At 35.9% G+C, this 454,692-nt stretch overlaps 22 protein-coding genes and 3 long non-coding RNA genes across 72 annotated transcripts; 11 read left to right on the top strand and 14 right to left on the bottom strand.

Annotated features, from left to right (window-relative positions):
* Positions 1-9,658: 9,658 nt before the first annotated feature.
* On the bottom strand, positions 9,659-17,170 carry LOC124297643 (G patch domain-containing protein 1). Its single transcript, XM_046748881.1, has 4 exons — positions 16,962-17,170; positions 16,264-16,642; positions 13,970-14,203; positions 9,659-12,712 (listed from the first exon to the last, which is right to left on the bottom strand). The coding sequence occupies exons 1-4, from the start codon at positions 17,023-17,025 to the stop codon at positions 10,192-10,194; spliced, it is 3,198 nt and encodes a 1,065-aa protein (XP_046604837.1). The 5' UTR covers positions 17,026-17,170; the 3' UTR covers positions 9,659-10,191.
* Positions 17,171-18,684: 1,514 nt separating this feature from the next.
* Positions 18,685-28,281, top strand: LOC124296881 (suppressor of cytokine signaling 4-like). 3 transcript variants are annotated; one of them, XM_046747262.1, is made up of 4 exons: positions 18,685-18,845; positions 18,980-19,237; positions 19,318-19,778; positions 27,320-28,281. In XM_046747262.1, exons 1-4 carry the CDS (start codon positions 18,822-18,824, stop codon positions 27,681-27,683), a joined length of 1,107 nt encoding a protein of 368 aa, XP_046603218.1. In that variant the 5' UTR covers positions 18,685-18,821; the 3' UTR covers positions 27,684-28,281. The 3 variants fall into 3 exon arrangements, with proteins under 3 accessions (XP_046603218.1, XP_046603217.1, XP_046603219.1); XM_046747261.1 differs by having other exon boundaries at positions 18,713-19,237; XM_046747263.1 differs by lacking the exon at positions 27,320-28,281 and adding an exon at positions 23,097-24,038 and having other exon boundaries at positions 18,713-19,237.
* Positions 28,282-29,520: 1,239 nt separating this feature from the next.
* On the bottom strand, positions 29,521-30,630 carry LOC124296883 (uncharacterized). Its single transcript, XR_006906470.1, has 2 exons — positions 30,490-30,630; positions 29,521-30,458 (listed from the first exon to the last, which is right to left on the bottom strand). It is a non-coding gene; the product is annotated as an uncharacterized LOC124296883 (long non-coding RNA).
* A 5,880-nt stretch (positions 30,631-36,510) lies between these two features.
* Positions 36,511-52,080, bottom strand: LOC124296882 (ubiquinone biosynthesis protein COQ9, mitochondrial). Its single transcript, XM_046747264.1, has 5 exons — positions 51,788-52,080; positions 43,697-43,891; positions 40,262-40,605; positions 39,190-39,405; positions 36,511-37,648 (listed from the first exon to the last, which is right to left on the bottom strand). The coding sequence occupies exons 1-5, from the start codon at positions 51,846-51,848 to the stop codon at positions 37,613-37,615; spliced, it is 852 nt and encodes a 283-aa protein (XP_046603220.1). The 5' UTR covers positions 51,849-52,080; the 3' UTR covers positions 36,511-37,612.
* On the bottom strand, positions 48,663-51,781 carry LOC124296880 (glomulin). The gene has a single exon (XM_046747260.1). The coding sequence runs from the start codon at positions 51,394-51,396 to the stop codon at positions 49,570-49,572; it is 1,827 nt and encodes a 608-aa protein (XP_046603216.1). The 5' UTR covers positions 51,397-51,781; the 3' UTR covers positions 48,663-49,569.
* A 3,951-nt stretch (positions 52,081-56,031) lies between the features above and the next one.
* On the top strand, positions 56,032-139,056 carry LOC124297053 (F-actin-uncapping protein LRRC16A). 3 transcript variants are annotated; one of them, XM_046747643.1, is made up of 25 exons: positions 56,032-56,239; positions 56,881-56,978; positions 60,329-60,379; positions 68,013-68,206; positions 68,722-68,899; positions 79,294-79,532; positions 80,551-80,645; positions 81,043-81,084; positions 81,592-81,779; positions 87,187-87,264; positions 87,602-87,935; positions 93,337-93,605; positions 100,133-100,260; positions 100,413-100,731; positions 100,806-100,919; positions 103,463-103,668; positions 112,952-113,039; positions 114,376-114,579; positions 116,310-116,330; positions 117,923-118,064; positions 119,157-119,406; positions 121,961-122,850; positions 123,474-123,713; positions 131,666-131,730; positions 136,706-139,056. In XM_046747643.1, exons 1-25 carry the CDS (start codon positions 56,203-56,205, stop codon positions 136,817-136,819), a joined length of 4,584 nt encoding a protein of 1,527 aa, XP_046603599.1. In that variant the 5' UTR covers positions 56,032-56,202; the 3' UTR covers positions 136,820-139,056. The 3 variants fall into 3 exon arrangements, with proteins under 3 accessions (XP_046603599.1, XP_046603601.1, XP_046603600.1); XM_046747645.1 differs by lacking the exon at positions 131,666-131,730; XM_046747644.1 differs by lacking the exons at positions 131,666-131,730; positions 136,706-139,056 and adding an exon at positions 125,940-126,288.
* A 5,643-nt stretch (positions 139,057-144,699) lies between these two features.
* LOC124297054 (pancreatic lipase-related protein 2-like) lies at positions 144,700-159,869 on the bottom strand. 9 transcript variants are annotated; one of them, XR_006906513.1, is made up of 7 exons: positions 159,733-159,865; positions 149,110-149,255; positions 148,381-148,638; positions 148,058-148,288; positions 147,707-147,866; positions 145,470-145,733; positions 144,700-145,364 (listed from the first exon to the last, which is right to left on the bottom strand). XR_006906513.1 is itself a non-coding variant. In XM_046747649.1 (6 exons), exons 1-6 carry the CDS (start codon positions 159,737-159,739, stop codon positions 145,649-145,651), a joined length of 891 nt encoding a protein of 296 aa, XP_046603605.1. In that variant the 5' UTR covers positions 159,740-159,869; the 3' UTR covers positions 145,411-145,648. The 9 variants fall into 9 exon arrangements, 8 of the variants coding, with proteins under 8 accessions (XP_046603605.1, XP_046603602.1, XP_046603604.1 ...); XM_046747649.1 differs by lacking the exon at positions 144,700-145,364 and having other exon boundaries at positions 145,411-145,733; positions 159,729-159,869; XM_046747646.1 differs by lacking the exon at positions 144,700-145,364 and having other exon boundaries at positions 145,411-145,733.
* A 13,802-nt stretch (positions 159,870-173,671) lies between these two features.
* On the top strand, positions 173,672-176,595 carry LOC124297788 (uncharacterized). Its single transcript, XM_046749101.1, has 6 exons — positions 173,672-173,684; positions 173,776-173,916; positions 174,016-174,171; positions 174,313-174,384; positions 174,478-174,655; positions 174,770-176,595. The coding sequence occupies exons 1-5, from the start codon at positions 173,672-173,674 to the stop codon at positions 174,510-174,512; spliced, it is 417 nt and encodes a 138-aa protein (XP_046605057.1). The 3' UTR covers positions 174,513-174,655; positions 174,770-176,595.
* A 2,229-nt stretch (positions 176,596-178,824) lies between these two features.
* On the bottom strand, positions 178,825-209,749 carry LOC124297689 (juvenile hormone esterase-like). 2 transcript variants are annotated; one of them, XM_046748967.1, is made up of 7 exons: positions 209,411-209,749; positions 202,200-202,338; positions 196,962-197,307; positions 184,329-184,679; positions 181,478-181,641; positions 179,878-180,194; positions 178,825-179,188 (listed from the first exon to the last, which is right to left on the bottom strand). In XM_046748967.1, exons 1-7 carry the CDS (start codon positions 209,677-209,679, stop codon positions 179,026-179,028), a joined length of 1,749 nt encoding a protein of 582 aa, XP_046604923.1. In that variant the 5' UTR covers positions 209,680-209,749; the 3' UTR covers positions 178,825-179,025. The 2 variants fall into 2 exon arrangements, with proteins under 2 accessions (XP_046604923.1, XP_046604924.1); XM_046748968.1 differs by lacking the exon at positions 184,329-184,679.
* LOC124297691 (uncharacterized) lies at positions 182,757-203,925 on the top strand. Its single transcript, XR_006906656.1, has 4 exons — positions 182,757-183,157; positions 185,421-185,425; positions 194,110-194,113; positions 203,909-203,925. It is a non-coding gene; the product is annotated as an uncharacterized LOC124297691 (long non-coding RNA).
* A 4,039-nt stretch (positions 209,750-213,788) lies between the features above and the next one.
* LOC124297690 (esterase E4-like) lies at positions 213,789-246,677 on the bottom strand. The gene is made up of 7 exons (XM_046748969.1): positions 246,374-246,677; positions 236,454-236,592; positions 232,691-233,036; positions 220,934-221,284; positions 217,774-217,937; positions 214,837-215,153; positions 213,789-214,143 (listed from the first exon to the last, which is right to left on the bottom strand). Exons 1-7 carry the CDS (start codon positions 246,640-246,642, stop codon positions 213,981-213,983), a joined length of 1,749 nt encoding a protein of 582 aa, XP_046604925.1. The 5' UTR covers positions 246,643-246,677; the 3' UTR covers positions 213,789-213,980.
* A 16,572-nt stretch (positions 246,678-263,249) lies between these two features.
* Positions 263,250-280,103, top strand: LOC124296866 (peregrin). The gene is made up of 10 exons (XM_046747241.1): positions 263,250-263,269; positions 263,351-263,535; positions 263,776-264,058; positions 268,637-268,964; positions 271,317-271,832; positions 274,750-275,049; positions 275,169-275,343; positions 276,233-276,651; positions 278,207-278,614; positions 278,754-280,103. Exons 2-10 carry the CDS (start codon positions 263,416-263,418, stop codon positions 278,932-278,934), a joined length of 2,730 nt encoding a protein of 909 aa, XP_046603197.1. The 5' UTR covers positions 263,250-263,269; positions 263,351-263,415; the 3' UTR covers positions 278,935-280,103.
* LOC124296868 (beta-ureidopropionase) lies at positions 276,250-283,986 on the bottom strand. Of its 4 annotated transcripts, XR_006906469.1 has the most exons (6): positions 283,280-283,976; positions 282,481-282,728; positions 281,244-281,632; positions 280,146-280,463; positions 279,725-279,867; positions 276,250-278,611 (listed from the first exon to the last, which is right to left on the bottom strand). XR_006906469.1 is itself a non-coding variant. In XM_046747245.1 (5 exons), the coding sequence occupies exons 1-5, from the start codon at positions 283,432-283,434 to the stop codon at positions 279,864-279,866; spliced, it is 1,122 nt and encodes a 373-aa protein (XP_046603201.1). In that variant the 5' UTR covers positions 283,435-283,986; the 3' UTR covers positions 279,023-279,863. The 4 variants fall into 4 exon arrangements, 3 of the variants coding, with proteins under 3 accessions (XP_046603201.1, XP_046603202.1, XP_046603199.1); XM_046747245.1 differs by lacking the exon at positions 276,250-278,611 and having other exon boundaries at positions 279,023-279,867; positions 280,138-280,463; positions 283,280-283,986; XM_046747246.1 differs by lacking the exon at positions 276,250-278,611 and having other exon boundaries at positions 279,023-279,867; positions 281,244-281,642; positions 282,632-282,728; positions 283,280-283,979.
* Positions 283,987-285,128: 1,142 nt separating this feature from the next.
* On the bottom strand, positions 285,129-293,869 carry LOC124296867 (T-complex protein 1 subunit zeta). The gene is made up of 7 exons (XM_046747242.1): positions 293,629-293,869; positions 288,470-289,061; positions 287,772-288,107; positions 286,602-286,667; positions 286,262-286,484; positions 285,495-285,663; positions 285,129-285,389 (listed from the first exon to the last, which is right to left on the bottom strand). The coding sequence occupies exons 1-7, from the start codon at positions 293,763-293,765 to the stop codon at positions 285,317-285,319; spliced, it is 1,596 nt and encodes a 531-aa protein (XP_046603198.1). The 5' UTR covers positions 293,766-293,869; the 3' UTR covers positions 285,129-285,316.
* Positions 293,870-295,656: 1,787 nt separating this feature from the next.
* Positions 295,657-304,343, top strand: LOC124297281 (exosome complex component RRP4). 7 transcript variants are annotated; one of them, XM_046748148.1, is made up of 4 exons: positions 295,657-295,782; positions 295,897-296,035; positions 297,083-297,323; positions 298,696-304,343. In XM_046748148.1, the coding sequence occupies exons 2-4, from the start codon at positions 296,001-296,003 to the stop codon at positions 299,215-299,217; spliced, it is 798 nt and encodes a 265-aa protein (XP_046604104.1). In that variant the 5' UTR covers positions 295,657-295,782; positions 295,897-296,000; the 3' UTR covers positions 299,218-304,343. The 7 variants fall into 7 exon arrangements, with proteins under 7 accessions (XP_046604104.1, XP_046604101.1, XP_046604103.1 ...); XM_046748145.1 differs by having other exon boundaries at positions 295,897-296,061; XM_046748147.1 differs by having other exon boundaries at positions 295,698-295,782; positions 295,880-296,035.
* Positions 299,745-306,102, bottom strand: LOC124297282 (ras-related protein Rab-9A). Its single transcript, XM_046748150.1, has 3 exons — positions 304,853-306,102; positions 304,524-304,780; positions 299,745-301,653 (listed from the first exon to the last, which is right to left on the bottom strand). The coding sequence occupies exons 1-3, from the start codon at positions 305,330-305,332 to the stop codon at positions 301,635-301,637; spliced, it is 756 nt and encodes a 251-aa protein (XP_046604106.1). The 5' UTR covers positions 305,333-306,102; the 3' UTR covers positions 299,745-301,634.
* Positions 306,103-311,720: 5,618 nt separating this feature from the next.
* LOC124297590 (PDZ domain-containing protein 8) lies at positions 311,721-326,634 on the top strand. Of its 2 annotated transcripts, XM_046748780.1 has the most exons (9): positions 311,721-312,668; positions 316,197-316,389; positions 317,988-318,250; positions 318,586-319,690; positions 322,018-322,283; positions 322,361-322,564; positions 324,785-324,934; positions 325,442-325,624; positions 325,721-326,634. In XM_046748780.1, exons 1-9 carry the CDS (start codon positions 312,267-312,269, stop codon positions 325,922-325,924), a joined length of 2,970 nt encoding a protein of 989 aa, XP_046604736.1. In that variant the 5' UTR covers positions 311,721-312,266; the 3' UTR covers positions 325,925-326,634. The 2 variants fall into 2 exon arrangements, with proteins under 2 accessions (XP_046604736.1, XP_046604737.1); XM_046748781.1 differs by lacking the exon at positions 324,785-324,934 and having other exon boundaries at positions 311,722-312,668; positions 325,721-326,633.
* Positions 326,635-342,598: 15,964 nt separating this feature from the next.
* Positions 342,599-361,163, top strand: LOC124298016 (leucine-rich repeat-containing protein 20). 2 transcript variants are annotated; one of them, XM_046749552.1, is made up of 4 exons: positions 342,599-343,367; positions 354,950-355,093; positions 358,017-358,184; positions 359,316-361,163. In XM_046749552.1, exons 1-4 carry the CDS (start codon positions 343,211-343,213, stop codon positions 359,477-359,479), a joined length of 633 nt encoding a protein of 210 aa, XP_046605508.1. In that variant the 5' UTR covers positions 342,599-343,210; the 3' UTR covers positions 359,480-361,163. The 2 variants fall into 2 exon arrangements, with proteins under 2 accessions (XP_046605508.1, XP_046605509.1); XM_046749553.1 differs by lacking the exon at positions 342,599-343,367 and adding an exon at positions 350,502-350,588.
* Positions 360,795-404,797, bottom strand: LOC124298011 (formin-binding protein 1-like). Of its 7 annotated transcripts, none has more exons than XM_046749535.1 (11): positions 404,535-404,797; positions 383,080-383,195; positions 377,416-377,466; positions 376,540-376,846; positions 376,104-376,250; positions 374,074-374,430; positions 369,603-369,632; positions 368,476-368,783; positions 367,111-367,302; positions 364,843-364,979; positions 360,795-363,486 (listed from the first exon to the last, which is right to left on the bottom strand). In XM_046749535.1, the coding sequence occupies exons 1-11, from the start codon at positions 404,556-404,558 to the stop codon at positions 363,329-363,331; spliced, it is 1,827 nt and encodes a 608-aa protein (XP_046605491.1). In that variant the 5' UTR covers positions 404,559-404,797; the 3' UTR covers positions 360,795-363,328. The 7 variants fall into 7 exon arrangements, with proteins under 7 accessions (XP_046605491.1, XP_046605494.1, XP_046605492.1 ...); XM_046749538.1 differs by having other exon boundaries at positions 369,621-369,632; XM_046749536.1 differs by having other exon boundaries at positions 369,603-369,629.
* A 1,488-nt stretch (positions 404,798-406,285) lies between these two features.
* LOC124298014 (surfeit locus protein 4 homolog) lies at positions 406,286-411,433 on the bottom strand. Its single transcript, XM_046749551.1, has 3 exons — positions 411,278-411,433; positions 407,641-408,315; positions 406,286-407,508 (listed from the first exon to the last, which is right to left on the bottom strand). Exons 1-3 carry the CDS (start codon positions 411,326-411,328, stop codon positions 407,422-407,424), a joined length of 813 nt encoding a protein of 270 aa, XP_046605507.1. The 5' UTR covers positions 411,329-411,433; the 3' UTR covers positions 406,286-407,421.
* A 164-nt stretch (positions 411,434-411,597) lies between these two features.
* On the top strand, positions 411,598-413,778 carry LOC124298017 (ubiquitin-like protein 5). 4 transcript variants are annotated; one of them, XM_046749556.1, is made up of 4 exons: positions 411,598-411,615; positions 412,164-412,470; positions 413,088-413,291; positions 413,570-413,778. In XM_046749556.1, the coding sequence occupies exons 3-4, from the start codon at positions 413,114-413,116 to the stop codon at positions 413,611-413,613; spliced, it is 222 nt and encodes a 73-aa protein (XP_046605512.1). In that variant the 5' UTR covers positions 411,598-411,615; positions 412,164-412,470; positions 413,088-413,113; the 3' UTR covers positions 413,614-413,778. The 4 variants fall into 4 exon arrangements, with proteins under 4 accessions (XP_046605512.1, XP_046605513.1, XP_046605510.1 ...); XM_046749557.1 differs by lacking the exon at positions 411,598-411,615 and adding an exon at positions 411,866-412,020 and having other exon boundaries at positions 412,164-412,328; XM_046749554.1 differs by lacking the exon at positions 411,598-411,615 and adding an exon at positions 411,866-412,020.
* A 351-nt stretch (positions 413,779-414,129) lies between these two features.
* Positions 414,130-429,421, bottom strand: LOC124298013 (uridine-cytidine kinase). 5 transcript variants are annotated; one of them, XM_046749550.1, is made up of 6 exons: positions 425,218-425,307; positions 425,052-425,117; positions 423,675-423,931; positions 418,200-418,345; positions 417,906-418,052; positions 414,636-415,691 (listed from the first exon to the last, which is right to left on the bottom strand). In XM_046749550.1, exons 1-6 carry the CDS (start codon positions 425,290-425,292, stop codon positions 415,558-415,560), a joined length of 825 nt encoding a protein of 274 aa, XP_046605506.1. In that variant the 5' UTR covers positions 425,293-425,307; the 3' UTR covers positions 414,636-415,557. The 5 variants fall into 5 exon arrangements, with proteins under 5 accessions (XP_046605504.1, XP_046605506.1, XP_046605503.1 ...); XM_046749547.1 differs by lacking the exons at positions 425,052-425,117; positions 425,218-425,307 and adding exons at positions 425,697-425,987; positions 428,829-429,421 and having other exon boundaries at positions 414,637-415,691; XM_046749548.1 differs by lacking the exons at positions 414,636-415,691; positions 425,052-425,117; positions 425,218-425,307 and adding exons at positions 414,130-414,612; positions 425,697-425,993.
* On the top strand, positions 418,343-419,907 carry LOC124298018 (uncharacterized). Its single transcript, XR_006906702.1, has 2 exons — positions 418,343-419,215; positions 419,791-419,907. It is a non-coding gene; the product is annotated as an uncharacterized LOC124298018 (long non-coding RNA).
* On the top strand, positions 426,006-433,915 carry LOC124298012 (folylpolyglutamate synthase, mitochondrial-like). Of its 4 annotated transcripts, none has more exons than XM_046749543.1 (4): positions 426,006-426,140; positions 428,592-428,715; positions 429,842-429,957; positions 430,233-433,915. In XM_046749543.1, the coding sequence occupies exons 2-4, from the start codon at positions 428,641-428,643 to the stop codon at positions 431,710-431,712; spliced, it is 1,671 nt and encodes a 556-aa protein (XP_046605499.1). In that variant the 5' UTR covers positions 426,006-426,140; positions 428,592-428,640; the 3' UTR covers positions 431,713-433,915. The 4 variants fall into 4 exon arrangements, with proteins under 4 accessions (XP_046605499.1, XP_046605498.1, XP_046605501.1 ...); XM_046749542.1 differs by having other exon boundaries at positions 426,011-426,148; XM_046749545.1 differs by having other exon boundaries at positions 426,011-426,148; positions 428,592-428,762.
* On the bottom strand, positions 432,536-453,639 carry LOC124298009 (neuropathy target esterase sws). Of its 8 annotated transcripts, XM_046749529.1 has the most exons (16): positions 452,911-453,029; positions 451,110-451,511; positions 449,905-450,324; positions 447,975-448,300; positions 446,359-446,719; positions 445,973-446,266; positions 444,774-445,153; positions 443,700-443,871; positions 443,248-443,628; positions 441,360-441,635; positions 441,077-441,263; positions 438,216-438,332; positions 434,723-435,043; positions 434,037-434,344; positions 433,163-433,219; positions 432,536-432,881 (listed from the first exon to the last, which is right to left on the bottom strand). In XM_046749529.1, exons 1-15 carry the CDS (start codon positions 453,019-453,021, stop codon positions 433,172-433,174), a joined length of 4,104 nt encoding a protein of 1,367 aa, XP_046605485.1. In that variant the 5' UTR covers positions 453,022-453,029; the 3' UTR covers positions 432,536-432,881; positions 433,163-433,171. The 8 variants fall into 8 exon arrangements, with proteins under 8 accessions (XP_046605485.1, XP_046605486.1, XP_046605487.1 ...); XM_046749530.1 differs by lacking the exons at positions 433,163-433,219; positions 452,911-453,029 and adding an exon at positions 453,336-453,639; XM_046749531.1 differs by lacking the exons at positions 433,163-433,219; positions 452,911-453,029 and adding an exon at positions 453,354-453,639.
* Positions 453,640-454,692: the final 1,053 nt, after the last annotated feature.

Raw genomic sequence — 454,692 nt, 5'->3', positions numbered from 1 at the left:
TGACCTGCCACCAAAAACCTATAACTATAGCATATATACCGACCACATCGTTAGCGATATATACACCACCGTTAATCTTTTCGATTACGGGAATTATCCGAATAGCATAGTAATGATCAAAGACGTAGATGGCGATATATTTTCAATAGTTTTTGACGATCAAAATTACAAGGTCAAGCAACACTTTATGATCGACGATCCGGCAATCGAAATTCCTAACAACGGCGACGATGAATTAATAAACTAAAGCCATAACAAGACCCATTGTCGGGCACATTACTAACTAATTCCATTATCATAACTAATCATGCCGCGTATAGATACCTTTAGTTAAGTACATCGGATATATATAGCATACATCTAACAATAAGATAGGAATAAAGAAACACCCAACCCTTATGCGGAGTGACAGCTAATGTACGACGAGAATATACACCGAACAAATCCCTTAAAAGAAACGATGCCATACGAGAACGACGCTTTAACCTGTGTGCAAGGGAACTACCACAATGCGAAATGAACGACAATCGAACTGATGCGAAACTATGGTAATTGAAGTACATCATAGACCTTCAGTGATTCCACGGGGGAAATCATATCTTCATGATAAAGGAAATCGCAGTGATGAGTTGCTGCGAAAGCATACAATACTCCGACGAATACGGAACATGGAGCGACGTAATAGTCCAAGGATATGTAAAGATCAGTCTAGCCGAATATACTGCAAAAATAAACCTAAATTCAAATAAAATCATATTTCGATCCGGAACAACGTGTGACTTCAGCAACGGCAATTGCGTAGACAATGAAGGAGGAAACACGTTTTGGGAAACCTTGCCAAAGGATTCCTGTCAACTGGACCGATACGACGTCTTATACGACGGCAGAGCCACAAAAATCAAAAACAGCGATGAAACCTATGACGAAGTGTATACAGTTACCACCCAAGACATAACCTTCGCCTTTTCGAAAAAGGGACGTCAACAAGTATGCGGGTACGAATTGATTCGGACCGAACACCCAAAGCTACTCATCATCGAAGAACCAACTAAAAACGCGTTCACTCACAAAAAACCCATAGCAACCAGCAACTTGGACATTTTCACCTACGTAAATTCAAAATTCGTATACGTGGAAAGACATATGAGAATGCAGATGTCAGCATTATACCGAGACGTACTCTCGCAGAAATGCAAATTGGAACAACAAGTTTTACGGAACTTATTGACAACCGCAGCCGTAACGCCCGACGACTTCGCACATCAATTAATGAAAGGACCAGGCTACATGGCAACAATAGCAGGAGAAGTAATCCACATAATCAAATGCATACCAGTTGACGTAAAAATTAAAAAGACGAAGAACTGTTACCAAGAATTACCAGTATTCAGAGGAAACGCCAGCATGTTTGTATCACCGAAGAGCCGCATGTTGTTAAAAACCGGAGTACAGATAGAGTGTAACCCTTTCATCCCAGTAATGTTCAATCTCGATAAGAAATGGTATAAATTACTACCAGAATTGACCGAATCAGTAAAACCAGGCACAATAGAACCTTTAACCACACCAACATGGAAATACATTAACCCCAATAACCTAGCAACCAGTGGAATCTACTCCTCTGAAGATCTGGAACGACTGAGAGATCATATCATGTTCCCAGCAGAGAGATCTGGAATACTAAACGACATGGCAAGAGGAATGTCAGGACAAACCATAGCGAACCAACAATTATCTATCATGCAATTCCTAACCGAAGAAGCAATGCAAAAAATAGCCAAGAACACATGGACAAAGATGTGGGGTTGGTTCGTAAGCTTCGGCACTCTCACCGCAGGAGGAATCGGGATTTGGGTAACCATCCAAATAACCAAATTCATCCTCGACACAATAATCCACGGATATGCTCTGAGAAAAGCCTACGGGTGCAGCTTTCACATGTTCGGAGCCATATGGAATTCCTTGACCAACCTGCTCTTACATCTAGCCAGGCAAAAACAAGAGGATGATACGGAATCCAAAGGACCATCTAACAATCAAGCTAAACCGCCGCCTCAACCAAAACCTTTAGACATATCCTGGAACCAGGAACAACCAAAACCGAAACACTGCTCCGGAATCCCTGAAATACACATGGACATGTCAATCAAACACGAATACGCAATACCCGGTTCCTTCAAGCAAGAAGCACCAGCGCCAAAACCTACGGCCGGGCGATATTATGAATCAATGGGAAACAACGCGAGAAACGTTAACCAGACCGAACCCACAACAGAAGGAAACGGAGGATACAAAACACCCCAAAGAATGCCGATACCCGGATCCCTCAAGCAAGAAGTACCAACGCCGAAACCCACGGGCACACAATATTATGTATCAATGGGAAACAACACGAGAAACGTTAACCAGACCAAACCAACAACAGAAGAAGACGGAGAATACAAAGCACCCCAAGGAATGCCGATACCCATATACCCCAATTTAAACATGAAGCCAGCAACCCAATCACCAATTGCAAAAAACGTCTCAACATCGACCATGGACCCCAAGGACAACCAAAGTACCGTATGGATTGAAAAACCTACAGCACCCAACGACCGTCAGGAAGAATGATCGAGCAGAGGCTCGCCATTCTTGCATAAGGGGGGAGGTGTAACATCCGACCGGAACGTCCGTATGTTTTATCGACTATTATTACTGCATGTTACTTTTATCAACTAACCAAACTCGAAGTACGAGAATCTTGTAACCATAAGAAATTAAAACAACTGTCTAACTATTTGGAATATCCCTAGATGGAAATAACTATGAAATTCACTAGCCAAGGCTTAAAAACCATGTTACGAGATCTTCGTACTACAGAGAACTATAATACTATTATGCGTTATTATATATCATATTAACACTATAATTAACTAACACAATTATACCCAATTATTATATAGCACTCAACAATGCCATTTGTGCATTTGGAGCTGAGAGCTATACTATAAGCAATATACGCTTTACTATATAGCCTGGAGTATAGAAGACTGTAAAACCATAGATAAACGCATAACCAATATAATGTAAAGATAGCACTGCTGCAATAACCCACAAAACCAGAGACTGCAAAACCATCAAACCGTGAATGCTAATTACCCAGCATGAACTATACCTTATTCCGCAACGCCGTATTGTAGGCAACACGCGCTACGTTTTGAAGGCAATGCAGATCTCCAATGTGGAACCATACAGAGCCTTACCTAGAGAATACATTAGGAAACTTACCGACGAAACGAAAACGTTCTAGAAGCTTCCAAGCCGATTTATATCAATATAAGAATTAACAACCACAGAAGGGAATCATATACAAAAGCACACATGTAAACCTGCTCTAAAGCTATGAATCATCAAATTACTAAATACTCTAAATCTGTTAAGATAATTATAACACAAACAACTAAGGATATTCGCAGCAGCGCGATTCTAATAATGTTAAACAAATAACAAACTATGTTCATAAACAATTGCTATTGTACTCCAGGTTAACAACGACAGTAGTCGACTATAATACATATGTAATTCTATATAGATATAGCTATAAAACTAACAAACGACAGGTAACCAGAATGAAATATGGGCTTTGTAACGAACAAGATAGCAAAAACATTAAGAGGTAGGCAGGAGGAAGTTAAGTGGCTGAGGGGCGCCAGAAAGGGGGCTGGCGCCACAAAAGGGGCTGGCGCCACAAAGGGGGCTGGCGCCACAACGAAAAGCCCACGCAGTTCGGAGAACTACGGAACCAAGTCCACGCACCTACACCACCGCACCAAACAGCGATACACCATACGTAAAAACCTACGATATAGTAATAGCTAAAGAACTAAGATAACGGGCGTGTATGCGCGAGGATGTCGTGACCTAATTAGAAATTCCTAGAAAAAGAGGGGAGGTGCGCAAAGGTGACCAAAAAACTAGAGAGGGGGATCGTTCTGCGCAACGATCGACCCCTATAAAAAGGGCGACCGATCACTCGATCGCTCTCTTGTGTTTCTACCTCCAGATTCGTCATCTAGTTCCGGTACAGTCTCGCGGTAAAATCCTTTAGCCTTTTGCATTAAAACTTTCATACAACGTTACTCTGCCCAAAAGTTTAGCGAGCTTCAACTCCATTTTTTGTCATACTAAGTTTAAGATCTTACACTGTGTAACTCTGCGTTTGTGACTTTTAAATATCAAAACTTATAAAATAAACCAAACTTAGTCAAAATATCCAAAAATATTAAAGTCAGTTATTCCGCTAAAACCTCTCACCAATCTACAAGTCATCGCATCCAGAATATTCTCAAAAAGGTAAGCCAAATTAAATCTTTTTATCCAACAATTTCTCCCTCTTCGGTTCGTTCGACTAGAGCGACAGAATGCCCGTTGTCCGGTGTATTTCAATACTTAATCGGTAATTGGTGACCCAAACTACTGATGTGAGTCTGGCTGTAGCTGCGTGTGAATGTTTCCGGTGTCTAACATCTGGAGATTTCCACTAGGTACCGTTCCGACGTCACACCCTGGTGGAATATACCTATAGTGGGTAGCAGTTTATAGGTATATACAGGGTGTTTCATTTTAATCTCCCCAGGTCAATATTCTGGAAACTGAAACAGATACAAAAACAATCTCTGAACATCACTTATAGGATATTGAGGGGGAAAGAAGATAGTCAAAGCAGTTTTGTCCTAAGTGGCACGGCCGAGGTCAGCCGAAGATCAAGTCGTTTTTTTTTTTAATGGAATCATGTATTTTTCTTTACATAATCTTAAAGAACGTTGATTTCTACGTAAAAAAACACTAAGACCTAAGACTGTACGATCACGAGATACGAGGCGTTTTCGGCTACATCTCGAAGGTACCCCCGTTCGCAACGATTGAAAGTTGTCGTCTTTGCTGAAGCGCTTCTGTTGCTTTTCGAAGCACTTCAGAGGTGATGTTTCGACAAGCTTCGATTATTCTTTCCTTCAGAACCTCTTGTGTTGTTGGCTGTCGTTCATAGACCACGCCTTTAACGTAGCCCCATAAGAAAAAAAATCAGGGGACGTCAGATTCGGGGATCTCGTGGGCATAGTTTGCATTTAAGAAATTTGTAACTATTCGGGCAAAGTGTGGAGCTGCATCGTCCTGCTGTACGCACATTCAATTCACGATCTCTGGACGAACTCCGACTAACATTCGCGGTAATTGTACTTCCAGGAGGTGCCGATAATTTACACCTTTGACATTGGCATCAAAGAAATACGACCCTATAATTTGACCGTCAATGATTTCACACCACGCGATTACCTTCCAGCGATGGTGATTGTTAACGTGACAAACCCAATGGGAATTCACTTCCGAATAATAATGACAGTTGTGTGTATTTAATTCTTCCATATTTTCAAATGCCACGTCGTCAATAAACATCACTCAGTTAAAAAATTTTTGATCCTGGGCTATTTACGCTTGAGCCCACCTGCAAAAATCTACGAGCATCACCTTATCGGCATCAGATAGCGCTTGGTGCAATGATGTTCGGTACGGGTGATAACGAAATGCCTTCAAAATGCGGTACACTGTGGCTAGAAAAATATTCAATTCGCGACTTATTTGTCGCTGGCTGATGTGAGGATTCATTATCACCATCCCCAATACGGCTATGGTTAAGGGATCGTCTTCTCGAGATTTCATCGACCGTTTTCGCTTCAAATCGTCATTTCGAGCTCTTTCCACCAGGCGAATCTTGTTTTGTAATCAGGGTGTCGTCGATCTGGCCACCTTTCGCCATATTTGCGTGCTGCTGCTCTACTACTTCCTTCACAGGCGCCATAAATCATGATGATATCCACTATCTCACTTAATTGATAATCTGCCATTTTATTTAATTTTTTTCAATCGAATGAGTATGGAGACACTGCTACACTGGTTATGAATGACTGTTTCTGTGGAACACTCTTCTTCGAATAACTATCTGTGATAACAAATGGACTCTAATCCACGACTTCTGAAGTAGTGTTTGTTTACCTTTGATGTATTGTTTTCATTAGTTTCTTGACTAGCTAACTCGTGTTGTGATGATAACCATGATAACGTATGTGGTATAAAATTCGACGTAGGCAAGTAATGTAGACCGGAAAAAAATGTTGGCTAAGGTTGTATTGTTTGAAATGGTTTAATAGGGTGCGATTAGCAAGAATATAGGTTTTCACCATACCCCCGAGGCCCGCGCCAGTCTTTGTGAGGCTGCAAAGGTACAAATTTTTGGTTTTTCGGTAATATCTCGTATTCTCTTGGTCGTTGGGCCACAAGGGTCCTATATGAAATTAGAGGTGACAAAATTCTCTACAAAGTAGTTCCTCATCATTTTTTCATGAGACTTATAGTTTCGAAGCAGTAGCCGCGCGAATTTGTGCGATTTTTGACCAATATAGTAAATATCGATTCTTGCTTACCAAATTCCACTCTTCTCTCATTCTGGTGACTGTTAACAATTTGTTCTATTATTTTTTATGACCATAAGTTATTTTAATTCATTATTGATAATAAGTATGCCGACCTGAAGATAAAGACGACTTTGCTGTAATGAAGCATATTTTTTCGTATATTGAAGAACGTCGAGAAGAATGCTAGTTTTCGTTGAAAGAAATACTAGTATGCTATAAAGGTAACCTTCCGACGATTAAGACAATAATTAACAAACTTGCAACAAAATATTGTGATGATATGATCATCACAGCAAGACAAAGTAGTGAGCCCATCATTTCTTTTCGTGATACTGGACATAAAATTTTAAGAAAACATTGGTATGAAAATCAAGTGGAGAATGACATAAATGAGCGTTTAAGAATCATGAAGGCGGCTGCACAAATAATAACTGATAGACATCAGATCACGCGTATACCAAACAAAACAATATCCTGCATCGGAAACATTCTTAGCCAATGTCGAGAGTGATATTCCGGAAGCCCTGAAAGCTCTTCTTCATACCATAATCACAAAGAATAAATGCGGAGAGCAGGATAAATGGAATGCGAAGATAATAGTTATATAACAATAATAATAATAAATATCTTGTCGTCTCTTTAAATCGGCCTTGGAGCGTTCTTCAGTAGAAAATATGGATCCAAAGATATTTTGAAAGTATTGACGCTGCCCCGCAGAAGCTTCTCAGCACGATATCATGCAAGTGCAAGCAAGGGTGTCGAGTAGCTTGTAGCTGCAGGAAGACTGGGCTGCGTTGCTCGATAATTTTCGGAAGCTGCTGGGGCCAGTCCTGCACAAATATCGATATTGAAGAAAACAATTTCAACGTTGATGACGAGATCGAAGTGCAGTTCTAGTATTCAGCTGCACAAGAGATTTATATGACCGATTCTGTGAGCGAGACATCCTTAATCGTCAACGAGGGTAGGATTGAAGAAAGGGAAACCACTGCTGAACCATTGACTTCCGGTAAAATACCAACTCAGGACGAACCGTACACGAACCTTTCACCCGAGAATGTCGTACTATGTAAAAAAGAAGATGATTAAATTGATATCTCTGACCTGCGGCAGGAATATGTTCAATGAAAGCCACAATAAATAAAACTATTTATAATTTTAACCAAAATTCTACACCTTTTAATGAAAACTTCTGCAATATGTGCTTTTTCATATTGTCAAGTCACCTGAAAGAGAAAAGAGTGGAATTTGGTAGGCAAGAATCGATATTTACTGCATTTGTCAAAAATTGCATAACTTCGCACGGCTACTGCTTCGAAACTACAAGTCTCATAAAAAAATGATGAGGAACTATTTCGTAGAGAATTTTGTCACCGTTAATTTCATATAGGACCCTTGTGGCCCAACGACCAAGGGAAAACGAGATATTACCGAAAAACCAAGAATTTGTACCTTTGCATGGAGCCTCACAAAGACTGATTCTTGCTAATCGCACCCTAATGAACCATTTAAAATAATAAAACTTTTGCCAACATTTTTTTCCGATTTTGAATGATTTTATCGCCTTACCGCCTGGCCTAAGGGGGAAGGGACTCAAGATTAAAAATAAGAAACATCACTGCCGAAGTGCTTCGAAAAACAATAGAAGCGTTTCCGCGAAGACTACAACTTTGTATCGCTGCGAACGGGGGTACCTTCGAGATGTAGCCGAAAACGCCTCGTATCTCGTGATCGTACAGTCAAGCGTTAAGTGCCTTAGTGTTTTTTATGCGGAATTCAACGTTCTTTAAGATTATGTAAAAAAAAATACATGATTCCATTAAAAAAAAAACGAGTTGACCTTCGGCCGTCCTCGGCCGTGACACTTAGGACAAAACCGCTTTGACTATCTTCTTTCCCCCTCAATATCCTCAGAGATTGTTTTTGTATCTGTTTCCGTTTCCAGAATATTGACCTTGGGAGATTAAAATGAAACACCCTGTAGTCAAAGAGCTGGGCGTTGACTGAAGAATATAAGTAACCAAATGTTCGTAGAACTTTTGAGTTTTCCTCCACACATTGTGTTGGTAACACAATTTTATGGCAACGCACTCTCGAGATAAAAAAGCAAACAAACCAGAGAGAAACCTTTGTTTGTTATCATTATAATCAATGCTACCACTTTTACTCTAAGTCAACGCTCTTATTAGTCGCACTTTGGTAATCGAAACAATTGATTTCGAAACTAAGACCATTAATTTCAACGTTCCGTTTGAAAAGTTAAAGATATCATACTTTAGTTATCTCCTCAAAAAAATTCAGTTCATCTTAGAATTTCATCAGGCTCTCACATGTATAATGAACATATCGGATGGTCCTATGAAAACAGACGTATTCCGGCATAGATAGTCCGGGATACAACGGCCGTATTTCGCCGGACAATGTAGAACGGTAAAAGATTCTACAAGTTGTGTATAGAACTCTAAATTAGTCATATATTCTTATTGTAACATCTTTCGAATTATGTATGTTCTAGATTGCCCAGCGAATTAAGTTTTCTCCATCCGGCTCGCCGAAATACGTCTGCTTCCATAGGACTCGTCGATATAGTAAAGCCTGTCAGTTTTACGTTTTATTTAAGGGGTAATTTTAATTGAAACAACCAACTCTAGGGTTTGCCCGACAATCTCTAATACAATTTGGTAGTTCCAAAATTTGCAACTCAATTTCACAAGATATTTGTTTCATTATGTTTGAGTATACCCCTGATACCCAAAATTCAGGTAATGCAAAATTGAATAACACTATAAGTGGAAATTTTCGAGTTTTACATAATCGGAAAAAGAAACCCTCGTAAAACTTTTTCATTCTTACTTCACGAAAAAATGTTCTGAGTTGACAAGACTAAACAAAAAATATGAAAAATTCGAAAATGGTGTAGGAAATTTTCAGAAAAAAAAAAGTTTTTCGAAATACTTCAAAAACAATAAAGTACCTTATACGGATTACATATGAGTTTTAGGAAAAAATTCAAATTTCTTCATACTGCCGTAGCCGGTTTTACATTGACTTTTGGGTCGAATAGTTCAACTCGGGAAAATTCATTCAATATATAAATTACGAATTTTCAAAGTAAATCCGACAATTTCAAATAATTCTTTGAACACCCCATTTTACAGTTTTTATGCAAGTTTTTACGGAGTGTTACCTGGAATGTGAAAACGAAATTCTTTGACACAAATTTTTTTATTAACAAACTACAGATTAGGCTGCAGTAACAGTTTTGATCATTTTTGGTATTTTTTACGCGTTTTTCACAGAATAGAAAACTAGGGAATTTTTTTTCGGCTAATGCCAAATATTTTTAAAAAGTATACTTGAGGAAACAATTGCCAGATAAACTTTCAAAGTCAGCAAATTACAAGAAATTTCAACTTTCCGTTATACAAAAAATTCCCGAAAATTGTTGGGTTTCCTTGTCAAATATATTTAAAAAATTTACTTTTTTATGGTTTTCCATGAAACAAGAACTCGATTTTAGTGAAAAATTTGCTTTCCGTAAGATTATTGTTTCAAAAAAAATACGTCATCATCAACTGACAAAGAATAGATCATTTTCTGCATACATCCTTCTAGAACTTTTTGAGATATAATAGTATACTAGAGGACCTATAACACTCAACGTGCTCTAGGCCACAGTTTATTTAACAAAAATAAATATAACACATGAGTTTTGAATATCCACAAAGTTATTGATATATTACGATTTATTTTTTTTATGTTTATGCTTTTTGTGTTCTTTGTGCTTGTGTTTTTTTTTGTCTTTTTTGGATTTTTTACTTTTCTTCTTTTCAATCCATTCACCTTGTTCAACAATCGCAGGTTTTGTTACCGGAACTACAACACTTTTGAATATATGTTTTTGAATCAGCACTTGACTGTTTGTATCTGACTGGACATCATTCAAATTTTTTCGTGGCCTAGCCGGAAGAACTGGGCCATACATATCTGGGAGTATTTTAGAACTTAACTCTGCTGTCCCCTCAGCAGAAGTTTCGCAGTTCGTCATATTTTCTGTAGTCGTATTATCAGAGTTACTGCTGCTTTGATTAAGACACGAAGCTCCAGACATCTCACCTCTGCAAACGATAGTTGAACTTTTATGTTCAATGAAATTAACCTTCTTATTTTTCACGCCCACATCATTTAAGCTGTCTAAATCCAAATTAGCGAATATTCCTCTAGGAGGTGACGTATTTCTCTGCACATTCAACTCCCCAGGATTCTTGCCGATCAGAACTGACTTGAACTTCTCGTCATCCGGTTCTTCTTCTCTCTCGGAATCTGAATCCTCGCTGCTGCTTACAAAAATTGCCTTGAAAAGATCCTTCTTCTCCGTATCTTTATCTACGACATTAATAACCTGACCCATTCTTTCAGATGAACTAGATGATCCTGCAAAATTTCTGTCTTGGTCAAAATCTGAGTTTGATTCAACGCACGGCAAACATACCGCAGGTTGCTCAATACTCTGCACATTCAAAGAAAGATCGATGCTGTTATCTTGGCCAACTACTGCAGAACGATTTACATTTCTGCCAAAAATTCGCTCGTATTTAGCTTCGAAGTTGCGTTCCTTTGACGAAGTTTTATTCTTGTCCATATTATCACACACAACCATAGCGGAATTGTTCATAGATTTCACAGATTGATACGATTCTAGACAGCCTGTTCTAGAATCTTCTAAATTAGATCCGCTGCTGAGATTCTCTGATTTTATCTTACCAGCAACGTCACTTACGCTTTGAAATGTCGAACTATTGTGCAACGATTCTTCCAGATAGTCGAAAATGGAAAACGTGCTTTTTTTCTCCGTTTCCGGTTTGGCGCAACCAGTTGCAGGCTCAGCTATGTTGAACCTTTTGCAAAGAATGCTTGCAGGCCGCCACTCAGTTCTTTGCCTCGTCAATTTTCCAAACATCTTTTTTGCAGCCATCTCTCTGAGCTGAACGTCGGTATCTTTGCCTAAGTCCACCGCGACCAATGGATTTAAACCATCCTGATGCTTTCCGCTCACAAATCTATCGCTCATGCTTCCTGTCAATGGTTTATAAAGTCGCGCAGCTTGATCAAATTCCACTCTTTCATGGTCTCTCTCCCATTCGGTCATCGACAATGGTTGTATATCAGTCAGTCGGTTCTTTTCTCCCTCTTTCAAAAAATCTAAAAACTTTTCGTAACGCTTCTGCTTATCAAGATCTGCAGCAAATGGCTTGAAGACCGAGCTCTTAGAATCAGCTGATGTTTGTTTGTCCTCCGCTTCATTTCTGAGGTTCTTGAAGAGTTTTTCGACTTGAGCATCCTTGCCATATTTTATATTCGGTTCTTTAATTAGAGTCAAATTTTCAGTACCACCTTTGACAAAACTTTTGGCATTCAACATCTCCAGCCAAGAATTTTTCTTTGCTGTGGTTGAAACTGCATCGCCCAGTTTTGTATCTCTGTGATTAATTCCGACGTTGTTCGCAGGTCGTTCAAGATTTTGGGCCACTTGTTCCTTGCCATGCAGGTTCAACGTTTTTGTAATTATGTTTGAAATTACAGAGGGTTTTCTTGGCGATTGCTCTTGATTGGAACGTTTCTCATTCTGAGCGAACTCTGAAACAGGTTGAATTAGTTGCTTGTCAACTCCGCAAGAAAGCAAGGAACTGTTTGAAAGGTTTTTTTCGTTTGCGGACCCACTTTCGACTTTGCTGGATAAAACTAACGCGATGGGATTTGGGTCATTGATTATTCTCGCCCTATCCTCTGCCCTTAAATCGTGTCGACCAAGGCCTTTGCGCCTCGCATTTTCCAGGCTTGTTGATTGAATAGACGGTTCGAATCTGCTTTTCCTAATTATATGCACAGGTTTGAAGTCTTTTGGTGGCTCTGGTACCTTGAACGTTTTTCTAGCTTCAAAACGACTTTTTGCAGGTACAAATCCCTCAATACATTTAGTTTGAGACGTCGTAGGCTTTTCGTGCGTCCATCTCGATTTCTGCCGGTTCTTTGGCTCCAAGCTGAAATCGTACTGAGACATGTCTTCTTTAGAATAAATGTCCTCATCTTCTACTTCAAATGCACCAACTCCAAAAGCTTGACCACGTATAGACAATTTCTTATTTTTTTCTTGCAGTTGAAAGGAAGATGGTTCAAATAGACTGATATGCTGTGACAGTATCGATCGTTTCTCAAGTCCGGTGTAGCCAATACCAAAGAAATTGTCCTTCGGGTTACATCTGTTTAAAAAATTTTTTTGTTAAACACTTAGATAAGGTGATCACAGTCCTCAGAGCATTGAATTGGGCTGCTTTTTTTAATTTCCAGGATATTTGTAATGAAATTTTCGAATAGTTAGCATATATTTGGTGATCTGCATTCCATTATAATAATGATTAGAAGATGACAGGAAAGAAATAATTTTAAACTACCAAAGGGTGTCACCTGAACAAAAAAGCATTTGTTTCAAGTTTCTAAATTTGAAATAACTTCGCTCAATCAGATAAAATCCAGTTGGAAAATTGAGTTTTCACAAGCAATATGCAGTACAACTTTTGAAATCAACATCTCCGATTACAAAATGACAAACATCTGAACATAAAAACAAAATTAATCATAACAATAGAACTGTGTTTCAATTATTATGTAATTTTGGTTTAAGATTTTTTGAGCAAGTTTTAATTATTACTTCAAAAATTCCTCAAGTTTTCTATCATTTTTCAGAATTTCCCATGGCCAAAATTCAAAACAACAAAATAACTGCATAGAATCAGATAAAATTGGAATGCAAATCTAATATAAGATAGATACAAGATATAAAAGTTAAGTTTAAGACTCTTTGCAATCTACACAATTTCAGTGCAGGTATTTCAGTAACAAAATTACTAACGACATTATTGATCAGGGTTCGTACGCTTTTTGGAACCCGAAATTCCCTGACTTTTCCAGGGGTTCCGGCCTGAAAATAGGATTCTTTTTAGTAACCTTCCAAGAAATATGCCGCTGATTAATGATAATTTTTTTGCATATTAATACTAATACCTTCAATATTACCTAGTAATTAATTTACTGTCCGACTACTAATTTACAAACAACAGCCAGTGTTTTCAGTAAGAAAAAAACGAAACGAGGTTTGATATCAAGTAATGTACGTATAAGAACGAGTTTATTTCTTCAAGAAACTTAAAATTCCAGTCTTATTTTCGAAATTCCCTGAGTTTTCCCGGTTTTCCAGGTTTTCCCTGTGCGTACGAACCCTGTTGATCCAATTAAAATTATCAAATTCCATCAATATCTTAGCTTCCGATTGCTAGACCTTACCTTCAATTATGTTTGATGTCATATGTAATTCATTGTAATAAACCCAAGTTTATAAAATTATATTTAAATATAGTCATAAAAACCGATAACCTACTTGGTACAACAATACGACTCGAAAAAGTTCGAATTGTAACCCTGATCTTTATTTTTTATATTTTCTTAGTTTAATATTTTACCTGAATGGCTCATAGTCATCAGGGGCAAAAGTGATGTTACTATCTTCGTCATCCGACCCACCAGAATCAGTTTCCATCGCCTGTTCTTGTGTAGGAGGTAATGAGCACCCGTGTAGCCTAGTTTTGTCATTGCGCTGTTTGATCTTGGTTTTCTCTTTCTCTGACAAACGAGGACCAACACCCTGGCCGGGCTTCCAACCCATTTGCTTCAGCAATTTAACGCCAACTGTGTCTCTAAAAGTAGAAAGATACGCATTTTTTTATCACGTTTCTAAAACGAAGCGCGCATTGTATACTTCATTGTGAAAAATGTCACTTCAAAAACAATTCTCCTTGACTTGGAAACACGCTTTTTCACTCACACAACCGTTTTCCAACATTTTCCAACATGTATCATGTATTTGTGTGTGCGCTTGTGCGCATGTCCACTCAAATTATTGCGCACCGAATTCCAGGAATACGGCAGCATAAATTTGAATGAAAGTTGAATGAAAAATCAAGACAAGTATGTGATATCCCAAAATATGCCTACTCAATCAAAGCTCTATAAGTTGCCAATATAACTATAAAATACAATTAGATTCAACTAATAAAGAAATCTTCTTTGAGACTGTAGGTAGATCTACAATGTGAGATGAGCTAACGTCCAGAACTATGAAGGAAAATAAACTACTGCTATACGATATGTTCAAAATAATACATAACGATACACATACATGCATACATATCGTATACTATTTTTTTTCAATTAGTGTACCAAATTTGCTATCAACAGTGTACGAGGTAAATCATTTTGTACATTCAGTGCGTGAAGGAATTACTTCGCACCCTCGGTGCGGGAAAGAGTTATTTTGCACACGCAGTGAGCGAAATAAATTACTTCTTATACTGCACGTCCAATCCATGAATCGCTTTTCGCACACTAAGTTGAAAAAATATTTTCATGATCTGGATGTCCCAAAATATAGGCAATAACAGTCATCATATATCCAGAATTATCACCGATTGCAGAAAGTCAATAACATTTAAACTTAAAATGTCCATGTTAAATGTATAATGATCATTGTGCAAATTAGATTACAACGATCTTTTACATATGATTATCAAATGTCCTGTCTAATGAGAAAACCAAGAAACATAAGTTTGATTCTCATTGTTTCTTGGAGAACCCGGTAACTAGTTACTTAAGCAAGGCTATTTGACTGATTGTATGTATACTTGAACCCCAAAAGAAATTGTAATTAATGATACTGTAAGTCCTTTATATTATTCAATAGTAATAGATTAAATAAATACTTATTACCCTGAATTCCGAACAAACGACTGAATCTATTAAAATGAACTTTGGAAGTGAAATGAACTATTCGATGGAGATGAGACACAATTCTTTTATAATTACTTAAGTGCCAAGGCATCATAGTAGCGTCAAGCGCGCCCATGGCATAAGTGCCAACATTCGCGAAATGGCGTCATAAAGTAATTCAATGTTTTTTGTGTCTCAGGTGAATATGTAGTTTTGAAAGCGTGGGTTTCAAGTATTTTTGAGGTCAAGGAATACGATTATAACCACATAAAGTAATTTTTTCCGTGCATTCATACGATTTTCGGCCCTTGAAGTTGACGAAATTTTGATCATTTTCTCAAATGGTGTGATAAAATAAAGTATCATTTTGTTTTTTCAGGAAATGAAGCATTGATATCGAAAATGTTACCTACAATTTCAGTATTTTCTGATTTTGTTCTTCTCCAAATAAATCTTTGTTGCTCACGATAGTCATATTTTCATAAATACTTAATGAACGAATATTTCTTAAGTCACTTATTAATGATCGATTTTTGGCTAACCGACGTCCATCGTCACTTAAAATCATTGCCCATCAAATTACTTCTCGAGATTTTTTTATAGATATACTCCATCCAACGTGAGAATAGACTTAGGATCGCAAAAAAACTCGTCGGTTTCAGTTAGTTCTCCATCCAGGGAAGGCCATGCAGCCCCCTCCATGCCGGAATCGGTTCTGGCTAGCTCACCAGGAGCGTATACAATACTGGGCAGCACACTACGCACTACCCACTCTCTCTTCACTCTCTCCCCAACTCACTTGCTAATGCGCGCAACAAGTCTATTCTCTCGTTAAACAGAGTATAAAATGTAATACTGAGAAAGATTGACGAATAGCAATCTGGACTATCAGTAGTACTTCCAGAATCACGAACTGCAAAACTTGGTAAAGCAAATGAACATCCACAGATCATTACAATCCAAGATTTTTTGTGAACACTTCCATGCTTACTTAACAGGTTTCAGGATCTCCTGTAACACTGGAGTTCCAGGAATTGGTCCATCCCCAGAGAATTTAGTTCTTTCTCTTTTGGTTCCTTTATTCTCATGATCAGCGTAGTCGTCAGTTGTCCGGATAGCAGTTGGCGCAATTCCGAATTGCCCCATGTCTTCGTCATCCATAAAATCTTGGGGTCTTTGAGCTTTGCTCTCAGCTTTGCTGCTTCGAGATGATTTAAATTGTTGTGGTCTCCAGCCGTCACGTGTTCCCACGGTATTAAAATATCCAGCAGAGAATCCACCAGTAAATGCCCCATGAAACCTCCTTCTTCCTTGTTCATCGCATGCATATTGATCCTCTATTGTCATAGGTTTTTTTCTTGGGAAATTATCTGTGGAAAGAGATTTCATCATGTGAAAGTTCAACAGCTTTCACGAGTTTGTCTATATTTTAAACATTGAATGAAAACAACATTTGAATGATGATTTTAATAACTCAGTCTCTCTCTAAATGTGTGAATAAACAAAACAGGATTTTTTTATAATTTCATGTTCTAGAATAAGGTTAACGATAATTAATAAAAATACGAAACAATTGTTCGTTTACCGCAGTAGAAAAAATTATTGTTTGAAATTGCCGAGTGATCAATTCAATCAATAACAATGCCCCGCAACTCCTAACTAAAATATCGGAATAGAGTAGTAACGCACCTTCATCCAAAGGATCTAGAGGCGTTCCGAATATAACATAATTCTCATCATCTGAATCGAGCATTGCGCTGAATATTTGATGAACCAAAGCTAAGTTTAAGTTCGATAATACTACGTTTTATCAAGCACCATTACTATACTGCGTTTGCTGAATTGCAGGTTATATTATTCTTAAGCGAAGCAGTCAGGGAGAGAGACTAAAGGAGTGGACACAGCATAAGAGAATAAGTAGTAACGGCGTCCTCAAAAACCCGTCCTTCAATTAGTTCTCCGCTTTGCCACTAGCATCGCATGGGTCGAAGACATCGTAAATATAGTAATAAAATTAGTCCCACGATGAAAGTAACCGATCCGCGCTTGCGCAGTAGAATGAGAAGTGACGCACCTAAATGATAGTATATTGGAGGTTAAGGAGACTATTTCAAGAATCGTCAAAACTTTTTTTTCATAAAATGAGGGGACAAAATTGTCCTGAGCTTCTCTCGATTCATTACGCGAAAATGATAGCTTACAGATTCCTAATCTTTCAGCTTATTGTTTTTCAACGAAATTTGATACACCCATTTTAATAAACATAATAAATTAATTAACACTGCACATTAATAATAAAAAGTTTTACATATGTAAACATAAACACTGCACGACATTTGCCACATTGAGGTTAGGAAATAAGTAGTCACAATGTGCCTGATCTAAATATATATATATATGACTACGATCTATTTGATCGGCAGCGCCGCCGTTTTAGGCCGGGATTTCGTGTTCATTTCTGAAGCACGCTGCGTCCGCTCCTTTACTCTAGTCTCCCTGGAAGCAGTGACCAGAGCACCATAAAGTAATACTACGGTTAAGTCAGTGACTACGGTCTTATGGTACATCACGCCTGCATACACGATATCAGGGTATGGACACTTAGACCTCCCCTCCACTCCTTATTCAAGCGCAGTGGACCAGGGCCATACCACAACAATAAGATGTAAAATTCCCATGTATTAAGTTTAAGTGATATCACTGAAATATCGAGGCGTCCTCTGGAGATTTGATAATTGGCTTGTATGAAGTTAATGTTAATGATAAACTGTTTGAAGGACGTTTGATTATTGTTTGTAAGTATCAACAGAGGTCGTCGTAATCAACATGTACCAACTATTGTGGGAAAAAATATGAAATTCCTATAATTTTGTTAGTGAAAACTGTTATTATGTTGGCTATAGCCCAGTCCACACCGACGAATAATTTGCCTCAAAAACTGTTGAGTGTCCATACCCTGCACGATATGTAGAACTGTGGACCAGGGCTCATAGAGTCATAGAGATAGACTGCACAGCCAATGTTACCAGATAAATAGTACAGCAAGTTGGCAAAAGGATGCGCACAAGTAGCCAAATATAAACGGTACACGATTTACGTCCGAGTTTGCTGTATACACGATACGACTTCTGGTAACTTTTTCTCGGTCCGAGAAATCGGTCCGATTTCTAGCACCGTGTCAATACGTCTTAAGACCGTGCATGAGACAGCACCATTAGTGTACGTGGTGTACGTACGTTCCGATGGTTCCCATAATAGCTCGCAGTGCTGTCAACAATCTTTTACCTCTTATGTACTGTTGAGTTCGTGGACAGCTCTACCTCTGTCCTAGGGAGTTTGTAGCGATGCTAACTAATTTGGGAACGCATCTCCAAGTTTCCAATGTTTTTTTGTTTTCTACCGTGACCACGAGTAGTACGCTGAAACTTCCGAGTTGTTCAAAGGACAATCTGCGGCTCATCTGTTCTCACTTTTAACCCAAACAAAAATGAGAGTAGGTGTCGCAATGATGGTCAGAACGAAGAAATAGCATCAAACGATGCTCAGTCAATGACAAATGAAATAATTGCAATCGTGAGTAATCTCTAAGCTCGGATTAGCCGTTGGTTTAAGTTCCCACGATGGCTGCCAGCGGGAGCACTGTCTGTGATGAAAAAAAGAAAATACGAATGATGAGTTTGACTTACCTGAGGAATGCTTTTCAAAAGAAATCGGAGCACTCGGGCTGCGTTGAAATTGCGTCACTTGAGAATGAAAAGAACTTGGAACGGATTGAATGTCGCAACATTCCGAATGACGATTTACGTGCGGAAAGAGTAAAGTTCTCCGCTCACTCTAGGCCTATTCAATCTTATCAGGACATGGAGTACAAAGAAATTATTAACGACAACACGTCCGGACTGTTTAGAAGGTTAAAAAAACGGCTCCACATTAGAGATTTGACATTTTGTAAATCCAAGCAGAAGGTACGGAGTGATAATCAAACTTGTAGATTACACTGTGTTGTATTTACACCTTTGCTTACATTCACCTTTTCTCATCTCAGATCAAAGCTATCGAGCCATCCAGTCCATCCTATGGTTTGAACAGCACTTTAAATGTCACTCAAAGTCAGCTGCCAATTATATTCTTTAATGAAAAGAAGAACTCACTTTCAAATGTCGTGCACAATTTGACAAATGAAGCGAATGGTTACTTAAATGGTACGCCAAACCAGTCTCAGAGTGATTCGATTGATGGAGAAGACAGACTTCAAGAAGAACCCGAGTACATTTCTTCTGCAATCGGCAATACGGCGGAACCTCAAGCCAGCTGCTCTGCAAAATCTGGAGACGTGAGCTTAGACATCGAAGGCAAAAATGAGAAAAAGTTTAATTTGACCGAAGAGTTGCTAAGGCTCAGTAAGTATGGATGGTACTGGGGACCAATTTCAAGGGACGAAGCAGATTCCAAGCTGACCAATGAGCCAGATGGGGCATTTTTGGTTCGGGATTCATCTGCAGACAAGTAAGTGTAGGCAAAAAATTTTGACACATTGTATCGAGATTCAAGTACTTTGAGAATGAATTTGCCAGATCGTCTAAGTCAAAATTCAGCAAAGAGAAAAGATTATTTCAAAAATCTTCAGGGTATGTTATTTGTGCCAATACTGAAACATAAAGCAACATTCCTACTATGTACTAGAAATGATTCTGAGCTGATTAAATGATACAAGCTAATTTATCAGAAATTTCTCATACTTTCATCTATAAATTTTCAGAAGTTTACCACAGTCTGTGATTTAAGAGTCACTACGTTTGACATGTGTATTTGTCCATCATTATATTTGTCCATTTTATTTTATTTAAATTGATTTATTGGCACAATGAGTTTATAATTTTATTAAAAAAACAAAAATGTATATATCTGTCTAGTCTTATTTAAACATAATTTTGACTTGATGTTATGGACCAGAGGATTTTAACGACGATTTAACCTCAAAACTTGCCTGATGAAGTTGGAAAATAAATAAAACCAACGAAACGTTGCAAATTTTGATAAATTGAATCTGATCAATTCTGTCCAAGTTCCCGAGAAAATTTATTATTCGTTTACCATGTTTTTGGACAGTTTTGAGAAAAATTTAGTATTATTTCTGAAAAAGTATGGATTCTTATGAGAATACTGTCTGCGAGATTTCAAAAAATTCTAAAGAGCCTAGGCAAAAAACTTATATTCTTGTGGATCTGCTTTGCTGTTGAGTTGCGAATCTGAAAAAACTCCGAGTTTTTGAATTTTTAATATTTTTTGACTGAGTTGAGTTCGAAGTGAAAAACTGAATGAATTTCCGAAAACAACTCAAATTCTTTCCAAACTGCCTTTTTTTTACTGAATATCTAAAAAATGTTTTTGTCGTTCTGGCTATTTCTGACAAAAAATTGGTCCAATTTCCAAAAGAAACTCATAGTTCTTCAGTTAAATTCTTTCTACAGGGTATCTGTAAAGAAATGGTCGGATTTTTTGCATTTGATGGGAAATAAAATTCTGAGACAAAAAGTCCTCTGCCCTTCCGTCTTCTTACCGCTATAGCATGCATCTGATTGGCTACTTATTTTCATTAATAACTAATCATCTATGGGTCAGATGCAAAAATGGCAGAGGACTTTTCGTCTCAGAATTTTATTTACTATCAGATGCAAAAAATCCGACCATTTCCCTATAGACACCCTGTACATTAAAAAGCATGTAAATCTGTTGAAAGTTAGAAATGTTGAAGAAACCGTGAAAATTAATTATGACATGTATCCGAAAAAATCAGAATATATCTGTAAAAGATGTTTTCAATAAAACTACGAGTGGAAAAACTTTTCAGAAATTTTGAAGAAGTATGAAACTCCCCACAAAGCTACTGAAATTAATTTTCTTTACAGAAATTAAATGGTTTTGGAACGTTTCAAAAGCAATTTCTGCCACGATATTGGCGATTTGAGAAATTTGTTTCTTAGTCAATACGTTCAGAATGCTTGAATTCTGGTGTTTTTTTTATCTGATTGAGCTTTTTGCCTTGACCTCATTTGGCCACCATAGCTCCAGAGATTGCTTGGAAACATGTTTACAAAAAGTTATGTCCCAAATGTATAAAAATAAATTTGCGAACGTACGATGCAAAAAATTTTCATCAGTGACTTCTACATTATAACTACACAGAAATGTCAAATTTCTTGAATGTTTTTCAGAAGATTTGTAGGGCTGTTGTCAGCGAGCGAAATGGACTCAAAAACATCAGAGTTCAAGTTATAAACGTGGTCGAAATTATTGTACGTCAAAGCAATGAAACGTTGGGAAAAGATCATTGCTTTTCAATTTTAGAATAATTGGAAACAAGTTTTCCAAATATGAGACATAATATGAATTCAAAAAAAAATTTAATTATGCCAATTTTAAATATATTTTCTCAACGTTCTGACACTTTCAAGAATACTAACTTCAACTATGTTTAGTTACTAGACCTTAGATATTTTTGAGCTCATTTCGTTCAATGATAACATTCCCATAAATTGTTTGAAAAACGTTCAAGAAATTTTACATAACGATGTAATTATAGTGAGCATATCTAATCGCTGATAAACAATTTCTGTAGCGTACTTTCACAGATCTATTTCTAAGTGTGATTTGGTTAAATTTCGGACAATCTTAAAGTAGTGAAATAACGATTTTTCTTGAACTGGTCACAATAACATTACCAACTTTACCCTTATAAGTATAAAACGTTTATTCAGACATTTAATATCCAAGCTGATATTACAGTGAATCATTCCAATGGTGGGCCCTTTTGGAGATGCAAATATTGTTCGTTATTAATAAGTGTTTGTTAATCAAAGAAATACTCTGTTTTGTTACTCAAATGTATCGAGTTTTATATTTCATTAACTCATGCATACATACATACCTATATTCTAAATAAGTATTATTCCGCTAGAGTACTTAATACATTTGAAAAATGGCAGAACGTCATGTACGAGGTCATATACGAAGAATATATTTGATATGGCAAACTGACAACTCACATTTTTTTAATCATCTATTCTGAATCCATCTAAAACAAACTGAAAAACAAATTCATTTGATATTATATATATTATACACATCTCTGTTTGTTATATGTATCTATAACGACTTAAAAAAATCTATAATGTTTGCGCTGGTGTGACACTTGTTCAAACATTGAGATTTTGAAAATGTGTCCGCCATTGCTAGGTTTTTATTTTTTTTTTGAAAAAAACTTCCTCAGTAATATATGTCCGTTGTTAAGAAATATATTTTTCGTTCAAGCCCATATCATTTTGCTGGAGATTTTTAGACTGTGCATCATAAAAAAGTGTTCGTTAAGACAAGTTTCACTGTATTCGAATTTTCTTGAATTCATTTTTATTAGATACAGTAGCGCTCGAAAGTATTTTGATAATATGAAATTCATTATTATTTTGACCCGTGATTCTTCTTATTTTTCTTTATTTTAACATTATTTTCTAACGAAGGAGAGTTAAACTTGAACAATTATGTAGAACATCGAATTTCCTTCAATAAAAAATATCATTTATCTTTTATTTTATATTTGTATCTAAAAATCCAATTACTATCTTTGTCAAAATACTTCTGAGCGCTACTGTATATACGAGAGACGTTCTTTCATTAAAGTTGACTATTAATAGAACAACTAACACCGTTGAAGATTTTTCAAACAGTTTTTTCTCTTTGACTAATTTTTAATTTAAACATTCTGGCCAAGTCATCCCAAGTATTAGTCTTAATTTTTCACACAATTTTTGCCATTCTACTATAAAGCTGAATCTAGCAGCCAGAAGTAGCGACTGATATGCTAACATCAATTGAAAGCAAGCAGCGAACGCAGTAATCAAGATTGTATTAAATCCATGAAAAGCTCATAATATTTGAGAATTATGAGTGTGAAACTGTATTGCATTATCTTTATTACAAGAAATTTAGTTTGGCATTTAAGAAAAAATCAGCTGTTTGCTAAAATTACTTGTTTATGTTATTGTTACGAATTTCAAACTGATCGAAATCTAGTGCTTTATCTGTTATCTTATTTTGGCGTAAAGCTAGTCATAAAATTCAGGTATGAGCAACAAATTAGTAACTATTACTAATTAGCTACTAAATAGTACTATTTAGTAACAACCTACACTGCAAAATTAGACGTCATTATTTTTGTTTAATATTTTATCATTATGATTCAGAATTATAATAGTGATTAATTATGATCATTTGATATTGCTGCATGTGCTGGTGGAAACATCTCGTTTGAAATATGGCAACAGACAAATGATATCTTCAAATCAATGTATACAGTAGAACATAAATTATATAAATTGTCGATTATCTGAATGGTAATTTGATTTACCCAAATGTTGGGTTAATTTGAATGGATATGCGTTACGTACTTTGTTTCATGAAAAATGTCCAGATTTACATGGCCTACGAAATCACCTATATGTATGTGGGTACGTTCAATACTATTCGACCGCAGCCTGTGGGCTTGGGTCAGCGATTCGGCTGCTGATTTTTTTCAAGAAAGTAGGTTATAAAAAAAGACGATTCTCCAAATTTCAGCTTAATATAAGAAAATCTGGTGGCTATAGAAATGTTTGAAGTTTTTAATAATTCAATTTTTTAGTTATTTTCACGATTTTTTCATGGGAGCTCTACGGGACTTAAAGACTCGAATCAAACGGCATTCCCCTTCTCTGACCTTGTATTTTTAAGCAAAAAATAGTTTTTTACTCCGAAACAAAATCTAGTTTAATTAGGACCCTTTTCATGAACTACTATTTTAGCAAAATTTCGCATAACTTTGAAACGCTGCCAAGTCAAGAATTTTCCAAGTAGACGGCTCAAATTTTTCGTCTAGGTATACTTTATCACTACCTACACGAACTATTATTAATTACCACGTTCCTCTTTATATACGGCCTCGCAAAACCAACTGATTTCTGAAAAATCGCTGTTTTCAGATAGCTGTAACTTTTTTCTATCAACTCGAAATCGCTTCAAATTTTCAGGGAATATACTTCATTCTATCCCCAAACAACGCTGAAAATTTCCAGCTAGGAGTCGAAGTTGTTAACGAGCTGTGAATTTTCAAAATGTTCAAGTTTCCCACATAATATTTCGTATTTCATGGCATTATCAACGACTTCTTGAATTGCGCGTGGAAAACTTGTGGATTATTAACCTAAATAAAAAAAAAATTAATAGCTTGCAAAACTACATACTGAAGTAATGTTATAAAAATATGGCTTACATCCCTATAATTTGTATCGCCTTAAAAAAAAAAACTCATTGACTGCGAGAATAGGATATTTATAGTCGTATAAAATATTTTTATTTATCATTTGTATTGTAATTATTTATTTCAAATTGAATATTTGTTTCTTTGTGTCCCATGAAGTCATACTCAATACTTGTTATATAGTTGATAATGCCATGAAATACGAAATATTATGTGGGAAACTTGAACATTTTGAAAATTTCAAGCAATTTCGAGTTGATAGAAAAAAGTTACAGCTATCTGAAAACAGCGATTTTTCAGAAATCAGTTGGTTTTGCGAGGCCGTATATAAAAAGGAACGTGGTAATTAATAATAGTTCGTGTAGGTAGTGATAAAGTATGTGGTGAGTAAAAAAAATTTGAGCCGTCTACTTGGAAAATTCTTGACTTGGCAGTGTTTCAAAGTTATGCGAAATTTTGCTAAAATAGTAGTTCATGAAAAGGGTCCTAATTAAACTAGATTTTGCTTCGATCGAAAAGTATTGAACATACCCATATATATATGTATGTATATATATATAATGAATTTATATATATATATATCCGAGGGTTTAATCACTCCTGAAATCTGGTGTACACCTTTCCGAGCATCCTGTGAAGTCTCTTGAAATCTTTAAAATCCTATGAAATATTTTGTAGTCTTTGAAATCGTTAAAAATTTCTTGAAATCATTTACTGTCCTTTGAAATCCTTAGAACTCTTCTGGAGTCTCTTGAAATTTTATAAAATCCTTTGAAATTCTGGGCATTTTTTGTAATTATTGAAATCTTCTGAAATATCCTAAAATCATTAGAAATCTCTTGAAATCACTTGCAATCCTTTGAGACCCTTAGAAATCTCATGAAATCGTTTGTGATCTCTCTAAATCTTTCCAAGTCTTTGAAATCTGTCAAAATCTTTTGAAATCCACTGAAATCATTTGAAATTCTTTGAAATTCTTGAAATTTTGCGAGTATTTGAAATCGTCTGAAGTTTTTTTAATCTTTTAAAATCGTCTGAAATGTCTTGAAATTTTCTAGAATTTTTTGTTATCTTTCGAAATCCTTTGACACCTTTATGATCTTGAAATCAGATGTATATTTAATCTATGAATGATTAACCCCTCGTATATATCTTTCCGCTGGCAGTTTCACCTCATGAACAGAGCTGCGGAACAAAGTGCTATGGCGTTGAATCTTATATTTCATCCCTTAATTCATGTTTTTAATCAGCTCGATATCTTCTTTTAAATTCCAAGTGTAAACATCACGTTTTTACGTACTTTTTTCCCAGCAGATTCTTTACGTTTGGTTGTGAGAATTTGTCTATTATCTGACCAGAAATAGTATGCATTTGATCAAAATGTACTAGTAACTATGTATTAATTTGTATAACTTTGATACATTTCAATATATTTTTATGGAAATTACATTTAATCTCCTGTCTTGGAAAGAATTTTTTTGAGTTTCATCTTTCATTCGAGTGAGTTCTTTCAAAACAGAGAACAAAATTATTTGAGATTTGTCGAAAATTACAGTATTGGTATCATTCAAATTACTATAAGATTGGTTTCGAATACTTAAAGATTTAATTCAATCATTATTCGCATACCGCTCAGTTGCATTTTGTCACTTTTTTTCTCAAGAAAAATTTTCTTCGAGATTTTTGCAATATAATGCGCACCGGTACTTGGAAAATTATGTTGGTATGTTAGGTATCGATATACCTGAAATTTCCATTGATCCAGTTTGACTGAAATCTCCGATGATGAGGTCTTGACAAGTAAATGAATCTTAATCAAGAGTATGTATATCAAGCATCATTAGGGTGGTTCAAAAAAAGTTTTTTGTTTTTGCTCTTACGCTGCCAAATGTTAGTGTTTGATAGAAAAAAAATCTCCCCATAGATGAGTTGTCTAGCTTTTCTTTTTCGGTAAAACAAATCAGTAGCTTTCAGACATTTGTAATGTGTTTTCTATTAATGACAACTATAATTATAGTTTTGGAAACCTTGGAGAATCAGCTTTAAGGATCTATGCATGAATTTAGGAAATATTTAATAGCTTACACGTATTTTAACTTTTAATGAAAAATGAAAATTTCCATTTTAAATATACATGAAATAAAAATTGAAAAAGCGACCTGTTACACTTGAGCATTTTTTTTTTTTTCTATCAATCACTTACATTTGAGGGGGTAAGAACGAAAAAAAACCTTTTTTTAATCGCTCCAAGCTACATTGTCATCTTTTTTTTATAAGAATCAACTATTACGAAGAATTAACATCGATAATAATCTTACCATTTCGCTTGGCGACATGTTTTGCTGGATTGAAGTAAATTGTTTCAGCTGTTTTTGAAATATTATAGGCACAGCAAAACATGTCACCGAGTGAACTGTTGAGGTAATTGATAATATTAACGCTTTCTATTAATTGAATCTAACATAAAAAGAATATGTAAATGAAGCTTGATTTATAGACTTTTGAATAAAATAAACCCCAATCGAATCAAATAATTGATTGTTCAGATACGAACTGCCAAAATTCACCAATTTTTTCGCCATTTGCTTCTATATACCCCATTAAGTTTGATCGATCGAAACTTTATTTACGTATGTCAATACCATCTTTTTGAAACCACAAGCATAGAATGATTTTAATAGTGATTTTTTGTTTCATTTAATTTTCATGAAATAATACTGAAAGAGCACGACTAATATTTTCCTCATTTCTGTAGGTATTTACTGACACTCAGCTTCAAGTCATCTGGAAAACTGCTTCATACCCGAGTTGAACACAGTGGCGGCTTATTTTCGTTGTATTACCATCCAGAGTGCGAACGGTTCTCATCTGTAGTAGCTTTAATCAATCATTCGATGAGTTTTAGCCAGTCAGCTGTGTATTGTTACTCCCGTCCGAGGTATCCTGGTCATCCAGCTTTTCCAGTTAGATTAACTAAACCGGTTAGTCGATTTACACAAGTCAGAAGCTTGCAATACCTCTGCCGTTTTGTCATTAGGCAAAACACTAGGGTCGACAATATCGATAAGCTTCCGTTGCCTGAGACTATTAGAGGATATATCGAGGAGGCTCATTATTAAATTATAAATAATAATCGCCAAAAATGAGTCAAGAATCCATGTGAGGCATTTCATTTCTTCCCCTGGTTCTTGATGTTTTTTAAGATGTTTCTGTCTCAAGTCTCGGGTATAAGATGTGTGGAATAGTTTACTTACTTCCCAATTGTACAGTTGATACATCTGATTCGAGATTATGAAGTACATTTCTATTTATAATATTCTAAACTCTAAAACATAGTTGGGGCGTAGTTGAATTTCAGTCAACTTTTGCGTTGAGTTTGTTCGATTCGCATCTTACAAAAGTAAATTGTAATCACCAGAACTCGGTTTCTGTGTGATTGAATTAAACCTGGCAGGATTAAAATATATAACAATGACAAATTTTGTGTCTTCGTTTCAAACTAACGGAAATTGCAAGAGATGTTAACTAGTACGGTGTATTTCAGACACGCTTATACTCAAAAGCGTATCAAGTTTCATTCTAATCAGGTTCAAAGTGGCCTCCTTGTCGCCGTTTTTGTATGAAATGCTCCATATATTGTATACAGAATGAATCCAGACGTATGTTATACGTATTTTTGCACCTTCTTATTTTTGTAATAAACTTTTATGAACATCAGAATAGCATGAAATAATTTTGTATGAAGAATAGTACTGCAAAAAGCACTTGTTGAAATTTAATTTAATTATATTATACATATGTATATCAATAAGTATATGTACATATACATACATATATTCATATAAATTGGTATATTCACGGGGTAGATTTGGTTGAACAAGACACATTCAGTATCAATTACTGAATTAGTCAGAAAAGTGAATTGGCCTAACTATCGTAAGTCGTAAAACTAAACCAGAATTTCATGTTCTGATGTAGTGTGGTTCAGGATAGGTTTCCCTTGAAAAAAATGAAAATAATTATTTTTACCTGCTTGAAATCAGTCGTATATTTAAAACCATACCATTTCAGATTTGAAAAAATGCATGTTTTGAGGACGAAATTTTGAAATAATATCTATTTTTTTACACGTATCACCAATTTTTTTTCAAAATCATTCACGAAATATTAGTAGTGTTATAAAATGAATTTAAAAACAAACGTTATTTTTTCACATCGGTTGTATTGCGGATGATCAATTTTGTTTTCTCAACCAAAATATTGAAAAACATGTCAAGTTTTAGAAAGTGAAAAGCACTTGGCAGAGGATCAAACAAAGAAAAAGTAAATCGAAAAAGTCGTTGTTGAGAATAATTTTTTGCCAACCTTCTAGATCACATCTTAAAAGATCGCTTGTCTGTTTCCAAAACCTTTCGTAAGGATTTCTTCTTAAAAAATTGATATTATATTATCAATATTATGCTTATAACAGTCAGAAAATAATTTTTTATATGTTGTTAATCAAGTCTAATATCTTCAGGATCGCTTCACAGGGACACCTCATTATCAAAATAGTGAAAATCAGCTGCGAATATATTTAAAGCATTTTCATTATTCCGCCAAACTTTTTTAAAATGACACAAGAAACGCGATTATAAACTATATAATTTCCTAAATTTTGAAAATATTTCGGTGCGAACAATAACGAGAGCAAAAGCGGAAAATACGATCTACTGTATATATCGGTAAAACAGAAAAGTTCGATGCAATGAATTTAAAATATAAAAATCAACATGAGTCGGGTGGGGGCGAAGCTGTGTACGTCATACACAACGATGGTGGCGAAGTGATATCATTTTATACATACCGGGAAATTTCGTAAAACTGTCTGATGGGTAGTTTAACACAGGGAAAATCCACCTGCATTTACGTAATTTATGGTACATTTTACCGATCGACATTTTTTCTTTTTTACGATGGCCAAATTCCTCACTTTCTCTGATAATTCGATGTGAAACAAAAGTGTCGATCGGTAGAATGTGCTCTGAATTGCCTAAATGCAGACGGATCTGCTCTATTTTTAACTGCCCTTCAGACATTTTCATGTATTTTCCCGGTACGTGTGTTCTGTTGACATACGATTAGAAACAGCCCACATGTGCATAAAATGACGTCACATAACCGCCATCTTTGATCAATGTATGATGTATACGACTCCACCCCTATCACGAAATTTGTAACTCATGCTCTTTCCCGTACTTTTTATTCATTGGCTCGATAAGAGTTGTAGACGGGATCACATATTTTGAATTAATAGTTAGAGTTTACACATTATCAACGTAAAAATTCCATAGATAGCGTAATTCTACATTCAATTCCAAACAACTTTTTTGTTGCATGCGAGGATAACGATAAAAAAAAAAACACTATTGCTTCGTAAAACAAACAATTTTTTAGATACTTGTGTTCGGCATGTATAATTATTGGCCTAGCTGTAACTTTTTCTGTCAAAAATGCGTAAGCTCTGATAATAGCCAAAATAATAGGTGACGTTTTACGCAGTCGGTATAAATTGATTATAGCATAATTTTAATTCGACAACTCCTCATATAACACATAAATCATAATGCATAATTCATCCGTGAAAATTAAGTAATTAAAGTGATACCTAAAAGCAGGTTGACACGCTTGAACGGATAATATTGCAATTGTACATAGTGAACAAAGTGGTTAGGAAATCTTATCAAAGTTTTTATTTTGCATATTATTGGGTTGTTTACCCTGTAATCAAAGCAGGGATTTTAATGTTGATTAATTGTTTTGTTAAATACACATAATCTATAGATTTTTTCAAACTTCAGATGGGATTGCAAAAAAATGAAAGATAATTTATAAATAAGCACTGGATAAAATCCCTCAAAATGATAATGAATTATGGTTGATGACCGAATATATAATTTGAAAAATAACTGTTCAGTGGAAATGTTTCATAGTTTTCTTTCGGAATCTAAGACTGAAGTGTGAATAAATGTAACAATTAAATGATAAATTGAACCTTACTAGTCGTGATAGCATGTGTCGAAAATATTTTTCGTAAGCTGCTTAATGAATTAATAATAGTCCAATCGCTGTAATATATGCTTCTATGCCCAACGAGTTACTGAATATTCAAAAAAAAGTTTCCGTAATAGGTACGAGAATTCAAAAAATTCACAATCCTATTGCAAATTGATTTTTTACCTTAGATGATACCTACTAATAATAAGTACATATCTAACTTGTAGTTAGAATAGCCCAAATAATGAAGGTATGAATTTGGTGCTTCAGTTAGATGAATAGAAAAGAGAGTTTGCATATATTTTTACAAATTGATCGAAGTTATGTAAAGAAAATGATGTTTTACTGAGAATCTCAACATATTGAAAATTCGATAAACTCTGTGATGGTATTAATTAATTAACACTGATTAAAATCGGTGTTAAAGACTATCTTCCCTGTTATTTTTTTCATCCATCTCGTTAAGTTGTATCATGTACGGATAAAAGAACACGCTAGTTCTTGGAATAATATTGTCACTTCTCAAATAAAAATAGATAAGTAGTTTAAGGATTCACCAAGAATATTGTATTCTACAAAGCACAAGAGCAGTGTTAGAACTTTGACTATCAATAAAAACTTTATGTACAACATCCGCCACACGCAATGCAATTGCAATATCTATTGTACGGATATTTGGGGTTACGTTGAAGCATTGTATACGAATTAGGTCTATGCGATTAATTGATTATTCGGCCCGTTTAGTTAATCGTATTTTCCATTAATCAATCAGTTCGTTCATTTAATTAATTGCCGTTCTGGATTATTAAATTGTTTTCGTAATTCGATCTACTTTTCCGATTAATTAGTCCATACAATTAGATATTTTTTTCAATGGCTCAAGCATTGAGCCCTTCAATAAATGTCATTTCGATTAATCAATTAACCAAAGTTGAGGCTTAATCAAATAATCTTAACGCCATGGTATGGATATGAAATGTTTATGCAAAATTATGTTTATGGTGAATTTGAAGACCTGCATATTTTTCTTTACAACCACTGTATGCGTAATGCTTAATTTGATATAATTTATATTGAGTTGAATCTGATTGAAAATAGTAAATAGTACTTTTCATACCAAGTGCGTTAAGTTTCACAAAAGCGCGATTACCAAGCTGTGTATTATAAGATAGTAAAACCTATGAAAAATTAAAATACATAGGTGAAGGAGGGAGGCAGGGAGGGTTGGTAGAAGAGGGCATAGCGCTTCCAGGGGCGCAGGAGGCGAAGCCCACGCGAGAGGAGTTTAGGGTCAGCGAAGCCCTTTCTATTCAGTAAAAAACTTCTGATAAATAATATCAATTTATTCATGGTTGCGATTGACGGTGTATATTTGTAGGGATTCGTCGTTTACACACAGTTTTTCGAGCAGCGATCAGCGAACATTAGGAAGGTCAGATGTGCAGGAAGTTATATTAGGGAGAAGATGTATCTAATCTCCGCGTTAAAAAAGTGGACCACATTCTGGACAAAAGTTTGCAGTATCAATAGCGCTATTCACAGCGCTGGTATCGTTTGGTGCACTGCGCCTCATGGTTGGCAATGGTTGGCAACATTAATAAACCGTCAAACTTCTGCGCGCGCATATTCCCGACACGACAAACGAAACCAGCGCCGTGAGTGGCGCTATCGGCACTTCGACTTCGTATATGGGCTATTCCGCGTCAACCGGATCAGTCATCTCTCAGATATTTTTTTAATTTGGCATGTGGATTGTGTGTGAGGAGTTAGATTTTTGTGCCAAAGCGCGAATCTCATAATGCAAAATTCGATTTTTTATTAACAATAACAAATTAGACTCCCATTTTTTTCAAAAATTCATAACTTTGACAAAAAATTAGATACAATATATTTTTTTTTTTCAAATTACGCGGAAAGCTCCATAGAATTTAAAAAAAAATACTAAATGGTAAAAACAAGTTGTTATCAATTGTTTATTTAACATTTAATTTTTCAAATATTTTTAAAACAGTGACTGACACGATCAAAAAATTTTTTTAAAATTCTGACATGTTCCTTGAACTATACTACAATCTGTGAATTAATTCCAGAGGGGTGTTTTTCTTCGTTTTTGAGTAAAAAATCATTAAAGGTGTCGATGCGCATGAAATTGCAGCGCGCCGAGTCTCTACGTAATGGCGGGCGACCGGTTGCCGTCCACCGCTACCCCGCGGTGGCGTCGCAGCGTTATTTTAGAGTCATTTTCACGATGTAGGACATGATTGAAGAATCTGAAAAAAATACCGTACCTTCACAAGGCCTGCTCAAAGCGATAAGTGAAGTTTCAGGAATGTGTTTTTCACCGTTTTTTTATTACAGAGATTCAAAATAACGGTTACACACCATGAGAGTGCACATAAATCATAATAATTACATAACTTGCTACTTATTTTAAAATAAAAACACATTCTTGAAACTTCACTTATCGCTTTGAACAAGCCTTGTGAAGGTACAGTATTTTTTTCAGATTCTTTAATCATGTCCTACATCGTGAAAATGACTCTAAAATAACGCTGCGACGCCATCGCGGGGTAGCGGTGGACGGCAACCGGCCGCCCGCCATTACGTAGAGACTCGGCGCGCTGCAATTTCATGCGCATCGACACCTTTAATGATTTTTTACTCAAAAACGAAGAAAAACACCCCTCTGGAATTAATTCACAGATTGTAGTATAGTTCAAGGAACATGTCAGAATTTTAAAAAAATTTTTTGATCGTGTCAGTCACTGTTTTAAAAATCTTTGAAAAATTAATTGTCAAATAAACAATTGATAACAACTTTTTTTTACCATTTCATATTTTTTTTTAAATTCTATGAAGCTTTCCGCGTAATTTGAAAAAAAAAAATATATTGTATCTAATTTTTTGCCAAAGTTATGAATTTTTGAAAAAAATGGGAGTCTAATTTGTTATTGTTAATAAAAAATCGAATTTTGCATTATGAGATTCGCGCTTTGGCACAAAAATCTAACTCCCCCTACACAATCCACATGCCAAATTAAATAAATATCTGAGAGATGACTGATCCGGTTGACGCGGAATAGCCCATATACATGAATCTGTTACGGTTTTGCTATCCGACATAGTAGGGAGATATGTCTCCTCCTAATATTACTTTCTATACATGCGTCATTTTTTAAACACGAGAAGGCCTTTTGATCATTGTCGTCTCCTGTATGCGGGATTTTTGACGTAACACACAAAACAGTTTTCTGCCGATTCTTAACTTCACGCCTGCGAAATGTAAACCTCTGCGCGTGCTTTAAGCCAAGTTGATTTCATTACTAAAAATGGCTGAACTCACAAAATTTTTTCAGTAAACAATCACGCTAAATCGAAAATGGCAAACTTTCGTACCGTTTAAAAAATATATTCTTTGGAGCGAATCAAAAAACTCATCGTAATAATCTTAAACGTACCGCAAAGATCCGACGAGTGGTGGGGAGACTGGACCCAAAAATATTCCCTTTCAGGTGAGAGGCAATTTCATTTCGGTTACGATCGATGTTCACAGCCAATTCTTACCAACTTCACTTCGGAACTTTACGATGACAGCGGTGCTTTGGATAAAATCTAAAACTACCAAACGAAAAATTTTCGAGGACGATTTTTTCGTACGCTCCCCAATACAGATCGGACTCCTGTACTTCGAGTCTCCATGACAGTACAGGTCTGCTATGCTTCTTCTATCAGTTTTGAGGTTATGTATATTATAGTAATAGAACCACAACGACATCTAGGGGTCGATTCTGTAATTTCACTTTTCACGTTTCCCGCCATCCATACCTTCTGATTGATTTGCAAAGTGTAGTCAACAGATTAAAATGCTTGGATAGTGTCAAATGTGAAATGACAGAATCGATACTTTGGTGGCCCCGCTAGAACCGAAAGTAAAAACCTTGCCCCCCCCCCGCCCCCCGCAATCGTCAGAATTCCTCCTGCCAGCTCCTTTAGGAGTGGTGTGACTTTTAAATACCTTCACTTCAGTTATTGGACGAATTATTCATCAGTGAAGCCGATTACTGAGACCTTGTGAAGTTTAGTCAGTTTGTATTCCACGCTGGGACTGTGATTAACTGAACCTGTCTTTTCTTGAATGATTATGTAAATATCACGGTTGAAACGTATCAGTTGCGACTTTATAACCTACATGACATTTTCAGTGATGGTATTAACCGGTGTTACATTATAAGGATAAATAAACCTCACTGTCTAATTACAAATCAAAGATTAAGAAATTAAGAAAAGAGAAAGAATTAATGAAAAAATTTCCAGCGGTTTTATTTGTGCTAATGGTGGTGAACTAATAATAATTCGTGTACTGAGTAACATGGGCTTGTCTGGACTTGTCGACACATCAGTAATACAACTAGGTATGTGTGACCCCCCAACTCACTAGATGACGCTCACGGCGGCGGGTACGCGAACCTTCCACTCTACCTGATCCTCTTTGATCCAGGGATGAATACGAACAAATTTGAATAACGCGAAGTAAAATATCAGCAATTTTAAGAAAGATTTTATAATTTAAACGTTCAACTTTATTAAACTTTGGGGTTTTCCTTTCGATTCTAATGCTTTTAGGCTAATTTTTCTCACTGGACAAATCCCTTTATATTGCTTAAGAAACATTCAACAGATTCTATATTATAGTATAGTTAAAATGCGCGAATTCAATTTTCCACCAGAACTATTATATCATACTTAAACAAATCTATTTTAATCCACTCTGAATATGACTATCAATAAAAACTTCATCATTTGATTCCTGAAGATCTCAATGATGAATAAAATAATCACCAAAACAGTAGAATAGGATAAAAAATATCAGAGGTTAAGCATTTTGAAGTTCTAATTATGAAAACTTCGAAATTGTTTACATCTTAGCTTGTGTTATTCCAATTTGCTCAGAATCTTTTCTATTGCATAGTAGCGACGTTTTTTCAGTCATTTTCACCATGATTGGTGCAAATATTGCTACAGATGTTTTAACAGTTTTTACTTTCTTTTCCCAACGTATGATATAGACAGTGGAGGTTACTCATTCTTACAGAATATATGTTAAATCAATGTACTCTCATGCTATATTTATACATGTTACTGCCCTTCTGTGTTATCTAAATTTGTTTTCTGTTCAAGTTTCTTAGCTTTTATAATTTTCCTTTTGTGCTCTTTTTATATATGCACATATATCTTTGTACAATTTTTATCCATGTTTTCATCTTTGTTATATTTATCGCTTGTGTATGTTAAGTTACTGATAATTTATATCTTTACTATTGATTTAATCAATGCTACTAAACGAATAACGTATATTTTTACTGTTTCATTCCTTAAGGCATTTGACAATTTGAATTATGGCCCTGTGTTTTCATGTGTTTTCACAAAATCGTGATTGGAGGAATGCTCCTTAGTATCTGCTCGATTTACTTGAAAACTTCACTGAACACAATTCAAGCTGTAAAAAAAGTGTGGTATAATTTTCAGCCGGACGGTTTTTTTTGTTCGCAAGCAATAGTTTATTTTAAAAAAACTTTCAATTTTCAATAAAATTTTTCCAATTAATTGTCAGTCGACTAAAAAAAAGGCCAGTGGAAAATTATAGCACACTTTTTTTATAACTTGAACTATCACTCAAGTGAATCGAGTAGACCGTACGGAAAATTCGATAAATCGCTATTTACGGAGAAGTTAAGAATTATCTAGGTCCCAAAATTATGGAAGACTCTTCACAAGATAGTAACAAATGAGATGCTGACCGGACGTCAAATTCGCTGACCATCGGCCGAAATCTGTCCCATTTCGCGTAGAATACTTATAGGGTACTTATCTAGAGACTGATCAAACATGGCTAATTTTTTTCCTAAACAATCAACAATGCTTACAACAATACCCAAGGGTATTAAATATAGTATACCTAACCTGCTGATGAATTTGGAGCATAGTTCATTGTTTGGGGACAAAGTTATCATATTTCATGAGGAAAAGTCAATTGTTCCTGTATTAATCAAATGGAGGAAATATTAAAACAAAATGCAGCATCTCTTAATTCCTAATGTACAGATAATTTTTCGATATCACACAATAGTTTCTAGGGAGTTAGGATGCGAAATTTTTATTTTTTTTTATTTCAGTGGGTTTAATATATACGTAACAGATATTTAATATATTATTCTTTTAAATTTATTATTTGATGTTGAAATCTCAATGATATTTAAATTAGTGTTGAATTTATAGTTGAAACGAAAACGTGCAAAAATTGATATACAAATGATACCAGTTTTTCTCAAGTTGTAAAGATGTAAACATAGCTTATTAAGTTTTATTAGCTTATGTAAGCTAGTTTTGTCGAGGAAGAAATACAGCGGTGGCCATATTTCCAAAGCTATGATTATTAACTGCATCACTGCCTTTCTAATACCGAAATTAATTGTGTTAACTCATATGTTAGTGTTTCGGAAGAGTTTATGGTACGGAAATATTATACTTTGTAAATATATATTTGTTGTGTGTAAAATAAAGGTTATCTAAAAAGTTTATGCTCAAATTATTTATTGTGAATATTACAGACTTATTTTTCTGTAACAAGTTGGATTTTTCTTACTTCGTTTGGCATTGTTACATAATACTTTTACAAATCATGACTACTGAGTACTGGTGGTAAAATATCAAAGTGACATGTCCAATTACTCATCTCGTGATCGCAGATTTTCATTATGATTAACTTGACTCTATTGAGTTTTGAATAACTCGTATGAAGTATAATTTGTTACTGAGTATGCATTTAATATACCAAAATAAGGTCTCTGGAAGATAAATAATGAAATGATAATTCGGAATGACGAACATACACAAAATTTGCACCATCTTCACTAATTATTTATCAGAATTATTTTGATTGTTGTTGTTAATTAGCCAAGTATATATTACACGCTTCCTATTTGCTAAAACTTGCTAAACGTGCAAATAGGGCTTACCTGTTCCAATTCAGCCCCAGTATATTCCGTGCCTGAGGAATACAGAAAATGCTACCATTATGTAGATAATCACATTATTGCGCCATAAAAATGAGCGCTATATGAAATAAAGAAATAAAAACCTTGAGGTAAGTATTAATTGTTGAATTGTTGAAATGAGCGTCGAATAATTACATGCCTTAAAAATGTTCGAGTGACCATGGTTCAGAAATTCATATGAATCTGTGTATAATATAAATATTGCATATTTTTTTAGAAGGATTTTAGAAAAAATTTATACAAGATGTTTATGTAATTTTAAAAAAATATCTTCACTAAATATGGAACAAATCTTCGACAAATATCCTTTCTAATATTTTAAAATCGTTAGAAAGCTGACATAGATATATTTCAGAAGTATTTGCTGTGAACATAGAAGCAACATTCTCATTTAATGAACATAGATTTTTTCCACTCAGCTTACTAGTCATGATGTTTTGTAGCAGGCTTAATGTGTAGTTACAGTTAGTCTGATATTTTCATGAATTCAATCAAGATTTAGTGATAATACATTACAATAAAACCATGAGTAAATAAAAGCTGAATAAAAGCTGATCGTGAATGAAAGAAGGGTTAGTGAAGTTGACATTATGAAATAAAATCGTAATGCCTTGTGAAGCAACTCTATTAACGTTTGTTACAGGGTTTTTTCGATGAAAATAAATTTTCTGATCCGATAATAATATACTAATCACAACCAGTCCTTCCGTACTCTTTTTAATATGTCCGTATAAGTGGATAGCCAAGTGCGCGGAGTGGGCGGGGATGGGTTAGTAACGATAGGGTATTCGCACAGGGTTTAAGGAAAACTCCAAAAAACTTTGTTCAGGTCTAGTCAGAATAACAACGATAGGGTGGCCACTAGTCAAGGAATCCTGGAAAAACCTGGAAATTTCGGGGGTTTTTGCGGAAAGTCAGGGAATCGTTTACTATATTTTGTTTTTCATACAAGTACGTCCCACAATTTTTTAAAACGCTTAAATAAATTAGATCAAACACAAGTTTTTTTTTCGCCGGAAAGTTCTCCTCAAGCTTTGAATATTCATCGATTAATATCATGCATGCAAGATGCAAACGATTATGCGCATCGACTACATGGAACAGTGTGACCTAAGCGACAGTTTGTATTTTCATCGAAAAAAAAAAAATATATATGGACAATACGTATATTTTTATCAATTTGCTATAACCAATTTATTCAAATTGGTCAAGGAAACCTATAAAATTTTGGCCTGGAACACCTGGAAAAGTCAGAGTTTCGTGATGGAGATTTAGTGGCCACCCTGAATAAATACAAATCTCAGCTTGTCGATTTGGGCTTGAACAATGTGACCTATTTTACAATTTTGGCAGGCTGCCGCTCAGGTCCACCTCGACACGCTGAAGATTTGAACACAAGTCCTCCCATTCCGTAGTTTCTAACTAGCATGACACTACAACGGTCGATAACATGACGATTTTTTTCTTTTCCACCAATTTTCAGGTTTTTAACAATCCAAAAATCCTTGACACCAAGTTTCTGATGCTAGCTTACCGTAACGAATGCTGCACTAACAGCTTCTGCTGCTTGGTGCAAATCTGGCGGGCCAGGCGCTGCTGACAAAGCTCTGTGAAGTTGCGCTGCATCTTCGATTCGTCTTTCCAGGAACTTCCAAGTTTGATAGTGGTCAGTGCTGTTATCTTGGAGCATGTACAGTTCTGTGGCTTTGTAAATTCCAGCTACAACTATTCGTCGAGCATACCAATTAAACTGTAAACAAATTATCATTGATTTGGATTTAGTTATTTTATTAAGTACTAATTGAAACAGCATACAGCATACTGCTGTTAGTGAGTTGAAAATCAATACATTTTGTTCATTTGATTACTGTATTATCGCATATTCAGTATTTATTAAACTAATATATTCATGAGCTGCAGTGATGTTTCTAAGAGTGCAAAAAAAAAAGAAAGTACTAAAATTATGATTCAGAGCTTCAACATCTATATTTTACTTCAAATTGGATTAAAGTTGCTAAAAATCTAGTAGGTTCATTTGATTTCACCCCATGATGGCTTATTTTGTGAGCATACTATTTTTTACAAATTCATTGGACAAATTTCATTCTTTTAACAGTCAATTCAATGTCACTCTTAGTTAACCAACCAATGTCAGTGCAGTACGGAAGGTACTTTGCAGGGAAGATCTGGGAAATAATTTTATCATCTCGCAGGTTTGTGTGCCTCACACCGAATAAATCCACTATTAATTAAAAAGTTACACGTTTATTTTTACCATATGAAAGCACTGTAGAGAATTATTTCTATAAAGGATTATTTACGTAGCGACTGGAAATTGATCCAAGGTTTCACAGATACATGGTTTTCCTCCTAAATATTGATCGTCGTTGAGATACGAAAAAATTCTGCATGGTCAGTAAAACGGACGCGATGTTCAAAACCCCTTAAAGATCCTTTGCTAATTTCATTTTTCCCAAATACACCATAAATATAATTCTATTCTTAATTTCGAAGGTTCATAGTGTTATTAGATATACATGAATGAAAATAGAAACAGTAGAGCAGAGTCAGCCTATTGCCAACGAAATTTGACTTTGGATACTCACATCAACAGACCTGTCCCCAGCATAGTAGCAAATGTCGTCAACCAACGTCAGCAGATTTGCCAACGCTGTTGGAACATTGGGTGGAAGCGCCATTAGCCCCATAGCTTGAGGCCAAGTCTTTTTGTATGGAATCAGCATCCGGAGCCTTGTCTCTAGAGCGTCTTTGACATAGACTTCCGAGGGCTTTCGCATCTTTGAGGAATCATCTTTGATGGCTAATGCTTCGGACTTGAGATGGTGGGCCAGATCTTTGTTGCACTTTGAATAAAAATGCTGAACTAAATCTGCTCCGCCATTAGGAAACATGCCATGTATCACTCCAGGGTAACCAACCGATTCGGCACCTTTCAAAATGACAAGTAAACAACATTAGCTGGTCATCTTCTGACGAGCACTTTGAAGCTGCATACTTATGAAGTTAAATTTTGTAACGTTACTGTAGCATTGCATTTTTATAAAATTCCGGTATTTCGCAACTTTAGGATTGTCTGAAATTCAGTCAATTTTAGTACAACATTATCATATTCATATTCCGAAAATTCAACTGGATCAAAATTCTTCCGAAGCAGCAAAATAATAATTTTATTTCAATGTTTCGTTATCTTAACGTTACGAGATAAGTTTGTATGATACCGGGATTGAATAAAAATTTCACATTACAGGATTACAAAGATAAATTTCTTCAATGTTTGAACATTTCTAATTTCTTATTGTCACAATTTTAGAATTTAATTCATTGTCTTTATTTCAATAAGCCATAAGATTATATGTGACTCATAACAAGCATAAAGCTAGCTCGAGCTAGATTTTGAATATCGCAAAAAACAAAAATAAAAATATGATTTCACAAAATTATACAAGATTTTGAAAGATTTCATGGGGTTCCAGGAGTTTCATAAGATTCCACTGCAATTCAACAGATATCTTGAAATTTTTGGGTATTCCAGAGATTCCAAATTGTTTCATGAGATTTCATAAGTAATATTCACTACCCAAACAAGAAATTGAAACAGAATCGAACGTTTCAAATTCGATGAATTTCAATTTTCACATATGTACGCTTTTGACAAAGGAAGTTTTCACGTTGACCACCAGTCAATGCCACGTTCCACTAAAAAAGTTGCGGCCACTATGGTTGCCTCTTCGCGACAGAATTGGTATAAATATTTCAACAATCTGGACTTTTTTTTTACATATATTCGATATCACTGTAGAATATTTATACAGATTTAATTATATCATTTTAATTGCGATCCTATTTTCATCCGATTGAAAATTTCAGGATACACTTTAAAACGTCTACTTTTTGAAACAAAGAGATAAAAACAATTCATTTGTTGGGCTTTTGCATATGGGAAATTCCATGCAAATCCAACCAATATCTGAACCGCACCATTTCTAATTTTGTTTAAAAAAAATTCTGCAACTATCCCAACTCTGATATAGTACCCTGAATTTATTGAGATTTTTTTTCAATTACTTAATTATTTATAAATGTTTGAAGTGATTTTGAAAAGGGTCTTGTTTAAAATTCTTAAAAGTCTCGGAAGACTGTGCCCTATGATGGGCCGATTTTTTTCCATTATATGTCAGCAGTTTCAATTTTTTATAGGTCATTTAAAAACATTGTTAGAATGGTTTAAAAATTTCCGAAAAGTCATATAAACTTCTAGTTTTCACTTACAAGGTACCCTAGGTAGGTCAAACCCTCCGATTTTCATCTAGTTCATATATATTGTGCATCGAAAACTAAGAGACACGTATATTTTTTTTATCTGCTAATAAACGGTTTAGAATGCTGAAAACGACCTCCAAACATGGGCAACCAATTTCTCAGGTTTCTTAATTTTGAATAGAGGCGCTTGATGTGTTTCAATGAAACCAAGGCTGAAATATTTCATTCACCAATGGAAACAATACAGCGATTGGCTCTAAATCGTTCATAAAAGATAAAATAGTATCCGAGTCTCTTAGTTTTCGATGCACTACAACATATATGAACTAGATCAAAATCGGAGGAATCGACCTACATAGGGTTCCTTGTTAGAATATTTCTAGATCAATTCCATTGAGAAGTGATTTTCGTCTATTTTCTTAGCACATTCCACGTGTTTTATCAACTTCATAATGAAATTGGTCTAAAAATGGTCTAAGTGAAAAATAGAAGTTTTCAGAATTTTTTGGGAATTGTCAGATCGTTTAAACAATGATTTATTTGATCCAAAAAATTACAAATGCTAAAAAAAATTGTAGAAAAATTTGGCCCACCATGGGTCAGGTCTTGAGATGTTTGGAAAAGAAAATACCGTTTTTTAGAATTTCTAAAAAAGTCCTTTTCAAATCACTCTTAATATTTATAAAGAATTAATCTGCTGAATAAAAAATCTGACAGAATTCAGGGTACTGTTTGAGAGTTGGGACAATTGTGGAAAAAATGTTCAGCAAAATCAATAATGAAAATAATGGAATTCCCCATATACATAACTCAAAAAGTCAAAAAAGATAGTTTTGTGAGGATTTACCTGAAAATGGATTTCATATTTAGAAAGATCAGTCTTTCTTACGTAAAAGCAAATTGAGTTATATCTGAATTCTGACGGCAGGAACTGCTAAAAATTCGAAGACAAAGGTCCAATTCGAAAAAGTGATAAAACTCATTGACATGTTGTTCAGAAGTGGCAACGGTGGGAGTACTGAATATTGGAGGATTTTCATTACCCAATGTAGATTACAACATATCCAAATTTCAGTCAAATCTAAGATTTCACCGTGAAAAACTGGCCGAAAGTTCGTGGATCGGTCCATATATTCAATGAAATGATGTTTTAGGTGAGTAGCTGCCCGATTACTAGACAAAGCCGTATTGTATGAGAAAATTGTAAAATAAATTCTTTCAGTCCGTTTTAAATTCGTTTTCCATTACCGGGCAGATGTCGATCCGGGTGTACGCATTTAAAAAAACGTACCAAGAAAATATCACGAAAAATGACTGTCGCTATCATTCTATTACAGTGCAAGCGATTACAAGCAGACTGATTCTTTTATTGATCCAAGAAATCTTGTAAATCTTTATTTGTGTGACGCCAGTTGTGTGTACCTGAAGTTTTGATAGATGAAACGTGATCGAAAACTTTAATAATGTAATCTTGAAAAGTAAATGAAACTTGGTAAGAAATCCGTAAGTACGAAACAGGTAATTTAAGGTCAAGTACTTCACTAATTTTCATTCGTTTATCGTCAAAACTCGGAATGAGTGAAAACTTGGGTTTTCGATTAAATTAGATTGACAGAAACTTCAGATACATTGTTTTCTTGTTTATTGCGGCTGAATTTGAACGACAATTTCATTGTAACCACTCCTCGTGAGTAAAGTTAACCCACCCTGATAAAAAAGTTTCCTATAAAAAAAAAAAATACTAAATCATTTGAATTTACCAGCACTGATCGCCTGCTTGCTCCAACCAAGATCAGGTACAAAGTCAATCGCAGCATTCAGAATTTTTGATCTGATGCTGTTTTCATATTCTGCATCGCTTTCGTTGGAAGATGATTCGGATCGCGGTTCTTGCACAGCCAAGTTATGTTTTTGATCAGCTCGCGCTGCATATGAAGTCCAGATGCCCCTGAAACCTAATGCGATATAAGAATGAAAAATCTTAATTTTCAGTTTGAGAATTTCTATGGCCACAATTTTTAATAAGTCTTTCATGATCTAGATGTCTATATTGTTACAGAGTGTCTAAGGAGTTGAAAAAATTTGATGATCTGATTGATTTATTGTATCGATACAACGTACACAAACAGCAATCAAACCATCAACTTTTAATGTTTTGATTTTAAAGTTTTCTTGTACTTCTATGCATTGATACGTATATTTTTATGTACTACGCTTTTATTGAAGTAATATAAATAATCCGAATAATTACAGGTATATGTTTGTTTCTCTTATCATTTTGGAAGACGCATTTATTTACCCTCTTTTTCTATTTGATATATATGATAATTATCGTTCGTAAGGAGTAAACTACAGTCGTACGTCGGAGCTGACACACACACTTTTTTTCTATATTGTTCCTTAGATTTTCACTTTCTGAAACCCGGATAAATACTCAAAAAGTTTCATCACGTCAGGTTTTTACTTGAACTCTTGGTTGTAGTTTCAATTAGAGTGGAAATCCCGTTTATTTCGAAATCTGGTATCCTATTCTTGATTCTAAAAATCCTGTGCAAAAGTGATTTCTTACTCCCATTTAATATGTATCAGAATGAGACTCAAGAATAAATACAAGCAAGGAAACAGAAAATAGAAAGTAGAAGCGTGTTAGGTGTATCAAAGCGAAGAAGAAAAGGTTTCATAGACGCAAAAAATGAACGCGTCATATTAAATACATTTCCCAAAGAAATTGTTTGTTTAATTTTATAAGAAATATTGTTTAGTTCACTATAATAAAATGGTGGTTTTTTCACTATTGTTATGCTATTTTTATGCAAACACCTTGTATTTTGTAAGAATACTGTACATGATGGAGGGAAATGGAACTCATTTTTGGATTCAGCATACCCAAAACAGAATATTTACCAAAATCGCGCCATGCAGCTGAAACAAAAATATTTATTGCAGACCTGTGATATTGATACTCATTTACATTTTTTTCAATTTTGAATCTCTTGTATGGACAGATTGATTTAAAGAAAATGAAACTTTTTTTCTTTCTATGTGCGGAACATATCGTTATATTTATTGCGCGTATTGATAAGGTGATGTGCAAGTCACGTGACCGTTTTAGGAGAGTGAGAGAGATCCATTCAAATAAAGCTAAAAAAATGTATTGAAAAATTGTATTGCTTGTGACTATTTTATTTTATTTTTTTTAATTAAAAACCATTTTATACGTTTCTCGCTTCATCGTTGTAGTAGCAACATTTATGATGATGAATAAGCAAGAAAAAAGTCGAGATATTAATGTCAATTTACTTGCTTATACTTGTAAGTAATTGAATTATGACATTTAAAAATTTTGTAATGCAGTTGTGGATCGTCAAAAAAGTTATGAAAAAAAACCTTAGATGTCATGATTTCCTGGTCGGCGAAAGATGTATTACAGGCCTAACAGAATGGTCCCCATATTATTATCCTCTATATTGAGTTGAGGTCCCTTAACCCTTTTATGCATACATTTTTCCTCACATGCGATTCACTTGAAATTCTTTCATACATGTCATGCATGCTTTTGGGGTTGCTGATTACGAACCTGAACTCGAAATTAAAAAATTCAAGATGGCGGATCCAATATGGCAAACGTAAATTTGAAATTATTTTAATTTTGATAAACTTCATGTTACATGGTTTGTGGAGTCATTAATTACAAATCTGAACCCGGAATTATAAAATTCAAAATGGCAGATTTAACATGGCGGACAAACGAAAACAACAAGAAAAATTTTGATGATATTCTATAAAATTATTTGGTATGTATGGTTTGTTTAAAAATTGACATTCAGATTTTCATGGTACTAAACTCAGACTTAGCCTCGCTAACTTGCACTTACCCATCATTGTAAGGCGAGTGGAAGTCAGTGAGGCTAGTTGTAAGTCGGAGTTTGCATTTTTAACAATTTGAACAAGTCATGAATGTCATAGGGGGCCATTTATTAATTATGTAAAGACGATATTGGCAATTTTTGACCTCCCCTACCCCCATGTAAAGGCACATAAGATTTCTCGAACTCTCTCTCCCCGTCCTACGTAAGATTCTACCTAGTTTTTCTGGATAATTAAGTATTGTTAAAAAAGGATCAGTTACACGAAAACTCACAGTTTGACGTAAATCAAAGATTTTTCAACATTGAAAATGGATGAAAATGAACACATTTAAGAATTTAAAATCTTAATGAGTAATACAAATTTTTAAAATAACGTGTAAATCCATTAGTATATTATAAAATGAAAAAAGGCCATTCGGCATCGAAATGGAAGATTTCTAATGTTAAATTCCGACGTATAAAATATTACGTAAGAATAAGTTTTACCCCCCCCCCCCCAAGATAAGGGCATGTAGAGATTTTTTTAACCCCCCTCCCCCCTCGGGACCCTTACGTAATTAATGAATGGCCCCTAAATGTATTTACAAGAAACCACAGTTATATGTTTCGCACTTGTGCCTTTTTCGCACGCGTACGCTACGTATTCCGGTCTGTGATACCGATTTTCGAATAAATCGATTATTTTTTCCCCATTAATCGAGTATAATCGATTGTTTTTGAAACTCGATTAAACGACCGACTTGATTATTTCCGCTCACAAACGGTTTTTGTTTTTTACTCCCTAGTAGCGCTGTCTCTAGTTTCTAAAATTTGAGAAGACTCTATGGGAAATCTTTCTACAGAGTTAATACAGAATCTTACCTGACAGCGACTTTTTGCCATCTGACAACATACTTATGCAAGATGTTGAACAAAGCAGATTCTGATGTCAGACTCGCAGTCAAATGTGGAAATAGACACGTCGTGTTTGCAGTTGCAGCCTGTATTATAGGCAGACTTACCTCAGAAACGCTACTAGGGCTCCCATGAACGACGCAATACAATATCAATTCATGTGGTTAAAGTATCAATTATTATCATTGTTTTACTTACTAAGTACCTATTTGATATAATTAGTGACAGATAAATGAGTATTTTTACCCGAAATGGAAAAATATTTTTAATGAAACTATAAATTATCAAAACATTTTTCCGCCATTAAGACTGCGTACTGAAATTTACGACTTATGGTTTCAAATGCACCGTTTCAAAAGAATACGAAATATTCGATTATTCGATTAATTCTTACCGATTTAATGGAGTGAAGTTCGATTATTTTTCTGAACTCGATTCAACGTTGCATCGCTTATTTGTAGCTTAGTGACCATCGCTAATGCGTGGCCGAGGAGGTCTGTTGAGCATACATACCTATCTAAAACTGCAATATTTGGAACTATATGAAAATCTTAGTTTTGAATCCCAATTTTCTCAAAAATTCGACAGAAGTTCTCGGACTATTCCATGATTTTTTCAGGAAAAACAAATTTCTTCTATTATTTCAGCTTTTGTAAGTGGAGTGGCAACCCTGACAAGCTTCTGAATTTTATAGAAATCATTTGCCCGAAAATATTATTTTACACGGCGCATATCTTATCATGAGTGTTTTTTGCGAAGTTGTTTGGTAAGACCGTAGTTTTCAGCACACACAGGCCGTCGGTCAGAGGCGAGTCATGCCGAAAATACTTTTTATGCCTTTGGTGGAAAAAATCCATTTCGGCAGACGTACGGAGACATCAATATTTTTTAAAAATTTCTGAAAAGTTTTCATAATACTAGTTTCATAAAAAATATTCTTTTACAGACATGTCTAGATTTTCGCAGTCACATTTCCCAAAAGTTACAGTATCTTATTTTACGAATACATCTTTCACCAATTGATGGTTTAATTATATTATATATGGATCGAATTTTACACGACCGCAACTTTGACTTTCGCATATAAGATTTGCTTAGGTCCGATGTGACTCATGAGATTAAACTTGTAAGTGTAACTATGTCGGGTGAACTACTAATACAGTTATTTGTTTCTAATGTTAAAAACTCGCGAATTTCTATTCTAACCCTAGGACCCCCATTATCCATACGAAACAAATTACTTACAAAGGGGTTACGGGCACCCCAGCACTTCAAATCAACACTGCCAACGGACTGATTGTCCCAGAAAGTTTTTTTTTTTTTCCTTCGAACGCTGAAACACAGACGAATGGAATAGTATATGCGAGAAAAACCTAATATGAATTTCCCTCGTGAATAATTCGATTGAAAAAAGTAAAAAAAAATTATTTTAAACATTTCTCTTAAATTATCATAGGTTATGGGTACTCATGTGTACGGTCCTAGGGCTAATCTCATAAGTAAATTAAACTCTAATTCTATACCTGCAAGTGAAATCGTGAGCAATGGTATATAATAATAAATATATACGGAAGCTACGGTGGAAGGAAAACAACTTCTAAAACAAAATTTGAAAATAAACTTTCTAAAGAAACACGATGTCGTTGTCTAGATTATTCCGCGTAGTTGAATTTGTCTTTGATTTCATTAGCTGCTTCTACCAAAAATATATTTCCGATCTGAAATCGGTCGTTAATCGTGAAATTTCGTTAATCACACATGTGAACTACAAGACAACACGTACCAGTATTATTCATTCCCCTTAAAATCCTATTAGTTTCATACGAGTTTTTTTTTTTTAATTGCAATTTTTTCCCTTTTTGTCATATTTGCCTGGGTAAATTGAAACCGACCACCTTGTATAATTGCGCCTTGCTACCCCAGAAATTTCCGACACCAGGAAAGGAATACGAATATTCAAAAGTTTATGTAAAGCAATGGCTCAATTGTGATTTATTAACATCAAGTTTACATTACTTATCTTACATTTATACGAAATTAATAAATTGGTGGTACTTCATTAGTGATCCTGGATAGCTATCATTAAAAACAAAACAGTGATGCATACTGTCTCGTGTTATGAATGATAAGTTGGGGAATGAAAGAAAGAAATTTCTATTAATATCATTTACGATAAAAATGGTAAACATGTATGAAACACCGTCCCTAATATGCAATACAAAAGATTTCGAGTAGATCAACACAAACTAAGAATAGGACAATAACAGTTGAAGGTTTTAAATTATATCATTGAATGCCGTTCAAAATTAGTGTTTATTATCTGCTTCTAATATTTTTAGGCTTATTTTGTTGGCCACAAACATCTCTAGAGATTACCGGAATTTAAAAAAAAAATATTATCCCTAGAGTGAATAAAAATATATTTTCTCAAGTACTGCATGATAGATTTTTACCAACAATTATAATTTCCCGTTATGAGTATACTGTAATGTAAGATTTTTGAATTTTTTTCAGACCACTTTAGGGAACCTCGTCGGGTATCGAAATGAGCCCAAGAATATTACAATCCAAACCGATTTGAAAACACTTAAATTTAAATATTTCAAACAATTTAAAGAAAACCTTTTCTGTTGATACCTCAGCCGGTATTATTCGAAGTTACCTAAATTTATTTCTATTATACCATAAGGAAGTTGTTTCATGAGTGTCCACCATCATTGGCGCAAGTAACATTTCTGAAGATTTTCTAAAAGGTTTTTTCTGTTTTCTCTACTTTTGATTCAGATTGATCCATCCTTAGCAAAAAAAATGCAATAGATTAATGTGACGAACCTATAATTGAAAGATGAAAAAAAACTGTTTTTCTGTTTTTATTGTGATTCAATTTTTCGATTGTCAATGCATTCATTGACCCTTATCAAAATGCTTTCCACAACATCAAATGCATTTATTGCATGCAGACAAAATTGAATTTTCTCCTTTGAAGGTACAGTCGGCAAAGTTTCACCTCCTACTGTGACGTTAACTTCATCGTCTAATTTGCTGCCACAATTTTTCCCCTGTGATTTATCTAGCTTGCTCTGATCGGCAAGATCTTTAATTTTAAGTTCATAATGAGATCTCGTTATGTCCAACGCGCCTCGGAGGGGTTTGAGAAAATCAGTCTTCAGTTTTGCCGTGTAATCCCAAATACCAGTTACATTTGTCTTATCGCGGATAACCAGGAATCTGATTAAATTTAAACCAGCAATTATCTCATCTGAAATTTCGACCAAATCTACCGAAGTTGCGAACGGCATTTTACAGGCCTTCATCAAGAGAGCAAAAATCCGTTTACCCATAAAACTTGGATCAACTGGATCCGAATCCAGACATTTTACTACACAGTCTTTTACAACAGTCGTAAGATAGCTGAGCAACCCTGAATGACTAAACAAATCATACAAGTGTAATATCAACAAATACTTTGCCTCCATCGTAAATACATTTAGGTAAAGATTGAAGACCTTCAGAGCGCGCTCACGTTTTTCCCGTGCATCGCAGTAGATCATCACTTGGCTCAGATCTTGAACAAATGATTCGTAAATCTTCAATTCCAAGACGTCTTTATCTACGGTAAACTCCTCAACTTTAACGAGTGCTGCTTCGGCCAGCTGAAGCCCCTTCCAAATTAATACATACTCTGAATTTCTTAGCATACAGGAAGACAAGTACAAGGAATTATGAAGAACATATTGAGGATCGTAGACACAAGGCACCGATCCGAGTTCCAAATCGAGACCAATAATGAGATAATAGTAATTGGCATAAGCCAGATCAGAAATCATTTCTTCCGCAGCGAATAAATCTCTATCTTCATATAAGTAGTAGTTTTTTGATTCATCCAAGAGTGTTTCTGAGCTCTGAACTGGTCCTTTGAGCATTCTCTGCTCAATGTATTTGAAATAGTAAAACAAGTTGCCAGTCAAATCTGAGATTCTTTTGAGTATTTCTTTGGCGAGTGTTCTTCGCTTGCTTTTGTTGTCTTCAACCTCCAAATGGCTAAACGGCTTGCCAAGCAAGCTAATTAACAAGCTCAATAGTAGCTGCCTCTGATTTTCGTTTCGGTTTTCGCTTATCTTTAGAGATACCTCGGCGATGAATGGCGTGAGGAATGTTAAAATTTCTTGATAAACGTTGACAATTCTGAATACAGCTAGGTCTGTTTCAACAAGAATAACTTCATCTCCTTCAAAATTGTAATTTGTGGGAAGTGGCAGTTCGGAGATGTGCAATTTTATCATGTTGAGACACCATTTTAAAGATCTGTCTCTATATTCAGTCATCTTTTGTAATATTGTTCCCAGCGGTTTCAGAATGGCACAAAATTTAGTGTCATTTTCAGGACATTCGGCTTGTTCAATAAAGTCCAAAAGCGCATCCTCTGCCCTGTAATGTGTCGCTATTACGTTCAACAGCTTTTCGCAGCATTCAAATAACTGCGGCTTGTTTTTCAAATTGGTTTCAGTTAGATAGCCTGAAATGATTGGTATCAAATTCGACGAAACATCTTCCAAACACAAGAAAAATTCCTCGTCTTTGATCAAATTCAAGACGTCCTCTGTATTTTCATCACTCAACGACTTTGCGAAGTTGTCGATCAATCGATTACTTCGATCTCTGAGATTTTGTAGATTGGCTACCGTATCACTGGACATTTTTATAGGTTATGGCCTTTTCCGGCCCACTTCGGTCACTGTGACAGTTATTAATCGTTGAAAACCTTCGCAGTACGTCGATAACAATGTATAACTTGACGAAAAAATTAACCAACAATCGAATTATGCTCACCAAGTCCTACACTCGATCGTTAATGTCATTCAATGATATTTGCGAATATGATCACGTGTGTCGAATAAAAGATTGAAGCAAGTGCTGAATACAAAGTTCAAAAATCGATGTCGCGTTCTGATACTGTTAATCCGTGCGTTGACGTAATAATTTTGGCGAACTTGACGAGTGCCAGACGTCAAAACAAGGAAATATCAACGTTTTTCACAACAACGCTTCAATTTATGATAGATACTTAGAGTTTGCAATAAAGCTTACTTTGTACGCAAACAATCCTTCGGAGACCAGAGATATTGACTAACGAAGAATACGGTGCCATGTTTTCACCTCACTGCACACTCCAGATAGTCTCGTTTTGTAAAACTTGCTAATTTCGTGGCTCGTATTATGGTTTTAATCATATATTTCACGATTACGCAACCTACTGTAACATCCAACCGGAAAACTAGTATTTCTTATTGTTTACCATTATTCTATACCGCTTCTACCCTTGGAGATATAGGTATGGAGTACGTGAGACATAGGAACGCACGTAAGTGAAAACCAGCACGGGTTAGAAAGAGAGAGAGCAACTAGTGAGTCTGGTTGTCTTTGTCTAATCAGGCATGCGCTGGCGTGCCGAAGGTTGTTGATACAAACATAACCTGCTTCGTGTTGCCTTCCCCAAAAAATAGGACCATGGTCAAAAAGTGTATAAAGTTAAATATTGAATGTTTTTTTATATCTTCACCTTTAAATATCCTTGAAAAATTTGAGATTCATTAGTTTATTTAAATTATATTAATACTACTATTCATAGTCTTACTACTGATTACGTTATTTCTTGATACATATTTTCGTATCGAGTGCGGCCGAGACTCGCCTGCTGCGCATGCGTGATTAGACAAAGACAACCAGACTCACTAGTCGCCCTTTCTTTTTCTATTGCGTGCTGGTCTTATCGGCTGACTCATGGAGACCAGAGGTAAGGAGGCCGAACGCATATGGCGGAATCGTCGAAGCGTGGTTCGTGAAAGCGATGAAAGATCTTGTGGTTCGGGATGTATCCGCAAGCGATACCAGCGCCTGCTTACGAATAGGATATAGGTATACGTGAGGATCGACGATTCAAAATCACCGCGCTGACGGAGCCCGCAGTGGTAGCGCTACCAGGCGGTTACAATCCGCGGTTCGTTCATCACTTTCACCGACCATTTGGCTCGGCCTCCTTACCTCTAGTCTCCATGGGCTGACTCACGTACTTCTCTATGCTTCTGCCCCTCTGATTGTGATCCTTGGGGTGGGTTTACACAGGCGCTGAGTGGTCTCTACAACCAATTAAAATGTATAAAATATAGTGAATACTGTATTTTAGGCATTTTGATTATCGATCGCTCGAACGAGCTCCGTGCCACCGCGCCTATGTGAACCCGACTTTGTGGGTGTGACGTTGCAAGACTCCCCGATAATTCTATAAGTTGGATCCTAGATTTAATCGTTTAAGCATAGCTAGACGCACAGCCGGTAGTGTAAGCTCGTACATCCAATTGAACAGCTGAATTTCCACCATCTTGCGAGGAAAGTTGTCACAAGGCTTGCACCAGATTTGAATTGCCTAATGTAAGATATTTAGGTCCAACAACATCACACACAAAAACAAGTTTTCGACGTGTAAAATAATGTTTGATACGTTAAATGAATAACATATCATTTTTTCGAAAGTATATTATTATTTACAATTATATAATGTAAAAGGTCATTTACTAATATGACGAAAAACTTGCATTTAAGCGAGATTTTTTTTGATGTTCAAAAGAAGTCTTCAATTCTTAGAAGTTACCGTCCATCATCCTTTATAATCCTATGGTGGGCTGAGTTCCATACGGATTATTCAAAAATTTGTATAACGCTTATTCAACCGTTATGGAATCACCATCCATTGACTTTCAAAATGGAGCTTAAGATATGTAAAAAAACGTTTTGAATTAAATCATATCGAATCATAATTTAATCACTGAGTCAATAATACCTGAGTTCTCAATTTCAATTATAATAAGATCGGTTTATAATTCAAATATTGGGAATTTTGACTTACATGATTCGCACGCTACAATACTTGTTAAATATTATTAGTAAATAATTCGTATTCTGACATAACCTCTACAAGTTGTCATTTGCAGAACGCTTTAGCGTTGTATACTCAATTGTGAAATGATCATTCACAATCTTTTGTTTTTTTTTTTTGGATTGCAGAAAACGCATCTACCCGATGTTGTGTCAATAATTGTGACTGTAATTTTCCATCTTAACAACAATTGAAACTACTGCCAACTGTCCGCGCTCACGTCAACTTTGATTATACACATTGTGACGTGGATTTGTACTGTATCTCGGTCACTCCGAGAAATGACTGAGAACTTACCGCATACACAATAATTTGGCGGCCTGTGATGTAAGCTAATAAAAATTGGATCTTACAAAAGATATCGTAAGATTCTGTTGGGCGCCTGTCGTGATTAACATGGTTCGAAATCTTTCTCTTCGCTAACCCTCGGGCTAATGCTCGGTAGCTCAGTACCGCGGAGAGGGGAGGGGTAGTTCTGGAGAGAGAGAGAGAGAAAAACACTCGACAAAAACACGCTATTTGACGAAGAAAAAAAAAATATAAATGTATATATATATATATATATATATCAATTCCTACTTCATTTTCTTGCTATGATACATGTGTAATTTCTATATACTAAATTTAAAGAAACAAGACTCAAATGGGTCGCTTGTAGACCCGTGCATTTTGAGCAGGTTACCATTAGCGCTACGTAGGGCCGCGGGACGTTAAGACGGACTCGAAAAAACAGGGGTGTTAGGGGCTGGTAGAAACCAAGAGGACGATCCGATGCTCGATCGCCGTTTTCATTGTTCTCTGTTTAGTTTACTGTCAAACTACGGCGTACCTTCCCGCTTGCTTGGAGAATTAAATCTAGGGTACGATTTCCTCGGCACATGTTTACCCGCGATTTTTGCTCTGAGCTATTATAATATTGCGAACTTTTTATATTTTGTATAAAACCATGTTAAGCCGAGTTTCACAAATTTTTATTAAATCACGATTATTTAAACTCATGTTGAAGTTAAGAAGAGATTAAATTCAGCTGTGCGTTTCAAAGTACGGTTTTAATCGGTGTTTACGTGAGCCTATAACCGATTGCAGATAACTCTGCCTTCTGTAAGAACTTGCGCTAAGATTGGCGATTAGAGTCGCGCAACTTTTGTTTGCAGCGCCATTTTTGTCGCGCAAACGAATAAGCAGTATAAGTAAAGTTAGCTTGCGTTTAAGTAAACACGAAAAGTTTTCAGCATTAGGAAAGTGAAAACTCAGTTTCGGCAATGAATGTAAAGAAAAAAAGACTACGTAATCTTACTACGAATAAAAAATTGATTCTGGTAGCTAAATTACAGCTAAAAAAAAATTAAATCAGTATTGAAGACATGAAAACCAATGCTGGGACGTCAAGGCAGAAGGAGAAATGCTGGGAAAAAATTGTCCAATTGTGAATTCTTCTTCTGCTTCTTTTCCACATCATTATTTCCCGGCTTGTATATTTCAAAATTAATATATATTTCACGCGCCACTCGTCAAACAAGTTTGATACAACTTAGACGACAACGGTGTTTGCTCTTGCAGCGTTGTGGCGTAGCAGTATAAATACCTCGTTTAAGAACGTAACCCCCCAAAATCCAGCGTTTAAGTTTAGGCTGCCGTCCCATGGTCCGGAATTTGTTCCGTCTCAACGAACCCGGAATCCAGGGACTTTTCAAGCCCCAATCAGAGGCGTTCCGGCTCCACTGATTTACGGGATGCGTTTTTATTTTTATATGCATCTTCCGTAAATCAGTGGAGCCGGAACGCCTCTGATTGAGGCTTGAAAAGTTACTGGATTTCGGGTTCGTGGAGACGGAACAAATTCCGGACCATGGGACGGCAGCCTTAAACTCCTTTCAGTGAAGCTGAACTGGAGATTTTGGTATTGTGGAACGCAAAGTAACAGTTAGCTTTTGTTCAATAAAGTTTATGCGGTAAACTCGGTTCAATGTCAAGTTGTAGAACTGGGCCTTATTAGAGACGAAGGGCCCAGACCTATGTAGAAGACTGTGGACGAGAACTAGGAATTATAACCATTTTTTAAATAAAACATACTCTCACGATCAGCTGGGTGCATGGCCGAGCGTTCCTTGATTAATGTTCTGTTTATTAAATATAGGAAGAAAAAGGGTGAGTTTGCTCGGTCGGTAAGGATACGAGTACTACATGACGTTAATTTAAAGTCTAACTTCTGATTTGTCCGGAAGTGTCCGTTGGATATCCCAACTCTCTGAGGGTCACTAACACTGTAATCTGGGGCTAGTGCTTGCCGCGCTAGCTAGCGAAAAAAACACGCACTGTTTGATCGTTGCGGTTTTACAATGGTTTTACTGTCATCCACATGTCGGGTTTGTCCCCCTTCTCTCTGTACTCTATAAGGAAAACAGTAGACAGTCGGAGTACAACATGGCGGTAGTTGTGTGTCATGTTCTCGTGACGTCCCTCCTTCTTTCTCATACACTCACTTTTTTTTCGTCAATTTTAACCAATTCGTATTGTGGAAATAATGCTGTATTGTGCTGTGTAACGTGTAAGTGAAAATATTCTTAAAATGTCTACCCGTTCGCAGCTGACGAAGGATTTAAACGGTACGTTGTTTATAAGGTGTTTACCTTTTAAAATTTCCGCAAAGTGGTTGACAGTCGCATTTAAATTCCAGGAGAAAGGTGTGTCTTCTTTATGTTGTCATTCTTCAGGAATCACTTTGCACAGATAATTCGGGAATATCATCCTGTTGTTCTCATGTATTATTTCACTGTTAAAGAATTTTACTGACATCACGTCACCGCGTCAATATTTGCTAATACTTACCGAATTTTATACGGCAAGTGTTTCTTCGGTGCGGCAAAATTCAAACAAGAATAGTTTACAGTATCTGAGAAAATCTAACGGAATGCATCTTCAATTATTATTTATTTTGCTATTTTCAATATATATGTTTATCATTAACTTTCATTTATTATTGTCACGAGTGGCACAATGCTTTGTGAATTATTTAAACCATTTGCGTTAGTATGTTTCAATGCTTGAAACTTAGGAAACACTTTGCTGTTCAAGAATCCAATTAATACGAGTTCTTTATCAAGGATTTTCTTTTATCAGAAGATGATAACAATTGATTGAGAAAAATCTTTTACTCTCTTTGCGTGATTACTTCTCAGTTATTTTTCCTCAATTTTTATCCATAATTGTAGTTTAATGAATAGAACGATTTTTTTTCATTTTACAGAATCCGTCAAGTCCTTGTTGGGCAAACATGTTAAAATATTACTGAAGAATGTTGTGAGGTTAGAAACAAAACAGGATAAACAAGATAATCGTGTTCTGGTGAGTCTACATTATATTTTAGGATAATTTGTTGGGGAATGGTAATTTTTCTTGTTATAGTAAAAAATTGAAGTAACTTCTGAAATTGAATTATAAAATTCTCCCCGTATGATAACATAATGATATTCCTGTGATGAATCACACTGGTTTTGACTAAGATAAAAAACTATTATAAACCGTTTAATAATTTAACAACTGATGTCATACTTTATCACGTTAATTGGCCATAGATCTTTGAGTTTTGTTCATAATGCAAGATTTTTACACACTAATTGGAGCGAATGAGAAATTGTTTTCACACAGCGCAATATTACTTTAAACTTGAGTTTATAATTGTGAGAAATCTATGGACAAATAGTGAAGCTCTATTTCTTTATCTGTATAATTATTTACAATGTATTATAAGTTTAATTATACTATTGTCAAAATGATTATTTATCATAACTGAGCAGTGGATTTTACTCTGGATGGCTTTTCTGAATAAAATATACCCGCATCAGCTATGAGTCAAGGATAAAAAATACGTAAAGTGAACCCTGTTATCCATTCCTCAAAATAATCATCATTACCTATGTATATAACATTCAATATAATGGTATCAAAGCCTTATCAATTGTTGATTGGTAATCCCTGGAAAAGATCATATTATGATCGATATTAAGTTTTGTGATAAGAATTTTATACATTTTATACAGCAATTGGTTTTTTTCTGTTTTTGTGAGCTGCAATAATCAGTTTTTAAGATTTTGAACATCACATGATCAAAAAGTTTGATTTCACTATATATGGGTTAGCGTTATCCAAAATTTTCTTTTGCTTCAATCTTGGAATGTGATGGAACAATTTGAAACTTTCTTTTTAATCGATACGCCATACATAAAATAAAACGAATAATTAGGTAGAAAAGTTATCGACCAAAAGAAGAGCTAGAATGTTTCTGAAATCTGCAAAAATCCTTTTTTTTCTGCTAACTATGAGTTAACTGAAAAAAAATATGGGCGTTTTATCGCGTAGCAATGAAAGTGTCTTGATTAAAACTGTGAAAACAAATATGACATAATTCAAAGAGTATAATTTCAAAAAGTATAGTTATTTGATGAACTGGAGTTCGGTGATATTTGACTATCACCAAATGCATTATACATTCAAAAACTTTTGTTTTTTTCAAAAATATTGAAAGCAATCGTCTTTGGCATTGAATACATAAAATATTATAAGTGAATTTAATAATTATTCAATAAATTTGAAGTGATGGTTAGAAAATCACGTCTATAGAGAGCCCAAAATGAAAGAAATTAAAATGCTTCCGAGTGATAACCGAGTATAAAATTAGTAGATTTCTCGTAGAATGATGATGACATTAACTTATTTCACCTTATAGAAGTCAAACACATCATACATGCGTAAAGAATAAATGAACAAACTGTATTTACCAAATTTTACCTTTGCAGTACGACACCTTTTTGAACGATACAATCTATCTGGATTAGCATAACCTGTAGTTCAACTGGCCGGTATGCTTACTCGGCTGTTGCGTATACATTCAAGTAGCTGCGACAGGGCTTTATAGTAGGGGTACATAAGTGTTGGTACATCCCTTCCCCCATTAGATGTTCAAGGCTTAATGTGGTTTTTATTCATCAATTCCTTTGCATTTCACTTAATAACCGACTAATTTAATTTTTTATACGAACCAACCATCTCAGCATTATAGAACTCATAGTCTTTACTGAAGATTCCACCCATATAATTTTTAGCCTTCATTTAGGCTAGTCACTCATCTGGAAAACTGGGAAATGTTGCTGAATTGTAGCAAGTGCTTTTCTATTTCTATGAAATTTCTATCAATAGTTATTTACGTGGTGGATAAAAATAGATTTTAGTAAGTACGATACAATAGCGATTGTCAGGAGTTGCATTTACACCTTATAACTGTACACATGGCCACAGTGATTCGGAGATGGCTAATCTTGTAGAATAATCGGTTACGCTGATAATAGAGAATCAGAGAAAGAATTAGCCTGCAGCTTCACCGCCAGCCAGCCGTGAACCAGGCTTAATCTTTATAAATGTAACATGACCCAACGGTTGCATGTGATAATATCTCAAACCTTTTAACTCCACAGCAAAATATCTTGTCAAAATAACCCCTGCAATAATAACCCATAACAATAATATGAGACAAAACCACCTCACAACAAAACTTCATAAGACAAAATAATTGTAGACAAAAGCATCTCACGACAAAACGTCACGGGACGAAATGTCCCCATCTGCGTTGCATGCAGTTTGTTGATGCATGTGACATCAGTGGGGTGTTCTAACCTATCCTAACCCAAATGAATTATGTGTATTCAAAACTACTTTGTTCTGTTATGTTTTCAAATTGTACACACTAGTAACGTTCAAATAAATAGTATTCTTCTGAATTTTAATACTTGTTATTTTGTCGATGTTATAGGGTCCCTGTTTCTTTTGTTGCAGATTATTTTGTCGATGTTATTTGGTCACTGTTTATTTTGTATCGAGTTATTTTGACCTTCCATATTCTTGCGACTAGTTATTATGTCGTAGGTAGCTGAGGTCGGTTGTTTTGTCTCGTGGTACCAACCCAACAATACAAAATTCAAATGGCATTATTTAAACATAACCTAGTGCCAATGTAATCGACTTGTTCAAATTATTCACATCACAATGTGTGTGCACATGTGTACGTGTAGATAAAAAAAAAGCATCGCAATGCATTCTATTTTTTTTTTTGTAATTTTTGTTTAATCTAACAACAGGACTTACGTTTCATTAAATTCTCTTCATACAAGTACCTAGGTATATAAATCACAACAGTTATTAGTAATTGATTTTTATTAATTACTTACTACAAAAGTTAAAAGTCGTTGACTATGCAATTGAATAAAAAATGTAATTGAAAACTCACAACGGTAGTTTTCTGCCGATATTACATTATGTTTCTAATATCAATCACTGTTATCGTTCATCAACCAATATTGCAACCTCATTCCGAAGAAACAGGCAGTGAATTATTCACCATATTTTGTGTATTATGGAATTATTTCCAAAAAAAATCTTGCGCAGGAATTAACGGCCGAGAGGCGGGGGGGTATTGGAAAATAACTTTATGTCACGTATGGGCGACACCGAACAGTGTGATTTTAAAGATTAAATATCAAAGTAAAGGAAAAAGGAAAAATAGCTGTAGTTGAGGCTATCTGCACTCCGATTCTTCACATTATGTACCTCTTAGCAAGTCTTACAATTAAGATCTCATTTCAGCTATAGTAATGATAAATTCATATTTATTAATCATGGCCTTTCTCTGTTTTTTTTAACAGGTATTTTCACCATGCCGCCTATTTTTATTAACAGCCAAAGTGCCAACGCGGGTAAGTTGTTAGCAACTAATGATTTTTTACGTGAAAGCCTATAAGGTGTATTTATTTTATGTGTCATGATTTGTCAGTATTTTCTTTCACCAGAAATAACACTGCAGTCATTCATTATGATCGTCCAAATTGCCGATCCATTGATCGCTTGCATAGGTTTTCAGATATAATATCGGTAATCTCTCTACATATCATTTTTATCGATAACGATGCTTTAAAGAGGGCGGGCCATATAGATGATCGAAAATGAGGTTAAATTTGTATGATAATATCTAGGATACTTTATGGAACGTTTAAGATGTGGAAAAAATTTTGCTTACTTGAAAATATTTGTTTTCAAATATCCTGGAGAGAATTGTTGCTGCATGATTTTTTCCGGACATGAGGTACTGCGGTAGTTGTAGTCCTTAAATTCTTTGTCTGTTAGAAAATTGCGAGGAAAAATCGTATTTTATATGATATGACCCTGTCATTAAACTTCAAAAAAAAAATTGTTCTTTTTATTTTGTTACTGGAAATTTTGATTTATCGACGAGGGTTTGGAACTATGCATCTAAAAAACCTTGGTTGAAGTAAATCGGTTGTATAGTATTTTTTTTTATCGCTGCCGCAAAATCGAGAATATAGTTCTGAGAAAAACGAGTTGAGTTTCAAGTAAAGAAAAATTGAGAATATCTCTACAGGTGTCATGGCCACTTGAGCATAATCGATTAAAATCTTTATAGAGATTAGTGTTTTTTTTTTTGTTGCTAATTTATTGCTAAAATTCCTGTCATGCAATTGAAGCAACTATATAGCAACTAAACATACAAGTTTTATGTTATTTTTATTTTCTTTCTTTACTTGTTGCGATGCCAACTTTTTTTCAACCTAGCATTGGTATTGATTTCACCAAAATGGGTTGTGCTCAAGTGGCAATGACACCTTTAGAGTCATCAGAAGTTCTAGGTATTTTACTGCTGTGTTTGGCTATTCTACTATTTTAGAACCATAAAATAAATTATGTACACATATACAGTGACATATAAGTACTAGTGTAAGAGGAATTATCTGCTTGTTGTTACACAAATTAGGTTCGATAGGGACGAGCGGGGATCGATTCCCATAATTGGCGCCGTTGCATCTGATCTGTACGCGGAGTACTTAATGTCCACATGCCGCAGCTTCTACGAAATTCCGATTTTCACTTCAAAAGTTTCGGATGATATTCTTAGAATGTTGGGCTATCGATTTGAGAAAAAAAAATTGATTTTTTGAAAAATTTATAGAGCCCTCTCCCCTTAACCCTGTAATTCACGCTGGTACGCTGTGCCCAGCCTCCCAAATTTTATGTTTGCAGCTTTTTATCTATCAAATTACGTTTTTGGTAAGAACTGTCCAGTTTTTTGGTTCTACATGGCCCCTGAAATGTTTCTAAGTCTAAAAAAATATAAAATTTATTTATTTATTGCAAAAATAGCACATGTAAACACATGGTCAAAATTCGTACTTTTCCACGAAAAAAAGCATTTTCAGCTAATCTACTATGAAAATCCGAATGCTCATTTTGATAAAAATTTAATATACGCAAAATAACTACAGAACTTTTCCAAAATTTTGCTTGTTGTTTTTGTTTGTCCGCCATATTGGATCCGCCATTTTCAATTTTCGAATTTCTGGGCACCTTTCTTCTGAAGCCAGTATTTCGGAAACTACTGATTTTAGGGACTTTTGTCCATGAAAAGTTTTGACCGGGAGGATATATACTGTAACATACTGAAAGTCTTTTTTGTTATATTTGGACGGACCTTTTGTTCGACGACGATATTTGAAGTTAACTCCCAAGTGGTTACCCATTATATGCTTTCTTGAGAAATCTGACCTAACAGTTTTTTTCTGTTCTTTTTTTTTGTTGCTTTTTATCGGTTTTGCTCGTCGAGACGAACTCAATAATGTGTTTCACAATTGGCAATTTTGTTAAACCCTGACCTCCCGTTCTGTGACGTAGGCTACGACTAAACCAAATATTTGTTGTGTAAGGTGGTTGGGGGTAGGTACGTATTTCAAGTATAACTGAAAAACGTGTAAATTTTCAATCAATGTATGAATACTGTTCATCCAACTGATGTATGGTTACTTTAATCGAGAAATCGTTTTATTTAATCAAATGAAAGACACAAATATTATCTGTTTGGTTTGATAACATTTCTTTCTTAGTCTAAGTTCGAATTAATTTGAAAATAGTTTGTCCGTTGTTTTCAGTCTACAATATTTAATTCTGAAATTAAAAATTTGAAAACGAAATCAGTAATTCCAAAACCGAAGAATACGAATCGTGCAGTTAGGATCTGACCAGTTTCGAAAAAGCTATTCTTGTGAAATTGAAAATTTTATCTGCTATATCATAATCAGTAACGATGAGCATAAAGACTTGGCTAATCATATTCATGTAATTTAAAGCAATTTTTAAACAGTTTAACTACCGTTTTAGGTCCTCGACTCAAATTATTAAACTTTGACGTTCGATGGATTTATAATATAGCTAAGCGATCCGTTAAAGCTGGAGATATTCAGGTTCGATAGAAATGAGTTATCGCGAAAACTCAACTCAAAGTTAAACTACGGAGAAGTGTGCCGAAACTAGGTTTTGAACATCAAACGATGTCTTGGCTCCTGATTTCTGCAAAATAATGGTCTATGGCTAATGTAACAAGGAAAATCCAAGTTTGAAAATACTTCCCACAAATATTTTGGTTGATTGGATACGGTGATTTCATTGAATCTATTGAATATTCGGCTGCATAAAATTATCGCGAAACCAGACCAAAAGGTACAGTCAAGTGTATGTTGGTTAGTTTGGTCTTTCCCGGGCTTTTCCCCCGAAGGATTTTTTTTTCGTTTCCTTTGTACCCTATAATTGGAATATGTTTCTCGTCTCCTCCTTCTTTGTCCGCTTCTTTCTCTCCCAATTTCCTTTTCTCCTTTTCTATTCCTTCTCACTTTCCCCCTTCTCCCTTTCTCTTTCCTTCCCCTGTTTTGCATCCAAACTGGCCCTATAGTTTTAAGGGGCTCCCGAACCACCAGAGTTGCGGATGAGGTGCACAAGTATTTTTGCTTAGAAAAATTTTAGTGGTACCAGAAGCGGCTTGAACACTGGCTCCACCGCTTGGTAGGCTGGGCTTTTGCCCACGTGCCACCGCGACTCAGGTAGAACCAAATGATTCAGTCGAGTCGACCATTGGATTCCCCGTATTACCCAAATATTTAGGTCATTTGAAGCTAATATTTATTTCAGTCCAAACAAATTTCTCAAGCATACCTTTTCGTTAAGAATACTGATTGCTCTTCAGTGTGAGGAAGCCTCCTAGCCCAATATCGTATACCCTAAATGAGCCTAAAATTCTCACCCAATCACTTTTGAAATTCTTTTCTGTGATTTTTTTTCAGTGTGGTGGGGTTGACTTAACGCTAATCCAGTGCCGAGTTGCAATTTTCTCGAGAGCGTAAAATTCGCGACTGTGGTTTATAATCAGCCCTAAATGAGCCTGAAATTCTCACATAATCACGTTTTCGAAACTCTTCTTTTCCCCCTAGTTTTTGGTATAGTTATGATACTCAATATCAGCTGGCACAACGCCGGTATTAGTACCGTTTTTTCAAAAAGTATTTTCAAGCATGAAACTTCCTTACGGTAGCATTTCGCGAACCTTAAATGAGCCTGACATTCCTGCGTACTCATTTTCTAGGGATCGTTTCCTCTTTTCTAGTTTTAGGTGTGGTAGTACTAGGTTAACGTTACCCCAGTACTACCACAGATTATCTCGGTTTTTTCAAAAGCCACAAATTTGGGACTACTGTATATGTTGAGCCTAAAATGAGCCTGAAATTGTTGCGTGATTGCTTTTTCGAAATTTTTTCCCCTTCCTTAGTTTTCGGTGTGGTCATGGTGGCTTAACGGTACTGTAACATCTATACTATTTTCTTCGATATTTTCGAAAGCTTGAATTTCGAGACTAGTGCGTATGAAAAGCCTCAAATGAGCTTCAAATTCCTCTATCATCGTTTTTTCGAAATTGGTTCCCCTTCATTAGTTTTCGGTATGGTGGTGCTGGCTTAACGTTAACTTAGCACCACCACCGTTTTTTGCTATTTTTTGAAGAATATGAAATTCGGCATTGTGGCATTTAATTAGGCTAAATTGAGCCTAAAATTGTAGTATAGTTAGTTTTTCGATTTTCCATTGTGGCAGTGCCAGCTTAATGGAGGTCAGAGAGACTACGGCTCGCTGGCCAACAACGGGAATCTTGACCGCCTCGGTTTCCCTTGCGGAAGAGCTCTTCGTTGGCGGTCCATCCGTAGCCTCATGTAAGGCCTTCCACTCGCGGTGTAGCCTCTCTCTCGTCGTTCCTTCGTTGCAATTCTCCGCTACCGTTGTCACAAGACGCCGTCGAATTCGCCATAGATTCCATGCTTGGTGCCGCATGTACTTGAGAACAAACATATGCAAAAATCCTGACATACTCTATTTACTAGTTTGTAATGTGTCCCCTCTCAGAGTTTCGGATGCGTAACCTTTGTCCTGGCGCTTTTTTCGAAGTTATTGACGATTATTATCGCGAAATCCCTACTTTTGGGTTCCGCCTAGAGTTTAGGAAGTAGTTGGTAACGTGCATTAAATATGCCACGTTACAGTACATGAAAAGATACGCGTCAAACAGTTTTACCTTTTTTACAGTCCGCAAAGTTTTATGGAACGTTTTTTACGTTCTATTACTAAAAACTACGGTTTTTTTGTCTTCCGCGACGAAAAAAAAGTTATTAACAGGTTGTGCATCATGAAGGTAAAGTTTTTGTAGCCTTGGATATTTACTCATCCATGCGGTCGCTTACGACTCATATTCTAAACTTGGCGTCAAACGATCTACTTAGTAGCCTAGCCGTGGTGCATAATCTACTTTTTTAAAAATCAAATCACACCTGGAAATTCAAATCCGTAAGAGAAAGTTCAGTTTGATATACAATATTTCTCTTTTTCAATGCCGCAATCGTATAAGCGTTCGAAAAATGATACAATAATGTAATTGTTCTGAAAATATTGATAACTCATCGCTTTTTTGGTGAAATTCGTTGACTTTAACAGGTTTTTCTTACTCATAAGGCATTGTAATGTTTTGACTAAATTCAACTTGATTGACCCTATTGTTAGTCATACATCCTGATATATTTAGAAAAATTGTTGGAGGGAAATATTTAACGTAGAAATATCACGGAAAATTCATTTTTATTAGAAAGATGGTGGAGTAACAGGCAACAGGTATTTATAGCAATCTTCATCCGATGAATGAAAGCTTTCCGCATTCGTCACAAAAAGTCACACCCTGTTGATTGAATATTAGCACACATTGCAGGTTAGAATAGTTTTACGTGAATGATGTTGTGAATGTGAGATGGGAGATTAATTAATACATGTTTTTCTCAAGTTTGGAAATAAATTACATATATGTCCACGTGTGGATAACGATTTCTGACTCATGCAATTACATCACTCACGTTGGCTCATGCTACGTTCACACTACTAGTCGTGCGATTACAGAACTCGTATTTGTACCGAGCCACAGTAGGGAATTTTAACGAAAACGTGACCATAAATCGGAATATTCCTATAATTTTGCCAATTTTGGTATACCAACGTTTTTTGGGTCGCTGATTACGAATTTAATATCAAAAAATGGCGGCTCCGATATGGTACGTTAAAATAAGAACTTCGAAAGAACTTCGAGTGAAAATTTATTTTCTACACGTTATCGGAGTCGCTGATTACGAATCTGATATTAATATTTATATAAACAAAAGTTTGTTAAAACAGGACTCAAAATATCTAAAATAGGTTTAGAAATTTTGGGAAAAATTATTATAATCTCGTAATATGGTAAACAAAGTCTTTTTTGCTGCAAATTAAAAAAATTACGGCAATCTGAACCCAGTTGAATATTTGGCCTCTCTAATTGCTTCGTAACTTCAATGTAAGTGACAGTTATGATCCTTCATCGAATTTCATATAATATTCTACCGACGTTTGGTGAGTTTCGCTTCGATGTAACGGAAAGAGCTTCATGTCTTGATAGTGGAGTATGTTCTGTCTTTGATAATGTGGGTGCAGGTGCCGGTGTTATAACGTCTTTGATCATTTTCAACGAATCTGAGTCTCCGGAAGAGCGGAGATTCATTTGTGCTACGTAGTACAACTCATCTGCGGTATAACTTTCACGAAGTTCTTTCGTTTTTCGTCGTATCGGTCACTCACTTGATGCAGCAAAGTCCAGTGAGGGACGGTCACGTGTGCTGGCTTCTTTGGTTTTGAATCAGTAGGAAAAGCTACATCCATCTCTAGTCATTGCTGATCTTATCAAAAAAAATGTGTCATTTTCCTTCCTCACTCTTGCCATTTTGTGCGTATGGCGGAGAATAACATCGACAAATGTCGCTTGGTACCTTGATGAATTAGAATAGCACATTTACTTTTTCGGATAACTCGTGTTCCAAATGTTCTACCTGCTTCTGGAAATCCGTGGCCCAGCGCTTTTGCATTATTAAAATGATCTTCCTCCGTTTGAATGTGATAAGGGAAGTTCTAGAACCTAAAAAGAAAGAATAGAATTCAGCATCAATTATGAGTGGCACAGTGATCCGAATTAGGATTAGACATACGTGACCCCTTTGTGCATTTGGTTATAATTCAGTAGAATGTCGACTTGGCATGCAGCGAGTCAGCGCAGGGGCTTCTCGGAACACGCATACGCTTACAAAAAATGCTCTGGAACGTGCGTCGCACCTCTGCGCACTCTCTACGATACACCAATCAAAAGCTGACATTCTAAGCTACAATTTAAAAAAAGAACAACGGCCCGGTTTCGCCGCGCTCCGTATTAAAAGTCTACGCAAAGTCAATATTTATTTCCAAACGGAGGCACTATTTCGGATTATCGTTAGATTACGTAAACACAGACAACAAATATTATCTTTCAATTGTAAAATAGGCAAAATTTTCTACATACCTTGAGGAAGAGTATCCATTTTGTTAAAATTGATTATTACTTTACACTGTTGAGTTGTAAGTGTTCAAAGTTAGCTTCAATAAGAGAGCGACTTTGACGCACGCAACTGTAACCGACGACGGTCAACTTTGAACTGAAATATCTGAGGGACTGTGAGGAATAAAAGATCGGGACAGCCAGGACCTTGAGCAGAAACTTGTTCTCAACCGATCCCTTGGGCTAATATACTTGAATTTCAACCTTCGTTTTTCGATTTATGGCTACATTTTCGTGAAAATTTCCCACAGTGCGGGCCTAAACGTGGAAAAAAGCCACCTCGCCGCCTACAGATAGGCAACCAGGTGTTACAATTTCGTTTGTGATTTGGCACTCTGGAAAGCCGCGTAGCGCGGTAACCTCATCGAGGTTGGATCGTCTTGCCGCGCTACGTGGTTTTCCAAAGTGCCAACTCAGGGACGAAATTGTAATGCCCGGTTGCCATTGAGAAAATTCAAATTTATTAATTGCGTTCTATATGATTCGATTATGATTGATACTCAAGTTGAAACTGTGTCATTACTATGACCATATTCACTAACAGTACTATATTTTTTATACAGATCGACTGCCATTTTCACTATTTAGAGATCACGGCCGTGGAGTCCAAAAGAGGAAACCAGTTGAGTTTAACTGTGGGAGACAGAATTTACAGCTTCACAACTATGGGTGGCGGAATCGATACAGCAGAAGTAGACGCTATGATAGAAGCATTGCACACTGCAATCCGTAATATTTTTCCAACGGTACCTCTAAAGTAAGTCATGTTCATTTAATGATACTAACTCGTTTATTTCGATTTTTCCTCGAATCCATATCTATCTGTTTTTCAACTCCGCCTCCTCTGTTTTCAAAGGAAGAAAATAATAAGGGAGATATTATAATAACTCTGAAAATAAAAAATCGAGTTTTCACACTAGATTTTCAGATTTTGAGATCTAGAGAATCACTTCCGACCATTTTTAGATGAACGATCGGACGTGTGATCAATTTTTCGTCCAACGATATTCTGAGATCAAAATAATGGATTTTGAGAACTTTGATCTCAATTCACGCGGTCCTTTACCCAGAACTGATCAAGATAGATTATTAACTCAACCGGCTAGAGAGTTCGAGTTATTCGAATAACAAAATGGAATTAAAAAAGCCTAGATGTTACTGGTGATGATAGCCTAATGATCTGGTGTATTAATTAACATGTCACAGACATGAACATGAAGTATTTTTGTGCTGACGCCTGTAGAATAAATCGATGGGTTTGGAATTTTTCAGCTACATCATACGAAAAATAGATGTCATACCGACTAGCAGACTCCAAAGTATAAGAGGTAGCGAGTTAGCCAGAAGCACGGAAGCTACGAGGCATACAGGACCTTGTGGCGGATTTTCTACACAGTATGCCTGTATGTGCGATTTACATGGGGTTCCGTACAGAGACGAAGTGGCGTGGGTAAGGGAAATCTTGATATCCTTAATCGAATTATTTAAATTAAGACTATGTTAATTGCTAATCCATTCCCTTTGTTAATAATTTGATTCCGATATAGTCGCATATCGAGTATAATTCATCGAATTAATGGGGGATTCAGTGATTCGGTCATTTATTATAGTTGAGCAAAACCATCAGGTGCCGAAATTTTGATTTGGCTGATATTTGGATGATGTGTTATCTTGTGCACCAAAGTACGAAAATCTCTGAAAAGCTAAAACATCGTTTGAATGCGCACCCTTCTCGTAACGTCATGATTGTAATATATGTATACCATGAAATTTCGTGAATACGCAGAGTAACGACCCCTAACTATGGGCAATTCAGAGTACACATACTCTGAGCAGAGCGATGAGTTTCAGATTTTTGGATTGAAGCCGCTAGCGCGCGGCTGATGTCACCTTGGCGAAACTCGGAACTGCTCAGAGTGGAATCGTACCTCCAGTTGCCTATAATTAAGGATCCTTGTGGTACGCATTTACGTAATCTCACGGTATGACAAGCGTGTGAAGATTATACTATTACGAGTCCGTTATACAGGGCGTCAATAAAGTAACGGGACGGCTGAATATTTCCGCAGGTAAGATAATTTTCCAAAACGTTAGGGTCGTTCTTGAAGTGATTTTTTCTAAGGAATTCAATGGTGGCCTTCATTTTGACCTTGGCGATATCCTTCAAGGTTATTTCAAGGTCAACTTTTGTTTTTCAAACAGGAACCCCCTTTTTTGACATCGACAATCGATAGAGCGGGAAATTTTTCGTACAGATATGTACTTAAGTCACTGGTCCCCTTTGACCTTGAAGGTCACTGCAGGGTTCATTAAACTTAAACACAGTATGGATACCTCGGACAAGAATAGAAGCTTCTTCAATTCTATCGTTAAAACCAAAGTTGTCAATTTTAACAAGGTGTATCTAGTGGTGACCTCGATCATGACCTTCAAGGTGATTTCAAGGTCAACTTTAACCCCTTGACTGTGAGTGACACGCATAGGGGCGAAAAAAAGTTATGTCATTTTTGTGTCATGACACGTATAGGGGCATTTGAAAAACAACCTGTTTCTACTGCAATGGATGACTTTGGTTGTAATGAAATAATTTAAAAAGCTTCTATTCTCAGAGGTGTTCATACTGTGTTTAAGTTGAATTAACCCTACAGTGACCTTCCAGGTCAAATTCGACCGATGACTTGAGTCATATCCGTACGTCAAATTTTTCGTTCTATCGATTGCGGATGTCAAAAATGGAGTTTTTATAACAAAAAAAAAATTCGACCTTGAAATCACCTTGAAGATCATGATCGAGGTCATTACTAGACACGCCTTGTTAAAATTCATAACTTTGGTCTTAACGATAGAATTTAAGAAGCTTCTATTCTTGTCCGAGGTATCCATACTGTGTTTAACTTTAATGAACCCTGCAGTGACCTTCAAGGTCAAAGGGGACCAGTGACTTAAGTATATATCTGTACGTAAAATTTCCCGCTCTATCGATTGTCGATGTCAAAAAAGGGGGTTCCTGTTTGAAAAACAAAATTTGACCTTGAAATAACCTTGAAGGATATCGCCAAGGTCAAAATGAAGGCCACCATTGAATTCCTTGGAAAGAGTCACTTCAAGAACGACCTTAACATTTTGGGAAATTGTCTTACATGCGGAAATATTCAGCCGTCCCGTTACTTTATTGACACCATGTATAGTCGATAAATGGAGAAGGTGCCGATATTGAGTAACTATATCCAGGTGATGCAGACGTTTTTCGGTTGTGAATAGGGTTTGAGATTGAAAATAACTTATCATTTCATCTCACAGTCAGTAATTTATTCAAAATGAAAAGAAACTACAATCAGCGTGGCACATGATTATAACACGAGGTATTTATTTCAACTGCCTCTTGGTCACTACACATTTAGTCGGGCCACCGAGGATTTCCGAGCAAACTTCGGATCCGTTGCGCGCGCCGCTCCGGCGTCTGTTGCGACAGCTGTTAAAGTTAGATATGAAAAACAGTTTTCTACTTTATCTTAACATATTCTACCAAAGAGACCCAGCCCTGGGTCATTTTTCCGTTAGAAGTGGGATATGAAGTGGATACAGTGATAGTCGGCAGTATTAGCAATTAGAGAGTGTTTTATGGTGACATAATTGACGATGGCTTACCATTCAATTTTCCTGACACACCAACTTCCATTAGGTCGATTCTCTCTATTACAACATGGTTACACAATGTTTTCAGTATCCATCAAAAAACTGACAACCACAGTTCCAGTCTAAATAATATTAGTGTATACCAGGAATGCCGAAAACTGACTAATAATATAGGTAATTTATAAGAAGTAAATTCTGTGGCGATACAATAATCTGTATCGTTGAGTGACCCCTATGTCAAAAGACTCACAATCAGTCGAATTTCACGCCAAGTACATTGAAAGCAAATTTTAAGTTTCCGCGCGAGCCGACTCATTCTCCTCACCGCGAAGGCAAGTCTACGACCTGTACGCCGAGAATATTATCACATTTCTCCCCTTTCACAATTTACTGGTCACATTCGAGAATTTTATGCAGGATTTGGGTTTGAAGAGTTTTTATTTAAGCTCCATTTCAATGCAATCAGTGAATGGAGAGCCGAGATGTATAATTTATTTCACACCTAACCTCGTAAAATTGTTATTTATATTTAAACTTATAGTAGTACCTTCTAATGAATTTTTTTTTCAACACGTGCACGAAATAGGCCCTTTTTGTCGTATATAAAGTGGTACGTGTGGACATTCGTGACGTGAGAACATATATGAGTGAGGAATTCCGTTAGGGTTTTTCTCCTGTCAAAATTGACCTTCCCCGACGAATGCCTCACTTATATGTAAAGTGGGTGGGAAATTGTTCATTCCGAGCGTAGACTTGATTACCTGCTTAGACAGGAGGAGTCACCAAAACAGTATAACTGAATGATTTTGTTTATCAATCACTATTCTTATGATTAACCCTAGTCACTTACATGGGGTCCAGTTGACCGCACAACCTACTTTAAGGTGCAATTTTAAAGTCAGTGTGCTTGAATCAGGATTGTTTATGTAAGTAAAATGAAGAATGATTGAAAAACTTCGGGGTCTCAGAGACCCCATGTAAGTAATGTGGAAGTTTCCATAGGTTTAAGTGACTACAGTTAATTTATATAAGTGAAATCAAATACGAAACGTAATTATTTTATTTTGTCCTATGCGTACGAAAAAGGGCCTGTACATGCATTGGTTGCAAAAAGCACGGTGTGTAACAGGGGGGGTAAGGCAATCACTGCCTTGAGTATGATGATTCTGTACTAGGCTTTATCTCAGGTGCCGAAGGTCGAAATTGTGCACAATCATTTGACCCTCGGTAGAAATAACCCATTTACCTCCTTGTTGCACAATGTACTATTAGGCTCTGGTTAAACAACCATTTCAAAATTATTCGACTTGTTTGTTTTAATTGATTAAATACTATAATTTTCGTCCTTATTTATAGTTACGCTCATTGGCGTTAAATTATATTGATCACCGAAATTTTGATTGATTGCAGGAATACGGTTATTCGATAATACGTCTAATGATCGTATAGAATCAACCAATGTCAAACAGGCTTTTTTATCACTCGGTGCAATTTTTGCGCCGTAATATTCATGCATTGTATATGAAAATTGATGTCAGTGATGTTTAACAATGTATCATCATTTCTTACATTTAAAAACCTTTCAAAACTCGCTGTGATTTTCTTTCCATCCGTTCATTCGCGTCATATGTGACGAAGTTGACGGATTGTTTATGAAATTGAATTGTGTTCCGCACTACCACCTTATCGATCAAATATAGCGTGATCGACACGCACTCTCGTTTCTGTCTCTGTAAACTTTTCAGATCGGTGTAACCAAAGAGGATATGATAGAGACAAAGTGGAAGCTGCCATAAGGCGCCAATGTATGTCGCTTGTGGCTTGCTCTTTAGCGCCCCAAGTGAGTCGGAGGGTATATTAGTTCCCCATACCACCCAACGTACCGATCAATTTGAATTGAAGTTTGTAGTAAAGAAAAAAATGCTGGCATGGATATGATAGACATGATATGACTGACAACCGGCGTTAAAAATTAAGTTTGACGTTTATTTGTATGGAAATCATATCACTAAACTTGATAATGTAGCAATTGAATGGTTAGGAAAATACACAAAAATCATAAAAGTATGATACAAATATCAACTGTATTCACATTACTATCATATTCCTAGCGTTTACATGATTTTTACTTTTCACAGTGTCTACAGGGTTCACAATTTATGAAATATTTTAGCCTACAAAATATACAATATTTACGGTATCTACACTTCAATAATCTATATTTGTGGCTGTTTATTAATCCACATTAATATGTAGACTTGGGGACAATGAATCTGAGATGGCTAATTTTTTACACTAGACAGTTATGTTGGCAACACAGAGAAACATACAGCGCCGTATTCGGCCGAGCGCGAAACTAATTTAATCTCAATAAACATAACCCATGAACGTCGAATCTAACCTTAGAATACGTGCCAATCTAACAAGTCACCATCCCTAGTATTTTATTATTTTTATTTTACCCACCATCCAGTGAGTAGTAACTATTTTGAAGTATATCACGATGATCTAGTTTTTTTTGTTTGTTTTATTGAATAATTCAAGTAGTAAACTATTTGTCACCATCGACGAAGAAGAGTATATTTAAGATTCATCAGTTGCTTGGAAAAGCCTGGAACGGAAAATTAATTCCTAATACTCTAATCCGTATAAATGCTTTCTCAGTGGTTTAAAAAACGGCTCTTTTTATTTAGAGTACAAAAAATATCACATTGAACTAACCAGATCTTATGTCCGGCGTACCACCGGTCTCTTTGGAGACGTGGGTTCGAATCCCACCGCTGCCACCAATATCGCGTTCGTGAATGGGATTTACTCCCGAGCGGTAGGAATAAACTGGTTTGGCTTCACTTTTACGTGCTAGGACAACCGGAAATTAGGTAGAGGGTTGAATGACGTTGGGTTTGTTTGAGATACCAATTATATTTATTTATTGAGAGGAAGTTGAGATAGGGGTAAGACCGAAGTGTGTTCTACGAAGCTATATAAGAAGTCTAGATCTGACGTTGTTGAGAGTTAGAATACGAGTATCTCCAGAGACGAAACGTATGGATGTAGAAAAGGTGCGAAGATGCTGAAGGAAGGGAATGGAATAGATGAGTAAGGGCGATAGTGAGTAGCGTAAGGCTAGGTAGAGTTAAGAGGACAGGACAGAGATCATGATATTAACATAAGAACTGTGGGAGAGTTAGCGAGCAGGAAAAATAGAGAGAGGTGGTGGTTCGCCGGACGTAACACCGACATTAATAAAAAATAGAACAGATTACAGAAAAAATTTAAAAGATAAATATAACAACTCTACCTATGACGGTTCGAAGCCTGGCTGTGAAAATAGGAAGATTTTATTTCTAAGCACTATATCTTTGCGTTTTTCGATAGGTTTTTCAAGAATACACGACGAACAAGAATAACATGAATATCTGTTCCTTTCAGAATATTCCAATTTGATTGTCCACTCTAGTGGACAGGCACTCATTGTCAGTATAATTGGTGTGAACCATGTACTCCGAAATTAGATCTGTAAATTGTCCAAACCACGTCACTTTTTAATCACTTTTTTGTCACTAAATAGTCACCTTTCGAATATTTGTAGTTATTTTTGTCACTTTTTCTAACGAAGCAGACCTCTTATGAGCCCTGCTGTTCTCACTTTCTTATTTTTTTTTTTTTTTAACGAAATGCACCTTTAAGGACGTTGCCTACCGAGCCTGCGCGGGAACTTTGGCTTCCCGTGCGACTCAAGCCAGGCGGCCAAGGGGAAGAGTGGGTGGGACTTAAGTCTATGTCCCTCGCGTGCTATGGCCCCCCACTCTGCACTCCGTTGGGACCAGGCCGCTTGCACTTGAACGTTCTGAAGTTCTGACGTTCGAGGAATATAACTGGAAGCCCGTATGAGTTTCGCGTGGTTGATGAATAATAATAAGTTAAAGAAATCATTGAATAATCTTCGAGTTTTCAAGAGATCTATTGCATAACTCGTTGCAGTAAAGTGAAAAATATTACAAGAGAAATTACCCGAAACAGCAGTTAGCTAATTCATGACTAAATACTAGGGATGGGCGATATCAAGCAAACGAACGATTCTCAGAATCGATTCGAATTGATTTTGGAAAAATCGATTCGTCCAAAAAATCGGATACAAAAGATTGATCTTCAGAAGATTGATCGTTATTTTTACTTTTTAGTTTAACTGAAAACCTGTAGCTATATTGGAGATTAAAAATCGTGTCACACAAATGCAGTACTTATTCAACAGTTTTGATATTTAACAATAGTTTGCTTTGGGTCATATTTGTTTATCACAGCAATAGTTTTCATATACATATTACACAAATCCAGCTGACTAAGTGGGAAGCTTTCTTTATTAGTTGTGATATTAGATTTATTCAGCGCTAGAAATTGGTCGATTCTTTTGTATTCTCAAACCTATATTATCCATAAAATACAGAATGCCAAAATAGACTTTCAAAACTTTTTTTAATTGAAGATTTAAGAACCTAATCCGATCCTTGCAGACTTGGAATCGATTCTAGAAAAAATCGATTTGTAAAGTATCAATACGAAAGATCTATTTTCTCGATCCAAAAGTTCGATTCTTGAGTGGATCGATCTAGAATCGCGCATCCCTAATAAATACATTGCCATCAATGACCCAGGTCTCACCACGTGGAGGTCGCTGCGATGAAGAGACCCACCCTATCCCGTCCCAATCCCAACTTCCCAACCATGCTAGGAAAAATTAAAAGTGTTACATACATCGATAGATATTCAAACGAAAGCGTTGAGTTTTTCATCAACCTACCGGCTTCGAAAGAACCTCACATCTTACAATATAGTGTGAACCATGAATTTCTAACCAAGGTTCTGATGACTAGGCAGATTGAAGTAAATAATTCGCTATCCGAAAATCACCGATGGACCTCCATCGTTCAGGTAGTTTGGCAGATACAGCTCCGACGGACACACGTTTTAAGAAAAAACACATGAATGCATATTGTGTGAACCATGGCCTTCTAATCAAGGTTTTGACTGACTAGGCAGGTTGAAGTAAGCCACTGGCTAAAACCAATATCCGAATTCCGAGTTTTCAAGATGCCGAAAAATTCTGCATAGTGCTAAACGTGGTTTTAGATTTTCATAAAATATGGGACACATAAACTGTAATCAAGTTGTTATTGGGTATATCGGCTGCTCCGAGTCCTGCTTAGCGACCTGTCGCGCTGGGTGATAATTCTGGAATGAACACTCGCGCTGAGCGCTCCGATTTTTAGTTTGATCGCTTCGATTGCCGGTGGCGTTCTCTGCGCGCGGGATGTATTTGTCGCGCGCTTACCACATTTCAATACTGTACGTACATGTAGTTTTATTCTTCGGACACATCCATCGAGACAACCCCGAACTTTGAATGCGAGTATTTGAGTGACACGGGCATCTTTGCGTTCTGTCTTTCAGAACAGCCCGTTGCACATTACGGTCACTCCTTGTACCGTGCCTTGGGGTTCAGTCATCCTTCAGGGCATTACCTCCGCCGTCTAAGGGATACATGCTTTTCATTTTCCGAGTTGCCTCAATTCATAATTGACTCGTAGATATAATAGTTACGTCCCACGGCCCGGGTCACGATACAGTCGACAACACAAGTTTTATTCCTGAGAAGTAATATGCCAAATATGATACACTTTACACATATTTTACTGTTTGCAATAAACAAGTGCTAAGTTGTACGCAAGTTGTGTCGATTTTACGAATGTAAATGCTGTAATGGAACATACACACTACTCACTGCTTGTGAGATTCCCCTGGTTAATAATCAGTTAAGGCCACTTACAAGTAGGTTATTGTTTTGGGTAGATGTATTATTGAAGTATACCGCGATTTTATCAAGTATATGTACATTACGTGTCGTGACTCCTGAACGTTTTTTGCACTCAGCTATCTGTCTGTCATGAGATGATGACCAAAATTCAATCAGTATCCGATATTTTTAGTGCGTTGAGTGTGCCTGGTTGTTATGGTCGTTCAGATATGCAGCATTCCGAGTACCTCTCTCGCAACGTTATTTTTTGGATTTCTCCGGAAACTTCACCTGAGAACCGCAGCTACTTGTATGGCCAAGCATAGGTTGCTTTCCCATCTACTCTTCTTACATCTGCGTGTTGATATGGTTGCGGACTTCCCTCTTGGCGCCGTAGAAACTTCAAAAATAAAAAAAAATAAAAACTCCAAACCATAACTCATTTGCATGCCTCCACAGTGTTCGTTCTTAGAGTTTCGGTTGCGTGACACTGATCCTGGAGCTCTAAGTTCAATTACAAGTAGGCTGAATACATTTCAAATCATGCAGGCCAGTGAAGGTAATTTTTTTCCGCTGACTCCACTGGTCTGCATGATTTAAAATGGATTCAGCCAGTAATATTGTGGATGGCTTATTTTCTAGTTCTCTCTAGGGCTTGGAGAGCTGTTTGAAATGGGCACCGCAAAATGCCACGTTACAACTAATGCTCATACACGACTGTATCCATCCGTATACACTATAGGTTACTCAGAACTATCGCCTCACAGGCTATGTATATACGTCACACCCGTAAAGTTAGCCTCTCCTATTTGGTCTTAAAAATTTGTAAAAATTTTGGAAACCTATTAATTAAAAACCTAATTTTGAGCTCTACCACCTTTTCTGTGTGTATGTGTGTAGCGTTACAAAGTTCATCCTCATTCCAAAAACCAAGAAAAGGTGGTTCCGTTTTTACCTCAGACTGTCGTGTTGGACAACTTCAAAGCTCTAGCTCCCTAAAACTTTGTCTCAAATTCCTGAAATCTTAACCCTTTGCGGCACAGTGTCTCATATTACATGAGACACCATTTTTGAATCGGTTATTCAAGAATATTTTTGAGACATCACTGTTTTTTTTGTATGATTTTACTTCTAACAAAGGCATTGTGAGATGCCAATATAATTGGGTGAAAGTTGCGGGGACTAGAATAGTGGAACTCGGTAATCGTGAATTTTCGGGGTCGCTCAAAACGAATCCGACGTCAAACTGTCAAAATTTGAAATAGTGGATCCAATATGGCAGTCGGAAAATATAAAAATTGATCACATTGGTTTGAAATTGGTTGCTCCGGGGGTTTTCGGGGTTGCCGAAAACGAATTCGACGTCAGAATGGCAAAATTCAAGATGGCGAATCCGATATGATGGACTGAAAATATGAAAACAGATCTGATTTGCTTGAAATTTGTCACAATGGAGTTGCCGGGGTCGCTGACAACGAATCCCACGTCAGAATTGTCACATTCAGAATAGGGAATCCAAAATAGCGTATTGAAACCATGAAAACTAATCTAATTTTCTTAAAATTTGTCACTCAGTGATTTTCGAGGTCGATGAAAACGGATCCAATGTCAAAATTACAAAATTCAATATGTGAAATTCATTTTGTGGATTTTCCAATTAAATTTTGTCATTTTCCAAAATTCACAAAATGCTTGGATGAATCTCGCATGGTGAAGGATGCATTGGGATAAAGGAAGTTGCCATTACGATCTTATATTCATTACCAATAACCTCAAAAACCCTTAAGTAGCAAATTTCTAGAAAGGCCGGTCAATTTTTCTATTCTTTAACCACCAAAATGAATCCGCTATATCGGGTTTTGTCATTCTGAATTCAGATTCGTTATCAGTGTTCCCAAAATCCCTGCGGAACAAGTTTCAAGCAAATCAGATAAATTTTCATATTCTCTGTCCGCCATGTTGGATTTATTATCTTTGATGCCATGGTTCTGATAACGGATAATCGTATTTGGTGAACTAAAAAATCCCTAAGTTCTTCGAGCCATTCCGATCACTTTTACATTTTCAATCCGCCATATTCGATCGGTGATTTTAAATTTTGAAAATTTCTCAGATCTGACCCCATTTTTGAAATCAGTGACCTTGAGAACCCATGTATGCCTTAATGGGTTACCTTACGTATTGAAATCTGCTCAGCATCAGTTCTATTACATAGTTGGATTGTTGTTTTTTATCTGTATTCACCATTGTTGATGCAAATAACGTGGGTGGATATTTTTTGAACAGTTTTATCCCCGTTTTTCACATTTGTTTGAGACGTACGACCAATTCATGTTTGAGAGTTTTCCTTGCTAAGATTAAATGTATTGGATGTATTGGAGTTTGTTGTTCTAAATGTAATGATATTCTTGCAGGACGTTGATACGATATATTTATCCCACGACACACGAGAGCTCAATCTGAGGGACTTCGATCACCTGGAGCAAAAAGATTTGGTGCCAATTATTTCAGCATTAGAATACAATACGTGGTTCACTAAGCTAAGAGCCTCCCATATAAAACTAAGTCATGAACACTTGGAAAGACTATTGCATGTCATGCGAAGATCTCTGTCGATTCAAGAAATTTATTTAGACAATCTAGGATTCAAGTGGTAGGTATAATAATAAAAGATCATCATAAAATATATCTCACAGCAAACATTAACAGATAACATTTCTATAACTGCTAAGATTCGATCAAAATTTGGAAAAACTTACCTGCTCTATCGGCATGATAGTGAAAAAGGAAATTTTTACCGAGTCTAATCCATATACGTGACATTCCATACCAACTCAACTAGGGTCTCAATTTGTAATTCAGTTGAAGGTTTTCTAGGTGAGGGTAGCGCATCTAACCCCTCTAACACGAAGGGGCTCAGACATTCGTCTCGCCGATTTGACTGAAACTCACGGTAGATAATGTTCATGCCAAGGATGATAATAGGTCAGTGCAATAAAGCGCGCTATTCAGTCGTTTCAGAGTTACTCAGTTTGGAAAAAGTGACCGCTGTTGTATCCGTGAAACGATTTCGAGGCAACAAAACAAAGTCGTACAACGAAAGATGATCAATCAGTATTTTATAATTATGTTACACTAAAAACATCAATTTTTTGTATTTGCAATATTTCACGTTTTTAATCCGTACTTCACTTTATCATTGGATATCTTGAAAACTATTTACATACAGAATAAATCCGTGAAAATTGAAAATTGACCATTTTTTTAACGGAAAAGGTAAATTTTTATGCGCGACATAAAATAAAAAAATGTTACAGTTTTACGCATGTAGCCGCTAGCACTTTTTCCAAACCGAGTAACTCTAAAACGACTGAAAAGCGCATCTTTTTGTGCTGGCCTATTATCGCCCTTGGGATGAACATTATGTACCGTGAGATTGAATCAAATAGGTGAGACGAACCTCTGAACCTCCCTTGTCAGTTTTATCACGCGGTTGAAGATCAATCCGACGACCTGCCGTCACTATGATTTGTTTTACGTAATAATCCCATCAACACAACTCGCTAGTGATGAAATGTTTGCTGGTTCTGTTAGTAAAAATTTATCGATTTGCTTGAAATAGGAAATGCTAATATTTTGGATTCATCTTAAGATCCGTTTAATATTTTCAGGGACTTTGCTCACAAATTATCAATAGCGTTGATATCCAACACCAATACTATGTTACATACAATTGACTTGTCAAATAATATGATAGAAGATAAAGGTGAGTCTAAGCTTTGAATATTGAATAAAAACATGTCGCTATCACATATGTCTTATATATTTTTCGTTATTTACGCATTTTTTCACGCTAAGCTATTCAAACATTCATTGCTTTGCAAATAATTATTTACTTTTTGTTCTCACAGTTTTTTTATATTTGTCGCGTGCAATCATAATTCATCAAACAATTGATACAAATCCAGTCGTTTAATTTCTACTGTAGGCTTATTTGCATTAATATTATATGGCGTGAATATTGCATACGTTGAGTAAAAATTCCATACTTGAAATGTAACATGGAATTTGTTATAATATACATATATTTTTTTTATGGAATATTATAGACTTTATTAAATTATAGACCGCTTTTTATAAATGGTGTGTTCATACTTTTATAGGAGCCTCTAGTTTGTGTGGGATAATTGCCAAATTGATGCAAGGTGTGCACAAAACTTAACGTAACTAATTATTATTTATATCACAGTAGTTTTCCGAAGTTTTTTTACCCTCTTCTTACTCTTTAATCTATTATTTTTAGCTAAGACATTTTTTTTTCACGCATGTAACAAGAGTAATTTTCTCAGAGACGATTATTGTACCTTGGTGTAAATTTTTTATTTAAATTCTGTAATTCGTTTGGAACTGTCCGGTTCACGGACCGTTACAGAATTCTTCTGAGAATTCTAGTTTCTCAGAAAATGTCGGAAAAAATTTTAGAAAAAAATTTCCACCAAGGTCGGACCGAGAGAATGCTTGCAGCGAAAATAAACTAATTTACATTGCCAGAAGCTGTGTTCCCTCTTATTTTAACAATTTTATGCTTTTCTTCAAAACGTGCCATTCTATATTGACTGTTGAATTATTTGTAAGTCTAATTACGCATCTTGATAAAGTTGATAATATTTGCTTTTATCTGAACCCGTCTTTTTGAATATAACTTTTTCAAGGTGCTACACACTTAAGTGGTCTCATGGGCAAATTGCCTAAAGGATTACAGAAGTTGAATCTTGCTCACTGCGGTTTGACGGGCAAAGGCATCAATCAAATTGCACATGCCTTGAGTCTGAACAGAAGCATGCCGAGCAGTCTTCAATACTTGAATCTTTCTGGAAACAGTTTGAAAGATGATGTCAATGTAAGTACGACATTTCCCATATTATATAATTTTACCAACTTTTTCCCAACGAATCAGCTGTACATCTGTTGTAAATTAACTTTGAATGAAATGTACCGTTTGGATTCAAAGTTGAAAATGGAGCAAAAACTGATGAGAAAGTTTTTAGCTGTATTGATTGCACCGATGATGCCAAACTCGAACGAAACAATGTTCCTATTAAGAACTAGAAATGAATCTGAGCAAATTGGAATCACACAAACTAACAAGGAGACGATTAAGGCTAATAATCACCGATTTCGGTGGGTCTTATCCATATTGTATAGTGATCTCCTCTGTGTACGTCGGTGCCAGTTTTTACGACTAAAACCTCTTGGTTTTGGAAAATATTACCATTAAAGTTTAACGCACAGCTTGTTCTTGAACAGTCCCTGAACCTCAAAGTAGAAACACTAATTAATGCACGTGAAATAAAAAATATGCATGGTCTATAAAAGTGATTCATCTCAATTAATTTTACTCCGTCATTAAATTTAACTACGTGTCGAAGAATCGGGGCATAGTAAATCCGAATTCCATATTCTGATTCACTTTTTACAATCCGTGATGTTTATATTCTGTGAGATTAGAAAATACCATAAAAACTGATCATCGGGGTTCGAACGAGAAAGTACGAGTAGGAATATAAAATTGATATATGAAAGTGGCGACGTGTTGGAGAAATTCGTTAGGGAGAATGCCTGGTTAATTATTCGCGCAAGCGCATTAAGGGCATGTAGTACTCCTATCTTTACCATCAGAGCAAACTCACTCTTATTTTTTATGTATTCAATCAACAATCAACAAATGAACGGACCGGAAACGGCTCAAATTTCGAAGGTGTATCGTTCTTTCGTCGCGGGATTTAGGAAAGTTACTAATATCTCGACAATCATCAAAAAATGTGTGGTTTTTTGAGATGTTTTACGATTTTCACAGTTTCTGCATTTCTAGGGCGATAAAGTGCATGGAGAAGATACTTTCTGACACTCTGGAAAGAATGCGGGGTAAAATGAGCTATCGTAAGACTATTTTCTTGCAATATTAAGGTCAGCGAACGAGAACTACTAATTATAATAATTTTGTTCCTCTTCTCCGCCCGTCGTCCTAACTTGAATTTACATTCAGGGGTCACCCCTGAACATGTTCCAACAAGAAAATCAATTCTGTAGAAGATTGCATTATGAACCTACTTCTTCTGCACTGCTTTTTGGACGAAATCTGCACGGTTTACCGCTAGATAAGTTGGACACATTTTCGCGTGTCTATTGCCCTCATTTTCCAGCAACCAAATAGTCTGCTATTTTTACTACACGACTCAGAATATCATTCCCTGCTGGAACACCAAAAAATAGCCTTTATGAAATGACGTTCTTCAATTGATTTTTTTGAACCCTTTGCACTCGTCATGCTGCGCTCTCCAGCGGTGGACGCTAAACAGACTTCCGAATGAATTAGCAGCGATGTTAAGAGAGTACGATAAAATGGAAAATTTTGTTCATAAAGTGACGTAAGTCAAAGTGCCTCCAGCTCTCCGCCTACAGGTTTCTTGATTGAAGAAACGATTAGCTGAGTGTCTTTTATTCACGAAATTATTATAAGGCGTATTTATCATCTGCTGATCTTAATATGGCATGAATATAGTCTCACGAAGGCTCATTTTACTCCTCATTCTTTCCAAAATAACAGAAAGTATCTCAACTGCGTGCTTTATGGACCCATAAATGTGGAAGACGCGAAAATAATAATACGTGTCAACCAATCACGTATTTTTTGGATGATTTTTGGGATATTGGTAACTTTTCTGAATTTCCCTACAAAAGAAGGATGTGCCTTCAAATTTGAACCATTTCCATCAATTTTTTAATTTAATGTATAACAAATAAGGGTGAGCTTACGTGATCGATAAATTTACGAGTACTACATATTCTTAAGATTGTTGAAAAATTATGCACATGAAAATCTGATACTCTTACATAAAATCCGCAGTGATGAATGATACTGCGTTCTTCTATTTAAAATAAGCTTGGAGCGTTTGACTGCTCGTTGTAATTTTTAGCTTCAGCTTTATTATGACAAGCAGTCAACTCGTTATTCGAACCTCAATAAAGTCATTCAGGCAAATTTAACTAAGTACGAGCCGGTATTTCTGGTCAGATAGACACAAGCCAAAAGAGTGATCTGTGCACGCGCGAACAGTTACTCAGGCTTTCTATCTGGCAGACCTTTCAACTTGTCACTACTTGCAGTTTCCACTTTTGCTTGATTTTTCGTCAGCTAGTTTGATCTCCTTACTCTTTATTCCATGGTTCGAAATCTGACCAGTAGCATAAGAGACGGTGACCCTAGAGTCCCTACGAAACAGAGTCCGGTCAATCGCTTTTACCTTGGCAGCCATTTCTTGCTAATCGAAATTATGTGAAGTTTTGAAAATGTACAAGTAGGTAGAAATCTTGTTGCTAACTAATGAACGTATTCGAACGAACCTAACATTGTAATGTGTTTTTCATATAACCTATCTACTTATACGTGTTGCAAACCTCCCACAATTTCAGTTCGCAAGAAAATGGCGGTCAAAGTAAAAGCAATTGACCGCACCATGGAGACTAGAGTACGAGAGTCCGATCTTCGTACATTTGTTCCGGCATCAAAAATCCGTACAATATGGCTTGCGCTGGCTGACGCTGAACAGCGCTGATATCGCAAAGATCCGACGAGTGGTGGGGAATCGAGACCGAGACGAGTAAAAACACACACGAGAGCAAGAATGAGACACTTTTAGTTTCTAAGTGATCTTTCTCCTAACAACTCTATTCAATGAAAAAATTAATATTGAGGCTGTCATGTTCTTTCATGAAGCCGTCTTCGCTAAAAATTTATAATAAGTTTGTGAGGTTATGTTGATCCTCAACCTCTACTTATTTTTTTAATAAAGATACTCAATTAAAAAGCATTGTATTTTTGCTATCTTTTCTAAGTGATACGCGATCAATTTAATTTACTACTTCAATATAATGACTATAATTAACACTTTTTCCACAATAATTAACACGGGCACGCGTGCTTGACGATATTCCCTTTCAGGTGAGGGGCAATTCGATTTCGGTCATGATCGATGTTTATATACATATATATAGTCAATTCTTACTAAGTTCACTTCGGAACTTTACGATGACAACGCTGCTTTCGATGAAATCTAAAACTACTAAACGATAAATTTTCGAGGACGATTTTTTCATATGCTCCTCAACAGAGATCGGACTCCTGTACTCTAGTCTCCATGGACCGCGCTCTGTTTTGTAGACATCACGGTTTTCTACACAAGTCTAGGCACTTCGTCTCTAAAAGCGTAATGGAAGTGAAACCGACGTTGTGAACTTTTGCCGCTAGCGCTAGTGAGGGGGAGGCCAATGCATCTGTAGTGGTAGGGGCACTTATTAGGGATGCATTTGTAGTAATCGGCTTCCGAGATTGCAGCGCTCCGATCTTTGGTGCACAAATTAAGAAAGATAGGCTTCAAAATGGTTACGCGACGTTCAATGGTAACGAGATTGGAGTGTCCAGATCTGTCTAGAAGACCGTGTTAGAGATTGTAGGCAAGGTCCCTAGATTAGACAAGTCAAGACACGCGTGGGCAAAAAAATTAGTGAGAATGCGCCAAAAATTTCGTATGACAATGGATGCTTTCCATTTAGAGCACAATATGACACGGTGTAAACATTTCTGGTCTATTCCTTTGCCCGGATTGGCGACTTACAATAGAAATTTGAACACTGTGTCACGCTGTGCTCTAAATGGAAAGCACCCGGTGTGGTTCTGATTCCTGACCTGTCACAATGATTAACCTCAAAATATATACGTGCTTCTATTTATTTCGTGAACGTCAGGACACTAAGGGCGCAACTGGTTAATGCTTAACCTCAAAAAATTGAGGAAGATTGGTCAAAACTGGTTAATGCGGTAATGCGAGTTTCATATTTTTTGGGCGAACGTGCATAGAACATTTTTGCCCACGTTATAGTAAGAAAAACTGGAACACGCGTGTCTTGTGACCTGTCTAATCTAGGGACCTTGATTGTAGGTGACCCCAACCGCAGCGCCGCACTCACTCACGCGAACTACTAGTAGTGTCTCGTGCAGCCCCCTGACACAAGCTGCTAAAAGTGGTTCGCATAATGTCCCTCGATTCTGCCGCCAATCTCCATCACTAGTGGCGCTAGTAGTTGTCTGACGAGCTTGCGCGCGTCAGCGAGGGCAGCGAGCACGGTCTAACATACAGGTCTGGAAACTCTGGTGGTGGGGGGCGACTCACTTCTTGAGTCCGCTTTCAATAATTCTTAGATTGGCCGCAAGGGTCGCTGTAACCTTGTAGGGTCACCCCCACCCATGTCACCTGTGAGCGACAGAGATAGAAAAAATTTCTCTCAGTTGGCGCAAGCGCGCTACAGCCTAACCGGCCCTACTAGATAGTAGCGACGCAGTGCCAAATTGATTCAATATGTGAGTCACTCCTAGCCACGGTCTTACATACGGAGTTTTCAGACCTGTATGCAAGGCCGTGGGAGCGAGCGTGTCAGAAGTCTACTACCGCCACGTAGAGAAACTAAAAAACGGGGACAAAACGCGTACAATTTTTTAGTATACGAGCAGTGGTAAGTGTCAGGGGGCTGGTCTCGTGTATACATGTATAAACAACGCCTCAAACTTCAATGGCTCCGGTCGGTAAAAATTCCATTGCTGACTTACGCAGAGCAGATCACTAAAAAATACAGATAATCCGTTACTGTCATACAAGATGGGCTCCTTGTAAGATGTCATGCATTTGGGATTAGGTTTTAGAATTACACCTTTAAAAATCCTAGAAATATGGAATTTTTAACCCGATTCTATTGTCTTTGGGCAAAAATCTTAAAATCGGGGGAGCAAAAAGTAATAGAGTTAGACAATTAGGTCACGTTCTAATCATAAAATATTTCCTCAAACTGCGTATTTGTTATTGTTACCTGGTATTATTCTAATCTACTCAGAATCATTTCTATTAAACCATTGAGAGGCTATTTTTGTTGTTTACTTATCATTGACCCGAACGACATTGCTGAAGATTTTGTAAAAATGATTTTTTTCTCTTTTTCTGACTTCCGATACAAATGTAATAGATTGGTTCGATTTCATTCCAACCTGGTTAAGATTGTTCAAGAAATTATCTCGTAAAAGAATTAGTAGAAATTATCTAGACCCGAGCAACTAATCTCCTTGAATTGCACGTCGCCGTAAACTCGTATGCTTTGAAAATTCTCGACCTGGCTTCAATTGTCAGAGGTGACTATGTATGCACAATTCTATGTAACCACATTTTCACAGTAAGTAATAGTAAGAATTTCTTTTACAGAATTTGTGCAACTTCTTGGCACAACCAAATAGCTTAACCCATTTAGACCTCAGCGGCACGGATACTACGTTAGAATGTGTAAGTTGCAATCACACACAACAGACTCTTTGTATCTTTATACTAAGGCATATTTATTATTTAAGGTAGAGCTTCTACAAGAATTGTAACGTTAGACACATTTATATGGTTTCACTATATTTAGACACGTTTCTAATTTACTCGTACACGAAATTGCAATAATTTAACAGCCGTGTGTCATTCCTAAATAATTTTATATGGTAAGAAATTTGAAGATTCATCGTATTTGTTGCTAGAATTTTTTTGATGAACACACTCTTTTTTGTTTTTTGTACACGTCTTTGTATGTTAAAAAGTGTTTTGTGTGTAAAAATTGAATTTGTTTATCAATTTTCAGTTATTCGGCGCATTGTTGCGAGGTTGCGCAACAAATCTCGTGCATTTAAATGTAGCACGAAATTCGTTTTCGAGCAAAAAGACTAAGGAAATACCGCCAAGCTTTAAGCAGTTTTTCACGGCAACGTTATCATTAAAATACATGAATATTTCATTTTGTAAACTACCTTTAGAAGGATTGAAGAATTTATTGCTTGGCTTGGCTTGCAATGAAAGCACAGTCGAATTGGAGCTGGATATGAGTGGAAATAATTTAGGTTCGATGGGTGCCCATGTTCTCGAATCGTGTATTCATGGTGTGCGATGTATATCGTCATTGGATATCTCGGACAGCAGTAAGTGTCTGCCTAAAAGCCATTTCAATATCTATTACAAAGTTTATATTGCTTCGTGCACAGCGCTCGATGATCCGTTGCCTTAACCCTTTGCGGCACAGCGTCTCATATACATATTTTGAATCGGTTATTCAAGATGTACATTCAATTTTTCGCGGATCCAATATAGTGGACTTGAAATATAAAAATTCATCCATTTTCCTTAAAATACTTGGGGGTTTTCGGGGTCGTTTAAAACGAATCCAACGTCAGAATTGTGAAACTTAAAAAAAAAATTTTCCCATGTTATTTAAATGGGAAATAGAAAATTGAGAATCGCCACCTCTAAATATCAATATTAAGAGCTCATATTTTACCGAGGTCATTTTTGAGGGACACTCGGAAGATTTTTCAATGTTCTTCGAAAAAAAAAGAATTGTCGGTTTTTTTGAAACACTCTAGTGCCCATATCTATAATAGTTTTCTCCACTAATTCTTTATAACTTTACACATCACATTTCATCTTATATGTCTGAAAAAATCCGAGTTCTGGTGTTTGTGCCTAATTTCTGACGGGACCGCGTTATGAAAAATTGGAATGGATGTCCGACAGAATTAAAAGATTTTGAAGAAAAATTTTAAATACATTGTTTGGAATGCAGCTTTGACAAAACCTAGACATACCTGTGAAGTAGTATATTACGTTACAAGTGCGGAAAGCGAGTGATTTTCCATGGATGTGAAGTTTACGACGTAAAAAGCAACAGGTGTTGAAGAATAATATTTTCAGTGAAACTAGAACGTTTTATAAATTCCTAAGAATTATCAATGTTTTCTGTTAATCTGTCGAAATAATTTTTCTGCATAGAAATTAAAATATTTTTACAAAATTTCCGAAAGACATTAGTATTTGTAAGAAAACATTCAGAAAAACTTGACCTGCTTGATAGTTTTCCACCCAAAGTTTATTTTAGAAAGTGTTCCTTTGCCTAAAAACGCATGCTTTTGCAAACTTTTATACTATGTAGTATAATTATATTACGTCGCCTCGTCCTCTAGGTCAAAAGGTAATAACGTTAGCTATTCGGTTTAATCCACAGTATTCAAAGCCTGCGGTACTAATATTTCCCGCTTGGAGGCGCTGCGCGCGCATCCGGAATTTCATAAAATTTTTCTGTGCGGTCCAGATCACACGTCCCCCACAACGCGAAACAAAACTGAAATTTGAGTAATAAATGGGGTCAGATTCGGATAAATCTGAATATTGAAGCAGAAACTAGTCGCCGAGGGACCTAGAAGAAGCATGTGCGAAGCTGTGTCGAGCAGTAAAGGCTCTGAAGAGAAAAATGAAACGGCCTCATTCATCGAGCCTACGCCATGCTTCCCCTCAGGATCGCCGCCTTAAGAAGAGAAAACACAATAAAAGGCATGATTCAGAATCTCCTGACAGAGACGATGTTAAGCAACACTCACGAGGCTCATCACATCCTAGTCGAAGGTGAAACTCCACCGAGCGATGGCCAAATATATTGAAACAAGGCCCATCGAAGAAAATAAATCAGGACATTTAAAAAAAAAAATACTCGATAACCCAAAACTGTCAGCTGCTGAGGGCCCCACAAGTTAATCCAAAGATCAAATCAGCAGTGAATGGTATCTTGTTGAGAGAAGACAACTACCGAACGTTAGCGCCAAATAGGAACTCTCGCATTCCAAAGGAACCTAAGTTGTCTAAGCTGGATTTAAAAAATTATTGAATAGCAATGAAAAAATTATAAGATAAAGGAGCTGTCTCAAAATGTAAATCTACAAAAGTCCAATACATTTCACCCTACTTTTTAGTTGATAAACCAAACGGTGAAAAAAGATTTATACCTAATTTGAAAACATTCAATGAGCATGTAATCCCTTCTCATTTCAAAATGGAGGATCGGAGAACGGCTACAAGTCTCATACTTGAAGATTGTTTCACGGCTTGCTTGGACTAAAAGGACGCGTAATTTTTAGTTCCTGTAGACAAACTCATAGAAAATACCTGAGATTCTACTTCAACGATGTTTTGTACGAATTTACGTGTCTTCCATCCGCACGCTGCACCGCTCCATTCGTCTTCACGAAACTAAAGAAATCAGTCGTGCATAAATTAAGATCGAAGAATGTTGTATCGGTGATATACCTAGAAAATCTCGTATTAATTGGTAGATCAGAAAAAGAATGCCTAATTAACTTTCAAGAGACTAGATCTCTATTAGAATCACTAGGATTCGTATTGTACCTTAAAAAATGTCAATTAAAGCCGTCAACTACTTTAAATTTCTTTGAGTCATATGAAACTCGCCAGAAATGAAAGCTGAACTAACGGACAAGCAGAGACAAAGTATCTCAAGTTTATCGCAAAAAATTAGATACAAGGAAAATTGTAAAATTAGGGAACTAGCTCAATTCTTCGGAATTTTAGTAGCAGCTTGCCCAGCCGTAAACTACCGACCCTTCTACACTAAGGGACTAAAGACGCAAAAGTACATTGGCCGCTAGATATGTGGCCCTACCGCGGCGCTCGAGGAGAGGAAAATTCTCCGAAATGGCTAGTTGTTAATCGCTCCCACTGCTGGTACGTCGAAAGCTAGAACCGTGCGCGGTAGGGGGTGACAGTGCAGCACAGTTGGAAATGGACGCGCTGAGGTGGGGAATCCCGCATTTGCGTCTGAGACCTTGCGTGTGGAGGAGCATTCGCTCGCATGACATTGTACTGAATGGCCATTTATCTAGCGACTACTGTATTTGGCATTACAAAGCTCAAACGAGGACTTTGGTCAAATAATGAAACTACCAGCAAGTTCCTGTTATGCCAAACCTCGTTAAGAAAAGTAACTTTAAAATTGAAATTTTCTTTGACGCTTCAATGACAGGTTGGGGTATTTTTTGTGAAAAAGACGAGCACATTAACTTTATGGAACTGAAAGCTGCTTTTTATAGTCTAAAATGCTTTGCTGAAAAACTAATGTCATGTAAAATATTACTACATATCGACAACGCAACAGCAATATCATATATCAATAGAATGGGCATAACCCGATGAACCTTATCCTGGTTGTGGGGCGATTATCGGGAAGTCATTCGCACTAAGAGAAGTTTCAGATAGAGTAACACCGATGATACTGGCTTCTGTATTGTCGGTTGGTTTTCTCCAAGACAAGAGAGATGTGCCCATTCGGGGCCTCTGTAACCAGTGTTATCGAATTTGTTGCAAACGAATTTGAACATATTAAATCCTATAGTACTCTAAATAGTTATAGGTCCACATTATCACTTATAGTTATAAAAGCGATAGGTAGCGACGCTCAAGTTACAAGACTTTTTAAAGGAGTCGCAGCTCTTAAGCCTCAAAAACCCAAGTATGATTACATATGAGAGCCGACACCAATTCTGAAATTATAACCTCTCTCTGGCCTTATGAAATAAATTGATCTCAAAGACTTAACAAGAATACTAGTTACCTTGCTATCCCTGATGACTGGTGAACAGGTCCAGACGGTACGCAAGATCAGCCTCAATAATATTGAAGAATCAGAAAATATAATTTACATCATGATCATGGAGAGAATAAAAACTTCTGGAGTAAACCGTTGGCAACCACTGCTTAAAGTACCTTACTTCAGGAACAAACCAGATCTCTGTACTGTGACAACTCTAAAATAATACTTGACGCTAACGAGATGCATCCGTCCTAAAGATGAAAAAAAATTATTTCTTACTATTAAAAGACGTCACCGTGCAGCAAAAATTGCAACCATCAGTCGATGGATCAAAGACACACCAAAGTAGGGCGGGATAGACACGAGCTTATTTACAGCTCATAGTACAAGGCACGCATCAACGTTAACTGCATGCAGCAAAGGAGTCAATATCGAACCGATTAGGAAAACAGCGGGTTGGAGTAAAGAGTCGGAAGTTTTTGTTAATAGAAACAGCAAATTTTACAAATTCCATAATTGACCCCATCGCGGAGCTTTAAAGTTATTCCAATATATATAAATATTAGACTGGGCCAAAAAAAACGAAGAATTTTTTTTTTAACGGTACTGTAAAAACATTGTTCATGACGACAAATAAAAATTATCCTGAAAGTTTGAGCCCTTAATATTAATATTAAGGGGTGTACCGTTACAGCTATTGATTTTTTAACAGTTACCGCATTTTTTTACTCAAAATCCGTCAATTATCAATCTGAAAAATTTTATCAATCCATATTTTTGAAGGAAATTAAATTTTCTACAAAAAGCTCTGTTACTAAATTGACGTAGATCGAGCCGTTTCCTTGTAATCGTGCCTTAAACATTGATTTGTTTTTTCAAATTTATGTTTGAACTTTTGATTTTTGTAATTACCAGAAAAATCAATATTTTCATAGATCAAACCATTATTTTTGTGGGAAATTTGATGCTCTACAAAAAAAGGTCTCTCAACATTTTTCATGAAATTCACTCCTTTAAAAGTTATTCGACATTGAAATTGTATTCAAAAGTAATTTACCGTTGATTTTGCGTTTGACATAATTCTTTTCATTTGTTTGACAAATTTAAGACTTAAATATTAAAAATAGTTTTTTTTTTCGTCAGATGGCTAAATTTTTTTCATAAAATCGATATTTATTACGATATTATCCAGCTAAAACCTTTCTTTATCTACATATTTTTGTTTTTACTGTATTTTACTAACTTAAATAGTAAAAAAAAAATCGGTTTCTCAAGTTATTTTTTTGTGTAGTTAGTGTAATTTTGTTTAGTGTAGTTATTAACTACAAAAAAATTAAAAAAAAAAATATTAGCTAATAAATATATAAAGTTGTATATGTATATTATTTTATATATAAAAAACTGAATCTAATAGATCAGCGTTTGTAACAAATATACGTCATTTCATAAACGTACATACCTGTCATCAAAGTTTCTAATAAAATACACAATCTCATAAACATACGCACTCGTTCTCATAAAAATATGTTCCTGAAATAAATATACATAGATACTCGCAACAATTACACCTCTGCACAGCTACCTTTTGACCTAGAGGATGAGGCGACGGAATATAATTGAACAATCAAATGAATTTACTATTAAGTAAGTTCGTTTGATTGTTCAATTATAAAGATATTGCATATTCATATTGCGGTGCTCTCTTTATTACGTTGAAACAAATCTTATAAATAGAACAACGAAGAAAAACAGGATTTAAAATACATTACGTATTTATTTCATTACGTTGTATATATAGTTCGATAATAAAGACTGGTGTGGTCATGCTATTTGAGGATCGATGTGCCATGAACTAATCCATTCGAAAAACTAAAATCAATTCATTTACCGCAGATGATCATGCAAATAAAAATTTTTCAGCTTCATTTGCAATCAATGTGTTTCAGACATGGATGTCGATTTAGCACAAGTGATAACGGCAGTGAGCAAAAATAAATCCATCAAGCAGCTATACATGGGTCGAAATCTAGCTGGCATGAAAACTAAACATATTGCTGTTGTGATGGAAGCACTGGTAACCATGATTCAGGAAGACGATTGCGTATTGCAGGCGTTGCATTTACCGGATTCTAGATTAAAAAGTGATTTATTCAACTTGATTAACGCCTTGGGGAGTAACACATGCCTACACACGCTGGATATCAGTGGTAATCAGGTATGTACGAAGTATGAAACTTTTCAATGGGTCTGTTTTTGCCTTTTTTTCATTGCGAATTTTGGAAAATCGTATCCGAGTTTATCTGTAAACTGTTCTTCTATTTGGAGGATTTTGAAAATTACGAGAGTTATTTCCATTTTCAGATTAGCGACAAAATAATAACTTCACAATACCGAATATTAATGTATCAATGAAACAAAAAGGCCTGTAACTTTTCAATTATAGTGGTTGATGGAAAGACAAAAAAAACTCATGATAGTTTCATATTATCTATCAATTTCAATGATAAAGTAGACAAAGAAAATTTTGCTGACGACGCCAGTGTTAGCTTTACGCTTGCTGCTTAAGGATGAATCAACAGTTTGAAAAAAAAAACCATTTAACAGGTCTCCAGTAGTACTAATCTCCACCAGAGATAAATCATCTACAATACTTTTAAGTTTATCTTATTCGCTATAGAAATCTCCAGAAGAAGTATAAATTTACAGACAAGAATGTATTTTTTTAAATACGGTACCACAAATGGTTGTCAACAATTGTGTTTGTGCGTGACAACTCTATTATAATGTAAGATTTTTCTAGGGTTTTTCAAACAATTTGTGGATATATTGTCAGCGAGTAGAACGAGTACAAACACATCAAAATATTATCAAAAACACTAGAGTTTAGCAATTTGAATATTCTATTTATAAAAACGTTCTCAATTTTTTTTTATATCGGGTGGGGGTGACAGTGCAGCGCAGTGTATGATGGGCGTGCTGGGTGCGAGATGCCGCATTTGTGTGTGTGACCGTGCATGTGGGGGGACGCTCGCTCGCATGGCTTTATACTGAATGGTCATTTATTTAACGCCCACAGTAACACTGCTGGAGATTTTTTAAATAGATTTTTTTCTCTTTTCTCAAATTGTGATTTTGATGATTCGGCCTATTCATACTTAATATCATTTGTTGCTACATCGTTTAACTGCTAATGATGATTTTTATGTATATGAGAGATTCCCAGGTATCTCGACCTAACTTAGCCATGACCCTCACCATTTTTAAATTTATTCCTTTATTAGATACCAAAATAATTATTTATGTAAAACGCTTCGGTCGGAGCATGGCCGGCCACCCTCAGTTCTGTAACAATATTCCTTATGAAAGTACTAATACTTCAAACTTTATAAGGACTTGAGCATTTATAACAATGACCAAATGCAAAAAGTTTCTAAGTAAACTCCCATTGTCAGAGAATATGGTTAGATGTATGTTAGGAAACTCTACTATTTTCTATGGAAAACTAGAGCCAAACGTAAAGTGGGGTTTCCTAACATGCATTTAACCATACGCTCCAAAAACGGGACCTTATCCAGAAACTTGTCTCATTTTGTTTATTATCATGCCTAAATCGTTATTAAGTTTGGGGCACACGTACTGTCATAAGGCATATTGTTACAACACTGCGGATGGCCAGCCATGTCTCAACCAAAACATCTGAGATAAATCATTATTTTGATGAAACTAGCCGTCACACCCAAGATTACCCTTATCCTTACTCATTATTTAACAATGGCCAAGGAAATCTCACCAGTAACCTTATCGTCAGCACCGGCGGAAGGCAGTAAGCAAGATAAGCATCGTATGGGGGCGCAATTCGATGAGGAGCGCCGTAAATATTTGAATGAGAAAAAAAATCAAATGTGTGACAGAAATTTGAGGGCTTACCAAATAACGTATTGTTTTTTCGGATTGAGGAAATTTGAGAAATCCCCCCCCCCCAATTTTGACCGTACGCTTAAGGCACTTAGGAGCAAAAAAAGAAAATACTCCCTCGCTTTCGTTGCAATTCATCTTTGACAAAGTACGTAATAATGATGAATGTACACTCCTGGAAAAAAATAACGGGTCCTCCCGTTTCTTGCCGAACAAGGTTCAAGTTTGAAACGCTCTAAATGCATGAATTTCAAGTGAAAAATTCAATTAAAAACGATGTTGGAAGTTGAAAATCTTGGTTTCAAGTCTCGTTTTTGAGATTTAGTCTATACTTATTTTTTCTCGGTTAAATTATCTTCAAGTCACTCGTGTCAAATTTGTAAAGTAAACCTTCGACTTGACGTAGTCGTACATGATGAACCGAATGTGTTTTTAAATTTCACAAGATGGCCATTTTGTATCTTGGAGTTTTTCAAATTATCCGGTATATTGCATATATATTCAAAACGAAAACACCTGCACAAGAGAGTGATGGTGAAGTGCCAAAGGGGGATTGAATGGCAATATGTATAAGAGCGGAGTTCTTAGTAGCCGAATAAATAAACTTCTTAACGACTTTACAGCCATAAAACTTTCTTTATAATGCTTGTAAGCCTGTCAAGTTGTTAGACAATTTTCGGATTGAAAACGATAAACCTTAGACCATATACTCCTGGATCGCGCATTGTCGTCCCACTTGTGATACTAGTTTCGAGACAAAGAAAGCATTTCAAGGATAAAGAAACCGTAGGCCATGTTATGTTCATGTAAACTTCATAGAATCCTTTACTAGAGTTGTCTTTTGCTACTTTCAACGCAGCTTTTTAGAGTTCACGCAGCCGTTGCCACTTCTGTCCAGAAACTAATAATATTGTTACAAAGGGTGAAATCACTATAGTCCTTTTATATGTCACAAAATGAATGAGGTTGCTGCGTCAACCAGTATTATTGTAAAAACAGTCTTGTTTAGAACTTTAAACTGATGACACGCATTTTCCAATAAAAGCATTTTTACCATCTTTTAATTTCGTTGCCTGTTAATTCGCTTCATAAGCTCACTAACCTGTTTCATTTATTCTGTAACTTGTAGAACGTTACAATATTACAAATATTTTTCACAAAAAGTATTGCATTATTTAAGCAAATTTAATATTAATCGTTTATTGTTCTCGTATTCTAAGCTCGTAATTGCTTTTCAACGCGATGGGACAGGAAATTTATTTGGCACAGATTATAGCTCGATTATAGCGATAGATCGGACACATCAGAAGTAGATATGACAACGTTATTTCCCTTACGCCTTCGACCTCTCGGTCCCATTAGTGATATTTCGCTCATTGTTTTTGACTCGTAACTCGTCACAATTACTCCAATGTTGAATCATAGACGATGCACTGTCCAGGGGTATATGGTCGAAGCGATGAATATACGCAAAAAAGTAGCCCCTCCGCATTGTACTAAATAAGGCGTGCCAGACCCGAAACGGTTAAAAAAATCTGTTGAGAACTCGGTCGGCTTGTTTAAAATGCTGACTGCAATCTGACAGCACTGCGAAGGGGCAACAAATTCCGATGTACTTTTTGTATCGGGGCGTTTGCTCCTTACGATTAGTATAGGTAGTGCAGAATTTAGTTGGCCAACATAATGCGGCCAATCCCGGTTATGACAGAGAAATACCTACTTTGAGAGATCTTCTTAACACGTATAAATGTATTTCTGTAAAAGGCAGTCTATTCTACTTCTATCTGATTTTGGAATTTTTTGTGTAATAGTACTTTCAACACGATGGAAACACTCCTGAATTTATCGGCATTTTTTCATTACTCTTACAGAGATCGTTTTTGTTCTTTGAACTATTTTTGTGAAAAATGTGCTTTTGGGTGCTTCATTTAAAAGCAACATTTTTTTCGGTCCTATTTGAAAAAGTTGTACACTCAGGAGCAGTGATTCTGAAACGGTTAATTTTTTGGACAAGTCGGTGATGTCGGTAATGCAGAGTCAGCCTGCAGTGCCACTGTCGGCCAGCTGCTACGGGTCGAATCTGCATTCCCAACGCGACCGATTTGTTATAGTATATTACGTGGCAAGCGCCGAAAAGAGGTCGTCGCAGGGCATGCGATTTTACCGGGCGAGCCGAAGGCGAGCCCGGTAAAACGCAAGTCCTGCTCGACCTCTTTACGGCACGAGCCGCGTATTCTATTTTTCGTTCCATTTGCCCGCAAATTCGGCATTACGCATCTGTTTTCAGACCGGATAAGGTTTCTGAGCTGGCACTTAAAAACAAACCTTATCCGGTCTGAAAACAGACGCGTAATGCCGAATTTGCGGGCAAATGGAACGAAAAAAAATTGGCTGTTCCAGAATCACTACCCCTGTGTGTACAGTAATATTCATGAACGCCTTAACCCTGCGGCTTTCTTGTTTTCAGTTCGAAACAAAATGCGAGTTTGATTTTATATACGAATTGTATGAAAATGATTCTTATTTTATTAAAGATAACCCTGCAAAAATGGTTGGGTTTGATGTTCGGGTATGTGGTTGAAAAGACCAGATTCGTGGTTTGAAACTTTTTCTAAAACCCTTCAGTAACGGTCTGTCTATCTGTGACATTTAATCAAAGGTTTTGCAACACTTTTTCGGTTAATCGTCAGTAACTCAAAAAAAAAAAAAAATAATAAAATCGTATAGGAAAAGATATAGCTGAGTAAGCATGCCAAAAGTACCCTTTCTCGAAACGGATTCTGCGGGTGACTAACAGTTTTCTGTTGGTAAATGACTGACCTATACCTAATTTTAGTTTTTTAACTCCATTTTGCTCGAAGTTATCGCAAAAAACGGGACTTCAATTTTTTTGCCATAACTCCGCTATTGCTACTCAGAAAATTTGGTAAAAAATCAGAGATTCAGCAGACGTAAGTGTACATATCGAGGATTTTTTCAGATTTTTCGATAACACCCTTAACCTTATAAAAATTTTTGAACACTTCGATCACTGGTTTCCGGTGGATTTTTAAAAGTGACCATCTTCTTTTTTTACAGTATGAACATCTGCTTTCAGGTGATTTTTCGTAATTCTTCCATACTTTTACAAACGGTGCATCATTCTCAAAAGAAATCAAAAACGCACATTTTTCATCATTCACGAGCACGACCTCAAGATAAGGGCATAGCTGGATAGGTCAGTCAAAAGTGCCCTTTCACCAAATGATTCACAGACTATATTTCGTTCCGAAGCAAGTGAAACACATACCTTCGCATGTATTTTGATCACCTGCTTCTTTGATAATTGTTTAGAGGCCACAGCTCAATCGTTAATGTGGGAAAAATGTGACAAACTTTTTTCTTTCGTCGATTTTTCAATTTATTTTATTTGGATTATCATTTATTTTAGCACAAATCACAATAGAAATATAACATATTACTTACTTACTTTAAACAATCAATCCGCAGAAAGTGCCAACTTATACTTTTTAATCTTCATCGCTACATTCATTTATACTAACTACTACATTGTCGCTGATGAACATTTTCGATAGAATTTCTGCTGGCCTTATTACTTTTGTCAACGGAAGAAAAATGTTTCATATATTTTTCGCATATTAACGATTGAGATATGGGTTCATAAGAATTCTCAAAGAAGTAGGTGATCAAAATACATGCGGAAATATGTGTTTCACTTGCTTCGGAACGAAATGTAGTCTGCAAGTGGTTTGGTGTGAGGGCACTTTAGACTGGCATATCCGGTATGTCCTTATATTGAAGTCCCCATAAAATAGTGAAAAATGTCAGTTTTTGAGTTTTTGGAGAATGACGCACCATTTGTAAAAATCTGGAAAAATTACGAAAAATCACCTGAAAGCAGATGTTCATACTGTAGAAAAAAGAAGGTGGTCACTTTTTAAAACCCACCGGAAACCAGTGATCCAAATGTTCAAAAACTTGTTTAAGGTCAAGATTGCTACCGAAAAATCTTTAAAAAATCCTTGATATGGCCATATACGTTTGCCAAATCTGTGATATTTTGCAGAATTTTCTGAGTACAAATAGCGGAGTTATATAGGAAAACTGAAAATCACGTTTTTTGCGATAGCTTGGAGCAAAATGGAGTTAGAAGGCTAAAATTTGGTAAAGGTCAGTCATTTACCAACAGAAAACTGATGTTCACCCGCAGAATCTGTTTCGAGAAAGGGCACTTTTGGCATGCTCACTCGGCTATTCTCTGTGAAATTTTTTTTAAAAAGTACACTTTCCATTCCAAAACGGTTATATCAGAGATCGATAAAAAAAATGGCTTCATGCAGCACTTAAACTCTACATTCATTTTGCAAATTTCAGAAATGTCGATTCGAAGTGGCATAATTTAAAAAAAAAAACTAATCAACACCAAATTTGAAAAAACATGTTGATGCTGATGCTTCAAGTTTCAAAATGCCTTACAGTTTTGATGCAGGAATTTTTTGCAAAGTTGTGCCACGATTATTTGTAGGTTTTTCGACGGAAAATTAAGTGGTCCGTTAATTTCTATGGCCAGTGTATTTTAAGTCGTTTGCTGTAAGGTTCTAATTTAAATGGTTTCTTTAAGAGCAGCTGGGATCAAAATATTCTCAATCATCTATAGAAATTTCGAAACATTGCTCTGACAATGAGTGCGGCGTAATTTAATTTAAAAGTATTCGATCCCTCGCATGATACCGACATAACAAAAATCAAGAATAAAACAGAAGACTAGCATGGACTGCCACAGACAAATTTGCTGTTCTTCAATCAACGATTATTTGGTATTTTTAGATTGGTGATGCCGGTGCTCGTCTTTTAGCAAAAGCATTGCAAATAAACAATCATTTGAAGAATATCATTTATGATAGGAACAACATAACGATTCAAGGATACAGTGATATTGCATATGCATTAGAAAAGTAAGTTGAATGTTCTAATATGTTTTTATTCGAGGCACGACGACTCTTTACTTTCGTTCCATGATGAAACATTCCCTTTACTGTTTCTTACCGTTAAATTATTCTCAGAATTTGTTGACAAAACTAAAATCAACCAAATCTTCGTCCAATAGCAACTACAGCGTCAGGCATATGCCGTTTCCAATCTTTGACGCGCAACCTTGCATGAAAATGTCGGCGGAAAAAACTGAACTGCTTATGAAAAAAATCCAAGACTTGTTGCAAAGAAATGTATCGCCGAACAAATACAGTCATGGACAAGCGTTCCGACTTCAACAGGGATTCTTATTGAGTTCTACGCAACAAATGGTAGATAGACTCGTCGTGCAAACGCAAGATACGATAAAAACTTTGGCCGCTGAGAGCTGTGATGCTAATAACGATATAAATTACGCCACTGGCTTGATACAGGATGCTGATAATTCTAAACAGGTACGCTAAAACTTTTCCTCTGTCCGTATCAAAATCGTGATCGTCGCTAACTATAAATTTCATACTCATTTCAGCTTTTGCCGAGGTTACACGAGGTTGTTACAAGGAGAGACGATAGTAGTCCGATTGAAATCAAATTGAAAGAAACAGCAGACGAGATCCACAGAGTTGTCACTGGATATCTACAGGTATGGAATTTCGAGCTTGGGTGATTCTTTGACACCATAAATAACCTCTTCTTGTGATGTTTAGAGTCGAAATGCATTATTATTTTTCTGCGATTGTATTAAAGAAAAATGGGCTATATATAGTTCAATAGGAATCAGAAGTAAGGACAATATGGAAAATCGTTTGACCAACCTCCAGCACTGTCGTTTGTGTCTCTGATATTGAACACGAATTAAAATTATCCCTGCCATGTAGGTAACAGAAATGCTTCAGAGCTAATTCGAATAAAACAGGGTAAGATGTTAACAATTTGAGCAAAAGTTTTGTAATTAAAACGTTCGTAATGAATGAATTCTTGAGTTTTTGCTGCGATTCTGACGTTTTTTTGGGCTTCTTTTGTTCATCACAGAGATGTCTAGAGATCGCCATGAAACATATTTAATTTGGCCAAATAATTATTTCTAGGATGGATAAAAATATTTTCTCCACACCTCCTTGAAACGTTCGATTTTCGAAGCCTGTGGAGCGTGTGTCAAGCGCTACATTTCCGAGCAACGCGGTAAAACAATTTTGGGCAATGCGCACTTTCAAATAATTCAATTTTACGCATTGTGTCATTGAGTGTAAGTTGGCTAATCCCGATTTTAAGCGCCGTCAGCGGCACTTTCGTTGCTTCTCAAATCAAACTTTCCTTCAAACGTGTTGGAAAAAATTGTGTGTGTCACACGTGCGGATGGGCAATATCTAATTTTCTGATGGCAGCGCTCGCCTTGGATCATACTGCTTTCGCATTAGCACTCATGCGATTGGAGCTCACGCTCCAAACTTTACACTCATCGGAAATTACCCATTTCCCATGCTTGTAACAGAATATACGATTATATTGAATATATTTGTATCGAGTATATTAATCAAACAGCTGCAATCAGGGATGGTTCGCATGTATGGCTCATGAATTGAAATTAAGCGTATTTGATGGTCTATTTTTATCGACTGAATCAGCAGATTCTTATTTTTCGTCATTACTAATAAATTAATGAATGGGATGTGTTCGAATTTTGGCAGGACATTGCTATTCCCGAATTTTCAGAGTAATAAGGTCCGTCACCGGAAGACTTTCCACCATTCTTTAAATAATGAGGAGTGAAATAGTCGACGCAAAGCTTTTTTCATACAATATTCAGTCCAAGAAAAGAAAATTACGATTCAAAATAATATTGGGTATAAACGGTGATCAGTCGAGCGTCTGTTACGTAGGTTGCTTAGCATGCCTAGTAATGCCCACGATTTTGTAACACTAATCGCTGTATTAACTGGATGCTGCGTGCCGTGTTATTTTCTTGTGATTAATTGAAGCCATCAGGCAGCCATGTTGCTTATAGTCAATTTGTCAAATCTCGCGGGAAATTCAAATACTCGTCAAAAAAGTTTCATAAAAACGGTGGAAATTGCTTTATAATCAGAATAAATAAATAAATTTATAAAATTGTACCTCATTTTCTTTAAATTTATCTACTGTACGAATACTTTTGTGCCTCACTGTACATACTTGCTTCAGTGATTCAGTGGTATGTACGTAATTCGAACACAAATCTACGAAAGTTACACTTTTTTGCGGGGTACTATTGAGAGAGTCGAGAATTAATTTTTGAGAACGAGCTATTGTAGTCAGAGTAGAGGAGCTGAGATTCTGAGAAACATATTTCTTTTACAGTCCGTGAGTGGCGCTATCGATACGTTACACTCTAGGCATAAAATGTCCCAACTGCAAGTGCCATTTCGTGTTGTGGCGGCCACGCAAAGTAACAATGAGAAAACTTCCAGCCGAGTGTTCATTATTTGCAAAACCATTATAAATCCTATTTTCCTTTCACTAGCCTAAATCTTTCATTGAAACGATGGAAGGTCTCTAGGTCACCCACTTTATTGAACCAAAATCTGGGTATCGCGAAAATGATAACATATGGTGAAAATTTAAAAAAAATTCTGAAAGCTGCTGGATATCAATGAGATTTCCGAATTCTACAATGAAAGAGCAATGCTCTACCTAAGTTTACCGTGACTTTTATAACTTATAGGTATAACTTCCTCTAGCTGTTTATATACGGAAAAACTTGCGAAAAAATGTATCGTGGGTACGATTCAGTTTCATAAAACTTTATCGCGATGCATCACTGTTTTGAATTCGTTATTCTCACCAGAATGATATTTAGACTTTATAACTGTATTATGATGTGAGATTTCTGATGTGTCTTTCAGACAATTTGTGGGGGGTCTGATCAGCGAGTAAAATGGAACCAACGATATTAGTTCAGTATAAAAAGACCAGAGCTTAATAATCTTGGAAAGTTCCAATTCTAAAATCATTCCTCAAATTGTCGATATTCTAGCTTGTGTTATTTAAATTTGCTTAGAATAATTTTTCTTACATAGCAAGGATGCTATTTTATTCGTGTTCATAATCATTAGCTCAAATCAAACTGCTGGAGATGTATTAACCATTGTTTTTCTCTTTTCTGTTCTTTGTGTAATTCAATATTTCAGTACTCAATGTATTTTACAGGATTCCTTGGATAGTATGCTGAAATGTGCCATCGAACAGTGTCCAACGGTTTTAAACCAGACAGTCATCAGAGGCGATGAAAGTGAACCAATTTCTGTTGAATATGATCTGAGAAGCAGCTGCAGAGAGAAAAATCAAATTAGCACTGATTTCATTTACACTTCTATATTGGAACAAGCTGGGACTGACATCATTAATAAAGTCAAGTAAGTTCACAGTTCATTTTCTCATTCAAACTAAATTTAGATGCTCTTCCAATATTTAGTTAATGCTGTGCTATTTTTTGTTACCACGGAAAAACTGATTACATTTCGTAGCTCAAGTTTACCCTCCTTCACCTATTTTACGTGACAATATATTTTGAGGGCTACTTTGTTACGATAAAGTTACACCACCTTAATACTCCAACATTTTAGTTTAAAATAGACATCAAATTTCCCGAAAATATTTTAAGATTACTCTTCATTGTCCCAATAATATGCATTTGTAGGGAAATGGAGCTTCGAAGTTTGTTTATGTTTTTTTTTTTTTGCGTTATTCGGGTTCTGCCTTCCAAGCCGAACTCAATGCTGCCCTCGAAATCTGCCAATTTTGTTATACCCTGTGTAATTAATTCAGTATTGCTATTTGTTGAATAAAATGAGTTATTGAAAAGTGAAATTCAATTCCTGACAAAATTTGTTCCAATTTCAACGCAAATTAGATCGCAAATCAAGGTCTAAACTCTTAACAGTGACTTGGAAATTTTTTCCCCTGTATTTTTGGGAAAGTCGTGATAGGTTGCAAACATAATAATAAATAGAATAATTTGATGAGTACTCAATGTTGGCCAATCTTGTACTAAAATTAATGAAATTCGTGTGAAAAAAACTTGTCGGTGATACGTCTGCCGAGAGAATATTATGTTCATCGGAATAGCAGCTTGTCCAAACGTTGACTTTGTCGAGATTAGATTAATTGTTTTCTTTGCTTATCACATCAGAATTCTACCTAACAAAGCTGCGGTCTGTGTCAATTATTTTTTCAGATATGAAATCGATAACCATTATCAGAAGCTACTTCTTTACTGTCTGATTTGTACATTGCTGTCGACAATATCAGTTGTATATTTACACAATATTTCCTATTCACTTTATAAAAGTGTTCTACACTGACATTCAAACCATTCCTAGAATTTTGGTGATTATAAAAGGATTTTGCACACAGTTTTATACAACGGTCGGTGAGATTGTGTACAAAATTTTTCAATACCTGCTGGAATATGCACACATATTATAGGTAATTCATAATCGATCGTTTATGGAATCTCATCTAACCATAAAACACTCGGCGTTTTACACGTCAAATACTACGAGGAGTGGACAATTGTTAAATTATCCAACTCTTCATACGTGGGATCGTGTGGACTTCAAAAAAAAAATTTTTAATTCGGTACGAATCAAATTGTTTCTTTCAGTCCTCTTCAATTCAATTAAATAACTTTATATGCTACAATATTGTCTTGGTTATTTAATTGCAGTTAAGGATTATCGTGTAAACTCAAAATCGTTCGACTATAATTTATGTTTGCTTTACTTCGGGAGAATATTACTGTTTGATTTTTGATTCAAAACAAAATTGTATCTTTGATAACCTTATATTTGAGAAATGTGGTCAATATAATCAGGATTAAACTGTTTAGGACGAATGAGCCGTACCGTCTGAATAAAAAGTTTGAGAAAGTGAAAAAACCTTCCAAAAATCTTCAGCAATGCTATTCGAGCCAATGATGGTAGGCACGAATGGAACAACATTCCCACAACGTGATAGAAATGAATATTAGCAAATTTGAATAATACAAGCTGAGATATCAACAATTTCAAAAAATGTTCTATAATTAGAACATTCAAGACAGTCAAACTCTGGTCTATTTTTATCCCATTTCCAAGTTTTTAAGCTTCTTTTGCTCACCAACCAGATCACCTCGAGTTATCCAGAGAAAACATCTGAATTGTAGTTATAACGTGCAAATGTAAAAATTATTGATCAACATTTATCTTGCCGCACCTACACATATCTATGTTTTTGCAACACCTGTTTGGAAAATTCTATTATCAAAGTTTGTGGAGCGTACGTGAACTGCAACATTTCAAAATACTCGATTTTCCACACTACAGTTTTCTTTGGGACATACGCATAACTCAATTTTACAAACTGTGTCAGTCAGCGTAAATTACCTTCCCCCGATTTTACGCATTGTCAGTGACACATTCGGTGCTTCTCAAATGTAACTTTCCTTCATCGGTGTTGCAAAAAATACCACGTGTCACACACATGCGGATGGGCGATATCTAACTGGTATGATTACACTGATCGCTCTTGCTTTCATGCTGTGTTCACACGGGTATCTGCTTATGCCGCCAACTTCACACTTGTATTTCTGTGAACGCAGCAATTGCGTTTGACTCACGTTGCAAACTTCACTCTCGTCGGAAATCGCTCACCTTCCGCACTTCTAATGAGATCCATTTGTAAAATCTCGTCTAAACGTTCTCTGGAAATCTCAATAATAAATAAGCTTAAATAAATTTGAACCGTATGAAAAACATCTCAGTTTAATTTAAACATTTTCAACTTTATAATTACAAAACCTCACCTTAAATTGTTGATATTGTAGCTTGTGTTATTAGAACTTGTACAGATTCATTACCACTGTATGTTACAGATGTTTTTTCATTCGTGTTTGCAGTCATTAGTGCAAACAGAGTGAAGCCTGAAAAAGCCCACGCTCGCGTTTTACGTATCCCCGAATTCGTAGCGCCTTCTGACATGAAATATGTTTTTGTACCGATTTCAAAAGGAGGAGTTTATCCATTCGTGGCGTATGTTTTTATTTTATGACTGTTCGCGCACAACTCCTTAACGAATGCACTGATTTAGATCAATCATTTTTTTTTTTTTTATCTGAAAGCAATATTTCGTACCCCTTTAGTGGTCCCATCAAATTTTCGAAAAGATACTGGTTCATTAATAGCCAGTTACGAAAAATCGAAATTTTCATCCTATCATAGACGGGTAGAAAAAAAAAAGTTCCAGCAGGCCCGTTAAAATTTTTGGGTAGATTAAACCATTTTTTAACGGATCACTAGCAATAAATGAAAAAATGTACAAAGTGCAAATTAAATGTTGGTATAACAATTTAAGTGTTAAAATTACAATAATTCGTGCCATATTTACTAACAGAAATGTAACAAATAACGCAAATATAAAGTGGATCTGATGGAACGTTATATTTAGTTGAATTTTCTAACAGTGTATCTTGTCGCTTTTTATCGCTGTTTCCGATGATCTATCGATTTGCATGATTTGTACTAACAGGTAATCATCAATGATGCCACCATCCATTGTAGAGAAGTAAAAAACAAAGTAAAGAAAAACAGAGAAAATAAAACGGCAAAAAATCAAGTATTGTTAAATAAAAGAAAATCGAGAAAGATATGAGCTGCTTCAAAAAAATGATTCAATATACCTTTGCTCTAAGATGAACGAAACCATTTTTTCCTCATGATTTGATAAATCAAATTCAACTTTTTAGAGTTGGCGACAAATTTCAATTATAATAAATAATTCTAATTGTAATCCGATCTTAAGAGCTATGACCAATCGAAGTCGAAATCACGAAATCTCGAAACATTGTTGATGTTTTATTAGCGCGCTGATTGAACGGGCGGGTGGATTGCTATTTTGTTCTGGAATTGACTGTCAATGTGTGAAAGTTTGTACAAGTGAACGAAGAAATTAATATCATTGACGATTTATGTACAAGGAAACTAAGAAATTAATATCGATCATCAAGGCGTTGAGCGCTGCGCGCTCCGAGGGCAACCTCAACAGGTAGACGATAGTCAATGTTACGAAATCTTAGAAGATTACTGCTCAGGATGTCTCGTGTTAGAGAAGTGCGAAAAAATTTACGTTACAAAAAAGTAATTCGTGCATTCGTTTTGACACAAGATTTTCACAACTTATTAGTAGAGGAAAGCAATGCACGGCTAATGAGGAATCAAAAAATTATTTATTTACGAATGATAAAGATTTTCTTTTAGTAGCTAAACATATGAAAAAAGAACCCCGGTTACGACCGCTATGGCGCGCGATGATGTAACACTAGTTGTACTAAATAATTATAATTGTTGAAAACCCCTATGATTTATAAATAAACTCCAGGCAATCTAATGTACAGGATAATGACTTTACAATAATGTCTTATAAACCCCTGTTCCGCAAATTGGAAGATTTCATGCAAAAGACTTGTGCAGCTTAAAAAGTTTACCACTCATGTTTATACGTTAGACGTTGCAATTTTAATCGTGAGAGCGCTGTCTCCTATTGGAAAATGTCTTCATCACGTCGGAACCTTTTTGTCGGCGCGATTTTATCACCATGTAAACTAAGTTTTTAATTCGAATAGAGTCAAATCATAATTCTTAGGGTTTCAAATTACTTATGTTACATAAATTAATTAAACATAATATACCTTTTTTGCTACCGAAACACGAAAAACTACGGTCAATGATCAGCTGTCAGCCTAGTTGCATTAGTTTGATTATTTTCCACCAGATGATGCGTTGAAAAGTGATAATCCCAATACTCCTAACACGTACCTGCAAGATGTTCGCCTATTATCGGACATTAGCGCAATTGAACAAATCCGCATCCATTTATCCCGAATCACAGATATGCCTTGGCACCGAATCCAAAAAGTTGAATTGATTCATCAAATTTTAAGGAAAATATTACATTACGTACCGAGGGAATAATCGACTTTTATTCCCAAGTCTTTGTAGAATTTTATTTCCGACTGAACTCTGGTGACATTATTGACTTGAAAAGTGGGACTCGATATTTTTGGCAATATTTCGTACAGAATTCAGAACAGAGATTAGCAATGATAAAATAAATTGTGAGAAATGCAAACGGATAACAGCATTTGTTGTATACGAAATCATCAGAATTATTTCTTTTATGTATGAACGTCATAATTTTATCAGTCTAAAACTATAATATTATGGAAAGTGTATAACAATACAGAAAGGAATACTTTAAAATTGAAAAAGAAAAAACAAACCCAGAAACATGCAGATAATAATTTATGGGAAAAAAATATTAGATGGAATCATATGCTATTTTGGTTCTGTTTTTCCAGTTAAAAAGGTGAACATTTCGGTTGAGTCAGAAATAAAAAAATTGTTTGATTATGTTTAGTGCAAAGATATACCTCCTATATTGAATCATTTTTTTAAAGTCGATCATATTTTTTTTTTATTTCTTGAAACTAATTTTAACATCAGGAAAGCAGCGAGTGATACGAAACACTTACGGAGATCAGTAATCGAAGCTGAATGAATTACAAACATCCACTGCCTCCGTGATACTAAATACGCCAGAGTTTGATCGGTTACCGGCATGCGTTTATCCACCGTGCACCACGAAAATTAGTTCCAAAAACCTATTTCGTGTCCAAAAGCGCTAAAAAAAAATAGGGAACACGAGAAACGCAAGCGTGGGCTGTGTCAGGCTTTTCTCTGGAGTTTGGTGCAAATAACAGTGCTGGAAATTTTTTGAGTTGTTTTTTCTCTTGATGTAACTCTTATGTAACTCCTGATTTAAATGATGTTTCAAAGACGATCAGTCTTTTATTCTTCTTCTTCCTTCGTGGCTAGAGCAAGCGCTGATACAGTCTCGATTTTTAATGTGTGATAACAGCTGAAATCAGTAAAATCTTAGATACGACAACAACAGTTCGTATACATGAATATTTAGTAACCAAGTGACAAGCATTGGTTCGAATAATGAAAATATTTCAGATATTTTGGAAAAAATTGTGATTAATAAAAAAAAGTTCATATTTTCACGAAATTTTCGCGCATGCAACGCCAATAGCTGAACACGTTCCACACAATTTGTATTAAATCTCAAAACTGGTCCAATCGAGTAAAACTGATCAGAATCAACGCAGATCTAATGAGAAATAATCAGAGGCACTAAACTTTTTTAGAGTTTTCGAATAAGTTCGAATTTTATAGCGTTGGATAGAAAATTGTCCAACATTGATGGAGAAAAATAAAGAATAACTTGGTACAGTTCAAAGAAGCGCAAATACAAAATAATTCCACCACAGATTTTTCCTCACATATAATCATTAACCGAAGATTGTTAAAGACAGCAAGTATTTTTTTGAAGCAAGCGAAAGGGTGCGGCGGTAACAATAGTGCCTTACATTGTGTGATTCGCTTATGGGACTTCAATGTTAATTGGGTATTGATGGCAGAAAGAAATTTCCGTACCAAAGTTGCCCACCTTGTGCCTTTCCTTGCTGCAAAAAGCCCCATTTAGCTGACTGTCTTTAGCAAGCTTTGCTCAATGATCCATGTCTTCACCCTTTCAGTTACAGAAGCAACTATAGTGTCACCCTTTTTTTTTCCTTTTTTTTTAAATATTTTTTTTTTTTTCAAAAAATACTTAAACTTTGGAATGATAAAGATTTTTTGTGAATTCATTCGGTTTTCAAAATTCCATGCTTAGCGCATATAGATAGTTGCATATTGGGAGTTGTACCTATTCTCGGCCTAAAATCTTACTATCTCAAAATAAACGAATACATTACATCTTTCTTTGAATCACCCGTATATATCAAATGTCTTTTTATGAAGCACGAAAATTAGAAATGCACAACCAGTCTTCTTATATCTCAGTGTTTACACTGAATATGAAAATACCCAGTGTGACAGGTTCATAGTTTAGATTCTTTTTTTTTGTAGTGATATCCCGATTGGGTAATATAAAATACATGAAACTCATAAAAATATGTTACAAATGTCAACTTGATTTACATTCAGTATCATGTTCACAGCGTTAACATTATTTGCAGTTTCAACAGCATTTTGACAGTGTTCACAATTTTTACAATACTTATAGTTTTAAAAGTATACAACATTTACAATATCTACACTTCAATAATCAATTTCTGTGGCTGAGACTCTTTTTATCATTCTACGTTAATATGTACTGCACTGAGAAAAAAAAGTTGTTGGTTTTAATAATAATTGATCCAAATAATCCGGGCGTTTGCATAGTCCTGAGAGCTCATTTATTCAAAACGACAATTGATGTAGTTTTCAATTATAAAAATCTGTATTTAGGACCAATAAAAAATAATTTAAATGAATTTACTAGAGATTGAGTGGCATAACTCATTGCGTTGCTCTTCTGGTATGATAGTTTCATCCAAACGCTGCATGCTTCATGTCAAACGAATTGTCCCTTCACTCAAATAATGTTTACAAGGACCAATGGAATAATTCTTCGGATCAAAGAAGATATGGCATTGTGCAGAGAAAACTGAAATCACAACGACTAAACCCCGTATTTGAATAAAAAATGTATTTAAATAATTCAATGATTCTTTAGTATCTGAGTATTATACCAGTTCTGCGAACATGTAACGTACTGCTCAAGAATATACAAATGTAGTTTAAATATCGCTGGGTTACATATTTTTTTTTGTTTTTTTGAATTTTTTGCCATACAATATGCTATCATAATTGACTGTCACCAAACAAGTGTAGTAGCTTCAATTCAAATTATGCACACAAAAAAAAAAAAGTTGCTTGTACATTTGACCGGACCCACCTACGGACATGTAATTCGACCCCTTTTTTTTTGCGCACGATCGTGTAATTTTAATTTTTGTCCGCCATATTGAATCTGCCATTTTGTATTTTTTTCAAAACTGACCTCAGATTCGTAATCAGCGACCACGAAAACCCTAGGAACAAAGTTTTTGCGTCAAATAACGTTTTTTCAATCATTTCATCCGCCATCTTGAATCCGCCATTTTTAATTTTCCATAATTTTCGAAATTCAAACACTGAATCAAGGTTATATCCAAAGTTGAACCCAAGATATAACAATTAGCTCGAGAAATCAAGCAAGAAACCATTATTTGATTTTTACGTAAAATTTCACGCTTTTCGAGTCGCTATGTTGCAGACAATTGATAAAAAAAAAAAAATTCTTAACCAATAGGTTTTTAAAGTACAGATAAAAATTCCACGATTTTTGCAGAAAAGAGTCTGATTTGAGTATTATAAAGGTTCTATACATATAAATAGTTTTTCAAAATAACTACACCGAAATTTCGCTGTTTTTATTTTTTTAATTGTAAATTTTCCATAGAAAATCTAATTTTCATGGCTTCTAACCTCGATATTCTGAAAGGGCACCCTTGAAAATAGTCGGATACCAATTTTTATTAAAATCCCATTGTCCTAGCGTTGTTGGCAATCGGTCAAACATGACTATATGAAAAGTGTCATTTCGGGCGTTAATGGGTTAAAATTCGCATTCAGCGGGTCGAAATACATGCCAGTAGGTAGGTGGCATCCGATGTACAAATAACTTTCTTTTTTTTTTTGTGTGCTGATGTTATGTCGGACAAACATCACATTGAGCCAAATATACTATCTGGCAATAACGTTAATATTTCAGCAAGCGTCGGATTATTATTTCCAATATCTCGGTGCTTTCGAACCGATGTGTTCAGCGATTAAAGTACTATTCTTTCGCGAATTAAATGAGGTTTGTTGATTCAAATGAAGTTTTTGCTACGAAATTTCCATTTTAATCCTACGAAACAAATATGTACTTGTTTGAAACATATGAAACTCATAAGCATATAGCATTCAAATCAATGCATCGATACTTTTCTTTCGACTAAAAAGTGGTTTTTCTGAGTGAGAAATTGTTCGAACCAAAGAAACTGGAAGTCAAAAAAATTAGTTGTTTGGTTTAATAACTTTTTTTTCTCAGTGTACTTACAAACGATTTCTTATCGATTACACGTCTTACTTATTGAAAAAAGCATTAGAAATAATTTTGTCGCCTAACTACATGCTGTTTTTTATTTCACTAGTATTCACCACCACTTATTGCAGGAATAAGTTTCTTGGTATCATTTTTGTATGGAGCAAAGAAGTTTTTATATAGTTTAGTCCAGCATTGCGTGTGAAATTACGCTGGCTGTATTGCGTAGTCTTTAATAAAAGTCAAAGTAAGCAAGTTTTGCAATAGAAATGATAATCTTCTAATTGATTATACCGAAATGAATTTATTGAGAAATTATTTTTGAACAAAGTCAAAGTAACATCGCTGAAATTTAAGTGATGCTTGAGCATGGAAATCGCAATGTTCGATAGCGTTTTTACTGTTCTCGGAATAGATTTATACTTTCTTTTTTCCTAGTTGAATAGCTGTTGTGTCATATACATCGAAACCTATTGTTGTGAATTAGTTTTTGCAATTATTTAGCTGAGTAAAATTTCTGACTATTGTTGAAATTGGTAATCTTGCCAAGATTGAAACACTTTGTATAAAATGCAGGGCAGTTCGATATAATAAAATTATATTAAAACTTACAAAAATCTTATAATAAAATTTTTATTGTAACAGTGAACTAAACTTGGCTGTGGCAGCTCACGTATCAGACAGAATCACCGATGAAGTGATTGAATCATTGTCTCGAAGTTACAAGACACTGGTAAGTAAATTGAATCTAAATAACAGTTTATAAGTTATTGTCAAGTGATCTATCAGTGTATCAAAAATTTATGTAGATGTTAATACATGACGCGAATTTCACAGCAAAAATGAAAGGCCTAATGGGTACAATTACAGATTTCCACAATCACTATCAAGCATAATTCAACTTGTAGAAATTTAAATATTCCATCAACAAGTATCGATAAAAATTAAATAGACAAAAGCTGCCACTTATTATGGCATATCTGAGCAAGACTTTAAATTGGTTTTTCTTCATCAATTGAGTACGATATCCGTTTAAGCATCTGGTGTAGAATGATTGATTTTCCGTAACTGATTTTTTTTTGTTATTCAAATAAATCCAAAACTAGTGTACCTATCCAGTCCAAAATCAAATCAACCTTAAGTTAAGACGAATTGATTGAGACCAAAGTCATCAAAATCTGTTGATTCGTTCACGAGAGATTAACTTTGAAAAAGATTTATTTTGTTATTTGAACAACTCAAATTTCATTCGAAATTTAATCCGTTCTGAAATAATTTCAAGATCATAAAGTTTCGTTCATTCATTATCGAGATATTATAAAACAAAAACATTAATCACATACGCACATTTCTCAAAATCGTCAAAGTTCAAAATCATAAAATTCCGTTCATTCATTATCGAGATATCGTGAAACAAATAAATTAATCACATACACACCCATCTGAAAATCGACAAAGATCATTGTACAGACTTTAAATCGTGGAGATTACTTAAACTCCACTTTTTATTTTCGGTGTCATTGCAATAACTTCCCATCTCTTATGATTTTCTGAAAGCAGAGAAGTGGAAAATTAAAAAGTTTTATTGAAATAGTATGATTCTTTAATGAAATATGCTTACGTTCATCACCCCAGTTCGCAGGAAAATATTATAGACTTCCCAATTTGTAATGTAATCAGAGTGCTCGTCCATAAAATACATAGACTATCTTCATCCTCATACAACCTGATTCGAATCTGAATCCAGACCAATGAAGTCTTTCCAATACTCTGTAACTCTTTAGTCAGGTTCCTAAATGATCCTGTAATATCGAATTTTAGAAGAAAAACTTCCAATCTTTTTTCAACGAAGTTATATTCAATTTTTCATAACGAATTAATAGTTTACTTAATTATATTAAATATAACATCTCTGATCAATTATAAAACTACCTGAAGTTGTGTATAGATAGATCTCCTAAATTGTAATACATTCTGAACAATCATCAAAAATTTATTCGAATTTCTATTTTCAATCATTTTATTGCATATGATGCTAGTTTAATTCGATACGAATTTTTGTCTTATAGATTGGCGATGCCGGCTGCCGAACCAGAAGCAGCACACCAGATGTGCTAAGATCAAGCGGATCCGTAAGCACTGGAGTCAGTAGCATGGGAGGAGTTTTGATAAAACCTGCTGGTAGAACTAGCTTAGACTCTGAAGAAGACGGTGCTGCTAGTCTCTCGTTCACCGATACCATTAGTCAACAGTCGAGTGACCAATCGCCAATGGTATGATATTTTAGAATGGCAAGAAATTGGAATATGAATAACGAATGCAGTGTAGACGAAAATAATATGCTTTTGATAAAAAATTTGATTTATCAATGTTTAAAATGTTTAGAAATGAGTTTCGGAAACTCTAAGGCAATTCCACAAATTTACTTGAAACGTGAATTTTTGACATTTTTTCTGAAAAATCTATGTCAAATGTTTATGATTTCTAGGAATTTTGTAGAAACATCTTAAGCGGGTTTCTAAAGTAAGAGTAATAGAAAATGATCATTTTATTGTTTCATCGTGACTATACTAATGGACAGAATAGAACGAAACAAAATGCATTCGAAAGCTACGAATTTACACTTTGAAAACAAATAAAAAAAAAAAAAATTTCGATTGACGAAAACAGTACTCACGCGTGTAAACAAACGAAATACCCAAAATACAAATACCAAGACATTTTAGAATCGTTTGTATATGAGCCGGATTTTTGATTTGACCTTTTGTTGTTGAGAAATTTATAAAAACAATTCCGAAAATCTAAAAAAAAAAAAAAAACACAAAATCTGATGAAAAAAACGCAGCTAAACCAAATTTCCACAGGTGTTTAGAGGATATGCTGAATATTCTAAAAACTCTTGGTTTTTGCAATTCGGATATTTGGTTGGTCTATAAACGCGGATACCGTTTTTCCAACTGTTTTCTGCAGAGTTAGACTTGTTAGACGGAACATTAATTTGTTTTTTGTTTTTGAAGCGAAAAGTTATAGCTCTCGAATGCATTTTGTTTTATTCTGTTTCGTCCATTAGTCTGGCCACAATGAAACAATAAAATGATTATTTTCTACTGCTCTTCCCTTATAAATCCTCTTAATTTCTGTGCAGGAAACACTTTCGACAGACTTACAGAAAAACCTTGATATTTCTTGAGAATATTTGAAAAATTTTCATATTTATGATTTTATTAACATATTCTTATACAAATATTTCGATATTTTTTCGGTTGTATTCCAGTAAAATTTATTCCAACCGTTTCCTAAAAATCTTCTAATTTCACTCAGAAATCAATCCTAGTTTTCATAACACAGTTCTGTCAGAAAATACACAGAAACGTCAGACCTCACATCTTTTCAAATTGATAATACAAAATGAAGTTTTGAACAAAAATATGATTCTCCTCGAGAAATTTGTTCAATTTTCACCTGAACTCGACTCTGTCACTAACAGTCTAAAAGACGATAATTCGAAGTTTTCCAGTAGAATACAAGTTTGGAACGAATTTGAGCTGTTCCCAGCAATTCATTACACTTTCACCTCGGACTCTACTTACGATTAGTTAGATATATTTAAAAACTTAAACTCTCGAAGTTTTTTTAGATTTTCAATCGAAAATGAAGTTCCGAAAAAATTGACTTTTTTCTAGAAATTCTCAAGAATTTTTTTATATATCTGCGACATTGTCAGTATAATTAAAACTTTTCCAAATGAATAATGCAAAGGTTTCCTCTAAACTGTGCGAAAATATGGAATATTTCTGAGGAAATAAAAATATATATACATATATGAAAAATTTTGGAGAATTTTCTTCACCAAGTAGCGAATAAAAACAATCAATTGATTTCGACTGAATATCTATCAATGATACATTGTTTCTGAGAAAAAAATAGTCTACTTTATTATTTGAACATTTCTTCATGTATTCATAATAATATATTGAACGTTTGCTTTTCTATCACTTGCCAGAAGTTGGAATACCTGAATCTGGTAAGTATATAGCATGTAGATGTTTTATTTTGAAAAACAAAGCTGAATCAATTTCAAAAGCAAAATCTATTAAAAGAAAATTTGACAATCGGAATTCCATGTCACGTTCGTGTGCTTAGAAACGAAATTATGCGAAGTATTGAAAAAATACCTTAGAAGTTATGTCTATGTATATGTATATCCGATACGTCTGATAAGGAACACCAGTTTGGTGTCCCCTTACAAGTTCGTTGCAACTCATGTACGTCATATAACATTGAAAAATAAAAGGCAGGTTTTTTTTTATTGGTGAAAAAACGGTAAAAAGGGTCAAATCGACCCCCAAAAATGAGGACCCAACGGGTTGGTTTCTTGATGCGCTTGATGTATTTGAATGAAACCAATCACATAAAGCGCTTCTATCCGAAACTGAGAATCCATCCCATTGGGTGCTCATATTTGGGAGTCGTTTTCGCCTCTTTAAACCTTTTTTCCTAACTGGACATCAAACTAATGTTCCTTGTGAGTTCAGAATGCGTTTCTGTAATCTACTAATACAGAGAACTTCTCAACGCTTGGCCTTATTTCATCCGGTTTGGTTATATGCCACTTAATGAAACACTCGTTTAACAATATGTTAGCTGCTAAACGGGACTTGCAGCTGGCCAATTCAGCTAGAGATATCGGAGAGGGGGGGGGGGGGGGGGGGCTGCGTATAAATCTAAGATGCCATTTCAAAAAAATATACTCACGATATAACTACCGTGGTAGCAAATTATTTTACCACTTCCATTTAAGGGATTACGTGGGTTTCGAAGGTTAAAAAACCATATTTTCTCCAATTATTTTTCAATATAATAGAAGAATTATTTTATGCAAACTTTAAGCATATGAAGAAACAGTATGTTAATGATATTTCATCAAATTGTCATCCTAAAATTTTGAAAATTCAGCCGTTGAGAACTGGTTTTTGGAGATCCAGTATCCTCGCGGTGGACCCGATCTCTCAGAAACTGTTGCACCAATCTTATTGAAAATTCGCACACTTCTTCTAGATAGGATTGAATAGTGATTGAAAGAAGGATTTTGAAAAAATTTAGATTTTTGAAGTTTTGGCAGAGTTGTATGCAAAAAAGCACAGTTTTCAGTACAATCTACATCATGCATTGCCTTGGAAAATAAGTTTTGATCGAAGGACAAAAAATCCTTTGTTCGATCACTAGTCAATCCTACCTAAAAGAAGTATGCCAAATTTCAATAAGCTGCATTAGTTTCTGAAAAACCGTGTTCGCGAGGATATCGAGTCTCCAAAAACCAGTTCTCAATGAATTTTCAAAACTCTAGGATGATAATTCATTGAAATATCGTTCAAATACTATTCGTTCATATTCTTAAAGTTTGAATAAAATAATTCTTTTGATGTATTAAAAAAAGATTAGAGATAATATGCTTTTTTCAAACCTTTGAAACCCAAGTAACTCGAACCTGCGCAAAACTGCGTCGTTCCCTCGGTGTACGAGGTCTATAATTATTATGTTTTTGTAGTAGTAGTTGCAACATGGATTGCAAATATGTAATAACAGCATTTTGACGTGTACTGTCTTCTCCCATAGGCAACTCCACACTTATCCAATAAACGAAAAAGCTTGCACGGGCGCAAACTCAGGCCAAAGTCGGTCGTGGATTCTATAGAAGGCTTGTCGGCTGACGATATACCAGATTTGTTACCATCACTGCCAAAAAGTCAGGCTGAAGGTAAGTCAATTATTTAAAAATGCACAAGCCTGCATAGTAATAACTTACCACAAAAACATTATCACACAAAGATAATTATGATATTGGTCCACGGATTTTTTTATCCATAATAAAACAGTTCAAAGTTGTTCTCCTCAATGTTGCCACCAAATTTTCAACTTACCGCTAACATCCAGAGCAAATTGAAAGACATCGTATTTTCAATTTAACAAATCACAATTTCCTTTTAGTTGAAGACTGCTTTCCCAACTAATTATTTATGAAGATACGCGATCGTTAAAAAAAAGGTGAAAGCTAAATACAAACCGGCCATCAGAAATACATGACACAAAATGACAGATCCTATATGGTGAACTAAAATGCAATATATTCTTCAAGCTTCAATAAGTTCTGCAAAAAAATTTGGACCGAGTTTTTAGTCTGAAAAAAAAACTGGAATAAGAGAAAAATAAACCCTTTAAAAAGTCTCCAGCAGCGGTATTTGTTTCAATGATTGTAAACACGAGTGAAACAATATTTGTGTTACACAATAAAAATGATTCTGAACAAATCCGAATAAGACACGCTGAAAATTATGTACAATAATAATAATAATATTAATCGTCACCAACATCCGTTACACTATCGAGGGTTTGCCCCTATGAGTCGTTGGGGTTGTGCGTTGTCAAGGGAGGGAATGGATTAGTAACCATTATTATGCATCTGCAGTCGTCTTAAGATGATTAGGTATCAAGAATTTGAGAAAAGGTTTTATAATTAGAACTTGTTAAAACAGTCAGCCATAATGCTGCTCACTATTGCCCTTAGAGAAATGTATTTGCGTCTGTTTAAAAGCATTGATCAAGTTAATTTGTTCATTTTTAGGTCGCCTCTCGAATAACAGAGCAGTGCTGTTGTATACTCAGCGTATACAATTCAGTTGTTCCAATAAATTATTTCTTCAAATTTGAACAAAAGTGACAAGAGTTGAAATATTATTAATCGCTCAAGTGCAGAGCGTTATTAATTCTGGAATCTTACCTTGAATCAGTAAACTAATGTCATAATGAAACCTCAATAATCGAAAAGCATTAACCTTCGCATTTATTTTAGCGATATCGGAAAACGAACACTCTTTAACAGAGTCATTGGACTCCGTTTCTGAGCTACCAAATACAGTGGGACAACAGTTGCAACATTTAGTCAAGTCCAGACCCAGAAGGACTAAAACTAGGGCTCCGACAAGACCAATGTTACGGCCTGATCAACTCGCTGACGGCTTGGCTATTGGCGAAGGGCTCGATACATTCTTCAGGCCAACAACACCCACAACACCTCTAGTATCTCCAACAAGTGATGACAGGTAAACAGAAGTATGCCTGCAATGAAGTTAGAGAATATACCGTATTAGTCTAAACATCAATTGACCTCCAATTCTATTACTTTATTTTAGTGATTTCTTTAATCAACCGAATATTCACCAAATTTTATACAAAAAATTAGCTATTATGACAAGGTGTATTCATTTGTTACCAAGCATATTTATTATTCATTTGAGCGTATTTATATATAATATTGAACTTTTGAACAATTTATTTATAATTCAGACTGAAAGCAGTCTAAAAATTAAAGTTCGAGATTTCAAGCTTTGCGGTTTTGTTGGTCAAAATTTATAACAGCTGGTTGATAACCAAGTTTTTTAGTCGCTAAAGCAAATATCTTAAAAAATTTTGAATCGGCTTTACAAATAAGTCTGCGACCTTCGGATTTCTTCAAATTTCGAGTGCCAGGAAATTGTTGTTAATTGCTTCCCAACTTTTATTATTTACTCTCACACGGTTTCAAAAAAATCGGAACAAAAATTAAAATATATTTCCGGGAGCTGCTAGGTCTTTTGTGGATTTTGCAAAATTGCAGAATTTCTCAAAAATTCATGCACTAAATAATTTCTCCTTAATTAACTCTAATTGCTTTATAAATTTTGTTAATTTCTTCCGCACCGTTTTCAAGTAAATCTAAAAAAACGTGTGAGGCACTGGATCCCCAGTAAAATGGCGCCAAATTCAAACAAGATTTCGGAACGAACTGACGGTTATTCTAACATATTCTAAAAAATAATATTTGCTTTTAATTGCTTTTGAATTGCTCACAATTAATCTCTCATAAACCGTGCGGGAGGACTTAGCAAAACTTACAGAATTATTAGGAGCAATTACTTTGTACGCAAATTCTTTGGAAATTCTGCGGTTTAGCAAAATCTACGGAACGCCTAGCAGCTTCCGAAAATGCATTTTTCTTTTGTCCGATTTTCTCAAAAACAGTGAGAGCCAATAATCAAAATTGGGGAGTAATCAAGAGCAATTATTTGGTGCAAGAATTTCCAAAGAATTCTAAGGTTGCAGGCTAACTTCACTTGAGTGTCTAGTACGGATTTTGAGAGTGGAATCAGTTACCTAAAACCTCGACTGATATTCAGACCAATACGGTAAGTGGGTGATGTACCTACGCATGTGTTAGTTTTATTTATCAGAGGTCAAGAAATTTGATATGAAGTTTGTGTAAATTTATTAATGTATCTATCCACGACAGCAGTCTTTGATCCAATGTTAACAAAAATTCCGACGTGCCAGACAAACTGTCGGTCAAACTCTTTTTTTAGCATATTTAACATGATTCCTATATAATATAGAACGATAATATATAGGTAGAAGTACCAGGTACTTGCTGAGAAAAGTACCTAGGTACAAGTATGGGTACTAAACAATGTACCTAGGTACTTTACAACACTGGGCATTTCCGGGTCAAAGATGAACGGGCTCTACCGGCTAGATGAAAAGTTTGCAAAACTTAAAAAATAAGTAATGATGCTGAGAAAATTCAAATAACACAAGCTGGTATATACAAAATTTGAGGACAGGGTTTACAATCAGAATGTTCACAATAATTAAATTCTGTTGTTATCTATCCGATATTGGTGGTTGATATTAAGGCTGTACAATTCAACCGGTTTTATTGATTAGGATGATTAACCTGGTTAAATAGACCCTAGCTGGTTAGCTAGTCAGGACGGGTCCCTGGTGGAAATGGTCCCACCGTGTTATTAGAGTGTTTTTTTTTTTTTTAGTGGATTCTGAACTCAGTGATATTAGAGTGATATTCCAGTAAATCACTTAAATTCCACTGAATTATTTGGTGTAGTTGTAAAATTTTTCCACTGCAGTTTTATATAAATTACAGTCGGAAAACCCAGTCTGGTATCACTAAAATATCACTGATTTTATCCACTGGCTATCTCCAAATTATAGGTCCCATACTTACGAAAGTGACTAAAAAGGCGGTTTGGCAGTCTGAGGTATATTGAAGGGGGACTTTTCCGAGTACTAGGCTAACGGTATTTTGTTCAAAAGGCCTTAGCTCTAGAAAACATTTTCGGGAGATTCCCTTTTGCACTACATATACCTTTGACATTCATGATCTAGCGAGCAAGCAAGCGTGGTGTAGTGGGTAAGGTCGGTGACTATCACGCTGGTGGCCCGAGTTCAAGACTCACCATTTTTATTTTATTTTATTATAAGTGTAATTGAAGTGAAATCTCAATGTAACATCAATACAATTTCAGTGGGACGGAATCCGCCAGAGGTTGACCGTCCACAATGATTAAAAGTTAATCGGTTAACTTGTGTTCGAATTTGCTCAGAATCATTTTCGGTACACAATAGGGATGTTTGGCTCGTGTCCACCATCTCTGGTGTAAAAAACAGGTAGATATGTTTCAGACGGTGGAGTCCGGTCATCCTTAACTATCCTGAAGGTCAGCGACTTTCTTCATGTGTGGTTCATCACATTCCAGAACTGACATTTTCTGTCTGAAACATGATGAATTAGGCTAATAATGTATAACTTTATGCTGATTCCAGTTCGTTACACACATTTCCAACCGATGGAAGTCCCAACCTTTCTTTAACAAGCCACAAAGGCGTAGCATCTGATATCAAAGTTGATGGTGATAAGAAGCAAGGCCGGAGTTCTCCAATGCTCAAGACTTTGCTTGAACCAACGCCAAGATCAAGATCTACCGACAATTTGGAGAAATTTTCTCCACTGATTGGTCGGAGATCTCAAGGGGATTCGCCGCTGACTTCGTCTCCTCTTGCTCGGCGAAACACAACAGAGAGTGCACAAAGTCACGAAACAGATGGGATAAAAAAAGATATTAGTAGCGAGAGCATCAAAGACGGCTTGGTCGACATTTCAAAAAGGAGTACTTTGCCAATAGCCAATTCGGGCTGTACAAAAGATGAAACGAACAGCATAATACACTCGGGAACAACTGGTAGCTTTAAAGAAGGATTTATCGACAATGTTAAAAGAAGCATCAACAATGTTCTGCATGTTTCAAAAGATCCCATGTCTGAAAATGGGAAACGAAATTTACCTTTGAGTAACGTTGGCACATCAGCCCAAAAAGATGCAATAAAGAATGTTACAACTTCGAACGTTATCGAAGTCGACGGAAAGAAAAATATCAACAAGCGAATAACAGTTGATGTTAAACCAGTCAGTCCGTGTATATCTTCGGTAAAGTTGCGTTCAACTGGGTTTGACTTGCGGAGTCCGACAAACGGCAGTGGGCCAAAAAGTTTAGATGCTGAAATATCAAAGTCTCCTATTCTCAGGCCAATTAATAGAGGTGAAGGTTCATCTACTGGCGATCTCGCAAAATGTGGATATCAGATCAAAATGAAACCAGCTCCACCGACAGCCCCAAAACCGAGACCATGGAGCATGGCAACTGACAGAAAATCAGGTAAAACATGGTTTTACATAGGATATGTCGCAGCTATCAAGTAAAAAATCGTTAATTAATTGATTTGTCTCATAAATTTCACGCTTGTAACGATGGTATATTGTGAAATCAAGTTCCTCATAATTTGTTTACGTACTTCTGATATTCTGATGCATTTCAATTAAACTAATGTTCCATTTCGTTACTGCCATGTTGCTGTTGCTTATCGTTATTTACTAGTACTATATTACTGTCAATTAACGTTTACTTATGCTGCTAGTCAATTCGCTTTTGGAAAGATTTCATTATTATACTTTACTCGTACTCGATTTTTTTTCATATTTCCTCTGTTATCAGAGAAACAAGAGAAGATGGGAAGGGAATTGTACGTATTTTCTTGCTTCGAGTACATTTTTTCTTTTCTTTTCTATCTTAATTTCAAAATTCATCGTAGTCATAAAGATCTGGGTAAATCTCGACATTGCTGATCCATGATCTCATCGATTAATAGAGTTGAATTATTTTGCACATGTGCAGTTGGTCACTTACCTTGCTAAATTTCACCGTTTCCTGTTGGTATACTACAAATGAAGCATGTTACATAAATGTTGCATGATGTAACATATCTTGAAACTATGTTTCAGGGGAATTCAACTTACTAAGCGACGGATCTAGTCCTAATACGTCAGCTGGAAACACACCGGATTCGGGAGATGCATTAGATGAATCAATTGACAGCAGTCTCAGTGGGCCAGCATCTCTTCCACCAACTCTGTCTGGTAGCAGCACAGCTAGTTCGTTGAGCAACACGAGTACAGAAAAAAGATCTGTAAGAGAGCTTGCGGCTAGTCTGAATAAAGTACAGACAGACAAAAAAGAAGAAGGTAAGTACATGATAATTATGCCAGTTGTATGAATTAATACTATGCATCACATTCACTGAAATTTTATAGTGAAATCGAATCACTGCTAGTCAAGCTCTTACTTTCAGAAAATTGTTGTATGAGTGATTCTCACTAAAACTGAATAGATTCCATATTTTAGACCTCTGAAATTCACTTGACTATTATTTCCAAATTATTATAGTAAAGAGTCGGTTTTTAAAAATTAATTATAAATAACGTGTGTAAATAACGTGTGTAAACAACGTGTAACAAAAGTACTAAAACTAAAATCACACAGTACGTTTGTAATTGGTGGTTGAGTCAAAAAGAGTTAATTAATAATTACTTTTATAATTCACATATGTATATAAAAAAAACACCCACCTTTGAATCACCAGGCTGATGTTCCAGAGACAAGGCAAGATACAACTAAAACGTTAAAGACCAAATCTTTAGGGTCAAAAAAGAAAAAGAATTTGGTCATGTCACTTTTGTTGCAAGTGAAGGTGTTAACAGCTGAGTGTTGACTTGGTTTTCTTTAGACGGAATGATATATTTTTTCTCCTAGAATCCGAAAGTGTATCAAATTGTGCTTCAATAAGTACTGGTATGCATATGACATAAACTCGATAGGCTGAGATGATATGAGCCGAACAAAGTGGTGTGAATAGGGTTCCTCACAAAGTAAGAGTAACTCATCGGTATGATAGAAAAACTCGAGTACCCTTGGATTCAAGTACTGAAAAGAATCAGATTATTTTATATAAGATCGCAATGATCAGATAAAGGGTAAATAGAATTTTCTTTATTTTATTTCCTATTTATTGAAACATCGTAACCGTTTTTTTCTGGAATTCACTATAACACACCAAGTATAGGCCATACATACACCGATACTTTTTGATGCACTTTCAGATTCAGTGAAAAAAATATACCATTCTATTTTACAAAAACTAAGTTGCCTTTTATGTGTAGTTGACGGCACTACTTGCAACAAACTTAATACGGCCAAATTCTTTACCCCCTTGAATCCCAAAGACTTTGTATATGTATGGGAGGTGATTTCATTGATTTCGACGTTGACGTGATATATCCAAATATGTAAGTTCACGTATCGCACTACTTAAAAAAGGGCTTAACAGCGCGATTTTGTATTCAATTCTCAACAAAAACACTCCAATTCCATTTGACGCAGAAACAAAGAAATTGCATTCTTTTTGCAAACTTACTATTGCCATTTCGTAGAAAGCATGCCTTTAATTTTTCTTCGTTTCTCAACCTGTTCCTTGATATTGATTTAGGGCGATTGAAAGATTACTCTGTGTACCGAGAGGAAATAGTGACAGTTAGCAAGTTGATCTATTGGCTACGCATGTGCGACCTTTGACGCCTTCTTCTGCAGGCTGGCCACCCCAAGCTTCAGCCGTCAAACGCGGCATGTTGAGGTTATGTAGAGAATGCAACTTTTCTTAGGTCCAGAAAATCACATATAATTTACAAGTAATTGTAATGATTTGACATGGTTTAGTAAACTTCTTTTCTTAACTGAGTGACGACTCAGTGACCATCTAGTGATTACTACACATCATCACAACAACATAACCTCAATTCGCCGCTGACGCGGAAGCAGCTCCCTGTTACCAGCTTTGCCAACCTATCAGACGAATATTTCTTTGAATAGCGCCAAAACAATTCTTCAAATTCCTTATTTAGACAGCTCCATAATAATTCTTCGTATTTCTCATATTCAAGAGTGATGTTTGACGGTATTGAAACTCAATCAGTACAGGAATAGATAATACATTTAATTTTTTCGTTTCATAACATGGACAATTTTCCCAGAAACATATAATGATAATTACCGAACGAGATAAGACGGACAGATTTATATCATACAAACTGAATTATAAGTATAAAGATATTAGGAACTTTTACTTACATAATATGTTTTTATATATAACATTTAAGACCAATAACTTGTCGAATAAGTGCGTTTGAAAATTGCAGACGTTTTCTAATTCGTACATATTTTCTCAAGAACCTCACAATTGGTTGATTTTTAGTCTATTGTTTCGATTTCACAGACCATTTTTAAAGATTTCGCCATCAGTCTTGTGATTTCGTCAAAGGTTTTTAAATTTTCTTCAGATTCCGACTTAAACAATAATATTTCTTAATAAGAGATCAACTTTTCTTTTCTCTTTGAACGGACTCTAATATTTTTAGATCAAAAGAATTTCCTTCAGGGTTGGCAATCTACATGTTACCGCCTATTCAGTCCATACGATAAAAGTGTCTGGAAAGATGACGGTAGTCACCAGACAGCGCCAGCTACGCAGTGGGGCCTGAAATCTTTGAAATGCATGGTTAAAATATGGTATAAATGCTAATTTTTTTCTTCATGACAAAAATAATCTTGCACATCTGCTTATACAATAGAAACTTAAGATTTTTGGTATTGTTGAATGCAATAAGTACTGGTGAAAATGGCGAAATGGTACTGTTTTGAGATATATGTTTAAATACATTCTCAGAAACCTTAAATTATAATTATTCAAGTGATATGAGACAGAAGTACCCCAATAATGCTGGAAATACCAATTAATGGAATTTCGTAAATAATATAAAAATTATAATATTCGTTTGCACTAAATTTCACCACATTGCTCTGTATAAAATCGTTAAATATTGAATAAATAAAAGTACTAAAATTGTGTGAGCTATAAATTCTTGAATGTTGATTGAATATTGATATTAAATATTAATTGTTGTATTTTAAAAATGTGCGTTTTAAAACCGGGACAGGTAAAATTGATAAAATAATCCAAAAGTTGTGCAGTAACGTTTCGGGTATAGAAAGCATAGATATTCGAAAGTATTGAAATTTTTAACTGTAATATACGTATATATTTCATAAATTTTTTGTTCACATGCAAATGAATTATTAAAGTCCTCTCTTTTCACACAAACATGAAATATTATTACCACATAAATAGATAAATAAATATTTCTCAATTGACAAATTTCCAAGTTTTTACTAGATTCGCAGCTTCCTTCTCTTTTAAACTTTCTTTCTACTGCTCAGTGTTAGTCATAATTATTTTTGCAAACCGACGCATTTGACTTTGCAAATATTTTTATTAAACTGTTAAAAAGAAATGGCGAGATGATTGTTTAATCACTAACATTAATGAATATTCCCGTTTTTGCCATATGCCTTTGAACAATGCCGGTCCACTGCATAGCTGGCACCGTTTGGTGGCCGCCGTCAATATCTGGTACAATTTCAACTCAGAGTAACAGGGGGCTGGCGCAGTAGAGTTTGGCAGCTCATGCCCTGTTTTGATTATATTGGCTTCTCTGCCTTGCAAACGCAAATATTCCCGCAACATATTCTCGACGACCGACAGACTTGAACTATCATATAATATGCATGCGCAGTTAGTCTGGTCAGTCTGGTAACTTTTACTATTTCTCTTGGTATAAATCACGAAAGTGATGAGAAATAACATTTTTTTTTAATTACTCATTTCAAAAGCAATATGTAGTTAAGTTTTAGAAATGAAATTTATAATGTTTGAATCAAACATATATTTGAAAACTGCAAATGTTTGACCAGAAACCATTTTTTTTTCTTCGCTGTAGTCACTGATTTTTAAAAAATTTCAAACAATCATTTCACGCGTCTCGAAGCTTTTTTCTGACGAACAGCTTGCTTTACGAAAAAATCGCCAAAACGTGAAATGTTTGACTTCACATCAAGTTTTTGGTAGCAAATATTTCGAACATACACCATTAACGCAAAATTCGAGGTTCCCATAATATTCCATCTTCGATTTTGAAAACTTTTCACGTTTTCATAGATTAGATGAAAATTTGAAACCCTGATCCACAATGAAACGAAATTTTTTCGACTTATTATCAATTTCTTATTCAAGACCTTCTGAATTAGAATTGATTATGACTTACCGAATTTCCACGTATTTTCCAGTTATTTTTTTTATAATGGGTATAATTGTAATCGGTGGCACTAAATTTGAAGAACATTGAAAAGTAACAAAATTATTCCAAAGTTATGTTAATTAAATTTATTCATTTGTTATTTTTTTTACCCAATGCAACGCCATGAATGAAAGTGATAGTCAAAACCGACGAAAATCAAAATAACCGACACATTTAGAAATTCGGTATGCATTAGTCTCTGTAATTTCAGAAGGTCCGCATTAAAAAAATTTTAAACACATCAAGAACAATTTATCTCACCCTAGACTGGGGCTCTCTCTGAAATGCTCTGAAATGTTTGAAATTATCTTGGAAAAAATTGACCTCAAAATCATCTTTGAGTGACGTCTGAAGTTCGAAATTTTGTACCCTTTTGACTTGATCGAGAATTACACGTATAGAGTTTTACTCGTCAAAGTATGCATGTAGTTTTTTGCTTATTTTACCTCATTATTTTTTTTTTCAAGCTTTACCTGTGTTGTTTCCAACACTTACTGTATAACTCCGTTTATTCATCTTTACTGATTAATTTCGCAATTAATAGATGTAACGTATGGTGAAAGAGAAATTTCTCATTTTTTTTTTGCTGCCGACGATGTTACTTTTTGATCTAACGCTTTTTGGCACTTACAAGGACACCGTGCGAAGTGTCCTCCGATTTTGATTAAATATTTCAGAGTTCTGAAGTAGTTCAAAACATTCCACATATGTTTTTTTTTTACGCGGAAATTGATTTGTATGGGGTGAAATTTATTGAAAAATTTGTTTCTTTTGATTTTTCAGTTATAGTTCATGAACGGTACACGTTAGACAAAAGGGTTTAGTATGCAGGAAAATCATTAAATTGTTCGCGTACTATACTTATATATCGTTCTATATTATACATATAAAGATATCGCCGCCTCCGCCGCCGCTGCCGTGTCAAGAATCTCAAACTTAGTCGAAGTTACCCGAACTTGCCCGAATCTATCCGGAAATACCCGAACCTAACCTACACACTACACATACCGAACTTAACCAAACCTATTCCGAACTGACCCGAACTTGCCCGAACCGCTATGGTGGTTGGTCCGCGAAGCGCGGAGAGGGACGAAGCCCCCCTAGTATGTTTATATATAGAAGTAAATATTTTTCTTGCAAGTCTAGATTTTTCGTAAGAGATTTTCTTTATTTTGCCGATAAAAAAAAAATTGCAAGGGGTAAAATTGTTCCGAAAAATCTGAAAAAATTTTCATAAATTCCGGGTGACATATAAAATTGTTTCAGCAGCCATCCATAGTAAAATACCTTTCGCTTCCAATTTTTTTAACGTTTTTTTCGAAAAAAGCTTGAAAACAATAAGAAGAATAAGTCGGCCCACTCCGGCTCCTAGCTTAAAAATTTTGATTTTTGATGCAGAATTTTTCAGAACAAAAAATTTTTAATTCTGGTCGATCTGTTACGTCCTCCAGACCTTAGATTCTTTTCCCACATTTCTACTGCTACCTTATACCCCGTATCCTCTTCTTATTACTTCGTTGTCTCTGTTCCCATAACGCGTCTGTAGAATGCTCCCCCTCCCCCTGCCCCTGCACTGCAGCTAGCGAGTACTTCACACTCCTTCTCCCCATAGACTCGCTCTCAAGTCCTCATTCATTTTGACAACACCAAAAAGAACTCTCTCCCTTATTCCTCCCTTACGTTTCGTTGCACTCCCCATGTCTTTAAGAATAAGTCAATGGTCCACACAAACATTCATCTCCTCAACGTAACTTCCTCCCATTTCCTCTGATTCTTCGTACGTGCGTGTAGTCGACGGGTTACGAACCTGAAATAGGCCGTAATAACATCACGGCTGGGTGTGGATGCGGTCATCGATAGCCGCTCATCGTGACCACCCTCAACCACTCCGTAACAGATCTATAAAATCGTTTCTAAAAATTGTAGAAAATTCAAATTGAGTCGAAAAGAAAACAAAAGCAGAGTACTTTTCAAAGTGAGAACAATCATAGAAAAAATCGCACGTCAAATCTGAGAGGTCAAGGGTAAAACCCAGGTCGAATTGGCGTGGAATGCCCCACATATATTTTGTAAATAAATAAATAATTATTTTTCTTGAAAATAGAAACAAAAGAAAAAAAATACGTTGAATCTCAAAACTCTTTCATTTCACAAAACCATAACTTTTACAGTTCCATTGAGTGTCGTTATCTACGGAATACGTGCGCTCATTCCACATTATTCTGTTCCTACATTTAGTTGGAAATACAAACATTGTTCTCAAGTATCAAATTGATTTTTGCAATTCATATTAATTTATAGAAAAGAAATAATTGAAAAACTTCGAAAATTTTAATGTATTTTACATTCAAAATTTCAATCGCCTCCTGGCACGTATTAGTATTAACCGAAAAATTTTATGATCGCAGGAGATTAATTTTCTGTAATATAAACATATTTTTTGGATGCAATCGAAAAAATTCCAAAACAATTAAAATAACGGAGGCCTAGTATGTATTTAATTTTGCTCTATTTGGTTAGTACTATAAAAAAATATCGGCACCCTGATACCCCCCTATGTTGACCAAGGTTACCACAACATTATCGAAAACTTTTGTCATTATTCAGAGTTTACATTTTTTGACTAACAGAAGTTTTTATCGATCCGAAACATTGGTAGATATGCATTTTAAAATTTACTTTTGAAGGACATATGTAACGTTTAAATTACTGTATGTTTTCAAGTTTCTTCATCGCAAATATATAATACATATACGCGAAAAAACAAATAATTTTGCAGTCAACACTTCATTTTCATCCCACCCTCTCCAAAAATTATGCTCAAACAATAAAATACTTGTCCTTTTTGAAAGAGCTCTTTCCCATCTTAGGATTTTTATTTACAAATATTCAACTGGAATGCGATTCTCCATAGGGATATGAAATATCTAGGTAAATATCATAAAATGCATTACACATTTATGCAGCAACCCTAGCTAAAAACTTGATCGTAGCTTCCAGCCCTGAATTGTCACATACCGGTAAAACCGAAAACTACAACATGGCAGCTTCTCCATACTCTAGATACCTACAAAGTCAACACTCGAAACAAATGAAAACACGCCCAGATATGTTTTAAAATACTAATTTTTTGAATAAATAATCAGCAATTTTTTAAAATATGCATAGTTCTCATATTAGAAGTAAAGTACGCAAAATGTGCAATGATTTTGCCATAGAAACTTCTTACCTTGCACCATTTATGAGCTATAATCGAAAAACCAAATTACTGCATCTTTTTGAAACTGAATTTTACCCCTGAGAAATGGGACCAGCAAAAAAAAAAAAAGAAAAGTAAACCTACATGCGTTGTGTGTCTAATATTTTAATCCACGGATCCTGCAAAGTTTTATTAAAATGCGAAGGGGACACCTCGCGTGATTTCCGTGTAAGTCTACAATTGTATTCACATCATAACTCACAATTGTAATAACTCATACATTGAAACATCCGAAATATTCTAAAAATTTACCAAGAATATGCAAAAAGTCAATGGTTGGGTCAACCCATGTACCTCAAAATTATTATTCAATTACGCATAATGTTTATTTTCTTTATATTCCTCACTGATATGCAACACAGTAGATTCTTCCAACATACCTACTATAGATTGAAAAATCGTTCAAGATTTTAAACGCTTGCACGCATCTTGCTAATACATTGAAATGACTAGCATTTCAGTTTGTAAAATGATAAGAAAAATTTCTTTTTAATTACGCAATTGATAGTAAAATCTGGTTATTACAATTGATTTTTTAAACGTGAATATGAATATATGTATAGTTCGTTTTACTCTAATATTACAAATTGAATACATCCATATTTTTTGTAATTTTTATGATATAATTTCGCATATTTGCATGATAAACTTCGCATATTCATTAGTTTTTTTTTTGTAAATATGCTTTTAGAACATTTAGTGCCTGCTGCATGGCGATCAGTGCTTCGACGTTCAGTTGACCAACAAGATGTTCAGGTATTTTTCGTTTCAGTTTATTTATATTAACATTAATTTTCATGTATATTACACAGCTGAATGTTTGCTGAAACTAATTTAGTGTACACATGGAGATAATAATTCTGAAACACCTAATTTGGACAAGTTGGTTACGTTGGCCGATCAGTCGCTACGGGCTGAACACTGACCTCTATACTAATTGGTTGACTGACTAGCGTCCTTGACCTGAATCGATTAGAAGCACATGAAATCGACACCAGCGCTTCAATAGCCTCAATGAAACTAATGAATCACGTGGTTCACTGTGTATGTCATTGGTTAAAGTGACAGAACCATGTGATTAAATCAGTTTCTGATAGGCTATCACTCACATAACAAGTATTGCAGCGCTTGTGTCGATTTTCGGGACTTCTAATCAGCACAAGCCGAATAATCAGTGGGGCCGAATCTGCATTGCCAATGTAACCGACTTGTCTAAAAAATTAACCGTTTCAGAATCACTATCCCACGTGTACAGTTTACGTTTTAACATGTCTAAATTTTCAACCTGTTCGTATAATCGCTATGAGTATCGGGGTCATGTATTGCTGCTATTTCTGATAACTTTTTTTTTCGAAAATTCTCAAGAATTACGTTTTTAGACTGTTCTGAAAAGATTAAAAGAATGATGTATTATTTCGAGAAAACTGCGAATTATTGTAATAACAGTAACAATAATCACCAACACCCACCATGCCCGATAGTGCAGTTATGTCTCTGTGAGCCGTTAGGATTGTGCGGGGCAAGGAAGGGGATGGATTAATAATTTCTATTATGTGGTTGCTCACAAGAGACACAGAAATCTATAAAAAAAACCTTGTGCAGGTCAAGAAGACTAAAGACCAGGAGACTGAATTCGGGTGGTGGGGGTAGGCGTGTGTATGGCACGGTCTTACATACAGGTCTTGCACGAACTGAAATTTGAGTGGTGGGGGTAGCCGCGTTATTGTCCAAATTTTTTTTTGCCACTATTGGCCACTACGTAGCGCTGTCAGTTATTCATAGACAAATGAGTGACATTGCACGTAAGGTTATCTGTGTATGAGTATCAAAAAGTTTGGTTAGGGTTCCGCCAAATAATAATAGTAAGCTTATGAAATAACTCGTAGCGCCGCTCTTGTGGCCATAAGTTGTACTTTTCTTTCGGACGTGAACTGACCACCCCCCACCACGTTCGCTGCAAGACCTGTATGTAAGACCGTGGTGTATGGCATCCGCGTGGCAGCGCTGCTAACAGTAGAATACTCACGGACATATAGTATGGTCTATGCAATCCCAACCTGAAGGCCTTCGAAAAGTGTCTGCTAGATTTAGACAGAGGGAACGAGGTGTAGGTCAATTGCTTTCTCTCTCTATCATATGGCTACGCTTCTGAATAGAAAGAGACGGAAATTGACTGCCACCAGTGGCTATTTCTTTCTACCAGCTGGCAGTATTCTATTGGCCTAAGCGTAGTCCATACTATATGTTGATGAGAATACTGGCACAATGTAATACTGCGCAATCAAATCAAAATAATTCGATTCTCTCTCCCTACCTTAAAACAGATGAATGTAGAGATGCGCACTATCGGATTGCGCAAGTATTCTACGCTTAGCAGCGCCGCCAAGCGGCTGCCATATATTAGCCTACCTCAAACTACGGGCTTGGATAGGAGTTTGGTCTCCTGATCTGTAGCCTTCTTAGCACAGGTGTAGCCAATCCAAGTTCCAACCTCAGCTTGTCGATTTGGCGCCTGAACGATGTGACTCATCTTTCAGTTCTTGCGAGCTGGAGCTCAGATCCTCATCTGCACACTGGGGATTTTAACTCGAGTCCTCCCGATCCACAGTCGCGGACGCTACGTGATACGCTACTACGGTCGATCAGATAACGTCTGTGGAAGTAGAAAATTTCTATAGAACTTCTGGAGCGAACTCATATTCTTCCGAAACTTCGTTCTCGATTGAAAATTAGTCCAGGAGTTAGTGGCACCGAGTCGCAAAACAATTGATTGAATCTGAAAACATGCACGCAGCTTAACCCATTAACGCCCGAAATGACACTTTTCATATAGTCATGTTTGACCGATTGCCAACAACGTTAGGGCAATGGGATTTTAATAAAAATTGGTACCCGACTATTTTCAAGGGTGCCCTTTCAGAATATCGAGGTTAGCAGCCATGAAAATTAGATTTTCCATGGAAAATTTACAATAAAAAAAAAAAAACAGCGATATTTCGGTGTAGTTATTTTGAAAAACTATTTATATCGAACCTTCATAATACTCAAATCAGACTCTTTTCTGCAAAAATCGTGGAATTTTTATCTGTACTTTAAAAACCTATTGGTTAAGAATTTTTTTTTTTTTATCAATTGTTTTCAAAATAGCGGCTCGAAAAGGGTGAAATTTTACGTAAAAATCAAATAATGTTTTCTTGCTTGATTTCTCGAGCTAATTGTTATATCTTGGGTTCAACTTTGGATATAACCTTGATTCAGTGTTTGAATCTCGAAAATTCTGGAAATTTTGAAAATTAAAAATGGCGGATTCAAGACGGCGGATGAAATCATTTAAAAAACGTTATTTGGCGCAAAAACTATGATCCCAGAGTTTTTGCGGTCGCTGATTACGAATCTGAGGTCAGTTTTGAAAAACTACAAAATGGCGGATTCAATATGGCGGACAAAAAATCAAAATTACACGATCCTGCGCAAAAAATCGCTCTCAGGAGTTTCTGGGGTTCCCTGATTATGAATCTCAGGTCAGTTTTCACAAAATACACAATGGCGGATCCAATATGGCGACCAAAAAATCAAAATTACATGATTCTGCCCACAAATTTTATCTCAGGGGTTTTAGGGGTCTCTAATTACAAATATGAGTTCAGGTATAGGAAACTCATAAGAATTGATCAAATATGGCGGACAAAAATAGACATTATATAATTCTGCACAAAAACTTGCTCCTTAGGGTTTGGGGATCTCTGATTCTAATTACGAATATGAAGTCAATTTTCAGAAATTTTAAATTGTGGATACATTATTATTGTTATTGACATATATATGGATGTGAATTTTTTTTTCACTTATTTGCACTTTACATAATATATTCGGTAGATAATCACATATTTTTGTCACATATTTTTGGGCAGAATCATGTAATTTTGATTTTTGTCCGCCATATTGAATCCGCCATTTTGTAGTTTTTCAAAACTGACGTCAGATTCGTAATCAGCGACCCCGAAAACCCTAGGATCAAAGTTTTTGCGCCAAATAACCTTTTTTCAATGATTTCGTCCGCCGTCTTGAATCCGCCATTTTTAATTTTCAAAATTTTCATAATTTTCGAAATTCAAACACTGAATCAAGGTTATATTCAAAGTTGAAGCCAAGATATAACGATTAGCTCGAGAAATCAAGCAAGGAACCACTATTTGATTTTTACGTAAAATTTCACCCTTTTCGAGCCGCTATTTTGCAAACAATTGATAAAAAAAAAATTCTTAACCAATAGGTTTTTAAAGTACACGCGAATGGAATTAGCTGAGTAAGGCCGATAATGAGTGGCGTGAGGCTGGATACAAACAATAACATTACCGTAAGAAATGCGAGAGAGTTAGCAAGTAGGCACAATAGATAGGGAAGACGTGTGGCGGTACGCGGCACGTAACATAGATATTTCTAAAAACTTTCTAGAACTTACTGAACATTGTTAGAACTTTTTTTCGCCAAATTGAGAAACTGACGGAAATCCACCTTCTGAGTAAATCGTAGAAACTTCGCTATCATTACTCGCACTAGTAACAAAAATATAATTTCTTTCGAGTTTTAACTATCCACATATTTTACATTTCAATAACGAATTCAAACGATGAATTTTTGAATTACATAAGACAGAAATCGTTAAAATTTGCTACAAATTGATGAACGAAAGATTACAAGTCACGCAAAAAAGTGTGTTGTCGCCGGACAAGTTTTTTTTTTTTTCCCCCTAAACCCCCATATACTGTGAGTTTCTCCGTATGTGGAACGATGCGTGCACCTTATTCAAGCAATTGGGGCTGATGTTCGGGGGGGCGGGGGGGGGGGGGACATGTTATTTCAGTTTCCACACTTCCCACCTTTCAAGTATTCTAATTGATTTGCAAAGTTTAGTCAACCAATCAGAATGCTGGATTGGTAGGAAATGTGAAAGGTAAAATTACATAATCGACTCTCAGGTTGAGTATCGTAGCTGGTCTGTGGTCTTACATACAGGAACTCGGCTATATTTTTAAGTGGTGGGGATTGTCATAATTAATGCGACCCGAACTATCAGTTCTCCGTTTGGCTACTAGTTTAGTTTGCAGATAACCTTCAAAGCGAGCTCTTCCCATTCTAACTTAATTGGCTTACCTCAAGGTTGCACTGCTCTTAGACTCTTACATTAGTGGCGGGAATGAGCACTACGCTTTGTCACCGGTGGTCACACTATTTGTATCACTCCCCACCCTACGAGTTTCCAGACCTCTATGTAAAACCGTGATCCCGCCAAGTCCACCACAGCTATCCCAAACGTTGTCAAAACAAATGATATTCGACGTCGTCAAGGTAAATAAAATTTGACCTTTGACATCGCTTTGAGATAATTGTACCAGGATACGTTGTTCCATGTTTAGAGAAATTCACAATATAACCCATGATCTGGGGGTGATGGGGCAATTTTTACACTGGATTCAACATGTAGGTATGGTTGGCTGGTCCCTCGGACAACAGACTTTCTTTTGTATGCGTGTATTATTAGTCACAAATGTATTTCGACGGATTAATTGAGAAAAATTCTGATTTGTTATTCCGATTTACTCTCACTGATTTTTTATGAACCAGTTTCAATTGTATTTACTCAACCGAGATGATAACTAAAGGGAAAGATTTCTCAATTCACTATGCGAGTCAAAAACAATAACGTTAAATTTAATTATTCTGATCACAGGACGGGGAAGTGAGGAAAATGGTTGAAGAGAACAGCACCGCCGTCAAGCAGCGTCGGATTTCGCTATTACGTGACTCGGATTTCAACTATGACAACGACATCGTTGACGTTTAGCAACAACTATAGTTTAAGTTAATATAATTAATGAACGAAAATCGAATAGTGGTATTATTTAGATAATGTAGCACACGCGAACATAATTAGTAATTTATTATCTATCTTGATACTAAATAGGATATTGAGAAAATTGCTGAATACAAAATCTAGTAATTATTTCATAGAGTTCTTCTATGCATGACAATTACTGCTCATGTGCCGATTTCGCACATATTTGCTCACATGCAATACCGACCCCAAAATGATATTAATACTAGCTTGAGTTGAAAAAGAAAGAAAAATACTTCAAGGTGGTTGGTTGCCGGAAAATCGATTAAAAAAAAATATCTATTTTATTACAAGACGGTCGTAAATTAAGTATTTATCAAAATATTATATTGTGAGCTACAAATATCTCTTGAAAAATACAAAAATCAAAACTGCTTCACCGTAAATCACCTTAAAATCATTGAAATCCTAGTAGATTCTTTCAATTTCACTCTACGATGGTTCATTTTATGCAGAAGACTATTTTCTATAAAATCATTGAAACAGTTTGTTTTAATCATGTTGGCATCATTAAATAATCAATTTTATTATATATTGCATCGGTATTGATTATGATCAATGTTAAGATATTCCATTCCCAGTACATGATTGCTGTTCATGCGCAACATACCTTTGTAGCACACAAGCTGCCGATGTATACACAAAGTCGCTCTGAGCGCACAACTTAACAAATGACAATATTGAATCGACTATTGGAAAAAAAGAAAATTTCTTCTGTAGAAAATGGTCTTCTGAATAAAACGAGCCATTGTAGAGTAAAATTGAACGAAGCTACTAGATTTTGAACCATTTGGAAGCTATTCGAAATGACGCATACATATCTAAGATTTTTTTAATAATTCCAGTACTTCCTATTTTTTAGTTTTTTACTTAGATGTTCGTGGTTTGCAAATATAATAATTTGGTCGATACTTAATCTACGACCATCTCGTAATAACATTAGTGAATAGTAAAGATTTTTGGCCAATCAACCTTCTTGAAGAAAAATAATTTGTTTCGCATTCATGTCCACTTATCTCGGCAGTATTGATCGTTGTTGGTAGTTGAGAACCATTTGTTTGACAAATTTAATACCATAATAGTTCATGAAATTTGCTGAAACGTAACGTCGTTAACTCTATACAAATACACTTTTTCGAATCGTATTCAGCATTATCTTTATAAACTATTAAACGATTTCACCGATTAAATAGTATTGTATAATATAATACGAAAATCGAATTTACCTATAATTCTTGACTATTATTTTAGTTTCAAGTCGTAATACAGATATTTGTAAATATGTAAATTTTTTTTCAATCCTTTTAATGAACATGGAAATTTACAGATTGAGCAAAGAAAAAAAAAATCAATCCGAAATACAATATATCTGGATGTTTATTATTTATATTGAATTATCTCTAAGTCCATTCCATTTTTAAATTTATTGTGCCATATAGTATATATATACATATAGAAATCGATTATAAACAGACACATTTTTAAATGAACTTTTTTGTTAAACTTTTGGTTTTAAGTAAGACTTTACGATTGGGGGTTTTATGTAATCAAATATGTATATTATACCTACATGTGATTAATGATTATTTAACAAACATCTTGTAAACTGATTTTGTGATTATATTTATTCAAATTTATCTTCCAGCAATACAACTATTAAAAAATCACTCCAGTTAAATCAGCAGACAGAAGGGATAAATTCGACAATAGTTTGAAAACTGATGTTTTTTTTTCATCCTTATATTGTTTTAATGTGAAACATTATGTGTATATAATTTTTAATTTGATTCTACTTTTTTATGATGTGCCAAGTATGCTTTTCGAAAGTAAAGTGTCGTTCCGTCATTATGCTTGAATATTTAGTTTCTTCAACTTCTTATATTTTATCGTTTCCTACGCAAATATCAAAGCTGTTATAAAGATCGTTTTTCCTAGATTCACATGACATTGAAACTGTATTTTTATATTGATTTTGAGAGGGTACACTTAGCAAACGGCGCATCAACCCGCATGAACTTTAGCTCGTGGCATTTTCACACACCATTCGTTTGTGCACGACTGCGACACACGTGAACACACGACGCATTTGTACACCGAAATTTCGATGTTACGACACTTGTGCATATGGCACCATTGCATATGATACTTTTGCACACAACACTTCTATCCATGGTGAAGCGGGAAAATTTTGGAGGTGAAAAATATGAGGAAGATCCTGTATGAAAAAATATATCTAACCCTATCATAGTCACCTGTGTTACTTTTTTTATAAGTGGTTTGGCTGTCAAATATATCTTTCAATCGCAGTGCACGAAAGCCTAACTCTTTTTAACCATGTCACAGTCACCTTTTGCAATTTACTATAAGGGGTACGGAGATTGAATGTTTCGTAGCTACAGTAGATAGTGTATCTATGTATGGAAGTGTGGAAGCCTAACTCTTTTGAACCCTGTCACAGTCACCTTCTCAAATTTTTTGTAGGAGTTATGGGAGTTGGCTGATAGCTACAGCACACCGGACATCAAAACTGGTGTACAGAAATATTGCGTGCAATAGTGCCATCTTTTAAAATTTTTGTGTGCAACGGGGTCATGTGCTAACAGGGTAACAGGCCGTGCACAAACAAATGGCACGTAAAAGTGCCGTCGGTTTAAGTTGCTGTGGGCTAATGTACTGTGTGCAAATAGGCCATTACCTCGATTTCAGTGGGTTTCTATTCAACCAGTTTGCCAGTAAGTTCAAGATTTCGTTCAAAGTTCGTACTACGAAATCTATATTATCACTTTACACATAACCATTTCGTCGTCTGCGAAGAGTTCGAACTTACATTTCTTACCTATATAAACTCACCTTACATCGTAACTCTCTGAAGGTGTACAGAAAGCTTAGAAGAAATTCGTGAAGAAGACGCGACGACAAGACTACGAAGTTAGCTTTTTAAATTCCTTTTCTTTATATTACTCATATGTTTTCATGATAAATTTATACGTCGATTTGAGAAAAATTTTTATTCAGAGTGATTAAAATTAGTGAAATGGAACAACGGAAAAAAAAAGAAAAAGAAAAAAAAGAAGGTAAAAGTAAAAGTTGTAGGAAATTTGTGGATCTAAAAGTTAGATTATTAGCATTTCGTTGTTTAAACAATTATTCGGGGAGATATTGATCAAAAAGTCAATAAATGAATTTTGGCAGTCGTATAAGTTGTTAATAGTTAGTGATACAAAAAAAATTATTCAACAAAAAAGATAGAAAATATCATTATCTACAATAAAGGTCATTATCATTTTGGGCCTAGAGTGCGCGGTTATGGAGATATAGGCCGAAACGGTTTTTCGCAAAATGGCAGCATTTCCGCCCTTAAAATTTGTAAGTATTTTGTGAATTTACATTCAGTACGTCATACTGAACCTATTTATGAAAAAAAATAACTCCTGTAATTCAGCGCAGGAAAAAATTCCCTATTGCCTGTACTACACAGCATTCTAACATATCACGCTTGACAATTTACGGTATAAAAATACGAAGCGGCGGAGCACTTTAGTATTTTTAACGATAGCAAGTATGTATAGATTTTCAAACGCAAACGAAATTCTCCGTGAATTAGTAAGTATATCTCAATCGCGTCGAGTCACGACATGGATGATTTGTTTCTCTTTATTGTTTAGTATCTACATCTACTGTGTAACCCCTTACTTTTCAGGACAGTACATGTACACGTATACGCGGTGTGCAATTTTTATTATCGACGATGAGTGACCGGAAAAAAAACTCAGTGGCGCCGAGTACAAAAAACGTGCCAAGAAAAAATTAGAAAAAGAAGAGGAAGTTGTTAAGAAAAGCCGAAAATTGGACACTTTTTTTTCTAAACCTGAAAAAAGTGCAAATGATTCGGATATTCAAGCTGTCCATCCTTCAACAATCAACGCCTGTGCATCTTCTTCTTCCGATGCAGGTAATGGTAATGTGCCAGAATTGATGGAATTTTCTCTTATTCCGATTCAGCAGCAACAAAAAATGATTGTGGGTCGAGATCCAGCTGAATGGATAATAAATGATTTTACCAGAGACGAAATAGCGGCGAACGGCGTGAAACAAAATTTAGATTCAGATTTTTCGTCCAGCAAGCGCGTATACGGCGACCAGACACGTTATTTATCACAATCTTTGTTCGAACGGCGTTTTGTTAATGGAGAGAAAAGTCTCCGTAATTGGCTTATCTATTCAGAGAGCACCGGTAGAGTCTACTGTGGACCATGCCTTGCCTTCGACGGCGGGACACATTTTGGCAGCAAAGAAGGCCTTAGCGATTGGAAAATGCCTCTATACGGGTAGCCGATCACGAAAACTCATCGACGCATAAACTGTCTTTATTGAATATGAAAAGAAGGGGGACGTTTCTCGGCCGCGTTGACCTAAGGCTAACGCAACAGCTCGATGCAACAATTGTATATTGGAGGAATATATTAAAACGAGTTGTGGCAACGATAAAGGCTCTTGTCTCGCGTGGTCTACCGTTCAGAGGATATAATGAAAAGTTTGGTTCACCACACAACGGGAATTATTTAATGTCCTTAGAACTCATCGCAGAGTTCGATTCATTTTTAGCAGATCATATTTCGCGGTACGGTAACTTAGGCAGTGGTCACACAAGTTATCTCTCTTCTTCGATTTGCAAAGAATTTATAGGGCTCATGGCAGAAAAAGTTATGAATACGATTGTAACGGGGATAAAATTGGCAAAATACTTTTCTATCATTGTAGATTCTACACCTGATATCTCTCATATTGATCAGTTTACTTTTGTCGTCCGATATGTACAGGCCAACGGTACACCCATTGAGCGCTTCCTCAAATTTATTCCGAACACAGGCCATAAAGCTCTGGACATGACAAAAGCCATTACTGCTACGTTGGACGAATTTGCAATCGATATTGATAACTGCCGAGGCCAATCTTACGATAATGTCGCCAATATGTCGGGTGCTTATAACTGATTACAGGCAAAAATAAAAAAACTTTCACCTCACGCGGAATATATTCCCTGTGCAGCTTACTCTCTCAATTTGATTGGAGAGTCTGCGGCAGAAGAGTGCGAAGAGGCTTGTTGGTTTTTCGCACTTTTGCAAGAGATCTACAGTTTCTTTACCGCATCAACCCAACGCTGGGAAACTCTTCAGCAGCAGCGAACCTCGAAGCAAAACTCAGAGGTAGAATTAGTAACAAATGTTACGCTGAAATTCTGTCAACAACTCGATGCTCGGGCCGTTGCGTGCAAAAATTTATACGACTCCTGGGATGACATTGTGGGAGCATTGGACTGCATCGAAGACGATAAAGATCAGAAACCGAGTGTCAGATGCGAAGCCATGTAAACGTATTCGATTGAAGTTAGAGCGTTTGGAAACTGCTTTTATGGTTTGTTTTTGGGGTTTCTTGCTCGGCAGATTCAATCTCACCAATAAGAAACTGCAAGCAGTTGACATCGACATATTTACGATTGTCCATCTTTACGATTCACTAATTACTCTCGTTTCTAAGGCTGGCGAAAATTTTGAAGATTTCGAAGCAAAAGCGAAGAAATTTTCGGAGGTACAGGAGTACGAAAAGGACACAAAGCGAAAGAGAAAGCGCCGGCTTCGTCCGGGCGAGTCTGCGAGTGAGGAAGTGGAAATGACCGGTCGAGACCATCTGAGAGTCGCGACATTTACAGTCATTACCGATAATATTCTTTGTGAGCTCCGAAAGCGACGTAAAGCATATGCGCGATATCACGATAAGTTTTCTTTTCTAACCGACTTAGCAGCGATTAGCTCGGTAGAAATAGAGGAAAAAGCAGAGAGCTTGCGGAAGGTCTACGCTTCAGATCTCGAGAAAAGTTTTTTTGATGAATGTCTTCATTTTCGTGCACACTGTTTGTCAAGTGGAGAAAATTGGAATACGGCTTTAAAGTTGTTGAAATGGATTCGGGATAGTGATATGCAAAGTGTGTATCCCAATATCGATATTGCTCTTCGCATGTGTGTTTGTACACCTGTTACAAACTGTTCTGGGGAGCGGAGCTTTTCTTGGTTGCGCCGAGTGAAGAATTATCGACGATCAAAACTGAAGGAAGATAGGCTCAACGCTCTGGCTATACCCGGCATTGAGTCAGATTTACTATCGTCCTTGAAATATGACGATTTGATCGATAGTTTTGCAACTCAAAAATCAAGGCGCGCAATACTATAAACTGTGAGCTATAATAATTAATAACTCTACGAACTACGAAGTAGCTGATAAGATGACGAAAATATGATAGGTAACAAACCAATAGTCATTCAATCACTACCAGTCATGATTTAATTTTTAATACTTAAATAACGGGGTTCTAATATTATTATCGTCATCACAATAGTTTCTTGTCCGAGTACGTTCAGGTGACATTAAAATAAAACAAAAAAAGTTCTCTGTATAATATCGCACAATATGTACCAAAATCAAGTTATTTTTACATCCCTAGACATGAATGGTATCAATATAAAATAAAAAAAATAGGCACACCGTACACGAAAAGGGCGAAAATCTTCCTCAAACCTAGGGCGGCCAGATTATTGAATGCGCCCCTGGAACCCCACCAGGTTGTTTATCATTTGGAAGACTCTAAAATGCTAGGGCACTTTGACTTTTCAACTCTAGTAGACGCCATGTTCCCGCAGCCGAAGAAATTACTTCCAGGTGTTGAAACGAAGCCCAATGTCAACAGCCCCGATCCGTTCCGATCGTTCTGCGATGACTTGTTTTCATTTTTACAGTTACGGAATTCCTCGGCCTACCAGGAATAACGAAGTTCAGAAGATATTTATGCAATTTTAAATTGTCACCCACTAAATTGCATACAAGATTTCTTACTTCAATCGTCTTTCAGAGCTCCGAGCATCCCAAATCTTTGGGATAGTTTATGCAAAACAGTGCAAATGAAGTAGAGTTTTCACTTCCGAACATACTTCTTGAAGATCGTTGTACGTCCAACATGGATCGCGTTATAGTGATTCGTATCACGCAATGCCAACATATATGTCCGTTTCTTTTGCTGTTGAGAGTGCTTCATCTGTATATTTTTAATTATCATTGTTTACTAACGAATAAATAAATATGCATGCAAAATTGTGAAACTTATTTGAACCTCAGGTTTGCAACGTATATGTATAATATATCCATTTAACAATTATCCCACTTTTATAACAATTTTAAAACAAATGTTTCACAAATCAATAATACAAAGTAATCTTGTAGTTCCAACAAATATTCATACGGGGAAACGGTAAAAAAAGTGATTCACGATTATATAATTTGAGTTGATATTTACATAATCTATACCGGGACAATCTCTTGAAAGTATACATACAATGCGCATGCGCGAGTTTTATCGGCTGCACGGGCAGGCTGGCCACTCCGAGTTTCAGCTGTCAAACCCTGTTTCTGGCGTCGATGTAGTTTATACGAATTTTTAAGGTTAGAATCTCAAACAGTCGAGATAGTGACTCGGAAAGTTGATGCTAATGCTCTTTGAAAATTGGCTTTATTCGAAAACATCGCCGTGAGGTGATTTCACTGACCAATGAGATTGAATTATTTGGCGCATGCGCATTGTATGTATAGTTTCAAGAGATTGTCCCGGTATACAGGTCTGGAAACTCTGGGAGCCACGATTATTCGCGTCGCTTAGCGACTGCAAATTTCGATTCTAGCGGCACCACCAGTTGTCGCTGCGGTCTAGTTACCAGGATAACAATAACCTTAATAAATACGATGAGTGAGCGTGAGTGAGCGAAGACCCATATACATATATGCGAATACCACGGTCTTGTCTGGACCCCACTCGGCCCCGCCACCGCTGTTGATAAGATCGCAACGAACCTAGTGGCGACTAGTGAACACAAAAATTGCTTCAATAAGCGACATACCCCCTCCAATGGAGTTTCCGGACCTGTATATAAGACCGTGCCCAAAAGATTCCGTGTGTGGCGCGATTCCCGTGCCATCTGTAGCAGACGGCTGAAACTTTGTCGAACTGTCCCCTTGCCTATCACAGTTGTTTCAGCTACCAAACTGTCAGCATTGCGTACAAAAACTATGAACTATTCGGCGAAATTGGAAATTGACGGCTGGCAGATTGGATGATTGCGCGATGAAGTAGCGTGAGGGGGTACGGGGAAGGCATTTTTCAAAGTCATCTTACCGTAAAAATTTTCACTCCACTAAGCTTAGCTGACCAAAGTCGCGCTTTGCATCTTGGGTAACTGAGGCACTATTCCATACCTTCCTGAATATTGTCTTAGTTCTAAGTACTGTTCGTGATTCTCTCACATCAGCTGCATCCTCAGTACTGATCTAAACGCGGAATAAAGCGAATCATTAAAATGAATCTCACTCTTTATTTCGATCTGCATGTGTTCTCAAACCCTTCGCCTTCAGCCAACCTTGTAGGATTAAAATTACCGAACTTCCTCTATCTCTAAACAGGTATGTCGGAGGTAAAACAGAAAATGCACGATTAGGAATAATTGTACACGATTCAGTAATGATATATTTTCAATAAGTATGGGGTAAATATGCTTACACGAGTTTTGTAATCCAATCAGGATCAACTTATCTTATTCAGTTCTTGCAAGTGTATTTGGTTTTTATAAGGTAGTTTGACCGTCTCTATCTTCGTTTCTCTTCGGCTTACGTATGCTATTCAAGGTTTCAATCATACTTTCTGCTTAATTCTCTTTCCCACGTTACGATGAACTAAAATTAAGAGCTGTTGGGGTACGTGCCCTTTTCACCCCTGCCATAGACAGGCCCTCCGTTTGTCTCATAGTAATACGTTCCAGAGCACCTGGCGAGAATAATGATTATTTCAGAATGCTTCATTCAGTCCATTTCCAAACAACCATAGTATAATAAATTTTCACGCAGTAAAATATAGTTTTGCAACCCAAGTAACACACGGTCGACATATATTTGACTTACAAGGAAGGTATCTCAGGTCAATCTCTCCGATTTGTTTTTTTTTTTGTATCGTGTTATAGTAGACTAACAACTAAGCGACACTTATTTTTTTTTATCTACCATTAAACAATTTAAGGGGGTGAATCCACTTTCCAAGGTAAGATATGTCTGGGGGCAATTTGGCAGTTTCTTTTTTAAATTGAGGTTTCGGCAAAGTAGCGAACTCGACAGTTCGAATCAAAGTATTCTATCGCGCGCATTATTGTTTCATTTCACTCGCTGTTTAAAATCATCCTCACACATGTACTCACACTCGCGTACAATGCTTACCTATTTCTCTACCTCAAATCTAGCCGCTTGGCCGTGTCACGCCTCGAAACTAATCAGCCGCAAAATCATATCTGCGTATCATCTGTGTATTCTCTCGCCTTTGTAAACCTCGGTTGTCGTTCTGTTCTCTTGCGATGCAGATAGTATCGCCTTGTATCTTTCTCAACTAACAATAAAATATCCTTTATTGTTATTTAATCATCATCTATTTCAGTCATCATCCCGCTTTCTCATTATTGCCATTTCTCACTAATTCGTGGATCCCATATCAATAATCCAAATCTAGCGCTATCCCTCAAAACAATTGAGAAAATTTTCATTTTTTATTTCTCGTTATGAGAAAACTTTTCCAGTTGAATTGGTACAAAAATATAAAGTTCTTATGGGTGAAACTGTCAAATCGCCCCTTGACATGTCTTAATTTGGAGGGTGATTTCACCCCCTCAAACTGTTGAGTGGCAAATGGAAAAAAAAATAAAAAAATTGGTGTCGCTTAGTTTTTAGTCTACTATAAAATATTACAAAAAAAATCAAATCGGAGAAATCAACCTAGGATAACTCCCTTTTTAGTGTCGGCGGAAAATGGTGTCAACTAAGCGGAGACTGATGAAAAGAGCGATTGGAAGTCAATAATTGATTACATGTCAACCATACGTTCACAAATGTCCGCTCGGCTGTCAATTTACATTCAATGGTGTACAAGTCAACTATTAATTGATTCATCATTAAAAAATAGTCAAACAAAACTGTAAAAATTTCGATATCACCAGATCTTTTTCATGTCATTACATTCGGCATGGCGAGTTCTGTACGATGTCTAATTTTTGTTTAATCGCTATCTTGATCTTGACCTTTTTAAAGATATTCGTTGACATATGGTCGCCACACTGCACAACTTCAGCTTTTGGCTTACAACCTGCGATCATTACCACATCGTTCAAGTAAATTGTCACCGTTTTACCAACTTTCTAAACACTCTCAGTCAAATTTTCTATCTGTCGATATTATGACAGTTTTAATAATCTTAAAGGAAGTGTTCATTCGCTACTAGATTCTTAAGTTACGCGTCTAAGATGGCGAATCCATATCGATCGAATGTTGAATCCGGCTTCACTCGATATGCCCAGTTGTAACTGGGATTTTGTTTGTAGGATACATGCAAGCAATTGCTCCATAATGATAATAAAGGTTAGCCTAAGGCAACAAATAAATAAAATGTTAGTCGTCATTTTCAAAAGTGTGCTACTCGGGAATATATTTCAACTTACGTAAAGTTACGTTCCCGGAACATTTCAAACCTTGTGACATTACGTTGCTACAACGTTCTTAAATTATTCTGAAGCTTGCAAAGTTAGGTCGCTGCAATATATCTAAAATATCACAAATCTCACAATCTTTACGTTGCTGCAATGTTTTTGAAATAATACGTACTGTAGGGGTGAAAAATATATGATATGTGGTTCCATTTCCACGTCTTTCGCTATTTTCAATGAAATCTTTTTCCCATAAAAATATTTAGCAATGACTTACGATTTAAAGTGGAGGTAAAAGCCCAGCGCGACTATCAAATTCCCACTACAAGAATTGTTGTAAAAATCTTCAGCATTGTCGCACTGTACCGCTAAATGTGAGCTCTTGTTTCTTATCGCCTCTCCCATATACATCCAAGATCTGTCATGGCTACATCGATCTGGAAACGTTTACTACATCTATGAGTAATCGAATCTCGTAATATGTTAATGTTATAAAAAGTGATGTGTTTGATAACTACAATTATGGCAATTTTACATTTAAATATTTTTCCAAGCCGCTATTATCAGGATATTGGTATACAAAAATGTATTTCCTTAAAATCTAGATTTATTTAACCATCGTACTCACATGTTGGGAGTATTTCATTGATATTAAATGTGTTTGGTAACCAGGGACACTTTTTTTGGTAACGAACTCCCGAATTGGGGAAGAAATCACAGGTTCCAATTGGATCAGGAACGCCATAAACTCCGCCATCCGTATGCACGACGTCGACCAAATTAGACTGGGAAGAATTCAAACGGCAGGAGTTATGGACGTTGAATGGCGGATAGAAGAGTGGAAGAGCCGGATCCAGGCCTATAAATAGGAGATTTCATCACATGGCTGACGTTACAATTAAGCTGCAGACTTTTGTATCCGCTGGAGTAATTCAACAACTTTGCGGCTACCAGTAATTCGTGTGGGTCGTGAATGATTTGTTTGAATTAGATGTTGCCCCGCACATCCAGCGACATGTGCTCCCATTGAGAAGCCGATAAACCAACGCTGGTCTATCGCAAAACCCATATCCGAAATGCTTGCCATATCTCTGCCCAAGGTGTTTCCAACTTCCGGCACTTTGACCGCAGCTGACACGTAATCCAGCTTAGAAATTGCGCTCCAGTCAAAGCAGCAGATATGTCCACCAGTATCGAGTGATAGTAGAGCTGTGGAAACACGGAGATAACACCGGTCAACGAAATTTCATTTTTTGTGTGTAACATGAAAACTTTTAACCGATTATGTTAGGGACAAGGTGAAGTATAATAAAATTGATATTAGAATGTCTTAGGTACGAATAGTTGTATTGTATAATGATTTTTTTAGTTCTTCTAAATATACAGTTTTTACGAACAAAAATGAGGTTACATACAATAAACGCTCATCTATAATCATTTTGTTCATTTACTAAATAGCAAAACACCCTAAATCAACAAAGGTAAGTCAAAACGATAAACATTCAATTTTACAGGCAGTAGCTGTAACACAAAAACTAGACCTGATCGAATCAAAATAAATATGGTTTTATAATGAGAGTAGATAGCTATTTAAAAATTAGTAAGCACCTTTCTTGTTACAAAATTTTGTTAACCAGTGTAATTATATTGCAAATGTTGTAGCGGATTTTGGTGAAATACCTGACATGATCGTCAATGAGCTCTTGTTGCGACAATCCTCCTGCCAACCGGGAACGTAAAACGTTAAGGAGAGTGACGCGTTGTTGAATAGATTTATCAGGTTCGTCGCATTCCCTGATTCTATGTCACTGTACTCGTCAGTTGTTCTGAAAAGTAAATGTTTAATCATTATGTCACAAAATGTCATTCATAATTCATTCATAAATATTATTGAAAATAGCCAAAAATTCATGAAAGATGGAACGCGGTGCACATACGCCCTATTCTCAAGACGTCTTTGTGATATCAATTTTGATTAACAAAATTAATTCGTCAAATGAGCAAACAAATGGTTAGATTTAAATGTTTAATATTTGATAAAGTCAATACCAATGAAAATTATATAAGTGCTTGAATTGCATTGTAAATGTATACGATAACAAAAGAAAAATACAAATGATTTAAATATAAAGTAAACTGATAATTAAATTTATACCGTAATTCTTAGGTTGCTGTTCCTAATCGATTCAAGTGAAATTGTGAAAAATTATAAGTTGTAAATAGCTGAATATTTCTAATTGTAGGCTATTTAAATTTTACTTTCTGGATCACTCTGACAAGGAGAGGGCGCGAACATTGGATCACCGATTCCAAAGCCGTTTTAATATCATAAAGTACTTCTCAATAGTAGTCTAATTGTAACGTGTGCTGCAGAGAACGTCATTCGTAGCCATTTCTGAGAAAAAAAACTATTGAAAATTATCGCTGAACTCATATACCACTAATATTGTAACAACTGATGTCGAAGTACTCCACTACACCACGCTACCGACCCGGGTCCAATCACGGGGTCGGTACTTTTTTTTTTTACAATGCATGTTACTCATTTAAAGGAAAGGTGCTACGGAACAAGTTACAAGGCTATCGCTTTCCGTTACAGATGTTAAGAAAAAATTGCGCATGCATTGCATGAGCGTTGCTTTTATATTATGCGCCTGGTGCGAAAAAAATTTGTCCTTCACCTGTTTTTAAGATAAATATCATTCGCACAAATGCACCAGCTGCGCCGAAAATGCGAGCGATAGCGATGACTAATTGACAGCCTTACACTTACGTTACCTTTCGAAAAATAAATTATGTTGTATAATGAATTATAGCCTTGTATTATATTTATTCCGTAGCACCTTCCCTTTAAATTAGTAACTTGCATTGTGAAAAAAAGAGTACCGACACCGAGATCGAACCCGAGCCAGCAGCGTGGTAGCCGAGCGCTTCGACGTCACTTAATACAACTGTAATTTTCAATTTATTTTTTCTCGGAAACGTCTACGAATGGCGTTGTCTGCAGCACACCTCAGACTACTATTGTGAAGTACTTTATGATATCGAAAGGGCTCTGGAATACCTGTGTGAAGTTGGCCCCCCAAGTTTCACAAAAATTTTTTTTCAAATATTTCGGATTTTGTACTTGTGCGAACGAAAATTTTGGCCGTGCTAACGATATACAAACCATTGCAGAAAAAAAAAAGAAAATTCAGGGACCAGAGTATAGGTGTCGCTATTAACAGCGTAGAACCGCTCACTTCCAATTGACCATAGTCATTGGACATACATACCTATCTCGACATTCGGGGCAACATAACCGCACTATAGAAGATTGCATTGTAGTTGGGTCATGTCATATGAAGTATTGATAAATAACACTTTTTGTCAATAAAATACACAATGGGTAAAACGTCCGTAATTTCTCAATGTTATTTTAATGCTATTCATAGCAAAAAAAAAAAAAAAAGAAAAAGCTTGACTGCTACGAAAGCAGTCATAGACTCACCTAGCGCATAAATATAAACTAAAGCATATTGCACACTTCAATAACGTATACTTTTTTCACAAGTATATCTAATAAAAGAATATTTTCATTTATCGATACTGAATTAAATTGATTTCTTTAATCAATACAAATTTATTTTCGTTGGCTGTTTTGAGCTACAGCCCACTGAAAATCACCAAAAAAAGTAGATCCACAGTACAGCTAACTCCTAATTTACGTTGGCACCGGTTGTATGTTACACAAATTATAATAAATTGTACGATACTCATGCATAAAGTTGCGTATTTCGTAGTAACAAACTTTTTTTTACAATCACTGGTAAAGTAAGTGAAAGAGAAGTCGCTATATTTGTTAAATTATAAGATTATTCGTAATACAGTTCCATACTGAAAATATTCATGTGTCTAATCTTATAATGTTGTGAAAGAATTCGACGTGTAATTTATTACATGATTCATTTCGTAAATTCGATAAAACATACATATAAGAAATCACATAATAAATTACGAAAGCACGAACCATCGGGTATACTAGATTAAAAATCATATAATCAACTATATCGTGAACTATATGAATTTCGATCTAGTATATTTGATGATTCGGGCTTTCGTAATTTATTATGTGATTTCTTATGTATTGCATCGAATTTACAAGATAAATCACGTAATAAATTACACGCTGAATTTTTTCAAACCATTTCATGATTTGACACATGATGAACATTTTCAGTGAGGTTGCGTATTATATACCAGTTGCGTTCTATACTACCTTCTTCCATTAATTTTATTGGTTTTGTATTGCAAATTAAATGCATTCGAATGTTCCCGCTAGTCGGAAAATAGCAGTTCCACGCTGTTAACAGCACCACCTTTTTTCCCAAAAAATGGGATCGCTTTCTTACGGAGAAATACGGAAGAGATTTGTCTCCTTGTATTCTATGCTCTGAGCTTAAGTCCATCGTTGTGTCTGCATTCATTGCCTTTGCCTGTCCGTGTATTTGCTGACGGGTTGCCCGTTCCGCGGGTCAGCTTGGCGGCCAAAGACGTTACAATACGTCATATACTTCATTCAGTTATGCTACCCTGCGTCTTGTTCAACGAACGGAATATTAGTAGGTGCCGCAGATCGTTTCGTGCAGGTCACCACCTCCTATTTCAAAATTAAATGCAAATCTCTACCTGAGAACAAGACGGAAGTGATCGCCAACGATCCTAAATTCCCTTCTAATGCCAACAATACAGTCTTTTCCGTAACAGCTGTAAAATAATTTTTTTACCAACGACTTTTGTATCTCATCACATTTTATGTATTCAGTTTGCTGTAGGAATATTTCTAACGAAACAGTCAGATTTGATAGTTCTCGTATTATTTTCAAATTGACAGGTAGACAAAAAAGAAAATTCGTACTATTGTCTGCAAATAAGAATGACGATGATGGTACTGGTGAAACTTCATTTAAATTAGCGACTTATAAATTTTCTACACCTGTTCAAGACACGTTCTATCAAAACTTCAAGAATTCAAGAGTCAACTTAACTCTGAAATAGAAAAGTCTGATGCAGGTTTTGGAGACGAGAAAAATCGTTGAATTATGAAAAGGCTAAGACTGAATCTTTTTATGGAAAAATCAAAGTTGAAGACTTTACAAAAACAAATTTTAAAAATTAGAGACAACCAGAGCGTCCTAGAGTAGAGGTTGATCAGCTTAAACTAAAAAGAATTGTATCTAATGGAGATTCTACAGATATTCGAGATCTTTCCGAGATAATTAGAGCTTGTAAAACTCTTAATCAATTGTGAGACCAGAGTTTTGAAACTGAATATAATTTGTCGTGAACTGCCACTCATCTTCATCTACTGTCACGAAATTATCATTCTTTAGAGGGAAAATGACACGTAGAAACTCTACCTGTCAAGTTTGCATGACCTTACACTGTTTTACATAAAAGTCATGTTGTTCAAACTTTTTATTTGCTGTGATCAGAAATTTAGAATGTGTGACTTCAATCCTTGAACCCAATCAGGTAGCGCTCACCTCCAAAGATGATAAAGCGCGGGTACCAATATGTATGGGAGAAAACGTGACACCGAGTAAGTGGAAGTGTCAACACCGATCTTTAATCCTTCTCCGTCGCTTCCTCTCCCTGCTCTCTTCTTGTTTTGTGGCAAAGAGTATATAAAAATAGTTACAATTGAACTCTAGTCCTGTCTCTACAGATATAAGCTCTCGGGCCTTCTACCGTCTAAACCGTCTCCCATTAATTTTGAAATTATTCTTATCAATCGAATTAAGTTATCGCAAAGTTGCGCATGTGATATTGTACAGTAAATCAGCTAAAGCGTGAGTAACTGCGAGAGTACGTAGATCGAAAGTTAATTAATCAAAACGTTAAATCATAAATAACGAAAGAATTATGTGGACTTAGATCCGGCTTGGTGTGAACTTTGAAATGTCCTGCCTATTCCTACGCACTGGTACTGACCTTTCGGCAGCGAACCTCATCTCTTTACATCCGGAACACGATAAAAAAAAACAGCAGCAACAGAGAGTATCGAGTGAGTCTTCCAGACCATGATCGGGTTATTGATTGGATCTAGTACAATGCAGGGTCTACGGACAGGCAGGAGCGGCGGACTTACATTTCCGAGGTGTGGAACCGAGGTTATTCTTGACTAGTATAAAATAACACGGTTAAACTTTTCAATCTTTCCTATGTAAACTACACTCTGATTTCACTTCGATGTACTTAAAGTTACTATTCTGCAGTTGATAAGGTTGATGAATTCGTTTATCCGAAGTTCGAGATCTCATTGTTCAACTATATCTTGGTGAATGTGTATTATAGCTGCATCGTCCACATGATCTTGCAGCATCGTTGATTTTCAAGTAATATTAAACAAAATTTACAAAGTTCAGCGAAGATTAGGGTTTTGGTAAGGTCGATTATACGTGAACTGTCGAAATACGTTTTCTTCAGTGCCATTTTCAATCTGGTACCATTACATAATAATTCACAGAGAGAAGATAAAAAGCAGATTTTACTCAAAACTGCAGGAAAAGAGGGACACATCACGGTTTTTGGTAAAAAGAGCACCCTTGTCAACTACATTTTTTACTATAAATTTAGTACATTTTCCTTTGCACACAGTAGTATTCATTGCTTCTAGAGCAAATTTTGCATTTACGAAGTGTATTTTATCAAAAAACCTAATGAGTCCACTTCGGTAGTTTCAAGTAAAATCTGCACTTTTATTCTCCCCATGTTTTTATAAATTCGGATTACGCAAAATAATAACTAGAACTTCCTACTTTGAACGTTTATTTATTCAATGGATGTCCGCTTGGCGTCAATGAATTCATAAAAGTGGTGACACACCAGGGAACCCAGGAAAATCGGTAATAGTCTAGAAATCTTATAAATTGAGAATAGTAAGGGAATTATGTTGCCTTGCGAGGTGAAATATATATTAGGGTGATTTTTATTTGGGGGTCGAAAAAATTTTCATTGTGACGCCCCCCAGACCTGTTCCAAATTAAAAAAAAAATCTGTGTCACGTTTCAAGTCCCTACAGCGTTATGGACCACAACCAGTGAATGCAAAGAATAAGCACATTTTTTTTGTCAAATTCGAATCGTTCATGTACAAATATATACAATTCAGACCTTTAATTTTTTGTCATCACAGTTCTTAATCGATTTTTGCCAAATAATAAGAGGCTGAACAGATAAAAACCGCTTGGCTGCAAATATTCATATTTTTAAGCAATATATTATTTAGGAAAAATCGATCAAGAATCGTAATGAAAAAACAACTGAAGATTTAAATTGTTCATACTTTTACACAAACAATTCGAATTTGACAAAAGAAATACTTATATTCATCAGAATTCATTGCATTTATGCGTTGAAGCCCGTGACCATTGATATAGCCACCTTGAAAATTTACACATTTTTTTCTCACGATTTGGAACAGGTCTGGGCGGCGTCACAATGAAAATTTTTCAGATCCCCAAATAAAGACTATCTTTATATATATCACACTAGTGCGACCGTTATTGCTCTATGCATGCACTATCTGGTCTCCTTATTATGACTCTCATTTAATTTCACTTGAAAGGGTTCAGCATAAGTTCTTCAAAGAGATGGCATTTATATTGGGTAGACCTCCGACTTTGAAGAACCACGACTATGCCGGTATTGTGAGAACTCTAAATATCTGTTCCCTTGGTTCGTACAGAAGTTACGTTGATGCCATTATCTTATTTAAGGTTTTTAACAATTTGACGGATTACCCCAAGATGGTGGGCATTTTTGAATTGCATGTTCCGGGAGAATGCTTAGGGATAATTACTAACAATTTCTTATTTTAATTCCCCCTGGAGAGATGCGCTATAGATCGGTCTACAGCCATTTATTTAAGTGAGTTGGCCTAGTGCCATATGCGATGGTTGGACTTATTTAGCTATACCATCGTTGGGTTCAAGGTATTATGTAAAACCAATCTATTTTGTTTTGAGCAGCGCGTCAGATATTTGTCAATATTATCTTCTACAAAGATATTGTAACGGTTACTGCTTTTGATGTGTTGAATGCACTTCAAATCCAGTACCGGTGAAGTGTCTTTGTCCAGTAGATTATTAATTAAAGGTGATTTTGAAATATTTGGAGCTCCGGATGAATAAGGAAAGGAAGTAATTACTCCCTAATTTTGTCGTCCTTGATTGGCAGACACGGATAACGCTACCGTTACTCCAATTTGCAGACGCGGGGCTGCATAGCCGTTTCTACCCATCTAGTACCTGCCACAGACGCGGTTTTGCTACCTTTGCTACATTTTACAGAGGGTAAGCTATCACAACCCTATTTAGACCTGCTTCCTATAAGTTAGGCTTTTCATTCGACTCAAAAAGTCACAACAATGTGACCTCAGGCCGTAATGCATTCAATGAGCAAAGTTGAAATTAAATTCAGGATACAGAATTCTAATTTTGAAAACACAAATGAATTGTCGCAACTTACTGGCTACGCTCCGGTGAGTAAATTGACCGCCAGCCATGCGTTTTGCAGATGCAATTGCTTTGACCAAAAAGTAAATTTGCAACCTAATCAGGCGCTCAACCGCGGGTTTGCTGGAAAAGTGAGATTTTGCTGCCGTCTTAAATGGTCCACGCGCTACCGTAGAGGTGAGCATTGGTGGTAATGCCCTGCTACCTGTTAGTGCCATCACGTTACTACGGTTGGCCCCAGTGGACCGGCATTACTGCGGTCGTTCGTCAATAACTCGTGATGTACCGGCATCGTGTGATCACTCGTCGGTAAGTCGGCGTAGCTGTATTCGTTCGTGATGTAACGGGATCACCACGGTCTTACGTACAGGTCTGGAAACTCGCTTAAAATTTCAGTGGTGGGGGTGTCCTCTTATTGAAGCACCGGCCGTTTCGCCTAGTGACCACGAGTGTCGCTGCTATCGAGAGGTCCAGGCAAAGTCCCTAGATTATACTGGTCAAGACACGCGTGGGCAAAAAAATGAGTGAGAATGCGCCAAAAGTTTCGTGTGACAATGGATGCTTTCCATTTAGAGCACAATATGACACGGTGTAAACATTTCTGGTCTGTTCCTTTGCCCGGATTGACCGCTTACAATAGAAATTTGTACACTGTGTCACACTGTACTCTCAATGGAAAGCACTCGGTGTGGTTCTGATTCCTGACTTGTCACAATGATTAACCTCAAAATATATACGTGCTTCTATTTATTTCGTGAACGTCAGGACACTAAGGGCGCAACTCGTTGATGCTTAACCTCAAAAAATTGAGCAAGATTGGTCGAAACTGGTCGGTGCGGTAATGTAAGTTTGATATTTTTTGGGCGAACGCGCATAGAAATTTTTACCACGTCATAGTGGGAAAAACTGGAACACGCGGGTCTTGACCTGTGTAATCTAGGGACCTTGGATCCAGGCTGTGTGCGAGAGACGGAAGCAGATTTCAAAACCACGGACGGTCAACAACCTGTTTCCATCTCTCTCGCACAGTCTGAATCCCTCTACCGCAGCTCAGAATACCTCTATCAGGCTGCTGCTTTCCTATATTTGTTTATTTGTCCTCAGTCTTGCCCTTGTTTTCTTAACGTCGATTAGATCAGTGTCCTACGCTCTTGCATTCGATCATTACCCATCAGCTTTAACCTTCAAGTGGAGCACCGTGTGTGGAATACCCAGGGATGAATTATTATGTGTTTGTTCCTTATAAATGGTAATGTTGAGGAAATTAATGTCGCGTAGGAGAAAAAAGTCTACAATCTCAACTACAGACACTCCACCAGAATCATCATGAGATGTTAAAACTAGCTGAATTAGAGCCTAGTGTAGTCAGTCTATGGGTAGACGCTACCCCGTGCTCTTGTAACGTCATTATGTTGACAGTTTAATTAAAGAAATGATTTGTGCGAAGCAAGTGTTTTAGTGTATTTTTTAAGTGTTTATGTTATCAGAACGCTGGAATAACTCTTGGATATTCAGCATCGTAATTCCATTTTATGTGCAAGGAACATGCTGCTAAAATTTGTCTGGAATGTACCATCCAATTATCCTCTTAATATTTTACAATATTTATACTTTTAAGGGGGGAGCCTGCTTTAGAGGCTTCAAAAAATCCATTTTTTTTTTTTGCATTAATGTCTTCCCAAACTATCCAAGAATGTGTTCCTAAAATTTCAGACGCAAATTCGAAATATTTTCGGAGTTACAGAAGAAATAGTGAGCAAGCGTCGAGCAGGTATACGAGCGGTTTTTTGAAGTTTTCAACCAGTTTTTTGAAGAGTCTGAACCAGTTTTTTCAAGTTTTGAACCAGTTTTTTGAAGAGTGTGAAGGGCAACTTTATGGACCAGGAATCGCTGATTAGCATGTTAATGCGGTAAGTTCAAGAAAATTACGATTTTTTATGTACGAAAACTTTGACGCACGATTTCTCCATTTTTCAATTTTACGCTTTTTCCTAATTGGCGGGAAAGATAGGGAAAAAACTAAACGTCCTATCGAAACGAGCCAAATTGCATTGTACTCGGGATGAAATTCTCTTCTAGTTGAACCTAAAAAACCTTAAGAAAGTTAAGATTAACCCACGTTTTAAACAATCTAAAGTGAATTGTTTTCCCAAGAAAAAAGAATTTTTTTTTTAATTTGCGAAAAATTGTTGAATTTTTCACTTTTTATGGAATTTTCTTGGTTTAACTAAAAGCTATACTATTGAGAAGTAAAAATTTTTTTGGTTTCTTTATTTCAGATGGAAATTGCGACCTGCACCTTTCCCGCCGCACGACAAATGCATACTCGAGACGCCTCGGTGAAATGCTTGTACCAGGCATAATATGACATGTATCCTAATGAAAAAATTCGAGAAGACTGTTGAAATACATAACAATAAGCCCTGAATGTTTCGTTTTAATCGGATATTTCTTTCCTTCCCAAAAAAATCCTCGAAAAAACCAATTTTTTGAAGCCTCTAAAGCAGGCCCCCCCTTAAGAGTATTTTTATTACCGAAAAATAAATGACTTCTTATGCTTGACCAAGAATTATTAGTTCAAAATCTCTTAACTTTACCTTGCTAAATAAATGTATCTTTTTAATCGAAGAACATTTTTTGATTCAATAATTTCGCAATGTTGGAATGGCAAACATTGTCATTTTAAATTTAAGCACATTGGCGCCAACGGGAAGTATAACACTATATTGTACCATCGGTTCATTATGTTTTCTTTGCCGCTGTATCCGTTCTGTTCTCTGTACGCGCCAAAAATGAACGGCATTGTGTCAAACATTAATCCACTCATTTTACCTTGTTCATAACCGATCCACCCAAAACTAACACGCAAAAATGTGATGTTTTTAAGAAAATCATCACATTTTGACAATTGTTAATGAATTTTTTATAATCATACCGCAAACACCTTTTTCCCTTTTCCTACACCGTCTGAACTATCGATTCAAAAAAAAATGTTTAAATCGAATCATTTGATTGCAAGATATAAATCACTAAAGACACACGGGTATGACATACACATATGCTCCTGAATCGGGAAGCCGCGACAGTTCGTCTCTTGAGGGTTGATTTTGTATTCATCCTTGAATATACCGAGACGTATACGTGACGCATAAATATGCAGGTGATACATTTCAATTTAGTTCATTCAGTTAAAGTTGAATTTGTGCTACATTTATTATTTTCAAGTAGACAATATTTGTAGAGATAATTAAAATTGATTATTTGACCACTATCTCGATAAGCACTCATTTTGGAATCGGCAATATTTGATAATTCTTCCTGCATGATTTAAATTTCTATTCATTCGGTATTTCTTACTAAGAATCAAATCTTTTCGAATAAGATTTTTTTTACAAAGAATTATAGATTGATTCATATCTCTGATCCGATGCTAAGAAGTTGTACAAATATAGAGATAAATATCCAATAGCAAGCCCGATGAATGTGTTACCCGTGAAAAGTAAGGTCTAGAGATCTAGAATTCTATGGCTTTTACAATATGATAATAAATGAAAATGGCAACTCATTCAAAATATCAGCACCTAATTCTTTACCTATAGTTGGCGGAATTGCTGGCGTTCTTTTGATTGTTCATATATTGAGTGTAATCGTTTAAGGTTATAAAAAATAACTTGCACGGTGAACCCCGTAATTGAAGTGGCAATTTCTGAATGGCGTGTTCCCTCAATCGTTTGCAGGACACGTGGGTCATTCGTAGTTTGACTTTGACTTATTATATTATAAATAAACTTACCCTGTATACTCACTTTTCATAGCACCGGTAGAACAAGACACTGGTGCCCAAAACAGTTGAACAACCAAACAGTAAACACAATAAATCACCAAGCATAATTTACTGCTCAGAGAAAATTAGGAGCGCGAATTACCTGTTAAAACAACCGCGCATTGACTGTCTCTGCATTCGACCGGTTTCCCATATTTATCAACGAACGTTTTTAAATACAGATTTGCAATGTTAAACTTATCGTCCAAACACAAATACAATAATGCTGTTTGTGTCTGGCCTTGGGTAGATATCGTTAATGTCAGCGTTGCGCACGTTCTCGAATGCATACACGTGCAGCGTGACTTGAATTGGAGGCCCGTAACTTCGTTGCAATAAATCGGTTAATCATCGACATAATACATTTGGGTCACAAATTAGGAATAATTACAATTGCGTCAGAACGTTCGGTTACAAGCCAATAATGCTCTTGATGTATTAGTAGTGGCTCCTATTCTGATTACATACCGCATAATTAACCACCACATTTAGAAAAGTGACCTCGGCACCGGTTGCTGCATGGTTTCTCAATATTAGGTCAAGGAAAGATCTAGTAAGCGTAGACTGAACTGAAGCAGCATTTTCTTTCAAAAAATTCAGTAGTAATAGGTTGAACATTCTAAAATTATTGGCGTGGTGTAGTGAAGATGACAATTACTTTCGAATTCGTTCTGCTGCCGCAGACTCCGACTTGATACCGTCACGACGGTCTGCTTGACCGCTTAACAAGAATTCCAACCTTGCATCTCATTGCAAAACGAGCCGTTAAAAAATTGCCGCAAAATATACATTGCATATCACAGTCAATCCATTTTTAATAAGTTCACTGAAAATAATTATAACTTCCGAGCTGATCTTGATAAAAATCAAAGTCTTAATCGAACCACTACAACAAGTACATCACAACGCACAAGCGTGCGTGATTATAATGTCAAGTTTTGAGTTTTTCCATTTACAGTGTCAGCGCATTCCAGTCAGAAACTCCAACAAGTGATAAGTTGAGCAATTGGTCTATAGTCCGGTCAATTTAGTCATAAAAATAGTGATCAAATTACAAAAATTCCGACAGAGCTGAATTTTGGTAGAGACCTTGGGTTTACCATTATAAAGAAAAAGAAAAAAGTTCCCATCGATCCCATGTGTGCTAAAAAAGTTATTCAAGGTCAAAGGTCAAAAATCTTCAGTTTTTTCGATTTTTCTCGTTAACGGTTAATTTTATCAAAAAAGTAGTTCAGACCAAAATTGTAGATCATAAAATTATCCACAAAAATTATCTGTATACTTTTTTTCCTAAAAATTATCATTTCTGAGATATCGCGATTCTTAAAGTTGAACGAGTTACATTTTGTATATAATATAATTAATATGCACGCATATGTCACGGATATACATAGTATATATAGTATATATACCGATATACATAGTATATATGGGTCATTCCATGTCAATTCAACAACGTTGTGACGGAGATTGAATCCTCTTAGATTGTTATGATTCTTTAATATGTTTTTATACATATAGAAAGAAGTCCTCAGCTAAATTTTTAGCTCTTTATCTCTTCCCATTCCGGAGTTGTCGATTTTTGAAGAAATTAACGAAAAAAACTCATGTTTCTAACAATAATTGTAATAAACTAATTAAATACTAAAATTTTCAAGTATTTTTTGATGCTCTTTCTGAAAAAAAATACGAAAATTGAAAAAAAAAAATTTCTTGATGCTTTTTTGGCTATTTTTGGCTATTTTTAATCGAAAAATTGGATTTTCGTTCAATGGGACACTTTTGATTTTATCCAAAAAAATTTACCAAATTCTACGTTAAAAAACAAAATTTTTGAGCCATAATAGAAGATGGGATTTCAATAACTTCTAGTGAAAATAATTAGAAAACAATTTTTTTTTCAGTAATTTTGATTTATTTTCCGAAAAAAATTAGTTTTTAAATTATTTTCACTTTTCACAAATTTTTGTATTCAATTAGGTTAACCAAATTTTTTTTCGGAAAATAAATCAAAATTACCGAAATAAAATTTGTTTTTAAATTATTTTCACTAGAAGTTATTGAAAGCCCATCTTCTGTTATGGCTCAAAAATTTTGTTTTTTAACGTAGAATGTGGTAAATTTTTTTGCACAAAATCAAAAATGTCCCATTGAACGAAAATCCAATTTTTCGATTAAAAATGGCCAAAAATGGTCAAAAAAGCATCAGGAAATTTTTTTTTCAATTTTTGTATTTTTTTCAGAAAGAGCATCAAAAAATGCTTGAAAATTTTTGTATTTAATTAGTTTATTACAATTGTTGTTAGAAACATGAGTTTTTTTCGTTAATTTCTTCAAAAATCGACAACTCCGGAATGGGAAGAGATAAAGAGCTAAAAATTTAGCTGAGGACTTCTTTCTATATGTATAAAAATATATTAAAAAGTCATAAAAATCTAAGAGGGTCACCGTCGCAACGTCGTTGAATTGACATGGAATGATCCATATACGGATATACATAGTATATATATAGTATATATGTAAGTTTGTGGCCTGTTTACCCAAACTTATCCATGAAAAACAATAAACACGCTGAACGGGTTACGGAAAGGATAACTAAGAGTGAACACCGCGAAGCCATCGCCTCGGGAGAGAGGGGAGTGATTGACAGGCGCTCGAGGCATCCACTAGCGTCATAGTGAATGCTCCGCAAAACATATTGTTTATTATAAATTATTCTTTGTCATTACTATTAACTAAGCCTGCATTCCCGATCGTCAAAACCGACATTGTTGTTGATTTAGGTGACTATAAGTGTTATAATTATTATTTTTGTTATTATTTATGTAATTATTTGTGATCGGTGTTAATATAGTGTTTTAGTATCGTTTCTACATCAACCCAAGTCGTTGAGACTCAGGAATTATTATTTCCGCAACCCTTTTAAGTTATAAGAGTCACGCTTATAACTTAAATATATGTATATAGTATATATATGCCGATATACGTAGGATATATATAGACGGACATTTGATATAAGTAAAAATGCTTATTTGTGCCTCTTAGGGCCGGTTTTTCCAACTCTGGGTAAAATTTACCTAACCGTTAACCATTGTAATTTGATAAGGTTACCCGTCAGATAAATTTTACTCAGAGGTGGAAAAACCGGCCTTTATATTAACTACCTCACAGGTGGTGTGGAAATGTGTGCATATTATATAGAATATAACTCGTTCGACTTTTAAAATCGCGATATCTCAGAAATGATAATTCTTAGGAAAAAAAGTATGTAGAACATTTTTGTAGATAATCTTATGATCTATAATTTTGGTCTGAGCTATTTTTCGATAAGGTTAACCGTTAACGAGAAAAATCAAAAAAACCGAAAATTTTGACCTTTAACCTTGAATAACTTTTTTAGCACAAATGGGATCGATGGGGACTTTTTTCTTTTTCTTTGTAATGGTAAACCCAAGGTCGCTTCCAAAATTCAGCTCTATCGAAATTTTTGTAATTTCAAATCTCTAAATTGACCGGACTACTACCTAAATTGATGACCTTAACGCTTTGTGCTACAACGTCTCGTATATGATACACCTTTTTTGAATCGGTTATTCAAGATTTATATCCGAGTTTTGAGATATAATTTTTTTTTTTTGTTGCATGATTGAACTTATAAGTTATCACAATCAATGTTGATGTTTCAGAGGAATTACGACGATGCCGCCCATATAGTCGAGGCTAAAAATAAACAAATTGTTGAAAATTCATGTTGTTACAGAATAAATGTAATTGTGGAAAGATTATGAGGACTCAAAAAGTGTGTCTCGGGTATCTTATATTTTAGAGGTCGATAAAAACGAGTCCGACGGCCAAATTTCAAAATTCGAAATAGCCGTGCCAATATGGCGGAAAATATAAAAGTTGATCTGATGCGCTTGAAATTCGTAACTTGGAGATTTACAGGGTCGCTGAAAACGAATCTAACGTCAAAATTTCAAAATTTATGATGGCGGATCCAATATGGTGGCGTGAAACAATAAAAATTGATCATATTCGTTCATATTAGATATACCATTTTGAATATTGAAAATTTTTCAGACCTGACACCATTTTTGAAATCAGCGACCTCGAGAACCTCTCTATACCCAGATTGAAGGGATTTGACTGCAAGGAAAAATGTATGCTTCAAAGGGTTAAAGGGAAGTAGGTTGAACTGTTGACGAAGTGAGCAAGTCATATTTCACGATTCTCTTCTTTCTAACATTTTTAAACTTTGAAAATGATAGTATTTGCAGTCGTGCTTGTGTGTCGGCTCGAAAAAGTTCATCAATTGATGTCAAAACGCGGAAAACATGAGATTTGGGTGTCAGTATAGCGTACTGTTCATATCATTAAATTAAGCGACCCTTGTTCGAAGTATGTTCAGAATTTTCATAAATTTTTCGAATGTTTTTTGGTAAACACCATATTATTTACCAACGTTGGAAACGATTTCGTTACTCTGAGAGCAGACAATGTGAAGTACGTTTCCACCACTTCGTTGGTACTTTAGCTCCGTTTGCTAGAGAGTTTATTTCAAGTCAAATCATTTGTTATTCGAACCTGATTATGTTGTGAAGGTACACATTGGTTAGTTATATTTGTCCTCAACAGGATGTTATAGTTCAATCTTCATCAACCGATATTGTTATTTTGCAACATTTTACCAATTTCCCCGAAGTAGCAGTATAAAATGAATTAATCCCATTATTAGTTAAAAATATATTCTAACAAGCATCTAAAACTCACTGACGTTGGTAAAAATTGGTTAATTTGACGTAGTGAAATATAGGCGTGTCACTTTTCTGAGAAAAGATGGAGAAGGAAGCAACATAGTTCAATGGATGCAAAATGATTAATTTAAATAAAGAACGAACTGAAAAATTTATTGTTATACAAAAAGTGACGTACTAATAATTTTACGTCGCAGGTCTCATCAATTTCGATTATCTAAACGGACTCCAACCAGTTTGCGACGATAATACGTAATTTTATAAGTCCGCGTTAAACTTGATCCATAATGACAGCTGCTGTTGACTATAATAGTTGCGTAACACAGCCACCTTGATTCAGATGTCAAGCGGAAGGAAAGGCCGAGAAGACGAACAGTACGGGAAGACACCTTGCCGACTGATCTTTAATTCCCCATAGCAGTCACATAATCATTGTTAATACCATTTCATCGAATTTAACACATCGTCATCACCATTTAAACTCCTCAGTGAATATGAACGTGTCGTTAAATAGTAAAAAACGAAGTCACACAGTCGACTCAATCGTGAGATTTGAAACTTGTCGCATCGCTGAGTCAACACATTCACGACATGGAAAAACGTGGTTGAAGCTAAATATGAAACAAAGGGCTAAGTGATTTCTAATTTATTTCTAAGTTTTAAACTATTCTCGTTATTATAAAAGACAATTCTATAGTCTGACCCGTGTTAAGGGACTATACTATTGTGACACTTTCAAAAAATCGATTTTTTTTGCCTTTTCGACTGTCTGTACTTTCAAGAATATCCTATAAAAATTTCAAGGCCTTGTCAGTAATACTTCCCTAATGGCAGCCGTAGGTATAAAATGACCCCATCTGCCTTGACGTGTTGTTACCTGAATCTTTCGGCATCGTAAACGGTACATAATGAAGCGGAAGAGGAGGGTCCATTGTATGGGCCAGGTATAGTTGATTAGCAGTTTTTGTGGTAAATATCATTTTATATTGCAAAAATCGATAGTTAAATCTTTAAATGCGTTTTTCTCGTAATGAGATTTTTCAAATTTGCTGACATTGTAACTCAAAGAGAAATTAAACGATTGACTTGAAATTTGAACTGAGTACTTTTCAATATATTTACTCTTCAATGACCGAATATATTTTTCATTGGATGAAAATTGATGATTTGGCATTGAAAAACACGACCATTTTATAGGCAAGAAAACAGGCTTATTTCATAATTACGCCATTTTGTTAGGTTTTGATACTTTTAGAACATCTTAGGTCATTGTACAGAAAATACCTTCCAGTTTAACGACATTTTTTTCTTTTTCGGTTCCAGCTATTCAATCGGCCGGAATCATATCAGCAGTGGAGGAACTTTTTTTTTTTGGCGCCTTTGAAGGCAGCGCATAAGTCGCTTGGATCTCAATATTTTTCTATAAAAACCTGATGTAACACAGGTCAAATATAGCGAAATATATTCTTAATTTTTCGAAACATTTGATTGTGTACTTTTCTTTAAAAAAATTCCCGAAAATCACCCAAATTTTCAGCGTTCACACTGGTATAGCCCCTTAATTTCCTTAATTTACCAAATTTGAATTATGATTATGTGATATTTGATCAACTGTAACAGTATTCCACGGCGTATTTTATCTTGTAGGATTAGAATTCTTGACTTCGTTAATAATGAAGTGGTGAATATTGGTGAGCGGTCAGTAAGTGCGTTACGTAAATTTTCGTTAACGTTTCGGCCCGCGTAGAGGCCCTCCTCAAAATGATCAATTATTTATTTAACTGTCAAGAACATAGAATTCATCAGTAAGAAGATGTGATCAATGGATATCATAATATTTAGAATTATTATCTATTGTACATTGGAGAGTAACATTCCAATTATCTATTACAACTAACAATGTATATAAACCATTAAGGGAAAGTTTACCTTGTATAAGAAGATCATTGAATAAACACTAGTCAGGTATCATAAAATTCAAACAGGAGAGAGATGGTTCTTCAGATTAGGTGACCGAAGACCATTGACAGCTTCTCCAGTCGATAAACAGTGTAGATACATAAAATTATTGACACTTATTAAATAAATTAACGGTGAGATATTCCGTGAAGCACAAGGAAGGATTCCTATGGGTAAACGATCTAATGTGATTTATAAAATATCTTGCAAAGACTGCAATCAATTTTTTTTTTTTTGAGAGAAATACATTTTTCATTTCTCTTCATGAGACAACTTTTCCAATTGGATTGGTTAAATAATATTATGTTCTTGTGGGTGAAACTGCCAAATCGCCCCTTGACATGCCTCACTTTGAAGGGTGATTTCACCCCCTTAAACTGTTTCATGGCCAATAAGAAAAATACATGTCGCTTAGAGTAGTATAGGGGCACTTTGGGGCGTCAAACCCCCCCCCCCCCCCCCCCGCACCCCACTCTGGCGCCAGCCCCTTGCCTAGGAGTGACTTTGGCGCGCCTTCCCCTTCCCCCGCCGCCCCTCGCCTAGGACACCCTTACTAGCTAGGGAGCTGGGTGCCAAAATTTCCATACGATTTTTTCGTCTGGCAGACATTATTATTATCAAATTTTGTACCATAAGAAACATTAAGGACCGCGTCTGCCACCATGACAGGCCTGCGTTGTCAATTGACAGCGCTTAAAAAATCCAAAAAAAAGGGTATGCTAAATCATTTGTTCGTGTCTGCCTCTTGGACTGATGGTCAGAATCATCCTGAAAACGAGCAAAATCCAGAGGCAGACTTTTGTAATAGTACATTTTTTAAGTTTTTTTTATGATTTAAAAACGAGTATATGAAATGTTCGCTCGGCAGACCTGAATTGTTCGATTAAAAACAATGTGAAGGGCCACAGAAAAATGGTCTGCCACCATGATAGCGCTGAGTGGTCAATTGACAGCTCTTCAAAAATGTAAAAAAAAAAAAGTGCTAAATCATTTGTTCGTGTCTGCCTCTTGGACTGATGGTCAGAATCGTCCTTAAAACGTTGAAAATCCAGAGGTAGACATCCAGACCCCTGATTTTCCAAAGGCAGACCATATGAATATAAATTTTTTTTTTAACTCTATGCTTGTGCCAAGCCACAAGTAAAAAATTCTGCGCCTACAAAATGTTAATGAAAATAATTAATGTTACATACAAGCAATCGATAGGAACAATTTTAAAAACATATTTCAAATATTCGGGTTCTAAATCTGTTACCTGCCGTCCCGCAGGTATAAAATGAACTGTATAGTTTGTCTTTCTTTCTTAGAGAGAAGAAAGTGAGAACCTTATAACTCCGTAGAGAGTTGGGGCATACCTATACATAGATATATGTGTAGGTATATACCTATGCATATATAATAAATTGTTAAATAATTATTTGTTTAAACAATTTGGTTAATAACTTTTGGGTAATATTATTATTGATGATTGTTGTTTATAGCATGCCGAATGCTGTTGAATTTGTTCAGATTTTTATTAAGTAACAAAGTACGAAAAGTCTGATCGTATACAATTTTTGGCTAGGACGATCCATGACATACACCCTCAAATTTATTTGCGTCTTTTGACGTTGTAATGAACTTTTTGTTTTCTTTTTTTATTGGGTCCAATAAAAAACACTCAACAATATAATAATACTAAAACTGTTAATACCAACAATAAATAGCCGTACTACCCACCTTCCCTTGATTCTGCGTGAACTTAAAAAAATGGTACACCTCGAAATCAGTGACCAAAATGTCTGCCAACTTTTTTTTGTATTCGGGTAGTCCTATTGAATCGAATGGACGCAACTAAAACGACGAACAAATGATTTAGTAGAGCTTTTTTTTACATTTTTACAACCACGTCCCGTGATAATGCAGGGCCCTGCATGTCTTGGTCTGGATTTTCAACGTTTTGAGGACGATTCTGACCATCAGTCCAAGAGGCAGACACGAACACATGATTTAGTACCCTTTTTTTAAACATTTTTGAAGCGCTGTAACTCAAAAACGCAGGGATGTAAGACCTCAATTAACTGGACCAAATCGATTTGTATTGATCTGAACTTTCATCCCTATCGATATGAAAGACGAACAAATCATTTACCAAAATGGCAGCCAGCTCCCCAACTATACGGTATTTTGAATGTTATGTCTCAGTGATCGACGAGGGACTATAAAGGAGGCATCACCGGGTGTATCATTGTGATTTTGCAAGATGAGTCTACAATCTCCGTAGGTCTGCATTAGATTAATATTTCGTTTCCGTTTCTGAGGGTGGTGCAAACAGTTGCAGTCTATCGAGGTATGTATACGTAGTCATTGCAAGAGAGGAAAGATGATGAGAAGAAATGCGGGGTGTATACAGCATGGGCCGTGTTATACTCGTAAAGTTTGGGCCTTGCGTCGGACAGTAGGCTGGTCCCCGCTTTTCCGACGTACACCCTTACGGTATGTTTATTGTTATGCCACAGTGGACGAAGGAATACAAAAGGGGATCTCATCGGGCATCTCATTTCGATGTCGTAAGATGAGTCTACTATCTCCGTAGGTCTGCATTAGATTAATATTTCGTTTCCGTTTCTGAGGGTGGTGCAAACAGTCGCAGCTTATCGATGGCAGTATACATAGACATCTCATGAGAAGAATATTAAAAATATTCTCAAGTACACTTGTTTCTAACCGTCACCAACCGCTGAATCAGCTCCACGATTTGAGGTAAGAATTGCGAGTGAATCCAACGGAACGTTTTCTATTTTATCTCTAAATTTCATTAGTCTTGTCGAATTCCGTTCGCCCGATAATCAAAGTAGGCTTTACGGCACGCAAGTTTTTCAACAGGATAAATGACGTCAGCCGTACAACTTTGTTTAATTATGAGAAAACCATGATTTTCGCTGTTAATACATCTGTTCTGTCAGACGTAGCAAACAGCCTCCACGTTGGGTCAGGGTAGCTTTGGTTTATCTTTCAGCCCGACTACGGGTGTCTCACTGTTTACCACCGCGGAATGTTTACGCTAGCGGGCCATAGTAAAATTTCGTACACTTAGCTCAAGAAGCGGCGGGGTAACGTATTGTAATAGCATGTGGCCTAAACAAAACACGACCTGCTAAACTTATAAATAGTTGTGGGCCCGGAGATCTTCTCAGTTAGAAAATCGCAGTGTCGCTGAAAACAACGATTCCCGCTAGTGCAGTTATTACGATATTTTCAAAAATAATGCAATCGATTAACAATCTCCGTTACGCTGCCGCGCTGTGGTGAAGGCAGCTAGCCAGGCTAGGAGGGTCAACGCGACTCTTGTGCGTGTGTCCCCTGTTTTCCGTCGGGAGCTGTTGTTCTGCATAAGACATTCGGAATTGCTTCGGCAATTGCGGCAGCTTCTGGCGGTCTGCGGAGCACAGGCCCTGGCGCACCTCCACAGCACCGGTGCATTGCGGGGTTACGTGTGGCTTAGTGTAGCCGCGAGTGTGATTCGCCAGCGGGGTGCCACTCGCTTCGTCGTTGTTCGGGCGCTGATGGCTGAGTAGGTACAACGAGCGAACCGGTAAGTTTTTATTTGTTTTGTGCGCAGTGTAAGTTTTAATCAATGTGGAGTTTGAATTACCGGATCTTCAGAGTAAGGTGAAAAGATAAAAGAAAAAATGCAATATGGAAAAAGGGTCTAGCCGCACAAAAATGTCAAAAATGATTCGTCATCCAAAGGAACACGTTTCGACCGAAATTGAACCCTCTCATCTTCCTATTTATTGCGGACTGTCAAATATTGGGTTTTGGCGTTTTTCCTTTTTTTCTTCGACCTCATTGAAGCTATCGTACTAAAAAAAATCAAAAACGCGAAACTGGTCAGAATACGTGAAAAAACGTATTTTTTAACCCATCTTGGCGTCAATTTCGAGAAGAAAAAAAATGAAGAAGTTTTCTTTTCCTGTTTTCGCTATGATAAAAAAGACTTGCATCCATCATTATTTTTTAAAAAGAGTATGTGCTCAAAGTGCAAAACTTTTAATTGTTTCAGATTTTTCGCATTGGTGCGCCATTATCAAAAAAAAATAAAGACCGCTTTTTTAAATATTTTTCCGGGATTTTTCAGTATCTAGGTATTCGATGCTCGATTTATTTCACTTCCGAGCACGCTTCTACAAATACACGTACAGACACATAGTTCCAAAACGAAACTCGAGATTTCACCCTGAAGTAGCTAGCTAGCTAGCCTTCAATGTGACCCAATATCAAATCAGCAGGAACGGTAAATGATTTTTTTTTAGTATTCATATTTATGTATCACATTTACACTGGAGGTCACTCAAATTCACGTTCTAGTATTAATGTTACGTGGTAGTTTGGAAATAAATAGTCCTATATGTATTTGAAAATTTCATTTATTTATAAAATGCGTACCAAATAGTTTCAATCTTCGTCACTGTCATCGTTAATTACTGGATTAACTTTTTCGATATTAAAAAGACGCAATAAAATTTCTGCGGGTCTTATAATTTTCGAAAGATACCTAGCGTGGGAGAGATAATATATGATGGCCGCCACGTGTGAGCAGCATCCAACAGTGCGTAATCCATTGGCGCATTCGCATGATTACAAAGGATGATGACAGAATTGAGATTCTAAATTTACATCGGGAATATCCATGAGTAGTATCGGCCAATCGATACATTTTTGGAACAATTCTTTTTTTTGGTCTGTTGTGTATTTGTAGGAGCGCGCCTGGAAGTGAAATAAATCAACCATAGAATACCCAGACACTGAACAATTCCGGAAAACTAGTAAAAAATGCGGTTTTTATTTTTTTTGATAATGGCGCACCAATGCGAATAATCTGAAAAATTAGAGGTTTTGTACTTTGAGCACATACTCTTTCTAAAAAATAATGATAGGTGCAAGTTTATTTTATCATAGTGAAAACAGGAATATAAAACTTCTTCATTTTTTTCTACACAGAATTAACGCGAAGATGTATTAAAAAATACTTTGTTTACGTATTCTGACCAGTTCATTCAAATTTTTTATTGTTAAATGGCAGACATTTTACCCACGCAATTATTATCTCTGTTCTTACCGACAGTTGGTGTTACTGGGTGTTGCCACAGGTTGGTCGCATTATCGATCAATCGATATTCCATCGATCAATTCTGCATAATGTTTGCAATGCTCGCCGCAAGATGCTAACTTTTTTATTTGTTATGTGGTTGTGTAAACGTTTCAAAAAAAAAAACGGTTGGATGCTTTGAATAGATATTTTTTATTTATCAGTAATTACATTCTATTTTCGGCTTATACATAATAATGGAAATAGATCATCTTATTTTAAGTTGAACAAATAACCTTACACATTTTTCTTTATTCACACAATAATAATAATAATTAAACATCTTACCCCTAAATTGACTTATACTAATTGCTTAACCGTGCCACTAATCGGACTGTACTCGACAATACGATCGTGCAAGATCATGCAATAGGCTGCAGTGTTTGCGGGAAATTTCACGCTCCCTTCAAATTCCAATCGAATATCCACCGGTCCTCTTTCCAAACCGTCCATATTTTTCCAATACGAGTCAAAAATGCCATGAAATACGAAATATTATGTGGGAAACTTGAACATTTTGAAAATTCACAGCTCGTTGACAACTTCGACTCCTAGCTGGAAATTTTCAGCGTTGTTTGGGGATAGAACGAAGTATATTCCCTGAAATCTTCAAGCGATTTCGAGTTGATAGAAAAAAGTTACAGCTATCTGAAAACAGCGATTTTTCAGAAATCAGTTGGGTTTGCGAGGCCGTATATAAAAAGGAACGTGGTAATTAATAATAGTTCGTGTAGGTAGTGATAAAGTATACCTAGACGAAAAATTTGAGCCGTCTACTTGGAAAATTCTTGACTTGGCATCGTTTCAAAGTTATGCGAAATGTTGCTAAAATAGTAGTTCACGAAAAGGGTCCTAAGTAAACTGAGTTTTGCTTTGGAGTAAAAAACTATTTTTTCCCTCAAAATGCAAGGTCAGAGAAGGAGAATGCCGTTTGATTCGAGTCTTTAAGTCTCATAGAGCTGCCATAAAAAAATCGTGAAAATAAGTAAAAAATTGAATTACTAAACACTTCAAAAATTTCTATAGCCATCGGATTTTCTTATATTAAGCTCAAATTTGGAGAATCGTCTTTTTTTATAACCTAATTTCTTGAAAAAAAACAGCAGCCGAATCGCTGACTAAAGCCCGCAGGCTGCGGTCGAAAAGTATCGGACGTACCCATATATATATATAGTGCTAAACCGATCCTCTTACGCTACTATGAATGCTAATTTAAATCAGCGATGATTATCATATTTGATTAGTATGCTAACAAAGTTTTCCGATTTGTTCTAACTTTTCTGCATTCCCCATCACCATATTGATAAAAACTCTGGGAAAATTTTTGACTCGTAGTGGAAAACTATGAACGGTTCGAAAAGAGGACCGGTGGATATTCGATTGGAATTTGAAGCAAGCGTGAAATTTCCCGCAAACACTGCAGCCTATTGTATGATCTTGCACGATCGTATTGTCGAGTACAGTCAGATTAGTGGCACGGTTAAGTAATTAGTATAAGTCAATTTTGGGGTAAGATGTTTAATTATTATTATTATTGTTTGAATGAAGAAAAATGTGTAAGGTTATTTGTTCAACTTAAAATAAGATGATCTATTTTCAGTATTATGCATAAGCCGAAAACAGAATGTAACTGATAAATAAAAAACATCTATTCGAAGCATCCAACCGTTATTTTTTGAAACGTTTACCCAACTACATGATGAAAAAAAAAGTTGCCATCTTGCGGCGAGCATTGGAAACATCACGCAGAGTCGATCGGTGGAATATCGATTGATCGATAATGTGGTGGGGCGCCACATACGACAAACCTGCAGCAACACCCAGTAACACCAACTGTCGGTAAGATCAGAGATAATAATTTCGTGGGTAAAATGTCTGCCATCTAACAATAACAAATTTGAAATGTCTGCTCATCTGACGGTGAAAAAATCAAAATGGCTGCTCATCCGACTAAGCCAAAAATTTTATTGTCAAATTGTCTGTCGGTAAAATAGGGCAAAAATACTGATGGCGCCATCTATGTTAACGTTTTAGCCGGTAACATTATTGGGGGTAATGTTTGCCATCGCGGTGGTAACATGCCGACTGTCGGTAAGGTAGGAATCGGGGCTACTCTGCCGGTCCGCCGCTATTGTATGTCCCAGAACTTTTGTATCTCTACTACTAGTTTTCCAACTGTTAGAATTCCGCGCGATGCTGAAGGACTCCGCGGAGAATGAGGCGGCTCTTTACGAAGTCGTCGACGTTACCGATGAGGTGATTGGGTCGCAAAGAGTAGCACTAGGGAGGCCCGCCGAGGATCCGATTTATGCGGCACGTGACGGTAAGTCCAGATGATTGCCTGTTCGTTATGTCGTAGCAGGGAGTTGCCGTGTATAAATACGTTGTGCGCGAGTGGTATATAAAAATTTCCTTTCGTTAGAATTCATGATGGACGACACCAGGGAGAACGTGGCAGCTCTTCCCGAGGGCTGTGCTGCTTGTGAGGAGTTGGCGCTTGCGGAACATACAGGGGAGGATGAGGCGATGGTGGACAATGGGACCGCCGAGGAGCCAATTTCTGTCGGAGGTCGTGACGGTAAGTCCAGATGATTTGGCTTTTCGATATGCCGTATACCATGAAGTACCCGTGCGTGAATACGTTATGCCTGAGCGGTCTTCCAAGAGTTTTATAAATCTTCTTTCACGCGTGTACTGAAGGTTATTGTGTCCGTTGCAGAAATCGATTCATCACAGGCGTCGACCTTAGTGTTGTCACGTCCAAGTCCGTCAGGAGTGTTGGAAATTCAAGGTATATAGGAAAAGTTTGAAAATAAAACTGCAGATCAGGTATTCTGATATGAACTCACGGGCAATTTCTTCTTGGGTGGGGGTGGGTAATTAGATCCGATCGTTGCTCATGTGCCAGTGGTAGACTGAAGAAGAAGACGATTATTCGATATCGCCGATGGATGAGGCGGTAATATTCTCGTGGCAGCAGACGCCCAAGAGTGGGATATTCACACAAATGAGTTATACACCGCCAGCAATGGACGAGTATATTTTTTAGGGGAACTGATCACGTGGGTACTCTAGGGTGTGCGTTTCTAGTGAAAACGTGAAATTCGACTATACTTACGGATTGTCGTCGCTTTACCATGGGATTTAGTCTTATTTTTGTTTTATATGTACAACAGGGGACCTTATGCAAACTGCTGGTCCGTTTCGCGTAAACGAGGGCGCCAGTACCTCGGGCGTACAGATCGGCAGGGGTAGGGTCTGGAGGGCTCCGACTTATGATTCCGATTTGGCATTCGAGTCCGACGATGACAATGACGATGCCGATGACGATGACGAGACACAGACAGCTTCCGACGTGACATTTGAATTCGACGACGACGCTGACGATGGCGAGACAGAGGGTGCTGACTCTAGAAACGCGGGCAGAGAATCGGAGCGGGAGAGTGAAGCTGCGAGCGAGACGGAGTCAAGTCAGGCATCTGAGGACGGGGCTGCGTCACTGGGTAACCGTTTCACGGTTATCGGTGAATCAGCGAGATTTATTCGTAAATTCGCGGTGACAGAGCGTGAGTTGCGAACGAAAATCGCGGCCCCTGAATCGGGTGTTAATCCAGTGGAGTGGCTAGAGAACGTGTTCAGAGACCCGCATGCGTATGCTGTAGCAACGTGCCGGAGTAGCGATTACATAGGCTTCACGTTTAGCGCGGAGAGTTTTAATCATGGTCCTGCGTGGTTATCGTTCCGGCCGGTGGGGGACTCGCGGCACAGTGACCTCTGGAAGTTAGTTTTCAGCGTAGCCTAGGGCGTATCAGAGTATTACGTTGACAGCGTCTTCACGGTACACAGTGTTGGAGTACTGGAGGGTCGCGGAAAGCCGAAGCCGATTACGCACGCGAGGGTACTTGAAAAATCCGTCGTGCAGATTGTCAACAGTGACGGGCTGTGTTTACCTCGCGCCCTCCTTGTAGCCAAGGTTCACGCCGAGAGAGTCCTGAACCGCAGTGGCGCTATGCACGACCATTCCGAGATGGTGAGATTCGCTAGATCTAGTTGATGAATGGAAGGTTCCCGGTTGGCCACCCGACGGTCTACATTGGAGAGGAGTGTAAGCTCTAGTCAGGGTCGAGCGGTTGCGACATCACGCGAGTTGAGGGGCTCATCAAGTGCAGAGTTTTACCGCCTCGCAATCTTTATCACCCTGTTTTGCCGGTGCGCATGCATGACGAATTCATGTTTGCCTTGTGCCACTCATGTTGTCAGAGTTTGAATCAGGACGATTGTAGACATGATGACGAGGCTGCGCGAGAATGAGGGCACGTGGGTGTCGTTCGAATTGAAAAAAGCCGTGGAAATGGGATACAAGATCAAGAGCATACGCGAAATCTGGTCTTGTCGTATACGGTGACATCGTTTGACCGGACTACTCGTCAAGGTGGGCATTTCGCCGGCTACATCGACACCTTCCTCAAGATTAAGCAAGAGGCAAGCAGCTGGCCTGCTGAATGCGAGGACAAGCCGGCTCAAATACGCTACCTTGATGAGTACGAGCGGGTCGAGGGTATACGGCTAGATCGCGACCGTATTGCCAAGAATCCCGGCATGCGATCAGTTTCTAAATGATGTCTAAACTCGTTTTGGGGCAAGTTCGAGCAAAGCGAGAATCTGGTGAAAACAGAGGTTATAAAGACGCGTCAGCAGCTGCTCGCGCGGACTTTACGAAGAAATTACAGACGATGCGACTGGAACGACAGACTGCTTCAAAGCCTCAATTCTGATGTATGTGGACAATTTTGTATTATGTTTATGCACTTTATGGCTGCTGGTTTTTCTCTGCGGGAGTTTCTCAGTATATTTACTCCGGACCTCAACAGAAACGATCGTATTGCAGAATTATTCAACCACCGAATAGTCCATGTCGCAAAACGCAAAAATAACACCACCAATTTGAATCACATTTATCCTATAAGTTGTCTTCAATGTTGTACCTCTAAGAATTGTAATGTCGCTGATTATAAGACTGATAAGTAAAAAAGAAAACTTTGCTAACATATCTTATGTAGTAATAAGAACATTGTAATTATCATTTATTCGTTATAAGTATGTAATAACCATGTATGTATTTGCACCTGCGTTGACTGAACAAACTTGTAAGGATGACATTTAATTTTTGTACGCAATCCGCCATTGGGTTCTGTTTCCTCACCCATCCGCCCGCATTCTCGTACATCTAAGTATGCCTATAGTGTTACATTAAAAAAGAGAGAGAGAGAGAGTGAGCAGATTTATATTTTTCAAGCGCACGTAAACCTTAGGATAAACACTGACGGCTGGGTAAGATCAGTGACACGAGCAGCCGACGCAAAGAGAAGGGATGAAGAAAGAACGAGAGCCGGGGTGGAGGAGTGTGTAACCCCAAACGTCCAAGTCACAGAGTTCGCTTCGCGAACGGGGTAGCGGGGCAGAGGGGTAGGTGGCCCCAGAGTCTGCCTCACGGCCAGGGGCACCAGGGTAAGGGGAAGGAGATCGGCTCATGGTCAGGGTACACAGGCCCAAAGGCCATCCCGTAGATCCGGAATCTGCTTCGCGGCCAACGGTACCCGGGGTAAGCTTGCTAAAGATAGACACTAGGGTGGTCCTTATCAAGGTGGAATGAATTTTTCCGAACCGCCTGCCAAGTCAACTTGAAATAATTCAAAAATAATTCCCAATTTTTTTCAAATTATTATCTCAACTCTAACCCGTGCCTGTAAGAGGGAGCAATTTCTCATTTAAAATACACGTATTTTGGACACATTCTCAGTACATATATCTTACTGCAAGAGTAAGAACATACAAAAAAATCTATAATTGCGAGGTTTTAGTGGGCATTAGTGCTACTATCTGAGAAAAAATTCACACCATCATACCAGGTAATCGAGACAAATTGCACTTCCTGTAAATGGAAAAAAGTCGAATTTTGAGGGTGTGCAACTTGTCGAGATTGTATGGTATGATAATATGAATTTTTTCTCGCATAATAGCACTAATGCCCAATGAAACTTCGCAGTTACAGATTTTTTTGAATATTATCACTCTTACTATAAAATATATACTAAGAACGTGTCCGAAACACTCATATTTAAAATGGGGAAATCCAACCTCTTACAGGCACGGGTTGAGATGAAAAACTGAAAAAATTAGGGAATTGTTTTTAAAGTATTTGAAGTTGATTTGGAGGGCGACCCGGAAAAAAATCGTCAACCCCCTCAATAAGGACTACCCTAATAGACTCCCATGTGTACTCTTTTCGAGCCAGTGAAAGGGCGTCGAAAGCTTGGAGGCAATGGCAGTGGCCTACATTTACTGACTCGGTAATGTCGATTACGATATTAATTGAGCCGGTAACAGCAGAAAATTTTTGTGCTGAAGCTCCCCGCAGCGTCCCCGGCCAACTGGCGCCAAGCTTCAAAATGCCCCATTTAACTAGCTATCTGCGTTGCTATCTGCAGCAATTTTGAATCAACGCGTATGGTTTATTAAGGATATGTAGTATTTCCACCCTAACCGACCGGGAAAACTCACCCTTTTTCTTCCTGTATTAAATATACAAACCAATGGAAAGGGTTCAAATTTCGACGATTCATTGATCTTTTCTATAGCGAAATTCAGGAAAGTTACTGATATCCCGAAAATCGTCAAAATAATATGTGGTTTTTTCATACTTGTTACTATTTCCATATTTCCCGTATGTCAGGGGCCAAAAAGTGCATAGCTGAGATACTTTGCGCAATTTTGGAACGAATGAAGAGTAAAATAAGCCATCGTGAGACTGTTTTCATACAATATTGAGGTTGATAGACGAGAACTAGAAATTACGATAATTTTATAAATGAAATTCACAATCAGCTGGGTGCACGACCAACCCTTTCCGTTCATTTGTTTATTTATTACAGGAAAAAAAAGGGTGGGTTTACTCGGTTGAGGAAGGTTGGAGTACTACATGACCTTGACCTGGAAATTGGCACATTACTGATGGAGATGAATTATGTGAACTAGCTCTGAATCTTACCAACTATCATAACATGCCCGAGAAATTAACAGTATGTTAAATCAACGGATACGATGGAACTCTGTATATCCGAGTGTAAGGTATCACACAACATACTAACATTGCATTGTTAATGTTACGAATCATTCAACAGAAGTTTGTAAATATTGTTTAGTCGGGCTAATCAATGTTCGATTATTCGATAACTAGTATATTTATTGAATAACAGACCTTATGTGATACAATACAATGCTTGCTTATTACTATACTTGTTCGACGAAAAAAAAAGGTAAGTAGTAGGGTTGGGTGGCGGCAGAGGCGCCAACCTACTTATATCTAACTTTTCTTTTCGCGGTATTATTCGTATTTACTTCTATTGAATATATTCAACAGTAAGAAAATCAATTATGTGGTGGCAGAGAGCTTTTTCCAAAACTTCATTCGCTCCACGTGAAAACCACTTTTCACTTCAATACTAGCATCAGGTCCATTCCCAATCTGAAGGTAATTATCTTCGGACGGTGAGTATGGCTTCCAAATTGTGTTGCCCGTATTCAGTTCTGGAACTCTGGAAGCATGTCATATCATTGAATATCGTTTAAAATAAATTGGGTGCACCATTTGAAGCCACTTTTATAAGGTTCTGTATTTATTAATATGACTTTTGATCTATTCAATTACACAATTCATTATTGAAATCCGACGTTGAGAAAATTTTTGACAGAAATATCTAATTTTTAAGGTACTTTATGAATCAAAAATCAGTGTTCGCATCAGTCGAAGCATCTTTGTACCATTTGTGGCCAGAACCTTCAATAATACGTAACTACGATAACGACAATTGAATCTAAAAATAAGCAAAACTAGTATATCTAGTCTGCCTTATTATACATATGATCTATAATTGTAGATTTTTATATGATTAACACGCCATGGAATATTGTAAAAATATAGCAGCAGGGTAACATTGCAACAAATCAATTTATCAAGGTTTGAAATGATTTTTAAAACTTCACAGTGACGTAAGTTTGCAAGATTTCATACATTTAGTTTCATTCAGACAACATTATGCAATGTTGCATAGAACTCAACAGCTATATTTTTATCGAAAGTACAAGAACATACCTTTGCAATATTCCTGAAAACTGTCTTTAACATTTCCACTGTCAGCAGAAAGTTAAAATATTGCTAAAATATTTCTTTGACGTTACATATAAATTTGTTTCTGCAATACTGGACACCATGTGGAAACCTTACCCTTTGGTCGCGAAAGATGTCCATAATTGCACCATCGTGTCTACCATGTGCCAATCAGTATCGCTGAATTCGTAACCTGGTGGTCCAAACATTTCCGGCTGTCCAGGAAGGAGATATAGAAGCTCATCAGCATGTGCCACGCCCCAATCATCTTCGTTACCGCCGCTGAACATGTAGCTGTAGCTGACGGTGCCCCGGTAGTCAAAAGAGCAGAAATATAGGGGATTTTTTGCGTGGATCACATGTTGCTGTACCGAGGCCCAAGCAGGGTAGGTAAACATGGCGTCGCCTATAAGTTGTGTCCAGTTACCCAAGAGCTAAAAGAGGGGTATGGGGACAATAAGTGTAATGGTCACACCATAGAAGCGTTACAATCACTGATCTCTATACTAACTGAATGATCGACTCCTATGCTACCAGCACACGGCAGCTTGTGCCGATTACAAGCTCCAAAAATCGAAACTAGCGCTGCAATATCCAAAATTATACTAAAAGGTCACGCGGATGATAGCCTATCAGAAGTAGACTCATTCGCGATCCAACCGTAATGTTAACTTTTTGACGTGACATGCGGATGAATCTAGCATAATATTCCCTTTTAACGGCGAGGATGTGAAAATTCGAGAAGATGGCAAAAATAGACATATGTATTATTATGAACTTTCAATAGTATTCTAGCATTCAAACTGATGCAATGATCACATTCACGCATAAATAGAAGAATTATTATGATTTTTAATCCAAAATTTTAGAAGTAGGTACTCAACAAATTCGTTACATTTCAATAAATAAAGTTGAAATTGATTATATTCCTTGAAATTCGATGACACAAGGGTTTTTCTATGAGAATAGATTTTAATATTTCATGGTTATGCAATATTCAATGGCACATCCACTCTATTTAGTAATATATCAGATATATATTTTTTTTCCTACGTGAGGGTAACTCTGCTCCCCCCAAGCCTTTCTGTGGGGATTCGCCCCCTACACTCTCATCATGGCCTGTAGATCTGTACCCGCTCCCTCATCCTAGCTCCCGCCGACCCACAACCATATACTGATTATATATATTTTTCAGACAAAATTTTTACATTATTAATCTACGTTCTCAATTGTACACTCAATATTGCAGAAAATATATCGAGTCTCTCTTTTCAAGTCAATAATGTGTCCGTAGTTAAGTCGGAAATCAAGTGCTATATGTAGCACAGGAATAAAATTCGACTTCATCCCCTTGTTACTATATGTACTATTAGTCACGTGGTTCTATCACTTTAACCAATGACATACACAGTGAATCACGTGATTTTTTAGCGCCAGTGAGGCTATTGATGCGCTAGTGTCGATTCCGGCCCTATTCCCAGGTCTGTGGATTCGTGTAATTACAGCGCTTGCCTTGGATCGTGCCCATTTACACTAAACTTATGCATTTGTAATACATCGTCTTCGGCCCGTACTGCCAACTTCATACTCGTAGTCGTGTAATGCGTTTAGTGTTGCGTACACTCGGATTCGGCTCATGCTTTACATTTCAGACCCGTTGGAAACGATCTATCCGATCCACTCAATGTACTGTTATGAGTTTAAGAAACACACTTACCAATCGTATATCAGCATTCGGATCGTTGAGATAGTATGACTTCAACGCTTTGGTACGTGCAGTTATGTTGATTTGCGGTAAATGCTCGTAACGCAAAAGCAATGGTAAATGAAAATCAATATCATCCAGAAATTTCCGGAATCCATTTAGGTCGTTGAAAAACTCTGAAAAAAATAATTTGGGATTACAAAAAATACAATTTCAAGATAGTTGTTATATTGATGTTACGGGGTAGTGCGATATGGTGGGGACTGTTGCTTAAATCGAAGGACGTCAGTTTCAAGTTTTCATATAAATGGAAAATTTTGTCATCTCTTACGGTTACAACTCAATGTACACGAGTTCGAATTTCTACCGTATTTCAGAAAATTATTTCTAAGAATTAAAATGCAAGAAGAAAATAGTAATACACGAAAAATGAGTTTTTTCATTTGATGATCAAGAAATCTGCAGTCCTCGGAGAAGTCGCAAATATTGTTGGCATTTCTTTTCGTCATATACTTCTGATATAACTCACATTCAACAAAAATGATTCTTTGCATACAATCTAAAATACTTTTCAAAATAAAAGAATAGCTGAATTTGTAAGATATTACGGAATTATCGTGATTGCTTTCATAACTTCACTAACAAACGATGAAACGAGTCGAAAACATAATTGAACTGAAACAACAAAAACACTCATTTTCCTATATTTAGTGTACAGAAGGTAGGCTAAAGAAATTCACAACACTGAAAATCGCGGTTTCTTCGGAATGTGAAATTTCTGTATCGATTCGACCCGGATTTAACCCTGGACCTCTCAGATTTGGTTTACACGTGGCGATCATTTATATGTCGTTATTATTATCTGAACTCTCGAAGACACTCAGTTTTTTTCGCGCTTTTCAAATCGAATGGAAGTATCCACAAATGTGTTTCAGAATGCACAAATTAATCGCCACAATTAAAAATCTGAAAATATAATTCTGCGAAATCTTATATCGGATATCAAAATTTTTAGGCTTTGAGCTGATGTGGGATGGCGTTTTCTTATTTTTTTAATTATTTTCAGAAAGATCACTCAACAAAATTAGAAACGCGAAGAGTCAATTCATTATGAGTGGTCATCTGAACATTTTTTATATGTATATTACGGGCAGGTATGTAATACCAGATTTTTAAGCATTTTCCAGATTATTTCCCAAGAGATTTTTTTTTTCAAGATAAAAAAATTGCCCCAAATGACATAGTTCTGAAAAATTTAACAAATTCTCCAAATCCGGTGTTACATATGTAAAGAAAATCACGACACGCGTGTACTTCTGCCGTGCTTCTCTCAAGTTTTGAATCTGCCGCGTTACCGACGAAGGCCACCGACCGATGGCGCGGTAGAGCACGGGCTTGGGGAGACGACCAGTAAATTTTGAGAGAAAAAAATTCAAAAAGAAAATATTCAACAAGGTTGAACGAAGGAGATAGCAGTTATCACGAGACCTTTATATAGAATTAAAATATAGGAATTAGAAGCTTTAAATGTTGTTTCTCTTACTTTTACAGGTAAGAACTAAGATTATTAGTGAGTTTTGTACATAGTGTAAATACATAGTGTAAATAAATCTCTTACTTTTACAGAAACGCAATTGAGTTTTTGATTCTAACGTAAACTGGACGCGGAAAGACTTATTACACATATAAAAAGTTTTGAGCAACCATCCATGTTGGACTGTTCCTTCCAATTTTTTTAGAATGTTTCTTCCTGAAAATAGTCGAAAAACTTTAGGGGTTGCCCCACTGCGGCGAGCGTTGAAACAGGCTGATTTACAGAAAGTAATTTGGGATGAACTAATTCAATATCAATAATTTTTTGATATCAATTCATGTACACGTTGAGGAGTGTATTTAAAAGAAATATAATGGAAAAAAATCTGATAACGTTAGGTCTCTTTGCGCCTTTCGATTGTTTTCGTGGCCGGTTGATTCGTGTGCATAACATTGCAAGAATCAGTGGTCTAGAACAAAAAAAAAAAAAAACACTCATCAACCACATGGTATGAATTTTCGGCAAATAGTGCTTTGTTCTCCTATTTGGTGACGAAAAAAAATTCTTGAATTTTCTCGGAATTTTTAGCTCAAACGACGTTTTATTTTTTTTAACAGTTAATGAATAAAAAAATCAAAACGAGATCGTCAGTCGGCCGAAAAGTACTCTTCCTTCAATCTCTTAACACCAATTCTGACATTGAACGAGATCTATAAGGACTGACGATTCAAACTTAAAGGGATTAACATTTATTTTTAACACATGATGCTTCAAACAAGATGAGAGTTACATTCAGTTATTGTTAATTCAACTTCCCGTCAATATTTCAAACAAAATTTAATCTGTACAACTATTCATAATATTTACACCATTATTACTCATTTTACAGAACCTGATCTAATTATATAACGTTCATTGCAATTTTATTACCATCATATTCCTGGCAAACAACTGCTTTAGAAATAAATTGACCGTTCCCCTAACAGTATGGCGTCATGTAGCTGAGATGTTGGGTGTACCCTCTCGTCGAAAACTTGGATGTCTGATACAGTATTTTTCAGAATTACTGCAGATTGTTAAACTGTGTCGACCAATATGTTGATTTTGGAAAATTGTTCAGAATTCAAATAGAACCAAAACAATCCGAAAAAACTGAATGCCTTCAAGAGTCAAGACAATCATACAAAAATCGCGAGCCCAATCCAAGAGGTCAAGGATTAGTCCCAGCTCAAATTGGTATAGAATACCTCATATATATAAGCTTTGTTCATTACATTGTAGTTTCAAAATACCGGCAGCCTTTTTACGATTATTTGTTTCTATACTTACTTGCGCTTTGAACGAGTCCTTCGTCCCGGCAAACGCTGACCAAATAGGGAAGATCGCGAATTTTCCCTGCGGCAACGAGATTCGTCGCAGTGTCGGTGAACATTGCGCCTGGGAGATCTGGTTCAGCGATTGGGATCCAAGTGTATCCACCTCTGAAGGAAACTGAGTCTGCGACAGTGAGATACGTTGCCTCAAATTTTCTAAGACAGTCGACAATGGCTGTTGACGTCTTTGTCGGGCAACCAAGAATTTCGCCAAGATGAATGGCTCTTTCAGCGGTTAATGAACGGTCCTGGAGGACGATAGGCTGGAGTACTGACCCACTCTGAGTTATGTATCTGTGAAATAGTCCTGAAATAAGATTGTTCTACACAGGATCTCGATTCAACGGTCAGTGAGGGGGGGTCTACGTGGTATTTTATTAAATGCAGGTTGCGTATGTGCCGCTGATCTTATTTCTGCGCGCCGGCTAACATTTGCTTATACATATGTATATGTATAAGTATTCCATGCTACGAGCCTGAAAAGAGACTTGAATTTATGTCACGTCATGGGTTAGGTCACTCAGAGATCATCCATTAATTCGGTCACACGCAAAGGGGAAGGGAGGGAGTCCATAAAGTTGGACAAGACACGAGAGGGGGAAGGGGGGGGGGAGCTCATAAGCTTCTTGACGTCACATATAATCTAAAATATTAATACGACTGTAGAATATGGCCAGGAGCGAAATGATCGTGATATAAGTATGGCATTTTTGAAGATTGAAACTATTTATATCAAGTATTGTTTGGCGCGCGTGGCTTTATTCAAAACATTCGCGCACTGACTCGTCGATCGCCTTTAAGGTGACGTAGTGCTCCTATCCTTACTGAGCGAGCAAACTCACCTTTTTTCTTCTTTTATTAAATAAACAAAATAACACAAGGTCGGCAAACGATGATTGAAATTAGAACCCTTTCCGTACGTTTCTTTATTTAATATGGAAAGAAACAGAGTGAGTCTGCTCTGTCAGTGAAGGTAGGGGAAAATATGACCTTGAGAGGGTGCCCTAGTCGATTTCGACGTTGTCGTATATATCTCCAAGTATCGAAGTTCACGTATCTCAAATACAAAAAGGGCCTCACAGCCCCATTCTATACACAATTCTAAATAAAATTACCACAATACATTTTTATTTCTGCGTCAAATGAAAATTACATATCCAAGGCCTGGAAGGCAAACTCGTCCCACGCTCGCCTACGAGCCATAATTTATGGGAAGCAGCCTGACTTGGGACCTTTCCTGGAAAGCCTACGTTACCTTCTTGCATGCACTTTATTTTCTAAATTCATGAAATATTTTTGAAGTGAAACTTCTCACGGCAGACTATACAAAAACAATAACACTGACAGCGAAACAGCAGGTGTAACGTCATCACATTCCAATCTACTAACACAAATGTGAAACCCTTAGCTGTTTTTCTCTTTCATACGCCTTTTCTTGTGTCGCGCGATTCTCGTGCTATCTGTATTGTTCGCGCCACTTTATTATTATTATATTAGTTTTGTAAATTTATCATAGCAATACTTTAGTTTCGTTATATTTGTATGTTGCACCTATTTACCACGTATAAGGTGACTAAAGAGTCGCATACAGTAGATTTACTTTCTTATTCACATGACGAGTAGTTCAACGTTATAGTAATTCAAATTACGTACTTATTGCCCACGTCAGAAATTCGTGAGCCGATACTCGAATCGGCAGTTACGTACGTTCGCTTGGTCGGTGAGGGCGCAGCGCAAGTTAGTTAGTCTCGAGCGCTCGAATAGGTAGGACGCGTTAGGTTCTCCTTAGACACGCGCGTCGATTACTTTGTCTCGCGTAGTTTTAAGATTTATCCGTTTAACACGGTCGGAGGAGACGCGGCACACCCTCTAGTAGGGCCGGAGGTGCCCGTCTCCCGGATGAGGGGGAGACGCGGCACACCCTCTAGTAGGGCCGGAGGTGCCCGTCTCCCGGGCGAGCGTCATTGCTTCAGCGTTGGTTCCCGAGACGTCGGGACCGCTGTTCGCACGGCATTGGGCCACCTTGACGCTCCCCACTCCCGGCTTCCACGAGTGCGTGGAAGTTGCGGAGCACGGTTTCTCATGGAGACTTAGATAAGTTGGCTTAAGATCATTGAATGATCATTCAATCTGGTTGACAAGGAACGCACCAGCGGCTGTATTATCCTGTTTTATGATGATCTGATTGGCAGTTAATAAACACTGGTCTTGCTTCGGCTTTTCCCTCTGCACCGTGAGGGTTTTTATGCCGAAGCAAGCGTCTTGTCTTTCCCGCGAAATTGTGTTATTTATTTATTTACCCTCTCACTCACTCATCCCATTCCGATTGAAGTTAGAGAAGAACTCTGATCAAACGACCAAAACATGGTGCCCCGGGTGAGGAGTGAGTGATTGGGTTTTTCTTGTTAGTCAAGTTCGTGTTAACTTGTCACCTGGTACTGGCTGGTGCGTCTTGTGTATGTCCTGTACGTGTGTAAGCCGAGACGAGGCTTAGGGATTAGGATTAGCGTGGCACTAGGCCTTCGCGCGACACTAACTAACAGGCGAGGTATTGTAATACGTGGTCGTATTGTCATCGTGTATGCCTATTACCTTTGCCTTCCTCGCTCAGTTGCGTTTGGTTCTTCGACTGTGATACACGTTCGTTTGGACCCCTCGAGTTATAACAGTTTTCAATCAAACTTCATCGCGACATGGCTCCAGTAGCCTTACAGAAGCTTACTGCATTGCAGCGGGCTCGTGAAGGCGAAATAGAAGGCTTGCGGCAGAGGTTAACAAGCAAACCGCGAGATACGCTTACGAAACGAGTCGTTAAATCGCGACTTGACGCTCTAAATGAAATTTGGACAGAGGTTCGTAAGGCTCACGCTGAGATCATCGTTCGAGAAAACGCGGATGCCGACCCGTACGTCACCGATGATTGGTTCGGGCGAATTCAGGGTGTATTCAGGGTTCAGGGCGAATTCAGGAGTCGCGAAGGTTGTGGGAAGCGGAGCTGAGCCAGGGTGACCTCTCGGAGGGTACCAGCTCTCTTCGTTCACTCCCGAAATTCACGGACTTGATAAAGTTTTTGGAACGGAGAACTCAGGCCTTGACTATGATCGCGCTCGAGTGTCGAACGGAGAAGAGGTCGGCTTCAACACCTTCTGCGGGACCCCAACCCCGTAAGGTTTTCCACCACACTTGTGCTGCGGTCCTGCGGCAATCCTAAATTCGAATTCGAAACAGACGCGCTCGTCCTCCCAAAACTCACCTCGCGTCTCCCATCGGATAGATTTGGCGATCTAGATTTGGGACAATTTGAGGTCTTGCGCTGGTGGATCCGGACTTTTCGGTTTCCCAAGATGTAGACGTGATTTTGGGCGCTGATGTTTATGGCCAGTTGCTCCGTCCCGGCTTGAAACGGTTCCCTACCTCACAACTTGTCGCTCAAAGTATGGCTTTTGGTTGGGTGATTTCCGGTACGGTGCGGTCCGACAAACGGCGGGCGGACAGGGCTCACTCTTCCTTGCCAACACGGGCACTTCATTGCTTGGGTGAGCCGGATTTGGAGCGGGCCCTGCGGCGCCTTTGGTCTCTCGAGGAGATTGCTCCGAATTCGGGTGGATTGACGCCCGAGGACGAGATGGCTGAGCATTTGTTCGGGGAGGCTCACAGTCGCGACTCGCGAGGTCGGTGCGGGGTCCGGCTTCCTGTGGGACCGGAGCATCCTAGGGTGGCTAACGAGACTGGATCAATGGCGCTTAAATCTCTCTCTGGTATGCAACGTCGACTGTCGCGAGACGCTAGATTGGCTGAGGCATACGGTAGCTTCATGAGGGACTACGAACGCCTGGGACATATGACTCGAGTCCCGGCCTTAGAAATACGGTGCGAGGACGCGTGGTACCTTCCACATCACGCAGTGATTCAGGCTTCAGGTGACAAATGGAAACTTCGCGTTGTGTTTGATGCCTCTCGGACAACTCGCGAAGGGCACTGCCTGAATAACTTTTGTGGTCAGGACCCCCCCTCCAGAGCGATCTGTCATTGATCCTCTCAAATTGGCGAAAATACCGTTTTGCGTTTATCGTGGACATGGTGAGGGTGTTCCGGCGGGCTCTGGTCGTGCGCGAGGACCGGGATCTGCAGAGGGGTGTGTGGGCGACGATCGCTGACGCCGGTCCTGTTGATTACCGTTTGAATGCTGTCGCGTGCGGGACGACTTGTGCCCCATATCTGGCCATCCGCACGCTTTCGCAGTTGGTTATTGATGAGGGGGTTGACTTTCCTCTCGGAGCGATGGCGTAAATATTGGCTTCTGGGCAGTTACGGCGTAAGGGGGGAAATCCGTCGATTTGGAGTTGGACGCGAGTGGTCCTGGGTGCACATGGGGCGGCGTCTGGTTCCCTTCGGCGTGGACACTGGGTGTCCGTGAGTCCGAGCCGGGATTCCGGCGTCTGATTTGATTGGATTACATGGATCGGATTGATTATCACTTCGGGTTATCGGAATCTCAGAAAGAAATAACAGACAGTTTCAGTGGCTTGGAATCGAGTATTTTGAGGCATTGCGATCTAGTAGAACGACTGAATTCGACACGTGTGTTTTGTGAATTTTATTTTGCAGCACGTTGCTTACACGTCATCCGGAAGTACTCGACTAAACTCGGCTCCCGCCGCGGTGACTCTCACGCCCTCTCAGTCTCCACACAATCTGTCAAACATGGCGTACACTCCCAGAGACCTGCGCACGCAGGCGCGGGCGATTCGAGTACGAGAATACTCACTCAACAGTGTGTGCGCCAGATTGTAAAGCGTCATGAATCAGAGAATAAATAAAAGTGTATTTGAACGAGACAAGAAGTAGCCTCTAGGAAGAATAATCAAACTCCACCCGGGTACGGATGGCCTTGTAAAGGTGGTCACGATTGAAACCGCAACTACCACTCTACGGCGGCCCATCTTTCGTCTATGCCGGCTGCACCTCGAAGATGGCGGCAAAGGGCGTAGGGCAATGTCGGAGGCCTGAGGATTCGTCTGTTGGACGAAGGCGGGCGGGATGTTCGCGCCACTTTATTATTATTATATTAGTTTTGTAAATTTATCATAGCAATACTTTAGTTTCGTTATATTTGTATGTTGCACCTATTTACCACGTATAAGGTGACTAAAGAGTCGCATACAGTAGATTTACTTTCTTATTCACATGACGAGTAGTTCAACGTTATAGTAATTCAAATTACGTACTTATTGCCCACGTCAGAAATTCGTGAGCCGATACTCGAATCGGCAGTTACGTACGTTCGCTTGGTCGGTGAGGGCGCAGCGCAAGTTAGTTAGTCTCGAGCGCTCGAATAGGTAGGACGCGTTAGGTTCTCCTTAGACACGCGCGTCGATTACTTTGTCTCGCGTAGTTTTAAGATTTATCCGTTTAACACGGTCGGAGGAGACGCGGCACACCCTCTAGTAGGGCCGGAGGTGCCCGTCTCCCGGATGAGGGGGAGACGCGGCACACCCTCTAGTAGGGCCGGAGGTGCCCGTCTCCCGGGCGAGCGTCATTGCTTCAGCGTTGGTTCCCGAGACGTCGGGACCGCTGTTTGCACGGCATTGGGCCACCTTGACGCTCCCCACTCCCGGCTTCCACGAGTGCGTGGAAGTTGCGGAGCACGGTTTCTCATGGAGACTTAGATAAGTTGGCTTAAGATCATTGAATGATCATTCAATCTGGTTGACAAGGAACGCACCAGCGGCTGTATTATCCTGTTTTATGATGATCTGATTGGCAGTTAATAAACACTGGTCTTGCTTCGGCTTTTCCCTCTGCACCGTGAGGGTTTTTATGCCGAAGCAAGCGTCTTGTCTTTCCCGCGAAATTGTGTTATTTATTTATTTACCCTCTCACTCACTCATCCCATTCCGATTGAAGTTAGAGAAGAACTCTGATCAAACGACCAAAACATGTATAGAGGACTGCTGAAACTCTGTCGAACCGTCCCCTCGCCGCTCACCGTTGTATCAGCCGACAAACTGTCAGATCTGACTTTTTACGTGTGAAAAATAGTATCGTACATACATATGTGCCCTGCACCATAAAGTCTACGCTGTGTGAAAGGACTAATAGGTGAAATAATATGAACATTGCCGTCTTATTATATCTCGAATAAATTTATTCTACTTCCTCGTGCATATTTTCTGACATCGGATGTATTAATCAAACAGAATAACAAAATGACAAATTAAATTTCAAACGTCCGAACTTCCACGCAACTTTTTTATTTTCATTAAACAATCACTTTCTGTTTAAAATTTTCTGTAATAGTAAAAGAGCATAAAAAATTTATTGGAGAGAGTGTTTCAGCAAATCGACCAGCCTTCATCATTCAAACGTATTTAATTTGTATCGAGTAGCGCAATTGCTACGCCAAGGCGTTACACGAAAATATTTCCCTCTCTATTGCCAGTGTTTCATCAACCGTTGTGCTGATCGGTTTTCGAGTATCGGGGTCTTCGGACTTATCCAAAATAATAATTCTACCAAGCAAAATCGCTTAAATCAAATCAAAGCACTATTATTGACAAAATTAACTATTGTGACCGAGTTTTAAAGTTTATTTTCCAACCACCTTCCGGATTCTCTTATCACCGGGGATCTTGGAGCATATCTAGGGTTTCTATCGAACAGAGAGACAGAGAAATTGTTTATTATAAGTGATTTAAAATTGTACAGTTTTAACGAATTTATTTTCGGGAAAAAAATTAAGTTTCACTTTTGTCCTGTATCCCTCGACAGAGTAATTTTTTTTTTTTTTTTAATTACCTGAAATTTTTTAAATTTCCAGCCTCATATAATTGAACTAGTGGCAAAAAATTGACAATGTGTAAGAATAGTTTAGTGAATAAATAAAACTCATGGAAGGTTTTTAAGTACACGTTACTAAGGTTTATTCCATTAAAATACCGACATCGTACAACTGCGTTTTCACCCTGGCGCGAACCAGCGAGTACTGAGCGGCACTAAGCCCCCTCCCCTTGGGCCTCTGACTTAGGTGCGTAGATGACGTCACTGTCATACTTGCTGGTGACGCTGCTTCAACGAAATATCGCGAAAACAATCAAGCACCTGATTAACTGTTTTTTCAACCGTTTCCCTAAATCTCTGAGTCAGTATTTGTGACATATTTTGTTTTCACTAATCTCCATTTCCAATATAAAACAATCTAATTTTGCGTTTAAAATCCAAATTTCCATATCGAATTACATTCGAAGAAAAAGCGTAAGGAACTTCGTTCCTGACGGGGGTCCTCGGACCGTACACGTTTTTTTCTAATAAATGGTCAAATTCTGTAATACTCTGACCTCACCCTTCATTGCATATACATTCTCTGTTGCCCACTTATTGAATGCATTTACAATTTCGTAGTTAATTGATATTTTCATATGATCAGACGAGCTAGTTGTTACAAAGCATACAAAGAAAACAGACTTACAATTTTATGTAAATCTATACCGAAACACGGCAATGACCCTACAAAGGCCTAGCGGATTTCAACAAAGAAAAATTAAGAAAGCAAAACACCTTGAGACCAAAGCAATATCTGGATCCATCTTTAAATACATGACATCTTCAACATTGAGTTCTACAGACGAAAATGCTGAACAAATCTTGCTTGCCAAATCAGAAGATTTTGATAAAAACAAGGAAGGAACGGTAGACAAAACTCAGATAGGAGATATTGACGAAGAAGAATAAAAAAGGCGAATTGAAGAAATACAGTTTGTTGAAAAAGAGGAAAGAAAGACTGATAAGGTCGAGGGAGGGCGAGGTAGAGATCAACAGGAAGAAGAGCTTGACGACGATCAGACGAATATTTTTGCGATTTATTCTGATATTGCCTCCTGGTCAATCCCAGTGCCTGCTGATTTGCGAGTTGTTCTTATGAAGAAGGGCAGTGAATAGTTTCAAAATGAAAATGGTGTCGTAATAATGAGTTTAAGCACCACTTGGGTAATTTATTTAAGAGATATTTATCAATATCAGATTTATGCCGTACAGTAACAGTGCTTGTTTACAAAGGTTGCCGGAAGTGGTGAGCGAGAAAAATCGTTTAGTGGTTACAAAGGGTGCCAGCAGAGGCGCAAACCTTCTTATGTCAGTTTCTTTTAAACATGATTTTATTGAATATCTTCAACAGATGGCCCTTTCAATGTGGCTGTAGTTAAAAGGCCAGGGGATAAAACAAAAGGAAAGACACAAAATCTGACCACATCATGGTTCTGTAAAGCACTGCCAAATGGTCAAAAAGTTTTGAGAAAGTGGATGGTTTATTCTCAGTCAAAAAGTAGTTTGTTTTGTTTTTGTTGCTAACTTTTTGCCGATGCCAAAATAGAAATTCAATCTTTTGTCACGGGATTCAATGCATGGTGGAAGCTGAACCCAAAAGTATTTGAACATTAGGCTTCTGAGCACCACCTGTCATGATTAGAAAAAGGAAAACCTCGGGAGTGCGATTGAAACTACAAAAAACGTTTGATTGTAGCCACCAAGTAGCAATCGACAAAGAGAAACAGAAATGGAGAGATATTTTACATCGTCTCTTGGATATGACTCTGTTTTTAGCTCACCAAAATCTTCCTTTTCGAGGTCACAGAGAGAACTTTTCGTCCGAGAATAGAAGTAACTTTCTCGAATTGGTGAAACTGCTGTCAAAATATGATGCCGTTTTAAAAGAACATGTGCTAAGGTAGAGCATGCTGTCGGCAATACCCAGAGAGTAGGATCTTATTTGTCTAAGGGCATTCAGAATGAGTTCATCAGCATTGTGGGCAATCAAATAAAGCAGCAAATTTTGGATGCTTTAGCAAAAGCAAAGTACTTTGGAATCATTTTTGGTAGTACTTCAGATGAGGCTCACATTGATCAGATGAGTGAAGTGATCAGATACGTTTGCATTAACGGTGACAAAATTGAAATAAAGGAATCATTCTTTGGGTTCTTTCCACTATCCGGAAAGACCACCACTGAACTCACGAAAGATATATTGAAGCAACTGGAGGAAGGTAAACTCAACATCAACTTGTGTCAGGCTCAAGGATATGATGATGCAGCAACCATGGCTGGAGTTCATGATGGAGTTCAGAAAAAAATCGAAGAAATGAATTTCAAAGCTTTGTTTATGCCTTGTACAAATCATTAGTTAAATCTTTGTGTGGTCCTCTCTTTCGGAATAATACCTTCAAGTGTAACTTTTTTTGGAACCTTGGAGAGGGTCTATATATTCTTCACAGCATCAACACATCGATGGGAAATACTGATCAAGAATGTAGGTGTATCTGTCAAAAGACTTGCAGAGACGAGATGGAGTGCTCATTACGATGCTGTGCCACCGATGAAACAAAATTCTGAATAACTGGTTTCCGCGCTTGAGCTCTTGCGTGATCCCAGTAAAGAAAATGTAGATACGAGGGGAACAGCGTCTACACTCATACCTGCGCTATGTGACTTTACATGTTTGTGCTATCTCGTATTGTCGTGTGACGTCTTAGAAGAAGTGAATCTTACTCAGAAGCATTTGCAGACTTTGCGATTGACGCTGGATAATAGTTTGGCCAAATGCAACGCACTGTAAATATTTCTTCTGAATGAACGGAATCAAATAGTAGAGAGAGTTATTCGTTTTGCAACCGAAAAGTGTGAATTCAGGGAAATTTCGATTAAAAAAAGGGGTAGAAGAAGAATGCGAAAAATGATGCCAGGAGAACAGTGTACAAATGCTGGTCTAACATTGCCAGAAGAAATGCAGAGGGCTATGTTGGAATATATCGACCGATTCTATGAGGAGCTCGAGCATCGATCCAAGACAATGCGTGCAATTGTTTCGATATTTGCAGTTGTTCTACCGAAACTCTTTTGTACGCAGCAGAAGAAGAACTTCTTGCGCTTGCTCTAAATTTGACCAAAACTTACGATGAATTTTCAGATGAAAATATCGTTCTAGAAATTCTAGGATCAAGAGGTCACTTGGAGGCTGCGAGCATCACTTTCGCAGAGGCTGCGAATTGGACAACAGTAGAATTGCTGAGGTTCATTGTATAGTGAGATTACTCTGAGTCATTGCCAAACTTGTTTTTGTTCACGAGATTTTACTTAAAACTGTGTATGTAACAGTCGCAGCTTGCGAAAGAAGTTTCTCAAAGCTCAAGTTAATAAAGAACTATTTAAAGTCAACGATGAGCCAAAGTAGACTGCCCAATCTCGCCATCCTTTCAATAGAAAGCCAACACACGAAGAATATAGATTTCAATGGCATGATTGAAAATTTTAGTGCAATAAAAGCATGCAAGTACGTGTAACTGAAATACGCCAGACTTTGATTTTCCTTTTTCCTACAATTGTCCTAAAATAAAAATTGGGGGCGGGGGGGGGGGGGGGGGGGGGGTTTACATCGTTTGACCCGAGTGCCAATCCTTCTTAGTTCGCCACTGCTACGGGGCAAGGGCTGTCCCCGTTGTGGCGAAGTAGAAGTCCTGTAACGAGCTGGGCTTTTGCCATCAGGAAATTCTTCTTTGTCTGACGACCTGACTCAGCAGAGAGGGCGATCCCGGCATGACAGAACACATCGTTCATTGTGACAATATTGCGCAGGTTGTACCCCGCAATAGCTAAGAGAGCTCCCTTATTTGATTTAGTCAAGCGCATGATCATAAACAGTGTTGGGTTTTTTTAATTAATTATATTCTAATTACAAATTACAAATGCAAATGTAATTTGTAATCGAAAGAATGAAGCTACTAATTACAATTTCAATTTTTTTCACGAGAAAAAAACACTAATTACAACTATGATTCGTAATTGGAAACGTTTTAATCACAAGTTAAGAATATAATGAGTATCGATTTTTCGTCTCATTACAAATGGCGAATGTAAATAGTATCTCTTATTTTTCTACACTGAAACTTCTCTTAACGGTCACCTCCCAACAACGGATTCCTCTGTACAACGAGCAGTCTAAAAATTTCCAGAAGCACAATTTACACGTTAATATAATTCTGCATAGCGAATACTTCTCAATAACGGACAATATTTGTAATCCCGAAGATGTCGCCTATCGGCAAGTTTCACTGTAATTACAAATTTTCTAATGTAATTCGGATCGACTTTTCTTCTGATTACTAATTACGAATGCAATTAATATTGATTTGTTTTCTTGTAACAAATTGCAAATATAATTAGTATCGATCTTTCTGCTAATTACAAATCTCAATTGTAATTAAAATAGTCTTGGTTCCTAATTACAAATGACAAATGTTATTAGTATCGGTTTTTCTCTTAATTACAAATTTTATTTGAATAATTTTTTTTCTATTTATGAACTACAAATTCAATTGGAATCGGTTCATTTAACCTGCTGGCGGCCGGGATTTTTTTCGTTGATACATGCCTACTTTGGTGGGATACTTCCATAAAATCATCCCCCAATGTTCCCCGGATATGTTCGAATCATGGCAACACCACTATAGTGGTGTTGCCGGCCGTCTAGAGGTTAATATTATTTTTCGAGCTGATTAAAATCATACCTCAGGCATTTATGGGTCATTCCAAGGATATTCGAGCACCCTACAGGATGTACGGGCCATTCCTTGAAAATATCAATGATTTAAAGTACGTATGGGTCATTCCACGGAAATATGACTGACTTGGAGTATAAGTGGATTCCATGGAAAGAGATTCATGGAAAGGAAATTCACAGAATTTTGAGCTTTTCAAAAAATCTGTGTTGCGTAATTCAAGATGTCAGTCTTCAATTTTCTGCGCATTACAACAAGGGATGATTGGCATTGTGAAATTTTGTGAGAAATAACAAAGAGTTCACGTGGAAATAAGTGCAAGCCTAAGACAAACTGCAGGTTGAAACTTTCAAATTAAAAAAAAAAAAAGTTAATTCTAAAAGCATTGGCTTCTATATGGACATCGGCTAAATGACCAAGGAAGAAAGTTGCCAATAACAACACGCAACTTCATAGTATTTAGCACAAAATATTCGATTGTTTTTCCTCTAGCATAGAACTAGCTATACGACAAAGCAAAAATCGAAATTTCAGAAAATGCACTAGAAATCAATAGTAGAGTAGGTATGGGATTTCTGGACCACCTAGCGATAGTGCGTGTACGTGTGAGCTATGCAAGTATTGGTGAACCCGAAAAAGTGGTGGGTGTAAATTTTTTTGGCAGGGCTGTATATCTAGCGTCGACTATAGATGGTGTAACCTTTCTCAAACTCAACCACTATGAAATTGGTGTGACGAAATTTAAAGATGACCCCTCAGAGTTTAATTAAACTGCAGTGGTTTCAATTCATGAATTTGTTTTAATTTTTGAATTTCTGAAATAACCTCGATCCAAAAAAGCCGACTTCAATGAATGAACATCATACGTCTAATTGACATCGAAAAACATAAAATAGCATATAGCGCAACATCCATACAAAAAATAATCTGTTCAAAAACTCTACATTTGCAGTTGCTGATGCTAAAAGATGGAACTTCACAAATGATTACATACTATATTATTCTAGAATGATTCCTTCACAAAATCGTTAATCAGATCTCACCTTGCGTCAAGGGCGATAACGTCAAATAATGGATGGTGACAGCGCCTGAACTTCCCCCAAATATAGTGACTTGCTTAGGATCACCACCGAAGTATTGAATATTCTTTTGGATCCATTGCAAGGCCAGGACTATGTCCTTTAGGCAATAGTTTCCGGGTGAAGCTTCATCCGTGGTGCTAAAGAATCCCAGTACTCCAAGACGGTAACTAGGAACTAGCAACACCACATCTTTGTCAAGAAGAAACTGTGGACCCCATCGCTCAGGGTGATTAATTCCTACTTTGTATCGTCCACCAAAGATGTACACCATTACTGGCAGTAACGTAGCGTTTTCGTATTTCGGAAGCTGTGAAAAAATGCAGGTCAAGTAATTTATTTAACACAATTGAACATGTGATATTTCAGATACAAAACATCTTATTCATAATGTGAAATTAACCTTAAACAGACACACTAAGAGCAATAGTAATACAAGGGAGGTTTTGGAGACTACTACTAGCGACACTTACCGATATCTTACCCAGACTCGAACCCTTCTATGCGATGACGTCGTAACGTTCTACCCAAAAATCAAAATCGTACTACGTTACCACAATTTCATCAACCGATCAACAAAATCACGGTACTTCACCAACAATGCGCTTACTTTTTATCGCTCAAAGGTCAAAATGACGCTGCATTACCAAAAATCTCACTGTCACTCCCCTACAGATGGTCGAGGTTTAGTGGAGACGCAAACCCTCCTCTCTAGAATGTTTCCCGTGCGATCAACCTCCTGATCTCTGGTCACTGCTGGGTAAAATGATTCAATAGATCCATTTAAAATAAAAAATGGAAAATGCTTTCGAATAAATAATTTAAATGGGTAAATGTAAATGGTTACTTTGGGAATATTCAAAATATTGAATGCAAAATGCCTCTTGCATTTTGCATGCTTATTTTAAATAAAATCATTTCAAATATTACCTAGCACTGGTACTGGTTAACATTAGGCGGCTTCTCGTGTGATATCAACCACCTTACATTTTTTTTTCACCAAGTTACGAGAATTGTTCTTAACCTGCATGTCGGCGTGATATCAACTACTGTACATTCTTTTCCCACCATTATGATATCAACCATGTGACATTCAACAGATTAACTGCAGTCACAGCAGTTTCTTTGAAACATTCTGACAGTACCCCTTAGGTTTCTTAAAATCAAGCAATTGCTTCAAAATTTGTCTTCTCTTAACAGTGAAGGTGAAGACGTGAAATCAATTTGTGAATATTCCTGAAAAAAGCCTGTTTAAAAAAAAATATTACGTCATAGGTGAAATGTAAATACTTTATAACGTTCAGGAATACGGGATTGTTCTTTAAGATGCTTCTACACAATAACATAAATCACTTGCGTCGCCATCCGTACAGCATTATGTTTCAATAACCAATTTCGAAGTTACATGACGTTTCGAGCTGCACAGTTTGCGTTGGGTATTGTATGCTCATCATGTCGTAAACTAACTCAATGATCGTATTTCATGATGTAGCATGCGAGAAGTAGGGCAATATTAGAGCCTACTTCTGCATTAGCAGGCATCACACCGTGATTGTGTCCATCTCTGTCAGACGTACGTACGTATTCCCAAACACCTCATACATGACAACGTAAACTTACTCGACTTATTCTAACAAGACGACATGAACATTTATGTCTATTTAGGTTTAAAAATGTGTGCTCTGCATATTGAAATGGCTATAAGTATGGGTTTCTTGTGATCGACAAAGTCAACAAGCTCAACCAAGGACGATACAGGAAAGGATTCGATTCTTTCTTCAGCCTGGAAAAGTAATAACATCTTGCGTTTCCAAGAGAGAAACGCAGTAGGGTCGCAAACTCAATTGCGTCAGCATACAGAGCTCCAAAATTCCTAAGCCAAAAGAAATCCTACATCAGATCACGCAAGCAAGTGCCACGCTCCACCGAAAGCACAGATTGTTCAAGTCAAGTAAGGAAACTATGGCTCAGAAATTTCAAACCAGTGGTCACTCCGTTGCAAGAACTTGTACTTAGGCAGGTCAAAATTTTGGCGAGAATAAGAGTGAGACAAAGACGGAGTCTCCATGCGTTCAGCTGAAGTGACGTCAGCACGTCGGTGATCAGTATAACACAACTCTTCGTCGCTGCTTCCTTCTAGCATGGAATACAACTGTCTTTGATAAAGGATGGAATAGAACTCTATTCATTGAACATTGGAGTAGAAGTTGCTGATGGATGGAATAGAAATTGATTAGACGAATGTTGGAATACTAATGGGCCTGAGGCTAAGAGTAGGAGTGGACAAAAGATGTTGGAATCCAGAATAGCGGGGAATAGAATTAGCGGAGTAAGGGCGATAGCGAGTGGCGTGAGGCTGGATGGAAATAGGAGGCTAGAATGAAGACTACGGTTTTAGCATGAGGAATGTGGGAGACTTAGCGAAAAGATAGGTAATCATGTGGCGGTACGCGGGAAGTACCATACCGCTGACCAAATTTTGAAAATTTCTTCAATGTTCTTTTTCGAAAAGCTGAGAAACTTTTACTTAATACACGTAAATTTCAAGATGAGAATCTCGATAAACACACGATAAGTGAATTGATGGAAAAAATTGAAGAAAATTTTCTAAAGCATTATGTGGTGCCACCTCGTCATAACGCGGTCTTCGGGGCTGTAGAAGAGATGTACCGTAATATGAATATGTTAAGAATATGGTACAAAGTTGTAGCGTGTACACACTATAACTGCCGAATTCTGGTATACTCAGTTTTGATGTAGTCCGAGCACTGCGTGCTCACTGGCGAGTCACTCTGGTCAGTTCTTACCTATAAGCCGGCGAATATAGACGTGCTTGAATCGTTTCACTTTGTATAACACACTTGATATAATATACTTGAATATACGTTAACTAATTCTGATCCCTAAATTCTTCAAAATAGTTCCCTCACTTTGCGCTGCAATGACGCTATAAGCCTGCCCACTACTCACTCACGCATAGTCGCGCAGTGTGTGTGGGGCCATACAGTAGTTAAAAGTGAATGGGATAGCTGAAGGGGGCCGTCGAGTTTTGTTATTTGAAAAAATTGATTTTCGTTTTACTTTTCGTAATGTTATAGCTACATTTTTGAGAATGTTGGCCCAGAGCTGATGCGAAATTTCCAAAAATTGGTGAAGCTTTAAGCACTTGAGAAGAACAATGCACAATGTGCACCTCAATCGAGCCGAGTTCAATGCTAGAAAGATCAGCCTATGAGGAAGCTGCAAATGTGGCAGTAAGCCTCATGTATGCCCCAAGAATCGCCGATTAAGGGTAAGAAAAATTCCCATGTCATTTGATACAAAAATTAACGTCAAAACCGAAGTCAAAATTTCAAACATGCTAACTTTGAAATGCGTTTTTCTCGAAACAGCATTTTTCAAAGTATTGGCACGATATCTCAAAAAGCACTAGAACGATCCTACTGAATTTTTCATATGATCTTTATTATCCTGATACCTATCGCGTGAACTGGGATAATCATGATTGCTTTGGTAGTTTTTGTTTTTCGAGCTAAACAAATGAAAAAAACGCAAATTTCAATACATTTTTTTTAAACTATGTAAAAGATTTAAACTAAAAGGTTTTGCGTTTATTTTGATTCATGCCATATCCACAAGCCTAAAGATAAAATGCCGATTGTATTTTTGATTTCTGATGAAAACAGCTGGACTCACGCTCAAGCACATTTTTTTTACATACGTTCCTATCGGGCAGTATACATCAGGTTATATTCTACACTTTGTTTCCAAAAAATGTGTGAAGTTTTTTTAAATGTCAATAAATCTAGTGTGAAACTTATGAGAATTATTATTTCAATGATTTATCGTTAAAAAAAACAACCGAAACAACTTTAAAAATAGTCTCTATACTAGACAACCCCCTTAATGCTCATGAGTGGCTGGTGGGAATGAGAATTCCGAGGAGAAATTTAAAAACCGCGATATACCAAGGCACAATATAACGAAGTGGCATTGTATTCTATACAAGTCGATACAAGTGTATTTCACTACTATAGTGAATTCGTTACGTGTGTCTGGACAACTAGCGTTCGTGTAACCAAAATGATTTGAACAGTTTGATCGTTGTGATAATTCTTGTTTTTTCTCCAACCGTTGACGCCTTTCGAAAAATTTTGTTCGGCAGCTGAGTGTTTTGAGTTCCACATTTAATCTATTTTTGAGTTACTTCTTACATTCGCTTGTGTGTGTGTGTGTGTTTCGACCTTGCATCATGACCTTGATCAAGCTATACTCCAACATAATTAAATCATGTTTTGCATTCCAGAACGATAGTAACCCAACTCTTCAAGTCCGAGGCTTTGACTGTACAGTACCGCAGCTGTCAGTCAACCTTGCACTCTGTACTCGACTTATGAGTCCGCTCTAGCCTCATTGAATAGTTTACATTACAGTTATAAGTTTCAAACGGAGCTCACCAACCTTCATATTTTCTACTTGGTATTCAGAATAGCATTCTTATCAATATTTTCTTAGATTTAAAAATCAATTTAGAGTTGAATAGATGTTTCATTGACAAAATAGCTCTCGGAACTATAAATCATGGGACAAATGATGTCACGTGGTTGATATAGCGATCATGGGATAAGAATGTGGGGTGGTTGATATAACATCAGTAGCCGCGTAAAGTTAACGAGAACATTTCTGAGGTTGACAGGTTGATCACACGGGGAACGCTCTAGAGAGAAGGGTTTACGTCTTCGCTATACTTCTACCATCGGTAGAGCAGTGAGATTCATGGTAAAGCAGCGTAATTTTGGGCTTTGATCAATAAAAAATTTCAGTAAATTGTTGGTAAATCAGCGTGATTTTGACTTTCGAAAGATAAATTTGTTGGTGATGCAGCGCAATTGTGACTTCCGGGTCGGTACAGAAGGGGTCGATAACGGTGACGTCATCGTCTGGGTTAGATGTCCGTAGTAGGAATCCGAAGCCAGAACCGGCCTTGTTTTACTACTAAGACCATTTTCATCGAAGGGTATTTTTCGTTTACTGTGATGTATACACGTTGACTGTGAATAAATTTTAAATCGTAAATTGAAATCTCAATTATATAAGTGTAGAATCAGATTTTCGTTTTGACCTTGCAACGAGGAAAATAAACTGCCTAAAACGAAATCACCCCATTGTGTCTGTAAAGGATAACCCTGATTTGGATACAACCTGTGGCGTATAAATGTTGAGATACAGACAGTCTTCTCCTCCAACTATCCTTCCGTTGACCAGCTGTGTACATGGAGTAGGATTACTGCCAGCGTCCAAAGTCCCATTCCAAGATCTTGCTGGTAAAGGTGATCTGAACCTGATTGGTGGAAAGTATTCATTCGTTTAATGGTTCTAATTATTGTCCGTCGTTCAAAGTTAAGCTAGAAACTGTACTTATAACATTAATGTCAGAAAGACGTAAGTAGTACTTTAAATACATCACGCGGTAAATTCAGAAATTTCGGCGACTGAAAAATTAACAGCGGTACCGGGAATTAACCCCAGCATCTATACTAGAAATGCTTACAGCCGAAGACTTGAACCATTAGACCACCTAGCTACCCTATGCATCATGCCATTGAATTTCTCTAATCACGTCAACTTTTGAACTTGATTGGCATGCTGCGTATCGGCTATTTATTTAGTTATTTATTCACCACTGTTACAAGTGCAGGACTATACATAATCTGTCTTCGACAATTTTTGTTCATGAACATTGAAAAATATAATTTTCCAGCTGTTTTTAAGGCCTTAAAATTGTTAACATGAACGATAAGTTCACCTGAATGGGCTTGAGACTTGATCATACAGACTGCGTGATCACGTATCCTACGATTTTCGCCGACAGAATGCGCATCGCATCTCTTCTTATTCCAATAGCTGCCTGTGCTCTAGTAAAAATAAAATTACGTATAACCAAATATTAATAATCTGATTACAATTTATAAAATGCCATATTTGCATGTACTTCGTTATTTTTTTTTTTTTTTTCTTTTTCCTCATCCGCTATTTTATTTTTTAGACTACAGCTTTGTTCTTGTAGTCAAGTTGTTTTAGTACCGTAGGTAGCTCATTGAATAGTGTTATTGATTTCCATGGCTACTTTTATTATGATATACATTTTTGTTATTTTTAGGAAGAGCGATTCACTTATTTCTCGTTTGATTGCTATTACATCTTCGTGCCATTAGAATAGTCCAGGAGAATAAAATTAAGTTCTATTGTGGAATAACGTAGGTTAGCCGATTGTTTTTTAGGTTCATTAGAGACGGACAAACATATTTTCACTCACCCCCCAAAAAGTTAGGTCCGGGTTTGTCCGTAACGATTGTTTAATCTTTTGAGACCCCACATTTTGTTAGATAACGTCTTTGTTATGGGTCATACACGAAAACTGTTCAAACAAAAGTTGTTCGTCTCATCATTCTCGATAAGACAAGCTATCGTGAGATCAATTTCCTCTATTTGTTTAGTTGCAAAATGCAAAATGCCATTGAAAAAAAAAATTTACATTTCTTGTTATAAATTGATGAATAAACAACGTGTGGTTTTGAAATTCATGGCACAGGTAATATGAAGTGTCTTCAAAATTATCGTACAAGGCTTTTTTGGCTGTGTTATACAGTTGACAACAATCCGCGACAAGCTAAAATCCGTATATCGTCTGCCCTTTCTTATGTGATTGGCCCACGGGTTGCCGAAAAATCGTGGAGTCAGTTCGTCACTAGTACTTTCCATAAATGAAATAAAAAAAATTTTTATACTCGAAAATCACAATTTTTGGGCGACTTGAAATTTTTTGCTTTTAAACAAATAGAGATGTCTCCGAGAATATTCATATTATCGTAAATATTATGATGGATTGCACTTGCCCTTCGTTTTACGAGTAATTTAAAAAAAAAACATGAATATCTTGATTAGAACCGGAGATAATGGTGTTTAAGTGTTATTTTATTTATTGTTGTTGTAATTAATATTGAGGGAGAAAAAAAAATATCAGCTATCTCTCAACACCCCAAGGCAACACCGTGATTTTTTTCAGATCTCTAGGTGCGTTGTATCTAGTGAAAAAAAAATTGCTCAACGTTCGTCGAGCGGCGTTAGTCGGAGGAATAAAGCCGGGCGACGTGGTGGGGAGCTCGAGGCATCGCGCGCCCGGCTAATTGTATCTTTTCTAGCTTATTTATACTTTCTTTACGGAGGCGGGAGTAAACAAAATTACCATATTCAACTATATGTAGAGCGACGTAGCTTTTGTACACAATGTTGTGAGTGTTTGAGGATCAGATCCCCACCACGTTCCTCGTCGAAATTTTATGATGTTCAGAGCCAAATTACATTTTGTTATTACTTTGTTGATGTGGTGATTAAAGGTTAGTTTGTAGTGAATTGGAGAGTAAGATTAGATACATTTACAAATATCGTTCTTATTTTTTTCGCAACGTCCCAAACAATTCAAATATAACCTCTTGCTCAACATAATATGTAATTAGGTCTTCAATATTTCTTGAATACTCCCGCTTTTTAAAAGCTGCACGCTTAAGTCTTCTAATTTTATTGCATTCTTGATCCCACGTGGGGACAGGATTCGGATTTGTATATGATGATTGACAGTTTATTGTGGAGTAGCATGCTGAGCAGCTTCACGGATAACATTCATAAGAGTCATATTTCTCAAATAAGGACAGTGTATTTTGAAGTAAGGAAGTCTTCATATTTTTCATCTGTATATTTTGCAAATTTTGCTGATTTTGAATCTTTTCTTGATGTAAGTGTGTTTGTTGACATGGATCGAGCATAATATGGGGAAGAAGTGATCAAAGCCGTATGTTTCGTCCCTTACTTGTACGTCAATGCTATCGGCTATTGCTATAGCAGAAACGACTATATGTATATTGGACATTGTACCGCTGCGAATACCTATGTTTGTGTTTGAATTTGTATTGTGCAAGAACAGATTTTTGAGATCAATACTACACTCTGGTCTTTCTCCGGTTGTATGAGTGTTTATGCAATTACATTTTTTGTTACGTGTGCTGAAGTCTACTGGCAGTATTGAATTTTGATTATGACCAATAGAGTCAGCTATTTTGTTCCATTGGCATGTGTAAGAGTTACTTGTAGGGCTCTGTAGCAAGTAATAATATCTATTAAAGGTGAGTGTAGAGCATATGCCGAATAAATTAATATCTTTTGTTTGCGATGATACTTGTTTCAAGTCGCTCAAATTTGGAATTTTTCGAACTATGTATAAAATACCTTTACCGCGAGCGTATAGTCTATCTTTGCGCAATGTGTCAAAACCAGGTATGTTATAAGTCCTTTAGCATTATGACTAGAGGGACCATTTTGTTTGTGTACTTTTGAACTATTTTTAACATGTTATATTCACCGTATGAATGTTAGCGATAAATTCTTCTAGTTTAGCAAGACTTATAAGATAAACAATGTTAGAAGGAGTTTATAATGTTCACTGCTGGTTGTGTTTTCTGTCAAATTTATTTTAAAGTAGGATTGGTATGGACTTGAATTTTCTTTCTTGAGTTGCAAGTTACTTCTTCAAAGCCTTCTCTGTGAATCAAAACAAAAAAGCGAGGATCTTTTTTGTTTGAGGCAGAGGAGCCACTGCTTGATAGCACTCGTTTTTGTTGAGTAGTTTGAGGTAAGGCAGGAAAGTCGTTATTTACTGTTTGTTCTTGACTTTTCGTTGTTTTTTCATTATTTTTGTTTATGTTCTGATTGTTTGTATTAACGCTTTCATTGATTAATGTTTGGTCTGTATTAATGACTTGATTGGCTTCTGCATTTTTGCAGTATTTCGCTAGGTGACCTTCTTCTTTGCATAAAAAACAAGTAAGTTTTTCAGCGGAGAAATATGCGCAATATTTGGTGTTGTCATGCGGAAATTCCAGGTTGTTTGAAATTTTTTTTACGTCCGTAGGTTACACATACATTTATCGTCTAAAGCTTACAATATGTGTGTATCCTGGTATATTCATTCCTGCTCTGATAGAGTTCATTTGTGGTACAGGAGCGATATTGAGTTTTTCAACTTCTGTTTCTATTATAGCGTGGGGTATTACAGGACACACGTGTGATGTAATGATTTTTTTAGCTTTGGATACAAGTGGACGTAATATTGATGTAACTTCACCAACTTTAGCTTGTGTATTTTCGTCAGTGTGTTTGTCAGCGAGCGCTTTACTCACAAACATTTAGTTTCGATGATGTCAAGATTATCGATGAAGACGACAATTGGCAAAATGTCTTATTAAAGTAATCATACGCATTTCTAAGAACGATACAATTAACGAACGCACCGACATTCAACACATAAGCCACTTATATCCTAGCATCATTTAACTAATCGTAAGTCACCTTTTCAAAATAATATTGTTAAATTTTCGTGCCTTTGAAACTCTAATAAAAACTGGATCTATGATTAATTCAGACAACTTAAGTCATCGATATACGGTAAGAAAAGCATTTTGACTTCTTAACAAGCGATCACTTCCTCCTCTTATACCATGAAACCGACACCGAAGCGCTAAGGATAGTAAAATATTGCAAATCTTGTTCCTCATTCTGATTGTATTTTACAACTCATCATATATATTTCTGTCTCGAACTGAAATTAATCTCTCTTTCTCACGAAATTGTAATTTGTGCATAAATTTAATTAACGTAACAGTGGTACACACGTGTTTAACCTACAAAAATGGTTAGTGCACTTAGCACTTGGCACTATCAAATTAAGTAGCTGCCTTATTGTTATATTTAAATAAATTGTTGCTTGAAGATGGTTGTACTGGGCCAACCCAAAACGTTGATCGCTATCAATCTAACAACATGTCATTCAATGACCTTCCCCGACGAAACTCTTCTAATTAAGGAATGCATCATAGTAACTTGTAATATAATTGATATGTCAGCAGAATTGAAAAAATATGATGGTTTATTTTACAAAAATGTGTCACGCATTTTTTCAAACATTCTTGGAACTCCTAATTTACCATCAAAAAAATCGTTAAAGGTTGTTAGTCAGTAAATAATACAAATTTGCAACCTTTCATGAAGATGTAAAATTTTTTTAAGACGGTTACGTCCGGCGTACCACCTCTTTCTATTTTCCTGTTCGCTAACTCTCCCACAGTTTTCATATTATAATCATGATCTCTGTCCTGTTCTCTTATCTCTATCTAGCCTCACGCTACTCACTATTGCCCTTACTCACCTAATTCTATTCCCATCCTTCAGCATCCTCACACCTTTTCTGCACCCGTACGTTTCCTCTCTGGAGACACTCCTATTCTAACTCTCAACAACGTCACATCTAGACCTCTTATATATCTTTCGCATAGCACACCTAATTCCTATGGCTATCTGAACTTCTACGCAATAAACACATAATCGATATATCAATCACACCCAAGTTTATTCAACACTCATCCCAACTTCCGGTTGTCCTAGTACGTAAAAGCGAAGCCGAACCTGTTTATTCCTACCGCTCAGGAATAAACCTCCTTCACGGACGTAACAAGTCCAAAAACTATATACAAACCTTCTCCTTTTATTTGTGCATAACCCTGTTCCGCTGTTATCAACGATTTTGATGCAAACGCGATTAGGCGTTGTTCCCCGTTTGGCACAATATGTGAAATTACAGCTCCTACTCCATATCACCGAGCAGGGCAATTTCACAAGGAATGCGACAGGAATAAAATTTTGAACGAAATTTTTGTTGGATTCACTAATAAGAATATGGTAGTTCTCGCTATTATTTCAGTCTATTCAAACTATCAGATTTCGCTGATGCATCAGCCACAAATTTTATTACTTGTATTTCGATTGCTTGAAAAACCTTTTACTAGATGTATGAAAGATGAAAACTCTGGTCTCGACTGAAAAATCAGCTGCGATTCACGTTCAGGTCTGGGGTAAGATGACGTGTTTCAGGTGAAAATAAAGCAACACTTTATGGGCACCAATGAGTGACGTATAGGTGTGAAAAACGTTCAAGCGAGTAAGATACAGATGAAACTGTTTGATATAGTCTACGAGCAGATACTGCCGATACCATCGGAATTTATCGTACAAACGAAAAAAACGTATAAGTGAGATACGCATTTGATCAAGGTTTTACCAGAATCGTGTAAATCCATTTCTCAAACTTCCAAAACTTCTCATTTCAATTTATTTGCCTCTATTTACTGCTCACACTGCATGCTCTGTATTACAAAAATATTAGCACAATATTTGTTCTCTACAAACGCAGCTGCAACACTGTAAAAATATATTATTGCTAGAATATTTCCCATTATTCTAATGGCCAAAATATTATAAAGTCGCATCATATTTCTAGTTTCAAAAGTCGAAAATTCGATGTTTTAGAAATGTTTAATTAAATCATTGCAGAAATATCATAAGAATACGTAAACAAACGGAGACACAAATCTTGCCGCAGGGTAATTACTATGGGATATTTTATTCGTTCCTGGTGGTGTTGGAACGGACACGAGGATAATGACAACTCAGGACTAACATGTGATAAAGAAAAAGGAAAAACAGAATGACTTTATTACACTGAATAATCAAAGAAACAAATCGTGACACGCCTTGAGCCATTCGTACACTCGACTGATCGCTTTTGCCATTTCTCGAACACACGCTCGTTACCGAAAAAACGGGCGATGCTGGACACTCTCGCGCGCCCTCTCGCGGAGACTCTCTCACACACGCAAAACCGTCACTCGGCCGGTATTTCAGATTCCTACATTACTACCTTGAATAAACATTGCGCATTATGGTACGAAGCATTTCAAACATTGCAAAGTTAAGTTTCCTCATTATTGCGCAATATGTCTATAAGATTTCGAGTTTCGCAAAGACACATTGCTATGAGTCTTCTGCAATATTAGAACTAAATTATACGCGATTTGTGTTCATGAAGTACTTAAATTGGTATTCACTTGGTCTGTTACATGATTGCATCTTGGGAATAACTGATTAATATAATTCGTGATATTATCAGCAGAATCAACAAACTTTGTTATCTACCTCAAATACTGTGGCACAAATTGATATGTGTTAAGATAAGTGTGCCAATTATTGATACGTTTAGACCCAATTATTGAACCTTTTATTTTTCAAAATTTTTAATCAACATTGCAAATTGTGAATTTCTTGATGACTAGAACCAATTACCAGAGGGTTAGGCACTATAAATTTGTTTTTTTTTTTTGTTAAGTTTAAAACTAAGGTTCAAACAGACACAACCAAGAAAGGTCAATAATTGGGACAAGATCAATTACTGGGACACTCACCTCAAACTGATGGGCGAGAATTACCGTTAAATCACTAATCTGAAATCCTAAACCTGATTCACAAACCTGAGATCTCCAACGGGGGGCTGAGCAAATGGAATTCCTTTGAAGCCAAAAAAACTTCTCCCGCGGCGTGTGACCATATTTATACCTCGGAGTGTTCCTTGAGGAATCGTCGTTTCTGGACGCGGCAGATCTTCCTGACTAATAATCGGCACATTTCCCGGCTGAGGTACATTACAATTGGTAAGACAAATGCTCAATAAAAGCACCTCCAACAAATAGTTCGTTGCGTTATATTGGCACGTGAACGCTGCGGCAATTTCTGCAGACATGACTGACTACGGCTTTCCAGCAAAAGTGATACTTCACGGAGGTTTACCAAATTGTTAAATGGCGACGTGCTATCTAATATTTACATTATATAGATAAACACTCATTGGGTAACGAGAAGTGATAAGCAAACAATAAATTGAATCTATATTTGAAATTATTTGCGAGAGGCACATTTAAGACTTGTGTGTGTGACTTGTTGACATGTGCACACATGAGACATCTATATATGGCTATTCATGTGATTTACATTATTTTAGCCATTTAGAACGGCCCAGCCGTTCATTTCATATGATATGAAAGAATCATATCCATATTTAAACGAGAAAAATTTGCTAGAAAGAGTACAATTTCTAAAATTTTCAGGTGAGTTGAAAAATTAACGACGCAGCCAGCAATCGAACCTGGTATCTAGAGATGCTCTACCGGAGACTTACTCCACTACATATATAGATTTCTCATGTGTGCGCATGTCAACAAGTCACGCACACAAGTCTTAAATGTGCCTCTCGCGATGAATTTCAAATATATATATATATATATATATTCAAAGGCACACGAAACAAAATCATCTCGAATACAGGTGATGAGAGAAATTAATGACAATGTAGTCAGGGCGGCTAGGTAATCTAGTGGAGTAAGTCTCCGGTAAAGCATCTCTAGATACCAGGTTCGATTCCTGGCTCCGTCGTTAATTTTTCAACTCACCTGAAAATTTTCGAAATTGTATTCTTTCTGATAAATTGAATCGCCTGTGACGTAATAAAAATCATAGTAAAACACATGGACTGGTACAAACAACGCTAAGCGTCCGTTTAACATACTTTGGTCCACTGTTTAGTTCCATTTACTCAATTTTCGTATTCCGTCTTTACCCTCCGTTGTTCTTGGTTTTTTTTTACCTACCTTCTCTTCTTATCTAATTTTCTTAACATTATATACTTTGTTACACTCTCGTCTAAAGTCAGTCCAGGCGGTATGAATTTAATCATTATTTCGTTTTCGTATGTTGTCCCTTCTTCAAATTCTATGTACAGATTAGCTCCCTGCGACCTGTTCTTCGCACTTCGTCATTCAATAATAGATGGAATAGTAGTAGTGTAGTGACATTAGCAGTAGCAGTAAAAGTAATAATAATATTTTTAGTTACAAAAACGATAACAACAACAACAACAACAACATCAATGATAATAATAATAATAAATAAGATTACGTATACCACTTTGAAAAAATTATTATATTCTATACACAATTATTATTATTATTACAGCACGCGAATGAAGAATACCAATTATTCAAAGCGATGGAAAATTCGAACGAAAACATATACATGGTGATTGGTCATTTTGAAACTTGATAAATCACTCAAAAATAATGTCTCACTCTCTCGTTCTCTTGATAACAAATGAAAAAGAAATAAGTTTGGAACGTTGCAAATGATTGTAGAAGAAACAAAAAAAGATAGGTGAAATTTATTTTCAGGTTAAATAGGAATATAATTATGAAGATAGTAAGAGATTGAAAACCAAAAGAAAATATCAATAAAAACTTTAATTTAAACAGATTCGTCGATTGTTAAATTTTTCCCTTAATCCGTTTATTTTCTCTTTCTTTCTTTCTTTCTTTCTCTGCTGAGCGCAGCACGACACTGAGAGTAAAGCGCGGAGAGTTAATTCTTCGTCCTCTGTACGTCATGTACACTGGTTTTCCTTTACTATTCCTTATCCTTCTTGTTATTCAATCTCTTTAATTCGCTTTAGTGGACCGGCACTAATCGCGGCACGTCGAATGACAGATAAAACCGTTATAGTCGACGAGCTGCTTTTAGTTTTAATATTATAGTTATAACACCGAGTTAAAGTAAAATACCCTGGCTAAAAAGCTTGACTTAAATAGTCTTATGATAAATTTCACTCCGTCTTTGTCAAATTGCAATTTAAAAAATGAAAGAACAAAGTTATCTATAAGTGCTTATTCTCCAATAGGTGAAACTAAATTTTAAATGTATTGACCCTCCTGAAGCGATCTAATTTCGATTCAACATCGCCAATTTTAACTTACACGAAAATATTTTTTATAACACATTAACAGAAATATAACTCGAAGTAATATATTGCGTACCAAGGGCGTAAGGCGGGCTTTTTTAAACCGAGTGTGAAGATTGCAGTACGAGTCGAAGGCAAGTTAGCACGAGGCAACCACACAAGGTTACCAACTAGCAATAAGTCCGCTTAGCGCTTGGTGCCCAATATACTATTTTGTAACGCATGTACCTATGGATTATTTTCACAATTTAAAACACGTTATAAGTAAATGAACATATTTTATCTCCATTATTGATAATTTTTTTTTTAATTTTGAAAAATTTTTTTGCTGGCGTTTTCTTTGTTTTAGTTTTGTTTTTTTTTTCTGCCCGCCACCTTGAAGACTGTCACTGTAGGCCTTCTTAATGGGTTAAAAAACGCGGAAATCATGCACGCGCTACGGAAAAATCTTATTTGAGCATTCAACAAAGAAAAGAAATAGCCTTATCTACATGGGGAGATCATCAGAACTCGACAACATTCAACCCTTACCCCCTTGGATTCTCTGCCACCTTTTTCTTACATTTCTTGAGACGCAGCAGATAATAAGTATTTTTAGATTTCAACTCATACAGGTTTGTAGTTATAAAATTTCTTACATTTAAAATTGTCGCTATGAAGAACATTTTCAATTGACTATAACTACTGAACGCTAAATTTTCAAAATCGAATACTTTTTACCTAGAAAATTGAGGGAGATAAATATTTAAAAAATATATAGTGTCTACTTCGTTATAAGAAATGTAATGAACCAACAGTTTAAGAATCCTAACGGTGCGAAGGTCGGCCGTTTGTTGACTTGACATGGAAAGCCCGACGTGTAATATTCATTTCCCGCTAACAATCATCGCTATCTGTGCTTCGACAATAACAGAGTAAGCTGAAGGCAAACACAGAGCTAAATTAGAGGTACAGCTACGTGTTAACGAAAATTATGATTTGAAAGAATATTTAATGAACATGAATGCTAATTATGCTCACAAAAAGCGTTCGCTTAAAATATTATGCTGCATTTGCGGATAGAATTTGCGAAGAATATGGCGGTACATCTTGTATTTCTTTTAAAAACAACTGAGTCTACCCTACATCTACTACACATTGCTATGCAACCGTTGTCGGTTCCCTGTGTTGAATGAATTCCATCGATTGAAGGCGCATTAATGAAAAAAGCGATAAAAGACTTTGATGTGAGCATAACCTGCCACGTTGATAACATCGTTTTAAAACTTCATACTGGCTGTGAAGATGAAATATCTAACTGTATGATCTAAAAAAGAATAAAACAACATAATATTTATCTTTCATTTTAATGATTCTTAAGAGCGATCTTACACGCCTACATAATGATGTAATTGATAATAATTGATATTAAGTGTAAAATCTGTTATGATTCATGAAGCAAAACATGAAAACTTACATCTTGCCCTTAACCTGCGGGAAAAATGGAAAGCTTATACGGGCAACATGGAATGTACAGGATAACCCTACATTTAACGATTAGTCCGTACGAGACAACCATCTTCTATATCAGTACACAGCTCACCTGCCCAACCATAATACAATGAACACTGTACCCAGTCTGTAAGTGGTTCCAAATATTGTTCGCCATAAAATAGATGAAACACATCATCCAGTGAGAGCTGGATAGGAATCTGATAACAGATAGGAATCTGATCCGTCACTGCAAAATGTATCTGCCATGCGCTGGATGCAACAAATAAGAACATAAATGATACATAACGGACTTGCAAGGATATGAATCTCATCCATATCTGTGATATCATTGATACGTATCACTGTTCTGTGCCTGTTATATAGCTGCCACGATGTTTTGTCGCAGACATGATAGAGTAAATGTACGGTACATGTAGAGCACATATGATGTAGCTGTAATTTCGGAAGGAACAAGATTCAAGTATTTGTTACGTTACTGGAATGTGAATGTGCTGCCTGGGGAACCATTCGACATAAGTTTGTAAGTATTGTTTATTCGGGCTAATCAATGCTCGATTGTTTGATTACTTGGATATTTATTGAATAACAGAACTTATGTGATACAATATAATACTTGCTTATTACTATACTTGTTCGACTAGAAAAAAGGTAAGTAGTAGGGTTGAGTGCCGACAGAGGCGCCAACCTACTTATGTCTAACTTTTTTTTTCGCGGTATTATTCGTATTTACTTTTATTGAATATATTCAACAGTAAAAAAGTCAATTATGTGGTGGCATAGAGCTTATTCCAAAACTGCATTCGCTCCACGTGAAAACCAGTTTTCATTTCAATACTAGCATCAGGTCCATTCCCTATCTGAAGATAATTATCTTCGGACGGTGAGTATGGCTTCCAAATTGTGTTGCCTGTATTCAGTTCTGGAACTCTGGAAGCATGTCGTGACATGTCGTTGAATATCGTTTAAAATAAATTAGGTGCACCAATTGGGGCCACTTTTATAAGGTTCTTTATTTATTAATATGACTTTTGATCTATTCAATTACACAATTCATTACTAAAATACGACGTTAAGATCATTTCTGACAAAAACATCTAATTTTAAGGTACTTTATGGATCAAAAATCAGTGTTCGCATTAGTCGGAGCATCTTTGTACCATTTGTGGCCATAACCTTCAATAATACGTAACTACGATAGCCACAATTAAAACTAAAAATAAGCAAAACTAGTATATCTAGTCTGCCTTATTATAAATATGACCTGTAATTGTAGATTTTTATATGATTAACACGGCATGGAATATTGTAGAAATATTGCAGCAAGGTAACATTGCAACAACTCAATTTTTCAAGGTATGAATTAATTTATAAAATTTCACAGTGACGTAACTTTGCAAGATTTCATACATTTAGGTTCATTCAGACCACATTATGCAATGTTGTATAAAACCCTGCAGCTATATTTTTGTCGAAAGTACAAGAATATACCTTTGCAATATTCCTGCAAACTGTCTTTAACATTTCCACTGCCAGCAGAAAGTTAAAATATTGCTAAAATATTTCTTTGACGTTACATATAAATTTGTTTCTGCAATACTGGACATCATGTAGAAACCTTACCCCTTAGTCGCAAAAGATGTCCATAATTGCACCATCGTGTCTACCATGTGCCAATCAGTATCGCTGAATTCGTAACCTGGTGGTCCAAACATTTCCGGCCGTCCAGGAAGGAGATATAGAAACTCATCAGCATGTGCCACGCCCCAATCATCTTCGTTACCGCCGCTGAACATGTAGCTGTAGCTTACAGTGCCCCGGTAGTCAAAAGAGCAGAAATACAGGGGATTTTTCGCGTGGATCACATGTTGCTGTACCGAGGCCCAAGCAGGGTAAATAAACGTGGCGTCGCCCATGAGTTGTGTGAAGTTACCCAACAGCTAAAAGAGTGGTATGGGGTCAAAAAGTATAATGGCCAAACCACAGAAAGGTTACAATCACTGATCTCTGTACTAACTGGATGGCTGACTCAGATGCTACCAGCACACGGCAGCTTGTGCCAATTACAAGCTCCAAAAACCGAAACTAACGCTGCAATATCCGAAGTTATACTAAAAGGTTGACGTGACATGCGGGACGAAATTAGCATAATATTCTCTCTTAACGTCGGGAGTGTGAAAATTCGAAAAGATGGCAAAAATAGACATATGTATTATTATGAACTTTCAAACTAATACAATGATCACATTTACGCTTAAATAAAAGAATTATTATGCTTTTTAATCCACAATTTTAGAAGTATGTACTCAACATACTCGTTACATTTCGATAAATAAAGTTGAAATTTATTACATTCCTTGAAATTCGATTACACAAGGATTTTTCGATGAGAATAGATTTTAATAATACATGGTTGTGCAATATTCAATGGAACATCCACTCTGTTCAATAATATATCAGATATATACTTTTTTTCCTACGTGAGGGAAACTCTGCTCCCCCCAAGCCTTTCGGTGGGGGTTTCGCCCTCTACACTCTCGCCGTGGCCTGCAGCTCCCGCTCCCTCGCCCTAGCTCCCGCCGACCCACACCTATATACTAAATATGTATATTTTTGAGAAAGAATTTTTTCAATATTAATCTACGTTCTCAATTGTACACTCGATATTGCAGAAAATATATCGAGTCTCTCTTTTCAAGTCAATAATGTGTCCGTAGTTAAGTTGGAAATAAAGTGCTATATGTAACACAGGAATAAAATTCGACTTTATCCCCTTGTTATATAATGTACTATTAGTCACGTGGTTCTGTCACTTTAACCAATGACATACACAGTGAATCACGTAATTCTTCAGCACCGTTGAGGCTATTGAAGCGCTGGTGTCGATTCCGGCCGCTTCTAATAGCCTCAGGCCGAAGACGCTGGTCAGTCATTCAGTTAGCATAGAAATCAGTGGTCCCAATCGAGATTTGAACAGCTTGAAAATTTGGTTCATGAAATTTTTAATGTACAAAGTCGGAGTATAGAACAGTGAAAACGTAAAAATTTACAAACGCAACAAGTCATAATGGAGAATTGTTAGAATAAAGGTAAAAATATGAAAATAGCATATGGTGTTACTGATGCGAAAAGTAAGTAATTGGCGGAAGGCGGATTGATTGCAAAAACGACAACTGCAGCAATCGGACGAATACTAGTATGAACACAGCATCAGCTAAGGCGAGCATTGCAATCACACGAATTAAATATCTACATATTTAAAATTCGTTGCGAATCAGATATCGTATATCCGCATGTGTGACACACGCTATTTTTTGCGACATCTGTGAAGAAAAGTGTGATTTTAAACGCGCTGGTGGTGCCACTGAGACTATTTAAAAGTAAAGTCAGGTAACTTACGCTTAATAACACGGTAAGTGTAACTGAGTTATTCGAAAATGCGTATGCGTCAAAGAAGGCACTATACGGTGTAAAATTTTAGTTGCGGGCATGCAACAACATGATTTTTTACAACACCTGCTCTGGAAGTTGACTTTTCGAGCACTGTATGTCATCTCCGACATACACAATAATCGCATACTTGACTATATGTGTTTCATAAGCGCACATGTTCGGTTAAATATCAGATAACTGCACAGATTCCACCTAAACTATACTACTATAGAAATATAACCACACGGGTACAGTCTGTATTAAACTCACTCTATCTTTTTCACTTTACTAGAAACTACTCAAACGCCATCTGATGCCGCTATAGTAATTTAAAATCATTATATTCCTCTCAAATTCGACTTCCAGATCAGTTTTGTAAAAAATATTGTATTCTACGTGTGGGATAAGTAGCAAATATGACATTCGTGATTACGACATTCGCTGTAAGGGTTATGAGACATTCGTATGAAGACGAGTGTGGTAGATGTCGCTACGAGCCGTCAGGCGAGTTGCGACAACCACACGAGTAATCATGACTGTCCGATTATTTGCTACTTATCCCACACGTAGCATAAATAACTATTACTACACAGTTCCGAAATGGGGTACTTGACGCACGTTCCACAAGCTTGAAAAATCCAGGTTTCCAAGCAGATGTTGCAAAAATTTGATTTTCAGAGCCTTTGGATCATGCGTATAATGCCTCACTTCGGAAGAGTGCTAAAACGAATTCAGGAAGATAAATTTCCGCACTAAGCCTTTTTTCAGGTAGCTTTCTACATTGCCAGTGGCGTCACTGAGCGTGATTCAATCTTCCACTTGTCTTAAACTAAGGACTTATGGGTGGATCGTATACTAGGCTTATGGACAAGGAGTATGAATCTTGGAAGTACAAGAGGAAGCAGGTTACTGTACTGTACTGACAGTCACTATCGTGAGTCCGTGCCCTATTCCTAGGTCTGTGAATTCGTTTAATTACAGCGCTTGCCTTAGATCGTGTTTATTTACACTAACACTTATGGATTTGTAATACATCGTCTTCGGCTCGTACTGCCAACTTCATACTCGTAGTCGTGAAAACGATCGGATAATTCAATATACTGTTATAAGTTCAAGAAATATACTTACCAATCGTATATCAGCATTCAGATCGTTGAGATAGTACGACTTCAATGCTTTGGTGCGTGCAATTACGTTGATTTGCGGTAAATGCTCATAATGCAAAAGTAATGGTAAATGAAAATCAATAACATCCAGAAATTTCCGGAATCCATCTAGGTCGTTGAAAAAATCTGAAAAAAAATGATTTTGGATTAAAAAAAAAAATTTCAAATTTTGATAAATATTTTGAGATAGTTGTTATATTGATGTTACGGGGTAGATCATATAGACTTCGATGAGCGGCTACCGAAATCCACTCTACGCCCAGCCAAAGTGATATTTGGTTATTTATAGGGTTCGTATACGTCGATTATGCACTTATGTGCCACTACTCCCAATGCAGGAAATGATAAAAGAAAGAAGGGTTCGGTTTTAAAGAGGTAGACAATTTAAATGGCACAGTTGGTTTATTATTAATGATCAAGTGATTGAATTATGACAGTGGTCCATATAAAAAAGTCGGCTTGGGGAAAGGCCTTGAATTAACATGGAGAGATATAATTATAAGTGATTCGCGGGAAAGCTACGATGAAAGTGACGAGCTTAGAGAATGTAGAAGACTCGTTAGTTTATTTAGAAATGTTTCGGCTAAGTAGCGATGTAACAATTCAAATGAAAGTATTATCCCGCGGTCATTACGGCCTCATTTCACTCGTTATTTAAAATTGTCCTCACATATGTACTCACACTGGCGTGCAATGTTTACCTGTCCATCACTACCTGAAATCTTGCCGCTTGCCTGTGTCGCGTCTTGAAACCGAACTGTTGTACACTTCATGTATTTTCTGCTATCGCAAAATCATGTTTGTGTATTATCTACGTGTATTCTTTCGATCTTCAAACCTGACAATGAGTTGTATCACCGTGCGATACGGTTCGTATCGTACATCTTTTGAATAAAGTATATCATTTATTGCTAATGAACATCATCTGTCGCAAATCATTATCACGCTTCTCTCACTTCTATCTGTCATCACTAATTCGCGAATCGCACGTCAATGATCCAGTATTTATCCCTACCCCTCTGAACAGGAAATGAACCTGCTGACTCTGTGTGGGAACCGAGGCAGCTGGGTGAACATAGGGAGTAGTTACAGGGTGTAAAGTGACTCTATAACTGTGGGAAAGGAAAATGAGATCTGGCGGACGTAACATTGGTAAGTTTATTGAACCCTGAAAGTTAATAAAAAAAAAACATCAAAATTATTGATAAAATTGTCAACTGGTTGAATAATTATTGAAAATGACTGTATTGCCTGCCCACTTTGATCTTGGTTGGGATATTTTTGGTTTTAATTGCAGAAATTATGTAATTTTTTTAATGATTTTCAAAAATGTCGCAATCACTGTCATAATATCATAATTTGGAGAGCTCTGGGGGCGCCAGGAAGGTTGGAAAAATCTGAAATACTTTTTAGAATTGGAACAACAATACAAAAAATCGCAGACCAAATCTAAGAGGGCTAGGATTAGACCCTAGTCGAATTGACGTAGAATGCCCCATATACATATATAATCCACGCTACGAGTCTGATAAAAAGCGTCCTCCACTGTCTCCCACAATGCGGCAAATCGATCGATAAATGCGACATGGTGGGGACTGTCGCTTAAATCGAAGGCCGTCAGTTTCAATTTTTCAAATAAATCGAAAATTTTGTCATCTCTTACGATTACAACTCAATGTACACAAGTTGGAATTTCTAAGGCATTTTAGAAAATTATTTCTACAGATTACAATGCAAGAAGGAAATAGTAATGCACGAAAAATGAGTTTTTTCATTTGTCGATCAAGAATTCTGCAGTCCTCAAAGAAGTCGCAAATCTTGTTGACTCTTCTTTGCATCACATACATCTGATATAACTCACATTTAACAAAAATGATTCTTTGCATACAATCCGAAATACTTTTCAAAATAAAAGAATAGCTGAATTTGTAGGATATTACGGAATTATCGTGATTGCTTTGAAAACTTCGCTAACAAACGATGAAAAGAATCGAAAACATAATTGAATCGAAACAACAAAAACACTCATTTTCCTATATTTAGTGTACAGAAGGTAGGCTAAAGAAATTCACAACACTGAAAACCGCGATTTCTTCAGAATGTGAAATTTCTGTATCGATTCGACCCGGATTTAACCCTGGGCCTCTTAGATTTGGCTTACGCGTGGCGATCATTTATATGTCATTATTATTATCTTAACTCTCGAAGGCACTCAGCTTTTTTCCCGCTTTTCAAATAGATTTGAAGAATCCACAAATGTGTTTCAGAATGCGCAAATTGATCGCCACAATTGAAAATCTGAAAATATGATTCTGCGAAATCTTACATCAGATATCAAAATTTTTAAGCTTTGAGCTGATGTGGGATGGCGTTTTCTTATTTTTTCAATTATTTTCAGAAAGAACATTCAACAAAATTAGGAATGCGAAGAGTCAATTCACTATGAGTGGTCACTTGAACATTTTTGAAGTTATACTTCTTTAGGCGCGTTGAGAGTGAAATTTTAAGATTCGCGCGCATCACTGTAACGCAAAAGTGTAACACAAAAGTAACAGGTTGAAGCTGCCCGCTAAACCGCTCATAGCTACCAACAAAATAGAAATAGAACCTCTATTAGTCGCGCATGTTGGCACACTCGACGCCTTGATCACTGTTTTCATATTTATAATATTTATCCACATGTTTCTAGTTTCTACATTCACAACACGTGTTTTAGTTTCATACAAGTGCGATTTATACAGGGTGGTCCATTTAACTCTGTCTTCCAGAAAAGTTGTTGCATTTGAAGGGGGAAAATGAGTTTTGGAAGTGAAGGTCATATCTAATGAGATTTCGGTGTTTACGATGGTTTTTTAAATAGGACTACCTATTTTTTTGCTCACTACAAGGAAGCTGACATCAAAACGCGTCCAACCATGTGTAACAACATGACCTTCGGATAACTTTCGGCTCCAAAATTCATGATTAAGTAATGGAGGTGGAAATTCAAGGAGAATCCTAACACCAAGAATTAGTCCCAGGTCAAATTGGTATAGAATACCTCATATATATAAACTTTGTTCATTACGTTATAGTTTCAAAATACCGGCAGCCACTTTAAGATTATTTGTTTCGTTACTTACTTGCAGTTTGAACAATTCCCTCGTCCCGCGAAACGCTGACCAAATAGGGAAGATCGCGAATTTTCCCTGCGGCGATGAGATTCGTCGCAGTGTCGGTGAACATCGCGCCTGGGACATCTGGTTCAGCAATTGGGATCCAAGTATCTCTACCTCTGAAGAAAACTACGTCTGCGACAGTGAGATACGTTGCCTCAAATTTTCTAAGACAGTCGACAATGGCTGTTGACGTCTTTGTCGGGCAACCAAGAATTTCGCCAAGCTGAATGGCCTTTTCAGCGGCTAACGAACGGTCTTTGAGGACGACAGGCTGGAGTACTGACCCACTCTGAGTTATGTATCTGTGAAACAGTCCTGAAATAAGATTGTTCTACACAGGATCTCGATTTAACGGTCAGTGAGGAGGGGGGGGGGGGGGGTCTACGTGGTATTTTATTAAATGCAGGTTGCGTATGTGCCGCTGATCTTATTTCTGCGCGCCGGCTGACATTTGCTTATACATATATGTATAAGTATTTCGTGCTACGAGCCTGAAAAGATACTTGAATTCATCATGTCACGTCATGGGTTAGATCACTCAGGGATCATCCATTAATTAGGTCACACGCAAAGGGGAAGAGATGGAGTCCATAAAGTTTGACAAGCATGAAAGGGGGGGTCATAAGTACGTCATTTTTCAAGTTTGAAACTATTTATGTTAACTATTGTTCGGCGCGCGTGGCTGTATTCAAAACATTCGCGCACTGACTCGTCGATCGCCTTTAAGGTCATGTAATACTCCTATCCTTACTGACCGAACACACTCACCTTTTTTCTTCCTGTATTGAGTAAAAAAAAGAGCACAAGGTCGGCAAACGATAATTGAAATTTGAACCCTTTCCGTACGTTTGTTTATTTAATATAGAAAGAAACAGAGTGAGTCTGCTCCGTCGATAAAGGTAAGAGAACTATATAACCTTGAGAGGATGCCCTAGTCGATTGCGACATTGTCGTATATATCTCCAAATATCGATATCCACGTATCACAAATACAAAAAGGGCCTCGCAGCTCCATTCTATACACAATTCTAAATAAAAAAAACTACAATACATTTTCATTTCTGCGCTAGATGAAAATTCCACAACCAAAGCCTGAAGGGCAAACTCGCCCCGCGCTCGCCTACGAGCCATAATTTATGGGAAGCAGCCTGAGTTGGGCCCTTTCGGGAAAAGCCTACGTTACTTCCTTGCATACACTCAAGAAGACATGTAATTATCCACTGCACTCGGTGCGGGGATGGTAGTGAGCGGCACTAAGCCCCCTCACCTTGCGCCTCTGACTTAGGTGCGTAGATGGCGTCACTGTTTGCAGTCAAAGTATGATGTCGTTTTAAAAGAACATGTGCTAAGGTACAGCATGCTGTCGGCAATAACAAGAGAGTAGGATCTTATTTGTCTAAGGGTATTCACAATGAGTTCATCAGCGTTCTGGGGAATCAAGTGAAGCAGAAAATTTTGGATGATTTAGCAAAAGCAAAGACTTTGGAATCCTTTTTGATAGTATTCTAGACGAAGCTCACATTAATTAGATGAGTGAAGTGATCAGATACGTTCACATTGAAGGTGACAAACTTGAAGTAGAGGAATAATTCCTTGGGTTCTTTCCACTATCCGGAAAGATCGCCGCTGAACTCACGAAAGATATATTGAAGCAACTGGAAGAAGATAAACTAGATATCAACCTTTGTCGAGCTCAAGGATATGATAATGCAGCAACTATGGCTGGAGTTCATGGAGGAGTTCAGAAAAAAATCAAAGAAATTAATTCCAAAGCTTTGGCTATGCCTTGTGCAAACCATTCGTTAAATCTTTGTGGAGTCCACTCTTTCGGAATAATTCCTTCAAGTGTAACTTTTTTTGGAACCTTGGAGAGGGTCTATACATTCTTTTCAGCATCAACACATTCATAGGAAATACTGCTCAAGAATGTAGGTGAATCTGTCAAAAGACTCGCAGAGACGAGATGGAGTGGTCATTACGATGCTGTGGCACCGATGAAACAAAATTTTGAATAACTGGTTTCCACTTTCGCAGAGGCTGAGAATTGGACAACATTAGAACTGCTGATGTTCATTGTAAAATGGGACTACTCCGAATCATTACACAACTTGTTTTTGTGCACGAGATTTTACTTAACTGTGTGTGTATCAGTCGCAGTTTGCTAAAGAAGTTTCTCAAAGCTGAAGTTAATAAAGAACTGTTTAAGGTCAACGATGAGCCAAAGTAGACTGATCAACTCGCCAGACTTTCAATAGAAAGCCGACACACGAAGAATATAGATTTCAATGATGTAATTGAAAATTTTAATGCAATAAAAGCATGCAAGTACGCGTAACTGAAATACGCCAGACTTTGATTTTCCTTTTTTCTACAATTGTCCTAAAATAAAAATTGGGGGGGGAGGGGGGGGGGGGGGGTTTACACCGTTTGCCCCGAGTGCCAATCCTTCTTAGTTCGCCACTGCTACGGGGCAAGGGCTGTTCCCGTTGTGGCGAAGTAGTCCTGTAACGAGCTGGGTTTTTGCCATCTGGAAATCCTTCTTTGTCTGGCAACCTGACCCAGCAGAGAGGGCGATACCGGCATAACATAGCACACCGTCCATTGCGACAATATTGAGCAGGTTGTACCCCCCAATGGCTAAGAAAGCGCTCTTATTTGATTTAGTCAAGCGCATGATCATAAGCAGTCTTGGGTTTCTTTTAATTAATTATATTCTAATTACAAATTACAAATGTACATGTAATCTGTAATCGAAAGAATTCAGTTACTAATTACAACTATGATTTGTAATTAGAAAAATTTTAATTACAAGTTAAGAATATAATGAGTATCAACTTTTCGTCTCATTACAAATGGCAAATGTAAAAAGTATCGCTTATTTTTCTGCACTGAAACTTCTCTCAACGGTCACCTCCCAACAACGGATTCATCTGTACAACGGGCAGTGTAAATATCGCCAGAAGCACAATTTACAGCTTAATATTGTTCTTAATAGCGAATACTTCTCAATAACAGACAATATTTTTAGTCGCGAAGATGGCGGCTATTGGGAAGTTTCACTGTAATTATAAATTTCTAATGTAATTAGGATCGACTTTACTTCTGATTACTAATTACGAATGCAGTTAGTATCGATTTGTTTTCTAGTGACAAATGGCAAATATAATTAGTATCGATTTTTCTGATAATACCAAATCTCAATTCTAATTAAAATAGTCTTGTTTCCTAATTACAAATGACAAATGTTATTAGTATCGGTTTTTCTCCTAATTACAAATTTTATGTGAATCGTTTTTTTCCATTTACGAACTACAAATTTAATTGAAATCGGTTCATTTAATATCATTTTTCGAGCTGATTAAAATCATACTTCAGGCATTTATGGGTCATTCCAAGGATATTCGAGCATCCTACAGAATGTACGGGTCATTCCTTGAAAATATCAATGATTTAAAATACGTATGGGTAATTGCACGGAAATATGACTGACTTGGAGTATAAGTGGATTCTATGAAAACAGATTCAAGGACTAGAAATTTACAAAATTTTGAGGATTCCAAAAAATCTGTGAGGCGTAATTTAAGATGTCAGTCTTCAATTTTCTGCGAATTACAATAAGGGATGATTGACATTGTGAAATTTTGAGAGAAATAACAAAGAGTTCACGTGGAAGTAAGTGCAAGCCTGGGACAAACTGCAGGTTGAAACTTTCAAATTGCTTCCGCTAAAAAAAAGTCAATTCTGAAAGCATTGACTTCTACATGGACATCGGCTAAATGACCAAGGAAGAAAGTTGCCAATAACAACACGCAACTTTATAGTATTTTAGCACAAAATACTCAATTGTTTTTCCTCTAGCATAGAACTTGTTGTACGACAAATCGGAAATCAAAATTTCGGAAAATGCTCTAGAAATCAATAGTAGAGTAGGTATGGGGTTTCTGGACCACCTAGCGACAGTGCGTGCACGTGTGAGCTGTGCAAACATTGGTGAATCCGAAAAAGTGATGGGGGTCAATTTTTTTGTGTTAGTGCGTGTACGGCTAAATTATGCTATTGCATGTACATACCATCCTGGCATGACAAGTGGTGGGCTATGACGTCAGTAAGTAGATATATCGATTCGAGGCAAGTAAATTGCTCATATTGATTATTTATCACGCCAATGTTGCGTAATGGATGACGCCACCAGCACCGCCATTTTCACGCATTCAATTTTTTCTCTCACGTTAGCAATTTTACGCACATACGAATATCAAGTAATGCAGTGCTATATTTTTTCAATACATTCCGTTGTAGTATTATTTCCTTTTGTACACATGTGGTATCGAATTCGATCATCCTCACACCCAAAGCACATTGTATACATACCCAAAGTAAATTGCAACAGTATCGTTAATTTGCATCTGGAATAGGTATTTAACCGGTTATACATCTCCTGTATAACAGGGTCTCATTACTACCGCAGTACTACTTCCAAATTTATTTCAATACCGGTTAATAACACCGGCACACAAAAATAAAAACGTGGTCTGTACATTTGATCAGATCCATCCAGGGTTAAGTATTTCGATGCGCTGAATCTAATTGTGAGGTCCGTTTGGCCCGTACACCCTCAAAATTTTGAGGAAATTGCAAAAAAACGCTGAAAATCGTTAAAAATAGTAAAAAATTGCAGTTATGTCAATGGAAAAAATTTTGTTTAACCAGATCAAGTATGTTTCTTATGTATTTTGATGCGCTGAATCCGAATCGAAAGTTTGTTGGATATAAGCGAAGAAGAGTGTAAAATCAATGAAGGTCGTTTTTTTTCCTTAATTTTAATTACAATCTACGAATGTCATAGTTTATTTTGGATGTAATTGTTACGCCCCGACGTACCGCCTTGGCGTACCTTCTTCTAAATTCCATTTCATTTCATTACTTTAATTTCTTCAATGCACAGATATCATTTCATCAAAATCTCATATTCTAATAACGGCGAGTTCCACCCCTCCTGGCAAAAGTCACGTAGAGACCAACGATGATCCCTAGTATAAGGTTCAACTTTATTCTATTTATCTGGTACCAAGAACTGAGATGAGAGACTGCTGAGCTAGTATCAGTAGCGCTCAGCCTGGAAATATCCCTCTTTTTAAATTAAAATTATAATCAATAACTAGGATAAACCACTACCTTCAGAACCATCAAATTAAAATAGATTACTCATTGGAATGTATGAATGAATGTGTGAACATTGCATGCGAATATCTTTTGTTCATATTTTTAATGTGTCACCGACGAGATTGAGAATCGTCGGAACACCGTTGGACAGCGTGAAGTGACGCTGACCATGTGGATTTGGGCACCAGGAGGTCGCCCTCGCACCTCATTGGCTAATTACCGTTGTAACTAATTACAACTGCAGCTCCTTGGACCCTCGGGCCCAAGAAGCCGCGTCTTTCGTCTGTCAAGTCGCGAAGTGCGTGGACGTAAACCCGGATTAGCCCTCTCGAGCAAGAGTAGCGTTTGGAAAATCTTAATTGTGACCGGCCTAAAGTCTCGCGCTAATTCGTTAAATTCGAGCTTCAGTTATCCTGTTAGCTGCAAAAGACTCACTATCTTCTACATTTCCATCTTTGCTGTTCTTTACTAAATCTCGTTATTTCGCGAATAGACATTTTTATGCAGTTCCATTTTCCTCAATTAAACCAAGTTCGGCCCTGATTCAAACCGAATCAGGTAATCTTAAGTAATAATAATAATAATTACACTTTCATTTTCAATAAATTAATCGTTTCAATTAATTGATCATACGTTAAAATCAGAAAAACGGACACTTTCGATTATAACTCTCGGTAACAAAATATCAATCTAAATTCACAAAGACTAAGTGACCAACGTGCAACATCATTCGATTCATCAACTATTCCAAATTTGAGGTGAGGCCCCTGGTCCAACATTCTACTGACGCAGACCGACACGATCCGACGGCTCTCAATCTCGCCGACCGATTCACCCAAAAGCTAAGTCAATCCGAGTGTAAATCTTCTAAATTAGACGAATTCTTGTTCACCTTGATAATCAAAATTTCTTCAGTAAATTCACAAAAACCAAGCATAGAATTGGTGGCTAGCTTCACTACCCCCAATTAAATTCCATTTATTGTTTCCAAGAATTTACAAATAAGACTAAATGATTAAATATATATATTAAATATATATATATATAATATTAAACGATTTAAGATAATCTAAAAAGAGAGATACAATACAATACAATATTCACGACCAGCTAGTTATAACCATCGTTCAGAATAGATGTTCCTGGTACCAAATAATAATATCCATTAGAATCAAACAACACACGATTTGTATAAACTTGAATATTTCATAAATTGTTATTTTTGGCTCATATATATTTTTATCACCATCGATTGTTACCAGATATTTCGATAACTAAATTGAACCAGAATATACTACATCTTTTACCAGTTAAATCTTTTTAAACATTTATTTTGAGCGACCTTCTTCCCATTTTCTTTATTATAAAATAGCCTCAACTATTTAAACAAACCTCACAGACCTGTACAGGTCTATAGCAACACGATCCTACAAATTACCGGCGTACCGAAAGGTAGGTCTTTCTCTTAGTTTTAATTATTATTCATTGTCGTTGCGTGGGAGCTAGATTATTGATTTAATCATCAACTACCACCGCTCAGTACACCCTCACCCCCACGTAACATAATCATGTTTAGTTTATTGCTGTAGGTGAGAACAATATTAGTTTTTGATATTTTCTGCTATTTCATGCCTATTTTTTACGATTTTTTGCTATTTTTTCGAAATTCACTCAAATATAGAAGGTGTACGGATCCAATGAACTTTAGATTTGGATCCAACGCATCATAATACATAAGAAACATACTTGACCTGGTTAAAAAAAAATGTTCCATTTTCATATCTGCAATTGTTTACGATTCTTAACGATTTTCAGCGCTTTTTTGCAATTTACTCGAAATTTGGAGGGTTTACGAGCTAAACCAACGTCAGATTTGTATTCAGTGAATCGAAATATATAAGAAAAGTACTTGATTTATTTCAAGTAATTTTTTTTGTTTGCACAACTGCAATTTGTCATGCCTTTTAGCCATTTTTAGCAGGTTTTAGCAATTTACTCAAAATTTTGGGGGTGTACGGGCCAACAGACCTCAGATTTGGATTCAGCGCATCGAAATACATAATTCCAGATGGGTCTGGTCAAATGTACAGATCAATTTTTTTTTTGTGCGCCAGTGTAATGAGTAGTATTTTCAAAACGTTTTTATATCATCCTCTACTTAAGTTTTTGAACTCAAACTGCATTACCACTGACTCAGTTAACCGCTTTCATACTCATTCGTTATAAAAATGCATTCGCACTGCGGTCGCACGGCACAAAGATTACTCGTGCCAATACATTTTCGATCGCAATCGGTAAGCGTCCGCTGTGTGATTCATAGATTATCAACAAACATAGTTGAACCACATTTGACCTCCATAAATGCATCGCCTTTGTCGCAGGCATCCTTCCAACTATAATAAAGCCCATGAATATCAAAACCATTTATAATTTGCTGCCGAAAAAATTACTAAGAAGTACAAGATTTAAATACACCCCCACCACTCCAACATACCTGGCATGTTTGAACATATAAATACATGTATAAGCGTCATCGCCGAAACTAACTGATATTCAAAAAATCAGGTCGAATGTATTGCTACAAGTTAAACTTCTATCAGTTTTACAGTTATGATCTACTTCGGGGTGATTGTAGATTTTGTCACACGTCACTGTTTCCAAATATTTGCCGCGCTTACTATAAGGTAATAATTTGCAACAACACGATTAGACCACGATCCAGAGGATACTCACATTTCCGATCAACGGGCAGCAGCATAACAGGGTTTTCTCAGTATTGTCAAAAGTGTTACGATTCACTACTTACAAGAGCTGACGGGTTGCTAGATTGCCTAGCTTGTACAGTGGAAGTTAGATAAATGGCCTTTTAGTATCGAGACCGAACGCTAGTATCAGTGGCGCCACGAGTGGCCTAATTTGTCCCTATTGGCAGGACTTGCACTAACGTTGACGAGTGCTCTGGTGGTCATTTGTCATCATTTTTCCGAAAAAAACAAATATTCGTACCCAGAAAATGCCTCCTTCCAGTGAAAGAAAAGGCAAAGCTAATTTTTGCACTATTAGTTGTTGTAACAGCTGGAGAAATATCCAGTAAACCGTTATTTACTGTCTCTAGCGACAGGGTCATTCAAACCGATTGGTTAATTTCGTGCTATGGCGTAGCCATGGCGTAGCCCATCATACTTGCGCTCGGTCTCTGTAAGGCCATCCGAGCGAATGCCCCTCACCCGCACGATGACCTACGCCAATGCGGCATCCCCCACCTAAGCGCGCCCATCGCACACTGAGCTGCGCTGTCACCCCCCACCGCGGACGATACTCGCTTTCGACGCCGGCAGTGGGAGCGATTAGTAATTAGAGATTTCGGAGAATTTGCCTCTCCTCAGGCCCTACGGCAGGGCCGTATATCTAGCGTCGACTATAGATGATGTTAACCTTTCTCAAACTCAACCTCTATGAAATTGGTGTGACGTAATTTAAAGATGACCCCCAGGGTTAATAAAATCCGTTGTATCCAATTTAAATTTCTCTAATTCACGAGCTTAATTGGACTCACTTTTGGTACCTTAAACTAATTTGAAGTCATTTTAATCCAATTATTGAGTTTAGAGTTCATGGAGTTATTTGGAGTTGTTCGACGTCATTTCAACTCAATTGCCATCTCTTATATTCTGTAACGTGGCATTTCGGTTAGGCATGCCCGTTACAAGGTACTCTCTGAATCTTGGGCGGAGTCCAGGGATAAGGGTTTCGGAGATCGGGTCGCGAAATAGTAATACAGAGCGCCAGAACTGGAGTCACGCATCCAAGCTTCGACAGGGACGAAATAGCGAATTATGACTAAGATATTGCAGGCTTTTGTTTTTATTTATTTTTTTTTTTTGAGTACACCGGCCACAAGCCAGCGACCAACTCCGACGCCGAAGATATTTCGAGGCGAGGCAAAACCGCGGAGATCTTGCGTGAAGGATGCCGAGGCTGCGGAGGGGAACGCAACGCAGATCCCTGCAGCGCGGGAATCGAAGACGGATGCGATTCCCCCGCTGGCGGCCGGCGCGCCGCGGCTTCCCCGCTCACCCCGCCTACACCTGACCAAGGCAACCGCGAGAGACCAGCTAGCGACGAGGGAGCACCACCCCGCCCAACCCCAGGACACCGTAGAGCTGCGCGGAAGACGACATCGCGATCTAGCATTAAGTTCTGCGCCGCGTAGCGACGACAGGTGCGCGTCAAGTTGCGCAATCTCCGAAATCGATGACAGATGGATTGTTGCGCATTCTTATGGTGATGACGTCACGAAGGATTAGCGTGACGAGATCGGCGTTGCGGCCGATCGGCCATCTGAGATCACTCGAGTTCTGGCGACTAACTAAGACGGTAGTCACGTGTCGAAGTTGCGTTAGGTTAGGTTATTGGGTTTTCTTTGTTGTTCAGAAGTAGTGATCGCGAGGGACGATAACCGGCCACAATCACGAGGGAGTAGGACCGTTTGTACACTGGATATCGAGCGGTAAGTGTTGCTGATATTCTTGCGATCGGATTTCGAGGGGGATTGAGCGAGGGCTTGTCCGAAAAAGGATAGCCATTTGTAATTTGCGTGTCGGAAAATCCTCGAAATTCGTTTGCCGATTCTCTCGTTTGGTGACCGTAGCCTGAGTTGCGCGGAATAACGTAGAGCCAATTTTAAGAGACCGACCTGGTCGACTAGCGTCACAGGTTTGAGTCGCAGCAAGACAACTGCAATTTGAGAGTAACCAAATTCCGTTACCCTGGATCACGTCGAATCAAGTACGATAAAGTGTAACTTCGCGTGTAGGTCGCGAGTCGTCAAAGTGGGAGCGTTCGCACTCGCGAACTGCGCTAAGATGTCGCGAAGAAAGTCGAGTTCGGATGCGTTTAGATAACAGCCCGGCGATCCCAGTTGTGACCGGCGCCATTAAAAATAACGGCTGGAGATGCGAATAGCGCGTCGAGTCACATTCTCTTTTGTTTAAGTATTGAATTATTGTTTATTAGTAAAGTGGCGATTAGCGCCCGTAGGCTTAACGAATTTTCTAGATTTAGTAACAATCGCGGTTAGCGCGTCGATTACGATTTCAGTTTAGTTTGACCTAGTGGTTTGTTGTTAAGTCGGCGATTAGCGCTGTAGTTAGTAGAGGACGGACGCAGTTAGCGCGTCGAGTAAAATTCTGTTTTTTTTTGTTTTGGAGATAGTGTTTATTATTAAGGCAGCGATTAGCGCCAGTAAGACTAAGAGGTCGTCCAGATTTATTCATTTAATTTTCTTTCTCCTTTTCTGTTATATTATTCTTATTTTCTTTTTTTTATTAACTCTAAGTAGTTGACTATGAATCTCGAATAGCGAATTACGAATCAGCATTTCTATTGTTTAGCCTTTCGGATCGCGAAGAGCTACCGTGGCATTATTATTTCTCGTTTGTATTTGGAGTCGCCACAAGCGACATTTAAAGAATTATATTTTTTTTTTGATTTTGTATAAATTTTTTTTTTTTTTGTTAGTACTATCATTGGGAGAAAATATGTTGGTTGATTTTATCATTACTTCATAAAATAACGTGTTACATACCGCGCGGACGCCGATTCAGTGTGCACGCGGTAAGTTCTCGGTCATTTGCTCCGAGTGACCGAGGTGCAGGAAAAATCCACGTCATAATTCGTAAAGTCACTTGAATTAGATCTTTACTGTTGAAGAAGAAAAAATTTCGATGTGTGTAACAGAGGAACACAAAATAATTAGGTCGTATGTTTTTTTTTTTTATTAAAATGTGTAACTGTAGGTATTATAAGATATTGAAATTCATTAATTTCATAATATGTAGATTTACTTTAACATAGGTATTCTCATATTGTTGTAGTTTGATACGTGCTGTATTTTTATCAAACTTTGTTTAATGGAAAGAAGAGAAAAATATGACCTAAAGATTTTTCGTTGCTCCGTTTAATACGCATATAAAATTCTTTCATGCAAAGCCCCAATTCATTACAAAACTGCAGTTGAATTCATGTAAAGTAACTGGGAGTTAATTAAAGTCATTTGAATTCCGTAGCAATTTTTTGAATTCATGGAGGAACTCAAAGTTATCGAAAATCATGTGAATTCATTTGAAGCCGTTGGTTTCATGGAATGACTTAAAGTTGCATGAAGTCATATACAATTGACTGAACTTACTTGGAATATGGTTCATTCACATGAAGTAACTTACATTCGATATTGATTTTTTTATTCATAAGTAACTTGAAGTTATTCAAAGTCATTTAAATTAAACTGCAGTCGTTTCAATTCACGAATTCGTTTTAATTTTTGAATTTCTGAAATAACCTCGATCCAAAAAGGCCGACTCCAATGAATGAACATCATACGTCTAATTGACATCGAAAAACATAAAAGAGCATATAGCGCAACATGCATAGAAAAAATAATCTGTTCAAAAACTCTACAATTGCAGTTGTTGATGCTAGTAGACAGAACGTCGTGAATGATTACATACTATATCATTCTAGAATGATTCCTTTACAAAATTGTCAATCAAATCTCACCTTGCGTCAAGGGCGATAACGTCAAATAATGGATGGTAACAGCGCCTGAACTTCCCCCAAATATAGTGACTTGCTTAGGATCACCACCGAAGTATTGAATATTCTTTTGGATCCATTCCAAGGCCAGAACTATGTCCTTTAGGCAATAATTTCCGGGTGAAGCTTCATCCGTGGTGCTAAAGAATCCCAGTATTCCAAGACGGTAACTAGGAACTAGGAACACCACATCTTTGTCAAGAAGAAACTGTGGACCCCATCGCTCAGGGTGATTAATTCCTGCTCTGTATTGTCCACCATAGATGTACACCATTACAGGCAGTAATGTAGCGTTTTCGTATTTCGGAAGCTATGAAAAAATGCAGGTCATGTAATTGATTTAACAGAATTGAAGATGTGATATTTCAGATACAGCACATCTTATTCATAATGCTGAATTAACCCTAAACAGACACACATAGAGCAATAGTAATACAAGGAGGGTTTTGGAGACAGATGCCTACTAGCAATTCTTACTGATATCTTACCCAGACTCAAACCCTCTATGCGATGACGTCGTAACGACTAACCCAAAGATCAACATCGTACTACTTTACCCCAATTTTATCAACCGAACATCAAAATCACGCTACTTCACCAGCAATGCGCTAAATTTTTATCGCTCCAAGGTCAAAATGACGCTACTTTACCAAAAATCTCACTGTCATTCCCTTACCGATGGTCGAGGTTTAGGGGAGACGCAAACCCTCCTCTCTAGAACGTTTCCCGTGGGATCAACCTGGTGATCTCTGGTCACTGCTAGGTAAAATGATTCAATAGATACATTTAACCAGCATTTCACCAGCAATGCGCTAAATTTTTATCGCTCCAAGGTCAAAATGACGCTACATTACCAAAAATCTCACTGTCATTCCCTTACCGATGGTCAAGGTTTAGCGGGGACGCAAACCCTCCTCTCTAGAACGTTTCCCGTGGGATCAACCTGGTGATCTCTGGTCACTGCTAGGTAAAATGATTCAATAGATACATTTAAAATGAAAAATGGAAAGAGCTTTCAAAAAAGTATTTAAAATAGGTAACATTCCAACAGTACCCCTTAGGTTTTTTAAAATCAAGCAATTGCTTCAAAATTCCACTCTTAACAGTGAAGGTGAAGGTGTGAAATTAATTTATGAATATTCCTGACAAAAGCTTCATTGAAAAAAATATTACCTCACAGGTGAAATGTAAATACTTTATAACGTTACTAGAAAATTTGTTTTATTCAGCAGTATCATAACCATGATATTTCAACCAGAAATACGGGATTGTTGTTTCAGATGCTTCTACACAACAACATAAATCACTAGGCGTCGCCATCCACACAGCATAATGTTTCAATAACCAATTTCGAAGTTACATGACGTTTCGAGCTGCACAGTATGCGTTGGGTAATGTATGTTCATCATGTCGCAACCTAACTCAATGATCGTATTTGTCGATGTAGTATGCGAGAAGTAGGGCAATATTAGAGCCTACTTCTGCATTAGCAGGAATTGCACCGTGATTGTGTCCATCTCTGTCAGACGTACGTACGTATTCCCAAACACCTCATACACGACAACGGAAACTTACTGGTCTTATTCAAACAAGACGCCATGAACATTTATACATCAAGCATCTGAACACCGATATGTCTATTTAAGTTTAAAAATGTGTGCTCGGCATACTGAAATGGCTATAAATATGGGTTTCTTGTGATCGACAAAGTCAACAAGCTCAACCAAGAACGATACAGGAAAGGATTCGATACTTTCATCAGCCTGGAAAAGTTATAACGTCTTGCGTTTCCAAGGGAGAAACGCAGTAGGGTCGCAGACTCAATTGCGTCAACATGCAGAGCTCCAAAATTCCTAAGCAAAAAGAAATCCTACATCAGATCGCGCAAGCAAGTGCCACGCTCCGCCAAAAGCACAGATTGGTTAAGTCAGGTGAGAAAACTATGGCTCAGAAATTTCAAACCAGTAGTGACTCCGTTGCAAGAACTTGTAAATGTTACAAACGATACAAAACCTGACAAACAAGAAGTGAAAGGTATTGAAGAAGAAATAAAGCAGATGAAAAATAAACAACGAAACAATCTCGGAGCTGGATGATTCCTTTATTTGGCCGGAGATAAAAAATTATAGAAACACCTGTTGACAAAACCGAGGATACGTATTTTGAAATTATGACAGATGAGAAGCGGAAAAGCAAATTAAACAACATGTACGGTGTACACCACCTCTCAAACAATAGACTCATGATTGGTAATTCTTTGATAAGTTTTGATACTGACAGCATCTTCAGTATTGTGAAATGTGATTGTGATTGTAAATTTGTCCTTGATTCAGCAGGTACTATGTAAGAACGACTATCCACCTCGCCTGCTCAACAAACATATAAAGTTTAAATATGATTCCATCTTGTCATCTACCAGCCCTAACAACAATTTCGATACAACTACTACACGAACCATTCAAAAAAGCTATATTTCCATCCCATATGTTGCGGGTTTGTTTGAGTCACTCAACAGAACATTCTCCAAGTACAAAATTCAATTTGTGGGCAAATGTGCACATGATATATCCTCGATGTTTGATTCGGGTAAAGACCCCTTACCCCTGGGCAATCGCTCGGGTGTAGTTTACAAAATACCTTGCAATCATTGCAACAAGGCTTACATAGGCCAAACTAGTAGACAACTACACACCAGGATAACCGAACATAAACGCAATATCCATGAACACGAGGATAATTATACTGCATTGACGAGACATGCCATCGATTTCGACCACTCTTTTAATTATTCTCAAGCTAGCATTATTGACGTTGAACCTTTGTATTATAATAGGCTATTGTTAGAAATGTGCAATATTGTTGCACATCCTAATTCTGTCAACCGTAAACAAGACATAGAACATCTAAGTAATATTTACACCTCTGTGATACGACCATTGTAATTTGTCCATTACCGACTGAGCTTGCTCTCGATTTTACCTCCTTAACAAAAAAATTTTGTTTTCCGTTTAACCCGTTGACTCTGCGTTGCTCTGATAACTATCGAGATCGACCTCCTCCCACTACACACTAGACGTTCCACTTGTGCTTATGTGCTCTGACTCAACCATAACGGCTGTGTATTTTATTTCATTTTAACAAACCAACAATAATTATGAATTCGTGGGAGTTACGTGTCGCGAACGCAGTGTGTTTCGGTTTTTGTCTTTATTGCCTTTTTTGTTCTATTTATTCATCAATTACCAACACGCATTTATGTAATTGGAAGTGTCATCTCATATGAGGTAATTCCTCTTTTATACTTGCTTCAACACCTTTGCATATTATTTACACCAATATGTCTTATTTGGTCAAAACCTATTTGTACATTATTTTATTTTATTTTGTTCGTGACAGATATTTAAATAAAATTGTTCTGAGGAGGGCCCCCACCAGGGCCGAAACGTTAACACGATAAAAAGTGTTTTGAGTTGTGACCTTCATATCCAAGAATAACTTTAATCAACAAATATCCCCAAGGTCAAGATAAATCATCTTCAAGGGTATTTTTCGTTTACTGTGATGTATGCACGTTGACTGTGAATAAATTTTAAATCGTAAATTGAAATCTCAATTATATAAGTGTAGAATTAGATTTTCGTTTTGACCTTGCAACGAGGAAAATAAACTGCCTAAAACGAAATCACCCCATTGTGTCTGTAAAGGATAACCCTGATTTGGATACAACCTGTGGCGTATAAATGTTGAGATACAGACAGTCTTCTCCTCCAACTATCCTTCCGTTGACCAGCTGTGTACATGGAGTAGGATTACTGCCAGCGTCCAAAGTCCCATTCCAAGATCTTGCTGGTAAAGGTGATTTGAACCTGATTGGTGGAAAGTATTTATTCGTTTAATGGTTCAAATTATTGTCCGTAGTTCAAAGTTAAGCTAGAAACTGTACTTATAACATTGATGTCAGAAAGACGTAAGTAATACCTTAGATATATCACGCGGTAAATTCAGAAATTTCGGTGACTGAGACATTGACGGCGGTACCGGGAATTGACCCCAACATCTATACTACGAATGCTTACAGCCGAAGACTTGAACCATTAGACCACCTAGCTACCCTATGCATCATGCCATTTAATTGCTCCACTCACGTCAACTTTTGAACTTGATTCGCATGCTACATATCGTCTATTCATTTAGTTATTCATTCACCACCGTTACAAGTGCTTATCAACATTAACACACTTGTACCCACAGAAAATACCGCAGCACTTGTTCGTGGGCATTGATGAACGAAAAAGTATGAACGTCTACAGCAATTAAAAACTTCAAATCAGAACTAATAACATAATTACACCTATGTTAGGTAAAAAATATAAAATCAGATATCTGAAGTACATAACAAATACAAAAAAAGTTGTATCTTTTTTCTTATAGTACGTTTAAAGTACATGCATTAGCAGAAATATTCGTTAGTTTTACGGGCAGTTTATTAGGAAATGTAATCGCATAAGAGTTAAAATTCTTTTTCACAATTCTTAAACGGTTAAACGATAGGATTAGATTAACATTTCTAGTTCTGCTACGCTGTTGTTAAACAAACTTATCATATCATCTTCATATACATTGTGACGTGGAATTTTAATGCTCGTTACGAACAGGTCTTCGATCCCTAGGCGGAACCCAAAATAAGGGAAATGGCCATAGGAATTGCAATTAAATCAGACAAAGAGCGCCAGGACAAGCTAGCGAATAAGCCATGTTTCAGAGTTTTTACTTATTTTCACTTTTCAATTTTGCATTTTGCGGCACCAAGTGGAGTCACGTGTTGATAACTTAGTGACGATTTTAAACGTGAAGGAACACCCAGCGCGAAATATGGAGCACTGGCCAATCCATCAGCCAACTATTAAAGAATTTTGTAATCCGGGAGCCAAAAAGAACCGGGCAATCGCACGAATGTGCGATGAATTTTAGCTCCGCCCAACTCCTGCGAGCTAATATAATATGTATATTATCCCTAATTAATGCATTTTACGGATGTTATACGTATTTTATACGTGTTGGTGACCTCCGACTCCCCTTACCCCGTAAAATATTTAACGGCAGCGAAAGGCAGTTCACGCACAATAAGGTCAATCTCATCACATTCCCTTTTCTTTGTCATATGCCCTTCCTCATCCACCTTCTCACAAGAGATCAGCCTGAGGATGGGACCAGAGAGGGAGTATTTTTGTGTATTTTACAATTGATATAATTACATAGTAGATCTTAGAATCAATATTCAATATTTCATTATTAAGTTCCCTTTTTCAGATTTTACATAACAATTCCTTAGTTTTGCTTAAATTGATCATCGCACTTGGAAACCATTTACTTCTCGAAGTCGGCCTATTTCTTTTATTTTTCTCTTTAGTAGCACCAACAGTTACTTCTTTTACTTTATTTATGAAAATATCCATGGCTCTTTCAGGATCTGTTTCATGCAGTATTTCAGAACAATTTGTATTATTAACATCATTAACAAGTGTACAATAATCAATATTAGTATTTTCATTTAGTTATGTTTTAGTATTTATTGACGAGTTTATAGACAGAAAAAGCAGATAATAGTCTGGTCTACATTCATATATTTCAAAGACCGTACATCTTGTGCGTCAGATTTTAAATAAAAGTTATCTATACAACTTCCAGTATTAGGATTTTGTTCAGATGGTCTAACGATTTTGTCAAAAAATTGATGTAGCCAGCAGAAAGTGCGAAGGCAACTTAATACTTTTTCTAACAAAATTATAAACTTACTGCGTAACCAATATTTGTTAGATTAACATAACGATTATGCTTTTCAGCTGTAGCTGTAATAAAGAGCAAATGTCGGTCAAAAATCAATGTTGAGCAAGAAATGACAGTAGCAGTATCAAGTCTTATCCCGCGATTTGAAAAAATATGTGGAGATCAGCAAGCTCACGTTACGCATTGACTAATTTGTCATTGAAAGATTTCATCTTTTGTACTTTCATATTTTTCTATCAATTACATTATTCTTTTGAAAGAGTTGTTTTAATTTTTTATGCCTTACTAGTGTCATTTCACACATATTTTGATAAGGCAGAGTGATAAAATTCGATACTTGTAAGTGCATTGTGAACTGAAAGAGTTTAGACTTAGGCATAACCCATACATAATCTAATTAAACTAAGTTATTGTAAAAGAGGACCCTTGTCACATTTGTTTCACTAGTGTTAATAACATTGTTCGAAATAGAAATGTAGTATTATCTTAGTATCTAATCACTACGTTTGAATACACGCGTCACCCCCTTAACTGTGACGAGTGACACCTAAACATTGAAACTATATCTATGTTACCGCTCCCCTTTCCTCCTCTTTTCGTTTTTGATGTCAGTAAACGTGAGTAGACTTATTCGCCAAGTAATAAAATCCTTTATTTTCGTTGCAATCACGAGTTCTTGTGCCAAATATAACCTAATACCTCGAACAAATATACTACTATGTCGATATTTTTAAACACGTCTATTTTTACAGATCTTTATATAACGTGATTATAACCGGCGCTATCTATTGTAACGTGTGCGAGTCTTTCTAAGCCAACAGACTTGTGAAAACCTCACGTTATTGTCTTTGCCTTGAGATTAATAAAGACTAAAATAGATGAATTTAAAGGACTTCTTTTAAATGGTAGAAAAGAAGGATCGGATTCGTCGAACCAAAAACATCCTAAATAATTACATTGGTTGTCTGAGGCTCGGGTGTTAGTCAGAGCCGCCTTTCTTCTCAAAACAGGGTTCAGAAATCATGTCTGAAGTGCCTAGCTCGTTTTATTACGATTTTTCTATAACCTCAGACCAGAGGGTGATCCGTGGCTGTCTGTCTGGTTCAAGATCCCCAGATATCGTTGTCGGACAGAGAATTATTAGTGCCGTGAAACTCCACAAGGTTTACTGTCACCATCTGCTTAACCTGATCGAAATTGAGCATTGAAATGACTCTACCGAACAAGGAAACAGATTGGCTTTATCACAAGTTCCAATAATAAAGAAAAATCGTAATTCGTATAGAAACAAAATGTAAAATAAATGAAATACGAAAAAGAATATAATATGAAAGAAGCGTAGAATAAGGCTTTATAGAATCTGTCAATTATGCTCCTGGCGTATTTCAAATTGCGCTTTGCAATTCTAAAAGTAAGTTTTCAAATATTATAAGTATTAAGTGCTGTACTCAAATAATCTAAGTTCTTTTTGCTGACAGAACTATTCTGAGTTATTTAAGAGTATTCTAAATTTTCAATGAGTAATAGATAGTTCAAATGTGCCTCTTGGCAACGAAATCTGCAAGTTCTACAAATACACGGCACACGACCAAAAAAAATTCGAATACTGGTGATGAAAGAAATTAATGACATTGTAGTCAGAACGGCTAGGCGGTCTAGTGGAGTAAGTCTCCGGCAAAACATCTCTGGATACCAGGTTCGATTTCTGGCTCCGTCGTTAATTTTTCAATTCGCCTGAAATTTCCGGATTTGCACTCTCGATGATAAGTTCTACAAACAGATTTTTGGATCAATACTACACTCTGGTCTTTCTCCGTTTGTATCAGTGTTTATGCAAATACATTTTTTGTTATGTGTGCTGAAGTCTCCTAGCAGTATTGAGTTTTGATTATGACCGATAGAGTCAGCTATTTTGTTCCACACGTTTTGTGTAAGAGTTACTCCTAAGGCTCTGTAGCAAGTAATAATATCGATTGAACGTGTGTGTAATGCGTATGCCGAATAGTTTAATATTTTCTGTTTGATACTTGATACTTTTGATGATGATACTTGTTTCAAGTCGCTAAAATTTAGATTTTTTCGAATTATGTATAAAATACCTTCACCGCGAGCATATGTAGTCTATCTTTGCGCAATGTGTCAAAACCAGGTATGTTAAATTTATCTTCAGTTTTTAGCTAAGATTCTACACACACGAATAAATCAATATTTTCTAGTACAGAGCTCAGTTCACTTTTTTGTTGATTAATACTGCGCGTGTTTCAGTACATAATTCTAAGTGAGTTAGCGTTCGTAGTTATTTTCTTGTTAAAGTAGATGCTGTTTTTATTGGGTTTGCATTGTATCATCTATCGAGCTGTTGCTGAAATCTGTATATTGTCGTTTGGATTCAAGAGTTTCCATATACGCATGATTCTCCTTTTCCGGTTACGGTCAGTAATATTGTAATGTAAGTGGTTTACCATTATGTCTAGAGGGACCATTTTGTTTGTGTACTTTTGAGCTATTTTTAACATGTTATTTTCACCGTATGCATGTTAGCGATAAATTCTTCTAGTTTAGCAAGACTTACAAGATAAACAATATTAGAAGGAATTTATAATGTTCACAGCGAGGAGCTTTTTTGTTTGAGGCAGAGGAGCAACTGCTTGATAGCACTCGTTTTTGTTGAGTAGTTTGAGGTAAGGCAGGAAAGTCGTTATTTACTGTTTGTTCTTGACTTTTCATTGTTTTTTCATCATTTTCGTTTATGTTCTGATTGTTTGTATTAGCGCTTTCATTGATTAATGTTTGGTCTGTATTAATGACTTGATTGGCTTCTGCATTTTTGCAGTATTTCGCTAAGTGACCTTCTTCTTTGCATAAAAAACAAGTAAGTTTTTCAGCGGAGAAATATGCGCAATATTTGGTGTTGTCATGCAGAAATTTCAGGTTGTTTCAAATTTTTTTTACGTCCGTAGGTTACACATACATTTATCGTCTAAAGCTTACAATATGTGTGTATCCTGGTATATTCATTCCTGCTCTGATAGAGTTCATTTGTGGTACAGGAGCGATAATGAGTTGTTCGACTTCTGTTTCTATTATAGCGTGGGGTATTACAGGACACACGTGTGATGTAATGATTTTTTTAGCTTTGGATACAAGTGGACGTAATATTGATGCAACTTCACCAACTTTAACCTGTGTATTTTCGTCAGTGTGGTTATCAGCGAGCGCTTTACTCACAAACATTTAGTTTCGATGATGTCAAGATTATCGATGAAGACGACAATTGGCAAAATGTCTTATTAAAGTAATCATACACATTTCTAAGAACGATACAATTAACGAACGCACCGACATTCAACACATAAGCCACTTATATCCTAGCATCATTTAACTAATTGTAAGTCACCTTTTCAAAATAATATTGTTAAATTTTCGTGCCTTTGAAACTCTAATAAAAACTGGATCTATGATTAATTCAGACAACTTAAGTCATCGATATACGGTAAGACAAGCATTTTGATTTCTTAACAAGCGATCACTTCCTCCTCTTATACCGTGAAACCGACACCCAAGCGCTAAGGATAGTAAAATATTGCAAATCTTGTTCCTCATTCAAATTGTATTTTACAACTCATCATATATATTTCTCTCTCGAACTGAAATTAACCTCTCTTTCTCACAAAATTGTAATTTGTGCATAAATTTAATTAACGTAACAGTAGTACACACGTGTTTAACCTACAAAAATGGTTAGTGCACTTAGCACTTGGCACTATCAAATTAAGTAGCTGCCTTATTGTTATACTTAAATAAATTGTTGCTTGAAGATGGTTGTACTGGGTCAACCCAAAACGTTGATCGCTATCAATCTAACAACATGTCATTCAATGACTTTCCCCGACGAAACTCTTCTAATTAAGGAATGCATCATAGTAACTTGTAATATAATTGATGTGTCAGCAGAATTGAAAAAATATGATAGTTTATTTTACAAAAATGTGTCGCGCATTTTTTTTCAGAATTTACTTGCCTACACTTACTGGTGATACAATGCTTTTCGATTACGTCAGCCGTCATTGAATCTTGGAACTTGCTGCTCTCGTTGCGTACATTGCTATTCCACATTAAAACACAGTCATGTTTTGACTCAAGTATATTTATTATTAGTAAATAGAAATTTACAGTCAAGTACCAGAATAGCGTGCAAACCTAGCTAGCCATGTCAAACGATCTGGGCGCGGGAAAGACGGGAAGAGGCTTGACTTGTGATCGACGCGACATAGACCATAACAAAAGATTGAACCCCACCTCGTTCGCGTTCTAAGCACAATACATATACCACATTCCTGCACACCTAATGAAGCTGCCATTCCGTCATAAGTAACGCTTTGAAAGTTTAACCTGTTTACAGGTTTCGCTTTTCTCTACGACTTTCGTACTGGCGTTAAATTCGGTTTATTTTCAAGTTCGAAAATAGTTGTCATTGAAGAATATTGTATATTAGTATCGCTGGTCTTTTGAAATCAGATAAACTATTTGCTTTGATCGCCTTACTTAGGGTTTCGTTTGATATATTAGATTCAATTGTTTCAGGATCCCAGTGAGATTCGTTAGTCCCTCTTTGATTCATCTCCTCCGCTATTGTTAATTTAACATCAACTCTCAACTCAACATCTGAATCAGAGGACTCGACTCTATTTTTCAAAAGATCCGCATGGCAAAAGTGCGATTTTTCATAAATGCGACAGGAGATGTCGATTACTGGCCTTACCGTCAGGTAACCGTTCTGCCTAAGAACATTTGTGCCGCGTCCAATTAGTATTGTAACATCGATTATTAAGATTATATAACGAAGAATGTTGAAAGAGTCGATCCCCGAGAAGCCCGGACTGGGAATAAAAGTACGAGAAACGTGCAAGTATAACGAAACTGTAAAAATTATTTGATCCTATCTATTGAGTTTTCCTCCTTCATTCTCTCTCTACACTGGGTCTTCCAACTCACTCTCACTCCCTGAGATTCAATTGGTCGTTGTTGTTTATCGTTAAAACAACTGGCGCCCAAACATTCCAACGATTGTTATAATTAATGAAATTTATTGTTGAATAGATTCTTGAGGCCCGGCAGCTCTGACCCAAGTCGCGCCGGGTGAAAGGCTTTCAAGAGAGTAAAATTAGCTAAAGAAAGGTATATATGTGTCGTTAAAAAAAAGCCTGTCTCATAAACTAAAACCGTACAAGTCACTGGACTAATTATTTTACTTGCACACCCCGAGCTTCAATTCACCTTTCCTCCTCTGACCGATTTCACGAAAACTTCAAACTTTTTAACGAGATTGTCAAACGATCTTCAATCTTAGGCCATCAACGAAAACTACGTTCTATTTAACATTTTTGTTTCCACAACACCAGAACGACCTTCGTGTAACAAAGCAAGAACCTTCTTTTTTAGTAAACAGGGAATAACCACTCTATGATACGAAATTATACAATTCTGTTTACCAAACAACTCATCTTTACGCGAGAAAAATGATGTGAAATTGTGAGATCGACAAAATGTCGGCTCGCCAATGTAACAATTATCTTTCCAGACAATGGACAATCTTGAATTGTGGAAATATTATAACTTTCCCCGCTTCAATGAATTCACTTTTCAAAAGTAATCGACTCGGTCCATCTGAATTTCCCATATCTTCTCCCCGTTTATACTTCATCTCTTATTGATACGATGATAAAATTACCGCCCAACATTTTAAAATCGAGCTACAGCCATTCTTGGAACTCCTGATTTAGAATCTAAAAATTTGTCAAAGGTTGTTAGTCAGTAAATAATACAAATTTGCAACCTTCCAAGAAGATGTAAAATTTTTTTAAGACTGTTACGTCCAGCGTACCATCTCTCTCTATTTTTCCTGCTCGCTAACTCTCCCACAGTTTTTATATTCTTATCATGATCTCTGTCCTGTTCTCTTATCTCTATCTAGCCTCACGCTACTCACTATCGCCCTTACTCATCTAATTCCATTCCAATCCTTCAGCATTGTCACACCTTTTCTGCACCCGTACGTTTCCTCTCTGGAGACACTCCTATTCTAATTCTCAACAACGTCACATCTAGACCTCTTATATGTCTTTCGTACAGCACACCTCATTCCTATGGCTATCTCAACTTTTATGCAATAAACACATAATCGATATATCAATCACACCTAAATTTATTCAACACTCATCCCAACTTCCGGTTGTCCTAGTACGTAAAAGCGAAGCCGAATCTGGTTTATCCTATAACCGCTCGAGAGTAAACCTCCTTCACGGACGTAACAAGACCAAAAACTATAGCTGAACCTTCTATTTTTATTTGTGCATAACCCTGTTCCGCTATTATCAATGATTTTCATGCAAACGCGATTAGACGTTCTTCCCCGTTTGGCATAATATGTGAAATTACAGCTCCAACTCCATATCGCGGAGCAGGGCGTTTTCACAAGGAATGCGACATAAATAAAATTTTGAAAGAAATTTTTGTTGGATTCACTAATAAGAATATGGTAGTTCTCGCTATTATTTTAGTCTGTTCTCAAACTATCAGATTTCGATAATGCATCTGCCACAAATTTTATTACTTGTATTTCGATTGTTTGAAAAACCTTTTACTAGATGTATGAAAGATGGAAACTCTGGTCACGACTGAAAAATCAGCTGCGATTCACGTTCAGGTCTGGGGTAAGATGAACGTGTTTCAGGTGAAAATAAAGTAGCACTTTATGGGCACCAATAAGTGACGTATAGGTGTGAAAAACGTTCAAGCGAGTAAGGTACAGATGAAACTGTTTGATGTAGTCTACGAGCAGATACTGCCGAGACCATCGGAATTTATCGTACGAACGGAAAAAACGTAAAAGTAAAAAACGCATTTGATCAAGATTTTACGAAAATCGTGTGAATCCACTTCTTAAACATCCAAAACTACTCATTTCAATTTATTTTCCTCCATTTACTGTTCACACCGCATGCTCTGTATTACAAAAATATTAGCACAATATTTGTTCTCTACAAAGGCAGCTGCAGCGTTGTAAAAATATATTATTGCTAGAACATTTGCTTCTATTCTAATGGTCAAAATATTACGAAGTTGCATCATATTTGTAGTTTAAAAAGTCAGAAATACGGTATTTTAGAAATGTTTCGTTAAATCATTGCAGAAATATTGTAAGTACACGTAAAAAAACAGAGACACAAACATTGCCGCGGGGTGATTACCACCTTGAATATACATTGCGCATTATGGTATGAAACATCTCAAAAATTCCAAAGTTAAGTTTCCTCAATACTGCGCAATATGTTTGCAAGATTTCGAGTTTCGCAAAAACACATTGCTATGAGTCTTCTGCAATATTAGAACTGAATTATACGCGATTACTGTTCATGAATTATTTAAATTGGGATTCACTTAGTCTGTTACATGATTGCATCTTGGGAATAACTGATTAGTAGAATTCATGATATTATCAGCAAAATCAACGAACTTTGTTATCCACCTCAAATACTGTGGCACAAATTGATATATATTAAGGTAAGTGTGCCAGTTATTGATACGTTTAGACCGAATTATTGAACCTTTTATTTAGCAAAATTTTTAATTGTCATTACAAATTGTGAATTTCTTGATGACTAGAACCAATTACCAGAGGGTTAGAGACTATAAATTTTTTATTTTTTTTTGTCAAGTTTAAAACTAAGGTTCAAACAGACACAACCAAGAAAGGTCAATAATTGGGACAAGATCAATTACTGGGACACTCACCTCAAACTGATGGGCGAGAATTATCGTTAAATCACTAATCTGAAATCCTAAACCTGATTCACAAACCTGAGATCTTCAACGGGGGGCTGAGCAAATGGAATTCCTTTGAAGCCAAAAAAACTTCTCCCGCGGCGTGTGACCATATTTACACCTCGGAGTGTTCCTTGAGGAATCGTCGTTTCTGGACGCGGCAGATCTTCCTGACTAATAATCGGCACATTTCCCGGCTGAGGTGCGTTACAATTGGTAAAACAAATGCTCAATAAAAGCACCTCCAACAAATAGTTCGTTGCGTTATATTGGCACGTGAACGCTGCGGCAATTTCTGCAGACATGACTGACTATGGCTTGCAGCACAAGTGATACTTCACGGAGGTTTATAAAATTGCTAAATGGTGATATGCTATCCGTTATTTATATTATATAGGTAGACTCATTGCGTCACGAGAGGTGTACGAGTTACTGTTCATAAAAAGTTAAAAAATTTCGCTCCATCTAGTAGCGAACGATAAATTGAATCGCCTGTGACGTAATAAAAATCGTAGTGAAACACACGGACTGGTACAAACAACGTTAAGCGTCCGTTAAACATACTTTGATCCACTGTTTAGTTCCATTTATTCAATTTTCGTACTCCGTCTTTCCCCTCTGTTGTTCGTAGTTCTTTCTCTTACCTTCCTTCTTTCCTTATCTAATTTTATTAATATTATATACTCTGTTCACTCTTGTCTAACGTCAGTCCGAGGGGTATGAATTTATTCATTATTTCGTTTTCGTATGTTGTCCCTTCGTCAAATTCTATGTATAGATTAGCTCCCTGCAAGCTGTTCTTCTCACCTCGTCAATCGATAATAGATGTAATAGTAGTTGGTGGTAGTTGTAGTAGTTTGTAATAGTAGTAGTGTAGTGATATTAGCAATAGCAGTAAAAGTAATAATAATATTTTTAATGACAAAAACGATAACAACAACAACAACATCAGTGATACTAATAATGATAATAATAATAATAATAAATCAGATTAGGGGGCGTCGTTAATTACGTGAGGTGTTCAGGGGGGGAGGGGATCGAACCGAATCTTACTACATCTCACTTGGGGGAGAGGGGGGGTCTTGGGAAATATCACGAAATTTTTTCTAGCAGAAAACGGTGTGAAACTGCGTTATAATTAAGTTAAACTAAAGCTAGATGAAAGTAAACAACGTGTCTTGAATAAAATATGGCAAAACCTGACACAATTCAGCCGACGTTTTTATTAATTTAAAATGAGTTTTCAAGATTATTATAATGCTCACGTCAAAAGACACGTCTTGAAGACGAAAAAGCGCTGTCAGGAACAGCAGGTAAAGTTAGGTTAGGTTAGGTTAAGTTAGGTAAAGTTATGGAACACAGCAAAACATAATTTTCCGAAGAAAGAAGATTTGGTTCAGCACGTTCAACATGAGATCAACGAGCTTCTGAGAGAAGCGGCGGAGAGAAAGGCTCGAAATACTTTAGCGTTCCTTTATAAGGTAGGTTGAATCCTTTTTTTCTTTCTTTCATTTCTGTTTCGCAATAGTTCAGTATCTTAAAATTTTCTGTTATTTTAAAAATCGTACACTAACTTAATCTAAATTATAAATACATTTAAATGAGCTTCTGTGTGCAAGCGACAACGGCTTAGAGTGGCTAAATCAGAGCGAAGTTGAAGGAGCAGATGATTTCATTGAAAATCACTTTGATATGTTGGTTCCAATAGTCACTCTTGAGACCGTGCACGAATCTCCTTGGACTGAAGTAGAATAAATATTTTATTAATTTTCGTTTAATTATTTATTATCTAATTTTATCACTGTGATTTAAGATTACTGCAATATTCTCATAAAATACTAGTCTTAAATAAAAATAATTAAGCAAGCTGTGTTTTTTTTTTTTTAATAAATCCAACGCTTTTATACCCGAAATAGAAATTTTGGAAAATCTCACGTGAGATTGGGGCAGGGGGGAGGGGGTCGAGAAAAATCTTACAATATCTCACCAAGGGGGGAGGGGGGGTTAAAAAATTCTCAAAACTACCTCACGTAATTAATGGACGCCCCTTTACGTATACCACTTTGAAGGAATTATTATATTCTATACACAATTATTATTATTATTACAGCATGCGAATGAAGAATACCAATTATTCAAAGCGATGGAAAATTCGAATGAAAACGTATACATGGAGATTGGTCATTTTGAAACTTGATAAATCACTCAAAAATAATATCTCACTCTCTCGTTCTCTTGATAACAAATGAAAAAGAAATAAGTTTGGAACGTTGCAAATGATCATAGAAGAAACAAAAAAAGATATATGAAACTTATTTTCAGGTTAAACAAGAAAATAATTACGAAGATAGTACTGAAAACCAAAAGAAAATATCAATACAAAGTATAATTCAAATAAGTTCATCAATTTTTAAATTTTTCCCTTAATCCGTTTATTTTCTCTTTCTTTCTTTCTTTCTTGCTCTTCTGGGCGCAGCACGACACCGAGAGGAAAGCGCGGAGCGTTAATTCTTCGTCCTCTGTACGTCATGTACACTGGCTATCCTTTACTATTCCTTATCCTTCTTGTTCTTCAATCTCTTTAATTCGCTTTAGTGGACCGGCACTAATCGCGGCACGTCGAATGACAGATAAAACCGTTATAGTCGACGAGCTGCGTTTAGTTTTAATATTATAGTTATAACAACGAGTTGCAGTAAAATACCGCGGCTAAAAAGCTTAACTTAAATAGTCTTATGATAAGTTTCACTCCGTCTTTGTCAAATTACAAATTAACAAATGAAAGAACAAAGTTATCTATAAGTGTTCATTCTCAAATACGTAAAACTAAATGTTAAATGTATTGACCCTTTTGAAGTGATCTAAATTCATTATATGATTTTACAAAAGTTTCGGTAAAACGTAAACATTAACTTTCGGTGAAAACTTTATTGGGCCGAAGAATATTATTCAATCACTGCATTTATCGCAGATTTTATTTGAACATCGCCAATTTTAACTGACACGAAAATATTTTTTGTAACACATCAACGTAAATATAACTCGAAGTAATATATTGCGTGTCAAGGGCGTAAGGCAAGCTTTTTGAACCGAGTGTGAAGATTGCAGTACCAGTCGAAGGCAAGCTAGCACGAAGCAACCACACGAGGTTACCAACTAAATCCGCTTGGCCCTTGGTGCCCAATATACTATTTTGTAACGCATGTACCTATGGATTATTTTCACAATTTAAAACACGTTATAAGTAAATAAACATATTTTATCTCAATTATTGATAATTTTTTTTTAAATATTGAAAAATATTTTTGCTGGCGTTTTCTATTTTTTTTTTTTTTCTGCCCGCCGGCTTGAAGACTCTAGTCCCTCTTAATGGGTCAAAGAAAAAAGCGAAAATCATGCATGCGCTACAGAAAAATCTTATTTGAGCATTCAACCAAAAAAAAACAACAGCCTTATCTATATGGGAAGATCATCCGAACTCGACAACGTACAATCCTTACCTTCTTGGCTTCTTTGCCAACTTTTTGTTACATTTCTTGAGACCAAGTAGATAATAAGTATTTTTAGATTTTATCTCATACAAATTTGTAGTTATCAAATGTCTCATATTTAAAATTATCTCTATGAAGAATATTTTCAATGGACTATAACTACTGAACGCTAAATTTTCAAAATTGAATACTTTTTACGTAGAAAATTGAGTGAGATAAATATCTAAAAAATATATAGTGTCTACTTCGTTCTAAGGAATGTAATAAACCAACAGTTTAAGAATCCTAACGGTGCGAAGGTCGGCCGTTTGTTGACTTGACATGGAAAGCCCGACGTGAAATATTCATTTCCCGCTAACAATTATCGCTATCTGTGCTTCGAAAATAACAGAGTAAGCTGAAGGCAAACACAGAGCTGAATTAGAGGTACAGCTACATGATAACGAAAATTATGATTTGAAAGAATGTTTAATGAACAAGAATGGTAATTATGCTCACAAAAAGTGTTCACTTAAAATATTACGCTGCATTTGCGGATAGAATTTGTGAAGAATATGGCCTTACATCTTGTATTTCTTTTAAAAACAACTGAGTCTACCCTACATCTACTACACATTGCTATGCAACCTTTGTCGGTTCCCTGTGTTGAATGAATTCCATCGATTGAAGGCGCATTAATGAAAAAAGCGATAAAAGACTTTGATGTGAGCATAACCTGCCACGTTGATAACATCGTTTTAAAACTTTATACTGGCTGTGAAGATGGAATATCTAACTGTATGACCTAAAAAAGAATAAAACAACATAATATTTATCTTTCATTTTAATGATTCTTAAGAGCGATCTTACACGCCTACATAATGATGTAATTGATAATAATTGATATTAAGTGTAAAATCTGTTATGACTCATGAAGCGAAACATGAAAAATTACATCTTGGCCTTAACCTGCGAGAAAAATGGAAAGCTTATACGGGCAACATGGAATGTATAGGATAACCCTACATTTTACGATTAGTACGTACGAGACAACCATCTTCTATATCAGTACACAGCTCATGTGCCCAACCACAACACAATGAACACTGTACCCAGTCTGTAAGTGGTTCCACATATTGTTCGCCATAAAATAGATGAAACACATCATCTAGTGAGAGCTGCTCCGAATGTTGCAACATTTGATCATCTTATTCCATCTTATCCATCGCCTTCTGCATCATTTCTTCATTTCAAGATCGACTATTACTATTCCATCTTGCCCTGAAATGCAATTTTCCCTCTTGTCCATTGCCAATAATAATATGTTTGTAAGTTATTCGTGACCAGGTAGTTGTGTAGAATAACAAATTTGTCGAATGAAGGTCAAACAATTTAATCTTTATGACATGTAAAATCGACGTTTCGGCCGGACCCCGCCGACCATCTTCAGGCTAGAAAGATACAGGAATGTTTTGCTAAACATTCGTTTCTTTATCTGTAGATAGTGTATTGATTATTAACAAAATTGTTTAGTAAATTCTAAATATAAGTACATTTGTCATTACGAAGGATTTACTGTCAATTTATTGAGGACAGCATGTTCTTGAAGGTGAGGGTGCATAAAACTATGATAGTTTACGTTGAAGAAAAGAGGCAATACGGATTACTTTATTACCCAGAGGTAATATAGAACACGGTCGATAATATCGATAGAAGCACGGACGAGAAAAATCTAGAGTAGAATCGGAAAGAAAGGCGGTACAAAAACGTGCTAGAACACAGAGAAAGTATGTATATAAGAGAGCAGGGGAATAGTCTTTTCACTTCTCTTAAAACCAAAACACCTGTTCGAGATCAAATTAACACTGTTCATGAAATCAATTGTTTAGAATGTAATAAAACCTACATTGGGCAATCATCACAACATTTAAGAAACGAATTTCCAAACATAAATCGAATATTGAATGCCATGACCGTAACACTATGCTTTAGCAGCTCATTCTTAACAATAAGGACATTATTTTGATTTGGACAATGCGAAGGTTATAAGATTTGAACCAAATTGGTATAAACGCAATATCAAAGAGATGATATGTATTAGGAAAAATACTGTTAATAGACGTACAGATATACAAAATCTAAGTCATCCATATTTCGATGTACTGTAGTTTACAAAAAAATAAAATTTTCACGTCTAATGACATCGGTTGGTCTATTGTATTGACTATCGTATTGAATTATCGATATTGGTAATAAATTGCCATCAATCTCTTGTTACTTCCTTTCATCATGGCGTCTAATTAACATCTAAGCAGAAAAGGTTGTCACTTATTTGTAAGTAATCTTGTAACATAGCTCTCCTATAACTTAAATTCCATTTCTAAACCCTTTATTTGCCTTTCGACATGTCTGTATATATTATTTGATAATATTCATCAAAGTCATAAACTATTAGTTTTATGCAACCTAACCTTCAAGAACATGCTGTCCTCAATAAATTGACAATATATCGTTCGTAGTAACATATGTACTTATATTTAGAATTTACTAAATAACTTTGGTAATAATCAATACACTGTCTAAAGATAAAGAAACGAATGTTTATCAAAACATTCCTGTATCCTTCTATCCTGAAGATGGTTGGCGGGGCCCGGCCGAAACGTCGATTTTACATGTTGTAAAAATTAAATTGTCTGATCTTCATTCGACAAATTATTTATTCTTCAATAATAATATGAACCCTTCAAAAATAATTTCAACTTGTTTATTTCAATATCAATTCATACAATATATCTGTAGGGGGTACTTGCTGTAAATAAATAATAACATTACTTACCTTGTAAACGTCGGTACCGTACAACGCAATGTGGGTGGGGGACAGTAAGGGAGGTGTGGGGAAAACGCGTTTTATCTGACAAGGGTGGGGATAAATTTCATGGGTTTGCGTCTAGTTGTGCTTTTGCCGGTAAGGTAGGGATCTGTATTCTGAAATCTCCATGCTATACTACTGCTAACAATCCTGATCAAGCACAAAATTTCATGAGTTTATTATCAAGAACCTCTGTAAAGTTTTCAAAATTAAGCAATTACGAAAGACAGCTTACTGACTACAATCAGACGGCTCACTCAAACGGAGCCACGTGGTACTCATCGAACATATAAAACATTACACAGACTTAGACAAAAATTGGCATGAATTCACCTAATTTGCAATTTTTTGCTACAACACGGCAAAACATGAAGACTCAGACTTCACAACACACCAACTAGTATTCGGCATGAAGGCTATACTCCCTACAGACGTTTCACCAAGTTCTACCTACATTCGCACTTACAATTCCCTTGTACTTGATTTAATCAATAACTTCTCAGCAATCCGCAAACAACCTGCAATCAAACTTACAGCAGCAGAACATAAAATCTAAGACGTGCTATGACAAGAATTCCCGCCCTCGCGTATTCGTCCCCGGTCAATAAGTTTACCTACTCAGTGAGACCAAAACGGAATTCGGAGACAATCACAAAGGGCCGTACGAGATAAAACTTATCATGAACGATATCAATACCGAAATATATCTTTCGAATAACAAGATAAAAGTAGTCCACGTAAATAAACTTAAGGCAGCACACTGAAGTTAGTATATATAAAGGCCGACTCTCGTTTTCTGAAAATCCCCCCCCGCACATCCTACATCCAAAATATTATGTCATGTAAACAGACTTTATCTTCATAACATACTCTTATAGGTCCTTCATAATTGTTCACGGCACTGATAACTCAGTACTATATTCCATGAAGCGAATCGAGCTTAATTCGGGTATCTACTTCGAACAACTAAGTAACCTTCGGACATTTAACGAGCAATGGAAAATGATCAACTTTATCGACCTTGGTAACATGTTCTAGAAACCCAAACGCATCTCCGAATATTTAGACATAATTCGTAATAAACGTACTAAAGCACAGAATCATTATAATACAGGCGACCGTATACACATGTTGACCAAGAGATTAAATTTGTCCAGGAAATATTAGACTTAGGAAATGAATTGATGGGCCACCGCATCAGCAGTTAATCTCATGCGAAATTTGTTAAACTCGTAACGCATCACAACAAACCCGGTGCCGTAAACTTCATAGGTCCGATCGCAAAATCACTTTTCGGGACGCTAGACGCAAACGTCGGACAATACCTAAACGATCTAATTGAGAACTTGTGTAATGACACAAAACACTTAGCGACAATACTTAACGAACAAACACACGTTGTACAGTCAACTCTCGGAATCTATCAAAATAAACTCGATGACATTATACAGCATGGTCGTGACCAAGACGACGTGCTCATGAGATTTAGGAACCAGGCAATTATATCTAAAGCCCATATATCAAATAACATATTCTTGTTCGCACAAAATGGTATGGTTCACCCGAAGGTCCTGTCCCCAGCACAGATCATATCCAGTCTGCAACACATTCGAAATTTGAAACCGCAACACGAATTTCCGATATCGATGAACTGATTAGAATATCGACCGTGGACATTACTTATATCAAACCACGACTGACTTACGTCATAACTATATCGTTATTAAATAACGACGCTTTTAACCTTTACCACCTACTTCCAATACCTGCAAAACTGAAATACGACTCAACAAATAACAAATTCGTATTCATGCAGCCCGCAAGTGACTATTTAGCGATAGCCCTAAACCGCACACCGTACTTCGAATTATCGTAACTTATTTTCTCAAAGTGCACCCTAACTCAAAACATCCACATACGCAGACTAAACAAACCGCTGTTCCATATTGGAATCCATAAACTTTGCGAAGTAAACCTATTCTTGAATCCTTAGCAATTATAAGCAACCACAAACTGCGACATGAGACTGACATCCTTCACTGGCACGTACTGGACTGCATTGACTAACTTGGATTCATAGATTTATTCAGCTTCCAAAACAGAAACGCTACATATCCTACGTCCCAACGACTTCACATACTGCGTCTCGATTTCAGGCGCCGGCAGACAATTTACAAAAATCTCAACTCAAACTCTTCGACCAATCTATCAATGGTATCTATTTCTCCATTAAGGAAGCCCTCGTTCGTTAACGCCCATGAATTAGCCGCCACTGGTATAGCTTTACGCGAGCAGGGGCGGTTTACGAAAATTGGCGCCCTAGGCCTGATGAAATTAGCGCCCCCCCCCCCCCCCCCTCCCCCCATGAAATAGTCAAAAAATCATATGACAAAATTTATAATTATTATACTTCAAAAATAATGTAACAAAAATATATACTATAATGTCAAACATGTATGTAGGAGAGATGCATATATATCTTAATCTTAATATATATAAATCTCGTGTCACGATGTTTGTCCTCAATGGACTCCTAAACCACTTAACCGATTATAATAAAATACGCACACCATGTGCAGTTCGATCCAACTTGAGAGATAGGATAGTTTAAATCTCAAATTATAGTCGCAATTATAATATATTGCTAATTATTTGTCTGTTATTATTTGACAGTCACAATTATCTGTTAACTCCGAATGATTCTAACAGATGTCGATACCTTTCGACTGGGTTGAGTAAGTAATCAATAGATGGCGCTGCTATGGTAAATCTACGAACGTGTCATATAAGCTACACTAGCAACCCATCCCGGCTTCGCACGGGCATATAATAATATAATAAAAGAAAATACACAATGTTTACAGTGAGTTTCTAGAAAAATAACATTTATATTATTACTTAATATTATTATATGCCCGTGCGAAGCCGGGATGGGCTGCTAGTATATATATATATATTAGAGTGTCCCAAAAAACCGACTATTTTTTTTTTTCAAAGAACATTGAAAAATCGTCAGAGTATCTCTAGAAAATGACCCTGTGAAAATATAAGCTCTTAATATTAATATTTAGAGGTGGCGATTTGTAATTTTCTATTTCCCATTTAAATAACATGGGAAAATTTTTTTTTGAACTTTGGAATTTTGTGATGGGATAACGAGCTACTTCATAAGTATGACAAAATCAGGTCTTATAGGAAATTTGATGCTCTACAAAAAAGGTCTGATTGATATTTTGCGTAAATCCAGCCGTTTCAAAAATATCGAGCCTCAAACTTCGGACTGTTTAAAATTATGCTTTTTTTTCGTAAATACAACAAAAATTAATTTATATGTATTATATGTAATTAATATTTTTATATATATATATATATATATTGTAACGGTTACGTTTTATCTTGGGGCCGGAGCCTATGAGATAAGCCTGTTATTGTGTGTTCTTTATCAAATTCTGATGAAACAATAGTTTTATAAGGAACCCCCTCTGATGGCTAAAAGCTGAATCAGATTATCAGACCCAAAAACCCTGGTTAGTCGAACTGTATGGACTTAGGTATCACCAAAGCCGCTTGGATGTGTGAACAGGCACCTCCGCCCGTTGCTCCCTTCAGTAAGAGAAGGGCTTGCGAGTCGTTGCTTCACAGCTGGAGACAAGTGAGAGAGGCGTATGTCACCTAGTCGGAGATACGGGTTTCCCAGTACTTCCTTCTAATCGCGAACTCGGAATAAACAGAGTCGCCTTCCTATATTTTGTTATGAGTTATTGACCCAAAACACCGCCAACCTTCCAGACCAGGGATTACCTTGGCTGGCTGTTCGTTTATTCCCCTCCCCTTTTCAAGGTAAAGTTATATGCTCGGAAATATGTTGACTACGAGACAGACGAGTGTATGTTTATATAGAATACATGTTTTAATAGCGATAAATTCAAGTACAATGGTCTTTGTCAGTTATGATATGATATGGTTTTACAAAATTTAACCGTAGACAAACAAAGAATAAAAACAAAATGAAAGAAATAATAAAACTATCAGAATTCGTCGGTTCAGCTCCTAAATTTCCCTACAGCTCAAACGTGAAATACGCGGCTCTATTCAATATTTCCTCTAGAGATCCTGGGCTATCGTGGACTCTAATTTCTGTACTTTTTTCAAATTTCAGACTAAGCTCTTTGCTTGAATTTCCTCTCCAAATGTCGTGAAGCTAATTTCGATAAGGCTCTCTAGACGAGAAACGCTTCGTACGATAATGACGCAGCTCGGCGCTTTGCCGGACAACTGGTAACCGCTCTTCGTGGTCCTCCAGTTTTATACTCTCCCAGAGCTGTTGTTGGATTATCCTGTCGACGTCATTTCCTTGTGCATCTATTTAGATAGCATTATTTTTGTCGATCCGATGGAGTTAAATTGACGTTGCTGAATTTGGCCAAAATGAATTTGCGTAATTGAAAAGTGTACGGCGTCCACTCAGAGTTATATGAAAATTTTAGTCTGCTCCGGTTCCTCGTTCCATAGGCATAACAATATTCAACTCTGTAATATCTGAGAACACGCGGTGAGCGATAGTAAGTAACATCGTTCTTGTCGCCTCTACGTACCGACCGCTTACCGAATTGAGTTACGCGTACAAGGGAGGACGCAGAGGGCGCCGCTTGACCAAACATTTATCCCGTCCATTTTCGATTACGAAAAGTCCCATACGGCTATCAGTCTTTATTTATCTTCAGTCAACGGCTTTGGGGAGCTACTTGAATAAATCGCCGCGACTGCGCAAAACGGTAAAAAACACCTATTCTGCATATATATTATCGTTTTCAATCTCTCTTTCTTGGCGCCGCTCCCACTTATTGAGCAGATGCTGAACTAGCAATATAAGAATATTACATACCGGAACAATCTCTAGAAACTTGATAATTAACTGAGCATTCGCGAGTTTTATCGGCTGTTCGTGCAGGCTGGCCATCCCGAGTTTCAGCTGTCAAACTGTTTCTGGCAGCGCTGTAATTGATACGAATTTTCCAGGTTAGATTCCCAAATAATTGAGGTAGTGACTCGAAAACACGGTCTTACATACAGGTCTTGAAACTCATCGAAATTTGCGAGGTGGGGGAAATACACTTACGCTGCATTTTTTTGTTTTTCGACACTGCCGCTAGTTCGCACTGTCATAAGGTAATGTTCGCAAACACAACCTCTAAATTCTATCAAATATGCTTTAACCACGGTCTTACATACAGGCATGGAGACTAGAGTAAAGGAGTGGACACAGCGTGCGTTGAATGAAGACTATATAGTCTCCATGCATACAGAGGCCGGATTCTGAACATCAAGTAAGTTTGAGTTAGTGAGTACTACGGTTTTCCGCTCTCCATACTATTAATATAGTCGATGGTTAATGAACATCACGGTCGGTACAGAGCTTATCGATGTTAAATATTATTACAAAGTGGCACATGCTGTTGATAGAGGCCGATAGCTAAGAAAGGAGAGAAAAATAGATGTTAGTTCTGACGTTTGTTGGTATTAACCATATATAACCTCTTATTCCTTTTCAAAAGGTTGGGTGTTGAGTATACTGTATACTTCTTATTTTAGAGTTACTTTTCGAATAAGTAGTCTGTTATATATTGTGTGCTCAACGCGAGGTTACATCAGAAACCGGCACCACAGGCAAAAAAATAATAGAAAAAACACGGGGTGCTAGTGGGTGGGCAATTGGGTATTTGCATGATTTTTATATTTCTTAACTTTTGATGTTTTTCGATTCTATAAATTTTTTTAGAATTTTTGAAAAAAAAATATTTTGTTTTTGTTTATAAGTATTTAAATAATTTAATAAATAAAAAAAGGCAATATTTAAATGAATAAGTAGCTCCATCTCGCGAATGTGACGTCACAATGCTGAATTTTTTTGAAATTTTTAGCGCCAAGTTCTCCTGTAAGCACGCCGTACGTGTAATCAGCTGTTGCTCTGTGTTGTGATTGATGAAAAGAACGTCTGATAGTGCTGTTTATTATAAACTAAAGTTATTAAATTATTTAATATGTCATTAAAAAACGATTTTTGTTGGTGTATAGTACCAACTTGTAAAAATACTCAAACTAATGCTTGCTTAACATTCTTAGTATAATAACATTGACGTGATCATAACCTCCACACAATCATCCGTGTTAGTTAAAAAAAAAAACACCACACAAAAATTGATTTCTATTTTAATTATTTTCACCGAAGTCTGACATTAATTATACAATGTATCAAACTTAAAGTTTAAAAAACTTGCTTAAAATTTTTTTAGCGCTAGAAAATATTGTACATTACTCTTTGTGGATTCAAATAAACGCGCCAGTAGCAGCACAATGACGTCAAACCAATCACATTCCGTTTTATGTCACGTGACTTTTATGTGATTTAGGACCACTTTTATTTATTAAATTATTTAAATATTTATAAACAAAAACAAAATATTTTTTTTTCAAAAATTCTAAAAAAATTTATAGAATCGAAAAACATCAAAAGTTAAGAAATATAAAAATCATGCAAATACCCAATTACCACGAGCAGATAGAGAACGATTTATTAGCCGCTAGATGGCACAGACCGCAAGTTTCTGAACCATCCACTATTCAGGAAAGAAAAGATTGACATCACACTCCAAATTTCCGTTTCCACAAAGACGAACGCGAACTCACTTGATGCTCAGAATCCGGCCCCAGGTCTGGAAACTCCCGTCGTGTGGGTAGTTCGCTTATGAATGCCAGACATGTAGTTCATGTATTGTCCACTGTGATCGCTGCCATCTAAACTCCGGCGCGATGACGATGGGTGGGGGAAGGGAGACAGAGGCAGCGTTAGCTTTTCAATCTCTGTCACCTATATGTATATTTCTCGTTCTTGATATTATTGTAGACTATTATAACACGCAGTAAAACGCAAATGCTTATTTTACGAAACCTCTGACCGTTCCAACTTTATGACACCTGGAATTGCGTGTTCCCATTTCTCGCGCAAAACATTGTCATTAGGCACCCGGAAGAACGACACCTTTGCATTATCGGATTTGCAGCCGGTATTGCAATCAGCAACCGCATACCGTCTTGGCATTTTTGCCAATTTTTCAAAAATTTATTCTTTCTTTTTTTTTTAATTATATTTTTAAGCACAACCAAAGCAAGATACAACGTATGAGAGCACAACAGAGCACAATATACGACACGGGGATTTTGAGGTTAGCTTTGAGAATACGCAGTAGGCAGATAGATCGCAGAGACGAGTAGTGACGGGATTACAAACTACTCCAGTGCTTCCATAAGTGTCCTACCCCCACCACTTGATTATGTGACGAGTGTCCAGACCTGTATGTAAGACCGTGGCTTTAACCTTCTGGGTTGTTTCATCAAAATCTTATTCAGACTCATTTGAGCCGATAATATGGTTAAACAGAGATGATAGCCCTGTTTCTACCTCTTTCCCAAACAACCTTACTCTACCGCCCTGCCTCTACAGCCCCAACGGGAATTAAATGCTATTTATTTAGCGTTCAGCCCCCACTACTAGAGTTTCCAGACTTGTATGTAAGACCGTGCTCGGAAAGGTTTGGGAAGCATCTGTTCATGGAGCCTAGATTCTTATTCTCTTTGAAAATTCAAACGTACACATTTTGTGTACGTTGCCCCCCCCCCCCCCCCCCCCCCAACGCAGACAAAAATATTGCTGCGGGAAGATTTCGCCGACCAATGAGATTGAATTATTTTCCGCATCGGCAGTTGATTTTCAAGTTTCAAGAGATTGTCCCGATATATGCGTATTACGACGTCCCTATCTATCACTGTGTAACATCCGACCGGAACGTCCGTATGTTTTATCGACTATTATTACTGCATGTTACTTTTATCAACTAACCAAACTCGATGTACGAGAATCTTGTAACCATAAGGAATTAAAACAACTAACTATTTGGAATATCCCTAGACGGAAATAAATATGACATTCACTAACCAAAGCTTAAAAACCATGTTACGAAATCTTCGCACTACAAAGAGCTATAATATTATTATACGTTATTATATATCACTATCATATTAACACCATAATTAACTAACACGATTATATCCAATTATTATACAGCACTCGACAATGCCATTTGTGCATTCGGAGCTGAGAGCTATACTATAAGCAGCTTACGCTTTACCATATAGCCTGGAGTATAGAAGACTGTAAAACCATAGATAAACGTATAACCAATATAATGTAAAGATATCACTGCTACAATAACCCATAAAACCAGAGACTGCAAAACCTTCAAAACCGTGAATACTAATTATCCAGCATGAACTATACCTTCCTCCGTAACGCCGTATTATAGGCAACACGCGCAACGTTTTGAAGGCAATGCAGATCTCCAATGTGGAGCCATACAGAACTTCATCTAGAGAACACATTAGGAAACTTATCGACGAAACGATTGAAGGTAAATCAACTCGCAATAAACTCAAACATGCATACGTGGCAACGCCCAATGACAGGTAACCAATAAACATAAAGAAAACGTTCTAGAAGCTTCCAATACGTATTTGTAAAACGAACAGCGCCATCGACGTCACGTCCGCTAAAACGAACGCGCAATTGTTATATTGGGAAATCATCCACTCAGATACGCTACCTGACGGATCAAATATAAACTACTCTATGCAGGTCAAGCTTAAACTGCTGATACCAAATATAATATGTGAGAAATGTAGTTTAAAAGTGTTGAACTTTTTTTTAAATATTAAGTAATCAATTATTATCTATAAGCTTAGTTATTACTTAAAAACATCTTAAATTTCAATATTTGATCAAAAAATTTAATCATGGAGTTTCCACCACGAGAAAATAAAAATAAAACTTTCTGCTGCGTGTATGGGTGTAATAGCAAGTCTAGTAAGAACAATACAGTTCGATTTTCCACTTTTCCTTCGGCAAATTCTAGTTTTGTAGTAATTAAAAATAAATTTGGTGAAGATGAAGTAATTGATCGTCGATTAGCCTGGATAAAAGCATTGAAAATTGGGAATGAGGTTACACAGTCAAAAAAAGTGTTCATTACATTTCACCAAAAATGACTTCATACCAACATGTAAGTAATTACCTATAGAATTTCATTTCATAACTATTTGTTTATCATCAATATGAAATGAAATTTTTTGTAGTGTAATATTTGTCAGAAAAAATAAAAAACAATAAACATTAAATTTTATTTTTCATTGCAGCCAGTGTTGCGATATTGCACCCACAATTTCATGCGGTGGATCTTTTAAACGAGAAGTTTGGAGACAGAATGCAATTATTTTATACTCATTATCACAACTAGTATAATATCTGATTGCTGTAGGCCACATTTCATTAGATGTCCCGCATCAAGTATATCTTCACCACCAATAAAATTTTTATGACTAGGCTGAGTATTTGCAAACTCACAAATTTCTTGTATTGAAATTTTCATATTTTATTGAATTTTTTTTGAAAATTCAAGTCTAATAACTGTAAATAAATACACGCTTTCACATAAGAACACGAAAGCTGATTTAAAAATGCGTTTTAGAATAGTTACTGCTTCTGCCGCAAGGAGAAGCCACGCCCCCGGCAGATTTCCCAATATCAGTGGCAATTGTACACTCCCCACGAAAGTGTAGAAGGTGTAGCTAGCACGAACAAACCTACGGTTTTGATGGTTTTGCAGTCTCTAGTTTTATGGATTATTGCAGCAGTGCATTTATCTTTACATTATGGGTATGTTCCGATATACACCGCGAGCACTGTTCAGTGCTCTTACTGGGGAGAAATTCGTTCCGTTATAGACTGACAGTATAGTCGCAGTATCCTAGGGAAATATATGACGTCATAAATTGTCGCCATTTTTCTGCTGTGAACACTGGTGTTTTCGAGGTAAGGTGCTCTCAGTGCTTTGATCACGTTATCAACAGCGTTCAGAAATTTAATAGCTTCCACTATTGATAATTATTATTATTGAATATTGTCATTTAAAAATACCGGCCGTTAAAAACAAAAATAGAAAATTTGAAGAAATTTTATCTATTGCAGTGAGAGACAAATATTATGTATAAAATGAAAGTAACGCCAAAAAATGTCGATCACAGTATACTGTATTGCTTTCCGTTTTAAGCAGTAACCAGTATAGCTAACTATAAAGGAACGGCTTCGCAGTATACTAAATTGACGACACACCTTACTGCACCTTACAGTGCTCGCAGTGTATATCGGAACATACCCATTGTCGAATGTTATATAATAATTGGATATAACGGTGTTAGTTAATTATGGTGTTAATATGATGATGGATATAATAACGTATAATAATATTATAGCTCTTTGTAGTGCGAAGATCTCGTAACACGGTTTTTACGATTTGGTTAGTGAATGTCATAGTTATTTCCATCTAGGGATATTCCAAATAGTTAGACAGTTGTTTTATTACCTTATGGTTACAAGATTCTCGTACTTCGAGTTTGGTTAGTTGATAAAAGTGATGTGCAGTAATAATAGTCGATAAAACATATGGACGTTCCGGTTAGATGTTACAGTATGCTGCTCTATTAGTAATTAGTACTTTGTGGTTATGAACGCGATTGTATGGTGCATTAACCCTAAAAACAACTCTTGCCTTTTTTGTATTCTAGAATAAACAAATGTTTGATACATTCCCATGTCGGTTCTGTCACGAATTATATCCCCATAATCAAGCATGAATACTCCTCAAAGCAGTAAAAAGAAGGGAAGAAACAGAATTGGGGCTCCAGGCGATGCTGTCACAACAAGTGATTCCGAATTGTTAAGTCCCCAAGAGGCCGCGCGTTTTGTTTTGGTACGTTTATCCAGAATTTCTTAATTATTGCTCACCTACTTATTAAAGAGCTTATGCAAGCATTTATTCGTAATCTTATCGGCTTTTATTTTGCCAATTACACGTTGCATCAAGATTATCGTTCGTTCACTCTATATTTGACAATATTCAAAATTGGATGCCTAAGTATAAATCGATAAGAGACTCTCAAACAGCACATTAAGTATTAGTTAATTCAATTTGAGATTTATTTTTTAACAGATTCATAGCATCGGAGAAGAAGGAAGTAAATCAAATCGTCTGGGTATAACAGAGGCTATTCCCATCATTTCATCCGAGGAATACGAAGCGGATAACAAAAATTCCGACCACAGGAAAAGTACATCGGTTACTGACAAGGATAAAGATGACAAAACTACATTAAATTCGCTGCCAGTCGCCATGGTCAAAGCTTTAGATGGTTATGAAAGTCAAATCGGGGAAGCTGAACCCCTCCCGAATTCGTATGTTCGATTTATGGAGCGCAGCGGGGAAGAACTTGACGGTAATAAACATTCATCACTCTGATCAATGTGTTTTTTAAAACTAGGTTGAAGTTCGTTACATTCACATAGTAAAAATTGAAAATTAAACACTAGTTCGTAATTTTTTAATTAGTTCTTCGATTTGGTTTTCTGAAAATCAATATATTTTTATTAATCCTATTGAGAAGTATTCAGACATTAACTATTTGTCAAATTGTTATATTTGAAGATCTCTTTACAAGCACAAAAATTAAAAATACTGGCATCACGAACTACAGCTTCAATATCGATGCTTCTTTTGAGATTGCTTCCAGATCGTTAAAAACTTACTATTTCTCATTTTATTCAATAGATTATTTTTTACAAAGTCAATGAACAATATTTTTTCTTATGGTACTTAAATCAGTACTGCCGTTTGTTGATCACCATTATTGTCAGTGCAATATCGTAAGATTGAATTTTGAACTATGCCACTATGATGAAAAACAATATTTCAGTGAGTTTGTGGAAAATAGAATTCTCAGTAAAAGAAGTTATGAGTGAAATCAATAGATGCTATTTTTTTTTTTTTTTTTAACATTTTAAAATGATTTGAAATGATGCATCGATAGCTAAGCTTTTGTTCTCAATTCCAGTATTTTCTTTTGCATATTTATAAAGAGATCACGAATATAGTAATTTGATAAATGATTGAGGTAGGACTATTTTGTAATGAAATCACTGTATATATTATTTTTGGTCATCAAACCTCCTTAAACGTTGTGGTTGCCGAATGTAATAAGTTTTACTTTGTCAAAGCCTTTATTTGTAATTTGAAAGTTGCAGAATAACGATGAAAAAAAATCGTTTGGTTAACCTGAGACTATGGAGTTGAATTTCATGTTCTAAACGAACCATTCATCAACCACTCGTAATATTAATGCAATGATGCATTTTTAGGAAAATCATTTCGCAACTTTAGGATTGTTTGAAATGCAATAAAACATACACAAAACATGCTCATATTTTGCTAACTGCACTCCGACTACCTTTTTTTTTTGTTACTTCTGTCACTTAACTACAATACAGAATTTGTTGATAATTTTCAAAGTGGTGAAACACGTTAGAAAAAAAATTAATGAAAACTAGATCGAATACTTATTTACTGTCTCTTTATATTGTCAAATAGTTTTCAAATTTTCAATAATTTTACAATGAATCGAACATTTACAACAAACAATCTAACGATAGAATGAAATCTAACTGACAAGAATTACCACTTTTTTTTTCTGGGTCCATCACTTCGAAAATTCTTAATAAATAATTTATTGTAGTGTAGTGATGAGAAAAGCTAGACAAAAAATGGTGTTCTCCTGAGAAAGCAAAATAAACATTGGAAAAACAATTACCGTAGAAAAATAAATAAATTTTATTCCATAATTATACTACTTATACTACTTGGTAGTGTACAACCTCAATTTCGGTGGACAAAATTGGTCGAATAGTATTTGAGAAACAACGATGATTAACATTTTTGTTTTTTGACGATATCTCTTGAATGAATTAATATTTTTACCTAAAAATTGACTGAGAGCTTATTGACATTTGAATACACAGTATACTAGAATGAGGATAACATCAGAACAGGGACAATTTCGATATGGTTCTTCGGCTGGCTATGCTTTTTGTGCAATTTTAGAAAAACACTACTAGATATCCTAGGAATCTTGGATATATCTAGAACTTATATTCCTAACAAAAGTCATGAAAATATCCTGAAATTTTATTTGGGTCTGGAAAATTTTGAAGCTACAATTACAATCTTTCTCAACCCTTTAATTCACACCTTTTTTATGCAGCTTTTTATTAATTAAAAGACTTCTTTGGTTCCACGTGGTCCCTGAAATCTTTCTAAGTCTAAAAAAATATACGAACAAAAAAACCATTTTCTGCCAATCTACCATGAAATCCCAATTGCCAATTTTTACAAAATCTTAACATATGCCAACAAAATTTTTATCTTATTTTTGTTTGTCCACAATATTGGAACAGCCATTTTAAATATTCGAATTTCGAGTTCAGATTCGTAATCAGTGACCCCCATGAGCCCATGTTTACCAAATTTCAAGTGAATCGCATGTAAGGACAACTGTCTGCGTGAAAAAGTTAATCATTTTTATCTTTAATATTCATTTTCATACATGCAAAGAAATTACGTTATCTCTGACAAGTTTAGCTCAAGCTAGGTTTATAGAGATTTAGGCTCCAAATTTCTATAACATGTCACATAAATGCGACTTTCTTTAAAATTTAAATGATATAACAAAACACAGATAAGATCGATTTCAAGAAAATATCACGAACAAAGTAAAACCGACTCTCCCGAAATCAAAACTCCAAATCCAGACACCTGCACTTAGTTCAAACCCTCGATTAAATGTGTGTTATATTATCGTATACTTGGCAAATTTGTTACTGGAAATTTTTTTTTACCTTATTTCAAAAACGTCTTCTAGAGGAATCAGTTCCTAGATGTGAAAAAGTCTTGGAATATCATAAAATGATGTTATTGAGCATAGTATTTCAGAAGCGACAATCTAGTGATGTAAACACAGGGTTCCACATATTTCTTTGCATGGAATAAAATTATTTACAACATAGTTACTCCAAGAATTTTGATACTTGCAGCTGGTGATAACACTAAATTGTACATTCAGTGCTATACTAGATAATAAGTATTATCGTGTTGGTCTGATATAAATCAACAACCAATTTTACCACTATATATCTAGAGACTTTTATTTATAAACAGAATGTAAGTCTAATTTTATGAGGAAATGATCTAGTATCAGAGACATGTTTGTTGATCACCCACATTGTTGTTGTTTTTTCTCGCACTACGTAACTAAAACTTCAGTGTATTGTGTAAATATCTCACTTTTAATTTTTTCATACCTTAAAGTAATGCTATTCAAAGAAATTGGAATTTGACTCTTCAACATCCGTGATTTTATTGGTACAATTTTACGACAGTTGATCGATAACAAAGTTTTTTCACTTGATAAAGCAAATTTCCAAAAAATTCCGATTATAAGTCACTCTTGTGCATAAGTCAAATACGAATATTGAAGGGGAAATCGGCCAACAAAAAGCTTGACTTATATTCACACCAATACAGTACTATCTAAACAAAGATAATATCATTCACATAAAAATTCATCCAGATAAGATGAAATATAGTTTGTCGAGCACGTATCTTTGTGAAAGATAATCAGAAAGATAAAGATAAATACACTGAGAAAAAAGAATTGTTGGTTCAACAAAATTTTTCTGTCTGGGTAGTGAGAAAAATTTATCGCTAGAAATCATTCGGTTGGTTCAACCAGACAGTGTAGGTTCTTTAACCCTTTGAAGCATATATTTTCCATGCAGTCAAATTCCTTGAAACTGGATATGTAAGGGTTCCCGAGGTCCCTGATGTCAAAAATATGTTCAGATCTGAGAAGTTTTCAAAATTCAAAATGTCAAATGTAATATGTGTGAATAGGATTAATTTATGTATTCTCAGTCCACCATATTAGATCCGCCATCTAGAATTTCAAAATTCTGACATCGGATTCGTTTTCAGCATCCCCGAAAACCCCTGAGTAACAAACTTGAAATTTTGACTTCGGATTCGTTTTTAGTGATCCCAAAAACCCAAGATTAAAGAGTCCATTTTTCTAGTCCCCATAACCTTTCGATAATTACATTTATTCTATAAAAATAGGCACTTTCATCACTTGGTTTATCTATAGTGCTTACTATATTCACGGAATCATCATAATCCCTCATAAACATCAACATTGACATCTTAGAAGTCCAATTATGCACAAAAAAATTACGATATCTCAAAAATATAATATAAATATTAAGTAAGCCTAGCCAAGCACCAAATTACACAAGTGAGATATGGATCATCCATATGTGTGACAGACGCTATTTTTATTTCAACACCTCTGAAGGAAAGTTTGATTGAAAAATCAACAAAGTTGTCACTGAACGTAAAAAAGCAAGTGGCCGAGCATCTAAGGTCAAGTAATTTATGCTCAATCACGCAACGCCTAAAATTGAGTTATTTGAAAGTGTGCATGTCCCAAAGAATGCCGATGTATATAAAAGAGAGTAATTATATATTGCGCATGCGCTAATATTATTTTACCATACTGTTCGGAGAGGAAGCATTTTATACACGCTCCACAGGATTCGTAAATTAAACTTTCCACACAAGTGTTGGTAAAAATCATTATATTACGACCTGCAAAAAACTAATTTTGATTGGCTCCAATCATTCTTTATTCCAGTTTAATATATTGCGAAAAAATTCTTTCAGAAAGTTACTGAATTATTTATGATCGCAAAATTACATAAGAGTCTTGATTTTTAATGGTGTTGCTTACGTTTCTGTACACAGTTGATCTTATCATTATACTGTGTCAACAAAAGATGAAGATTATAGATTAATTGAAATCACATTATCTCGATAAAATAAGAGATGAGATAAATTTATCTTAGACGATTATCTTAGGTAAAATTAAATAGATCGTGTACAACATTAACTTGTAATCTTCTAATCTCAGGTGAAGTCGAGTACGACCTTGATGAAGAGGATTCAGCGTGGCTGGCAATCGTAAACGAGCGTAGAGCAGCTGCAGGCCTTCAACCGCCATTGGCGGCTGATATATTTGAGCTACTCATGGATCGATTAGAGAAGGAGTCATATTTCCAGCAGCAAACAAACGGAGGTGGAGGGGTAGCAGCGGATGAAGATGCGGTCTGTTGCATCTGCATGGATGGCGAATGTCAGAATAGCAATGCGATCCTCTTTTGCGACATGTGCAATTTAGCCGTACACCAGGATTGTTACGGAGTGCCTTATATTCCCGAGGGACAATGGCTGTGCAGAAGGTGTGTAATAGATTTTACTAATTTTGGTTGCGACTCTGGCAGTAATTTAATTTCTTATTGCTTATACGTAACTATAGCGGGATGAACAAAAAGAGGTTCAAAGGTATTATTCAAATGAAATTATCATTATTATCACTACTTGCTAGCTGTAAACTCAACACTTATATGGCTCGTATGGCCTCCACTTTACTGTATCAACTCGTGGTAGTGAAAGACGAGGTGATTTTCAACCCTTCGACAATGAGTCATAGTCATAAGTATTCTTACCACCTATTTTATATCTGTTTTTTGTATATTTGGAGAACTTTTAATATTTTTTTGCTATTTCTGATCGTATACTAATAGGTTTTCAATTCTCGAAAATAATTATTGCCGTATCGTATAAATTATTATTGTTAGAATAATTTATTTCCGAGAAAGTTACTCCTCTCCGCATATACATTTTGTACATAAATTATAAGTTTTCGGGGTCACTGATTACAAATCTGAAATCAGATTTTGAAAATTCAGTATGGCGAATCCAATCAGCGACTCCAAAATTCCTTACATGGAGATTTTTGACCATATTCCATCAAATTTGAAATTTTCGCCCACCATATTGGATCCACCATCTTCAATTTCCAAAATCCGATTTTAGATTTGTAATCAGCAAGCCTGAAAACCCCTGCATAGAGTTTTTTGACCAAATTAGATCTCATTTGAAATTTTCGTCTGCTATATTGGATCCGTAATCTTGGATTTTTGAAATTTGATTTTAGACTTTTAATCAACGACACCGAAAACCACTGCATAGAGTATTTTTGACTTGATCTGATTAAATTTGAAATTTTCGTCCGGCATATTGGATCCGCCATCTCGAAATTTGTAAATCTTGATTTCAGATTCTTAATTAGCGAGTCCAAAAACCATAGAATACTATCTTGTTATAAATGTTGACTCACACAATAATGTGTGACTCAAAAAGTTGAACTCATCTACAAATTCTGCCTCTACTACTGATCCCAGCAATGCATTCCTCACCTCCACCACTGAATTAGCCAGATGGTGTGTTCAGGGAACTTTTCTGAAGGGTCTGTGCTCCAGTTTCACAGGGCGTGTCCTTTAAGCTGTACGGCCCTCGGCAGATGGAAAAGAGTCCACCCATTTACCGCGTAATACCCCTTCAGGAGTTTCAAGATTATTTAAGGCTTAAAATAATGCACAAACATTCAAGAAACTAAAGCAAATCATTGGATTCATTTTTTTTCTGCAAGATACAGGGTGTTTCATTTTGATCGCCTTGGCCGATTACTCCAAAACCAAGCAACATACGAAAAAACGTTTCCTACAAAATATTTAGAGTTCAATGAGGAAAAAAAGATGAGAGTGAAAAAAGATTTTTTGTAAGTGGAGCCACTAAGATCAGGTAAAGGTCAATTTTTCTTTTTTTTTAATAGAACAGTGTATTTTTTCCATCGACACTGAAAAAGCATAAAATTCTGCATCAAATATTAATTACATACTTACCACCTAAACTCGTCTAACGAGTTATCGGTACCTTTCTCTGTAGCAACTTGACCCGCTCGTATCTCATCACTGGTCAAGTTTACGTGTTAAGTAAGCAATTTTTGTTGCAGAATTTAATACCGTTCCAGATACCGATGAAAAAAAATACACTGTTCCATTTAAAAAAACCAAGTTGACTTGTACCTGACCTTAGCGACTTCATTTACAAAAAAACATGTATGTGGCCATCGTGCGTGATAGAAGTGAAACTTCTGAAATTTATATAAGTGATTTACCATTACTCTCTGACTTTAATTATTCGAAGAATGGCTTTTTGAATGGCTTATATTCAAACAATGAAGTTGAGAGACTGAATCTGAAAGAGAGGGAGAGAGTCAATCTTCGATTTTTATTTAAAATATTAAATAAGTTTTTGTGTTCAGGCACAGTTTAGTGGGGGCATGAAAATCCGCACAATGGAAAGACCACTGATAGGAGTCATTTGGGGATTTCATAACATCACGATTCACAACACAGCGTTTTAAAACATTGTGTTTCACAAAATTCTGTAGTTACCCCCGTTTAAAAAATTTCACTTCAAGATGCTGACAGTCTCATCTTCTTTTCCCCTTTGAACCCCAAATATTTTGTAGGAAACTTTTTTCATATCTTACTTTGTTTTGGAGTAATCGGCGTAGGGCGATTAAAATTAAACACTCTGTATATTGAAGAATGCTATCTCTAAGTTCGACCTAATTGCCATTTTTTTTTTCTTGTCTTTTTTATTCAGCCAACAGATTGCAACGAAACATATTCCAATGGTAGTTTCAAATTCATGAAGATAACCAAATTTTTTGCTCGTTTTAGGTGTTTGCAGAGTCCCTCCAGAGCTGTCGACTGCGTTCTCTGTCCAAACAGAGGCGGAGCTTTCAAGCAGACAGATCGCCCTGCGACTTGGGCGCATGTAGTTTGCGCGCTTTGGATACCAGAGGTGCGATTTGCAAATACGGTATTTCTGGAGCCTATAGACAGCATAGAGAGTATTCCTTCGGCTCGCTGGAAACTTACTTGCTGTGTATGCAAGAGGAGAGGCGCTGGCGCCTGCATACAATGTCACAAGAGCAGCTGCTATGCCGCGTTCCACGTCACCTGCGCCCAACAAGCTGGACTTTGCATGCGAATGCGGACTGTTCAGCCAGCTAACGGTGAACCGATGCTCGTTCAGAAAACTGCTTATTGCGAGGGACATGCTCCTCCGGATTACCAACCCTCCAACAACCCTGCTGATGCCAGGCGTAGGGCTATTGCCAACAAAAAAAGCTCATCCGCACCAGTTATTTCAATACCAACTATTCCTCCCGAACGGATACGAGAAATTGCCAGGTAAATTTTGGAAGATTTTAACGAAGTTTTTGCTTAGTTTTGAAATCTTCTGAAACCACTCAAAATTTCATAAATCTTCTGGAATCCTATGAAACCATCTTGATACTATAAAATATTTTGAAATCCTTTGAAATCTTGAAATATATTGTACTTATATAAAAATTGGTTAATTCGTTGCTTATTACACTTCAGTGTTAATTGAAACAAGAAATCTACAAATTAAGATATTTTCAGCTTTATGAACGATATATTACATGATAATGTAAATTCAAGAGCATCCAAATTAAGTTTAACATAAACATCTATAATATATACAGGGTGTCCCAATTTAAAGTACGCATTACGCTTTCAGCCGAACTAACGTTTCAATTGGAAAATGTGTCCTACAAAAGTTGTTCGGTTCAAAGGGGGACACATGAAGATTTTTTTTTTTTTGGTCCAGCATCATAATTGGTGATGCTGTGGAGGATGCACCAGTTTTTTTAAATGGAATCATGCATTTTTCTTTCAACTTAAATATTCTTCATTCAAAAATTTACAATTTTCTCAGAACATGTTTTTTTTCTAAATAAATAGTTCGTGAGATAGAACAAAAAAACAAATATTTTATTACTCCAAACTTTCTCTGTGATATGTGTGATATGTCGGAGCATCAGTGGGGTGACTACAGATGTTCAAAAATACCACCATCAAGAGCAATACATGCTCTCACTCGCTTTTCGAAGCTCCGCACCGTTTTCAAAAGGATTGCCCTTGGAATGGCTCTGCACGCTTTAGTAATTCTATTTATCATGTCAACCCTAGTCGTTGGAGGCTCTTGGTAAACAACATCTCTAAGGAATCTCCACAAAAAAAAATCAGGCAATGTTAGATCCGGCGATCTTGGTGGCCACTCAACTGGACGTTCTCGACCGATCCAATTACCACCGTAGGTAGCCTGCAGATAATTCCCACAATTCGGTTTTAATGAGGAGGTGCTTCATCTTGTTGGAACCACATTCGTGCTCGTGTATCCAAGTCAACTTCTTCCAAAAGCTCTGGACAGATTGATCACCAACATCGGTGGAAATTAAATGTTTGGTGTGGGATCGTCAACGGATATCTTGTAGGGCCATATTACTTCGAGGGACCGGTGACCGAGCAAAGATATCTCGACTCTGCAGAACACATTACCAGAGCTTTTGGAAGAAGTTGACTTGGATACAAGAGCACGAATGTGGTTCCAATAAGATGGAGCACCTCCTCATTATCTCCGAATTGTGAGGAATTATCTGCAGGCTACCTACAGTGGTAATTGGATCGGTCGAGAACGTCCAGTTGAGTGGCCACCAAGATCGCCGGATCTAACATCGCCTGATTTTTTCTAGTGGGGATTCCTTAGAGATGTTGTTTACCAAGAGCCTCCAACGACTAGGGTTGACATGATAAATAGAATTACTAAAGCGTGCAGAGCCATTCCAAGGGCAATCCTTTTGAAAACGGTGCAGAGCTTCGAAAAGCGAGTGAGAGCATGTATTGCTCTTGATGGTGGTATTTTTGAACATCTGTAGTCACCCCACTGATGCTCCGACATATCACACATATCACAGAGAAAGTTTGGAGTAATAAAATATTTGTTTTTTTGTTCTATCTCACGAACTATACATTTAGAAAAAATACATGTTCTGAGGAAATTGTAAATTTTTGAATGAAGAATATTTAAGTTGAAAGAAAAATGCATGATTCCATTTAAAAAGACTGGTGCATCCTCCACAGCATCACCAATTATGATGCTGGACCAAAAAAAAAAATCTTCATGTGTCTCCCTCTGAACCGAACAACTTCTGTGGGACACATTTTCTAATTGAAACATTAGTTCGGCTGAAAACGTACTGCATACTTTAAATCGGGACACCCTGTATACACAAGTGCACTTACGTACTGGAAACACTTGCAAAATCTGGAATTTTTTTTTTTTTGTAACCCTTGGAACAACCAGTTCTATATTATAGAATCAAAATTATTCTTCCTGAAGTTTTTTCATTTGTCGTACATGAACCATATAACTTAGATTCATAAATAACTTCTAATATTTAACAGTAGTTTCAGATATTTGTCATGTTTGTGTTTGTATCGTGGCACATTGGAAAAATTCTTCATTTCAATCATTGCACATAATAATTTTCTGCAGCTTGATTGATAGCAAACAAAAAAGGATGTGAAAACACTGCACAATTTCTTTGATCTACAAGTAAACAACTATTTCCGTGACGCACGTGCAAAAATATATCTTGGAGAACGTGAACACCAGGAAAAAACATACAAATATACATCTTCTTGAAATTTTTGCTTGTAAGAAATTAGCTTTCTTAGGATCTGATTTTTAAGAAACTCATCTTTTTGAGTATTAAACTGATTTCTGTAAAAAAATAACTGTTATGCACGTTGTGTTTCCTATTGGTGAATTCAAATAACGAGACTAACAAGAGCGGCCAGCCGATTTTGTTACACTCGAAAGCAGTGAAACTAGATCAAATTCCACTACGCACGATTTTTATTTTTTTTTCCCCTTCTTATCTGCCTGTAGCTACTAGTTTTTGAGTAATCAGGAGCTGAAATTTCCGACTGTCAAGTCCGTATGGTGAGGGGCTCTGCTAGCCAGCATTCATCTGGCGGCCTACAGCCAGAGCTGCTTAGTCTAATAGAATTTGACCTAGTTTCACTGGTTTGAACTTGAACTCAATCAGCCATCTCGGATCCATGACCTCCCCATGTAGGATAAATCTGCACCAGGGTGGTCCTTAAATAAGTTATTTTTGAATTTCGACTAATTAAAATTCTAAATCTAAAATTGAACATTTTTGATAGTAAAAATATAATTATACCAGTGAAAAAGTTTTTTTTTTTTTAGTAATCATTAAATTTCTTAACTATCCAGCTTGGCTGAAGGCTTGCCTAAGAAAAGTCAGTTGATACAAAGATTGATAGCTTATTGGACTTTAAAACGCCAATTTCGAAATGGTGTACCGCTTCTGAGAAGGCTTCAAAGTTCCCATCCACATTCTCGTCCTCCGACGTTAGGAGGTCACATATCACCAGCTGTGGACGGTGAACTTAGAGGAGAACTTTACCGTCAACTAAAGTATTGGCAATGTTTACGTCAGGATTTAGAACGGGCAAGACTCCTCTGCGAGTTGGTTCGAAAACGTGAAAAGCTGAAGAAGGAGTTCTTCAAAGTGTAAGTAAGCTCCAATCTGATACATTCAATGTCCTTGCATAAGTATACTGTAGTACTGGGATTTAGATGAGTTTTTACTTCACTTAAGCTACAGCTAACTCCCAATATTATATTCGTAGGAAAGAGAAGTGCTTGTGGTATGAACTTCGACCGCTTGAAAGTATACTTAGATCACTCTTAGAAGGAATTAAAGCAAGAGATACCAACGACGTGTTTGGGCAGCCAGTTGATACTGATCAAGTCACAGACTATCTTGAAATAGTATCGCATCCTATGGACCTGTCAACGATGCAGGTATGAAACAGTTATATCGAAGAAAAAAAAAATTACCTTGACGAGCCAATCTATAAACTTTTCCTTGGAAACGTTTCGAAATTAGTAAAAATTTACTTTCTTAAGTAACTTGAAAATCTAACCAGTTCCAAGTCGAGAAGAGCCCCATCGATTCAAACCAAAATCATCAAAATTCGTTTACCCATTCTTGAAATATTATCAAAAGAATTTTTGTCATAGTATTTGAATAATCCTAAAACCACTAGAGTGATCAGGTCCTAAATCTAATCAGTTTTGAATTAAGAAGACCCACATCGTTTCCAACAAAAATCATCGAAACCCCTGTTTTTGATGTATCATTGATTGAATATATATATTTTTTTTCTTTTGTTATTTGAATAACTTTAAAACTGCTTAACCAATCAGAACCGACATTTCATCAGTACTGAGTTCAAAAGTGCCGCGTAGATTGGGACTAAAATCATTATAATTTTTTTTTTATTTACAAATTCTGTTATCCAGATAACTCAAAAACTACCGGACCATTCAGATCTAAAATCTAATCGATTGTAAGTTGATAAAATCCGCGTCGATTGAGGACCAAATCATTTGAATCCATTCATTTATTCTTGAGATATCATCTGGCAAAAAAATCGATAACACACACGCTCGGTGTCAGAAAATGGCCAGTTATTCTTTAGTCCTTAAAACCTGGAGATCTGGTAAGAACCCAATTTTTCAATTTTGGGGTGATTATAATAACTTCCTTTTTCAGTAGAGCGGGAAATTACTTATGCCTACAGATGTGAAACACGGTATATACGCATTCCGATAAGCTTTATTCCAAACAAATGTATTTACAGGAAATGCAAATTAAAAAAACCAATTCAAATTAATATCTTAATTACAGGCTAAACTGGAAAAACAAGAGTACGATTCCATCGGCGCATTTGAAGCTGACTTCAACCTCATGGTGAGCAATTGTCTCGCTTACAATCGGAAGGATACAATGTTTTATCGAGCCGGAGTTAGAATGCGCGAGCAAGGCGGAGCGCTTATTGAGCAAGCTCGTAAAGACCATCCTGAATTCAATCCTGTCATCGAAGAGGAATCAACTGTCGCCAAACCGCGAAAACGAGAAAGAACTGGTCGCAATAGAGGGGAATCAGAGTCACAAACAAACGAAAAAGAAACAGGGGGGGGTGGGGTTAATCGACGAACTGCGGTGTTGTTCACACGCAAGGCCAAAGCTCGTGCAAGTAGAAGTGGCGTGCCTCCCGTTCCAGAAGGAGATCAAAAAAAACAAGGAGATAGTTTCAGAGTGTACAGGTATGAGAGGCTGAAATCTACGTACTTCAGGAATAATGTCCTGAAATTCATAGATTTTTTGTATTTGCATATTCTATTTTAAAATTATCCTATAATTTCGTAAACATAGCAGCAATTCTAAGACGCAAATAAATTCACTATACCATCAAACGTAACTGAAAATACAGTTTTACAATGAGAAACTAGATATAAATGGGTTTGAATCATTTGGAATAAGGGTGAATTGACATTTAAAATGTCCTCACTGTTATTTGTGCCGATGGTAGTGAGCTCGAATAAAGACGACATCCCTGCTATATAACAGAAATAATGCTGAGTAAATTCGAATAACTTAAGCTATAATATGAACAATTTGCAAAAAGGTTTTAAGTTGGAATTGTCGAATGGATTAAACAGAGTAGAGTTTAATCAGTTTCTTTCATATTTTTAATCCGATTTTAATGGTTTGAAACTTATTTTATTCACTATAGATTTTTAAAGATGACCCGAAAAACATTTCACAAATACTAAGTGGAAGATTTCCGTAATTAAGGAAGGATATATGCTAATCAACAATGACATTTATACTTTATAACTATACTACAATGTAAGATTTATTAAATGTTTTCAGACCATTTATCTGACAGGAGATCTGGTTAGCGAAAAAAATGTACCTAAAACTATCAGGTCCAATTAAAAACACCAAAGTTCAACCATTTTAAACGTTTTCTCAAACCATCCACATCTCACAATCAGCTTGTGCTATTCGGATTTGCTCAGAATCAATGCTATTTGTTTCATTCGTGTTCATCAGCATTAACAAAAATAACGTTGCTGGAGATTCTTTATACGGTTTTTCCTCGTTTTCTAATTTTTAGTTCCAACAATATAGCTGATTTATCATTAGATTAATGAAGTCATGATTGAATTTGTAACTAAAACACTTGCACTAGGAAATCGAATAAATTGAGTTCTGACAGTATGGCCGGTTTATCCTTAGATTAATGAAGTCATTATTAGATTTCTAACGGAAACGCTTGCACTAAAAAATCGAATAAATTGTTAAGTGTCTCAGGAACATGGAATTAGACTATGCAATCGAGAAATTTTGTGTCACATATTTATCTCATACTTGATTTTTTCTTGCAAATTCATCTATTCCTCGAGTTTTGGCTATGGAAGATGATGTAAAACTTGAAAAACCTACAAACCAGTAACGATCGCAATTTTTATACTACAATTACATGAAAGTGGAAAGACAGTCATACAGCGATGATCGATATTTCTTTCTTCCAAGTTGAATTCTGACCATTTTGTAACTAAAGATAGTGTAACATTTCAAAAATCTTAACGGCTGCTAGAGCTGATGCAAACTGTCCTAAACATGTTTCATAATTTCATTACACATATGCTGATACTTAAAAAAGGGAAGTCCAATTTGCTGTTCTGAGGCCTGTACCAATTTAGTAAAAATATTTTAATTAATAGATAGTACTTTGTAACGATGGATTCTATTAGGAAAGAAATGTTTTTAACTCAATGACGAGTCTCAAATCTAGTCACACACACATTCCAGGAGCGGAGTAACTGAAAGCGATGGAGGAGAAGGCGAAAGTCAATCTTCAAGCTGTAGCAGTTGTTCGACAAGTCGTACGACAAGCCCAGAGGTGGAAAAAAAGGATGCAGATATGGATACCGAAAAAGAATCCGAGGTAGAGAAGGAGAAAAGTACCGAAGAAGAAGGGGAAGAGGATGCCGACGGGGAAGGGGAAGACGAAGATCGTTTGGAGGCGCTGCAACTTGTGTGGGCAAAGTGCCGAGGATATCCTTGGTATCCCGCACTGATTATCGATCCCGGAACACCCAGAGGAACCGTGCATAAAGGAGTTCCGATTCCAGCACCGCCTGACGACGTTCTCGCTCTCGCTACCAATTACAAGGATCCTGTTTTTCTTGTTTTGTTCTTCGACACAAAACGTACCTGGTAAGTTTGACAATTCAGAAATTGCGATCTAAGTTTCTCTTGCCTTTCGAAAAGCTTGTTATATTATGCTGTACATGCGTATTAGACGACGAATGATATTTCGATAGTTCGACATGTCATCACATTTTTCAATTTCTAGGCAATGGCTGCCTGGTGAGAAGTTGGAAAAATTGGGAGTGTCAAAAGAGTTGGACGAAGGGAAACTAATCGAATCTCGGAAACCTGCGGATCGAAAAGCAGTCAAAAAAGCCTATCAAGAGGCACTGCATTATCGCAAGCAAACACACAACTCTGCGCTTGCCACAGCCTCACCTGTATAACTTATAGTGAATACCCAGTTGTTTGAAATACGGTTATATTTTTGTTTCTTCACGTTTATTTTACTACCCAAGCGCAAATCACGTACAGTTGTCAATATTCTCTAAATGTGACTTTCGCTTGGATTAAATTATTAAGGACATTGGTGGGTCGTAGATCTTTCTTTTTTTTTTTTTTTTCATTACGAGCTAAGAGCACATTGGCTATTTATCGGATTAATGTATTCGTAAGCAGCAATGATGTTAGCAAGTATGCAAGAGACAGAAACGAAATGATCAAAGTTGATAGAAACAGCTTAGATATCGATTTTTCAATTCAAATCACTTTTAAGGGGTGAAATATTTAGTATTTTTATTCGATATCACTCTGTAAAGACGGAATTTATTCAGAAAACTATTCTCTACAGCACTGGTGACACACTTTTTTTTTCTGACATTGGTATAGTTAAATATTCGTTTTCTGAGAAAATTTTACTGGTGTCGAGGTTGATCAAAGAATAGCGGCAATAAATTTACTAGCGGCAAACGAATGTTTCAGAAAATTTTTTAAAAATAGTTCTAACAACATAATAAGTAATGGTGGAGTAAAATAGAATGAATCTACTGGATTTTATACTATTTTAAAGCAATTTTCTACAATAAATCGACATCTAAGCTTTTGTTTGTGATTTTGCTATTTCTTAATCGCGCATTTCTAGAAAATCATCGTAAATTACGAATATATTAGTTGAGTAAATACTCGATGTGCGACTGTCTTAATCAAATGAGCAAAACGCGTTGATTTTCAACTCACCAAATTCCTAAACGACGAAGACGTGGAGAGCTTCAAAGAAATTGAAAAAGCGAAAGGCCTTATTCCCGAATTACTTGTGGCTTGTAGTCAGGCTTAACTGCCTCTGCAAGTTCTCGAGCATAGATGTCCAGTCTCTGTGTCATCTAGAATTATAAATTATATTTTACAAATACAAATGCAAAAATGAATTTTACACAATACAATTTCACACTCATTTTTCTACAGTGCTACAAAAAAAAAATTCGTTTCCAGTTAATTGGAACCATTTTTAACAAAATCAACAGATAATATCTGTGTAGACCATGTAAACTGTACTCTAAGCTGTCTTTAGACATTAGAGATACACAGAATAGAATTTACATCGTTGTTTGATACAAATTTTTAACTGAATTTTTTTCCTTGGTAATTTCTACCTCCTCACCCTGAATCCCCAAGCGTCTCTTGTCTGGCGGCAGAGATTAAGATCCAATTCGGCAACTAAAAGACCGTCACGATGACGACTAAGACCGGGAGTTCTGGTTCCATCTGGTGCAGCCACATAACTCGATCCATAAAAGTGGCCAAAGTTTTTATGAGCAGCAGCGCCATCCCCAGAGGTAAAAGCATTGGGAAATATTTCATTACCAACTCTATTTATCGCACAGGTATAGTAACTGTTTGCGATAGCTGCATTACGAGCCTCGATCGGCCACAAAGGCTCAGACAGTAAGCCGACTGTTGCTGAAGGATTAAACACCACCTGTGAAGAGTGAAAAATTGAAGTTCAAATATTCACTTCTCTACGTTTCCAACGGGTGACCACAGAATTTGATTTTCGAAATTTCCTGGCCGAAATTACGCTTTTCCCTGACTTTTGTCTTTGATACATCACTTTTTGTAACACTTACTGTGATTTTAGAAACGTTGAAATGGAATAGTTTATTAAGGAGCTTCCACATCTTCAGTGAAGATAATGTAAAAATTCTCAAGAAAACACTTATTGATTAATTTTTGTAAAAACAAACTTATGTTAAAGTTTCATGAATTTTAGGGAGTTCGTTTGCTAGTATATCTAGTTCAAAACTCATTGTGCCGCAGTGATAGAATCTCCTCCCAAAGGGTTCAACTTGCGACGGTGCATCGCTCTTTTGTAGCGGAATTCGTGAAAGTTACTCATATAACAAAAATTGACAAAAAAATTCCAACCACCGAAATTTGAACCTTTTGCTTTCGTTTGTTTATTTAATATAGGACGAAAAAGGGTAAGTTCGCTCTGTCGGTAAGGGTAGGAGTACTAGACCTTAAACCCACAAAATTTCTGAAATAAGTGTAGCATGCGTGTTAGATTAACAGTTAGTTTAAATCATCAGGAATAGTTTACAAACTGAAAGATCGTATCGAAGACCATACGTCATAGGATTTCCAAGAAAAACTAGAAGTATTTGCTGAAATTCCCTGACTGATACAAAATCTCCTGACATTTGTCGAGTTTCCAGATTTCCCAAACAAGTGGTTACCCTATTCCAACAGTAATTTTTACCTCTGCGCCATTTACTCCAAACATCATCCAGTTCTGCGGATGATGTCGGCCGTAACAAATGTTGACGGCGATACGACCGAACCGAGTCTCAAAAACAGGATGCCCTGTATTGCCCTCCATGTAATAAGTTGATTCGTTAAAATCCCCAACTCGTGGAATGTGATTTTTCCTGTGCTTTCCAATGATATTTCCATCTGTACCGATCACCACACATGTATTCCATATGGTGTCACCTTTGTTACTGTCCCGTTCCAGAATTGGTGATATAATGACCATGTTGTACTGCTGCGCAAGCTTGCGAAGAACCATCACACTTGGACCGTCCGATACATCTTCTGCAAATTCGCACCATGGCTGTTTTTCCCTCGTGCAAAAGGCGAAAGGCATTGCTGTGAATTCCTACTCATTTACTATTATAATATCGGCTAATAAATGACTGTAATACATTTATATATGGGACAATCCATGATATCTCAAACATGATTGGTTGATTAAAATAAATTTGAAAGCATCGAAGTTTGAACAAATGCAAGATACCGAATTTAATAGAATAACAAAATATTTCGAAATGATCGTTTCATAACAGCCGCAATTATATGTAAAAAATAATGAAAATATAACAATTCATTATTGGAATGCATTTTTCGTGTGAAAATGATTGAAACAATTTTTTGTAAATGGATGAAAAATGTATCTTTGAAAAATTACACAGTAACGAATATATTTAAAAAAACGTTATTAACTAACTCCAATATTGATGACACGTTTGTCGATATTTTATGATTATAAATTCTGTAATACTGTAATATTTTTTTTTCTCAACATATTTTATCAGGAACTCTTTTTCGTTTATTTTCACATTAAAAGTGCGCTCCAATAATTATATTTTGATTTTTATTATTTTTTGCAATCAACATTTGGTGTTATGAAATTATTCCGATCTTCTGACAGTGTTCAAAAATTTTATTGTACTTTAGTGACTTTTTTGAATATTTTCTGTTTTTAGAAAATGAGTGTTTTGAAAACAACACATTTAATAACATTTGAAAAGCACACAGTCACAAAAAATCTAAGCAACAAAATTACAGCTTTTTTTCTCTTTCGTACAAGGGAACATCTTGGAACTTTTATTATATGATTTGGCCATAGAACATCCTGTTAAAACCTCAGTTCAATTGATTTGGTCAAAAGAAACTTGCTGCCCACTAAGTTAACGACTCAATTTAAAGAAACGTACACCAAGCTTCCTGAAGACAAAGTAAATTGACTCCACACTCAGCGGCTTGTTCCACATATGCTGTAATTTTTTTGAATATAGCATCTCTTTGGTGATTTATAGGACTTGTTGTTGGTAGTACGATCGAATGCTGTATTAATCCAACTCTAACCATTCGGGGTTGACGAAGCTGCTCGGGTGAAGCTCTAAATTTCCATCCCTTTATTTCGACATCATCGGTGCCTTTGAATCTTGGTAAGTTTAAATTCCTGTTGGCACCATTTTTTACGTATCATTATCATTATTACCGATGCATTTATATCATATGCATTATGCATTGAGATGTAACATGAAAACTGAAAACCCAGAGAAGTTATAGAATGATAACGTTTTAGTTCCAGATTTTAATACTACAGCCAGCTCAACAAACACTTACTGACATTTTGCGTATAAGGCATTCTATGCCAATTCGATCCGGTTTTGACCTTATCGTATTTAATTTATACAAAACATTTTAGATGATAGTAGCGTTTCTAAAAAATAAAATTTTACCATTTTTTTGGCGCAACCGTTTAATATTTAAACATTAGGAAGAATAATAAGAGAATCCACCCAAAAATTATCGGACTAAACTATGACATCATCGAAAATTTTTGGAGAATTCTAAATACGATGGATCTGTAGAAAAATTTGATTAACTCAAAAACAGCTGCATGAAAAAATCCAAAATACAAAAATGTGCGGCCAATTCATGTTCGAATTGGCACGGAATGTCCTATATGTTGAGTTGTAAAATGAGGCACATCTGCTCATAACTTACTCCAATTCTCCTCCATATAAAATTCTCTTCACTTCTCGTAACTCATTTATCGGCAAATGTTTATTTAAAATATCCTCCAATGTATAAGATTCCATTTTACACGAGAATGAAAGTGGAACAAATTCACGCCCCGATGATCGTGCAGCGACTGGCATCAGAGTAGAATGTGTCTCTTTTTATTTCAATGTTCACGGACCAATCGGCGGTTGATTCTCGGATCACCGGCAAATACGACATAATCATGTCGTCTGTCAAGTCATAAATTAATATGAGCTTCATTTACACACAATTACAGTACGCGATAAGAAACTCGCGCACGTATAAATGCGCGTTTAACTCATTTCAAGCTGCGGGCGGTGCTCAAGTGTAGTCTATTATTAGTTGTGTTTTATAAGTTAAAATTCAATTGTACGTGTGGACAAACGAATATAGGTATTAAGACTATTTCAGTTGAGGGAATTTTTTGTCCATTTCTCTGAAATCAGATCTTAATGACCGTTTTTACCTACTGCAAAATCATCCCGGAATATTAGTCGGCTTTTTGGGCCGCGCTTAAGTTTGCAAAATGAGTCGTAGGTGAGCCGAAGACAAATATTGCAAATACGCGTGGCGAAAAGACCGTTGCCTCCTTGTTCCACACGATTCTTTACGTAACAAGAGTATGTTACGCGTTTTTTCACGTCGCGCGACATTGAGATTAGGGTTCTGTAATGTCTGATTTATTTGTGACAGCGCATGCGCATAGTACAGAAATGGCCACTTCTAAGTCCTAGGATTAAAAAGTGGTCTCTTTTGTACTCCGCGCATGCGCATTCGCAGACTCACTCGACCGTCGTAGAAACAGGTACTTTGTGTACAGAAAAGACGCATGACATCCTTGCGTTATATAAAAATATTTACTTATCCATTTTCCAAAAAGTTCGTCTAGTACAATCTGATAGATTAGCTTCATCTTAGCGATAAAAAGAATTCAAATAACACAATCAAAGATACCAACGATTTGGGAAAACGTTTTATAACGACAATGTATAAAATTTTCGATCATTGGTGTTTCTTGTCCTATTCTAATATTCTGGGGATTATTTTTTCACCATAAAAAACTCTGGAGAAAGCTAGAAAGTGACTTTACAAATAGTTATCACCAAAAGTGACTATTATAATATATGAATATTACACTTAAAAATTATAACTATGTTCTAATTTAAGTGTTTCAGGATATATTTCAGACCATTTGTCGCAGTCTGGTCAGCGAGCAGAGTCACTCTAAAACACTAATAAGAATCAAATAAAAAAACACCATGTAACTATTTTAGACGTTCTAATTACAAAACTTTTCTCAAATTATTGATATTTCAGGACGTGTTATTCGATTTTAGTCAGATTCATTTCTATAGCAGATTAAGGATGTTGCTACATTTATCTTCACCATCATTGGTCAAAACAATATTGCTGGACATTTTTTTATCGGGTTTTTCTTTTTTCTTGAGTTTAGATTCAGTTGGTCGACCGATACGTCCTCAATGCAAATAATAACATATCTGTTTTTCTGTTTTCGTTTCGATCAGAAGGTATAAAAAGTAGTATTTTTGCTAATAACTTTTTGAACTGCGGGCACGAAAAAAAGTGTAAGAATGAATTTAATACAGAATTTAATCATCCTGTATAGGAAATATAATAATCCTGATGATCACAACCTTTTTGTTATGTATGTAAGAACAACCAGAACCAAAATATCTATTGACAAAAATATCACTTTTTGTAACAATACACGAAATGCAGTTAGTTTGAATCGCAAAGAGTTGAGTGAAAATCGCAAATTAGGGGGAAAAAAAATAAAAATTCCTGATGATTGTAAGAAATGTTAGTTCATTATTTGCAAGCGTAATAAGTAACAAATTTTCGTAGTATGCTTAAATTCGATACATGGAAACGCGTGAGGAAATAAAAGTTATGTGTAAAGTCAATGACAAGTAATTAACTTTTAAGCTAATGCATTTGCAGGGATAAATTATATTTTTTGAAGGAGTTTTGCAGAGTTTATCCTTTCAATGAAGACATTCCCGCTCTCATTATCTCGTCGACAAGCAGAAGGTTGCTAGCGATAACAGTGCTGCAACAAAAAAAAAAAAATAGTAAAGTAATAAACAAGACGGAAACATGTGTATATTTATAATAAATTCAAAGAACCTTACAAGAGGTTAGAGGAAGGACTTACCAAGAATTGATAATTTGTTTTTTGACGACATAATTATCGTAAATTCCGGCATCCGCAGGTTTGAGAGCTTCACCAGTTGTCACATCCAGTCCGACTGCTTCACCAAGTGCAGTAGATTCTTCCAACAGCTTTACAATGCTGTCTTGGGAGTCGAACCCGCTGTTCACAGCTAAGACACAAAGTAATACAAGACCGTTAGTACACCATAATGTAACTACTGATTAGTCATAGAAACGAATCAAAATTCACATGAATCTGACAACATAGTAACTAGAAGATTTGCCAGATGTGTGTAACCTATTACGAGAAATAAGATGTTGATTTGGTTGACTTGGATAGACCAGCCCACGAATTTCCTATTCGGAGACATTTCGAGCTCACTAAACATTAAATGAAACATTCTTATCTTAATTTTTGGTATTAAATACCTCAAAAAGTACTGGATCATTCAGATCCAAAATGTAATCAGTTCTAAATTAGGAAGTCACGTTGATTCGGACGAAAATCATAAAAACCCGTTCAGTCATTCTTGAGATATCCTCAGCAGAAAATTAATCTCTCTCTTTCTAACACACACACACACACACACACACACGCGCGCGCAAACTAGTCAAAGGCGATCCTCTAGATCTTAAAATGTCGCAATCTAGTGAAAACTCAATTTCTTAATTTCTGAATGATCATTTATACAATTGTTATTACAATAACTTACATTGTTCGCTTTTTACTCTGAAAAGAGAGGAACGGGAAAGTAATAAATCGCTCACCTAGTGTTTTCGGAATGACAAGTAAAGCTTCGGCGTAGGCTTGAACACCAAGTCGCTGCTTGCCCTTCACTTGCTCTTTGTAGGCATGAAGTGCCCGACTGGCAGCTAGCTCAACAGCACCGGCACCAGGAACAACAGCACGATCGTTGATCGCATTGTTAATTGCCCTCAGACCATCCCGAACGGCGTCTTTCAGTTGGGTAATAGTGTACTTATTGGGACCCTAAATATTAACAGAAATAAATTATCATTCTAGCCATTTACTACAGAATTGTCGTGATTAAATACCTTTCTTTGCTTTCATTATTTCTAAATTTGTAAACCTTACTGAATAACTTACTTTCAAAAGAATTGTTACAGACGTTGGCTTCTTACAATCTTCTACAAAGGTGTACTTTGTTTCACCCTGAAAAATGTAGAAAGTTTATTACGTAATGAATGAAACTAGTCATCCAGACAATTGCTACAGTCTTCTCAATAGTTGTCCAGGGTGTCTACTCAAACATGAAACCAAAACTCCTAAAAAAAATCAACACTTTTTCAAGTGTAACGTAAACATAATGTCTCATTTACATTTCACAATCCGGTTACATAGTTTTAATCCTTAGAGATATATATACATTAGATCTGTCCTTAAGAAGGGCAAAATCGAATTTTAATGGTCTTACCCCCCAAATTGGTTCGAAATAATTCAAAAAAAACGTCCAAATTTTTAAAAAATTTTCACTCCATATTTACCCGTACCTAGGAAGCCTTACTTTTTCCCATAAGAAAAGCATTGGTTTTTCGGAATTTTTAATCGTTTTTTTACCGCTGCCGTAATTATCAGTTAAAAAATCGCTAATTCTCAGAAAATGTTGACAGTTGTGTTACCTTTTTGTCCAATTTTTTGGACTTCGATACAAGCATTTTTGGGCTAGATCAATCACATCTTTATTCCCTGTATATTACGAAAAACGCGGAAAAAAGTGAATCGATCTAGCCCAAAAATGCTTGTATCGAATTCCAAAAAATTGGACAAAAAGGTAACACAACTGTCAATGCTTTTCTTATGGGAAAAAGTAAGGCTTCCTAGGCACGGGTAAATATGGAGTGAAAAATTTTTAAAAATTCGGACGTTTTTTTTGAATTATTTCGAACCAATTTAGGGGGTAAGACCATTAAAATTCGATTTTGCCCTTCTTAAGGACACGTCTAATATACATATTTTTACCATTATCTACGTTATAGAGAATTGTTCATGGAAATATTGAAAAAAAAACAACAAATATTTCTGAAGTTCTAGGATTCAAGTAAGAATGGAAATGGAAAAAAATACTAATTGTTAGCGAGTATTAAATAATATCTAAGCATCAGAAAAATTAAAATCTTTCTCTTTTTCCAATCTCAAATTGGTTATTTCAAGGTATTGAATTAAAAAGAAAAATACATGTATTGAGAATTTATATTTTTTAAAGTTTTTCCAGTGAGTAGATGCCCTGTTTTTAATATCACCTTGACGACAACTAACCAAGACATGTTCGTATACAAGCCCTGCCCAACCCAGATTCTCTTCAACTAAATCGTCGACGGAATTCATGGCAGAACCACCACAGGCAAGCCCCAAGCGTTCCATGTTTCTGCGTTTAGCACGACGTAATGCAACGATATTTTCTTTGGCAAGCATGTCCAAAGACGGGGGATCAATTCCTTTCTGGTTGATTATGACGAACGACTTGTCTGTTCCGTCACAAAGTTTTTTCTTCAGAGCAATTATCTTTTTCACACGGTTCTCAATGAATTCACGCTCTGCAGCCAAGAGTTTCTCGCGTTCCTCGGCTGTTTTGTAAAAGAAGCCGCTGTTTACCTAAAGAAATTAGCACATGAGTTGGAAAATCAGGCAATAATTATAGGAAACTTATGCATTCATTCAGAAAATGGTGTAAGGTAATGCAATATTGTTACAGATATGTTACTCCAAGAGGTGAACCTCATCAATTTGTGTATACTCCAAATTTCAAAATTGCACCATTTCAAGAAATTTACAGAAATTCTAAGGATATCAGGCGTTTTGTATGATTTCAAAGATTTTAGAGATTTTATATGATTTTACAGGTTTTCAACAGGTTCAATAGACTTGAGGGGATTTTAAATGAATTTTAAAGATTATAAGAGTGATGTACACCAGTATACAAGGGTAAACATTTCATGTTTCTCTCAACAAAATACCTCGCTTTTTTCGTATTCCAAACTGACATTGCAGGTCAAAATATAAGCATTCTCGACTCGCTTTGGCATATCGGGATGCCTAGAGCCATGATCCATAACAATTCCTCTAACTAAGGTAGTATCGGCTGCAGTTCTGTGTTGCATTTCCATTATCTCGACCATGTGTAAATCGGCAGGTTGTTCATCCTGTCTAATGGCCAAGACTGCGTCAACGCAAACTTCAGTAAGCTTGTCCGCTAGGCTAGGATGAATTTTGGTCCTCAGCGATGTCTTGGCTACATCCATAAGCCCTTCTCTGGTGGGCTCGATGGGAATTTTCAGAGAATCCAAAACCTCAATTGTCTTAGCTCTGGCCAATTCAAAACCCTCCGTAAGCATTCTGGGATGAAGTCCTTCGGAGATGTAAAGATCAGCTTGTTTCATAAGCTCTCCAATTACCAGAACGGTACTTGTCGTTCCATCGCCGGTCATATCATCTTGTGCTGTGGATGCACGGGCAATCAGAGATGCTGTTGGATGCTGGATTTGCATTTCGTGCAAGAGGACATTCCCATCTTTCGTGATTTTAATGTCTCCTGCTCCAGACACCAACCTATCAATCATTATTCACAGGTTTAAACATTCGTATGATCTTCACGAATCATTACAAGAGATTTAAAAAACCAAATTAACGTCTGGATAATTATATATTGTAATGTGGCATTTCTAGAACTAGTCAGGTAGCGGTCCGGGATAGTGTTTTGGTAACGGCCCGAGTAGCTTAATGCTCATAGCAGTCGCCCAGGTTCGAATCCCGGTCCAGTCCAAGCCGCTAAACAGTTTTTGCAGACCCGCCGGAAATGTAAGTTACAATATATAATCGCAATATTGAATTTATAGCGACACACCATGAGTGTACTGATGTGCCCACTTTGAATAAATTATACATTGATACCACATATTTTACCCAGGGTTCGTACGCTTTTTGGAGTCTAAGATTTCCTAATTATTCCAGGTATTCCATCCTTGAAACAGGATTTTTGCAGTAACCTTTCAAGAAATATAGCGTTGGTTAATTACAATTTTTTTTATACATTAATACTAATACCTTCAAATTGACCTAGTAAATATCTTACTGTCCGACTATCAATTTACAAACAACAGCCTGCGACATCTCGTAAGAAATAAATGAAAGAATGTCTAATATAATATACATAGAATGTATGAGGTGGTGTGAAGAAACAAAATTTGAAGTGCCATTTTTAGTTTTCTTACAGTATTCGTACGTTTTTTGGAATTTGAAATTCCAAAACACTACATGAAATATGCCACAGATTAATGACAACTCTTTTATACATTAGTACTAATGCCTTCAATATTACTTAGTAATTAACTCACTGTCTGACAATCAATTTGCAAACAACAACCTATGATAATCCTAAGAAAGAAACGAAAGAAGGTTTGGTATTAAGTAACATACATAGAATGTATGAACGGTTGCAACGAAACAAAATTTGAAGTGGAATTTTTTTCTCTCTCAAGAGTGGCAGTACTTTGGGGCCGTCCATTAATCACGTGAGGCCTGAAAGGGGGGAGGGGGGGGATGCCAAAAATCACGAGATGTCACAAGGGGGGGGGGGGGGGGGTGTAATAAGATATCACGTGTATTTATTTTTTCATTATTAACCTTTCTATCTAGACATTTTTATCATGGTCCTTAATATCAGAATAAGATAAGATTATATTTTATATCTGTACTTAGGATAATATTCTAAGATATTCTGAAAAGTTTTAGATTTTTTTTAGATACTAAAAATACATGTGATGTTAGGTGGGGGGTGGGGGGGTAGCCTTAAACCTCACCCCGTATCACCAAGGGGGAGGGGGGTTTGAAAAATGCTTAAAAAAAGATCACGTGATTAATGGACAGCCCCTTTGTATGAGAACGAGTTTATTTCTTCGACAGACTAAAAATTCCAATTTTATTTTCGAAATTCCCTGATTTTTCCCTGGTGTAATTTCCTGAGTTTTCCCAGTTTTCCTTGTGCGAACGAACCCTGTTCATGCATATCAATATGAGGAGTTTTAACCCCAACATCAAACTATTAGAAGATTTTTTATCCACTTGTAAAAACAAATCTGTTTTGATAGTATGTATGGAAACTTGAAACATAACTAGACCGCGGATATTACAAATTAGAGGATATCAAATCCTTTACAACGAAAGTAAGGTTAATATAGAAAATGGTGGCTGTATGTCATTAAAAGAACCTTTTCTGACACTGACTTGGACCTATGTGAACCTAGCACCCGACTTGACAAAACCTAACTATTTTTTGTTGATTCTTGTAGGTTTTTGTAGATAGTTATTTGTAGTAACAATGATTTCGTTTGTAGTAGTGCCAAAAAAAAATATGAGGGGTTGAAAAAATGTCAGCACCCCATTTTGAAAAAAATCGAATTTATCGGTAGATTTCCGTACAGAATCGTTTGTAGTTGATTGGAGTGAAGATATTTTCGTTTGTAGTAAAAAGGAAAGAAAGATAAATGTTTTGTTTTGTTTTTTTTATTTTAGCTAGAATTTCTGTAGCTCTGCTGTCAACTAATGTTTTGGAATCTTTTATAGTTGTTTGTAGTACAATTTATTTCGTTTAAAATTCCTCCAAAATTTACTACAAACGTCCTACTCGCTTCGAAAACGTTTGAAGTTGTTTGTACTACCATTTTTTTTCATTTTTAGTTTCTGCAAAATGTACTACAAACGTCCTATTCGCTTCAGAATCGTTTGTAGTTGTTTGTAGAACCATTTTTTTCGTTTGTAATTCCTGCAAAATTTACTACAAACGTCCTACTCGCTTCAGTATCGTTTGTAGTTGTTTGTAGTACCATTTTTTTCGATACTACAAACAACTACCTACAAAAACCTATAAGAATCAACAAAAAACAGTTAGGTTTTTTCAAGTCAGGTGCTAGGTTCACATAGGTCTGACTTCGTAACTATTAACTCACTAAAGATAATGTCTGTTACTTTTCAGATTACGTCAACTAAAATTAAGATATCGAGTTTATATAGGTGCCATAACGTTGTTAAAAATGATATCATAAAAAGTCTTGGAGGGTACCTAATAGATAATCAAAAAGTTAAGAATTACATATTAGTTGGAGATTTCAACATAAATATATTAGAAGTTGATGTATATAGTGAAGACCTTCTTAATAAACTTTTGTAAAAAGGTTTCGTGCCCCTTGTCCAGATTATAACTAGACCTTCGGATAACAGAGGCTCATGTACATGAGTTTTCCCGATATTGATTGACTTTTTGGATTTTGTTCCACCGTATTGGATCCACTATTTCAAATTTAAAAATTTTAAGTTCACATTAGTAATCAGTGACCCAAGAAACCCCCCTATACCAAGTTTTATCGAAATCAGTTCAGTGGATTTAATGTGCCCCTGAAAAGGTTAAATGGGAAAACACACTCTCTTGTAGGCACGGGTTAGAGTTGAGATAAAAATTTGAAAAAATTAGGGAATTATTTTTTAATTATTTGGAGTCAATTTGTGGAATGAGACTGTCTCATTTAGAAATGACCTTTTTAAGGACCACCCAAGTATGTATGTGCATATATACAGTTGTATCATTTTTACTTCACCCACGTACAGATGATATTCCATCTTTGCAGTATTCAGTGTTTACATTGTATCACTAAGAACTGTGGTGAATAAATTGAAATTGCAATAATTGTTTGGTTTCTTATGCTTTATGTAACAAAAGTATGATTTCCAATTTTTTTGAAAATTTTCAACATTTTAATTACGTAACCTTTATTTAGATGGTTGATATAACTCAACTTGTATCATTCAAATTTCCTCAGAAAACCTTTAACTATATGTTAGAAATATTGTTTCATTCATGTTTACAATATTTGTTCTAAATAACACTGTGGGAGATTTTTTAACAGCTTTCTACTCTTTTACCAACTTTTGAATAAAATAGAGATTACCTATTCTGCTGCCGCAATAGTGGTTTGGGATTTCGATGTTACATTATACTAACGCTTGTAAATTTCAATATTGCTTTCTTAATAACATGTAAAATTATATAAATCAGGTTTAAGCAAATGAAAATGATCACACTTATGAAACTAGATTTCTACTGCTTAGTCAGAAGTATACAAGACAATAAAATTTAAGTTTGATTGCATTATTTCTAAAACAAAACAATGTAGAATTGTGAAAATTGAAATTTTATTGAAGAATGAAAACTCAATCATTATCATCTCCAAAATACTTGAAAAATAAAATCATAACAAGCCTCAGAATATCATTATGACTAAATAATGATTTCTTACAAATTTTAACACTAGATGTAGGATGACAATTCACGAATGAGAAAGATGATGCTTGAAATAATGATTAGCATGTATAGCGCGGATTTGATTCTAATTTACTTTGTGCCATTTAAACAGAAATTGTCTAGCTAAGGGGATGTCAGACGTCCATCAAATATGATAAATCGTGTCTTACAATTCTTTCTGATCTTACATAAAAAAGTTTATTTAAATTTCAGGTAGTGATAGGGCTTATAATAGATCTTGTGAATTGACTAAGAAAAGTTCGGAAAATTAATGGAAACACTAAAATATTTGCAGCTAGTCTACATTTGATTTCAGGTTATTGAATTTAAAGTGCACGCTGCTGCAGCTGAATCAGATATTTTTTTCATTTTATCATAGATTTTCTGAACTTTTCTCACTCGACCCACAAGTCTATTTCTATTATCATACGTTTGAAGACATATCAGCACTCGGATAAAGTAATAATTATAAAATACAATTTGCCGCATGTCACAGAATTCCGGCAGCTCTTTACAACTACTCAATAACAGGTCTGAACAACATTTATCACTATTTTCGGCGTTTAAAACCAAAATCAGTATAAGGCCTCTATGGGTGTACGTGTATAAGTGGATGTAATCATTGTGGATGACCTTATATGGATACAAATTTTGGTACGTTAATTGGCTACAATACATGAGCTTGGATTTTATGATTGAGAACGGAATGAAGGCTCATGGTAACAGATAGAGTAAATTATTATTTTGGCGATTGAGACAGCGCCGACGAATTGACATAGGTTGGTGATTTGTGTGATCACATGTGCGGCGAAATCGACTTACATCTTCATAGTCCCTTTCGGTCCCAGGTTTGTTCTCATCACATCTTGGATGCCTTTTGCTGCCGATATATTAACAGCCAGAGCTTGAGCCGCTCGTGCAAACTCAGCTTTCGGGTTTAGGAGACTAATCGCTGCCATTTCTTTATTATTCTTATAATAAATAACGTAAGATAATCGTAACGCCGCGAATACACCCGCTTCGAGAAACAACTGCAGTGCCTTCTAGATCAGAAAACTTTCAATTAATGAATGTGAGTAATCCACGGTATAAGAATAAGAGGTGGTCCGACTGCCTTATACTCCCTGTGTTGAGCTCTGTGATTATTATGTCTTAGTACGACGGAAATCCGCCAGGGACCTCATGCGTCGGTAGGGATGAGCAAGGTCCCTAGATTAGGAAGGTCAAGGGTATGTTCCGATATACACTGCGAGCACTGTTCAGTGCTCTTAACTGGGGAGAAATTCGTTCCGTACAGTATACAGTCGCAGTATCCTAGGGAAATATATGACGTCATAAATCGTCGCCATTTTTCTACTGTGAACACTGGTGCTTTCGAGGTAAGGTACTCTCAGTGCTTTGATCACGTGATCAACAACGTTCAGAAATTTAACAGCTTCCACTATTGATAATTATTATTATTGAATATTGTCATTTAAAAATACCGGCCGTTAAAAACAAAAATGGAAAATTTGAATAAATTGTGTTTATTGCAATGTGAAACAAATATTATGTATGAAATGAAAGTAACGCCAAAAAATGTCGATCACAGTATACTGTACTGCGTTCCGTTTTGAGCAGTAACCAGTATAGCTAACTATAAAGGAACGGTTTCGCAGTATACTAAATTGACGTCACACCTTACAGTGCTCGCAGTGTATATCGGAACATACCCCAAGACACGCGTGTTCCAGTTTTTCTCACTATAACGTGGGCAAAAATGTTCTATGCACGTTCGCCCAAAAAACATCAAACTTACATTACCGCATTAGCCAGTTTTGACCAATCTTGCTCAATGTTTTGAGGTTAAGCATTAACGAGTTGCGCCCCTAGTGTCCTGACGTTCACGAAATAAATAGAAGCACGTATATATTTTGAGGTTAATCATTGTGACAGGTCAGAAATCAGTGACCACACCAAGTGCTTTCAATTTAGAGCACAGTGTGACACAGCGTACAAATTTCTATTGTAAGCGGCCAATCCGGGCAAAGGAATAGACCAGAAATGTTTACACCGTGTCATATTGTGCTCTAAATGGAAGCATCCATTGTCGTATGAAACTTTTGGCGCATTCTCACTAATTTTTTTTTGCCCACGCTTGTCTTGACCTGTCTAATCTAGGGACCTTGGCAACACCATAGACTTATAAAAATGGACTGAGCGCTCCTATAAAAGGCACTGACAATTACATATAACGGACAAAGATATACCAGGAGTACTGCTCTCTCTTTTTAATCGGCCTCATGGTGGGTGACAACGGAGCAGTGGAACAGCTTCAGATATAGGCGCATAATTTCGCCTCATTCTCCTCTATCGCCTCGATTCCCGCCACAAATATCGTCAGAGAGAGAAAGGAGTACTCCCGGCATATTTCTGTCCTTTAAATGTTTGATTCAAGTGGCTCACAAGAGCGCTCGGTCTATCTTTATAAGTCTATGGGCAACACAGAGAAACTTACAGCGCCACAGTCGGTCGAATGCGAAAGTGTACCTACCTTTGAATATAATGGGTGCTTTCCATTTACTGACTCAAATCGACTCGTGTCGCTATTTCTGGTGTAACCGGCCAATCTGGGCAAAGGAATACACCAGAAATAGCGACACAAGTCGACTTGAGTTAGTAAATGGAAAGCACCCAATGGATCCAGCTCCCATTTTAAAATGTACTTTTGTAGAGTTAGGCCCGGTCCACAACCTCCACACCTTGACATTAAAACCGAGTTTACCGCTTAAACCTGGTTGAAACAAAGGTTATAAACCAACAACCTATCGCAGCGCTGGCATTGCTTGTTACGCTGCGCCTGATGGCTGGCAACATAAAGAAGCATATATACGTGTTATATACCTCTATGAATTTGGCAACAACAGCTTATTTTGTTTTGTAATTCAGCGCGTATCTCCAGCCTATCCTGCAGTACCAATAGTGAGCTAGTACAAAGTATGAAAATATTACAATCAGTTGTTTTAATTTTAACTTGTCCATACGATTTGAAAAACTTTATTAACCGTCATAAGAATCCGCAATAATTAAACAGTGTGTTTCTTCTACAAGAATACTTGAGGATACAGTACATAACCTGAAAATGAATGATGAAGACATGATCCGCGTGCGACTGGCAGTTCATCGCACAAATACGAATTTATCTAACGGTGACCATGGGATGCCCAGATATTATACACCCGGTGAAGAGGTGTGTAGTCAGCCTGACTTCATGAGGTACATCATAATCCATCTTATCCAATGAGCTCTTCTATCTCCCTAGTGGCTATTACCTATTGAGGAATGTGCTAAATCCGCTTATACCTATTTTCCCGCTTTTTCCAATAATACTCCTTACACAGTCCAACCAGATCCCGTGTGACGCATCACCCAATAAACGAGTGAAGATTAAATCCATTTTAATTGATCAATAGAAAATCCAAAAAATGAAATTGCAATTGTTATAAAAGCTTGGATTACTAGTTGAATCCATTCCAATCGTAGTTTCTGTACCAATAAAGGCTGGTTATCAGGTATCAGGTATCATTACAGTTATAGTCATTGGAACCTATTAAATACAAGTAGAGTGTAGGTCAAAATATATGAGCAATTATATTTCAGAATTCGGAATCTTGTCATAGATTGAATTGGAGTTATAGCAATTTGAATTTCCACAATAAAGATCGATTCGAAAACTATCAACGCACTAATGCTATTCACTGATTAACATGGATTTAACCTGTTGCAGTAATTAAACAGAAATAAATGGATTGAACTTGATTTGATAATGACGTATCAAACTGCATTTCAAGTGAATTTAAAAGTGTACAAAACAATCAAATGAAAATGGATAGAGATGTGATTATACAGTATAAATTGAATTGAGTCTTAATGATATTATGATCGTAATAAAAAAGAAGTGAAATCAAAACCGTAGGCAATTATTCAAAACTATAAAATGATTGATTTAGTTTAACCTTTGTATCATGCCATCAGTTTTCTTCTGAAAATCGGGGTTTACAGCCATCAAACAAATCTGTTTCAAAACGGTCTAATATACCTTTTATTTTTTTTTATTTTCTGGGTAAAGCAAAATCACTGAGCTTGATTGGATGAATGAATGTCTGCAGAGTGTTATGCATGAAAGTTCTTAATCCTATTTAAATTCAAGCTATATCACCAATTATGTACAAAGAGGACTCATGATTTGAAATTCATTAACTTTGAATTCAATTCTGTGTATTGTAATGTTATAAAGAGGTCATGGGACATACATGGATGACAATGACACGCTGCGCGCATCCGTCGCTGGTGTGCTAGAAAAAGTGAATAAACTGATATCTGTGAAACCTTTGAAGGCACGATACCAAGGTGAAATTGGAGATGTAATTGTCGGCCGAATTACAGAGCTTCAGCAAAAACGCTGGAAGGTTGATACTAACTCAAAATTGGATTCGGCCCTACTTTTATCCAGTGTCAATCTTCCTGGTGGAGAATTGGTAGGTTTGATTACCCCATCAATTTTCTCTACAATCTTCATGCAAAACAAGATTAGTGTTTTTTTTACAACGAAGTTCAATTTAGTAACAATGTTATTACAATACTGAAAAGTAATCACTGTTGTGCAGCACTAGGTTGCCTTACTGCCTTATTAAAATTTTTTGATTTCCGAACAATCCTAATTTTGTGAAATAACGTGATTTCTCAGACATATGTTGTTACATCAACGTTACAAACCATATTTCGAATATTACTCTGAACTTGAGATGTTTCTAAGAACGAGTGTTTACCTATATGTGATTTACTGCACTTAAGGTCATGTAGTACTTCTATCTTTACTGACCGAGCAAACTCACCCTTTTTATCCGTATATTAAATACACAGACGAACGGAAAGGGTTTAAATTTTGACGGTGCATCTTTTCTTATGTATATCCCGAAAATCATGAAAAAAAAGTATGGTTTCTTGACATGTGTAACTATTGACATTGACGATTTTCGCGATATGAGTAATTTTCCTGAATGCCGCTACAAAAGAGCGATACATCATCGAAATTTGAACCCTTTCCGTTTTTTTGTTTTTTTAATATAGAAAAAAAAGGGGTGAATTTGTTCCGTCGGTAAAGGTAGTATTACAAGACCTTAAGGTTAAATGGGCCTTACTGTCTGAATGATAATTGGAAAAGCGAAAATTCCGTTCGAAAAATCACCTACTATGTTATATGCACCAATGATGGTGAACACGGATGAAGCAACATCCTAACTGAGTAATAGTAATAAGGATGAAGTTGGTAAAGTTATTGCAACGATGCGTGGTCGGGAAATATCGTTACTTCGCATCTTCAGGATTATTTAAAATTTAGTAAACCATAATAAACAAAACCTATTCATATGTTGAAAAGCCAACTCGTTGAAAATCATTCTTAAATTGAACAATATAATTATTTTTTCCCTGCTTTTTGATTACGGTAACGTTACTAACTTCAGCTTCGTTAATAGTAATAGTTGGAAGTAAATTTGATTAACACAAGCTGAAATATCAATAATATGAGAAAAAGTTTAATATTTAAAACATTCAGAATGATTGAACTCTGGTGCTTGGTGATTCTAATTTAATGTTCTGACCTTATTTTGTTGATTTTGAAGATTTCTGGAATGTTTACCAGACAATTTGCAAGGGTGGTCTAGTCAGTGAACAAAATGAATCCAAAATCTTTAGATTCGGACATTTGTGTTCACTATCATTGACGCAAACAACACTGCTGGAAATTTTTTTAACGGTTCTTTTCTCTATTTCCAACTTCTCACTTAAGGAGTACGGCACATTCATTCCTATGTAGAATGTCTGTCATTATTCAAAAATACCTTTCAGAGGCGGAGATCAGCAGAGGATGAACAAACGATGCGACGTTACTTGCAGGAGGGTGATTTGATATGTGCAGAGGTGCAAAATGTCTTCGCTGATGGTTCGCTGTCATTGCACACAAGGGTTTTGAAGTATGGAAAACTTTCGCAGGGGATTTTGTTGAAAGTGCCACCTTCGCTGATTAAACGAAAGAAGGTTCATTTCCACAATTTGTTAATTGGCGCCAATTTGATACTGGGGAATAATGGTTATGTGTGGATAGGTGCTAGCATTCACAACACCGATCGGACAGAAGGTGGATTTGCTCAAGATTTGTCCCGTATACCGCAGCAGGATCGAGAAATGTGCGCGCGATTGCGAAATTGCATTTTGGCTTTGGCTCGATCCAACATTTTACTCACTGATACATCAGTAATTTACGCTTATGATGAATCTACCAAATACTCTGCGAATGAGTTGCTACAACCTGAAGCTGCACTCGACGTCGCACTTCTCACACAGCAGAGGCTTGGTGAGAGAATTGATTGAGACGAAGTTAGCAACACAGAATCACCAAGCTATGTACTCGTTTAAAATACATGCGAGTTTACAAAACATTGCAGTATGACAGTCGTGAAAAATGTACGTTTTTAATATTTGTGAAACTGTGAAGTTGAGGATAACATTTTGCTTGACCCAAGCAGCAAAATAAGCTAACATAATGTCAAAATTTTCGAACATATTAATACGTATTTTAATTTTTTACTTTGATAAATTCAGACAAACTGCTTGTTAATTATAGCCATAAGTAAAATAAAAAGAATTTGAATTTCAATACAATTTTTTCATATTATAAACACGAAAGTATATTTTGAATCAAGTAAAAAATCGCCATCATTGATCACGAACGTTGACAAACCTTAGGACTTTCATCACTGAACAAAGTTAGAATAATAAAGGTATGGATGAGAAGTTATAGATCAATTTTGATTCTGAAAATGTTAAAAACTTTAAAGTTGTATGTTGAAGAATTGAGGGTTTAATATATCTACTGTAACAAATAAACTTATCATATGTTATTTCAAATTTGATAAAAGTTTTATTGATGGACAATTGAAAAATGTATAGGAAATAAAAATAAGAGTGGACGAGAATAACACAAGAGTGTATTACGTTAGACCTTTGGTTTGCGCTCAAAAATACAATGCTCTAAATTAGAAAGCAATTACACATTTGAAACTGCGCTGTAAAAATAAACATATTATGATACGGTTGTATACATATATATAAGAGCAGTATTGAGCTTTTACGTTGTTTTCTTTCTTCCTTTGCTTTGATATGATTAGATTTAGATGCTTATTATATTATTATCATTATATTATTATTATATTAATATAGTTATTCATTATAGTAAATTTGTTTCCGACATACAGCTATACAAAAGCACCGCATACACATCTGACACAAAAATCAGCATGAATTAGTTCTGTGAGGTCGAGTCAATAACTGATAACCGAATATTCTCATTTCATTTTTCTCTCTTTCGAATTATTAAATATTGACTTCAGCACTAATCATTGAAATGTTCGAACATGACATGAAATTTCAACGGTCAGTCGAATACAGTTGGTTTGATAAATAGCATATTGTATGACAAGGAACCAAACTCGGTCTTTTCGGCCCGAGTGTAAATTCGCAATATGAGTCGTAGGTGAGCCGAAGAGGAATATTGCAAATACGCGAGGTTAAAAGACCGTTGCCTTCTTGTTGCACACGATTCTTTATATGACAAAAATATGTTGTGCCTTTTTCACGACGCACGAAATTGAGGTTAGGGTTGCGTCAGGTCAGATTCGTTCGCGACAGCGCATGCGCGCAGTACAGAAAAGATCACTTTCAACTGCTAGGACTAAAGTGGTCTTTTCAGTATCCCGTGCATGCGCATTCGCACTCACTCAACCGTCATAGAAACGGGTACTTTGTGTACGGAAAACACGCAAAACATGCTCGTTATATAAAAGCATACTCATTCGAATTATACTTTAATTCTGAAATTGTACAAAAGCTATTAAATTCAAGGCAATGTACAGGCTGAGGATAATGGGGTTTGCGCATGGGACTTGTAGAGTTCAAGTTTAAAAATAATAAATAAAAGATTCTAAATCTAACAGTCTTGAAAAGTGAAGAGAAAACTAGGATTGCGATGAGTGAGAAAATTCGGGAATTAATAACCATTCAAATAATTATTGTCAAATGTTGAAAATATTTCAGCATGATTATCATTTTATTTTTACGAGGCATGTCTAATAAAATAAATATCACCGGTACTAAATCTGAACTGAGTCTTTGATCTGTGTTTTTCTAATTTGAGAATGTTACAAATATACATTTTTTTAATAATAAAATTTTTAGACAAATAATGCTCATAAAGTAGCCGTGTATCACAAGGTGTAGTAATCTCAACCTATCTAAGAGTTTGTGTTAGTACATGATAACCGCGGCCCCATTTCATTCCTCAGGTACGATTATTTATTACATTGCGATAATAAGGCAAAAATGTGCTTCAAAGCTATTGGTATATTCTACAATTCATAACTAAGTCTTATTTTACGTATTTATGATTATTGTTAAATATCATCACAAGCCGGTGGGATATTTAGGTAAAAGACTTGAAATACTGCGCAGTGTCATGAGCTGCTTCTAATCACAATCGCGTAGCAAGGGTATAATCATCTTCATTTAATATGATTGCACTATATCTTAAGTAAACATAAATAGAGTAAAAATAAAAAACAGTGTCGTTTTTTTAATTTTCTACAAACTGAAAAATTAGTACTACTTTTGGCTCTGTGTGTGTTTAGCTAAATACAGCGTTAATATTTGATGTATTTATTTCTCTTTAAAGGTGTGATACATACAGTGTTGTACGTAGCAAAAATTTTCCACGAACGTGTTACGTTTTCTCTTCAAATTACTTTGTTAGACCTATAAGAAACAAAGCATGCCTAGTGAAGTCTTGCGAACATGATTTATTTTACTTTATCTTTTTGTATTTTTTTATGAAGAAGCATGCATTCTTCATGATTTTAGATCAAAATTTGGATGGGTTATCCTATTATTCGGTTTTTAAACCAACTTCCAATTAATCAATCATTGGTGCTACTGTATAGTTAAGTATATTTATGGGAAAAGGTGCGAACAGGCAACTGATTCTTTTTATTGGTTAGTTGTAAAACTTTAAATTGTGTTGAAAATCAATGGGCTAGACTGTCTGAATGAAAAGTTAGGAAAGGAGGAAACTTGTTCCAAATATTACCAAAAATGTTGGTATAAAGTTGGGTGGTCCTTAAAAAGGTAATTTTTTAATGTCCACTATTTCACCCTCCAAATTGGCGCCAAATAATTCCCTAATTTTTTCAGATCTTTATCTCGACTGTAACCCGTGCCGCCAGAGGGTTGATTTCCCCATTTAACCCTATTCAAGGAAATAGCAAATCTACCAAATGGATGTCGTATAAATATGTTAGAGGAGTTCCTTGGATCGCTGATTATGAATCCAGACTCAAAATTTTGAAGTTCAACATAGTGGATCCAATATGGCAATACCAAGTGACTTTTGGGATATTTGTCTACCATATTGGATCCACCATTTTGAATTTCGTAATTTTGAGTCCAGATTTGTAATCAACCATCCAAGGAACTCTCCGATGTCCAATTTCATCAATATGAGTTTGCTAGCTTTACTGTTCCATTGAAAAGGGTTGAATGGGAAAATCAACCCGCTGGCGGCAAGGATTAGAGTTGCAATAAAAATGTGAAAAATTAGAGAATTATTGTTGAATTATTTAGAGCTGATTTCGGGGGGTGAGGTAGTCGAAATTCGAAAATGATTCTTTTAAGGACCACCCTAATGTACAGCAGAGTCTCTAACTCCAGACGTCACAATTGCACGTTGCCTCCAATCATAAATGTCAACACTGCTCGTTATCCAGACCTACAAATGTCACAACTCGTTCTTTTCCTAAGCAAAGCAATCGCGAACGAGCCTACTTTAGTTACAATAAAGTATGATAGATTAGCTCACTAGCTCACCAGCTATTCGCTGCAATGTAATTGATTGCCGCTATTAGGATATTATTAACATGAGTGTATTGCAACAAAAAAATGTTACATGCTGTTTGTAATATTTGACAAATCTCTGCTAGCTCATGTATCAATACTTGTTGAAGGTGCGCCAACTGTACTTACAGCGTAGGTCCATTGCTCGTTGATTACACGATGATTGTAATAAATGTGCACCATTGCGTCCAGGATGGAATACAAATTTTACCTAATACTGATTCGAGACTATAGAGAAAAAGTGCTAATCAGTAAGCATAAATCTTTTAATATTTTAAAGGAGGGTGATTGATGCAGAAGCGCTTTATGTGAATGTTCTTCATTTCCATTCAGAATCTTAGAAAATTAGATTTGATTATTAATTTTGAAAATTGCTGTAAGGTGTGTTGGCAATTTAGCACGATGTTAAGACTTGTTGCAGCGAATCGCCGGTAACCACCTTTAGATAGGCAAGCTGACCTACTTTACTTTATTGTAACCATAAGAGACTCCCTCGCGTTTGTTTTGCTTCATAAAATACAAGTTAGGGACGACATGTGGTCGATACGACCCATTTTTGGAACACTAAGGTTTGGCAATTTGGCAGTTTTGGAGGTCGAGACTTTGATATGCACACAGGAATGTTATTTGCGACAATGATTGTAAAGACAATTAATACAATATCCCTCCTATCTAACAGAATTGAATCTCATCAAATTCAAATAAAAACTTGAGAAATCAGCAATTTGAGAAAAAGCTGTGCGATTCGAATGTTCAAACGATTAAACTCCAGTATTCATGATCTGATTTTAATGTTTTGGGCTCATTTTATTTGTTTAGTTTTTGTTAGTTTAAATTTTAGTTGTATTTCATCTCTGCAGAATATGATATTTTTGTGCCACATTTTGTTACTAACGTAACTGGGTTTTTCAGAGATGAAAAAAAAAAAAAAAAAACTTATTCCAACAAGATCCCCATAAATTGTGAGAAAAATATACAAGAAATTTTACGTTATAATCAAAATGTGCAAATTTTATTCTGCACTCAACATCTGTCCTATCGTACTTACAAAAATTAACTTTTATCCACTCTGGTAATAATTATTAGTAGAATCTTTTTCAAGTGATCTCTCAAAAACTGTGGTGAATAAAATAAGCCCGAAAATATTAAAATAAAATGAAATAAAACAACGTTTAATCATTTTTACCATGTGAATTAGAATTACCTTCTGTCAAATTGTTAATATCAGCTTGCGTTATTCAAATCAGCTTAGACGCATTTTTATTCCATAATAGGGATCTTGTTTTACTCGTGCTTTCTAATATTAGTGCAAATTGACATTGCTAAAGATTTTTTGAATGGTTTGACTTTCTAAAATTTGATAGAGATAATTCAGACGATTCATTCTTAATGTTAGTTTCACAAAAGTATCAGTCAAATTCGTGAATAATCTATTCGCAATCTATTAGAAGGTCCAATATCAGTTAAGAGTGTGATGTGTCTTGTTTAAACAGCTGGCCCATTTGGACAGTTGCGTTCAACATCGAAAACAGTGAATAAAAACTACACAAGCGTCATTTGACTTTGTGTTATAGTTTTGGTTAAAATGATCGTTCAAACAAAAAGAACCCAACTGAATATACGCTGTAATAATCAACCGATGCATCGAATATAACACAACAATTCAAGGTGTGGAAGTAACAGGATATACGCGTCCATTTTTTAATCACATTTTAAACTCGTTATTGATGACCTACTCTGCTGTTGAGGCTGGCATACAGCAGCTGGTGCGATGCGGAGATTGCTGTTTGGACAGATCGACCGTATCTTCGACGATCGGACGCTCTAGCCTCGCCTCCAGTCTAGCCCAGGCAGCAACCGCAGCACCAAAGGCGGCTTCGACGTTCGTCGCGTCCTTGGCCGATGTTTCGACAAGTGGAGAATTCCCGTTCTCAAGACACCAGGCTTTTGCCTCCTCCGTAGAAATCTGTTTCTCCGACTCAGGAACGTCGACCTGCAAAAAAATGGCCGATCGAGTCGTAGCCTGAGCTTTGGTCTATAAAGCTGGCTATTGAAGCGGACGAACCTTGTTTCCAATCACGATGAAGGGGAACGTCGATCCTTCTTGAACATCCGCATAGTAAAGGAACTCTGTTCGCCAGAGGGCCAAGTTCTGGAAGCTGGTTCTGTCGTCGACAGCGTAGGTTAGCAGGCAGATGTCAGAGCCTCGGTAGAACGGCGTTCTGAGTGTTTTGAACCGCTCTTGACCCGCAGTGTCCCAAATCTGGAGCGTGTACGCCTCACCGTTGATTTCAATGTCTTTGTTTAGGAATTCAACACCGATCGTGTGAAAGCTGTGCTCGTCAAAGTGATTTGAAACGAACCTATTCATCAGACACGACTTCCCGACACCCCCGTCACCCAAAATAACTACTTTCAACAACGTCGACCTCTGGGAATTGCGATTTGGAAAGTTCGACACACGTGGCGCCCCACCAGCTACATTATTACTTGCAGACATCTTAAATGCCTTTTGTCTATCGTATTTATTCTTTCCTTTACGCATTCGCTTATCAAGCTAGTTATAGTATTAATAACGGTTTTGGCAGAATTATAACGCAATTCTCGTTACGGTTACCCAAAAAGAAAGGCTACTTCAATCCATAATCACTGTTCATGTATAATCTCGAATTGCATGTCACCGCAGAAGCGATTCGTCAGAGCTCAGATTGTTTCTTCTACTCGATACAGTTCTTCACTCGATCGAAACATTCGCTTAGTTCAAAAGTTAGCTTATCTTATGTTAAAATTTAATCCCGTATTCGTTGTTTGAGTATTAAAGAACCCCGGTCATGGATACGTAACCTTTGTATAATTCGACTGATATATATTTATTCTCCGAGTATAAACAATTTCCGAGGAATATTACATTGAGGTTCATGAACTTAAGTTTTACACACGGTTGAGTTGTAAACGATATAACTTTGATTTCTACTTCTTGCTAATTACGTTTCAAATAGATCACTCCCATTGTCCGGGGTGTGACTTGATCACACTGTCAAATGACTCACTGTCGCGACGACTACAAGAATTTTATTTACTTATTGGCATTAATTCCAATCTAGATCATCGTTAGTCATTCACTCTAAATTACATCAATATCGCACTTATTGTCATTCAGTGATCACTTCGCATCGTACGTAATTTTCATACGTCACAATCGAACCGCCCGAATCAATCGATGACAGCCGATTTTTGACATGTCGCGAAGGACAAAAACCCGCTGATACATTGCAGACGACAGATCATGGTGGCCATATTTAGCCTAGTATCGTAAGCCAAAGCATGGAGCATGGGCATGGAGATTACACAAGAAGTATGAACTCAAATAGGTAAATTGACAAAACTTGTCACGTTCACGTTAGGTTTATCTTTTGTACCACTAGTGTCGCTAGTGTTCCTTTTGTACCAGAGTGTCATTGGCACTGGTCATTGGCTGCAAGCACGGAATCGTTGACTGAAGAATATAAAGACAGTTGCCCTAATGGGCTTTGGTGTGACAACCGAAAAACGTCGCGCGCTTGCGCTCCCTGAGATGTTCCAACGGTAGAGTTGAGAACTTATGGCAGAACATCAGAGAGTTACCAATTTCGACATGATGCTGGCTGCATTCACCTTTCGAGTAACACAGTCTTCGCAATGGTAAGCCCAAGTCATTACTTAGCCTGTGTGTACTTACCGACTTGTCGGCCATACAAGAAATTAATAATGACAATAAATTTCTTCCAAAATTCTTAGCAAAACAGTGAATGAATTGAAGTATAGGTACCCGAGAGAAGAATGTATACATGTTTAGATCAGATGTAATAATGATGGAGAAACCAAAAAGTATATATACATATATATATATATATATAGGGTCCATGTACAATATTAATATATGTGATCTATTTACAATTAATACGTGATGCATACTATAAATTTTATAATTTGCCAGGAGACAAACTAGATTATCTACGATAATCAGCTATAATATGAAAATACAAGAATTATTCATTTCGAAATGGAATTCTATTCGACACGCGCTCGATGTATTCCATAACACTAATATTCATAATTATTCCTACAACTTTTCATTTGCTCTCTCGATCTTGAATTTTCGTAGGCACAGAAGCGAAACGCTGTTTTAGCTAGTCGCATGTGAAGTATCTACGTTGGGTAGAAAAGCGGAATTGTTTTTCGAAAAGTGTTGTCATGGAAAAAATTCAGAGTAACTGTAATACATCACGAATGCGTTAATTTTGATCAAGATGAAATGGATGCTCCGTATATGAGACAGTATTTAACGCAGTGTCCTGATTTAAAGACCTAAAAAGGTGACTGTCGGCGATTTTTTTTTTTGATAGGGAGGGATAGAACGAAGCTTCTTAAAACTTCGAATGTATTTTAACACATATTCGAAAGGTACGAGCAAGAATTTTTATTATCCAACTGTCGCAGTACGACAGCGTTATTCACTGACCTGTTAACTGAAGAATATATCTTTACATACCACTGGCATGTTTTCCTCGCTTTTAGATGCCTCCGAACAGGGAGTGAAGTAGTACTTTTAAGTCCTAGGAAGTAAAAACGACTATTACTCTCTCCTCGGATTCTCAGGGCTTAAAAGTGGAAGTTGCTTTTTTTTTGGTCCTTCGGACGCGTGGTTGGGTTCAGTTTGGGTTGAATGGTATACGACGGTAGAAGCTCGGAAAACATGGCAGAGGGTATATAAAGTATCGTGTGCACCTCGGGAGTAAGTCATTTTACTCCCTTGGTGCACAATCTACTGTTAGTCAACGGCTGACCGTCGAAGGGCCTAGCCGCTTTAGACTGGAATTGGCAGGAAAGAGAAGGTTCGTATTTCTTGTCTGAAATGTACAAACTAAAATCGTTATACATTGTATCATATCATCATACATCATACATCATACATAATACATAATACATAATATTAAAGTTCAAAACCAAAGTTTAGATGTTCGGATCTTCGGATGTTCAGAAAGTGACGTCACCCAAAATTTTTTTTCTCCTGACGACATCGATCAATATAGACGAAAATCAGCTAGCCGAATTCCTCAGTCTGGAAACAACCGCGCAGTAGAGCGGACGTGTGAGAATCGCGCTCTCCAGATTTCGAATACCGGGTTCTCTACCTCCGTAGTTCCTGCACTCCGGGTCGCTACCTGGTGAAACTCGATTTTCGGGACGAGCGCTCGTGTTCGCGCGCGCAATTGTTCTCCTCGTCTTCCTCGTCATCCTCCTCGTTCACCTCGATCACCCGCAACCACCCCTAACCACCGCCAACCACCTCCAACGACCACTGCTTACCACCTCGACCACTAATAAATATTTTCAGTAATAGAACACATCAAGGATATTTTCTACGAATAAATATAATTTTTTATTGACACATTTCACTAAGAATATTATGAGAAAATTTTCAAAAATATAGAAACTTTATTAGCGCATTGATAGCTACTGAATTTGGGCTGGCGCGAAAAATGAATTGAAATAATTTATTGTAAACATGACAAGTGTAATAAATTTTGGATAAAATATAATTACAATTGCCATTTAATATTATAAAAATGTTATAATCACTGAAGTTGCAGATTTCGTTGCAAGAAGCACAATTTGAAACATATGTATGTGGCTTGTTTACGAGTGGATCTCAGTACACTATTATATCAAGCTATTTAGAACGGACCCAGCCGTCTATAAGACGATATGAAAGAATCAAGATGTTATACTCACCGTGCACAAATAGTAACATAGCTTTTTGTTATTGGTTTACATGAAAATGGTTGGTTATAATGATTTATTTTGTACTATTATCGCATAGAAATGGTTGAAAACTGAAAGCAATCAATAATTATATAGCTAAATATTTGAGTAAACCTGAAAAAAGGTATTTGCTTCGCAGTATACAGAGTGAACACTGTCTTTGTGCATGTGACGCAAACCGAATCTGCCTGTAAGATTCTTTCTATATGATACTACAAATCACGTTTACACATGCATGTAAGTATAATTTTTTGACAATAAATTTCGTCAAAAAATACCACACAACAATCAATTAAGTGCTAACAGATTTGAAACACGAAACACAGCAGTCTTAGCTGTAATTGAACAACGTTATTGTCATGTATTCCTATGTATACTATGCCAACCACTCACCAATTGCAATTTGTTGATCCTGGTCGTTCGGTTTTTTTTCCGATTCCAAATTTTATATATAGCATGCATATTGTTTTGATAGTACAAAACATGACGTTTTCAATAATCAAACTTGTAAGCTTGAAAATTAGTCCGGAAAGTCAAAAGTCATCAGGTCAAGGACCTGAACAGCCAGAACTATGGAGCGCTTGTTTTGGCAGTTGAGTTTCTCTAGGTAGCGGACCTGAAGCGCAGAAACTACGGAGCGCTTGTCCCGGACGTCGAGTTTCACTAGGTAGCGGACCTGGAGCACAGAAACTACGGAGCGCTTGTCCCGGAAGTCGAGTTTCACCAGGTAGCGGACTTGGAGCGCAGAAACTACGAAGCGCTTGTCCCAGACGGCGAGTTTCGCCAGGTAGTGGACCTGGAGCGCAGAAACTACGGAGCACTTGTCCCGGAAGTCAAGTTTCACCAGGTAGCGGACCTGAAGCGCAGAAACTACGGAGCGCTTGTCCCGGAAGTCGAGTTTCACCAGGTAGCGGACCTGGAGCGCAGAAACTACGGAGCGCTTGTCCCGGAAGTCGAGTTTCACCAGGTAGCGGACCCGGAGTGCAGAAACTACGGAGGTAGAGAACCGGGTACTCTAAATCTACGGAGCGTAATTCTCACACGTCCGCTCTACTGCGCAATTGTTTCCAGACTGAGGAATTCGGCTAGTGGATTTTCGTCTATATAGATCGATGACGTCGGAAGAAAAAAATTTTGGGTGACGTCACTTTCTGAACATCCGAAGATCCGAACATCCAAACTTTGGTGGCGAGCTTTAATATTATGTATCATGTATGATGTATAATGATTTTAGTTTGTACATTTCAGACAAGAAATACGTACCTTATCTTTCCTGCCGATTCCAGACTCATAAACGGCTAGGCCCTCCGATGGTCAGTCGTTGACTAGAGATATATTGTTCAGTTAACGGGTCAGTGAATAACGCTGCCGTACTGCGACAGTTGGATAATAAAAATTCTTGCTCGTACCTTTCGAATATGTGTTAAAATACATTCGAAGTTTTAAGAAGCTTCGTTCTATCCCTCCCTATCAAAAAAAAAAAAATCGCCGACAGTCACCTTTTTAGGTCTTTAAATCAGGACACTGCGTTAAATACTGTCTCATATACGAAGCATCCATTTCATCTTGATCAAAATTAACGCATTCGTGATGTATTACAGTTACTCTGAATTTTTTCCATGACAACACTTTTCGAAAAACAATTCCGCTTTTCTACCCAACGTAGATACTTCACATGCGACTAGCTAAAACAGCGTTTCGCTTCTGTGCCTACGAAAATTCAAGATCGAGAGAGCAAATGAAAAGTTGTAGGAATAATTATGAATATTAATGTTATAGAATACATAGAGGAGCAGGGGTACGAAGAGGACGAAGGTGGTCGGAGGTGGTCGGAGGTGGTTGGAGGTGTTCGGAAATGGTAGAAGGTGGTAGGCGCTGGTAGGAGGTAGTAGGGGGTGGTAGAAGGTGGTCGGAGATGGTAGGAGGTGGTTGACAGTGGTTGGGGGTGCTCGGAGGTTGATACGGTGGTTGGCTGTGGACGCGGTTAGGCGTCTTCTCACGGGGATGATCGAGCTGATCGACATTTTTAAGTCGCAGTCGAAAAGTAGTCTTACGTACTCACTTTGTACCGACTCAATCTCAAGCTTCTATACCGACACTGTTTTGGCTGCTACAAATGTCGGTGGGAACCCGTTAGATAGAGTTGATAGACCAGAACCCTCCTAGGCTCCCAGGCCCACCTGGGCCCACTTGCCTGACGAAAATTGGTCACAAAAATTTACCCAGGGCTATCCGTGTTTATACATATTCTTCAGTCAACGACGGAATAGTAGGACTACTATTCCGTGCCATGGTTGCAAGGATACTCAAGATCGACTAATCGATGATCTTACAATGTGATTCATAGAAAGTATTCTCTACTGCCTTATACTCCCTGTACTGTCTTCGGTGCATACGGATCACCAGTATCATCTTATTTCAGGCAGCTTCTTGTTTACATGGACTTCGTGCTCCTTGTGTAGTCTCCATGAGCTAAAGTTGTATGGTCATACGACACAATTGTGCATGACACAACTCATTCCTCTGTTTAATTTCTCCGTCATCTTCTTTTTTACCATTTTAACAACCATTATTAGACAACAAATACTCATTGTTTATAAATAAGAGTTATCTGTTATCTATTGCAATTTTTCTTCGCACTGTTCTTCCATACCGGCCGAGTAATTTTTTTATCGTAATTTGGGCATTGATATCCATAGCTCCGGGACTTTTTCAGGATTCTTGAAAGTGATAAGGAGTAAAATGATATTTTTCAACACGATTATCGGTAGGCACCAAAAATACAAATGATCATGCAACATGTGCGCCATAAAAATAAACTATGCATTGACAATGATTTTATTAGCAAATCGTAGTTTTCTGTCCCCTGTCCTCGAGCATGTAGGTATGTATACACCGAGTCGAATACACAATGCTTCAAGACCCTGTCGTAATAATTGCATAAAAATAGGGCAGCAATGTATCATGTTATGCAATTGAACGAACGAGTGAAAACGTGACCGTGAAAATTGTATATCAACCATCAAAATTATCAATCCTATTGCAAGAATCAGTTAAAATTGCATTAATAAGTGGCTCGGCCGGTAAGGGTAGAAACGTTGCATGTCGCGTAGTGTCTAGCCCCCCGCCCCTTCGTTGTGTAGTACGATTCCATAAAGGCTTCGTTCAGCTGTCACGCGTCAGCTGAGAGAGAAGTGTCAATGTGGAGGAAGCCGCTGGAATCGATACAGAAATGTCAAAATTTAATTCTCACATAAAACGGCATGTGGCGACTGTTTTTTGTCACTTGATAAAACTAATTGTTCCACATAAAAAATGTTCACACCATTGAACCTAGTAGACAATTACATGTAGTTAAATTAGAAATGCGTGATTCAGAGTGAAAGTCTGACACTATTTATTAGCTTTACACCACCACATACTAGTTGTTGAAGTAATGAAATATGAATTATGAATCAGGTTGGGGTAAATCAATTCTTAAGTTTGTTCCAACACCTCCTACCAACCAAATGAAATAATGTTCATTAATTGAAGGTGAAAATACACCAAAGTATGATCGCATCACTATAAATATTGCGTACCTATGCATCTCCGCTTAGAAAAAGAAGAAATTACTTTTCTCTCTACATCGATTATGTTTGATAAATTAAATTCAATCAATTCATTATAAAACCATGGACTTCTGGAGCATTGTAACACTCTTAATATTGTCATTTATATGCGGCGTAATATCGACGTTGGCTCTACAATGGTACATATTCATAAAATACTTGGAAGCGGCGCCGCTTGCCGATCCTCCCGAAAAACCGGCGCCTCATGGACGTGCAGTTTTGCCTGACGAACTTCTGAACGAGGTTGAAAACGAGAAATCAAACTTTCACAACAGCAGCTTTACTCCTAGGCAAAGTGTCTCCCAGGGCAACGAGAACTTGGCTATCAATTTGACGCTGCAATTCCTGTTCAACGAGCTCAGAAGCGCCGAACGGGTTCGTTCTTGGCTCTACAGGAAGCTTAACAACGAGTTCAAAGTACTGCTTACCAGGTCGACTACTGGCAAACTGTTCGACAGCGTTCAAGTGAGTCATATAATTAACTGGAACATGATGCTCGCTTTGATCTTCAATTGTTTTCATTCAACAACTTTGGCTATTGAGGGCAAGTAGCGCAATAGAAGGAGTTGACTTCAACACATATTTTTCACACTTTTCTATGTCAGAAAAAAGAGACTTGTATTTCGTCATCACACTGCATGAGAGTTTACTGTTGAGAAAAGAAATATTGGAAACTAGTTTTTAATTATTTTTGTAAAGCTGTCTGTATTTGGAGAATTTTCTCAGAAGATACTGGTCATTTCACTCAATTAGGGTATAGAAATTGAGACACTTCGTACAATTTTCTACGAAACATTGTTTTCATAAAAAATTGTAAATATGCCTAGTTTCTTATTAAAACTTGTATATTTTCGTGAAAATTAGCATTTTTTCAGTGAGAAATCTTCAAGCCACTACAGTTTTCAAAAAAATTAACCATTCTTGATAAAAAACTCTGTATATGGAGCATTCCATGATACCTCGATTAAGATTCTACGTCGATGTCTCAGTTTGGCTTTATAATTTTTTCTATGAAAGTTCATGACAAAAATCGCAATCGCAATTTTTTTCAGAATTTTTCGACTCAGTGTATCTGAAGTATGATTTAAACACTTTAAAAAAAACCCACTTTCTAAAACCTGAAAAAATTCAGAATAATCTTATAATATGTCACAAAAATTTTGACACCTACCAGAAGATGGCCATTTCATAACTTTGAAAGATAAATAAGAAAAATGAAAAAATAAAATAAAATTATTATTATTGGATTGCATATTTTACATAAGAATGAACATAAAAGCTCATTATAGTATGGTGGGCTAAAAAACATGTATTCAGAGAGGTATTATAATGAACTTTTGTGTTCATTCTTACAGCAAAAATGCAATCCAGTAATAATAATTTTTCTTTCATTTCTCTTATTTATCTTTTGAAGTTATGAAATCTCCATCTTCTACTAGGTGTCAAAAATTTTGTTATATCGTATAAAATTTTTCTAAATTTTTGAACACTTCAGAAAGTGGGGGCTTATTCAATTTTTAAATCATACTTTAGATACGCTGGGTCAAAAAATTCTAAAAAAAATTGCGAGTGCGTTTTTTGTCATGAACTTTCAGAGAAAAAATTATAAAGCCAATCTGAGACGTCGATGTAAAATCTTGATCAAGATGTCATGTCAATGCCCCATATTTATTATTTTGTATGAAATAATACAGTTTAATATAGCCCAATTTCTGTAAATATTCGTAGTAGTAAAAATTTACACCAGGGAAACGATTCAATTGTTCCTGCTACTAGAAATCTATTCAGTTATTGATTCAATTACAAGAATATCCTCTGCAGTAAATATTAGCGCAGCTTTTGAATATTCAATTGTTTAAGAATCAAATTTCACAATGCTCAAAGCCGACCAAACACTTTTGTGCCATTTATGGCTAGGTATTTATTTTACACCGAATGGTTATGGTCAGAAATTTATTTATTTATCTATTAGAGATTAACTATGTAAAAGGGTATATCCCACTCTTGTACATAGAAAAAGATATAATACAGTGTTGTAGTGTAATTTAGAAAAGAGTTATTCATACTTAAATAAAGATCTAGAGAGGTTTCTTATAGTATAAAAACTAGTGTTGTACGGATCAAATCAATTTTCATTCTCGTTACATAATCATGATAGACGGTCAATTACAGAGTATGATTTGATGTTCAAATTTATGTAGAAATAGTCATTGTTGTGTCGTAAAGTTCTGCTTGGAGTGAAAAAAAGAAACCTAGATAGCAACTCGGGTGGTCAATCACATTATTAAGAATTCAATAAGCAAAAATTAGATCAATTCTGTACATTTCTGAACAAACTGACGGTATTAGAAGAATTGAAGAAATATTTCAGTAATCTTAATCACTAAAATGCATTGGATTGCCGGACTTAAAAGCTACAAAACGCAAAAATAAGTAATATAATTTTTCAAGTTTGTAAATGTTTGGATACATATAGTATGAGGTGTCCAAATAATCGAACAGTACGTTAAAATTGGATACAGAAATGATGAATAATAAAGTGTTCTGAAAGTTTTTACATCATCAGAAACTTTAGAAAAACGTTGAATAAAGCTAATTTCTTTTGTAGCTCTCAAAACATAATCATCATCTTTGTTAAAATTTAAATTGCAGTCAAAATAGAAACCATGATCTTTTGCTTTAGAAACTTATTCAACCCTTTAATTCACGCTAGGATGATCAGAGTCCTAGCTTTTTTTTCAGCTTTGTATTTAGTCAACTATTTTTTTGGTAATGACTACCGAGTTCTTTGATTCCACACGGTTCTTGAAATATTTCTAAGTCTGAAAAAAATTAGAAATTTATTTATTGCAAAAATAGCACATGTAAACAAATGGTCCAAGATTGTACTTTTCCATAAAACAAAGCATTTTTTGCCAATCTACCATGAAAATCCGAATGCCAATTTGCATTCTGACTTAATACACTAAAAAATTAACAAAATTTTTTGAAAATCTTTCTTGTTTTTTTATTTGTCCGCCATATTGGATTCGCCATTTTGAATTTTCGAATTTCAAATTCAGATTCGTAATCAACGACTTCAAAAGCACATATATACAAAATTTCAAGTGAACTGCATGGAAGGAAAACAATGTGCGCATGAAAGGGTTATGGAAAGAATTACCCAATTTTTATGCACTAAACTCATATTGTAGAACGCGACTACCACAACTACTGAACGTAACATAAAAAAATTTGTTGCGATATACCAACTACAAATAGCACCTAAATCTTTTTGAAATAATACTTTATCGTCAACATTCAATATTTCCTTAAACGTTTTAGTATCGTCAGCAGAAAATAAGAATCGAACAAATTTAATTACTAAATGAATGATATTAATAACAGTAGCAAAAAATGGTGGACCAAATTGAGCACCAACGCTAGATGTAACGTGAATAGGATTCGATATGTATTGCTTGATTTTAACAGATTGAATGAACAAATGGTACGATTGATGGGCACATATGATATTAAGGTGGCCAAAAATAGTACATCTATCCTACCACATATTTTTCGAATTTTTTATACTCAACGTAACCGATATACTCAATGAACTATGCACAAGTTCTAACACTTGAACCCTATAAGTTGAGAAATTTTTGATCCCATAGCAACGTTGCTCTGCCCTACATCGATTTTGGCAGGCTTTTCAGGATAAAAACATGAGGCAGAAGTTAGTAATGTTAGCTTAACGAAACTTTGGAGAAAAAAATTACTATTCTGAAATGTTTTAGTGACTTTAAAGTAGTTGAATGTTGAAAATATGAATGACTTTTACCTTATTATAAGAATTAGAATAACGTTACTAACTTCAGCCTCATGAAAAATAGTAATTTATGGACATCCATCGTTATTATTTCCGAGTCATAAAAGTACAAACAATAACAAATATTTACTTAGAAATTTAAAAATGCTGCATATGCATATTAATTATTTTTGTTGAATTTTTAGTTGCGAGATCTTCACCTCGGCAATCAATTCCCAACAATAAAAGGGTTGGAGGTGGCAGACGCAAAAATTGACGCAGATACAGGATTATTAGAGACCTTAGACTTGGCTTTGGACCTTCATTATTGTGGGAATTTTCAATTGTCGATTGATGCTAAAATGGTGCTGGGAAAGACAGCTTATTTGTCTGTGCAAGGTGTGAATATAGAAATTATACAATCATGGGGTATTACACGTGTAATCAACCTGACCAAAACCCTGACCTACGTAAAACCAGTTCAACCTTTGTGAAATATATTAGTTAGTTGGTAAGAGTATGTATGATTCTTCGTAGATTTTTGTTTAAAAACGTTTAGATGTTAGCAGCCGACAAAATATATACAGAAATCAACAACGGCAGAGTGCTGAATGTAATAACTTTAAAACTATACTTGATACAAAAAAAAAAAAAAATTAAGCACTATACAGTAGGGTGGTTCTTAAAAAGGTTTTTAAAGAATTCAAAAATAATTCCCTAATTTTTTCAGATGTTTGTCTCGCCTCTAACTCGTGCACACAAGAGGGTGAACTTCCCCATTTAACTCTTTCAGGGGCACATTGAATCCACCGACCAGATTTTCTACCATTGAAATTTGGTACAGGGTGGTTTCTTGAATCGCTGATTATAAACCTGTACTCAAAGATTTGACAATTTATAACGGCGGATCTAATATGGCGTGGCAAAATCCTAAAATTAATTACACTTCGCTAAAACTTCGGTACCCTGGGGTTTCTTGGGCTGCTGATTACGAATCTGGACTCGAAATTTTGAAGTCTAAAATAGCAGATCCAATATGGTGGACAAACATCCCAAAACTTACTTGATGTTGTCATATTGGGTCAACCATTTTAAATTTTTTAATGTCGAGTTCAGATTTGTAATCAGCTACCTTGAAAACCCCCGAATACCAAGATTTATCGAAATTGGATTATTTTTTGGATTTTGGTCCGCCGTGTTGGATTCGCCATTTTGAATTATCGAATTTCGAGTTCAGATTCGTAATCATTGCAGCGACCCAAGAAACGCCCTTTGGCCAAATTTTATCGAAATACCTTCGGTAGATTGAATGTGCCTATGAAAAGGTTAAATGGGAAAATTCAACCTCTTGCAGGCATGGATTAAAGTTGAGATAAAAAAACTGAAAAAATGAGGGAATTATATTTCAATTGTTTGGAACCGGTCGAAATTATAAAATGACCTTTTTAAGGACCACCTTATTACACAGTTACAGTATTAGCTGAGTATCAAAGATACAAAAGAAAATATGGTTGCTCCCGAAAGTTGAAAAAAATCATAGGGCCTCCGTTTTTTAGATTTCTCGCAAACCGTCTTTAATTCACCAAAAGTCTCAGAGAATACTCCTGTGCTATAAAGATATATGTGTAAGTTTCATTATGGTACGGGAGTTGGTTTTAATCTGTTTTTTATTCGCTTTCATTCATTTTCATTTGCTTAAAAATAACCTGTTTTGTATCTAACTTTTTGTTTGTATGTATACTATGTTAGAACTGGTGCATTATCCGATGCTCATGTCTAAACGTATGCAAATAAAAATCGGTAAAAAGTCAAACATGCTCTTGGCAGCTAACAAAAATGTTTCATAAAGTTTGAATCGGTTTTGAAATGGTGAGAATTTGGGTCAGGTGTTTACAGCTGGAATGTCTCTGCCATGAAATATCCATTTTTCATTAGAATTGTGTATTCCTTACAATTTTTATTTCATTCAAAAAATATGGAATGTCCTACAATTTCAGTGAAACGAGTAACAGGGAGAGCTCGACTGCAGTTTACGCGTGTCCCTTACACTCATTGGTCTCTCAGCTTCTACTCTGAACCAATTCTGGAATTTCACGTACAGTCGCACTTTCAGGGACGTCAGTTACAACCACAAATTATATCGCTGATCACCGGCCAGATACGGAGAGCAATTCGTAAGAAACACACCCTTCCCAGATACAAGATGCGGTATAAGCCTTTTTTTCGTAGGCTCAATGACGAGGATGTTGATTTGATTGAGGTAAGTATCCCATATTTTAAACCTTTTCTATTGCAAACAGCTATTTTTCTTAAAAAAAGAAATTATGCGTGAATGGGCTGCACCATCCAAGTAAAAAATTAGGAAAAGGAAAGAAAACTTAGTGTGTCTGTAAGAAAGGGCTCAAAAATGGACGTATTTATCCTTTTTCATTCACACTTCAATTGTTAATTCGTTGTTAATAACAGCAGTTGATATTACCGTTAACAAGTAACGCTGTTGAAAGTTTTTTAAAAGGTTTTTATTTCTCTCTGACTTTTGATTAAGGCAGTATGGTTTGGTCATCCTTAATACGACTTGCACCATTCTTTCCCCAGGATTCCAACCGAAAGTCGAGTCCAGGAAACCTGGAAGTCACTCTACTGGAAGTGAGTCGATTAAACATGAATCCCAATTCATTTAACACCGATGAAATTGATCGAATTGAAATTTACTGCACAATGAGTGTTGACGTGATGCCCTGGGTTTGCTTGACACAGTACAGCGGAGTAGCATACATGATCTTAGATTTGATAATCAGTAAAACTCCACAGCAGCAACTCGGCGTTGTATTCAGGCAGGATATCATACCCGAAATTGGAATCAACTGCGTTATAGTAGAAACTATCGTCTCGGGCAGTCCAGCAGCAATTGGTGAAATGCGGCGAGGCGACATATTGATCGCTGTGGATGGTAAAAAGGTCTTGAACATGAATCAGGTTGCGAAACTCGTCAAAGGTGCTGCGCAACGAAGGTTCATTATTAGAGTAGAGAGAAAATATGCTAAATCAGAGATGGAAAGGCAAGGTTCCGTGAAATCAGAACTTGAGAAAACTGTGTTGGATAAGATTGGTGTTGAGAAGAAGGTTGCCAAGAATGAGGTTTCGAAAAGCGAATTAATAGCTAGCGAGAAAAGCACCTCAGATATGAAAACCACGAAATTTGATACCCCGATCAAGTTTTCTGAATTAAAAGAAACTGACTTTGAGGTGCTGGACTTTGGGGAAGCTAGTAAACTGTCTAAAAGGAAAGAAAGTGCGACACAAAGCTGCGAGGATATACCACAGACCCCCTCATGTCCCGAATCACCATCTCGCAGAATTTCTACAATTTCCACCATTTCCAATCAATCTTTGATCACAAATATCAGCCAAATTTACTCGACTGACGATGGCAGTGTCCAAAGCATGACTGATTTGTATTACACGACAAAGGAGAAAAGCGTTGCGTCGCTAATATCATTTGAGGAAACGCATAACTTTCAAATTGATTCTGACCTTCAGTATTTGAACCTGGGAGTTTGGGCTAGAGTAAAAGGCGGAGATAATCCTCCACTTCTCTTGGGGTACATCAATGCTCCCATTAAATTGATACTGGCACAGTGCTCCATGTCTACGATTGGTCACTATCTCAAGTGTTACGCTCTACTTCCACCGGATACTGGTTTGTCATACAGCATTTTAATACTAGAATTGAATGATCGTATATACTAGTCTTTCATAATTCATGTGTTTGGCAGACAATGCTCGAGAAATGATTTCTTACAGCAACTGGCGTATCTTGACAGAACATTTTTTCAACTCACTAGATTAGCTTTTCACCAGAACTTGACTGGTCTTGATGTTTTGAAATCGAAAGAATCGACTCCAACCATTTTCATACAAACACTGGCTGTGTGTCTATGGTTAAGTTGTCAATATGGTCTGAATTGACGCGGCTTTTTTCATCTCAAAACTGATTAGATGTCAGATTCATTCGGACCAAAAATTTTAAATCCTGATATCTCGAGAATTGACCCATGGATTTTTATGATTATCGCCTCAATCGACACGACTCTGCTCAACTTGGAACTGATTAGATTTTGGAATCAGTCTAGTAGTTCTCGAGTTATTCACATAATAAATTACAATAAAATATTTGATTTACTAACCTTATCAGAAAGAAGTAGAAACGGTTTTGTAGGCCTGATACAACATTGTTCAGCATAACTTTTTTAAATTTATCATACACTTTCTATAGTAATGTAATTTTGAGGAAATCCAATTATATTCTGAAGTATGATCTGTTCTAAATATGTTTCTGCATGGATAAAATATTCTTTCTTCTCAAAATCATGCAAATTTTGCTGACACAAGAACGGTATGAGTATCTGGAAATCCAATATTTCAAACATCATTATTTTGTGCCAAAATGGGCTAATGATTCAACATTAGCAGCAAATTGGGACAAATTTTAATGTCATCTTTATCGTACGCTAATCACTATCGTTTCTACTGGCTATAACTAAAGTCAATGATGTCGCAATAATTTTGAAACTTTGCTTAATGTGACTTCAGAATACCAGTTTTCTACTGTAAGAAATTAGGATAATGAAATCTTCCATTGCGTAACACCAAGCCTTTAGAAACAAGTGGCTTTAAATTGGCCACGAACCAGCCCTCTAACTTTCCGTTCTCATACTGCCGGTTCCAAGTTCATAGAGGTACAAAAGGAATAATATCCAATTTCAATTTAGCGGATACCATATTACATGAAATTGATGATTTTTTTTATTTTGAATCACCATAATGAACCTACCATTACAAATTTGGGGAGTCTGAGCTTGGATTCGTTATCGGTGACCAAAAAAACCTCCGCGTATGAATTTCTACCAAAATCGGAATATTTGTAGATCTTTTTTCATCATATTGGATCGACATTTTGGATTTCCCAATCCGACTTGAGATTCGTGATCAGCCACCTTTTTTTCAGTTTATCGAATACGACAAATTTAAATCTTGCAAATTTGACCTTAGATACGTGAGTAGCGACCCAAAAAACCTCGCAGTACCAATTTTCATTCAAATCCATCCAGCCATCCTCAAAGATATCATCATTTCCATTTGATCTTTTGGAATCTTGTTACTTAAATAGCTGAAAAGTATTGAACTGATCAAAGCCAAAATCTAATCAGTTCTCAAGTTGAGAAATGCCACATTGATTGATACCAAAATCATTGAAATTTAGTAATCCGCTTTCGAAATATTGTCAGACAAAAAGCTTGATCACATACATACATTCAGACGTCCAGGCGAAAATGGTCGGAGACAATTCTCTAGATCTTAAAACGTCGAGATCTAGTAGAAACTCCACTTTTCATTTTCGGTGTGATTACGCTAACTTTCTTTTTTCTTTTGAAAACAGTGATGCGAGATGTTAAAAATTTTTTTATACCATTTCAAATGTTCTCAATTCTCTTGTGTTTTAATTCCACGAGAATTTTCACTGTTCTTCTATCACTTTGAGCATTACATCAACCTGTTTGTATATACTTCAAAAGATAAGTAAGCAGTTTCAAGAATACATGCACACACGTTCTATGATTATTATACTCTTTACATCTTTTGAGGTGTACTTCTTACCTCTTGAACTGCATGTTACTTGGTGGTATTCTCATGAACATACATCTTGAGGTAGAAGGTAGCTACGGAGATGCATGTACTTCCTAACAAAAATTACATACCGAAAGAGAGTTAGCAATTTACGCTTACAACCAAATTGTTGGCCAATATGAACATCCCATGCACAAGATTGCAAACATCGCACGCTACAATTTACTCACCTAGCTTAACATGATCGACGAGTATTACTAACACACAAAAAAGCATTATAAGAATCGTAGTATATATTCTACCGCACAGATATTTGATAATACCGAACGAGCTCATCTGCGATTTATTTCATACAATTAGATTTTGAGTTACTAATTGAAATTAACACTTTACAAACAGGTTCTACGATGACATCAAACCTGAAATTGCAAGGTTATTCTGGATTTGATCCGACACTCTGCTATGGTGACGTCTTACTGTCTTTCACATGGAATATCAGCCAAGTTCAGAATCAACTGAACGCCGGCGAGACAGGCAGAAAGGAAAATCCTGAGATTGCTAGAACGCCGCAAATGATACACGTCGAAAGTGGGGACAAAAAATTACACGATTTCATAAGAACACATTTCCACAGAGCGACACACTGCGACTTTTGCTCTAAAAAGGTAGCAGTTCTGTTCATAGACTTATTTTCTGCAGGGAAAATAGTCTGAAAATCATATTTTCCGGAATTTTTTTTCAGATCTGGCTTAAAGACGCTGTTCAGTGTCGGGATTGTGGATTAGTTTGCCACAAAAAATGTGAAACAAGGTGCCAGACTTCTGGAGGATGTGGAGCTGATAGTCTTACAACTTTGGCTTTCGAAGCGGATGAAAACGAGTCTAATATTGTTGTGGGAGATGGCGGACCTGAAATATCATTCACTGTGTGTGAGGACCAAGTTCAGGTATTAGATATGTAACAAAAATCTATTCTTACATGATTTTTATACTTATAATTGTAGTAAAAATGCGACTGAATCAATAATTATCTAGTCATTTTCCAATAATCGAATATTAAATTTTATTTATCAAGCTATTAATTTATTCGATGTTATACTGATATTGATATAACATCTAAAATTCAAGTTTAATGATTCTGAACGGTAAAATTTTTTGTGGGTTTTAATATTATTTTATAATCAATAAAAATAATAATAATAATTGTCTGTATTCACTGAAGGTGAAGGTTTATTGTAGGCTCACACCTTGCCCCTGCAACTAATTTCTTCAGAGTTCGTAACAAAGTTTTTCGCTTTAAACAATAGATTAAAAAATATCCAGAGAATATCGATTATTTAAAGCCAACTCCAATATCCATCACAATAATCATTCGTAACTTGACAAAGTATAATGTATATTTAGTTTCTAATCGCAAAACAATGTTGGCTCCTTGTAGTACATAATTTTATCTTTCTCTTTTTTGCTTATGATTTTGGAACAACGCACCATTTACTTTCGTTGAGCCACTTTCAAAGTCCTGTAATAATTATGTACTCGCGTTTAGCATAGGATTTCAATAATAGAACAGCAAGTCAATGTTAAATGGTATAATATATCTCCAAAACGATAAGGAAAATTGATATAATTAAAAAATACGAGCTGTGATTCTATGCAACAGTATTTAAAGGTGCCATATTTGCATTGTGATTGGTAATGAAGTTTGTGTTATTTATGTACTTAGGGGCATACTGTTTAGAAGCATCATCCTATTCTTCACTTCCACCTGAAAAACTTGTGAGCAGTAAAAAAAAAGAATTCACGTAGAAGAATATCTCTTAATCCAAGTTTTGAAAGGTTGCTCTGTTTTTTCATCTTATAATACAGGGAAGGCGTCATTTTAAAACAAGATTTTTACCATTCAGTTGCACTTTATGATACGTAGGTGATCCTGAATGCATTTCCTACAAATTCAATTTTTCGCAATTGTCCGTAAAGCGAAAACTTATAAGCTTTGAAAGTTTAATTTGTGAACAAATTCATGTATAAATGTCTTTAGTGGCTAAACTTTTGACTTAAAACAAAAATTACGATTTTTTAAAGAATTTAATCATTGAATTAGCTGAGTGGTAACGATTAAAAAAAAATTACATTTTGGCCATGTTATTTAAATAAGCAAACTTTAAATTCTAGGAGCAACCCTTTAAAATTTGATTTAGAAGATATACTTGAGCAAGAATTTTTTTTTCTAGTTATGTACAAGTTTTTGAGGCGGAAGTGATAAAGAAATTTAGCTTCCAAAGAAAACATCCTAAGTTGTATATATGCACTGATTAACTCAATTAACATTTAACAATTCACATCCAAAGATGCTGTGTACTAGAATGGTCCTTAAAATTATCATTTTTGAATTTCGACTGTCTCACCTCCCAAATCGGCTCCAAATAATTAAAAAATAATTCCCTGATTTTTTCAGATTTTTATCTCAACTCTAACCGGTGCCGCCAGAAGGTTGATTTCCCCATTTAACCTTTTCAAGGGAACGGTAAATTTACCTAACGGGTTGTGATAAAATTTGATATAGAGGGGTTTCTTGGATCGCTGATTACGAATCTGGATTCGAATTTCGAAATAAAAATGGCTGATCCAATATGGCGGACCAAAATCCAAAAAGTCATTCGATTTCGATAAAATTCGGTGCTCTGGGGTTTTCGAGGTCACTGATTACGAATCTGAACTTGACGTTACAAAGTTCTGAAGTCACTTGGCATCGCCATATTGGACCGCTATTTTGAATTAGAAAATTTTGAATCCAGATTCGTAATCAGCGAATGAAGAAACCGCCTGCATCAAATTTCGTCTAAATCCGTTTGGTAGATTAACTATTCCCTTGAAAAGGGTTAAATGGGGACAGAAACCCTCTGGGGATACGTTTTAGAGTTGAAATAAAAAATTTTAAAAATGAGGGAATTATTTTTTAATTATTTGAAGCTAATTTGAGGGCTGAACGAATCGAAATTCCAAAATTACCTTCTTAAGAACCACCCTACTGTGTACGTACAGATAAATACCGATATACATCTTGTAAAGTGCTAAAATTCAATTTTATGAGTTATACCTGGTAGCAGCTAGCATGTAGAACCGTTAAAATACAGTTGAAAAGTTGAATGCGGTAATAAAAAAATCAGGGCGCGGGGATGTTGGCCGTGAAGGCCAGTATAGCGAATACGCTCTTCGGTCTTAAGAGAGCTGGAAGTGCGACTTGCCTGGCACCACCAAGTTCTGGCAGCGGACTTGCCTCCAGAAGCCTTCCACCCAGCCCATGTTCTTCTCGCAAGGTAGATCGGAACTTAGGTTTCTCCTTAAGGCCAGAACCACTTATCAACTCAGTTAAACTTGTCATTCAAAACAATAATGAATGAAATTTAGTTTTTAAACGTTCTTCAGAAACTTTTGAGAATCTTCTTATAATAATGTTATTATTATACCCTGTGATGTGTTGCAAGTAATTATTATATTATGTAAAATAAGCAAACTTTTACTCACACCATAGAACCTTAATACTTCACCTCAATCTGCTTTGCTTTTAGAAAATTAATCTAATAAAATGTTTTAAGTCATCTTGGAAGTGAACTTGAAACTGTTCTGTGCATATTACTGTTGTTGATTTGTCTCCTTGTTCAGTGAACATTTATGGCAAAAATTCACAGAACTAATGGTGGTAGTAATAAATCTTGTAGTAATATATTTTCTTTACTGTTGCTTGACGATTATCAATTAATCATCACCCACTACTCCAGCTTATATCATTTCTGTAACTTGACCTAATTCACACAAATATGCAGAGTTCTATTGTTGGTGGACTGGGTATAAGCACCAATTTATTGGAAGGAGCGGACCCATCGATAGTAGGGCCACTTTTGAGTGGAGACTTGGATGACGGCTTGATGTCGCGAGCGAAAGACACAGGGAAATGTCTGTATGCATATCTGGAGCCTGAAGAACGAGTTGAGAAAATCAATTCCATGGTAGTTGTTTATGATACATATGTGCACAAGCTGTTCATGATGATTAACTACTTTTACAGTTCATAAGTCATTGTTCTTGGTCTTTATATCACACAGATGGGCAAGTTGAAGACAGCGCTCGACATTGAGACTACCTCTAGGCTGAAATTATCTCATAGCGGAGAAGCGGACAGTGCAAAATTGATTGCCCAAAGCGATTCGAGAGTCCAAGCGCTAAGTGTTTTGCTCCTACATTATTGCGCAGGTCTGCAACATGCTCAGGAAGCTATGGATCGACGAGAAGTTGAGAAGGATCTATAGTTGAATCGATCCTCCGTTTAACCCAATTATATATTTATTTATAGATAAGAGAGTAATAATAATGTAAAACGCGAAGTCAATATAGAGCAATTGCGAATCAATTGTCTTTGTCTAAAAATATTCAAGGTGTTATTGATCAGAATTTCAAAGCGGTACTGAAACTTTGTACGTAAATATTTAAAAATTTCGTTGGCGATAGTCAGTGGAATCCTTTATTTCATTTGACGTTTCAGCCAGATATACCCATCCATCTTCAGTCTACAGAAAATATTATGAAATAAATATAATTTTTAAACAATATTTACGGTTTGCAAGGCATGGGACAATTTTTAGGTCACATCCACTCTTGCACGTTTTATAAATAATTCTTTTAAAGTTCTACATATCATCAATATAATGTAACATATCCTTTCTTCTCAAAATCATGCAAAATTAGATTTTGTTCGATATTAAGATATCTAAAACATTGAAAGTTTTGTTTGTAAATCTTATAAAAGGTAGTCTAACGTAAAAATTGTCCCACGTGCTGCACATGCACACTACGATTATTGTATAGAAATTGTATTCAAATGAGATAAAGGAGTCCACTGCCCATCACCGACGAAATTTTTCACTAATTAGTTCACGGTCACTAACTAAAAATTCATTTGTCTGTAAAGATGAAAAATTATCATGCGTCTATTTCATGAATATTTATATACTATATTATTCTAAGATGATTTGAAGAAATAATTTGTTTCATTATTGATTAATTTAAAAAACAATTATTGAGGCATTTTGCATCACCTGCATGTTGTTGTTGTTGTTGTTATTATTATTATTATTTTTATTATACAGTGCAATCTGCAGAATTGTAATTTGTAATATGATCTATGAAGTTTATAATATTTTCATGTCAAGTTTATTAAGTAAGATGGTTGAATAAGTTTTTACATTTTTCGTAGATAAATTTTTCAAATACCAGTCAGCTCAAATATAACGGGAAGGCTAAATACTCATGTCTATTATCAGTATATTATAGTAAATTATTTACCAGAAAACACCAAAGGCCAAGACTTGAATTACATAATGATAAATGAATATAGAAAGTAGTGTTGATTAGATATTTATCTATAAGACAAATTTTACACTTAATTCTCGCATTTCCATTATTATTGCTAGATATGAATTCCATTGTACGTTGTATGACAAAAGAAGTGTTTCACTATTGTCACGAATGTGTGACTGAGAACGTTTTTCATTACTCTCTCTGCGTTGCACACTTCAATTGCTACACTTCGTTTAGAAACATGCGTATACAGCTACATACAGCAACGAAAAATAATGTCCAATATTGACATTATCCATAATTGTATGCATATTTATCAATTATTAATCAATTATAGTAAGATTATTATAGCAGGAATGAAATACTTCGTATGAGCAAAATGCCTACTATTTCATTCTCAGCTAAGAGGGAATATGTAGGAATATAATATAAATACTGATAATGCATCAATCCATATGTATCAATATGCGAATCAACGAATCTACAAACAACTTTTTTTTACATACAATCATAGCGACTAACTTACACAAATGTAAAGTATATTTCTACACAACAAATGTATCTAGAATATGATACACAGTTGTTGTGTAAATTTCATTTCACTTATTGTTTATCAATTTGATGCTCCTATTACACTTGGATATGTGCTAGAGATAAATGAGTTTATCCTTTACATCTTGAAGTAATGACAAAAACGATGTTGTTACAAGATAAGGAGCTTATGTCTATTATCTAGATAAGGGGGTAGATGAAAGGTGAGGTGAATATATCCAAGATTATTATTTACATGAGATTGTGACGATAACATACAACACGCCAAATGAATATGTAATATCAATTGTTGAACATTTTCCCATTTTCAGAGTTTTTACTTATTTCAACAACTAAAAACAGAAATATATTGAATAAAACAAGGTGCAGAAATGATTTTATTTCCCTGTTACCTTTCATATTATATTATAATAATATTCGTAGCAAATTAGGATCAACCATTGAGAAGATATGTCAATATTTCTTGGTTTATTGACTGTATTTTTTGAGCTATCTATCAGATCAACTTGAGACCATTTGCAATTTTTTTCTCTCGCTAAATTACATCGCTGTAGCGTACCAAAAGATTGATTTGAGCATTTTTCGAAAGCGGTCAAAATTTTTGAAAAACCAAAAGGGTAAACTTAGTATTACTGTAATTTGCACTGCCCAAACCCGTCGTTTCAAAAACGATTCATAGGAGCTTTTCCTTACTAATTGGATCTCTAGGAACCTTAAAAACCCAACCAGAACATTATACGATGATAAGCTGCAGATATGTAATAAGACTTACTTAGTTTTTGGGTTGTAATCCTGTAACTTTTAACAAGTAATATCTTGGTTTCATGCACAATTGAAAACTGTTGCAATGTTATGATAAAAGATGCGTTCGGAGTATGCATTCCAATCACTACGAGCGCTCAAATCCAGTTAAAAACGCTCAATTCTAGTTATAAATAACAGATTTGTACTAGATCTGAGTGCTCTGAGCGATTTGAGTGCATACTAGAAACACAACTTAAGTAAGGTTTGAGTTCGTTTTCGTCATCTTCTTTCGTATGGCTATACCCCTTAAGAGGCTAAGTCAAAGTACTCTTAAATCTGGTGTAACCTGGGTCAGTTCCGAGTTACTGGATATTGGAGAAGTGTGATCCTCCAGCGATTGATCTTTGTAGAGTGTGAAAGTTACAGGGAGATTTCCTATATTTTGTTTTAGGTTTTCGAGATGGCGTAGGTTGGGAATATAAGAATGTGACGGCACGGACAGCAACAAATTAAACAAAAAACACTGAAACAGACATGCCAAAATTTGTTAATTGGTTAGAGATACCAGTGATTACAGGTTGAGGTTATTTTTGATGATAAATTCAGCCAAAACTAGGAAGATGCACGATGGACTTTTTAAAAACAATTTCTGAAGATCTGTGCCTGGGGTGATCTTGTGTTTATTGAAGAAATGACGTGAAGACACTCAAGTAGTCTGACAAAATTAACGCCTTCACAAAGCCCTTGTTTTTGGCTAAGACTTATAAGGCTTTGGAGATTCCAAGAGCCTCAGTGGAGAAGATAGAAGAATTTTCATTGGGCCTAAAGACAGTCGGTTGACCATCATTAGGTGGTATGGCGGCTGCAGATAGCCTTAGGAGGGAGCAAGCTTTAGATCTGTCAGAATAGATGTGGGTGAAGTTGAGGAATTCTGATTCACAATGGATCTTAAATGTTGTCGGAGGAGAAGGGTCGTCTTTAGCTATTTGACCGATAGACGCGTTGACATTGGACTTAGCGAAGATCGCCAGATATTCTAAATTAAAACAGGGAGTTACCTTCGATGATAAAATCAAAGATGCTCAGTTGGGATTGAGGACCATACCCTAAAAATACAAGACAACTGAAATTGCTTACTCTCCTATCAACTAGGATTTCCATAAGCTGGAGATTTGGAATGATCATATTTTCTTGGTGAGAGATAGTCCTCAGTATGAAGTTTTTCATAAGCTCTAGCCTTCTGACGTAGAGTTGGGCGATCCCTCCAAGATGAATGACTATGTTATTAGGGGTGATTTTGAGGCAACCTAAGCTGACTTTTATTGACAAAGCTTGAACAGATTCAATTAGTCTTGAGAGGTGAGACCTGGCAGCGACTCCGAAAAACTACTTGCCCCAGTCTAATATGGCTCGGACATAGCCTTTGTATACCAAGATCATAGTGGAAGGGTGGCCTGCCCATGTAAGACTGGAGATAACTTTGAGAACCGAAACAGCCTAGATGGCCTTTGATCTGTTAAACTCAATGTGGGACTTCCAAAGGAGTTTCCTATCTAAATAGAGACCTAGGAATCTGACCGAGCGTGAGTTGGGAATCCAGGAGCCATTCAGATGGGTGTGTATTGGGTTGTCTCCCAGGGGTCTCCTGGAAAAGATGCAGGGTTGAGTTTTTTTGGAGCTTACCACTAGCCCGCTGTGAACGAGCCAGGTGTTAATGAATTCTAATGAGGATGATGCTTCATTGAGTGCCACTTGTAAGTCCTAGTGCAAGAATCAAATCACCACATCGTCAACGTAGGTGAGGCTTCTTGTGTTATGGCCAGTGTTCCTGAGGATGGAGTTTGAGTATAAGTTGAGAAGAAGAGGACATAGGGCTGAACTCTGGCGCAGACCAAGGCTCGTTATCCTTATGCCAAGGTCAGCCCCCTGGGCCCTGCCATGGACCACCCTTTACCAAATGACATGCTTTATAAAAATTACAATCGGGTCTGGAATGCCAAGTTCAGTTAATTCTGGAATGAAAATTTTCGAAATGACATTGTCAAATGCCCCCTCGATATCCAAAAATAGACCACCGAGATACTCATTCTTGAGAAAGCTTAATCTGATGTCCGTTGTCGACATTATTGCTAACAGATATTCCTTTCCTGAAACTGTAAAAACATTTCAGCAGAATTTGCCGATTTCAACCCACCAAAGTAGCCTAAAATTTATTATCCATTCTAGTGTTTTGAGGATTGCTGAGGAAAGTTAGATGGGCCTAAATCCGTTAGAACCCGACTTGGGTGCAAAAACTACTGAGTAGAGTGATCAAGCGGTCGGCAAATCGTGTGCCCTAAGGATTTTGTTAACGAAGGATAAAAGTAAATCTTGGCCCTAGGAAGGGAAGCGTTTAAGCACTTCGTTAGTTATGAAGTCTATTCCAGAAGAGGAGCTACATTTGGAAGTGTGGATGGACCATTTCAGTTCCTTTAAAGTTAGGTCGCTATCTAGTAACAGGCCAAAATGATCCGTATCAGAAAATGAATATTCCTTCACCGCATAGAGGATGGAAATTTTGTTGAAGGCTGAGACTATGGCGAGTCCCTCACATTGAGGAAAATGGCCACCTTTTTAGGAAGGGCCATGCGCCGAAAGAAGATCTTAATCCAAGATGAATTTTTCCTGCCAAAGCTACCGTCAGGAGCTCGGAAGACTCAAGGAATCCTTTCGCGGTCTAAGGCTGTAAAGTTTTCTAAAAATTTCTTCCTCCAAAAGCAAGGGCTCGACACCCTTAACTAAAGTGATTTTATAAATAGAGCCATCGGACACATATGCCCCTAAGGCCGGATTACACATATGAATGCCCTGGTCCACAAATAAATTCACATCCTCAAAATTATTAAAGATGTTATGCCGATTGATACCAGAGGCTTTAATGTTAGCGACATCTTTGAGTAGGCCATTACCCTTGTGAGTTTTCGTTGCCAGCGTTGCCCCCGTGTTTATCATACACCGGAACAAGATATGGAGTATGGTCACCCTGCCTGTATCTATTATCACGGACCCTGAAAGACGGCATCCAGGGAGTTTCATGTCAGTTTCTCTTTTATTATAAGGTGAATTCGAATCTCCAGGGTCCTCATCGGAGGTGTCCCTGGCTTGCTTTGACTCTGCGGTTAGTTGAAGATTAGATATTGTAGTAATGCAAAGAGAACAACAAATAACAAAAAATCGAAATACCCTTACCGAGACCCAAAGAAAGAGAGGGGGAGGAATAGCCAATAGATTCGCTCTCGACTCTTTCTATCTCTGAGACCCCAGTTTTTGTTGAAGCTAGAAATCTTGTGAATGAATGTTCATCCGAGCCCAAAGAGCGAGGAGGTAGAGGGTGGTTCTGAGCCGTTGACAATGACTACGTAAGCTGGCAGCGTTCAGTATAGTATTTTGGCTGATTGCGATAGTCGATGAAGTAGCCAGTGAGTTATTATTTTCTGAGTTCCCGTCCGTTGCACTAACTACGGGGGGACTGCAAATTTTTATAATATAACACCAGGAATGTGAATCGGTGAATTCTTAGAACTAGGATTTTGAATGCATCCTCATCAATTTGGCCGTCTTGAAGCACGCCAGGGTTTGAGTTAATTGAGATTAAGGTTTTTTCGAAAAACCACAAAATCGAGTGAAAACATCCTTTCCTAGCAACTCTTACAGCCAAAATCTTATCATATCTGGTTCGATTTGTAGGGGCCTTCTCCTACCAATTCGGCCTTAAGACATTTAAATAAGATAACCAGAAGGGTGTCGGATCAACAACTGAGATAACATGACAAGACTTTTTGTTTGCTGACTGTATTATATCGAACACTAAAGAGATCAATGATTTCGAATCATGTATGGGAGTGACGTGAACGCAGGGCATTCCTTCTTCCTGGCAAGATTAAGAAATAGTCGTACAGTTTGTCTTTTTATGCTTTGTTGTTGGTGGGGTGCCTTCAATTAGGCGTCTTAGAAATTTGAAGGTTTTGTTATGTAAGTCGGTTATGTAAATCCGGCATTGAAAAAAGGCTAATCCTGCATTTTGGGTAGGCAACAATTGTATTTTTTTCTATCTTGTCGAAGGTTTGATCTTATTGTAAGCCTAACTTTGAGTTTTTGGAGTGAGGGGCACCACCATTCAATCGACATTTTGAAAATAAGGGCATGATTAGTTTTTTGTATCATTACTTGTTTTTATCTTGAAAACTATAGGTCCCACAATAATTTTGAGCAGTGCTGTTTTGTAAATACTATTATATCTACAACTCTTGCATTGAACTGTCTGTTACAAAAATAATTCCAAAATTAACTGATGAACGTTTTTGAAGCCTAATAATTTTTTTATATTTGTGTTACGGAAAATCAACATTAGAACTTTTTTATAGAACTGATGTTCATAAATAATTCGAATTGTTAATGTTTATAATATTCTTAATTTTCTGAGACGTTTCAGCACCATAAAGTGAAGCGACTAAGGGATCGATGAGATACGTCGGTGTATAAAAATTTGATTTAAAGTTATTTTACATATCCTTTTGTATTATGTTATTTTATGTTTTTTTATATTTCTGTTAGGTGTGTATAGGGAATGACTTGGATAAGGAAATATTAATTATAGGGAGAAATATTCCTTTCCACTCAGGAGTGGGTAGAAGGAACGAGTTATGTATTCATGATAACAATACATTAACAATACGACGATAAATTAGAGACGCAGAATTAATAAATCAGGTAATTCAACATGTTCTTCTCGTTCTCTTACTTCTATAGTTCGACTCACACACATAGCTCTCTTCCCTACTCTCTCCTTATTCTCTTCCGCCTCTCATCTTACTACCTTTACCATCAACTCTTTACTACTCTCTTGCTCTATCGCTGTACACTCCGCCTGCCTTTCACTCGTACTCCTATTACCTTCTCTCTACATTTAGCTGCCATTGGTCTCTCATCATATCTAACATTTTAGGTAATTATTCATTCATGTATTTAATTATAAATTATTGCGATTTCTAATAATTTATATTATTTAATGCGATCTGAAATTCTTTGAAGTGGTACATAGGTTCATCTGTTTGGGAACCAGATACTTATATAAATAGGGAAAGAAAAAGAAGAATAATTGCTTGCAACAAAAAGTTGTAACAAAAAGTGAATCAGGGTTAATCTCCCCAATCCCATACGCAGCCAAATTTTCCTGCAAGTATTATTTATTGTCAGCCTTTTTATGAAAATAAGCATCCCTGTCAGCAGCAACGCCTTCTAGATGGGACAAGAAAATTTGTGTTAATTTGGGTGGCAGTTATTAAATATCCAAATAGGTATGTGGAGTTTGAAAACTGAAATCGGTTGTTGAGCTAGTTTCAAAACAGGGTTGTGCGATTAATCTACTGTGCTTTGCAATACTCAAGATTATGACTATAATCTACCAACAAAAAATCATTACAAACTGCCGATTATTCAGTTAATCACGTAGCCCCGTATAGTTTGAAAATGAACCCTCGATAACGAATGAAAATTACAAAAATCCCAATCGTTCAAAGTAATTTTTATAAAATCATTGTAATAAAGGCTCTTTAGAAAATCTAGAAATTGATTCTGCGAAAGCCAATTCTATTCCCTCGCCAATTACAATGATAATGAATTGCAATTGGAGAATTTCAGCCCGTAGCGCGCCGCCCGAGCGGAAAACTGTTTCAAAATCAATTTCGGTATGTGCGCGTCACGATATCTTGCACAAGCAAAACTTTGTAGTCACTTAATAATAAGTAGGTAGAAAACTTGTTACTTTAATGCAATGAAGATTCGGCAGCTTTTTTATCGACCGAGATTGCAATGAGCCTTGCAGATGGCTGTTTACATTCTCACGGAGCGATGTGCACTAAGCTAAAAATAATCGATGCATCGATTAATCGAGCACAAAAAAATAATCGAACATGACTCGATTTAATCGGTACAAATTAATCAATTATTTCGTATTTTTTGAAACGGTGCATTTCAAACCAAAATTTCGTGAATTTCAGTGAAACTTTACAGTTTCATTTAAAATATTTCTTAATTTCAGGTAAAAATGATCATTCATTTTTCACTAATTATATCAAATAGGTACTTAGTATAAGTAAGACAATGATAATAACTGATAGTTGAATCACATAAATTGATATTTTATTGCGTCGTTCATGGGAGTAAAAAACGAAAAACGATTGTGAGGAAAAATAATCGGGTCGGTCGATTAATCGAATTTGAAAAATAATCCATTATACTCGATTAAATGAGAAAAAATAATCGATATTCGATTAAATCGATTATTTTTGGTCATTCTTATCACGGATCTTTATTGTGGAATACTCTACCATGTGTTTCAGTTTCGCAAATCAAGTACATCAGAAAAAATCATCAGTACAAGGCTGCAGGTCTGTTTTTTGGCGAAGATATCGCGAGGTTATTATACAGTGCTTTCACCAAAAACTGCCTACAATAAGGCGTTATTATAGTTAAATTGCGTTGAATTATTAATAATGCCTTATTACAGTGAATCATATTTTTGATCTGCATTATTTTAAACATTGACTGTATAGTAATTAACGGTAAAAAAAATGTATTATCTATTGATTAATTGGCTTATTTATATTCACTTGTATTTGTATATTTGTTTACTTTTTTCGTGGCCCAAGCAATATTGAATTTTATCCACGTGCGTCAGAGCAGTAAGTACAAAAATACTTGCTTACAATATTCGTAGCTAATACAAACGACGCGAGCCGAAGACACAAAGATTCAAGCGCTGGCCAAGGTTTCCTGGTTCCAATGAGCTCTGTCTTTGAGCTATACCTAAAGACGTAGGAGATTATTGCCCAGTGCTATAAAGTCAAGCGAAGAAGTCATGGGGGATTTTGGCCCACGTTCTATTTTTGTCGGAAGACATGCACGCGCAGTATTTTCTGGCTTCCGGCCAAGCACACCGTCGTGTATAAACATTTTGCCTCTCTTCGGTACTTTCGTACGAGGCCAGTGAATGAGAAAAATAAACTAAGACATAGGCGGCATGATTTTCCTCCCAAAGCTGCAGATACGTTCAGTATATTGAGAATTAAATTCGCCTTTTAATTGGTCGCAATTTCATTTGTATCATTTTGCGGAAACAGTTTGGTATTTAACAAAAATTGAATGCAAGTTTAACCGTAGGTCAGTTCTTAATAAACCAACACGAATTGAGCATGTCAAAAACGGAATAAACACAAATCAAATGAAATTTAAAAGAATTGGCACACAGGTCTGTTGATTCTATTCAATTTGTTTTAATTCGTGGCAATTTCCTTTTTGACTGACATAATTCATTTCAATTCGTTTTGGTTTACTGGGTTACACGCTTCTGATTGAAGCCGTAAAAACATATTTTTTCAAAAAATTTCGTACTGTGTAGATGTATTCTGTTCTGGAAAATCGACATTACGGCCATCGTTGACACCACTCTTGCAATACAATTTCAGATATTCGCTAACTCTTTTTAAGTACACTGCTGCAGCTGTATCGAACTCTATTTCACACTTGATGAAGCGCTGCTAGAAATAACCTTTTAGCTACGAATTAGGTAAAGGGCGTTTCGATTGATCGCAGTTTTAAATTATACACTAATAAATAGTTGATTTTTTCACCACTTTTAGGATTCCTCTAAAGTAATTCTAAACTAGTATTAAAATTAGAATGTTTAATTTTTTTTGCCAAAAGCTTTGATTCATATTCATCGGGATTTTGCAGTGTTCTCGAATTTTCTGTATTACAAGAAACAAAAGAAAATTTTCGTCTTGACTGGTAGAAAGAAAGGAAAGAAAATTTCACGATACTCCGTATTGAAAAAGCTTCAAAAAATTACGCTATTCTTTGTAAAAAGTAACTCAAGTAATATGTAAAATATAATAAAATAAAAAGCCCGACACAAATTAGATTAATACGGATTTGGAATTTCGTCAGAAAATTATGCTTTATCATCATCGGCAAGCACAAATTAGGTCAGTTTGAATCAAAATCGAATGATCTCCAAAAATACAGAGCTCTGTTTTATTCCCATTTTTTTCAGATCAATTGATTTATGATTAATATTCATATGAAAATAGTTATTTCCGTTTATAAATGGAATTTTTTTTACCTTAATGAGCAATTCCTGAGGCATATATGTCTTCTACCGCAATCGTAACTTCCTCATAGGCTGATCTTTCTAGCCTCGGCTCTATTAATTAAGGCGCACGCCTTGCATTGTTTCACTCAAGTGCTCATAACTTTCTCAATTGTTGGAAATTCGGTGTCAACTTTGCAATAAAATATTTTTGAAAGATGTAGCTATAATAATATACAAAACCAAAAATAATTTTTTCACATTTCTAGACTATTGTATACTCCCTTGAGTAAACGATAAAAACAGAATTCTGTAAGAAATAAAAGAACCGACTGATAGACCTCAAACTTCATGTAAATGCATTTATCTTACGAAACGAATTATAATGTGTAGAAAAAATATCAACGATATTTAAATACTGAATTTGTTCTTCTGCCAAAGCGTAATTCATAGATATTTACGGTTGTATGAAAAAAAAACAGTGATGCGATGTCTATGCATATGTAATAACAATATCATTATTAACCCTGTAATTTACGCTGGGACGCCCACCTTTTTTTTTGGAGTTTTTTATTTATTAAACTATTTTTTTGGTAACAACTGCTGTATTTTTCAGTTCCACATGGTTTCTGAAATATATCTAAGTAGAAAAAATATTAAATTTATTTATTTGTTCATTGCCAAAACAGCACGTGTAAACAAATAGTCGAAATTCGTACTTTTCAACAAAAAAAAAGGATTTTCTGCTAATCTACCATGAAATTCCGAATGCCAATTTTAACACAAACTTAATACACACCAAAAAATGTTTCTTCTTGTTTTTGTCTCTCCACCATATTGGTTCCATCATTTTGCATTTTCAAATTTCGAGTCCAAATTTGTAATCAGTGACCCCAAAAACCATTTAACATAAAGCTTTATCATGATTAAATAAATTTTCGAAATGACGTCCACCATATTGGATCCGCCATTTTGAATTTTCAAATTTCGATTTCAGATTCGTAATCAGCGACCCCAAAAGCCATGTTTTGTTTGCAAAATTTCAATCGAATCGCATATAAAAAAAATATATGTATGAAAGCGTTAATCATATTTTCACAACTTAGCATTTGCGGTGAGTATTTGCTCGCAACTAAAAAGTGCGCCGTTGGAGTAAATGTGGGAAATAATTCCATTCGTAGATTGGAGTAAAGCCAAGGTTTGCCAGAAAGGCGCAGACGTTGCATCCGGTGATGGCAAAAGTATAGCTGTATACAGTGTGAAAATTAGGGAAAAACCTGAGTTTTACATATATCTAAGTTAGTATATATTTTTGAATTGGAACAGAGACAAATGAACTCAGCGGTTATACGTTCTTAGAAAATAATGATATATACCGGCGAAGAATAAGCGAAACACGTGCCCATCGGTTCAAAATAATATTACAAATTTTCCGGTCTAAGTAAAATAGGGAGAGAAGAATAAACACAACATGGAATTGGGTTGGAAAATAAGCAAACAAACAAATAAACAAAAGAAATATCGTGCTAGTTAGATAAAAAAAACTGCACACGTGTGTTGATGAAAGGAAAATAACAAGCTACAGCTGCCAAAGTATCAGAGGATATCTTATCGAACAATAGCCCACGTATCGAAAATGATTATACTCGGAGTACAATAAGATCTACGCTGCAAGTTAGGATCGTTTGATCTTGACCTCATTTTTATAGACATTGTAAGATAGAGTTAGACAAAAATAAAACAAGTTTACACTGCCGCCATTTTAAAAATAACATAACTCCTCTAATAAACAATTTTTGTAATAATAACAACTTGTAGCTTGAGTGCGGATATATTCAAGCGTCCAAATCAGATGGTTAGGCGGGAATTTGAAATTTGAAACATCAAGGCGACAAAAGTAGAAGTACTAAAGTTATAAACATGAGATGAGGCATAGATTTTCTGATATAAATTGGTAAAGAAATCTATTAGAATAAAATGTGCAATCCCAGAGTGAAACAAACCAATAAACTATTTACAGAAGTGGATGTTGAAGCGCTCATTTATAATTAACTCGGTTCTTTTTTTTTTAAATTAATTTGTCAAATACTCGAAGAGCGATTTCATCAGCGAACAAATAAAACGGATAGATTTTCAACTCACCAATCTCTTGAAGTATACTTATTTCGGATCTAAGTCTCAGAGATAAACTAAGCACCTCATACATCTCTGCGTACAATTATAATTCAAGAAACTCGAAACAAACGACTTGTGATGTCGAAAATTTTCCACTGGGTCAGTGAACTGTATGAGTGAGTCTGCACGAAAGGATTTTTCTTTTAAAAATACCCCAGACATATGCTTTTCTCTTATGACCTTAGTCGACACCGACATTGCTTTGTTTGAAGTAAAAAAGCACATATGCAGCGTGCACACACATTGCAACTCACTGCCAATTTTGCAAAATCCTTCAAATATTTTCTCGGTATAACGCGTTATACGCTAACCGTTTCAATCTACGCAGTAACCGTTGAGTTTCAGCATAGAAACAGCATAGATTATTTTTATTATCTAAATACGTTATATACCAAGTTAATACAGACGCCAGCGGGCCGTCGACTGAATGTGCCGTTTTCCAGAAAAAAGTATTACTGTAATCCGTAAATTATAGTTGAAATGTGAAAAACAGTTCTCTATTTCATTTCAGTAGAACGCAATTTGAAGCAGTGCATTTTCTCTAACTCTCTCTCTCTTTTCCTCTTTCCCCATTACACTCTTCAAAATCATTAAATATCAATTAATAATGAAGCGAATTCTCGTTTGAGACGCGAATCTTGATCCCGTTATGTTTTGAATTATAATTTTACTTGTGCGAAATGGGAACAACGATCGGTATAATCAACACGTGCAATGTGCGCGGTATTTTCGTTCCAATGGTTTTCTTTCAAATCTAAACGTTTTTCTATTTCGACCATTTGATGGTTGGTGGCGCTACTAGCGTTAAAAAATAAAAGAAATCGTTCGCCAGAGACGTTTATAAGCTGCGCCACATAACGCGCAATTCACGCATTAATGGGTCACCAACATTTATTGTTAGACATCACTTATATTCTAGCCTCAAACGAAATTCCCAATCGTTAAAATAAGCCGAGTCATGCATAGTTGCGAATGCAGCCAAATCCGAGAGGCTTGACGAATCACAGCAATTCAATTTTGGTCACAAGAGCACAAATAATAGATTCGTAATCACATACTTTCGAACTTTATCGTTATTAAGGTGTTTCGTTTGAACGGAACATTTTTTTCCTTCCGCTTGAAAAACTTGTTGCACATAGCCGTAAAAAGGCTTCTCTGGGAAAGAAATCTCTCAAATACGAGTCCAAAAGGTGGTGCTTGTAATTCGAAGTTTCCCCCATCCAATTAACAATGGAACAAGATGTCAGTCAAAAGAATTATTATGACTGAACCGCATAATTTATAGATATAGACTTGATTCTAGAAGCATTTTGTACAGAATTAAATTCCACCTAAAATTGTCTTTTGATATTTCGTTGCGAAGTCAAGAGTTTGACCAGTGAAGATATCGAGGGGTACCTTTTCATCTGATATCGATTCCCTGCAAAAAAATTCCGGATAAATAAATGTGGAATTGGGATTGTTACTTCGTATTGCGTCATCTAGTGGAAAAAAATGAACCAGGCTGACAGCTGACCGTTGACCGTCCTTTTTGGCGTGTGCATGGTACAATAAATTTACCGTTTCGTTACTTTATGTGGCACGAGTAATTTTAAAGCCCAAGAATTAAAATTTGACTTCATTAAAATTAATAATCACTTAGGTGATGTGATGATAAAATGGTGCCGATAACCAGGCTCTAACGTCACGAGGACATTTTCCAATACAAATTACAAAAACCGTAATGCATGCTTTACAGAATATTGGAAATAAAAATACTTACGTGCAATCACGTCTACTGGGACGTCGTAATGAAAGAATGTCGAGTCAAATAACATATATATAGAATACGTCCGTGTCGAATAATACCTTTGCGCAATAAGTCCGTGTCGAATAAGATCGTGTGCAATGTGGTCTGAGGCGAATCGGCTTCTCTGAAGTGGTTTAACGATGAATTTTTGTACAAAATCGACTTTCAATTCATATAATTTGCGAACCGTTGAAAGTACAGAGTTTGGTTGCCTATTGGTGAAATACATAAATGTTTACGCGCACATTAACTATCGTACAATATATGTTGTAAAATTATCACGCAATGAGATCTTCGAATTTCGTACAAGCTTTCTGGGATGGTTGTTGAATAATTGCATAATTACAGAACCTCTGCTATATTACTTCATGTAGTGATTAGAATGAACTTGCGTAAGGTGATCTGAAAAGCGGGCGAACAGAGCAGCGATTTTTGAGTGTATTATAATGACACATTACGCATTTCCTGTATCTTAATAATTATCAGTCAAACTTTCGAGAGTACCGTACATCGAAATTATCGTAATAATCTGAAATTGTCATGCCTGATACGTAACGTATGAAGCACGATGCACACCGATAGTGAGTCGGATAGGGAGAAAACTGGAGCCACAGCTGGCTGTCTTTTATAGGTTCGAAGCGTTAGAAAGCCACGGATTTTTATTATAGGTATACGTTGCAAAGAACCTGCAACGATAGGCTTGAAATTCACCGTCAAAATGATCCACTAGGTGCAAATTTTAGATATCTAGAATAAAAAATATTTTAAGTTGTTGAAAATAATCACAGTATAGTTAGAAATTGGTTAAAAAGTTATAACTAAAGCTCTAAATAAAAACTGTTACAATTACATATATTTCAATTTAATTGTTCATATCTTTTCCTTGTGGCATATCGTCTCAACTCCTTTACAAATATTTGTCACCGTACTCTACTCAAATTATGTTTGAAAAATTGATATCACAAGAACTGAATGAGATAAAGAGCCGCCAAAATTACCTGATATTCACGGTCTTCTATGTAATGCAGTTAAGGGGGTATTCTAGTGTAGAAATTTGAAAAAATCGATTTTTTTTTTTTTATATTTTCAAAGCTTAACCTTTTAAGAATGTGTCCTTGAAAGGACAAGTCAAAATTTCAATTATTTTCAGAGATATAGCTATTTTAGTGACACGTCTTCAATACTGGCTCGGCTGGAACGAATACTTTAAACGCGTTTTTCTCAAAACTACATTTTTCAAAACGGTTGACATGATTTCTCAAGTTCTATTGAACCGATTTACTTGAAATTTGGTGAGAATCTTCTCAATACATGTCTCTATCGCACGAACCATTATTATAACGAAATAATAATTTTTACTATTTTTAAAAAATTCAGAAACGTCCAAAAAAGTCAAAAAAAACGTATTATTTTTTTCGGACAGCCGTAATTTGGCAAAAAAAAATTTTTTTTCGACTTTTTTTTGGTTAGTACGATAGCTGCATTTATGTAGATTAATAATCTTATTTTTTTTTTTTTTTCTGATGACCACAAGGGTAGAAATCGTGGCGACGAGGATACTGCCTTTTGTTTTCCCCTTCCACTTCAAGGACGCATAATTCCATGAAAATTAATTTTTTTGTTTTTAAATTCATTTTGTGTGCTCTTAATATATAAATAAATAAATGATAAAAAAATGGATGGTAAAAATATCAATAGCTTTTATTTTATTCACCGTCAAAAAATGCTCGAAATTCGGGCCTCTAGACTAGAATACCCCCTTAAGAATTGGCATAGAAATTAGAACGGTTTAAGGTTGAACACAGATAGAATTGGTATGGAATATCCCATACATATGATGAAGGATATCAGAGCAGATAACGCGGCTAACCTTATTGAAACCGGAAAGATTTAAATTACAAAATTACGCAAGAGGTGCGATGAATTAGCACTGGAAACCGGAAGTGACTGAAAATTATTACGTACTTTAAAATTGAGAAGCGCGTTTTTTTGTTCGGTTTACGATAATGCGTAGTATCCGGAGCGTGTCGAGTGTTGAACTATTTTGTGTGAATTGATCGCGAGGATGAATATATCACGAGATCGCGTTAGAGATATTGAGAATAAAAGACGCGTAAATGCGGAATGGATTTGGAAAATTTTGACAGCGCGTTGCCCCGCGAGTTTATATTCACGTGGCTCCGTTCCACGGAATCGGTGCGTGTAGTTGTTTTCAAACAAAGAGCGAGACCGGACAAAGTCAGCTGATCGGAGATGCATCTCTGGTGGGAGAGAGAGGAAGGCTTAAATAGCACCGCTCGCCGCTCAAACGCACCAGTACTAACTTCAATTTCCAACAAAACGACACTCGACTTATTTCTGATCAACCTTCGGTCTGGCTAGCTGAAAGGAAAACACAATTTCCGTTCAGGAGCCCAGAAGTTGATTAGCAAATTCAGATCGTAAAAGAAGTGGCGGTAAAACTGTCCGGTCAGTATTCAAAAAAATAATAAAAAAAGAAGAACGTTTTCAAACGCGGCGCGGGAAACTCGTTCAACCTAAATTATACAATCGATCGGTAATTCCGTTGGAAAATCCGTCAGAGATATTCTGCAATTCGTCTATGCAAGAGATTACGTAAAGCGTAGTTCGTACGTGATAAGTGCGTCGAGTGTGTTCGTCGAATACAACGCACATCTGTGCAGATACTTACACACATACAGATATACGTATATATATTGTATACATTTTTTCTGTATTGTTTTGAGCGTCAACTTTTTCGGACAAAGAGTTTGAGCCGCGAGTGTGTTCGATAGAATTGGAAAATTTTCCGCTAATTGACGAAACAAAGAACAAATAAGAAAAACGAAGATGAAGCCCCCGTCGTATAACACCGAGGAAGTACAGCGGATCTCCCAGGAACAAGGAGAACGCAATGTGGCGATGGCTGTTTGCGTACAACTAGCTGGAAGAGCGATCATCAGGGTTGTGTCGAGATGCGAAGCCGCTCAAGACAATTGCAATTTGGGTGAGTACCTTGCGCGTAACAATGATCTCCGATATTTTACAACAAAAAAACAAACAGACTTTCAAATTTCGCGCGTAACGGTTCGCGCGCATTTCGCGAATCCGATGAATGTTCACGGATTTACACAATAGTTTCCATGAATTTTATGTAACAATGTTTGCTGTTGGAAGAGTGAAGATGAAATAAAATAGCGTTGGAAAATTTCAATCCGATATTGTTAGGATTGTGCATTCGAACGCAAGTTTTAGGTTAGCTAGCAGACGATCGTCCAAAGAATGTACTTGATAGAAATTCTGCCCCAACGCTCTGAAGCTGACTGCAATTCAGTCAGTTTCAAACGCTGTAATCGAAATTCGAACGTTTAATTCTTCGGTGAACTGCCATATCGTTATTGCGTAGCTTTACCTGAAATCGAAACAAGCGATAATTCTAGCTGTCGCGCAATTTGAACAGACGTCAGTAATTTTGCAATATTACGGAACTGTGCTTCTGGACTGAAAAGCAAATTTTGCAATTTTATCGACGCGAACGATTCGCAGAAAAATATTCCGTAGTAAATTGTTATGTTTATGTGGTGTACTACTTTTATCTAAAATTTCATCGTGATAAATTTTTACGTCGCTTATGCGTTATCGGATTCCTGATTATAGAGATAAGGCACCGTCAAAACACAACCGGCCTGAACTCTTTCTTTGTTTGTTGTTGACAGGACGACAAAGCCTGTATGTAGACAATACCACTTCAAGTGTGTAATCGCAAACGTATACAACACACTTAGCCGACTACCTTCACCTTGCTATAATTAGTCATCCTTCCTTGGGTCATAAGAACGCAATTTATCCAGTCGATTCGTTTCCGGCAGAAACACACACATTATACATACCTATATTATATACACCTAAAATATGTGTCACAATTCCACAGACAAGCTCTTGAAGCTATATCTCGAATTTTTAAAACCCTACAGGGCAAGAAAATTTATTTTACCGTTAGCATCAGGTCGGTAGAGACAAGCATGATAATTTCCTGCTTATAAACGACGATCACGCGGATACATAATGTGTACCCACATCTATGGCTACAGTAAATTGCGTTTTCTTTCTGATGGTAACTACTATATATACATGTCTATAAGAGATCCTATGTTATGTTATCTATTTGCTTTTCGACTGAAATACCAAACGGAATAGAATGATCGTAACATATTACATGGATTATAGCATAAACTTTTTAATGTGTATACATACATGTGTATAGATATATTAGCTGTATAATATATGGGTACAGAGTAAATTACTATATACTCAATGTCCTGAATTCATAATTAAACATAATATAAGCACGTGGGATTGGAACGTTGAATACATCGAAGTAGTGATATGCGATTGTAATATAAATTTCTGATACATGGTTTCTACTGGTAATTTTAAGAACTGCGTACATACATAAATACGGTGTTCCATTTGGAGGTAACATTTTTTATCGTCACACCTGAAAAACTTATACTCAGAAAAAAAAAGACCTGGCACAAGGATATCTTCTAAATCCAATTCTGAGAAGGTTGCTCTCAGATTTTAAAGTTTTCTCATTTAAATAACATAGGAAAACTGTCATTCATTTCATTTGTAGAAAACTTGATTCTCTGCTAAAATGTAATTTAAGTCTGTTTCAAGGTCAATATCACGGACACGAAAAATGTTTAAATATGAATCCTATGCATGAAAGTGATTTCAGAGATTTATGATTTTTGAATCGTTCGAGATACGAATTTTGCTCAAAGGATACTTTTGCAAAGAACTAAATTTCTTACGAAATGCTTCTAGGACAAGTCGGTATCATGAAATGTGGCCAAGTGGTAGTAAACGATTTGTAAATTCCTGATGTTGTTAAATGGGAAAACGGTTTGCTAAGTAAAACAGGTTTATATAACGCGAGCATGTTTTGCGCATTTTTCCATGCGTGTTTTCCGTACACAAAGTACCCGTTTCTATAACACTTGCGTGAATCTGCGAATGCGCATGCGCAGAGTACCGAAAAGATCGCTTTAAGTCCTAGGAGTTGAAAGGGGTCTTTTCTGTACTGCGCGCATGCGCTGTCGCGAACAAATCTCACATTACGCGTCGCTATCCTCAATTTCGTGTAAAAACGCTTAACATACTCTTGTCATATAAAAAAATCGCGGTCAACAAGGAGGCAACGGTCTTTTCGCCTCGCGTATTTGCAATATTCGTCTACGACTGATGTTGAAAACTTATCCTCGGCCCAAAAACACTGACAATAAGTATGCCTCCTTGTTACACAATATATTATTTTCAGGTAGGGTGAGAAAACGATCACTTCCAAAGGAAAGAACCCTGATATATAATCATATATAATCCTGTGACGAGAGTAGGTGCATAAACGCTATTGTACTCATTATACATAGCCCATAGGTATATGGAGAGCAACGCCACGCGGTATAGGCAGTGCCAGCTGGATCAGCAACACTTTGTACTTCCTGGATTGAACAAGGCCCGGGCCTTGCCTTAACCATACTTGGAAAGATTTGAGACCTTGTGCACAGCCTTTTCTACCATTTTTAATTAGCCTTATTGCTCATGGTGACTCACATAATGTGTCTCTTCAGATAATACAAGACGATCCAGCGGGTATTTAACTATACGTCCATATATTCAATTACATGCATATACGTATATTTATATGTATATTTAGTTATATACTTAATCTTTGCGTATATATGTGTACGCTTGCGAATGCGATGGTAAATTCGACGCAAAAACAACGTAGAAATGCAACAACGATCCTCCTATGTTACATATTAGAAATGAAAACGGGATTTCTAATCGTCTGCTACAGTAGCGGCGAAAGTGAGCCGGAGGAAACGAGTTCCTGGATTTTTATAACTATAGTATACATATGGGGCATTCAGTGCCAATTTCACCGACTTTTAATCTCGTGATTTTTTATTTGGGGAAAACTTGCAGGCGCCACTCCAATTTGAAAAAAAAAACGTTTCTTTCTTTTTGGGCAATTGTTTTATCGTCGTGAGTATTCGAACTCTTTATCACAGTTACACCTTTGTTCAAGTTTTCAAATAGACTTGTTATTTATTATGAGTATTTTGAGATTAATTTCGTGGCGGAATCATTCTGCTTCTTAAATTTTCTTTCCAGCCTTTTGTGCATTTCTAATATACAAAAATCGTTGTTTCACTATTTTTCAAATGTTGAAAAAATTTGAGAATTTTTGTATTAGTTATCCTAAATTTCATTCGAAAATGTTGATAAAATCTGAAGTTTTTTTAAACCTAACAAACATGTTGCAATCATAGGGAAGAAATGAACCAATTTTTTGATACTTTCATCGTATTTTGATGAAAATGTATATTTTTTATTGAATCGAAGATATTTGAAATTCGCCCAAAATTTTCGTAAAAATATTAAAACACTGTTTTGTGCGCATCGAAAATTATTAAAATACTGCGAAAAAAAAATCTGTAGAACGAAAGAAGTTCATCACGGAATCAATGTTAGATATAATGATCGGAGTAAAACCGGACGATTTTTTTTTCACCAGAATTTAAAAGAATGTAGTGGAACTATGATAAATTTTTACAAATATTAGTAATTTTAAAACAATTACATAAAAAATGTTTATTAGCTGGTTTTAGAAGTGATACTATAACCTGAAAAAGATTCGATTAATTTAAAAATCTGGATTTCGAAACCTCTTCATCTTTCGTATTACATGTATACCTGTACGCTTCTTTCGTTGGTTGTATAGTTGCGCGTTTGATACGTAAATACTTGAATTCAGTTCTTTGTTTGCAGAATATCCCGCGAAGAGTCTCGCTACGCGTTCAAAAGCCTACGACGCGAATTAGCAGCGGACCGGCTGCTCGCGCCCACGTTGAAAATCGTATCAGCTTGTACGCAATACTTTCCACGTATTTATCCAGTTATACGTGTTCGCTATAGTCATTTATAAACGAGTGTTCACGTTCCATTTATGTTTGTAATCATTAATTGTTCTTACTATTATCATGAATTATTTTTCGAAATTCTGTCGAGTAACATGTCATACTTTTGGTGTGAAAATCGAACCACTCTATGGATGCGTTCCGATATTAGCTCCCAATGCTGTCCACAATCTTTTATCTCTATTGTGCTGCCGAGTTCATGAGTAGGAATGCCTCTATCCTAGGGAGTTTTTAGCACTGCCAGCTAATTTCAGAACGCACCTCAAGTGAAGAGTGAGATTTTACTCACAAAAATTTATAAAGCTATCTAATTTTCTAAATAGTTTTCATGAATTTTCCGTATTAAAATTTCATTTCTATGTAACGGAGTGGCTCGGTTTTCACTCCGCAAAATTTAGAGAGATTAATCTATGTATAAAGATCATTTCTTACAATTAGAGATGCACGTTACCTGTTGACAGAACGATGTTTTGTCTTTGCAAGTACATCACTCAGCTAATAAGATACGAAATTTCCGATCGCATTTCTGATAGAAACAACGCTCCGAACAATTGTGACATCTTATTTATCATTTTCGTTCTATTTCGTGGAATAATCAGTGAGAAATTTCTGAACATCACTGAGAATTCGTTATTCCTCTAAAATAATTATGGGGTTCGTAAAACATTCTCATTGATCTCTGAAACCAGTCAAATATTTTTCTTTTATAGGTAAATCTTCCGAACGTCCGAGTTCTTTGTGTTCGTAATTCGACACAAAGAAATACAGACGAGTAGCGAGTATCAAACGTTTCGCAATCTCAGCTTGTCTTTGTTTACAATCTCTTTACGCTTTACATGCTTAATATTATCCGAAGAAATTACTATGTGTTAAATTTGCACGTTTTTCGAATTTGTTCAAGTTATATGCATCAAATTCTCTTGATCTGTGTATATTACTTCGTGGATTTTCATATTCAATGTACACAGAATAAAATCGATATAATAAATAATTATGCAATGTGAGTTGAAGACGTTCAAGTCAGCTACATAAGCTTAAAATTTAGCGAGTGAAAGACCGGCCTCAATACATATAAGCAAAATACCTTCGGCCTTTCGGAGTGACTTATTCAAACACACACACACGCACCTCGCACGCATCAATATAGTGCTAGTAAAGATCAACAATCCAAAAATAGAGAACAGGCCTTGGCACTGCATTGAGAATATATACCATGCATTCCGTTTAAAAAACATTATCCTTTCAATTGTTCATTCAATGTTTTTATTTAATTAGGTTAGATTAGGCATAGGTTCAATTTGTCGTCACGTAACTACGTAAGAAAAAATAACAAAAAACACGTATATGAGGGTTTTTTACTAAAGGGTTTTCCGTACATTCGGTTTTCGCTATTTTACACCAGCGGCTACTGAACACAAGTCTGTGTACGCGTGTTTGCATGCATTATAGTCACCGCAGATGTGAGCTACGGGTAATGCAGGGCGTTGCCGTAAAAGGAAGGATACCCTTAAATGGTAGCTTGTTTTGAGGCCCTAAGGCCAGCTACGCACGCACGAACGCGGAAAAAGAATGTACATCTTGGTAAAAACCAATGTGCAGGCTCCCAGGTTTCAGTTCGCCTTTGCAGACTTATAAACTACTCGCTAACAGCGTTCCAAGTCGTTTTACAAAACTCCCCGATTAGGTATTGTAAAAAAAACATTGTCCTGGAACTAATATGCGTGTATTGAATTTCAGAAATTTTAGATCAGCTGTGTAATTTACAAGCCTGCAATTTAATATCGGCTTTAATATGATTATAATGATTGTAAAATGATGTAAAGGCTGTAAGAAAAGTTTAGTTGTTTAAACCCAATTTCGATAGAAGTCAAAAATCTGTAAGTTCAGTTTGAATAATTAACCTAAAAATTTATTTTAGCACGAGGGAAGAATTAAAAATGCCACCAGGTGGCAGTAAACACATTTGCAATACTAGCTATTTCGCATTTGAAAGTAAAAGTGTTTTTTCATCGCATGTTTTACTCTCTGACGACTTAATGCCACAAAATAAAAGGCTAACAGCTCGCACGATGGTTTCTGTGCCACAATATTTTATTATATTTACCTGAAACGGGTAGTTGATAGTCGACTTTGACGCCACATTGCTTTAAACTTATCCTTTTTTTTTAGATGAAATCAAAAAAAGGGTAGATTGCGATGTTTTTATCAACGCCTATTAGTCTTTCTGACTCGTAGTTGTTATACATATTCATGCAGTATTACCATCTTCTGAGGAAAAACGGGCACGAAACGGCGTTGCCAATTGAAATCCAAAAATATATTTTGAACTAAGGATCAACGAACTTCGACATGTTTAAATCCCTCGTTCCTATCTCATCACAGGATCACTGTAAAATGATGTATTACATAAACGTATTACATACATGTATCGCGCTTCTGCGGTTTGGTAATTAATTCGAACCGTACGTTGGCCTTGTTGCAAAACTATTTATACATGCGAACGCGTGTTTATAATACACGCGCTATGTACTTATGTACATGTGCGTGTACACACTTTCACGCCGATCAACTTCCGCGTTTCAATTGCCGAATATTATCTACCAATATTCTAACAACAATTAGAATCACATGTCGTGGAAAATAAAGGTGTCATTTAATATTGAAATTCACGTAAAAGTAAATAAATTAGTAAGCACCCTGGCTTTAAAATTTTCGAGAAAAATTAGAAGAATTTTAGGAAACAGCTAATTGAAAATAATTTTTCGAGAATGCAGTTGCAAAATCTGGTCATATTTTTAAAAGAATACTTTTCATGAAAGTCGATTTATACAAATATTCCCAAAATTTTCATAAAAATATTAAGGTTTCTGTGTAAATCTGCCGAAATGAATTTCATTTTATTTTTTTGCACAGAAATTGATGTATTTCTAAAAATAAAGTCCTAGACATAATTCGAATCCGGCAATTGAGATTTTTGATTAAAAAACTGACCAACTGTCTGAAATTCATATTCTGAGTAAATTTATTTAGTGATTTCTGAAACTTTCTAAAAATATTTTTCGCCAGGTACGTAATGCGAATTCCTGGCGCCGCCTAGAGTTAGCCTACTGGCAACACGGTACTGTATTTCAATCTCGTTCCACTCGCTAGATAACAGAGGCAGAGTATAGTAGTCAAGATGGCGCACGCGGTAACACGAGTAGTGCTACGCTGTGAGAGAGCACAAGAAGACGAGGATTTAGGTAAAAGATACATGCATTTGGAAAAATGTACCGCTCCTTACACGACGCGTTGTGTGCCTAAGTGTGATTAATTATTGGTCTAAATGCTTTTCTCATTTCGGTTACAGTTATTCAAACCAAATTAGGTGGGGCTCAATCTGAAATACACCGTATGAATTTAAATTTCTGTGCAATAATTATATAAATATACAAACGAAATAGAACGCGACAACCAACAATCCGTAATAATATTCATAATGCATGAACGATAAACTGTTAAACCGGAAGTTTTAGTCACGTGCTGTAGCTTCGACTTTTCGCTCTATGCAGGATTCGTAGGCCTAGCATAATAAACAATTGCATGTGTTTGAATCTATTGATAATGTAACCTATATTATAGAGTGTAATAATTTCGTAGACCTATATCCGATTCCAATGTGTGTCAAGTATCACCGCTGCCTCTGCCGTGTGGCAACAGTGGGTGAGGAACGTACGCTCAAAATACATCCTCAAATGAAAAAGCGCGGGAAACATACATTTGATTTTTCAAATTTTCAAATTTTCGCTGTTGATTAACGGTTTTATTGTTACTTCCTTTGCTATTTTTTAGTATTTCTTTTGCTTCTGCGTACGCGACGAATCTACTGACCTATAATCGAGGTGCAGCCCATCTGTGTATACCGGTTAGATGCAGGCGGTAGTTATCGAGTGACCTAGTTTGACTCGTCTATACAGAACGCCGAACACAACAAAGTGGGACAACGTGAATATATATATATATATATATATATATATATATATATATATATATATATATATATATATATATATAATGAATATATGATATATATAATATAACTCCAGATGAATCTCGAGTTGGAATTCCGTATTAGCATCCGTACGACTTCCTGATTTATGACTACAGAAATTTATACTAATAGAATAGTTACTTGAATAAAAGAAATTTCATTTTATGAAAAAAATTGTTATCACAAAACAATTTGGGTTATTGGGTGAAACCATATTTATTTCTCCATATTTGGTAAAGTCGATAATTTTTTCGAATCTAGGCACTTTGCTTTCGATCAGGAAATATTCGTACGTGTGAATGCGAAATTGAAAAAAAACAAAATTAAAACGGAGCAGGAAAAATAACTGGATTGAATTTTTGAATCCTAGAACTTCCCGTTATTTAGCTTAACGACCTTTGTGACCGAAATTGTCATTCTGTCAAAAAAGTCAGAAATTGTTCGACTGCTTTTACTCGAAATTAAATCAGTTTCAAGCTACCTAGATGAAGTTGAATCGATTTCGCAAGACTCGAAATGTGAAGCTGCTGAGTCAATTCGATTGTTTTCGGGGTTAATGGAGTAACTTTTTTTTTTCTTCAAAAGAAAATATGATTCTTTCGTATGAATCTTGAAGAACTGCTATTAGAATTGATTGTAGCCGATTGGATATAATTGTTAAATTAGTGACAAAATACACATGAGCTTATCTTTACGGTTAATTTGATATTGGTTTTTATTTTGTGCTTGACAATTCTTTTAAATGTGATAATGATCAGTCAATGTTACAGTAACAAATCACTCGTTGTGACGAGAGTAAAGTTGAAGTTATAGTGGAACTTCTATGAAGGGGATCCCCAACCTTCATTTCTATTATAGCTATATGAAGCAACGATGTCCCAGAGCTGAAACTTTTTCAATATGGGCTAATTTTTACATAGAATCCAATTATAAAAGAATAAAAATGAAAAAATTGTAGTAAGATCAATTTTTTTAGTAAACAATGCGTCAGTAATGCAAAAATTAATTTAAAAATCGGAGAAAATTTTTATGTGCTACAAATTTGATTTCGAAAAACTGATCGTATGGATTTTGCGATATCCCATTTTTTTCGATGAAAAATAAATTAAACAGACCGTACCACAATTGTTTCATTTTTTATTTTTTGATATTCGAATTCTACGTAAAAAATAGCCCTAATTAAAAAAGTTTCAGCTTTGGGAGATCTATAGCTAGAGATGAAGGTCGGGTATCCCCTTAACCAGGGAGGACGGAACGGGGAATTACCCGGTTAAATCAAATCCACGCATAATCCGAACAAGACATATTATATCATTGATGAATGTGAAGAACAGTTGTCAACGACTCTACAAGTATCTACAACAGTTCATATGAATGAAAAAATATTGTTTATAACCATTGTATCGTCATTATAAAAACTAAGAAAAAAAACAATTTTTTATTTTTTCACCGACTTGATTAAATCTTAATATTCGGTTAGAATCCACTGCCTTACACGTACGACAGACGCTTTGAGCATGCATGTAGTCAATCTTTTAAAGTTCAAATATATTTCCAGAGATAAAAAAGAAAAACAATTAAATATTTCGCAGCAAGCCCGGTGATTTGAGATTATACTGTATTTCTATTTCACATCACAGATCAAGAATCAAAATAAATGCATTCTCTGGAGAACCAATTGCAAGATACTCAAAAAATATTAAAATTCACGTATTCCTTTTGCAAAATTGACGTTGAGTATAAAAAGAGCGTGATTTTTTGTTACACTTGATACATCATTATTCAAACCGCTATGCATAGTTATGAAGTAACGCTTTTCAATGAATTATACGTATAATAAGGCCAGTAATTAGGCATGTGATCAAATGTATATCACTTCTTTTTTACTGTTGGACAACAGTGTGGAAATTTTCTTAATTATTATACAGGAGAATATTTTGTAATTGTTATATAACCATAATGCGAAGGTTTTTTTGATTGTATGTGAGGTACGTGTAATTTCTCCTACAGTTTAATCTAGTCTTATAAAATTTTTGGTCGAATCTGGAAAAAATTAAATCACAACTTCGAGCCCGTATAACGCGGATGAGCTGGGCTTGTTAATTGACTGGTAACCATTTCAGCTTTATATAAACAAAGTTTCTCAGGCGGAAATCGTACAGGAGAAAGCGTGAAATGCCTGCAGTGTGTTTGCAAACACGATATTCACTTTCAAAGAGATTCTTTCGCGCATGCAGGTGAACACTGAACATATTCCCAAAGATATAATCGATTCATTCTAATACTCCGACAATTGTTCGTAATGAATTACACAACAATATACAGTGCAATAAGACGAAAAAAGTTACGCCATAAAAAAACTTTCATTAAAAATTGTACACCTTCTTGTTTCCAAACACCACGATAGTGTTATTGAAAAATTTATAAATTCCGTTACAATTACGTAGTTCGCCGACGGTTTGAAATTCCCGCCAGTTCGCACGATTTTAATTTAATTTCTGACGCGAATGTACCAGCTGTATCGATTTGAAATAGGAATAATAATTATTATTTATAATTGAGTTATTTATAAGTCAAACAGAATGTAAAATGTTTACGAAAAAATGACAAGCAATAATACAAATACATATTATTAAATGGCGATATGAGTTTAAGTTAAAAAAAACGAATTTATGCAATGTGAGCAAATGTACGAAAAACGATTCTGCCTTAGTGTAAAAATAATTCCATATTTGACGGATATTCTCAGGATGACCGCTCGGCTAATTTGAAAAAAATTGCTATGTATTCGTGTTAAATTCCGGTGTCGGAGACTGCATGGTCGGCTTTACTGAAAACTGCTACGACAGCACATAAGCATCGCAATTCACGTGACGTATGTATAATGTAAATATACGTTATTAGCCAATCTCCTTTAATATGAACGTAATTTCCAGTATAAGGAGAGTCAAAATTATTTTAATATAGGTATAATAATTGCATGTGATTCGTAGGTATATACATGGATATGTAAAATGTATCACCACCGCCCAAATCATTATGTTTATATCAGTTAGGGTGATCCTTAAAAAGGTCATTTCTGCATTTCGATTGTCTCACCCCCCCGACTTGGCTCCAAATAATTAAAAAATAATTCTCCAATTTTGTCAGATTTTTTTTATTTCATCTCTAACCCTTGTCACCAGAGGGTTGATTTCCCCATTCAATCTTGTTCAATGGAACAGTAAATCTACCAAACGGTTTTCGATGAAATTTGATATAGGGGAGTTTCTTGGGTCGCTGAGTACGAACCTGGATTCGAAATTTCGAAATTCAAAATGGCGGATCCAATATGGCAATACTAAGTGACTTTTGAGATTTTTATCCGCCACAGATTCGTAATCAGCGACCTAAGGAACTCCGTTATATAAAATTTCGTCCAAATCCGTTTGGCAGATTTAATATAGCCAATTTCGGGGGTGATATAGTCAAAATTCAAAAATGACTTTCATAACATTTAAAATAGTATTGCAGTAATAATTCTTGCACCTATGCAGTATTTTAAAAATTCCGTATTCCATATACTTGTTGCAGATTTGTCCGAATGTCAACTGATGCAGGTGCCAGACGCGGTGTACCACCTTATGCGACATACAGAACTAAAAAGATGCAACCTTTCCGGCAATGTGATTACAAAAATCCCGCCAAAGTTTGCCGTCAAATTTTCGCTGATCAACGGTAAGCCAATACAAATCGGTTATAAGTACTAACGGTAAAAAGAAGTAACAAGACTGTACATTTTCTGCATAAGCTTTGTGTACAATCCAGTCAAAAAATATGTCTAGAACAAAAGTACTACCAAATAAATTTACTGATAACAAATGCTTAGCTCAACACCGAAGGGTGACAAAAAAATCACTTAAAATTATATCATTTCGTACGTACGCCAGATTTCAAGATTGCATGATTTCAAACAATTTCCCAAGATTTCATAAGACTCCACAAAATTTAGACGGATTTCACAGGATTTCAAAAGATTTTATAGGTTTTCATACGATTTCAAATATTTCACACGGTTTCCGAAGATTTCACGAGGTTTCGGATATTCCAAATGATTTCATAAGATCTCAGTATTGGTGGTGTAAAGCATAAGCACAAAGTAAGCTTTGCACGTATAAATCTGCAGTTATCGACAGCTATTTAGGCCCAATACTATTCTGCCTTTGTTGATGAGTCGTAGCTCATTTTGATAAGAATTGAATTAACCACAAATTGCTTGAATTAAAAATTATTATTTAGGTCTTCGATAGACCGAAAAACAATTGATGTAAAATCGGCTTACAAGATGCATATAACAGACTAGAGTGTTAATTCAAGATATATTCATCGATTAATAATAATGATGAGCTATCTTTAAATGAAATTTCACAAAGTTAATAAACTTGGCGTTAACAAAAGGTGCTAGATTGGATAATGTGCCCATTTCATATTACTAATCACTGGACCATTTCAATCGAAATATCTTTTCATGGTTTTTCATTCAAAACTTCCCGCTCTTTCTTTTTTGAAGAACAAGTGGCTGATTTTGTGATCAAACTCGACATAAAAACTTTACCTCAGGTAGCACACTCAGCCAGAGGCTGACTATCATTCGACTACAAAAATTCGACATTTTGTCCAATTATAAAAATATCGACGCATTGCTTGCAAAAAATAAACAAAAGGTCGGCTATTTTTGATTGGCTATAGATCGTCAAAAAACTGGACTTGAAGTTGACATGCAGTATACTTCATGATTACGAATGTCCTCTGAAATGCCAAGCATAAGGCAATTTGACTAGACAACCCGTTGTCACCCTATTCTAGTTACCACTGGAAAGTCAGGTGAAGAGTTTTTCATATTTTTCAGATAAATAATTGTTTATGCGAGCGCATGCATGTGCCGAATGAACGTCAACGTCTGGTGGCAGTTAGGCTGACTAATCGCTATCTCGTACTTGACACCAACTGACTATTAGTACACGTAATTAGTCCATTTGCAAATTTCTGCCTTTTTGTCTTGACTGCTCACGGTCAATTGAAAACCTAATAATAGTTGATGTCGAGTGTTGCCCCCAACGTGATATTTCATATGGCATTCGAGCACTCTTTCGTTAGTCAGTGTACAGTCAATGATAGGATCATAATATGCTTATTCCCTGTTGACTTGAAACAGTTGACTGAGAATTTCTGTCGATATTAAGTCAACTATTAAGCCAACGGTTTGCTACTTGGGTACACTATTGCTAATTTGAAACCTCTGTTCATCAATTATTCCAATTTGATCGACGTTTTTTTGACGGGACTGTACACTCGATGCATTGATATGTACTTCAAAAATGTTATTTCGCATGTATTTTACTCACAAATTTCCAAATAATTTTCAACCATTTCTAAATAGTTTCCAAACACGCTAATAAATTTCTCTTCCAACGAATTACAAAGCTGTTTGCTAAACGCGTATTACAGTATATATTATCTATTCGAGATTTAAACTATTCCGGAATGATGCAATAGATTATGCAATATCATACGATACATATGCAAAATCACTAGATTTGCTCTGAAATTATCAAGAAAGAAATAAAGTGATAATAAGTGAATTACGGGATTTTTAGTATAGTAACTCTTAATGACTTATAGTATTGCGGCATCTTATGACGGAAATTCGAAACATACAACGTGATATTTTCGTATACGACTTTTCTCGAATTATTATAGCCTTAAATTAAAATTGTCTGATTTTCCCTATAAATTCAGATCACGGCCGATTGCAGCTTAGATTGCAGTCGCTGAATAATTTATGCAGAACGATTTCACCAGCGGCGAAAGTAAAATTTTTAATTGAATTAAATGTAACAAAAATCATCCTCAAAAAAAAAAAATTGGAATTAATCTGGAATGAGAATTTACGAAAAAAATAGTCTCGCCATTAACTGCAACTTTAAATCTGACGTCGACGCGAGACGCTTGACGATCACCATCTGAATTCAATATTAAAGGTGCGATATGATGAAACAACTTTTTTTTTTTTTAACGCAACGACCAATTTTTGTCCACCGTCAAATCAAATTAATAAAATTGAACAGACTTCTAGAAAGCAGATTTCAAATATGCTAGAAACGTTACGAATTTACCGAATATGCAATTTTTTTACCGTCTAAAAAACTTTGATAAAAAACGGTCCGAGTCATATTATTATTGTTATTGTTGTTATTATTTCTCAAAATTTTTTCAAACGTTCCTATTCTTTAATTGGACAAAATTAATAAGTCAAATATAATAGAGAAGAATAAAAATAGTACATTTCGTAACGAGTATGGATGAGGCTTTTTGACGAGACGTGAAACCCGAGTCAAACTTTATCCATACGAGTTTCGATATGTATTTTTTATCACGAGAGCCAAGAAATCACGACAAAGTCGCGATTTTGAGAATAGAGTGCTGAAAAAACAATTTTTTGATATCGAATTCGGTGATCTAATATCGCAAACTATTGAACGAACATTCGTGTCAAATATATGTCTCAATCAGATTAATTTTAAGTAATACGTCAAAGATCGGTTAATTGTTGCAGACAAATCATGAGTTATGAATTATGTTTTATTTTCTTCGATTCAAGAATTGAACCTGAGCCACAACCAAATGAGTAAACTACCCGAGGAGCTTTCGGAATTGCAAGCCTTGAAAAGGCTTGATATTTCCCATAATACCTTCATTGCGTTACCACCCGTCACTTGCAGAATACCTCAACTGGAACAACTTCTTGCCAACAATAATTCAATCATAGGTTAGTATCAAAATTTGGTTCAACTCTGTTCATCAAAATAATACTATTTTTTACTGTTTTTGTGGTATGTTTCGGTTATGTTTTTTCTAGGGCTGTACGATTAACCGGTTAATCGAAAAATAGAAAAAAAAACGAATAATCGAAAGGTTTGATTAATCAATGACCGAAAAAAAGATCAATCGATTAATTGCACAGTCTTAGTTTGTTCGCAAACTTTATCATTTTACTTCTGTACATTTACGTATATTTCTTTTATTCCGCAACGAACAATAAAACCGTGATATTACACTTCGGTTACAAAATTAAAATTGCAACGGTTAAATTGGTATAACCGATCTCGTTTCAATTACAAATTAGTACAGCAATTTTTAACAACACTGATTTGTCATTTCAATTAGAAAAAATATATATACCTATTAGTAAGACAATGATAATAATTGATACTTGAATCACATAAATTGATATTGCGTTGCGTCGTTCATGGGAGTAAAAAACCAAAACCGATTGTGAGGAAAAATAGTCGAGTCAGAAAAAATAATCGATTATTTTTGGTTATTCTTAGAAGAAACGGTTAATTGAAGTCTACGATTAATCGATTAATCGCACAGCCCTAATTCTTTTGTACTTCAACAGGGTGTATTATACTGATCCTGGAAAACCGAGAAGTCGGACAATTTCAGAATTGTGGTCATGAAACCGGGAATATTGCTGAACTTTTTTTCTTTTTTTTTAACACCTTTGCATGTGCTTGCGGTTTTTGTATATTAGTACGTAATGTGAATTGTACTCTTTCAGTAGCTTCTTCACGTCGTATTATTTATTCTGGGATATTATAAAAATATAATTTTCAACTTTTCGAAAGACCAAATTCAAGGATTCAGAGTTGTAATTATCATATTAATAATAATAATTTACACACACACACATATTGATTCATTTTTACCGATTAATCGATTAATTGGAAAAACAATTGCTCGATTAATCACAAAGCCCTGAAAAAAATGCTATTTTCCGGAGAACGAATGATTTTCAAGCGTTTTTCATTGTGCGATTGAAAAGGCGTGATAAGTAATGTATTCCAATTAGTTTTCAGGTATTATTATTTTTTTTAAATTAATGTTTTTTGTGCAGATGTTGATGTGGAAAGATTGAGGCATGCACCAGCCCTGGAATTTATTGATTTACAAAACAACCCGTTGACGTCACGAGTTCACGACCTACTCCAAACTTTGATAGAAGTTAAAATCGAGCTGACACCACGAGAGCGGGAAGACTGGGAAGATCTGACAGTCTGAAAATGAAACTGGAGTGTGGCGCGTTTACCTGATAAGAGAAGAAATTTTTTGTCTGTTTTTTTACGTAGAAGTGGGAAAATAGAGTAAAAAGATGTTAATCCCGTTGCACTTATATGTTAATTCGACCGATTAAACGTGTCGATTTGAGTATTAGCTATTCGGGACAACGTGCGATTTATCAGAATATATATAGCCAAGTATAATTGTGTTTTATATGTGTGGTGCAGAGAAGAGACTGACAGAACAATAATATTTACCGGTGCGGGATACGTACGCCAAAGTGATTTAATTTCTTCGTCTTATAAACACTAATTAAATATAATATAATATATAACACTTGTAACTCATCCTAGAAACACCCTTGCAGAACAGTTGCGATATAATTTTCAAATATTATTCCGTATTACGCGAGTAAATATGTACAAATACGTACATAGCATGATGTAATTGAAAGTTTTTCTCAAAAACACACGTTTATGATTACCGTTCATAAAATTAATTGATATCAAAACAACTACTGTGATTATATATAAGTATATCCTTTATCGTATTATATATAAGAGATTGTAAACATATTTTGTGGAAAATTGTTACCTTTCGTCTTTTTTTTTTAAACGTTCAATTTATAGTCTCACGAAATTATTAAAGACAATTATGCTGCAATAACTATGCAAAAGCAGAGCGAAAGAAAAAACGAGAGAAACCACAAGACTTAAGGGCTCATTTTAAGGCAACAGTTACGAACAAGACTAGAATATTTGAACATAATGTCATTATTGCTCACAGTAGGTATGTGTATATACGTATGTATATATACATATTGTAATATACATGTATATATATACACATATAATATTTTTTTTATATTCATATACACATATAAAGATATATTGATTGATTTACAAACTATTTCGACTTCTGCCAAATATAAAAAAATAGGAAGATTGATTGAAGACAAATAATTATCTATATCATTTTTATGTACCATGCAAGCAAGCTTGAAATTTTCAACGATTTATTTGATAACACACGATGTGTTCTTACAAGGGTGTGATGTATTATACATATTATGTATGCAGTATAAATATATATGTATAATGTACATACATGTATATATATATTTATATATATATATATATATATATATATATATATAAATGATGTATTAGAACCCTAACGTTATCTCTTGCTAACCCCAGTTTTAACTTATTTAACACGTATACATGATAATGTGTTATTTTTTTTTTATGATAAAAACAATTCAATTTTGTGTTGTATATTGATCCGTCTGACTGCCAATTTTTCAATAAATAAATTAGGTGGTGGTTTGCCGTGTATGAGCGGCTACTAGATCAATTACTTAAAACGTTTCAGGGTGGGTGATATACGTACCTACGTCAACAACATCGCTCAAAGTTAGGGTAAAAACAATGTTCTCGCCTTAATCTAAAGAGCCGCCCCAACTGCGCATGTTATGAAAAGCATTTTTGTGATTTAGACAGATTATCTACAGCCTCTTGTGCCGAAATACCGAAGCACATTACTATTTGTATTTAATTTTAAAACGTCTGTCCTTTGTAAAGATTGTATCCTATGTTTGAAAAAAAGAATTACCTTGTATTACTCTGTATTTCGATCTAGTCAATTGTCCAATCGGACGTTGCAATACATTTTATGAAACTAACTGATTTCTTTTTTCCTTTCTCTGTTTGCTGCGTTGGCGCGCGCGCGCGAGTGTTCGTCTTTCTTCATCATTCCGTGAAAATCCTTTAGTTGAATTCAGCCTTCATTTTGAGGAATTTGGATCGTGAGTGGAATGCGAATTAAAAAACGTTTCTTTTTTTTTTTTTTTTTGTTAATAAAAGTTTACATTATTTTAATCATGACTTGTTGCATTCGGCTCTGGCAATTACCCAGAATATTTGCATGTATAATAATATAATTGTATTTTATATGTAGATATATCGCTGAATGATCCATATTCAATTATTCGCCAATAACGCGAGTCGCGTGGTTACTAGTTAACGCGACAAATAACTATATATGTATTTATAATTAGTAAAAAAAAAAAACTCATCAGAATGAAAACCGACGTCTCGTTACATCAATATGACCGTATTTTGTGACCTCTAATTTATTCGTGTAAAAACTACCTAGTCATTGATAATATTTTATTATTTATATACACAGAGAGTGCGAGAAGAGGAATATAAATATTCGGTTGCAAAAAAAAAAAAAAAAAAAAAAAAACTCACTGTTAGAACGAATTATGTGGGCTGCTACTGTAAAAACGAGTTAAACGTTTTTTTTAGTATGTCCTTTAATTTAATTATTATTATTATTATTATTATTATTGTTATTATCATCATCATCATTACTATTACTATTACTATTAAACAAGAGTATAATTGAATTGCAGAGTTGATTATCTACAATACATGTCAATAGATATAAAATCACAAAATATACATACAATGGACACGTATATTAGATTAAACATTAGATAGATACCCTACACGTATATTAATCTTGAATAATACAGCTAGCGGATTTCATTTTTAACGAAAGTAGCTTCTTTCTTGTTTTTTATTCTGCTATAAATCGATAGAAACTTTGATATTTCAATTGAAATAACAATATTGGCAATACTTTTGGGATTTGTTAATATAAAATCTCAACTTTGCTCGAAGTTTGAATATCATACAAACCTCTGTGCTTTGCGACCAATAATAATAGTAATAAATATTATAATATTAATTACAAGTCTCAAAAAAACCTGGACACATAATCATGGATTCAATAGAAGCATTGCACAGATAATGTTTCTCTCGAAACAGGTTTTGCGTGTTGGTTATATTTCATATTATATATTTATAACGAAGTTTTATTTTAAACGTACAATTTAATATAATGTATATACACTCGATACTTGTGACGCTGCACGAAAGAAACTTTCTCTACTTCAACGTTATTCACGCCGTACCCTCGTTATATACAAGAATTTAATAGCAAACCTAACTGCTGCATCGTTTTCAAGACACCAAGTGCGGTTTTCCTAGTTTGCCGACATTTATATAGCATAGAGTAATAAAACCAGGGAAATCGTACCGAATGCATTAAAATTGAATTCGCCATAATCTAACTTTAATATTTCCAATGGCAAATTGCACATGTCTAGTGTAAAGTTTGAAAATCCAGAGTAACACCGACACGATGTCGCATCTAACGTACTTTAGTAGTTCAGTCTTCTCGTATTCCTCATCTGACCGGATCATTTACACCAAACTTTTCGACACCTAGGCAATCCTTGCCATAAATATATTCCGTATCCTTATTATTAAACACTATTTACTTATAGAGAATACTATGTGTACAGTTTGAGCATAAAAATTTATACCCTAACGTTGCCAGCTCTATGCGCAAACTGCAGGATTTGTTCACTTTTTTTCACTATATACTCTTGCCCGATGCAACTGTGATTGTTGTACGATCTTGTAAAAAACTATCCACCACCAAGGCAAACAATTTAGCCTGATTACGCGTCAAAGAGATTTATGGTTTTTACGCCGATCGATTGAAAAATTGATTTTTGCTACAGTATAATTCAAAGTTTGTTATTAAGTAACACAAATGTTTATTTCGTCGTCAGCCGAGCTGCTATAAATAGAATAGTCAACTGTAGCAACTCCATTTTTCTTTCTTCCTTTCGCTCTGTTGTTTCCTCGCGGTCTCCTTTTGTTTTCAGCATTGCTCAAAACTCGGGATCTCAGCTGGACGTAACTTTTCCCTCCCACCTCCAAGAGCCACCAATCTCTGTAATTGGGTACTTGCTACTTCGTCGGAACTTAGCTATGTATTATAGAGATTGCACTCTATGTACGACGTGGGAACGAAGCCTTCAATGGGCTGTGAAATACGTCGCACACGCGTCCAGCCGTCTCCTTGATCGAGTTCAATCATATAGAGTTCTTCTCCGTCATACATGGGTATGGATCCTTCGCTTGTTGCTGCAAATATTGATAATATATGAAAATTTTTTCACCTAGCTTAACCTCAGAATTAATGGACTGCATCGTTTGAGCTGAAAGTTAAGAAATGAGGAAATAACCGTTGGATAAATCTGTTATTTATGTTATTTATTCGAATGACGGTGAACTTGAGTGAAACAAGATACTTATTATGTAATAGTCATGAATCTGAAAAAATTTCGATAACACAAGCCAAGATATCGACAATTTGAGAAAAAGTTTCCGAATTGAAGAGTTTAAAATGAGTGTTTTTTATTTAGTTCTAATGTTTTTGAGCTTGTTGTGTTTGCCACAGAGCTCTACAGAGATGAACTAAGGAGAAATTTTCTGGCAGTTTTTTCCAGGGCTGATAAACATAGATTTTTGCAAGTAATGTACGACCTGTCATCAAATCTTAAGAAATCTTTCGAGATGTCTGAAATCGGCTGGGATCACGCGAAATTTTAACAAACATAAAATACGAGGTTGAAGTTGATAACGTTATTGTAATGATTCGTGTTTCCAGAAACTAGTTATTTCGTATTTTTAGGAATCTCTAAAAGGCAGTAAATTATAATGAGGCAAAAGTAATTCATATTTTTAAAACTTAGCCACTTCAAAGTCACTAGAAAATTGCAAAATAATAATTTTTTTATGCCCATTGTTTAGTTACGATAACATTACTAACTTCAGCCCCATCATAAAATGAATTTAACCAATCACATAAAATCCCTGAAATCCTATGAAATCTTTTGAAATCATTCAAAATTTTATGGAATCTTGTGAAATCCTGTAAAGTCATCCCAAAACAATGAAATCTCCGTGATCTTTGAATCTGGTGTACAGACAAACCAGTGAGTGGTTAATCCTTTGGGTGGGACAGATAAGTTTGTCAACAATTACAGTTGACCGTTATAACGATACTACGACGTAAGATTTCGCGAACGTTTAGACAACCTGCGCAGATCTGTCTAGGAAGAAAAATCGGCTTAAAAATATTAAAATATAACTACAAACACCAGAGTTTGGTGATTTAGAGCAGTCAGTTTGTGAAACCTCTTCTAAATTTGTTAAATTCTTAGCTTTCGTTATTCGAATTTGCTTGGATTTATTTTTCTTATATAATAGGAATGTTGTTTCATTCGTGTTCACTAATTAATGGTAAAATAAAATAAGCGTAAGATTCCAACATGTAAACATTCATCGACATACATTCTTACATCAGGTGCTCCAGAGACGAAAACTTTCTATGGCACAAATAACATTGTTGAAGATTTTGAGATCATTATTTCCCATTTCTCAAGTTTTAATTTTAACTTTGTTTCATACAACTTGGTTACTATTAACTCATCTCACCGTCAAAGGGATACAGAGCTCGACATGTTCCTAGAGGTGGTTGCGCTTCAAGCTCGTCAAGGTAGTATTCCTCGCCTCCGCTACCAGGCAAAGATGTTCGCGATGCTCCCAGGCCGGACTCCGGGCTGTTCGTGGAACTGTGCATCAGTACAGTAAAGCCAGAGCTGTCTATCTACCCTATTTTATCTTACCTAACACACTGCGAATTTGACTCTGCTACGGCATTATGTATTTACTAATATCATGATTGACATTGCCATTAAAATAAATCAAGATTTTCAGTGTTCGATATCAATGGATACATCCTTCAGACCCAAACTATACACAGCATTGATTTTATTCATAAACTAAACTTTCTTTAAAAGTTTATTTGGACAAAAGTTTTATCATAAATCCCATGTTAAAAATAAATGCAACATTAAGAATGCACCATTTGCGATGCCTTTTTTGGCATGACACCATCACTCGAACACACTATACAGATGAATTTTTACAGCATAAATTCTCAGTTTCTAGGATTTAGTCGAATGTGAAATAACGTTCCAGTGACTGTTGCCGTCATTTCATATAGTAGAAAATACTGCTGCTAAATTAATTTGCATCTATTTACATGTATTAACGAAAAGAAGCAGAAAAGGACGCCTATGGTCGTTCTTAGGTGTAATATCTTAGTAGACGGCTGAAGAAATGAGAAAATTTCTAGAATTTTTCCCAATAAAACAGTTCATGTAATTCGATCGATATTCTGTTGTTAAAAGGTAGGTTTACTGATTCGTATATTCAGGACTTCTTATAGGAAAATTTATCAATACGATATGTTGTTTCAGTTAAGGTCAACCACGTTTCTGAGTGACACAGTTTGTGGTGAACAATATACAAATCTGGCAAACAGCTGTGCTGTACTACTTAAAATTTCACGATAATAGTTTTGCACAGTTTATCCACGTAACCTCAATCCTAGATTGAACACATTTTTTTTACCAAAGCAACGATCAGTTGAAATGGAAGTCTAACTTTTTGTGTATGATTACCAACGTTACCGTTTAATTAAAAAGGAATGCTAATGATTGAATAAAATGTGTGATCTAGGTTGGAAGGGTATACTATCCAAGAATATTTACGAAAAATTTGAATCAAATCAATGAAGCTGATCTCGAAATGTAGAGTTTATCATATTGTAACACCAAAAAAAATCCTTGACACTTCAAGTGAAATAACAACGCATTGTGTGATAAACTTTCCTACAAACATTGTAAAATATACCTCCATAAGTCTATTTGGTAATGAAAAAAAAATCAATCGAAATAAATAGAAAAATGCTGAAATGAAAATTCTGAGAATTCAACCATTTTTCTCAGTCCCCTTGAACTCGGCTCTGCATTAGGGTGGCCCTTAAAAAGCTCATTTTTGAATTTCAACTGTCTCGCCCTTCAAATCGGTTCCGAATAATTTAAAAAAAATTCCTTCATTTTTTCAGATTTTTATCTCAACTCTAATCCGTGCCTGTAAGAGGTTGGATTTCTCCATTTAATTCTTTCAGGGATACATTAAGTCTACCTAACGGGCTTCGATAAAGTTTGGTAGAGGAGTTACTTTCGTCACTAATTACAAATCTGAACTGGAAATTTGAAAATTCAAAATGCCGAATCCAATATGGCGGACCAAAATCTGAAAAGTGACATTCGATTTTGATAAAACTCGGTGTTCTGAGGCTTTTCGAGGTCACTGTTTACGAATGTGAACTCGAAATTTTAACTTGACATTGCAAAATTCAAAATGGTGGATCCAATATGGCAACATCAATTGATCTTTGAGATATTAGATCCGCCATTTTAAGTTTTGTAATGTCGAGTTTAGATTTGTAATCAGCGACCTCAAAAGTCCTTAAATACAGAGTTTCATGAAAATCGAATAACTTTTTGGATTATGGTTCACCATACTATCCGCAATTTCCAATTTTCAAATTTTGAGTTCAGATGCGTAGTCAGCGACCCAAGAAACGCTCATATACCAAATTTGATTGAAATTCGTTTGTAGATTCAATGTACCCCTGAAGGAGTTAAATGGCGACATCCACCTCTTGTGAACACAGATTAGAGTTGAAATTAAATTTTGAAAAAATAAGGAAATTATTTTGGAATTATTTGAAGCCGATTTAGGGGGCGAGCCAGCCGAAATTTATAAATGATTTTTTTAGGAACAACACTTACATACAAAGAATCTCAGACATTTTTATGTAACGTCTATTTACATTAAAGAAAAGCTTACCCATGGATTGGTTGAGGTGTTCCAGGAGCACTCTTTTTGTGCACTGGTTGACTAGTATTAACGTTGCTAACACTTGAGTCTGACGCAGATCTTGAGAGGCTTTCCTCTCCACCAGAATGGCTTGATCTTCTAGAGCTGAGAGGTCTGGTCGCCGAACCATTGCTCGTAGGTTTGCGAGAAATTTGGCTTGGACTAGAAAAGTTACGAGAGTTAAATTTACACGATATTCGTGAAATACAGCGGCATTGTTCGACGACTTACAAGTTTTCCATTTAGAAAGACATTTATCGAATAATACTGTTGATCATTGAAAAGCAAAAGCATTGAAGAATTTTTACTTCTTCGGAATCGTTGGAAATCCTATGGTATGCGTTTGAACTCAAAAATTTAGGAGCGCTTTGCAAATTGTCCATTGGTACAAAAAGTATTTCTTGTCCACAATAAGGTCTAAACGAATGATTCAAATGGTATTCCAAAGTAAAAGCTACCAGTTTCAATATATTTTTTTCAAAATTCTCTGTAATTTTTTGTATTCCCACTGTTCTTCTTCCACAAGGCTATGCTCTTTTTGAAGGTATACTCATACTCCCACTACGTGACATTGGATATGGTTATATTTTGCGATTTTTATACTTCCGTAATGTTGTGTATATTTTTTTCTAGAAATAACAGTAGTAATTTCTTCTCATTGCCCAAGTGATTCGAAAGTTCTAAGATTAGGTGACTGAACATCTCAGTTCAAAAATTGGTAAGTCATTTTATCAATTCTACTGTTTAACGGGCTACTGGAGATTACATAATTCAATAAAAAATACACACCTTTTTTCTGATATTTCATTCTAAGCTCCAAAATTCTCACGTTCAAAAAATTTTACAAATTTTCCAAAAACTGAACCAGTCGATGCAAGAAGTTGAATAATTTGTTAAGAAAAAAGTTGCAAAAAAATGTCGAAAGAGCAGATTGAAGACTAATTTTACCTCTATGGAACCGCTTTGATAAGAGAATCAAATTGCTGTATTCTAAAAAATGACATCGGAATTTCGGAAAGTATGACAATCTGATATTAGAAAAAAAAGAAACCATGTTTAATTTATCGCCTCAGGGACGCAAAAAAAAATCTTTTTTTTAAAAGATCATAATCATACTAGTATCTTCTACTTTCAAATACTACCCGAATCATTTATTTGCACCTTCTCATGGCCAGGATCTCCAACAATAAAAATTCAAAAGGTGATTCCAAACTTTTGGATGGTACTGTAATGTAGAAGAAAAATAGTTCAAAAGTTCTCAATGGAGAATTCACAAAATACTGTAATTTTATTCGACATCCATATAAAATTATTTCCGAGACTTGTAATGATTACCTTGATAAGTTAAGGCCAGCACGCATAGCTTCATCAAAATATCCTTGAAACTTAGTTAGCTCAGCCCCAAGTTTGTCCAATTTATGACTGGATTCGTTGAGTTGACCCTCTATACTCATAGGATCACCCAAGGCAGGATTTTGTTCGTAGACACCTTTCATTTTCATGAGACCATCCCGCGCAGCGGTTTCCTGTTGGATCTTCGCTTGTATTTCGTCGATCCGTTGCTGAAGGCGCTTTTTCCGTTGATTTGGCGGCAAATCGCTGCAATCCTCCTTTGCACCATCACCATAACCAGGTACGTTGTTCTATAACATGACGGTAGTGGAAAACCCACGTTGATTATAGAGTTGCAAAAATAGTTCTGTGTCTCAAAATATTGAGAAATACTCGACAGAATATTGCGTTGCCAAATTTCTTGAAACTGGGTATGTTAGGGTTCTCGAAGTCGCTGATTTCAAAGATAAGCTCGGATCTGAGAAATTTTGAAAATTCAAAATGACGGATCTAATATGATACTGGATCCGCAATCTTGAATTTTTAAATTCTGACTTCGGATTCGTCTTCAGCGAGCCCGAGAATCCAAAATTACTGAGTTCCACTTTTCTAGTCCTCATAAGCTTTCCACAATTACATTTATTCTGTAAAAACAGGCATTTTCAACACTTTGTTTATTTAAAGTGCTTCCTATAATCGGGGATTCATCATAATCCCTCTTAAAACATCAATATTGACATCTTAGAAGTCTAATTGTGCAAAGAAAAATGACAACAATATTCCAAAAATTGAACATAAATTTTGAATAACAGATTCAATCAAAGTGTCTCAAATATGAGATGCTGTGCCGCAAAGGGTTAGCAATTAATTTATCAAATTTTTTAAACTAAGAACTAATAATAATAATATAAATTAAATGAAAAATAAAAACAGCTATGCTCAAGCAATCCTGAAATGTTTTAAGCTAGTTTATTACAGTTGATGAGTTAATGTGAAAATCATAGACACGCGATTTATTTACATTTTTTTATACTTTATGAACTGAAATGGGTAGTGGAACATGTTTTATGTTTATAGGCAAGTTCGTTCAGCGTACTGGCCAATTATTAAATATTATAGAAGAGACAGACCTTTAAAGCAATGCACACCTCGATCAACTTCTGTCGTAAGCATGAAACAAATCACAAAAGCAGTAAGTCACACATCATGTTGTATGTCATTCAATACATTCGGGCATTTTCTGGCTAAATTATTGAATGCAGAGACAGGGTAATATTGTCGTTGAAGCTGACAAGTAATAATTATGCCTTCCGTGGTGAAAATCATTCTCAAAAAATTTCCACAATTTTTAAGAATTCACTCAGAATGTGACTTTACAGATTGATGAATAAGTACTATTGATAAGATATTACTATTACTAGTACTATTATTTATTTTATAAAAAATCTTTTTGTTATTCTTGACAGTTAAAAAATAAATCGTTCTGAGGAGGGCCCATATCCGGGTCGAAACGTTAACTAAAAATACGTTTTCTTAATTGACCGATCACCAAGATTCTATAATAGATAAATGTGACTTTACAGTTTCTTAGTTTTGCAGAAAAATCTGTGACCAATTCGGATTATTTTTTTCTCGTAGAAATTTCTTAATTGCTATGTATAAAATTAATTTCGGAAGATTTATGGAGAAAAATTACTAATACAATACCATTCAACATATTGGAAAATTTTTTATAATTCCATTTTCATTGAAAATTTATTCTTTCTGAGATATCAGCTTTAGTGTTCAATAATGCAGTTTCATCAGGAAATACATTGAAAAAAATAAATAAATAAATAAATCAACTAAACAGAATTCCGCTTTCTTCAGAATTGCGAAATGAAGAGGCTTTAAAAATATAGGAGTTATACCTGGAAATTAGTCAGATTTTTATGCTCCTCTGAAACTTGGTCAGGAATAGTAAAAGACCAACAAAATTCGCGTTTTTAAAATAATGAACAGAAAATAGAGTTTAGAAAGAATACGAGATCATTCCAGAAAATTTTCAGAATATCTCTAAAAGTCTCTAACATTATCATAATAATGCAAACTTTTTCTCTAAAAGATAATATATGTTTTAGAATTTTTTTCACCAGGTTTGAAAATGCCCGACGACAACAGTCTGGTGAATTTTCTTAGATGTAGATGCAATTATTAATGTTCAGATGTGCGGACGATAGACAAGCAGGTAGCAATTATCACTATATGTACTTACTAAGTGGGATGGCATCCAATTTCATAGGTTGTGGATTGGAAACATGACAGAGAGACCAGAGAGACAGATCGAAGAACCATCCACCAAATTAAGAGAAAGGTATAGAAGAAATTAAATCACCATCATTTGACAGAACAAACACTCAAGAAAGAAGCAAGTTAAATTAAATCTGATGTGTAATAAGAAATAAAAACAAATTCAGAGGATGTTTTCTTGAAATAGTAAAACCAAAATAACGGTTTCAATCAGTGAATGAATTATCTACCGTGTTTATACCATGTTACAGTGCACATCCTACAACTGATCACAGGCGCAGATCCAGGACAATTTTTTTAGGGTAGGGTAGAGGTTAGCCCACTTCACCCCCTACTCCTCACCACTGGACCGACGCCTGCTCATCAAGACACTTATATAATCAATTCATTTTTTTCACCTAATTCATGCTTGTATCATATGCACTTGAATTACAGAATTAGAACCCAGATAACGAAGTGTGTCTGTGCAAAAAGTCTGCTTCGCTTGCTGTGATTGGTGATGAGTTTTTACCAAAAATTATCGTGACATAATTTTTGTGCAGCAAAATAATGTGCAGTAATAATTGTTTGTTATTTTGGTGCATAGCAAAACTTGCTTGCATTTAGCAGATATTTTGCCGACAGCTTGTGCTTAGAATGATTTGCTCAAATATTGATAGCAATGGAGGACACAACTGGTTCCAATATTGCTAGCAATGTTATCTGAGAAGCTGACAACGAACCATCAGAAGAAAAACAAGGGGAGTCGTTCCTCTGCTTAAAACGCAATAAGAGGATATTACATATAAGTAATTGTATATAAACTTAAAAAAAGAAATAGAATTTTTTCAAGGACCTTTTTGTCATATTTGGAACATTTTACTCTCTTCTAGGCAGATTACTAGTACTTCAAGGTGAAATTAAATTAATTTGGAAAATAACGTAGTTTTTGTAAAGTACAGATCACGTCATTCAATTTTTGAACCTTTTGAAAATCAGTGTATCCCAAAATCATGTACTTTTGATGCTAACCAATAATATTTTAGATATTTAATTTTTGAATGCTTGGTCATTGCATCATATTCAACGATATTATTTGTTTGTGTCAAAATTACAGCATCTCGGAAAATGCATACCAAATTTAAAAATATTCTGACCAACGAACAAATAAATTTAGTTACCAAAATATTACGTTACGATACACCAATTCTTAAAACAAAAAAAAAATTGTTTTTTAAAGTGCAGAAAATAACTCGAATTTACTATTATTTGTTACTCGATATTCTGTTCAGATAAGTTGCAGTTCAGATAAGTTTGAAAGAAAACTAATAAAATGAGGTCAAAAAGTGGGGATAAGATGGAAAAGTAACTTGCTGCAAGCCCTGTTTCAACCAAAGTTTGAGTACAACATACATCTGTGTGACCAGTGTTGGGCACCACTAATTACTTTGTGTAATTAAGTACATCGAAATTACTAATTAAAAGAAAATAAAATACTAATGACATTTTCAATTTATAATTAGGAAAGAAAAACTTACTAATTACAATCGCATATCGCTTATTCTTTTAATTACAAATTACGAATGTAATTAGTATCGATTTTTCTCCTGATTACAAATTACGAGTGTAATTAGAACAGTTTTTTTTTCCTAATTACAAATTACAAATATAATTACAATCGATTTTTCTTCTAATTATAAATTACAAATGTAATTAGTATGGTTTTTTTATAATTACAAACTAGAAAAGTAATTAGTTTCAGTCTTTCTTTTAATTATATATTAAAAAAGTAATTAGTCGGTTTTACTTTTAATTACAAACTACGAATGTACTCGGAATCTTTTTTTTTTTTTTCTAATTACAACGCAAAAATAAATAAGTAAGTAAGTAGGTAATAAGGATAAGTAATAATTTATGTCATTTTTCGAAATAATTGCAATCATACTTCAGGTATAGGTATGTGGGTCATTCGGCGGATACACGAGTGACTGAATCATTCAACGTAAGTGATAATGACTTCAGGTATATATGGGTATTTCATGTATATCAGTAACTCCAAGTATTCCAAAGGAAATATGTAAAATTGCAAGTATATATGGGTCATTCCCTGTAAGTATTAATAATACCGATAACTTTTGGGTTATCGCAATGAAATGTGACTGACTTTGATAACTGATTTCACTAAATATTGTTTTAAAAATATTGTAGGAATGTAATTAAATTATACAAATGTAATACCAAATGCTTAAAGTAATTGAATGGATTTCAATTACAACTGCTTACATAAGTAATTAAATGAAATTTAATTACAAATGCTCAAAGTATAGAGTAATTACATTTTTTAATTACAAATTCACAATGTAATGAGTAATTAAATGTGATATTTTTTTTTCAAATTTCAACTTGCAGTTTGTTTCAGACTTGCAATAACTTTCACGTAAACTCTTTATTTTTCACAATATTTCAGAATTCCAATCATCTTGTAATGTAATTTGTAGAAAATTGAAGCCTGATATCTTAAATTATGCAAACACAGCTTTTTCGAAAAGCTCTAAGCTCAATAAATTTCGAGTCCTTGAATCTATTTATAAATGGAATGATCCATAAGTACTCTAAATCATTGATATTTAGTTGGAATCCATATGTGTATGAAGTCAGTCATGCTCCCTTGGAACAACCCATGTGTACTCTTTAAGTCAGTCATATATATTTAGAAAGTTTCATACATAGCGGAAGTCATTGATATTTTCATGAAATTCAATTATGGCACATTCTCGAGGTTGCTCATATTTCCTTAGAATGACCCATAAATGCCTAAAGTATGATTGTAATTAGTTCTAAAATGATATGAAAATCATTTAAAACATTTAATTGCAGAGGAATTCGATTCTAATTGAAAGAAAAACCGATACTAATTACATTTGTAATTTGTTTACATTACTATTAAATTACAAGAAAAATCGATTCTAATTACATTTGAAATTTGTAGTTGGGAGAAAAATCGATACTAATTACATTCGAAACTTGTAGTTGAAATTTTTGTAATTTCAAATTACAATTGTAGTTGCATTTTTTATTCTTCTAATTGCAAATTGAAATTGTAATAAATAATTTTCTTACTTTCAATTACAAATTACACTTTAATATGTAATTAAAATACAATTAATTAAAAAAAAACGCCCAACACTGTGTGTGGCTACATATATCTAACCAATCATCACTAAACCAGTGCGAACATTAATACTGTGTAAATTTGAAAGATTTTAATAAATAAATAATGAATAGCTGATGAAACACGGAGAATAGGGAAAAGAAAATCGGAACAAATGTTACCTTGTTACTGCTGAATATTCCGAAAAGACCCACACGTTTTTTAATCTTCCCACCGGAAACTGTTCCTTTAACGGTGAGGTGATTATGGATTGGTTGCATCACTGGCTGAGATAACTGGCTGTTACTATCGTATGATTTTGCAGCTGATAAATCCTCAAATGGAAAATCCCCCGGTGGTTGAAAGCCGCTTTTGTAACGTTCGATGACCAACAGCGTGTCTTCTTTCTCATTAATTTCATTCGCCGCTTTTTCTATCCCGTCCAAGCATTGTTCAATAATTGGAGCGACGGCTCTTTCGATTGCCACAGATTTCATCATGTAATTCCGCATGTTCTTCACCCTTTTTTCATCCAGTTCCTGCAGACAGTGTTTCTTGTATTCAAACTATTAGGAACCTCTCGAAAAAAAAAGATTCACAGTGTGAACGAACTTAACTTTTGCTACGTTAGCAAAATTTGCTCTTCTATTCGCAGAATAACATTTAAATTATAAGTAGAAAGTTAATTCCAATTAAATCCCAAGTACTATTGGAGAAAGGTTAATTAAAAGTTAGTACCTTTAAAAAGTTTTTAGCATTGAAAAAAATTGTACGACAATGTGCTCCAAGATTTCTAATCATCCGGCTTGTTTACTTGAAATGCGTGGGTTTTAAAAAATTTACTGTACTAAGAGATATTTTAATTAGGATGTACCAATAGTGCATAGTCTAGTCAAAAAAAAAAGTGAAAACGAAAGAAAGATGAAACAAATTTAACCAATGGCTATATTAAGTTCCGATAAGATTCATCAGAAACCTATACCTTTGTTACAAGAAGAAAAAAAATTGAGCACCGTAATTTTTGATTGAAATGGTTCGGTGAATGATAATTTAAAATTAGTTATATTATCGTGTATCTCTTGTTAGTGACAAGTTTCGTATCCTATGTACAGTAATGTGCATTAACGATTTGGGCTTTCAGCTAACTTGTTTTCAATCCGAAATAAAACTCAAGCTCGATTCTATACGAATTATGTGACAATGACCAGCGATGCAGCCGAGGTGAGAGATTGGAAGTCATTGTTGCATAATTCATATAAAATTAAACTCGCATTTTGTTTCAGAGCGAAAACTAGTTTTCCGGAAGCCTAAGGCATTAATGAACATTACCGTAGAATTATGTTTGTAACTTAATTCTACACAAATCACCTGACATGGACTTTTGATTAGATGAATATATTCCGAAGTAACATATCAGATTATCACATAAACCTGTAATGATTTCAGCCTAATTGTTATTGCGCTCAATTGAAGAATCATATAATATGTATATTAGAATGTTTCAAAAACATATAATTTTCCATGAAAGAAATATTCTGTCAAAAGACGAGCGTTTTGCGTTATGTGCAAGATCACGCTTATTTGATTTTGCACTTGTTTTTACATGTTTTTGAATTTGTGAAGATACACGTTGTAGCACTTCAATTATTTCTTTCCTAACATTTATATTCAAACAAAAGATCTCGATCCATAATACAACAATAAATCAACCGGGAATCATATTCTTCTAAATTAAGAGTTCATATTAAATTATAACTATTTTATGAGATTGAATTAATAATGAAAAAGTTGTAAGATATGCTTCTCAAATATCAACTGAAGACTTAATATTACAAGTGTGGGTCTTCTTTGTCACGTAAATTAATATTATAATTGATGTAAGCGATAGAATGAAAATTTCATTCGTAATACCTCATAAGTTTAAACAAATTTATAAAAATGAAGTATTAACTGAGCATAATCTTCCACATAGTGTAGAACGCTAGTCTTTTGACAGAATCTTTCTTTTAGCGTAAATAAACATTTTAGGGGGTGCCATCGTGGTAAATTGCAAATTATTTTTTCTAAAACACCCCAACATATATACATATGTGTATTGAATTGACCATGCAAAATTTTCACGAAGTAAACCCGGTGCAATTTCTAGATCTATCGAAAATATTTTGTCTGGTTTAAAAGTATTTTCTGTAGATATTATTCGTTGAATATGTACCTGCAAATGTTGGAAAACGTCGGGCATCGCTGTATGGTAATGTAGCGTTTGCATGTCGTTTGTTTTTTGCAACTGATTCGCATACTCCGTTTTTGCCTCTTCGCACTGCTGCGTTTTCACAGTCATGTTCATTCTCTGTTTCTCTACCTGTGAAATTCACTTTTGTATTATTTTCAACATTTTTTATGTTTGTTTATACATATTAGAAGAAGAATTCTTGTTTCGAAATCTTTTGCCATGAATTCAGCATATAATTGTTCATTCTCTGTTTCTCTACCTGTGAAATTCACTTTTGTATTATTTTCAACATTTTTTATGTTTGTTTATACATATTAGAAGAAGAATTCTTGTTTCGAAATCTTTTGCCATGAATTCAGCATATAATTTACATTCTTGATTATAGATGTATGTATTTGTCTCCCAGAAAATTACAAACCTCGGCCCTAGAAAGATTAAGGTCAGCATCGGCCCTTTGATAATTATCCAACGCTCTCTCCGCTTCGCGAAATGCTTTTTCATAAGCTTTTCTGGCACGTTCTAAATTTCCTATCTGACCAGCAAGTGACGCCATTAATCTGGCTCCTTCTTGCAAATGTTTCTTTCGATCTTCCTTGAAGTCTTTTACAAGAATATTTAGCTCTCGAAGGACATTCGCCTGCAGATTTTCGGCTATAAGTTCTCTCTGGCCTGCTTGATCGTTCACTTCATTCAATTCCAGCTTAAAGGCACGGCATGGACTGTACCTTTTATAACAGAAAATAATTATCAGCATCTTTGATTCAAAATGAACAAATTTAATTACGTTTCCCAATTAATCATCATTAATTAAGGATATACCGTCTGGATCACAAGATGGGAAGAGTAAAAACCGTTGAAAAAAAAAAAGAAAATTATGGTACTCTATACGTCAATTTAAAATGACCACTGGTACTTCATACTTTGACATAGTACAAAATTAATTAAGATTCCAGAACATACTGTTATATTAACTTTCTAAATAGTCGCCAGAATTTGTCAAGCACGGTTAATCTTGGGAAAACTGCAATTTTAATTTCCAGAAGTTTACCGAACAAAAATAAAAACTGTTTAATTTTGGATGGAAAAAAAAAAACTGCCATCTTTCAAGTGTAAAATATTTATGTATAGACGGTGCGCAACCAGCAAACACCTTTCAAGCTATTTGATGATAAGCGTATAGACGTTCTGGTTTTCATCAAGCAACCTTCATATACAGTATAGCAATACAGTATAAAATTTGATTGGAATAAGATTCCTATTTATAGTACAAGAAATATTTCTCTTTTTTACTCACTGGTAATCTTCCTCCTCCTTTTTTTTCGGCTGATAACTCTTGACAAGTCTCCTGTAGCAGAAAAAATAAACTAATGTATTCAATTGTGATCAAACTCAAGAAGTTGAAAAAGTAAAATTATGGTCACCGGTAGTCGATTGCCGTAATTCAAATATCACATTGCAGTATAATTCGTGTACATTGAAGAAGCTCAAGCAAAACGTGTACTAGTATGCTTTCAGTTCAACATGTTTTTTCTTTCTTCAACGAAAGTTTACAAAAATAGAGACCGAGAAACAGAGAGAGCAACAGTAAATAATAAAAAATTGTGTGGCGAGTACATAGTGATGATAATATTTGAATTGAAAAGAATATTGCTGTTGGCATGAAACACACGCAGTGTAAAAGTTTGACGCTACGTTTCGCATAATTTTATTTAGGCGCATTGTGCCAGTCTGTTTTACCCCTCATAAAAATTGGCTGCTTTAATTCCAACTAACGTAATTTTCAATATTATGTTCCCGGAAATTATGAAAACATTTCGTGAACGTTTACACGGCGTAGTTATTATTTATGGTATACAACGTGAATATACTTACAAGTTGCTGATCGTATGTAATATGTCGAAAAAAAATTTGCTGTATAAAAATGAAGCACCTGATGAAAGGAAGATGAAAAAAAAATTCGGCAAATTGCAATTTATCAAAAAGTAAAGAAGAATACACACAAACTCTTTGTTAGCATCATTAGAGTGGTCAGAAAAAATTAGATCATAAATCTCTGCAATTTTTGACGCAAGTTTTTTCAAGATCATCGAAATTCCATCGTTTATGCTCTCTAGCAACGAGAAAGTTCCATGAGATTGTTTAATTTATATTTCAGTAGTTCGGAGAAAAATGTTTAGGGCATATTTGAAGCAACGTCTAAGTAGATACAATAGCTAGAAAAAAAAAAGTACTGCGGGACGTAGCCTAGGCATCTCAAGTGGCAATAACAACGAGGTTCAATTGCTAATAACTTTTGCAATTATCATTTTTAACGAATATAAAATAATATTACCTAATTACTTTTATACTCCACTTTATGGCAGGTATGAAAGTAAAAACTTTTTTCCATTAAACTTCCCTGTTATTATGACGATGAAAATATTACTATTGCATCATAAATTGATAAAAGTACTGACAAATTTATACGATATTGAAATTTTTCAAACGTTTTAAGCTGACCGCCCATTTCTAGATTCAAGGCACTATATTTGAAACCGGACTATTGGAATATGAAGTGCTATTTGAGGATAAAAATTTTACTACTCAAGACACATACCATTTCGAAATTAATTTTTCTGTAGAAAGTATTGTAGAAAATAACGCTGGGCAAGGTATCATTTTATTCCTTGTGATTTCAAAAATCCCGGAAAGTCCCTCAGCTCTGGACGCTATTACAAGAAATGAGCATTGTTGTTTGGCCATTACGACAAGAGATTTTCGCATTATCTCTAAATACTCGACATTTTCCACAACTATATATCTCTATCTACCTATTTATTTATTAGAAAATAGGGATGGGCGACGTCGATTCGATTCTGCCGAGATCGATCCATGAGGTTTAAAAAATCGATTTTTTGTATCGATTCTTTATTGTCTCGATTTTCCATGAATCGATCCTTCCTGCTAAGAATCGACTAGTGGCGCCTACAGGCGATTTCGCGATTCTGCGGCTGCGCGTTGTCTTTTCTATCCACTTTTCTATTGGTCGAATCAATGTAAAATGATTTATCCGACACTCAGTGAAATTGCAAGAGAATACTTGATCGTGGTTGCAACGTCGGTACCTTCCGAGAGGTTATTTTCACGAGCTGGCAATATTTTATCGGAGAACAGAAACCGACTTTCTCCAGATCACCTACAGCAATTACTTTTTTCAAATTCGTTGACGCTTAAAGAATGGCAGACGAAAGATTAAACGTTAGCGCGAAATTATTATTTTTCACGTTTTTTTTTATATATAACACTGTAAAGAATCCACAAAAATCGTTTCATATTTGTAAAAGAGTAATAATAAAACATTGTTTCAGATAATTTTGTTTTCATCATTATAAATTAAAAAAATGTGGGGCAAATTATAATTATTAAAAGAAAACCTTTCAAACATTTCTTTTCAATTTTTACGATTTTTAAAATCGATTCTTACTAGATCGATTCATTGCAGTCGATTTTTCAGTAAATCGATTCTCGATAAACCGATTCAAGATCGATCCAAGAATCAATTCTTTTGAAAGAATTGCCCATCCCTATTAGAAAATGTCCTCATGACGTCAAAGCCTGGTTGTCGGCGCCATTTTATCACTAGATAACCTAAGTTTTTAATTTTAATGGAGGCAAATCGTGATTTTTGGGGTTTCGAATTGTTCATGTCACATAAATTAACTGTCAATGGTCAGCTGTCAGCCTGGTTGCATTAGTTTGATTTTTTTCCACCAGATGACATATTGCAAAGTGACAGTATCAACAAGATGTCTGGAATAATGTATCAACGCCCGGCTCGAACGCCTCGACGTATAGATATGAAATTTGGGAAGTATGCTTCTTTTATGACGTAACAACCCATTGAGAAAAGACTTTTCGAAATTCGATTCCTAAGAGTATGAAAACGGGTGAAACGTGATTTCGCTGATTTAACAATATTTTCTGGATCCGATGAGGTATCGACTTGGTTTTTGCTTGTAGCGGTAGCTCATGCGGATACCTCAACACTGATTATAGCATTTTTCGAAATTCGACTCCAAAAGCGATATAAAAAAAAGTGTTACATGTGTTTTCATGAATTGCTCGAGATTCCCCACTTCTAAGTGTAATGCAGTGTATTAGACATAGATATTTAGTTAGCAGAATCCAGGAAGCGAACCACGCTTCGTGCACACAAAGTAACGTAACTAAAAGAGGGGAAAAAGTGTAATAACACCGTCTATATTAGCTGAGCAGTCCGTGCACTGGAAGTCTTGATACCTACGTATGTACAACATACAACGACAGATTTATGCTTACGTAGGTACACCTAAATATGTACTACCAAATGTATACGGCAGAATGCAGGTACATATGAAGTATTACAAGATAATGTCTCAAGCGAATTATTACTTCGGGGTGTAATATTAAAGAGAAAAAAGAAAATGTTTACGATGTAAAATCGACAACGTCCGGAAGAAGAAAGAAGAGGACACTGTATGGGTTATTCCAAAATTCTTTGATAGGTTCAACTTCATCGTTGCATCTTACTTATTATAAGTATAATGTACGCATAGGTGCATACAGGGGCATTTATTAAATGCTGAACACATGACCCTTCAGTGAGAACAAGCCGCGGTAGCGAAAATGGCAACGTCCATCGCACACGTGTTCAATGACGAATAAGTGCAGACCTTGCATATTCAAGGTCGTCCAAGGTTAAATCCAACTTCTTTAATACCCTAACGAAAACTAGAAACTATGATAAAACGCAGAAAAGACGGGGATTGATATTGAAGTTAAATAAAATTATTTATTGACCATTCCTACTGAGAACATTATATTTTTGTATCGACAATTCGATTAACATATTTGAAATACGGTAAAAACCGCAATTACGTACGTAGATTTTTGACATTCCACATTTAAAATCATTCTATTAGATGTATTTCTCTTTGTCTTTTCAAGCTCTCAGCAAAATTGTACTAAAATAAACTCTCTAATTAAAACATTTTGATTTTTTTTTTGTTAAATCGGAACATTGATGCACGTACCTAAGTACAAAAGAGTAAATGCTGAACAAACAATCGTCAAGTTTGCATGAAATAATCTCAATGTACGCATGAGTTTAACTTCAGTAAGGCTTTTACTATATAATATGTTGTACTCCGTTTTTACGCATACCTATACACCTACATAGGTATGTAATCTGCCGCTGTATGTACGCAAAGGCAACGCTCTCGACATTACTACGAAAATAATACAGTAGACGGTATTCAGGGAGGGCACAACGGATCTCTTTAATATAACATTACGGTGCGGTGTATGACCAGCAGCGTGTAGAGCCCAGTTTGGCCCTGAACTCTGTCGCGTGTGTGTAATATATGTACGTCGTAATGCACACATATTCGATTTACACCCATGTGTCACTTGCTTTGTGATTGTTTATACTTGGTACGATGCGGCGTCTAGTGAAATACAACCAAACTAGTACAGCCTGCAACCTAATGCACGGTTGACATTTCAATTATGACCAATATGTTTTTAGATTCTTCAAGTTTGAAAATTCAAACAAGTTATAACTAGAATTTATTACTATTTATATGCTAATTTTGACCACAAATTAAATTTTTTTTACTGTATCAGGTAATTGGAAACCCTAGATACTTAACCCCCCCCCCCCCCCAGCAAGACACGTGGTTTAAACGAGTAATTCGTTTTTAATTTTTATTTCTCTAAGACATTTGAAGGAACAAATGGCGAGACTAGCCACGCATGCAAATCAATATTAGCAGGAAAAGAATTGTTCTCAGTTTGTTCGTGATGATCAAGCTGAGTTTCAAGTGTACCTACAGTACAACCTCTCAATAGTGCCACTTCCCTCTAAGTCGTGCTCGGGTGCTTCTCCTACTACCATACTACACTCAGGCATTTTCACGACGTTTAAGTTAATAACGTTATCATAGCGAAACATTGTGAAAAAGTCACTGTTTTATTATTTTTACAACGATTTTGAAGGAACTGAGATTTCCAAAATCGCAACATGACGGTTTTTCCTCAGCATGAATTGTTGCGGTAATGTCATTAACTTCAACATGATGCATTTTCCGCAATCTTCCTAAACAGTGCCGCTGGTGAAATACGTACAGTTAGGGATAAAAGTATTGTCCTTGCCATAACGGCGACTCGTCTACGCAACATAAGAAAACCAAACCGATTCTATGTGTTTCTTTACATCAGTATCCAGCCATGAAATAAAATAGCACAGGTTTGAATAAATAAATTGACTTAAAAAAATGAATCCTTATTTTATTTAAATTTATCCACTGTACGAATACTTCTGACCATCACTGTAGATACTTACTTTAGTGATTCAGTAGTACGTACGTAAATGAAACACAAAAGTACGAAAGTTACACTTTTTCGCGCGGTACTATTGATATGGTCGAAAACTACTTCTCAAGAACGAACGTTTATAGTCAGAGTGGAGGAACCGAGATTCTGAGAAACGTGTTCCCCTCAAATCCTCCAAAGTAAGGCACGTCAAGAGGCGATTTAGCAGGTTTTTTTTTTATTGTTGATATTACATTTTTCATTTTTGGTTACGATAAAACTTTTCCAGATGGATTTGTTAAAAAAGATTGTGTTCTTGTGGGTGGATCTCCCAAATCACCCCTTGACATGCCTTGCTTTGGCGGATGGTTTCACACTTTTGAAGTGCTTAATGGCAGACAAAAAAAAAAAAAACATACGTGTCGCTTAATTTTTAGTCCACTATAACGCGTTACAAAAGAAATCAAATCAGAGAGATCGACCTCGGGATACCTTCCTTGTTAGTTGCATCGTAAATTTTTATTGGTAGTTGCCACTTTAATGTACTTGGCAGAACGGTTTTACACCTGCAATGAGGTGCTTTTTGGAGATATAGGTGTAAGATGTATGATCGAAAAACGATAATTACCTTAGTTTTGCGGCGTACTCAACTTCGATGGTGCATCTATCACGTATGAAATGTCCATATCGCTCCAGAAATTCGATACCTTTTTGTGTGTGCAACGAGAGATTCTCGTACTGGTCCTAAGAACAGAAAGAGAAAGAAGGTGATAAGCATGGCGGTAGGTATTCGTATGTAACATAAGCAGGTTTGACCATCGATATGGATATGATATTATACCATAGGTATAGATCTGCACGCCGAGTTAATGACTATTTTTACGCCGTAAAAACTTGATACTAACTATCTGATCGATTAACTAATCATACCACAAATTTACAGAAAATATTTCCTAATTGGTTCGAAAATTACTGCTGGACGAGCCTATCAAATGTACGGAATTGATCAATTAAATGAAAGGTTCCAAAAAAAAATTTCTAGAATTATTTTTTTCATGCGTTTTGTTTCACAGTCCGTGACCAACGGCCATGATTACACCGAATCGATTTTATACAGACCATTTACAGCACCATCCGATTAAATGGAGAGTTCTGAAAGAAAATCTTTACAGCTAATTTTCATTGACTGGTTAATCCGGTTTAAAACCGAAAAAGTGCATTTTGATGGTGAGGAAATTTTGCGGTAATACATCTTCCGACTTACAAATGAATATGCTGTGCGCCTCAAAGATCACATGGACTTAACCACCTAACCTAACCTAACCATCTCTTGTAAACTTATAAAGTAGCTTATAGGAGACCTTACGTGAAATTGACGACAGCGCCAAATCGACGATATTTGTCCCAACCGAAGGGCTTTCCCCTGTCTACGCCAATGACTCGGCCAATCATAAGCTTCTGTGGTTACGCCATGGCACGAAATTAACCATTCGTTTTGAATCGCCCTGTATTTTTGAAACTATTATAGCAACTGATAGCGCAACAATTGACCTTCAATTTTTTTAAACCGGGAGGAGGCATTTTTTCTTTACAAATATTTGTTTTCCGGAAAAATGATGGCGAATAAGTTCCCAAGGAACTCTAGCAATCGGTTCCTATAAAAGCGTCCGGTACCCAAGAAAGAGAAAGAAATAAATCCTTGTTAGGAGTAAATGTAAGGCAGGTATATTCTGTATACATATATGTATAATCGTATACGGTGATAGATATCGACAATTTTTCCTAGGCTCGCCGTTATACCTGCGTCCGCAGTTAAGCTCAGACAACTGAGGCACTGTTTACTCGAAAATCAAGTTTAGAACGAGAGGCTTCAGTTTCATAACCTTTTCCGACACAGCGTCTCATATATGAAACATCTTTTTTGAAACAGTTATTCAAGATTTACATTCAATTTTTGAGATAAAGCTATAATTTTGTTTTCATAGTTGACTTTCTATGATGTCAATGTTGATGTTTTAAGTGGGATGATGATGGTTCTGTGAATATAGGGGGCGCTATAAATAAACAGTATTGAAAATGTCTGTTTTTACAGAGTAAATGTGATTGTGGGAAAGTTACAGGGACTAGAAAAGTCGAACTCTGTAATCCTGCGTCTTTGGGGTTGCTAAAAACGAATCCGACGTCAAAATTTCAAAATTGAAGATGGCGGATCCAATATGGCGAACTGAAAGTACGAAAAATGTATCCTATTCACTCGTGTTAGATCCGCCATTTTGAATTTTGAAAAATTCTCAGATCTGACCCCATTTTCAAAATCTGCGAAGGCGAGAACTCTCATGTTTCAAAGATTTTGACTGCAAGGAAAAGTGTACGTATGCTTCAAAGGGATAATAATATTGATATCAGGCTACTTTTTCATAGATTTTCATATTTATAGAGCTCACAGATTGCACGTTTTTGAAAGCTAGCAATTCATTACAGTAAAGTGTGTTCTTTTATCAAGTCTGAAAAAAATGTCTCATCTCCGTACATGCGTGAAAGTTGGGTTTCCCGAAGAAGAAAATCTCATAGTCACATCAAAACCGTTGTGGCATATTCGTTAATGTCATTACTCCGTCGCTATTACAGTTATTCTCACGATCGGCAATATAGAACGCTACACAATTATCGGTATACCATTCCCGCTTCTTGATGGCACCGTTGCGAGAAATGAATGAATTGCGGTCTATACATATATACTTAGGAATGTATCGAAGCGTAAGAGGTAATTGAATTCTGTTTGCGTAATTGATGTTCATGAAAATGATTGCGTCGTGTAGGAAAAGTTTCCCATGCATCACACGACCGCAGATGAACTACTTTGACATCTGCTCGCAATATTCCACGAGGGTTGATTGATATTTGTACTGGATTACCAAGAAAATGAAGTTGACTTCTTTCTTTGAATTTTAGGATGTATACAGTGCGGTGTCCCATATTTAGGGTGTTGACGAGATTTTTCAAGCATACAATTATTTGAAACTGATTTGCGGGGTATGCTTGAAAAAATTCGTCAACACCCTAAATATGGGACATCCTAGCATACAGTTATAAAATTCTAAGACTTTTTATAAGGACAGTTTTCATCCTTCACAAATTTGATTAAGAAAAAAAAATGTCTCGCCTCAAGATCTTGAATGCTAAAGAAATCATTTGGCAAATTCGAACGAATACTGTTCACAAAATTAGATCTGCCACATACTCCGAATTCGAGGTCTTTTCCAAACACGTTAAAACAGAGTCAAATTATACATCACATACGCATCGATTGCGTATATACAACATCGCTGAATAGAAGAATACATACATACATACATACATACATATTCTATCCATTGAAACTGAACAATACATAAAAGCGTTTGTCATCAGAAGGGGTAACGAAAATCGACGGTTGAGAACACGAAGGATGAATCCGTTATCATTTTCGCGAACGTACGTCATCACGAACTCGGCTCGAAGATGATAAATATCGTGAATGTGAAACGGCTAGACTGCACGAAGACACAATAGATGAGACCTAGAAGAGTATAAAACGAGATATAAAACGTACACACGCCTATGGCGAAACAAATCAATCGATCGTTTATGGGTTCCTTGTTCTGTGACGTCACTGTACCATCAAAGCATTAAATCTTATTAATTCAGCTCCACTAAACTCGGGACATAAAGAAACCTCGCCTAATCCTACAAGACTACATTCGACCTACTTCTACATATAACCACGTGTGAACACGGTTAGTTAATGTATGTACGTTATATGCATAGGTATGTAAAGTCAGTATGTAAATACAATTTTCAAACCAATCTTCGGTTCTTCCCTGCGGTGCGGGCGATAATTTATTTTTAATATATTTTGCATCGTTTGTTTGGTACGCACTATTGTCATTAAACCATGGAATCGAGTCGTTAGAATTTTATACTCAACTATAGATATTTTTCAGCCGAGGGGGAAGATAGTTTCGTACGGATTGAAGTATGAAATTAAATAAAAGAAAACTGAAAGAAATTGACAAGAATATTAAGATCTTTAAATTTAGAAGACGCCACCTGGTAGCAGTGAATTTACTATGGAACTAAATAATTAACATTTATTTCCGAAAGTGGTCGTTCATCGCATATTTCAATTTACATTGACTCATTGTCACAAAAGAAAAATTCAAAACTTCTCCGTACCTTCATATTTGCAAAAATTGCGGTTAAAATTTACTCGAAATTCTTGATACATAGGCTTTTACGGTAACTGATTAGGAATCTAAACTCGAAGTTCGAAAATTCAAAATGGCCGATCTAATATGGCGGATGTCATTTCAAGAAGTTTTTGATTTCGATAAAACTCGATGTTGCACGATTTTTGGGGTGACTGATTACGAATCTGAACTCGAAATTCGAAAATTCAAATTGGCAGATCCAACAAGTCGGACCAACAAAAATAACAAGAAGTGGGAAATTACGCATTTTTTTATTTATTATTATTGCAATGAATAAATAAATTCTGTATTTTTTCCAGACCTAGAAATATTTCAGGGACCATGTGGAACCAAAAAACTCGGCAGTTTTTACCAAAAAAGTAGTTTGATATATTAAAAAAAAAAAAAAAAAACTGCAAACAAACTACGCGTCCAGTTTTCTTTCCTATTATTATTATTTTCATTATGAATCTTCCGGTGTCTTTCATTTGCATTCCTCAGACCCGTCTAGAAACAACGAAGTATGAATAATTGCTGTTTTTACGAGCGCGCTTTACGAGTGCTTGGCTACTGCACCAAAGAAATGTCTATGACGATTATTTCTCAACCACAGCTTAGGAAAGCACGAAAGACTGGGTCTGCAGTTAACGCGCTGGCACAAAAAGTGAAACTACGGCACCTTGCGTTCTATGAGTATAAAGTGCCTAAGCGAACTTTGCAGCAACGCTTAAAGGATCTAATTTTAACTTACACATATAATAACATGAAAAATCCTGAGAAATCATAAAACCTACAAGGTACTGAAGACGCAAATTACAGCTTATTATATTATTGATCCAAAATATGTAAAGATGCCATCTCTAATGGCACACGCGCCAGGCTCGTATTTAACCATTTCAGTGACAGTAGGATGCTAAGACGGTCCCACTTCAAAAATTTCCATGTCCGAGCATTATCACAGTTTATTTACAACTTCAAATGATCTTTGTTACTTTGAATAACCCAAAATATTGAGTTGAAAAATGTGTGACTGAAATGGTTAACGGTCAAAGTCAATGTTCAAAGCGTATTTTACTCTTTATCAACTCAATGTAATAAAACGAAAGTGCAATTAGCTCGCAACGAAGTCTTCTGTCCATATTGCCCTAGGTATAGAATAGACGGTATTAGACATAGATGATTGGTCAATCATAATTAATTTATTCATAAATATTTCGATTTCGTATAAAAATTTTTATATCTTCCGTTGAGTAAGTTCAATTCAAGGTGTTGGTACTATTATTTGTCTTCTCGTACGAAGTCTGCAGCAGGAATCACGACATCGACGACTAATACGATAAATACAGAAGTCGTATAGCAAGAAGGAAAGAAAGAAAAAAATTACCTCAATTTCAGCGTTCCTCGTTCAAGATTATGTATACCTTATACACGGATTATAAATGTACACTGCACAGTTTGTTAACCAGGTTACGCGTGCAAAATACATGCCTAACAGAGATAATTCATCAACTGCGTCAGCTTTTCGCATTTTCCATAGTACAGGCATTATCTTACTTTCCGACAAGTCTGAAAGTTAATCAAATATCAAGCGTAACAGCTGTACACACGCATTGGGTATACACGTGGAATTAAAAAGTCAAGTTCACCGACTGCCACAAGCTGTGCAAAGGTGTAAAGGTGACGTTTTTATCATCATGATAATTTGAGAACTACATCGCGGAATGTTTACCGTTAATTTTTCGGGGTTAATTGTGTTTCTTTATTACATCGTCCGTTATTCCGTGTGTACACAAATTGATTCTATGAGCATGTAAACCACGATGCATGTATCTATCATTACACTATGCATGGTTGCGCGTATCAAGAACGAATTAATATGTACTCGAATACCTTAGTACCTTCATTACGGATTATAAAGAAACAACGTGTTCCACCATATCTTGTACGTACGTAATACTAGAAGTTTAAGATTTGTTTTTATTTTTTGCAGCTCATGTCCACAATTACGCACAATCACTTTGAACTAAAGAATCTTAATTTTCTTCAAACTTTTCATATTTTACTTAGATTTAGAAATTGACAGTAACGATTAGCGCGCACTTTGAAAATATAAATTTCATGTATTCCAATTTAAAATAACATGCTTTTTTTTGTCTTCTTCATTTTCGTAATCGTTTATATATTCTTCGTTCTGTACTTTTTCGATCGTCAGGCGTCCGCAGAATTTTTGTACAATGCGGTCCACAGTTATTGCTGATTTACGAAATCATACATTTCTTTTCAATAAACGCACTGCAATGTGTAACAACAAAAAGGAGCCTGAAACGCCTGAAGAATCATCGCAAATAATAATAAAGATTAACCGGAACAAAATACACATGTATATACTTCTATCTATTGAACAGATATGATATACGTAGGTATGTGTACAGAAAAGTTTCCACTTCAACCGGAAGTGGCGCTGATAAACGTATTATTTGGTATTACGAAGTACTTATACTACATACATACACACACATTTTTATGAACCCATGAATTATATTAATATCTGCTGTACATGTTCAAAATTTATACATTTTGCAACATATAGAAAAAGTTTGCCACAAACGTATTGAAAACTTTCTGGTTGCTGAAAATGTTGATTTTTACGATAAAATTAAAAAAATTCCTGTTAACCGCAAGGGGTAAAAAATTGTGCGATTATTTCTTTCTTGATGTAAAAAATCAAATTTCTCACCTAATTGTGAGCGCAACTTTGTCGCATCAGTAAGATGTTAGGTATGTACATACAGAAAAAAGATTCAGGTATAGCTTAAAAAAAAAAATGTGGTATGGTAAATTTTAACAGCTCAAGTTTTCACGTACGAGGCGTGTATTCAAGAGTGTTTCCGGCGCTGATTAGAATTCAAGTCGTGTTAAATAGACGCCGCATTCTACACGGCAATAAAATTCGATCAAACGGTCCGCATAAGTGAGTAGGTATGTTATAACGGGTTATTACGTGAAAATGTCACACGCAAGTAATTTAACCCTTTGAGTGACACATTATTGTGCTGAGTCAACTTTCACAAGATAGTATTCTCTGGGTTTTCGGGTTGCTAATTACAGAACTGAAATCAAATTTCAAAAATCCAAGATGGTGGATCTAATATGCCGAACGAAAATGTCAAATTTGATCGAATCTGGTCAAGGGTTTTTGGGGTCGAATATTACGAATCTGAAATCAATTTCAGAAATTCAATATGGTGGCCGAAAAATTCGAATTTGATCAAATACGGTCAAAAAAATCGTATGCAGGAGTTTTCGGGGTCACTGATTGGATTCGCCATACTGAATTTTTTAAATCTGAATTCACATTCGTAATCAGCGAAGCCAAAAACTTATAATTTGTGTAAAACATATATATGTGTAGAAGGGTAACTTTATCGAAAATGAATTATTCCCTCAATGTTCACGATTTCAATCAATTTGTTTCCAACGATGATTCTTTACATTATATCACAATAATCACTCGCGACTATTGAAAATCCATTAGTATACTACGAGACATAGCAAAAAACCGAGAAGAAATATGTTAAAAAGTTTTCAAAACATGCAAAAAGTGAATATAAAATAGGTGGTAAGAATACTTAACAGTATGACTCAAAGGTTAACGAACAAAGTAAAGTCGCTTAGATTTGTACAATTGATGGTACATTTTACCACAATTTGCTTAGATTTCGGCATTCGGAAGTACATATCCGTTCTACGAACAGACATTTGACTCATTGTTCACGAATGGTCGTCTCATTCACTCCCTAAATTGCATAAGTGTAGACTGATCTCGGTAAGAAATGTACCCTAAATTGCACAAATACAGGCGTACTTACCCAATGTTAAATTACCACAGAATAACATGGTGTATAAATGATAATACCTACGTAGGAATATAAAACAAATATGGCGTGCACGGCTTACACTTACATACTTTTACCCAGGGACAGGGTATACCTATATTCGGCAGCAGAGTGGAGGAAAACAAGTGGATGGATGCATTACATGAGTCATTCAAGAGCCCTCTTATCGATCCTGGACACGTTACTATATCTACATATGTTGCAGACACGTATATGAAGCATTCCACGTCAACTCGATCGGGTTCTGACCTCATCTTCGTTAGTTCGGTTGAAACTATTAAGCCAGTGATAATTACACCTAAGTAAAAATGTCTCGATTCTTTTGTTTTTCCGCTCCTTCACCTAGCGGTTTCCGATTTATAAGTATTCGACCTTTTTCAAAATTCTCAAGAATGCATCTTTCCTTTTTTTCACGTCGTTTTCAGATCGTTTGCATGTTTTTTTGTTTTCATTTCATTTAGAAGTTCAGCAATTTTTCCATTACCAAGATCAGTAAGCAACGTTTTAGAAAAATTTGTCACAAAAAAAAAAAAAAAAAATGCGACATCTGATTGAATGTTAAAAAATACAGAGACATTATATATTATTCGAGAACCGCTCGTATAAGCGGCTCTTCCCTTCTCTCACCTGAGCCTCGTATTTAGCGACGAATAAATGACTCGGTATGTTGCAATTATGTAGAAGCTGAAATGAGTTTATTTTTCTCTTTTTGTTACTATTTTAAAAATTAGCGTCTTCGCGTAATAGGAGGATTCAATTCCCAGAATTTAAAAACGTAGAAAGTTCAAGAATAGACAAGTTAAAATACAGAAAGATGATATGGCATATTCTTAAGAATTTTCCAAAAAGGTGGAAGTATGGAAGTGTTTGAAAATTTATAAATAACAAAAATTTGCCCATTGAAAAATCGGTGATTTGACAGTGCTGATGTAACCTCAAAATCAGTAAAAGTTTTGACGGAATATAACTTGTGACGCGAGAGGCTGTTGGAGTAATTGTCAGTGAATACCCCATGTATTGGTAAGTGGTGGGCAAAGTTCTGAATTGGTGCCCGCCACTCTCAATTCTTTTATGTATCCAGGATCTATATGCGCATGTCTGACAATCTCTTTAACGACGTACATTATCAATAAATTAGAGGGGTGCAAACGAACTAAAGTGAAATGACATTCCAATGATATCCTCCTACGTGTATAAACTACATAAATAAAAGCTCTTCATCCGTTCGCCAATGGATAAATCCCTTGAAATCTATTCGGCTTAGGTATCGTAACGAAAGGTTGGGGGCAAGGTTGATACTCCGAATTTGAAAAGTTCCGAAAGCGCTTAAATCCGAACTATTGGTAGCGAAACTTGAAGTAGAGAAATCAAACTTTCGCGAAACAACAAAGTTCCGAAATGCAAGATACCGAAAATTCAATTTACGATGGAGCAAAGTTCCGGAAAATAAAGTTTCGACGGAGTAAAATTCCGAAAATTAATGTTCAGCGAGTGGGTGTAAAAAATCAGAAAAACCGGAAATCTGAATTACCTGGATTCCGAGCGTAAAATTTCACCAAGCCAGAAATTCACAGAGCTGAAAATCTTCGATCATTCGGAATTTCGATGTCTCAGATTTTTAAATATTCTCATATTCGCATTTTCTGATCTTTTACTTGGCCGAGTTATGATGTTTCGTCATAATTTGATTTCTATACTTTAACTTTCTTCACGAAAAATGCCAAGTTTGCCGCTTTCGGAACTTTTCAAACTCGGAATTTCAACTCCACCCCGGTTATTGCGACTAAAATTGATCATTTGTTGAATTGGTCTGAAAAAAAATCCAAGCCCACAAATGTTATTGACAAAATTCAATTGTCAATCATTTTTATGAGGTTGAAGTTGGTCGAGATCATTTCGATGTATTTTCAAGACAAATCGTTATTCTACATCATTATAGGAAGGTCTGAAATTCACCCACGTGAAGTTAGCCTCCCCACTTCCAACAAATTAATGTTTTGAATATCGTTCACAATTGTTCAAGGTTTGTTCTACATTGTTCCAAAAGTTTGTATTCATGATTTACAGAATACAATAAGACAAAAGTAAAAACCGTTTTTTGACCGAGCCCCTCACTTTTGGAAAATCGAACTTTTTTTTTGCTGTTCCGACTTGTTCTAGTTGTTCTAAACAATTTTCCAAAACAGTCAACCCGGGCTCGCTAAAAGCTGCAAAATATTTTTTACTAGCCCTCCACTTTTGGAAAATCTAACTTTTTTCGATTGTTTTAGGTTATTCTAGTCGTATTGAACATTGTTTTAAATGTACGATGTAGTGTATCGAACGAAAAAAATTCAAGAACGGGGTCTTCGGTCACCTAGGTTTCCGAGGATAAAGTTTTCAACGTGTTTTGGTGGTACTGAACATTGTTCCGAAAGTATAACGCAGTGAGACAAACCAAATGGGTTTTTGGATTTTACGACTGCATGATTCGACTCACTACATGGTGCCTATGGAACACTGAACTGGACGACTAGAACAACCTGGAACACGTTGAAAAGTTTTGTTTTCGAAATAGTAGGCGATCTTAAAACCCGTTTTTTAATTTTATGAGCTCATGGTTCGACACACTACGTCGTGCTTTTGAAACAATGTTTAGAACATCGGAATCGCAATAACTAGATATCTTCAAGGTCATTGTCAAGTTTAAAACTGATAATTTTGGTCTCAACATCTCGTTATGTTACGAACTTCAACTTCGTTTACTTTTTTTTTTAGTGGTAGGAACGTACCTTTACTTAAAACTAAAAAAAAAAAAAAAAAAACCGGTAGGTCCGGCCCACGCGTTCAAGCGAAAAGAGGTTTCAAATCTTTGCTTCTTCTGAAGGCGCACATGTCAAATATCTTATACATGCGTATATCGTCATACTTCGGATGTATAATATAAATGGGAATGAAAAAAAATTGCCGAGATATTTCGGCGCCTCCGTACGTTTATATTAATACATCATGACACAAACTTTTTCCCTTCTTCCAACTGCGCAGAAGTATGTGATGAATTCCACGCAGCAGTTCTCGAGAATCATCAATTCTAACGGCCACAGATAATTTTAAAAATATTTTTAATACACGATGTTTATTTATTTTTAGAGAGAAAAATCTATTTTACATCTTCGTGCGTGTGTGGATACTATTATTATTGTTATTATTATAAAAAGATAATTAACATAATCTTTTGTGCAAAATTTAAACCACACATTGTAGAATTTTATTTCAACAAGTATATTTATCATAGTTTGTTTGAATGATTGTATTTTATGTATATTATGTATATAGGCTGATTCGCCAAATTTTGGCCAGCTTTTTTGAGTCACAATTTTGATATTGACGAAATTTGGATGTGCCGTCAAATTCCAGATCACTGAAATATCAATTCATCATTAATGATGGATGGACTCATTTTCTATCGACTCTGAACACTTCAGGATATACTTTAACATATGTATTCTTTCACATAATAGAAGCAAACAAATTATTAAATAATTTTTGTTTTCATGCTCCGGAAATTTGAGATCTCTAGAAAAATATACCAATTCAATCGTTATCCCATTTCGATCTCACTCTGAAAATTTTAGAATATACTTCGGAACTCTACTTTTTGAAACGAAGAAATAAAAACAATTTATTTTTTGGGTCTTCACACATACATATCTGACTGAAAAAGTAAATAAACGTATTTTTTCGCCACTTTCTGATGATCCATCTCAAAATAGATATTATATTTGGAAACATGTAACATTTTCACAACAAAAAAACATAAGCCATAAATTTTTTGCGATGACGGGAAATAAAAAATTCGACGTCCGGTGCTAAAACGTGAAAAAATTTCAGCAAATTCGAAAATTTCACCACAAAAAGATGGCCGAAGGTTCGTAGATCGCCCGCATGTTACGGATCCTACTGGGTTACTTCATGGAAACGTTATAAATACGGGCAATAATTTAAAACCGGATACATTTTGTTGATCGGTATTTCATACTCCATGTTAAACTGACTATGGGACATTTCCGTGAAATGACCCGTTACCCATGTATAATTATCAAGTGGTATAAAAGTATTAGCATATTTCAAAACTTTCGAGGTCTCAAGATGTGTTATTTATTACAATTATATCGAACTCCCTGCAGCTCGATAGAACTGCGCCTCAACTTCTTATCTTCCTTGCATCCTTCCCAAGAGATTAAGTGTACATGTATATAGCCATGTATATATATATATATATATATATACGAAACACGTAGGTGTCTAGATTACATTAGTACAACTTACTAAAGCATTCGTCGGCAGTTTGTTAAACAGAGTGACAAATCGACCGTTTGGTGATTCACCGCCGTTGCTCTTTGTGGAAACATTTGAATCGAGTAAAGCGGATTCCGTATTGAGTGATTCACTAATTATTTATAAAGGCAAAGTTAAAAACGAAAAGGAGCAATTTGGATGAGTCGTTCGAAATTTGACGACGTTGAAATATTTAACAAAATATAAAAACACAACGTACTAGTTCTACGACTACGTTCATACTACTTCAACTACTGCAGGTTTACAAGATATTCGTAAAAAAAAATACACGTCGAAAAATTGGTGGTGTTGAAATTTACCAAAAAACAGTCCTAATTCGACTACATAAAGCGAGTTTTTTTTTTCTTTACTTTGCTTTTGTAAAGTAAATTACTCCCCATATTAGCATAACATGCATATAATTCTGGATTTGGAAAGCAAAGTGAGCTATTATTTATTCAAATCAGATATGAGGTACAATTTTCTCCTCAATAATTATTAATAGGTTGAATAGTGCGAACTATTTCATGCAAATCCTTCGATTTATTTCGTTTCCCTATTTCGTGGGAACATCGTTTGCCCTTAATTCAAGTAGATTGACCTCGGGTGCACTTGACTCACTCCATAATAAATTCCGCAATTATTTCAATCCAATATTGTTTTTGACTAGATTGTTTACCTACAGAGGTGGATTCTGACCGATTCAAGACCATCTGTTAGAAATCATCTCCGTATAGGTGTACACCTGACACATCCTCAAATTGAGCTTGATCGAGGGTAATATCAGCTTATTTATAAGTGGAATAGACTGCAGAAACTCCAAGATTAACCATCGCCTTGATTGTTCACGTAAAAGTCACTACTCAGGATACATTGTTTTACACCAATAACTTACACACAGCTGAAAATATTTCGCCGATAAAATTTCTACGTCATGAACCATACATGTATCACCGGCGATACCTTTTTCCACTCGAATTCAATTCATTCGCGACTATCTTCTCTCCGCTTTATCCGCGTGGTCTTGACCTGCGAAGTGTTAAAAACGGCTCCTACTTGGCTTACGTATACCGAGCGGTTCTCTTGAAAGAACCTGCTCGTAACACGCGCGGTTCAATTTGCTTGATTGGAAACCTTCGCCGAAAAGAACAAACTCCCTAGAATTTATCGGTTGACGAGCGACATTCAACCATAACCTCTCGCCTATTGAGAATCGGTCACGCTGCCTACCATGCTAGTAACATATTTACGAAGTTGGCTATATTCGCATCGTGGCGTGATTATAGATGGTCTACCTAGAACTCCTACGACACGCTCCCTACTTCGAGGTCAAAACCTTCGAGTAATTTTGTACCAACTGTCCGAAGAAATTCTCATATTGTTACGGTATTATTTTTCTGGCAAACGGTTCCCTGCTCCGTAACGCCATCGTGTAGAGTACACGTCACACAACGGTCATAGCAGTTTGACAGTTATGTATTGTGCAACATTCGCGGTTATTCGTGGAGTGAATCGAAAATAGATTGTTTCGAATATTATTCGCAGATGAATATAAAGTTTGTAGTGAAAATGGCGGATCCGCGTATCGTGCCGTGTTGTGGAAATAATTGCGCACATAGCGTAACACTTAAATTCCATGATTTAGTTTTTGTACCTCGCACTGACGTTCGAATTGTTCGATATTTCAAAAAATAAGCGTATTCTCAGGTACACGAATCCCCACGCAGATTCAACGTCACAACGATTAATCACCACCGATCTAGGGTATTTTGGCACCGTTGGTACCGAATTTATGTAAGTCCAGTCCAGCGCGAAAGAAACTTTTTTTTAGAGACAAAAGCTGCGAGTTGCAATTGTCAAGCAGGTCCTTTCGGGAGAACCTCTCGGTACCTATATACGTATAATACGTCAGCAGCCACATACTTCCATACGTACCGAAGTACACACCGTGCGAGACAATGACTCTGATGCCGATCACGACCTGGGCCAACGCTCGACAACCAGACGGAGGAATTTACTTACACGCGTTTTACCCGCGCCGTAATCGTCGGTGTCAGCTGTTCAAGCTAGCTTTAAAACGAGGATGAACGAGGATGAACGAGTTTCGACGAAGCATATTAAAGACTCTAACTCGCAGGAGACGAAACCTCGCCGTCTGTGTAATTTGACAAAGGGAGATTAGAAAATTTTAGTCACCCTAGTTTTCAAATCAGAGGAGATAAATGTAAGTTCGTTTCTTCGCGTCGGTGACATGACCAATAAAAAAACTTCCCGACAATCTGTGTTGTGAAATCAGTAGAAACTGGCCGCCATTAGTCTCTGTTCTAGGGAATTTTTCGTTCTACCAGATAACTTTCGAATTTACCGGTCACCAGGTGTTCTAGGTAATTTGAAATTCGCAGATTCAAACTGGAGACGTCGAGCACCAGAAAAATGAAGCGAATCGAATATTTTTAAGTCGGAATTCCATTCCAACATGACGTCACTTAGTCTGTAACGGCCAAAACGAGTACGTATATAAACAAAATTTAAGCCGCATCGTTCGTATCTCTAAAGTTCGACGAAGTATCGGAACGATAAGCGTAAGGCGTGGTCGTCACCGAGGTAGGACTGCTTAAATTTCGAACCGCGTTCCCTTACCTCGATTCGAATACATTTCTTAAGTAGGTAGGTATATACTCGTTATACGCAATGGTTCGAATCTTGATGTGAAAAAATGTAGTGATCTTTAAGATCCAAAATTGCTTGGGCACAGCTAAACAACATAGAGTCGAATTATAGTGCAGATATAATCTGCTGATCCTGTTTTAGGCCAATTTTATTTCCTGTAAAGGCACTGCAGAGAACTTTGGGCAAGCTTTCGTACGAGCTTCCACGATTTCTCTTTTTACAAATTGAATACAATTTTCGATACAACTGTGGTATATATATAGAAAAGATTATGCGGAACAACTATGACATGTGGTACTGACCATCCCGTTTATAGTTTCGTTCGAATGAAGGTTCAGAACTTCAAGCAAATACAGTAAAATGCGTAAATACCTCAACTTTCCAGCTAACTTGTTTTCGGTCCGAAAGAAAATGAAAGTTCAATTCTATGCGAATTATGTGACAATGACAGGCGATGCATCTGTCGTGAGAAAATGGGATGCATTGTCAAATAATTTGTATAGAATCGCGGTCGCATTTTGTTTCGGGCCGAAAACAAGTTTGCCGGAAGGTTAAGGCATTTACGCATTTTACTTTACATACATCATTGCATTGATTTCTTTTTCTATGGTGAAAAAAAAAAAAAAAATACCACGATTTCCAATCTCTGACACGACTGTAAATGTTGGAATTATAATAAATACGTCATTTTAAATTCCAAGTATAAATGTTCTTGAGTGATAAATATTTCGTGTCAAAATATGAAAATCATCGTTTAGTAATTCCGTAAATAAGCTTTTTTTCGACCCACTTTTAGGTGAAATTTTTTTCTTCATTTTGTTACCGAAAATTTCCTCAAATTATAATGTTTCATTTTCATTATTTTCCAAAATAACCTTCTTTTTGCTATAGTAAAAACTCCACTTTCAGCAAGGTCTCAAAAATTTTCATATATTTTACTAAATTTTTTTGAGTTCTTTCAATTTTTATATAGTCAAGTCATGTAATAGATTAGGGTAACTGGATACGTTTTTTCAAAAATTGGCATGTGTTAACCAGTTTTCTTATAAAAAAAAAAAAAAAATTCAAGTAAATAATTGAATTAGCGATCTTGATCGATGACTCTTGGAATGCCCCATTAATATTATACGCTCCATGATATTGTTATAGGCATATGTGACGTATAGGTGTGGTAGACATATGCATTAAGCTTATCTGCACAGAAGTTTTAATATTGACCTCGTTATAATCTTCCCCAACGATGTTCGTCAGAATGATGGATCGTCGAACAATATCATTATTATTTTTTATCATTTCAAAGCTTGTGAATTTCTCATACCTACTACTCATCCTGACATACAAATATACATATACATATTTTGCACATTATGAATTTGTCGCACAGATGTTCGTTATTACATAACAACGGCATGGTAAATTACATCACGAGGAACTAAATTCGACGCTAATTGCGTTGCGGTAGTAACCAGCCTTATATATATATATACATAGACAAATAGACACACGTATGGAGCAAAAAGGTGCGTGCATAACATAGATTGTTAAATATATCCCCCGTCCTCCCTTCGTCACTTTTTTTTTTTTTTTTTCTTTTCGCCACCACTTGGCAGACCTGAGAGGAGGTTGCGTATGTTTTTTTCGTCTGTTATTCTTTCACTGCAGAGGTTGTTTAAATGAGAGCGAACCGCGTCACTTGTTTCAAGTCGTCGTCGTCGTCGTCGTCGCGTTTGTAGTCTGCATTTCGCACATGCCAAATACCCGGTGAAAATGTACTGATCGATAACTTTTTTTTCGAGCTTGATCAATCATTCTAGCATAAAGCACGGATTATTTCTCAAAACATATAAATGGTACATTTCATGACATCTCGATTACGATTATAATTCGATGTCTCAGATTAACTTTCTAATTTTTTGGATGAAAGTACACAAAGAAGAACGCAATCGCAATTTTTTATCAGAATTTTTTGACCCAGCGTATCTAATGTGAAATTTAAAAACCTGAAAAAAAAAGTCCAGATTCTAAGATTTGAAAAAATTCAGAAAAATCTTATGAAACATTACAAATTGTTGACATCTGTTATAAGATGAAGATTTCGTAACTTTAAAAGATGAATGAGAAAAATAAAAAAAATGTTCATTATTATTATTGGATTGCAGTTTTGATCAGAATAAACATGAATGCTCATTATAATATGGGCCGAAAAATGTCTATTCAGTGAGATAACACTTCGAAATCGTAGTTCCTTCAAAATCACTCTAAAATTAAGAAAATAGTAATTACATTTTCTCCAGTGTTTCGTTACGATAACGTTACTGACTTCAACCTTGTCAAATTGATTTGAAAAGTTTACGAAATTTGAACATATATTTTTTTGTCTTCAAATTATGGTGAAACTGGTTAAATTTTTCAAATATTTTCTCCAGTATCTCTGTAAATATTTAAATACCTCGTGAAAAGTGTTTGAATGTAGAGAATTTTTTATATAATAATAATTAGAGGGAGTTTGTACGAAAGACTCGATTGATTTCACAAAGTTTTGCACTGCAGTTTTTGATTCAGTACAGTGTTTTTATTTTGCAAGAAATTTAAGAAAATTATTGGCAGATAAATATTTCCACCATTGTAGATGATCGGAGGGTAACTGCGACAAAGCAAGATGTGGAGGGCTGAAGAGGAAGCAAGGAAGGAACGAAGGAAATAGAGAACAAGTGAAGAAAACAAATAAAAATGGAAACAACAGGAAAATAATCACGGAAAAATACTTGGAATATTCATTCGTTCATTGCCCGTTTGTCCGTCGGTCAGCGGTTGGCAGAGGAATTAGAATATAGAACAACAAACATAAATATGCGGCGGAAGTTAGTAACGTTGTCATAATGATTCGTGTTGCGGAAAACCAGCTGTTCCGTAATTATAGATATCTGTAAAACGCGGTAAATTATAATAAGCGAAGTTATTAATTTTTTTAAAATTTAACCACTTCAAAGTCACTACAAAAATGCAAAATAGTACGAGATTGAAGTTAGTAACGTTATCGTAACGAAACGTTGGGGAAAAAATTCACTATTTTCTTAATTTTACAATATTTTTTAAGGAAATAGGATTTCAAAGTGTGAGTGTGTTTTGTTCTATTACGGTTTAATGAATTTTATACAATTCCAAAATCGAGAAATAACGGTTTTACCTCAGCACGAATCGGTACGATTACTAACTTCAATATGATAAAATAATTATTTTTCCCCCTAATGTTTCGATACGCTAACGTTACTAATTTCAGCCTCGTACATAAGTTGAAAAAGAAGAATAATAAGAGGATGCGTGAATAACGACCGCGTATTGAGTTTGAGAAGAAGAGCGAGGAAGCAAGAGAATGTTCGTATAAGTTACCGTTGATAAGCCGGCTTAAACTGATAAGATAATTGTGCGGTGTGTGTAAATCTTAATCGTAGATACTATTATTGACCGAGCGTAAAATTGCTGAAGCGTTCGTTCGTCGAAACTTATAGCCTGCAACCAAGAATGGTAAATGGAAGAGAAAGAAGGAATGACAGATATAATAACAACGCTGCGTTCGCCGTGTGATTGGTCGCTTTGTGTCAGATTATACACACGTACATGCATGCATACACATAGGTATATGGACGTGGAAAAAATGAAAGCAGCCGAGAAATTTCACAAGTAGAATAAGTTCGGTCGTTATGGACTGAGATAAATATCTCGAGATAAATTTGACAAAATGTAACCAAATCCCGAGGCACCTATATCAATCCTAATTTTAAGTCTGACCCAAAGCCTTAGAATTCTAGAAGGCTGGAGTTAGTAACGTTATTGTAACGTAACGAAACATCGTGGAAAAAATCGTTATTGTACAATTTTAGAACGACTTTCATGGGATTGACTTTCCAAACTGTGAATGAGTTTCTCACTTATATTCGCAGGTATTCGATGAAAATATTACAGGTTTCAGGAAAATGTTAATTAATGTCAAGATGGCTGGCTGATTCTTCGTATCAGACATGGAATGTGAAAATGTACTTTACGAAAATCTGGTACAAAAATTATCATTCGTTTATTTTAAGCAAGGTCAAGAGTATGCATACATATATGCATTATACACAAGTGTGTAAAAGTTGAGAGAGAAATTTCCAAGTAAGTTATTACTCGTGAGGCCGTCAGCGCGTGTTCCAAAAACCTACAACAACTTTTATTCACGTTTCTCCGTGCGAGAAGGCTACACGACCGATGGAAATGAATTTGTTTTACCCACAAGATTGGTCGAACTTTCGGTACAACGATCATAGTTCGTAATAAGTCGACGAGGATAACAGCCAAACGTTCTAATGTTCATTCGAATAAAGTAGAGAAACCCGAAAATCAAAATTTTGTGAAACACCTTGAACCCCCAATACTTTTATACAATTATGTGGATAAAAGTGAGCTTCGTTTTTCTATTTCCAAAAAGTTTAACACGGTTTACTGCTAATTCGGGCTGCTAGTTTCACCTTCACAATAAGTCGTTGAATATAAAAGGCTGAAGTTAATAACGTTAGGATAACGGAACATTGGGGGGAGAAATGACTATTTTCCAAGTTTATAGTGACTGAATTAGCCAAGTTTTCAGAATGTTAATAGGTTTTATGTTATTATGAATTACTGAAATTCAGACGTTGTTGCCATTGTGAAATAACGATTTTTCCAACACGTTAATCGTTACAATAACGCTACTAACTTCAGCATCGTATCGAACATGGAAACCAAGTTTTTCCTTCCAGTGTTCAACAGTTCACAATCAGTGAAATGGCGCTTGCCATAGAAACCCATCAAAACATATTAAAAATGTCCTTGCTCTGTCGGTGAACTGACATAGCACGTGTTTGCATATTTTTATTAATATACGCAGCCGAGGGCCATTCTACAAAGTCTGAATCGCTGATCGATAAAAGGAAATTCTATTACATTGGCCCGTTCTAAATAATTTATAGGGATTGCGATTAAAACTGATGATATTTCGCTGTTTCAAGCCATAAATCACGGCTTGATGCAATTCCGACGAATTCACGGAAAATTGCGAAGTGGCTATATTTCCGTTTAAAAATTCTTCCGTAATGGCGTTGATGAACCCGTGTTTAAAACCAGGCTGAAGTTTGTCGCGTTAATGTAATGATGCATCTTGGGTAAAATTTGTTATTTTGCAACCTTAGGATTACTTGAAATTTAGTAAACTGTTAATACAGCATCGATAATCTCAGATTTTGATTAATTTTTGATTCAACGTTTCGATAGATTAACCTTACTAACTTCAGCCTCGTTGTTTAAAACAGCTCCGAGCAATTTCAGAGCCCATCGTGCTTCGGTAACAACCACAATTTCGACTAATGACAATCGTTTTAGGACGATAGGCCGACTAATGTATTGATAAAACGGTTTGCGAGCTTCTCGGAACTCGGTTTCATACACATTTCAAATGAAACAAATGCGTGCACAGTAAGGAGTTTCCGGCCTCTGTTCTCTCGAGTTTCAAGGATTAAAGAGGTGACGTAGTGTGACAACTGCACACGGGGATGGCAGAAAGACGATAGTATATTTAACGATATAAATAGACGAGAAATCTTAATGCGATTTCAGTCGCACGCACGAATACCGTAAATGGTGATTGAATATTCGCTGCTCCATTCACGTCGCAGGCAATGAATTTATTGTCAAGTGGCGACGCGGCGAGCGCACGTGGAGAAAGTTTCCGACAAAATGATCGAAATTCAGAGAAAAAAGATATGAGGGGGGGGGGGGGGGGGGATCAAGGTGCTTCGATGATATGTAACATAACCCAAAGAGGATGTCACGTTCCGGAAGTAAGAGCAGAGAGGAGTGAGAAGGAAGAAAGTTGTACATACGTAAATATGTATATCATCATCAGTAGATGCGCGATGAGGTCAAGAATTTTGTGTGTGTATGTGTTAGTACATATATTTATTTATTTATATACCTACATAGATTCCGAGGCGTGATAATACAACTGCAAGGACGTGCTGGACACTTGCGTGTGTGTGTCTTTAGAAAATATGAAATGAAAGGAACGTTTGTGGGCAAAGCTTAACGAGTGTGCTGTCAATTGCACGACTGAATACACACACATCAACGAAAGTTAATTGTTAATAAAATTGCGACATTCCCCGGGAATATGATAATATACGATGATCCAATTTTACGAGTTTCAAATACCGCAAAGTATCGCATGTATGGATATATGTACAATAGTGAGCATAAGGAAAACAATAATAAAGGAACGAGAAGTATATGGAACAGCAAAATCGCGACCAACCTCAGAATAACGAGCGACTGCAAAACGTAATCTTTTCCGGGATAAATGAGGTGCGATGACTCACTTGTGAGCATGAATGGAAATATTGAGATCGCAACTGCCTCTCTCGGAAGATATAAACGATAGCTGGATATAATACGGAAAAATCTTAGGGTGCCGTTTCGACGCTGTGTATTCTTTAATCCCGCCGTGAGTGTGAATAAGCTCGGAAAACGTGTATCATCGAAGTTGTGGGTAGTAAGCGTAGGTAAATGTAGAAATGCAGAGTCGAATGACGTGGTGGGGATTGACGCAAGTTCCCTGGAATGAGTGAATTAACGGATGAGATTGTCATTCAATGACAGCGGCACGAACAGAGGCGAACAATGCGAGGCGTCAGCTGCAGCTGCTCGGAGGGAATAATTGACGTTCGGTGTGTCGTTCAAATTTCTTGAGATAAAATAAAGGAAACGAGAAGAATGAAGAGAGTGAGAATTCGTCGACCAAGGCATCGGGGGAATAAAGAATATCGCCCGGGGCTAGTTGGCTGAAAAGGCAGGGGCCGGCCAGCGAGGCACACGAACTGGTTTTGAAGACTGCAATATAGCAAAATCGCGACACAGAATTGTAGAATCGGGCTCTCTTATACGGAGTCCCGATAAAAACTCACCCATAACTCGGTGCCCCAGCTCATCTTTGCGGCTTAAAAGCCTGGAGGTCTATTGTCACGACACTTCACATAGAGAGACACTGGGATATCGCTCGAGCCCGTTAAGAGACTCCGTCAAGAGGCATAAAATTCACTTATTATTCACCCACATTTACGGAAACACCTTCAACATGTCCGCCTGTAACCACTGACTCGACTCACTGTCTGTCTCCAAAACCGCCCGGAATTCCACGACCGCGCCATCTAGGCCTCACCCGACACACTCCACATTCGGATTTCAAACCTTTCGACGGCCAACGGCCGTTCAAAACCCCCTCCATACCGAATTCCTCAGTCTAGTTGCTCGCCGCAAAGCCAGGGGCCTGATTCTCACTTAATTTGCACTCGTGAAAAGAAAATTTTCCGTTTAAAGCTATCCTCTGATTGGTCTAGATGACGCTTATCACCGCCCTCACGAGTAAAAAATGAGTCAGCATCGAACTCCAGAAGTGCGTTTTAATGTTTTTATTTTAGCCGCCTCTTCCAAGCCTAAGGTTTGAAAGAAGCTGCGGATTAACTGATTTTTGAATATTGACCAATCATGTGGGACTTTTAGCTCTTTCGATTCCGGAAGGCCTCGTTGGCTACTTTCCACTCGTTCGACTCAACCCGACCAAGTTAACCATCGACAGCTGCGCTACAACGAAACGAGCAAATTTGATTATGGTTGAATAAGAAAGAATTCTAATTCATTTGAATTTGGCATCAGGTTAAAAATGTTGCCTGCAGTGCTAAAAGCAGCTGAAAGCTACTCTGGCCCTGGGCCCTAGGTGTTGGACAGACCTCGCCGACGATCCAATACCTAGGGAAGATAAGATGCAACACTACTGGCGATGCTGAAAATTGATAACAAAATGCATCTGTAGTTAATTTGTGTCTCTATACACCCGAGCTTACGAAAGGCAGTGGAATATTTTCATTTGACTTTAATTAATACTATTAAGTATCACAACAAAGATTATCTCTTCAAGATATCCATATCTTGCTTCTACAATGATTTTTTTGATTACCTTATCACAAAAATCGTAGTTGATTATCAATTTTTGAATCACATCATTTTTTATCAGGAATGCGATAATAAACAACTTCACTATATAAGTTAAAACTTGCAACTCTTGAGTTACGTTCTATTTTCTGTCTCATCTTGCAGAGAAAAATACAATGCGAGAACAATGGTAAACTAAAATGGGAGAAGCCCAGTTTGCCTTGGTTTAATTAGACTCAGACCGCGTTAAAACACAAACATGTTGCACACAACCCCATTCGACACGACTTTGTTCGCCTCAGGTATTACTCGACACGGACTTATTGAACAGTGATTTTATTTGACACACTTATTCTACATGGGTATTATTGACACAGCATTCTTCTACTAGGACGTCCTAGTAGAGACGACTGCACTGAAACATTTTGATTTTCAATGTTCCGCAGGGCATGTGGTTCAGTTTTTCCCTCAAATTACTGTAGTATTTGGGTGATTCAATAATACTTATGACAAAAACCGGTATATATGCTGGGCCGAACATTGGATACAGAAATACTTCGACATCCTAATAGAAGAACACTGTTGTGAATGAACACTGTGAATGCAGTTGTGTAAAATAAATTTGTCTCTAATGGTATCTATGCACAATAAATCTGTATCCAAGAATTCCTAACTGACAATGAGGTAAATCAAAATGAGGCGAAAAGATACACTTGCAACAAAAGTATAAGTAGACAAAATTTGATTTATTTATTTCCTGGTTTTGAATTGTACGAGATATTACAATGTACGTAAATTCGTCTATTGATCGAATAAATCTTCATCCTAATTGCAGAATGCGTTAGAAAATAGTTTTCTGTATATTTATTTATCTCAAATGGTTTCTATTATTGTTCGAATTGTAACATTCCAACACTGTTGTAAGACGTGTGAATTTAAAAAAAATGTGAGTAAAAGTCTCGATTAAGTTTCCGTACTACATCTTGACTTAGCAATACATACTAGAATTTTCGTCAAAAATTCATGTCATACGGAAACTAGTTTTCAAACGCAGTATCCTGGTCAATTTTGGAAATCTAGACAATGACCCTGATAACTTAAGTTTCCGACGACTAGAACAACACGATTCACGATTTCGAAATGCAGATGATTTAGCATGTATTCTTATGCTTCAAACTTTGATCTGATTCTAACAACTCATTCAAATAAATCTTTTATGAGTTTCACCGACTTTAAAATGGTTCTTCCGTTGTTCCTTTTCAAAAATGACAAGTTCAAAGAATATATATAAAGAAATCTACAGTCACCTATGATGTTTATTTCGTTTTTACAAGGTTTCAAATTGTTATTTTGGTCAATATTTTCGGATGCTTCACAACTGAAAAATATTTAATAATTTTCGATCTATTATTTATCTATAATTTGTCATGTAATCAATTAACGTATTAAGCTAAAATTCTAGAAATTAAAAACGCACCAAAAAAATATATATTTTTTTCTTTGCTTCATAATAAATGTACTGCCATATATACAATACCATAGCAATAGTATAAATTAGGTAATTCTAATATACTTTCATGTATCTGCCAATAGTAAAAATGCTGTTTTCAAGGCATTTCGGTCACTCCAAGTTGTCTTGTCGCTATTTTGATGTACATCAGAAGTGTTTTGTGTTATTTAAACATTGTCTTATTTGGCTTAGAAATCATTTACTTGCACACAACACTGTGCTGGAAATAATCCTAGCCCCCACTTGCACAGATAAAATAACTCTAGCCGAGGGCAACTTGCAGAAATGGAAATTTTTTCTTCTTGATTCTTGAGATGATTTGATGATCAAAATGATGATAATTAGTAGGTCATCTACCATTTCTTTTTGTGTTCATCCATAGAGACACCGCCAGGCCCCAGTGAAACGATCATTAAAAGTCCCCCGATCACGGATAAGGTCTGGAATGAAAACAAAAGATTATTATTATTGTCACGTGTGCAAAAAAAATTAAACATCGAGACATTGTATAACAGAAACTTGAGGGACAGTAAAGTCATAAAAGATGAAATGTATAAGACTGGATACATCACCTGGAAGAAGTCGTATTTGAGAAAATCTCTAAGCGGTTTAAAGTCAGGAATAGTCCACCACGCGTTGTGGTAAAAGTTGAGAGCGGACAAGAGTAGGACAAGCAGAAGCGCGCTCAGTTTTGTTTTGTATCCAATGGTAACCAAGACCATAAGAATACTGCCGAGGATGTCCTGAAGTATTTGCAGAAAGGAAACCTCAAACCGAATTAGCGTGATGAACATAAAGGCTAGCAGCACTCGTCCAGCCAACTGTAGCAGGTTCTTGGGTTTGTTGTCACCCAAAGTAGGAACACCAGCAAACAGAGATCTTCCTTCGACTCTGGACTCGGCCAGGACCAACAGCAGCGCGCCGATTAGGGCTAAATTTCTGAAGAGAAACTGCAGGTCCCAGAGAATACTGTAAGCGAACGTCTGGAGGACAACGATGAAGAATAAAACTCCACAAGCTATGCTGACACGCCATCTAGTGATGACCATAACACAGCCGCCGAGCTGGCCAATCAAGTTGATCAGGACGAACAGCGTGGCCAGAAATGTTCCACAGCCCCAAGACATGTCCATGTATTCCCTTTGCTCGCTCCATTGAAACCACATGCGTAATCCATCTTCCAAAAATGTAGCAATCAGACAAAGCCGCGCAAGTGTTGGCAGTATGTGTTTTCCATTACGTATCACCTGAAAAAGCAATGGTATTGTTATTGACATTGTTGGCATTGTTGTTGTCAAGATTTAATGACAAACGTGCGCCCTTGCAAATATATACTGTATCAGTGTATAAAACTGTTGTTTACAGATTCTCCAGTGATGAAACATGGCCCACAATATTCAGCAAAAAATAAGATTTGCATATTACACTGGCTGTTGTTAAGTTGTTCTTTCAAAAATCTTTCTGTATTTCTGAGGTTGAAGTTTGTAACATTATTACAAAAATCATTATGCTAGACTAAAATTCCGTAAGCCATAATACAACAAAATATACTCATAATTTTACGCTATAAAGATGCAAATTAGTAATATATTTTCAATATTTCATAAAATTAATATTACTAACTTAAAAACAGTCTTTTTTTACTGCGGCACTTAATTAATACATTGTACTTGTTTATGGAACACAATAAAGTAATTCTAATAGATATTTTGTTACACTTTCTATCCATGTAACATAAATTAATAAACAAATTCGATTTGCTTTGTATAACAAAGTATGTTTGATGTTGCGCACTAGGGTGGTCATTATTTAGAATGTTCACGATTTTTTTCTTGTGTGCCTCCCAAATCAACTTCAAATAATTCAAAAACATTTCTCTAATTTTTTCAGATCTTTACTTCAACTCTAACCCTTGCTGACAAGAGGATGGATTTCCCCATTTAAAATACACGTGTTTCGAACACATCCTTAACATATATTTTATTGTAAGAGTAATAATGTTAAAAAAAAAATCTGTAACAGCGAGGTTTTGGTGGGCTACTATCCGAGAAGAAATTCACATCATCATACCAGGTAATCTGGACAAATTGTACTTCCTGTGAATGGAAAAAAGTTAAATTTTGAGAAAGTGCAATTTGCTTAGATTACTTGATATGATGATGTGAATTTTTTCTCCGATGGTAGCACTAATGCCCACTAAAACCTCGCAGTTCAATTTTCTTCAACTTTATTACTCTTACAATAAAATATATGCTGCAAATGTGTCCGAAAAACGAGAATTTTAAATGAGGAAATCCATCATATAAAAGACACAGGTTAAAGTTGAGATAAAATCTGAAAAAATTAAAGCATTGTCTTTGAATTATTTAAAGTTGATATGGAGGGTGCGCCAGAAAAAAATTGTCAACACCCTAAATAACTACTACCCTAATGCGCACTGAAGGTTAATTCTTGACTGCCAACTAATAAATAGTTGAGTTGAATGCCAAGCTAATTTTGTTCTGAGAAACTCTGACTTATTCACAGCAAAGCAATATTGTAACTACTAATTAAATTATTTGAGAATTTCACATTTTACAGAATTAAATAGATTCGGTTTGATTTATATTTTGAATAGCACGTATTATTTCAGTCGGCTAATTCTTGTTCACCACTAATCTTAAGAAACTAAAATGAGAGAAATTAGTAATATTGAAATAATGAAATATTAAGAAAAAATTCACTGTTATGCAGCTTTAAAGTGGCTCAAAGTTGGTTCAGTTGGTCAAATATGACTATTTCTTACTGTATTACAGTTTACTGAATTTCAGACAACCTTAGAGTTTGGACATCACGATTTTTCACTTCAATTTCATTGAAATATTGGCTGTGAAAAATTATCAACTTGGTAGTATAGAACACATTTCTATACTTCAAGTTTCTTAAAAACCGGTTTCTGTTTAGTATTCAAACACCTCTGAGAAGAATGTCTCAATTCTGATTTCATTCAAAGGCAAAGTCACTACAGCTGTGATTTAATATTGTAATTTCAAATCTCATGTTGTGGTGCTTCAAACTTAATCTTTACAATTAATTGTTTTTGTTAAGAATCCTAAACAAATACTCCTAGCGCTGTTTCATGCGATGGAAAATTAATATTCTCATTATCCGCAGGGATCAAAAATCAGGTTCTTAGATTTTTTGATATCTTGCAAGTTAGACTGAGAAAAGAGCAGCAATAGGCAACTAAATTAACGAAACGTAAATCAAGTCCAATTTACGGCGAGATCTTTGAATTACAAATAATCCGCGAATAGTGCCACTCAATCATTTATATTTTGTTACCCAAACACATTGTTACAATACGTCAGACTCCGGGTCAAAATGGTAAGGTGCTAAGCGCAAGTGCCAAATTTGGTTGTGATAGAACATTGTAAATAACGCATGGATTTAAACTCAATGATGAATGTTCCCAGAAATGAGAAACTTGGTGAAACTTGAGTGACCGACTATTTTCAAACTCTATCAGCTTAAAGTGGCACAACATTTGGCAAACTTTCACCTTGGTTACAAAATCCTTCATTCCAGATACTAGAATCTGGAATGTGGCACATTCCTATAATTAAACTTAAATATCAGGCTTTTGGATACGACTGAAAATTATTGGATCTAGGTTTGGGCACACAAGTGGCAACATTCTGTTGAACCTCAACTGAATTGACGATAAAATACGCGGTGGAAACTAGCCTGTTATTGTTTCAGCGAAGACACAAATGACTTAAGAGAATGTTGTTACTAGATAAATTGATCCAGAAGATATCTTTGAGGGCAGAGCAAGGATACATATTGTTTAGAAATTAATATTTTACGTTATATTTTCATCCAAAGGACAAAGTTCAGTCATGACCAATGCAGAGAATTACGTTGAATGATTGTGTGAACTTGTGCAACTTTTTCAAAAATTGCAAACAACCGATGACAAGGATAAACTAGAATCTGTGAGGTGAAATGAAAGGTGATTGGCGATAGTAGGTGGTTTAAAAAATATCGTTCAAAATATGTGGGGCAAATTATAGCGAGCAACAGACGACTGAGAAGAACCGATGACGTTGACAGAAGAACCCTTACTTTCTGATTCGGCTTTGGTTTAACGGAATTCGAACATTACGGCACGGATTTTCATCGCGGTCCATTCGTATCGAAATTTGTATAATAAATACGTTATTTCACCTGATCAGCAACCTCTTCGGCCCTCGAAACCACCTCTTGTTGGATGACCATCGTGTTGTATATTTCATAAAACCACACACACACAGCACGACTCGCGACTCGCGAATGATGTGGAGAAACGTATCAACCGACGACTTACTGACTTCCGGTTAAAACCACACGCACCACCTTTCCGAAAGCTGCGTCGGTAACGGCGTCGGTATTTGAACAAGAGTTTCACCTCGTCATTGTTTCGTAGATTTTCAAGTTTTAGAATTACTTTTGACAGTATTATCTTTAATTGTTAATCTATTTGGATGCGAAAAATGGCGCCTGCTACATATATCTAAGAGAATCTGGTAATATTATGTTTGCACTAGTTTACCGACAGAGTGATTAGGCTTTTTCAAATTTTCATCCGTTCCTAGAAGAAACAGCATGTTATTATAATTGTTAATTATTGAATCCCAGAAAAAAGGTTTACTTCATAACTTCGTTCAGCTGCAATTACGATACTTTTATCAGGGCATTCAGCCGGTTAACTTGTCGATAATCTTGTACCGACTCTATTTGGTCGTTATCCTATCTCACAGATACGATAATACACGAGCACATAAGAATGGAAAACAGTTGAATAAAAATCGTCCCGTCATGATGACGGATAGTTCTGTATGAATAACACAAATAGTTTGAAATTATTTTACCTTTGCACTGTACGATTTGCTGTAACTGCGTAATTAGCAAGAAATTGATCGTAGATCGTTGTGGGTTTCTACAGTTATTATATATATTACCTGGCACCTATAATTAACAACGTCGATCCTAAACATTTTTATAACAAAAATTGCCGAATCGCTATCGTCACTTGTGATACATTGTTTCAAATGCAATTTGATTTTCGTTGTAGGCCGCCGGGAAAACTGCAGTAGGGGAAAATGATTGAAGGAGTCTGGGGAAAAGTCACAGACAACTTATAGGGAGAAGTTGCGAAGCGTATGCAGCGTGTGTTGCTTGCAGTTACCGCGTGTTTAATTGCAAGGAGCTCGAAGACAAATACCGTAATAAAACGTTGGTGAGATCATGCAGACTAGAAACCTTGCGTGATTTTATTAGAAGGCTGCGGGCAGACATCGGTTTACGAGAAACAATTAAAATAAAATAAAAGAGATACTGCTACGCGCATTTGTTACTTACGACGCGTGTAATTTCACTGTGTAGGTACATACATAAACAATCTCTGATATTGTTAATTATACTGCTCGTAGGGTTTCTCTTGCTATGTTCTTAATAGAGCTTCACGCCCGTTTCGCGTGATACGGGAAAATGCATGCGGGGTGTGAATGACTAGATTCTTACCAGATTTTTAATTATAACCTAACTTAACTTAACCTAATCTAATCAACAGCCCAATACAAAAATATTAATGCAAATTTTGTAAGAAATATTTCAACAATCTTGAAAATTCTTGTTGTAAACTCTAATTTTCTCGGATCTTATTCTCATTACTCTCATTAATTAATATTTTTTCAGACTTGATAACAGATTTTATACTTCGCATAAAATCTCCATCGAATCGCATGAAGTTTTGGCATTTGATAATGAAAGTAATCAGAATATATGGATAAATAATAATCATTTATCAGAATTCGTAGAATCAAGCAGAATTTTGTTGAAAAATATTCACACATATTTTTCTATGCTTAATCATCTGTCTCGTGTTACTTTTACTATACAAATTACAAATCTGCTATCAGAAGATTATATTTAGATTTACAGCTGTGAAAGACGATACATTTTTCTTGCCAATTTTAACCAGAACACTGTTTTACAGATTGAAGCACCCAGTGAAGCAAAAAAATGCTTGAGATCACTTGCAATGACCGTCTTGGAAAAAAAGTAAGAGTGAAATGTAATCCCGATGACACGATAGGAGATCTAAAAAAGCTGATAGCGGCGCAAACGGGAACCCATTGGGAAAAGATAGTCTTAAAAAAATGGTACACCATATTCAAAGACCACATTAAGCTCCAAGACTGTATCCTTTTAGATAAACATATTCTTTTATTTAAAAATGATGTGGGTGTTACTGATATTAGGGGTTATGTATTTGACTTTATTTATTTGTTTTCATTAAAACTATTTTTCTTTAATACGCCAACTGAACAAATCTGATAATTCAATCAAACAAGTAATTGTATTCAGAATAAGTAACTCTTAATTCTACTGTGTGATAGTAGTAGAGTCATTAGTTTTACATTCCAACAATTTACCAGATAATTTCCTTAATTTTTACAAACCTATTTATATCTACAGATGAAATACACGATGGTATGAATTTGGAGTTGTATTACCAGTGAAGATATGCACGTCTGATATTAAGATATAATGACTTTGTACAATAATAATAATAATAAATTTAACTATAAATAGCAACGTGTCTAAATACTATTTTTAATGTGTATAGCAATTATACTTTACATGTAACAAATAAATAAATACAACATTCAACTTCATAACTATAATATGTTAAACACACATAATAGAATATTTTGCCCATTTATATTGGTACTCCAAAATCTATGAAATAATAGTCTACTATTAATAAGCTTTTCATTTAAATATTTTATACAATTCCTCTCTTTACAATTTACACACGCAGGTATATATATATATATATATATATATATATATATATATATATATACCTATAAATAAATATATACTTAATCATTTCACTTAACTAGAAACCAAGCCTCAAATTAGTAGAAAATTGAATCTAAATATTATTTAAATTTAAAAACTAAACAAACAATGATCGTTGGTAATTTGACGTGGACTTGCTGCTCAAAATTTAATATTTTTTACAAACTTTAGCTGCTTTGAGACTGTCACTGAAACTTCGTTTGAAGATTTTGATTAATAGAAGCGGCATTTGGCAACGTATCAATCGACCGAAAATGTTTAATATACCTACTTTTACTAATTGTCAGTGCAATTCTTTAGATTTTGAGCTTCATAGAGAGTAAAATGTAAACGTGGAGGGCAAAGCAGATCATCCTTCGCGATGATTACAAAATCTAAAGTGCATAATGTAAAACATTAAAGTGTCGACAATGTCATTGTTGCAAATCAACGCTGTCTCAATTCACCTGATTACTCTCAAAACAGTTTTCATTGTATTCTACCTTTTAGAATAACAGTGTATTATACTAAATAGTGATTTAACATTAATAATCTTTAATGAGGTCTCTTGAATCCGCCTTCCGCACGGCTAATAGGACTCTCAGCTTCCATTGTAACTCTACCTCGGTTACTTAGGAAATCCCTTATGTGCTGCACGATCAAATCTATAGCCACTGTAACATACCCCAATTTATTATTACTTTTTTTTAAGCCTTCGAACTAGATTTTTCGATATAAATTCAATGAGATAAAAATGTACAAGAACACGATGAAACATACTCAAAGCTACATGACTCAAATAAAAGACAACTAACTTTTTGCAACATTTATTTTTCCTTTTTTTTTTACACATTTATTCCATCACAGTATTACTATTATTATTATTCTCATATTAAGTATATTGAATATATTGGATATATTTTAAAATACACGGAGAGAAAGATGATTTGTTTCACAGCATTCTTTGACGTTTAGTTTTAAAATCGTCGTTTCATCGTCATATCTAAATTTATATCATAATCTTTATTATATTTGTCCATTGGATCTATTATGCATATAAAGGTCATATCATATCACACGAAATTATGAAACAATGCATGATGACTTGATGTTGATTCAAGAGTATAAACATTCGAATATCATATCTATTCACTCGTTTGCAGTAAAAAATGTAAAACAATTGTTTACGTGCGAAAATTATCGTAATGTAAATACATATGGGTGCATACAAAATCAATAATTGAACGATGTATTTCGAAATTTATGGCTTTTCTACCCGAGTTTAAATGATAGCTTCTCTTATTGTCGTATGACGTGGCTCAATAATCACTCTAAATGCTTGAATACAAGCGATAAAAGGATATCATCCATTTAGAGGTGGTTATAACAGAAAAAAGTGGTCCTCAATTGACCAGCTAGTATAATGAGTTCAAAGTAAGGCGTGCTATGTGTAGAAAAATATTTCACTTGACTGAAATCATTCCACATGTGCGCAGTGAGAAAAAGAAAATATGGATAATACATGGTTCGAGGGCATAGCTGATCATCAAGAATTGTAAATCGTTAGAAATATGTTATGATAATATATAAACTGTGTCGATCGGTTGATTATAGATCAGTCATCTGCTGAGCGTGTCGGATGATGCTGATGTTCGCCTACGATGGCGGAGGTATGAATGCTGCCCGGATGACGATTCAGCCTTTTTCGAACGTAAAATGTCCCAGATGTGGTGCACTATTAGGTCTATCGCCACTGCGAACATACCACAAACAAACCATTTGTTGTTGTAAATCGCTGTACATTTGATCTGCTTCGCTCTTTTAAACACAACACTCAATCCCGCCACACTAATCGTACCCTCAACCACCGGGCAGCACCCATAAAACATAAACTCATAGCTTGATAGAGATGAAATTAGCCGAGAGTAATGTGATGAACTATTTTAATGTTCATACATGGATTCATCGACTGAGCTCTTTGTTCGGCCTAGCCAGAGGACTGACCAACGTTGAGAACCTGGATACTTTTTAACGGTTAAAAACACTTGGTCAGTGTTGGAATGCTGTTTCCGTGAACAGCTATAATATCAAGACTCAAATACTCAGTGCAGAAATTCTAATATGCAATTGTACTTCTTGAAATTTCAGAATTTTCTCAGGGGGGCAGAGTTGAAATTCCGAATTTTTTGGTGGCGAAACTTGAAGTAATGAAATCAAACTTTGACGAAACATCAAAGTTTCGAATGTTACTAAACTTGACGCTCAAAGTTTCGAAAGTGCAAAGTTCCAAAAGGGTGTAACTTGGTCAAGTCAAAGTTTCGAATGTGCGAAAGTGAGATAATGAGAAAATTAAAAAATCTGAAACATCTAAATTCCGAATAATCGAAGATTTTCAGTTCTGTGAATTTCTGGCTTGGCAAAATTTCACCACTTTGATCTTTCTTTGTTTTGGATTTTTAATATTTTTACCTTGGGAATCTTGGTAATTCCGATTTTTCTGATTTTTTATACCCACTCGTTGACTAAACTACACTGTGCAAATATATTTTAATTTTCGGAATTTCGCTCTGTCGGAACTTTACTTTTGGGGATTTTGCTTTACCGTAACTTGAATTTTCGGAATCTTGCATTTTGGAACTTTGAGCCGTCGGGTTTCCGATCATTCGAAACTTTGTTGTTTCATTCAAGTTTGATTTCTTTACTGCAAGTTTCTCCACCTAATAATTCGGAATTAGGCCTTATTGGAACTTTTCGAATTCGAAACTTCAACCCCGCCCCTTCACAGGTTGATACGACAGTCGATATGCAATTGTGAAAATAGGCGAACTTCGAATTCAAGTCAAGCGGTGCTCGCGTCGCGTGTTAGTAAAGTTGCATTGAAATATTATAAACGTAAATGGAATATGAATTGAAGATAGATGCCCGGACCGTCTGGACGCAAAATTCAGAAAAAAGGAAAAATCCGTTTCAAAAATATACTGCATCGCTATTTACACCAATGATAGTGACACCAATAAAACAAAATCCCTATTATGTAATAGAGTTGAATCTGAGTAAACTCGAGTAGCATAATTTAAGATATCAACAATTTGAGACGAGGCTTTCTAATTGAAACGTTCATAATGCTTAAACCCTGGGGTCAGGTGCGGATTCTAATGTTGTTGGGCTTATTTTGCCCGCTGACCAAATTTCCACGAATTGTCAGAAAAATATTGCGATTTTGAAATTAGTAATGTTATCGTAATAAAACATTATTGAAAGAATCACTATTTTCTTAATTTTATAATGACTTTGAAGGAACTAAAATTTCGAAATATGAGTTTGTTTTGTTTTGTTACTGAATTGAAGCAATTCCAGAATGGTGAAGTAGTGTTTTTTTCTCAGCATGAATTATTACGATAACGTTACTAACTTTGATATAATAAAATATTCAGGATATCTTGCATCACAGTTTAGATATAATGCACAAATTTCATTATTAAGAAACATCTGGTGAACCATAATTACAAAAATCCATGAGGTGAACAAAATAAACCCAAGATTATCGGAATTGGATAAAAGACCACCAGTTTAATCATTTCATGAAAGTACCAATTCGTAAACCTTTCTTAAATTGTGAATATCATAGTGTTATCCATATTTGATTAAAATTATTTCTATTACGTACTAGGGTCACCATCATTGGTACAAATAACATTGCTGAAAATTTTAGACACAGTTTTTTGTCCATTTCTAATTTTTTATTCAGACAAAATAGCGCATTTATCGGTAACTGCTACCACCACCTCCTACATGAAAGAAGCAAGTGCACATGAATTGAGTCACGTATTTGAGAAATTTCCAGCCTTTGACATAATTCGTATTGATTTCCGAACGATTGCTAGATCTGCAAACAGCAACATTGGCGTAAGCCAACACTAGTTGAAAATTTTTGATTGCCATGTGGTTTAAATTAAGCTAGACTTGCCTGTGTTATCAGCTCCTCTTGGTATAATGACATCCGCAAATTTCTTTGTTGGTAAACAGAATTCCTCGAAAGCTGGTTTCACAAAGTTCATGTATTGATTCAGCACATAGTCCAAGTCTCTTCCTCTCTCTTTGATGTCCCTTGGCACTAAAAGTAATATCCAATTCGACAATTGATTTGTTCAATAATAATTCAATGACAAAAAATTCGTTTTATCAGGGCTACGTAAATAATGTTCCAGAAAAACGAATTGTATTTTGAATCGTGTGGAAACTGGAATAGAAGCAATCTCACCTCTCCTGGCTAAGCGAGTGTCAGAGTCTGTGTCAACGAACAGTTTCATGTGAAAAAGTTCTCGAATTTCTGGAAAATAAAACACCAAAATTCCTTCGAATAGAACGACATCCGCTGGATAAATCGTCGTGATCTGATTTTTTAATCTGTAACAAGATAAGATAAATCACAGATTGTTTGAATAAATTATTCGGCTTCAAAACAGTTTTATATTGACTTTGAAAATTTGATTCATATTCCGAACAAGTGAACTGCAGAAATCATGAGAATTACAATTTATATTTACATAATGGGCTTGTTATTAATTAAATGACAAATCAAAGCACGATGAGTACATAAATACTGATTGTTATATTTCCGTGAAGACTTGATGTAATAACTGCGTGATATGTTGCTTATTATGCTTTTGCGTCAATAAAATATTCAACAATCATACGATTTGTAAGATTGCTGACACAAACCAAGTGAGAATGCTGAAGAAAAATATTTTCACCAAACTGTTTGTTATTTTTCATAAAACTCAAGACAAAGAATGACCATGACAATCAGTACACGTTTTTTATATTATCAAGCATCCATCCCAGCTCAGCGTGAAACTCCGCATTGTTTGTAAACTCATTCAAAATCTGCTGAGTTTCACTTTACACATGATAAGGTGTCGAATATAAAAACGATTGCAGAATTCAACTTGGCATCAGACAAACAGCAAGTGCAACAGACAAAAACTCCAACGTTTTTTAAAAAAAGTTACAATTGTAATTTACCGAAGATTTGTCCGTTACTGAAAGATTTTGAGTGAAGTTATTTTGAACCAGACAATGAATAAAATGCATGGAAAACTTGTCCGAGCCTTGGCCATTTTTGCGATTGTTTCTGCCATTGCAATCAGCGATACAGACGCATGTCACAAGTGTGGTTACGACAAGTGTTCTGGTGGCTGTTCTGTACTTCAACTCCCAGCCCCAGTTCATCATCAACCGACATTCTCGCTGTGCAGCAGTTGCAACGAGCCTTGCGTAAGTTTGGAATACTTTACGATTGCTTATAAAGTACTATTTGTAAAAATTTTGTAACTTGAAGCTTATTAAATTTCTTGGGCGATATCTGGAAATGTCTGGAGTAAATAGGATAAGCCCAAAAACCTTGATATCAGATCAAAAACCCCATAGTCTTATCGTAATGAAGGTTCTAATTATAAAACCTTTTCTCAAATTAGTCATATCTTAGCTTGTGTTACTCGAATTCACTCAGACACACTTCTACGATATAGTAAAAATGTTGTTTCATTCGTGTTCACCGTCATTGGTGCAATTAACATTGCTGAAAATATTTTAAGTGGAATTTTGTCTTTTCATAACTTCACATTGAAACACATAATCCACTTGAACACTGCATTTTAATGTAAGTTTGAATTTGCCGTTCAATGCAGAATCTCATCTAAGTTTCTGCTTTGTCGAATTCAAGCTGATGAAAAAAATTCATCCGAACATACTGCTTGGAAATTATTTTGATCATTCTGTGTTTCTGTATTTGTCCCTGCTTCAAGAATATATTTTCCAAAACACTAATTTCAATTAATTTTTTTTTCCAGGATGCTCCGACCTGGTACCCAAAACCATATTGCGGAGGCTGTTCGAGGCGCAAGTCTATCCGTCTAAACAATAACTGTGGCTATTACAATAATTGTGGGTGTTAATTCAAAAATCTGTCAATTCGATGGTTAATTAATATTTTTTTATAATTAATTAATATGACTATGAATAATAATTAATTAATATGACTTAGTAATAAACAACGCATAATGTAGAACAACAGTATATACAACAATAAATGTCTTGTCTTTACAAGTTTCAAAGTAAACATTGCTAAAAGTTTAATTTTGCTTTTGTATTATTCGTTCCGCATTTCTAACTTAGTTTCTTAGATGTCAAAGAAATATTTCTTCTTATGGCTGTTGGTCACAATAGAACCAGTATAAGTAATAATGGTTGATGTAGGACGCAAATTGCATTGTTCATCTGAACTTTCGAAATCAGGCGTACGTATTTTATAGTGATATAATTTTGGCATAAACTGATAATATGTAAACTATTCAATTTTCAAAGTTTTAATTTGTCTGTTCAAAACATAATATACAAGATTTTTGTAAAAAAAAAAAATAGTACTTCTAACTTTATCGACCAAACAAACTCACCCTTTTTCATCCTATATTAAATAAACAAACGAACAGAAAGGGTTAAAATTTCAACAGTGCATTGCTCTTTTGACACTGGGCGCACAGCACAGTCGAGCGTTCCCTGGTTGGCTGTGCGACCAGCTGAGCGTAAGAGTAGCTTTTATTTACGAAATTATTGTAATTCCCAGTTCTCGTCTAGCGACCTCAATATTGCATGAAAACAGTCTCACAATGCCTCATTTTACTCCTCATTCTTTCAGGAATTGCGTAAAGTATCTCGGTTATGCACTTTTTGGCCAGTGAGATGCGGGAAATGTAGGAATAGTAACACATGTCAAAAAACCACACGTTTTTTTAAACGATTTTCGGGATATGAGTAAGTTTCTTGAATACTGCTAGAAAAGAGTGACGCATTGTCGAAATTTGAACCCTTTCCGTTCGTCTGTTTAGTTAATATAGGAAGCGAAAGGGTGAGTTTGTTCGGTTGGTAAAGGTAGGAATAATACATGACCTTATAAATATTATTCTCAGGCATCGAAATTACATTGGTGCAGAAAATCCATGCCAAATTTCAAACGGTTCTAATAAGTGATACGTTTCACACCTTATGACAACTATTTTCACACCTAGTTATAACTGCAAAAAACAAAATCACACGAATCTCAAAGTCTTCTCAATTTCAATCTAATATACGAGATATTTGCAGTCAAAGAATAAGTTAACAAATCAATCAATTTCGATTCACCAGCCCTCAAAAAAATCATTTCCGAGTGTATCCTTTATTTAGTGATTAAAGTTCCTTTATTTAGTCATTGAAGAAGAAAAACTGTGCACCTTAACTCGATTACCACAACGCTTTCAGTCGATTGTTTTTCAAAAAAAATTTCCGTGAAAATTCACTGTCCCTTAAGAATTGATGGACCTCGCCATCTCTATTGGAAATTAGGAAAACAGAAAAAACTGTTCAAATATTTTTTGGCAGTGTTATTCATACAAATGATAGTAGAGACTGAGGCTTGGGGTGTCCCAATTTAGGGTGTTGACGAATTTTTTCAAGTATACCCGCCAAATCGATTTCAAATAATTCAGAAACAATTGCCTAATTTCTTCAGATTTTTATCTCAATTCTAACCCATGCCAACAACAGGGTGAATTTCCCCGTTTAAAATTCAAGTTTTTTGGACATGTCTATTTAACCAGAAAAATTACATAACACTGTAATCCATGAACAGGTAAACAATGTTACCTATACACAGATCTGGAACAACTTAGCAGCTAACGTTCAATTAAGTAACATACATAAAACATACGACATAAATAATAACACGATTACTTGTATCCATATCACATTGAAATTGAATTAAACTTTAACATACTAATTGTGGTTCTTGTAGATGCACAAGTTAGACCCAGTTAATCATATAACATTACGGAAATAATTCTACTTACAAAAGCATGTAGGGTCTAATACAATTTTTCAGTCTGTTCTTAACAGTTCTTTAAGTATTGCTCAGAGGTTTGAGATTATTAGGTAACTCATTGAATAGTTTTACGGCTTTAACAGAGTTGATTTTATCACTCACTCTTAGCGTCATATTTGGGAGGGCTATATTTTTATTTCTAGTTCTGCTTTCCGAATTTAGGAATGTATTCTTAGGGTTATCGTAATTAAAGTACAAAGATTCAAAAGCATATAATGGCTGCAGATTCAGTGGATTGTCTTGCCTAAATTGACTCTTCTTTATTGTATTCAATATTCTATTTTGTAGTCTGTGCAGTGGATCTAAATTGTTTTTATAGGCTCCACCCCAGGTAATTATACCATAGCCAATAATACTATGAAAGAGAGAATATTATATTGATCTGAGGATGCTAGATTGCATAAATTTAGCTAATTTGTAGAATATAAGAATCAAATATTTTGTCCTCTTGATAATGTATTCTATACCGAGAAAATATCTTGAAAGTTCGCAGTCGGTCATCGCCGACTCGGCATTATTTAAGTTCTTCGTCTGTTTCTCGCAGGCTGGCCATCCCATCCTTAATTTTAAACTGTCAAAGGCCGTAAAATGATTGTATCGACGACGACGACGATTATGTATTGACAGGGAATGCCACATAAATAAATTGAAAGCATAATCGTCGTCGTCGCCGATGCAATCATTTTACGGCCTTTCACTGTTTCAAGATATTCTCTCGGTTTGTTTATCTGACATTTTTTTTTATTTCGAAGGTGTGCAATAGGTCGTGATTGCATGGTATGATGCCGTGAATTTTTTCTGCGATAGTAGCAGTAATGACCACTAAAACTTGGCAATTACAGATTTATTAAAAATATTATTACTTTTGTAATAAAATATATACTTGGGATGTGTCTGAAACACATGTATTCTAAACAGGGAAATCCACCCTGTTTTTGGCACAGGTTAGAGTTGAAATAAAAATCTGAGAAAATTAAGCAATTGTTTTTGAATTATTTGAAATTGATTTTGGGGGTGTACGCGAAAAAATTCGTCAACATCCTAAATATGAGACACGCTACTGAGACTGTATAATTTAACTGGTTGAATCAGGATAACAGTCTTTGCCGTTCAGCCAATTAAATTATACACAGCTCTAGTGAATACAAATGAAACAATATCTCTACACTGTGTGACAAAAATGATACTGAGCAAATTTAAATAGAGAAGCTAATATATCAACAACTGGGATAATGGTTTTATCATTAGAATGTTCAAAACGATTAAGTATTGATGTTTTTGATCTAATTCTAGGGTTATTTTGTTCATCATAAAGAACTCTAGTGATCGTCTGAAGAAAGTTTCGCAAATCATTATCTTCAGAGTGGAATAATATAAATAAATTTTTGTAAGTACGATAAAATAAAAGTTGGTCAACAATTGCATTTGCACGTTATTATTTATCTATAATATAAAATTTCGTATACGTTTTTCACAAAATATCGAGGCTTTGGTCCGTGAGTAAAATGAGCCCGAAAAGATTAAAGTCGAACATGATCATTTTCATTGCTCTAATTACAAAACTTTTTCTGAAATTGTTGACATATTAGCTTGTTATGGGCAAATTTCGTCAGCATCGTTTCTATGGCATAATAGGAATGTTGCTTCATTCAAGTCCATTGTCATAGGCACAAATAACATTGCTGGAGATTTCTCAAAGATTTTTTATTTCTTTGTTGAATTTTTGACCCCGATAATGAAACACATTCATCTTTAATCTATGAACAAGTTCGCAGATTTAGAAAAAGACTTTAAGATACGACCGAAAGAGATACATACATACTGTTAGATCGATAGTCGTAGGCTGGTATCTCGCATTTAACTCCAGTCAAAATATCTCTCAAGGTCCGCAGGATTCTATCGTTGTCGAATGCATCTGGGTGGTCAAAGTTGAACTGTCCTTTTTCAGCTTTCAGCTTCTCACTGGGGGTCAACTCCCGATAAAAACTGTCCTGCGATATGCAGACAACTTGGCGCTCCGTGTGATCCATATCCACCTGTCCCAATTTTTCCATTATCCGCTTACAAACTGTGGACTAAACGTTCGTGTCAATGTTATAAGATGCATGATATAGTCAATAAAATGGTGTTCCTAATATCGTCAATATTATATTTCATTTTATACTAAGAGTGACTAAAAATATAATTCATTATCTTTTTCCGAATAATCGTGTGTAGTTGATTACTTTTTCCTCACAATCGGTTTTTGTTTTTTACTCCCATGACTGGTACAATACAATATCAATTCAGGTGATCAAAGTATCAATTATTATCATTGTCTTACTTAATAAGTACATCTGTTTGATAGAATAAGTGAAAGATAAATGAATATTTTCACCTGAAATTGAATATTTTCCACTATTAAGTCTACATACTGAAATTTACAACATTTTGGTTTCATATGCATGTTAAAAAAATAACAAATAATCGATTAATCCATTAATTTTTACCGAATCAATTGAGTTGCGTTTGATAATTTTGTTGGACTCCATCAATCGATGCATCGATCATTTTTAGCTGAGCAGCCATCGTTATTTTATACATGTATTGTTTTTATATGATGTATTATGTATAAGTATATATTTAGTGCTATAAAATTTTGGCTCTACTTTACTTTTCTTACAAATCTTCATAAAGATAATACTTTCTGAATTCAACGATCATCAATCAATGATTATCGAAAGGCTAGAGCTTTGAGAAGACAAATTAAGGTGCTCCGAATAATTCAAACATTCTACTAAATTGTTTTTGAGTATGTTTAAAAAATATAACCTTTGTTTCAAGTTAGATACACTTAAGTAAAAATCAAAACATGCAATAAAACCGTTTTCATGTCAGTTCAAAAAATAAAATTGTCATCCAGAATTGAAAATTTTCATCTGCCCTAAGTGATAAATTTCTTTTTGTATCCATGAAAAATGTAGTTTTCACTTGCGGTTAGAATAAATACTACATACAAAGATATTTTTCATTGCAATTAAAGTTGTGTGTTAATATTGTTGGATCTCTGTATGTTATATTCCATCTCACAGAGGCACAGCAATATCGGTAGTACAGTGTCAAGGAAAATGAATATTGTAAGATTACTGCATCTAAGGTTTTGGAATTACTCTATAAGAATAGTTCAATAAAATATAAACTGCTTTTATTGCTTGCCTTTTTCTTCATTTTACCGACAGAGCAAGCGCGTTTTCTTAAAACTGTAATTGATTTCTGTAACAACTTAGAAAGCATCAAATTCATTAATTGCAAATTGTCAACTTATTTCTTGGGAGAGAAAATTATTTTGTTGCTCCATGCAGGAGTAATCCGTAATATTTACATTGCGATATTCCGCCGGTTGAAGACGAGCTTCAACAATGCATTCGGTATTGTTTGAAGGTAGAAAAGTTATCATAACGATTCATGCCAATTATGGAAAAACCGTTAGTAATAAAACAAAACACACTCATATTTCGAAATCTTAGTTCATTAAAAATCATTGTAAAATTAAGAAAATAGTGATTTTCCCTCAATGTTTCGTTACAATAACGTTACTAACTTCAACCTCGTTGGTATTCTTGGTTATAGCGTTTAATTGAACGTTGTATTCATGAGTATGAATAACGTGTTGACTATTAGCCTGAAAAAACGATCAAGATGATGATCGCTCAATGCAATGCGTGTTGCATTCCATATGCGAATAAAAACGCACTCGATGCGACACGTGTGGCGTCGAGAAACTGCGCCTCGTGTCCAATAAATTGGAGTACCAATGACTAGGAACGATATAACCGCTAATATTTTCGAGTGGACTTTTACCTTGCCGCTAGCAGTTCCGCCGGACACGCCGATTAGGAAGGGCGTTTTTCCCTCGACGCCGTTCAGCCTGCCATTTATACCGAACGACATCTTTCGTGCCGCACAAAGATTCATCGTACCGTCAGCCATTTTTCTAACACTCTGTACAACGTGCCTATTCATGAACGAAAAACATGTGTGTAACAATTCACGCGACGTGGTGATCAGAAGCAGTTGCGGTTCCTTAACGCAGTCGATACCACCAATGCGGAACCAGTCATCAAGTTGCGACTGCGCCGTATCTGCTTTCGCCTGCATAAAGAAAAAACACGTGCATATTTGCGAATCTACGCGTCTCGGTGCTACTTCTGTCGATTATCGATCGGTTCGAAATAGACGAAAACTGGAAAATAAGGGCTGCTGATTAGGCGCTGACTACAAACTGCTGAAAACCAACTTTATTTCGTAACTTTGTACTAACTTTAACCTTGTAAAGGAAATAATCTGTAACTAGGGATCCCTAAGTTATCAGCAAACGTTGCAAATATGGAGGTTGCAAGGCTCGCTCGATTACAGCTTTTGAGCATTTTCTTGTTATACAACGATTGTGGTTGGTCGAGAACTGTGCTAAATTTCCTCAAATCGCTCGTACGTGTTTCGACCCATTGCTTCGATTTCCATATGTTCTAAACAAATACACTATGTGTGTACATTGATACGCCGAAAAACGTGATCTTGACTCATCTTAGCTGCTCGGGAAACTTGAGCTTGAAGTTAGCTAGACGATAACGCAGTATTTGCGTTTAAACCCGATTTCCTTATTGGTCGAAATAACGCTAATTGTAACTTTTGCAAACCGCGGGAGATACGAACAATCGGAGAGCTCTTTAAGATTGTGCGTTGACAACGAGGCGCAACGCCCGTTAGTCTCTATTTATTATTAAACGCATCCGATTTTCACCGTCATCTTTTTTCTAAATTCACGATGTAAAAACTCTGATGATAAATCATCAGCAGATACTGCGTTTATTATCGGTTTATTAGAACATAAACGATGTTAGTTGACATATTTTTGAGAATCACCGATGGAAATGAGGATGGTTGAAACAATAAAAATCAACGCTTATGGGGACGGGTTGAAACAATGAAAATCAACACTTGTGGGACGGGGTTGAAATTCCGACTTTTAAAAGTTTCGAAAGCGCCGAGTTTCGAATTTTTTTGTAGCCATATTTAGCGTAAAGAAATCAAACTTTTACAAAACATCAAAGTTTCGAATTGTTCGAAACCCGACGCTCAAAGTTCTGAAAGGACAAAATTCCGAAAAGGCATAACTCTGACAAGTCAAGGTTCCTAAAGTGCGAAAATGAGAAAATTCAAAAATCTGAAACATCGAAATTCTGAATGATAGAAAATTTTTAGTTTTATGAATTTCTGGCTTGGTGAAATTTCACCACTTTGAATTTTTTTATTTTGAATTTTCGATGTTTTTACGTTCGGAATTCTGGTAAATCCGGTTTTCAGTTTTTGCTGATTTTTCATACCCACTCGTTGAACAAATTACGCTGCGTGAGTATATTTCAATTTTCGAAGTTTTTCTTTATCGAAACTTTACTTTTCGGAACTTTGATCTATCGTAAGTTGAATTTTCGGAATCTTATATTTCGAAACTTTGAGCCGTCGGGTTTTCGACTATTAGCAGCTTTGTTGTTTCTTAAACGTTTGATTTCTTTACTTCAAGTCTCGCCACCAAATAATTCGGAATTAGTCTCTTTAGGAACTTCAATCCCGCCCCAAACTTACGTGTAATTATTTTTGGCAGAATGGATAAAAATCTCTTTGAAGAATTCCATTGATAACGAAAAATAGCTGCGCTCGCGTAGCGGTTTTTTTTTTTATCGCTGATCAATATCTGCACACGCAAATCAAAATTATCATAGTTAATTAAGCGTATAGTTCGCTGTTTTCTTCTGCTTCACCCTAATTAGGGCTATATCTAACTTCTCTATGCCCGTGGGTAATATTAACCACTTAACTGCATAGCGGCCTCAAGCGCGCCCGTGCCGTAACTGCAAAACCGCGAAATAGTGCCACAAAGTAGTTCAACGTTTTTAGGTATCTCAGGTGAATATTTACTTTTAAAAGCATGTATTTTAAGAATTTTTGAGTTCGAGGAATCCGATTATGACCATAAGAAGTTATTTTGTCCGCGCATTCATACAGTTTTGAGCTCTTGAAGTTGACGAATTTTTTATCATTTTCTCAAATAGCGTCATAGAACAAACTATCTTCTTTTTTCGGCATGAATTTGTCTTTTAAGAAACAGTGAATAATAATATTTTTTAGTCCAAGCACGCAATTTCAAGAATTACCGAGTCATTTTTTTAATATAAGCTATAGGCTAGACTGTATAATAAACCACGTTGACTCAGTATTATAATTCTTGAAATTCCGTATTTGAACTCAAAAATATTACCATTCAATGTTTTTCAAAAGAAAAATTCATCCCGAAGAGAGAAAATGATAGTTTATTCTATGATGCCATTTATGTATGAATGCACGGAAAAAATAATTTTTTATGGATAAAATCGGATTCTTTGACCTCAAAAACAATTGAAACATATGCTTTCAAAAGTAAATATTCACCTGAGATACCCGAAATCATTGTATTAATTTATGACGCCTTGGTAGTTAAGTGGTTAAGGAAGAGATGAACAATTGGCGTATTGTTCTGAGGGTATATTGTTGACGCTGGTTGGCGGCAGAATAACATAACAATCTAACATCAGCGCGACTTCGGCTCGCGTTAACTTTTTAAAATGTGTTCGACGCACTTCGTGACGTAATATGTGTTATACGAATTAACTCGTTATCGGCAGTCCGTGAACCATCTGACCTTAGAATTTTAATTGCTAGGGCACGGACTGCGTCGTCACGCCGTATCGCTGTATCAAATCCAGGAGATATGCCATTTTTTTGTAAGAAAATGACACAACTTATCACACGCGGACGATTTGTCTCCACCGGCACGAGCTACGAGGTACGTCGTATTCCCGGTCGCCGTTTTAAACACATTTGGCAACAATGGTATTATTATTGAAACGCTTTTCGATTAGAATTTAAACTTTTCACCAATTAATGTATATTTCGTACCATTATTATTCATCACTCCCTCACACAATTGATAATTCACCACGTGAATTGAAAGGAAAAGACATACTATAATAATTATCAACACATATTCAGATATTCTTACGTCTTTACAATAATTCTTTTTGTACAAGCAGCTGATAACAAAAACGCTTTGGAAATCTGCCCGTATGGCTCTCTATTGTCACAGAGTTATATTCAAGAATGAAACGGCCGTGTCGTATGAATCGATAGTTAGGAAATTAAAAAGAAAACGTTTAAAAAATCTCTAACGGTGATATTTGTGCCAATGATGAGAAAAAGTAAAACGCCACCCCCAGACCCTATGCAACAGAAATAATTCTGAGTTAATTCGAATAGCACGTGCTAATTAGGTTTCGAAAAATTCGTGTAAAGCGTCTTACAATTAAACGTTCAACGACCCGATTCTAATGTGTTACATTTTTTTCAGACGATTTCTGGAAAACCGTGGTGAACAGAATAAGCTCAAATGCATTTGAATTGGATAAAAAATACCAGAGCTCAAGTATTTCGAACATTTTAATTCTTGCGTTGTAGAAAGTTGCTCAAAAAAATTTTTTCCACACAATAGGGATGTTGTTTCATTCGTGCTTACAATCATTGGTACAAATAATAATGTTAGAGAACTGGAAATAGTTGTTTCTCTTTTTCCTATCTTTCGACTCGGATATCACAGCCATCGTTTACGTGATAAAACCTTTATTTCCTACATTTCACTAAATAATTATTGTTGGATGATTCTCAAACATGTAATAATAATTCACTATCACTGTTATGACTGAGTGTTGATTCTCTGATAAGTCTTCTGATTAACCATAATCAGCCCACAATAAAGAATTAGATAATGGCTGATGAAGGCGTTTAAAATGTAACGCAATATCTTACAAAGATATCACTTACTCATAATCATGGTTAGAAGAAATGAGATGTATTTATTTTTGCTAATGTATTGTCACACTTTACACACTCACTCTATCAATTTCACTTACTTCTAGGACGTGATACGTGCTCTGAATACTTTACAAACAAACGCACAGTACTTGAGGGCAGCTAAAACGAATCATTCTTCGGGAAGCGAATCCATTCAAGATATGAAAAAATATCTTTTTCGGTACACAATTAAAATTTTTAATATGGGTATTTTTTGTATCATATATGTATCAAATTTATTTCTGATTCTCATTCATTGAGTATTCAATACTGCCTTGGTAAAACTAGAATAACAATTTAACTCTGTACAAGTTTCGGGATGCTCCTGGAATTATTTATTGAATCATAGCGCCTGATTTTCTCTGCGATTTAAAAAATTTCCTGTTATTCTCACACATTTCCATTTTCTTACAGTTCTTTTACATCCTACTCTCTAAATTATTTTCCATTTTACAGGTCTGGTTTGACTCTTGAAGATGTCGACAAACTGTCGATAATCCATGTCACAGGAACCAAGGGGAAAGGATCGACTTGTGCATTCACGGAGGCGATACTGCGCCAATATGGATATCGCACAGGGTTTTATAGTTCGCCGCATTTAATACATGTTACGGAAAGGATAAGAATCAACGGGCAGCCGATAAAGGAGGATCATTTTGCAAAATATTTTTGGCATGTCTTCAACAAATTGAGTAGTCAGAAGGAAAGCGAAACCGATATGCCTGCATACTTTAAATTCATCACTGTTTTAATGTTTCACATATTTCTAAATGCTGACATCGATGTTGTTATTCTTGAAGTTGGTGTCGGCGGTGAATACGACTGCACGAACATTGTCAGAAATCCTGTGTGTGTTGGTATTTCCAGTCTGGGATTGGAGCATACCATGTTGTTAGGAAACACGCTGGAAGAAATTGCGCATCAGAAGTCAGGCATATTGAAAGAAAATTCAATCGCATTCACAGTTCCACAACCAGACAATGTTATAAACGTTATCAAGCAAAGGGCTATCGAGAGAAACTGTGAGCTGCGAATGGTACCAGATTTCAAATCTTACTATTGGACCAGAGATCCACCAGATCTAGGGATACCTGGTCCTGTTCAAGAGATTAATGCGTCTTTAGCTGTACAATTGGCGCACACTTGGATTCTGAAAATGGCAAACAGAAATTCACGGCTTTCAAACGGTAACGAAGCAGATAATCGTCTTATTGATACGAGCGAAAACAATAATGCTTGTGCTGCAAAAATTCTTCGTAGGTCACAGTTCAATTCAACTTTTAATGGCAAAGAGAATTTACATCATAGTAGCCTCCTTCATTCAGAGTCTCAAATTTCTTCCGTTTCCGCCACTCTCGATGAAAATAATGATTTCTCTATAATTTCCCCTAAGAAAACTGCCCTCGCATTGTCTTGCTGTGTGTGGCCAGGTCGCACGCAAGTATTGTGTGGTAGAACAATGGACTTTTACTTGGACGGTGCTCATACATCTGAAAGTGTTGAACATTGCGCCTCTTGGTATCTAAGTAAGGTAGATAATAAGGGCGCAAAACGTTTCCTGATATTCAATATAACGGGCGATCGAGACGTGTTTAAACTATTGAAGCCACTGAAACGTTTACACTTTGAAAAAGTTTATTTTGTACCAAACATATCGGGGAAAACAGTTAAGCTAGATCAATTAGAATTGCAAACGACAAGTAGTCTACAGCATGAAAGATGCATGAGAAATCACGAGATATGGGGTGAAAAAAATTCAATGGTATTAAAAAATGTTTGCGAAGCATTATCGCACATCACTAGCACGTTTTACTCACACAGAAATACCAACAATGATGAAGGTAAACCACAGGTACTTATCACTGGGTCTCTGCACTTGGTAGGTGCTGCATTATTAGTTTTAGATCCAAATTTAACTATGAAAACGAATTACTGATACGAGGTCCAAAATTTTAACACATGTATCAATATCATTCAGTAATGAGACGGGCAAAATTCCATAAATAATATGGAATAAACAAAGCAGTGACGATTCACTGTTGTGGTTAAAATTCAAATCAAAACTAAGAGTTAAAATTTATCTATGCTAATATCATTCTTTCTCATTGATTTTATTTTACTGCAAAATTCTGTTTAGCTATGATATGCTGAATCATAGGCTGCCGACTAAAATGTAAATGTAAAATTTCCTAAGGATCCTAGATTTTTCCAGGAAGTGGAAACCTACTTTTGTACACTATAAAAATAGTCATACATATGCCGAATAAGGACTTTCCCGATTTATTGATCAAGGGAACGTACCATGTGGGGATAAATATTTATGTCATTCGCTTTGTATTCATTTTATGTTGTAAAGCGATCGAATACTTTTCTACATAAGATCATCATAACATCTTCGTGAAAATTTTTACGTATTTTTGATACTAAATTTTCTTTTGCTACAGAATGGAAGAAAAAAAGGATTTTTCTGCATAAATGTGATCATATTCATCCCTAAATACTTGAATTAAAAGATGTACATAAATAGATAATAATAGATGATCATAAACATTCTGTAACGTCTTTAATCAACTTAGAATAAAGTTTTATTATTACCATTTCATTAGATCTCATCGAAAAATAATTTTACTTACTTACGTCCTAGTTGCATACTGCTCAGGTTTTCAAACCAATTTATACTCTCTTCGTATTCTTATTTTTATTCAGTAATCGATACACTACACAAAATTGTATCGGATGGAAATAAGAAATCAAAAATCTTCAGTAGAAACAATAGAGTTATTATTCATACTTAACACTAATAATAACAATATTAATATGTACTTTAGTGGTACATTGCATTGATAGGTGTACCACAATGCAAGCAAGCTTTCGGCTGCTTGCGAATTTTCGTGGATTACGTTTGTACTTTTGAAAGAAGACGAACTAAAATTTCTAGTATAATTAAATATTTACAAGTAATCAACAGAAGTTTGAAGATTTCCGCCTACGCCATTAACGGGATCAAAATATCTTCGAATGATAGTCGATTTCGCACTCTGCCTCATTTTCTGACAAACTTAGGGAACCTCCGGCTCTTCGTCTGAGGCGATTATCTTCCGGACTCTGAAAAATAAAAACAATTGTCGAAGACATGTTATTCAATGCCTTTAATAATCAACTTGGAAAGTATCTTCCAAAGGCATTGATAAAATTACGTAAATAGTTAGCGTCTTCCGTTTCTGTTTTAATGATAATATGGCAGAATGATGTTGGAAAGATGCATTTGACTACTAGCGAACAATCACACTTGAAAATTGCCACAGTTAATTCCAACCCAAATCAATGAAGCATAAACTTATAGCTGTTACGGGGATAATTTGTTTCGTTGATACTATATTAATTACCATGCACAGCTACAGAGAAAATGGAGAATGTCCGTAACGTCCTAGTGATGGTCCTAGCTGAAAAATGTAGCATTTCTTTCTTTAAAAGGCGTACACAATGATTAACCCATGATTTTTTATACATGAACGATCATTAGTCTTCAAAACAACTATGCCAAAGTATTAATTTGATTAAATGTAATAAAAAGCGCTAGGAATTATACAATTAAAGCGAAGCTGAATTTAGACACAATATTTCATTTCATCCTGTAGAACGATCTTCGAAGTGATACATTTTTAGCTAAAGATGAATTTTAACATTCAAAAAGCTTGCGTTCTTTCACGTTATATCATCCTCACACACAAATTTAAATGGAAAAACTCACCATTTTCGCGAAAGTTCCATAGTACTTATAAAATTCTGAATTCTCAAGCAGTTACTTCGAACTAATTCAAGTGATTAAAAGTTGTGACGACTATCATTCACACTATTGCACCCCCAAGACTGTCAATATCTTAGCATCGATTGATACAGATGCTAGTAAGTGTGAAATAGAACCTAACTATCACGGGCACCTATCTGAGAATATTTTCAGTTGAGTATGTACGTACTGACTGGCTCGGAACTTCAGGATTCTAGTTTGAAGATTTCTAACTTAGTTCAGCTAAGAGATGTTATCGTTTATTTTTAAATTTGTATGAAGTTTCCAGTATATTTTGAAGTTTTTTTTGTAGTAAACCTTTTAGATACGAATTTTTTAAATTTAACTGTTGCCACGAACTGAAAAAATACATCACAGCTAAATCGAAGGCTCCGAGGATGACAGTCTGGCTAAATTGACTCAAATGAAAATGTAATGTGATGAAGAATCGTGCAGTCAAAGAGTGTACTCGCCTGGTCTAGAATCCCAGCGGTAGGTTCGGAGGCATAGCCAACTTCGTGCGCATCCTCTTCCAAATCTGCTTCGTATTCTTCTAGTTCTTCCGAATCGGAATCAAGATCTAAATCGACGTAACGATTGCCTCGAGATACCTTGCAAACCATTTGTGCCAAATCGGTGAATGTATAAGCTGACACGGATGCTTGGTATTGCTGTTGATTAGCTGCTTGGTGTTTAGCCTGCATTGCTTTTGCATGTTCTCGGTCAGCATTGAATCTTGGTAATACTCCTGCCTTCAGTTGACCATCAAAGTATGTTTTACCTGTAACCAGTTGTCGTAAGATGTTTGATTGTTTTCGCAAGTACTGATCAATCGCTTTGATATAACAAGCTCAAACAAGTGATTAATCTGGCTAACCTTGATGACTGAGCCTGCATATTTCCTGCTTAAATGCATTTCGAGCTCGAAAAACGTGAATAAATAAAAAAAAATTTTTTAAATTCATGTCATTTAAATAACTCTAAACCTGCTAGACTGATCGAATGCAAAATTTAATCGGTTCTATGTTGCCAAGAGCCACTTTGATTGAAACCGAAATCATAAAACTCACTTAATTTATTCTTCAGACCACAAAACGTAAACAGTTAGTAAAAATTCAAATTTTGATTTGGATAAATGTAAATAATAATTCACGCTTACCATGATGATAACCGACATCTTTGATTTCGTCAAAGTTTGCAAATTGTAAGGTCTTGTACTTGTCGATCGGAGGTCTAATGTATTCGCAGTAGTCGGACGACTTGACTTCTTCTAATTGGCGAACGCAGCTGACATATGCCAATCGAGACTGGATGTCGGGGAGATTTGGAACTTTCACAGTTGTAGCAAACGGGTTCCAGCGTTTCCACAACAACCACCAGCCAGACAAGGAATCGCCGTAATTTGTCAAGTCAGTGTCATCTTGGGAACCAACATCTATTGCCAGTATGTGATGAGCTCCTTGTCGAAGCATTTCATCAGCTTTGATAGAAAGTAAGAAGGGTGTATGTATCATAGAAAGCAATATATAGATATACATTTGCCAAATTCTCAATCAACAAGACATGCTCGATAGGCTCATGATTTATAATGTGCGTGCTATGCAATGTGTATATTTGTAAATTTTTTCAAATGTATGTGTGTTACAATTGTCTGTCAATACTGTAAAAAGTTTTATTCTAAATAATTATGCAGCATTAAAGGAACCTCGCTTTTCATTCCCTGACTAAGTATAATTAATTTAACACATCTCAGAAATGAAAAATTCTCCAGTTTCCGACGTAAAGACCTGGCATATGTATTTTTGAGATTACAGAATCGTTAGTATTAACAGCCGTGCTTTTTTCAGCATTTGTCAGCCTAGAGCTTGACGATTTAGACTGTTATAAGATTTATCGAAAATGTGTTGGGCGCAGAAGAAAGATTCTAAATTAGAATGATCAGAATTTTAAACTATGTCATACTTGCATACGAGTGCCAATGCCAATGAGAAAATGTAGTCATAAATTGGGAAAAGAGAGAAACTGACAGTGAAATAGCTATGATTCACGAATATAACTTACCATTGCTAAATTATGAACAAAATTGATAACTATCATTTGCATCTTAATTAACCAGTTTATGCGATTGGAATGATTGTTTCTGCATTCAATGGGTCCAAATTTTTGCTTTTTATTAAACATATACATATACAGGCTACAGGGTTTGAATCGAAAATGCGGAAAGAATAACGATTGCGTTTAAAAAAACTTTTAGGAATGTTTGTCGTGCCAATTATGGTGAACACCAATGAAATAATTTCCATACTGTGTAATAGAAATGATTTTGAGCAAATTCGACTAACAGAAGCTGAGGTATCAACAATTTCAGAATGATGAAACTCTCAAGTTTTTGGTCTGATTCTAATATATTCCGGTATTTAACATTTTTTTTAACAGTTACGACCAGAATGAATAAATCCAGATAAGTGTAAATATTGTAAAACGGATTTTCGTCTACAATTAAAATTGCTCGTTATAACTATGCTGCAACAAAACTTGTCTTAAAAATTTTTTTCAAACAATCTGTGGTCATTTAATTAGCGAGCGAAATGAACCAAGACCCATGAGAATCTGATGAAAAAAAAGAGTGTATTCGTTTTCAATGTTCTAATTCTAAAAACTCTCAAACAGTCGATACCTCAGCTTGTATTCTTCGAATGTGCACAGATTCATCTGTATTGCGTAGTACAGATATTGATTTATTCGTGTTCGTCATCATTAGCACAAATAACACTGCTGGAGATTTTTGAAATGATTTTTCTCTTCTCCCAACTTTAAATACAGACGGTATGATGGTATGCCCATCCATCCTCAATCGGACATAGTTGAGAGAGCAGTATTTACATAATACCGTAGAACAAATGTGATCAAATGGAAAGTGTAAAATTGTCGAAAGAAAAAAAAAATTAAAAAATATGAAGAAAAATCAAAAACATGAACTAGCTAATTTGCAAATGTAATTTAAGAGTAATTAACTATCACGAAATACATGATACCTGGTACATTGTTAACGTAGCACCCGTCAACCAAAAGATGTCCGTCAGCTGGATCGCAAATAGGTGGAAAAATACCAGCTATGGACATGCTCGCCCGGCAGTACCTCCATAACAAGCCTGTCTCAAGGAAACTAACCTTTTCATGATCTGTTTTCTTACATTTATATATACATCTTTTGGCTACGGGAGCGAGCTCTAAAACCAATGTATATGAATGTACACTGGAGTTTGGCGATAACGACTAGCTATACATTTTGGTTCCATTTTGTGTTCAAGCAAGGGAAGAAATTCTCTTTGAAAATTTGTAAGTCTAACCATCAAAGGTTGATTATTATTAGCAACAGACGTAACTGCTTGAAAGATGATATGCTAAATAATCTGGTCGTATTCGATATCGCATAGCACAGATAGAATGGCTGTATGAGGTTGTACAGAGGTTTTACACAATTGTTAACATGTTAGATTTTTCAAAGAAAGACAGTTTGATTCTCATTTTTGTTTTCAAGTCTTATAGAAGCTTGTATCCCATTTAAATCAAACACGTGGTTATATTCAACAGCGATAACAGGAACCTAGAAAAATGTTTCAAACAAAAGTTGCCTGCTTTTGATATATTAAAATGAGTATTGTTGAGTATTTTATTTGAAGATTATATTTAAATGAGGAGAATTTGGTTTTGGATATTGTTTAAATTGGTGTAAATTGCATTTCAACAGAAATTAAAGAGTCATCAGCTGGACCACTGAATCGAAAGTTAGAAAATAAACAAAATCCACGTTAAAAATCTTCAGCAATGTTATTCATTGCAATGATGGTGAATACAGATCAGATGTTGAAACAACAACCATACTATGTAAAAGAAATGACTGTAAGTAAGTTCGAGTCACACAAGTTGAGATATCAGAAAATTGGAAAAGGTATTTTCCATCTGATTCTAATGTTTATGGTCTCATTTTGCTCACTCCTCACAAATTATTCTGAAAAAAATTCGGGAAATCTTACATTACCGTACAACTGTAACGTAGAAATGTAATTGTTGACCAACATCTATTATACCATCTTCAAATGAATCTATTGTTATTCGCCCTGGAGATAACTATTGATAAAATTCTTCTCAGGATATCTATGGAGATCTTTTCCGTGGGCAATATAAAATAAAAATTATTAAAATAGGGTCAAAAACACCAGAGTTTAATAATTTCGAATGGTTTAATTATAAAATCTTTCCTCAAATTGTTGATACCTTATTTTATGTCATTCGAAACTCATAAAAATCATTTCTATTATACAGTACGGATGTTTTGTCACTCGCTTTCAACATTATTCACTAAAATAACACTACTCCAGATTTTTCGAAAACGGTGTCTTGTCGTTTTCTAAATTTCGATTCAGACCGTCAGGCTGATTCATTCTTGAGTAATACCTCGGAACAACAATGACTCTAAGTAGCGTCGTTCTCAAAAGCAGGTGACTAATGTTCGAACACTTTGCCCAACGCTTGTTACTTTTGAAAGTATCGCAGTGAATTTATGAAAATGTGAGACCCATTCATGCTTGTCTATTTTAAACATTATTTTCAATGAAATAGAAAAGAAGTTTTATTTTGTGTCGTGTTACCTGGTAAGTTGTTGACGTACCCGCCATCAAGGAGGAGGTGGCCATCGACAGGGTCGCACATCGGCGGCATATAACCCGATAATGACATCGAAGCCCGAATATAACGCCACAGCGATCCTGAATATGACAAACCAGTCATGTTATTTAACTATTTTCTTCACGACTTTTTTAATAGCTTTGTGAATTTTTGTAACATTCGGGGCTGGGATTGTCTCATGACAAATAAAATTCAATATCCAACAACCAATTGCCTCAATTCTCTGTTTTGTATTTCCTTTTCATTCGGTAAGATAAGCTTTTGCACCCAAATATGCTTAAATTTATTGTGTTCTACATATGAAAGTGAAATACAGTGAAACACAGACAATTATTCAATATGTGAACATAATTTCATGGCAGTATATCGAGTAGGTTGTGACATCAAATTCTACTTATCAACTGTCAGAAAGCGAACTTTTGTACTTGAAAACATTGTGCATATTTTTTTTTTTTTTTCTTTTCAGATTAACTTGATGGATGGGTAACAGAAATTGGAGAGTACGTCAACAACAGTTATCCATAGAGCTCGCTCCTGCGTAATTGAGATAGTGGCGAGCCAGTTAGAAATGTACAACTTAAATATATTGTGTGGAAAAACATATAAATTAACAAATGTCCCAGATGCGTGATTTAAAATGTTAGTGATTTGGATTTAATAAAATAGAGAAAAAGAAAAAATTGATACATATTCATTGCTCAGAGCTAGAGTGAAAACGAAGATTAATACAAGGTTCAATTTTATTTCTGTCTTGCCCTGTTTTGATGATAAATGTGCTTAGAAGGTAGAGCCAGATTTGCGATGATTGACGAAGTCTTGACTTGCAGCAATGTTTAACATTCAATAGTAGAATTTTTGTACGTGCGATATAAAAAATCCAGGACATTTGTACAAAATGGTTTCGGTTAATTCTCTAAAATGCGATTAGCTAAGTGGTTACATGCAGTCGAAAACTCAAGCAAATTCCTATTGATTGAATAACACGTTCATACTGTTGTAATTATCGAATTAGAATATAATTTTTTTGATATCGCGTGTAGCCGAGAATTTTGACGAAGTTAATCTAAAATATGAATTTGTAAATTGTTTAAGTGTGTTCTATCCTTCGACTGCAGATACCCAGTTCAAAAGAATAATTTTGTCAAATATGAAAAGAAATTAAAATAATATCTAAAGAATGCATGAGAATGTTTAGGAAGGCAAAGTTTTTTATCTCTACTACGTATAACAAGTCTTGAGGAACAACTTTTCAAGTTGAGAAGCTTCTTTTTCCTTTTTTTTTAATCGTTTGGTATTTTCTCATTTGATGATAAAATATATGATCATGTAAACTACGCCAAACGTAAAACAACGAAAAGTTCAAACTATGGTCAAATATCACAAATATCACACAGCGTTACGGTGGGTATGTCAAGAAAAACGACGATTCCTCAAAATTCGAAAAAATTTTAAGTTCTGTGAGTATATAGGTTTTTTCTTCAAATTTTTCTAAATAGCGTGAAACCACTTGTCCAAATCTTAACTCATCGAGTACACATATCCAAATACTTGTGTCGTATTCTCAGGTACATATATGGGCCGATTAACCAACTTGTGTGCAGCTTTTTTTCTGCTAAGGAACTACCAAAAAACAAATTTTTTAGAAATTTTCAGTTCTATGCATACACGAAGGGAATGAAAAATAAAAAGTTCATATTTTTTTACGACAAAGCAAGTATTCCGGAGTGTATGCTTGAAATGTTTGCACCGGATTATAATTCAATCGGGATGGATATTCCACAGATCTCGAATTTTCTAAACACATATTGTATTCCTATATATATTTATACGGATTCAATTATAATCCCATTTTCATCCCAGTGTGAAAAAACAAGGAGAATGGCGAAAAAAATAAATAATTTTTTCGTCTTTTACATATACAGGACTGAAAATGTTGAAAGAAGTTGTTTTCTGGTATTTTCTGAAATTTTACTTCAAAATATATTTGCATGAGATTTATTTACCGCAAAAAGTACATAGGGTCGTATTTTTTAAAATTCGATAACGTGTTCCTTATAGCGATGGCCACTAAGCTAAAAATAATCGATGCATCGATTAATTGAGACCCAAAAAAATAATTGGACACGCCTCGACTTTATTTGTAAAATTTAATGGATTAATCGATTATTTCGTGATTTTTGGAAACGATGCATATTTTGTAAATTTCAATATATAGTCTCAATAGTGGAAGAGTTTATTGATAATTCATAGTTTCATCCAAAATATTTTTCAATTTCACGTGAAAATATTCATTTATCTTTCACTATTATATCAAATAGGTACTTAGTAAGTAAGACAATGATAATGATTGATACTTTAATTACGTAAATTGATATTGTATTGCGTCATTTATGGAAGTAAAAAACAAAAAATGATTTTGAGGGAAAATAATCGATTATATTAGATTAATCGGGAAAGAATGATCGATTATTTTTGGTGATTCTTGGTTTCTCGTAAGCAGTACAGTGTGAAGGTTTAAAAATTAAAGAATTTTTATATCCTAGTATGCACTATAACATACCATAATTGCGGCCTGGTCAAAATTTTTATTCCAAAAATTCGTTAGATCGGCCCATACATATGTACGTATGTGTGTACGTGTGTACATATTACAGGAAAAATTTTGATAAGAAATTGGCTTAAATTTCAACATGGACAAGATGACTTGAAAACTGAAGGAAAAAGAATATGGACTTAGCGTGCATGTAAGAATTGTAGCAGAGGATTGTAAGAACAAGAGAAACGAAACGAGTAAATAAAGAGTGATCAAAGCCAGTTTACCGACCGTGTGTGTGCGTGCGCATAGAAGATGCAGTGATGTCAGTCGTGATGGTAAAATACGGAAGCCATAAATCCTCGATATACACATCTCCAAAAGTCCCTTGAATAGTTGCGTTAAAATCTCTTCCCGAAAACATTGATGTCATCGGATATGTTAGATCCAGTATTTGCCTCCACCATTGGGTCATTTTCTACATTCAGAAGACAAAGATTTTACCTTTCGTCACAATATTCAACCTAACATTGTAACTACCGTAGGAGGGGGTGTGTGATCAATTTTACAATACCTTCGACCATTCTCGGGCCTTTTGGGTTGTCGTGGTAATGTTCTTTTCCATACACCATAAAGCACCCATGAAAGCTCCTATGCTGACACCGCCAACCATGTCAATGGGGATGCCCGCCTCCAGAATGGCCTTCAACATTCCTATATGAGCAGCACCTCGAGCTCCTCCACCACCCAGAACCAAGCCTACAGAAGTTCCAGTGAGCCATCGTGCAAGTCTGCTGAAATCACTGTGCACGTTTGGTTCTGACGTCAGCACTTTTGAGTAGAGTTCATTCTGTAAGTAGAAAATAAAAACGTGCTTATAGTGTAAATCAGGGAGCTAGGATTATTACAAAGCATTAAGATTGGTCAATCACAGTATACTCGATATAGCTAACTATGAAAATTATCTGCTTTCGTTGATAATATTGAGAATCTGACACTAATTAAAAAAAAGTGGTTAATCTGGCAGACCTCTCTCTCAAGCTCAGAAAACAATATTAAACTACAGACTTTTTTCAAATTTGGTATTTAAGTAACTTGAACTACTAAACCCATCACATCTAATATCTGATCAGTTCTAAATTAATAAGAACTGCATTCGTTAATACCCAATTCATAAAAAATCCGTTGCTCTGTTCATGATATATGATAATGATATAATAATAATAATAATAGAAAATATAAGAAGAGCCACGTTGAATTGGACCAAATTATCAAAATGCGTTGATCCATTTTTGAGATACCATGGATTGAATTATTAGAAAGTATTTTTTTTATTTGAAAAACTCAAATACTGCTGGGCCAATGAAATCTGACATCTAATAAGTCCTAAGCTTAGAAAACCCACATTAATTTCGGCCAAAATCATAAGAATTCGTTCATTCATTCTGAAGATATCGTTGGATGGATAACAAATTGATTACACATATGTCCAGCGTCTACCTCAAAATGGTCAAAGGTGATTCGGTAGACCTCAAAACTTCGAGATTTAGTGAAAACAGCCTTTGATTTTTAGAGCGATTACAATAATTTCCCATCATTGGAAAGCCACAATTAAAAAAAAAAAGTAGTTTTAACGAACACATATTATCCAGATTCTCACAAAGTTTCAAGATTTGTACACTCAAGGTTATGTAGTTTTTGTTCCTATATTAAATAATCAAACGAACGGAAAGGGTTCAAATTTCGACGGTGCATCGCTCTTTTGTAGCGGAATTCAGGAAAGTTACTCGTATCCCGAAAATCGTAAAAAAATGTGCGGTTTTTTGACACGGTTGTTACTATTCCCACATTTCCCGGATTTCAGAGACGAGAACGACAACTTAAATAAAAGGTGCTCTAACGATAACGGCCTACCAAAGAAAGCTCAGGTTTACGAAATTATTGTAATTCCTAGTTCTCGTCTAACGACCTCGGTATTACATGAAAACAGTCCCTCGATACTCATTTTACTCCTAATTTTTTCCGGAATTGCGCAAAGTATCTCAGCTGTGCACTTTTTGGCTTCTGAAATCCGGGAAATGAGAGAATAGTAACATGTGCCAACAAACCGTACATTTTTTAACTATTTTCGGGATATGAGTAACTTTCCTGGATTTTGCTACAAAAAGGCGCTGCACCGTCGAAATTTGAACCCTTATCCTTCGTTTGATTATTTAATATAGGAACAAAAAGGGTGAGTTTGCTTTGTCGGTAGTGGTAAAAGTACTACATGACATTAACGAAGATTTATTATCGCAAATAGTAACTGTAAAGGAACACGCTGAATTTTAGTTTAGCGATGCAGTAAAATATGAGTTTTCCGCTATTCATTACGCAGATAAAATTGAGTATCTAGTATCAATAAAAACGATTGATCGTTACTTCCATTCCGCGAACTGCAATGCCCTTGAAAACCAACTTACAATGCGATATTGAGATTTTCTGGTGAACATCCGTTTCGGGCATTGTATGTGGTGATGACTTGAGACCCAGGATCGCATGTTGAGCCATTGAACAGTGTTACTGGGTCGTTGGCCGCTCTGTTCTCTATGGAGTAGCACCAATTCTTTCTGAGTACGCATAGCAAGTCTCTCAACTTCACGTTCAATCCGACCTAAGCTTGGCGGCTTCTCGCCTAAGCCAACTATGAGTATGCAATCGGCTTGTCGGACGCAGCGTTGAGTCCAAAGTGTGTAGCTCGAATCGCATTGATACAATGAAATGCGATGCTGGTCCTCCTGCTGCGCCAGCCACGATGTTAACCGATACTCGTTAGCCGACTCCATTATGGAAGCACCCAATGTCTGTAAGCCGTGATAAATGAATAAGGTATGTAAGTAAAGTGGTGAGAGTGGAATCAGAGCTGTGAAATCACCTTTCGAACAACATCAGACGTCAGGCGTACGCATGGTCCGATCGAGCACAGCGAGTGGTATAATTCGAAGGTGAAAGCAGTGAGTGGAACGTCTTCTGAAATTGGAACTATCGCTACTGTTGAAAAGTTCACTTGAGATGGTCTTGCATCCACCGTTGCAGCTGTCCGTCTCCTAAAAAATGTAAAAAACTTGCGTGTAGTTGAAAATTACGTGGGTCATCTCATACAAAATCGAACAAACTTTTCTCTAACTGCATTCTACATCTCACCCTCTTTACACAATTCTCGTAAATATTAAAGGATCAGCTACGAAATCGTTCAGATTTTTCGAATAAAGTTCAATCATCAATGAATCAGTCAACCACCAATTAAATGATATTACCTTAACATATAATATATTATAACTCAATTTTTGGATATGATTTCCTAGCTACCAAGAAAGTAGTTGAAATTTTTTGTTCACATTCAATGTTGAATCGTGTGTCATAATCATAATGTACCCATAAATATGGGGTAAAAGTGTAGTAAAATTTCACAGCGACAGGTATATTATTACTTGCAAGTTCTGAACGACTTGTCCGGCCGGTTTGAAATTTATGGATGCTTTGTAGAATTGGAAAAGACATGCTGTGTATAAATACCCAGATAGATTAGGGCACTTTTACATTACACTTCGCGTTACACACGATTTACGCAGATTGTCGGTAAAAAACATTACTTTGTTTTCAAACAGAGATGGAAAACTCCATACGAAGCTGCAAAGCTTTGATGCAAGAACTTCTACAGAATTTACCTACCCAGATTACAAGTAACGATCATATATATTAATATAATATGTAGATTATATTAATGATCGGAGAATCACTAAAATACAATTTTGCCAATTGGCATAACAATGAAACTGTCAATTTAGGAAGACTGAAAATAATTCGTGGCTGATTTTTTTTAACACATGTTCGATTGGATCTGAACGCAAGGGGCAAGAGAATGGAAAGTGTTCAGGGAAATTGACCGTATGATTCGATCTGGTAAGCTGAATACAGTATCTATTACATTTATATTGAAAAAACTAACGTTACTCCGTTTGACACTGTATTGGATTGGGAACGTTTCCAAGAGCCGAGTATGCGATGACCGAGTAAGTTGATCAACCGTGTTACAACGATGGGAAATCTGAGTTTGATGGCATTGAAGAGGCCTTCGGGGAGTTTGGCGAGTTCCGAATCTCGGACAGCCATTACAGTCGTGGATCTTGCAGTCTGAGTAACCATTTCGACTATCCCAACCAAATCCCCCTTTCCATACTCTGCGACCAGCTCCTTTTTCCCGTCTGCATAAGTGATCACAGACCTCAGACGTCCGCTCAATACAATGAACGTTGAGTCGGATTCGGCACCTTGCCGATACAAGGCCCTACCACTCTCCAGGAATAGCCAATCCAGGGCAAAGTCTACCTGTATGATTATTTTCATATTAGTTTCATATAAATAGCTCATATTAATCCCAGGATCCCTGTTTTACGATCGTTAACCCTTTAATTCACAGTGGGACACTAATCCCACTTTTTTTTTGCAGTTTTTATTTATCAAACTACTATTTTGGTAAGAACTCTCGAATTTTTCTACATGACCCCTGAAATATTCCTAAGTGTGAAGAACATATAACATTTATTCATTTATTTATTGCAAAAATAGCACATATAAAAAATTATCGAAATTTGTCAGTTTCCACGAAAAAGAGAATTTTCTGCTAGTCTACCATAAAAATCCGAACGCCATTTTTTACACAAGCTTAATACAAAACAAAAAATTTTCTTATTGTTGTTTTTATTAGTCTGCCATATTGGATCCACCATTTTGAATTTTCAAATTTCGAGTTCAGATTCGTAATCAGCGACCTTTTGGGGTCCCCCATGTATGCAAAGTTTAAGTGAATCGCATGGAAAGAAAAATGTAAACATGCAAGAGTTAAGGATGAACGTGTTGCACCATTTGAATTAAAATTTATGGCAAAGGAAAAAACAGTTCAAACAATCTCTAGCAATGTTAATAGGGAACTTGCATGTTTTTTAATTTTAATTTAAGTTAATTTAAAAAAAAAAAGAAACTGTCTTGGGAAATTCATTATTTTTCATCCTGCTTTCGAGTCCAATAGAGGAATATAGAGATTTCAGATGTATGCAGGTTCCCTATTGCATCAAGTTAACCCACCTTATATTGATCTATGCATCCACTGATTGGTCTTTGTAGACTCATATATCATCTTGTACTTACCTGCCTAACGAAGGGGCTGAGTCGCCTGACCACGGTGTTGGCAACATGAAGAACCACTGTAGGCTTCTCTCGCATGATTGCAAAGAACGTGTTTTTAGAGAGCAAGGCAATGCGGCTCAGATTTTTCGCCCTAATTGTGTAAAACGACGGCTCTCCTGTCAGCACGGCTAGGCCACCGACTATTTCCCCAGGGTGTGTACTGAACATGTGAACTTCTTGATCAGCATCTCTGCCTTCAGTGACACGCTGACTGACGATTAGAGATCCTGAGATGACATAAACCAGTGCAACATCCTAAATCAGATCACAGTGTGTTATTAGAAATAGTGGAATTAGAAAGTGTAGGATTCAATTTTTGGAATGAAACATCAGAACTAGAAACCTGCCTTGTGCGATTCTTCTTTCATGATGTAAGTACCTCCTGGAATCTCCCGAATTTGGACTTTTCCATCTTTAAGAATGGTGTCGTCTTCTAGTCCCAGTTCTCGCACAAACGCATCCGTCGCCAACTGAATCAACTGCTGTTCATCCATATGTTGTTGATGCGATCCGTCGTTGGTTGGACGTTTTCTATTAGCGCTACCACTGCCGGAATGCATGAGATCCGGTGCAGCACCTTGGGAATTTTGTTGATTCGGCATCGGCAGAGTTGGCCAATGCGAATCGCACTCTGGCACCATATCTGGCGTATTTTGATTCAGAAGAGGACTGGAACTTTGGTACTTCCAGTCTGAAGGATTCTTTGACCTATTCATTTATACTTTCTTAACTTATCTTAAAAAACGGCTTGTTTCTTCAGTAGCATCATTTTTAAAAGCTTCGCAATTTATGCTTGCCATCAAATATTTCAAATCTTTAACCCTTTGAAGCATATATTTTTCCTTAAAGTCAAATTCTTTGAAGCTGGGTTTATAAAGGTTCTCGAGGTCGCTGATTTCAAAAATGGGGTCAGATCAGAGAAATTTTCAAAATTTTAAATATTTTATATTTTGGGACATTTTTAGGAAAAAGTAAAAAAAAAAAAACGAAAAATCAATTGCGGCAGTTCTTACGCATAAGCTACGTGGCTCAAATTTTACGCGGTTATTTTTTAGGTCCCAAACAGGAATTTTATCGGGTAGCGTTAAGAAAAATCCCAAATTTTTTTTTTTGAAACACTAATATATATACCCGATAAAAATATATATATATATATATTTCAACGTTAATATGTATGTCAAATTTTAATATATATGTATGTACTGTTTTTATGTAAAGGTGTTGTTTATGATCTCGTCCCAAAAAACCCACGTTTCGATTATCCGAACTTTTGATTATCCGAACTAGTTTCGGTCCCAATTGGTACTGATAATCGAGGTTCTACTGTAATTTAGTTGCATTACAAACTAATTTGAAAACACTTCATTTTAGTTGTAAAGACCTTATTGTATTAACAACACCAGAGAAATCTCATTATTATATCATTATTTCTCCAGCAAATTATAATGCTTTTCTGATAAACTTCTGTAAACAATAGTTCATTTTATTAGTGAATGAATTCTTGACAAATCATTCGTATGAGTTTTGGATAGCAATAATATATGCTGAATTGCTGAATCATTAGTTTATCATTTACAAATTTTAACGATTGTGCATAGTCGATATTTTTTTCTTTCTAACAATTGACAAACTCATGAAAAAAGCTATCATAGACGATTTATAGGGAGTTCATTTCTGCACAGAATAAATTATTTTGTATTCAAATCGGAAGTACTATACTTTTCATAGAAATAGTAGTCAAGTAATTAGATTTCGTTGTTAACAACAAGGTGTTTACAATTGAAATTTAGTGTCAAAAAACTCTTTCTGATTCTCAAGAAGATTTTCTTTTTTTTAGCATATTCAACGGAACTAGCTTCAGTTAACTTTTTTAAAGCTTCGTTTTGTGATTTTTGGGTATAGTTTTTACTTGATTGTATGTCATAAACATCCTTGAAAAGGAAGAAAGGGGAAAATTTCTTACCGACGACTAGAGGCAATAGGAATTGGCTGGGATATCAGTCCCGAGCAATCTCGATGAAAAATATTAGATCCCGCCACCGGTTGCTCTATGTGTCCCGAGACGGTGTTGGGATTAGTATCCAAACCCTGTCCAGTAAAATTTTCCCTAGTTCTAGAACGAACTGGAGAACCAGAAAATGGGCTCTGCTTCTTTTTCTGCATTCCTGGATTCACCAGCTCTGCTGACAGGCCCAGGTACTGATGCAACGCGGTAAACGTGACGCGTTGTAAACGAACCATTATGACTTGGATGACTCGAATGAATGCGTCTGGGTAGTCTTGAAATACCTGCGAAATATCAATACAAATTCTTATTACAAAGGCAGAATTGAGCTAATGAAAAGTTCTGTTATATGTAGATTTATAGTTTCAATCGCGTTCACTATAAGTAAATACCTTTTTAAACACAAGCGCAAAGTGGAGTGCTTCTTGTATTTTAACGATGTCCTTTTCGCTAAAAAAAATTGATACATCAATTAATCGAGGCCAAAAAAATAATCGAACACGACTCAATTGAATTGGTCAAAATGAATCGATTAATCGAACATTTTGTATTTTTTTGAAACGGTACATTTGAAACCAAAATTTTGGCGGAACAGTTTTTTGATAACTTATAGTTCCATTCAAAATATTTTTCAATTTCAAGTGATATATTATCTTTCAATATTTATCTTTCACTTATTATATCAAATAGGTACTAAGTAACCAAAGCTATGATAATATTTGATACTTTAGTCATATAAATTGATATTGTATCGCATTGTTCGTGGGAGTAAAAAACAAAAATCTATTGTGAGGAAAAATAATCGAGTCGATCGATTAATCAAATATACTCGATTAATTGGGAACATTCAGTATGTATTTGTCTTCACAGAAAACGTGGCTTCGAAGAAAAAAAATATCTCCGACTTGAAAACATGTTTTATTGATTACACCACTGTTTTCTATACATTTGCCAAATGCATCCATGTGTATGAAGGAAGTGTTGTATCCTGAATGCTGAGAAAATGGCTTTATCGATTTGGACGAACGTTTAGTGTGAAATTAAGTATTAGGTCAAGCTGATTCGACAAACTTTCCAAGCATCTACCACGGTAGATTGCCAAATAGCGAATTTTCGAAGTGTCCAGTAATTATTTCGTATATTGTAAATTACAGAGGGATGGCTTGAACAATTTGGACCAAGTTTTAGTGACATATCAAATATTGAACATAGACATGTCACAGAAGTTTCGAAACTTCTACCACTTCCGCTTACATACATCTTGTTATCGAAATAAACGGCCAAATCAATTCGAATAAAATTTGGGAGTAACATAAACTATTCGATGGAGATGCAACACAACTTTTTAGAATATCTCTTGACATATTAATTCTCAAAATTTTCCTACAATTTTCCTAGATTTCGAAATATGAACTTTCATATTTAACTCAGGTATTATAATTCAATGTTACTTATTTAGATGTAATTAATTCCAAAATATTGTACCTAATTCTGCAAACTGTTTTTTTTTTCATGCACACATTTTTCTTTTTTCGTATCATTCAACACTTAAAAATTCTTCCCGCAAGATAAATTTGCCTCGGTCTCGCATATTTGAGCATCTAACAGACTAAACTTAGCCACTAGGGAGAAAAAATTAAGAGGCAAAAATACGCAATTTTTGTTTCATACGCGCTATTTAAAAAAAAAAGCGAAACAATCAATTAATTTTTACCACCTCAATTGAGTAGTGTTCGATTATTTTTTTGGATTCGATTAATCGATGCATCAATTATTTTTAGCTTAATAGTCTTTGCTACAGTTCTGCTGCTAAACCAGCTAAGCATTTTTGTTCATTGGGCTAGTTTTATCTGAGCTGAACTTATCTTTCGTCAAGCATTATACTTACTTCCTGAAAAGAACTCATCGGCAGTTTGACAACTACAGAGTCCTCAACAGCTCTGGCTGACACGGTTTTGTAAGAGCTAGTGTGACCAGTAAGCACATCTGTAAAGCTGAGTAAGCTAGTTACGGATTCTCCAGTTTTTACTAGTTTCAAAGAAATTTGAGCACCATCGGCTCCTACAATAAATACATTGACCAGCCCTTGCTGGACGATGAATACATTCACATCTGGGTCTCCAATTTTGAATAGATAACTGCCAGCGGGTAAATTCATGATCTCTGTATGCTTGCATAGTTTGAGGAAAACCGGCTTTTCAAAATGACCAAATACTCTTATGCTTTGAAGCATGTACAACGCATCTGGCGGCACTCTGTCTCCTGGGCCGAGATCTTCCTCCAAATATTCAGCCGGAGGTTCCAGTACCTGGAAAAAAGTGTGCACAATATTTTAAAGGTCAGAAATTAAGGAACAAGAAAAAACTATTTATAAAAAAAGAATCTCAATGAATTTGAATAACACAAGCTAAGATATCAATAACTTGAGAGAAAGTTTTATAGTTAGAATGTTAAAATTAATTCAACTGCGGTATTTTTAAACATAGTCTAATGTTTTTTGTCTCATTTCAATCATCATAAGAATTTCCAGAGATTGTCTGAAAAATGTTACACAAATAGTTGCTATCTCTAGAGTGTATAAAAACTAATTTGTGTAAGTAAGGTACAATAAATGTGCGTCAGTTTCTATGAATTCACTGAAACAGATTTTCTTTTTTCCCAATGGTCAATTCAATATATCAATATCGGGGCAATATTGTAAAATTAAATATTCAACAATGCCAAAATAAGAAGAAGCGAAATGGAACGAATTGGTGAATTTTTAACGATTTGGAAGGAATTTGAAATAAAACTTTGGTAACTAAGTTTCGGTTTATAATTCCAGTATTTTCTATTTCTGGATTTTTTAAGGTATCTTTGCAGCTTACGAATGCAATACTTTGTAAATAGTCAATATATAGCTATCTCGTCATCGTATTAAAAATCATTGGCCAACTAAGCTTCTTAATCATTTTGAATGTTATATTTAAAAAAGCAGAGAATAATGGTTAAAAATATGCGAAAGGAAATTTTGTAATTGAGGGTTTTCTGTGCTCAATTGTAGACTGAACGTATGTGTTCCCACACAAAGGCAAATATAAAGTGGTAACTTGCCTTCAACTGTTGAGGGGCGCTCTCTTTCTTAAGCTGGAGCAATCTTCTGGCAAATCGCATAACGGCGCGTCTCTTTTTCCCTTGTCCAGTAGGATGTACTTGGCCGCTAATTGATTTCACTTTCCTGAGCATTTTTCTACCGTAGAATAATACTTTGTCTCGTTTTCTGAATCGCGGCCTGCCGCTTCCAACGCCAACGAATTCTTTTACCTCTGGCAAGAATTCTTTGTTTTTCCATTTGCGCAGTACTACTATAGACACGATGATCAGGATTAATAAAAGACCGATCGCACCTAGGAATAGAGCTTTTGATGCCTGATAATCTTCCACAAACTGGCCAATCCATCTTGAAAATGCATATGACCCCAGACTCTCGTTGAATTGATTAAACAAGTCGACAACCTGAACAGAAAACACAAGATTACTTCCTTTGATTATTCGTAACAGGTGAATAATGCTGTGTCAAAACTTTTCTGTTGCATGAAATTAGATAACCTTTCTTACTTAAATATTATAAAACAAAGTCGAAGTTGGTAATCTTAACTTCAATAAACACAGTAACAAAAATCACTGTTCGGCAATTTCTTAATAACTTCGAAGCAATTGAATATCCTAAATATGAGAATATTTTGCTTCGTTATGGTTGGCAAAATTTCTCACGATCCTAAAGTTTTGAAATAACGATTTTCAGTTTCTCCTTAAAATGCATTGATACACGAGGGTGGTAATTGTATTATATATTCAGCGTTTACTTCCATACCATGATAATTTAAAATATTGATAGTAAGAAACTCATTTGCTGTAAGAATAGAAATTCTCTGTGTATAAATTTGGTATATTTTCGTATCCTCACATCCGTTATGTATTTTATTAATTTATGGATTTGTAAGACGTACAGTTAGGTTGAAAATTTATTTAAACACAACTCAAACTAATCAAGTTAAATACAAATAAAAAGTGTGTGATTTGGAAAAAAATGTTTAAACACTGAATTTCAAGTTAACACCAAAAGAGAAATGAAATGTTTCTTTTATCTTGAACATAAGATTCGTGTAGTTTAACCAATCCCATCGAGAAACAGCACTTTTCTTTATAAATGAAATCACTAAAGATCATATCAGTGATTATTTCTTGAGCATATCTGTGATTAAAAAAATTTGACATGGAAGGTTATTGTAAGTAACGGATGTCAAATTTGTAATTCACCAAGAAATAAATTACCATTACCTATACTTTGACTCGGAACGATTTGTGAAAACTCCATTCACGAATATCAATGTCAAAATGAAAATTAAACTATTGTTTGTCAAAATTAGACAAGCGATATGGATTTGCTTGGTAAAAAGACGGTAGCGTAATACGATTTTTGATATTGTATTATGTAATGAGGTGCTTACAGTGAAAATTCAATGTTGTAGAACCTTTTCCAGTGTCACAGAGAGGTTTTTGATGACATGTACTTGATTTATTTTAGTTATACTTTTTAACCCCGTGTTTAATCATGATTATTTTTCGAATAGGTTTTCAACCCAACTGTATGACCCCAAAGATTAAGCAAATTATTCTCTACTGGCAATTTAGCCAAGATATGCAATGCGATTGGACGAATAGTGCATTTTTTCCAAATTGCAATACTGAATGGCAGTGAATTTCTAGACTCTTAGATTATTAATAATTTAGCTCGATAAGTTTTCCTGACAGAGCTCTGTAATTAAAAATGCCGAGTCACTTTTATACATGTGGGGCAATTGCCTAACACAGCAGCAATTACTTATAAGTTTGTAATTCCTTTCGATGATACCTTTCTATCAAACTCAAGTAAGCTTGCGCAATTGTTGTTGTTTGCGAAATCGAGATATTTATGACGTGTAAAAGTGATAAACACGCAGTTGCTAGCTGATCGCATTGTCATCGTCACAACTGCAAACATAATGTGAAATATTTTGTTTACATGTAACTTACGCAGCATCTTTATCGACAATGTAAAGCATCAAACGAAAAATATACCTCATCATGTTATAAATAATTTGGATGCGCAGGTTTTGGTTAAGATTATCTTATCCACGTGAAAAAAATCACGATTTGTCTTTTTTGCCTTCATCGGGTGTGTAATTTGACAGTTGTTTTGTCATGCATCTAATTATCTACATCTGATATAATCTATGTTTGATTATCGCCTCGAATTCACTAATTGCTGTGATTTGCGGTAGTGTTGAAAAATAGTACATCTGATATAGTTACAACCTCCATGGTGGGTGAACATCTCGTTTGTCTTATGACGTACGTATTATTTACGTTGCGCAGCAGAGTGTCGTCGTCGTTTACTGAACTACCGATATTAATTAACTATGTTTTATCGCATGAATGGAACGCGAATGGAAAAAACGCGTGACACAATCGCGAAGAACTGTGGTATGGTTCGAATTTTTGGCCATTCAAAACACGACAAATGATAACATTTATACTGCTGTCAGCTAAAGCATAAACCAACGGCATCCATCGCGCGAGACATCCAACGCCATACTGATCCATGATACTGATCCGTATTCAACTATCCGAAGTCTGAACATGCGCGTTGAAACTTTTATTGTCTAATATCTAATTACTTCATGCTACTGCCTCTAAATTACTCTACTATCAACATAGAGTATAAGAAGTATAGGAATAGAGTAGGGGAGCTACTTCAGCGACCCTACTAGAAAGAGAAAGAAAATGAAAGTACCTGTGTAGAGCGCCTAATTGTATGTTGTATGCGCCATAGAGAGAGAAAAATAGATTCATTGTCTCTCTCTCTCTCTCTCTTTCTAGTTCGGGGACACTTGCAGAGCCACCTTTCCTCCTTTATCATTCTTAGAGCATATAGCAATAATTGCTGGTATATTTATCACTAGATCATCCAGAGAATGGTTTTCCATGCTATTTTTGTACCGTTTTTGAATTTCGATAATTTTACTCTAACCGCTATATGTCTCTTTCGTACGATCCATCGTTGCAAATCAATGAGATAATAATTATAAGTGTCGAAATATATTTGTTAAAGCCGTGAGATTTATACGTACGTATGTAGCAAAATTCTCGATATAAAATACACATGCGGCATGATATATGAAGAGCCTGTAATGTGCGAAAGAATGTGAATAAGCGATCTGAATACAATCGCTGCGCACGTGGCTTCGGAATTCCGAGTATATAGTTCGTGGGATTCGTAGATATTATAGTATATCAACTTATTATTAGTAAAAATATTTTTAACCTTTTCAAAAAACACTGTGTTGATGCTGAATGAAATTACAAGTATTTGAGTTTCATTGTGAGATCATCAGAACGATCAACTATCACACTTTCTGACATATTTAAAATCTGATTAGTTTATACTGCAGTTGAAAGAAAAAAGAGATTTTCATTTCTCCACCTTATTATTATGGTGATTCGACTTGAAAAAATTAAAATTGAGCACTGTTAGTGTAGATTTCCCTGTTTTCAACTTATCGAAAAGTGGAAAACCCAAAAGATATGCACTCTCACAATCAGTGCGCAACTGTAAATCGAATTCGTATGTATAATAATCATATTATCTAATTCT

The sequence above is a fragment of the Neodiprion virginianus genome, chromosome 2 (genome assembly GCF_021901495.1).
Source record: "Neodiprion virginianus isolate iyNeoVirg1 chromosome 2, iyNeoVirg1.1, whole genome shotgun sequence".
Lineage (NCBI taxonomy): Eukaryota > Metazoa > Arthropoda > Insecta > Hymenoptera > Diprionidae > Neodiprion > Neodiprion virginianus.
This window is presented reverse-complemented; position numbering and strand designations above follow the sequence as displayed.

What these genes read in the sequence shown, in the direction of transcription:
- LOC124297643 (XM_046748881.1), bottom strand. Translation starts at nt 17,025, where the DNA reads ATGCTCGATTCAGATGATGAGAATTATGTTATATTCGGAACGCCTCTA. An exon ending in TCTAGATCCTTTGGATGAAG is followed by an intron (nt 16,643 to 16,961) that starts GTGCGTTACTAC and finishes CTCTTTCCACAG; the next exon opens with ATAATTTCCCAAGAAAAAAA. An exon ending in GAGATCCTGAAACCTGTTAA is followed by an intron (nt 14,204 to 16,263) that starts GTAAGCATGGAA and finishes TTCTACTTTTAG; the next exon opens with AGACACAGTTGGCGTTAAAT.
- LOC124297282 (XM_046748150.1), bottom strand. Translation starts at nt 305,332, where the DNA reads ATGCGTAAAGGAAAGAATAAATACGATAGACAAAAGGCATTTAAGATG. An exon ending in TCATCGTGATTGGAAACAAG is followed by an intron (nt 304,781 to 304,852) that starts GTTCGTCCGCTT and finishes ATTTTTTTGCAG; the next exon opens with GTCGACGTTCCTGAGTCGGA.
- LOC124298017 (XM_046749556.1), top strand. Translation starts at nt 413,114, where the DNA reads ATGCTTGAGATCACTTGCAATGACCGTCTTGGAAAAAAAGTAAGAGTG. An exon ending in CCACATTAAGCTCCAAGACT is followed by an intron (nt 413,292 to 413,569) that starts GTATCCTTTTAG and finishes TTATATCTACAG; the next exon opens with ATGAAATACACGATGGTATG.
- LOC124298012 (XM_046749543.1), top strand. Translation starts at nt 428,641, where the DNA reads ATGCCATTTTTTTGTAAGAAAATGACACAACTTATCACACGCGGACGA. An exon ending in CCACCGGCACGAGCTACGAG is followed by an intron (nt 428,716 to 429,841) that starts GTACGTCGTATT and finishes ACTTACTTCTAG; the next exon opens with GACGTGATACGTGCTCTGAA. An exon ending in ATGAAAAAATATCTTTTTCG is followed by an intron (nt 429,958 to 430,232) that starts GTACACAATTAA and finishes TCCATTTTACAG; the next exon opens with GTCTGGTTTGACTCTTGAAG.
- LOC124296868 (XM_046747243.1), bottom strand. Translation starts at nt 283,434, where the DNA reads ATGCCAGTCGCTGCACGATCATCGGGGCGTGAATTTGTTCCACTTTCA. An exon ending in TTATATGGAGGAGAATTGGA is followed by an intron (nt 282,729 to 283,279) that starts GTAAGTTATGAG and finishes TGGTGCCAACAG; the next exon opens with GAATTTAAACTTACCAAGAT. An exon ending in GAGACGCTTGGGGATTCAGG is followed by an intron (nt 279,868 to 280,145) that starts GTGAGGAGGTAG and finishes TTATAATTCTAG; the next exon opens with ATGACACAGAGACTGGACAT.
- LOC124297690 (XM_046748969.1), bottom strand. Translation starts at nt 246,642, where the DNA reads ATGTCTGCAGAAATTGCCGCAGCGTTCACGTGCCAATATAACGCAACG. An exon ending in TCAACATTTATACGCCACAG is followed by an intron (nt 233,037 to 236,453) that starts GTTGTATCCAAA and finishes ATTTTTTCATAG; the next exon opens with CTTCCGAAATACGAAAACGC. An exon ending in ACATCTTTTGCGACTAAGGG is followed by an intron (nt 214,144 to 214,836) that starts GTAAGGTTTCTA and finishes ACATGCTTCCAG; the next exon opens with AGTTCCAGAACTGAATACAG.
- LOC124296882 (XM_046747264.1), bottom strand. Translation starts at nt 51,848, where the DNA reads ATGGCACCGTATTCTTCGTTAGTCAATATCTCTGGTCTCCGAAGGATT. An exon ending in AAGGATTGTTTGCGTACAAA is followed by an intron (nt 43,892 to 51,787) that starts GTAAGCTTTATT and finishes ATATCGCATTAG; the next exon opens with GTTTCAGGGGCATCTGGACT. An exon ending in CTGGGGACAGGTCTGTTGAT is followed by an intron (nt 39,406 to 40,261) that starts GTGAGTATCCAA and finishes ATTTGTTTACAG; the next exon opens with TTTAATTGGTATGCTCGACG.
- LOC124296866 (XM_046747241.1), top strand. Translation starts at nt 263,416, where the DNA reads ATGAATACTCCTCAAAGCAGTAAAAAGAAGGGAAGAAACAGAATTGGG. An exon ending in TGGACCTGTCAACGATGCAG is followed by an intron (nt 275,344 to 276,232) that starts GTATGAAACAGT and finishes TCTTAATTACAG; the next exon opens with GCTAAACTGGAAAAACAAGA. An exon ending in TTCGACACAAAACGTACCTG is followed by an intron (nt 278,615 to 278,753) that starts GTAAGTTTGACA and finishes TTCAATTTCTAG; the next exon opens with GCAATGGCTGCCTGGTGAGA.
- LOC124297788 (XM_046749101.1), top strand. An exon ending in GATTTATGCGGCACGTGACG is followed by an intron (nt 173,917 to 174,015) that starts GTAAGTCCAGAT and finishes TCCTTTCGTTAG; the next exon opens with AATTCATGATGGACGACACC. An exon ending in TTCTGTCGGAGGTCGTGACG is followed by an intron (nt 174,172 to 174,312) that starts GTAAGTCCAGAT and finishes TGTCCGTTGCAG; the next exon opens with AAATCGATTCATCACAGGCG.
- LOC124298014 (XM_046749551.1), bottom strand. Translation starts at nt 411,328, where the DNA reads ATGGTCATCCAACAAGAGGTGGTTTCGAGGGCCGAAGAGGTTGCTGAT. An exon ending in CCGAAGAGGTTGCTGATCAG is followed by an intron (nt 408,316 to 411,277) that starts GTGAAATAACGT and finishes TTGCTTTTTCAG; the next exon opens with GTGATACGTAATGGAAAACA. An exon ending in TCAAATACGACTTCTTCCAG is followed by an intron (nt 407,509 to 407,640) that starts GTGATGTATCCA and finishes TTTTCATTCCAG; the next exon opens with ACCTTATCCGTGATCGGGGG.
- LOC124296881 (XM_046747261.1), top strand. Translation starts at nt 18,893, where the DNA reads ATGGCTGCCAGCGGGAGCACTGTCTGTGATGAAAAAAAGAAAATACGA. An exon ending in TTTGTAAATCCAAGCAGAAG is followed by an intron (nt 19,238 to 19,317) that starts GTACGGAGTGAT and finishes TTCTCATCTCAG; the next exon opens with ATCAAAGCTATCGAGCCATC. An exon ending in CGGGATTCATCTGCAGACAA is followed by an intron (nt 19,779 to 27,319) that starts GTAAGTGTAGGC and finishes TCATTTCTGTAG; the next exon opens with GTATTTACTGACACTCAGCT.
- LOC124297053 (XM_046747643.1), top strand. Translation starts at nt 56,203, where the DNA reads ATGTCTACCCGTTCGCAGCTGACGAAGGATTTAAACG. An exon ending in TGGATATCAGTGGTAATCAG is followed by an intron (nt 93,606 to 100,132) that starts GTATGTACGAAG and finishes TGGTATTTTTAG; the next exon opens with ATTGGTGATGCCGGTGCTCG. An exon ending in GACAGACAAAAAAGAAGAAG is followed by an intron (nt 123,714 to 131,665) that starts GTAAGTACATGA and finishes ATATGCTTTTAG; the next exon opens with AACATTTAGTGCCTGCTGCA.
- LOC124298016 (XM_046749552.1), top strand. Translation starts at nt 343,211, where the DNA reads ATGAAGCCCCCGTCGTATAACACCGAGGAAGTACAGCGGATCTCCCAG. An exon ending in TCAAGACAATTGCAATTTGG is followed by an intron (nt 343,368 to 354,949) that starts GTGAGTACCTTG and finishes TACTTGTTGCAG; the next exon opens with ATTTGTCCGAATGTCAACTG. An exon ending in CAACAATAATTCAATCATAG is followed by an intron (nt 358,185 to 359,315) that starts GTTAGTATCAAA and finishes TTTTTTGTGCAG; the next exon opens with ATGTTGATGTGGAAAGATTG.
- LOC124297689 (XM_046748967.1), bottom strand. Translation starts at nt 209,679, where the DNA reads ATGTCTGCAGAAATTGCCGCAGCGTTCACGTGCCAATATAACGCAACG. An exon ending in AGGACTCGTTCAAAGCGCAA is followed by an intron (nt 181,642 to 184,328) that starts GTAAGTATAGAA and finishes TATTTTTTTCAG; the next exon opens with AGTTTTTCAACGACCTAAAT. An exon ending in ACATCTTTCGCGACCAAAGG is followed by an intron (nt 179,189 to 179,877) that starts GTAAGGTTTCCA and finishes ACATGCTTCCAG; the next exon opens with AGTTCCAGAACTGAATACGG.
- LOC124298009 (XM_046749526.1), bottom strand. Translation starts at nt 453,021, where the DNA reads ATGACAATGCGATCAGCTAGCAACTGCGTGTTTATCACTTTTACACGT. An exon ending in TGAAAGAAGAATCGCACAAG is followed by an intron (nt 446,267 to 446,358) that starts GCAGGTTTCTAG and finishes GATCTGATTTAG; the next exon opens with GATGTTGCACTGGTTTATGT. An exon ending in TCAGCCCCTTCGTTAGGCAG is followed by an intron (nt 445,154 to 445,972) that starts GTAAGTACAAGA and finishes ATAATCATACAG; the next exon opens with GTAGACTTTGCCCTGGATTG.
- LOC124297281 (XM_046748145.1), top strand. Translation starts at nt 295,928, where the DNA reads ATGAATGATGAAGACATGATCCGCGTGCGACTGGCAGTTCATCGCACA. An exon ending in AGTCAGCCTGACTTCATGAG is followed by an intron (nt 296,062 to 297,082) that starts GTACATCATAAT and finishes AATGTTATAAAG; the next exon opens with AGGTCATGGGACATACATGG. An exon ending in ATCTTCCTGGTGGAGAATTG is followed by an intron (nt 297,324 to 298,695) that starts GTAGGTTTGATT and finishes AATACCTTTCAG; the next exon opens with AGGCGGAGATCAGCAGAGGA.
- LOC124296867 (XM_046747242.1), bottom strand. Translation starts at nt 293,765, where the DNA reads ATGGCAGCGATTAGTCTCCTAAACCCGAAAGCTGAGTTTGCACGAGCG. An exon ending in TTGTATACGAACATGTCTTG is followed by an intron (nt 286,668 to 287,771) that starts GTTAGTTGTCGT and finishes TACATTTTTCAG; the next exon opens with GGTGAAACAAAGTACACCTT. An exon ending in TGTCATTCCGAAAACACTAG is followed by an intron (nt 285,664 to 286,261) that starts GTGAGCGATTTA and finishes TTTGTGTCTTAG; the next exon opens with CTGTGAACAGCGGGTTCGAC.
- LOC124298013 (XM_046749546.1), bottom strand. Translation starts at nt 425,993, where the DNA reads ATGCAGGCGAAAGCAGATACGGCGCAGTCGCAACTTGATGACTGGTTC. An exon ending in GCGGAACTGCTAGCGGCAAG is followed by an intron (nt 423,932 to 425,696) that starts GTAAAAGTCCAC and finishes ACGAACGTTTAG; the next exon opens with TCCACAGTTTGTAAGCGGAT. An exon ending in GACTATCGATCTAACAGTAT is followed by an intron (nt 418,346 to 423,674) that starts GTATGTATCTCT and finishes ATCTTGTTACAG; the next exon opens with ATTAAAAAATCAGATCACGA.
- LOC124298011 (XM_046749535.1), bottom strand. Translation starts at nt 404,558, where the DNA reads ATGAGCTGGGGCACCGAGTTATGG. An exon ending in ACGTTTTCCAACATTTGCAG is followed by an intron (nt 374,431 to 376,103) that starts GTACATATTCAA and finishes CACTGTCTGCAG; the next exon opens with GAACTGGATGAAAAAAGGGT. An exon ending in AGGTGTGCATTGCTTTAAAG is followed by an intron (nt 368,784 to 369,602) that starts GTCTGTCTCTTC and finishes GTCATGTTATAG; the next exon opens with AACAACGTACCTGGTTATGG.
- LOC124297054 (XM_046747646.1), bottom strand. Translation starts at nt 159,815, where the DNA reads ATGCTTGGTGATTTATTGTGTTTACTGTTTGGTTGTTCAACTGTTTTG. An exon ending in CTCATTGACGATCATGTCAG is followed by an intron (nt 148,639 to 149,109) that starts GTATTTCACCAA and finishes GTGTTTCCACAG; the next exon opens with CTCTACTATCACTCGATACT. An exon ending in CAATGAAATACTCCCAACAT is followed by an intron (nt 147,867 to 148,057) that starts GTGAGTACGATG and finishes AAACGTTTCCAG; the next exon opens with ATCGATGTAGCCATGACAGA.
- LOC124296880 (XM_046747260.1), bottom strand. Translation starts at nt 51,396, where the DNA reads ATGTCCAGTGATACGGTAGCCAATCTACAAAATCTCAGAGATCGAAGT.
- LOC124297590 (XM_046748780.1), top strand. Translation starts at nt 312,267, where the DNA reads ATGGACTTCTGGAGCATTGTAACACTCTTAATATTGTCATTTATATGC. An exon ending in AGCTTATTTGTCTGTGCAAG is followed by an intron (nt 316,390 to 317,987) that starts GTGTGAATATAG and finishes CTACAATTTCAG; the next exon opens with TGAAACGAGTAACAGGGAGA. An exon ending in TGTGTGAGGACCAAGTTCAG is followed by an intron (nt 322,565 to 324,784) that starts GTATTAGATATG and finishes TAAAAAAATCAG; the next exon opens with GGCGCGGGGATGTTGGCCGT.